Source organism: Ambystoma mexicanum, chromosome 12, assembly GCF_040938575.1.
Source record: "Ambystoma mexicanum isolate Mex_15411 chromosome 12, UKY_AmexF1_1, whole genome shotgun sequence".
NCBI classification, from domain to species: Eukaryota; Metazoa; Chordata; class Amphibia; order Caudata; family Ambystomatidae; genus Ambystoma; species Ambystoma mexicanum.
The window spans coordinates 610,592,864-611,169,579 of NC_090936.1; the positions used below are offsets into that span (position 1 = coordinate 610,592,864).

General features: G+C 47.6%; 1 protein-coding gene and 4 long non-coding RNA genes across 5 annotated transcripts; 3 read left to right on the forward strand and 2 right to left on the reverse strand.

Annotated features, from left to right (window-relative positions):
- The first annotated feature begins 53,207 nt into the window (after positions 1 to 53,207).
- On the forward strand, positions 53,208 to 456,587 carry TMX2 (thioredoxin related transmembrane protein 2). Its single transcript, XM_069629028.1, has 8 exons — positions 53,208 to 53,574; positions 101,747 to 101,807; positions 147,207 to 147,320; positions 148,457 to 148,533; positions 302,311 to 302,417; positions 410,266 to 410,331; positions 411,300 to 411,429; positions 454,918 to 456,587. The coding sequence occupies exons 1-8, from the start codon at positions 53,386 to 53,388 to the stop codon at positions 455,065 to 455,067; spliced, it is 894 nt and encodes a 297-aa protein (XP_069485129.1). The 5' UTR covers positions 53,208 to 53,385; the 3' UTR covers positions 455,068 to 456,587.
- Positions 214,293 to 215,240, reverse strand: LOC138513025 (uncharacterized). The gene is made up of 2 exons (XR_011281655.1): positions 214,952 to 215,240; positions 214,293 to 214,852 (listed from the first exon to the last, which is right to left on the reverse strand). It is a non-coding gene; the product is annotated as an uncharacterized lncRNA (long non-coding RNA).
- On the reverse strand, positions 219,272 to 220,219 carry LOC138513026 (uncharacterized). The gene is made up of 2 exons (XR_011281656.1): positions 219,931 to 220,219; positions 219,272 to 219,831 (listed from the first exon to the last, which is right to left on the reverse strand). It is a non-coding gene; the product is annotated as an uncharacterized lncRNA (long non-coding RNA).
- LOC138513027 (uncharacterized) lies at positions 223,942 to 224,889 on the forward strand. Its single transcript, XR_011281657.1, has 2 exons — positions 223,942 to 224,230; positions 224,330 to 224,889. It is a non-coding gene; the product is annotated as an uncharacterized lncRNA (long non-coding RNA).
- LOC138513028 (uncharacterized) lies at positions 228,921 to 229,868 on the forward strand. The gene is made up of 2 exons (XR_011281658.1): positions 228,921 to 229,209; positions 229,309 to 229,868. It is a non-coding gene; the product is annotated as an uncharacterized lncRNA (long non-coding RNA).
- Positions 456,588 to 576,716: the final 120,129 nt, after the last annotated feature.

Here is a 576,716-nt window from a genome sequence, read left to right on the forward strand (position 1 = left end):
CTAAAGGAAACACTTTAACAAAAGGTTTCTGTCCCTCACATTTGGATATACACAAAATCAACAAGGAAATATGTGGCAGTTCAACAACAATAAGTATGACAGTAAAATGTACAGCTTCTTCAGATAACCTGGTGTAATGCTTTAAAAGAATTTTATATTTTTGACTAAAACATGGTCTATTTGAAATGCATTCTGGGTGCAGCAGTGGACATTTTCCCTCAAGCCTCAGTGAAGGCTGCATTTTAATTTGAGCTTTGGGTACTGTCTGCATTCTTTGAATCACTAGAAAAATATATTGTTCCAGTCTGCAGTGTTTAAGGGATTGTTTTGAATAAAGCGCCTGATAACGTTGCAGGAGCCGAAAGCAAACTATGTTGTCTTTCGCGTTCCCATGAGAGAGAGGCCTCTTGGAGTTTTCCATGTGACATTTTGGCCGAATACCAGTGGATGCCTTGAACAGGTGGACTTTCTGGAAAAGTACTATTCTGCATCTGGGGAAGGTTTAAATTGGGGCAGCACCGGATCAGCAGATCAGATGGAGCTTCGGGGGAAGGATAGATGTATTGCTTCCTAATTGCCCGTTAAGCACAAATCTCTCTGTTCGACTGGCCTGGAGTTCCCCGGTGCAGATTTTGGCAGAGATGAAGAGTTGCAGAAAAGGCGCTTTAACAGTGATGTATTACTAATCTTTTGTTTTATGTAGTATTTTTTTGTGTATTGATTTGTGTAATAAAAGGCCACAAAGAGCGATTTTATAATGTGGCTGAAGGTGTCTGTGTGAAGTCGCGCCTTTCAAGTGTGCAATGTTTTTCTATTCAATGTATTGGGGAGAAAAATAATTACTATATCCGTGCATGATTAGAAAAGCAAAACACCTGGGGGAATTCCCTTTCCCCAGATACAAAAAAGACTGGTTTAAATGTTCAAAAGGAAGGATAGGAAAAGCCTGTATTTGTCAATTCTGTCACTGTTTGAGAAAGGTTTCCCCTGTCCTTGGTCACTCCACTCCCCCTCCTCCTCACCTGTGGTCTCGTCGTCCACCTGTCTGCCAAACCTCTTCTTCCACAGATCCTTTTTTTTTTGTGTGCAGATAAGGTCTGCCCTGGAAGGAAGCCACCCTGACCTCTGGGTAGAGTGGTCTGGGGAGGCCCCTCTTCTGGAACAAACATATTAGGGGAAAAAGCTGAGCGGCATAAAAAAACCCTATCTGGGCAGTGGTTGAGATGGTCTCCAGTAGCTGTTCCCACTCGGTGTTGCTGATGGTGGCAGCATTCGGAAGAAGTCCAGAGCCTGGCCGGGCTGATATGTAAGGGATTGACAGAAAAGTCGGAAAAATGCAAGGTGCCACGAGAGCCTAAAGCTAAGACAGAAAGGCACAGAGAAAAGGAGAGCAGCAAAACAGAGAGAAAAAGAAAGAAAGCACCAGCGGAACTATGGAAGAGGTAGCCGGTAGTGCTGAGGAGCGGAAAGGAGAAGAGGCAGAGGAAGAGCTACGGAACGTGACTACCAGTAACACGGACGGAGCAGGAAAGTACAATGCTGAAAGAAGCGCACAGAGAAGGGGAAAACAATAGCGTATCCACCCGAAAGCCTGACGCAAATGGGTTGCAATGCGTAGGCTTCCGGGTTGATCTGACAGAAAAGGCTTCCTACGGCCGCAAGGTTGCTAGAAGCAGACCGTCACGTTCGTAACGTGCAGAACATGATGGGAATTTCAATGGCCACCTAGGCGCCACCGACTCCACACACGCCAGTTCCCTCGGCGTGTGACAGTATTAAAAAGTTCCACATCATTTATCTTTTGATCCAACTAGATAACACAAAGTTCCAACTTGTACTCCAAGGATCATTCACAATTCGTTCAACAAAGCTAACCTGTAGCCAGGGTCTTGAGACAACTTCTTGTCATCAACAATATATATTTCAGTAAAGATCTTGCAACAGTTTCTTGTCGTCTATTTCAGTAAAGAGCTTGAAACAGTTTCTCGTTATCAACAAAGAATATTTCAGCAAAGATCTTGCAATAGTTTTTTGTCATCAACAAAGAATATTTCCAGACTTCAATAGTTTTAAAACAAATGTATCTGTCAGGATATTTGACACCACTTTTAGTTTCAGTACTACTTCACTAAAAAACTTCTGTCAGGTTGGACAGGTTTAGCAATGATCTCTGATTCGTCACAGGATACAAACATCCCCTCCTCCTCACCTGTATCGTCTGTGGAAGAGTCTTGCCGTTTTCCCTTCTTCTTGCAGTCTTTGTGTCTTTTCTTGAAGAGGTAGGGCCTCCCTCAAGAAGAAGCAACTCTGCCGCCTTGCCGGTGGGGGCAAGCAAAAGAGGCCCCCTCCGATGGATACCGAGAGAGGAAAAAGCCTGGGGAAGAAAAAACCTCTCTTTTCCGACTGGCTTGAGTGGAACTCTTATAATCACAGAACTGATGGAATAGCACTGAAGAGTTCCGGGCGGGAGGTAAGGATGAAGGTAAGTCGGAGAGTAAATGTACAGGTGGATGATCTTGATAGGGTCAATAGGACTGCAGTGAGTTCAGGAGAAAGTGTCCATAGGGAAAATGCGGGCTGAAGGAGGCAAGGCTGATAGAGACGGACGTAGGGCGGATGGTTCCAAAGTCTCCGGTATCTGGGGTAGAGGTATAGCTAACAGGGGGGGCACAACTCCAAAGAGTAGAAAGGAGAGAGAGGCGGAAGCCTAGCCGGGACGGAGAAGGGGAAGAGGAGGCAAAGGAAAGGGAGCCTGATCGGAAGGGCAGAAGGATAGTAAACACAGCAGAGAAACAAAAAAGGAACCAGAGACAGAGGAGAGGACACTGGAGGAAAGCACGCAGAGGAGGCGGTCAGAAAAAGAAAAGAACGGGGCGAAACCCAGAGAAAAGCCAAAAAGGAAAAAAGGTCAGAGAAAGGGGGAAACAAGAAGGCAGATGTCCGCTAAGGGAAGCGAACATGGAAGGGAAACCAAGAAAGCCAAAAAAGCTTAAACAGGAGAGAAATAGCACTTAGCATGTTAACCTGAAGCAAAGCGAAAGGGTTGCAACGCCACGCGGAAACAGTGGGGCATGGCTATAAAGGGGAGGAACAACACCGTGGACAGAAAGACTAGACCGGGGAACCCGGAAGTGAAGGAGCAGAGTGGAACATCCTAATGGCGGAACAGCCGCCAAGTGGTCCACAAGCGCCAGGGGGCATGGCGCATGACAACTTCAGTGTAAAGATCTTGAAAGAGTTTGTTGTTATCATCAAATAATATTTCAGCAAAGATCTTGCAACTGTTTCAATGATTCTTCAACTGCTTCTTCATAAAATGTACCGCACCACAGTACTTCATAAACTTCTACCTGGTTTACTCCCATGCCAGGTTTACTACTAGAACAACTCTCTGTTCCAGTATACTCTCCTGCTGAAACAGAACAAATTGTCACAAAAATTCTTGGACCTGTTATACTCCCTTACCAGCCAAGACAAACTACTGCAGTTGTTTGTTAGGGTGTACTCTTCTGCCCAAACAGCTACAATTGGTAGAACGTCCTATGACTTGGTATACTTCCTTGCCAGGCCAAACTAACTCCAAGTATGTATGTGTTAACCGTCAATTTCAAATGTTTTTTTTGTAACTTCTTTTTATTAATTTTACAACATAGAAGAAAAAATGCATTTTCCAACTCCCCCCACTTCCCCACCCTCCCTCCCCCCAAAGGCAACTGCATTATGTCCGTAGTCCATTAGCGCCATGGACTAGGCACTCCAAATTGTCAATTGCATAACAGAAAAACAATGTCCTCCGGCGACCCCTCCCCTCTCTTTCTCCTGGGGCGTCTCCTCCTTGTCCGTAATCCATTACCTCCATGAATCATTCACCAATGCTCACTGCAAGTCCAATAATCGCAATCGCTGAAGACGGCACCCGATCCGGAAGTAATCTTTAAGAAAGGCCAACGTTTCCCTCCCAGTTCCCTGCAAAGGACTGTAGATTGTTATCCTTCGCATATGTTTCCCATTCAAGTGCCACAATTTCCCAAAGTTTCTGCAACAAGCCTTGTTGAAGAGGGACCTCCTTACTCTTCCACCTCTGCGCAATTAGTGTCATGGCTGCGATTATAAGGATTGCCCTAGCCTTCCCCCGAGATATAGGTTCTCCCGCACTGGTAGCCCGCCCAACTCCTAGGAGGACCTCCTCTGGGGGTCTGCTACTGCCTGGTCTGAATGCTTGCTCCTGAGCCCTCTGGACCTCCAGCCAAAAGGGCCTAATTTTTGGGCATGTCCACCAGATATGCTGCGTCGTGCCCTCCACCCCACATCCCCGCCAACAGTTCCCAGAGGTAGTAGGATATATCTCCCTAAGACGGGCCGGTGTATAGTGCCACCCGAACAAGATATTGTACCACATTTCCTGCAGCTGAGATGCTTTGACCAATTTGGGAATTTTCCTCCATAACCTTTCCCACTCTTCTCGCTCGATTGTCCTTCCCAAGATCTGTTCCCACCTCCACATATACTTCCATGGACTTCTGGCAGTTGCTTCATCCAAAATCTTATACAGATTAGATATTAAACCCTTGGACCCATCATTAGACAAAAGGAACCTCTCAAACCGTGTCTTTTCCCTTGTTGCGGCCTGTTTGTTCACGGGATTCAGAACCCAATGGCGCAACTGCGCGTATCTAAGTCTTTTCCCCTCCTTCACCCCGTACTCCCTCTTTCACTCCTCGAAGGAGAGAATCCCCCCCAGCGATTTACAGCCCCCCTCCTGCCACTGTTTAAATGCTCCTCCCTCCATCCCTGGGGGTGAAATCTCTGTTGTTGAACAGGGGTCTAAAGGGGGAGGGAAAGGTCGTAATTCCCTTGTTCCTCACCAATTTGTCCCAATTCTCTGCCATCAATCTTGTAATGGTGCTTTCATATACATGCTTGGGCCTATGCTGTTTTGGGAGCCAGAAGACCTTCGCCAAGCTGTGGTGTGCCACCGCTCTGTCCATTGCCTTGTGTGGCTTCTCCCTCCGGAGCCAGTCTCTGATTACCCGTAATTGCGTTGCCTCATAATACTGTTGAAAATTCGGTAGTGCCAGACCCCCCTCCCGTCTAGGAGCCGTTAACAGGTGCCTGCTAACCCGCGGCTTTTTCCCTTCCCACAGAAAATCTCTAGTTAAAGATCCCAATTTCTTAAAGAAGCCCGAAGGAATTGCCTGAGGTATTGCCTGGAAGAGGTACAACAAACGCAGAAGGGTTACCATTTTGACCGTTGTCACCCTGCCTAACCACGAGATCCGAAGGCCCCTACACCTACGGAAGTCCCGTTCAATATCCTTTAACAACGGTGGTTAATTAGCTTGGTACCAACCCGCCAGGGTTGATGTGATTCTCACCCCCAGGTATCTAATTCCCCCTGGGCTCCATATAAATGGGGTAGCCCCCCTCAGGGATTCTCGGTCCTCCGCCCTTAGGGTCAAATTCAAGAGCTCTGATTTGCCAAAGTTAATCTTGAGGCTGGAGGCCTCCCCGAAGGCTTCCAGCAAGTTCCTGCTTAGTTGAATGGACTCTATTAGTGCCGTCAGGGTTAACAACAGGTCATCTGCAAATGCTGCTACTTTTTGTTCTACTCCCCGAGATGGAATACCCTTTATCCCCTCCGCCTCCCTAATCACCTGTAGGAGAGGCTTGAGATAGATTGCATAAAGCATAGAAGATAGGGGGCAGCCCTGTTTAGTACCCCTGCTCACTCTAAAGGACCTAGACATAGCCCCATTTACCGCTATTCTCATAGTGGGTGTTTGATAGTTGGCCTGCACCATTCGTAAAAAATTTCTGCAGATACCCATCTTCCGCATTACCTTAAACAGAAAAGACCTTTTCTGCGTCTAGAGATAGGAGGACCGCGGGGGAGTTCGTTCTGTGGGACTTTTCCACCAGGTGGGCCACCCTTATGTTGTCCGCTGTCTGCCGGCCCCTTATAAACCCCGCCTGCTCTGGGTGAATCAGGTCCGGGAGGAGACCCTCCAGCCTGTTCGCCAATATTTTCGTGAAGATCTTGGCATCAATGTTAATCAACGCAATGGGTCTATAAGATGTTCTCTCCTCAGGGTTCTTATTGGGCTTCAGAACAAGGGTTAGTCTAGCTTCCTTCATGGACAGAGTTATTTTCCCCGTTTCCCCAAATGTGTTGAAGAGGCAAGTCAGGTGTGGGACCAGTACAGTTGCGAAGGTTTTATAGAAGGCCGCGGTATAGCCATCAGGGCCTGGTGCCTTTTTCAATGGTAAACCTCTGGTCACCTTCAGTACTTCCTCCTCTTTGATCTCCCCGCTCAACAGATCCGATGCTTCTCTCCCAATCCTTTCCAGCTCCTCCTTATCTAGGAACTCTAGCTGTGAGCAGTCCCGGGGGGCCTGTGATGCGTATAGAGATTCATAGAAAGCCAACAACGTCTCTTGTATCTCCCCTGCTTCTGTTACCCTTTCCTCGACCCTGTTTTTAAAGCCGTGATCGCGTTTTTAGATTTTGCTCCCCTTAGTAAGAGTGCAAGGAGAGTATCTGCCTTGTTTGCTTTAGTGTAAAAGTGCTGATGAACCCTCAGAAGAGCCCCCTCGGCCTTTTTGGTTTGGAGAATCTCCAACTGTCCTAATGCTCTGTGATAAACCCTCATAGAGGCTCTAGTCGGGGTCGCCCCCGCCTTCCGCCTCGCCGTTTCAACTTCCTCTTCCAACCGCGCTTCCAACGCTATCAATTGCTTCTCCCTATGGGTCGCTGCCACTATTCGTTGTCCCCTCAATGTAGCCTTGAAGGCGTCCCATCTTATCTCTTCCCTTGTATCCCCCCTTTGGTTAGTTATGAAGAAGTTCCTAATCTTATCCTCTATTTCCTGCCTAATTATCAGATCCCTGAGAAGGTGTCCTGGATACCTCCACGTCAATACCCCTCTTTCCCTATGACCTAAGTCCATTACCATAGACACCACTTTGTGATCCGCTATACCGATTGGACCCATTACTACCTCTTGCACCCGGCCCACTAGGCTCCAGGTTACCCAGATGTAGTCAATTTTGGATTGAGGTCTGTGGACCCCAGATAGGAAGGTGTGCCCTTCTTCCTCCCCCTTAACCTCCTGCCACACATCTCTCAGTCCTGCTCTGCGTATTCTATCTTTTAAATCCGCCGTCATCACTGCTCCACCTCCCCCTACTGGGCGCCCTGACCTGTCCCGATCCCTTTCCCAGGCTTTGTTGAGGTTGCCTAATAAAATGATTTGGCCCCGGACCTTGTCCTCTAATTGTACCAGGACCCGCTTCAGAAACTGCTCCTGACCAGCTTTTGGTGCATACACTACTGCTAGAGTGTACGGGCTGCCCTGATACATCCCTATTGCTATTATATACCTGCCCTCCTTGTCTCTTATAGTTTCGGAGATCCTGAGGTCCACCGAGTTTTTAGTAGCTAGTGCTACCCCCCCGACCTGCTCCCCCCTGATGCGTGCAAAATCAGATCAAATCCCCGTAGCTTGAGGCGCCCCTGGTCTTTGGGTCTAAGATGCGTTTCTTGTAATCCCTGAATGTCCGGGTTCTCTTTTCTCATGAATTGTTCTAGTTTTTACCTCTTGAGGGGGGTATTCAGGCCCCTAACATTATGTGTTAGCCACTTAAGAGTGGGTTAATGTACCTCAACATCCATAACACCTTGAATCGCCCCAGGGCCTCCACTTTTATGGGTCCCCAAGTGGCGGATCTTTCCAGCCATCCCCCCTGATCCCACTTGCATCTCCTGGTGTTGGATGGGCTCTCTGCTCTCCAGACCTTGACCCATGCGTGTGACCTCCGCTGCCCTGACCACCCCCCCACACCCGTACCCCCCTCTCCTCACCCCAGAAGGGCTTACCCTTCCCGCCTCCCACTCCCCCCACTCCTCGGGTATACCCACCCTTTCTGGTTCATAGATGGGTGCTCCCCCCGCCAATTACTCCCTTTAGTGGCCCACCACCCTTATAGCATTTTGTGATTTAAGACCCCTCTTATGCATCCCCTCCCGCCTCCCCGGAGCATTTCTTGTTGCTTTCCTTAGACGGTTTACCACTCAGCTTCATCCTCCTTCTCTTCTCTCCCACTCTTGTCCAGGCCCATGGCCTTAATTCTGGTCCAACTTCTGCAGTTTGCCTCCCAGAGCCCGTGGAGACGTTGTCCAGGTCGAGTCGCAGTGTGCTCGCCCCTTCCTGTAATGTGGTTATTCGCCTCTGAGATCCCTCCCACTCGAACAACAATCCAAATGGGAAGGTCCACCTGTATTTAATACCTCTCTCGTTAAGTGCCTTAAGAACCGGTCCCATTTGCCGTCTCTTCATCAGTGTACTGCTCGCTAGAACCTGAAACAGCGCAATGCGGTGCTCCTGGTACATGATTGGCTCTTGCTTCCTCGCGTCCCGGAGGACTGCTTCCTTTTGGGCGTAACTGGTGAACGCTGCCAGAACATCTCTGGGTCTCGTCTGTGACCCCTTGCCCCCTCTGACCACTCTGTGAATTCGGTCAAGCTCAATCTTTTCCGCAGGCGAGACTCCCAGGATCTCTGCGAAGATAGATTGGACTACTCATTTTAACTCTTTGTTTTGGACGGTTTCCGGTAGCATTTTGACTCTTATATTGATTTGATGGGACCTATTTTCCATGTCCTCCATTTGAATCTCCAAATTGTGCGTGGCTGCGTCCAGTCTTTCAATTGCCTCACTGCTGGCCGTCACCTCCTTGTCCAGTTCTTGCAAGCCTCTCTCCAGCAGGTCCGTCCTCTTGCTCTGCTGCCGCAGCTCCTGTTATATTTCCCCCATGGCACAGTTAAGGTCAGCTTGAAGGAGTTGGGATTGGTCCTGAAATGTCTTTGTTAGGCTGGTCTGCAGGGCGTGCATCTCCCCCTAAAGTCCTGCCGTGACATCATGGCTGTGCTCTCCTCTTCAGTTGGTGAGACACTCCTTACCAAGTCCTCCCTTGTGGTCTTAGCTGACTCCGTCACCTCCTGCATCGGCCAGATAGTAGGGAGAGTACCTGGGGCATCTCATAAGGTTGACTGTGCTCTCCTACTCTTCCCCTTAGCTTTTGTGACCATGTCAATGCAGGGACCAACCATGTGGCACACTACCCGCCCCACCGAAATCTCACCTCCGCTTAGGGTGCCCTGCTTGCACTCCAGACTCTTCTCCCTGCCGCTCCTTCTTCGGCAATTTGTTTTCCTGGCCGCCCAATTTACCGTTCCACCCCTCTGTGGGCTGTGGGGGGTTATGCTTATCCCGGTGGCTGTCCGATAGGGGCCCGTCCGTGGTTGGCGGAGCGCCCGTACTTGGCTGTCCTCCTGATGGGGACCGGGGAGGATAACGGGCTCTGGGGGGCCTGGATGCTATGCTCTACCTTTGTGCGACTTGAGTGCCTCCCCTCTTAGAATTGGTCCCCCTGCAACTTCTCAGACCAGAGCTCCCCCAAGATCCTCTGTCATTGATGTTCCTATTCTCCTAGGGGCAATCACTCCAGTACCGGTGATCGACAGTTTTACAGGCTCCCCAGCAGGGCCGCCCCCACCCCTCTGCGCTTCTGGCCTGGCACTGCTCTCCTTTTCTACGCCGCTGGCCTGTTGTAGGGCCGTCTGCCAGGCCGCCCTCTTTTCTGCAGGGAGCGGGCCTCCACGGTACCAGCCCAGCAAGGCCCGGTCAGTGACGGGGCCGCCTTCTGTTCCTTTGCAATGCCCGCTCCACCACTCCCACTGCGCTGCCGCCGGTGCGGGGGGCACGCTGATGGGCTCCTCCCGAGCCCCGCGTCTGCTTTGTTGCCTGTGGAGCCTTCAACTCCTCGCTGTGCGCCCCCAGCTCATGCACCGCGGCCACCGGCACCCTACTCCGGCCTCTCCGGGCCCCCGGCTGAGCCACGCGCCACCTCTCCTCCTTCTTGGCCCGCTGGGTCCGAGTCGGGTCTTCTCCCGGCGGGCCCCGCAGACCCACAGCTGGCGCTACCGTACCTCTGCTGCGCCGCCAGGCGCTCCCCGGCCTCCGCTGCAGCTCCTCCTCTCTTGGCGCCGGCGGGTAGCAGGACGCCACGCGCCCGGATCCCTTAGCTTCCCCAATCCTAGGGCACTGACGCCGCGGCAACCACCGAGGACGGACTGCTGATCTGCTCCCAATTCGCTTCGTTCCACCAGGCACCTGCACAAAGCCTGTGACCCTGGTCCTGAGCCACAATTTCTGCCTCAGACACTGGGTGGTGGGCCTCCTCCAGTATCAGGACCCAGGAGCTCCGCAGGCACATCTATCCCCTGCGAGCGGCCATCTTGAATCCCAATTTCAAATATTTTAAGACTGTCTTCTACTTCACACAATTATAATTTAGAATGTCTTCAAGGATAACAAGAATCACACTGGTGCTATGTTGCCACAAGCAAAACAGGCAATGCTTTCCTCCTCCTTAAACCTCCTTTGTAAAGAGGGAATCCCTCCTGCCAATCTTGTTCCACCTCTGTATTATTAACCAAGTGCTGATAATATAGCTGTCTCTCCTTCACACTTCTTTGGTTTTGGCAATGCAGGTTTAAGACATCTCTTAATATAACATCCTCTACACATGGGCAATATTCTTCACAATTACTGAAATGCTAAATTATCTTCTTTTGGCTTGGTTAACACTGGTTGTTTATCATTTGCCTTAGTATGAGTCTTTGTTGGCTTTGGCAATAGTCGTTTGTACGCTCCTTTCGAGGTATTGCCCCATCATGTGTTTGGCTTCTACTATGATCCAATATATAACAGTCATAGCCTTCAGATTGGATGCTTAAGTTCTTATCCTGCCAACTGCTTAGGGTTTGATCAGCTTGGTATGCATCACAATCGTTAATTAGTTTTGCATTAGTTCTGTAATAAAAATTAGATCTGGACTCGGCCAGTGGGCAGTTACAAAGCGATCTGGGGTCACAATGCAACAGTGAACAGAACTCAATGGGTCTGGCGTGTACGTCCGTTTCCCTCTCTGCCTCCAGCTCTTCTGCTTTGGTTTTCTCACATGGCCTGGCAATCTTTTCTGTGAGGCTTCCCGCGGCTCACGTCTTTCACTTTCAAAGCTCTCGAGGCTCTCCTAGCGACCCGCTGCTTGCCTGCCTCTGGTGAGCACTTGTCAATGGGGAAAGTTACAAAAAGGTACACTTTCCACTGCACAACCGCTGCAGACAAAATCTCGGCACATGTGACCCTCTCAGGACCGGTATCAACTTTGCTTGCCACAATAGCCCAGCATCCTGACTCTTCTGTGATTTCTTCCTCTGCTACTTTGTGGAAAGTGTGAGAAACCTGAAGGTATTCTCCCAAGTAGACCTTGAGAATACCTTATTTGTGTGGCCAGGGAAGGGCTGGCACCCTCAGATCCCAAACCTGGGGGCGGACAAGCAAGGGAGGATCACCTGGGTAGGGGAGCCCGGGGCTAGGCTGATGGGAATACGCCTGGTGAGATGCGATACTATACCAGGGACGAAGGCGAGGAGGACACAATCCCTGAGGCTTTTGTGGGTTGTTCCACATCTACCTCCCTTCCACCAAAAGAATCTCCCTTATCCAAATCCAATGACCCCTCCATATCTGGCAAATCCTTTAGGAGCCCAAACCCTGTTGCACTCAAAAACCACAACTCCCATAATCCCTGTTTTTGCTGCTTCCTACCCGAATACTCCCAATCATTCTTCTCCATGTGCTTCTGGTTATTATTATCTGAACTCTCAGTCAGCATTAACAAAACACTACTGTTCCCATAATCCAAACTATTCATTTCACAAACCCTACCAAACATACCCTTCTGAATTCACCTACCCCCCTTAGGACGAAGAATATAATTCCCCCTTCTTATAACACCTTCTTCCTATCTTACCACGTAGAACACTTAGAGACACCCCCTTTTCCGACACAAACCCTTTCTCCCGACACGAAAGCCAACGGACTAACACTAAAGCTGTTTACCTGACATTTCCCAACACAAGCGTCATGCAAAGTCAGGCAATTGACCAGAACCACACACACCTGACATCCCTTTCCTTTCCCCACAGGGATAAAAAGTGGAGCACAAGAGCACAATTGAGCAAGGCAGACCGCACGACGAGAGAGCTATCCTTTAAAGTAGATTTCAAGATTTAAAGTTGAAGAATTGTATTCCTATGTAACGGCAAAGGATGGAGATTTGACTTCCTTTGGAAATTACAATTAGGCACACAAGACTTCCTTTTGATGTAGTTTTCACTCTTTGTAACTTGTGACTCGTACATTGTCAAAGTTAGGTATTCAGTAATGGTTTAGAGAGCATTCCCTCTTCTTAATTAGGGACACGCGACGACTCCGTTAAGCAGTAACAGTATTTAAATAGTTCAACAATGGTTTTCAATGACTTTGGCTTCTCGCGCCAGTTTTGATCTTCTACAGTATACGCGAGTGCTACATTTCCATGGTTAACAAGACTTTGTATATAACAAACAGCTTTTACTAGCATTAAGCAATACGCAAGTCAATCAGGAGCTGGTTACAGTTACCGGCAAGGCTTGTGCAGTGTACTATAGCCATGCATGGAGAGGCTGTCGATTTAAGATCAAGTTTCAGATGTGTAGTGTTTCCGGAGCCTGGATAGCTCAGTCGAGCATCAGACTTTTAATCTGAGGGTCCAGGGTTCAAGTCCCTGCTTGGGCTCACTTTTCTTCTTTTACAAAAAATTACACTGGAAATATTATTTGCTCATTAAAATATTTGCTATTTATTATGGCATCGCAACCTGGGCAATATGACTATAAGGTAGCGGAGTCCAGAGTTCTTCAATGCTTGTGACAAGATTTCAAGCCTGACTGATTCTCCTTCTAAATACGGTGAAATAGCTATGTTTGTACAAAGTTTCAATATTGGGGAGACAGATTGGTCGAAAAAAAGCTGAGCGGTAATGTTGAGATACGAACTCACGTTCTCCTTTTTACTAGACAGGCACTTCAACCAAGACACAGCGCCTTTTTTGTACCAACTTGCCTTTCCTTCCTCATGTAATCATGTAGAGATTAGTTATGAGGGCAAGTGTAGGTTTTGGACACAGACAGAGTCCTACATTGAACTTTGGGATTTTGACTTTCCTTAGTTTTGGTTTGGTAGGGAAATACCACCATAGGATAGGGCAAGATAAGCGTTTTTCCATCCTGACTTTTAAGTTAATAAACTTTTATTGTTCATTCAGAATCTGTTGTCTGTGTCTTACTCCAAGATGCCTTCACAAGTGGTAGTTGGTAGTACAGTGGTGAGCAGGGCTCCATATCCCTGGGTTCTGTAGTAGCAAGAAGGGTATACAGGGCATAATATCTCTGAGAGTCCCTGAGGGTCAACCAGGGGCTAGTAGAGGGCAAGCGGGGTACCATATCCCGAGGTTCCGTAACAGTGAGAGCAGTGTGCATGGCACAATATCCCGGAGTGTCTTGGTGCCGTAAAGGTAGGGAGAGGTAGTGTTAATAATGGAATAGGAACAGTAGCAGAGGGAGAGTAGGAAGAGCGACAGTGAGTGGCAGAATAGGAGTAGCTGTTGGCATTAAGTGAGATAGAAATTATAACAAGAGGAATAACTAGAGGCAGGAGAGTAGATTGAGAGGAAGGAGGGAAAGGAAACAACCATGGTAGAGGGATAGTTGGAAGTGCAAGTGGTAGTAAGGAATAGGAGTGGGAAAGGAAGTAAGAATGAAGGGTGGTGGTGGAAAGGCAGAGTGAAGGACTGGGGGGCAGTGGTGTAGGGAGAGGAGAACAGTTGTTGAGATCAGTACGGCAAAGGGTTAGGTGTGAGAGGTTGTGAAAGGAGTGTGCATGGCCCAGGGCGAAAGAAGGCATAATTCCCTATTCTCTGAGACTAACCACCAATAGGAGAGGGAAAGTTAGAAGTTCCCTAAGGAGACAGATAGCCAGCGTCCTAGGGAAAACACATATAGTCATAGTTAGAAGAACAGATAGGTGTTACTGATTGGTAGTGACTAACAACCCAGTAGGGACGTCTGGGGCTAGGAGGTGGGTTCTAGGCCTGGGGAAATTGAGAGAGGAAAGGGCTGGCCCTAGCGCCAATGTTCCCAGCCCATTAGGCCCTGAGTAACCCAAAGAGGAACATTAACCAGCCATTGTGATCATTATGTTTAATAAACACCCTTGAAACTTGATTTTAGGAGTGAGTGTGGCTTTTCATGACGGGCCGTCACACTACTTTATGGTGCCTGTTTATTTGTTTTCTTATATTTTGTTTTAATTACTTTTCCTTTTCTCACCCTGTTTCCCAATGTCACTTCCCATCCCCTCTTCCTACTCTGCTCGTCATCCTTCTGCTTTTGCTGCTTCTACATCCGTCTCCTCTTGTAATACTGACAATCTCATGAATCCCCCTCATCTCCATCCTCCCCATCTTTTGATCTTGTTTTCTAGAATGTGTGTTCCATTTGTAATAAGGAAGCATGAGGAGAGGCCTGGGGGGCACTAACGCTTCAATCTACAACAGTTAAGAAGAGTAATTAGCTGTAGTAGTGTCTAGACAATGGTTTTCATAAGGATTTCAGGTGCAATGGGGAGAATGCCACGAGGCCACTTGGGACTAATTAGAAAATTGAAAAACGAGATTGTGTGTTGCCACATGATAGCCCCATATGCACTCCTAAGGGAACAAAGTTCCAAGTTAAGTTACATAGGTCTATAGTCCTGAAATCCCAAGGGGTAGGGTGTAGTCAGGAATATAGATTAGATCATACTCTTAATTCTATTCAGTAAACTCACGATTTGGCATTCGCTACCCTAGTAGAGGGAGCAAGTGAATATGTTAAGTTGTGTATATCAAGAAAACGTATATCTGTCAGTTTGAATTTCCCAAGCAACAATCCTTCAGGTCAAATTTAAATTTGAATTTAAAAAAACAACATAAGTAATCTCTTTCAACACACAGTATACAGTATTGACATACCTAGTATGTCCAATTTATCTAATATGCATCAAATCATATTGGTGCACCTAATAGATATCACTTTGTCAGGGTAGCAAATGCCAAATCTTGAGTTTACTTAATTGAATTAAGAGTATGATCTAATCTATATTCCTGACTACACCCTAACCCTTCGGATTTCAGGACTATAGACCTGTGTTACTTAACTTGGAACTTTGTTCCCTTAGGAGTCCATATGGGGCTATCGTGTGGCAACACACAATCTCGTTTTACATTTGTAATAAGGCTCACTCCCTCCTTGATACTTTTCTTCATCTTAACCTCCACTGATTATGTCTTACGGAAACATGGCTCACCCTATCTATTCTTGTCACCACTGCCGCTTTGTTCTCTTTGGCTACCTCTTTCACCCCTTTCCCCCTTCAGGTTGTGGTGGCGGTGTTAGCATTCTAAATCGTTTGTCCTACATTCTTGCTCTTCCTCTCCCTAACCTTCTTCTTTTTCTGTCATTTGAATATCAGTTTTCTTGCTTTACTAAACCTATACCTGTTGCTTTTCAATTCATTACTTGCCCTCTGGGCTCTCCGAATTCCTTTTGTATTGACCTTGACCTCCTCTTAGCTTTTCTTCTTCTTGAAACTCCCTTTTTTTCCCTGGGGTTTTTAACCTCCATCTGGCCACTATTCACTCCTCAGTTCTGCTTCTTGCTGTTCTTGATTCTTATTTCCTTTCTCCTCTCCCCTCTCCTCCTTCTCATATCTCTGGTTCTTCTTTGAATCTCATCTCTTCCTCCCTATTTCTTACTCCTGTTTTGGCCCGTACTTTCTACTTTTCCAATAATTTTCTCCGAACTTTAACACTTATTCCTTCTACCCCTCCTTCTCTTCTTCCCTCTCACTCTGTTTTCTTTAGACACATTCTTTGGTCCTTTGAGCTTTCCTTATTTATTTTCTCACTTACCTTCTCTCTTCCGTCTCTTGACATTTTATCCGTGTTCTGCATATTCGCTCACTCCCATTCTCTCATCCCCTATTTGTACGACTCTTGATTCACATAAGCCCCCTCAACCTTGGCTTACCCCGACCCTTTGTTATTCTCTCCGTCTGTTGTACCAGGCCAAACATCGATGTCAGAAGTCCCAATCAATTTTTTATCTCCTTAATCTTTCTTCTCTTCACCCGGACTTCGGTACTGCTTTTTTTCTTGCTAAACAGTGTTTATGCACTGACACAGTGGCTTCCCTTTCCTCTTATGCCCATCATCTCTTTCAAATTGCTCTTCTTACTGTTTTGTTAACTGATTCATAATTGTAATTTGCTTCTACCGTTATATTGTTTTATGTTTTATGTATTAGGTTGTTCAATTGTGCAGCGCTTTGGTGTAAAGCGCTATATAAACAAATACAAATACAAATCTTAAATTGCATTCTTTCTCCTGCTTTCCTGATCCCGCTTGTTCTTCACCTCTTTCGGCCTCTGGCTTTGTCTCCTTCTTCGCATCTAAAGTTACACTTCTGCGTTCTTCTATTGCATCTGCTCTCTCTCCCCACTCTCACCGTACCACTGTCCTTGAGTCCCCTTCAATCTTAGTGTCCTCATTTTGTCCTATTTCATCTAATGATACTGTTTCTTTTCTTTCTAAAGCCATCACACAGCTGCGCCTTCCGATTCTCTCCCTTCCTCCCTCATTCCCACAGTCTATCCTTTAATTTCTCCTTACTTGGCCTCTCTCTTTAATCTTTCTCTTCAATTCTCAGTTTTTTCTTCCTCTTTTAAATGTGCTACTATCCTCCCAATTCTTAAAAAGACTTCCTTCCAACTAAAGCCCCATCTCACTCTTACGTTTTCGTTCTAAACTCTTGAGCATATTGTTACTTCCCAAGTCTCTTCCCACATCACCACTGCCTCTCTTCTTCTACTCTACCGATCTGGGTTTCGCCCTTTCCACTCTATGAAACTGTTCTCCTTTCTGTTATTGATTCACTTTTCTCCGCTCATCACTCTAGACAGTCCTCCCTCCCGATCTTACTCAACATGTCAGCTGCTTTTGATACTGTCAATCACACTCTTCTTCACTGCTCCCTTTCCCAACTTGTGTTTCGTGGTTCTGTCTTAAACTGGTTTCACACTTATTCAGTGTCATGGGCTGGCTCAAGCTCCCCGTTCTCTCCCTCCACTTCGGTGTCCCTTTGGGCTCCATCTTCGGTCCCCTCCTTTGTTCTTTATTTCCCATTCCTCTTGCCTCTCTTGTGTCTTCTTTTGGTCTTTCTCATCACTTTTATTTTATTTTTAAATTAGATTTTATTAGGTTTTGTAAAACATAGTAATCCACATACAGGTATCATTTGGAACATGTCAAAACTATCAACTTTCTTCTCACCCCTCCCCCTCCAAAAATACATCAACTTAAGACTGTAAACCAAAGTATTTTCTCCTCACCCCCTGGCTTCCCCCGGAACAATGTTTCCTCTCACTTGTCGACTCATTATTTGTGTTCTCAGTAACAACATGCGTAGCTCACGCTAATTACATTCTTAGTCCATAGCCCTAATTGTTTAATTATGGTGTAGATGGCAGCATTTTCTAGCGGTCTTCAGCTGAATGTGTCATGACCTACAGAACACGCCCCTTTTGGACTTCCTGGTCCTTGTCTCAATGGGGCTTACACTCCCTGGTACTCCCAACATGGCCGTCCAGAGTGAAACTCCTTCCTTGCTCTACACGATGGACGTAGCATGTTCTATTAATAGACCACGCCCCCCGCGGCTCTGCGCGTCTCAATGCTATTGCGAAGTAGCGACCAGACGTGTGCTCCATAGCTCGCGGTATTGTTATCCTTAGTTCTATCCCAACCAACCCCATTCCTAGTCCCTTTTCCTCCTTTCTTTATTCCTGGACTCGTGTGCTGAGTAAGCACACTCTATTAATTTCCCGGATTCCTGGATCGTTGCATCCCGGAACTTTGAACGCACGCTGGAGTCGGAAGAGACTTGTGCAGCCTTATTCAAGACCCGATCCGTCCGCAAGAAGGCATCGACCAAGAAATCCAGCAAAGATCGGACTCAGGTGAGAAGGGGGAACTCCTTGACAGTTTGAGACGCCACCCGACCGAACTCGATATGGACATGGAAGCGGCCGTCCAGGACCTGATGCATGGCATGCAAGAGCTATCAACCAAGGTGCAGAATCTAAAGGCGGAAAATGCCGCTCTCAAACAATTAGTTCTATCCCGTGATTCTGCCACAAAAGGAAGTGTGTTGCTGGGCGGCATAGTGGACAGATACGATGGGTCGGCAAAAACCCTTCGTGGATTCCTGGATTCATGTTTGGTCCACTTTACTTTTATGCCCTACTACTTTTCAACTCCCAGGGCTAAGGTGAATTTCATAATTTCTCACCTTTCAGGAAATGCCTTAACCTGGGCTATGCCCCGCGTTAATTCCGGCGATGCTCTCCTAAATGACTATGATGGGTTCATACAGGCCCTTAAAGCCATGTTTGACCGCCTAGAGCAGGTCTATAGTGCCCAGGAACGCCTGTTAGACTTTCAGCAGGGATCCCAGGATATGCTCACCTATGTAACCCGATTCAAGCAATTAGTCAAGGAAGCTGATTGGTCCCCTGAGGCGAGTTTTACCCTTTTCAGGAGAGGACTGAATGAGGAGATTAAGGATGAGTTGGCCAGAGTGGCTCGCCCAAACTCATCCAGGCACTAATGGACCTTGCCATGCAAATAGACTTCCGTATCCAGGAAAGGAAGGCAGAGAAGAAGAAATCCAGAGGTAATCCTCTGAAAGTGTCCTTTGAGAGCACCACCAAGACGGACACAAACCCAGGCTCAGTCACTGAACCAGAACCCATGCAGATAGGAGCCTTCCGTGGACCTATATCCCCGCAAGAAAGGATGAGAAGGCTTTCTATAAACCATCACCAAGAGCGGATTAGATTCGACATCATTAAGTCAGCTCATTACCCCATGGTATTGGGTATGCCCTGGTTACAGAAGCACAATCCGTATATTGGACAGCAGGATCACTATTCCTAGGCTCAGAGTTTTGTATGTCCCACTGTCTATTCCTGGATCCCTCCTTAACACCGCCTAAAGAACCACCAAGAGACCAGCAAACAGCACTCATGGTTTCCAATATTCTAAAAGTCCCTGAGGCCTATCAGCGATATGCTGATGTATTTTCAACTGCCATAGTCCAGGACTTACCCCCTCACAGACCTGAAGACTGCGCCATAGATACAGATCCCTCAGCAGTGATTCCCTTCAGCAGAATGTTCATCCTTTCCGAACCTGAGAAAAAGGCCCTCCGAGAATACCTGGATACCAACCTTGAAAATGGCACCATAAGACCTTCAAAATCTCTGGCGGGTGCTTCGTTGTTCTTTGTTCCCAAGAAGGACACCAAGGAACTCAGACCTTGCCTCGACTATCGTGGCCTAAATCAATGCACCCTCAAAGATCGGTACCCACTGCCCTTGATCTCGGATATCCTGGAACCTGTGAGAGGTGCTGTAATATTCACAAAGTTGGATCTCCGGGGTGCCTATCATTTGATCCGTGTCCGGGAAGGAGATTAATGGAAAACAGCCTTTAGAACACCCTTTGGTCACTATGAATATCTAGTCATGCCCTTTGGACTAGCTAATGCCCCCGCAGTTTTTCAACGTTTCATGGATAGGGTGTTTTCTGACATGTTATTCCTCTTCATCATTGTCTATCTGGACGACATATTGATCTTTTCCAAGGATCTTCTAAAGCATGAAGAACATGTAAAGGCAGTATTACAACGACTCCGTGAACACAAACCTTTAGCCAAACCTGAAAAATGCTTGTTTCACGTTACTTCTGTTCACTACCTAGGATTCATCCTTAGCCCAGAAGGAATTGGTATGGACCCTTCAAAGGTAAAGGCCATACTGGCATGGCCCGCTCCCACGTCCGTGAAACAAGTTCAATCCTTCCTGGGGCTTGCCAACTTCTACAGGAAGTTCATATCCACCTTTTCCGAGATCGTTCAGCCGATCGTTGCTCTCTTGAAGAAAGACACCTCCTTTATCTGGTCTACACTGCAAGATAAGGCATTCCAACATTTAAAGGCAGAGTTCACGCAAGCCCCCATCTTGGCCCAACCCGACATAAATCGACCATTCCTAGTAGAAACAGATGCCTCTAACTACGCTATAGGAGCGGTCTTGAAGCAGGAATTTGAGGATAAACTGGAACACCCCATTGCTTACCTTTCACGAAGCCTGACTCCCAGTGAGACACACTACTCCGTCCTGGAAAAGGAACTATTGGCCATCCGCCAAGCCTTCACTGAATGGCGACATCTACTTCTGGGTGCTAGATATCCAGTTCAGGTCCACACGGACCATCAGAATCTTCAAATTCTATAGTCATTGGAGTGTAGGAACAGTCGTCAGGCGCATTGGGCCTACTTCTTTGCCCAGTACCAGTTCCACATCACTCATGTTCCCGGATCACAAAACCTGATTGCTGACGCCTTATCTCGACGTCCTGACTATGTAGCTACTGAAGATAGGGCCTATCCTAAGATGTTTCCCCACACGATCTTTGTAGCTCAAGCAGTCAATCTCCTGGAAGAAATTTGAGTGCAAACCCAATCCTCTGATCTCTGGAAGGATATTTCAAGGAAGAATCAATGAAACCTAAGAGTTAAGGAAGGATATTTATTCAAGGACAATGCACTGGTCATTCCTACACATAAATTACAACGAAGAATAATAAACCTCTGTCATGATACCCTTCACTCCGGACAACGTGGCATAACCAACACCCTCCCCCTCATACAAAGACAGTTTTGGTGGCCTGGAATGAAGACCAACATACAGCAGCACATCAAAGCTTGTACTATCTGTAGTCAAAATAAACATGATAACAAGAGACCGGCGGGTCTTCTACTGCAACCTACACTGCCAACAAGGCCATGGGAATTCATTGCTACAGACTTCATTGTGGAATTACCACCTTCCCGAGGATACATGACCATCATGGTTACCATAGACCTGTTCACTCATATGGCTCATTTTACACCCCTGTGTAAGCTACCATCCTCGTCCGAACTTGCTGGAATCTTCCTGGAACACATATTCCGTCTGCATGGAATTCCTTCCAAGATCATATCTGATTGAGGACCTCAATACGTCTCACAATTCTGGAAACATCTCTGTCGCATTTTGGAAATCCAACGCGCCCTCTCATCTGGTTATCATCCCCAAACCAACGGGACCACAGAACGTGCTAATCAGACCCTAGAGCAGTATCTTCGATGTTTCGCCACCAAGGTTCAGGATGACTGGTCGCTCCTGATACCCGTGGCTGAATTTGCCTACAAGAATTCCGATCATTCAGCACTTAAGAACAGTCCCTTTTATTGTAGTCAAAGTTTCCATCCATCGGTTCTACCCTCTGTTCTCCCTCATCCTACACCGGTACCTACTGTCGACTCCTGGATCGAAACCCTCATCAACGTACACCAGGAGGCCAAAGAAAACTTAGAGAAGGCCAGAACACAGACTAAGAGGTATGCGGATTCCAAAAGAAGACCAGGCCCTTCTTATGCAATTGGTGATCAAGTCTGGTTGTCCTCGAAATTACTACCCAGGCATCTACGGCCAAACAAGTTGGCCCCTCGGTACTATGGTCCATTTCCCATCAAGCAAATTATAAATCCAGTCTCATACCGGATCAGACTACCAGACTCCTGGAAGAAAATTCACCCAGTATTTCACACATCCTTATTAAAACCCTACATCCAATCCTCCCGGAAATCCTGTCGACCCCCTCCTCTGCTGGTCGACAACCAATTGGAATATGAAGTATCCCGAATATGTGACTCCAGGTATAAACTGGGTCAGCTTTAATACCTGGTTGAATGGAAAGGATATCCTCCTAGTGAAGAACCTGGGAACCACTTTCTAATCTCAAGACCCCTCCACTGCTCAGAAGATTTCACCTTATACTCCCAGACAAACCCGGAGGAATGGGTCTTCGGAGGAGGCATGCTGTGATGACCTACAGAACATGCCCCTTTTGGACTTCCTGGTCCTTGTCTCAACAGGGCTTACACTCCCTGGTACTCCCAACATGGCCGTCCAGTGTGAAACACCTTCCTCGCTCTAAACGTTGGACGTAGCGTGTTCTGTTAATAGACCAGGCCCCCCGGCTCCGCGCGTCTCAATGCTATTGCGAAGTAGCGACCAGACGTGTTCTCCGTAGCTTGCAGTATTGTTATCCTTGGTACTATCCCAACCAACCCCATTCCAGGTCCCTTTCCCTCCTTTCTTGATTCCTGGACTCGTGTGCTGAGAAAGCGCACTCTGTTAATTTCCCGGATTCCTGGATCGTTGCATCCCGGAACTTTGAACACACGCTGGAGTCGGAAGAGACTGGTGCAGCCTTATTCAAGACCCGATCCGTCCGCAAGAAGGCATCGACCAAGAAATCCAGCAAAGATCGGACTCAGGTGAGAAAGGGGGAACTCCTTGACAGACTGCTCATTGTGCTATTGCCCATTTGGGGCACTTGTGGTCATACATTCGTAACAGGCTCGACTTTCATTCCCCCTCTGTCGACCCTTGCGAGGGGTTGGTTATATATACATTCACAAAATCACCCCACAGCGACTCATATTGCGCAGCTTTCCCATGGAGGGATGCAGTGATTCTTTCCATTACGCAGATATTTGTTGCCACATTGATCCACTCTCTCTTGCTCGGGGCCGAGTCGGCTCTCCACTTGATCACCAAGCAGGGCCATGCCGCAAGCAGGAGTGGGGCCACTATCCCGTCATTCTTCTCATTTCATTCCAAACCAAACCAGACTAGGAGAGGTGCAGCCTCGCAGCAGATCCCATCCACCTGCTAAATCCAACCCAGGACCTCGTTCCAGAACACTTTCACCCAGGGGCACCCCCACCACATGTGCCAGTAATTGGCCCTCTCACCACATTGGCACCAGCACAGGGGGCTCGCAGATTGGAACATTTTCAACAACCTATGGGGGTCGTATTGCCACCTGTGGATAAGCTTAATGGTGTATAATTTATACTGGGCTGCTATGGATACCTGCGAGGCCCCCTTACAAATCCTTGTCCATAGTTCGGGATCTAACTTCAAATTCAAATCCCGTTCCCACCTTTGTCTCAGCTGAACAGTTGACCCCTTCCCGGCTTCTATCAATGCTCTATACATGGCTGAAATCTGACCCTTGGTTTCTATCATTGTGTCGAGCAATTTCTCAAAAGGGGTGAGGCCTCTCCGTATCTTCTCTTTTCATTCATTTCTCATAAAGATGCCCTTAAATTGTATGAAGGGAAAGACTGGTAATGGGTGTATTCCAAGTGCCTCTTCCAATTCGGTGATAGTGAGGAAAACTCCCCCCCCCTCCAGAGTTGTCCCACCCTCTCGAGGCCAGTCTAAAATCATGATTGGAACCGCTCATGATTAGGGATCTCCTTGCGGACTCTTGGGGCCCATATAGGGCTCAGAGGGGAAGGCCATGTGGTTATTCCCCGCATGTCTACCCCCTTCCTCCAGATCTCCCATATCGTGCAGAGTATAGGGTGATTTCGGAGTCTTCGAAGCAATTTATCTCTCGGGACCCAAAGCCATTCTGAGACGGTGGCCGGAGCTATATATATATATATAAATAGTCTAGATGTACCCACTATAATTCTTTCTGCCCACTCAAGTGGGGACCAAGATCCTTAGCTGGACGGCTTGATAGTATTTTCTAAGATCCGGGAGACCCACCCCTCCCTTTTCCTTGGGTAAAATAAGGACCTCATAAGCTATCCTTGACTTTTTCCCCTGCCACAGAAATCTCAAAATGGCTCTTTTAACTTCCCCAAAGAACACATCTGGGAGTCTTAGCGGGAGCATTTGAAATAGATAGAGGAATCTTGGGAGGCACACCATTTTAACTGCATTGAGCCTCCCGATCCAGGAGATCGTAAATGTCACGTCTCCCATGGGATATCCCCGTTCATGCCCAACCAGATCCTCATCCAGTCCCTGCCCACCTGGTTCCGCACCCATCACCCGTAGAGGTCCCTGCAGTTCCCGTATTCAATCACGTAATCAACAGCAGCAACTCACCGGGCAGGGGAGATACCCGGCTGGCAATTCAAGATCCTTGCGCCCTTTTCTACACTGGCATCTGCCATGGCGTTTTCCTCATGGGCAGCGCTACCACACGGGCGTGCAGAGATCCCCACGTCACGTGACCAAGCGCCTACAACTGTGTCCGTCAACATCGCGGGTCATGTGACACGGTTCTCACGTTTCCCCGTGAGCCACGTCATGTGACTACTCTATGCAGACAAAAGGATCGGGGAAACACGGAAGCAACGCTTCACAGCTGCTTCTTTCGAGTACTGTCTGGCGTTTGAATATTTTTGGACTTCTTAAGCTGCTACGACCACGGAACGTTCTACGGATTGCCTTGTCTTTTCCCTTGGAGTTCAGTCGCACCGTTTGTCTTCTGGTATTTCGAACTTTGGCTTTGTTATTTGGATTCTGGAAACAAACCCTCTTGACTTTGGTTTTACTGCTGGCTCTCGACCTCGGATTTGTCTACTGGACTGCCCACGGATCATCCTGTGTACTGTACCTTTGGCTCAGGTGTTTTTCCATCACCCAGAGTGCTGCTTGGACCCTACCAGTCTGTTGCTGCCACCGATCCCTCCTGTCCTCCCTATCTATTAAGGTTTTTCTGTCATCACACTTAGGTAAGCCCTCTTGAGATTTTCCCTGTCACACTACACCATTGTTCATTGCTACTGTTTTGGCATAACCATTCATTGCCTTGCAGTGGTCAGGGGGTCCTTCCGGTGTTCCTGGTTCCAGACTGACGGCACTCTACACCTGTGGCCTCAACGATTGCAGGGATAGTGGTTTTACTTTCTACCCGTGTGGTACTTGGGGACGGAGGTAACATTAATCTGCACGACAATCAAGTCCAGAACATACTGTGAAGCCTTCCTGGTCGTCCAGATCATGAATCCCTCCGCCGGGGACCCTGTGACCGCTCTAATGCAAGCAGTTGCAGCCCATAGGACAGACATGGCCGCAGCCAGAACTGCAATTCACCACCGCCTGGACGCTCTACAGAGTGCCCGTCACCCCTTACCCGAAGATGCCGAGTTCGGGGATGCCACACCTCAAAATCCAACTCTATCGACGCCCCCCGCACCACCTACTCCCGTGGTGCTCCCAACCCCGGTCCCCCTTGCAGCACCAGAAAGATAGCAGGGCGATCCCAGGAAGTATCGCACATTCTTGAATCAGTGCAAACTCCACTTTCTATGTCGACCCCAAGCATTCCCTGATTCCGTCACCAAGGCTGCCTTCCTGCTCTCCATTTATCTGGTGTGGCAGCCACCTGGGTGAACCCTTTGCTAGAGAACGACCATCCTGCGCTTTATGATTTTGATCTCCTAGTGGGCGAAATGGCCAAGGTGTTCGATACTAGATACAAGGCACAATCCCAGGACTTGGAACTGTTAGATCTCACCCAGGGCAGACAAACACTCATTGAATACATAACCCGGTTTAACCAACTGTCTGCAGAGACATCATGGCCCGAGAACAAAAAGGCTGTTGTATTCTATAGAGGTCTGTGTAGCGCCATGAAGGACGCACTCTCGGTTTTACCGTCCCTCCCAGCCATTTATTCGGATCTGGTGGACCTGGCTCTGCAGGTGGACGCACGGAGAACCGAGTGCGGGGCGGAAGCCGGTCTTTCTAGTCACCAGTCTCTCCCCTCGGCAGACACAACCACGGAACCCATGCAAGTAGGCAGGATACGTAGCCCAATAACCCATGCTGAACGGGAACGCAGAAGAACAGACAACGCCTGTTTTTACTGCGGAATCAACGGTCACTATGTCAAGGAGTGTCCCTGTCGATCAAGAAACAAGAATTCGGGTTTTCAGAAGGCTCGCCCTTGAAACCGGGGGCACGGGCGAGCATTTCACTGACCCCGTCCGAAGCCACGTTCGGGCCTATTAGACCAGTTGTCGTCCAGGCTCTGTTGAAACCCACCAGGGATTGCATACATTCGGTACACATTGTAATTGACTCAGGGGCCACCGGTTGCTTCATAGACATCACGCTGGCCAACAACCTCAACCTACCACTGATAACAAAGGAACACCCTGAACCAGTGCAGGCCGTGGATGCCACTTCCCTCACGTCTGGTCCGATCAAGCAACAAACCGCTCCTCTGGAGGTAGTAATTCAGGGAACCCACAAGGAAACCATGTCCTTCGATCTTATCGCTACACCGCAGTTCGGGATCATCCTGGGCATTCCTTGGCTGAGACAACACAACCCGCAAATTAACTGGTGTACTGGGCAGGTTTTCTTCGAGTCCGAGGTCTGCCAACATTACTGCCTGGTGGAACCTGAGACGATCCCTAGTCCGGCTAGTGTCCTTGGGGCTGTGGCTTCCTTACACATAGCAGACGATGACCCGACAGCTACAACACCACACACGGTTGGGGCTATCCTGGCTGGAATCCCCGCGGCATACCATGACTTCCAAACCGTGTTTGACAATGCCTCGGCAGAAGGCTTGCCACCACACAGATCATATGATTGCCCCATTGATTTAGTCCCCAATGCCTCAATACTGAAAGGCCGGATATATTCACTATCTCAATCAGAGGAACAGGCCCTGAAGGAATACATCCAACAGGCCCTACGGCTAGGCCATATCCGGCCCTCAACCTCCCCAGCTGCAAGTCCTATATTCTTTGTTCCGAAGAAGGAGGGGGACCTACGCCCTTGTGTAGATTATAGGCGATTGAACTCTATCACCATCAAGAACCGGTACCCCATTCCCCTCATCTCCACACTACTAGACAGACTGACACATGCGTCTATCTATACCAAATTGGACCTCCGGGGGGCGTACAATTTGATCCACATGTGCAGTGGGGATGAGTGGAAAACGGAGTTCTGTACCCAACAGGGTCTCTTCGAATATACAGTGATGCCTTTTGGCCTATGCAACGCCCCAGCTACCTTTCAACGCTTTATAAACAATGTGTTCAGCGACATCCTTGACGTTTATGTGGTGATTTATCTGGATGACATTCTGGTTTTCTCCCCCACCCTGGAGGAACATATCGTCCACGTTAGGGAAGTATTGTCCCATCTTAAAAAAAATGCATTATTTCAGAAACCCGAAAAGTGTCTGTTCCACACTAAGGAAGTTGATTTCCTAGGTTTCCACATAACACCCGGGGGTCTATCCATGAATCAGTCAACGGTCCGTGCTATCACGTATTGGCCTGTCCCAGTCAGCCTTAAACAGTTGCAGTCTTTTCTTGGTTTTGCTAATTTTTATCGGCGTTTTATCGCTGGTTTCTCCTCCATTGTTGCCCCTCTAACCGCTCTAACCAGCCCCCTCGTCCCTTTCCATTGGACCGCAGACCATCAGGTGGCATTTGATGCCCTAAAAACCAGGTTCACCACGGCCCCGGTCCTGCAACACCCTGACCCAGAGCTCCCTTTTGTTCTAGAGGCGGACGCTTCATCTTTTGCATTAGGCGCAGTACTCTCCCAACCCTGTCCGTCCACAGGCCACCTGCACCCCATGGCATACCATTCACGGAAGTTCACGCCATCTGAATCACACTACATGGTTACAGAAAAGGAACTCCTGGCCATAAAAGACGCATTACAGACCTGGCAACACCATCTCCTAGGGGCTAAGCATCAAACTGTTGTACACGCAGACCACAAGAACTTGCAGCACCTGGCTTCCCTCAAGTGCATGAACAGTCGACAAGTACGCTGGCATCTGTTTTTTGCGGCGTACGATTTTGTGATAAAGCATAGGCCATGAGCGGTCCATGGGAAAGCTGATGCCCTTTCTCGGTCTCCACGGCGGGAGTCCCTCCCGTCTTTTCCTGTCACATTGCTAGAAGAGGGTCATGTCATTTGTGTTTGTTCACCAGCTCCATCCATGTTATCCACCATATGCCTTTGGGTCTCTCAACATCCTCACACACTGGCAGAGTGGGACCCTGTTCTCCAGGACGGGTTGCCATTCATACAAGGGAAGCTCTTTCTACCCACGAGCGACACACGCAATCAGGCCCTAGACTGGTCACATGACGCCGCCATCAATGGTCACCCAGGGCAACGTTGCACCCTCGATCTGCTCAAACGTTGTTGCTGGTGGCCATCGATGAAGCGTGACGTTGAGAATTACGTGAGCACCTGTTCGGTGTGTGCTCAATGTAAGTCATGCAGGGGTCGCCCATTGGGACTAATCCAACCACTACCGATTCCTCCCAGACCTTGGCATACGGTCTCGATGGACCTGATTACGGATCTGCCCCGCAGGCAGGGTTATGACATTATTTGGGTTGTAGTAGATTCCTATACTAAGATGGCTCGCTTTGTGCCTTGTACAGGTATACCCTCCGCTCCTGCACTGGCCCGGTTGTTCTTTAAATCGGTCTTTTGTCTCTTCGGGCTACCACAGATCCTAATATCAGATCGTGGTATACAATTCACGTCCCGTTTCTGGCAGGCCCTTACTAGACTGCTTGGCATCGATGCACGGTTCTCCTCTGCATACCATCTGGAAAGCAATGGGCAGACGGAGAGGGTAAACCAGGCCTTGGAGCAGTACTTACGCTGTTTAACCCTTCAGTATCAGGATACATGGCTCAATTTACTGCATCTTGCGGAGTGCGCTTACAACAATACCCTACATTCGTCCACTGGTTTTTCCCCATTCTACTCCATGTACGGTCAGCATCCCCGCACCCTTCCACTCCCGGATTTCACACCTTCCGGTACCCCTGCTGCCAACGCCTGTGTCCGCGATCTTGTCACGGTCCATTTTTTAAAAAAAATATTTTTATTTTATTCAAACCAAACAACAATACAACAAAACATAAATAAACACATTAAACAACATAAACACCGCAATCCCCGTCCCTCCCCCCTATGAGCCTGTATGTTCTTCGCAGATCTTGTCACGGTCCATACCCAGACCCTTGTCCATTTGCGGGAGGCCCAGGCTTCCATGAAGGTGGCTGCTGATAAGAAACGGGTGGCTGCTCCTGATTACAAAGTGGGGGATCGGGTGTGGTTGTCGTCCCGTCACTTGCATATCCCTGGCTGTCGTAAACTGCTCCCACGATTTGTAGGTCCCTATCGTGTTGCCAAGATCCTGAACCCTGTGGCATTACGGCTTGCGATTCCTACTGCCTGGCGAATCCATCCGGTGTTTCACACCTCGTTGCTCAAGCCATGCCCGAGTCCTACCCGTATCACCGCCCCTCCTGCTCCCGTCTCTGTGTCCTCACCTGATGTCTTTGAGGTCAGTGCCATTTTGGGTTCCCGCCTCCTTAGGGGTCAGTTGCAGTACCTTGTGGACTGGTTGGGTTACGGTCCTGAGGACCGCCCTTGGGTTCCCTCTCAGGATGTCTCTGCCCCTCGGTTGGTGGCTCGCTTTAATCAGGATCACCCGTCCAGCCCACAGGGTTGTGGGCCTTTGGGGGGGGGCTCTGTCACGTCTCCATGGGATATCCCCGTTCATGCCCAACCAGATCCTCATCCAGTCCCCGCCCACCTGGTTCTGAACCCATCACCCGCTGAGGTCCCTGCAGTTCCTGTATTCAATCACGTAATCAACAGCAGCAACTCACCGGGTAGGGGAGATACCCGGCTGGCAATCCAAGATCCTTGTGCCCTTTTCTACACTGGCATCTGCCATGGCGTTTTCCTCATGGGCAGCGCTACCACACGGGCATGCAGAGATCCCCACGTCACGTGACCAAGCGCCTACAACTGTGTCCGTCAACATCGCGGGTCACGTGACACGGTTCTCATGTTTCCCCGTGAGCCACATCATGTGACCACTCTATGCAGACAAAAGGATTGGGGAAACACGGAAGCAACGCTTCACAGCTGCTTCTTTCGAGTACTGTCTGGCGTTTGAATATTTTTGGACTTCGTAAGCTGCTACGACCACCGAACGTTCTATGGATTGCCTTGTCTTTTTCCTTGGAGTTCAGTCGCATCGTTTGTCTTCTGGTATTTCGACCTTTGGCTGTGTTATTTGGATTCTGGAATCAAACCCTCTTGACTTTGGTTTTACTGCTGGCTCTCAGCCTCGGATTTGTCTACTGGACTGCCCACGGATCATCCTGTGTACTGTACCTTTGGCTCAGGTGTTTTTCCATCACCCAGAGTGCTGCTTGGACCCTACCAGTCTGTTGCTGCCACCGGCCCCTCCTGTCCTCCCTATCTGTTAAGGTTTTTCTGTCATCACACTTAGGTAAGCCCTCTTGAGATGTTCTCTGTCACCCTGCATCATTGTTCATTGCTACTGTTTTGACATAGCCATTCATTGCCTTGCAGTGGTCAGGGGGTCCTTCCGGTGTTCCTGGTTCCAGACTGACGGCACTCTACACCTGTGGCCTCAAAGATTGCAGGGGTAGTGGTTTTACTTTCTACCCGTGTGGTGCTTGGGGACGGAGGTAACATTAATCTGCACGACCATCAAGTCCAGAACAGTAAACTTCTGCCACTTAACCAAATCAGCATGGAAACAAGCCAGAAGGTGGGGAAAGTTAGCGTCATATAAGTTCTCCAATTCCTGTGTTAGATTTATCCCTAGATAAGAAAGGGTGGCTCCCCCAGTCACAAGACCGAGCGTAGAGAGTCTGGTGATGGTTTCTGGGGTAGGTTCTTGTAATGGGAACAGTATGGATTTAGAGCTATTCATTTTGAAACCTGAAAGTTCTCTGTAACATTCCATCAATTGTATGGCTCTTGGTATCGGTGTTGGGGGGTTCTTTATGTGTAAAAGAATGACGTCAGCATAAAGGGCTACCTTGTATTCCTTCCCATTCACCTGTAGTCCCTCGACTTGGTGATCTGTTCTGAGTATCTGGGCGAGTGGTTCTAGGGAGAGTGCAAACAATATCGCTGAGAGAGGGCAACCTTGTCTCGTACCTCTCTCCAGGTCAAACCATCTGAAATATTCGGAGTTGACCATAACAGATGCCTTGGCGGACATATAGACAGCCTTGACCCCTTTCTGGATGTACGGCCCAGCCCGACCTTCTCAAGCACCGCCTCCAGGAAGCCCCACTCCACCCTGTCGAACGCCTTTTCTGCGTCAACCGACAGGAGTGCGGGTGTCCCCGACATCTTTTTTGACTCATGGATTAAATGCATTGTCTTACGCATAGTGTCAGCCCCCTGTCTCCCCAAGATGAATCCGACCTGATCGGAATGTATTAGTCGGGGCATGTGGACCTCAAGTCTGGCTGCCAGTACTCGCATATACATTTTTGCATTAATATTGAGCAACGAGATTGGGCGATATGACCTGCATTGTTTGGGGTCTCTGCCCTCTTTGGCGATCACCGTGATAAGTGCCTCTGAGAAGGAGTCGGGCCACCCCGTCTGTAGGATGTCATTAAATAGGTCAACCATAAAGGGGAGGAGAGACGATATAAAAGTCTTATAGAAGCCTGTCGTGTATCCATCATTACCCGTCGCCTTCCGAAGTGAGAGCCTCTTTATCCGCGATTGGAGCGTCCAACGTTTCAATTTCATCGTGGGAGAGCTTTGGCAAGCCCACCCCCCGCAGATATTGTCCTATTTCTGTTTCCCCTGCACCACTTCAGATTTATATAATCGCTCATAAAACTTTGCAAACACCTCTGGGATCTCTTTCGATTCTGTCATCCGGGTGTCACCTCCCCCATCTATATAGCGGCAACCGACCTTTCCGCCCGTTGACCCCAGAGCCTAGCGGCAAGCAGCGTGTCTGCTTTATCCCCCTTCTCGTAGTGCTTTTGTCTGAGAAACTGGAGTTTGCGGACGACCTGGCCCTCCTCTAAGAGCCAGAGCGCCTCTCTTTTCTGCATGGCTTCCGCAACCCTCTCCACCCTCTCATCAGTAGAGTTCTGCGTGGCAATATCTAAATGTGCAATCTCCTCCCTTAATCTACTCTCTATCAGAATACTTTCTGTCTTATTATTCGCCCCTTCCCTGATCATGATTCTCCGCCATGTTGCCTTCCCCGCCTCGAACACCATTCTCTTAGATACCTCTTCCGTGTCATTAAGTTCAAAGTATTCCTTTATTCCCCTCTCCATTTCTGTGCGGAAAATATGGTCCTTCCACAGAGTTTCGTTACATCACCACTTTACACCTTTGTGTGGCAGAGTTATCAAGTTCAAATCAATAGTAATCATGTCATGATCCGACCAAGAAATTGGTGCGATTCCGGAAGCAGTCACGACCTCCCCCACCCCACCCGAAAGATACAGGTAGTCTATTGTAGTAAAAGTAGAATGGGGTGCTGAGTAAAATGTACATCTCATTTGGGTGAAATGCTCGCCAGATGTCTCGTAGCCCATATATTCCCATCATCTCCACCACCTCTGCACAGCCACCATCTGCCGGCTCACATGCTTCTGGATTACCGGCCCTTCTATCCAACGTGGGATCTGCCCATAGATTAAGGTCTCCCCCTAGAATTATGTGCCTCGAAGCCTCCAACATTATCTTCGGGATCGTACGTTGTAAGAATCGAGATTGACCCACGTTAGGAGAGTAAAGTGTTGCGAGCGTGAGAGTTATATTGCGTACCGTACCCACCACTATGAAAGCCCTCCCCTCCGTGTCCACCCACACCTGGGTAATCTCTAGGTTTAGCCCTTTCTTCACCGGTATACCCACTCCCACTTTCCACAGAGGGCCTGAGCCCCAATGTTCCGTTCCCATCCTGGAGTACAAGACCCTGCGTTCGTCTCCACGTATGTACTCCTGAAGAAAGAGCACATCTAGTCTCGCCCTCTTAAATTCCCTGCAGACCAATGATCGTTTCCTGGGAAAATTTAGCCCTTTTACATTGAGCGTACCCACCCTGAGAAGTTCGAGTCTAGGGGGTTCAGATGTTCCTGCCATGTCTTTCTTTCTGCGTACACCGCTAGTGAGATGAGCTTGTACAACTATTTCTCATGTCATCCTCCAAAACACATAACACAACTATAGAGAAACTTGTTCCAGGACACCCCCCCCCAAACCTCCCCTCCACCTGTCCACCCCTGACAGCATCCGATCTGGCTGGGTCATCCTCACCTAGCCAGTCTCGAACCACCAGTGGAGACCGTACGTCTCACGGTCCCATCTCAAAGCATTCAACTAAACATTGAACCCCCCTCCCTCCAAGTCACGACAGTAACCAACTCGGTCCATTGTTTCAGAGTGAGCTCACTCTAATAGGAGCTACATCACCATGGGCGCCAGGGTCTAAAGCGTAGAACTCACTCAACCATCGTCATGGTGTCCTCTAGGCAGCATGTCACGCGTTGTGGGGACCAGCCGCTAGTTCGTGTTCTAATATGAGCACATTAGATGGTCCAGTGCATCTCCTCAGGTCTTACATTTAGACGGCTCAAGTGCACTTTGCCGACACAAGTCTGTGTCGGTAGATAATTTCCCTCCGCTGCACACACGCGTCCAGTGCCTGTGTTTAGAATAATCACACGTGTGCGTGGCCTCCGTCGGTCTACTTTTATTAGCTGTTCGTCTGAAGTGACCGAGTATCCCGGTGGCTTGGACGTGAAACCCAGCAGTGCTGCTCTGTAATCCTAGGCTATTCAAAGCTCCGCTCCTGGCGATGTATTCAGCCTCCTATACTTCCTGGACCCTGTTATTCGCCTCCGCTTCGGGCCTTTGATGCGCCATTGTCTGTCATTCTCCCTTTTTTCTTCCTGTTTTGCTCCATCTTCCTGATCCCCTAACAAGTCGGTCGTGCAGCTCTGATTATACTTCTCCGATCTCAACTTAACCGTACCGCCCTCCCATTCGAATGTAAGCGAGAATGCATAGCACCAACAATACCGGATGCCTTTTTCTTTCAGCCATTTAGTGAGCGGCATACACTTCCTTCTCATGGCTAGGGTGAGTGACGACAGATCTTGGTAAATCGAAACCCTTGCTGCGTCCAGGGGGATGTGTGTGCTACGTTTGACCTTCTCAAGGACCCTGGCTTTGTCGGCATAGTTGTGGAACCGCGCCAGGACTGTCTTTGGGCCACCCGCGGCTAGCACGGCTCTATGTATGCAGTCGATATTTGGCTCATCAATAGAGTCGTCTTCAAACAGGAGTTTCATGATCGTGTGACGGGTCCTCTTCAGGTCTTGTTCGGTTTCCCCTTCTCTTTCTGGGATGTCGAAAATACGTATGTTTTTACGTCATTCCCGGTTCTCCAAATCGTCCTTTTTCAGACATAGCTCTTCTTCCCTGGGTTCAATTTCTGCAATCCTTTGGTCCATTTGGGATTCCAGTATACCAAGGGAGGTTTGGTTATGCTCAACCTCCTCCAGTCTTTCTGTGTTATTTTGTCGACTTTCCCGCCTATGTCTGCTCTCATGCTTTTCATCTCGTTCAATAAGTCCGCCATATCGGCCTTGGTTGTGGCTGCCTCTGCCCCTGAGGTCGCCATTATAGAATCTGAGGAGGGGTCAGTGTCAGCGCGGTGTGGGGAAAATCTATATGGTGAGGGTTTCTCCCTAATGTCCATGCGTTCCTCACCTAGGGCTTGTCAGTGGAATGTGCTCTGCTACACTGAATTTGTCCAAACACCAGCTCGTCAACATTCAGATCAGAGTCTCTCAGCAGGGTCAATCACAATATATTGCTCCTCAGGACCGTGTTTAAGCCGGAAGGGTTCCTTAACTCACCAAATGGACTAGTTTGTAGAAGAGGGCACACGCCCCAAAGGTGGGGGCACAATCTTCTCAGCAGGGGAAGGGGGTTAGGACCAACCCAACAGAGTCAACTGTACTTTCCAGGGGCGCCATTTAGGGAGGAGGCTAGCAATTCAAGGACTCGGCAGCCCCTCACAAGGTCTCTCTCTCGGTTGAGTTTAGTGCTCAGAGTTCTTCAATCTATAGACAGTTCTCCTACCTGAGGAAGGCCTCAGTCTCTTGGCAGCCGTAGGAACTTGGCCTCGAGGAGGGCACACGTCCTGTTAAACAGGGGCCCAACCCTCTGATATCCTCTTGTAGTGTGCCCTAAATTGAGTTCGCCTTGGTGCGTGGGGTTTGTCCACGCCCCTATGAATTCCTGGGGCTCAGGCTTGCTTTGTCATGTGAAGTTGTCGCTTACTCAGCCTCCTTGCGACTGTGGGGACTTATCTGCACCCTTCAGGGGAGGGTGCTCTCCACTTCACCATCCGACTCAGAGTATTCCACTAGGCGGAGTCGTAGTGTCCCATGGGTAGATGCTCATGTGTTGTCCTTTCTTTCAGACAGTTATTCGTATCATGAACCTCCACTCTGAGACGATGTTTGGGGGAGCTTCAAGCTGTGAGAAAGTCATCCATTCGTATCCACTGTGTTATCACTATTTGTGCGTGGACTTTCGTACTTGCATTCACCTTTGCGTCACATCTACACTGCGTGCGCTGTGTTAGACACTTCAAGACTACTGGGCCTTGGCTGCAGGACCAAAAGTCAATTCGGATGTCATCAGAATGATTCCAGCAGTGTGCCCCGGGACGAAGCGTGTTCATATACTATGAGATGCTTTGTTAGAATGTTCTGGCCCCCCACCTCCCACACACAGGCCATAACAGAACAGCTATAGGCCATTTTCAGATATCACCCTTTGGCCTTCATATGTTTTCTAGAGACTGGCGTGTGCACCAGGCGCCTCCAGCAGCATTTGTCCACTATGGTCTAGGAGCCAGAAAGGAGGCGGTGTAAGCCTGTCCAGCCCTCCTAGACATCCGAGGCCCACTGCATGTTTTATTGCATCCAGGGCATGAACTCTGGCCTTTGTCGCTGAGAAATCTAGTGATAGGTGCGCGCCCTGAACGGGTGCCAGTTCGGGTAGTTTGATGTAGCACTCGAATGTGGAGGGCAGTGGTGGTTTGCTCAAAAAGGTCCCCACTCCCTCCTCCTTACCACCTCTATCCGTGGACTCACCTCTCCGGTATTGCACTCTGACGAGTGCAGCAAGGCCACAGTGTGTTACACGAGGGGGGGGCCGTCGCGCGAGCAGAACAGCGTCGGGTCGGGAGCTCCTGAGAACCCAGATGTTCCTCAAGATATGCGCTGCGGTCCACAATGGGGACAAGTCTCTTTTTGTGTTAAAATTATGACCGCAGGCAGTGAGCGAAAGGAGACCGCTTATAAGGTTGTCCGAATTTCAGGAAACGACTGTAGTATCCTCCTGTTTGGGCTCTCCCTCTAATGTTGCTGAGGTCGGGGGACACCATTTCTCATTGGGAGGGTGCTCACGAGGAAGTGCCACCAAAGGCAGTGGAGGATGGAGGAACGGGTCAAGCGCGGGGGCGAGAAGCGGGGCGACACCCGCTGGCTCACCTTGAGAATATTCACAGATCGCACCACTGCAACCAGGTCCGCCTCTGCATCGCTCCCCCGCTCGAGGTCCTGGGGGGGGCAACCTTATTTGTTTGTTGGCCGGAGAGGGTCATTAACCGGGGGGGGTGCTGCCACAGCACTGGAACTCCTCTTGATGTTGCGGACGTCTCCGCCCGTTCCCTTGGGGCAAGGATCTGGCTGTGGCCCACAGCTGCGCACGCCAACTCTGGTCCAGCTGCACAGTAGCGCGCCGAGTTGAAGTACTCGATTTTCTCGTGAAATCCAGGTACGATTTTCGTTGGATCTTCTCTCAAACCAGGGGGGCTATATTCAAATGCTTGATTTGCCCAGTTTCTCTGGAGGGTGCGGGGGGTCCTATAGTGGAGGCTCAGGCCACTTTTGAGGGCTATGGGATGGCTCACACGGAGGTTGCGTTCATCTGTGCGCCCCCTGGTAGCTACCGTCTTTCTCATCACTTTTATGCTGATGACACTCAGCTCTTCATTTCTTTTTCTTCATTATCGCCTTCTATTAATGAGATTCTTTCTTCCTGCCTTCTTGCTATTCATTCTTGGATGACAACTCATTATGTCCACCGAAATCACCCCAAGACTGAAGTTCTTTTCTTACCTGCGTCTTACTATTTCTCTGCCTATGTCTCCTTCCCCCATCTCTTCCCCATCTTCTGCCCTCCCCATTTCCTCCTCTGCTAGGAAACTAGGGGTTATTCTTGATTCTTCCCTATCTTTCTCCTCTCACAGCTCTGCTGTTGCCCTCTCCTCTCGCTTTCATCTCTATAACATCCACAAGGCTAGTCGTTTTATTTCTTTTACTGCTACAAACATTCTTGTCTCCTCTTTGATCTTTTCTCACTTACTCTACTGTTCTTCTCTCCTTCTTGGGCTTCCTGCTACCCATCTTGCTCCCCTTCATTCTATCTTTAACTCATCTATTCATCTTCTTTTTGCTCTATCTTCTGAGGATTCCATCTCCTCTGCTCTAGTTTCGCTCCACTGGCTTTCTTTTGAATCGTGTTGGCTTTTCAATTTTCTTTGCATGTTTGTTAAATGTCTCTATGGTCTTGCTCAATCCTATCTTTCTTCCCTCATTTCTTTCTATGTCCCCTCACGTTCCCTTCGCTCCCAATCCCTTTTCCTACTTAATGTTCCCTGCCATATCTGTGCTAATTCCCGCTTTCAATCTTTTTCTCTTCTTGTCCCAAAACATTGGAATACTCTTCCTCTTTGTTTCTGTCCTCTATTCCCCTCTTTCATTCTCGGCTCAAACCCCATATACTCACTTTTTGATTCTACTTGCTTACCTTTTTAGATTCCATTTATTTGATTCTATTTAATTTGTATCGGCTATTTGTTTTATAGCGCTCTATAAATAACATTTCAATTCAATTCAACAGGACCAGAAGTAAGAGGGAAGCCGTCAACAGCCTGAACTGGTTCAGGTGTTTCTTTTCTGGCCCGGGGAATCCATTCTTGACTAGCATAATCGATATCCATGTAGTTCCCTGTGGCTCCTGTATCAAGGAGAAGTGAGACCGGGGTGGTTTTACCTTCCGGTACAGAGAGGGTTGCTGGGAGATACACCGGGGGAGTATTTTACATTTGTTACACGCTCAGACCCTCAGGTATCACGGTGAGATTACATAAAACATTATTCACGATTGCATACATAATAATCACATGGTTACACAGTGGTTTTGAGCTGATTCATTCTTGACATTCTTTCACATAGTATGGCGAACACAGTAGGCATAGTTTACAAAATTATATATGTGAGAAGGATACAGTTATATTTACAGTCACTCAGGGTTGTTGGACTTCATATTATTTGAAAAGCCATGTTTTGAGTGATTTTTTGAAGCCTGAAAGGGAACTCACTTCTTTAATGCTGTTGGGAAGGGAGTTCCAATGTTTGGGGGCTAAGTATTTGAAGCTACTGCCGCCCGCTTTGGTGTTCTTGAAGCGAGGGATTTCCAGTAGTTGCTGGTTATGTGATCTGAGTGTTCTTAAAACAGTTTTTTTTGCAGAACTTTATTGAGGTATGTGGGAGCTGAGCCCTGTTGGCATTTGTAGGAAATGCACAGGGTTTTGAAAATGATTCTGTCTGCAATTGGTAGCCAGCGATGCTCTCTTCTAGTCTTAGAGATGTGGTCGGATTTCCTTATGCCGAGGGCTGCTCTTAGGGCTTTGTTTTGAATCAGTTATAGTTTTTTTAGATTAGATTTGGAGGTGCCTAGTAGTAATACATTACAGTAGTCAAGTCGTGACACTATTAGAGCTCTGTCCAGGGTGACGCAGTTGGCAGGGGTGAGAAATTGTCTGCTTAATGCAATTAGTTTTGCTGTGTAGGAAGTGGTTGATGAGAGGCTGCTGATGTGTTTATTCATAGTTAGATTAGCATCCAAGTAAACTCCTAAGGTTTTTACTTGTTTCAAGACAGGTATCATGGTACCATCGATGTTGATCGAGGCATAGTCAGAGTGAAGGGCGCTGATTTTAGACTGCGATCCCAATATGAGGATCTCGGTCTTCTCGTCGTTTAGACAGAGGCTATTTAGAGCCATTCAATTTTGGATGATCGCATAGATATTGTTGGTGAGTAGGGTGTCTTGGGTATAGTTTCCTGAGAGCGGGATGAGTATCTGGGTGTCATCCGTGAAATTGGTATAAATGACACCCATATCATCTAATGCTGAGAAGAGGAGCTTTGTATATGCATTATACAGTGTAGGAGAGAGGCAAGAACCTTGGGGTACTCCTATAGGGACGGGGATGGGGTCAGCAGCTTTCTTACCTATAGAGACTCTGGAAGTACAGTCAGCTAGAAAGGATTTAATCCACAAGGTAGCATCCATGGAAAAGTTAAAGTCTTTGGCTAGGGTTTTGCAGAGTTTATCGTGGTCCACGAGGTCGAACGCTGCAGAGAGGTCTAATAAGAGGAGGATGCATAGTTTGCCTGAGTCTCTAATGGTATCCCTCTGGATTTTGAGATCCAATAGAGCTGTTTCTGTACTATGGTTTGGCCTGAATCTGGACTATCTTGATCCGAGAAGTTGGTAGTTTTCTAAATGAGATAGGACTTGGTTATAAGCTATTTTGTCAATGATTTTAAGTAAGAAGGGAACTGTCGTTATTGGGCGGTAGTTAGTGGGAACAGTCGGGTCTAGGGTGTTTTTTTCTTTAGTAATGGGGTGACCCATGCTTCTTTAATACTAACTGGGACCAGATCGGCTTTGAAGGAGGCGTTCACGAAGTTGGTGATGATAGGAGTGAGTACGTGGGCGCAAGATTTGACTATTTGTGCTGGGATTGAGTCTCCTTTGCAATTGATGCTTTAAGTTTGGAGATTGTGTTACAAACTGATTCTTGGGAGACTGAGGTGAAGGTAAAGGGAGGGCTGGTAGTACCAGCAGTGTTTAGAAGATGTTTGTCATTAGGGGGTTTACTTGCTAGTATAAACCTTTTTTGGTGGCGATTTTGGATTGTAGCAGTTTGATTTTGGTGGCTAAAGCATTTTGTATGGTGGTACACCAATCTTTGCTTTGTTTGGTAGGGTTGGTGATTGGGATAGGATTTCCCAATTCTCTCAAGATGGAGAATAGTTCTTTTGAGTCAGATGCAGCATTGCTGATCCTTGTATTGTAGGCATTCGCTTTGGTTGCGATTATGGCTGATTTATAACTATTATTTGATAGGAGAAAGGCATTTTTAGATTCAGGCGTGGGGTTTCCCCTCCAATGGAAAATAGGGCCAAGAGGTGCTAAGACTCGCCTAAGAGGCCCTTCCTATGGATGAGTCCTAGGGTTTTCCTCCTTGTTGGAGGGTTTGACCTGGCAGGTACTTATGAAGTGACCTTGCTGCAATAAAAATAAAGGTGAAATCCTCTTCTTCTCTCCCTCTCATCTTGTGTGATGGGTCCTCTTAGTACACTTATGTGCATGGCGTCGGAGGTGTCCATAGTCTCTACAGATGTTGTTGTTGCACCCCTAGGTGAGGATTGAAAAAGAGGCAGGTGACGTGTGGCTCTACATTCAGCTTAACAGATGTCTACTTGTAGGACAAGGTCTAGTAATTCAGGGTATGTCATAGACATCGAGGGAACAACAGCTAGAGGGTCTTTTAGTTCCTCTGGAATACCTTTATAGAAAACTGCAGCCTTTTTGCTGTCAGGCCAGAGGGCTTCGGCAGCCAATTGGTTGTAGTGTGCTGCATAACTAAGGACGCCATCAATGCCCTGCTTAAGATCCAGAAGCACAAGGTCCAGAGCCTGGGCTTTGAAGCGGGTATCAAACACCTTTCCCGGGGCTTTTAGCAAAGCCTAACAATCGTATAGGATTGGATCATTCTTTTCAAGCAAAGGGGTTGGCCCAAATTGGTGCCAACCCCCCTAGATGTGACAGCACAAATGCCAGTTTTGTTGTAGAGGTTGGGAAGGTGGACAGTCTTCACAGGAAGTGCAAAAGGTGTTGATTAATAAACATCCTGTAGGACGCTGCATCCCTGGAGAAGTGTTCCAGGGTACCAGAGGAAATGGATGTAGCAGGACCACCAAAGGTGGAGAGGGACCTCCTGCGGCGCCCACCGGGAGACCTGCTGCAGCACCCCCCTCTGGATCAGGAGGGAGAGGTTGCAGCTGGCTTTGCATGGTGTCTATCCTCTAATTAAAGGATGCCTGTGTCGTGGTCATGCCTACCCTATGGGTGGTAAAAGCTTGTATCAAGGCAATCACTGGGTCAGTGACCACATAAGACTCCATGACACTACTCTTGAGGGTAGATAAGGATACTCAATTTGTCAAGGGCAGCTGATTCCCTGAAGAATATTATACTTTCTTGCAGACGACACCCCCACAAACAGAAATGAGATCACTGCTGGGAGGTGGAGTCCAGCAAAAAGGTGGATGAGCAAACACAGTTTCTCTCAGGCTGCATAGGAAAAAAGGAAAGGCTACCCGAGTTGAGAACACCTGTCACTGCCTACCCTCTCAAACCTAGTTTTCCCCTTGCCCTACCTTGGAGAAGTGTTGGAATTGACGATGAACGTACGTGTCTGGCCAGAATGAACAGAGATGAGCCTGTGTCCATAGCTCAGATATCCACCTGGTGCAAGTCCGACTACCAGGAGTGTAAGAGGTTCCAATGAGCAGGAAGGTAAAAAGAAAGACACTTTGCAGGAAACTGACCCAAACGGAAGGAGGGTGGAAGCTACAGAAATACAGGAAATCCAAAAGAAGTGAACCAAAACAAAAAGTTCAGTGAAGAAAGTCCAGGCATCGCTATCCGAAAGCACAATGCAAGAAAGTAAAGACAAAGTCAAAAACCAGAGATCAAAAGAGCTGGGTAGTCCAATGCCAGCAGGATGATCCACGTTGCAAAGTTGGTGAATAAACAGGCCTGGGGTCCAGAAAGCCAAAAGGAAGCCAGGAAGCCAGAGAGCAAAACAGGAAAACACTCCAAACAACACTCACTGGCAAAATCACTGTTGAAGAGCAACGGGTCTGTGGAACGCAGCCGTTTTAATGCCCAGTTCTGTCCCCTCTGCACATCCCGTGACTGGATTGGTTATGTGTCACAGGATGTGCCGATATCATCAGTGTTGCGTGATGCACAGTGACAGTGAGCGCCTGGGATTCAGCATGCGGAGTGCGTCCCCGGTCCTTCAAACGCCACGCAATGTCCAGTGCACAGGGCACCGGCGGCGGCTAGCTGTGACACCATGGCTAGTCGGCCCAAAAGAAAGCTATTTGTGCAACATGTACAGGGGCTCTGGCTGAAGGCCATGGCTAGTGAGATCTCAAGAAACTATGCAACATGTTCAGCCGTGGCCACTGGCCATGGCTGAAGCACATGGCTAGTGGTCCCGAAAGACAAACTATTGGTGCAGAATGTTTAGTGGCCACGGGCCCTGGGGAAACTATAGTATAACAAAACCCTTGAAATTCAGCAAAAAAACTTTTGTTAAGTGAGAGTTAAGTTGATCAGATTTAATGCAACAAAACCCTTGAAAAAAAGTGATTTGACCATCTTAACTCAGCACCCCCCTTTTGCAAAGCCAATGGCACATACATACAATAAAAGTGAACTTCTGCTACTCTTGACAATATTTCGACATCAGAATGTAACGTAATTTCAAGGAACGCAAGAGGTCATGGACACCTGTTTATTAATGTTGAACTTGGACATAAACTACAAACTGCACTTGTTTTTGCTTTACAGGAGACTTGGTTGGTCTAATCGCCTGTGATGGATGGCTACCATCTCTCCTGCCAACCTGTCACGCCGAGATTACTGCGATGTCTATGGACACCTCCGTCCCCAAGCACCGGTCAGGGAGAAATCAAAGAATGCTCCCTAACCAGTTATTGAGACCACAGGTGCACAAGAGGCAGGAGCGCGGGTACCAGGTAGCTGCAAGTGAAGCAGGTTAGGAAATCGTGAATACAAAGTCAATAATCACGAAGGGCAATAGTAGGAAGGAAGTAAGAACAGCACCTACCAATGTTGCAGTGTGAGGAGGGAGCGGGTAGTCCCCAGGTGGTGGAGAATAATAGAACACCCAGAGGAGGACGGGTAACCTGGTTCCCCTTGATGGAAGCACCTGAAGTAGTGCTCAGCGTTCAAAGGACAGAGTCCACAAAAGCAGAACGGTATCCAGAGGCAGTCCTAAGTCCGTGAGCCAAAGTTCCAAAATCCTGAGGAGCAAAAGTTCCAAAACACCAATTCCGAAGTACAAGCGAAGGCAGTCCAGTAACACGAACCACGAGCTCAAAAATCCAAGAAAACAGAGTTCCAAGCAACAAATCCAAGAGAAAAAACGAAAGCAGTCCAATTCCAGAAACTCAAGGTCTAATAGCCAGAACGGGATCCAAGCAAAACGAAACGCCACTCGAACACTTTTGAACAGCTGAGAAGCGGAGTAGTCCGTGATCAGTGTTACTTTATGCCGGAGACCAGATCATGTGACTGCATCTCCATCAGGTCACATGGGCAGCATGGCGTGTCACGTGATACAGAGGAGCAGGAAGCGGCAACGGGATTCGTTGGGCGAAATCTCCTAGTATCACGTGACCGGTATCGGATGGCACGTGACCAGGAAGTGGTGCCGGCGTTTCGTGATGCACCCCATCGCCATCGGGGCCACAATCGCCAGGAGCCTGATTGATGTTTTCCCAGCGCGGAACTCCACGCGTGGTGGATTCTGGAGATGCGAATCCGCGTGGAACGTCTGGAGCAGGTATCAGGCGGGGTGTCTGGATTGTACGTGTGGGTCGTGTGGGTGTCATGACAGAACCCCCCCCAAGGGCCCACGACCACGTGGGCAGGATGGATGATCCCGATGAAACCTAGCAACTAGGAGGGGGGCATGTACATTAGAGGCGGGTTCCCAAGATCGTTCCTCAGGACCAAAACCGAGCCAATCCACCAGGTAATACAAAACCCCTTTTCGGAGGCGTGAGCCCAGGATATTCATGACTTCATATTCGGTAGAGGAACCCTGCACGAGTGGAGAAGGTGGCAGAAGCGGTCTGGTATGAGGAAGGCAGGGCTTCAACAGGGAGGTGTGGAATACCGGGTGGATGCGCCATGAAGGGGCCAAAGACAAGCGGAAGGCCACCTGATTGATGACCCTGGTGACACGATAAGGGCCTACAAAACGAGGAAGGAGTTTACGACAACCCGGTATCCGTAAATGTCTAGAGGACAACCAGACCTTGTCACCAACCGAATACTTAGGGGCATCTGCACGCTTCTTATTAGCAGCGGAGCACATAGTGGCCTGTGCTTCTCTCAGGTGAGTGAGGGTCTGTGCATGCACGTCTTCCAAGTCCCTGAGACAAGAGGCTGCGGCCGGAGCAAGAGCCATGGAAAAATCAGGTATGGGTAAAACCTGGGGATGTTGGCCATACATGGAGTAAAACGGGAAGAACCCAGTGGCAGTATGAGGTGCGTTATTGCATGCAAACTCCGCTAAGTGTATTATTTGGTACCAGGTGTATTGATGCTGCAAAGAGAGACAGCGGGGATACTGCTCCAATGTTTGATTAACGCGCTCTGTTTGGCCATCAGTTTCGGGGTGATAAGAGGATGAGTACCTGGCATTTATGCCCAAAAGACTGGTGAGGGTGCGCCAGAATCGGGAGGTGAATTGCGAACCTCTATCGGACACTATAACAGAGGGCAACCCAAAAAGACAAAAAATGGATCGAAAGAACAACCTGGCTAGTTTTGGGGCGGTAGGGATACCGGTGCAAGGAATGAACCGCGCCATCTTGGTGAATGTGTCTACCACCACCCATATCGTATCATGGCCTTGGACTTTCGGTAAGTCAGTGATGAAATCCATGGTAACCGTATGCCAGGGGCGCGGAGGTATGGGTAAAGGTTGTAGAAGTCCTAAGGGGCTTCCCTTCCTGTTTTTACATTGTGCACAGATGGAACAGTTCGAGACATAGGTGGTTACATCTCTGCGCATGGTAGGCCACCAACACCATCTGTGCAACAATGCAAGAGTTCTTTTCTGCCCAGGATGTCCGTTAATTGGAGCATCGTGTGACCACTCAAGCGCCTGAATACGGGTGTCCTGGGTGGGAAGGTACAACCTGTCCTGCATGAAAGGTAATCCTTCATGAAACGTTAAGTCCCATTCGTTGGTGTCATGGTCATGAAGGAGTACCCACTGGCGGATGGATTCAAGGAGGTCGACAGGAGGGGTACAAAGACAGATCACATGTTTGTCAAGCAGAGTCTCAGGAAAAACAGGAAGGGATACACCACCCGGCAGACGCGACAAGGCATCCGCCTTGCCGTGACCTGTACCGGAACGGTGCCGTATAATGAAATTGAAGGAAGAGAAGAACAAATGCCAGCGGACTTGCCGACTGTTCACACATTTAAGGGTCGCTAGGTCCTGTAAATTACAGTGGTCAGAATACACTGTGATCTGGTGTTTGGCCCCTAATAAATGGTGTCTCCATACCTGGAATGCATCCTTGACTGCTAAAAGCTCCTTTTCGGTGACAGTATAGTGTTGTTCCGTAGCAGTGAATTTACGTGAGTGATAAGCAACAGGGTGCAGCAATCCCGTGGCAGGACAATTCTGGGACAGGACTGCTCCCAAAGCGAAAGAGGAAGCGTCTGCTTCCACCACAAAAGGTAGGTCAGGGTTTGGGTGTTGCAGGATAGGGGCAGACGTAAAGGCAGCTTTCAGTGTCTCGAATGCCTTGTCTTGTAATGGAGTCCATATGTAGGGTGCCCGTGGACTAGTAAGGCTGGTCAGGGGGGCTGCGATGAAGGAAACTCCTGCAATGAATCTCCTATAAAAGTTTGCAAACCCAAGAAATTATTGTAAGGCTTTGACTGTTGTAGGTACTGGCCACTTCAGAACAGCATCGACTTTAGCTGAAGTCATGGAGAGACCCTTGGAAGTAATGTGGAACCCTAAGAATTCCACTTTGGTGACATGAAACAAACATTTCTCGGGTTTGGCAAACAGGGCATTGGTTCTGAGCCTGTGGAGTACTTCTTTGACATGGGATACATGAGTTGTGGGGGATGAAGAATAGATTAGGATATCATCCAGATATACTATAACATATGCATCCATAATATCATGAAATATGTCATTCATGATTCTCTGAAACGTCGCGGGGGCATTACAGAGACCAAAGGGCATGACGGTGTATTCAAACAGTCCATGTCTGGTACAAAAGGCCGTTTTCCATTCATCCCCTTGTTTTATTCGTACCAGATTGGAGGCACCCCTGAGATCAAGCTTGGAAAAAATAACTGCATGAGTCAGGTTGTCCAGAAGTGGAGTAATAAGAGGAATCGGGTACCGATTCTTTATAGTGATTTGGTTAAGGCGACGATAGTCCACACACGGGCGTAAGTCGCCTTCCCTTTTGGGCACAAAAAAAAATGGGACTCGCAGCGGGAGACTGGGATGGGCGAATGTGCCCGATCCTCAGGGCGGTATTAAGGTATTGTTTCAGAGCCTGGTCTTCCGTAGGGGATAGGGAATATATTCAACCACAAGGTATGACAGCATCTGGAATCTGGAATGAGGTCGATGGGGCAGTCATACGACCGATGTGGTGGGAGATGTTCAGCTCGTTTTTTATCAAAGACGTCAAGGTAATCCTGGTACTCTATAGGAATACCGGAAACAGTGGCCCCCACAACGTGGCCTTGAGGTTCGCAATCCATGGCTTGCTCGTCATTGAGCTGGAGATGGGCCAATGCACCTAATACCTGCGAAGGAGAGGTCACCGGATCAGTTGTCACCAGGCAGTGATTTTGGCAATAGTCAGACTCAAAAAACAATTTACCATGTGCCCAGTCAATGACAGGATTATGAGTTCGTAGCCTTGGGAGACCCAGTACAAACCCGAATTGTGGGGTAGTAATCAGGTCAAATGAAAGGGTTTCTCTATGTGTTTCCTGTATGACTAGAGTCAAAGGTGCGGTTTGTTGTTTTATTGGACCTGATATGAGTGAAGACCCATCAACAGCTTGCACAGGTTCCGGTCACTGCTTGTTTAATAGAGGAAGATTGAGAGAAGCGGCCAATGTTATGTCTACATAGTTACCCGTAGCCCCAGAGTCGATGACTAAGCGTACTTGGTGATGAGTGCTGTCTACTGAAATCTGAAGGGCCTGAATATGCAAGGGACCGACGAGTCCTGAGACTATTTCCGAGGAGGGGAGAGAAGGTGAACCCGTCCGATCCCCCTCATTTAGGGACGGGCTCTCTGAAAAACCGATGACTTAGGTTTGGGGCGTCGGGGGCACTCTCTGACATAGTGGCCATTCAGGCCGCAATAGAAACATGCATTGGAGGACCTACGTCGCTCTCTTTCTGAGGCTGTAATAGGACTGCGAATACCACCTATTTGCATGGGTTCGCCCTGAGTATTGTTGGTTGGCAGGCTGGCTGAGAAGGGCATGGACTTCCCGGTCTCGTGTCTTCTCTCGGCCCTTAGGGCATCCACTTGTAGGGATAAATCCACAAGTTCAGGGTATTGGTCTGGTAAGGATGGTATTACAGCTAATGCATCTTTCATAGCATCATTGAGACCACGATAAAACACCACAGCCTTTTTGTTTTCTGGCCATGCTGTCTCTACCGACAACTGGTTGAAACGGGTAATATAGTCAACCAGTGTTGTCTTACCCTGGCTCAATTCAAGCAGTTCTAAGTTCCGAGCCTGTGCTTTATGCCTGGTATCAAAAACCCTGGTCATTTCCGTGATCAATAGGTCAAAATCATATAGCACAGGACTATTGGTCTCGAGTAATGGGTTGGCCCAGGCGGCAGCTATTCCCCCAAGTGTGAAAGTGTAAATGCTGCCTTCGTAGTGGAGTCTGGGAAGGCCTGTGGGCGACACAGGAAGTGGAGCTTACATTGATTTATGAAGGTTCGGAACTTCCGGGGATCGCCCTGAAACTTCTCGGGAGGGGCCAAGGGAAAAGGAGTCGGGACATAAACATGCGTAGGGTTTGGAGCAGGAACAGGTTCGGCCCCCTGGGGGGGGCATCCCCGAACTCGGGGTCAGGGGGAAGCGCATGACGTTCGCTCTGTATCGTGTCCAGCCACTGATGGATGGCGGCTGTGGTGGCTGACATGTCTGCTCTAAGAACTGTGATGGCTTGGACCAAAGCAGCCACCTGATCCCGGCGGCGGTATCCATAGTCAAGGCAGAAAGGCTTCTCAGTCTGTCACGCCGAGATTACTGCGATGTCTATGGACACCTCCGTCCGCAAGCACCGGTCAGGGAGAAATCAAAGAATGCTCCCTAACCAGTTATTGAGACCACAGGTGCACAAGAGGCAGGAGCGCGGGTACCAGGTAGCTGCAAGGGAAGCAGGTTAGGAAATCGTGAATACAAGGTCAATAATCACAAAGGGCAATAGTAGGAAGGAAGTAAGAACAGCACCTACCAATGTTGCAGTGTGAGGAGGGAGCGGGTAGTCCCCAGGTGGTGCAGAATAATAGAACACCCAGAGGAGGACGGGTAACCTGGTTCCCCTTGATGGAAGCACCTGAAGTAGTGCTCAGCGTTCAAAGGACAGAGTCCACAAAAGCAGAACGGTATCCAGAGGCAGTCCTAAGTCCGTGAGCCAAAGTTCCAAAATCCTGAGGAGCAAAAGTTCCAAAACACCAATTCCGAGGTACAAGCGAAGGGAGTCCAGTAACACGAAGCACAAGGTCAAAAATCCAAGAAAACAGAGTTCCAAGCAACAAATCCAAGGGAAAAAATGAAAGCAGTCCAATTCCAGAAACTCAAGGTCTAATAGCCAGAAGAACAGGATCCAAGCAAAACGAAACACCACTCGAACACTGTTGAACAGCTGAGAAGCGGAGTAGTCCGTGATCAGTGTTCCTTATGCCGGAGACCAGATCATGTGACTGCATCTCCATCAGGTCACATGGGCGGCATGGCGTGTCACTTGATACAGAGGAGCAGGAAGCGGCAACGGGATTCGTTGGGCGAAATCTCCTAGTATCACGTTACCGGTATCGGATGGCACGTGACCAGGAAGTGGTGCCGGCGTTTCGTGATGCACCCCATCGCCATCGGGGCCACAATCGCCAGGAGCCTGATTGATGTTTTCCCAGCGCGGAACTCTGCGCGTGGTGGATTCTGGAGATGCGAATCCGCGTGGAACGTCTGAAGCAGGTATCAGGCGGGGTGGTCTGGATTGTACGTGTGGGTCGTGTGGGTGTCATGACACAACCTGCCAAGCAAGGTCCTTTGAGTTGGCCCTCTGGTGGCCTAATAACGGGTGTTTGTGTTTGTTCATCCTCAAACTTGTTAGTACTTGGATCATATGAGGTATGTACTGGAATTTTGGCCACTCATATACAACACAATAGGGAAGAACTGTTGAATTATCTAAGTGTGAACATTTATTGGCACGACAAACTGAGAAATCTTGATTCCCTACTATGTTGTTTAACTGTTTTTTTACAGGACTGGTCCCATACGTACCCATGTGGCCAGTTACTATTAGTTGGAGATTTAATTTCTAATTGCATCAATCTGGACATTTTGGGGGAAGTTGGTAGGAAAGGTATGTGGTCCTCTAATAAAGGAGGAAATGGAAGGCGGTGGCTGACATGTATGAATGGCCTCGGTTTGGATATGATGAATGATTGCTTTTCTTCTTCTTCTGCTGTAGCGTTCACTTGGACAAATGGAAATAAATCTTCCACACTGGACTATATTTTTGTTAGCCCGTGGTTACATTCTTGATGCACCATATGTTTGGTTACTCTTACCATTCATAGTGATCATGCCATATTATAAATATTTTTTTTATATATCAAATTGGACAGTGAACACACTTCCCATTTGGCACCCTGTGACTTAATGGTCAACTGTGCTGGGAACAAGATCATATAGCATTCAGGTCTAGTGAACCGGGTGAATAACCAACTCTCTCATCTTCTGAGGAATTTCTCAGAAGATGGGAAACATCACTCTTTCACTTCCCATCATTTTGGCGCATTTGTAAGTTCTCTGATGATAACTTCTGGGTCACTAAGCAAGGATGGGAGGTTGACCAAGTTGACCAAAAGGGGCAACAGTGTACGACATACCCACATTTAGAATGAAGAACTAGTTATGAGAAGGAGAATTATGACTCAGATCTCAATCAGGACGCCTATTACATGATGCTCAAAAGCTCATTAGGGAGATTTGCCAGTCCTATAAAAACTGGATGAGAAACACCAGAACAAAAAGACTTCAGATGGACTCTGAATCCATGCTTAATTGTCGTAAAAAAAAGAATTGTATAGCATTTTGGAAAATGATGAACAACTTAGAACCATCACAATCTACCACACAAATCCATGCAGTCACTGAACAGGTTTGGGTCGCCCACTTTAGAAATTTGTTTTCTCTAAAACACTCATGAGACTTTTTCTATGCATTAATTCTTCGATGGTGCTTCACATATGAACTTTTTAACATTTTGGACCTGAAGTGGTTTACCAAACCTTGTTAAATCTTAGCTCCTCTCGTGCTCAGGGTCGCAGTGGCTTTCCAAGCTTTTACTTAAGAGTGATCCTACTCTTTGAGCTGAAGTCTTGTCAACTCTCTTTTGAAACATATTCATCACTGGAGTCCTCCCTCCTCTTTGGTCATCTGCATTTGTTATTCCAATCTATAAAAGAGGGGATAGATCCTGCCTGCTGAACTATCGCCCAATTGCAATCCAATATGCAGAAAGCAAGGTATTTGCCTCGATACTCCTATTCCATCTGGAGTCTTAGATAGCCGAATTTGAAATGTTGGGCAAGTGGCAAACGGGATTCAGGTGTCGTTTAGGAACATTGTTAAATGGCCTGATGGTCAATCATTACAACATTTGGTTTGGGGTGGGGGGGGATATCAGTCAATCTTTGTTGCTTCTCTCGATCTTAGTTCTGCATTTGATGCAGTTGATCGGAATAAGCTATGGCTTAACCTTCAGAATTGGGGTATGCCTACCAGGTCTCCTCAAGCTTATTGTGGAACTTTATACCAACACTCACATACAAGTTTGACTGAACAACACGGGTGGTATTTTTAGATCTAGTCCCACTGCTTGTGGAGTTCGACAGGGATGTGTTTTGGCATTATGCCTATTTAATATCTATCTTCCAGATACTGATGACCATCTAAAATCGGCAGTACTTGTTTCACCCAAATTGTGTCATCTCAGACCACATTCCTTGGCATATGCTGATGACTACCTACTATTTGACTCCACTGCAGTGGGTCTTCAACGCTTAATACATTATTTTGTTGCTTATGTTGAAGCCCACTCTCTGAAAGTCCATCCTGAAAAGACCAAGATGTTACCATTATCTAAATCTAGGACCAAGAGCTCTTACTGTTGGAGGATTAGAGATTCAAAAATCAACACTGTATCCTCCATGACCTATTTAGTATTCTTTATTCATTCAAAACCATGTATGGGGAGTCTGAAATAGTGGTTTAAAGATTGTGTTGATGCCTGGTCCTCTCAACTACTAAAGGTTGATCATAAGTACTGCACATTTTCTTTAAAACCTGTAACACACTTACATAAGGGCAAATTGGTGCCTAAACTACTCCATGGCATAGAGACCTATCCTGTTAGAGTGACACATTGTCTCCCAGTTCATGAAGCCCTTTTTTGGTGAAAAACACTTTGACTTCCAAATTCCTTACCAATTGCTGCTGTACGATACGAACTTGGCATAATATCTTTACAGGCAAGAGCTGACTGGAAATTGCTGTCAATCTATCAGAAGATCTTATGTCCTATCAAGGGCTCTTTGTTTGAAAATGTTAATTGTTTTTAATATCTTGCAGATAGAGGGATGTGCCTGGGTTTGTTTAATCATGAATAGAAGGTAAGATCAATAACGCATGGCATCATGTTGATCACTTTCATATCCTGCTGCCGACCAATCTACCATTTCTCGCACGCTGCTGTCTCTGCACTTCACCTCTCCAGATTCACAGCACTTCCCCAAATAGTAGCTTGTTTCTGGCTCGCATCCCTTGACCCTCGGTCGTGGTGTTGCCATCACATGCATTCGCATAGCTCTGAACTCACATGCTTTTGATGGGTGTTACCCACCTTGTGAACAGCTGACTCACCCGCCAAGCCCTGCACACCCATTTGTTTCAATGGTTCTCTCACCCACCAAAAATAAAAATTGTGTGTTTTCACCCGCCTTTGTGACACAAATGGTTGAGAGCTATGCATTTGTTCCTTGCTGGGACCCTTCACTAAACCGCTACCTTGGTCTTGAGCACTGCACTATGACTTTTCAGCGTACATTGGTTTCTCTGCCCCTGAATGCTCCTCGAACTCTGTGTCTACATCACTGCATCCACTTTGTATTGTATTATGCACCCTTTGGGTTATTCAAACCTAGGTCTGTTTTGTTTTATACATTTTGCATGCCTGCTTAAAAATGTAATCGGGCTGTTGCTCATTGTGATTGTCCTATTGTATTCCTGGTGTAGCCCCTGTACCATGAGGCGCAGCTTTTGCCAGTCTATGCACCCACATAATTGTGACTGCTGATCTCTATTCCTGGTGTAGCCCCCGTACCATGAGGCGAGGCTCTGCCAGTTTATGCACCCATCTGATTGTGATTGCTCATCTGTATTCCTGGTGTAGCCTACCGTACCATGAGGCGCGGCTTTTGCCAGGCTATGCATTTACCAGACTATGTTTTTATAACTTAAGACTGTCATCTCGCACTTTCTGTAACTAGCGCCCTGATGCCTGGTTTGGTACGCTTCTATAAATGTAAAAATAAATGAATATTTGACATCATATGATGAACCATTGGACTTTGCTATGCTCAAATATGCATGCTGCTAAATGAGTATTGCTGTTTTGAAGCGTATCTATGAGTTTTGTGATATGAAATTAACTACTATCAATTTTAAATTGTATTTAAAAGAAATTAGCTTTGTTTTATTATTTGATTGCTATTAAAGGTTGATGGTACTAACCATATATTGCAAAACAAAACATTTAAGGGATTCACAATGACACACAACATAGCTCTCAACCTTTTGCGTCCTCAGGGCAGGTATGAACAGACGATTTCCCTGCAAGGGATTTGACTTTTCCTCAAAGGTTCATGAGAAAGGTCGTTTTATTTCATAATGTATGTTTTATTAGTGTGACGATGCTCTGCGATTAAAGAGAAGGGGGCATTATACTAAGCCCATGTGTCGACTCTTTCATGGAATCAGGACTTTCCTAAAAGCCACTATGAAAAATATGTATTCCTTTCCCAAGAAAGTAACCACGAATAAATATCGGATGCGCTTTTTCTGTAGGACAAATGTCCTGTTTTAAGATGGCCGCCTCAGTCCTTGCTATGGGATACCTACCCTGTACCATGATGGCACCCGTTTCTCTATGGTTGCACGAAGCACCAGCTACAGCTGTTTGATTGGCTCTCTGGTGGCGACGTCACCGTCCCCTACAGCAGCCACCAGCCCGGTGTTCTCTCATCATGGCTGTACTTGCGCCGCTGCTTGCGCTCCTTTATTCAGCCCCACGGCTTTCACGATGGCTTGCAAGGCCCTATTATCTCTTCTCGGCGCTGCTCTCGCTGTCTTTTCCCATCATGCGTAAGGCGCCGCCGCTCTGCCTGGGTCTGCCCACCCAGCGTGAGGACGGCAATTCCTGCGACTTTGACTGGGTAAGGTGCTGGTGTCCTGATGGCACGCGTCTCCCAAATAGCACTGTAGTAGACGAGAAATTCTGTATCGCTCACTTCGGTGCCTGCGTTGGGCTCGTTGAGGTTTGTGGCTTCATTCTACCTGCGCTCTCACGTGACACCGTGGTGGTTTCATGTGACTGGTGGTCTCGGGGTCCCTTGCTATGGGTCCTTGATGTTTCCCCGAACGACCTGAGCTACCCTCTTCTGTGGTCCCTGGTCAAATCGGTATTGTATCGTGTGAAGATTTCTTGTGCTCATAGTTTTTATCGACCCTATCCTGTTTGTACCCACTAATGTACCCTTGTCTGGGAAAGGAGTGATTGAATTAATGTGTCTGTGGCACCCCATGTGTTTTATGCCTCTGTCTATGGTTGGTACGTTCCCACGACTGCGACCCGTTGACTTCACTTATGGTTCGGATCGCTGGTGACCTTGCTTACTGATGAGCGTTGGCGACCTCTACTACCTGCACACAAGCCAAAACTGTTCACTTTGTCAATGTTTGTTTAAGCAGCAATTCACTGCAATAGACCTAAACAAGTGTGCACTCGACCACTTATTGAAGACATGCTTTATTAAACCTGTAGCACTTTTGCTGCTGCAATTAAACCTTTAACTCATAACTCGGCAGAATGCTTCGAAATAACACGGACAGGCAATGTTTGATGTTATTGCTTTGTACAACTAGCTCAAAGACACCCCAGGAGGATTTGCTTTGGGCAGGGAGGAAGAAGCTGGTAGTGGGTGGGAATGGCCATGGGGACCAAAATGGCATTTGCCAGTCGGTGGGTTGGTAAATAACTAAACCACACCCTAATTGTGTGTGCCTCCCCATATGTCCTTTTCTTCCTGGTTTTACTCGAGTGCAATACTCTGCTTACAAGCACCTCTTAATAGCTAAAACAAAGAATGGACTGGAGTAAAACTTCGGTAGAGGCCATTCTGTGGTATTGCCCCTCTGTTCCTTGGCTCTTCTGGTGAGTCACTCTCCTGTGGTCCTTGACTCCGTTCAGAGCTGCTCCTCCGGTCCACCGCTTGGTTGATTTAAAGTGCACTTTGAAAGCCTCAAATTCTCCCACTTGCATGGTGAGTCAATGCAATCAAGTTTACCATTGATTTGATTAAGATAGGGTAACAATATCTGCACCAACATCCATCTACTTCACACACTAACTGTAAATACATCACGGCACACAACCTGTGCACTGAGGAGGGAGAGTGGGGAGGGGGGTCCGGTTATAGAATCTCCATCCGAGCACTGGTTGTCGATATTGAAGGAGCTACACCTTGGCTGTTCCCTATTGGACCCCTTCCATTTTTACCATTATCCTATTGGCTGTGCACAACTAAAATCCCTCCTACATTTATGCTACCCACATTGGCGAGAGCCCGTTGGTTCATGAAGACTAAGAAGTCAGTCAAGTCCTCAGTCCATCAAGCATAATCATTATAGCCTACAGGACAGGATGTCTAGAAAGAGGAATCTCCCCCGTAGTTCCTCTTGTGACAAGAAATCCATGGGCTCAAAAAAAGGCCAAGCTACTACAACCGGATGGGCAACGCAAGATCAAGTTTCTTCGGCTCAATGGTGGCAGTCGCAGGGGGCCCACCAGTCAATGAGCATTCACTGCCGGCGCCGGTGGGTGCAGAGGATGCAGTGTGGACTGGCAGTACTGGGAAAAACACCCTCTCTCTTCCCCACTTATTGACAACATTGAATCCCTTCTAAACACATGTTGCACACTCCACAGAAATGCGCAACAAACGGCTCCTACAAAACCAGATAGCATCATTATTATTAACTCCTCTACTGGCCCTTACCCTCGGGATTAGGCAGGGACCGTCTAGTGGGGGTGAAGTAGACCAAAACCATGCCACTAGTGCTGACAGTTCTCATATTTGCCTGATCCTTAATGCTTCTGTCCAGCGATGCATCAACATCGAATGTTCTTATTTCCAAACTAGATGCTCTTTTGGTGCTATGCAGAAATCTGGTAGAGGATCATCTTGAGACAAAAAGGATTCTGGCAAAAGTGGTGGACGTCATATTGGACTGCAACACTGACCCTTTACGACCACGGGCAGGTGTACTAGAGAGATATGAAACCCAACTATCGTCACCAGAGGTCACAACAAACGCGGGCCATCAAGCTGCTGCTCAAATGGAACTGGGCCCACAAAGGGTCCAGTGTCCCCTTGGAACCTTGCCAATCACTCCATTGGATCCAGTGTCAATAACTGCAGAATCCAAGGAGCGTGAATTAGCATTACAACCTGAATTGGCAATGATGAATAGCCCTCTAAGGGTATGAAAACTAAAAAACGATGTTCAAAAGACGGGCACAAGAATATAGCCTCACCACCTATCCTGCCAGCGGTAGATGCTGCCCAGCCATCATCAATACATCTAAATACATTCTGGTCACCAGGGACCAAGTGGACGGTACAACCAGGAAGGTGGCCCTGCGTGGGCCCATTGACTCCTGGCTTCACCTTCCTCCGGCCTCTATAGCAACACCCTCGCCAGTACCAGCTGAGATGGAGCCAGACACAAACCATCATATATCGGTGCCACAGGTCACTCCCATGGTACCAGCTGGTCCATTGCAGTCGTTGGATGCCCCAATGCCTCATTCCCTTGTCTGAATCCGGCCTTACCATCGAATACCTGGGCCATTTGTCATAGGGATCGCAGCCCTGAACCCGAGCTCCAGTTTGGGAACCTAGTAAAAATTGAGGAAACAAGTCCAAATGCTGAGAGCCTGTTTCTAAACAGATCTTTCTGTTGGCCCTATGGAGACGGATCCCGGGCCTCGTGGCCATTACCAATGCCGACATACTGCACATCGAACTCCCAAAATGGTCTAGTACCACAAACCGGTCCTTAATTGAGCCGGCGTTTCCTGTGGTGGCCACCTTATTATATTTGTGTTCCAGCATGTTGTATGAGCTGGGCTTTCGGGTAACAGTATTCCACAAACACCCAAGACCCATGACTAAGCCAACTCAAGGTGCCCCATGTATACCCCTTGGACATGGAGGTGAGCTGCAGACCAGCCAAATGAGAGGCTTACTTGAGACTGGGTGCAGGTTCTTATAATGAAGTTGGTAGTCTGCAGCTGGGGCTATACACTCTGTGACTTCGAATAATCAATGACATCGAAAAACACTCTGTAGGGGTAGAACTGTCTGACGATTCTTGTTCTGATTAAAAGTTTGCACAAATACCCCAAGCCCCTATGTCTAGATCATTGGAATCAATGCAGGTGATGTTGTGGAATATAGCAGGCATACCGAAGTACATGGAGGATGCAGCGTGGCTAGATCTGGTACACTTCTATGACATTATAGTACTTCAAGAGACATGGTCACTGGTGACCGACAACATCCAGGGTTTTGTAACATTCAATGTACCAGCTTTAAAGGGGGGGAAAAGGGTGCCCAAGCGGTAGGTTAAATCTGTGGGTTAGTGTAAAAATATTCTCTGCAATATGTATGTCTTTCATAGTGATTATATGGCAATTCAAATGCGTTCTCCTGATTGGTCTAAATTGTTATTCATTTGTACAGTTGCTATGACGCTACCACAAGCAACCCTGTGTTGTCACTCTTGAAATAAAGAGTGACTGACTGACTGGAGGGAAAGGCACGCTGGTTCGATTAAACATAATTTGTGTTGATCTGAATCTCCAATTCGAGCCACTCCACATTTTGGTAGGGATCACGGATGAGGAGGATGCGAGATGGGTGTTGGGAAACTTGGTGGCGGAACATTCAAAGAGAATATACACCTGCTGAGGAAGTAGCCAGATTGTTCCTGCAGCTGGGTCTCGGGTATGTAATGGCAGATTCCCAAGCGACTGCCCGGCAAGTATAACCTTTGGTATGCGCCCCAAGTGCAGTCTAATTGATTACATCCTGAATGTGCAATCCTGGGGTCACCTGCAAGATTTTTGTGTTGCTAAAGCGGCCAGAGAGTGACCACAATCCATTGTAGTCTCTGTACTAGGTTCACTATTTGGTGCAAGGAGGGAGACACATGGCTGGAAAAGACCCTTACTGAGCTTATTGGCAGTGCCAGGTGCCCCATTTAGTGCCACCTACTAGACCAAGAGACTAAATTACCAGGTATATATGCAAGCATTCTGCCCCTGGTTGATCTTTTTTTTTTTTTTTTGTAGCAGTGAGGTCAACAATGCTGACTAACCCCTCCAATTGCATGAATGAATTATGAGTGCCGTAGGGAAAAGTATGAGTCGACCATGATCTCAGATCCCTAGCAGGGCGGATCGTACCATCCTATGGTATGACTGTGAGTTCCTGGCTACTAAAAGGGCATTGATCAAGCTGGTTCAGGATCTGGGGGAGCAGGGCACATCGACCCTGACTCCCACAAGGGCACTATAACGCAACCTCAAGGTCAAGAAGGCGGCATACTCGGATAAACTCTGGGTCAACCTTCTGAGGGCCACCAAGTCTGGCAACTCTAGAAGTTTTTGGCACCTTTAAGAGGGAGGGAAGAGCAGCAGCCAGAATCAAGCAATGGAAAGCATCCCAGAGGCAGCCTGGGTCAAGCACATTGGAAGCCTTTGCTGGGCCTCTTGCGTGGACCGTGGCACTGCCTCTGGCGGGCCTGGGGAGGGGGACATTGCCCCCCTTGTGCTGACCACACGTGATATTGAGGCTGCCCTATTATCGCAGAAACTGGGGGAAAGCACCAGGCCCGGATATGGTCCCGGCAGAGTGGTACAGGCAGGAGGTGTCCATATTGATCCCATATTTGCACAAGTTCTAGGAAGCCAATAGGGTCCCTTTTCGTGGACTCAAGCAGTCTTGGTCGCCATCTTTAAGAAAGGGGATGAGGGCTGTCCATCTAATTACAGACCCATTTCCCTCCTGGATGCAGGGGGAAAAGTGTTTGCCAAGGCGGTCCTTGGGCACTTAAAGGCATGGAGCACAGAGGTGGGGACTTTGCACCACCTGCAGGCCGGCTTCCTGCACGGTATCAGCACAGTAGACCAAGTACTGAGGCTTCAGTTGATCTTGGACAGGTATGTGGCACTAAAATCAATGAACATGTACGCAGTATTCGTAGCCTTGAAGCTTGCGTTTGACAATGTACCCAGAGTGAATTGTGGAATGTGTTGTTTAACAAGGGTATCCCATTGGGTATTTTAAGAGGTATACAGTCGCTCTATAACAATTATGGGGCGACAATTCGGTACTAAACGGACAGCAAAACATCAGCAAGAATCAATATTGAGGTGGGTGTTAGACAGGGTTGTGCCCTTGCGCCCATCCTGTTTTGTCTATCAATTGGGTTATTGACCGCATGGTGGGCGAGCAGAAAGATGCCTCATCCCTTGCATGCGAGCCAATACCCATCCTCCTATTTGCGGACGATGCGGTTCTCCTCTCATGGACCCACCGGGGTCTTCAAAGACAATTGACAACCTTTTGAAAGTTTTGTGAGGAAAATGGGCTCGCAAAAAAAGGGCCAGGGAAAATCCCTGGGCTTGAAGTCTGTCTGAGTGGTGGTACTATCGAGCAGGTAACGAGCTAGGACTACCTAGGGGGTCAGAGTGACGGCCAACTGTGCCTGGACTAACCAGGAAAGACAGGTGGGCCTAAAATTGTCCAAGTGTGGTGGGGCTGTACTCAAATTCATGCAGACCGGATTTAGCGTCATTTTACAGATCTATATGAGCCATATACTGCAGGCAGCCCTCTACAGGGCCCAGCTCTGGCGCCTGTGAAATTTAGGCATGTTACAGGTGGCAGAGTTGACATTTTTCAAGTCCATATTAGGGCATCCGGTCAATGTGCCAAACGTCCGGGTTTTGTGGGAACTGGGCTTACATAGCATTGGCTTTGTCTATAGAACAAGACCAGTATCCATGTGGGCCAGAGTATGGTGAAGTGTAATTTGGATCACTATAGAAGGGCTGCTAGGGATGTTATGACTCACCCGGGAGGGCGTGATCTATGTTGGGCTCGAGCCTTAAGAGCTTGTTGCAATGGGGTTGGAAGGATACTGGCTGCACCCTGAATGTAACCCAGCAAATTACAAAGTGTTATTTAAAAAGGTTAATGGACTAGATGGGAGAGAGTCCAGAGTAAAGCTAGTTTGCGCCCCTATCTGTCACGGAAAATTGGTCGGACTTTGAAGGTTATCTGAAATTGCGTATTGGTATATTACCCGTGGCTAGTCTAAAGCACACCTGGAACGCAAGTGATGCAGCAATTTGTCCCCTCTGTCATAACGAAGAAGAGAGCACTGTGCCTTGATCCTATTTTGGCCAGCCTATGCCAACATCAGGAGAAACTGCAAATACCAAAGTGTAGGCGAGTAACTGAGAGTGGTGCGCCCAACTTCCCCGAGTTCAGTAAAAAATGCAGCAGAAAAAACACTTGAGGTTCCCCTTAATACATCAAAGGTAATGGACTGTATCAGTTGGCATGTGTACTTATACTGCGCAAATAAACCATAATTCCAGTGATCAATACTCAAAATTAAATCTCAAAACTCGTAACAATATCAGAGAATATATATGGATAAATCCGTTGGTTGTGTGGAAGGTGATTTATTGAAGGTACATCCGACACATGTTTTGACCCATCGGTCGTTCTCAAGGCAATTAGATAAATCTGGGGATGAACCCCTAGTATTCTTGGTAGAGCTTATTTAGTCAAAAGATTTGGTAATAAACTTGAAAAATGGTGCCTGTTTTCACAAGCCACTGTTTTAAGCCATCTCATTGTGGGGCTCAGATGCCTGAACACAAGATTTAGTGGGGCATATGGCCAGTCTGATAAAGTAGTTCCTCATTGTATATGAAGGTCTCTGTGGGGTGGATCCCAACTAAATCTTTTGTTCAGGCATCTGAGCCCCGCAATGAGATGGCTTAAAACAGTAGTTTGTGTTTGTTTGTGTTACCATTATTTCAGGAAAGAGTTTAAAACGTTCTAAGTTTTCATCATTAACACTATAGAATTCCCCTCACCAGTTGCCTATTGTAGGACATCATTTGGTCATTGGTTTCCACTGCAAATGGCAGATATCCAACACTGCTAATCCAACGCAGGGGCTAAATGGAGACACGGTTGTCATGAAAAACGGCCTCACGTACTCTTGTTTAGGACCATCTGCTGACTCCCCACTTACCTACAGCTGAGAACCCTTGTGTCTATATGCAACCATTGGTTTGACGTTGCATACCCCTGTCTGTGACTCTGATGTAATGTCCCAATGAATGGGAACTCTGGTGACCTTATTTACCAATGGCTGTGAAACTCTGATGACACAAGGTGGCCATCGTACTTGTAAAGTCTGATGACCTCACATGCCCATGGCTGTTCATCGGATACTTTCGCGGGCGACCCGCTAATGAATAATCTAGTATCCATAGCAGCTGAATAAATCACATAACCATTCCCGTGCCCCTTGATGAACATGTAGCCATGTCCGTGACACCTGATGAGTTCACCCACCTTTGGCGGCTGATGACCATGTATAATCCCTAGGCTTAATAAGGTCTCCATAGATTGGGTTTACTGACCCTTTGTTGCCACTAGTTATTTGGGGGGGGTGGGAGAAAACAAATATCAACGATCACTTGAAATGCAGTTTGTTCAATGTGAAGATTGTAGGTGCTTTGCTGCACTTTGTTTAGGGTAGCTGCTACTATGGGGTTGCATTGTTGCTGCACACATTTGTTTCAGGTTATTTATTTATAGTATTGGAATCCCGCCTATTAGACTTTAACCTGGGTTGGATCATGGGCCCCTTGCTATGGGGTCCATTTAGAATGTGGCCTCTCTCCCAGTGTTCAGGAAGATTATCTTCGTTCACCTTTCACTCCATAGATTTCTATGAGACTCCCTTTCTTTTGGCTTTTTTGAACCCTGCCCTGACTTTTTGAAGGTAAGTAAAGCCTTCTGTTTTACTTCCCTTCCCTGTTTTGCTCTGATCTACGTGATCCGACCGCGGCTGATTTGCCGGCGGCTGGAAAGTTTGCATGAGAAAGGTGCGAACCACCAAAAGTTTGCACCTTTCTCATGCGAACACACGTACATACCCACACCTCCACCCACAACACACCCCCACCCACATACCAAACATAAACAAATCCCACTTACCCTCTTCTTCACGCTGGGTCCCTGCGGCACCAGTTCCTTTTCACTTCCGTGATCAAGAACCGGCGCCGCATGGTCCCTTTTTTTTTTTTTTTTTTTTTTTTTTTTTTTTTTACAGGGGCTGCAGGTGTCCCCCGCAACCCCCCGCTCACTATACCACACAGTATCGGGGTTTAAAAAAAAATATAAGTTTTAACTTGCCTGCAATGCTACCACCAAAGGTTCAAACTTTTGGTGTTCGAACCTTTGGTGGTAGCATTTATAGACCTTTTTGTACGTGCAACCGTTTTGCCATGGTCAAAACAGACAATACAGTTTTGCCCATTGTTATGAGGAAACCACTAGTCCCTAAAACTGTCTGTACTGAGATAGTTTGTCTCTCTTTATAAATGCTTGTATTGTTACAATTGCACATATCACCTTAGTCAAGTGCAGTTAGGATACTTTGTATTCTTCTATGAAGACCTACAGCCCACTGACGATCCCTGTGACAGACCAGCATCGACTCAGTCTTGTTTTGGTGAAGCCCTGCTCCTCTGTCCTGACTGCAAGAATGTCTTAGTAGGTGCTTCGATCCCTGGACCGGTGGGAACAACCGGTCTTGACCCTTGCTCGAGGATCCGTGCCTGCTGAACCTTTGGAAGTGTCCAATTGCAGTCCGTATGACTGCCCTGAAAATCCTGCAAAATTGTTAGACACTCACAGACCACGCTGCAAATGAAGGCTGGATAGATGAGGAGTCCTATTTGGTGAAAAATAACTCCACCATTCCAGCCTTCCATTGTCTACCAAAAATGCACAAGTGTGCCACTATACCACTAGGGCGCCCAATTGTAGCTGCAATTGGGTCACTTCTAGAACCCTCGTCCATTTATGCGGACACTTTCTTGAGACCATTTGTTGAGCAGATGCAATCATATGTCCAGGATTCTACAAGTATGATTAAGATCTTAAACAACTTGGAAATAAACGAACAAGACCTCCTGGTAACACTAGATGTAGAATCGTTATACACTAGTATCCCGCAGTTACTGTGTGTTCAAATAATGCACTCATACCTTGAGAAAAGAACTGATAAAACGGTCCCATCGAATGTCATTAGTGAATGTATCGGACTGGCCCTTGTAAACAATTTTTTTTAATTGTGGAAGGAACATTCTATCAACAACTCCACAGGACCAGCATGGGGGCAACTTTTGCCCCTGATTTGGCAAATCTGTTCATGGATGACTTGGAAAATAGATTGATTTATACAAGTACAAATCCTTTTAAAGAACAAATCAAAGCGTGGCATCGTTACATTGACAATGTTTTCATGCTGTGGAAAGGCAGCGTAGGCAGCCTGCTTGAGTTCTTGGACTGGCTAAACACACAAGATGTGTATTAAGTTTACCATGACCTTTAACAAGGAAATAATTGCATTTCTGGATCTAGAGATCTATTGAGCACCTCTGAATAAAGTGGGCACTACTTTATTTAAGAAGCCCAATGATAAAAACACACTTTTATTATTCAATAGCTTTCATCCACAAGCCCTACAGGAGAATCTATCCTATGGGCAATTCTTGCAGATTAGACGCAATTGTAGCACTAAGGAGGATTTTGACATTAATAGTAAACATCCCACCACCAGATTGAAAGAACGTGGATTTCCAGCTCATATAGTTCGAAGATACATGAAACGTGCACGCAATGTCAATAGGGAACCTTGCCTTGAAAAACATCCCAAGGTCAAGGAAGACAAAATTACATGTTTGTCTACTTTTTCACCTATCAGTCATGAACTACGCAGTTGTAGCCTCAAAAATTGGGGTTTGAAGGACACAGAAGATTTTGCCATCCAGAAACCACGTTTCGCATTTAAATGAATGCCAAATCTATGGGACAAATTGGTACATACCTACACAGCGAAAGAATATGGTAGACATCAAACACAAATCACTTTATGGCAATGCCCCCCAGTGATCGCGCATTAAAAATGCGGGTACTGTTCAGTTTGCCGCTTAACCAGCAATCTCAAAGAAATTGAGTTGAATGGTCGCAAATGGCAATTGAAAACATTCACTAATTGTAATACATCATGGGCCATAAATGGTATAAAATGTCCATGAGGACTGCTGTATATTGGGGAAAACAAAGGGACCTGTGAAACAAAGGATTTGTGAGCATCGCTCATGTGTGAAAAATGCTATTGTTGATAAACCTCTTGTGGCCCATTTCACAAAAGCTAATTATAACCAAGAACACATCTATTGGTTCATCATCCAGACAGTCTCGGCCCATCCCCGAGGTGGAGACAGAGATTTTAAAACTCGGGCAATTAGAACAAAATGGATTTTTGACCTGAACTCTGTCAATGCGGGGTTAAATATGGTGTCCAGTTAAAGTACCAAATTTAAAAAGATCGAATGCCAAAGGTGAGAGTCAATTTGACCTAAAAGAAAGGGGTTGATTTATTTGTATTTTTTAATTTTTTTTTTTTTTTTTTGGGTTTCCGTTTTGGAAAAAGTGGTTTTTACCACAAAAAAGGGGGTTTGTAGGGGACCCCTCCAACCCCCCCCCCCCAAAAAAAATGTATCCTTTGGTTTTCGGTCTTTTTGATTCGACCCTTCGGTCATTTGATCCTTTGCATTCGAAACTTTGACCTAGAACCGTTAAATATCACAATTGAATGGTATTTGTTTATTCACAAATAACATCTTCTGCCATGCGTCTGTTTTTGAATATTACCACCGGTGTCTAAAGTGAGTATTTTTACGATGCCTGTAATGTAGAAAACACAACACCTAAGCCCTGGAACCCCTTTTTTGGTTCCACTATTACACCTGTGACTGACACAGGGCTTTGTCTATTGACAAATAACACCTTCTGCTGTGTTCACTTTATATATTTGTCCTACGCGTTTAAAGTAAGTACCTATGATATGTACAAAGCTGGTCAAAGAATTTGTGAAATCCCGCAGATGATTGATACTGTCGCTTGCATGTAGACAAGATTTAAGCTTTGGAACTCTCTCCTTTTGGTTCCACTATTACACTTTATTTTTAGAAGGTTTGTGCAGTAAGTTAAATATGTCCACCCAATTCTGGCAACCATTTAGACAATATTTTTCACTTAAATAGAATCCAAGAGGTATACACCCCCAGTTGATGGCAAGCGCACAAATTAAATAAAGCAGCATTGGTGGTTATGTAAAACAAAGTGCAGTTATGACTCGCCAACACTCCCAACATGGCGGCGGAATAACAGTCCCTCATTTATGCAACACGCGCATTGTAACGTTGTAGTATTATGAACGTGCAGCTAACAATTGCGCGCTCTTCCGCATTTGGCGATCTGAATCAACCCTCGCCGTGCCGTGGGGACGCGACCTCTCAAGCCTAGTAAGCACTTTATAACATATCTAACATGGTCTGTAAAACTTGAAATGATGGAGCGATCGCGGTATCTGTATACATTTATCTCCGTAGATAACTGGAGACGAGGGATATTTTTTTCCACGTACAAGTTGTTTCCAGCATTAAACGGGAATGTGCTGTTGCATGCTAAGGCGATCGCTTGGCCAGCAGTGACAAGACTTGCATGCCATGTTAATACAAAACAGGGGATACAACTATAAACTACTCAGGTAATTAATATCTGATTGTCTTTATCGTATCTTTGTAATGATTTCTTAATGGACTAATTATCTTTCATGGCATGAAATACTGATAGAATTTAGCTTTTGATATTACTTAAAAAGCCTCAGGGCGCATATATGAACAACAGAATTATGCATTGCTGTCCATGTGGATTGACAATTGCGGCTAGTTAAGCAATTACTCGCTGCACTTTTTAGAAACGGATTCAAGTGAAATAATACCCTTGTGAGGCTTTGAAATTTTAACATCGAAAGTTTAACAGTCACAAGTCATTCTGAATGAGAGATGTTTCACTATTTGTAAACGGGACTTACTACATTTGTACTGTTTCCTTTGTAGATGGCACTAAGCGCCATTTAATGACTAATTGCGATCATTGTCATAAAATAAAACAATCCCTCACATGCCTGCAAAGAAATTAAAGGTTAGTGAAGATGTCCACCACACCGATAATAAAGATGGTATGCTCATTTTTACACCATTACCAATACATGTTCATTATTTTTTGATTTTTAGAGTTATGAGATCAGATGACCTGCCTGTGCCATTACAGTGTCCTGAAGACGAGCTCACAAATCACAGAAATAAGATTGAATCTACCACATGCTTCAGAAACATAATTCAGTGTCGACTACTTGAGTGGAAAATAACAAAAAGGGGTTTTCTTAAATAAACCTATCCATCACTTCTCTACTTACCTCACTTATCTGCTGAGATGATGAAATCTAATTTAGATATTCCTTTTTTACCATCTTCCAAATAACTGATGGTCGTTGGAAATGTCAAACCATACATTTTTTTTAGATGTTTTATCATGTCTATTCTGTATTTTTTGTATATAAAGATTAAAATATGTTGAATTTGAGCATCTGTCTAAATGTAACATGACAGCTCTTGATTGATGTTAAGTGTGGACGTGGACTCTAACACCTTGTTCGTGGGAAGGTGGGTAGCTGCTTTGTGGAACCTTTTGTGTACTGTTGTATTTTGGTCCTCCCCCCACACAGCCCTCTAAAATAGAGGACCACCCAGCTCTGTACTTGTGCACTCTGATTTTTTAACGGTACATATGAAGTCTTGTGGCGGACTGATATTGTAAGATGCTGAAGTCTTGGAGGGCATTGATGGATGCGTGTGTGCGTACTTGGCAATACCTAATAATGGATTGGTGGGAAGAGGATAGTGGAAAGGGAAGGAGGACTGTTCATGATTTACTGGGGCACGGTCCTTACGATACCGAGGCGCACATGCTAGATTCTGCGCTTTTGAACATGCTTGCCAATGGAAATGCGATTGTTGCAATTGTCCAATCAGGTGGTTAGAGTGTGCGTCACAGGAAAGGGTGGCCATATTTTGTTACATTACTCTGTGTAGTGAGGCTTGCAGAGATGGTGATACCTACAGTTTTCATGGTGGGTGATCGCTTTGTGCTAGATCTGCTCAAGTATGCCGTGGAAAGAGGCCTTAATGGCAAATTGAATTTTGACGACGTGGAGACTTTGTGGTGCGGATTGCTGTCCGTACCTTCGACCATTTGCTTGCAGACTATCGATGAGTGGCCAAATTAGGTACTGTACACGTTGTGGTACTGCATTATGGAACATTGCTTTTGGGTTCCATAGCTTGTGCAAGAGTGTACCATCAACTCAAAAAGATGACGAACAAGTGCAGCGTGTTTTTGCCACTGCGAGGGTACTTTTCTCATGTATACCACCAAGAGCCACCACTACAAAGAACATCCCCTACCCTGGTTGACATTTATTCCCCTACTCCTGCGCACGTACACCTGGAAAAGTCAGCGGATAAAGCGATAGTTGCAGGGTTGTGTGTGTAACATTACACCCCTTTTGCACATGGCCACCTTATATTTGGATTGGTGGAGGACACAGGATTGCGCAAAAAGCTTTCTGGGTGTGGAGTGCACGCACAGACTGTGATATACGGTATATTCGTTGACCTAAATGCAGAGGGTGAGCTTATGGCTGTGTTGTACGAGCCACAGTGTTTGCTTTGTGGGTGAATTGCACATGCATTACTTGACAGCGAATGGAAAACAGAGTCCGATGTGAGTTATGTGTGGGAGTGTATCATGTGGGTTTGTGCGCGTATAGAGCACCTACAATGAAGCGATTGATTTTGGTCTGTCTGTGTGAGACTTTGGTGACGCTCAATCACGACGATATTATTGTTGTTGCTTGTGGAGGGACAGATGAACACCATATAACATGATTTTCAGTGCCGTTTGTGCTGACGGAGGCAATAGGCCAGGTAATGCTTCTGTTTCCGATCTCCTGCATAATTGTGTATCCCATTATGCAGACACCCATGTAGGCGTGTTTTTATTTGGTCCGGAAATGGTGGTGAAAGCGCGGTGCATTGTGAACAAGTGTATTTGTGTCTTTTTACAACTTGTGCCATTGTTGTACTGTACAGACGGGAATCTATTGTTTCACAGCATGAACAGTTTTCCTCACAAATAGTGTTCCTGTTGATATTACTGCATTTCCGAATTCTGCACGCTCTACACACATTGCCTTGCTGCCCTTTTTGGAAGTATAGGAATAATGTTTGTGCTTGCTGTTGCGCACTTGCACTCTTGAAAACGCACTGCAACACGCACAACCATCTGTTTCAACAGCCACCCATTTCTACCTGTTTCCACTGCAGTGTTTTCCACAGTACCACGGTTCCTTCCATTTAGCATACAATCGTGTGGCGGATATACGATGCGTGTCGCACTGCCTCCCTTCATTGCCACTTACATTGTGACACTCAGAAAGGAGGTTTATATCATAATCCGCAACAAAAAATGTTGCTAAAGGGACATTATGGTGAAGGTGCGGTACTACAAACATAGCATCATTTCTACATACACTAGTAACGTTATGTTTACAGTGCCCTAATGAAAATCTATGAAATTCACTAACAAAAAACATTGTTAAAGGGACGTTATGGTTACAGGTAAAACCGAAAAAAAAGTGACCGTGACCGTTATGGTAAGCTAAGCAACCATAATTCGTGCCACCAGTGTGCACTGCAAGGACTAACACCATGACATCAAAGATGCCATCACAAATCTAATTCATGACATCACATGTGCATTTAGGTTTAATAGGAAGCCTCCACAAGGGATTGGTATTGTAATGGTGGTAGAAAACTATCAAAGATTATTGGAAGAACTATCATGAGAGAAGTAGGTCATGGAGGAATGCATTTCTATACACACCATTGTATTACACACTTCTTCACTGAAGGAACTCGTGTGCAAACGTAGCCATTGTCTGCACCATGCCTCATGGAAGTGTAACCTTGAAAATCTTAACATGTTACATAGTGAAATCATGAATGCATTCGTTTTAGAATGTCTGTACTGTGAAACGTTTTAAGAAGTAGCTACCATTGCCTTTATAACTACATAATTGCACTACTCCACAGAAACCATACCACAATGCGGTATTATCAGAAACTGTTCAAAACATAACTGATTATCTTCATGCACAGAAACCAGTGCTGTGTTTTATGCTTTCCTCGAAGGCGGCAATAGGTATCGGCTGTTACAGCCGTAGCCGTGTAGGATGCACTGCATCGGTTTTTAATATTAAAGAAAGATATTTTATCCTTTGGGCTATATAAGAGACACAGATTGTAATGTATAAATAGAATTTAAAGATATGGGTGCATGAATCTAGATATAAAGAAGAAAGGACAGAGGTAAATCAAGCAAATTTGAACTGAAAATGACTAATTCAAAATGGTGGCTTGGTTTAACCTTACTTAAAGGCAATACTAACAGGTCACATGACTGGAGTCATTTTGCTTTCTGTTTCCTGTTTGAGTAATTCAAAAACAGCCTGTTAGCCTTAGGCTGCAAAACTAGCCTGATGAAGTCCCTGTTAAGGGATGGAACGCGTGGCACATGAACAGTGGCTTTGAAGCTGTATCACCAGTTCTCTAAGTCCATGATGATTTTAATTGTTTTTATGACAATGTTTTATTATTAATAAAAGTTACGTTTTAGCACTATTTCTGGGGCCGAGTGCTTGTGTTGTTCTGGCGTTTGTGTTAGGTATTTATTCACTCTCCCTTAAATTCAGCATTGTCTGTGTGTGTGTGTATATATAAAAAATATTTCTGAGGCTTGTGGAATCTTCTTAAATCACATGCTGTGCATAGGCCGACATCTAGTGGAAGCTGCAGAGTATTACAGTTGTTGTTTTCGAAACTCGAAAAGAGCTGTCGACAGGGCGTGCCAGTAATACTATCCCTAGTGTGACGTCTACTGTACCAATGGTGCTTCACGCATCGAGGTTCCTCAGGTTGTGTTTTTCCGCTATCATAGTCTGTTGCATATCACAGAGTTCCTTCTTGGCGATCGCCATTGCTTAGAAAAGTTCAACTTAGTATTTCTTTCTGTCCTTTCGATATCCGTCTACTTCAAGATCTTCAGAGACGGCATCAAGGACGAATTACCAGTGTCGACTACTACTACAACTCGTCTCGACGAACCTTTGCACGGCCTCGGAAGGCCTCAACGGTCCTTGGCCCTCGCAGTAGGTAGTGTGTGGAGTGGTTTGCTCTTCATTCTCATTAAGAGAATGCATATTCCCCTCTCTGCCCATTTATTTCGCCAGGCTGCCATCCCCATACACAATGGAGAATACACCCTTTATGTTTTGCCTCTCTTGTAATAGAAAATTCCCTTGGAAAGACTTGCACCGGGTAATCTGTGTCCCCAGGGATCACGCCGAAGGACAGTGCAAGTTGTACAAACTCTTCCGGCCCATAACACTCGAGGCCCGCAAAACCAAACACTGGGCCCACCACGCCATGCAGGCTGAGGCCGCCATAGACGTCCAGGGAGCCTCCATCGACGGCAGTATCAACGTCTACAGTGACGCCGAGGGCGATCGGGGTCGGGCTGATACCCGCATGCAAGCCCCGACCCCAAACTTCAGGCCAGTGGTTCTGCTACGGGGATGACACCCGGTGGCACTAGCAAAACTAGGTCGCACCACACAAAGCACTCCTCTCACAGCCGAAAGTCTACCACGACACTTATTGGAAAGCCACATACAGCGTCAAGGGGTGGTCTGAAATGTCCCTGTCCTCTGGGCCATCGCGGTTGCCACAGGACAGGCCCCCCAAACCGACAAGCTAGTCTGTTTCTGACATTTTGTTTTTAAAGCCACGAAATCCTCACGTGCCGACGACAGGGCGTTGAAAGATGCGTTGACGGCCCACTCACATGCCGACCACCAACCGCTGAAAGACGCGCCGAAGACTACATCAAGCTTGAAAATGAGCGGGATGAATACAAACGCGTCCCAGGTACACTGTTAAAAAGCCAGGCGTCAAAACCATAAGTCCACGATGACCCAGGGAGAGGGCACTATTTCTGGGACTATGATCCAGGGAGCGGGCACTATTTCGGGTGCTATGCACCATAAGGGCCCCCCCCCTGCCTCTGTTGCCCCTGTAATTCCAAGTTATCACAATAGACAGCAGAACAAATTGATGGTCATGAGGCAAAAGTCCTCTCTCGCTAATTTCTTTAAAGACCACCCAAAGCATTGCAAAACCTTCAGGGTGCTCCACACAGCGGGCCACTAACTACTCAAAGTGGGGCAGCAGTTATCCAGTCTTCTGCCAAAAGAGCCCACACAGACTTCACACAAGCTTCCACCATGTTATGTTATTAGCATTTGTAAAGCGCTCGTTCGCCCAAAGGCATCATGGCGCTGGAAGGGAAGCTACCCAGTCGGAGAAGGCCAGTGGAGTGGTCGGGCTTAGAACAGGTTGGTTTTCAACGCTCTTCTGAATCCGAGATGGTTAACAGTGGCCCTAAGAGGTTCAGGGAGACTGTTCCAAAGTATGGTCGCGGCAACAGAGAAGGCTCTACCGCCGAGCCTTGCCCGGTTAAACCTGGTGACAGTGAGCAGGTTAGAAGTAGCAGAGCGGAGGTTCCGGTCCGGACAATATCGGGTGAATTTAAGCTGCAAAAATTCAGCACCCTGAAAGTGAATAGCCCAGTGAACAATACACAGAGATTTAAACTGAATTTGTTGGTTCACCGGGAGCCAGTGCAGTTGGCGAAGCACTGGTGTAATATGGGCACCATAAGGGGAGCCAGTAGCCAGCCTAGCAGCCAGGTTCTGCATACGCTGAAGGCGATGGATGAGGCCGATAGGTTGAGACAGAGCGAATTGCAATAGTCCAGTCATGTGAGGACTAACGCAGCGACCACAGGGGGGCGGAGGGCTACCGGGATCAGGGGCATAACCCTCTTAAGGATTCTGATCTGGTGGTGGGTGGACTGGCACACGGCCGCAACCTGGTTAGACATTGACAAAGAAGCGGAGACGCCGGAGAGGATAACTCCTAAATTCTTGACTTTGCTAACTGGGTTGGGTAACGGCCCAAGGCAGCGGGCCAGAAAGCAGGGGTCCACAGGGAGGGGTTGGGGGGCAGCCTACCAACAGTACCTCCGTTTTATCACCATTTAACTTTAGCCAATTCTGGTCCATCCAGATCCCGACTGCCCTAAGGCAGTCGTGGAGGCATACAGAGGTCTGATTGATCCTGGTCCAGACGGATCAGGATTTGGGTATCATCTGCATATGAATAGCAGTTTAACCCATAGGAGCGGATGAGACAAATCAGGGCCCAGATGTAGATGTTAAACAGAATTGGCGATAGCGAGGATCCCTGAGGGACACCACAAGTGAGAAAGCAAGAGGGGGAGAGATATGGTTGCATAGCAAGGGTCTGAGTGCGATCCAAAAGAAACGAAGTAAACCAGGCAAGAACAGCACCGGATATCCCAATACAACCATGGATCACGACTTGGGGCTGCATGCTTATTGTTACACAAGAAAAACAAAGGTGTTCCCAGTCTCACTGCGCCAAGAAATTATAATTAGTTGTTTGTGCAAAGAGAAGCCTTTATTGTTTGTGCGAAGAGAAGCCTGACACGTTTGTTTCAGTCTACTAGTGTTACCATTGCACGGTGCAATGGTAACACTAGTAGACTGAAACAAACGGTCATTGAGCTTTCCGCAACTGCGAGGCATTTCGAGAACTGTATCTGGCATTGTCCTACTCTAAATGTGGAGTTCTTATTGCTGCAACCTAAGTATGCAATTTAAACCTCTGATGAAAAGCTGTACACAGGTGTCAGGCTTCTCTTCGCGCAAACAATAAAGGCTTCTCTTTGCACAAACAACTAATTATAATTTCTTGGCGCAGTGAGACTGGGAACACCTTTGTTTTTCTTCAACTGGTCCTGTGGATGTGTATTGGCAGTACACCCACACCGCCCAGATACCCGCAGCCTTGATGTTTATTTTCTTAATCACTGTATAAGCGCTGTGGACTCGTGACTTTTTCTGCCATAACTTTGTTCTTGTTATTGTTACACAATGCAAGACCCCCTGGAACTTGCACAGACCCAGATGACCAAGGGGACATCAGTGATGTCGACCAATATTATGACGACGAGGATGTCTGTCATTCAGTCATATCATTCACACCCAATGGTGGCAGACTCACCAGTGGATAACCAAATACAGTATAATGACCTGCTCCTAAAGGCGGCAGAACATTTCAAAATCGACACGCAAGAGACACAAGTTGATAATGATTTTGTTGCCGACGTACTAGGGGATAAGAAGTCAGCAACCCAATTTATCCCCCTGCTACAATCAGTACAGAGACGCATGCAGCCCTCTCTGCTTACTCCTAATTTAACACAGGCAGTCAACCCGCGTATTGAGCAAGTATTCAGGCCAGCCACCTCAGATCCCCTATACATCTGGAGACAGCTAAAACCCATGTATGATAATTTCTGGAAATTCTTCTTCCGCAGCCCCTCCTGATATGGAGAGTAAAAAGATTTACACCTTTGGAAGAAAGGTAGCCTGTTCATTAGCTTACCAGACTAGAATTGCTAATAACGCAACTCTATTGGTTAGTTACATCTATCAAAAGTGGGATGACATTGCCGAACAAATGGCATCGGTCCCAGAGCCCCTCAGAACACAGTTATCGCTCTCCATTGCATAGGGTAAGCAAATGGCAAACTGAATCCTCAAGAACACCCTGGATGCAACAGACAGTGCAGGAAGAATACTAGCAGAGGGCACGTTGATTAAACGAAACGCGTGGCTACAACAGTCAGGTTTCAAGCTTGAAACCCAGGCAACCCTCCTTAATATGCCCATCGAACACGTTTTGTTTGGCAAAGCAGTGGAAAACGCTATGAAGAGCACAAAAGGGAATGATACCCTGAAATCATTAGGGCATTTCACCAACAAACCCTCCGGGCAGGGGGCTGTAATTCTTGCCGTTTCAGGGGGCAAAAGTCAACGAGCTTCAAGTTGCAATCAAGGTGGCCAAAGCTTGTCCTGGGGTTCCTCACAGGGACAGTCCTCTCAACAGGAGTTTCAAAGAGGCCAAAGAAGGTCTCGAAGTAGGGGCAGATCCTCCTCTTCCAGATGCAGCTCAACAACCCCGACACCCCCCCCCTAGCGATGCCCGCTACAGGTTCCCTCCCTTACCACTCCAGTAGGACACATTTAATACTTTACCCACGCATGGGAGGGAATCACCTTGGACAAGTGGGTACTTTCCACCGCGGCGGGCTGTTATTGCATAGAAGTGATCCACCAAGCAGCCAGCCAACCACCCACCAAGGCAAAGGAACACCTCCCAGGAAGAACAACGTATCCTGTTGGAAGGGGTGAGGTGCAGGCGCTGCTCCTAAGGACGCCGTAGAATCCGTGCAAACCAGGTAAACAAGGGTATTTATTCAATGTACTTCCTTGTGCCAAAAAAAGACGTTACGATGCACCCTGTCTTAGACCTGCACCCTGCAAACACCTATGTCAAGCCACAGAAATTCTGCATGATAACGCTACAGGAAGTAATCCCACTGCTGAAGCAGGGGGACTATATGGCAACTTTGGATATGAAAGCTGCATACTTTCAATTTCAATGTTCCCTGCGCACAGAAGATTTATGCATTTTCAAAATGGCAAACCAGCACTACCAATTCAAGGTGCTACCCTTCGGCATAGCCTCCGCTCCAAGGGTATTTATACACCAAGGTACTGGCGGTAGTGGCAGCGCATCTATGCAGGGAGTCAATACCAGTATATCCTTACCTGGGTGGCTGGCTGATTACAGGGGGTGTGGGCGGAGAACCCCCAAATTTGCAAGCAGAATACCCAAAGAACAATCAATCTACTTTTTCAATTGGGTTTCTCATTTGAGAAGAAATCAAGCCTCGTACCAACAAGGCCAAACAGTTCCTAAGAGCTGTCATGAAAACAGAAGATGGTCTAGTCTTTCCATCAAACGAAAGATTACAAAACATTCTGCTGCAATTACCTCAGTATCTAGCCCTGCTCTTGCTCGGGATGATGGCATCATGCGTTTACCTGGTCCTTTATGCACGATTGACATGCGCCCGATGCAAGAGTGGTTGGCTAAACAGTGGTCGTAGGCAAGTGGTCAGTGGGACGATCTAGTGGTCGTTTTGCCAACTCTAGTACAAGCTCTGTGCTCGTGGGTAAAGGAGGACCTGTTAAAGGGGAATCCCTTTTCACAACCCTTCAGTGCAAGTGGTCATCAAAACATACGCATCAGTCGCCGAATGGGGAGCCCATTACCTTCATCACAAAGCGCATAGTCCGTGGACTCAAATCACAGTCCAGAATCACAGCAACCTTCTGGGTTTTCTAGCATTGCTCAAGACTCTACAAGCCTTACAAGCACACCTGTTGCATCAGACAGTACAAATACTCAGAGACAGCACCAGTGCCATGTTTTACAGGAACAAGCAGTGGGGCACACACTCTCAGTATGTCCAGGCTAGCACAAAAAATCTGGAAGTGGGCACTCAAACGGGGAATGTTGTAACATTACAACATTTTGTATTTATTCATTTTTAAATGGCGCTTTACACCAAAGCGCTTTACATAAGGACAAAATAGAATACATAACAAGCATTAACAACATATGAATCAAGTATCAGAAAACAGTACATGGAACAATTTACATGAACAAAATGGCATAACATGAGTGGTGTTGGACCGTGGTGAGAGAGGCAGCAAGGATATAGGATGTGGTGTAGGACCATGGTGAGCGAGACAGCAAAGGCGTTGGGATGATGGTAATTGTAAGATTTTAGAGAAGTGCGGAAGGAGGAATAGGAGGAGATGGAGCAGATAGCCAGAGGGAGACGGTTCCAGTGGAAAGGGGCAAGAAGTTGAAAAGAACTGAAGCGGGATGGGGCACAAGGTGGGGGAAGAGGAGTGAGTAGGAAGAGATCGGCAGAGCGGAGTGGGCGAGAGGAAGTATAGAAAGTAAGGAGAGAGGAAAGGTATAGTGGGGCAAGACCATAGAGGGATTTAAAGACGAGGCTGAGAAAGTTGAATTTGAGATGGGAGTGAAAGGAGAGCCAGCTAAGGGAGGAAAGAGAAGAGGAAATGGAATCATGAGGAGAGAGAAGGCAGAGTGAATGGATGGCAGATTGGTAGTTGAATTTAAGAGGGGCTAGATGAGTGAAGGGTAGACCGAAGAAGAGAGTGGAGCAGTAGAAGAGTCTAGAGAAGATGAGGGAGGAAATTAGGAGTTTAGTTGCATTGAAGGGTCGGACTTTACAGATGTTATAGAGGTAGAAGCGGGCAGTGAGAGAGATATGATGGGAGAGGGAGAGGTTAGAGTCGATGTGAGGGCCAAGATTGCGGGCGTGGGGAGAAATGGGGAGGGGAAAAGCGAATGTGAGGAGGAGGCCAGGAGGGGGGAGAGTGTTAGCTGGGAGGAAAAGTACTTCGTCAGCGTTTAGGGTAAGAAAGTGGGAGGACATCCAGGATTTAATAGTGGAAAGGCAGGAAGAGAGCTTGAGATGGATGTCAGAGGTGAAGGAAGAGCAGGAAAGGAAGAGCTGGGTATCATCTGCATAGCAATGGTGAGATATACCAAAGGAGGAGATGATAGGAGCTAGGAAAGAAGTGTAGAGAGAGAAGAGAAAGGGGCAGAGGACAGATCCTTGAGGGACGCCGTGGTTGAGAGGATAGAGAGAGGAGGTGCTACCACCCCAAGAAACTGCAAAGGTGCGGTTGGAAAGATGGGAGGAGAACCAGTTGAGGACAGAGTCTTTGAGACTAAAGGATGAGAGAGTGCTAAGGAGTAGAGGATGATTGACCGTATCAAAGGCGGCTGAGAGGTCGAGAAGATTGAGAATGGAGGAGCGTTTAGAGTAGCGGGCAGAGAGGTGAGGTGAGTGCAGTTTCCATAGAGTGGAGAGGGCGGAAGCCAAATTGAGTAGGGGGGAGAAGAGAATGGGTAAAAACCAAGGAGGAGAGTTGAGAATAGACAATACGTTTGAGGAGTTTAGATAGAAAGTGCAAGAGAGAGATGGGACGAAAGTTGGAGACGAGGTGGTGGTTGGCAGATGGCTTTTTCAGGATAGGGATGATGGTCGCATGCTTAAAGGAAGAAGGAAAGGTAGATGTGACTAGACCAGTGTTGAAGAAGGAGGTATGGTAAGGAATGAGGAGGGGGTAAGTTTTAGAAATAAGGGCGGTGGGAATGGGATCAGAGGGAGAGGCAGTAGGATGAGTTTTAGATAAGAGGAGGGAAACGTCTGATTGACAAGAGTAAAGGAGGACATGGTAGAGGGAGGATGATGATGATGAGGAGGAGGAGGAGGAGGATGGGGGGAGAGTAAGACGGGGAAGCAAGAGAATGTCTTGATGAAGATTGAGGACTTTGTCAGAGAAGAAGTTGGCAAGATCGGTGGCAGAGAGAGGAGAGGCAATGGAATGATCAGTGGTAGGGGGAGAGAGAAGATGAGTTAAGGTTTGGAAAATTTGACAGGGGTGGGAGGATTGGGAGTGGAGTAAGTCAGAGAAGTAGGTTTGTTTAGCAGAGTGAAGACAGTTGTCGTAGAGTGTATGATAGAAGTAAGAAGATTGGTTAGAAGGCGAGGGGTGTTTTAGCCAGCGTCGTTCAAGGCGTCTGAGGAGGCAACACATGGAGGAAAGTTGAGGAGAGAGCCAAGGTTGGGCAGGTTTGCGAGAGGGGCGAAATGAAGAGAGAGGGTAAAGAAGGTCAAGATTAGAAGTGAGGGTAGAGGTTAAGGTGGAAGATGCGCCGTTGGCTGAGAGAGAGAAGTGGGAGGGGGGGAGAGAAGAGGAGCAGGAAGCGTGGAAGAGAGAGGGGTCAAAGTTGCACAGATCGCGTCGGTAGAAGGGGGTGGTGGATAAGGAGGGAGGAGAAGAAGCAGGGGGGAGTGAGGGAGACAGAGAGTGGTCGGAAAGATAGTTGGGTAGGGTGGGAATAGAAGAAGCAGTGAATGAATAGGTAAAGATAAGATCAAGTAGCCGGTCAAGTGGTGCAGCGAGTAGAGCGCTCGCTTTGACATCCGTGCAGAGCCTGCTAACGCAGGTTCGAATCCCGGCAGGGCCAAACTCTGCCTTTAATCCTTCTGAGGTCGATACATGAGCACCACACACCGTGGGTAATAATAAGCATCGCTCAGATACCTGAGGGTTCTTAGCGCTATATAAATGCGAAATTATTATTTTATTAAGTGTGGAGCCAGAAAGGTGGGTGGGTGGGGAATGGAGAGGAGTAAGAAGATAGGAGTCCAGAATGGTTAGTAGAGGAGAAAAGGGTGGGTTGGAGGAGAGATGGAGATTAAAGTCGCCCAGTACAATTAAAGGGGTGGGGCTAGGAGAGATGAGGCTGAGGAGGTAATCAATATCCTTATAGAAAGAACCAAGAGGGCCAGGGGAACGGTAAATAATGAGGAAAGATATGGCATGCAGGGAATTAGATTTTGTACATGAACTTGAAAGAGGGGAGGACTGGGAGAGGAGAGGGACAGGGAGAAGAAAGACAGTCGGGCGAAAGAGAAGGCCAATGCCACCACCTCGGCCTGAGGATCGAGGGACATGGGCGAAGGAGGAGGAGGAAGTAGTGAGGGACGCAGCAACAAAAGTATTGAGAGGGGATCCAGGTTTCAGTGATACGGAGGAATGAAGGTTGAGGCGTAAGAGTAGGTGAAGGACAGCAGTGGTTTTGTTGCAGATTGATCGGGTGTACCAGAGGGCAACGTTGATAGAGTTGGGAGTGCAAGCTAGTAGTGGGTAAATGAGGTTGTCACGTCTGATTGATGTGTTGGGGTACTGCGTAGGGTGGGAGTGAGGGGGTTAAGGAAAGTTAAAGGAGGAGATGGCCATGACGAGACAGAGTGTTGAGGGGGTTAGAGGAACGGGGGGGAGAGCAGGGAAAAGGGGTGGAATTGATGGGAGGTGTGATGCATAAAAGGGAGTGCAGGCCTACGAAGGTGTAGTGACAGAGAGGGGTGACTAGAGAGATGAGGTGTATAGTGAGTTGGGTAATGTCAAGGTAAGGCTGAGACGTAACCTGTTCCAAGGGAACTCCATTCTCTAGCATACTCATTAAGCAAAGATCCTTTACCAGAAGAGCACGAGTCGCAACTCGACAGAGGTATCCTAGAATGGATCTTCAAACAATGGGTCTACCCACCTCTAGACTTGTTCGCAACAAAACGAAACACAGAATGTCCAGACTTCGCATCCAGGTTTCTCCAACATGGCTCCAAGGGGAACGCCCTGTGGATGAACTGGTTAGAGAGGGAAATTTGCCTACGCTTTTCTCCCAATTCCTCTGAGCAAAGTGGTGAACAAGATGCACAAGGAACAAGTGACGTTAATCTTAGCTGCTCCTATGTGGGCGAGACAACCTTGGTATCCACACCTGTGCAAACTGGCAATGTGCGACCCGGTCAAACTCCTGTGCCCCTTCAACATGCTCACACCGCACGGGGGGACAATATTACACCCTCAACCTCAGTCTATGAACTTGGCAGTTTGGCTCCTGAAGTCCGAGTCTTCATTGCATGCTTCACTTACTAGACTCAGTGCTAGTATTTATCTCAAAGTTCTCCTAGCGGCTCTATCCACATACACCACTTCTCAAAGTAGGGTGCCCTGGTGAAAAATCTCAGTCATTAAAGCGTTCATGGATGGAGGAGAGAGACTCCACCCTCCCATTTCAAACCCGCCGCCAGGGTGGGACCTAAATGTACTTGCAAAGCTCATACGACTCCCCTTTGAGCCTATGCGCGAGTCCAGCCTTAAGCAACTCGCATATAAAAAGGCTTTTGTGGTGGCTATCGCCTCCATAGGGAGAGTAGGTGAACTGCAAGCTTTTTCAGTGCAAAACCCTTTCTTTTTTATCCACAAAGACAAGTTGGTATTAAGAATGCACCCTAGGTTTTCACTTAAGTTCATTGCAAAGTTCCATGTCAATCATGCCACCGAACTACCAGTTTTCTTTCAACATTCTTCAAGCTCGGTTGAGAAAATCTGCATACACTAGATGTTAAGGAGGACGGTCCTTTTACTATGTAAACAAGACCAGACTGTTAAGGAAAACAGACCAACTGTTTTCCATAGCTTCATGCAGGGAAGCAGACCGCGTCTCCAAAAACTCATCTCCAGATGGATAGTCCGATGCATACAGCTCTGCTACTCTAAACACTGCCTTTCACAGCAAGAGCTCACTCCACCAGGGGCACAGGAGCTACCTTGGCCTTTATCGCAAACGTCCTGCTTGACGCCATTTGCAAAGCAGCTACATGGAGCTCTATCCACACTTTTACTCGGCACTACTGCATTGACACTCAATCTAAAGCAGATTCCCAGGTGGGACAAGCATTGCTAAAACCTCTATTTGCTGCTGTACCTTCTCACAACCCTCCACCTTCTCCAGACACTGCTCGCTAATGTATTCACAGCATGTGATCTAAGCAGATTCCACAAGCCTCAGAAGGGGTACATTACTCACCGTAATCGTATTTCTGATGCTTGTATCTGGTTAGATTCACATGCACCCACCCTTCCTCCTCTTGGAGTAGAAGGTGCATAGATGTTTTATGGGCTTTATCTGATACATAATCTGCTTCACTACACCTGTACTCAAGCAACACTTCATGCAATACACCTGTACTCAAGCTACACTTCATGCAACCTCATGTCAGAAAAAAACCAATCTGAGGGACCTAGACGCGTGAAGCACCATGGGTACAGTAGACGTCACACTAGGGATAGTATTACTGTTACACTCACCTGGTATCCACGGGGACGCCACCCAGCTGCCGGGACTCTGGTACCCCTCTCGGTCGCTCCCTGGATTTATCAGCGGGGAAGTTCTGCTTGGAAAACAGGTGGGCAATGTTCAAGTCTGGGCAACAGGGGTAAGAGCCTCCTAACACCCGGTATGCCCGCGCCCCTCCCGGACCTTTCCTCACCTTGTTTTGGGTTTTGGCGTGCTCTCCGTCCTGCCTTCTTGGCAGGGGCGCGTTGTCCTCTGTGGGCGAATGCGATCTAGTTACTTCACTGATGCTGCCCTTTTAGAGTCTCTCAGGTAAGTCTTAGTACTGTATACTGTAAGCCTTTCCTTGATTTACTAATGTCTTTTTTTTTTCTCTCTTTAGGTTCGCGGAAGTCCGCTGTGGAACGTTGGCTGGTTTTGGACTCACCGTCGAGTGATGGTGTTTCGAGAGCGCCTTGATGCGGTAGGTGAATGCTTGCGCAGAGCTATGATGATGTCTTGCCTTGCTAACCTGTTGTCTTTTGCTCCTGCAGGTTGTGGTGTTCACCGGAGCAAGGAGTTCCAGAGCGGTGCTGATCAAGGGGTGACTTGAGGTAAGCTGCCGGCTCAAATGTATTGTCTAATGTCTCTTTTCTCTCTTGCAGGTTTGACGATCCAGGAGGCACGCTGTTCCTTGGATGCTGCTCGCAGGAGCAGTGGACAGCTAACGGTGGAATCTCAGGTAAGCTACTGCTAATAACGATGTCCTTTTGTCCTTTCAGGTGCGGTTCATCCGAGGTTTGCAGATGCTGCAGAACACGGTGAGCGTCACGTTGCTGGATCGCAAAGTAACGCGAAGTGTGTTCTTCCAATCGGGTGTGGTTTAAATAGCCTCAAGAAAAATAGTCCAGGAAAAGTAGTCCCTAGGCTACCACACCCAAAACACTATACCGCATAGCTTGGTTCCCAGGAGCCAAGCTATGTGGAGGCCTCCGTGTTGACTGGCATTGAAAAAGTAGTCCCCAGCACCAAGCACAAGTCTCATTAAGTATGAGCCTAGCTCCAGAGGCGCCAGGACTTGCCCCAAGAGGGTCTTGGCCAAGGATGCCTAAACTTGTTGGGGGCCCGAACCGAGACCCCTCCTGGCCCATGGGCCTGCCCGGGGGGTTCAAGTAAATTAGTTGTGACAATTACTGGCACGCCCTGTCGACGTCCCTTTTCGAGTTTCGAAAACTGTAATACTCTGCAGCTTCTACTAGATGTTGGCCTATGCATAGCATGTGAATCTAAGCAGATACAAGCACCAGAAATTCGATTATGGTGAGTAATGTATCATATATTGTGTGAAACCAGGTATGTAGTTGTCCCGACAGTCTTGCAAAATGCCTGTCTTGGGTTGATTAAGCAATGTATGAAGTAGCAGTGCCCTCTAAAACGAAGACAATTTCCTAGAGAAAAGGTTTGCATTTAGGCTGATTTGCATACCCACAATGCCTTGCTGTTGTGGCTCTGAAATGGAGGTGAACTTGCAGTGATGGCTACTAGGTGGTGTTGTGGAATGTGATTTGGCTCAAACGGAGTATCCTACTTTCACATTTCAAATGAATTGTTTTTTTTAAAAACCTTTTTGAACACACCATAACTTTGTGAATGCTATTCCTGTTTTGTTAATAATTAAAACAAAACAGGAATGTTTAAATTTACCCAGATACTCTACCTGCTGCATGTAAATAAACCAGGCACCTGGTTACAGACTGGAGTGGAGCTCCAGGCCAACCTACTCAATTCATAGGCGAAGCAGCACTTTGGAAGTGTGAGAAGCCTGATAAGGGCAGGCTGTTGTGGCACTGACCGACGGCAACGTGAGCCTTGTGTTACGGTTTGCCAGCCAGTGCCATGCCAGTCCACCATATTAGGCTTTGCCGGCCGCCACCCATGCAACTCCAATGGGTCAGAGGGGGAAGAGACCGCACTTGTTGCCTCTGACCCGGCAGCCAGGGAGTTGTACCCATGCTGCCTCTAGGCACCCACGCAAACAACGCCGGGTCAGAGGTGGAAGAGGCATAGGCCTCTTCCACCTATGACCCGGTGGCCACGGTGCCGCACCCACCCCTCTGCCCCCCCCAGGGCATGTGCCTCCCAGACAGCTGCTCGCCGTGCCCGCCCCAGCACTGGTATGGTGCCCCCTCCCAGGCTAGCCACAATACCGTAGTTTGCTGGAGGAAGGGGAATGAGCAAGGTGAAGATATGAGGATGGGAAAGTAGGCAATAGATGCTACAAATGTGGAAGGAGTGATTCAGCCGGGGAAGAATGATTTGTGATGAATGAGTGCTAGTCAGTTCTGCAAAAGAGAGGAAGAGACTGTGTCCTTAAGTGCTGTGACAATTGGGTTGTTTCAGAACGTTTTGTATCCTAATGTGATGGGTTGTACATCTAAGATAACTCCTGTACCACTGTGTCTACAACGGCGCACTTGCCAAGCCAAAGATCTAAATAGCTGAATGCGTCACTGGGATTTTGGGTGGTGTCGCCATAAAGTGCTATGGATGCAGCTGAACACAGGCAGTAAGGCACATATACTGACAGTGTGTTTTGAGAACTTGACGGTTTTGGGAAGCGTTTAGCAAGAATTTCTATTTTAAGAGTATATCACCTTACGCACAAAGTACAGGAATTGCTGCTATTTGATTTATGAGCAGTTTTTTTTTTCCAGTTAAGTTGTTTGCCTGGAAAAGGATGATGAGGGGGATCAGTTTACCTTTTTTAAACTGCTCATTGGATATGACAAACTACCTTCATGCCCCTGTTGCCCATCACCCAAAATCAAAACTGCAGAATCTCTAAAGGTAAATCCTATGTTGTGCCATTTTATGTTAAATGTGGTTTTCGCTTGTGTGGTCTTAAACCCTCTTAACAATTGCTGCCTACACTATGAGCTCAGCAGGGGGTTTAATAAGTTCAAAAGCTTTATTTCAACAATGTCATAAAAGCATACATCAATAAAACGTCTTGCAATACATAAAATTAGCCCTGTATTTTGTTAAAATATACGACGTTAGCTTCCAAGTAAACATTGTATCACATTCAAAACCATGTTCACACAGTGCAATCGGTGGACAGGGAGCCGAATTTCTACAAAAGAAACTAACGATCTACAAGCCGACGAGACTCCTCAAATTAAACCATGAAATCTGCCTGGGACCAAAACCATACGTCAAGAAAAAAACTAGGGGGCTCCTCTTTCTCCCACCTAGCTGCAAAAACCTGGAACAACCTCCCGAAAGAAATAAGAAACACCAAAGACCACCTAAAATTCAGAAAACTTCTAAAAACCTGGCTCTTCAACACCTCAGAACCAAACTGAAACAACTAAAACTATCAAACCGGAAACAGAAAGAACAGATTGACAGAATATATGATAGCACAAACAACCAGAACCGACTGAGGAAACTCCTACAAGAACAAGAGAGACGACGCAGGAAACTCCTACAAGAACAAGAGACGACGCTAGGTGGAATAGAACACAAGAGACAACCCCATGAGGACAGATAAATTAGCATACATGCCCAACACTACCAACAACCTTACCCACTTAAAAAGGACATAGGGTATATCAATCCAAAAAACTAGGTTACAGCAAAGATAAACTGGGCTAAAAGGGCTGACCAAACACGAAGCTGGGAAAACACAAAAGTAGCTAACTTAGCATAATGACAGAGAGATGAGACTGCCATATCGCGCTAAAACTTAAATCGCAGAAAGGAAACAACCTTCCCTAAATCATGAAGGAGATGCAATAGAAATATGCATCTCTCCCAACAACCCAACAAAACTACTAAAAACCTCACCATTCCTCACACACCTCTCGTACTCTAACCAGACACAACCACACCTCTTAAAGCCATGGCAACCCGCACGCACCTCAACACACCGTAACAGCAATTGCACCACACAGACCCCTGAACAGCACACAACGGACTCCGAAAAACACACCAATATGCTTGGCGAACTGTGTTAACCGAACCAAAGCTGCCAACAGTACTTCACAGCTCCTTTGCTCTTCTCCAAACTTTGTCCTACTAACACACCTAACCTACCCCCCTTTGTTTCAGATCCACCAGAGCACCAGGGGACCACTCCGATGGTGATAGTTCGAGGTTCAAATATCCTTTAACATTTAACATTAAAATTGCACATTTGTGCAGATTTACAATTACTGGGCATTCTCCAGCCATTATTCTTCATGCCCATTTGAGATATTTGCTAGTGGCAAACACTGCTGGTGTATCTGTAGTATTTAATCAGGTTGCCATAGCATCCCCAATAGACCAACAGCCACGTATTTGAATTTTTTTCATTTCTTTTTTTAAAATGTTTCCTTAAAGGTAATGTAACGGGGCACAGTATGAAAAAGTGATTCAAGTCCTCAATCGCATAAATACACAATGGGCATGCAGGAGAAGCGTTGTTTCACGTGTGTCGTAGACAAAGTGCCAAGCCTACATTTTATATACAAAGACCTTTGAAATTTAGGATTTGCATAATCCTCATAGCATGCCAAAGAGAGAGACAAGAGTTTTTACAAACATTTCTTGCTGCACCTTAACAAGAGCAGCACTTTTTGCCATGCCTTTCAACTTCGTGGAGATTGGACTTGGGTTGCTCCAAAAATCCCTTAGATCCAAATCCCCCAGACGAGGGTGTGGCCCACTTCAAAGAGGAGCCCCCGGGCTGTGAGAAGATATCCGCCAATTCGTCCCTGTATTTGATGAGATTATAATTGGACCAGAACCAGACCCAAAATAACACCGGGAAAAGTTGGCAGATGGACCTATCCCCTGCATGCCGGTTTTAATAACACGGGCAAGTTAGGCATGCTATAGGGCACTCCCAATATGCTCTTTAGATATTTATTTTCAGCTATTGTTAATGAATGAATATCCATCCACCCCCACAGCTCCGGCCCATAGATGGCAGCCTGTCTTGCTGGGCCTTGTATGCTTCCAGTGAGACTTGCACTATCCCATTTCCATGTTCAGCAGTGAACTGTGCCTGAACACCACCATATCTACCCAGGGAAATCCTGGCTTTCTCCAGATGCATTGACCGACCACACGATGCCATCACTCTGATCTCCAAATAATCTTAAAAGGATACTTGCTCTTTCACCCTCTTCCATGCAGAATTTAAGGCCTTTACATTTCCTCCTAGTATTAGTATTGACAACCATACATTTAGTCTTGGTTACATTTAGTGCTAGGCCATGTTTCTTACAGAGGCAACAAATACGTCCAACTGCTTGCGGGAGCCAGTAGGTGTTAAGATAGCAAAACTTCATCGTCCACAAACAGGAGAACCGGTATCCTATCGGCCGCTATCAGTCTGGCAGGCCAGCAGCTCCTCTGACACCATTAAAGAAGATGCTAAACAGTTTTGGTGCCAGAATGCACCCCTGGCAGACACCCTTGCCGTTTATAATGCACTAGAGGTCTTGCCATCGGTTCCCCACCGAACCACTCCTGTTTTGTCTGTGAACAAACTCTGAATAGCGGTCAAAAGTGCAACCGGAATGCCAAGACCCCCGAGGGCCCCCCAGAGACAGTGCCTGGGCACAGCATCAAATGCGGTTTTCGGGGTCTCCATAAACTGCCTAGACTTTGACCTTCCTGAGAACGGTGTATTTATCGGTGACCAGCCATAGCTGCAAACTTTGATTTACTGTACTCAGACCCTCACAGAACCTAACTTGCCGATGGTCAATGATTTAATGACAGTTTACCCAGGCCTCCAGATAGTACGGGCCTTTGCAACAGTTTTCCCCCCTGCGTCTAACAATGAGATTGGTCTATAATTGGTTGGCTGATCTCTGGGGCCTTTCTCAAGGATCGGGACCAGCTCAGGACACATGCACCACGTTTTCACTCGAAATGCCATAAAATTATTTAAATAGATACAGGACCCAAACAACTGGCTCATTCGCATAGAAATCTATTGGGACCCTATTGGGGCCTGCCACCTTTCCCAGCTTTTGGCACATCGATGCCCTTCCAACCTATTTGTAGGTCACTCCCAACAGTGTGCAGTCATGCCCATCTCCATGCCTTAAACACGCTCCCTCGAATGGTCGCCATTCCACTGTGGGCCCCATAGTCGCCATACAGTCTGCTGTAGTATTCCACCCAGGTTTTATGAAGACAGATGCTGGTCCAGCTGTTTCACCATGTGGCTGTGGTACCTGTGCATTACTTACCTTTTGATCTTGATGCCATGATTGTTATGATGGCTTACCGTCATCAGTGGCTGTCCTCCATGACTTCTCCCTTTTACAGCCTCGAGATTACCTGTGAAACTTCTGCATTCACTGTGAAGTTTATGCACTCGACCCAGCACCGGCACAACTGGCCCTGGCGTCTGGCGACCTTTTCCCTATCAAATGTGTGGGTGCACCAATGCGCTTGAGATAATGCGCACCGGCAAGTAAGTTTCCCAACCGGCAGCCATGAGAACTAACTCAGTATTACCTTATGCCCCATTAACTAGGGCATTCGTTGCTCATTACTCACTCATATTAAACCAATGTTATTTCATACAGGGTCCCTGACTCGGAGCCCTGATGAAGGTGGCCTGTACATCCATCTTTGACCGCCGAAACGTGACGATTACAGGGAACAGTGATCTACCTGTACTACAGCTTGTTGGAACTTCGCTACCAACTAGCATTTAATCACGCTCACGTTGGCATTTGATCAGATCTCTTGCATCGAAAGACCCTGCATAACCCATTGACTTTCATCAAAAAACTCTAGCCCCACTAATGAGGAACTAATGTACCAAAGATGGGGGTTTCATGATGCAATGAACTTTTCACTAAATTGCACATGCATGTATATTTTGTTTTTGTTCGTTATCTAACTCAATTTGGAGCATTATTCGTTTTGAGCTGTTTGATTATGTTCCAAATAGATGAAACTTGTTTGTATTATCTTGTACTATCTGTTTATAACTTGTCTAAAAATCTGCTGATGTTTTTTAAAAAAAAAATACATTTCTTATCAACCTTTGGTTTAAATGTTGTACTGTTTTGTTGATCTGTTTACAACCAACCTCCTGAGTGAGTGGTAAATATTTATTGAGCTGCTGATTTATTTTGGGATTGCTAGAATTAAGCAACTCGCTTCTGTTCTAAATAGCCCGAGATATCGGGCCAAAGAATTGTGTTGTCCTGCTTTCCTTGAATCCCTGTGGTTACAGTTACAACAGCGAGGGTACTCTTCTAGTTTTTACCAGCTGTTTCATCAGCCTTTATCACTATTGGCGATGTAGACCTCAGTCTATCCTTGCTCCATCGCCTTTTCCCTATATGCTTATGACTTTGTCCTCTACGTCTCATCCGAAGTCTGTGACTGTCCCCCACTCTCCTCAACCTCATTGCTCCTTCATTTGTTCTCCTTATTGCCCCTTTCATCTCCTCTACTTGCACCTTTACCCCTCCTTCACCTGCTAAATGAATGCCCATTTTTGTGAAAGCCTACACATACTTTGCCTAAGCTGATCCTTTGCTCCTCAAATAATTAAGGTACTGGCACCCGTTACCTGCTCCTACCTCTCCTCTTTTTACAACCTCTCCCATTCAATAGGCATTTCCCTGTTTTACACACAATTCCATGATGACTGAAGTACTCTACATCCCTGCCCACATGGCCTCTCCTGTTCTTTCTACTTCCATGTCCTTGTCTCCTGACTGCCTCACAGCATCTCACAAAGTACGCAACTTTGTGATTCTCCTTGGCAGTGATCTTCATCTTCACCAGTTTTATCACTTAAGCTGCTCAAAGGCCCAATATTCTTAACATCATAAAGATCTGTCACGTTCTTGCATACCATGCCTCAAAATTCCTTATTGCCACCCCTGTACTCTGTTGTCTGGCTCTACTTTCGGACCTACCTCTTGCGGTCTCCTTATCTAGGCAAACTCTGAACACTTTTATTCCCCTACCCGGACCCAGTCCTCCACCGGTCTGTTCCCTGCCTGCTCCTTTGCTCTGCTTGTCCTCTCCTACTGGATTCCACACGTCATGCGGGCCAAAATATTACCACGATCATTGCATAGAATTTCAAGGCCAATTTCAATCTTCTCTCCCTTGACGGAAACGGTGTACCTACTCATTATCCTTTTCCTGTAATCTGCTTCATGCTGTACACACTGCATGATTAAACTAGCTTCAAGTAAGAATTCACCCGAATTCCTGCTAAAAAATGTGATACATTATTTTATCACTCCAAGCTCAATAGTCGCCCCTTCAACAGACATTCAATGCTGTTTTGACTATTCCTGGAAACATTCAGATGTCATTTCCTGATTAAAAGCAGGAGTACACATTTCAAGTTGTAAGCTATTAGCCAGCCATGATATAAAGTCAATCGCCAGCTCAATTCTAGGCCTACAGAGCACACTGTTTCACCCTCTTGGAAGGAGAAGGCGAAAGGTAGGCAGTACCGAAAGACCATTTTATTTTTTTATTTAAAACATTTAGTTCGGTTGCACCAGCATAATCAACACACAGACACAGAGAATACAAGAAGATAACACATTGCAGTGGAATATGGCTAAATCGCGCATCATTGAAATAGCCTAGATCCCCTTATATACCCCCCTCCCTCCATCGCATCCCTCGCTCAATTCAAGTCCGCTTCTAGTCCGATACGACGGGGTCATCCCCTTTTAAGCCAGAGGTGGGCTGCAGGGTTAGCCGAGCTAACCAGGGAATATGGGTTTGCGCCAGGAAGCTCTGGTCATAGTCTATAAGTGGGGCCCAAATGTCTGCAAAACCGGTGCAAAAGTCCCCTTGGCCACTGTCACTTTTTCCCTCACTAGGATGTCCCAGAGTTTGATCCACCATAGGGTCATCGTTGAGCTCTCGGTGGTTTTCCAGGTACGGGCGATGGTGATTCTACCCACCAGTAGTAGTTGTGTAAGTGGGTTGGCTGTTCTCCCTGCCTTTGGGTACACTCCTGTGACGGGCGCGCCCAATAGGACCACCTCCGGTTCCATTGGAATGGTCACCTGTGTAATGTCTTATCGCCGAGAGGCATAGGTTCCAAAACGTTTGCATGGTGGGGCAGGTCCACCATGTTTATGTATGAGCCAGGTTGTCCAGTTGCGCCAGCACTGGGGGGGGGGGGGGGTCAAGGGAATGATTGAAGCGGTGGAGACTAGTCGGGGGCATAGTACCAGCGCAAGAGTAGTTTACCGGCACATTCCCGGTTGGTGATACAAAAGGAAGATGAGTGGGTTCTAGTCTATATGTCGACCCATGTCTTGTCTTCCATCCTGGCATATATGGAGGTCTCATGGAAAGCGGGCATTCTTCGAGTAGCTCCCTTGGCAGCAGGTCCTGGAGCATGAGTTCTAGCGGACTGAGATTCCGCGCGGCGACCTGACGTATCTGTGGTTTAGAGCACCAGTGCTGCAGTTGCAAGTATGAGAACCTGTCAGTTACAGCCAGTTGGAAGGTAGTTTTACATTGTTCAAAGATGCGGGGCTGGCCATTCTCAAACAGTTGCCCCAGGGATTCTAGTCCCCCCGCAGTCAATTAATCTCCAATTAAAATTGGAGAGCTGTAATCCAGGGGAAAAGGCTGGGTTATGAAAAATCGGAGAGTGGGGGCCCAGGCCTCGTGGGACTCCCTTGAGTTTGTGTTCAGTCCCATATATTGAAGGTTTTGCTACTGGACGCTAGGATGCCTGCCCAGGATTTCTGTAGCAGGGGGGGGTTCAGTGGAAGAAAGCAAAGGGGGGACAGAGAGACGGGATTGCTCCAGTTCCACCCACCTCAGGGGCCCATTCCCATTACCCCAGGCCTGGACTCGAGCCAATTGTGATGCCACTTGATATTTCCACAAGTCAGGGACCCCTAAGTCTCCCAGGCGAGGGCTACATGTCCTCACCTTCTGAGATATTCTTGCCTTCCTACCCTTCCACATGAATTGCAGCATTTTCCTCTGCATGTGGACTAGTGGAACTAGTGGGGTTAGTGGGATTGTGGTAGGCAGGGAAGAGCAAGCATGGAGGAAACGCAGAAGGAGATGAATCTTGCAGGTGGTAATTCGCCCAATAAGCGAGATCTCCTGTGCAGTCCATCGTTTCAGGTCTCTCTCCAGTTCCTTGAAAAGCGGAGGGAAGTTCAGAGCATATACATCTTTGCGATAGGACGGGATCTGGACCCCAGGTAAGGTATAGATTTTCCGCTCCATTGGATCGGGCATAGAACCTTGATGGGAATCCGGGAGCTCTAGGCTTAAGGGATTTGATGGCTGCCTCTGCCTCCTCACCTGCGATTGAGGCTTCCAAGGACACTGTCTGGCCCCTCGAGGTGTGGCAGGACGGGCCCTTGTAAATAACATTTCAGTTCCGCTTTTTCTCGGTGGGTCACCGTCATTGATTCAGACAGATGTGTTGCTGCCAGCTGTAGCTTCTCTCTGTCTGCGTAGTGAGTTTGGCCTTGAGGATCACGCAGACCCACTATGGTGTTTCTTCGTTTTTGTCTTGGCCAATTTCTCTACCAACAATTTATTCACTTTGTTGTTCTTAGCGTAGTAGCTTTGTTTAGTTTTGGTTGACAGGTGGGCCGTTTCCTCAGCATGGCCCGATGAATCCTGGGGGTCCACTTGGTTTTAGGGTGGGCCTCTCCTTTTCAGACCTGGTCTTCCAGGTCTCTGCTGGTCCACTGTTGGCGCTTCCAATGTGCCGCCACGGCCTTCAAGGCATGGCGTCCCAGGTGGTGGCTGGGGAGGTGTCCTCCACTGGGTTCTCCTGAAAGTAGTAGTATTACCTTGGCGAGAGTATTCCTCACTGACATGTCATTTAGGATGGGGTTGTATAAGTTCCAGCGGCATCGTGGGGGTGGGTCTGGGTTGTGCGCCCGTAGAGTCGGCTTGATAGGGGCATGGTCCGAGACTACCTGTCTCTCGATGGCAACGTCTTTTACAGAGGTGAGCACCTGAGGGGAGGTTAGCAGCAGGTCAATGTGGGAGGAAGTCCTGTTTACATCTGAAAAGAAGTATTTTTTTTGTCTGGGTGTAGCACTCTCCAGGAGTCCACCACCCCCAGTGTTCGAAAGAGGTGGAGGTGGGCTGTTGCGATTTTGAAGTCTCTAGGAGCCGCAGGTTGGGATTTATCCTGTTGGGAGTCTGGGACCCCATTGAAGTCACCGTCGATGACAATTTGGCCCTCCATGAAGAGGAGGCGGGTCCTTCCCAATGCGTTGTAAAATGCATCCTAACCCTCATTGGGGGAATAGACCGAGACGAGGGAGTAAAGCTGTCCATATATGAAGCCCTTGACTGCTACAGAGCGTCCCTCCGGGCAGAATAAGGTCTCTAGTTTCCTGAACTGGACTCCTCTGGCAAAGAGTATGGCTATTCCCCTTTTCTTTGTCCCACTGGAGGCAACATACTGGAGCGGGAACTGCCTATTTCAAAGGCGTGTAAAGTCTGCAGGCAAAATGTGTGCGCTTACTGCAGGAGGACCACTGATCCTGCCATGTCCTGGAGTCGTTTCAATGCCGCTTTTCATTTGAGGGGGGAGTTCAGTCCCTTTACGGTCAGTTACATGAAATTCAGTTTCTGATGTGGAGGGGGTTCCTCTGGAGCACTTAAATTCTGTGAATGGGGAGGTGAACTGGGATATGTTCAGCTGCCATCTGTGTCTTCAGCAGAGATAATTTCATAGTGCAACCAAGGTTTTAACTGCGGCCTCCAACGTGAGGCCTGAACAACGAACTTGAGGGGAGCCGACCATCCTACGTCAGAAGATCCCCATGAAAAGTGAATCAAAACTGTTTGTGATACTCTCCAAGGGTTATTAGGTGACATCCACCTTGGAGTCGGGCATGAGCCGCAAGCAGCCCGCTGCACCTTGAGGATGCTTAGCGATCCGTATCGAACTCAGAGTTTGCAGAATTGGCCGTCCCAGACCACTAGAAAGGATGAAGTGCTGGATTTCAAAGCTCGGAAGTGCAAAGCTTCAAGTATGCCAGTGACTAGGGCTCAATCATCTCATTCGCCGCCCCTTCTGGACTTTTGACCAAGTCGGGTGCCTCGGTTTAGGGGCAGGTTCTGTAGTGCCACTCTCAGGGGCATCAGACGAGGTGCCATTTTTACTCACTGGTGAAGTAGGATGCAGCATCTACGCATCCTCCAGGTGTCCCAATAGTTCGGGAGACCCCTTTGAAAGAAAATTGAAGTGCTGTCTGAAACAGCCAGCTGTATCTGATGCCTTGATCGCAGAGAAATAAGGTTAGGGGACACAAGGCCCTTTGCTTCTGCATCGTTGCTACCACCAGGTCCTGGAAGATTTGGAGGGGAGACCCCTGGAAGGATAGTTCGTCCCGTGAGCGACCTATCACCATGATTGCCTCTTTAGTTGTATAGAAATGTACTCTAGTGATCACGTCTGGGGGGAGTCAGTCTCCCTTTCCCCCCACCCCCCACGTCAAGGATGCAACCTGTGGGTGCAGTCCAGCAAGAGTTGAGATTTTTCCAAATGAGGCAAAAGGTATTGGAACAGGTCGCCCACGTACTATGAGGTTTTGGTTCGAGATTGAGTAAGGGACCCCTCATATGCGCAGATTGTTCTGACGTGCCATGTTTTCCAAGTCTTCCTACTTAAGTTCTAGGGTCTACGTTTTTTTGTTCATTAGGATTTGGATGGTATGTTGTACTTACAGGAGTGTTGCAGAATTTTCTTGGGTTAGGTCCTCAACTTCTTTGACTCTGTTCTGCCTGCTGGACCCTCTGTTCCGTCTGTTCAAGTTTGGTAGTGAGCTCTGACATACAGGACTGAAATTCTGCTTTGATGTCCAGCATAAAGGCTTGGATATCTCCTTTGGTCGCTAGTTGCACTGCGCCTTCTGATGGGGCTTGGGACGGTGGTTTAGGCGACTCTGGCTTCTTTCCTTTCTCAGCGGGTAGTAGCATGGTGGAGATGTCTGCACTTTTTGGGATTTTGAGGTGTTTTGCCATTTCGTGAGGATATGAGTGACCTTAATGAGCCCACACCAAGGAGTGGCAGAGGTGTCGCAGCTGGAGGCCACTGGAGCGGTGTTGGCGTGTGCTCCTGTTTAGGTCTCCCCACCTCAGGAAAGTTCTACTTCTTTGTTGTTTTAGGAGTTGGGGGGGGGGCAGGGAGAATGGCTGTCTCCACCCTGATGTGACGCTATACCGCGCTTCACAGAGCCTGTGGGGACTCTCTCCTTATGTGTCGATGAGGAAGAGGTGGAGCGGGGGCCCAGAAAGAGTCCCGACTGCCAGGGCAGTTCCCAGAGTTTCTGGCACCAGGTACCTGCGTAGAGGTGCAAGCCAAGGCTTCCGGTGTTGGTTGCGTTAGAAGCGGTGTCCAGACTTGCCTTCGTCTGACCTGCGATGTGGGTTCAGACCTAGTGGGCATACTAGATCCCAGGAGCTCTTGGTCTGGACAGAGTAGCTGGTTCCCCACTCCTTGCTAGAGTCGGAAGGAAAATCGGGCATCAGTTTAGGTTCCTCAGGTATACAAAGAGTTGGAGCCCTTTACTGGATCTTACGCTAGGGAGACGGGGGTTAGTACCTCTGTGTGGTGAAGATCTGCAGAGGAAAGCTGGTGAGTCCTTCCCTCCGCGATGCCTGATGGGGCGCGCCGCTGTAGGCAGCTCCCGCTGTACGGGGGATACGCCAATTATTCCAGCCCCTGCGGCGCTCATGGAGGATCGTCCCCTGAGGGGTGAGGAGATTCGGGAGGGACGGGTCCTGTTAGGCACCGTTACTGAGAGATGCGGCCGCCCTCCCAGCCCCCTAGGATGACGCGCAGTCACAGGAAGCTGCTTCTTGTGCCTGCTGCTCCCGGTGAGGCTATTCTTGGATCGTGAGGACGCGGTTACGGCCGGGACACTCAGTCACTGAAGCTTGCGTTGGGGTCGGGAGGACCTGCGATCTTTACCGCACAGGTTTGGACGCTTATCGGATCAGTACGCTGAAGTCTGAGTGGGCGCGCACCCTCTTGTATGCGGCGCAGAGTTTATCCACCATCTTGAGACCCGCTGAAAATGGGTGCGATGACAGTTGGTCGCAGCCCAGAGCTGCGAGATAGTGTTGGAGGCTCAAATTGATGCCAGGAGTGCCCCAGCCACTCCGGGCACCGTGGATGAGTTAAGATATTGGATTGCTGGACTAAAACTGCATCTTTTGATGTGGCGAATGCAGGCTACGTGAGAAGGCCATTAAAGGAGCAGCCTCATCGCCGGCGCTCCAGGCCACGCCCCTGAAAGACCATTTTTAATGTGGCAGTAGACACATACCCACTCTCACCTGCATTCTTTACCTTTGGGCTAGTCTTCGTTATTTGGTCCCTGCCCAACAAGCAACACATATGAATAAACCCAATGATAAACCACGCTGTTATGGAACTGTTTTCTTTTAGTATAATTATTCCTTTTTTTTTGTACTATGCCAGCTCCGCACCGTACAAAGCGCATAAAACCTTGCCCGAGTTAAGATTCATTGAGTCGCACATAGGGACAGGCTGACTTTCGTCCATTTGTGATGCATTGACTGGAAAATGGTGTAATCCAAGAATGATGTGTACAAGTAAAAAATGGCATAGAGCATGAGAAGGTGTTAACACGTGATCGATGGGTGGAGATTGTGTGGTCTTTACACAAACAGTTCCATAAATGGCAAAAGGAGAAATTAAATAACGACTGTGTATAAATATTTGTGTGGTTTTCATTCAGAAAGTTTTTTTGTGTGTGCAACTTTATCAATGAAAAACAAAGGGGCAACAATTTGACTTGGGCTGAGCACATGGCCTACTATACGGTACTCTAATTATATTGGGTTGGTTACATGTTAACTGCTTTTATCATCTCCTGCAACCTACTGGATGGTAACCTCTTCAATATATCGTTCCATCAGTATTTAAAGCACCCCAAAAAGGGATTCCTACAGCCACTGTTTCTTATGTATACTGTTAAACTTCAAATCGCTGCATTCTTCACAAAAAATAGAAACAGTAGTCTGATTATCGACCATGGAAGGGTAAATGGCTGAATCGGCACTGGCGGGATTTGAGCTTGTGAACTGCAGGCTGGCACCTTATGTGAAGCTACTGTCATTCACTGAGATATGGACATTTTAAAAATTACAATTTGAAATATGACGACAACACATAGTTACATGAATCCCAAATGGAGAAAATGTGTGTAATGTGGTATATGTGCAAATTTGTTGACACCAGTTGTCAAAAGGAAATTTAAATTAGTCTATGGGAAGCTAACTAGGATCTTTTAGACTGCAAGCAACAACCAAAACATGTAATTTTGAACTCTCTAGGGAAACGTACCATATGTTGTCCACTTGGCCCACCATTACTGTCTTCTGTTTATGCAGGTGATTGCCTCCCCTGTGTAATGTCCCACCTTTATTGTTGTCATGTTAGAGGAATAGTCCTCTGTTTATTACAGTTTGTTGGTGGGCTGCGACCCACGTGGGCAAGAAGGTGGGGTTACCGCCGGGGAGACAGTTTGCGCCTGAATAAAGAACCGTTCAGGCATACCATCATTGCCTCCTGATTTATTGATTCATTATTCATCGGTTAACAGTTACATGCATACTGTAGCGCGGCGCACTGCAGTTCGTTCTCAATTTAATATTCAACAATGGCGACAAGGTCAATATAAAGCGGCACTGGGGTCCGGAGACAAACCCAGCCACTCTGACGCAGCACAGCCTACAGAAAGTCCAGATCGACGCACAGGAGCCACCCAGAACACACGCAGCATCAAACATACCTCAAGTAAGGACCTCATAGTGCACGACTGCAGCACTTCTCATACGGAGCATTAAGCTGCCGGCACACGTGATACGCGCGTCGCGTATTACACGCGGGGAGACGGCGTATCCATACGCGTGCGCTCTAAATAAAGCAGAGACATTTCAAGATTTAAATAATTTCACAGCCCTCCAGCACGCTCCCTAATAAAGCGTGCATTACAATACTCAACCCAGCAGCATTTCACAGGACCCAAAGTCCCCAGTCAACCATCAGAGCATTACCACCATCAGGAAGAGCTCAGTCATGTCTGAGGACAACCCAGACAGTGGAATCCTGAGCCCCTCCTCCAGCTCCACACCTTGCCACGCCACACACAAAGAAGACAGTGGCTCAGCGTCTCTACAGCTACAAGCCCTGCAGCCATTTGACATGGCTGACACCAGCAGCCTCGCCCCCAGATGGGCTAGATGGCTCAAGGAACTGCACATTTACATAGATGCATCAGGTGTAAGGGAGGAGCGCCGACTACGGGCTATCCTGCTACATTCATTGGGCCCAGTAGTATGTGACCTTGTTTTTGAAATGCCTGAATCCAACACGGATGCTTTCCAAGGCATTATTGATGCATTAAACGCTTACTTCGCACCGCTGCGAAATGTTACTATGAACGACACATCTTCCACACATCCACACAAGAAAGTGGTGAAAATATGGACAACTTTGTAATGAGGCTAAGGAAAAGAGCGAAATATTGTGATTTTGACAAATATTGAACAGACGAAGCGCTAAAATCCCAAACTATAGCCAGTTGTGTATCGCATGAATTCAGAAAGAAGCTACTTCAAAAGAGCAGAACGCTAGAAGAAATATTGCAACTCGCACGGGCTGACTCTGCTCTCATGCTACAGACGGAACCTTTAGGTAACATCAAAATTACACAGTCAGCCTCCACTGCGTCAGTTTGCCCCATCAGAACGAGAGACCCTCACCACACAGAACAAAATAAATGCTACAGGTGTGGTTTCAAATTTCCACATGTCGGCCCATGTCTTGCCATTGGACCCAACTGTGTCAAATGCGGTGGAGAAAACCATTTTCAGTCTGTGTGCAGAAACGTTAACTTCTTCCAACTGACAGAATCGAACGGGGACACATGAAGGCAAGACTGCAACCCAAGGCGGGAAAGCTCACGATCCCGCATGAGGCATTCGCCCGCAGCCTCCAGACACCAACCTCAAAGGTCACCATGTGATAACACCGCGAGAGGAGAGAAAACGGGAAGAAAAAAGAGATTACTCGAGCCACACCAGCACCACACATGAATCACAAAGATGTCATTCTAGGCAAAAGATTAGGTATCTAGATGACTCGCCTCACAGAAGACGTGGGTCGCTTTCAGCCTCATCAAGCGGGGACCGGAAAAGCGGATATGTGCATGCCATCGGAAACAGCATAGCCGTGGAATATAGCCCCACCCTGTTACAAGTAAATGGACCAAACAAAGAGTTACTAATTGACACGGGAGCAACCGTTAACGTAATAAATGATGAGACCTACAAATTACTTACCTACAAAAAGGCACTGAAAGAAGCGGACACATTGATATATCCATACGGCTCGAATAAGCCACTAAATTGTCAAGGGATATTTACGGCACACTGTCAATACAAGGACAAGAGTCAAAAGATCAAAATATACGTTATAAAAGGGGAAGTGCCAGGTGGCAGCATTCTAAGTTTCAAGCCTGCGATTCAGGTGGGGCTCATTCAAATAATGTACCAGATAATGTCGGCATACACCACTAACCCGAAGGACATGATGCAGAAAATGTTCCCCGCTCTCTTCACAGGTCTGGGAAAACTAAGGGATAACAAGTCAAATTACATATTAATCCACAAATGCCTCCATCGTCGCAACACTACAGAGGCATACCTCTCAGCGTACAGAAACACGTGGAAGACGAAATTCAGTCATTACTGCAGCAGGACATTATAGAACCAGCGTCGGGACCGACCCCGTGGGTGTCTCCCATCGTACCAGTACCCAAGAAGGACAACAAGGACAGCATTGGCATATGCGTCGATATGAGGTCTCCAAACGTGGCCATAGAGCGAGAAGGACGCCTTGCCCCAAGAATGACTGATATGATGCATTAACTTCACGGATTTAAAGTGTTCTCAAAGTTGGATTTAAACAAGGGATACCACCAGCTGGAGTTGCACCCTGCATCAAGATATATCACCACCTTTTCAACACACCTTGGCCTGTTCAGATATAAAAGACTCAGCTTCGGGGTATCTTCAGCTGCGGAAATCTTTCAGAACGAGATACACCAGGTAATAAAACACATCCCCAACTGCCTAAACTACTCCGACAAATTAATCTTCGGCACCACGCAAGACAGTCATGATAAGTGGCGGAGAGTCTGCATGGCTTTGGAAAATGCCCACCTCACACTCAACCCGGATAAATGTGAGATTAGCAAATTCACTCTCAAATTCTTCGGACATATCTTCTCAAAAGACGGCCTGAAACCAGATCCTGAAAAGGTTCAAGCACTGGTAGAAACTCCCACACCCACGTCAGTTTCAGCAGTACGCTCATTCCTTGGAATGGCGAGCTACTGCACACGATTTTGCGTCCGTGAGCACGCCTCTTCGACTTCTTCCCAATGGTTCAACGCATGTGAAGAAGCATTTCAAGAAATCAAAAAACGGATCGCCACAGCATCATGCATGGCATACTACAACCCCTGACATTGACACAGAACTTACAGTAGACGCTAGCCTCGTGGGGCTAGGAGCAATTCTAGCGCAATCCAAGCGCAGAGCATCCCCAGACTCCCCGAGGAGAATCGTGGCATACGCGAGCCGCAGTCTGTCCACCACGGAATGCACCTATTCTCAACCCGAAACGGAGAGCCTGTCAGTAGTATGGGCGTGCGAACATTGCCAATTATTCCTATATGGGCAATCGTTCACTATAATCAGACCACCAGGCTCTCGCCACCATCTACGGCAAACCAACAGCCAAAATGCCGCCACGCCTTGCCAGGTGGGGCCTGAGGCTACAAGCATACTCATTTAAAATAATCCATCTTCTGGGCTAGGACAATAATCCAGCAGATTTTCTCTCGCGATACCCACTTCCAGCTCAAGATGAGCGACAGTCACACAAAGCAAATCAATACTTACGCTATCTGGTCAGCAGTGCTCTACCCAAGTTCATCACCACAGCCCAGCTACTGGAGGCGACACGAAAGGACCAACTAATTCAGACAGTACAAACATGTCTGAGATCAAATCAGTGGCGAAGCAAAGGGAGAGGAGTACCACTCATGTCCGTTGAGGAGGAACACTTGCTCGTCCGCAGTACCCTGTCCACATCACCAGAAGGCCTGTTACTGAAGGAAAACAGAATTGTAATTCCTGCAGCCCTGCAAGACCAAGTATTGGAGATTGCACACGCAGGACACAGAGGCATCGTATCAAACAAACGGCAACTTAGGACCAAGGTGTGGTTCCCATCCATATACGAACGAGTGGAACAACTGCTTAGGAAATGCCTACCATGCCAGGCAGTGGCCCCTAGCACGTTCCCCGAGCCAATCCAACCATCTGAAATGCCTCTACAAGTGTGGGACGAAGTAGCTGTCGACATGTTTGGGCCTTTAGCAAATGGTAAACATGCTGTAGTAATTATTGAGATGTCACGATTCCTAGAAGTCCATCTGATCCACTCCACCAGCGCTCAGGCCGTTATACCAGCTCTGGACAAGACATTTGCCGACTATGGCATCCCTTCCAGAGTCAAATCGGACAATGGGCCTCCTTTCAGTGGGCACAACTTTTCAATGTTCGCAGAACACCTAGGCTTCCAGCATCGCAAGGTTACACCACTGTGGCCACAAGTGAATGGAATGGTGGAACGATTCATGGGAAATCTCAAACGCACCCTCCAGATATGTTCCATCACAAATGGGTCTTTCATGCAGGCCATTTGCACTTTGCTACGGGAATATCGAAACACGCCCCACAGTTCGACCAGTGAATGCCCATCAATGCTAATGTTCAGGCGTGTCATAAAAACAAGGCTTCCACACAACCCACAAGCCAAGACTGAAGCTACCCATGTGGAGGATGCCAGAAGCAAGGATCGAGAGAGCAAGGCCAGGATGAAAGAATATGCAGACATCAAGAGACGAGCAAGACCAAGCTCAATTCAGATAGGAGGCCAAGTCCTGGTATGGCAAAATCAAATCACGAAGGACACGCCCGCCTTCAAGCTGGATCCCATGACAGTAACTCACATTCAGGGCTCAATGATAACGGCAGCAAGCCCACAGGGCACCATCACCAGAAACTCATCCTCTTCAGGACATTCAGAGGCACCGACACCAACGTCCGCATCACAAGGACACTTACGGATGACTCTTCAGACATAGACTCTGTATACCACAAAGAAGAAAGACGCTGATGACAGTGACAGCGATGGTGACGGGGCACTCTCGAGACTGTTCCCACCAGTGCGCAGTCCATCCAAGAGGGTCATCAGAAGGCCCACAACAGGGATTGAGGAACTCAATTGATCAAGTCTAAGTATCTGTTAAAGTGACGGGGAGATATAATGTCCTACCTTTATTGTTGTTGTCATGTTAGAGGAACAGTCCTCTGTTTATTACAGTTTGTTGGTGGGCTGCGACCCACGTGGGCAAGGAGGTGGGGGTTACCGCCGGGGAGACAGTTCACACCTGAATAAAGAACCGTTCAGACATACCATCATTGCCTCCTGATTTATTTATTCATTATTCATCAGTTAACAGTTACATGCATACTGTAGCGCGGCGCACTGCAGTTCGTTCTCAATTGATTATTCAACACCCTGCATAACAATATTTTTGTATCCTTCCAAAGTCCACTGCGTGTAGACTGGGATTGTCTCCCATTTTGTGCTGTAGCTCTATCTCCCAGTCACTGCCTCACCATGCAGTGGAATCTCCTTACTCCGATCATGCACGGCCTCACTGTATATGTTGGCGTGTAATCTGGGTACTGAATCGCCACATCCGTTGCGGCTCAATCTCCCAGCCATGTTCTGTTGGGGCTCAATCTCCCAGCCATGTTCTGTGTCGAACCATCCTGCAATCCCAGTCTCATTGCCCCCTCTCCGGAATAAATTGCCCCACTCTGCTGTACAACGTGTTTTTTATTTATTTATTTTTTAATGAAGGTATTCAACACCATGTTCTGCTATGAACCTGACTCGCGACCCTTTGAGCATACAGGTAATACCTGCCCCACAGTTTCTCACAACCGCGTATCTAAGTACAGGGGCACTTTGCTCTGCTGTGGCCGTTTCACAACGCCGCCTATATACAGTGGGTTCTTCATCTTGTGCTGCTGTTGGTCCAGTTTTATAACCCCGCATTCTCTTTTTCTTTCAGCGTGAGGTGGAGATCTTGATGTTTCTGAGTGCCATTGTCATGATGAAGAACCGACGCTCCAGTAAGCTCTGATTGTATGCTATGCCAGCCTGTCTCTCTTGTAGAAACACAATTTCCCTGTGTGGTTTGTTAGTCACTCATCAAACCAGTGTTTGCATGCTCTCATTTTCAGGGTGTGTACTCCCATGTGTAAACTTGCTTTTCCTTCCTTTCTGCATGTTTCCGCTTTTTTTCCCCTATCGGGCGTCTCCAACTCTGTGACTGTTTCCGTGAGTTGCCCTTTATCCATCAGACTTTGCCTAACACAATCGCAGGTATGGATGGCAGATGCATAACACAGGTAACTGGATGCTCTATCATGCAAGGTGTCACAGTTAGACCCACCAGGATATTGTGGCATGAAATGGCACATTTTGCCTCATAAAAAAGCACGTTTTTCTGCATAAACATTGATTTATTGCTGCATTTTTGTAGCACTTTTTATTATTGACTGGAGGTTGTAAGATTGGCACATTGCAGGATAGACAGTGTTCAAGGCTACAAGAGAGCCAGGTTATCATTTGTACTTTATGTATTAATTGAATAGGAATGTCCCTGGCTTGACAGGGCAGTTGTTGTTTTTGGTACCTTTTTAGGTTTAATGTGCATGCCTATTTAATATTAACTGTTTTGATCATTATCATTTGTAATGGTGAAAATATTCCCCTTCTATGTTCTCCAATCCCCCAAATACCCACACACTTCTTACGAGCACCCCTCACACTCACCAATACTCAATCACAACCTACACTGCCGAACCTCACTTTGTCATGCACATACTTGCATGCTCTGTCACACTGCAAGTCCCAATTTACACTCTCCAGCCCCTGCCACACTCTAAATCATACTGCCAACTCACACTTTACACTCCCCAATTCCTCCTACAGCCCTTCATACTTTCTTGCTACTTCTTCGTCTTGCATCCTTTCTCCCATTCTATCGCACTCTTCCCTCTCCCCATCTGCACCTCACTGCCTCTTTCAGGCATACCGCTCCCTCTGTTTTTCTGGCCCACTGTTAGGAATACACTGCATGTACATATTCGAGTCACATTGCATGTTAATAGGTTAAGTAAGATATTTAATAGTTGCCCTTGTGGTCATTTAGATCCAGCACATAGAACCTGGAACCTCTGCGTGGGTCTGGAGTGAAATGGAGGTTACAGGTTCCAAGAGTTGTCAGTTGGCTGGATGGGTTGAGCTGAAAGGGGTCACTGCTAAGAACCCTCCTGTTGATTAAATAAAGGCTACAGCTTCTACTTTGGAAACGTCATAATTTTGTGTATCTGCCACCTACCTTAACAACCAATGCCCCAGCTTCCTTTCTCGTCCCTTGCCCACCGATTCCCTCTCTGACTCTCCCACTTTCTCGCCTTTCACTCCCTATTTGACCATTACTCACTCCTTTCCCTTTCATATTGTGACTATTTTTTTTAATGTAGATTTTGGGCCAGATCCTCCAAAAAGAGGGCATCTAAAAATAGCTGAGGATATGTATGCTATGTTTAGAGGACCCTTTTTTTGGTAATTAGCAGGTCACCTTATTCTCAAAGGTGACTTGTGCAGTTCCACGGCATGGGTGTCATTTTAGGGCGGGACAAGGGTGTTTGTCTCTACAACTTTTGTGGCACAGCTTTTTGTCCCACTGATTTGGTAGGGACCCCTTTCATTTAGATGTCATGCCCCACCCCAACATTTTCAGCAAAGTTACTCCACTGTTCCACGTGGCTGAGCTGTAGCGCATATGATGTGCTAGCCAGCTGCCTTCAATACATTAGCGTCGGAAGCACGCTCCCTGCGCATTTTATTGTGACAGGCCCTTACGTAAAAAAAAAACATTTCTATTCCATTTGAGGAACAGAAATGAGACTGCAGCGCTTCATACCTCTGCTGTCACAAAACATAAAAAGTTGCATGACATAAGGAAAAGATCCTGTCGTGCAGTGCGCACCCTTCCCCACCTTCTCTTTGTTAATGTTAACAGTATTTGTACCGTGCACCGTCACCAACGGAATTGGTCCCCAGGGTTTCAGGAAGACCTGTAAACAAGGTGGGGGGGGGTGCTTAGTCGGGTGGAGAGGGAGTAGGAAAGTGAGAGGGTAGTGTCCTGTTGGCAGCTTCAGTTCGGTTTTCACCATGTGCCGGGCTTGGGTGCGAATATCAGATTGATGTGAGACCTCGTGTGCTGTTGGTATGGCTTATGTGTTGATTGATTGTTGCGATGTGGTGAAGTGCGTGCGGTTTGCTGTGCGAGAGGGTGGTTGTGTCGATTTTTGGGTGAGATAAGTATGCAGAAGTTTGAGCTATTGGATTAGTGGGTTATTTACAATCCCCGGTTCCCTTCTATCTATTCCTTGTCGGTGATGCATTACTGCCTGTGTTTACTTCGCAGGCCAAGATACCATAGACATATCCTTCCCCTTCCATCCTGATCTCTCCCTGCTCGTTCTGTGGTATGATTCTAGTTTTCTATCTTTCAGTTGCCTGTGTTTACTTTGCAGGCCAAGATATTATTGGTTTTTGGGTGAGATAAGTATGCAGAAGTTTGAGCTATTGGGTTGGTGGGCTATTTACAGTCCCCGGCTCCCTTCCTGTCTATTCCTTGTCGGTGATCCATTACTGCCTGTGTTTACTTTGTAAGCCAAGATATTGACATATTTTCCTTCCCCTTCCATCCTGATCTGTTCCTGATCATTCTTTGATATGATTCTAGCTTTATATCTTTCAATTGCTAAACTATGCCGTACATTGGTCTTCCCTTACTTGAGTAGATGGGCTGTAGCTTATGAAGGCTGGGGGGATTGGATTGGCATCCTCTCTCAACTTTGTTTAGCTGTTTAAGTGCCCACTAGGCATTACTAGGCATTCTTCCTAGTTAAGGGGTAAAGAGCCAAGATTTGAGGAGTTATGTATGTTCTTTGGTAGATCGTTCCAGGTTTTTGGGGAGAGGTGGGAAAAGGAGGATCCTCCGAATGTTCTTTTGTTGTAAGGTTTTGGTTGCAAACGGATGTCACTGCTCGAATTATTGGGCGGTGTACGTTTAATTTTTCACTTAGGAACTCAACGCCTTGGCCGTGAATTGCTCTGTGCATTATGTATATTGATTTGACATGATTCGCTGTTTTATTGATGGCCAGTGTAGCGTTTTCAGTGCTGGTGTGATGCGTTCTCTTCGAGGTAATTTGAGGAGCAGTCTAGCTGCCGCATTTTGTATGCATTGGCAGGTTTTTTTAGGAGGAGTTCCGGCATGCCCAGATCTAGGCTATTGGTGTAGTCTACTCTGGACATGACGAGCGTGATGACAGTGAGCGTTTTCTTAGCGAATGACAGTATCCTTTTTACTGCTCGCAGGAGAAAGCAGCATTTCTTGATTAGAGCGTTTACTTGTGTCTCTAGGGTAGGTTTGTTGTCCATCAAGACTCCCAGGTTGCTTACAATTGACGATGGAGCTGGGGTTGGGCCAAGTTCTGTTCGCCAGGGGATGTAGTGGTTTTCTTCTCTGTTTTTTTGTGAAGATCATAATTTCTGTTTTGCCTGGATTGAGTTGGAGGCAGTTCGAGTTCATCCAGTTGTAGATTTCATGGAGGCAGTTCTCCAATGTGTTTTCTTCTTGTGCGTTTTTGTATTTTGTAAACTACTTGTGTGTCCTCAGCGTAGTTGTAACGGGTGAGGCCGTGTCTTTAATGATCCTGATTAGTTAACGGGTAGATGTTGAATAACAGTGGGTAGAAGGATGATCCTTGTGGTGCTCCGCACAAGGACTCTCTTGGGCTGGATTTGAAAGGTTTGATCCATATGGTTTCTGTTCTGTTCAGTTTGTTAGGAAGGATTTGATCCATAGTAAGGCGCAATCAGTGATTACAATTTCTTCCAGTCTCATGATGAGGATGTCGTGGTTAACTGTGTCGAATGCTGCAGAGAGGTCCAGAAGTATTCGCACAGTACTCTTGTCTGAGTCCCAAAGTGAGAGAAGTGATGAGAGGAACGGAAACATCGGTTTAAAGCCTACTTGTGCCTGGTCCAGTAACCAGTGCTCTTCTATGAATTCTTGGGTAGTTTTTAAATATGTATGTTTCCAGCTGTTTAGCTGGGTAGGTGATTTTGGAGATGGGTCTTTAGTTGGAGAGGTCTTCCATGTTTCCTGCTGTGTCCTTGAGGAACGGCTTGATGTATTCTGATTTGAAGGATTGTGGCACTTTCCCTGTTGAGATTGATTGGTTGAATATGTTTCTGTAGTATTACATGCGGGTTCTTTTGAGAGGATTGATTTGTAGACGTCTGGGGGGCATGGATCTGTAGGGGAACCCGTTTTGTTGTTTGTTCGCCAGTTTGACGAATGTCGCCACTGGTATTTGGGGAAGCTTTGAAGTTTGTTCGGGTGCTGCTCATAGTGATGGGTAGGTTGCATATTATCGTTGCATGGTCTGCTTTGTATGGTCTGTTGGATGGTCTTCATTTTTGTTTTTGAAATGGTCTGTGAGATCATTGCATAGTTTCTCCGATAGTATTGTTGCAGCCAGGTGAGTCTTTTTATTTCATTTCTAAATTTAAAGAGTTCTTTTGGTTTATTTGGTCCTTTGAAGATTCTGTCGTCATAGTCTTTCATTTCTGTTTTTTGTATTTCCTTTTTATATAAGTGGATATATTGTTGGAGTTTCAATTTCTTTCCGCAATCGTATTTGATCCTCCATTCTAGTTCGTTTTTTTTTTCATGGGGCTGAGTAGTGGGGTAAACCATTTTGCAGTTGCTCTATTACGCGATGCGGTAAACGGTTTTTCCTTGGTGATCCCGTCTATTGTTGTCGTGATCCAGTTGTGAAGTAATTCTGTTTTTTTTTTTTGTCCAAGTCAGCTTCGTCCATAGTTGTTGCTTGCAGTTTGGTAATTTCCAGTAGTTCACTTTAGTTGCAATTTTTGATAGTTCTCCAGTTTCTTTTCATGATGATCGGTGGCTTGTCCTGTTTGCTTATTGGTGTGGCCAGTGTGATTATAAAGGGAATGATGAGGTCGTCGCTCCAGAGGATTTTTGTCGAAGATTGCGTCTAGTGTATGTCCTGCCATGCAGGTGGCTCCTTTGACTAGTTGATGTAATTTAATTGGTGCTAGGACTGGCTACAGATTTTTGTTTTAGTGGTTTCTTCATTGAACCAAATGTTGAAGTCACTGAGGATAATCGGGTGATTGTGTTTGATGGCCAGGTTGGTGATTGCTTCTGTGAAGGCGTCTACAAAGGTTGCATCGTAAGTTGGTGGTCTATAGACCAGTATGAATTTAAGGTTTGTTCTGGGGTTTGTTCATAGGCGAAGGATTAGAGATTCACAGTTATCAATGTTTAGTGGGTCTTTCAGTTTAATTTCTAGGTGTCCTTTGTGGATTATTGCCAGACCGCTACCTCTTTTGTTTTTCCTGTTTGCTTGGAAGCATTTGAAGTTATCCGGCAGGCAGCTACTGAGAGTGATCTTGTAATTGCCATCTAGCCATGTTTCAGTTACGAATAGGATGTCGATACCTCCGTCACATAGGAGGTCGTAGATTTCGGTGGCGTGTTCGGACATTGACAATGTGTTGATTAGATTGCAATGGATCCTTTTGGTGTGGTTCGGTTCATTTGTTACTTGTTTGATTTGTGTGTGTTCCTTTGGGGTGTTTCTGTGTTAATGCGGGTTGGTTGAGTTTCCATGGAGGCTGCTGCTTCGCTGAATCGGTCTGTTAAATTGATGGTTGGATTGTTGACTTCCACTGCTTCATCATCTCTTATGGTTTGATGTGGATATCGGTAGTGCCCTTCTGTTGTGATATATGGAGTACATTGTTTGGTATCATCCCGTTCACTTCTTGGGTCTTCATCGTTTTTTCTGTTTGGGGGAGTTATTTGCTTGTCTGAAGATGCCCATGTCATTGCAATATCGAGCTTCTGCAGTTGTTGCGAATTACGCTGTGGTATGTGGATTTTTCTCTAACAAGGTTTGTTCTGTTGATTTTATTATTTGGTAGGGTTTGTTCTGTGTTCAAGGCGGCATCAATTGCCAGCGGATGGGTTTGTGTGTCTGTATTAGTTGTTCCATGTTCCTGCACTCTTTTTCGGCATCCGAGTCTGCGTTGGGGCACTTTGGGTCTTCAGTGGTAAGAGTTGGTCTGGGTATTGAGTTTACAGGGGCAGTTGCCACCTGCTCTGCCTTGTGCTAGGATAATGTTGAGTTTCTCCTCTTGTGTTGTGATTCCTGGATGCTCTCCGAGGGTGGTTGTCTTTTCAGTCGGTTGGGTTGGGGTGTTCCTCTTTCTGTGGGAGGGCTGTTTAGGGAGGTATGGGAGTACTAGGCGTCTACAGTCATCTGGCTGGTTGGGAAAGGGGAGTTATGGGGCGCAGGTTAACTAGGGTAGTGACTACGATTGTAATTACTAGCTATTAGTGCCTGCTGGGTGATTTTGGGTGCGGCGGGGCCTAGGAATCTGTTATGGTCGGTACTGATGGAATACCTAGAGGGTTGAGATGACAAGATATTGGGGATCCTAGGTTTACAAAGGAATGGTACTCTTAGATTCGGGATATCGGAGGTTGAGGAGGGATCTAGGATTCAGTGAGTGCCAAGTAATAATTAAACACCTGGATTTCTGACTCCTAGATGAAAGGAGACTGGCTTGGCCCTCAACGGATTGGCACGCAGTGGTTCAACACCTAGATTCGAGACACCTAGAAATGGGAGAAAGGTCTAGATTTCACTGAATGACGGGCAGCGACCGCAATACTAAGATGTGAGATCCCTAGACAAGGGGAAAGGCCTCGGTTCTACAAAACAGCAGGCAGCAACCGAAATACCTAGGTGCTAGACACCGATCGGGGGTGGTCGGATTCAAAAGGTCAAATGGGGTCCAACAGGGCCAACACTCGCCTGCGAACGCCTTGCAGTGGGGGAGAGGCCTAGGTTTCACAAACAGTTTGGTTACAAGAGAGAATACACCTAGATTTGAGGGTCCTGTATATTGTAGAATATCTGTCTAGGTTGTAACTTGTAAAGTGTTCCTACCTTATCTGTTGATGCTGGTTGATGGCAGTTTGTTCCCTGTGTGTCATGTCAGGGTACTGTGGCCGGCGGCTGCTGTTTTGTGGGTGAGGTTGTGCCTTTGCAGCCACCTAATTATTGTCTGTTGTGTGGGGGGGGACTTGGAGTATGATGCTGTGCTCGGCGACTCAGGTGGGGGCGCTGCTGGGCCTTCTCTTGGAGCTCAGTGCGGCAATCTGAAACTAGGTGAAGGGGCCTAGAGCGCTTGTCTCATTGTTATATGCCGCTGGAGGCGGGGGGGGAGGGGGTTGGTTGAAAGCAGTGTGGGTTTTGAATGTCTTAGTGGCTGGCCACTGGCCTCCCCTGCTGACACCTGCAGACACGAGTTGGAGCGACCACTGTAGAAGCTGCCCTTTGCCTTGTGGCGCTTAGCCGCAGGGGCTGCACGGGCAGAGGGCTGCCCTTGGAGGGTGCGTTGTGAGGGTGGAGGGGCCAATCGGTGGAGAGGGAGGCGGGAACAGGCAGGGATCAGGAAGCGGGAGGGGGGAAACAGAGGGCTGTGCATGGAGCGCAGAACAAATTGCAGAAATTAACAAAATTATATAATCAAACCTCAAAGTAAGCAGCACACTGTCCGGCTACTGCCTTAACTTTCGCTATCCCCCTATTCAAAGCAGGCACATGGGGTTGCCTAGTTTTCTGAACATTTAAAAGCTCATCCTGTTTGTAAATTCGGGATGGGCTTATAAATGTGCTGAAACGCCCCCTGATTTGTGCAAATGTGCAGAGAGGTGAAAATGGCCATCTGAATGCACGTATTTAAGAGTCACCCATTCAGATGTCTTTGTGAATTGGGCTGCTCTTTTCTTGGTGCAAGTGATGAGATGTGCTATGCATTTCCTTACTTGCGGAAAAAAAGTTTTGAGAACCAGGCTGTGCCTTTTTTTAAAATGTATTTATTTTTTCTTTTTTTCCTTTTATTTTTTCAAACTGTGCAGTTTTTGCCAAAACTGCAGTTTTTGCGCCTTTTGCCCCAAAAACCTCAGTTTTGCCGCATTTTACAGGTTCACAAAATCTCTAAACTGGTGGGTCTGCTTAAAGGAATAGTTGAACACCCACTCTGCTCCACACAGCGATGTGTTAAACCTTTTTTCTGTGAGGCTTCACTTATATTTCATTGCGTCTCACCATACCGGAGCAAAACATGCTCTCGACGCAATGTGTTGCCAGACATATGCGTAAGACACTCCCTATAGCAATGCATGTCAAAATTGCCTTTCTCAATTCATCCACACAAGCGTATTTGTTAGTATCATTTATGGAATAATTAAGGCCCTCAACACGCTAATTTAACTTAAGGGTATTCACTTTTCATTGCAGTATTATAAAGCTTCCCGGCAGAATAATATAAATATGACATCATTGCTTTTACATACTTTGAATTTCGAAACCATGCAGATTGTGACTTTTTAACCCGTTAAGTGCCATTGTTGTCCCCCCCCAGTGCCACGGGTTTTTTTTTTAAAATCGCGGTACCCACCGCAAAACCCTCCCAACATTTCCCCCGTCATTAACCCCTTAAGTGCCACCAACGAGCCGGCTCGTCTGTGGCAACCTGGAGCGGTTTTTACCGACGAGGCGGCTCGTTGGTGGCATTTAAGAGGTTAAGCGATATTAACCAACTTTTTCCAATCCGTTCAGTTTCTGAAATGTCCACCATGGTTCTCATGATGAGCATCATTTAACAGAAACATCGGACGTTATTATTATTTGTAATTCCCAAAAGTGAAGAGAACCACTTTTCATTCTTTACAGCTGCAACAGTGATGTGATGTAATTTATTTATTGCACTACAATTTTCGTTCAGCATTGCCAGAGACCCAGAGGGTCTGATCGTCTTAAAAGATTCATAGGTTAAAAATGTGGGAGGTAAAAATGGAAAGTTAGAAAATGTTTTCAGGGTAGGATCGAAAGATTAGGATATACAAGTGGTGGTAGGGTTATGTGTGAAGCAACAGTTATGTTTTGATGACTTTGAAACCAATGCAGACTCCTTTGAAGGCAATTCATTGTGGTACAGGAAGCCAGAGGATCTGTGCGAGAGCTTGGGTGATATGAAAATATTTTGGTAGGTGAAGGATGAGTCTGGCTATTGCGTTTTGTATGGCTTGTATGGCTTGCAGGGGGCAAGGGTGCTGCTGTGGAGTCTGAGCAAAGCATTGCCAGAGTCACGCTTGCAGGGAACCAGCGCTGACGGTGCAGAAGTCCTTAGGAAGAAAGATGTCTGATCTTCAAAACAATGCAGACTTGCCCCGCCCTACCTATCGGGCCATCTCGCTGCCTACTCTCCCCCTTGCTCCCTATGATCATCCTCAGCTCACATCCTTGCCATCTCTCATACCCCTTGAGATCCCTCTCATTTCTGCTCTCTCCCTCCCCTTGCTTCTTTACTATGGAATGATCTTCCTCTCCCTCTCTGCACTGCTCAGACTCTTTAACTATTTAAGTCTACCCCTAGCTCTAAGCCTTTCTGAAGAACCACTTTCATAGCATTCTTTGACACCACATATCCCTGTTCTCCTCTTCCCCCCACCTCTCTACGACAACCCCACATCCCTCACCTCATCATCCTAAATGTATCCCTTCCTCCCCTAACCTATTCCTATATCATGCTCTGTCCTCATCCCGGGTTCATTTTTCTACCTCCCCTACGTCATCTGGTTTTATATCCACATCGTCTCACCCATTGTTAAGGACACTGGCCCTCTGCTCTGTAAATCTGTTAAACATTTTGTAAGCATTTTTGTGCCAAAAATGTATTGCTTTCCCTGTAATTTCCATAAACGAAATAAATCTTTCGTAGGAGGTGTAGTTATAGATTGCATGTTTTGGCGACAACAGCTATGTGGTGTATGAAGGTTAGATGGGGGTCGATGGTGAAGCCACCGGGTTTTACAGGTGTCGAGTGGGATATGTTTGAGTTGTCTGCGGTGTTCTTTGATCTAGAGGGTGAGTTAGGGTTTGTCTGGGGTATAGGAGGGGGCAGATGAGGCATTGTTTTATAAGGGTTGAGCTTGAGGAAGTGTGGCCATCCAGTTGGTGATGGAGAGATAGCTTTTGAGGATATGGAGTTATGGGGGGGGTGAGATTTGTTTTTGTGTAGCGCCCAAACATGTGGGTATTGCAGTGCTTATACCAGGACAAGAGTCGAAATAAGAAGCTGCAGCAAAAACAGAACAATGTCATAGCAGGCTATTCGTCATATTTGTTGACGAGCCAGGTTTTTATGATTTTCTTGAAAATCCTGTAGTATGGTTTGTTTCTGATGGAATCGGAAAGTGAGTTCCAGAGAGTAGGTTCAGTGAGCATGAAGCTGGAACCACCCGCTTGCCTTTGAATCTGGAAACCAGAAGAGCCAGGGAGGAGGAAGACATGATGGTTGGGAGGCAATCCGATTGTTGAGGTATGATGGCACAGCATTGTATATGCATCCGTGAGTGATGGATGCAATTTTAAAGTCAATGAATGCTTTGATAGGGAGCCAGTGGGCATCACTTCGGGCTCATGATGTGTGATCAGAGCGTTTGAGGCCCACTGCTGTTCTTAGACCTTTGTTATGTAGTAACTGTAAGGTTCTTTCCAGATGAACCCATGAGTAGTGCATTGCAACAGTTCAGTTTGCTGCCAATGATGGCTCTGGCAATTGTCTGGGGACACATTTTCTACACAGATCGATGAGCTTGGTAGTGTAGGCTGTGGAAGATACCATGTCATTCAAATGTTTAGTCATGTTGAGCTCTGCATCAAGGTAAAGACAGAGTCTTAACATGTGAGGAAACTCGGATGGTGGTGCCATTGATGATGAAGGAAACAAAGGCGGGGTCAAGTTTCTTTTTCAGTTTTGTCATCGTTGAGGCAGAGGTGGTGGTTGGCCATCCAATTCTATGATGCTGAAGGTCCGGTTGATGGCGGTAGAGTCGCGAGAATAGTCACCCGAGACAGGTAGGAGGATCTGGGTGTAATCTGCAAAGTTGGTACATGAGATATCTAAGTTATCAAGGTGATCGATAAAGGGATTAGTATATATGTTGTAGAAGGTAGGGGAGAGGCAAGAGCCATGGGGTACACCTAAAGAAACCGGGGTGGGATCAGCAGCAGCATTGCAGTCCAAGACTCTTGAGGTGTGCTTGCTAAGGAATTAATGTATCCAGGTCCATGGAAAAATGTAGTTTTGTGGCAAGGTGTTGGCAGAGGATGTTGTGATCAACGAGATTGAACATTGCAGAGAGATCAAATAGAATAAGGATGGCGAGATTGCCAGAATCATGTGTATTGTCTAGCTGAATTTTTACGTCGGAGAGCTGATTCCGTACTGTGTTTAGGGCGAAAGCCAGACTGTCGGGATCCAAGTAGGTTGTTTTGTTCAGGGAAAAAGCTGAATTTGGGATTATGCTGAGCGGTCTAATATTTTCAGGAGGAAGGGGAAAGTGGTGATCGGACAGTAGTTGTCGGTTGAGTTCGATCGAGGAAGGGTTTCTTCAGGAGGGGGTAGTCCATGCTGCTTAAAGGAAACATGAATACAATTGGTGATGGTAGGGCCAAGTGTATGTATTGCTCTCCTCTGAAAAGTGCACGGAACTACCATAAATCACCGGTGCAATTATGGAGCAAATACTTCAACCCAAAAACAGACACAATAATTCACAGCCACGCACACTTTAGAAGATAATCAGCTCTTTACGGCTATTTATTCAAAGCTTACAGGTACATAGAAATAACTCGTACAACTCACATGGGCATAGATCACAGAAAACATAAAGAAGTCAAAGAAAGAAATACATCACCGTGGGCGTAGCTTAATGGAACTTCATCTCGCCAGAAGCGGCTGAAAGACCCCGATAACAGCCAGGCCAAGAGCACAACAACCCACAGGAGTGTCGGACCGAAGCGTCCCCCCTCCGACTGAGGTCTTTGTGCTTATCCCGTCTGACCGTTGAGGGCTTCCGCATATATGCCCTCCTCAACAAGGGGTGGCAACTTCTCGAACCTTCTGGGAATGCGCTTGCGCATTGATGGGTGACCGTTGGTTGCCAGCTGGGTCAACCGACAGTAACCTCAAGGATCAAAGCACTTCTCTCTCCTAAACGCCCCGGGAAACAATTCCATAACTCATCTCAAAACCTTGGCACAGGCCGAGCAAACCCAAAACAAACTTCGCTATCAGGCACCAGCCGGCACCTGCGGATCTTAGCTTTCCCAGTGCCGTGTCCTTGGCTGGGAAGGCCTGCATTCCAAGCCCATCAGCGAATAACGTTGAAAACATGTTGTTTCGCAAAGCAAGTGTAGCTTTCCACTGAGGCATGGATAAATACCCATCATGGCTCTGAGTGCTCCCACAATGCACTGCGCACCAGCGCCATGTTTTAGCTCAACCATCACAGTGTATTAGCGCATAATTTGACAATGTGTGCTGGGCAGATGTCGCCTTTGCAGATGAATGGTTTGAGCTGCCTGATTATTTCTGTGATCTCGGTAGGAGTGACTGAAGAGAATTGGAATAGTGCGAGTGGTCAAATGTGAGATGGACCCAAGGTGGTAATGTTCTCAACATTAGACATTTTACTAAATTAAACACGGTGTGGATAAAGGCCTTCCTATCCATGGCCTATTTTTTTCTTTTAAACTTTATTTATTAACAGGTTTACAACAACTGACACCCCAACATAGGATACAAAACCCAAACAAAATGCTTGCGAGTCACAATCCTGAATCTAGCAGCAAACAATTGTCCTGACTGACATAAGCAACCATTTCCCTCCTCTCCTCCCATCACCCTGCCCACCCATTTTTATACTCAACCGGTAGCTCACGATAACTTCCATAAGATCATTTCAGCACATCTAGACGGTACATAACGACCCTCTTCTCTCTACAGCATTACAGCTATATATCAAAATCATCTTGGCTCGTCCACATCCACAGATTTACTCAACCATGGCAGCCCCTGATTCTCCCAGCCCCCCTCCCCCTCTGTCATTGGCAGCTCCCCTGGTTAACAAAAAAGTAAGCATATGTCCCTGGGCCTAGAATTCCCCGGCAACATATTACAATAATCATGCTCCACATGGCACTCATTGCCAGGTCCCATAGCTCTTTTTACACAGTTGGTGCAACTGGGCTAGACCTTACACTCAGAATGCATTTTTTAGGCAGAATCATACAATTGATAGCAATTTCCTCCCACCCTTGGAAAGTCCCTGGAGCCATCCAAACAAGCAGCAAGCAAGGTCCACAGGCACTACATAATCTACCATATGTCCAGTCAGCTCCGCTACTTTATTAATTTGTAATGCGCACCAAACCCGGAGGCATCAGGGCACAGAAAAACAGGAAGATACAAGGAATACTTTCAACTTGGTGTTAAATGGGTTATAGGAATAAGTGTACAATGGTTTCTCTGTGAGATGCCACTAGGGAACTAGTAACTAATATATACATACATTACTTGCTGCCAAAAAGGTGCCAGGTATGAGCGCTCACACAAGACCTGGATGAATCCTACACAATCGTCCATACATCAAGGGCACCTGCCATCCACTTTCAGCATCAAATTTCTTCTGCACTGTCAGTGACAGGTATGCGCGATGAACATTTTTAAACTTTATCAATTTTAAATATGGTACTTATTGCCACTCTTATTATATTTACACAGAGCGCCATCAAGCATCCTCCATGTCAAAACGCATATCCTCGTGCCATTGTGACCTGCATGCTAACGCCCCCCTAGGAGCCAAGCATTTCATCATGCAATAAATAGTAGCAACCACCCTGACCGCATTTGCTCAGTTAACTAAATATTTTAAAACCGCACTCGAATGCAGCTTAGCTGGTATCCATCCTAAAAGCTTCAGGCATCCTGAAATATTGGAATGCAAGCCCAAACTTCCTTCCTAACTTGGCCTCCACCAGATCCCAGGTCACAAAGGTCCCATCTAATACAAATCAAACGTTTTGTCAATACCCATGCCCGACAACTGTCTTAACAACTATGTCACATGTCCGAGCAATAAGCTCGATATCCCAAACTGTAGGCTCTGGGGTGTACGGGCACTACTCTTGCAATCTCAAGCACATTCTGTGCCACGCGTGAACAGTACGCGAGACCGGGTCAAACAAGCATGTATCGGACACCTTCATTGACACTAACGTACCTTGTAGGGCATTAGTCTTAACCGACTGCCTCTCAACACCCGGGGAGGGGGACGGCTGCGAACCCGGCACCAAGTACAACGCAAATAAAACTTGGGCTGCCAAATAGTCCCCATTGCTTCCATGTGCTGGTAAGCACCTCCCACCGAATCCCAAGAGATTTAAGGCTCCACACCAGCTTAATCGGTAGCGTCCACAATTCCTTAAAGAACTGAGACCCAGGCCAAACCGGGATGTTAAGGAACAAGTCTAACAATTAAGGGAGCATCACCATTTTCATACTGGCCACCTTACCCATGAGAGAAATGGGCAACGCAACCCATCGCTCAATCTTCCTCAGCAGTATCTCCAGATGCGCCTTGTGGTTGTCCTGAAAAAGTTGCACCTGAGACCTAATGACCTCCACGCCCAAGTACTTAACATGCATCTGTTCCCAAATGAACCCCCCCACCCCCAATCCAAGCAGGGGCCTAGTAGCCTCATTCAACGGAAACAAGATCCATTTAGACCAATTGACCCGTAGCCCTGAGATGTTACCAAAAGCTTCCACCTTTGCCGACAATGGTCCCATATTCCTCTCTGGGTCCTTCGCATACAAGATCACGTCGTCCACATACAAATAAATTAGTTCCCTAACGCGGTCCAGAGCCAAGCCTCTATGCCCATTCCAGTATTGCAGCCTGATTGCGAGTTGCTCCATAGCGATCACAATAACGGGGACAGCGGACACACCAGTTGTGTTCCCCAAACCCAATTCAAACGACACTGAGCGCATCCTAAAGTACCCAATCCCTGCTGTAGCTCCGGAGTACAAGATCTTGATACACACTATATAATGCAATGGGAGCCCAATCCTCTTGAAAACCATAAGCAAGTAGTCCCACGCAACAGAGTCAAACGCCGTCTCCATATCCAGAATGGCCCTCACCGTCTGTGCCTCCGGGTCAATCTGCGCCAACACTGCAAACAGTCTTTTCAGATTAAATGATGTGCAACATCAGGAACAAAGCTTGACTGATCAAGGTGCACCACGGACGAAAGGTATGGCAGCAACCTATCTAAAAATATCTTTGTATCCAAGTCAATTAGAGATATCTGCATATAAGAGGTACATTAAAACAGATCTTTGCCAGGTTTTAAAAGAAAGGCAATACCCTCCTGCATCAACTGCGGCAACATCCCTACCCGTAATGACTCCTGACACACCTGGATAAGATTCCGTGCCACACTCGGACCAAACTCTTTATAAAATTCTGATGTAATACTGGCTGAACCCAGGGCGGTGGAGGTCAGCAACTCTTTGATCACTTTCAATATCTCATCTACAGAAACTAGACCCCCCAGATCCCTTAATACATCCCACGCACGCTCCTCTATGCAAGCCATCTGGGCATCCTCGACAAAGGACTGCATACGTTCTGAGTCTGCCTGCCCCCGAGCCACATACAAAGTCTCATAGAACCTCCTAAATTCTTCTAGAATGGCCCCTGGGCTCCGAAGCCAGCGTCCCATTCAATTAATCCCTCTCAACACCGGCATGTCTGTTTGACCCCTTGCCCCTCACACCATCTGGCCAAATTTCTCCCAGGCCTACCTTACTCTTCATAATGACGTGCCAACTGCAGGGCCGCCAAAACCCTTGCCTCCCTCTTCGCCTCTGCCCTGAATTGATCAAGCGCAACCCTTGCCGCGATCATCCCAGCACTGGCCTTTCCATCCATCCCATCCATCTGTAATTCTTTCAGTTCAGTCTCAAGGCTCACCAGTCGCCTCCTGATAGCTTTGAGAACCCCATTCTCTAGTAAAATACACCGTCCCTGCAAAAATACCTTAAAGGTTTCTCACAGAATTCCAACGGAATACACAGACCCTGCATTTATCGCATAGGAGGAGATAACCTTCCACTGGTATACCACGTCAAACAACACCTATCCCTTGAATCGCCAGTGTGGTCTAGTAATCACTAAATCCGGCAACCAAAACTGCCCCTGAATTGGGGAGTGGTCCGACAGCGTCTTCGGGAGCATCGAACAACTGCCAGTAATATGCACCCATTCCAGACCCACTATAATATATTCAATTCTTGATCTCATGTCATGGACCGAAGAATACAATGAAAAATCCCTTTCACCAGGTTGTAATGTCCTCCAAAGACCCAACAAGCCTAAGTCCTCCAAACCCCTTTCACCCGCCCCCCCCTAATGTATAGCACTGGTAGCAGCAACAGTGTGCGCACCCCAGACATCTGTCGGTCCAGTTCTGAATCCAACATTTTATTAAATCTCCCACCACAATCAACTGCGTATGCAAGAACGCCCGGCAATTCAGCCAGAGGGAGCCATAGAACTGTTACGCTCACCTGATTCCCACGGGGGTGTCGATCTGGACTGGCCCGCTGTTGCTTCCACCAGAGTAACACTTAGAGCCGAGATGACAGACTGGACAGACCCACTTAGCTTTGTTTGTTGGACTCGTACGAATATCTTTCTGCAATGGAGGAGGGGAATTAACCTCCCGTAATCTGAGCGTTAACCCGCCTTCCCACTCCCCTTGTCTGCCCACAGAACACTCCTGAAGTCCCCTCTTAATCTCACCTGATGATTTGGAAAGATGAGCTCTCCATCCTTCGTCGAGCGCAGGGGCGCGTAGACGACCAGTTACTTCGCTGGCGTGGAGGAATTGGCGAGTTCCAGTATTGACTCTAAAGTCCAATCGTTCGTAAGAGTTCAAAAGTCTGATCTTCACTCTGCCAGATTCCTTGCAGGTTGCAGATTTAAACCACTAGAAGAGTTCCAAGTGGCAATTGGTAAGATCCTGGTAAGTCTATTGTGGTTCTCCCCTTTGGGGCCGGGGTACCGCGATGATGCAGAATTAACTGCGCCGACCCGAAATGAGGTGAGTACCCCCCTGTGGTAAATCAGGTAAGTCTTTGGGGTTAGGTTGTATTGTCCTTGTTTTTCCCCTTAGGGGCCGGGGTGCGGCGGAGATGCAGAATTGACTGCGCCGACCCGAGATGAGGTGAGTACCCCCCTGTGGTAATCAGTTAAGTCTTTGGGGGTAGGTTGCATTGTCCTTGTTTTCCCCTTAGGGGCCGGGGTGCGGCGGAGATGCAGAATTGACTGCGCCGACCCGAGATGAGGCGAGTACCCCCCTGTGGTAATCAGGTAAGTCTTTGGGGTGGTTTGTATTGCCCTTGCTCACCTATTTGTTCTTGTCTCCCCCAGGTGTTGAAGAATGGCCTGGAGATGCTGGGTTCGCGATGGAGTAAAGGAATGCAGCCCCGGATGGTGAGTTCAGCGCGGCGCTGCGAGGTGCGTGGCAACGCACCTGTGAAGGCTTCTCTCTTCCAGATCGACGATGTGCTGGATCAAGGATTCAGGTAAGGGTTTTGTTCTGATCTCTTCTCCTTCTCCTTTTCTTGTTCCAGGGCTGAAGCGGGCGTGGCTGAAGACTGGAGCTGCTGAAGACACGGTGAGCGTTACGCTGCAGCACGCAGAATAACGCAAAGCACGTGTGGCTGTCTGGGTGTGGCTTAAATAGCCTTGGAAGAAGTCCCAGGTAAGTATTCTTCCACAGCCCCACCCGAGAGGAAAGGAGTCCCTGAGGTAAAATAGTCCCTCTAAGCCTTATTTGGCTTGTGGCTTCATGCAGCATGGTCTGCATCAGGTAGGTATGCAGCATGGTCTGCATCAGTTAAGTTTTCTGTAGTAATGAGCCTGGCGCCCATGGTGCAGGGACTGACTTTATTCTTATGAGCCTGGCGCCATAGGCTTTTTGGGCATGCTTCAAGTGGCATGATGCCTGCTTCCGGGGTTTCTGGGCCTGGTCTGGCTTTTCGGGGGCAGGCATCGTGACAAGAACCCAGGATCATGGCTCTTTGGGCCATATACATTAACCAACGTGACCAATTGCTGTGCCAGCGTCCCGGAAACGATCACATATTGCCCCTCAGGATCACATTCCGAACTAAAAGGTCGAAACCCCAATGACATATGAATGATTGTTAGGACTCAACCGGAATAAGAAGAGTATGAGGCATAAAAGTGTGCATCCCCCCCATGTTTTAGCAAACCCCTCGTTCATTCCCTTACCAGATCAGTCTCCTCAAGCATCCGAATCTTAACGCCATGCCGCTCCCCGTACGCCAACACCCTACTCATTTTAGCATTGTTAAAGCTGGGCACATTCCATTTGAGGGTGGTGCACGTCTCCTGTCTGATTTTCCCCACCCCCCCCCAGTTGCCTTCCTTGCTGCACTTAAAAGGCAGTCATCTGTATATCATGACATGTGACCCACATCCAACAAGCCCTGCAGGACGCAGAGCCGTGTGAATCCTTTTCAATACACCCCTCTGCACTCCCAACCTCCCACCCCCCCACCCCCCCATGGTCACTGACCAAACCCCAACCTACAGTGACATCCCACCCTCACCCCACTATCCCAACACCACCAACCTGGGCACTTACCCAGGGACGCCGAGTTTGGTGACTTTGTTGGCCCAACCAATAAGCACAGCCTTCCGAGGAGGAGGCCAAATACATATCCGGATAATCAGCAACTGACCCGCTTTGTTACATAGCCATCACCACATGACAACTTTGCTCTCAATAAACATAATAAGATAAACATAATAAGGGTGAAATACCACATAACGATGCAAGTTTCCCCCCTGCCCCCTCAGGTTTTAGGTGAGGATTCCACAAAAGCAACCACTTTAGCTGGATCTGAAAAATTCTTCTTCTTATCGTGGATAACACGCAGTTTAGATTGATATAGCATCGCATATTGTAAGCCCCACTCACTCAACATTTGTTTAGCAGCCAGAAATGGCAATCTGGTCCTCTGCACCAAAGAAGTAAAATCTGGGGAAAACAACACTCTAGACTCCTTATGCTGCAGGTACCTGAATTCACGAGCTCTGCGCAATATACCGTCATGGTCCCGGTAGTTTAGTCTTGCTGTGACAAGGCATAGGCTTCTGTACTGACGCGCGATGGGCTCTCTCGATCAGGAACTGGGAGGAAAGCGGGGTGTTGAGGGGTCCTCTAGTACTTCCCCTAGTACTTCCTTGATAAAGGATTCCATAAACCGTTCCATATTCTTCCAACCACTCTTATGTTATGACAAGACCTCTCTTCTAAATCTTGGTTCTTCTCATGCATTTCCTTGACCTCTCGCTGCAGCACCCGGATTGCCTCAGCTACCGCAGCACTTGTATCTTCCCGCACACCCTCTCTATGTTCGGACTTGCAGAGATGACCACTCCTTCTCTATGCGCTCCTGCATGCAGTCCATTTTGTTTTCCATGCCATCAAGTTTGGTGTTTGTGGATGCAAAGCCACTCTTCATCTCCCCCAATGTAAGATTCAACTCCGAAGCCGGGCTAGTGGATACCCCAAGTGTAGTCTGAGCCGACCCAGCCATCACTGACTCCTCTAGCCCAACAGAGCAGGATGTTGCCATGGTGCCCTTGCACAGAGTCAAGCCCTCCTTCTGTGTAAATTGCAGGTGGCCCTGCTTCTTGTTCCCCTTAGCCATCCGACAGCTGCTTACGGACGCCACCAAAGGGCCACCTGCCACCGCAGAGCAGCCCCCCAGGAAGCCACATCTTCAGTGGCCTCTCGGGACCCTCAGTCCATCCCCACTCCTCAGCATCTGCCCCCAATCCTGTGTCCTGGCCACCAGCCGACATCGCAAATGTCTGTGGTCTAGTCAGATCACCCAGGGACTAGGTAATTAATAAGCAGGGTGGTAGAAGCTAACAAAGAGGGGTTGCACCTCACCTTAGCCCTCACCCCATCTGCCCAAACGGCACCATCACACACGTGTACAAGGAGGGCAAGTCAGCAAACCTGTTCCAAAGTGACTCGCAACAAGCCATAGTCGCTCCTTAAACTGCATTACTGTTACCTCAGTCCAATGTTCTTGAGGAATTCGAATCGTGGCTCTGGAGATCCAGCAGCAGTCCATCAATGTTTCAGCGAGGTTCGGACTTCACAAGACCATACCATACACTGCACTCCGGCTCGAGGTCCGAGGGTATTGGCGGCTTGCAGCCCAGTATGGTCGCAACATGTTGTGGGATTGCTCAAAATGCAGGTCTTCTTGAGACTAGTGGATGTCCCTAGCCTCTGAGTAGGAGTAATTGCATTCGGGACCCCAGGTCGATTGGAAGGAAGGGTTGCTTCAGGCTCCGGTAACACAGCAGGCTCTCCGTTAGCTGGAAATTGCTACAGACATCTTTTCTTCATCTTCCTCTTTAGATTCAGCTCCAGTGGTCGACTTGTCAGCAGCTTCCAGGATTGGAGTATTCATCAGGAAGTACAGGGTGGAAGGATAGCTCTGAGGCAACGCATTTGTCATGGAAGCAAGACATCTCAGCGCAACACGAGTTTCAATGCCGATCCCGCGCTCAGAAACCACTCACTGGTATTAAGCGTGTTATAAATTAATTATTATAACCGCACAACTTCTGCAAACTCTCCCTGCAGTTTACAGAAAGGGGTGGCCTGACTGTCCAATCAGAACAGCCAGCTCTGCATTGTTACTTGGTTCCTTTCAGGCAAGGGGAAAGACAAAGGCCTTCAGAGTTTTGGACTCCTCCCTCGCTACCTGCCTTCTCAGACACTAAAGGATTCCTGCCGAAGACACAAAGCTTCCACTGAGGTTGTTCCCACCTAGAATGGCAGGGGAAGACCTCAGAAAACAACAAGCAATCGAGAAATGGCAAAAAAGAGCCCACCATTCCAGCAGAATGGTGGCCCTTCTGTGCGTTACCCAGGCTGATTTAACAGCCTGAGAGTAATGAGACTAAAAAGTCACTAAGGTAAAACCCCTGTCACCAGCCATTCCAGTAAACCTGTAATTGTAACAGGCTACAGGTAAGTAAGCAAGAATCCCCCCAGCTCTATACAATGTGGGGTCTGCTGGCTCACTTAAATCAATGTAAAGGGATTTACTTCTTGGGGAACAGTAGTTCACCCAAGAAATAATAAGAGAATTAAATTGAAGCCACTGCATTTAAAATGTGGTGTGCACCACAATACATTACAATCAGTCCAGAGATATAGGAAACTATAACTCCAATCACCCATAAAGAGTAAAAGGCTAGGTGAGGGGGGAAAAAGGTTCCAACTCGCCTAGGGACAAGGTAAAATAATTACAAAGTCAGAGAACAAAGTTCTGGTGTTGATACAGATCAGGAAGATGTATTACTGAAATGAATGGATGCCACTCTGTAATTAGTAACTGCTTTTTCTACTCTGCCCCCCCCCCCCCCCCAAATGGCAGAAACACTGGCAATCAGTTGTGCCCAGAGCTTGTGGTTGGTACATGAGTCTGCAAAGGATCACAAAGTACAATACCAAGAACTCAAAGTAACAGCGGGATCTTGAGTTCCCCCCTTGCATAAAAGGCCTCCACTGAACACGGGCACCTTCAGCAAACAGGACCGCTGCACCATACCCTAGCTCCATTAGTTCTCTTCACTACAACCGCATCACCACTGGATCCACAACAGCCATCCTTGGTTGAAGATGCTTATTGGAGCTACTGCTGCATCAACCGAACACTGGAACTGACCTCTCACTGTCTGTGGCTGAAAGGTCATCAGTCAGAAATAAGTGAAGATGCCTGAACTGTGTGGTTTCTAGTGGTGGAATTATTTTTGTAAAGGCTACTAAGTAATCCCAAGCAAAGTCTTAACTGTAAACTTACATCCTGTCTTTATCCTTGGGCCCTATACTTATTTTGGGTGCTGCTCAGCATTTGTTCCAAAAACCCACTCAACCAGTCAGAGCCGGCCATTCTCTCCCATTGTTTCTTGTGATGGACTATGTTGAGATGGATTTCCAACGTCAGCCCGGGTGGGAGGATTTTGTGAGGCCACCCTATTACGGTGAACAGGGAAGACTGAGAGGTGTTAGCCAACACCAAGTAAGCCGAGGTAGCAGAGCAGCAACGGTTAGTCTCAGGAAGGATGTGAGAGTGGTCTAGTGCTATAATAAGTCCACACAGAGCAACACCAGTAATCCCAGTTAAACAGGTGAAGTATAAAAATGCAATTATTTATTAGGCCTTTAGTTACACACTAAGCAGATAAAAATATTAGGCAAATATTGTCACACAAAACCCTTGCAAACAGATAAATTCATTCACTTTTAGGAGAGCGAGATTAACATTTGAATCAATGACCAGTACAACACAGGTAAGTAGTCAAATGGATAGAAATGGACATTGCTCTTGAGAACCATCACAGAACAGCTCCCCTAACTCTTATATAGTCCAATCCTAAGATGGTTTGGGGTCTTGTGACCAAAAGGCAACCGTTGAAAACTGTGCACTTCTTCAGGTAGGTTTATGTAAAGACTTGCCAGTGGTTGTGATTAATAAAGCGTCACAAAGTTAGATAAAAGTTCAGGTTAACACACGGCTCAGTCCAACACAGTAGGATAGTCCTAGGGAGGGATCCTTAACCCAGGTTCCACCAATAAAAGTTGGTTAAGAGCGAGTTAGGTCCAGGACCTAATGCCCTTGTTACCCTAGGTCAGACTGGAGGGAGGGAGGGAGGGAGGGGGGAGAGAACAGGTATGTCGACTTACTCCCTGGCTTCGGGTTCTCCGTATACCATGGTTGAAGGTTTCAAACTTTGTACTGGGCATGTTCTTCCGTTCTTGTTCCTACTGCGAGGGTCGCCTAGAGAGAAGAGATACTTTATTTCGCAGGATTTTGTTTCGGTCAGTTGTGGTACCTGGGAATCTGCTCTGGACATCTTCGAGTTGAGGACCCAAACGAAGATGGACAAACATCTGTGGCACATATGGCCACAGGACGGCTTGGGGATACGAAGGCCAGATCCAATCAAGGTCACCCCGGTCCGACTGTGACAGGTGATCTTCCAGTGGCGAACAGTGGAGCAGCCTCAGTACAGCATCCCTTGGAGTGAGATGCCTGAATTTTCAGCAACAGCGACCGCTTCAGCGAGGTAGACCAGGAAAGAGCTGGTCAGTTCACCGGTTTAACCAGACTCTTCGGAAGGATCAGGTGGCATGGATTCTCGAGTAGCATTGGAGGCTGGTTGTTCCCACCAGTTCAGGGTTTGAAGCACCAACGAAGACCTTCTTGAGATAAGGACAGAGGAACAGGGCTTCATCGGACAACACAGGAGTCAAGGTTTGTCAGCTGCAGGGCTGGCTTTTGGGTTGTCCGCAGGCTGCTCTTCTTCTTAGAATTCTTGACTCCAACAGTGATCTGCTGAACAGTTGCAGGAGCCCTTTTTTTTTTTTTTTTTTTTTTTAAATCCAAGATTTAGGCTGAGAGCAAGCCAAATCCCACCAACGGTAAGGATCTGCACCATGCAAATAGCCAGTGGCTATCCAGTGCTGGATAGCCACTGGGTATTACATCAGCCCAGTAACAGATTTTGTGGCACCAGAGATGTGGATTGGAGCTAGACCCTTTTTCTGTCTGTGGTGTTGGTGATTTTGCTTCTCCAAAAACCCCTTTGTAGACTACCATCTCTTTCGATAGTCCTGAACAGTACCTCCGGCGGAAGACCCAGGACATGTTGTTTTTTCTGGAATGGGTTTACTAACTTTTTTTTTTTTTTCTTTCCTCAGATGCAATGTGATTTGGAGGCCCTAAGGCTGTTAGATTAAGGGTGTCTCAAAAGCAACCTTTCACTGAGCAAGTTACCTTGCACTTTATGTAGTCTCTGCTGGTTGGTGGTGGATTTTACCTGTTTAACATTCTATTGGGGATCAGCTAGCTGTATGCTGTAGGTAATGCAGAGAAAAGCTTGTGTTAAAATGTAGTATCGAGTCACTCTACACAAATTGATTCTCAGTTAATGAATGACACACAGATGTTGCTTTTTATGGTTTTAGCTTTTGCCCTCCTTTTGGTGACGCAGTCTGCAGAGCCAGGACTAGAATGGTGGTTGGAGTTCCGTGAGAATCTGCATCATGCCCAGGGAATGTTTGCATGTGGTAGCCCTAGTGATTCAGTGGCTGCCAATGGTGTGAAAGGATGCACCCAAGGTGAGTGAGCATTCCGCTCACAAATTTCCTGTTTTAATCTGGGAGTCTTCATTGATTCTGATCTTGTTGAAGTCCAACCATGGAGGTGAGTGGGTGCTCTGCCAGTATGTTCTGTAACTGAGAGAAGCTGCAGAACTGCAAAGGACAATGAGCTGCTCTGCTGCCATGCATCTTGACAAAAACTGTTTGACGATAAAGCTTTGTCGGTGTCTGAGGACCCCTGACTTCCAAACAACCAAAGAGAACTAAAGAATAGGTCTTCGGTTCTTATAACCCGGTGGACACAGTCAGTGTTGTAAGATTTAAGGATCCTTTACTTCCAGAGATTTGTCTCTGTATGTACAGGTTATGAGGGCTCAGTAGCCCTGAGAATTGGTTAAAAAAAACAGCGCTTGTGGCCTGTTATTACAAAAGCTAGTTGACGACCAAGAACCATGAATTAATTGTTCAGACTGGGAGGAGTCTGAGTCTTACTTGAACTGGATCAGTTGGGCACTGGCTTCAGCCCTCCAGTATCTGAACCATACCAGTGGGAAGCACCAGACCTAGTCAACGGAGGTCCGAGACTGGCATTGTTGACATTTGACTTTATGAAGTTGCAAAGTTTTCAGTCAGCAGCCATGACCAGCTGTGTTAATTGACCTCCTGCGCTAACATACATGATGGGACTTTGTCCTTCGTATCCGGTGCACCCTATCGGAAGCTGATCAATCTCCCCCATTCACGCCAATGGGACAAACTCCAGGTTGAGTTGGATAATGAGGTCCCTTTGTGTGTACTGAATACCTAAATCTGTACTGTAAGGAACTCATGGTGGCAACAGTAAAGACAGACACAGTTCAAGGGTGTTTATTGAACAATGAATGCAGGGTGGAAAAACGCCTAAGCTAAACCTAAATCTAAGATGGGAGCAAGCGTTGACCATCAAATGAAAAATAAGGCAGTCATAGTGGCGTTGTGTCAAAATAAAAGGACCTATACTAAAAGAAATGATTGTCAATTCCTTACAACTAATTACAGAAAGAGTGTGGGATAGGGTATCGAAATAAAGGAAACGGTGTTCAAATAAAGTCTGGATGTGATTGCCTTGAGATCTCCCTTTCCCACGTTTTTAGCAAGGGACAAGGTGAGACCTTGGAGCACGGCACACGCTCAGGCTTTCACAGCACGAGCAACAGTTCTGTTCCAGCTAGCAGGTTCTTCGATTGTCAAGTCTTTTCGTATTAAAAAGTCTCTTGCCTTCGAGGCCTGATGTATTAAACAAACATAGTTGTGCATCACATATACTTTGTGTGATAGCTTGCCACCTCCTGGATCTCCCTCGGCCGGGCTCAGATCCCCAATGGCAAGGCAGCGCTTCCCTTCCCCCTTGTCTTGCAATACTTCTTGCTTCACAAATCTTAATGTCTTTTATAACAGTTCCAGTGGACATCCCTCGGCCAGGTACACTCTTTTCAACGCACTGTTTCTTGGGACCTTAGACTTTGCCCAGTCTACGTCAGCATCCCTCTTCCGGGTTCACTCTTGCCAACTTCAAATTTGTTTTCAATGTTTATGGGATTCATTTCCCTTGCTTTCTCACGAAGCGGGATTCACTTCCCTTACGCCCTTTTCTGTTCTTAGGTCAAAGGCTTTTGACTGTACGGGGGTTTTGCTTGACCTCCTGTATGACCACTTTAACCTATGTTGTCGGCTCTCCTATGGCCTCCTGGAATCTGTAGTTACACTCAGACAGGGATTGACCAGAGTTTCTCGGAGCAGCACCGACATGGTGCCGATCCCCTTCTGCAGCTAGTCTCCCCTTTACAATTTTATAGTTCTTTGAACTTTTCTCACTTTGCGACTTTCATTCAGCAGAGCCCAGTTCTTATTGGATCCCCCTTCCACTCATTGGCTGTGATGAACCACTTGGCTTTTCCTCGTATCTTGAGTCCAGGCCGGTACCGCCGTAGCAGGAGCCTCCCTCACTGCTCCTGCCTATCAGCGTAGACACGCTCTGTGTCTGTTGCAGCACACTTGGGCTATTGTCCCCGGTCTTATGATTTATTCTGCAGAGGTTTCTCTGGATTTTGTCAAAGGGAAAGGTTGTGTCTCTCCTCATCAGCCTCTTTATATTTGCCGCCTTTCTCCTCCTCTTGAACTGCCGGGTCTGGATAGCTGTCTCGTTGTGTGATCTGCCTTGCTTGTACTGTGCTCGCTTGCTCCACCTTTTTTCCCTGTGGGGAAGGGAAAGGGCCGTCCGGTGTGTGTGATTCTCGTCAATTGCCTGGCTTTGCCTGACCCTTGTATTGCGACATGCCTGCTGAACAGCTCTGGTGCTAGTCCGTTGTACGAAAGCGTTCGTGTTGTAAAAGGGCCTGGCGGTGCTTTGTAATGTCCTACATGGTAGGATGGGGAAAAGGTGTTGAAAGAAGGGGGATACCGCGTCTCGCCTGTCAGTGTCCCACTCCCCAAGGACCTTCCCCATCCAGGTGATCCTCCCTTACTGGTCCACCCCCAGAAACAAACTGGATCCAACAGCGATGGCTGTGTCCTGGCCACCTGGATGACAGAACCACCGGGGACTAGCTAGGGAGACACCTTTGGGTTTCTCACAGTACCCAATGTTTCTATTTGATATTGGACATTACTGGTGACTATAGCTAGTATTCATTGCCTTTGATCACTTAAAAGACACTTTCTCAAATAGCCTCCTTAACTGTAAACTGCACAGCATTTTATATACCATCACAAGTAAGGTATTTTAACAAACCTTTGGTGTGTACATTTCCCTAACTTAATGTTACATGTTATATTGTATCTTGCAACTCTGTTCCCCTTTGAATAGTAGCTCTTGATTGTTCAAACATTAGGTTTATCCAGTGTCCGCCTTTACGGGGAAGGGAATGAAATGAAGGGCTGATGCTTAGTTGTGGGCCTGTCTCTCTTCTTCCCTGAACAAAGTTGAGGGAATCGATCCTAACACTCAAGTCTTGCTGTTGGGGAAAGATTTTCATTTTGCAGCTTTCCCTACCTTGACATCAATGGAACCCCCCTGAACTTTTTGCTATTTAATTCCTGACGTTTTAAAGGTAAGTGATGTCTTTTTTTGCTTTTACTTTCCTTGCTTAGCTCATCTGTTGTGGGGCACTTGTCTGTTCCTAACGCTACCAGTGCAGGGGACCCTGTCTCCCTTAACACAATTCCTTGTTTTTCGGTTGCATACATCACCTTAAAAAGTAAAGTGCGCCAGTGGTACTTGGTATCCCTTTTCCTTTTATTTGTGTTACTTTTGCAATATGTCCAGGATGGGCTGGTGGCAGCAGATCATTTTCTACTTTTCAACGCTTGCACTTTACAGCTTAATGACTTTTTGTGTACCCTATACTCAAAATGGCTGTGGCACTCGTGTTTTGCTCTGTCCTTTGGCCATAATGTCCTTTGGCCTGCCTTCTGAGGTCAGGAAGTTGCATATACTGAAAGCCTTTTCCCAGGCAGTCTTGACTTTCCCGGGCATAGTTGTGTGCTTGTGTATCTGACTGGATGTGGGGACTGGGACTGTCTGGTTCCAATCCACAATCAGGCCAGAGAGCTGTTTGTTGCTGTGCAGATGTGGGCCAAGAGGTTGTCTATAATGGTACAGCTCTTGCCAATTTTGAATGGTGCAGATCTGTCTCATTGTAGGGCTGGGGGTGACCCTGGCTCAAATCTCTGGTAAAAGGATAACTCCTGAGGCCATTCTTCAGATTGCTAGAGTCAAGACTACTACGAAGAGTTGCAGCCAGCGGAAGACCTGTGGACGTCCATTCTAGCATTGTCCCCAGCCAAGTCCCAGTGAAGCCTTGTTCCTCTGGACAGATCTCCTGAAGTCCCATGTTGGTGCTTCGACCCTTGGGATGGTGGGACCAACACATGCAGATCCTGCCATCTGGAGCCTTCGTAAGTGTCATAGGAATGTCCTGTTGATTGACCAGCTTCATCCCCGGCCTTTGCTGTACACCGTTCTTCATTTTGAGTTTCTCCTTGGAACTCTACATGTTGTCAGTTTGTGTCCCTAGAACAATCCTGCAGTTGCTGCTCTCTAACTCAAAGAGGCGCCTTGCAGGAATAATTATTTTGCCAAGGAGTCACCTTCCACCTCTGAGTGCGCTCACCTTTGCTGCTGCCTACTTCCATTGTGTTATGAGGATCTCCCTTAGTTGTGGGACTCGTGGGGGTCTGCATCTCTGGATGCCTGTCATTAAGCATCAGGAACAGTCTCACCGGAGTTCAGAATCACAGCTTCGCCACACTGGATCCTGAAAACTACCTTTGCACCCCTGAACTCCCTACAGCAGAACAGAAGTCCCAGCTCGTCTAGTAACCCTAGGAGGGGAAACTGAGTAAGGGTGGGACAAGCCGGCATAGCTGTTTATACCCCTCTTCCATAGGATGAACAGAAGCAAAGTCCTGGCCCTACCCCTCCCTTGCCTGGTAGCCTTGGTGTAAAGCGCTTTATAAATCAATAAATCCATCAATCAGTGGAGCTGTGGCCAACGCCCCTCTATCCCTAGGGGCTTCCTTACCTTTGTGTCAGGCTCTCTGGCACATGCTTACTTACATGTTGGTTTGGCCAAAATGTGTTTCTCTGCTCCAAAAGACTCCTGATTCCCTACAAGTTTCTTTTTGGGACTTGTGGCTCTTAAGGGCCTTCTGCCTGCTCTTCTTAGTAGGGAAGGATTTTCGAAGCGTTAAGGGGCCTTATTTCATAAGGCAGGATACTAGTGTTTCATTTGCTTTCTCAAAACGTCCCTTTTATAATTCCAACTGTTCTAATATACTTACCTGTTTCACTTGCTTTACTGCACATAGTTTGGATGTTTCTTGCTTGATTCATCCATAAATGTTTTAAGAGTAAAGTGCTGGGGTTTTGTATTGAGCGCCCTACCATGTGAAAGTATATATGTGTATTACAGTAGTTTGATAGTAATTGTTATTTCAAATGGATTGTGTCCTCCAACGTATTCCACATCTTTGACATGTAATGTCCACAGCTCTGCTACTTTGGAAATCTTTCGGCACAGGGCGTCCTGCGTCCATGGCATCAGATCGATGTCCCTCGAAGGCCTCCGTAGAGGGCGACGTCACCGGATGTCATAAATAGGATGCATGGTGCCCTAGGCTCAGTTCTGTTTTTTACGCAAACGTGTTTGCTTCAAGAACTCGGCAGCCTCGTGTATTCCTTGTGAATGTCGTCTTCTTCGACCCCTCCAACTACGCAGTCCGGCTTTAAGACTTGCCGGGACTGTAAGTCTAAGATGTCGATTACAGACCTGCCTACATTTGTTTGTGGTGTTGGGCGAGAGTCATGACGCCAACGACTGTTCGAAATGCCAGTCGCTGACTGCTAAAGCCTTGCGGGAGCGTAAGGGGTAGTTAACAGGTAGGTAGGGGTTCTAAACCCAGTAAGTTCCGTAAATCTGCGAAAGGGATGTCCACCGACGATTTGAGGGGGGACTTTCCTCGTCGGAAGGATCCCGGGGATTTCGGTCCCGAACTTGATCCCATCATTCGTCCTCGTCTCGGCATTCCCAGAAGCGCTGTCACCGGTCGCTTTCCCCGTCGTCCTCAGAGGGTGGCGCCGCAAGGAAAGTGGCTTGTCCCACTAAGTCCTAGACTCTGGAGGAATGGGCAGCCTTCAGGGAGCAGATGCTGGTTATTTTTCAATCCCAGGGCATAGTTCCGTCCGCGCCTTCGGAAGAAGCCAGCAGGGAACGGTCTCGGTCCGAGGCTCGTGCGCCTTCGGGCACGGGTCCTCGGCGCAATACTCATCGGGAACCGTCGAAGTCCAGTTCGGACAAGGTTCAGGTTGATCGCCAGAGACGTTCTGCATCCAGGTATCAGTCTTCGTCCCTGGCGAAACCGCAGAAATCTGGTAAGGGTTCGAGATCGGTGTCAGCGCCGTGTCCGTCGGATACGGATGTCGAGGCTTTGCCTTCACACCAGCCCACGGCACCGTTGTCGACGCCGAGGCGGTGAACGCCTTTGGGGCCTTTTGGTCGGAATTTGCTGATGGAAGTCCCCTGGTACTGTGGATCCTACAAGGAAGGCTACATCCAAGTCTGTGAGGCCCGTTAAGGATTCCAGACCCACTTCTGTCCATAGGCAGGAGTTCTTTCTTCCTCTGGATAATATCTATGAGGATGAGGAGGGGTCAGATGTGGAATTTGACCCTGTTGAGCCTGATGTTCAAGATGGTCACTCCTTCTCAGGTCCTCCAGGCCCTTCGTCTTGGTTGGTGTCCCGGGACCTACAGGATGCTTACTTTCATGTGCCGATTAATCCAAAGCACAGAAAGTACCTAAGGTTTGCGGCTGGCAACTCGCACTTTCAGTTTCGGGTTCTGCTATTCGGATTGACCTCCGCCCGTTGGTCTTCACCAAGCTAATGGTGGTAGTGGCAGTGTATCTCAGGCGAGGGGGTGGGGGGGGGTTCATGTCTACCCCTACCTGGACCACTGGCTGATCCGTGCGCTTTCTCCCGAGCAAGCGAAGGATCATCTCAGTCTCACCTGCAGCTCCCTCCACAAGCTGGTCTTCTCCCTCATTTTCAAGAAGTCGCATCTGACACCTTCCCAACAGCTCCAGTTCATGGAGGCTGTGTTGGGCATGTCCTTGGAGAAGTGCTTGCCTCCCCAGGTGAGGGCTCATCACATTGTGCAGATGGTGGACAAATTTCAACATGCCCAGCGTCTTCCGGCTTTCGAATTCTTAAGGTTGCTCGGCCTCATAGCATCCTGCATTTTTCTGGTGCCAGAAGCCAGGCTGAGGATGAGATCCCTGCAATGGGTCCTCAAGATGCAGTGGTCGCAATTCTCAGGCAAGATGTCGGATCCCGTTCAGATTCCATGCTCGGTCTCGCAGGATTTTCTGTGGTGGGCCAACGATGGGAATCTGATGAAGGGGGAGCAGTTTTGGCACACGTGGCCAGAGGTGACGGTAGTGACGGGCGTTTCCCTCAAAGGATGGGGAGCTCATGCTGACGATCTGACCGCCAGCGGGCGGCGATCTCCGTCGGAGTCCAAACTCCACATCAACCTGTTAAAGCTGAGGGCCATCAGGCTGGCCCCAAATGCCCCAAATGCTTTTCTGCTGTCTGTGCGGGGGAAGAGTGTCCTGATCATGACGGACAACACAGTGGCCATGCATTACCTCAACAAAAAAGGGTGGTAGGGTCGCTCCCATTGTGCAGAGAGGCGATGCAGCTCTGGTTCTGGGCAATCCAGGAAGGAGTATCACTCTCAGCAGTACATCTGGCTGGAGAGGAGAATTCGGCGGCGGACGCTCTGAGCAGGCAGAGCACGGTCTCTCACGATTGGGAGTTGGCTCAGGAAGTCCTCCTGGAGATCTTCGCCCTTTGGGGAACTCCACAAGTGGATCTCTTCGCGACCAGTGCCAACCGGAAGTGTGAGAAATTGTGCTCACGGGAATTTCCTCTAGAAACCTTAGGAGACGCATTCAGGTGTTAAAGGAGGTTGCAGAGATTCGGATCCCACATGATCCTCCTTGCTCCGGATTGGGCAAGGAGAGCGTTTTACCCAGATTCTAGAAATGTCCATCTGCCCTCCACGCCGTATTCCCTACCGAGAGGATATTCTCTCTCTATCTCTATCTGAAAGGTTGAGATATAAGGATTGGGACCTCCCGGATGACGTGATGGAGGTGTTGCTTTCGGCCAGGTGGCCGGCAACCAAATACCTGTACCGTTGGTGTTTTGCGACTGGTGCAGAGGACACGATGTAGATCCTTTTCAGTGTTCCATTCCCATGGTTCTGTCGTTCTTGCTTTCTTTGGCCCACAGGGGCCTTCAAGTAGGTACCACTAAAGGTTACCTGGCAGCGCTGTCTTATCCCAAGCGCTCATGTGAAGAAAGTTCTTATTTTAACATTCCTTTGATTTCCCAATTTCTAAAAGGGCTCACTAATGTGTTCCCGCCATCCCCGTTTCGGGTGCCGGTATGGGATCTGAATTTGGTCTAGACACGCCTGATGGGTGCTCCATTTGAACCTTTGCACTCTTGTCCTTTGAGACCGTCTTTCAAGACGGTTTTCTTGGTTGCGGTTGCATCCGCTTGCAGAGTGAGTGAATTGCAGGCACTTTCATCTAAGCCACCCTTTACTGTGTTCCACAAGGATAGGGTTGTAATGATATGATAGGTTATTTATAATGCGCATAATACCCAGAGGTTTCTAAGCGCAGACCCGGGGATCGAACCTTTGTTGCTCCGCGTCATCTTGCTTCCAAGGCGAGAACGTTGCCACTGAGCTATCCTGCTGAGGGTACGTCCTTCCTTTTTACCTAAGGTTGTGTCAGAAAGTGGTCCTCCTCCTCATCCTGTTAAGGAAGAGGAGCGGCTCCATAGGTTGAACCCTAGAAGAGCTCTGAGCTTTTATATTTCTAGGATGTCCAGGGTCAGAGTGGACAATCAACTCTTTGTGGGGTATGCTGGACACCGATTGGGCCAGGCTGTTACCAAACAGACCTTGTCCAGGTGGATTATCTTCACCATTACTGAGTGTTACAGATTGGCGGGCAAGGACCCTCCTGAAGGGTTACAAGCTCACTCAAGGACCCTCCCCCATTTGCTCCCTCGTATACGTTGAAATTTGAAGGCTGAAAAAACGAAACGAGGCAGTCGAACCGGGATCGAGAGGTGTTCGGGGCGCCCCTGTGAAAGTGATGAGAGACTCCAATGCAGATGTGTACACAACCGGTCCCTGATCGACGCGTCCGCCCAGAGAGCAAGAAGGCAAGGGTCCCGAAATGAGGCAGATTGAGCCAGATACGCAGACACAGCGATCCTTGGTTGCGTCTGTATACGGACGAATTGCATCTTGAGAGACGAGTTGATTGATCAGGTGAGTCGTGCCCCGAGTAACAGCCTTGATATTGGTTAAGAGTTGCTCTTGCAAGATCAAACGCCCAGGGTAAGTTACGAATAAGATCAAACATGCCTGGGAAATTGTCTTCCTGCCTAGTGGGATTTTTCCACTGCAGTAGACAATCTTTGGAAACTGGCCAGGCTGCACCACCCGTAGGGTCACCAGCGTTCAAGATGTATGTGAAGTATGGAGTAGGGGCAATAATGTTTTGTGAAATTTGGCATAGGCAGACCAGGCACGTAGAAGATTTGCAATGGCCAAAAAAATTGTAGTTTCGAGATCCCACAAATAGAGCATTTGGAATCAGTATTGCTGCGCAAGGAAGCACGCCCTGTGACATTTCCAGTCATTAGAGACTGGAGGAAGGAAGCTAACCTCCGTTTAAGAAGTAGAGAAAAACATGCGCGTAGGCACAAATCTAACGCAGATAGTGCTAGAACAGGAAGAAAAACAGTGGGATGAGGATATCGGAAGGGCAGATAGGAGCCTTCAATTAGGCATAGAAAAAATATATCCTCAACAAGAGTTGCATGCATCAGATGAACTAATCTATAAAATTTTAAATGAGAAAAGGCAAGAACGCCTCAAAAGTAAGATTGACACAAGTGCATCAGTGTCCATTGCTCAGCCAGAACCCAGCTTGCCACCCACCCTTCCAGTTCCATCCGCACCAGCCCCACCTGAACACGAGATCACACTCCCCCCTCCACCTGCCGAGCTTGAATCTGCAACTATCGGAGAAGGCAGCGTTGGAGAGGCGGGGCCTGCACAAAGCGTGTACGCTAGAATAAACAGTCGTGCGGTCAGCAGGGAGAGAAAGGGAGAGTTGAAAGAACAGGCAGAAATGTATATCGAAGTAAATGATGAGGCATCGATGCTGGGGTCGATGTATGAAGAAGCTCAGCGAAAAACAGGTATTGTTGGAATGCATGGGAGAATATTTTATAGAAAGATGAAAGCAATTAACTGGTATGGTGCCGCCGCAGAAGTTGCGGTATTTGAATGCCTTTTCACAATTGAGAGAAAGTGATTTAGAAATGAAGGAGCATGTGGACAGGTTATTCGAGTTTAAAGATGAACTTGATGAATCGTATTCAGGTATGTTTTCTGCTCCTGGGTTTCGGTACAAAGAGGTAAAGGAAAAGGAGACGAGGGTCGGCAACATATGTACAGCAGCGATTTTGCCCGCCATCAAAACCGGTTAGTGAAGAAATGAAAATATGTACGCGAGAAGCTCTTAGATGGATTATGGATGCTAGTATTCCTATAATAGAGGTGTATGATACGTTTGAACTGTACGCGATAGAGATGCAACATTACAAGTAATGGTTGAATATTTGCAAGATAAATATGTTGAGAGAAATGATTGCTGTCCCTCTGAGTTAATGGCAGTATATAAGAGAGCGTGTTTCTCCGAAACGGCAAAGACTGCTCTATCCCTTGATGATTTAGCTATAGTACTTAATAGGAGATAGAAAGGAGGGAAAGCTAGTGCGATAGTTCCAATGCGAGAAGTCCCTCCCACTTTTGTGCCAAAAACGGAAACCCCAGGTGTTGATGGAGCTCCAGCACAGGTAACAGAGGCACATTACACAGCACAATATGTACATGTACCTTTCTCTAGACAAGAGGTGAATAATATAAAACAAACAATCCCTGATATAAGAAAGAATCCAGCAGGATTCTATAAAGAAATTGAATCATATTTGAAATTGGCAATTTTTAATATGAGTGATATTGACCTATTATGCCCTGTAATTCTCCCAGCAGATATATGGAAGCAAATTAGGAATGTAGAGGATCATGATAGTTTTGGTGTTACTTGGGAAAATTTAATAAAAGAGGATGCGGACAGAAAAGCTGGCGAAAAGCCATTGTCAAATATGTCAGCGTTACCATCACGAATAGTACAGAAATGGAAGGTTATAGTGCCTGAACTAACTGCATGCGTGCAAGGCAAAGATGAGTTGGCCTCTGACTATTTCAATAGATTTGAAGAAGTGTTTACAGATTTTAGTGGTCAAGATTTAAGCACTGAACCCGGGCAAAGACTATTTGTTGACAAATATGTGAGAGGGTTGTTACCTCAAATCCAAAATGTGATAATGACATCTGAAAGTGCGTGGCAAGCAAAATCACAGAATGAGGTATTACACGTGGCCCAGTACTATGAAAATAGAGTAAATACAGAAAAAGAGGTGAAAGAGTGAATCTAAAAACAAGTGTTACTAAGCAGGTAGCGAATACTAATAGGGGTAGAGGAAATGCACAAGGAAGAGGGAATTACTCCAACATGCATGGAGGTCCACTTGGACTAAATCAATGTGCATACTGTAAGGAAGAGGGTCATTGGTGAGCACAGTGCCCACATTTGAACAATAGAAATGGGAATGGCCCGAGACGACAGAACAGAGGTTGCCCGGGAACACAGGGGCAAAATAGAAACACTAGTATGCCACAAAATCAGAATAACCAAGGAAACAACAACCAGAATCGGAGCCAGAATCAAAATCGGCAGAATGGAGCAGGAGATGGAAATGTTTTTGAGACTCCATCAAATGCATATTATTCTGGTGACTTTACATCCGATGATGTATTGTTCCGCTAGGACAGCCCAAGACAGGGCTCGGAACCAGTGTCTATTCCCGTTGACCAGAAAGGACCCTACGTAGAAATGAAAGTTGGGAATAAGGAGCACACATTTCTAGTGGACACAGGTGCACAGATGTGCTCAATAGACATCACTTGGTTCCGGAGATATGACTGTCAGGGCAAAACAATGTTTCAGTAGGGTTCGCAGGCACCCCAGTAATTGGCTCCGTGTCACAATCAGTGCCTATAACGCTAGGACCATTCTGTTGACACAAAACTGCAGAGAGAATCTATTAGGTTTAAACTTGTTGAAAAAACTAAGTGCGGTTATTCATTGTTCTCCTGATGGAGTGTTTTTGACGATTTCACCACAGAAAATCCCAGTGTCCCAATTCTTGTCCAGACCCCTGCCAACAGAATTAAGTAAGGTACCGACTTGCATATGGGCGTTGAATGATAACGATGTTGGTTGTTTGAAAATAGAGCCGGTGAGAGTTGTTTTGAAAGAGGGAGTAACATTGCCGCATATTCCCCAGTATAACATTTCGGTGGAAGGAGAGAAAGCATTGAAATGGATTGTTTCAGATTTGGTTAAAAGAAACGCGATTGAAGAAATTACTGGTAGCACTTGTAATAGTCCCATTCTTCCAGTTTTTAAGAAAGGAGGTAATGAAATACCGTTCCGTTTCATAATTGATTTACGCGCATTGAATAAAGTAGTTGATCCCCAATTTCCGTTGGTCCCAGATGTCACTACCATTTTGACAATGATTCTGGCTTCGGCTTCATATTTTAGTGTAGTGGATCTTAAGAATGCATTCTTTAGCATTCCCGTACACACAGTTAGCAGATACCGATTTGCTTTCACACTAGGAGGGCGTTCATTCACACGAATTCCACAAGGTTACACTGAAAGCTCAAGTCTTTATCAGAGCATTAAAAGAACAACTAGATATGCTAGAGCTACCAGTGGGTTGTGTACTATTGCACTACATTGATGACTTGTTAATTGCTGCTGACTCAGAAGACATTTGCAAAGAAGGTACCGCCATGTTGTTGACACATTTAGCATTGCATGGTCATAAAGCTTCTTTAAAAAAAATGCCAGTATTGTCGAAAGGAGGTGGCCTATTTGGGCTACCTACTTTCGAAAGAGGGAAGAAGACTGATACCAGAAAGAATAGAGAGTATCTCTGGTATGCCTATTCCAAAGACACAAAAGGGAGTCAGAGCCATAATAGGCATGTCTTCATATTGCCGGCAGTGGATAGCGAATTTTGCAATGATTGTAAAACCAACAGATGTTGCCCTACCTTTGCCATGGAATGAGGCATGTCAGAATGCATTTGATCTGCTCAAAGTTGCTTTGTGCTCGGCTCCAGTTTTGGGCACACCAAATTATGGAATGTTTTTCTAATTATTTGTGCATGAGAATGAGGGTTGCGCGCTGGCTGTATTGACCCGGGAACAAGGCGGAAGAAATAGACCATGTGGTTATTTTTCTTCCACGCTGGACCCTGTAGCATGCGCTTTGCCGTGTTTACGAGCTGTCGCCGCAGCTGCCGCGTCAGTAAAACAAACCGAGGGAATGGTGTTGGGGCACGCCTTGATTTTGATGGTGCCCCACACAGTAGATGTTCTTTTGAACAGAACGCAGACGCAACATCTCACATCAGCTAGATTGACTAGATATGAAATTGGCCTGTTTGCACCACATATTCAAATTCAGAGGTGTTGCGCTTTGAATCCTGCAGAATTAATGCCCTCTCCCAATGAAGAAGTGGGTGAAAATGAATCGCCTCCCCATGATTGTTTGATGGTTACTGAGGAAGAAACGAAAGGGAGAATTGATCTAACAGACACCCCGCAGAAAGAGCCAGACCGAAAACTGTTTTGTGATGGTTCCTGTTTTAAATTACCTGATGGCATGTCAACCGCTTCCTACGCCATCACGACACTAAAGAGTATTGTAGAGAGCAAAAGAGTTCCATACAATTCAGCGCAGGCAGTAGGGATAATAGCATTGACAAGAGCATGTGAAATTTCAGAAAATCTAAATGTAAACATATATATACTGACAGTCGGTATGCATTTGGGGAGCCGACTCTGGGCTGAGAGGGGTTTCCTAACATCACATGGAACTAAAATCCAACATGGCCCTTTGATAGCGTGATTGTTGTCAGCACTTGCGTGTCCAAAGCGACTGGCAATAATGAAATGTGAGGCGCATAAGAAAATAACATGTAACGTGGGAAAAGGAAACGCATTCGCAGACAAAATTGCAAAACAAACTGCCACTGATTTACACACGAAAATGTTGATAGTACAGTCAGAAGACGTGCCCTGCATGATAGAAAATGGGATTGCCACAGTCCGAGATGCAGGCAGATGCAACTGCTGATGAAATAAAAGGGTGGGCTAAGGGCTCCGCAGAACTAGATTTAGAAGGTTGCTGGGTGGACAAAGAAAGCAGAAAGTGGATGCTGCCCAACTCCTATGTAACTGCAATGGTCACCATGGCCCACAGTCCCACTCACATATGGGCGAAAAAGATGATTCAGCATCTGGCCACAGTATGGCAGAACCCGCACCTAAGAAAAAATGCTGAGAGACTAGTTCATAATTGTATGACGTGTTTGCAACACAATATTGGAAGAGGAACAGCCACTCCAACAGGTAGTTTTGGCCCCACCTCAATGCCCTTTGAAGTTATCAATTTTGATTTCATAGAAATGGAAAGATGTCAGAATCTGAAATGCATCTTGGTGGTAGTATGTGCGTTCAGTAAGTGGGTGGAAGCATACCCGCTAAAGGACTGCACAGCAATGAGCACGGCAAAAATGATGCTAAAAGAATATTTTTCCCGATTCGGCCTGGCAGGGTTCATATGGTCAGATGATGGCCCGCATTTTGTTGCCGCAGTAATATTACAGATTTGTGCAGGCCTTCAGATTGATAAACTAATCCATTGTGCCAGGCACCCGATGAGTGCCAGTCTTGTTGAACGCCATACCGGCATATTGAAAAACAAAATAAGCAAGATATGTTCAGGGAGTCAATTAAAATGGATAGATGCGTTACCTTTAGCTTTGTTGTGTATGTGCACATCTGTGCAAGCAAGAACTGGACTCTCCCCATACGAGATTGTGATGGGGAGACCTGCTAATGTTTGGTGTGCGCCTCAGCCCAGGCGCTTGAGTGAAGTAGAATTCCCAGTGCTTAGTACATATTGTAACATTTTAATGCAGAAGCTTCGTTTGATTCATCACCAGGTGCAGGAGGCTCTTCTTGCAAGATATACAGGCCCAGGGCCTTGTCTGCAGCCGGGCGATTGGATTGTGGTAAAAAACTTTGAGAGGAAGTCATCACTTGCACCAAGGTGGCGTGGCCCTTACCAGGTACTCCTGGCAACGCAAACTGCAGTCAGTGTGGATGGTCGAAAGGCGTGGATCCATGCCACCCACACGAAAAGAATTCTATCGCCATTGAAAGAACTGCCTGATCCAAACGACCGGAAAGAAACAGCTGCCTCTGACTCGAAAGACCCCATTGCCAGTTCTCTGCCAAAAATTCTGCCTCAGAGGATTGCCAAAAATGAGAAAGGGCTAAATGTGCCCCAACTTTGCCCAGCTGAATCCGCATCGTCACCGGCTGACATAAAGCCTGCATCATCACTTGTTGTATCACAGGCTGATACTGAGCCTACATCTGGAAGTGCATCTGCATTGTTCATTGATCACACATTACCTGGAGCGAAAAGGTACAACCTACGTTCTCAAAATCGAAAGTGATCTAATCTGTGCCTTTTTGTTGTTGCCTCTATTCCCATCACGGATGAATTGGTAATCGGAGGCCTAGGGAAGTGGAGTGTGTGGACTGTACCAGTCTGGGAGCTCTGGAACACAGCTTCCCGGTGCTATCTTTGAAAATAAAAATCCATTTGTCGATCACCCCGTGTGAACAAGCGGGGCGCTTATGGTACGAAGGCAATTGATGTTTGCTCTGGAGTCTTTTGAGCAATGTGCAAGAGCACGATAATCTTGCCTTACGTTTAGCAATCAAGGCTGCTGACAACTGGCCTAAACACTTCGTTAACATTTTCGAATTTGTTGGTGTTTCAACGGGTGCTGCTGTGAGAAGGATTCCCGGCGAACATTGTTGGAGGAGAAGAGTCACGCATGATGCCGATACCTGTTTCTGCCCCCTCCTCCACTGACGCTGATGATGTAATAAATATAGAGACTATAAAGAAAAATAGAAATTAATTGTAAGAAAGTAATTTTAATGATTATGACACTTCTGGGTATTCTATATATGGTTATCCCAGTATTATGGTATCTGGAGAGCGTGAACCCATGAAGTTCTATTTTGCCTGCCACAAAAGCATCTGTCACAGACAGTCTAGTCCATGTACTCTCTTATACTCTCCCTCCAATAGAAGAAAGACCCAGGGAAGGTTATGGCAATAACACATTGCTTTTAATTATGAATATGACTCGCTCAATCTTGAACAAGACTAACTGCTGGGTCTGCACGCATTTACCCCAGCATGGCGGAAAAGGAATGGGTTGGTATGTACAGCCATTACCCCTTAATACAGCATGCTATACATCACTAAGTGCACTCTTTCATGGAAAGTGGAATAAGAGTGACACAGGTCAATTAGACAAGACAAACATAGAAGAATTTGAAAAAATTGTAATGAAACCCGTAGGTTGCACCATATGGATCCAGCTCCTCCTCGAAGAGGAAATCGGCTAGCCCAGAGAAGCTGCGGGAAAAGCCAGAGAAGATGAAGGTACAAGAAAAATCCGACCGACCTGCCCCAGAAGGCCCAGGCGGTCCAGGTGAAGTCCTCTTCGACAATCGAGTTGGTAGTGGCCACACTCTCGAAGGCCAAACGGGCCATTCAAGGTGGACCCCGCAGTGCCCAGAGTATCCCTACCCCCAAGATGGGAGGCATTGGCTGGGTCGGTGTAGAAGACCCCATAAAAGAGGAAGCCATCGCTAAGCCCGAACTTGACACCTCAGGATGCAAAAAAGGGGGAGGGGCAGAGAAAGGCCTCAGGACGGTTTTCCCCAGACGAGGAAGACCGGGAGTCCATACACACGATCCAGGAGGACGTGGGGGGCGACGGCAGAAATGCAGACGGGGACAACGATGGCGGAAATGGAGACGACAGCGTGGGGCCCCGTAGGCCTTCCGCTCTGACCCCACTGAGTGATGAATCTCTGGACATCCTTTCGACCCTACACACCCTGGTGTCAGAGATTCAGAAAAGGATGCCGATGACACCGTCCCCAGCTCTAGCCCCAGTGGCCCCGGATCAACCTCCGGCGAAAGAGGAACTAGCACCCTAGGCCACTGCATCAACCTCCACACAAGCGCCACGTGCCTTTCCTGCCTCAGGACCCGGACACTGGGGACGGACACAGCGGCTACTGACTACATCGCCATGGCAGGCAGTTCGCTGCAGCCAAGGGCTTCTCCACCGGATGAGGTGGGGTTGTTCCATGCCATAGTCACGAGTGTCTGAACTCTTCCAACTGATGTCAGAAGAGACCAAGAAGGAAGGTTTCATTTACCAACGGCGCAAGGCCAAGAGGATGATGGGCATCATGGCGGTGCCCCTCCTGGACAACGTTTGGGTGGATGGCCTAGCTTCAAGTACCAGGTGCCAGAGTCTGCATCCAAGTGCCCAAGATCGCAGTCATCTCCGGACTCGGTGGTTCCATCGGCAGCGAGGAAGACGTCGTCTAACCCCTCATCTTCATCCTCCGTCCCTCAGGATAGCAAGGGGAAGAAGTTGATGCCATGGGAATAAAGGTGATCTACTCTGCAGCATCGACAGTTAAGGCGGCCAACGCACTTGCAAACCTGGCCAGGTACGACTGGGAGCTGTGGTATAAAATGGCCCCAATTCTGGAGTTCCTGCCAGACGAGCAGGTTGAGGTGATCTCCATCTTCCAAGAAGGGGCGGTGGCATGGCACCATGCAATCAGAGTGGTCCTGGACATCGCTGACGCAGGGTTTCTGACAGATGGGGTGGGGGGGTGGAGTGGGGAACAGTGTCCGTCTCCATCGTCGTGACTGGCTGAAAGCCACCAACTTCTGCCTGGAGGTTCAAACAAGGGTGCTGGATATCCCCTTCGACAAGGACAACCTCTTTGGGAAGGCCGTCGACGAGTCGTTGCAGGCCACTAAGACTGACATAGAGACGGCCCGTTTTAAGCAACACTGCTTTTTCCTTTTGTGCCTCCGGCTGGAAGTCTGGCAGATCGTCGAAAGGTTTCCGGCAGAGGGTCCTCTTCGTACAGTCAACCCTCCCGGTCCATGACTCCGGAGGCCTACAGAGGCCGATTCCAGGCTTTCGGTGGAGGTGGCCAGCATAGTCATCACCCCCAAAGCGGCACGGCGGCCCCGAAGCAAGCCTGAACCGGCCAGGACGTTGGGCCCCCAATCATGCACCCTGAGAGTGGAAGATCACGTCCACCGACCGATGGGTGCTGGACGCTCTTGCCCACAGACACTCTAGAGTTCCAGCAGAAGTGTCTGCGGATACCTCCGGTGGCCTGGCAGGAGCAGCACATCCCTCGGCTCCTGCAGGAAGTATGGGCCATCATAAGAAAAGGGGCGATAGAGCTGGTTCCAAAGCGACTCCGGGGCTCCAGAGTCTACTACAGATACTTCTTGGTAAAGTAGACTGGGGGCTGAAGGCCCATTCTAGACCTGCAGCGTCTCAACAAATACCTAGAGTACCAAAATTTCAGGATGGTCCCGTCGCAGCACGTGCTCAGCCAACTGGAGGAAGGAGACTTCTTGATGTCGCTGGATCTGGAGGACGCATAATTCCACGTCCTCATTCACGAGAAGCATAGGAAGTTCCTGCGCTTTGTGGTACTGGGAAGACACTACCAATTCAAGGCCCTCCCCTTCAGACTGAAGTCGACACCCAGGGTGTTTATGAAGTGCCTGGCGCCAGTGGTGGCCCATGTAAGTCTCCAAGGAATACACATGTAGCCGTATCTCGACTACTTGCTCATCCAGATAAGGTCAAGGTAAACGGCCGCAGACCACACAGACGACCGTCTGGCTGCTGACGGATCTGGGGTTCTCCGTCAATTATCCAAAGTCCTACTTGATACCATCGCAGAACGCACTGTTCCTGGGGTCAAGGTTCTCTTGCCTTGTGGCGCCCTCGGAAGAGAGGATAGCGGCCCTGCTGGGCAAGGTGCAATGGCTGTGGGCACTGAAGACCGCCACAGTGCGGACCATCAAGTCGCTGCTTGGCATGATGTCGTCATGCATCTACCTGATCCGGCTCTGCAGGTTGCAAATGCAACCTCTTCAGGAGTTCCTGGACGCTCGCTGGATCCAAGTGACCGGAAGCTTCAGACAAGATTACCCTCTACGAGGAGTTCCATTGAGTGATAAGGTTGTGGGGAGTACGCTCCAATATCGCCTGGGGCACAGGATTTCAGAGCCCTCCCCGTACCAGGAGACTGTCACCACGGACCCTTCCCTGGAGGGCTGGGGAGGCCTCCCCGGACGTCTCCACGCCAGAGGCCTGTGGCAGCCGGAGGAGAGGGATATCCACATGAGTATCCTGGAGCTCAGGGTCACGGCCCTGCAGATTCTTCCATACTTGTTGTCCTTGGTCAAGACTGGGCTGGCGCAGGTCTCCGTCAAGGTGCATCTGGCAGCTATCTCCTGCTGCACCAGGTCTCCAGGACGATCCTCTTTGGTCCCACCGTCTCATCGAGGAGTTCCTCAAAGGACTGTTTCGATCGTTCCCGCTGGTGAAGGCCCCTGCCCCGGCATGGGACCTCAATGTGGTGCTGACGAGGGGTGTCCGGTCAAATGTTTGAATGCATTTGATCAAATGACAAAATGCTCTAGTCAATTTGACCGAAAACAAAAAGGTCTCTTTTTTTTTTTTTTAAAGTGTGTATATATATATTTTTTTTGCTCTATTGGTAAAAAAAGGTGTTTTAACACCAAAAACAGGGATTTAGGGGGACCCCCCCCCCCCCCCCCACAAAAAAATGTCTACCCTTTTTTTCGGTCAAATTGACTCGAGCATATTGTCATTCGATCACAAGCATTTGACTTTTGACCCTGATGAGGCACATCGGGGGGGGGGGGTGGTTGGCAGAGGGCCCTTCCAACCTATGCATCAGGCCCCTCTCATGGATAACATCTTTCCTCGTGGCCATCACCTCTTCCCGGAGTGAAGGTGAGATCCAGGCCCTTTCCTGCAAATGGCCATATCTGACTTTTCACGAATCGAGGGTGCTGCTGCGGAAGCACCCCTCCTTTATGTCAGAGGTTCCCTCGGAATTCTACCTCAACAAGCCTTTAGTGATGCCTGTGTTCTTTCCGAAACCTTTGTCGCGGCTGAAAGGACTTTGCACTCGCTGGACCTTGCTTGTGCTCTGAAGTTCTCTGTGACCATGCACAAAGGGCTTTCGGAAGACGTCTCAACTGTTTGTGAACTTTGGTCCTATGAACCATGGAAAGGCCTTGTCCAAGGCTTCTGTCTCAAGGTGGCTCTCCGGCTGCATCACGCACCGTCATCGGTTGGCGAACAGACCACTGCCAGAGCCCATTCCACCAGAGCGATTGCTGCGACGACGGTGTTCCTGTCTGGTGTGCCCCTACTGGACATCTGCAGGGCTGCTACGTGGAGGTCTATGCACACCTTCACGAGATTCTACTGTGTCAACAGGGATTCCAGAGAGAATTCCAGGGTTGCCCAAGCAGGGCTACGCAACCTGTTTGCTTGAAGGTGAGTCTGTTCCAGAGGTAAGATTAATTGCTTCTGTTGGGCCTTGCCACCTCCTGTGGTTGTGTGATGTTGTACTGCTCTGCATTCTTTATTCAGGAGCATGTGAATCCATGCCAGAACCCACGCTGGAGAAGGAACAAGTTACTTACCTGTAACTATTGTTCTCCAGCATGGGTCTGGTATGGATTCAAATGCAAACCCTTTCTCCTGCCCCTGTGCGGCTCTTCTTGGTCATACTGCCACTTTCCGTGATTCGAAATCTGAAGATGGCTGCCAGAGGAGGGTATTAGGGAGAGGGCAGTCATTGGCTGGGGCAGTATGACTCGGAGTACAGTGATTGGTTTAGAGGAGAAATACAGTTTGTAAATGAAACGTTTTTTTCTTTTACTGAGGACTCCCAGCCTGACGGAGTGGGGAATATTCATGAGCATGTGAATCCATGCCAGACGCATGCTGGAGAACAATAGTTACGGGTAAGTAACTTGTTTCTTCTAGTGCATAGTGTGCTGCGGCCTAATAAATAATGTGCGATTATACTTTCCTGTGTAACTTGAGCTATTGGATTGTTCTGTCTCATTGCATTATTTAACCAGCCCCACAGTTCTTGAAGTCTAAGCCTTATCGCTCAACTATGTACATTGATGGAGATTTGATGGATCCAAGAGTCTTTTCGCTGCTCACTGTAATGGGGTGGCTTCTCGGAACTCGCACATGGCCAGTTCTGAAAATTCATCTTAACACTCACTTTTTGCCTGCTGTTTATTTTTCCCATGGCCTTTCCCCTCTGATATTTATAGTCTCTGACTTCACTTCTGTTTTGTTCTTGGGGTCTCGACATGTGATGTTTGTGGGCACCCCTCTGTTCTCATAGTTCCTCCATTTTCTGTCTTACAGTCACCATTGAGCAGCACATGGGAAATATCTTCATGTTCAGTAAAGTGGCAAATGCGATTCTCTTCTTCCGACTGGACATCCGGATGGGGCTTTTGTATCTCACTCTGTGTCTAGGTAAGCATATTCCTCCTATCAATTTGTGTCTAGGTTAGGGGGTAAATGCCTCCCTACTAGCTTAATCTGCCTCATATCCTACATTCTCACATTGAGAAAATCTCGATCTAGAAATTGTCCTCTTTCCTATCTCCTTATATTTGTAATTACGGTTTTACCTCCTATATACCCCTGCTCATGCTCACTCTCACTGTGTCCAGGTAAGGCCCTCTGCCTCTATTTCATGCTGTCTAGGTATATTCTCTCATTCTAACTCACTATGTCCAGCAAAGGGCACCTACCTCTCAGTGTAGAATCTGGGGAGTCATTGATGCTCTTGCTGGAAGCCTCAGTCCTTGTACTCTGTGATGGTGTAGTCTTTGAGGTCCTTGTTGAAGTACTCTACTATTCAACAGAGGTAATTGTTGAAAGTCCCATCCACTCTTGTATTCAGTAATCGTTGCATCACTGAGGTTCCTATTAAAGTACTCTGACCTGCTTCTATTTACTAATAATTCACCATCTAAAGTTCCTTGTGGAATGATTTGGTTCCTCCTGTATTCTGTGATGGATGGGCCTGTGAAGTTCCTGTTCAAAGGCTCAGACCATCTTCTTTTCACTTAGGGTCTAGTTACCTTGAGGTCCTTGTTCCATGATGGTTGACTGCATGGGGTTCTTACTGAAGGTCTTTGCCTTTTTCTATTCTGTGATAGTCGGGCTGAGTGGTCGTAGTTTAAAGCCTGAGCACCATTTTCTCTTTCTAATGGTTGATGTTTGAGTCTGAATTCAAGAGTCTTTAAGTCAGTCCAAAACAAATTTCACAGTGATCATTCAGCTATTGAAACCTTAGACAGCCTCAGCACCTCTTGTATAAGGTGATCCTTTAGCCTGGGAGGCCCATGCTGGTCGTCTCAAACTTTAATAGTCCTTTTATTGGTCTGCATGTGAAGTTTGTGTTGATGGCCTTAGTCCTTCCGGTATTCATATATGATTGAATCTGTGGTGTCCTTGTTGAAAGCCTCAGCACACATTCCAATGTAACTGAAAATTATTCCTCTGCCTTGTAGGTCAGTGGTACTGCATTTCATTGTTTATACATTTTTATAATTGTATTTTCTTCTTGCACTTTGTTTTTTCCTTTTGTTTTGCCATTTCAGTCTTTTTGATGACGTGTACGCCCCCGCTCTACATGGGACCGGAATACATAAAATATTTCAATGACAAGACTATAGATGTAAGTACTTCAATGTAATGCCTGTACAATAGTGAGGGAGGCCTTGTTTAAGTGCGTAGCTTTTGCATATCTTTGGTATGTCGTCATCTCAAGAATGTATTCGTTTGAACAGGATCTGTTGTCATTGGGGCCTTGAGTTATGTCCCTTGCCATCCCAGTGGGTGCTAAAATGAACATCCTTGGCAGCATCTTTGCGATCTTTTGTAAGTCCATGCATTTGTAGTCATAGGGAAACATTACTAATATAGTCAAGGGTATATTACTAGTTATGGCGAGAGAAAGAGTTGGAGATGCCGACAGGATGAAACCTACATGTATCTATTCACTGCCTCCTTGTGCTGGCTTGTTGTGTCCTATCCAAGGCTACACAGACTCACATGTGTTCTGTAAAGGGGCACACTAGTCCTGCATGTTCTTTGATCCCTGTATCCTGAACTACCTGCCCATACCTACTGCTTCCAAGACCCTTCCACAGGGTATGTCTGAGACAATTGAGGACATACTGTTTGGGAAAGATGGTTTCTTCTATGTTTTCAACCATGTGGTTGAAAATAACAAAAGGAGGGAAATACTCTGTGGTTTGATTCCTGAGCTACATTGTAAGTTTCACCTAAACCACATTCAAGCAGTTTTAACAGACTGTTGTATGACTGGAGGATGTAAGACTGGCAGGTTACAAGAAAGAGACTGTGTGTGAGGCTACAATGAAGCTAGGTTGCTGTGATTTGCACCTTTTTGTATCAATTTAATGGGAAGAGTCACAAATGTCCCTGGCTTGACAGAACAATGTTAGTTTTGCTGTACGTTTTTGGCTTAATTTGCGTGCCTAATTAATATGAACTTTATTGATCAATATCAGTTGTAATGGTGACAATATATATTCCCCTTGTATGTTCTCCAAGCACCCACACATCCCACTCGCTAACACCCTTAACACTCACCAATATACCATCACAATTTACACACCCATACCTCTTAATGTGCCATCTGTGCACATACTTGCGTGCTCTGTCACCCTGCCAAGTCGCAACTCCCACTCCCTACCATACTCTAAACCATGCTCGCAACTTACCCTCCTTTTCCTATCTCTTCTCCTCCCTACAGCTCACTGCCTCTTTCTGGCCAACCAGTCTCTTCTCTTGCCCACCACGTCCCCTCTGGCCCACTGCTCTCTTGCCCATTGCTCCCCCGTCTCTCCTTTGCCCATCATATTGTGACTATTTTTGAAATGTTTAAACATGTAGATTTTGAGCCAGAGATTAGGCATCTAACAATGGAGCAGAAGATGCACTGTTTTTAGATGCCCCATTGTGTTAGCAGGTCACCTTATTCTCAAAGATGACTAGCAAATTTCTTGGGGTTGAGCTGTATTGCAAATGATGTGCTGCCCAGCACCCTTTAATATATTAATGTCGTGACACTAATTATTCTACAGGCTCCCAGCACATTTCACTGTGACAAACCCTTTACAGGCCTTTCACTGTAAAATATGATGTGAAAAAAAAATATATATATTTCTATCTGTTAGAGTAATAGAAAAGCAAGTGAGTCCGTAGCAGTCAATAACTCTGCTGCCACGCAAAAAAAAAGAAATTGCATTACAAGGTCATCAAAGACCATGTCATGCAACATCCCAACCCCTGTGCCTATTCGAAGCAGGTGCATGGGGTCACCTTAATTTTTTGCACATTTAAAAGCGCATTAGTTTGTGAATTCAGGATGCACTTATAAATGCACAGAAAGGCCACCTGATTCGCACAGATGCTCAGAGGGGATGTGTACCGTGGCCGGGGCTCTCTATCAGTCTCCCCAATTATCAGCAGATAACACTCTAACCCATCAAGGATGCCCAGCCACAAGAACGGGAGACTCGGCCATCGGGCAAAGTTACTGTCTTTTATTAGCAAAACAAAAAAGACCGGTATCTCACCAGAAATACGAGTATCCTCAAGCTCTCGTCTGAGTGTGTCACCCAGTTTTATACCGGTGTGACATCACAAATTCAGGTTCCATCCCCGAAACCTATCGGACATTTACATTGGCTAGTTTGGGTGACCTACATATGGAAACTGTAAGGGTTAGTTCTACTATTGCTTAACCGTATCTAGTGGCTCCTCCTGTAGGACCCCCTCCACTAGTATCACTGTAAAATGTTGCAGGGTAGCAGAGAGATAATTGGCCCCTGAGACCCTGGCCAGTTCCCATACTGAGTGTACTTTTTCAAGGCAATGAGAAAGAACATGGAGGTGCGGAGCGTTCCCTAATGTTGTCATCTCTAATATTGCCATCTCTGATCACCTAAGCCTGTGAGAGTGTATTCAGTTAACAGCCCGAAGGCAACACTTGCAACTTCTTCTCCCCTGGTCCGATGGGAACAGCCCTCTCTGTTTACCTTGGTTGAATGGGCACTGTCCTGTTCGGCCGGCGTCGCCTGTGTCGAGACCATAAAATGAAGCTGTCTTGCTTGTAATTATAAGGATTTTTAACCTGAGTTTCTGCAGGTGGCTCATCGCCTTGCTAACTTGAATTTCCCTGTCTCCTATTGTCCTTGGCTGGGTGCAGCGTTTCTGCTTGTCTCTGGCTGTGGTGATCACGCCAGCCCTTCCATGTGTCCCAGACTTGTCTCTCCTTTTCCCGTCACGTTGGAGGCCTACAGCTTGCATATTATTCCTTATGGCTTCTCCATGTTAGTGGCAGTGAAACATGTGCAAGCTAAATATATGAATACTTTTCATCTTGTGGCTTCAACTTTGGCGAAAGATATAAACGTAGAGATTTGTATGTGTCCATCCTCTGCCTAAGTGAGTCATAGCATGTACTTTGTGCCTATATGCAATAAACTAATGTATGTCCGTGTAACTTCATGAATGGATGAATATATGCTTCATGTAGAAATGTGGCTATGTCGTGATGACGTCATTGATTTTTGGCTTTACTGTCATTCGACTTGCTCAATGGATGTCATGTTCATATCATCCAAATCTTCGATTGGGTATGGTTTAAATGGCTGAGAGAATAGCGTTTCTCACACCTGCAGTACATCGGTGATGGGCCCAAGAGTGAGGCGCATCTCTCATTTCTAGACCTTCGTGCCGAGTCGTACCATATTTTGCCCCCCCACCCCCCACCCCCAGTCTACAATCCCCCCTCTGGTCGACCATAGTACCTGCAAGACTCTTTATCTTCAACTTCGGGACCCAAATCTTCAGTATCCCACCGAGATGTCCATAGCATTTTCCATGATCATCCAGGCTCCATGTCGCGTAACTGCAGTCTCCACCAGGGTAGCACCAAACACATCTTCCCCCAATAGTCGCGGGTGTTGAATGGGTACTTGAACACTGTTCCTATCGGGACTAGAGGACACTGCGCCAGTTGTGATGTTAGTGCATTTCTTGGTTTCCTCATCTTCAGTCTCTACGTCTATCAGTACTTCCCTTAAGTCTTTTTAGTTGTCTTCCTACATTGTGTGATAGCTATCCTAATGACACAAAACGCTAGTAACACTAGTGTCAGGCCTGCGGCCAGTACCTTCAGTCTATTGGCCATCCACGTTGGTATCCACGAGAATACATAAGACTGCTGTAATAAAGAGGCGAAGCGTACAATGGGTTCAGGAGCTTTATTCCGCGGCCCCCAGAGGTCGGACCACAGCAACCGAAATAGAACGGGGAGGTGGGAAGGTTCGGTCAGGATGGGGCTGGAACACTGGGCTCGTGGGAGCAGAGACCCACGAGCTATATTAAGCATAACATAACATCTCCGCTGTTAGGAAAACAGAAAGGGGGGGGGAAAGGGGAAGGGGTTTATGCATATGGAAACTGTTAATAATATAAGAAGTCTTGATTAAAGTTTTGTATGATCTTCCGATTCCTCTTCGATAGTCTGCTGTTGAGGTTTTTCTCAGTGTCCATGTGAGAGCTGTTGTCTTCGCGTTGGCTGATTTGAGATGCTCCCGTGGAAGGAGGATTTGACTCTGATGGATTTCCCAATGGTGTGTGCTTGGAGGTACTCGGTCTGTGAACGTCTATTGTTATCTTTACTATGTCATCTCCTGACCACTTCTTTCCATCATCAAGTGTGACGGATTTGCCGTGACATTGGATGACCTTCTGTGGAGGTCTGAACTTACTTTCGGACTTGGATGTTTTTTTTGGTTCTTTGACGCAGACCCAGTCTCCTGCTTGCACTCGCATTTCTTTTACTGCATTTTTGGAGTCGTAATGTGTTTTGTATTTTGTCTGTTTCTCAATTGTCCTCTTCCGGATTTTATCCATGTTAATCTTCACTTCTCCACCATTCATGAATATCCAAGCTGGTCTTAGACGATTGGTTGCAGCTCTACCACGCATCAGGGTAAATGGCTCGATGTTAGTGGTGGTGTGTGGTGTTGTTCTGTACGCACACAAGGCTTCCTTGAGGGTTTCTCTCCATGGAAGAGTGTTGGCGATGGCCAGCTGTATTATGCTCTTTACAAGTATGTTCATCCTCTCCACCAATCCATTTGATATAGGATGGTATAGTGATGTTGTTAGGTGTTTGATGCATCTGTGCTTGAGGAATTCTTGAAATTCAGACGATATAAACTGGGATCCGTTGTCTGAGACCAGTTCCTTGGGATCCCCTTCTCTGTTGAATATTTCTATCAGGAATTGTGTTACTTTCTTGGATGACACGTGTGTTTCAGCTATTCCCCATTCAGTCCACTTTGAGGTATAATCTACGAGCACTATTATATATATTTTCTCACTTTCAATGATCTCGAAGGGGCCCATAATTTCTATAGCAACTTTTGACCAGACTTCCTTGGGTGGTTCTATGATTTGGAGAGGGGTCTTCCTTACAATTTTTGATTTGTCGCTCGAGGCACATGCGACGCAACTTTTTACAGTTTCTTCTGCTGCTTTCCACATGTGCGGCCACCAGTAATTGCTCCTGAGTCTATTTTTCGTCAAACTTCTTCCCAAATGACCTTCATGGGCTAGTTCAAGTAGTTTCTCTTTAAGCATTACAGGTGGAATTAGTTTGTCTCCTCTGAATATGTGTTTTTCATTCATACTTATTTCGTCCTTGAACGGTATAAAGTCTGTTAGGATGTGGTTTGGTTTGATCCAGTCATTAATTATGGCTTTTCTCATTTCTTGTTGTTCTGTGTCATTGTTGGTGATGTTCAGCCAATCTTCTTTGGAAATGGCAGGATTGATAGTAGCTATGATGTCTTCTTGAGATTGATCGGTCTCTTCTTCCTGGTTGGTAGAGAGTCTAGAAATGCAATCTGCTACTCCATTTGATGAGCCGGGAGTGTAGCAGACTTGGAGGTTGTATTGCACGATATCGAGAAACCAACGCCTGATTCTTGGCGAAATGAGATGTGGTGTCTTGCAATGGAGGATGTTTACTAACGGTTTGTGATCAGTTTTGAGTAGTATAGGTAAGCCCCATATTAAGTTCCTGAAATGTTGTAAAATCCATTTCACCCCCAGGGCTTCTCTCTCTATCGTTGAATAATTTAGTTCAGCGCCTCGCAAGACTCTTGAGGCAAAGGCAATGGTCACAATGTTTCCCTTTTGCTGTTGTTCCAGGACACCACCAAGTCCATATTTGCTGGCATCGACGGAGATGATGGTCTTAGCCTTACAGTCGAACATTGCTAGAGCAGGAGCCTTATTAATGTCGCACTTGACTTCCTCAAACTTCTTCTTACATTCCGAGGACCATACAAACTTGGTGGCTTTCTTTAAGAGGTTCCTCATGTGTTTCGTCTTGTTGGCATAGTCGTTTACAAACTTTGAGTAATATTCGGTCATGCCGAGAAAACTCCTGAGTTGATCCTTATTTTCGGGTTCGGCGATGTTTATTATGACATCCATGAGTTTTTTCTTGGGGCTGATTCCCTCGGCATTTATGGAGTGGCCAAGATAGGATACTTGGTTGCATTTTATGTTGCACTTTTCCAATTTGAGGGTGAGTCCACTTTTTTGAATTACTTGGAGAACACACATGAGCTTGGCATCATGTTCTCTTTCGTTTTCGGCAGATATGAGTATGTCGTCCTGAAAACAGTGGACACCGTCGAGACCTCCAAACAGGTGCGACATTAACCGTTGAAAGACAGCTGCGGCTGATGCGAGGCCAAAAGGCATCCTATTAAACATGAATGCCCCCAGAGGTGTCGCGAAGGAAGTGAGATTTTTTGAGTTTTCCTCCAATGCAATCTGATGGTATGCCGACGAGAGGTCGAGGGTGCTGAAGTATTTGGCTGGTTTCATGGTTGCGAGGAGTTCTGATATGTTAGGGAGAGGATGTCTGTCCACCCATATGTTCTTGTTCAAGTCACGTAGGTCAACACACATCCTTATCGAATTGTCTGGTTTGCCACTCGGAACTCTCAATGGGTTGGATGATGTTTTCCTCACAAAGTCGGGTGAGCTCTTTCCTCAAGGCGTCTTTGGTGCCAAAGGGGATTCCACGAACACGATGGGCTATAGGAACGGCGTCCTTCTTCTATCTTATGTTGAAAGCCTCGGAGGAGTCCCACCTTGTTGAATACCTTTGGAAACATCTTGGCTAAAGTGGACTTTATGTTGGTGGGCTCTAAGCTGGTTGTAGCATCGGTGTCGCTCAGCACACTCAGGACTGGAACTTGTTCTCCAGGGTGGATCTTTATTCGTAAGGCAGCTTGCTCCTCCCAACCAACAACTGAAGAGCCATTTTTGGCCACGAAGAGTTTACAATATGTCTCTCTCTCAAAAAATTTGAGTTTGACCCAGGTATACCCAATTATTTCGATGGGAGTCTTGCCATAACCTGGGGCCTTTATTGGCGTGCAGCGTAGGTCCTGTATCTTCCTAGAGAGAGTTCCCAAAAATGTTTGGACATCTACCATTGTATAGGGGGAACCTGTATCTACCATTACTTGAAGAAGTGTCCCATCTACATGCATGTCTAACCACGGGCCCTTGGCGTCACGTGAGGAAGTGATGGTGAGTATTTGTATTGGAGGGGAGTCTTGGTCGATGAGCAGCATGTTATCGTAACTGGGATCATCTATGTATCTCACCGAGGCAGATCTGATAGATGGGCCTCTATTGTATCTGGGAGGTCTGGTTGTTCTACCCCTGTTACTGTTGCAAACCTTGGCGAAATGTCCGCGGCGGCCACACTTGTAACACTCAGCATTATTTGCGGGACACGTCTTCTCAGGGTCTTCGTGTTTGAACCATCCACACCGTTGGCAATGGACAGGGTCCCTGAAGTCATTGGATGGACCCTTTCCTCTCCTGGAATTGTTTCTTGAGCCTCGGAAGGCTGGGGCCTTCCTGACCAAGGCGAGCAGATTCTCAGTGTTGTCAGCATCTGGATTGGTTCAACGGATTTCACCTCAACACAATCCTTTTGGGCGAGTCTCTCCTTCAGGCAGTGGTCACCAAGCTCCTTGCTGTCTCTATGGCTTGGTCCAGGGAGGGATTCTTCATCTGCCATAGTTGCTGCTGAATACGAGGGTCCGCTACATTGAGGACAAGCTGGTCCCTCAGATACTCATCGCTGACACCAGTGAATTCACACGTTGACATCAGTACTCAAGGATGCAATGTAAGAGTCGATCGACTCACTCTTTTGTTGCTTCCTGGTAAAGAACTTGTACCTCTCTAGTACAATGTTGGTTTTGTTACCAAAATGTTTGGTGAGCTTGGCTAAGGCTGTGTCGAATTTGTGGTTGTGGTTGCCATCACCTCCAACGTCGTCCGGTTCTGGTAGTGCCCTAAACAGTCTTAGTGCCTCTGCTCCTATGCAGTTCAATAGTGTCGCTTCCTTGAGGTCATCGTTGAATTTGTTGCCCCCAATGGCTCTCAGGTAGATGTGGAACCCATCGATCCATTGTTCCCAGGGAGAGGCACGTGTCCCAGGGCACGGGAGAAATTTGGCCGGATGGGGGATGTTTTGCATGATGGGAGATGTGAAGCTGTGTTAAAATTGTGCTGAAAACTATGTTAAGAGGCAGGCTGGGAAGGAAAAAAAATGAATATTTTATTTTTTCTTTTCTTTTTTTTTTTTACGTGTGTCTCTGGATTGCAAAAGTCACTGGGTAAGAGAAGGCGTTATTTGTTGTTTTCTTTTGTGGAATAGTTTTTTTTTTTTTTTTTTGATCAAGAATCTGGTTTGAGTCTTTGCTCTTGGTCTTTATTAAAAGCAGATGGGGCTTTTGTGTAGACAAGGATTTGTTTAGTGGCTGTGGAGGAACGAGAAATGCTCGATAACGTTGTCACTATGACAACAGGGACAACAAAATGGCTGCCGTAATGTCACTATGGTAACAGGGACAACAAAATGGCTGCACGTGATGCGCTTTGCGGTCCTTTCCTTTTGTTGGAGCTGCGCGTGGGCGTGATGGCGCGTGACGAGGTGTCTGGTGCCCAAAACCCCAATTAAATCGTACCTTGCTTGCTGGGAGGGTACCTGTTCTGCGGCTGCGCCACCCTCTACCCGGAATCGGGGAGGGGCGCGGCCGCCTGTGTCTGCGCCGCCCTCTACCCGGAATCGGGGAGGGGCGCGGCCGTATGTGTACGGCGGCGGCAACGGAGACTGGACGAGGCTGGTAGCTGAGGCAGTCCGCTGCGCTCCGGGGGCCGGTTCACCTTCTCGTCGCCAATGTAATAAAGAGGCGAAGCGTACAATGGGTACAGGAGCTTTATTCCGCGGCCCCCAGAGGTCGGACCACAGCAACCGAAATAGAACGGGGAGGTGGGAAGGTTCGGTCAGGATGGGGCTGGAACACTGGGCTCGTGGGAGCGGAATCCCACGAGCTATATTAAGCATAACATAACAACTGCCAACCTTCATTCTTCCATGCAGTTTGCGCTTTTGCCTATGTCTTTGTGTGCAGTTCAGAAAGCCGGGTGATGGCCTCTGTCAGTGTCCCATTGTCTTCGTCATGGGCAGGGTATAGATACAGCAAGAAGACCCCATCTTGACGTTAACGCCTCCCTCCATGGCTTTGAGGAGATCTATTGCTTGAGGACCTCAGCCTAACTGCTCTTAGTTTTTCCTTGATGCCATTGAACCCCTTGATGGTTAATTTTTGTATGGTCTGCATCAGCTCCCAACAGGTGATCTGGAGCCATTTGGCATTCATGCTTGTTTGAACCGCTTGAACGATAGATGCAAAGAACACCTCCGTTCTTCTGAACCGCATGTGATCTGGTGGTATCGAATCTAATGCCTTTTCTAGATCTGATGAGACCTAGTTCCCTCTCTTTACTCTTGTCAACCCTACAGATCTTACTTTTTTTGTTTGCCTCTGTTTTAGGGAACCTTTCTGCTTGTATGTCTTTGCAAAGCACTACTAGTGCTGGGGTGTTAAGATGCACGAATGAACATATTCCCCCTCTGTTAGTGGCAGCTGCAAATACGCATTTGACTTGCAGGCCCAGTAGTGTACCAAGAGAACTGCTGTTCCGACCTTCATGCCTGGTATCTTGGAAATCTTCTTACACCCTTCATTTTCCCCAACCTCTACTTGGTCATCATTCTGGAAACATGAGCGGTATGATGGGCACCGGGCCCTGCTTTGTTTTCTACTCATGTGAGCAGTTTTGCACTTTCTACCCGTTCCTTGAGCCACTTGCCATTTTCTTGCTGCACTACTTCCACTGGCCCTGTTGGGAGAGCAGGTGCATTGCTTCCCACTACTCTGTCCGTCCATTGGCTGTTGTGTATAATTGTCCATATACTAGCATCTGTGGTCTTTCCCAGCATTCCTCCTATTTCCCTAGGTCCTGTCTTGGGACACTAACTCTTTCTGTGTTACTATCTGTACTTCTCCTTTTTGCTGACCTCCTGTGATGTATTCTATACTTTTGTCACTATTCCAGTAATCGTCCAGCATTTCCTGCGTCTTGATGTAGTTATCTTCGCACAGGAACATCTTCTAGGAAATCCCACCTTAGTGTGGCTCGCTTCCCCTGAAACCGTCCTCTTGTGGTGCAAAGCGAAAGATGCAAGTGGTCGCTGGTATTTCAGTTGCCACTAACGTTCTGGATGCACTCATGGCATAGGGGATGAGAGACCAGGCAGAACAGCTCTTTTGTTGTTTCCTTACCCACTTTGGCCATGTGGCTATACCATATGTTTGAAATACGGGCCGAATCAGTTATATATGAATTCAACTGGTTAAAATGTACTTCTGCACTGCGCCGAACCCTCTTTTCTACTTTAACAGTGCTTGACTTCCCAGATATGGCTTCCATAACGGCATGGATTTGGTTCGCATTAGAAAGGGTCAAAAAAACAATCTTTGTAGAATAAGGAGTGTAAAGAGGTAGAGACAGCAAAGCCGCAAAACATTAACACGCCAGTTCGTATTATAATTCCCATCCTGTTATCCTTTGATGTTCCTTTGGGCTGATCCATGAGTCTGTGAGTCGCCTGGAAAATGTGTTATTATGTTGGTGTGTGTTTAAATTAAGCTCTACATAGTATTGGGAAGAGTGCTGCGAAGAACAATCGCTCCCACACTACGGATTCTTGAATCACTAAACAACGTAATGATAGACGGATTTCCACTTGTCAGTTGTGGGTAAGTATGGGTTACATATAACAGAAATGCATGAAAGAATAGCCTTGGAGGAATCATTCGTTCACTTTCTCTTTGTATCACAAACCGTATAAAACATTACTAAAATGAATTGCATTTATTGTAAAGCATGTAGCACGGACCGTCTTTACTTTCTCGATACCTGTTGTAAGGAAAAGAACGTGTGCCTATTCTAGGTGTGTGTATTGTCCATCCCTAACTCTCTGGTCCTGGACTGTGTTATTCGTGGTGCTGTCCTTTGTCTTCTTGCATTAAATAGTCTTCTTTTAGCTGGGAAGAGGTGTCGCCTTGGCAGGGCTTGACGTCTCCAATGTAATTTCACACCTTCACACCAGTTTATTTCAGTGCATGATCTGTTGCTTTTTCGACTACATAGCTCCCCTCAAACCTCGGTTTAAACCACGGCCTAACAAAGCTCCCAAGCAGTGCAAACAGTCCTCCTCTCTAACCATATTCTCTTTGCCTCCCCATATTGTCTGTCTGGGCTTGATGCCCAGGAGCGGCGAGAGTGTTTCTCTACTCCTCGTCCGCATTCCCCTGTCAATCCTTATCTGACCCCATTGTCCCAATACTACTGTCACTGTCCCCTTCCGTCCTCAAAGCGAAGTCTCCTTAATGTCGTGTCTTCCCGCTGCTTCCTTTTTTGCTCGATTGGTAACTCTGTATTTCCCCCTCACCGAGGGTTCCCCAGCTATCTGCTTGTAGAGCCATTGTGCTGTTTCACCTACTCCTGTACAGTTCCCCAAACCTTCTTCATATACCTTCCCACTCGTCCTCATGTAAAAGTGCCAAGTCTCTCTTAATCTCTACCACTTTCGAAGGTTTCAGCCTTGTTGTCATCGGCCCCTGGACCCACCACTTGTGGCAGCAGAAGGCAGGGCAGTTTCAAGCTGCATGTTGAGGACTAATCTTGACGCTGCAGACAATGTGGGAAGGATAATAGCAGAGGGAACCATTGTTAAGTGGCACGCTTGGTTACGCCAATCCGGCTTCAAGCAGGAGACGCAAGCCACACTTCTCAATATGCCCATAGAGCCTAGCGTACTCTTTGGAAAAGCAGTTGAAGATGCCTTAAAGACGGCTAAAGAAGAATTTGATACACTGAAATCTTTGGGCCAATTAACCAATAAACCCACTGGCCAAAAGGGTAATAATTTTCGGCGCTCACGCGGACAAAATTCCCAACAAGGTTCAAGCTACAATCAAAATCAAGGGACAACATGGGGTAACAATCAAGGCCAAGCCTCTCAAATTTACCAGAGGGGTCTGTGTAGATCTCGCGGACGAGGGAGGGACTCCTCCTCCAGAGGTGTTAACGCACCTCCAAAACAGTGACTACCCGCTCCAGGTGCCCTCCCATGCCTCTCCAGTAGGAGGGTGCATTTCAAACTCTACCCAAGCATGGGAGGGAATCACCTCAGACAAATGGGTGCTGTCCACCGTGGCGGGCAGTTATTTTGTGGAGCTCCTTGAGCAACCCCAGAACCATCCACCGTGCCAGAAAACTCACTCCAAAGAAGACCAACGCATCCTCTTCGAGGAAATCGCCACGCTGCTCCAAAAGGACGCCAGAGAAGGCCAACCAGGTAAACGAGGGTATTTATTCAACCTACTTCCTTGTGCCAAAGAAATATCTAACAATGCGCCCAGTATTTGACTTACGCCCTGAAATCAGATATGGCAAGCCACAAAGGTTCCACATGACCACGCTACGAGAAGTAATCCCTCAGCTGAAGATGGGGGGATTACATGGCAACATTGGATATGAAAGATGCTTATTTTCATATTTCAATGTTCCCAGCGCACAGAAGATTCTTGAGGTTCAAGATGGCAAACCAGCACTACCAATTCAAAGTGTTACCCTTCGGAATAGCATCTGCACCAAGGGTATTCACAAAGATACTGGCGGTGGTGGCAGCGCACCTGCATAGGGAGGCAATCCCAGTGTACCTTTACGTGGACGACTGGCTGATTACAGGGGATAATCCCCAAGTTTTCAGCCAAAACATTCAAATAACAATCAGCCTTCTCTTTCAATCGGGCTTCTCAATAAACGAGAAAAAAATCAACCCTTGTGCCAAGCACAACAAAACAGTTCCTAGGAGCTGTAATAAACTCAGAAGAGGGGTTGGTCTTTCCATCAGAGGAAAGAGTCCAAAACATGCTACTGCAAATTCCACATTATCAAGCTGGCCGCCAGATAAGCGTACGCAAAGCTGAGTTTGCTAGGCATGATGGTGTTTTGCATTTACCTGGCACCACACGTGCGCCTGCGACCCATGCAGGAGTGGTTGGCGAAACAGTGGTCTCAGGCAAGCGGTCAGTGGGACGATCTAGTGGTCGTTTCGCCAACACTAATACAAAATCTTCGCTGGTGGACAAGAGAAAATCTGTTGAAGGGGAAAACCCTTCCACGATCCGGAAGTACAGGCGATTGTCATAACGGACTCCTCACTCACCGGGTGACTGGCTCATTGCCTTCATCACGCAGCTCAAGGTCTGTGGACTCGTGCTACGGCGCAGAACCACATCAATCTGCTGGAACTACTAGCAGTGTTCAAGGCCCTTCAAAAGTTCGAGCTGCACCTGAAGAACCAGGCAGTGCAAGGCCTCACAGACAGCACTATGGCAATGTTTTACATCAACAAACAAGGGGGCAGACGTTCCCCAAATCTGTCCAAGCTAGCGCAACAAATTTGGAAATGGGCACTCAAACAGAAAATATTCCCATCATCTCAGCATGTTCCAGTGGAACTCAACTCTCTGGCGGACACTCTGAGCAGAGATCCCCTGCCAGAGGAACACGAGTGGCAACTAGACTCAAGGGTCGTAGAGCACCTCTTCTCTCAATGGGGTTGCCCACAATAGACTTGTTCGCTACAAGCAAACAGTCAATGCCCAGACTTTGCATCCAGGTTCCCCCAACCAGGCTCCAAGGGGAACACCCTATGGATGAACTGATCAGGGAAATTCGCTTACGCTGTCCCCCCCCGTGCCCCCTAACACATTCTTATGAATAGGGTGGTGAACAAAATCCACAAAACAGCTGACGCTCATCCTAGTTGCTCCTATGTGGCCAAGACAACCTTAGTATCCACATCTGCACAAACTGCCGATGTGCGATTCCCATCAAACTCCCATGCATGAACAATCTGCTCACTTAATACGGGGGACTAACAGTGCACCCTCAAACCTCACTCATTGAATTTAGCAGCATGTCTCCTGAAGTCGTAGAGTTTGGACATCTTTTTTTAAAAAAATACTTTTTATTTATTTAACTTGACGACGTACAGAACAAAAAAAAGATGCTCATGCCACAACAGTATACATCAATACATGAATACATGGTCCACAATAAGGTGTTGACTTATGGTTGCATTAGAGAACATTAGGGTGCTGAGTAGTGGGATGAGTGTAAAGCTTAAGAGCCATTACTCTTGGGATGGTTGTCATACAGGGGAGGGGTCAGGTCTCGAGGAATGATTGTCGGAGTTTGAGGCAGCGACGGCCATATAATTGCGGAATCTATGCCAGGTGTCTCTTGGCCTAGAGTGCGGGTGTTGCAGTGTCCCCCATGCCTCCTTGGTGTCATGTGCCCATGTTACCGTCCTGAGCCACTGTGCGTGCATGGGTGCCCTGGGCCGGAGCCAGTTCATCAGGATGCATTGTACTGCCAGCACCATACACAACCCAGCCAGTTTTCTGGAGTCCCGGCCCAATTTAGGGAAATCGTGGAAGAGGCATCACAACGGGGATGGTCTCTGGTGTAATCCAGCATATCAGACAACGTAGCGCATATTTCGGTCCAGAATTGTGTGAGCTGCGGACAGCTCCAAATCATGTGGATGTAGGGGGCGTGATCTGCACCGCACATGGGGCAGCTGGGAGAAAGCTCACTAAACATGTGGTGCAGTCTGCTCGGAGTGTGATGATACCTGTGCAGCACTTTAAGTTGAATAAGTTTAAACCGGGAGTTATAGGATACGTTGTGAGTTCTGGCACACATGTGGGACCAACGTTCATCGGTGATCTCTACTCCAAGGTCTTCCTCCCACCTACATCTCAGTTTACCAAAGGAGGGAGCAGCGCTAGTTTGTAGTAGTGTATAGAGCCTAGATATCTTGCCTCTGAAGTGGTCAAATTTGCACAATTCCTCAATGATGGGCTCGTCTGGTGGTATCGTGGGGAAGTTGGGGTATCTGGCTTTAAGATTCCTCTGAAGGGAAGAGTATTTTAGCCACGCAGAAGGCTTCCGCTTGAGGGGGGGTTGGGCGATCTGCCCATTCAAGGAAATTGCCCTGTTTGTAAATATCCCGGAGTACTAGGAAGCCCGAGTCAGCCCAGCGGGACACTATGGATTGTGAAATATAGGGGACATTGGGAAAAAAGTTCCAGAGAGGAAGGTCACCGTGAAAGGGATAGGGTATAGGAATTATCTTCCAGATCTTAAAGCCAAGGATGTACTGGCGACGAGGTCAGCCGAGTCTGGATCCGCTGGGACCGGTTTAAGAATAAGGGACCCAATTTCCTGATCACTAACCGTGCGTTTCTCCAGCCGGACGTGTGGAGGGGGGTCGGTGGTGTTGAACCAGTAGGAGGCAAATTGTGCTTGATCCACTAACCAATATCTGGTGAAATCAGGGGCGCTAAACCCACCCAGTTCTTGGGTGTGGTCAGCTTGAGTCGGACCGCCCCGGAATGCCAAAGGAATGTATTGGTTATACGCCACAGCGAATGGAAGAAATCATCGCCTGGCCACAGGGGAATATTTGTAAAACGATAGAGAAGCTGGGGTAGTACCACCATTTTGAGTATGGCTATCCGACCCGCTAAAGAGATGGGGAGTCTAGTCCAACCCTTTGTTTTAGAGTCCAATCGTGTGAGGTAATTGCAATAGTTGTCTTCACGGAGCTTCGCCACGTGCTGGGAAACCACCACCCCTAGGTAAGTGAAGTTGGATTGGGACCAAGTGAAACCGTCCGGGTCAGAGGAGGGGGAGCGTGGAATCTGTGAGCGGGAAAAGGGTAGATAATAGAGCAGTTTACTTTTAGACCCGATATGTGTCCGAAGCGGACCACATCTTTCAGGATAGGGGCTAAATTGACTTCTGGGGAGCAAATGTTCAGGAGGGCATCATCGGCATACTGTGAAACAAGATCGGCTTGGCCAGCAGTACGTAGCCCTCTGGGGGAGTGTCTGCTGCAGCATGTCGGCAAAGGGTTCTATGGCTATGGCAAATATCAGTGGTAAAAGGGGCAGCCCTGTCGTGTTCCCCTAGCTATCTGGAAGGGGAGGGAGCACCTGTCTTCCTTGCGAACTTTGGCCGATGGACTCGTGTAAAGCAATTTAACCTAGGTGCGGAAACTGGGGCCAAACTTGCACTTCTCGAGGACTCGCCATAAATATTCCCATGACACAGAGTCAAATGCCTTCTGCATGTCAAGAGTGGCCGCCACCGCCTGCACCTCTGGGCCGATCCTACTAATCGCATTGAAGAGTCTTCTTAGGTTCAGGGCAGTGGATCTACCAGGAACAAACCCGGCTTGATCAGGGTGGATGATGTGAGGCATAAACGAGGACAGTCGGATAGCCAGTACTTTAGCATATATTTTAACATCACTGTTGATTAGAGACAGAGGGCGGTATGAGCCACATTGGGCGGGGTTTTTGCTGGGTTTAAGGAGAACCGTTATCATCGCCTCACGAAGAGAGGGTGGAAGTATAGCTTTCTCGCATGCCTCCTCCCATAGAGCCAATAGATATGGGACTCGGAGCGATTTGAAGCGTTTGTACAGGTCAATAGGGAGCCCGTTTGGACCGGGGGCCTTACCCGATGCCAACGAGTCAATGGCTTCGGAGAGTTCTTCTGGTGTAAAGTGTCTCCAGGAACGCACTAGCATCAGCGGAGAGGACAGTGAGAGTGAGGCTTTCCAGATCGGAGTCTTATCTCGGGCGTCGGAGGGCCATCAACTTTAGAGTACAGTGAGGTGTAGAATGAAAGGAATTCTGAGTTGATGTCCTGAGGGGACGTAGCTAGTGTTCCATCTGGCCGTTCTATCGCCGGTATGTTGGGAGCTCTGAATTCTCTATGAATCAACCTGGCGAGCAGTCGCCCTGGTCGTTCACCCTCGCTGTACTTCCTAACTGCATGTGGGCTGTCTAGGAATTTAACTTCGCGTTCTGCCAGGGCGTGGAATGTGTCCAGTTCCGATCCCAGTAGTGCCAACGCTTTGGAAGCGTGATCGAGGGCATATTGGGTTTCGAGGGCATCGAGGGTCGATTCGCTACTGGCGATCTCCTTGCAGATTTCTCTCAAGATACCACACTGCTTGGAGATAGCAATACCCCTAATGTATACTTTGAATGATTCCCAAAGGGTGGCCTGAGCTGCGACAGAGTTGTTATTGATCTCAAAGAAGTCCTCAATGGAGGATTCGAGTTCAATTGTAAAGGTTTGGTCGAATAGAGCGTGGGGCCTCATTCTCCACTGTCTTGTTTTGTTATAGTCGGGGCCCCCAGATGAGGGAAACAATCACTGGTGAGTGATCAGATAAAGTTCAAGGGAGGATCAGTAGGCGGGATATGCACCTGATCAGTATGTCAGATAAAAGCCACCTATCTATCCTGGAGTGTGAATCGTGTACTGTGGAATAGTAGGAGTATGTATGGGAGTCAGGGTGCATGAGTCGCCAGGCATCTACGATTGCCAAACAAGGGAGTGTAGTGAGAATTGCATGGGCTGCCTTGGACAGTTGGCATGGTTGTCACGAAGCCAGTTCAGGACCGGCGTCCCCGAAAGCAGACATCATGTCCCCAGGGAGGGACCCAGCAACCCATTATAGGGGCTCTTTTGGACATTGTCCTGGCGCCTTTGGCGCCAGGCTCATAGAAGGCATCAGTCCTGGCACCATAGGCGCCAGGCTCATTATGGGAGTGCTTGGATGGACTTACCTGATGCAGACCATGCTGCCGGATCCAGACCTCCTTGAGGTCTGAAAGGGACTATTTTACCTATGGGACTATTTTACCACTCGGGCGTGGCTGAGGAAGAATACTTACCTGGAACTACTTTGGGGGCTATTTAAACCACGCCCAGACAGCAGCTCACGCTTCGCGTTGTTCTGCATCTAGCAGCTGGATGCTCACCGTGTCTGCTCCTGCATCCTGGCTCCAGCCACGCCCGCCTGCAACCTGGAACACCAGAAAAGGAAGGAAAGGAGAGAAAGGTGAATAATTGAACTTTACCTACCTCCATCCGGAGTCCGGAACCATCACTCCGACGATCCTGAGAAAATACATTATTTTTAGAAGCGCATCGCATCGCTCGCTGCAGCGCCGCGTTCCACTCACCTTCACGAGGCGCCCTCGGGCTCTTCAGCGACCATTGGCACCATCCGTCGCCTTTCAGCGCCTAAGGAGAAAAAGAGACAAAACAAAGGTGAGCGAAGGAACAGATTGAGGAAGGCCTGATTCTTCCACCTTAAGACTTACCTGATTATTGTTGGGACAATCTTTCCTCACCTCGGGTCGGCGCCGCTTCTTTGGCACTTCCGTACCCCGGCCCCTAAGGGGAAAAAGACACAAGCATTAGTGGGTGAAAGCAAGATCACTAAGGGAACCATCCATCAAAAAGACTCACCAGAGTTTACCTTCGGCGAATCCATTCCTCAACGCGGATTCTTCATCCTGCATCTGAAATAGAGAAAAGGACAACGGACAATTAAGGCTTGAACTTTTGCAACTGAATACTTACGGCCTCATATCGGAAAAGTCAAGCGGAGTTGAATACTCGCCAAACCCGAGATCCAGTGAAGTAACTGGAAATCAACGCGCCCCTGTATCGGAAGCAGGATGGAGAGCTCGTCCTTTCAGACTCTAAGGTGAGACTCTACGGGGAATCGCGGAGGGGGTTCGAGGAGTGTGAGAGGGGAAGGGGGGGAATCCGACACATTATCCAGCAGACAGTTAATCCCCTTTTCCATCTACAGAAAGATTCTTCTACGGGCCAGACAGGCGAGGTTTGGGGGTCCGGTCCAGTCCGTCTTCCGAGTCCTGCGCATCACCTTAGAAGAGGTCATAGCAGTCCTGAACAGGTCGGCACCTCCGTGGGAATCAGGTGAGCGTTACAGTGGTCTAGAGCCTGATCTGTCAGATTCACATCAAGAATAGTATTAAAATCGCCGCCCCATATGATCGGGACCAGGGGGTAACTCTCTACCACAGATGCTAGGTGTAGGTAAAAATCTGGGTCGGCTATGTTCGGACCGTATATATTTAATATAATTATTTCTTGATTTTGTAGTTTACCATGGATCAGCACATATCTACCCTGTGGGTCTATTAATGATTGGGCACATGAAAACTTTAGGCTCTTATGTATCAAAATTAGGACCCCTCTACTTTGGGTGGAGTAGGTTGATGAAATATCTCTGAGGCCCCCATTGTCTAGCAAACTTTTCACTGTTCCAAGCGGGCATGGGTCTCTTGCAAACAGAGGACTTTGATGTCTTGGCGTTCCGCATATAACTGTATCTGCCTCATCTTTTTATGGTTACCCAGGCCACTAATGTTCCAGCTCATGAATGCCAAGTCACTATCAGCCATTCGTGTGGATGCGTCGGTTGATCCCAGGGGTGCGTAGCAGCGGCAACCACAGCCGGCTCAACGGGGGCAGGCATGGTGTGCCGTCCGCAGACCCATGTCATATTACTGTGGCGTGCACAGCATCTTCTGTGGTCGTCAAGTCCTTTTTAACATAACTCATTTCCCCCCCATCCCCCATCCGGAGGAATGACAACCCAGTAGAACCATAATAACAACAAATCCGTCGGCATCAGACCCTGGGGGGGTCTGCTGGCTGGCCTGGTGACGTCCCGGACAGGGGGTTTGCAAAAAGATTTGCGATACCGGAGTCTTGCTTGGCGGATGATAGAACTAACTGCGTAAGTGGAGGATCAACAGTCCAAAGGATGAACAAGATGTAGTTGCTGATGCGTTCCACGCAGTATGGCTTCAACCATGTATAAGCGCCGTCGTGGCTGCGTGTCCAGGCGCATGTTTGGTGCAAGGTGGTCGAGTTGCATAGACACTATGATGGTGGTTACGTGCTCATCAACAAATTTCGAGGCCTCTTCCGGGATCGTGAAGAAGAATGTTTGGTTGGAGTGTTCTACTCTCAACTTGGCGGGGAACTGCATGGAGTATTTGACTCCGTGATGTCAGAGCCTTTTCTTCACTGCCATGAAGGTCTTGCGTTCCTGCTGCACTGTTACCGAAAAGTCCGGGTAAAGGTGGATCCTCGCTGCCCCCATCCGCAACTCCCCTTTTAGTCTTGCTGCTCTCAGTAGAGCATCCCGGTCGCGGAAATTTAAGATCCTGGCAATAATGGGGCGCGGTGGGCTATTTCCACCGTGAATTGCGGGGAAAGTTTTGAAGAGTCGATAGTAGTAGGTGTTCTACGAAATCTTCCATGGGCCCGTTAATATTGTCTTCAGGCACGCCAATAATGCGTAGGTTGTTGCGTCGTGAACGGGATTCCAAGTCATTGTTCTTTTTTTCCACCGCCAGCATACGAGTGGAAAGTGAGGCGACTGAGGCCCTTAAGGAGCCAAGATAGTCTTCTGCAGCCCCCATTGTTGTTTCAATTTCCGCCACCCGGCCATCTGTTTTTTCTATATGCGCCTTTATGGATGAAATGGTGCCGTTCATGTCATCCAGCTTGGTGTGAAGCATGGTGAACCCCTCGCAGATATATTCTAACATTTTTTGTGAGTCATCGGAGGCCAGTGGGGCCGACATCGTGGGGGACTCTTCTGGTGAATCCGCTGGTGGTTTGGCAGGGGTCTTGGCAAACATATTCAGGGAGCTCTGTTTCTTGCCTGCACCTGCTCCTTTGGTCATGGTGTTGGAAACGGATGGGCCCTGGGAGCGTGGCCTGATGCAAGTAGGTCAGGGGTACGGTTCACTGATCACCAGACTAACTGGTAATGCATTGCGCAGTCAGCACCCCAGAGCGGTTATGCGGTGCTGAAGTCCTATTCTGGTAGCCGCTTTCAAGTTATGCCAGGAGCATGGCAGTGGGGTCCACGTGGCAAACGCCTCCGTAGAGCTTTCAGTACCGTGGGCAGCTGAGGCGCTGCACTCAATGCCCTAGTGCCCAGTCAGCGAACCACCGCTCCCACGCTGGATTGGTGAGATCATCGTCATGAAGCGTAGGGCTGCAGCGGGCCAGTTAAGAGTGGGAGCCTTGGCCAGTTGTATGGGTGCCCCCTGATAGATGCAGAGACGTGGTGGTCTTCCAACAGCACGGAATGCAGGGGTGCCCAGCTCACCAGGCTAGTAGCATATTAGATGTCCAACCTTAATTAGGTTCAGGGGCAAGCAGACAGCAGTAGGCTCACCCTGCCCCAGGGAGCAGTGGGCAGACCAGGGTGGATATTCGAGCCGCCAGATGAAGTGTAGCCCAGCACAGGCAATCCGGTATTGTGATGGTGTGTGTGCCTGTAGTATTGCTTTAAGTGTTGTTAGGGAGCAATGATGGGCACAACGTAGGTGTCCCCCACCCAGAGCTGTAGCTTGCTGGTGCAATGTCACTGAATGAGGTGAATTCGAACAGCTGTATGAGGTGCAGCCCAACACGGGTCGATCCGGTACTATAGTGGTGTGTGTGCCTGTAATATTGCTCTTTGTATGGGTAGGGAGCAATGGTAGGCACAATGTAGGTGGCAGCCCCCGAGCCGATCGTGCAGGTGGGGGTTTCCCTACTTTGAGTTCGATGGAGGGGCAGCCTCCCCTCGTGAGTCGTTCCAGCGCAGTACAGCGCCCACAGAGCACTGGGCCTCAGCACACCAGGGGAGCCGGTCACCGGGGACTCGGGTGGTCCACCCCACGCTCAGGAGGCTTCGGCGGGCGGCGCCGGGTAGGTGAAACCAGGAGGGGTCCAGCAGGATCCGATGAAGCTGGATGGTGGGTGCACAGGTACAGCCGTGCCGGCGGAGGGAGCGTGAGTGGGCCCGCGGCCGTGGAGAGCAGCCGGAAGAGCGTGCCACGCCGTGTGGCGGTCTCCCATCCCCCCACAGGCCTCAGGATCCACAGTGTCTGCGTGTCCCGGAATCCGCCCACCACGGTCTCGTGAGGTGGGGTGGCGATGCGTCCCCGGCGTGGCCTAGCCGCCACCTAAGGATCTCTGCAACGGTTCTTCTCCGGGAGGTGCCGTTCGCACAAGAGGTTCAGTGGGTTCTCGGCAAGCGGTTCACACGTTTGCAGCTCAAACTGCAGCGGTATCAAGGCAATTATAAAGTGTAGGATTCTCCACGTCTTGGAGCGACGTGCTCAGGCGGCCATCTTAGTCGAGCGCAACAGCGCCCCCTCAGAGTTTGGACATCTTAACCTATCACAAAGGTGTATGGATATCCTAAAGGAAGCACGAAAGCCAAACATTAAACACTGTCACTTCGACGAGTGGAGGAGATTTGTAATTTGGTGGCAGTCTAAACAAATTTACTTCATAGAATGTATCCAATCACACATTCTAAATTACATGCTCCACTTGCTAGACTCAGTGTTAGTATTCAACTCCTTTAAAGGGCCACCTGCCAGCTTTGTCAGCCTACACCACCTCCCACAACAAGGTCTCATGGTGGAAGGTACTGGTCATCAAGACATTTATGGGGGGAGTAAAGAGACTCCACCCTCCAATCTCAAACCCGCCACCAGGATGGGATCTCAATGTAGTACTTGCTAAACTAATGGGACCTCAATTCGAGCCGATGCAGAAGACTAGTCTTAAACACCTAACTTACAAAACTGCCATAAGAAGAGTTGGTGAATTACAGGCATTGTCAGTGCAGGATCCTTTCATTATCATACACAAGGACAAACTGGTTTTACGTACGCATCCTAGGTTCTCCCCTAAATTCATCTCTTAAATGTCATGTGAACCAGTCCATTGAGCTCCTGGCCTTCTTTCAGAACCCAAAGAGCTTGGCTGAGGTTAAACTCCACACACTTGATGTAAAGAGGGCAGTCCTTTACTATGTAAACAAAACCAGACCGCTAAGAAAAACAGACCCAACTGTTTGTCTCTGTCGCCCCAGGCAGAGAAGGGGATTGCATTTCCAAGAATGCCATCTCCAGATGGATAGTCAGGGGTGCATACAACTGTGCTAGTCCCTGTCAGACGAGACACTGCCTTTCAGACCAAGAGCTCACTCCACAAGGAGCACAGGAGCTACGCTTGCATGTATTGCAAATGTCCCCTTGTAGCTACATGGAGCTCAGTACACACTTTCACTCAGCAGTACTGCATTGACGCACATTCCAACACAGATACACAGGTGGGACAAGCAGTTCTAAGACATTGGTTCGCCCATGAATCTTCTCACTACGCACCACCTTCTCCTAACACTGCTCGCTAATCTATGCACAGCATGTAATCTAAGCAGATTCCCCAAACCTCAAAAGGGATACATTACTCGCTGTAATCAGATTTCTGATGCTTGTATCTGCTTGGATTCACGTGCGCCCACCTTTCCTCCCCTCTGAGAGAAGGCGCATGGATGCTTATGAGCTTGTCTGATACGTATCTGCTTGGATACATCTGTTCTCGCGCTACACTTTGTGCTACCTCATGTCAGAAAAATAACAGTCTGAGGGACCTCGATGGGTGAAGGACCATGGGTACAGTGGACATTACACTAGGGATAGTATTGCAGGCACGCACTGTCGACATCCCTTTTCGAGTTCTGAAAACAACCGTGATACTCTGCAGCTTCCACTAGATGTCAGCCTATGCACAGCATGTCAATCTAAGCAGATACAAGCATCAGAAATACAATTACGGTGACTAATGTTAAAGGGACGTTAAGTTGCACACAAAAAATATGAAATGAAATTCAATTAAATAACTTTGTTAAAGGGACGTTGTGGTTACAAGTAAAACCGAAAACCCCCAGAAATTCTCCAGTTATGGTAAGCTAAGTAACCATAACTCATGCCACCACCGTGCACTGCTAAGACCAACACCCAGGACATCCAAGATGACATCGCAAATGTCATTGATGACATCACTGTTGACATCACATATCTGGGCCACTTGTTTTTGTTCACTGACATATATAGGCCAGGTGGTTTTGTTCACTGACAGCCAGAATATTAAAATTGAAAAGGTGCTATATATCTAGACATTAACCTTGTCATATGTTCTTAAAGTACTTTCATTAGGGTTTGGTCTCAGCTCACGGTGCATATACATGTGGAAATGAGCAGGCCTCAAACACAATTCTTTTGCATACATGAAGATACACTTTAATGTTCTCCAGCATGGGGTCTGGCATGGATTCACATGCTCATGAATATTCCCCGTCGTCAGGCTGGGAATCCTCGGTAAAGAAAAAAACAGTATCAGTTTCGATTCTGATCTGTCTTTCGTAGTAATAACCAATCACTGATCTCTGCGTCATACTGACCACAGCCAATGACTGCCCTCTACCTAAGCCCCGCCTCTGGCAGCCATCTTCAGATTTTTACCGCACGTTCATGTGTTGGGATCCTCGTGCTATTGCTCTCGAGCGTTAGTGCTATTTTTTTCATGTTTTTTCTCAAAAACTTCGTTTTTTTCGGTCAAAAGAGCCTCAAGCTCCACCGACTCTCCATCCGATCAACGGGGACCCGTGTCGGATTCGTCTGCGCCCCTCAAGGGTGAAGATTCGTCGAGCTACGCTTTTGGAGGACTCCAGAAGTTTCTCAGGCCCGGTCATGGCCCAGGAGAAGGGAAGCTCGACGCCCGGAAAGCTGTTCAGGGTCTGCCCTGGATGCCAGCTGCAGAACGTCTTCAAGGAGGACGAACACTCTTTTTGTCTTTACTGCCTACATGAGGACGAGACGCACGTGGAGAAGGACTGTGCGTTTTGCGGCAACATGTCGGAGCGGACCATGAAGGACCGCCATCAACGTCTCGCCAACTGGCTAGAAGGGAAGAGCCCGTCCGGCGAGAAGAAGAGGAAGAAATCCGAGCGGTCTTCTAAGACCTTTGAGGACGCCCCGGCGACGGGGGTCCAACATAAGGCCAAGCACCGCGAGTCCGCTGGCACCGGGAGCGCCGAGCGGTCGGGCTCTACGGGCGCCAGGCAGGGCGCACCCTCCCCGGCATCATCAACCACGAGCCAACGCTCTGGGTCGGGTAAGAGGAAGGCCGAGCACCCGGCAAAGCTCCTGGAGAGGCCCCGGTCGAGCTCAAAGGCGGAGGGGGAGCGAGGCAGTGTCCCCCCCCCTCAAGGATAAGGCGGTGAGCGCACCTAAGGTGGTGAAGGCCTTAATCCATCCGGCCAAGCCCTCTATCGAAACTGTCGCGGCGGCCCTGGCTCAGCCTGTGGAGGCTAGACCAGTGGTGGCGACTTCGGGGCTCAGAGTTTCCCTGCCACCTCGGAGGGAGTCCTCTTTTGTGCCCATCGATAGGACCCCCGTGAAATCCCCCGAGGGGAAGAAAAAGGGGGGGCAGGGCGTCGTCGTAGATTCGGCTTCAACCTCGGAGGAGGAACTGGTCGAGGTCTTAAGCCACGGCCTCGGCGTGGAAGAAGACCGGCCCGTCGGGATGGATCCGACGCAGGTGACGACATCGTCGAGGGTACCGACGGGGCCCCTGATCGCCCGTCGGATTCCCCTCTGCCAGCGCCGCAAGACAACTCGGCGGCCATTTTGTTGGCTATACAGTCCTTATGCTCAGAGATAAGGACGAGACTACCGTTGCCGATGGAGGAACCTCTCCCGTCGGGGGACCCAGAACCGGGACCTTCTGGTGTTCCCCCTACCAAGAAAAGAAGGATCCACCCTCCACCTCCTTTTCAGCCGTCGCGCCCCGTCCAGCCCTCCTCCCTGTCCACCCGAGGGGATGATACGGGGACTGACACGGCAGCGACGGGTACGGACGACGAGGTATACGACGAGGATGTACCGTCGTCGCCTCCCACCAGGGCTTCTCCGCCCGACGAGATTGGATCGTTCCACTCCATGATCGCCAGGGCATCCGAGCTTTTCCAACGCTGCCCTGAGGAGAAGAAGAAGGAAGGTTTCCTTTATCAGCGGCGCGAGGCCAAGAGGAAGACGGTCCTCGCAGTGCCTCTATTGGACGACGGTTGGGATGAGGGCCTCACCCTCCTCAAGAACCCTTCCACGACGCCAGCTAGAAGAGACCGGTACGAGAAGAAGTACAGGGTCCCGGACACGGCCCCCCTGTGCCTCCGGGCGCAGCCTACCCCGGACTCCGTCGTCTCTGCGGCGGCCAGGAAGAAAGCGGGGGGGGGGGGTGCGGCCTCCACATCGACTTCCCCACCGGACGGCGAGGGAAAGAAATTGGAAGCTATGGGACGCAGAGTCATCTCGTCTGCAGCGACGACGGTTAAAGCGGCCAACGCCTTGGCTATCGTGGCCCGCTACGACAGGGAGCTCTGGTACAAACTGGCTCCCCTGCTGGACTTCCTGCCGGACGACAAGAGGGCAGAGGCCCTGGAGATCCTGCAGGAAGGTGAGGTGGCTTCGGACCACGCCATTACCGTTGCGACGGACATCGCCGACACTGGGTTCCGCCAGTTGGGCAACGGCGTTTGCCTTAGGCGGCGTGGATGGCTCAAGGCTACGGACTTCCGTCAAGACGTTCAGACCAGAGTCCTGGACATGCCCTTCGATGGGAACAACCTGTTTGGGAAAACAGTGGACGATTCCCTTCAGGCCATTAAAGCGGACACTGAGACGGCCCGGGCCCTTGGAGTTCTGCAGCAACGACGGACGCCCTTTCGGAGCAGCGGAGGCAAGGGCGCCTCCAAAGGTTCCGGCGGCGGTTTCTCCACCTACCGTCAAGCGGCCCGCTCGTCGTCTCAGGAGGCCTACAGAGGACGAGGCAAGTCTGGCGGACCCCGCCGTCGTCGCCAAGGTCAAGGCGGCAAAGCCTCGTCGAAGCAGGATTGAACCGGCCGTGGGGTCGGGCCCCCACCGAAGCACCCCGGTGGAAGGCCGGCTGGCGAGCTTCGTCAGCATGTGGGAGTCCATCTCCACCGACCGTTGGGTGCTGGACGCCTTGGCCCGGGGCCACGCGCTCGAGTTTCAAAGAAGGTGCCCGCGCGTCCCCCCCGTGGCCAGGAAAGAACTTCACGTCCCTCAACTTCTCCTGGAGGTAAAGGCGATGCTCAGGAAGGGCGCCATCGAACTCGTCCCAAAGAGACTTCGGGGCTCCGGAGTTTACTCGAGATACTTCCTCGTGAAGAAGAAGACGGGGGGATGGCGCCCCATCCTGGACCTGCGACGTCTGAACAAGTTCATCAAGGCGCAGAAGTTCCGGATGGTCACCCTCCAGCACGTCCTGGGTCAGCTGGAGGAAGGAGACTTCCTGTCGTCGTTGGATTTGGAGGATGCCTACTTCCATATTCCCATCCTAAAGGGGCACCGAAAATTCCTCAGGTTTGTGGTCCAAGGGCGTCATTACCAGTTCAAAGCCCTCCCCTTCGGACTACGGTCGGCACCCAGGGTATTCACCAAGTGCCTCCCACCGGTGGCGGCGCAGCTGCGCCGCGAGGGGGTCCACGTCTACCCCTACCTGGACGACTGGCTCATCCGAGCCAAGACGAGGGAGCTCGCCGTGGTTCACACGGCAAGGACCGTCCAACTTCTCACGGACCTGGGATTCTCCGTGAACTACGCCAAATCCCACCTGGTACCCGCGCAAGACGCTCTGTTTCTGGGAGCGAGGCTCAACACAGTGTCCCTTCTGGCCTCCCCGTCGGAGGAGAGGACCAGGACCATCCTGGGCAAGGTGCAGCGGATGTTGGTGGCCGACGCGGCCAAGGTGAGGTCCATCCAGTCCCTCCTCGGAATGATGTCTTCCTGCATCTATCTCATTCCCATGTGCAGGCTCCGGATGCGCCCGTTGCAGGAGTTCCTGGACGCGCGCTGGATCCAAACGACGGGCAGCTTCGAGGAAAGGATCACACTCGACGAGAGTTTCCGACGAGCGATCCGGTGGTGGGGCACCCGCGCGCATCTGACGGCGGGCATGGACGTCCAGACCCCAGCCCACCAGGAGACAGTGACCACGGATGCCTCCCTGGAAGGGTGGGGAGCGCACACCGAAAATCTGCACGCAAGAGGCCTGTGGCTCCCGACAGAGAAATCCCTACATATCAACGTCCTGGAGCTCCGTGCAGTGTTTTGGGCCCTCAGGTCCTTCCTTCTGTCCCTCAAGGGCAAGGTGGTGAGGATCTTCACCGTCAACACCACCACCATGTTTTACATCAGGAAACAGGGCGGAACCAGGTCCCCAGCACTGTCCAAGGAGGCGCAGGACCTGTGGCATTGGGCCGTCGCCCAAAGGATATTTCTGGTGCCGTTTCATCTGGCAGGGATAAAAAACACCATCGCCGACTCACTCAGCAGGGAGCTGCGCTCGTGCCACGAGTGGGAGCTACGGCAGGATCTAGTGGATCGCCTCTTCCGAAGGTGGGGCACACCCCAGATCGACCTCTTCGCGACGGCGACGAACTCCAAGTGCCGGAGGTTCGCCAGCAGGTTTCCCCAGGCGAGGAGCATGGGCGATGCTTTCTCGTTCCCCTGGGAGGGCCTGTTCCTCTACGCGTTCCCTCCTTTGCCACTGCTAATCCGGCTCGTCAACCAGCTCAAGAGGTCACGGTGCAGGATGATCCTCGTCGCACCTGCGTGGCCGAGGCAGATATGGTTCCCGGACCTTCTGGACTTGTCAGCGTCCCCGCCAATCAAGCTGCCGGTGGACGCGGATCTACTCTCCAGGGAAGGAGGCGCCATCCTCCACCACGACCCGAAATCGCTGAACTTGCAGGCCTGGCTCCTGCAGCGCTAGAGTTTGGAGGATACGACATACCGGCCGACTGCAGAGAGGTTCTTGCAAAGGCCAGGGCGTCCTCGACTCTTAAATGCTACGGACACAAATGGAAGAGGTTCGCTGTCTGGTGCCACGCACAGAAGATTAACCCTCTACGGATTACGGCTCCCCAAGTACTGCCGTACCTGCTGACGCTGGCCAAAGCTGGACTGGCACACGCGTCCATCAAGATTCATCTTGCTGCGATCTCCCGATACACCAGAACCACGGGGCGGACGTCCTTGTGGTCTCATCGTCTGGTGAAAGAGTTCATGAAGGGACTGTTCAGATCGTTCCCGCCGGTGAAGGCTCCGGCCCCGGCGTGGGAGCTCAACGTGGTGCTGACCAAGCTCATGGGACCTCCGTTCGAGCCTCTGCACTCGGCTCCGTTGAAATTTCTGTCGTGGAAAACAGCGTTTCTTGTGGCCATCCCTCCGCACGACGAGTGGGAGAGATCCAGGCCCTTTCCTGTAAGGCCCCGTACTTGACTTTTCACGACACGAGGGTAGTGCTCAGGACGCACCCCTCCTTCATGCCCAAGGTACCGTCGGACTTCCATCTCAACGAACCCTTGGTGTTGCCTGTGTTCTTCCCGTCGCCTTCGTCGCCGGCTGAGAGGACTTTGCACTCGCTGGATGTGGCTAGAGCGCTGAAGTTCTACGTGGACCGCACAAAGTGTTTTCGGAAGACGTCACAACTCTTTGTGAACTTTGGACCTGTCAATCAGGGGAAGGCTCTCTCGAAGGCTTCCATTTCCAGATGGCTCTCCGGCTGTATCATGTACTGTCACCGGTTGGCAAACCGACCGCTGCCTGGCCGTCCGAGAGCCCATTCCACCAGAGCGATCGCAGCTACCACGGCGTTCCTATCTGGTGTGCCCCTGCTGGACATATGCAGGGCTGCTACGTGGAGGTCGACGCACACCTTCACGAAATTCTACTGCGTCGACCGGGATTCCAGGGAGGAGTCCAGGGTCGGCCAAGCAGTGCTGCGCAACCTGTTCGCCTGAGGTGAGCCTGGTGAGGAGGTAAGATGCTTAATGTTGAGTTTGATGTAATGCTTAATGTTGAGCCTTTGCCACCTCCCGTGGTTGTGCATGTGTGTACTGCTATGTATTCTTTATTCATGAGCATGTGAATCCATGCCAGACCCCATGCTGGAGAAGGAACAAGTTACTTACCTGTAACTGTTGGTTCTCCAGCATGGGTCTGGCATGGATTCACATGCGAACCCTCCCGCCTACCCCTCTGTGGCTCTTCACTTGGTCATACTGCCACTTCACGTGCTTCCAAATCTGAAGATGGCTGCCAGAGGCGGGGCTTAGGTAGAGGGCAGTCATTGGCTGTGGTCAGTATGACGCAGAGATCAGTGATTGGTTATTACTACGAAAGACAGATCAGAATCGAAACTGATACTGTTTTTTTCTTTACCGAGGATTCCCAGCCTGACGACGGGGAATATTCATGAGCATGTGAATCCATGCCAGACCCATGCTGGAGAACAACAGTTACAGGTAAGTAACTTGTTCCTTATTAACATTTTCTGATGATGCTGTTTCTTTCTTCCTTACTTTAGTTTCCCTGTATGTGCCTCTGATTAGTATGCATTGTGGTTCTTCAGATGTATTGTTTGAACTAGCACAAGTATTGTAAGTCTTGAATTGTTAGCTAGTTATTACATGTTTAACATTACTCAAAGTCCTGATAGGGTAGCATTCATTGTTGTACTATCCACAATTACTAGATTATAAATATTGTACTTTTATGGTGCATGCTGCAGTCATTGCCTATGTTTATATATGATTAGGTGTCTGTATTCACAACACTCCAATACAATGATTTTAGATGAGTACATTCTTTAATAGATTAAGTAGTTCATGATAGGTCTCCCGATCACCCTTGACATCTTGTTAGCAACACTATAAACACAACCCCTTGTAGGGACTTTTCAACCAAATTAATTTCACGTGATGTCATCAATGACATTTGTGATGTCATCTTTGATTTCCTGGGTGTTAGTCTTAGCTGTGCAGGGTGGTGGCGCAAGTTATGGTTGCTTAGCTTACCATAACTGGCGAATTTCTGGGGTTTTTCGGTTTTACTTGTAACCATAATGTCCCTTTTAACAAAGTTTTTTCAGTAAATTTAATGGGTTTTTACAAAGTGTCATCTTAAAACTCTGCCATTTTCTACCTTCTAGCATCATTTTTAACTCTTCTATACACTTTTTGCAACTATTTCACTGATTTTTGCATCCGTAGACATCTACGAACATCTGACTTCATTGCGGACCTTCCGGGCAGTGCCACATGACCATACGCTGGCGCGCGGCATGATGACTTGTCCGGGGACACGTCTGCACTTTGCGATAAGATATGTGCTTCGCTGACTGCATTTTCTACTGATCTAGGAACTTTCAACTTCAAAATTTCCCCTGTGCAGCTCCTACACCTATTCCTACTCATTATCCATTAACTATCTAGTACACAGTACATGAATTTTTTTTGCAAAACTGCTATTTATCTTGAAAATGGCATGAGCTAATACCATACCTCCTCCCCAAGAGCCACCACCACCACCAGCTGGAGGACCTTCAAAACAAAAAAACCACAGTACTTCCTAGACAATGAAAAGGGCCAAGAAGATGCAGTAGCACCCAGAGAGAATAATGGGTGTGCCAGTTCTTTGCTACTGTTGGGAGTGTACCGAAGGCTAAAGCTACCAAGTAAAATGCACTGAGTGCAACTTTGTATTCAGTCGCAAACTCCCCGGACAGTAATCCTACGGGACCACCTCTGTGCTGCCACACCATATCCAATGACCACAATGCTCTCAGAAAGGTTGTGTCTTTCTTAGCAAGTAGGAGGCTGTCTTCCTCCACCTCCTCTCCCTCAACCAATACTGTAACCACACAGCCTACTTCTGTGGGACACAAAATCCTATCTGCTACCTTGCAAGCAACAAAAGGGGTTCTTGATCCATTTATTTCGAAGACAACAGTCCTCTGTACATACTACAACAAAACATTCTGCAGAGGCAAGCACTTTCAAAGTGCTTTTGAAGCTGTAATCAAGGAGCATGAGAAACACTGCCCCCTATCTTAGAAATAACACATGCGCAACATTTTCCCCTGTCCACTTGTCCCTCCATATTAGTGTTTGCTGCCTCTTCCTTCATTTCCCTCCCCACCTTTCGTTCTAAGCTCCCCTGCCAAAAAAGAATACATCCGAAAACAACAAAAGACTTGTTCCTTTAGGAACCACCGTTCACAGTTAAAAAATAAAACAAAAAAAAAAACGTATAGACTCCATCTACTTTACATTTCTCAGTAAAGTACATAGACTCAATAAGATTTTCCAACATTTTCATTTGCATTTTGTGTTATGCTAAATGGAATATTGTGGCGTTAATCCCCCGTTCCAGGGACTTGAGCGGTAGATACTTGCCCAGCAGCCCAAGTTATCAGCCCAAGCGAAGTGAGGGTGGATAAGCAGATCTCCGGACCGTTATCCCCCCATTCCAGCCCCTGTAATGAGGGATGAAGGCCATTAGTATCCTAGGTTCCCAAAGCGGGAACCCAGGGTGCTAAAAAAGGATTTTTCTTCCTACACCGGGGCGCTTCTGGCATCCCGCTGTAGGAAGGAAAATCCTTTTCCAAGATGGCCACCATGGAAAGGGAAGGTGGGGGTTCCATACAGGGCCCCTCTTCGCTTTCCATGGCAGCCTGCAGAAGGCAAAGAGAACCCTATGACCATATTACTACAAGCACATTTTGTTTCCCTTTCAGACCTATCCCAATTTCGAACAACTTTACCACAAAGCCGTTCCCAGGTGGACATGGCCACTTTAACCCCATATGTTGTCCCTCGTGGTCCTGGCCAGTAGCCAGATTGTCCGGATCATGACCTTATTCCATGACCTAGACAATCTGGCCACTGCCCATGGCTACCGGCTATACCTCTGTCACCAAAAAGGTATATCACAATTTTTTGTACATACATTATGACACTTGTTCAAAAAGAAAACACGGGCACATTTGCAAAACCATGCTTTCAGATCCTTGCCAATGCTCCTTGCACAAGTTTGCTTGAAATCCACCCATGTTTTATTTTTTTAAGTGTCAAATGTATGCACATACAATAGTCATATAACCTAGCCCCCACTTGACAAAATCCAGTCAGACTTTATGAAAACATTTATATCTAGATCTAAAATCTTTTTGCAAACTTTTGTGTAGATTTGTCAAATTGCACCCCATTTATAAGCCTTTAAAATTATTTGGGACCCCCTCTAATTTTGCCCCCTCATGATAGAATCCACCAAACTGTGTAGACTCATTTGGAATTAGGTCAAGAATAGAAGTGCAAAATCTCATACAATTTAAATGGCGCCAAAGTTATAAGCCATCCAAGAACTGCTTTTCACCAACCCTGTAATGCAGAGGTATCCGCGAACTTCACAGGGCTGTTAGTGAACATCCGGACTGTTCGCAGACTTTCGCGGAAAAAAACCCCTGTTTTTTTGCTTCTTGCAGCCATATCCCATCCCATCATCATCACCTCTCACCTCCCGAGAGATTTGATAAGTTTGACAAGTGCAATGTTGTGTTATTGTTTTTACAGCGATGTCTGCGGACACAGGCCGCTGTCCGCGAATCCAAGATGGCAGGTGTTTCCAAAAATCTGACGCACTTCACGCTTTTCACCATCCAATCGGTGTGCACGTGCGATGTCCGTGGACACCACGTTGCCCTCTAAGCCAATCGGAGTCCTGTCCATGGAGCGAACAGGGACATAGAGATCACTCATTTTTTTTAATTTACATTTTGGTCGTTTAAAAAAAAAAAACTACTGGACGGATTTACACCAAATTAACAAAAGCATGCTTTCGGGACCAAGCCGCCACTCCTGGCGCAAATGTGGTGAAAATCCGTCCAGCAGTTTGGGCTGTAGGCGTGAGCAAAGTTTTTCTCCTTTCAGTCTATGGAAAAAAAAACATTTTTGGGACCCCCCTATAACTTTGCCCTCCCCTTGAAGAAACTTCACCAATTCAGAGCGGGCCATATACTTTTTTTTGGCAAAGCTTGGTGAGGATTCGTCCAGGCAGAGACAAGTTATAAGGCACCCAAAAAGTGCTCTTCCTATGGGTTTAGCAACTTAACCATAACTACTGGCCCACTACCGCAGGCCCAGTAATTTTCTTTATCAAAGTTTTTTAATCCGCAAACTAAGCTGACGGTCTAAGCTGACTGTCTAAGCCAGTGGTATTCAAACTGTGGGTCGCGACCCCCTAGGGGTCCGCGGGTGCATCCCAGGGGGGCCCTGAGAGCTCAGCATGAAAAGATTTTTTTTTTTTTTTTTTTTTTTTTAGATTGGAAGAAATGGGCAGGGGTGGCCCACATGGGCGGGCTGAAGCATGAAACTGTCTCGGGCAACAATGAAAAAGTGGCCCACAGTTGTAAATGGATATTCATTCCTTTAGTCACAGACTGGGCCTCATTACTACTATGGCGGACCAGTAACAACGGTGCTGGTAAGCTACCGGCACCGTTGCTACCGTTCCGCCATAGTAAGAGTTGTGCTTGTGGGTGCTTGACAGCCCCCGCCAGGTCTGACCTCAGCTCGTCGGATGCACCGGCACCGTTATTAACGGTGCCGGTGCATCCGAGCTCCCCATTCCCATTTGAGCCATATGGGGCTCGAATGGGGATCTACCGGCACCTTCGAAAGGGCAATTATCATGTCCGCCTAACTCGGCATGACCTAGTAATTGCCCATTCGCGGGTGCCAGACCCGGATGCAACTCCAGTGGCAGCCGTGCCGGTTTTACCGGCACAGCTACCGCCAGAGTAGTTATGAAGCTCACTGTTTCAATAGTACCCAAAGGGGTGCTTTGTGTTAAAATGTAAGTAAATTGTGATATATTCAGCAACAATGGTCAACATTACTAACTGCATAGTTAAGTAACTCAACAAAATGGTCCACATTGGCCAAAATGGTGGCCCATTTTGATTGGCCCAAACTAGCATTTTACATTTTTGGTACAGGCATTGCCCTATAGGCCTGTCCGAGCCTGGCGGCTCATCCATAATGGCAAGAGGCGCCCACCCAGTGGCCCCTCACCCATTATGGAGGAGCTAAGGAGCCAGCCCAGTGAAACAGTGAGCACTCCCTCAGCTGCTTTATCCAGCTAATGGAGTGCTCCTGGGCTGGCTGAACTGTCAAAGGGAAACACTGTTTCCCTTTGACAGTTCAGTTTAGTTCCCCAGCCGCACATGCTCACCGAGCCATGCAAGTGCTGGGGCGTTTTGCTTCGCCAGCATTGCATAGCTCATTGGAAATGCTGGCTGGGGCACTGCATGTCTGTATGTCCGAGGGGGAGCTCCTGCGCCTCCTCGCACATACGGACAGAGCAGCTGGAGCAGGCCGTTTCAGCACCCACGCACAGGCCAATGCAGAAGGTACGTTTATGTTCATTGTTTTTATTTAAACATGTGTATGGATGCGTTATGAGTGAGTGTATGGTGATGGATGCTCATGTGAATGATAGAGTGATTGCTGTATGAATGTGCAGCGCCTTGCATATACACATAATCATGTTCATTGTGTTAGGACCAGTGGGGCCCAGGGGACAGGGATGGTATCTTTTTACCGGACATCTATCATTCAAAACCCTCTGCCTTGTCCACAAGGCTTTCTGGGGCCTGGGTCCAAAATACCTTCAGCTATTCCTCCGCAAATACCTCCCCTCTCGAGCTCTTCACTCCTCTACCTCCAACTCCCTCAGGGTCAGTCGTTTATCAAAGAAACGAGCTGGGGGTAGATCTCCGTCTTCGGCTGGGGCCTCCCTCTGGAACAGCGCCCTGCCACTCTAAAACTTGAGGAGAACCATCTTTCTTCCTGCACTTATCAGACCTACCCTGTCTGCTGCCTTAAACGTAGCACTTGCAAATTGCTGGCTGCACTACCACTGTTTGTTGCCTTTATTATTTATTTATTTTTATTTATCTGTTTCTCCTCTGCTTCGCACTTTCCACTTCTCCCCCCTTCCATGCACTTTTCCCCTCACACTTGCGCGTTCTCAATGTCACTGGGCCTAGTAAGATCGCTGTTTTATTCTCCTCTGTTCCCCTCCCTTGCCTTGTCACGCTCTGAAACACTTGTGTACGAGCGCGATAGAAATAAAATATCAATGCCTGCCCCCTGGACTCCCAGCAACAATTGCAAACTGTTTGGCTATTTACCCATTTTTTGTTAAAAGTATGCTCTACAATGCAACATTTTAACCTATTATTTAAAAAAAAATTCACAGGGGGAAACCCCCCCGAACCTCCCCTTAATGCCCCTCCACTTAAAAAAGATTCACCAGCCGCCACTGGCCCTCAGACTGTGTTGGGAACGGGATGGGGGAACCGAGGGACTATGGTGGGAGCACAATGGGCGGGAACCATGGGATAGTGATGGGAGCAGAGTGGGGAGAGCCCTGGGTGTGTGATGGGGTGGGGAGAGACCAGCGACTGGGTAGGAGTGGGATGAGGGAGCCCAGCGACTTTGATGGGAGCAGGTGACGGCGCGCAATATATACTGTCCATTTGGCATTTCTGGGGGGTCCCGACCTGCCCAAATTTTGCTCAGGGGGGCCCTGGCCAAAAAAGTTTGAAGACCACTGGTCTAAGCTGACTGTCTAAGCTGTTCGCCGAAACTGACCGCCTACAAAGCAGATATCCTTAAACCAAACAAAACTGCAACACAAACCACTGCGCAAAATATTTCTCCCCTCAAAACCCCCCGACCCAATTTGCCATATAGCCAAGTCTATACTTGATTTGCTGAGGTATTTCAGACCCGACCCTGCCACTCTGCCGTCCGGTCTGAAAGGCATTCCACAGGAAGCGGGCAGGAATTTTCCTCCAAAGGCGGCTCATGTCGACCTTCTCTCTTTAGACACATGATTTGGGTGTCTATTTTCACGGGTCCCGACGTAACCCCTCGGGCATGCAGCGGGACCAGACGGTTTCTTGCTGAAAAGATCCTAGCTGACCCTCCTCTGCTACCACTTTGTATACCGTGGCCAGGACTCTCTAGCAGCCAGCCCAAATATCAGAACACTCAGGCCCATCAATGACTCCCAGCCACAAGACGGGAGACTCCATGTTAGGAAAGATTTCCCTTTACTGCACTTTTCCTTCCGTTTTTATGGACCAATTTTTTGATCCTGACCTGTACTTTTTACAGTGCAGTGAAGCCTTAAGATTCACTACACTGTCTTTTGCTCATCTGTTAAGGGGAAACTGACATGCCCTTCAGGCTTTCAGTACTGGAAAACATTGTTTCCCTTAGTCTTGCGACTTTGTTACTACTTATGATATGATATGGCATTTGTAACGCGCCTATACACAAGTGTTTCAAGGCGCGACGAGGCAGTGGGGGGGGCAAGGGGAGATAGACAACGATCTTACTAGGCCAGGTGTCATTCAGATTGCGCAAGTGCAAGGGTAGAGGGGACTAGGAAAAAGTGCAAGGGGAAGGGAGAGGGGGGAAAAGTGCTGTACATGGTTAGTAGAATACAAGATAAATAATAGGGCCAGCTGGTGGCAAGTGCAAGGAAAAGTGCAGGACATGGTTAGTAGAATACAAGATAAATAATAGGGCCAGCTGGTGGCAAGTGCAAGGTAAGTGCCGGGAGAAGGGGCTGTAGGATACAGAGACAGTCCCGTAGTGCAGGTAGGCAGTTGAGGGAAGAGTGGCTGGGCCAAGGACAGAGATCGGAGAGTGGCCCGGGAAGCAGATTCAGTCCAGGTTCAGTGTTTTTAGCTGGGGAGAGAGGGAGAGAAAGCGGAGGCAAAGAGGAAGGTTTCGAGGTTCTTCCTGAACCGAAGATGGTTCTCCTCAAGTTTCAGGGAGGCAGGAAGGCTGTTCCAGAGGGAGGCCCCTGCTGCAGAGAGAGATCTACCCCCAGCTCGTTGCTTGGAGAAGCGGCTGACCCTGAGGTAGTTGGAGGTGGATGAGCGAAGAGCTCGAGAAGGAAGATATTTCGGAAGAGAGTTGAAGGTATTTTGGCCCAAGGCCCCAGAAGGCCTTGTGGACAATGCAGAGGGTTTTGAACCTAATCCTCGCAGCCACTGGGAGCCAGTGTAGTGATTTCAGTCCTGGAGAGATACGGTCCTTGGGCTTGAGGCCAAGGACAAGTCTAGCAGTCCTGTTCTGGATACTAGTAACTTGTTATCACTAGCGGTAAATTCTATCATTGTACAAAGCATTTTACCATGTAGTACGATGGGGTAAGCTTTGTGTTTTGCCCTAGACTAACACTCAAGAGATTTTTGGTTACTCTAGGTGTGCTAAATGGACAAGCTGGGGGCAGCAGTGACTTTACCGTTTCTTTTGGTGAATTTTGTTTGAGCCTTAACGCGTTTGGCTACTGGCTAGTGTCCAAACATGTCTGTGCCACATGGTTTTTCGCTTGTCCTTTAGCCAGCTTGTTCTTTAGCCTTCTCCCTGGCCTGAGAGGCCAGGAAAATCTTTATAAGGACTTTGAGTGCCAGGGAAAGCAGAGGCTTTTGGCGGGATACTGGAGGGCTGTGTGTGTTTGCTGGCAGGATGTGGGCTAGTAATGACTCGTCCCAACCAAACTGGTTTGAGTGTGTCTGAGAGGTATGCATGAATGTTCCCTCCAGTGGTCCTGATTGGACCACTACTGGAGGGTGTGTGTGTGTGTGTGTGTGTGTGTGGGCTAGTCCTGCTATTGGCTAGTTTCGGCTCTTACCTGGCTTTTAGGAAAAGAGGACTCCTACACCCATTCTTCAGAGATCCTGGAGTAACCTGAAGGAGCCAAGACTCCTGTCCAGCTGTGAGACCCGTGAAGAGACCTTACAACCGACTGAAGGAACCCTGGTGACCAACTTCTGTGGATGTCCTAGTGGAGCCCTTTCTTGCTCGTGATCTTCAGCAGTCCTGTGAAGGAGCCGTGACCCTTGTCATGGAGGGAACATACATTCCTTTTGTCTGCTCGGTACCCTGCCAAAAAGAGCCTTCGGAAGTGTCCGGGACCGTCCTGTGGCTGACCAACTCTGAGGTTGAGCTACCATGTTGCCGATGTCTCCTTTCTGAGTTTCAACCTGGAACTTGCAGGACAAGCTGAGGATCCCCCAAGACTTACCTCAGCGAAATGTCAGCATCCTAGCTTCAAGGGGACCTGAGATAGGAGGGAAAGTGTAACCGTGACAAGGAAGTCCCTTTTGTATCGCTGTGCTGTGATAACCACCGTCTGAAACCGCTTACCTGACCTAAGTCCAGTCCTGAAAGGGGGGCCTGCATCGAGGTTTGCTGCATTCTTCATCCGAGAGTACTTGCACCAGTGAAAGACACCATCTGGAGATCAGCTCTAACATGCAACCACTGTGAATTGAGGACTGCGACTAACAGCGGGAAAAGCAACCGCCGACCCTCTTCCATTGACCTGCCAAGTCTGGGGAAGAATTGGAGTACGGGGGATAAGTTAGTTGTTCTCACCTGCCCCTAAACTCCATTAAAAAGTTTTCCTAACTTTTACAAAACCTTTACTATATTTGGATTTTACCATAGCTTGCTAGCGCAAGCCTTCGGAAAGTTGGGGACATTTCTATTAGGTAGAATACATTGTCCTCTAACCCTTGGAACTGCTCACTGGAACCCAAAGACCCTACCTTAATTTTTTCCAGCTACACAAACTTTATCGTCACTGCTACCTTGAACTGGTTTGGCTACAGCTCCCCAGAGTTTTCCCTGTCACAATACAGGTTTGGCATTCTATACATCTGTCCAGGCCAGAGTATAGAAAATCAGTCCTAACACTCGGCCGTGGGGCAAAGTTACTGTCTTTTATTAGCAAAACAAAAGTGACCGGAATCTCACCAGAAATACAAGTATCCTCTAGGGCTCTCGTCATCTGAGCTTGTCACCCAGTTGTATCACAGTGTGACATCATAAATTCAGGTTCCAGACCCAAAACCTATGACACATTTACATTGGTCAGTTTGGGTGAGCTACATATGGAGACTGTATGGGTTAGTTCTACTATTGGATAACCATATCTAGTGGCTCCTACTGTGAGCTCCTCCACTAGTATCAAACTACAATGTTGCTGGGTCGCAGAGAAACCATTGGCCCGTGCAATAAATTATATCCCCCGTGAAAGGTGAGTCTGGATTGGTCAGAATGTGTTGTCCCGTCCCTGAGACCCTAGCCACTTCCCATACTGAGTGTACTTTTTCAAGGCAATGACAAAGAACATGGAGGTGCGTAGTGTTCCCTAATGTTGCCATTTCTGATCACCTAAGCCTGCAAGAGTGCATTCAGTTAGCAGCCCGAAGGCAACACTTTTTTAACTTCCTCTCCCCTGGTCTGATGGGAACAGCCCTCTCAGTTTACCTTGGCTGACTGGCCATTGGCCTGCTCTGCTGGGTCATGTGTCGAGACCACAAAATGAAGCCCTCATGCTTGTAATAAGGGTTTTCAACCTGGTTTCTGCAGGTGGCCCATCCCCTTGGGAACTGGAATTTCCCCATCTGCATTTGTCCTTTGCTGGGTGCAGCGTTTCTGCTTGCCTCTAGTTGTGGCGATCATGCCAGCCCTCCCATGTGTCCCAGACTTGTCGCTCCTTTTCCCTTGACGTTGGAGGCCTATAGCTCCCATATTATTCCTTATGGCGTTTTCATTTTAGTGGCAATCGAGCATGTGCAAGCTAAATATATGAATACTTTGCATCTTGTGATTTCAGCTTTGGCGAAAGATACAAACCTAGATATGTATGTGTGTCCAACCTCTGCCGAAGTGAGTCACAGCATGGACTTTGTGCCTATATGCAATAAACAAATATGTCTGTGTAACTTCATGAATGGATGAACATATGCTTCATGTATAAACGCAGCTACGCCGTGATGTCAGTGACTGTCATTGATTTTCGACTTCGCATTCAGTCGACTTGCTTGATCGATGTCATTTCCATATCATTCAAATCGTCGATTGGGTATGGTTTAAATGGCTGTCTGTGAGAATAGCGTTTCTCACACCTGCGGTACATAGATGATACTGGTGACGGGCCTAAGATTGAGACACATCTGTCGTTTCTCTGCCTTCGTGCTGAGTCGTGTGGGGCCATGATGGTCATATTTGGCCCCCGTCTACAGTGAAAAAGGCAATCTGAATTTGCGCATATAAGATGCGCCCATTCAGATGTTCGTTGTGGATTGGGCTGCTCACTTTTTTGGCGCAAGTGATATGTGCTAGCACATTTCATTACTTGTGCCAAAAAGGTTTTGAGAACCTGGCCCTTTGTGTCTTTATTTAAAAACCACCAGTTTTAGCAAAAACAGTCGTTTCAAATGGATTGTGTCCTCCAACGTATTCCACATCTTTGACATGTAATGTCCAAGATGTGGAATACGTTGGAGGAACATCCAGTCGAAAGAGCGTTACCAGTTGGTAAGTAACTTCTTCTGCAGGTGTTTTTTGGGGGGAAAGTCGGTTGTTGCACTTATTTTTTTAAAATATTTATTGTATGATATAGTTTCAACAAACAAACCTTACACACATACATAATGATAAAACATGGATTACAGATGGAGCAAAAACACAATGCAATAAATAAGTCACAAGATGTTATATTACATAGCAATAAAATTAATCAATTGTCACACATTAAATGAAATAAAAACTCCCAATCCATATTCAATCAGTCCTAAAACCAGATAAAAACACAGTACAAACATTTAAAACAAATTAGTCATCCCAACAGATATTTTTCAACAAATTAATTGCGGCAATCACCAATTGATCACTAAGGTCTAGAAGTAAATGCCACCACACCATTTCCCAAGAAAAAAAAATTACAAAAAAACCAAAAAGGCAATTTCAAAGCCAATCTTGCGAAAAGTTAGAGCGTAGTGCATTCAATCATTAAGTGTTTTAAGGTTTCCCTAGTTGTCATACAAAAATGGCATAGCTGCTCGTCCTTGGGGAATTCTATTACATGAAGCTTTAACATCCTTAGTTGAAAACAAGTTTAACTTAAATCGAAGTAAGAAGTCTCTTAATTTTTTTACAGCAATGTCTAGTAATAACATCTGAGGGGTATTTTAGGAATACCTTTAGAGGATACCAACTCTTGCCTATTAGCAATCCAATCATTTTCATAGATTCTCTTAACCTTACCGGGAAACCGTTCTAAATCTTCCGTAGTCAGAGAATTAGTTTCCAATACATTTACTGAAAGATTAACCAACTTATTCAAATACCTACAACCACAGTGCTGCCAAAGGGCATTCAATTGCACAAGAGTATTCGGTGGAGGAAGTAAAATACATCTCAGTGACTGAACTCTCCGCCAGCTGACCCGAGCCTGTAAGGATGCAAGACCCAAAATATAACCAACGGCTGGGAACGGATTCCCCATAGTGGGAGAGAGAACAAGTTTCCAAATCGGGCACTCCACTTTAAGCCAGTTCAGACCACCTTCCCGGACCACATCCTGCCGCGTGAATTAGCCTAGGCACAATCTGGTTATACATCTTCAAGATCAGAAGTAATGAAAACTGCCCATACTTGTCATCAACCACACAGCAGGCTTCTTTGAGTAATACCCCCAGATATCTGTTGGGTAAGATTTTCATAGTAATGATAAATCCTACTGACCTGTGTCAACCCCAGTACCTTTTTGATTTTACTGGTGGGTTATTTTTCCTCATACCTCTGTGTGGGAACCTTTTCCCACACTTACAGAATCTTCTACTCTTTTTGTGGGTGTCATTTGTTTAGACTCTCCATAGTATATTTTAAAAGTTATCCTCTTTGACAACTTTTTGGCAATAAGTACCTATTGTTGCTGGGTTGCCCTAGGGGCTCCCCTTTCTCTGGCTAACCTTGAGAGAACTACAGTTCCCAAGGGTAGAAAGGATCTTTGGATTCCTTTTACTTTTATTAGGTGAAACCAGCACACGCCACCTTATGTGGAATGCTGGGGAGATGCAATGTATCCTCTTTCACACTAAAACTGTAGCAATTCTGTTACAGGGACAAGCTAACCTTTAATGGCTGGTGGCAGTGATACTGTTTACTAACTGGTGTACCTTTACCGCAGGCTGTTTCCACAGCTGCGGTAAAGGCACCCATGGATGCTCATTGTACCAAAATGGTCTGTGTCTTGTTTTTTTTGCCATTTTAGTGTTCCTTGTCCTTTCTTGTTCCTTCCCCTGACATACAGGAGAGGGAAATTCCTTTGTGTGATTTTTATCTTCGGTAGGAGTGAAGCAAGGGAGGAGTCCAAAACTCTGCAGCCCTTTGTCTTCCAGCCTGAGTGCGAGACTCCAGTTCAAACTGGAAGGCTGGCTGTTCTGAAAGTATTGCCAACCTCCCCACCCCCCCCCCCCAAGTTTGAATGCTGCAAGGCTGTTTTGATTGGCTGGATTTCTGCATAAAGGTTTGATCCTGGAAGCTTTTAGCAGTAGTCGAACACTGCAATCCTAACCGAAGAGAATGATGTAGAAACCGCGTCTGAAACGATTTCCAGTGACCAGAGAGCTTGCTGTGTAACCAGAGCCTGCTGTAGTCCTTCCTTCCAATCGACCTGGAGACTCCAAAAAACGATGACCCAGAACCACTAGACTCAAGAAGACCTGCATTTTGAGCCATCCGACGCAGTGCTGCAATCTTGCGGGGCTGCAATACCCCAATACCCTGGAACCTCGAGCCATTGGGGTGCGGTGCACAGTCAATCTCGCTGAAACTTCGTGGTGATCCTACTGGATCTCCAGAGGCACGATTCCAGTCCAAACAGTCCCCTCACCTCGTGAATCCCACCAGTGATATTCTGTCTTCTGTGCTCCTGAAAAAGGTTCCAAATCCACAGAACCGCATCCAGCAGCGAGGACAACCTTGCCTAGAGCCTTCCCCATGATCCTTGCTGCAAATGTCCTTCCAGTGTCCTGTCTTCTGTCTTCTTAATGAAGGAATTCAACAAACAGGTTTTTAGCTGAAGCAAAATCTTCTGTGTTGAGGTACTGTGCTGGCTTGGGTATTTACTTACCTTAAGTCTCTTGTGATTCCTGTGTCGTTTTGGGGTATTTTTACACCTGCTGGAATCCTCGTAGGGTGTCTTCTGTGAACCCCCTGGACCCTCGACTAACGCTAAAGTAAAATACTAACCTGTTTGAACAGTCTTCGGTAGGAACTCTGACCTTTGGTACTTAAGAACCTATCCTGACACTGCCTGTTGGACACTAGACCCTAGGGACCCCCCAACACCTCCCCCCTTCTGCCACTGAGAAGACTCATGCTCCAAAAATAAGGGAAAGACTTTGAAAGGATTGGGGCTTTTGTCTAGAAAAGAGAATACATGTTTAAAAGTTACTTAATTGTAAAAGAGTTTGTTGGTAATTGTAACTGAGTGAACAGTTACAAAAGTTATTACTTACCTTAGAAATGTTCTGCCATTCTGAAAAGTAGATATATTTTTTTTTATCTGTGAATTGGTTGTGCCTCTTCACCAAAAGTAATGCTGTTGGCTTCACTTCACTATTCCTGTTAGGATAAATGTAGGAGTGTCCCCCTACTGGGTCTTGCTTACTCGGACTTGCTGTTAGCCTCTCCTGAATAAGACTGCCTTAGGCTTTACCTACCTAGAATAACGTTGGGTCATTCATAAAGTGTAACCTGGCACAATCAGGCTAGATGTGGAGTGCTGCTGTCTGGCACAATTAGGTTACCTGGCACCATCAGGCTAAGTGTGAAATGCTGAGGTAGAAATGAAGTGTAGAGGTGCACTCTTGTTGTTTGTGCAAATAAGTTTGTCAGGGATTTAACTAGAAATTACCCTTTGTCCTATTGGAATTTAGGTGCTCCTGAGTAGGTCTCGGCTAAAAGACCATAACAAAGTAGAACAAGAGAAACGGTCCACCACTAATCGGTGGACAAACACAGGGCACACTTATGTCTGACAAACGTCAGTCAATATTAGATTCGTTGTTAAGTAAAAATAATATTTTTTATTATATTTTAGTTGATTTCATTCGAGACAACTATCTCAACTGAATTATACATGTATAACCTACAGAGGTTAACATTTAACGTACACTTTGTGTAAAGTCAATACATTGTACATAAAGAAATTTAACAATTTATAAACATTATGAGCAAACATGAGAATTTATGACCTTCCCATTATCTCAGTCAGGAACATGAGGTTCATAATCTCACAAAACGTATGTACGAGGCGTTTCGGGACTAGCCCTTCAGGTACAATTTCGAAACTTTACTTTTCTTGTAGTCTAAAATACAAATAAGAAAATATCGGGCTTGTATTCTGTTTTAAAATATATATTGGATTTTAACAATAACCATAGTAGAAAGTCAAAAGGTACATAACTGACCTGTGTTCAAAGGGTACCAATGATAACTGGACCAAATTAGGTGGCATCAGAGAGTTAAGGTCTTCTAGATGTTAGTTTATGAATCGGGCTGATACCTAATAGAGAATTGCATATTTACAAAAACTCGTCATGAGCCTTATATGTACAAAAAACCGCGAGTGGGACCAAGTCGCTCTAAAGAAGCGCTGGGTCCCACTCCACGTTTATGTCATCTGTTATTTCAAAACCAAAACATTCGGCTCACCGTATTCCTATGTAATATTTGGTTGAGTGCGAAGATTTCAGTGCACAGAACGTCACTTGTAAAGTTAGGCTACATGTCAATGGTGGTATTATTTGTGTTTACCTTCCGATTCTATCCACAACAACGCTCTCTGAAAGGTGACAGTAAATATTGATTACGATATTATATCAACTACTCTAGGCTTGCATTGCGGCTACTTTGCTGTGTCGTTGCACCCGTTTGATAAACGGTCAACTTACTTGTATTGCTTGATATTCACAGACGGCTGGAAATGGAAGTTGTCTTCATGTCGCAAATGCGATCAAGCAGTAGAAGTTCAGCTATCTGCTCAAACCAAGGGGCACCGGGTTTGTTCTTCCTTGTTCCCGCACTGCTTCACGTGATCCTTTCCTATCCGGGGGAGACGCGTGGGCGTTTTCGCTGTCGATAGAGTGACGTAATTCGTTGCGCAAGCGAGAGGGTTGTTGGGTAATTGAAACCCAACTCAAAACCTTGCCGATGCAGAGCGCCATTTTGGAATGTCCTGCCACATAACGAAACTCAATGAATTGTAGACATTACATTATATAGATGTTGATAAAAAGCACACTGAATTCGAGATTGTTAATTGCTGTAACCTAATATTCCCAACTGATATAATTAAGTTCACCATCGGTGTTCTTCAGTTTCAAATGTATGGAGTTCAATCATTTACAGGTGACAGTTCATGTCCCAATCGACGTTCATTCCTTTTGGGTACATTGATTCTAATTTGTCAATCCAGTATAATTCAAGCTTTAACAGAGTTTTAGCCAGATTGCCCCCTCTCCTTGGTAAAATTACCTGCTCCAAAATGATGAATTTGATTTGGGCAATAGTATGAGATTCTTTTAAAAAATGTTGTGCTACTGGTGAGCGTTCGTTTTTGAGTCTGATATTGGACTTCTGTTCAGACCAATGAGTTTTTGCTTTTCTCGTGGTCATCCCTACGTAAAAAATTCCGCAGGGACATTTTATGCCATAAATACTGTTCTTTGAATCACATGTGGTTGTATGACGTAACTGGATCTTGTTTCCCCTATACGGATGATTAAAATATTCACCTTTTATCAGGTTGTTGCAATTATTGCAGGGCAGGGTCCCCTTGAAGGTTTGCTTGGTTGTTCTTTTAGCAGCAAAATCCGCTTTAGTCAAGTTGTCTTTTATTGACCTACTTTTGCTGTATGCAAACAGAGGCGGAGATGGAAAGAGTTCAGCCAATGTTGGATCCAATGATAACATTTTCCAATGCTTTTTCACAATATTCTTAATTTTCATACTTTGATTCGAGTAAGTGGTCACAAATACTAGACTTTCTGGTTTTTTCTTTTGATGTGATTTAAGAGCTTCCTGTCTTTGGATCTGTGTAGCTTTGATTGCACTTTCATTTACTTTTGTCCGATCATATCCTCTCAGTTCCAATTTTTTGGCCAAATCTTGAGACTTGTTCGTATAATCCGTTTCATCTGAGATAATTCTACGATATCTCAAAAATTGGCTCAGCGGAATACTTGAAATTGTGTTCCTTGGATGAAAACTTCTTGCGTGTAGCAAACTATTTGTCTGTTTCTTTGGTAAAGATCGTTGTACATAAATTCCCATTTTTAATGTAGACTCACGTCTAGAAAGTCAATCGATGTCTTACTCATTTTTTAGGTGAATTTGATCCTTGGGTCCATTGTGTCCATTAATCCAAAAAAATGTTTTAATTCTTCCATTGAACCTTCCCAGATACCGAAAAGGTCATCAATGTATCTCTCAAAAATGTTCAAATGTTGGTTCCATTTGCTGTTATTATCACATTTTTTTCTTCTAAGTATGCCATGTATGTATTGGCATAAGTAGGCGCCATCGAGGCCCCCATTTAGGTTCCGGAAATCTGGACAAAATACCTTTTCTCAAACATGAAAAAGTTGTTATTCAACACGATCTTCAGTAGTTTCAAGACAAAAAGACAATCTGCAGGACATGTTTCTGTCGTATTACGAAGTAGCCATGCCATAGCTTCAAGTCCTCCATGATGTGTGATATTTGTGTAGAGGCTAGCTACATCCATAGTAAACAGAATATTGGTTGCTTCATTGAATATTCTGTAGTTTGATTAAGAATTCATTCGTGTCTTTTATGAATGTTGGAAATGTACGTGTCAGCGGCTGTACCACTCTGTCGATATATTGAGCTAAAGGTTCTAGCAAACTGTCCGTAGCAGCTATAATAGGTCTCCCTGGTGGGTCCAACGGGTTCTTGTGTATCTTTGGGAGGGTATACATGACTGGCATCGATGGATGAAGGTTGGTAAGAAATTGTTTCGTTTGATGACTGATGAATTTTTCTGTTACTGCTTCTTCCAGCACCAATGAAATAATACTGCGCACAGCTTCAGTGGGTTCCGTGAAGACTTCTAGATATGTGTCCGAATCACGTAATTGATTTTCAATTTCCCTCATGTATTTGATTGTATCCATTATGACAAGAGCACCGCCCTTATCGGCTGGTTTAATGGTTAATTCCGGATTACTCCACAGGCGGTCTAGTACTTGTTGTTATCTATGCGAAAAGTTGGTGTGAGATTTCTTCCGGAAGTTGATTTTAGATAAATCATTTAACACTTGTTTTTTAAATGAATCTAGAATGGTGTTTTGAATTGGAGGTATAAAAGTGCTGGTTGGTCTCATTTGAATGTATTTCAATGTATCCAGATTCAGTTGTCTGTGTTTCTTCAATTATGTTGGATTCAAAGAAAACTTTGAGTTTCATTTTTCTTGCTAGTTTAAAGAAACTGATCTTTTCTTTCAACAAGGTACTGTTATGTTGAGGTACAAAAGACAAATCTTTCTGTAATGTCTGTTTCTCAAAATTAGTCAAAGTGTGATTTGAAATGTTAATCACTAAATTTTCTTTGGACGTAATGTCTCTTTCCTTGGTAAGTTTTTTTCTTTTTACTTTTTCGAGTCGCGCCCGTTCTAAAAAAGATGTTGGAGTTGGTAAATTTGTGCTTGATGAACTTGCAACTTGTGAGTCAACTACGAGATTCGATAAAAGTTCTGAAGCTCGAGTGTCAGCTTCTCCGCTTGAGGCGTCTGATGATGTATTTTCTGGATTTTGAGGCCGTTTATTTCTTGGATATGCAGGACCACCCGTCTTAGACTGATCTCTTTGGTGATAGTACTTTTCCAACTGTACACGATGTCCAATTTGTAATCAAGGGTGTCTCGCCTGAACTTCCGAATTTTTTTAGATTCCAATTCACTCTTGTAATTGTCTAGTTTAGAGTTTGTTTCTCAGCCTCTGTTTGCATACAGCAAAAGTAGGTCAATAAAAGACAACTTGACTAAAGCGGATTTTGCTGCTAAAAACAACCAAGCAAACCTTCAAGGGGACCCTGCTGTGCAATAATTGCAACAACCTGATAAAAGGTGAATATTTGAATCATCCGTATAGGGGAAACAAGATCCAGTTACGTCATACAACCACATGTGATTCAAAGAACAGTATTTATGGCATAAAATGTCCCTGCAGAATTTTTTACGTAGGGATGACCACGAGAAAAGCAAAAACTCATTGGTCTGAACAGAAGTCCAATATCAGACTCAAAAACGAACGCTCACCAGTAGCACAACATTTTTTAAAAGAATCTCATACTATTGCCCAAATCAAATTCATCATTTTGAAGCAGGTAATTTTACCAAGGAGAGGGGGCAATCTGGCTAAAACTCTGTTACAGCGTGAATTATACTGGATTGACAAATTAGAATCAATGTACCCAAAAGGAATGAACGTCGATTGGGACAAGAGCTGTCACCTGTAAATGATTGAACTCCATACATTTGAAACTGAAGAACACCGATGGTGAACTTCATTATATCAGTTGGGAATATTAGGTTACAGCAATTAACAATCTCGAATTCAGTGCGCTTTTTATCAACATCTATATAATGGAACGTCTACAATTCATTGAGTTTTGTTATGTGGCAGGACATTCCAAAATGGCGCTCTGCATCGACAAGGTTTTGAGTTGGGTTTCAATTACCCAACAACCCTCTCGGTTGCGCAGCAAATTACGTCACTCTATCGACAGCCAAAACGCCCACACGTCTCCCCCGGATAGCAAGGATCACGTGAAGCAGTGCGGGAACAAGGAAGAACAAACCCGGTGCCTCTTGGTTTGAGCAGATAGCTGAACTTCTACTGCTTTATCGCATTTGCGACATGAAGACGACTTCCATTTCCAGCCGTCTGTGAATATCAAGCAATATAAGTAAGTTGACCGTTTATCAAACGGGTGCAACGACACAGCAAAGTAGCTGCAATGCAAGCCTAGAGTAGTTGATATAATATCGTAATCAATATTTACTGTCACCTTTCAGAGAGCGTTGTTGTGGATAGAATCGGAAGGTAAACGCGAACAATACCACCATTGACATGTAGCCGAACTTTACAAGTGACGTTCTGTGCACTGAAATCTTCGCACTCAACCAAATATTACATAGGAATACGGTGAGCCGAATGTTTTGGTTTTGAAATAACAGATGACATAAACGTGGAGTGGGACCCAGCGCTTCTTTAGAGCGACTTGGTCCCACTTGCGTTTTTTTGTACATATAAGACTCATGACGAGTTTTTGTAAATATGCAATTCTCTATTAGGTATCAGCCCGATTCATAAACTAACATCTAGAAGACCTTATCAACTCTCTGATGCCACCTAATTTGGTCCAGTTATCATTGGTACCCTTTGAACACAGGTCAGTTATGTACCTTTTGACTTTCTACTATGGTTATTGTTAAAATCCAATATATATTTTAAAACTGAATACAAGCCCGATATTTTCTTATTTGTATTTTAGACTACAAGAAAAGTAAAGCTTCAAAATTGTACCTGAAGAAGGGCTAGTCCCGAAACGCGTCGTACATACTTTTTGTGAGATTATGAACCTCATGTTCTTGACTGAGATAATGTGAATGTCATAAATTCTCATGTTTGCTCATAATGTTTATAAATTGTTAAATTTCTTTATGTACAATGTATTGACTTTACACAAAGTGTACGTTAAATGTTAACCTCTGTAGGTTATACATGTATAATTCAGTTGAGATAGTTGTCTCGAATGAAATCAACTAAAATATAATAAAAAATAAAAAATATTTTTACTTAACAACGAATCTAATATTGACTGACGTTTGTCAGACATAAGTGTGCCCTATGGTTGTCCACCGATTAGTGGTGGACCGTTTCTCTTGTTCTAAGTGTGACATGCTATCTGTCACAAACAAGGCTATCTGTCATGAGTACTAGGTGCCTGGCAGGGACAAGGTGGGTAAGGGCCTGGCGGGCTTTGCATACACTGCAAGTAAGCACGACCTCCCTTTTGCACCTGTGAGGCACACTGGTTTCACCCCATAACACCCTTCACTTACCCTTGTTATCAGGCCTGTCTGGGTTTAGGGTAACATCACTTCCTGTTCCTTATACATGGCCTTTGAGGGTTTATTCCTGAACAAGTTCCTGAACAAGTTGCGCGCTCTAGTCATCGGGAGTGGTTGGCTTTATTAGCCACGCCAGAAGACCGTTCTACGCTTCGTGTTTCTGTAAGCTCTGCGAGCAACACGCTCACTGCGTTCCAGCTCAAGTCCTCTGAAGAACTTCCAGCCCACGTGCGCATAGGTCTGGCATCTCAGCACCTGCAAAGAGAAAAGGAAACAGTCGGGTAGCGCTCTCGCTCACCCGGTTAACAAATCTGTGTCAGCTTTACGCAGCACATACTAGAGCGTTCAGTCTACTCCTTCTCTCACGAACATTTTGGCACCTGTGGAGTACGGACAACAAATAATCAGACTCACGCCACAGTGCTCCACATTCTCTCTACGCCGCGCATAGCTCGAATGACACTTACCTGCACAGCTGCTTCCGTCGCAATCTGAGCAACTCATGGCTGGAACTATAGACGCTTACCTGCATAGTCAGTCAGCTCAGGAATGCCAGTGAAGTAACTGGATCTCAACACGTTTCGCAGCAATCCCCGGGTAACCCACTGTGATCTGGAACAGTAACCCAACTCTGAACTCGAGTGGCTCCAAGACTTCTCATAAGAAAAGGCATTCAAGAGAGGCACCAGGACCACCTTTTCCCGAGATTTGCGCCCCTGCAAACCGCAGGATAGAGAGCTCGCTCAATTAAACCTTAAGGTGAGCCAGGGTTGATAGCTTAATTGAACTTCCACTACACATGGGACATGAGGGAGGGGGGCCCGGGTGGTAGATTCCTTTCGGTATCTCAGCATTTTCCTTCTCCTTTGGCAGGTTGACTCCCCCCGACCAGGTTGGGTAGCAAGAACTCTGGGAAAGAGGTCAAAGGCTCCATCGCTCCCGCAGAGACACAAGTGAGTGTGACACTATCTGGCACAATCAGGCTAGATGTGGAATGCTGCTATCTGGCACAGTTAGGATAGCTAGACACAAAAACAATCACTTTACACCTGCCTTTATGTTGCTTATAGCTCCTGTAAAAAAAGTGTATAGGTTTTACTTAGCTTGAGTATAACTGTTAGATAGCAGCATTCCACATCTCGCGTGATTGTGCCAGGTAGCCTGATTGTGCCAGGTAGCCCGATTGTGCCAGATTGCAGCATTCCACAGGTAGCCTGATTGTGCCAGGCAGCCTGATTGTGCCAGGTGCCAGATTGCAGCAGTCCACATCTAGCCTGATTGTGCCAGATAGCCTTGTTTGTGACAGATAGCATTTGACATTTAGATCGATGGTGCCAGGTAACCTAATTCTGCCAGATAGCAGCACTCCACATCTAGCCTGATTGTGCCAAATAGCCTGATTGTGCCAGGTGGCCTGATTGTACAGATAGCAGCACTCCACAGTTAGCCTGATTGTGCCAGGCCGCCTGATTGTGCCAGGTAACCTAATTGTGCCAGATAGGTCGATTGTGCCAGGCAACCTGACTGTGCCAGGTAACCTGATTGTGCCAGATAGCAGCATTCCACATCTAGCCTGATTGTTCCAGATAACCTTATATTCCTAGATGCCATCATCTTGCCAGAGAGCCTAACTCAAATTTTAGCCTGACTGACCTAAATCGCCGCTATTGGCATTCAGCCTGACCTGTAATGGGTAGCCCGGCTGTGCCTGATAACCATAGTTCAACCACATAGAAAACTAGAATCTTGGAGTGTCACTATCTCTAACTACTGTGCTCTGAAACTTGGGCCTTTCCCCTCCGGTCCAGAAAGTCTTTCTCATTGCCTCCTATATCTAAAACTAGACAAACCCTTTTAGAGTTAACCAGAAACCCCAACAAAAAGGCTTGAATCCCATCAAGCCTAGCACCTCCCCTAGTAAATCCAACGGCAAGGCAAGGACCCCCGGGCTATTCCCCCCCCCCCCAACCACCTTCACACCCTCCCCCCCACAACCACCCGACGCTAAACCATTATGCCTACAATCGCAAACCTAAGGAAGCCAAAAACTGCCACAAACAACCAGGAAAACGTTGCATGTGGGTTACAGCCCCTGCAACCTAAAAAGAAAGCAAAATGTAAATGGACGTACAAACCAATGAAACCCAAAAGATCACAACACCAACAACCCAATCGCAAAGAAACACCTAAAACAACCTACAACTAAGGAACGCAATATGCCACAAACGCATGGGACCACGCAAAAGACAACCAGATGTAGGAATGAACCAAACGGAACCACACCGTTTTTCTAAAGTCCAACTAAGGGTTTAGTAAACCCATTCAACTGAGACAGTAAAAGACTCCACTCTTAGTATAAGGCTGTACCACCTGAGTATATGGTAGCATAGACATAGCAGCTAGGCTCCTCTTAGGAGGGAGAGAGGGCTGTAGAATCAGTACAAAGTAATTGCAGTACACACATGGTTCAAAGAAACACTGAAGCACTATGTATTGTAAAAATAAATTGTTTATTTAAATACAAGTAGGCCGAGATAAATCTTGGGGGAAATTGGGGGAAATTAGTATTATCATGGATCAAATAAACGTATCACTATGCTTTAAAGTACAGAGACCAACATATTTAAGTTATTTAGAAAACTAACCGTATTTCTAGTTAAGTCCGACCTTATAAAACAAATTTAGTATAGGGCACACCTATTCATGGGGAGTAAAAACAATTTGTTCCTTTTTAGATTACTTTCTGTAATACAAGTGTAGTAGACCCTGGCTATTATGCAGTGAGGCTCAGCAAAGAAATCACATAATCAATCAACCCTGTTAACAGGATACTTTTTCTGAATAGTGGAACACTCCTTCAAGGAGCAGTATATACCTATAACTACTTATATATACAATCACAGTAGGTTTTCAGCTCAGTGGAGCACTCTAAGATAAGCAAGAAAGCTTTAACTTATTTTAGAATGGCACACCGCTAACTCAAGGCATGTAAAGCCTATATATTTTAAATGGAGCTACCAGCAACTTAAAGGTTTGTATAGACCGAAGACTGTTTTAGCATCTGTATAAAACAGACCAGGGAAATCAAAGCCCAATGTTACTTTATGAATTACTCAATGTTATTCTGGGTAGGTAAAACCCAAGGCAGACTTATTCTAAATAGGTTATATAGCAAGTTAGGCGAAGCAAGACCCAGTTGGGTAACCTATACACCTATTCTATGAAATAAATAGTTAGTGAAGCCAACAGCATTACCTTTGGGAAAGAGGCACAACCAATTCACAGCTCAGTAAATTAACCTTATATAAAGCATTACACAACACACATTGAAGATGAGTAACAACTTTTGTAACTGTCCAGTCTGACAGTTACCAACCAACTCTTTCACAAGTAAGTACTTTCAAACACTTGTTATACTTTTCAAGACAGAATTCTATTGTAGGAGTTCACTCGGAGGCAGAAGAGGGACCCCAGTGGTGTAGGTGGAAGCTGTAGGCTGGGTGAGAGGCATTAGCATACTTGATTTGAAAAACATTTGACCTTTTTGGTTTGACTGAATTCTTTCGATCGTTTTTTCAGTAAATTAAATTAAAAAAATATATGGAGAGGGGTAAGGGTATAGGTTAAGGTGGGGGGAATTGGTAGGGGATTAGGGAGGGCCCCTCTCCCCCGCATTTTCGCCCAAAAAAGAAAACCCAACAACAATTGCGTCAAATTGGAAAAGGTCCAATATTTTCAACCAAGTAGATCTAAACCGAGTGAGATGTGGTTATGTTGCAGGCAAAAGTCAGAGTTCCTATGGAAGATTGTTTAAACTAGGTCATTTTTTAAAATAGATTTCTATTGGTTTTTACAACAAAAAAACATAACCAACACACCCGACATTTCCAGCCACAAGCTTCATAGCATACATTTGCATGTTATTTATTACTGTCCTCCCCCGCCCTCTTTAACTCAAGCTTCCACCTCAGTTCTTCTGACTTTCCTTCTCTTGGGACTAGTCCCCTTCACAGTTTTCGGACAAATCACATTCACTAGATTTGGCATGGGAGGTTCCCGACAATGTGGCTACTGTTTGTCTCCATGCTATCAGAGGTCCCACTTCATCATCCTCGCCTCTGTTGGCTGCCTCATGCCATACTACTGTCTCAGCATCTGCCCATTTCAGAAGATTGTTCCACCATACCTCTAATCTGGGTCTATGGGCTGCTTTCCAGCTCATGGCTATTCTTCTTTTGGCCAGAATGTAGGCTAGGTCCTTGAGTTTGCATACGTGTTTCAGATTGCGTGGTCTGGTAAATCTCTTCCACCCCCCCCCATATCATGTATCCCCACACGGATTCCACATCTAACTTGATTCCCTTTTCAGATAGTCGTAGCTTGACTTCCTCCCAGAACATTCCCACCTCTGGGCACGACCAGAACATATGGATCATACCAGCATCCACCTCCCCGCACTTGGGGCATTTTTGTATTTCTGTACTCCCAAATCTGGCGATCTTTCGGGGGTCATGTACGCCCTGTGGGTGACATATAACTGAATCTGCTGCAGCCTCGCATTCCTGGATACCTTTTTATGATATCTCTGAGCCCTTTCCCACTGCCCGTCTTGCATAGGTTCTCCCGCCTCCTCACAGTCCCGTCTCAATTAGAGCAGCTCCTTACCCACTCTAGACATCACCAATTCATAAATCCGGGATGTTTTGTGCCCTCCCTCAGATATATCATGCATCGTTTCTATGGCAGTATCGGATTGTGCTGCTAGTGCCATTTCGGACCACGTTTCCTTCACCCGTTTAACTATTCTAGTGTATATGATGTATTGCCCCGTATGTATCCCAGTTTCATCGGTTGTCGTTTGGAAGTCCAGTGCCCTCCCCTCTTGCCATATGTCTCTGAGTCGCCAGGCCTACCGGCTCCAAGTATTTGCGGATCACTTTCTTCAGCTGTTCATCCACCCCACACAGCGCCACAAGTGGCGCCTTCGGGGAGCATGGGGTCAGGTTTTCCATAACACGATACGCTTTGTGCCATGTCTTCCAGCCCAGCTCCAGCAAGCTTGATCGCCCCTTCGTCTCTGGTTTGGGCAGCCATATCAGTTATTTTAGGAAGTAAGGGTCGCATTCTCTCCTCAACAATCTAGATTCGTTGCTCTTGACATATTGTAGCTGCCCTGCCAAGTGGTATATCTCAAAGTTCAGCAGGTTTATACCCCCTCTGTCATATGTATTCTGTAATTTCCATAGGGCCACTCTATTTCTGGAGGTGTGCCACAGGAAACCTCTGCATAAACTGTGGAGTTTAATAGTGTTGGGCAATATGTGTGGGATGTTCACACAAAAATGTAGTAACCTAGGCAGGATCACCATATTGAGCAAGGCTGCCCTTCCCACCATGGCTAGAGGGAGCTTTGCCCAGAAACCCATACTGTTCTTGATGCCTTCTACTGCCCTTTCCGTGTTATATTTGTGCTCGTCTGCGATCGTGTGTTATATGTTAATCCCCAGGTATCTGAATGTTCTGGTCTGCCAGGCTATCTGTAGGATAGGTAAGTTCTCCTGTGGGACTCCTCTGTACCTCCCCAAGGGGAACATGCTCGATTATTTTTTGGGGTTCACCGCTATACCCGAGAGAGTCTCATAGCGTTCCATCACCTCTAAGATATATTGCAGGTTTTCCTCTGGGCACCGCAGATATAACATGTCATCCGCATACAATGATATGAAATGCGGCCCCCCCTGGTGTAAACCCCCATTTCTTCGTATTGCTGTCTCAAAAAGATCGCTAGTGGTTCTAGAGCAAGGATGTACAACATCAGGGACCATGGACAGCCCTGTCTCGTGCCTCTGCTAAATTGCCATTTATCCGAAATTATCGCCCCAGTTTTGACCCTGGCTGTTGGGGAGCTATACACCATCTTTACCCACCGCAGGTACCCCAGTCCCATCCCGTATTCTATCAAGGCCGCCATCATCCAAGGCCACCTTACAGAGTCGAAGGCTTTTACTGCGTCTAACGAGACCACTGCTATTTCGCTTGGGTCGCCCTCTGACTGTTCTATAATATGGTGGAGCCTCCTGTGGTTATCGGATATGCTTCTACCTGGGACATATCCGGTTTGATTGGGGTGTATGAGCTTATTTATTACCCGCTTAAGTCTATTTGCCAGCACAGACGTGAGCATTTTACTGTCCTGGTTCAGCATGGATAGTGGTCTGTACGACCCGCAGTCTGTGCTTGGCTTGTCAGGTTTGAGGAGTGGAATAATTACTGCCTCCCTCAGTGATTCTTGCAGTCTCCCTTTTCTCGAAGGCCTCGTTTAACATTGCCAATAGCGGGGGGAACACTTCTTGTCTATACGTCTTATTCGCTGTGGAGCCCGTCTGTCCCAGGGGCTTTTCTCATGGGCAGGTGTATTACCACTGTCTCGAATTTTTGGGACATCCAGGTTCTCCCTATCTTCCTCACTCAATTTAGGTAGCCTATGTCTTCTAGCGTCTCTTGGGTCTCCTGCTCTGCATCTCTCCTGTGTCTTCATAGAGGTGTTTGTAAAATCTAGGGAATCCCTCGTTCACACTCTCCTGGGTGTTCCAGACCTGGCCCGCTTCTCCCTTTATCTCCCTAATTGCTGATCTTGGTGTCTCGTTCTTGTATAGCCATGCAAGCAGCCTCCCCGGTTTGTCTCCCCCTGTGTGTTGTCTTTCAATGCATTTTTCGTAATTCAGGTTGCATAACCTCTACCACAGCCCAGCGCATGCCTGTTGTAATTGGCTCACTTGTTCAGTGTGCTCCTGTGGGGTGCCCCCTCTTTTCATAATTGCTTCTAGTTTCTTCTCTGTCTCCTGTAATTCTCACGCTATACCCCCTTGGAGCCCTCTAGATTTGGATATGGCCGCCCCCCCCTTACTACCACCTTGAAAGCCTCCCATAGGGTACCCTCTGACTGCACGCTTCCAGTATTTTCGCAATACTCAATTATCTTCTCCCTTAGGTCCTCCCGGAATGCAGTGTCCTTCAATGCCTCGGCTCTAAGCCTCCGTGTCAGGATGCTGGCTCTGGGGGGCTGATGTCACCATGCCAGGACCAGAGGGGAGTGGTCCAATAATATTCTCGACTTATATTCTGAGCCTGTCATTTCCCCCACAAGTTCCGGAGTCGTGAACATGTAATCCAGTCTCGTGTGCAGGTTTTGTGGGGCGGCATAATCTGAGTAGTGCCTATCATTCGGGTGTTGCTGCCGCCATATGTCTTCCAGCCTAAAGTCTCTTAGCAGGGTTTGTAGCATTTTCATTGCAGGGTTGGGCCTGTCCTGTTTCGTGTCTGATCTGTCCATTTTGGGATTCAGCGTACAATTGAAGTCCCCGCCCCATATAACTGCGCCTCCTATGTGAGGGCTGATCTTACAATATAATGTCTTAAAATAGGCCACTGTGTCTTGGTTGGGGGCATATGTGTTTATGATGCAGTGTTCTCTGTTCTCTAGCAGCCCCCGAATCACTACCGTCCTCCCATCCGGCTCCACTGTAGTCTGTAGCATCTGGAAGGGCACATTTGGCGCCACCCAGGTGATTACTCCCCTGGCGTATTCCGAATACGTTGCTCCTATGGTGGTCCCCCTCCACTCTCTTGTTTCTCTTTAGTGAGGTGGGTCAATTGCAATAGGGCTATGTCCACTTTTTGCCTCCTCAGGTACATCACCTTATTTCTCTTCAGATAGCTGTTGAGTCCTCTGACATTCCAAGTTACTATTCTAAGGTCTCCCATTATCATCCATATCCCGTCCCTTCTCCCTCCCTCCTTGTCCTCCCCTCCATGTATACTTGGGGTGGATCCTGCGCAGAAGCGCCTGGGTGCAAGCTCGTTCCCTAACAACTACCACTACAAATTCTCCAACTCCCCTCCCTTCCCATTCCCAACTGTTGCCCAGCTCCATCCCTGGATCTAGGGCTCTCCCGCATTTAGTCCCTACACAGCTACGCCGGTGCTAGGGTCACAGCGGGGGGTTGCCACACTACTGGCAACCCAACTAAACTATCTCTAGGGGTGCAAGAGTGATCTAGTGAGGTGCAAGTTGGATGCTCTACGTCTCCCACATTTATGCTACATTGTATCCCGCCAGTCCGTGTTTCCTGCCCTACTTGTCTCTGCTATATACTTATCTATATTCAAGTTGTTATTGTTTATACAGCACCTCAGTCGTTGCCATCGCAGCTTAAATTGTCGCCTCCGCCATCCCGCTGTTCGTTCGTCTCCGATGAGCCTTTCTGTGCATCCAACCAATCCATGGCTTCCTCCGAGGCCTCAAAAGAAATTGCCCTGTTTTTATGAAAGACTTTCAGTTTCGCTGGGTACATCAGCATGTACTTGTAGCCTGCTTCCTGTAATCTTCTCTTAACTGCTCCAAAGTTTAGACGGCGTCTCTGTACCAGCATAGTGTAGTCCGGGTACGCTGTTATTGATGCAGAAGCCCTCCGTATTGTGCCCCCTTTCCGGAAATGTTCCAAGATTTTTTCTCTGTCTCTGTAATTTAGGATCTTGGCGATCGGCTTTGGGGGGGTGGCTCCTGGCGCTGGTTTACGTTAGTGCCGGTGTGCTCTCTCCACTGAAAATCTTTGGGTGAGTGCCCCTCCTTCAATTTCTTGCAACAGCATGGTTTCTATGTAGTCTGTGGGGTTAGATCCCTCTGCGCCTTCCGGTAACCCTACTATCCCATCCTTCTGCCTCCTCAGCTCTGTTTTCCAGATTGCTCACTTGTTGACACAGTATGTGGATCTCAGATGTGTTAACCGCGCAAGTGGTTGTATCCGATTTGACATCTTTCTCCAGCTCGCTTGTACCCTCCGCTATCGCTCTTAACGTCCTGCCGCAATAGTTTAACGTCCACTTGTACTGCGTCAATCTTGAATTCAAGGGACGTTTTGAGGTTAATTTATTTGCATTTATAAAGCACACAGAACTGCCCTGGGGCATCGTGGCACTGTTACAGCAGTCTTGAACTTGAACATAGCATAGGTATATAGTACAGTAAAAGAGTAAAACAGTTATTTGCAGTAGGACATTGAGATTCGGGGGTTATGCTTGCTGTGGTTACAGTGCAAGCCTAGCTGTGCTTGGGAACATTCACCTTAGCCTTGTGACAGTGAACTTAGGTTATGCTATGCTGTGGTTACAGTGCAGGCATAACTGTGCCGGTGGATAGACTTTAGTGGAATAGAAGGGTTTTTAGGTTTTTGCCGAAGGTGGGGTATGATTTTTCATTCCTTAGTGAAGTAGGTAGGGAGTTCCAGAGGTCATGGCAGCTTCTAGTTTAGTTTCCCATGCAACTTTTAGGTCTGCTATCGCCTCCAAATTCTGTTGATCACTGCGCGCTGGTGTGGTCTGTCTGTGGATTTCTCTTTGCTTCTGGTGCCTTCCATTGATTGTGGTGTTTTGGTGTAGTCCTCCATGGTGGGTTGTTTCCCTTTATTCTTGGGTAGTTTGGATGCCATTTCCGTATCGCTGGGTATCCTCGCCACATGAGTGAGTTTCCGCTTTTCTGCGGCCCTCGTACCGGCCTCTGTGGGATCAGCTACTGGGTGCCTTTAGTGAGAGGCCAGTGTCCTGTGTCTAGTGCCACTCTGCTCGGGTTTAGAGTCTTTCACGCTCTTGCCCAGGTCTTCTGTGCACTGTACCTTGAGGCTACTGCTTCTCACAGTATCATAGGCTGCATAGGTGCTCCTGTGTCTGGCGCACCAGTAACTCCACTGCCCCATCTGTATCCCGCCTCTTGCGGGCCCTAGTCATGTGCCCTGTGCAATCTTTCCTTTGGCACACTGGCTTCTTGTCCCCTCTCTCGGTTCCCTTTGTCTTGGTGGTGGGGTGCAGGTAGTTATTATGTATATTCCACTCCCGGAGTGGGCCCTCTCTGCTCCAGACTGTCAGGCAGTTGTATACTGCCGGAGGCCCCAGCGGTGCTTGAGCTACTTCGTTTAGGCACGCTTGGAGCGTGAGTTTCGTGCTCACCAGTTTCATAATGGAAGGACCTGTGCACCAATATCCACTGATGGCATCCATACAGAGCTCTCCACCTCGCTCGGCCCGGGCCTGCTCCAGACCGCTGCTCTGGCGCTTTCACTGGCAGCCTGCTGATCCGCGTCTTCACCGTCACATTCAGATGGTATCTCGTCCACAGTCCACGAGCTGCTCTGTTCCGCAGCTACGTGTCGCAGGGGCCCGGCCACTCTCTCCGACACCTCCGCTCCTGCTATCTCTATTGGGCTGCCAAGCAATGTCTGGTCGCTCCAAGTTAGGTCGATGGCGTTGTTGCTCCGTACCACAGGGGGTCTGCCAGGGTATTTTTCAGTTCCTTTGTCTGCGGGTGGTGGCCATTTTGCCGTGACTTCCTAAGGACTTCGGTTCCTTTCTTTTGTACATAACTCATTCCCTGTGTATCGGAATGAGCATGGAAGGCAAGCGCTGCATGCTGCTCCCGTTCACACGGCTATATCTCTGGTTCAATGACATGCACAACTCCTCCAGCTGGCGGGCTTCTTTGGATCATGTCGGGATCGTTGGGAGACTCCGATTTCTAGCTTATCCCATGGCTAGTTAGCGACGCCCCCAACAAGTAGGTAGTTAACTTTAAAGTTAGTTGGGGTCCAGGGACATCTGAGAAGACACCCTAAGAGGATTCCGGGGCCTGGGTGAAATGGATGGGAGTACTCCCAATCACAGAAAACACCCCAAAAGCTTTACAGAAATCAGTCTTAAGGTAAGTAAATACCCCAGCCAACACAGTTCCTCAGCTGTGAGGAAGGCATTGTATCACAAGTAGACAGACACAAGACCTGCAAGTTTCAAAACCTTTATTGATGGTTTAAAAGGGATTGGAAAACTCTGATCTTCCCCTAAAACTAAGATGGAAGTATTCTCGACCATCAAACAAAAAGAAAATATATCTATAGTCAGTCCTTAGTCAAAATAAAATGGCCTATATTAATAAACCATATGCCTGCCCTCTTTCTGATACATTAAATGTGTAAAGGGAATGTGTAATGCAAAAAGGAAAATCGGTGTTCAAAAGAACTGTCAGTAGGGCTGAGTGAACTCCCTTGCCCACGTTTTGTAGCACGGGATAAGGTGGCACACTTGGACCTTGCGACACACTCTGGCTTCGGACCTAAGGAGACAGTTCGTTTGGCTGACCAGGGCCTACTTGGCCTTCCACGAAAAGTCACTAGTTTATCCGCTGGACCTCTTGGCTTACTCCGACTCTAGCCCTCGGCTTTCTCTCACTCCAGCTCAGGTCACCTTCTAGCTTGTAATACAGTTCAACAAAAGTTTGATTCCTTCTGGTTACCACAATTCAGTGCAGGTTTCCCTCAACCAGGCTCAAACCTTTCAATCACAATTTGTGGGGGTTTCTCTTCCCCATGCTTCAATCACACCTTCATAGGCTTTCCTCCGTCGGGCTAAAGCCTCCTTTCACTTTCCTTCCGCTGTTTAAGACTTTAGACGCTGCAAGGATTTTGCTATTACCTCTGCATGACCACTTCGACCTTCTTTCCTCAAACGTCACTTTTTCTCTTCTTCACCAAGGCCTCTTGGTAAATGTAGTTTTGAGCACAGTACTTATTTCAAAGTTCAAAGAGAACTCTTTCATCCAGGTTTCCTTCTGCTGGGATCAAACCTAACAGTTCAAATCTTGCATCTGTTTCTTTCTCTTCCTGCCGCTTCTATGGATTCGGGCATTTTCAGAGGCTTTCGAGTTTGCCAGACCACTCTGTTACTTTGTATCTTTAATTTATCTTTCTTTACAATGCTTTGCTTTCTTGGGCGTCTTATCAGCACATGCGCAGCCTTCATTCGTCGGATACAGTTGCCATCAAGTTTCATTTAACGCAGACTGGACTTTAATTGCTTTCATCAACTCACCGGCTGTGCAAATTCATTTCATCGCTCTGCGGCTTTGATCCTGAAGTAAAGGCTAATAACACAACTGCTGCTGTACCTCCCCAACTCTGGGAGGGGGGCTGGTATCCTTGAAAGAGGTTTGTCTGTTCTCTCTAGCTGTGCTTCCTTTTTTTATCAGTTTGTTCATTTAACTATTTATAGGTCTCCCTCAGCCGGGCTCGGACCCTCTCGCTTTGCACAAAAAGTTCAGTTTTCCACTAGGCCTCTCAGGCTTCTCTCGTCTGAGATTGGGCCTCAACATGGGCTTCCTTGCGCAACCTTCAAGGCCCTTCCGAGGTAACGATACTCGCCGGGGTGGCCAAGGTTTCTCTGTACCTTGGTTCCTCCCCTCTGCCTGTTGCTCTGCTCTGCCTGGTTCGACATCGCCCTGGAAGAACTGTTCCTTCTTGTGCATCACCTTGCTCAATAGTTCATCCCAAAAAAATGTCTATGGACTTCCAAGTCCCATAATGCAACGTTATTATTCGCTCCCACTTTGCCAGGTCCCCTAAAACAGCATTCTGGGGTTTTGGGAGCTGCAGGTCTTAAATAGGATGTTTCCTGAGCTCAGGGTCTCACCATCTGCCCCTCAAAGGCCCAGGGCTTCAGTGTCTCACCCAGGGGAGGAACTCTGGCATGGGTAGTGCCAGGTAACCCCAGCTTCCCCTGGTTTGTCTCCCTGGAGACAGAGTTCCCTGGCCATAGTGCAGCCTTCCCTGTACTCACAGGCTCAGTTTTTTGGCAGTGCTCCTTCTTCCAGGCCTTCCAGGGTGCCACCAGCTGCAGTTTGTTCCTCCTGGCCTCTGTGCTGTTATCCCCAGCTTATTCATTGTGCCTGTGTGCTCGACCTTGTATACTGGCTGGGAGAATTAACAGAAGTCGATGTGAATGGTTGCCCAGCCCTGCCTGACCTTGTTAATGGGACAAATGGAGGCTGCCCACGATACTGTTCATATGGATAATCTTCATGGCTCCGACTTGCCTTTTCGTCTCAGTGGTTTTGGGGAAAAACAGTGGGGATGAATTATGGGAGTTGTAATGCTTCCTAGAGATTGTGGGTAAATCAGGTAAAATGTTATCAGGAAAAGGGGGATAATCCTGTTGCTGCAGGACACTGGGTGATATGTGTAACTTCCTTTTCCCATTTCTGCTACATCTCCCTTTGGTCTTCATAACTGTTGAGGAGAATTTTCATTTCTGTGCTAACTTCCTCCCACCTTAGAGGCCCCCAGCTCTTTTGCTGGACTTGAGACTTTGACATTTTTACTCGAGTGAGTGGGACCTTTTTCTCACGCCCTCTTGTGTTTTTCCCTTACTAGGATTTGTTTTCAGTGTTTTTGGAGTTAAACTCTGTAGGCATCTGCTTTTTGTATAGTGACACGCAGTACCCTCAAAGCACTGTCACTCGCAGCCGGCAAACTTCACTTTCAGTGGCTGTTCAGTGTTTCAGCTCCTTGCGTCTACCACAAATAGCAACACAGCGATTCCTGGCAGTTGGGCCTTACTTTCCTTGCTTCTGGGGTCCCGCACTCTGTTGAGGGGGCTCAGGCTCGGTCAGTCCTGCTTCCTGGGACTCCAGAGGATCTTCCTGGAGCTCTTCGGCAGCTTAAAAGCAACGCACACAATCTTGTTTCCAGCAGCAACTCGGTGGAAATTCAAACCAGCTCTGAGATGGATGTCCAGGTGGCTTACTTTGGAGTTGATTGGTCCCACCAACTCAAGGGGAGAAGTCGTCCTTGCAGTAACTTCTTTGTCAATGCACATTTGTCGCTTCAGCACTGCAGCAGGGCTTCACTGGGCAAACCAACAGTCCAGGAGTTGCTGCAGGCGTCCTCTTCAGGTTCTCCTTCGGTTCCTTCGTCCAGTGGTCAACTCTGCCTTCCAAGCCAAAAGCCTCGCCTTTTATTCATTTCTCTCCCATTCATTCCAGCCTAGCTGTCAGTCACAGGTGGCTGTCCTTGCCGGACAGTCAGCCGGCCAATCACCACAGAGTGCATTTGGGTCTCGTAGGAGACTAAGCACGGAGTTTCGGGCACCTCCCTCACTTCATGCCTACCGCAGACACCCTGGAGCCAGAGGCAGGCTTCACTCGTGAATCCTGCCAAAGGCAAAGTGAACTATGACCCCAAACCTGGTTCGGCACGCAGAGTAATACTCAAGAAGGATCTTTCCACAAAAAAATGGGGTGAGCAAAGACCAGGGCCATTTTGACAAAAAAGGCACTCTTGGGTGCTATACTGCAGCTGCGAATGCAGCCCGCAGTAAATGCACACCACGGTAGTTAAAACCACTGCCACCAGCCATTCAGTGAGGAAAGAGTAACCTAAAAAATGTTACGTGAGCAGCTAGATAAAGGGGGATTCTAGGTAACCCCTCCAGCACCCTATTGTAAAATGGTGTGTGCTGGCTCTAGAAAGTTACAAATGTAAGTAAAGTCAATTTCACTTTACTGCTCTGGGAAACAGTAGTTTATCCCAGAGAAGGTATTCGAACCTTTGGGAAATCTGAAGAGACTTCCCTGTGCCACTGCACTGAAGGTGTGTGTCACAATGTAAACATGATGCCTATGGAGTTTGTCAGGCCCCATAACCAAAAGAAACGGTGTACAAAATCACATTAAAATACATGAGAGAGTGGGAGGGGGGTGGGGGGGGGGAAGGGTCTCACTCTCTCCAGGTTAAAAAAAAAATCAAGTCCTCAAAATCCAGCAAAGTTGCTGGGGGTCTCTAAGGTGGAGGGAATTGGCACATTCTGCGAATTCTCCTTAACATTTGTAAAGACTGCAGGGGAGATTATCTGTACTCCCGCCCTCTATGGCTGAGTAGAAGCACAGGGCACCCCAGCCAAGGTTCTCTATTGTGGTCGTAATGGACGAGCAACCAAGGCTTAAGCTCTCAGGAGGTGATGCAACCTGGTTCTTAAGTACAGTGTAGTCCCCAAGCCCCCCACAAAGGAATGTCCACGGACTGTTATGTGTGAACACAGTTCTTTATATATAAATAAGGTTCAATATATACACACAATTAATAACACACTTTGTACTTTGGAAAATCTAATACAGCAAATATATACAATGTCTGTGGTACCACACTTAACTATTGACTCCTTTAAAATGCACTAACTGCTGACAGTTCTAATGGCATACAAATCAAACTGTTGTATATCAGCATAGGACATAGGAAAGAAGACAAGTTAGGTTAAACAATGACGAAGAGAAGCCCTCCTCTAGCGCTTCTCCAAAATTAAATGTTATAATATAGAGACTTTCTCGTTTTTAGGTTCCATTTGTCATTTTTATTCAGAATTCTATTGTGCTGTAAACAAATAGGGATTCCTTTTTACATCTTGAACATAACATATAAGTTGATGGGAAGACAAAAGAATGCAAAATTTAAATTGGTTTAAAGTTTTTCGTTGAGTTCACTAAGTTGCTGTGTCCCACGTTGTCACTTGAAAGTTGCGAAGCCTTAGTATAATTCACTCGACATTTGGGTTGATGGAGAGACAAAAGAATTCAAAATTTAGATTGGTTCTAAGTTTTTAGTTGAATTCACTAAGTTGCTGTATCCCACGTTGTCACTAGAAAATTACGAAGCCCTAGTTTAATTCACTAGGCAGTATTGGCCTCAATTTGAATTGGTTCAAAGTTTAGTCAATGTTGTCTTCACGTTGTTGCTCGAAAATTGCGAAGCCCTAGTTTAATTCACTAGGTAATATTATCCTCATTCACTAGGTAATATTATCCTCAACACGTGTTTCTCCGCCACATGGTTTATGGCGGTTCTTCAGGAGGAATTTGTAGGTAGATAGGCAAATGGAAAGATCTGAGAGGAAAAAGGTGGGAATAAAGAAAAAAATGGGCAATTTTGAACAGAGTGTTTTATGTTGACGTTTATACAGTCAATGTTGAGTTAGATACTTACAACTAAATATCAAATCTTGTTCATGTATATGATGGTTCCTTTGATGTAGGTAATATTATTAATTCCATCCGGTTTGGTCTGAAAGAGTGAAGAGCATCTAGTTTATATTTGTATCTCTGGGTCAAAGGTACTTTCCAAAAAAATCTAGTCATAATCATCCTTATTTGTTATACTTCAATAGTTCAGTATTATCTTCATGTACAACTGATTCCTGGATTTTGACAATGTAAATGAACTCATATGTTGCCTTGGAACAGTACGGTTTGGTTTAGTATCTAAGTTTGCTTGTGCGGACTTTGAACTTAAAGACTGTTCGAAGCAACGAAGTTAGTCTAAATACCAAGTTTTCTTAAGAGTTGTAAATAGTTGTAAAAGACCTTGCTTACCATGTGAACGGTGTTTTCCTCGCTCTCTCGATACTGTCTGATGTGGTCAGTGAACTCCACATGTTGTGAATGGGTTTCACATAGAGTCGCGTGCGGAGTGACGTCATGCGTGTGTCGCGTGCGGAATGACGTCATTCGCACGTTGCATCACGTGATGACTTCACGCGCACGTATCTAATGGTTGTTTATATTTTTAAGAGCGCCATATTTGCTCGATCCAATTCTAGTGTTCCTGTAGCCTTGTATTTGTTGCAAAATTTACAAAGTAATATAGAGGTAAATATCTCTTATTATGATTTACAAAAAATGACATATCTCCTGGTCTGTGTTAAGACCTGTATGGCAAGTGTCCATCATACAAATCCATCTTGCTTCTTGTTGTCGAAGTCTTAATTGTAGATTCCCTCCTCTTGGGGCCGGTTTCAATTTTACTATTCCGTAGAATTTTATCTGACTGATCTGAGAAGGATGATGTGATTCTGTGAAATGATTGGCTATTGGTGATCTTGTATCTCTGTTGGTAATAGCCCTGATATGTTCACTGATTCTTGTCTTGAGTTTTCTGATCGTGCTCCCAATGTATAATTTTTTGCATGCGCACTGAATGATATATATAACAAATTGACTATTGCAATTGATCAGCTGTTGTATGGTGAAGTTGGTGCCGTTGGGTTTGATGACGGTTGTTTTACCATTTTCTGCATATTGGCACATGGAGCATTGCCCACATTTGTAATAGCCTTTGATAGGTTTTTGAAGCCACATTGTTTGTATAGTGGATTTTTCATCAGGATATTTCAACTCAAAATGTGACGGACTGAGCATTTTTTTGAGATTGCTTGCTTTCTTGAAAGTGATGGTAGGTTTGACTTCCAGGATCGGTGTAAGGTCAGAATCTGATTTAAGGATGTTCCAGTATTTGCTAAGAATTTTCCGAATGATTGAATTGTTAGAACTATAGTTCGTGGTAAAATTGATGGTTCTGTGTGGATCGATCACAGTTTTGTCGATTTTGGGTCTTACTTGTAACAACGATTGTCTGGTCCTAGTTGAAGATTTCTGATAGCTGTTTTTGATAAGTTTGTTTGGGTATCCTCTGGAGATGAATTTGCTCATTGTGGATGTTACTTTCTGTTTGAAATCATCAGTTTTTGAACAGTTTCTTTTGACCCTTAGTATTTCACCATAAGGTATATTGTAGATGATGTGTTTGGGGTGGCTGCTTGAAGCATGTAGTAGACTGTTAACAGATGTAGGTTTAGTGTACAGTGTTGTACAGATGGTATTGTTATCGATATAGAAGGTGATGTCCAAAAAGTTGATTGAAGTTTGACTGTATTCTGTGGTTAGTTTCAAATTATAGGTGTTGTGATTTAGATAGTTGAAATAATCTTTAAATGCTGTTAATGGTCCGTTCCAAATCAAAAAGATGTCATCAATGTATCTGGCCCAAAAAATTATGTTGTTTAGGTGTGTGAATGATTGATGTTGCCAGGCAAATTCTATCTCAAAATGGCCCATGTAGAGATTGGCATATGATGGCGCATATTTTGCTCCCATGGCTGTGCCTTGTATTTGTCGATAGAGAGTGTTGTTAAAGATGAAAATGTTGTTTTGAAGGGTAAATTGCAACATTTCTAAAATCATATTGTTGTGATCGTTGAGAGATATAGATCGTGTTTTCAAGAAGTATTCTGTAGTTAGAAGTCCTTTTTCATGCAAGATGCTTGTATAAAGTGCTGTTACATCCATTGTAACTAGCCAATAGTTGTCATTCCAAGGTATATTGTCGATCAATTGGATAATGTGCGTGGTGTCTCTGATGTATGATGCCAATGAATTTGCTAATGGTTGAAGCTGATGATCTATATATTCTGAAATGTGCTCTGTGATTGATCCAATACCATTAATGATTGGTCTGCTTGTTGGTAGGTTGATGTATTTCTTATGAATCTTAGGTAGAAAATATATTGTTGGAGTAATCGGATTAGTTGTGATCATATATCGGTATTCATCTTCATTAAGTAGTTCCAAGTCTTTCCAATGACTGCTCATGGTTTTCCATTGTTCGCTGATTTTGATGAATGGGTTTTCTTTGATTTTTTCATAACATTTATGATCTTTTAGATGGGTGAGTGCCATGTGTATATAGTCTTCTGTGTTGAGTAGCACAATGTTTCCGCCTTTGTCTGATGATTTTATGGTAATCTCAGGATTGTTCTTGAGATTATTTAATGCTTGACTTTGGTTGGGTGTGAGATTATTCCTTATCTTGAGTTTTGCATGTTGGTTCATTTTATTGTTGATGTAGATGTCTCTGAGTTCTTTTTGAACTACTTTGCAGAAAGTATCAATAACATTTTCTGGAGGTAAGATTGGTGTGAATTTGGATTTTTCTTTAAGTTTGGTTTCTTGTGCTAATCCCAATGGTATATTTTGTTCTTCCATGAACTTCTCCTTAGTATAGGGATCTGTCTCATCATTGATGTTAAGAAGATCGACTGTGAGTTCCACATGTTTAACTGTTAATTCCGATGGTACTGGTGTTATTTCAGTGGTGTGTCTTTTGATTTCCATATTTGCAAAATATTTCTTTAGTTTGAGTTTTCTACAAAAACTGTGGAGATCAACTACTGTGTTGAAATAATCATAATTACGACCTGGACAAAAGGTGAGTCCTTTATTAAGTGCTTGAATTAGTGGTGTCGTTAGTTCCAAACTTGAAAGGTTGATGACTAGGTCTTCCGTTGGGGTAATGGGGTCTGAGATCTGGTCTGTACTCTTGTTTTTTCTTCTATGTTTGCGTTTGATTCCTCCTCTCTTGCCACGTTTGGTTTTGGTAGAAGAGTCATAATAGGGTTTCTTTTTCCTGGTGCTGAATAATTCCTCATATATTTTTGTTGTTGAAATTCCTCTAAAAAAGAGGAAGAGGATCCAAATGAATTGTATTGGGATTCTTTGTTCCTGTTGGGAATTGTCATTTGAGATGCAGTGGGCAAGATTGATGGAGGTACGCTTCTTTCTTCCAATTCACTATCACTCACTGTGTCCGTATCTGAGGAAAGAGGAGTTGTAGCTGTTTTTTGTAGCTTAAAGTATGCTGATCTGCCCCTTGATGTTGTTGTAGGTCTTTTATTGAATGTATAGACTCTTTTGAATTTATAGTCTAGTTCATCTCGCAAAAATTGTCTCTGTTTTTTAATCTTGATATCTGATGCGTATTTATCTATGATTTCATCTAGAATTTCATAATTCTTAAAAGTTTTCTCAGGAATATTTAGTTTTTCAATATTTTCTTTCACTTTGGTGATTTCTTGTATTAGCCGAATATGTTTTACTTTGGCATATTTGATTAATCTATGTATCATTTCGTTGGATGTGGTGGTAAGTAGTTGTTCCCAATCTTTGATCTCTTCTATATCGTCGTCTTCAAATGGAGGAAATATACAGACTCTTAGTCCTCGTGGTATGCGTCCTATCTGAAGGTATTTGTCTAAAGATTTGATTTCCCACCAGCAAGTAAGTTCTTGTTTGAGAAGTTTTTCTTGGGTTAAGAATAATTGTCTTAATGATGTATTATTGCTATCCGGTTTGGTTGTTGGATTTTCTGATAATCCCGAAAAGATGAGTTCCGCTTCTTCCTCTCGTTTTTCATAGTTCCTAATCATAGTGTCCTGACTGATGATATCGCTTATTGAGTTTCTCCTTTTAGAGCTGCCCACTGCTGACAGAATATATTGAGAAAGACTTTTTCAACCTTAGAAACAGTGTTAGCGCTCTGATGGAGAAGTGTAGCTAAATTGAATATGAAAAAAAGTAGAGATGCTGCAAATGGAGGGATGCCACAGAGGTTGACCTGGGCTTGGACAAAACTAAAACGAAGAGAAGCCCTCCTCTAGCGCTTCTCCAAAATTAAATGTTATAATATAGAGACTTTCTCGTTTTTAGGTTCCATTTGTCATTTTTATTCAGAATTCTATTGTGCTGTAAACAAATAGGGATTCCTTTTTACATCTTGAACATAACATATAAGTTGATGGGAAGACAAAAGAATGCAAAATTTAAATTGGTTTAAAGTTTTTCGTTGAGTTCACTAAGTTGCTGTGTCCCACGTTGTCACTTGAAAGTTGCGAAGCCTTAGTATAATTCACTCGACATTTGGGTTGATGGAGAGACAAAAGAATTCAAAATTTAGATTGGTTCTAAGTTTTTAGTTGAATTCACTAAGTTGCTGTATCCCACGTTGTCACTAGAAAATTACGAAGCCCTAGTTTAATTCACTCGGCAGTATTGGCCTCAATTTGAATTGGTTCAAAGTTTAGTCAATGTTGTCTTCACGTTGTTGCTCGAAAATTGCGAAGCCCTAGTTTAATTCACTAGGTAATATTATCCTCATTCACTAGGTAATATTATCCTCAACACGTGTTTCTCCGCCACATGGTTTATGGCGGTTCTTCAGGAGGAATTTGTAGGTAGATAGGCAAATGGAAAGATCTGAGAGGAAAAAGGTGGGAATAAAGAAAAAAATGGGCAATTTTGAACAGAGTGTTTTATGTTGACGTTTATACAGTCAATGTTGAGTTAGATACTTACAACTAAATATCAAATCTTGTTCATGTATATGATGGTTCCTTTGATGTAGGTAATATTATTAATTCCATCCGGTTTGGTCTGAAAGAGTGAAGAGCATCTAGTTTATATTTGTATCTCTGGGTCAAAGGTACTTTCCAAAAAAATCTAGTCATAATCATCCTTATTTGTTATACTTCAATAGTTCAGTATTATCTTCATGTACAACTGATTCCTGGATTTTGACAATGTAAATGAACTCATATGTTGCCTTGGAACAGTACGGTTTGGTTTAGTATCTAAGTTTGCTTGTGCGGACTTTGAACTTAAAGACTGTTCGAAGCAACGAAGTTAGTCTAAATACCAAGTTTTCTTAAGAGTTGTAAATAGTTGTAAAAGACCTTGCTTACCATGTGAACGGTGTTTTCCTCGCTCTCTCGATACTGTCTGATGTGGTCAGTGAACTCCACATGTTGTGAATGGGTTTCACATAGAGTCGCGTGCGGAGTGACGTCATGCGTGTGTCGCGTGCGGAATGACGTCATTCGCACGTTGCATCACGTGATGACTTCACGCGCACGTATCTAATGGTTGTTTATATTTTTAAGAGCGCCATATTTGCTCGATCCAATTCTAGTGTTCCTGTAGCCTTGTATTTGTTGCAAAATTTACAAAGTAATATAGAGGTAAATATCTCTTATTATGATTTACAAAAAATGACATATCTCCTGGTCTGTGTTAAGACCTGTATGGCAAGTGTCCATCATACAAATCCATCTTGCTTCTTGTTGTCGAAGTCTTAATTGTAGATTCCCTCCTCTTGGGGCCGGTTTCAATTTTACTATTCCGTAGAATTTTATCTGACTGATCTGAGAAGGATGATGTGATTCTGTGAAATGATTGGCTATTGGTGATCTTGTATCTCTGTTGGTAATAGCCCTGATATGTTCACTGATTCTTGTCTTGAGTTTTCTGATCGTGCTCCCAATGTATAATTTTTTGCATGCGCACTGAATGATATATATAACAAATTGACTATTGCAATTGATCAGCTGTTGTATGGTGAAGTTGGTGCCGTTGGGTTTGATGACGGTTGTTTTACCATTTTCTGCATATTGGCACATGGAGCATTGCCCACATTTGTAATAGCCTTTGATAGGTTTTTGAAGCCACATTGTTTGTATAGTGGATTTTTCATCAGGATATTTCAACTCAAAATGTGACGGACTGAGCATTTTTTTGAGATTGCTTGCTTTCTTGAAAGTGATGGTAGGTTTGACTTCCAGGATCGGTGTAAGGTCAGAATCTGATTTAAGGATGTTCCAGTATTTGCTAAGAATTTTCCGAATGATTGAATTGTTAGAACTATAGTTCGTGGTAAAATTGATGGTTCTGTGTGGATCGATCACAGTTTTGTCGATTTTGGGTCTTACTTGTAACAACGATTGTCTGGTCCTAGTTGAAGATTTCTGATAGCTGTTTTTGATAAGTTTGTTTGGGTATCCTCTGGAGATGAATTTGCTCATTGTGGATGTTACTTTCTGTTTGAAATCATCAGTTTTTGAACAGTTTCTTTTGACCCTTAGTATTTCACCATAAGGTATATTGTAGATGATGTGTTTGGGGTGGCTGCTTGAAGCATGTAGTAGACTGTTAACAGATGTAGGTTTAGTGTACAGTGTTGTACAGATGGTATTGTTATCGATATAGAAGGTGATGTCCAAAAAGTTGATTGAAGTTTGACTGTATTCTGTGGTTAGTTTCAAATTATAGGTGTTGTGATTTAGATAGTTGAAATAATCTTTAAATGCTGTTAATGGTCCGTTCCAAATCAAAAAGATGTCATCAATGTATCTGGCCCAAAAAATTATGTTGTTTAGGTGTGTGAATGATTGATGTTGCCAGGCAAATTCTATCTCAAAATGGCCCATGTAGAGATTGGCATATGATGGCGCATATTTTGCTCCCATGGCTGTGCCTTGTATTTGTCGATAGAGAGTGTTGTTAAAGATGAAAATGTTGTTTTGAAGGGTAAATTGCAACATTTCTAAAATCATATTGTTGTGATCGTTGAGAGATATAGATCGTGTTTTCAAGAAGTATTCTGTAGTTAGAAGTCCTTTTTCATGCAAGATGCTTGTATAAAGTGCTGTTACATCCATTGTAACTAGCCAATAGTTGTCACAATGGATGTAACAGCACTTTATACAAGCATCTTGCATGAAAAAGGACTTCTAACTACAGAATACTTCTTGAAAACACGATCTATATCTCTCAACGATCACAACAATATGATTTTAGAAATGTTGCAATTTACCCTTCAAAACAACATTTTCATCTTTAACAACACTCTCTATCGACAAATACAAGGCACAGCCATGGGAGCAAAATATGCGCCATCATATGCCAATCTCTACATGGGCCATTTTGAGATAGAATTTGCCTGGCAACATCAATCATTCACACACCTAAACAACATAATTTTTTGGGCCAGATACATTGATGACATCTTTTTGATTTGGAACGGACCATTAACAGCATTTAAAGATTATTTCAACTATCTAAATCACAACACCTATAATTTGAAACTAACCACAGAATACAGTCAAACTTCAATCAACTTTTTGGACATCACCTTCTATATCGATAACAATACCATCTGTACAACACTGTACACTAAACCTACATCTGTTAACAGTCTACTACATGCTTCAAGCAGCCACCCCAAACACATCATCTACAATATACCTTATGGTGAAATACTAAGGGTCAAAAGAAACTGTTCAAAAACTGATGATTTCAAACAGAAAGTAACATCCACAATGAGCAAATTCATCTCCAGAGGATACCCAAACAAACTTATCAAAAACAGCTATCAGAAATCTTCAACTAGGACCAGACAATCGTTGTTACAAGTAAGACCCAAAATCGACAAAACTGTGATCGATCCACACAGAACCATCAATTTTACCACGAACTATAGTTCTAACAATTCAATCATTCGGAAAATTCTTAGCAAATACTGGAACATCCTTAAATCAGATTCTGACCTTACACCGATCCTGGAAGTCAAACCTACCATCACTTTCAAGAAAGCAAGCAATCTCAAAAAAATGCTCAGTCCGTCACATTTTGAGTTGAAATATCCTGATGAAAAATCCACTATACAAACAATGTGGCTTCAAAAACCTATCAAAGGCTATTACAAATGTGGGCAATGCTCCATGTGCCAATATGCAGAAAATGGTAAAACAACCGTCATCAAACCCAACGGCACCAACTTCACCATACAACAGCTGATCAATTGCAATAGTCAATTTGTTATATATATCATTCAGTGCGCATGCAAAAAATTATACATTGGGAGCACGATCAGAAAACTCAAGACAAGAATCAGTGAACATATCAGGGCTATTACCAACAGAGATACAAGATCACCAATAGCCAATCATTTCACAGAATCACATCATCCTTCTCAGATCAGTCAGATAAAATTCTACGGAATAGTAAAATTGAAACCGGCCCCAAGAGGAGGGAATCTACAATTAAGACTTCGACAACAAGAAGCAAGATGGATTTGTATGATGGACACTTGCCATACAGGTCTTAACACAGACCAGGAGATATGTCATTTTTTGTAAATCATAATAAGAGATATTTACCTCTATATTACTTTGTAAATTTTGCAACAAATACAAGGCTACAGGAACACTAGAATTGGATCGAGCAAATATGGCGCTCTTAAAAATATAAACAACCATTAGATACGTGCGCGTGAAGTCATCACGTGATGCAACGTGCGAATGACGTCATTCCGCACGCGACACACGCATGACGTCACTCCGCACGCGACTCCATGTGAAACCCATTCACAACATGTGGAGTTCACTGACCACATCAGACAGTATCGAGAGAGCGAGGAAAACACCGTTCACATGGTAAGCAAGGTCTTTTACAACTATTTACAACTCTTAAGAAAACTTGGTATTTAGACTAACTTCGTTGCTTCGAACAGTCTTTAAGTTCAAAGTCCGCACAAGCAAACTTAGATACTAAACCAAACCGTACTGTTCCAAGGCAACATATGAGTTCATTTACATTGTCAAAATCCAGGAATCAGTTGTACATGAAGATAATACTGAACTATTGAAGTATAACAAATAAGGATGATTATGACTAGATTTTTTTGGAAAGTACCTTTGACCCAGAGATACAAATATAAACTAGATGCTCTTCACTCTTTCAGACCAAACCGGATGGAATTAATAATATTACCTACATCAAAGGAACCATCATATACATGAACAAGATTTGATATTTAGTTGTAAGTATCTAACTCAACATTGACTGTATAAACGTCAACATAAAACACTCTGTTCAAAATTGCCCATTTTTTTCTTTATTCCCACCTTTTTCCTCTCAGATCTTTCCATTTGCCTATCTACCTACAAATTCCTCCTGAAGAACCGCCATAAACCATGTGGCGGAGAAACACGTGTTGAGGATAATATTACCTAGTGAATGAGGATAATATTACCTAGTGAATTAAACTAGGGCTTCGCAATTTTCGAGCAACAACGTGAAGACAACATTGACTAAACTTTGAACCAATTCAAATTGAGGCCAATACTGCCTAGTGAATTAAACTAGGGCTTCGTAATTTTCTAGTGACAACGTGGGATACAGCAACTTAGTGAATTCAACTAAAAACTTAGAACCAATCTAAATTTTGAATTCTTTTGTCTCTCCATCAACCCAAATGTCGAGTGAATTATACTAAGGCTTCGCAACTTTCAAGTGACAACGTGGGACACAGCAACTTAGTGAACTCAACGAAAAACTTTAAACCAATTTAAATTTTGCATTCTTTTGTCTTCCCATCAACTTATATGTTATGTTCAAGATGTAAAAAGGAATCCCTATTTGTTTACAGCACAATAGAATTCTGAATAAAAATGACAAATGGAACCTAAAAACGAGAAAGTCTCTATATTATAACATTTAATTTTGGAGAAGCGCTAGAGGAGGGCCTCTCTTCGTTTTAGTTTTGTCCAAGCCCAGGTCAACCTCTGTGGCATCCCTCCATTTGCAGCATCTCTACTTTTTTTCATATTCAATTTAGCTACACTTCTCCATCAGAGCGCTAACACTGTTTCTAAGGTTGAAAAAGTCTTTCTCAATATATTCTGTCAGCAGTGGGCAGCTCTAAAAGGAGAAACTCAATAAGCGATATCATCAGTCAGGACACTATGATTAGGAACTATGAAAAACGAGAGGAAGAAGCGGAACTCATCTTTTCGGGATTATCAGAAAATCCAACAACCAAACCGGATAGCAATAATACATCATTAAGACAATTATTCTTAACCCAAGAAAAACTTCTCAAACAAGAACTTACTTGCTGGTGGGAAATCAAATCTTTAGACAAATACCTTCAGATAGGACGCATACCACGAGGACTAAGAGTCTGTATATTTCCTCCATTTGAAGACGACGATATAGAAGAGATCAAAGATTGGGAACAACTACTTACCACCACATCCAACGAAATGATACATAGATTAATCAAATATGCCAAAGTAAAACATATTCGGCTAATACAAGAAATCACCAAAGTGAAAGAAAATATTGAAAAACTAAATATTCCTGAGAAAACTTTTAAGAATTATGAAATTCTAGATGAAATCATAGATAAATACGCATCAGATATCAAGATTAAAAAACAGAGACAATTTTTGCGAGATGAACTAGACTATAAATTCAAAAGAGTCTATACATTCAATAAAAGACCTACAACAACATCAAGGGGCAGATCAGCATACTTTAAGCTACAAAAAACAGCTACAACTCCTCTTTCCTCAGATACGGACACAGTGAGTGATAGTGAATTGGAAGAAAGAAGCGTACCTCCATCAATCTTGCCCACTGCATCTCAAATGACAATTCCCAACAGGAACAAAGAATCCCAATACAATTCATTTGGATCCTCTTCCTCTTTTTTAGAGGAATTTCAACAACAAAAATATATGAGGAATTATTCAGCACCAGGAAAAAGAAACCCTATTATGACTCTTCTACCAAAACCAAACGTGGCAAGAGAGGAGGAATCAAACGCAAACATAGAAGAAAAAACAAGAGTACAGACCAGATCTCAGACCCCATTACCCCAACGGAAGACCTAGTCATCAACCTTTCAAGTTTGGAACTAACGACACCACTAATTCAAGCACTTAATAAAGGACTCACCTTTTGTCCAGGTCGTAATTATGATTATTTCAACACAGTAGTTGATCTCCACAGTTTTTGTAGAAAACTCAAACTAAAGAAATATTTTGCAAATATGGAAATCAAAAGACACACCACTGAAATAACACCAGTACCATCGGAATTAACAGTTAAACATGTGGAACTCACAGTCGATCTTCTTAACATCAATGATGAGACAGATCCCTATACTAAGGAGAAGTTCATGGAAGAACAAAATATACCATTGGGATTAGCACAAGAAACCAAACTTAAAGAAAAATCCAAATTCACACCAATCTTACCTCCAGAAAATGTTATTGATACTTTCTGCAAAGTAGTTCAAAAAGAACTCAGAGACATCTACATCAACAATAAAATGAACCAACATGCAAAACTCAAGATAAGGAATAATCTCACACCCAACCAAAGTCAAGCATTAAATAATCTCAAGAACAATCCTGAGATTACCATAAAATCATCAGACAAAGGCGGAAACATTGTGCTACTCAACACAGAAGACTATATACACATGGCACTCACCCATCTAAAAGATCATAAATGTTATGAAAAAATCAAAGAAAACCCATTCATCAAAATCAGCGAACAATGGAAAACCATGAGCAGTCATTGGAAAGACTTGGAACTACTTAATGAAGATGAATACCGATATATGATCACAACTAATCCGATTACTCCAACAATATATTTTCTACCTAAGATTCATAAGAAATACATCAACCTACCAACAAGCAGACCAATCATTAATGGTATTGGATCAATCACAGAGCACATTTCAGAATATATAGATCATCAGCTTCAACCATTAGCAAATTCATTGGCATCATACATCAGAGACACCACGCACATTATCCAATTGATCGACAATATACCTTGGAATGACAACTATTGGCTAGTTACAATGGATGTAACAGCACTTTATACAAGCATCTTGCATGAAAAAGGACTTCTAACTACAGAATACTTCTTGAAAACACGATCTATATCTCTCAACGATCACAACAATATGATTTTAGAAATGTTGCAATTTACCCTTCAAAACAACATTTTCATCTTTAACAACACTCTCTATCGACAAATACAAGGCACAGCCATGGGAGCAAAATATGCGCCATCATATGCCAATCTCTACATGGGCCATTTTGAGATAGAATTTGCCTGGCAACATCAATCATTCACACACCTAAACAACATAATTTTTTGGGCCAGATACATTGATGACATCTTTTTGATTTGGAACGGACCATTAACAGCATTTAAAGATTATTTCAACTATCTAAATCACAACACCTATAATTTGAAACTAACCACAGAATACAGTCAAACTTCAATCAACTTTTTGGACATCACCTTCTATATCGATAACAATACCATCTGTACAACACTGTACACTAAACCTACATCTGTTAACAGTCTACTACATGCTTCAAGCAGCCACCCCAAACACATCATCTACAATATACCTTATGGTGAAATACTAAGGGTCAAAAGAAACTGTTCAAAAACTGATGATTTCAAACAGAAAGTAACATCCACAATGAGCAAATTCATCTCCAGAGGATACCCAAACAAACTTATCAAAAACAGCTATCAGAAATCTTCAACTAGGACCAGACAATCGTTGTTACAAGTAAGACCCAAAATCGACAAAACTGTGATCGATCCACACAGAACCATCAATTTTACCACGAACTATAGTTCTAACAATTCAATCATTCGGAAAATTCTTAGCAAATACTGGAACATCCTTAAATCAGATTCTGACCTTACACCGATCCTGGAAGTCAAACCTACCATCACTTTCAAGAAAGCAAGCAATCTCAAAAAAATGCTCAGTCCGTCACATTTTGAGTTGAAATATCCTGATGAAAAATCCACTATACAAACAATGTGGCTTCAAAAACCTATCAAAGGCTATTACAAATGTGGGCAATGCTCCATGTGCCAATATGCAGAAAATGGTAAAACAACCGTCATCAAACCCAACGGCACCAACTTCACCATACAACAGCTGATCAATTGCAATAGTCAATTTGTTATATATATCATTCAGTGCGCATGCAAAAAATTATACATTGGGAGCACGATCAGAAAACTCAAGACAAGAATCAGTGAACATATCAGGGCTATTACCAACAGAGATACAAGATCACCAATAGCCAATCATTTCACAGAATCACATCATCCTTCTCAGATCAGTCAGATAAAATTCTACGGAATAGTAAAATTGAAACCGGCCCCAAGAGGAGGGAATCTACAATTAAGACTTCGACAACAAGAAGCAAGATGGATTTGTATGATGGACACTTGCCATACAGGTCTTAACACAGACCAGGAGATATGTCATTTTTTGTAAATCATAATAAGAGATATTTACCTCTATATTACTTTGTAAATTTTGCAACAAATACAAGGCTACAGGAACACTAGAATTGGATCGAGCAAATATGGCGCTCTTAAAAATATAAACAACCATTAGATACGTGCGCGTGAAGTCATCACGTGATGCAACGTGCGAATGACGTCATTCCGCACGCGACACACGCATGACGTCACTCCGCACGCGACTCTATGTGAAACCCATTCACAACATGTGGAGTTCACTGACCACATCAGACAGTATCGAGAGAGCGAGGAAAACACCGTTCACATGGTAAGCAAGGTCTTTTACAACTATTTACAACTCTTAAGAAAACTTGGTATTTAGACTAACTTCGTTGCTTCGAACAGTCTTTAAGTTCAAAGTCCGCACAAGCAAACTTAGATACTAAACCAAACCGTACTGTTCCAAGGCAACATATGAGTTCATTTACATTGTCAAAATCCAGGAATCAGTTGTACATGAAGATAATACTGAACTATTGAAGTATAACAAATAAGGATGATTATGACTAGATTTTTTTGGAAAGTACCTTTGACCCAGAGATACAAATATAAACTAGATGCTCTTCACTCTTTCAGACCAAACCGGATGGAATTAATAATATTACCTACATCAAAGGAACCATCATATACATGAACAAGATTTGATATTTAGTTGTAAGTATCTAACTCAACATTGACTGTATAAACGTCAACATAAAACACTCTGTTCAAAATTGCCCATTTTTTTCTTTATTCCCACCTTTTTCCTCTCAGATCTTTCCATTTGCCTATCTACCTACAAATTCCTCCTGAAGAACCGCCATAAACCATGTGGCGGAGAAACACGTGTTGAGGATAATATTACCTAGTGAATGAGGATAATATTACCTAGTGAATTAAACTAGGGCTTCGCAATTTTCGAGCAACAACGTGAAGACAACATTGACTAAACTTTGAACCAATTCAAATTGAGGCCAATACTGCCTAGTGAATTAAACTAGGGCTTCGTAATTTTCTAGTGACAACGTGGGATACAGCAACTTAGTGAATTCAACTAAAAACTTAGAACCAATCTAAATTTTGAATTCTTTTGTCTCTCCATCAACCCAAATGTCGAGTGAATTATACTAAGGCTTCGCAACTTTCAAGTGACAACGTGGGACACAGCAACTTAGTGAACTCAACGAAAAACTTTAAACCAATTTAAATTTTGCATTCTTTTGTCTTCCCATCAACTTATATGTTATGTTCAAGATGTAAAAAGGAATCCCTATTTGTTTACAGCACAATAGAATTCTGAATAAAAATGACAAATGGAACCTAAAAACGAGAAAGTCTCTATATTATAACATTTAATTTTGGAGAAGCGCTAGAGGAGGGCTTCTCTTCGTTTTAGTTTTGTCCAAGCCCAGGTCAACCTCTGTGGCATCCCTCCATTTGCAGCATCTCTACTTTTTTTCATATTCAATTTAGCTACACTTCTCCATCAGAGCGCTAACACTGTTTCTAAGGTTGAAAAAGTCTTTCTCATTAGGTTAAACAATGGCAGAATGGTGACCCCCTATATCTAGACAGTTCTGAGTAAGGATCCCCCCACCTGGGCAACCTGTAATAAAGTGTATTAACAAGGCCAGTTCATATATGTTCAGTCTTGTTTCCTGGTAAAGAATGTTCCACTACCCCAGTGTACCAGAGTTAGCAGTGTTTCTTTGCCGACTCGTCAATGGATTCCTTGGGAGTGGACTCCCTTTAAAGCAGGAGCCACGGTCGTCGAGCTGCCACAAATAAAATGGGAACACAGTTGTCAGGACAGCAGCTTCGAATTTGCAGTGCTCAGTGTCAATCGGTCGTGGACATCCTGCGTAGACGAGGCGTGCGGTGCACCTTGATGAGAGTTCGGTGCCGCAAACAGGACTTTGTGATGAGCGTTGGCCCAGCAGCGGGTGTTGGCTTTGACGATCGGGACTTGACCACGGCTGGACCTTCACTCGTCGGCGTCTTTGGACTTAAGGTGTCGGGAAACCCACCAGTGGATTCTCCTCGGTCGTTGGCGACCTCGACTTTCTCTGGCGGGACAAAGCGGTCGACAGTGATGGCAAGGGAGCCCTCAGTTTAAATGTCATAAGGCAATGGTGGAGCGCTCCGGCTCCGGTCATCAAGCAGCACAGTGTCAAGCTGTCACCGCTTCTGAGGAACACGACTCTGTGGCTTCCAGCGGTCACGAAAATCCTCTGAACCCCGGTCGATGGGGATGGACGTCGACGGCCTTGATGTCCTGGTGCTTTATTTCAATGTTTCTTGGCGGACCCCGTCTCCAGTCGACAGCCTTTTGGGACTGACTTATAGGGTGCCTTGATGAAGATCAACTTCTGCACCATGTTCTCTCGTAGCTCGGGGAGAGGTCACCTAAACAGGCCCTCTCTTGGTTCAGTCCTTGACAGACACGACAGCTTTTGGATTTCGTCAACGGTGAGCAGCAGCGAACCACCTTCTTCCAGCTGGGCTTCAAGGGTAAGCAGCTTCAAGTTTCAACTTCAGCTTCTGAAGAATCCTGGTAAGTGGGAGGTCCCCAGATGTACACATTTGTCCCTCATTCACACTGCTGAGCCAAGCTCAGCCAGTCAGAAGGGCATTCATGCAGGTAGGCAGCCAATCAAGCTCACAGTACATTCACGCCATTCACTTCCACCCAGACACCCATAACAAGGAATGTGTATTGGGGCAAGCACCAAGCCTTTCAGCACACCACACTGCATGCATGTCATTTTCAGGCAGGGCTGTCTCATTCTTTGTGTAACACACACAGATACCAGGCACCCAGAACATGAAGTGCATATTGGTCACACACTCCATTCACACAGGTCCCACCCCAAGGGTATACCCATAACATACAGTGACTGGGAAGGCTCCAGCCAGTCTGGCTTGGACTTCCCACAATGCTATATATGGTTCTTCCACCCAACAGCTAGTCAGGGGAAGGGACAGAGTTGGGGCTTCCCAGGACTTTGGGAAAACAAGGTAATGGGTAATAAGAACAAAGAGGCCACAGGGGCCATCTTGTCTCCCATCAGGAATCCACAGATTCCTATGTCTGGGCCTGGGTATCCCAAAATTGAGGATACTCAGAGCACCTGTCAAATTCAGCATGGAGCTGCCACCAGGGCCACACAGGTGCCCAAAAACATACACTGGGGGCACAGGGTTGTACCCCCACCCATAGGTGCCAAAAGGGTATCCCAAGGGTCTCTGTTCACCGCAACCAAAAATGGGAAGAGCTGCACTGCCTGGAGTCCTACATGGACTCCCGTGTATAAAACAACACCGAACACACACAAGGGACAAGGACATGGAGGCCCAGGCCCATCGATGCATTTCCAGCATCAGTGTCATTTGCAATACTATCCTTGTTATTAAAGTCACTTCAGGGTGTTGGAGAAATGTATTAGCATATCCAAAGAGTATTCACCAACTTTATTTACTGTCAAAGTTATTCCAAAGTTTGCTTGACTGCTGCAAACAATTGCCTTTTTAAAGAAGCTTAACTAAAACTTGATGTATACATAAATCTATATTTATAGCTGAAACCTTCAGAGTGTAAGTGTTACTTTTATTGACAGATTTCATTTGTACAGCTCTAAAGCTCAGTTACCCCTCTTGAGATAGGCCTGGCTGCTCATTCACACTACCAACTTGTGTAGTACAGACCTGTACCAAAAGATGGGTTACCTAATACCAAGCAGATAAGTCGTGTGTAGTCTCACACAGTGTGACTGCACCAATTCTTACCTAACAGTACCTGTTGGAATTGGGGAGAGGGCAACCGTATAGGATTCATAATGGTGTATGACTGTGGAGGGAATGTCGGATAGGAAGGTCTTAAGGAAAAGGGGACACATGTCTCCCCTTGGGACTCCTCCTTCCTCTCCGGTCCACTCCCTGGGTCCGGACCCGATAGTAATAACCCCTCCCTAGCCACCCCTGAAGAGGATACTAAGTGGGTTTATAGGGAAAAGCTCTTGGGTTTACACACATCACAGAAGAAGAATTGCAGCTGGAAGACTTCAGGATCTGCAGCCAAAAATCCGGTCGATGGATTTCTTTGACATGAAGATGGAAGACAGGACATTGGAAGAGATTTTGAAGCAGGGATCAGCAGAGAAGGCTCCGGGGAAGAGTTACTTCGTGGCTGGATGTGGCTCTGTGTTTTTGGTGCCCTTATGAGGAGCCAGAATAAGACTGCATATTGCCGGTTAGATTATTGTTGTTTGCAAGGTCCAGCAATCTGATGACGGGACATTTTGGACTCAAATTGTCTCTCTGGGGTTCTAGCAGGAATTCACCAACGTTTCAGCTCGTTTTGGAATTCGGAAGACTGTGCATCACACAATGGCTCAAGGTCTCAGTGTATTGGGGTATTGCAGCCTGCAAGGTCGCAGAATGACATGGGAGGTATGGCTCATAATGCAGGCCTTCTTGAGTCTAGTGGATCTCATCAGGCTCTGGGTTGGGGTCGTATGTTTTCGGGTTCCCAGGTCGATTGAAAGGAAGGGTAACGGCACGCTCCTGTTACACAGCATGCTCTCCGTTCGCTGGAAATCGCTACGTTCTTAATTTTTCCATCTTCCTCTTCGATTCCAGCTCCAGTGGTCGACTTGTCAGCAGCTTCCACGTCCGGAGTATTTATCAGGAACTACAGCACAACCTCTGCATTCTCTTGCTGCATTTTACAGAAAGGGGCGGTCTGGTTGTCCATCAGGACAGCTAGCCCCCCCACTGGGAGTTGTTCCCTTTCAGGTAAGGTGGAAGACAAAGGGCTGCAGAGTTTTGGAATCCTCCCTCGCTTTCTGCCTTTCCAGATACTCTGGAGCCTGGGCGGGGGAATCCACAGGATTCCTGCCGAAGACTAAACACCCACTGAGGTCGTTCCTGCGTAGAATGGCTGGGGAAGACCTCAAACAGCAAGCACACAAGAAATGGCGGAAAAAGGAGCCCACCATTTTAGTAAAATGATGTCCCTTCTGCACATTACCGAGGCTGAATTTATAGCCTGCGAGTAATAAAGACGAAGTCATAAAGGTAAAACCACTGCCACCAGCCATTCATGTAAAACCCGCAATTGTAACAAAATGTTACCAGGTAAGTAAGAAATCGAATACATAGTATTTCCCCCACAGCATTCCACGTAAGGTGGGGTGTCCTGGCTCACTATATAAAATGTAAATGGAGATAAAAATCCCTCTTTACTAATTGGGAACTGTAGTTCACACAAATACATGAAAGAGAAATTATTAGGGGAGCCCATAAGGGCAACCCACCCTAAGCCAAAAAGTTGTAGGAAACTATATCTTCAACCATACACTATGGAGAGCCATGAAATGGTCACCTATAAAAAGTATAAAAGTCTAGGTGAGAGGGGGAAAAATAATCCCATTCACCTATGGACAAGGTGTAATAGTTACCTAGTCAAACCAAAAAGTTCTGGGGTTGACACAGGTCAGGAAGGTTTAGCATTGATATGAAAATTTTACCTAACAGTAATAAGTTTCAGGGTGCCCAATTTTGGTGGGTTGGCCCTAATGTTCCGCAGCGAGGCCCCAATATCCGAGATAAGATTCAAATGAACCCGGGGCCAGAACACAAATGTGGTGCAAGCCGCATTTAGAGTAGATCCCGCCTAATAAGAGCCTCTTTGATCAAGCCTAACTCTGCCTTTGAGATGTCAAAAAATGCCAGATTCAAACAGCGTTTAGTCCAGGTCATATGTTTGGCCAGATGATTAATTAGCAGGCAGTTGAGGGAAGCACTAGTGCCTCTTCTAAAACCAGACTGTTTTTTATCAAGTTGCCCGGAGTCCTCGGCCCAGTATTCGAGGTACCGCAATATAAACCTAGAAAGGTTTTATAGGATGCGTTCAAAAGGGAGATAGGTCAGATCCTGTGAACTACTGCCCTATCTTCCTTTTTAAAAATCACAATCGCCTCCTTCCAAGAAGCGGGAAGCTAGTGGCTGCTAAATATATTTTGAAATAAATGTGACACCTTCGCCAATTTCATTTGGGCAGATTTCAAGGTTATATTTCAAAGACTATCCAGCCCCAGAGCATTCAAATCTTTCGCCCTAATGGCTGTAAGGATCCCTTCCAGCTCTATGTTAAGAAGGGACCACATGCCACCCCACCACCACATTCCCACTTAACATAGGGGCACAAGCAACCGGGTGCAGGAGTGAATAATGATTTGTAAAATGGAACTCCCACTGAGACCCCGTTAGTTAGGGAAATTTGATAAGCGTTGCTCCAGATTAATCTCCAAAAGGTAGAAGAGTCATTAAAGTTAATTGCAGATAGCATCCACTCTGCGTCCTTTTCATATAGAAGATGCCTCGAGTCCTTAAGCCAATTTCTGTATGCCTGCTTCAATTTCCTTATTTTTTAAATGTGCCAAAGAGCCCAATCTTGCCACTTTTCCAACTTCTCTTCTAACTCTTTTTCTTTTATTTATTTTTCTGGCAAACCAGTTCATTAAGTTTATGGGCCAAATCCGAACCAGTAGAGTTTTTATTTAAAGTTTTCACAGAAATTAGCCCTTACAATAATTGCTGGAAAAGTGGCGAAAAAGGCCTGAGGGGACAGATCTGCAAATACACCCTCGGTCAAATACTGACCCCTAACTTAGGCTGCCATATTACAGCATGGTCACGTGCCCTAATTTCTATCAGGCCTCTTGGATCGACCGTAGGTACAGTATTATTCATCCCGAGTAGTGAAATGACCAGTTCAGTGATCACTACCTGTATTGCCCATAATTTCCAAGTATTTAAAACTATCTACTGTTAGGGAGAATTCTCATTTCAAAGGGATTGTGTCCTCTGACGTATTCCTTATCTTTGATGTTACCCATTCCAGCTTGCTGGCCTCGGAATCTTTTCAGTAGAGGGCGCTGCATGTCGACGTCCCTCGAGTCGGTGTCCCCCGACAGCCTCCGTATCGGCGCCAACGTCATCGTGCGTATTAATAGAATCACGCAGCGTCCGTTGCTCAGTTCCGTTTTTCTGCACCTCGTGGGCCTCGGAAACGCAACGCTCAGTTCCTTTCTTCAGGAAAAACCTTCTTATTCTTCGAAGAATATTACCTTAATACGATGGCTTCTTCATCCGAACCATCGGCTCCACGGTCCGGTTTCAAAAAATGACTGTGGGAAGAAAATGTCGTTAACGGATCCTCACAGGATCGGTTTGTGGTGCCTGGGATCGGAGCATCACTGTTCGGAATGCGACTACTATATGTCCATGACGGCGAAAGCCTTAAAGAAGTGTTAAGGGGAAGTTAGAAAGAGGGAAGGGCTTTAAAACTTGAACTCCCTCAAAAGTTTCTTCAGCTGAGTCGAGACATTTGTCTCCTCGTAGGCAAAATAAACATTCCCGTTCAAGATCTCGAAGCGGTTCTCATCGGTCTCCGAGATCAAAACACTCTAAGAAGAGGCGTCGTAGATCTTCCTCTTCCTCTACCTCCCCAGAAAGGGTCACCTGCCCCACGAAACACAGCTCTCCAGCTAAGTGGGAGGAATTCCGTAAAAAAAAATGCTTAGCGTTTTCGAGAAAGCGGCCTCAACCCCCTCAGAGACGTCTAAAGGTGATACCCTGGGTGAAAGACACGAAAAATCAAAATGCCGCGAGTCGTTGAACCCGGCGAGAGAAACTACTCGAGAGCTTCATGAACCCTCGAGTAAAAGCAGTAAGACTGGGTCATCGACGCCGTCGTCGAAGGTTTCTTCGACTCACAAATCTGCGTCTTCGACGCATAAATCGGTTGCAGCAACGCCGTCTTCGACGCCACTGTCGACTCAGATAAAAGAAAAACCTACAACTGTCACTACGTCACAGACATTAGAGGTGTCGAAAGCTTCGACCATGACGTTGAGGATGCCATCGACAATCTCGACGATGCCATGTAGGATTCCGATCCTCTCAAGTGCATCGAGGTCCCTTCAAACTTTCTCAAGACCTTTTTCAGGATTGTCAAAGCCTTTGACTTCCACGTCGACAACCTCAACGTTTTCTCAGCCAGTGACAACCAATTTGGCTCCTTCTGCTCTAGAAATGGGTTTTAAACCATATCCTAGGTCTGCCTACTTTAGAGCCTTGTCCTCTTTATATGAGAAAGGGGAGGATTCCGACCATGAGAGACCCTTTGGTTTACAAAGGACTACAATACCCATGCCAGAGCAATTTGAGGAGAACAGGTTAAAAGACCTTCAGGACTCTCTACATGAGGCAAGTGGTTTAGCTACTTCCCCAGAGGTAGAGTTTGCTAAACCAGACCCTGGAGAGCATGCTGAGACCCCTTATAGGATTCTGATGGCCAGAATAATTGAATTCATGGGGTGGTCTACACCTACACCTTCTTTTCAGCAGGATGACCTTAATGATATTTTAGATGAAGGTCCATAGGAGGATCCTGTTGTTCCTTTTCATACTGCTCTGCAAAGATACATTTCTGCAAATTGGGAAACTCCTGAAGTTATCCCTGCAGTAAATAAAAAAAACTTTCTGCTAAATACAGGGTATCTGCTTCAGATCCTGAATATCTGAGCAAGCATCCATCTCCAGAAAGTTTAGTTGTACAAGCAGCAACTTCATCAAACAGTAGGTCGGCATACCCTACTATTCCACAATACAGGGATGATTTGATGCCATGTCAAAAAAAGTATTTTCGGCATGTAGCATGGCGCTTAAGTCTGTCAACGCCGCCTGTACGCTAGCGAGATTCAGCCACACACTTTGAGTGTGCTTCATCTGCGGCTGGATGTCTCCCAGAAGGAGAAGAAAGGGAAGCATTCTTAAACAGGGATGGAAAGGATGCAATGTGCGAGTCCCTCCAAATAGGCATTGATACTGCTGACAGCATCAGCAGGGCCATGGCGGCAAGTACCACAATACGCAGATTTGCGTGGTTGCGGAAGTCTGGTTTTGCTCCAGATGTACAAGCCAGACTTCTGAACATGCCTTTTGACAGCACTTCTTTATTTGGTAAGAAGGCTGGTGACAGCCTGGAGAGATTACAAACATCCAAGGCAGCAGCAAAATCTCTTGGGGCTGCAATCCGGCAGACTCCGTATCGCCCCTCAGGAGCTTCCTGGAGGGGTAGGTCCTTTCCCTTTTACTCCTCATTCGGAAAAGGCAGAGGACAGCCAGCTCAAAGGGGCCAGGAACTATTCACCCGTGGTGGACGAGGAAAAGGTACAAAAGCCTCAGCAGCAGGTGCCACGTTACCCTTGGCATCTGCGTCAGCCGTTTCTAAACCCCTCTGAGGTCTCCCCTCACAAGACACCAGTAGGGGGCAGGTTAACTCAACATCTGGAAGAATGGCAGGCTATTACGACAGATGCTTGGGCATTGGAGACAGTTGCCGAAGGTTACTGCCTGCCCTTCCTACACAGCCCTCAGTCATCCACCAGGGAACAACTCTTTGAAGTTTCCAAACCCGCTCCTTATGCAGGAGATTGTAGACCTGCTAGAGAAGGGTGCCATAGAACCGGTACCCGTAGCGGAGAGGAACAAGGGTTGGTATTCCCCCTACTTCCTAGTACCAAAGAAGGACGGAGGACTGAGACCCATCTTGGACTTGTGAGAATTGAACAAATTCCTCAGGAAAGACAAGTTCAAGATGGTAACCCTTTCTCAGATCCTTCAGGCCCTCCAGCTTCAGGACTGGTTGGTATCTCTAAACCTTCAGGATGCTTATTTCCATGTGCCAATCCATCCAAACACAGGAAATACCTGAGGTTCGCAATTGGCAACTCTCATTATCAATTTCGAGTTCTGCCATTTGGGCTGACCTCCGCCCTGAGGGTCTTTACCAAGTTAATGTCAGTAGTGGCTGCAAGTCTAACGAGGGAAGGTATCCACGTCTACCCCTACCTGGACGATTGGTTGATCAGAGCAGTATCTTCGGAACAAGCTCAGATCCAGCTAGACTATGTCTGCCACTTCCTTCAAAAGCTGGGCTTCTCCCTCATCTTAAAGAAGTTACAGATGATACCATCACACAGACTCCAGTTCATTTGAGCAGTCATGGACACTTTCCGTGGAAAAGCCTTGCACCAGGGGGGAGGGCTCAAGATATTCTACGGATGGTCACCAAGTTTCAAAATGCCCAATGTCTACCAGCCTTCGACTTTTTGAGGTTGCTAGGCCTCATGGCATCCTGCATCTTCCTAGTGCCAGAGGCTCGCCTGAGAATGAGATCCCTCCAGTGGGCACTAAGAACCCAATGGTCGCAATTCTCAGGAAGAATGTCGGATCTCCTTCAAGTCCCAGACAGAGTAGCTCGAGACCTTCAGTGGTGGGCCTGTCGGGAAAGGAAAGGAGAACAGTTTTGGCAACTATGGCTGGAGATAACAGTAGTCACGGATGCCTCACTTACGGGGTGGGGAGCCCATGCCAACGACTTGACCATCAGCGGTCGTTGGTCTCCATTGGAGTCCAGACTACATTTCAACCTGTTGGGGCTGAGAGCAATCGGACAAGCGCTGAAAGCTTTTCTGCCATCAGTACAGCGAAAGAATACCCTGTTAATGACGGACACCACAGTGGCTATGCACTAACTCAACAAAAGAGGAGGCGTAGGGTCCCTGCCACTGTGCAAAGAGGCAATGCAGCTCTGGTTTTGGGCAATTCAAGAAGGAATCTCTCTATTGGCAGTTCACCTAGCCGGAGAGAAGAACTTGACGGCGGACACTCTGAGTACAGTTTCCCACGAGTGGGAGCTAGCTCAGGAAGTCCTTCAAGAGATCTTCACCCTTTGGGGAACCCCTCAAACGGATCTGTTCGCCACCAGCATCAACAGGAAGTGCGATCAGTTTTGTTCAAGGGAATTTCCCCCGAGAGGAGCTCTAGGAGACGCGTTCGTAGTGGACTGGGAGTTTCCACTCCTGTACGCGTTTCCTCCAGTCCCTGCCATTCCTCAAATGATCAGGAGGTTGAGAAGATTCTGGAAAACCATGATCCTAATTGCCCCGGATTGGGCCAGGAGAACGTGGTACCCGGAGCTTCTGGACGTGTCCATCTGCCCTCCAATTCGTCTTCCGCAAAGAGAAGATCTTCTCTCGCAGAAGGGAGGTCAGGTTCTCTATCCAGACATCAGAACCCTCAACCTTCACGCTTGGTTTCTGAAAGGTTGAGATACAAGGATTGGGATCTCCCGGATGACGTCATGGAGGTGTTGCTTTCAGCCAGAAGGCCAGCAACAAAGGCTTTATACCGCTGCCGTTGGAACACATTTTGCAGCTGGTGTAGAGAAAAGAATATTGAACCCTTTTCATGCAATACACCAATGGTGTTATCGTTCTTGCTTTACTTAGCAAATTCAGGTCTTCAAATTGGTATGATCAATGGCTATCTCGCAGCGCTGTCAATCTTTAAGCGTATTGCTGAGGAGCCTTCATATTTCAAATTACCCTTGGTAATTCAATTTCTGAAAGGGTTAACTAATGTTTATCCCCCAAAGCCTTTTCAAGTTCCATTGTGCGACCTAAATCTAGTCTTAAAATTTCTGATGGGTTCTCCTTTTGAACCACTCCATTCCTGTTCATTAAGGTTTCTCACTCTTAAAACAGTGGCTCTAACATCTGCCAGAAGAGTGAGCGAATTACAAGCTCTATCTTGCAAACCTCCTCATACAATCTTTCATAAAGACAAGGTTGTTTTACAAGTGAAGCCTAATCTTCTCCCAAAGGTAGTTTCTGAATTCCACATTACTCAGAAAATAACTTTACCTCCGTTCTATCCTCCTCCCCATGCAGGGAAAGATGAGAAAGTTACACAGGCTGGATCCAAGGCGTGCCTTGAGTTTTTAGATTAGCAGACTTGCTAGGATAAGGCAAGCAGCCCTTCCCATCCATCCCTGCAGTAAAACTTCCCTTGCAGTTGCAGATACGGAGGCTGTTGCGGGACACCTACTCGAGGGACGTCGACGCGCATCACCATCCACTGAAAGAATTTCTGAGGCCAGCATGCTGGAATGGGTAACATCAAAGATAAGGAATACGCCGGAGGAACATCCCATCGAAAGAACGTTACCAGGTAAGAAGTAACTTATTCTTCTGTGCTAATTCCATTTAACCTTAGAGACCCACAGCTCTTTTGCTGGACTTTAGGACTTGTTCATTTGTATCCTGTGGATAGTGAGACCTTTTTGTCACTCTTGTATTTTTGACCTGATTTGGACTCTGTGTTTCTTTGGTTTTGGAGTCTGACATACTCCATAGGCAACTTCCTTTTGTATTATGACACAGCACCTTCAGTGCAGTGTCACAGAGAAGTCCTTTTGGATTTCTCATAAGGTTTAGATACCTTCTCTTGGGTAAACTACTGTTCTCAAGAGTAGTAAAGTGAAATTGACTTTACTTGCCTGTTTTTTCTATTTAGGTCCAGTACAACCCATTTTATGTGGACTGGCGGGTTACTTACTTACTCTTGCTCATGTACAAAAAATGTATGTTATCCTCACGACTTTTAATGGCAGGTGGCAGTGGTTTAATTTTCCTCCCATTGTGTGTTTTTACCGCAGGCTGAATCCTCATCTGCAGTATAGCACCCATGGGTGCCCGTTTTATCAAAATGGCCCTGGTCTTCTTTTTTCCCCATTTCTTGCTTGTGAGGCCATTAAAAGTAGTGAGGGTAACATTAAAAAAAGTTGCATGAGTAGGTAGGAAAAGGGGCTACTAGGTAACCCCCCAATACTTCCACATAAGATGGGCTGTGCTGGACCTACATAGGAAAAACTGGTAAGTGAAGTCAATTTCACTTTACTACTCTTAGGAACAGTCGTTTACCCAAGAGAAGGTATTTAAACCTTAAGAGAAATCCAAATGACTTCTCTGTGACACTGCACTGAAGATGCTATCTCCTCCAATACAAAAGTGTTTCAGACTCCAAATCCAAGTCCAAATCAGATCACAAATACATGAAAGAGTGAGGAAAAAGGTCTCACTGCAGGATAACAAATCAAAAGTCTTGAAGTTTAGCAAAAGAGCTGGGGGTCTCTAAGGTAGAAGCGAATTAGCTCAGAAATTAGACTTCTCCTTAACAGGGACCAACTGATCCAAAAACGAACTTAGCTGGAACACGTAGGATTTTTGGTTACTTTTATATCTGCCTAAAGACAAGCTGGTGCCAACAAATATATTACCATTTTACAGAGCGCGATCCTCCCCATCAAGGATAATGCTAGTTTCTTCCAGAACGCCACCACGTCCCCGATCTTTGAGAGCGCCCGCCCTGTATTATGAACAAACGTCTCCTCTAGCTCATGGTATATTTGTATCACCAAATACTTGAAAGATTCCCACTCCCAGCGAAGCTCCCCACACTCGAACTCTTCCCCCTTCCGACCCCTTAAGCCTGCCAATGGAAAGACCAAGGATTTGTCCTTATTTACCTGAAACCCAGAAAGTTTACGAAAATTGTCTAGCACCACTAGGATTATCGGGATGTTGTCTAAGGGATTGTCTACATATAACAGCACATCATCTGCATACAGCGAGATGTTATGCACCACTCCCCCTACCCGTATGCCTGTCTCTGTAATGTAGCAGCCAGGCTTATCTTACGAGGGGTAATGTGAACTGTACAGCTATGCAATGAAACCAGTAAATACAAGTATCCAATTAAACACTGGGACAAGGATACAATTGAATAGGTCAAAAGGGCGGGGGGATCACCTTTGCACTCTTCTTTGCATCCTGAGTTCAAAAACAATTGGATACAGTCAGTTTTTTGGTAGCTTATCTTGGAATTTTGTATCTGGTACAATGACATACATGAATTAGATTTTTGACCCAATTCTTCTTACAAAAACATACATAGCATAATTACACAAGCATAACCAGTATTGAAGTCAAAAGCCAGTGCATTAAATCAAGGGATAGATCTCTTGTTGCCATTGTCTAGTAAACAGCATTCTGGTAAATGTGACCGAACATATTTCAAACAATATACAACAAAACAAAGACCATATTCTTTTCAATAACAGTGACGCTGCACTGTAAGTAAAAAAGGTGCGTCTAGAACCGGGGTGTTTCTGCCGTCTGCGTAGGCTAGATGAGCCTCGTGTCTACCACGGCATGTATCAGGACGAAGTCTGTATGTAGGGGAATCGTGGAGTGCTGTGAACAGGGAAAGGAGAACTGTTTAGGAGAGGGCTCAAGTGAGAGTAATGTAAAAACAACTAAATTGTCTGGCTGTATCATGGAGGGAAACAGCTTACCTATGTTCAGAAAACCGACAGATCACAACAGCTTACTCCACTGTGAGAGTTATCACCCTATGGGTCTAAAATATAATTTACCATATGGACAGTTCATGGAGGGAAACCGCTTACCTATGTGGAGGAAATTCCACCAGGCACTTGGGTAGGTAATCGTCTCAGGTAAATAATCCCGACAATGTTCCTAGAGCGAAATAGGAGGTGACAAACTTAGTAAAGTCTCCTCTTGGTTAAAACTAGAAAATCCGCACCAACGGGAATAAATAAACATGTATAGTGCTTTTAAAAATCATAGAGAGCTTACCTCTCAATGGAGGCATGGAATTGCAATGACTTCGTGGTATTCACAGTCCTAAAAAAAGGTCAATGTGCAAGTAATATGATACTACATCGGTGGCTCATGTAAGCGCGGTAGCGGCTATGAATGCATACCTTCTGGTTGCAAAGATCTGCGGCGTTAGCGAGCCGTGTTTGTGCAGGCGAGGTACTGCAGCGTTCTGCACGGAATGCTGAGTCACTCTGTGGCAGGGAAAGCAGGAAGTTAAGCGTAACTAATGCCGTTGCTAAGGAATAGTTCTTTTTATATTGGCGGCCATATTGGAGTGACACCTGAAAACGTACTGGCAGATACCGATGATCTAAGGGTCCGTAGGAGTATCAGAACTGTAAACAAGACAATTTCGAATGATGTAGTATATCTATGGATAATATTGCTCTAATTTTGTAGCATGTTGATAGTGGTTGCCATGGTAACCAAACACGAACCCTCCATTAGTGTGGCCGTGTCTGTATATGCGTAAATGTGTCCAATTGTGAATGAATAACTGCAGGCATTTTAGAAATCACATAGTGAGCACATAAATTGGAATTGATAGACATTAGTTCTGTTATGGCTGCACACTGCTGGAGCCTATAGGCCTCATGGGGCTCACACAGCTTCAATTTAGGTTGGTTACAGAAATGCATAAACATAAGGATTCCCCACATTTGTCAAATCCAAATGAATATAACCTGCATATAAACGTTACATACATTGCGCACTTACTTTGTCATGGTTAGCTCGAGCCGTACTGCACAGGTATTTATGAATGGACAATTTACCTATCTTTCGTAGCCTGGTGTTATAGCATAATTGCGCCCAGGTCCCAGATATGGGATATTGGGTTGCAAAAATCGGATCTTGGGCCACATAATACATCATGGTAGCGTACTCCCCCCTATATAGTAGGGAGGCTCAGGTTATTATTACCCTTGGATAGGTGAGTGTGCACATGTCGGGTACCTGAAATGCAAATCAAGACTTAGAATGATTGTAGTGCCTATATGGGGCCTTGTCCTTTTGACAGATTGTTCGAGGACTGGTATGAGAGGGACAAAAATATGCAAATAGATTACATGAATGACTTCCATTCCACTGAGATGTTGAGTCCAGTCCGCAGTGTGTCTAATTTGTGCACACATCGTTGTTCAAGCTGGGTCAGGATTCTATTTAGGTCGCCTCCCCGCTTAGCCGGGGTCACCTTTTGTAGGATGAACCATCTGAGATCTGTGTCTTTATGGTGTTCTTTCTTGAAGTGCTCCACCATGGGCTTATCGGCTACCATGTTCCTTATGCACGATCGATGTTCGGAAATGCGCATCTTGATAGGGCGAATCGTCTTTCGTACATATATGAATTCACAAGGGCACTGTATTATGTAGATCACGCCCTTTGAATTACAATTTGTGTGTTCACTCATGGTCCATTTGGTCTTCTTGTATTCAAATGATTTTTTCTGCAGTGTGAGAGGGTATGCAACACAATTGCCACATTTAAAATGTCACGTAATGGGTGGTAAATCCCACAATGTGTTCTCTGCGCTCATAGATGATTCAATGAACGTGTGGACCAAAGAGTCCCTTAGATTGTTATTCTTCTTGAAGGCAAAACAGTGTTTGGTTCAGAGTGCCTGGCTGTTTTACTAGATGCCAATTCTTCTTTATGGTCTTCTGTATCAGTTGGCTCAATGGTCCAAATGTGGTAACACATACTAGCCGCCCTAGTTCTTTTTTGGGCTTTTTTTCGAGGCAGATTTCTCTAGGAGTGTGTCTGGCTCTCTTTTTGGCTTCTTTTATAGATTTAAGGGGGTAACCTCTTTCAGTAAGCCGGGCTTGTAAATCTTCTGTGTGTTTTTTGTACCTTTCGATCTCAGTGCAGTTCCTACGGGTTCGTAAGAACTGTCCATATGGTAAATTATATTTTAGACCCATAGGGTGATAACTCTCACAGTGGAGTTAGCTGTTGTGATCTGTAGGTTTTCTGAACATAGGTAAACTGTTTCCCTCCATGATACTTCACACATGATACAGCCAGACAATTTAGTTGTTTTTACATTACTCTCACTTGAGCCCTCTCCTAAACAGTTCTCCTTTCCCTGTTCACAGCACTCCACGATTCCCCTACATACAGACTTCGTCCTGATGCATGCCGTGGTAGACACGAGGCTCATCTAGCCCATGCAGACGGCAGAAACACCCCCGGTGTAGACGCACCCATTTTACTTGCAGTGCAGCGTCACTGTTCTTGAAAAGAACATTCTTTGTTTTGTTGTTTGTTTGAAATATGTTCGGTCACATTTACCAGAATGCTGTTTACTAGACAATGGCACCAAGAGATCTATCCCTTGATTTGATGCACTAGCTTTTGACTTCAATACTGGTTATGCTTGTGTAATTATGCTCTGTATGTTTTTATAAGAAAAATTGGGTGAAAAATCTATTTCATGTATGTCATTGTACCTGATATAAAATTCCAAGATAAGGTAATAAAAAACGGACTGTTTGTATCCAATTGTTTTTGAACTCAGGATGCAAAGGAGAGTGCAAAGGTGATACCCCCGCCCCCTTTAACCTATTCAATTGTATCCTTGTCCCTACGTAGCCCCCCTGGGCAGAATAGGTTCCTCACCAGGAGCCCCAATTTATACATCCAATTAAACACTTATACACTTGGTTATATTTTATTTATTTATACACAAAGATATGTAAAGCATGCTTTAAAAAGCAGTAATTAGCTGTAACATTAATCCCAAGTTAGGATTTAATTCATAAAGTGAACAATAAAGCAGGTGAGTAATTCATTCATATGCTACACATGTCAGGTGACGTCAGTTGAGGTCAGTATAACAATTATATAGCATCACCTTTGAAATATTGAGTTTGTCAAGGAAGGAAAGGTTGGGGTTAGATCAGTACAGACTAATAGGTTATAAGAACAGTTAGATTCTCCCAAAGGGATGCAGGTGGTCTATTATCCCAGTATTAAAGTGTTCAACATTTAAAACCTTTAAGGGAACAAGCACTGCCAAAGCAATAGGTTCCGAAGGAGGCCTTTAGGGTGCCAGGACAGCCAAAGTCAAAGTTCTGATGCTCTTCTTAGAAAAATGTTCTTAAATAGTCTGTGTTCAAAAGAGAAATCCCAGTAACTTAAGATTCACCTTTAGAAAGCACAAGCTGTAAGGTCAATGCAGGTAAGTTGAGGTCAACTTGGTGTTGGGTTAAAACACACTCCTAAAGATGGGAAGCGTCCCAAATGGCAAAAGGATAAAATGCCACAAGCCCCCACAGTACCTTGAAAATGAAGTGTTCCAGCTGGTTGCCTTCACGATGCAATTCAGTAGACTGTTGTTCCTGGTCCTTTTGTCGTGACGAAACGTAGGAAGTCTGGCGGGCTCCTGCGGCAGCACTCTAGAGAGGGACTTGACAGCAATGGATTTCTGTCTATTCAGCGGCTTTGTGGTTTTGGCACATTTTCCTCACCGCAAAAGAACAACAAAAAGCTCTGGTTAGGATTTCTTTGATCCCTCGGTCCTGGACTCTGGTGAGGTGACTCTGGATACAATTTCTTTCTTCTGTAGGGTCCTCTGGATGGTCACGAAGATCTGGCTGGATTTGGACTTCGGAAGACAATGCACTCACAAGTGGTCTTGGTACCCCGGGTATTGGGCTTCTGCAGCCTTGACAAGTCGTAGCAAGTCGGGGCTTGCGCCAAAATAGAGTTTGTCTCGAGGCTTGTTGGGCCCACCAGCCTAAGGGAGGAAGCCGTCCTTTACGGGTCTTCCCTGACGATTGGAAAATGGGGTCAGCTGAGCTGCAGGGCATCACCAGGCACTTCGCGGTCCGGGAGGGTGCTGTTGGCATCTTGTCTCATCTTGTTGTCCTCAAGTGATCTATACTACTTCGAGTCCCAAATACCTCACTTTTTATGCAAGTTCCATTCATTTGCAACCTTAGGCTGTCAATCACACAGCAGTGTGGCTGTCCTCCAGGACAGCCAGCCGACCAATAGGAGCTGGGTTCACTCAGGTACACATAGAGACAAAGGACAGGGAGGTTTCGGGACCCTCCCTCACTTCCTGCCTTTCCAGAAACACTGGAGCCTGGGTGAGCTTCAGGGCTGAAGCCAGCCAAAGGCAAACTACACAAAGAACTGAAACCTGATGCAAACAGTGTAAAAGCCCAGATGAAACTAATAAGATATGGTGAAAAAAAAAGCCATTTTGACAAAATGTTCACCCTTGTGTGCAGCAGTGCAGCTGAGGCATCAGCCTGCAGATACATGGCAGTAGGTAGTAAAAAAAGAAACCACTGCCACCAACCATTCAAGTGAGTTAGTGTAGCAACGTTACATGAGGAATGGGTTAAAGCAATTGTTAGGTAACCCACCAGCACTCCACATAGGGTGGTGTCTGCTGGACCCATAAAGTAAAGGGAAGTAAGACATGGGGTCATTTTACTATTCTTGGGAACAGTAGTTCACAAAAGAAAATGTAGTTTATCATTAAGAGAAGTCCAGGGGACTTCTTATTGGCACTGCACAAAAGGTGCTGTGTCACTGTTATGCTTGATTTATGCTTGATTTAAAATGGCGCTGGTGCGCAATGCATTCTGAGAGCGCTCGGAGCCATGATGGATATTTACTTCATACCGCAGTGAAACGCTGCACACATTAGATTCACAGTGCTGAGACAAACATGCTTTTCCAAACCTGGTATGCAGTCAAGGTCATTTCTGCTGGGAAAGCGAACGTTGTTATGGTTTGCTACTGTTCTCTGTGGAGCGTGTTTTTAGAGAAGGGAGGCACTGCGCTTCTTGGGGGGGGGGGGGGGGGGGGGGAGCTCTCGATCGACCCAGCTGGCAACCGACGGCTGTTCCTCAACTGCACAAGTGCAATTTCCAGAATGCTCGAGAATTAACTCCCCTTTGTGGAGTGTGTATATATGCGGAAGCCCGGAGGTGGTCATGTGAGACTTCAGCCGAAAAAAAGGACGCTTACGTCCAGCCTTCCTGTGAGCTGTGGTGCTCTCGGCCTGGCTGTTCCCGGGGTCTTCCAGCCGCTTCTGGACGAGATGAGGAATCCTGTTACGCTCACGGTGATGTATTTCTTTTTGACTTCTTTACTTCTTCTGTGAACTACGTCCTGGTTATTTTTATGAATTATTTCTATGTACGTGTAAGCTTTGAATAAATAGCCGCAAAGAGCTGATTATCTTCTAAAGAGTGCGTGGTTGTGAGTTATTGTGTCTGTCTGTTTATAGTTCAAAGTATTTGCTCTATAATTGCATTGGTGATTTATGGTTGTTCTGTGCACTTTTCGGGGAGAGCAATACAGTCACAATGCAAAAGCAGATGCCTATGGAGTTTACCAGACTCCATAAAACAGTAAGGAACATAGAAAATCATAGTCGGGGAAAATACAGGAGTGAGTGAGAACGAGGTTCCGCTCACTTGGGAGTCAAAATTAAAAAGCCCGGAGTTGAGCAAAAGAGCAGGGGGGTCTCTAAGGTTAAAGGGAATCAGCATAGAAATGAAAATTCGCCCTAACAGTACATTTCTGTCGCAATTGAATTGTGTGCTTCACTGTGTGGACTCCTTGTAGACCCTTGACCCCACTCTCCTGAGAATCAATTCATGCTCTCCATTGCTACCTGTTAGGGATTTGCTTCTAAAGTCCACCAAAAGGACTTCATAAAACTCTTTAATTGGCAATACAGAGTTCCAACCTCTAGTATAAGTCTGTATACCACCAAGCTAATGGTAGTGTAGCAGAGCAGCCAGGCTGATCATAGGAGGAATTGAGGGCTGTAGGAAAGTACAATGAATTTGTAGCATACATATGGTCCAAAGAAACACACGTATGTAAAAATAATTGTTAGGGAGATTTATAATTTGTGTGCTTCATCCCCTCTTCTAGTGAGAACTCCAGCACTTTTTGCTGGACTTCTGGATCTTTTTCTTTCTATCCTGAATGAGTGGAGCCTTTTTCCACTCATTCGTTCTTATTTGCTCTGACTTTTGGAACTCTGTTGCGTTTTACCTTTACCATGGAGTCTACTTTCCTCCATATCTCTGTAAAGGCATCTGTGCTATATTTTTGCAGCAAACTGCTTCTTATGGGCAGTGTTGCTGGGAACCCTTCGGGGTTTCCTCGAAGATTCCTTCTTTATCCTCAAGTAACTACAGTTCTTAACTGAGAGAATCGCACACCCCACCTTATGTGCACTGCTAAGGGGATACCTAGTATTCCCCTTCTCTTCTCTCTGCTCCTGTGACTTTTTAGTCGCATAGACAACCTTCTAGTTATGGCTGGTGGCAGTGAACGTGTTCTACCAACTGTTCTTTTTTTGACTGCAGACTGTATTAAGTCCGATTGTGCACAATAGGGTCACCGGAGTATTAGCTTGGTGACCCCTTTATTTTTTTGCTATTTATAGTGTGGTTGTTCTTTGTTAGCTCTTCTACCATTCTGGGAGAGGGTGGCTGTCTGTCTGTCTATCTGTCCTTTGCTTTGGCAGGAAGCCTTGGGTGCCCCCGCCTAGGCTCCAGTGTGTCTGGGCAGGCAGGAAGTGGAGGAGGTGCTTTTCACTCCCCTGCTCTTTGTCTGCCTGAGTGTCTGAATGGAACCAATGCCCACTGGAGGACTGGCAGTGCTGATTGGGCAGCCACCCGCCCCTTTCTGTAAACTGCCGAGAGAGATTGCAGAGGACTGTGTACTGAAACTGAATAAAAGGTGAAGTTCCTGAGGCGAAGGGCAAGTCGACCACTGGAAACTGAAGTATCACTGTGAAGCGACCACTGCTGTCCTGACAGAGGAGCTCCAAAGAGGAGTCGTCCTTCCCTTTGGCTAGTGGGACCAACCAGCCCTGAGAGGAACTACAATCTGAGCCATCCCTTGACGTGCTGTGCCTTTCCAGAGCTGCAGACCGCGAATACAAGGAGACCTCTGACCCAATTGCAGTCCAGTCTTTGAGAGGCTGAATCCATCCAAGTCTTTGCTGAGCTCCAGGTGAACTTCCAGAGACACAATCTGACTTATCCAAGTCTCCTCACCAGAGTGCAGGACTTGACGAATGGAATTGAAGATTGACCGGGCAAGTGCAGTCTTTGTTGGTCATGAGAAAAAGGTGCCAAAACCACAGACTGACCAGAGAAGCTGAAGAAATAAAGGGGTCCTCGCTCAAGACTGCTGCTCATCACCAGACCAAGGAATCTAGAGACTGTTTTGTCGCTGCTACATAGAGGAGAATCCAGTCACAACATTTTTTTCTAACCTAAGGTATTGCTTACCTTCAACCAAGAAGTCGTTCAGAGTGTGGAGTGCAGAAAGAGGTGTCCAGGGTGTCCACTCTTACCTCTGACCCAAGCTGTCGGCTTGTGTCCCTCTTGCAAGTCCTTTAGCAGGGGCTCCAACTCTTATCCTAGAGACTGAAAGTATGCACAGGAACATTTGCTGTTCAGCAGCTTCGTAAGACTTTAAGCCCTCTCCGAACTGACTGTTACATAGTTAGTTAGGGACTGGACTTTAAAAGCGTTAGTTAAGCTCTACTGTATGACTAACCAATTATTTTCCTTCCTAAAAGACTTTGTGGTTTTGCTAACTAAATACAATTACCGTATATCCTTTTCTTTGCGCAAGTGCGCAGTTACCGCTAATCCGGTAGAACTGTCATTTGGTTTCAAACTCAAAAGTATTTATAATTATTCCAATGTATGTTGATTAAGTGTTCTAAGTATTTTCAGACCTTCCTTGTGTAAATGTAATAAATATATATTTTAATATACATTTCTTGGTGTTTCTTTAGACTACTGTACTAATTGGGTTCAGTGTACTTACCTACAACTCGCATCTTCCTCTTATGATGAGCCTGACTGCCCTGCCACTCTACCAAGGTTCCATGAGTAGTACATACTAATAAGAGTTGGGGACCTGTATACCATTGGGATACTTTTATTAGGTGTAACCTAAAGTGGACTTTAGGAAAACTCCCCTAACAACAATGGTTTATTTATGTACACGGGTAAAGATAATTCTTTCGAAAGGTAAGTACTATCATAAGCAAAACACTATATAAAACCAATACAATACTTCTCGTATGTAAACCACAGTGTAGAAGACTTATAGAATGGCAGTATGCCACTCAAGGTAAGTAAAAACCACTTTGCAGTAAACCTGGTTATAGTCGCAGTAAGCAATTCAAAGATGAGCAAGAACTCTGTAATGTTTTCTAGAATAGTATACACAATTCTAATACAAGTAAAAACCCAACATTTCCTTTTCAGAATGGCCTTATGCAATTCTAAGGTGAAGAATAATAACTTTGAGCTATTCAGTTATAGGAGTACCATGAATATACCAGACCAACACAAGTAGGTGAACAATTTACAGAGCTTGTAGTTAATTTCCAGAACAGTAGAAACTATCCGAAGGTAAGTAGGAACTTTGTAATACTTTTCAGTATAAACTTAGTTTCGGATCCTTGCGACAGAAACCACACCAACACAATGCAAGTTACTAAGCAATCTTCTCTGAGCCTAGGCTTTAGAAGTCCTTCCCGATCTAGTTTCGAGTCTTTTCAGGGTCAGATTGGATGTCAAAAAGGCAGGCATAAGCTGTGAATAATTAGTGCTGTGGTAATCTTCTGTAACAGTGAAGTAACCGTTCTTATTGGTAAAAGGGTTCAGTGACTTCGAAGGCAGCTCCCTTCATGCGCTCCAGCGTTGGTCCTTGGTGAACATAGAGGGGCGAACCCCCAACTACACAAATTACCCCCCCCCCCAGCAGCACAGGAGCGACACAACTTTAGATACGTATTACCTAGAGTCCCACACTACTTTAGGAGTGATGAAGATGAAGGTGGACTTCACACTGTAGCAGCTGTAGACCCGGTCTCCTGTTCCTTGGTCGCAGTCATGAAAGAAGTGACTCTGGATGGGATTTCACAGCAGCAGTAACGAGAAGGGACTCCCAACAAAGGATTCATTGTGCGCCAACTCGGGTCTGCAGTTTGGGCGCCTTGTCAGAGACAATGGTGAGGAACAGTTCTCGTCCGATCGATTTACCTCGCTTACTCGGTCCTGCACTCTGGTGAGGTGACTTTGAGAGGAATCATGCTTCTGGAGGTCCAGCAGGAGTCCACCAACGTTTCGGGGGAGTGAGTTAATGGGAAGAGGATGCACTGTAGGATGGTTTCAAGTCCAAGGGGATTGGCTATTTGCGGCCCAGGACGGTCACAGCACGTCATGGGGTGGCTCAAATTGCAGATCGTCTTTGGACTGATTATGCCCACCAGTCGATGGGAGGAGGTCGTCCTCTTCAGAGCTTCCCTGTCGATTTGAAAACTAGGTTAGGACCGTAGGCGTTCTTGATCGTCTTGGTCTTTGGTTCTTCTGTACCAGTGGTCGACTTGTCTTCAGATTCAGGATCCATGCCATTTATCCAGGAACCCAGCCTATTAGCACTCTTGCTACTGTCATACTTTGTGGGATGGCTGTCCTTTAAGGACAGCCAGCCTCCCAGTTGGAACTGGTTCCAGGCAGACATGCCAGAAGACAAGACTGAAGACGGAAACCAGGGAGGAGTCTGAAACTCTGCAGACACTCTGGAACCTTGGTGGGCTTCCCAGAGGATTCCTGCCCAAGACAATAGTCAAACAAGGACTTTGCCCACCCAGGACGGCAGAAGGATCAAGAAGGGACACGCACACAAACGGCAAATAAAGAATACAGCCACCAGTCTGGATGAATGGCGACCCTTTTGTGCATTACTGCGGCTGGGTTCACAGCCTGTGAGTAAACATCACACACAAGGCGGTAGAACACATCCACTACCACCAGTCATAAAGGTATGCTTGTCACTGTAACAGAAATGTCACAGTAGCAGTAGGAAAGGGGATACAGTGGATCCCCTCAGCACTCCACATAAGGGGATGTGTGCTGATCTCACAATATAAAATGTAGAGAGGATACACATTTCGAGTGTGGGTTCCCATTTATTCCTCATTTTATGATATATCCATATCTAGCTTGAGCTGCTTTGGAATATTTTTCCAGCAGGGGGCGCTGCGCCAATGCTTGTCGACTGAATGTCCCTCGAGGACCTCCGTTTCAATGTCAGTTATCACTGTAATATAGCATGCGCAGCGACCATTCCCTTCAGTTCCTTTTTTCCTCAAGAGCTTTCGCTTCCTTCGAGAAACCTATTGGAATTTGAAAAATAGGTGCATCTTTGTCGGCATCATAGGCTTCAAAATTGGGGTTTAAAAAAATGCCTAGACTACGGACCCCCATCAGGTGTGTCTGTGGTGCTTGGGATCCGATCATAAGAAATTGCAGTGTGGATCCTGCTCATTGATGGCAGTGAAAGCCCTGAAGTAAAGTAGAGGGGAAACTAGCTGCAGTTAGGTCATATAAATCCCTTTTCATGACTCAGTCGAAAAAGCAATCCTCTGAAGTCAAGGGGTAACTTTCCTCGTCGGAAGAAAGCTAAAAGATTGTGATCTAGGTGTGGGTCTCCCCACTAGTCATCGGCTTCACGACGTTAAAAGAAAAGGTGTCGCAGATCGCCGTCTTCGTCAACGAGTTCCTCCCCTGAACGGGTTGCTTGCCCAACCAAATCAGCATCATCGGCTTTATGGGAGAGATTCAGACTGAAAATGCTTCAGTTCTTGATGAATGTGGCCTCAACCCACTCGAAGAAGAGGCAAGAGTCATGCCTGTGTTGAAACCCGACAAAGATGAGGCAAAAGACAGAATCTGTGCGCTCTCGGCCCCGGGTTTCCAGGAGAAAACTCCTTGAACCTTCAGAGGTTCCATCGAATCAAGAAAAAACTCCTTTGAAGGGAAAAGATATGACGTCCTCAATGCCTAAAGACTCGACATCTTTGTCGAAAAAATCATCACGACCTCTGTTGACGAAGCCCGGCGTCGATGCATGTGACAAAATCTTCGAAAGAAGTGGAAAAAACTAGATTCTCTTCTCCCACTACCAATGAAATCATTTTCTTAAGTCCTTTCTTAAGTCACTTAGCGAATGACTATTTGAAATAATGTGAATTGTTGAACGTATTCTATGACAGTTGGAGTCTGATTTACTTTGTTGTGCCCCCCCACCACATTGCTTTTCGTGCTCCATTTATGAGGAACATGAGCTCTCATCTGATGATTCACAACCCTTTGGGTTGCAATATGGGACACAAGGTGTTCCAGAGCTCCGATATCAGAGGTGTCAAGATAAGACCTGTATGAGACTCTACAAACTGCAAGTGAGATACTTTTCACGAGACTGAGTTTGGAAGACCAGATCAGACCATGCGGATGGGTCGTACAGTAAATTGTCTAGAGTTTTTACATTTTTTTTATTTGTTTTATTGGTTTAAAAAAAAACAATGCAGCCATTGCGTACATATAACACAACACTACAACTTTTTTTCAGGATGTCACTTTCTCTCCCCAGCCCCCCCCAACTCCCCCACCCCTTGCACAGTCTATACCACTTATGTCCATTCTTGACCTTATGTGCATAAGTTGTGCCTGTTGTGTTAATGTCATACTCTAACCAGCGGTTTCAATTGGGCTCTTCCTCAGTGCCACTGAGAATTGCAGTTCTTGTAATAATTGTCTCCAGGAGTATAATTCTCTGTTTTGTTCTCCGTGGCCAAGTCGGGCTGCCTCTTGCCACACTGCAGTCTCCTCCAGTGTCAATTCTTTGAGATATTTCCACCACACCTTAGCGTCTGGACCTCTGTGCCTTCCTGCTCATTGCTATCCTGCGTTTAGCCAGGATGCATGCCACATCTTTTAGTATGCTAATATGTTTCCTAGCCTTCGGTCGCACAAATATGTCGAGACTGGCCTCGGGGGGACCCCACATCCAATATTTCTGCTTTTTCTAACCTGTGTGCCATCACCGCTCAGTATTGTTGTATTTCCCTGCAGGCCTAAAACATATGTACCATGTCTGCATCGTGAAGCCCACATTTCAGGTATTTTTGTTCTGTGGTTTTGCTGAAGCTGGCTATCCTCCTGGGTCTGAGGTATGCTCTGTGTTATATATAACTGTGTGAACTGCAATTTAGCATTTATTTCTGGACACCTGTTTATGGTATGTCAGCACTCTTCCCCACTGTTTATCTGTAATTGGTCCTTGTAGAGCCTCTTCCCAACTTTATTTAGTGTTTGCTAGCCCATTCTTGTCTTGAAACATTAGCAATTCGTATATTCTAAATACCTCGTGGCCTCCCTCTAAATTATATAGTTTTCTATTGATGCTGCCAGTTTAGGCTCTCTAGTCTGCACTAGCCATGACTTCTTCAGTTTTGCTAGGAGGGAGGCGTGTAATATGTTTTCCTTTTATGTAGACCTGTATCTGTTACTAGTGTGTTTAAAGTCTAATGGCACTTTTTCGTGTAATAGGTCTCCAATTGTAGCAATTCCTAGGGGCTCCCAGTATTTCCTAACCTGTAATCTAGCTTGCTGGCCCCTTACTTTGAGTGCTACTAATGGGATTTGGGGTGAGTAAGGTGCCTGGGCGCCCAGTAGGCGACAAGCCTTGTCCCTTATTGCCTTCCCTAGTCGCAGTAGAAGAGGGGGCTTAGTCCAATAATTCAATGGTATCCAGACTATTTCTTTCATAATAAATGGGGCACAGAATGTTTGAAGTAGGTGGGTGTCCTGCGATGGCTTGTCTGCTAACCACCCTGTGATGAACTGTAGTTGGCTCGCTATGAAATATGCCTCAAAGTTCGGTACTTTTATGCCTCTCTTGTCATATGGCCTCAGCAGTTTCGCGAGAGCTAGTCTGTTTTGGCCCTTATTCTACAGGAAGCCCCGGCATATTGTTTCCAGCTACTTGAAGAAGCTTTTAGGTATGTCATAAGGGACATTTGCGAAGTAGTGTAACAGCCTAGGGAGCACCACCATCGTCAGTAGTGCTGCTTTGCCTATCAATGATAGGGGTAGTTTAGCCCAGAAGTCCATGGACTTCTTTGTTTTCTCTACTGTCTTCATCGTTTTCTGTGTGTTTTCCATCTTGGGGTCGTACTAGATGTTAACTCCCAGATATTTAAATTTGTCCGTCGCCCATTGCACCTGCAGCACCTGTAATGTACTTGGCGTCTTTTTGTCACCCGCTAATGGGAACAAGCACGATTTCTTTTTGCTAATTGTAATAACTGATAATGCCGCGTAATGTCCCAGTATGTCTAGAATGTATTGTAAGTTAGCCTCTGGGTTTTGTAAGTAAATTAGCATGTCATCAGCATATAAGGAAATTAGATACCACCTGCCTTGCACCTCTACGCCGGCCTCCCGGTAGTCTTCCCTTACATACTCTGCCAGGTGTTCCAGGGTTAATGTGAACAATGGGGACCATGGGAATCCCTGTCTTGGGCCTCTTTTCAGCGTCCATTGCTCAGAAATCAGGTTACCTGTCATTACTCTGGCCACCGGCTTACTGTACAGCAAACGCACCCACTTTGTATATTTGGTCCTGTGCCATAGCTATTTAATGTAGCAAGCAGCCAGGGCCATCTGACCGTGTCAAAGGCCTTGACCACATCCAATGAGGCTATTGCGTAAGGGTGCTCACTATCTTTGGTGTAGTCAATGATGTGGTGCAGTCTCCGCAGGTCTTCTGTGATGTTCCTGCACGGGAGTTTTAAAAATTCTTTTTTTTTTTAATGAATTTTATTTCAACAACCAACACAAACCAAACTTACAGCGTTCATAACAATATTAATACACATCATTTTTGTCTTGTCCACTGTGTTTCACCCCTTCCCACCCTCCCCAGAAGCCTATTTTCCTTCCTGTACCGTTTCTTCATCATGTGATAGGATCTCTATGTCGATTACTTCTGGTGGGTCCTGGTCACTAGCCCCGTCCTTTGTGGGCCCAAATAATTCTGCAATTAGTCGTTTCCAGGCCATGAAGTTTCCTGCTTCATCCCTCCCTCCCCCCCCCCCCCCCAACACTACTCGCCTCTTGCCATACTGTTGTTTCCGCCTCTGCCCATTTTTGTAGATCCTTCCACCACATTTCTATTCTTGGTCTGTGACATGCTTTCCATCTCATTGCAATTTTCCTCTTCGCTAGTACATACACCAGGTCTTTCAGTTTGCTCACATGCTTTAGCTTGTGTGGTCTAGTAAACCCTCCCAGTAGGCATGCCCATGCTGTGTCTATCTCTACCTTGATCCCTTTATCTTCAATCCTGTGTGCTACTTCACCCCAAAAACATTCTATTTCTGGGCATGACCATAACATGTGTACCGTTCCAGCATTTTCTTAATTACGTTTGGGACAAGCTTGTCTCCCTGCATTTTTAAATTTAGCTATCCTTTGTGGCTTCATATACGCCCTATGAGTGATATATAACTATCTGCTGTAGCCTAGCATTTCTCGTTACTTTTTTGTGATACCGTTGAGCACGCTCCCACATCCCATCACTCATTGGGGTTCCCACTTCTTCCCAGTCTTGTCTAAGTTGTACCACTTCCATCCCCACCTTGGTCATCACCAGCTCATTTAGTCTTGATATTTCGTGCCCCTCCCCCCCTGCTATGTCGTATATCGTGTCAATGGCAGTATCAGGTTCATTCGATAGTTTGTCTTTCGACCATGTCTCTTTGATCCGCTGCACCACCCTATGATATGTAATATACTGTCCTACATGTACCCCTGTTTCCTCCACCAACCCCTCGAAGTCCCTTATATTCCCTTCTTGCCATATGTCTCCTAAAGTTGCTATCCCCACAGACTCCCAGTGCCTCCTGATCATTAATCTGAGTTGTATTTCTTTTTCCGCCAAAGCTACCAGTGGTACCTGCAAGGAGCATGGATAAGGGTCCTCCATCATTTTACAAGCTCCTCGCCATATCTCCCACCCAAGCAGCAGCATCCTCGGGCGTCCTGTTAGGCAGAAACCTGTGCAGTTCCCTCTGGGACCACTGCAAAAGATTTAGGACTACAAGTGTTTGGCAGTAAACCCACTTGGTAGCAGTCTGTACCACACAGATTCACTTGGTAGCTGTGGCTGAGCAGTCAGACTTCCCTCAAGAAGAGTTAGGCAGTATACAGAGTATTCACAATAGGTCAAAAGAACACAATAGAACAAGTAAACACTGACCAGGGCTTGGTGTAAAAGAGATATCATTATTTATTTAAAACCACATCTAGAAAAACACACAGGCACTAATAGTAAGCAATTCAAAAAAACACGGTCACTAAAAGATATACACACCCTTAGAAGAATATTAGACAAGTCTTAAGTAAAGCCCCACTTATTTTCAGACAGCGGTGAGCGCTTAACGTAGATGGCACTCTAATAATTCGTTTTTAAAAGGGAGAGAAAAACAGAGAATAAATTGAAACAGGTCCCAACACTTTTACAAGAACACAACAAGAGAGGAAGGCAAAGTAAAACCGTGAAGTTAGAGTTCAATAGGCTGGATCCACTTTAAGAGGATCAAAATGAAATGTGTCCAAGGTCACACGGTTGCAGTGCACAAAAGTCTTGAAACGGTTCAAAAAGGAGTTGGACCAAAGAAAGGGACCAGTTAGAAGGTCAAGGCGGCCAGCCCAGTCCAGAAGGTTAAGGGGTTATTATTACCTTGTAGCAATCTTTAGAAAGGGAGGCCTGGCGGACACGGTACCTTAAAGTGGTGAGAATACTCCAGCGGGGGCAGTTGTTCCTGGCAGCGGATGCAAGGCGGTGCTTCGTCCGAGGGAACAGAAGATCTCGTCGGGGAGGAAGACAGGAGTCCGTTGCACTGCCAGGGAAGAAACCAGCCGCAGAGTTTCTCAGGTAAAAGGAGCGGTCCTGCAATTCGCGGTCCAGTGGTAAGTGGCTATCCAGTTGCCGGGGTGCTTGGCCCAGGCAATTCGACCACAAGCCGGTCTGGGGTGGGAAGAGAAGAAGGTAAACTGGTTGTGCCCATCAGTCAGGGGAAGAAGCCTCTCCAGCCGGGAGACCTTCTCTGTCGTCTGGAAGTGGTGAGTCGGTTCCGCAGGGCTCCACCGGTGGTGTTGTCGTGGTAGGTCGGCTCAGCTTCTCCCTCGTCGGATTCTCAGGTCCTGTGGCGACTTCTGAAGTTCCAGTACCCAAAGCCCTGCTTTTATGCAGCATACCCCCATTCACTCAGCCTAGCTGTCAAACAAACATGCTAAGTGGTGAGCTGGCCGGCTCACCACTTGGGCCAATCACACAAGAGTGCGACTTGAGTTACCAAGGTAACTCAGTCCAGGGTGCCTAAACCCCCTCCCACACCCCCTGTGGTACCCAGACAGAGTGGCACCACTTTTGGAGGCTTCTGTGGAGAAGCCCGCCAAAAAGTGGAACAAAGGGCTCGACTTGGGTTGGAGTCACAGAAGAGAACACAAACGCCATTTTAGAATAGAGTACTGGCAAAAAATACCAACCGACGAATTAATATTAAATAAATAAACCGGCGGTATGTTCGAGGCTATGAGAATTAAATAATTAAAGTTGGTAGCCTCGAACAATGAGAAAATCCCATAGGGATATATTCGCAGTCGAATATAAAAAGTAATATCCACTGCCAAAACTCGATCAGGGGGGGGCGGAGACGTGCCCCCTCGACTAACAGACCCCGGGGCAATCGAATTGCCCCGACCAGTACGTCCACAATATGATGGTTTGTACCGGTTTCTGTTAATAATTTGGGACTAGTAAAGCCAATGGTGACTTTACATGTCCTGGGAGACAGTAGTCAGTCCCAGGGTATGGAGTCTATGGTGGGGGGGCCACTATGCCACCCCTGTGTCACTGCACGGAGGGTGCTGTGTAACACACATAGTAAAAACACATGAGACCCTATGGAGTAAAGGACCCCATAGCCCATAAAACACATCAACAGTCAAAGGAACACCATAAATCATGTCCAAGAGTGGGAGAAAAAGAGTCTCACTCTTGGCAGGAGAAAAAAACAAACTCCAGAAATCCAGCAAAGCTGCTGGGGGTTAGGCCTAAAGAGAGAATTCTCCCTAACACGTCCCTTCTTGTCTACTTTGGGTAACCACATCATCTCTTTAAGGAAGAACGGGGCACAATCTTGCTGGAACAACCTAGTCTCTGAGGTTGGCTCTTCAGAAAGCCATTTAGCTACGTACTGGAGTTGGCTTGCTATATAATAGATCTCACAATTGGGTAGTTTGATGCCTCCCTTCTCGTATGAGTTTTGCAATTTCCAAAGGGCCATCCGGTTCCTTGTCCCCTGCCAGAGGAATTCCCTGCATCTACTGCTCAATTTAGCAAAGAATCGCTTGGATATCAAGTATGGGATATTTACAAAGTAATGCAACAGTCTTGGCAGGACCACCATTTTAAGCATTGCCCCTCTGCCCATCATCGCCAGGGGAAGTTTCACCCAAAAGCTCATACTATTTTCTATGTTCCGTACAGCCTTCTCAGTATTGTGCCGGTGCTCTGCTTCTACCGTATGATATGTCTATTCCCAAGTATCGAAACGTGTTGACCTCCCATGGTATCTGAAGGATCGGTAATTGCTCTAGTGGGATTCCTTTATACCTCCCCAATGGGAACACACATGACTTTTTGGGGTTCACTGCTATACCTGAGAGCCCTGCAAATCGGTCCAGCACTTCCAGGACATACTGTAGATTTTCTTCTGGGTAGCGCAGGTACAGCAACATGTCATCAGCATATAGGGAAATTAAATGTGATTCTCCTTTAATGACAGTGCCTATTGTGTCATATTGCTGCCTCAAATATATCGTCAAAGGTTCTAAGGCCAGGATATACAGCATGGGGGACCACGGGAAACTCTGTCTGATACCTCTATCAAGCTGCCACTTCTCTGATATAACTGACCCTGTCTTCACTCTGGCCATTGGTTCACTATATAGCAATTTGGCCCATCTCAAATACTCCGGCCCTATTCCATATTTTGTCAAGGCAGCAATCAACCATGGCCATTTGACCGAGTCAAAGGCCTTAATTGCATCCAGCGACACAATTGCCCTTTCATTTGTCTCTTCGTTAGCATATTCAATGACTCGATGGAGTCGCTTAAGATTGTTGGATATGTTCCTATCAGGGACATAACCAGTTTGATCAGGATGTATTAGTTTTGTAATAACTCCTCATTCTGTTTGCCAGGACAGCCGTCAGTATTTTGCTGTCCTGATTCAGCATCGACAGGGGTCTATAGGAGCCGCACTCACCACAAGGCTTATTGGGTTTCGGGAGCGGCACAATTATCGCTTCTCTCAAGGATTCTGGTAACTTTCTGACTTCATATGATTCGTTGAGCATTTCCAGGAGTGGTGGGAGCACCTCATTGTTATACATCTTGTAGAATTTGCTGGGGAGTCTGTCGGCCCCCGAGGTCTTACAAGTGGGTAGCTGCCTCACCACCTCTTTCAGTTCTTCTAGAGTGATTGGCGCGTCTAGCTCCTCTCATTCTTCAGCGCTGATCTGTGGCAATCCTACATCCTCTAAAATGCTGCCGATTGCTTTACTGTCACTTCCCTCCACGTCCCTATACAGGGCATGGTAATAGTTTGCAAATTCTAGATTCACGTCCTCCTGGGTATCTGCTATACTCCCATTTTCTTTCACTATCGTCCTGATTACTGGTCTGGGAGTCTCATTTTTGTGTAACCATGCCAGAACTCTTCCTGGTTTATCTCCCCCCGTATGCTGTCTCTCTATATATTTTTTATAGTTCAGATTGCACAGTCTTTCCCAATATCCTGCGCATTTCTGCTGTAACCTAAACATTGCTTCATTATCATCTTTGGTGCCACCTCCCCTTTTCAACACTTCTTCTAGCTCCTTTTCAGCTTCTTGTAAGTCCGCTACTATCCCTCCTTGTAGCCCTTTGGACTTGGCTATTGCTATCCCTCTCACTACTACTTTAAAGGCTTCCCAGGGAACCCCCGCCGACTTCACACTACCCGCATTGATCTCAAAATAGCTTATTATTTCCTCCCTCATGTCTTCCCTGAAAATGTTGTCCTTTAGCACTTCCGCTCTGAGACGCCATGTCGGTATTTTCGCTCTCGGAGGTCGATACTGCCATGTCAGTATTAGCGGCGAATGGTCCGATGGGACCCTCGCCTTGTCATCTATTTGTGCTATCTCTGTTGTCAGCGCATGTGTGACAAGCACATAGTCTCATCTAGTGTGTAGATTCTGGGGAGCTGAATAATGCAAATATTGGCGATCTTGCGGATAGTGTGTTCTCCATGCGTCCTCCAACCCGAAGTCTGTTATCAAGGACTTCAGTATCCTAGCTTGCTAGCTGCTGGGGTCGGTCTATCTATTTTGGAGTCTGATCTGTCTATCCTTGGGTCTATTACGCAATTTAAATCTCCTCCCCAAATCACTGCCCCTCCCAGGCTTGCACCAAGTTTAGTATATAGGGTTCTGAAGTATGCCGCCGTATCGTCATTCGGGGCATAGGTGTTAATCACGCACATCTCCTTATTTTCCACCAATCCCTTTAATATTACCATCCTCCCGTCTGCCTCTACCGTAGATTGCAATAGTTGAAACGGTACTTGCGGCGCCACACAGGTGATTACCCCCCTAGCATACGCAGAGTATGTTGCTCCCACCACAGTCCCTCTCCACTTATTCCGGACCACCTCCAATTTATCTTTCGTCAGGTGCATCTCTTGCAGTAAGGCTATGTTCACTTTCTGTCTTCGCAAATACATCATAACCTTATTTCTTTTTAAGTAGCTATTGAGCCCTCTCACATTCCAGGTGACTACTTTAAGGTCCCCCATAGCATGTTCGGGTCTCCTCTCCTTCCCCAGGTAACTTCCAGTTCCATCGACTCTCAGATGTTCTTTTATTTTATGTAGGCTTGTTCCCCAATACAAGCATCTCTCAACTGCTAACTCTACCCCAACTCCCCGCCCTTTCCCCCTCCTTCCTTCCCAGCCCCATCACACTTCCCAACTCTTCTCCAACTTCCCCTTGCCCTCCTTCCCTCCCTAGTCCCCCTTAACAAAGAACATATCAAACACCCCAGCCCCCGCACCCCCTTTTCCCTTCCCTGCCCCAACAATGCCCCCCCCCCCCCCAACTGTTGCCCAGCTACATCCCTGGATCTCGGGCACCCCCGCACCTAGCCCTTTCTGGCAATAGCCTGTACTCGCAGCTCAGCAGGGTAAATCCGCCCTAATGGCTGTCTTAATACTACTTCTCAGGGGGTAGGATGCCTTCGTCCTGCTGCTCCTATTCGTTCCAAATTCACCACGGCCAATGCTACCCAATTTACTTATGTTTTATGCTCTATATTCTAGTCCAACAAGTTCAAGAGTATCACAATGCGTTGTCGGCGTTAGCCATCTGTTCCCTGCCACTGTTATCTATATCATAATCTCTACTGGGATACCCCCCCCATATATCCTTTCATTATGCATAAAATATCCCCATCACTTATCGTGCTTATCGTGGGCCTGCTCCGCCTCTCGTTCCGGGCAGCCCTGTAAGTCCAACCATGCCACCGCTTCCTCTGGGGTATCAAAGAACACCACCCTGCTCTTGTGCAAGACTTTTAACTTAGCGGGGTGCAAAAGCATATGTTTAATTCCTGCCGTGCGTAGTCTTCTCTTGATCGCCACGTAGTTGTAACGCTGCCTCTGCACTAGCATTGTGTAGTCAGGATAGGCCGTGACGGTCGCCGATGCCCTCTCTATTGTTCCACCTTTATGAAAGTACTCCAAGATCTTCTCCCTGTCTTTGTAATTCAGAATCTTTGCGATTATTGCTCGAGGGGGGAGCCCCGGGTTGCGATTTCCTCGTCAGGGCCCTGTGTGCTCGTACCACTGTAAATCCTTGTGAAAGTTTGTCGACCCCTATTTCTTGCAGGATCATGTTCTCCACATAGTCTGTGGGGTCCTGGCCTTCTTCCCCCTCGGCAGGCCGACCACGCAGATGTTGTTCCGTCTCACCCTTCCTTCCGCTTCCTCCACCCGGTTCTCGAGGTTAGCCACCTGCTGCTTTAGTATGTGGACCTCCTTTGCGTTACTGGTGCTAGTTTCTGTGTTAGTTTTCACCGCACTTTCAAGACTGCTCATTCTGTCTGCCAGCGCCCTGACATCTTGTCGCAGCAGGGGGACCTCTATACCCACTGCATCTATTTTGGCCTCCAGGGAAGTTCGTAGGTCCGCCATTGTTATCTCCCAAGAGGTTTTCAACTCCGTTATAGCCGTTAGGAGCAAGTGGTTCTCTATTGCCGGAGTGTCTTCCACTGATGCAGTTGTGGCCCTTTGTACTGCTGCAGTAGGAGTCTGCTGTGTTTTAGCGAAGGCTTCCATCGTGGGTTGCTTACTCTTGGCCCTAGCTCCTTTCACCGACATCCTACGATCGATTCTGTCTGTCTGGTCTTGGCTTATTCGTAGTGTGCCAGTTCAGTCTCCTCGCTCACCCGTGCCACCTCGGAACAATCCAGGCCTGCGGTCGTTACCCTCGAAGGGCTGCTGTATGTGTTCATATGCGTCCAGGTGTATTTTCAAGTGGGTTGTGTTCTCCCACGTCTACGGCCGTTTCTATTACTCCCTATAGGCCTCTCCTGACTGCCGGCAGGGCCATCTGTATTCTGGGCGCGCTAAGCTCTGCACGCTTGTGTGAACGGTCACACAGGTCCCACAAGTTCTACCAGTAATTTGGTTCGACCCCACATACCACTTTCCCTAGCCGTGACAGTCAATGGCCAGCACATTCGTTCCCTACGGCCATTAGATGCATTTCTAACTTTACCTCCATTACGCCTCAATGTTCATGCAGTGCGTGGCTTCATTCGCCTGTGTACTCTATAGGGCATCCTTGCCAGGGCGGCCACTTCGGCATATGTCTCCAGCAGAGCGGGAAGACCCTTTCTTCTTCCCTGGCATCTAGCACCCTTGTTCTTTGGGCACCATACTAGGGTTCAGTTTGTGCAGGGTGCTTATTTGACAGACCCAGTAGCTAGTTGCCGCCACATTCAGTGTCTCGCCACAGGTTCCATGCGTAATTATGGTGAAAATGTATCCAGTGGACCGCGCTGACTCCTCTCCCTTGGCGCGGCTCCTACTCTGCTGTTTGTATGTAATATCACTGTATCCCTCATCGGCTCTGCGATCGTCTTGGAAATGCCGCCCGTGTCTAAGGGTTTTCTATTTAATGTGGCTACAAGTTCACTTGGCAAAGCCACTGCATCCGTCGCACGGGTCAATCCGCGGATTTCTTTCGTGCACAATGGCCGGGAGCAGTTTCCTTCAGTGTCTTGCCTCCGCCTCCATGTTTGGTTGCAGGCAAGCTTGTATACAGCAAGTCGCGCTGGCTTCACACACAGCGCGGCTCCTCCGTTGTCGTTCGTATGAAGCAGCACTGTGTCCTTTTCTTCAGCTTTGCGGTCGCCCAGAGCTTCCCGTCTGTATCTGGAGGCTCACTGCCTGCTGTAACACAAAGCTCTTAAACGCGGCTACTGTATCCGCCGCACTGTTTGATCCACCGCGCCTGGTCCTGTAGTTTTCTACACTGTAACTCGGCGGTGGGTTCCTCAAGCACACGTTGCTGAGAGTATTGAAACTGATCAGGCACCAAGGCGCGGCACCGCGCGCGTGTCGGAGGCCAGTCTCCCTCTCAATCTCCACAGTGCGATTCGGTTGCTTCTATGGTCGCGGCTTTGGTCCTTTGTTGTCTGCCATTTTGCGTACCTTCGCTCCCGCAGAGCCACAGCCCTGAAAGTTCTAATTCTCTAGTCTGCCTCATCCAATCACCATGCTGTCATGATGCCTACCCCCGGGGAACCAGACCAGGTCCAGCAACCCTGGAAGCAGGCATCAAGTTATTTTGAGCAAGCCCAGAAACCCCTGCTAGGGGCTATTTGGTGCGGTCCTGCTCATATGGAGAGTCAGTCCTGGCGCCATAGGCGCCAGGCTCATAGAGTAGAACTTACCTGATGCAGACAATGCTGCAGAGCTCCAAGCCAAATGAGGCTTGGAAGGGACTATTTTACCTAGGGACTATTTTTTACTCGGGTGGGGCTGGGGAAGAATACTGACCTGTGACTACTTTGGAGGCTATTTAAACCACGCCCGAAGAGCAGCACACGCTTTGCGTTATTCTGCATCCAGCAGCGTAACGCTCACCGTGTCTGCAAGCCTGCATCCAGTCTTCTGCCACGCCCGCCTCAAGTCTGCAGCTCCTAGAAAAAGGGAGGAACAGAAGGAGAAGAGGTTAGAATAAGAGCAAAACCTTCGATCCTTACCTGAATTCCGGATCCACAGCGCCTTTGAGCTGGAAGAAGGAAGCATTTTACGCGCGCCGCCTCGCCTGCTGCAGGGCTGCGCTGAACTCACCGGCCTTCGCAGCATCCACACGATCCATCGCATCCTTCTGCACGTTCCCGCCGCACTCTGGCACCTAAGGGGAACACAAGAACAGCAAAGGTGAGCCAAGGGAATAAACCGAGGCAATAGTAACTACCCCCATAGACTTACCTGATTACCGCCGTGGGGTACTATTCCTCTTCACGGGTCGGCGCAGTCTCCATTGCAGCCTCGCCGTACCCCAGCCCCTAAGGGGAACAAAAGGACGACAAGGTGAGACAAAGGGACAAACAAGGGGAACTCTTCTCACCACAATAGACTTACCTAATTTTACGGCCGGAGGCATTATTCCCCAAACTTCATATTTTCTCCAACACCTGCATAAGGGAGCAAGCAACAGGTTACTTTCGGGCCTTATTTTATTGAACTGTGTAGGATAAGCCAAATCCTTACCTGAACTTCGTCAGCTACCATGAGGAACTCTTCACTGGGGTCAAACTGCAAGGAATCGGACAAGAGTGAAAGTCAGACATGTGAACATACTTTTGTGTGAACATACATACTTTTCGGAGTCAATATTGTTCTGGAACTCACCAATTCCTTCGAGCCAGTGAAGCAACTGGTTATCAACGCGCCCCTGCGCTCAATGCAGGATGGAGAGCTCATCTTTTCAAACCATCAGGTGAGACTATAAGAGGGGACATCAAAGTTGAATTGTGGGGAGAACAGCGGGGGTGGGGGGGGATTTACGCTCAACTCCACGGGTGGTTAATCCCCTTTCTCCATTTGCAGAAGAATATTCCTACGGGCCAAGCAAACAAAGCTAGGTGGGCCAGTCCAGTCTGTCATCTCGGCCATACGCGTCACATTGGTGGAGACCGCAGCTGTCCAGTTCAGATCGACGCCTCTGTGGGAGCCAGGTGAGTGTAACACATGCCTCATCCAGTTATTATAGGGCACCTCTTCCGACATCTGTACAGTCATTTATACAGTACGTGGGTCATTTTTTGGCGTGCATCCTCGGATCAACGGCGGATCATCAGGAGCAGCTTCTTTAAGGCACGTCCTACACCATGGCTAGTTAGCCACGCCCCCTGTGCGGGACGTTTCTTGTTCTATCGGGGTGTATCCTGTTTGAGTCTATTAGCTAGTAGGGTTCTTAGTATCTTCGCATCCTGGTTCAGAAGCTTGTTTGGTTTTAGCAGTTGTATAATTGGGGAGTCTCTTGGTGACAGCTGGAGAGATTCTGCGTCAAATGCCTCCTTGAACATTGCTAACATTGGGGGCAGGACCACCTTCCTGTACCCCTTGTAGAACTCGCTGGGTAGCCCGTCGGTCCCAGATGTCTTGCCTGTTGGCAACTCTGAAAGTTATTTGTAGCACCTCTAGAGTTATTGCGACCTCTAACTGTTCTGCTGTATCCATGCCTAACTGTGGGAGGATAAGGGGGCGTGGCTACAGGGCCATGTAGGGATTTGTGTCTTCGGGGGAAGTCCAGATGATCCTACATTAAACCGATAAAAAGTGCATATGCAGAAGCCTATGGAAGATGAGAATGTGTGTATACACATGGAAGTGCGGAGCAGATCTGAAGGGCACCGAGAGCCCGCATGATGCACTGGCGCTGAAGTTATTAGCAACACCACGAACGCAAGGATCTACAGAGCCTGGACCCAAGATGGCGGCGGACCGTTCGTCAACAAAGGACTTCGCAGAAAAGTCCTGGGGACTTTTGCGAGAGCCGGGAAAAGTAATGGAGGCGCGTCCGTCACAGCCAATGCATTAATGAAGCTTGTGCTGCTACATTGTATCACTGCCTATTCCAAGACCGAGCCTGGGGCTCAGAAGGTGTAGCGTGAGCAGTATAGATGCAAAAGGTGAGACATTGCATGGAGACTCCCACAGAGGGGGAAATACAGTGGATATAGCCACTTTGAATACTGAACCCTGGGGAATGAAAGAGTGCTTCAACACAACACGTATATGGTGAAGACTTTAAAGGTCGCACAAAAGCTGGCTGATGATCATACCAAGGTGAACCTGGTAGGTGGCAGCACCCCATTTAGTGAAGCGCTATGATACGGCGTGCCCAACACTACTGATGCCCTGGCAAGATGACACCCCATGACGCGGCACAGTGGAGAATACCCAGAGGCTGACATCTATGGGTCTTGCCGGTGGGGGCCAGATTAAGGTGGGGCAGACCCAGGAAGGCGCATAAGGGACAGATACACATTTACCTGTCCGCAACTGGGACACGGGTCGCCCTACGTCACCGGAGTCTTGAGTGTAGAGTGAGGGGACACACAACTGAACCGAGGGCAGCTGGGTGGCCACTAATGCCCCCCCCCCCCGAGTGCGAAACACTTGTATGCTGTAGGTGGCTCCCACCCAGATACCCATTCAGCAGGAGATACGACCAAGAGAGAGGAGGCCATACATGTGTCGCTGGGTCAGACTATGGCTGTTTGGAGGCCACTGGCATAGGCGAACCTGGAAGCGACTAAGCACAAGGAGCAAGTTGACTAGGACTATCATACCACAGGTGGCTGTCGGGGGGGTCGAGATACCACAAATCGTGGGGGCGAGACTGGTTGACCCGTCCGACACAAGAAGCGCCACACAACTGAGTGAGACGAGCCACACCTGGACACACCAACGGCAGCCCACAACATTGGCGATATACAGTTCGCAGCCAACGAAGGTAATACAACTGAAGAGCTAATTGAGCAACATGTCCAATAAGGTGGTTAAATCAAAGGCAAAACAATCCTCTTTGGAAATCTTCACTAAACCTAGCCAGACTGGAAAGGGGACTGGCCTGTCGGGGCAGATCACACCTGGAAAGGCAGAACCACGACGAGGGGAATCAGCAGATCCTAGAAGCAATTGCTGGTCTGACAACCAAACTTGATGCTTCCATAGCGGAATTGAATATCTCTCTTGAAGCTAAGATAGATGCAGTCTGGGTCGATGTGGGCCTCCTGCGACAGGACCTCGGAGCCTAGCCGAACGAACGGGGACGCTAGAGAAGGAGGTGAAGGCTAACACAGAGATTTGTGCAGCAAGCTCCAGGGAAATTCACGCCCTACGTGAAAGAGTGGACAAACTGGAGAACCGGGCTGAGGAAGTGGAAGGAAGGGCGAGAAGGAACAACATCCGCATTGTGGGACTCCCGGAGGGGGAGGAGAACCCCAACCCCACGGATTACATTGAGAACATGTTACTACAGGAAATAGGAGCAGGGGCACTTTCCCAAGGGTTTGCAGTGGAAAGGGCACACAGCCCAAATCAGGAGACCCCCACCAGGCACCCCGCCTAGCCGATCATAGCTAAAATATTAAGTTACAAGGATAGAGAGAAGATCCTCGAACATTTCTGGAAAGGCGGAACAATCAACAGAGCGTCGGCAATGATCACTGCATACCCTGATTAAACGTTCCTAATGCAAAGACAACGCCTGAGTTTTTTAGCGCTTAAGAAGCGACTGCGAGACACTGGCCTGAAGTATAGACTGCTCTATCCAGCAAAACTCAAGGTTTTCCACAGAGGCAAATCGCTCTTCTTTGAGACGCCGGAGGACGCAGCAGCGTGGATCGATGGAATGAACTGTCCAGACGGAGAGGACTGCCAGGGCGCACAAAATGGATGTTAACTAATGTTTCTTTGGGGTTGATGGTTGGGTGTGTGGGGTCGACATGACAAGCTGCCCACATATGAGATGCGGGTGGAAGTTACATCAGAGACCTAGCCCGCTGAGCTGAACCACAGGAGGAAACGCAGAGATGCTATGGATATGGCGGAAGCTTAGAGACATTTGATGGTAGATGCACTGAAAACATCTTATTGGAGAGACAGCGAAGAGCAGGTCTCCCCCACCAATAGGTAGGTATTTAGGATATTGTAGTATAGTATCAGCCAGCCGTGCAGGGTCGAGATGCAGGAGATCCAGGATGGAGCTGGGCAACAGTTGGGAGGAGTTGTGGGTGGGGGTGGGATAGTTATAGAGGGAGTTGGGGCTAGAGGGGTTGGGAAATGGGGGGGTGGGAAGGGAGTTACTGGGAAGCAACGTGCAGAGTCACAACTTGGTTCGTATAAGAAGAGGAAAGGAGTGATGGCGGGAGGAGCAGGACAACTAGGTCCGCACAGGAAGAAGGTGGGGGTGATGGTGGGAGGGGTAAGGTATGGTTGATATGGGGGACCTAAGAATAGTGACCTGCAACGTACGGGGGCTGAACACCTATATTAAGCGGATTAAAATTATGATGTACTTGAAAAGGCAAAAAATCGATATAGCACCGTTACAGGAAACCCACTCGACTAAGGAGAAACTAGGAGTGATACAGAAGAAATAGAAGGGGACTACGGTGGGAGCCACATATTCGGTATATGCTAGAGGGGTTCTTACGTGGATAGCACCCCATTTCCCTTTCAAAATATTACAACAGGAAGTAGAGCCAGATGGGAGGATGGTACTGTTGAGAGGGCTGGTGGGTAATAAGGAGGTCAATATTATGAACAGCTACGCCCCAAATAATGACACAGCGCCATATTTTAAAAACTTGTACACCAAGATTAGCCCGTACATAGATGCAACAGCTATAATGAGTGGAGATTTTAACTGCACGCTGGACCCCAGGTTTGATGGATCTGATGATAAGATAGTCAAGCCGAACCCGGCAGCAAAGCTCTAGCCAAGCTGGGGCAGGATTTTCATCTAACTGAGATACGGAGAAGGCTCCACACACAACAAAGGGGGTACTTCCATTATTCTGCCCCACAAGACCTGCACACCAGGTTAGATTACATCTTTGTTACTAATACCCTGATTGAGGACATAACACTAACAAGTGCGTAATACAAGGCAGCAGTCTTATCAGACCACACGTCATTGGTGGTAACGTGGCAGATTTCCCCACCAAGACCGAGGATACCAATGTGGAAGCGTAGAGCTGATACGCTGAAAGACACCATGTTTAGAGAAGGCTTGAGGAAATCCATAAAGGAGTATTTTAAACTAAATACTGGTAGCGTGCAGTCGCCCGGCACACTATGGGAGGCATTTAAGGTGGTGGTGAGAGGGGAAGCGATCTCAAAGTTGAAAGGGTTACTAGGGGGAATACTAGAGGAGCTACAACGCACGGAAAGGGAGATTGAGGATACAATGCAGGAGGAAGTGGATTCTACAGAGAGGACCGAGGCCATACGACAATTACAGGAAAAAATGTAAAGCCCAATGGGAAAGACTGTGCAACCTAAACTATAGGGGATATATATATATATATATATATATAACAGCATGCAGAAGGTGATAAGCTGGGTAGACTGCTGGCGTGGCTGTGTAAGAGTGAGACCCTGATACAGACAATCCGAGAGATGCACAGATGTGATGGCACAATAGAGGATCCTCAATAGGGGGGTGAACAAATGTTTCTCTAGATAATATCATGAACTGTATGCAGAAAAGGTTGGGGAAGAAGAAATGGATATAAGGGACGTACTAGAAGAAATCAATCGGCCCAGGCTTGAAGAGGCCGACCGAGATCAGATACACCACTCACATTAAGGAATATTATATGAAGCTGTATCAGAATGAGTTGGGTGTCAATGGATTAAGAGTCATTTTTGGAAGGGTTGGAGATACCTAGAGTGAGTGATTTGGAGAAAGCCATGCTGGGAGAGGCTATGACTGTGGATGAAATGGAATCTGCGATTGGGAAACTGAACTCTGGCAAGTCTCCTGGTCCGGATGGCCTGCCTGCTGAATTTTATAAAATCTTGCCTGATTCAGCGGTGGAACTTCTGCGAGATGTGTTCATGGAGTCTAGGGTGGGGGGTTTGCTTCCTGCTTCTACTAGTCATGCCAATATATCGTTTTTTCTTAAAAAGAATAAGGATGGTTGCTTGACTTCGAACTATCGTCCGATCAGTTTGATTAATACAGATAATAAGATTCTGGCGAAATTATTGGCCCTGCGTTTGCAGACTCTTCTTGTGAAGTTGGTGCACACTGATCAGTCAGGCTTCGTTCACGGCCGGAGAACATCTAGTAATATTAGGAACTTATTGTTGATGACACATGCACAGGATATGGAGGATGATGTGGCAGTGTTTTCTTTGGATGCGGAGAACGCGCTTGATCGCGTTGATTGGAACTCTTTTTTCAGTATTGCGTGCTATGAATTTGGGAGAGGAATTTATTTCATGGATTACCTTGCTTTATGCTTGTCCGACTGCCGCTGTCAGAACTAATGGGCAATTGTCAGACTCTTTTGTACTACAGAGGGGTACAAGACGGGGATGTCCTTTATCCCCCCTGATATTTGTTTTAGCCATGGAACCATTGGCGATTGCCTTGAGGTGTGACGTGGGAATACAGGGTCTAAGTTTTCATGGTGCCGATCAAAAGTTGTGATTTTATGCGGATGATCTGCTATTATTATTACGGAATTTAAGTGTGTCCCTTCCGGCCTTGCTGGATGTTTTAGACAGATTTCATGCGGTGGCAGGATTTAAGGTTGATTGGTCTAAATCTAAGGTGTTGCCGATTTCAGGATACTGTGATAAGAATGATTACTGGACTTGAGTTTCAGTGGTGTTTAAGGAAACTAAAATATCTGGGTATATGGCTGACCCCGCTGGTAGATGAGATGGTTGTGGTGAACATGAATGAGGTATGTATTGATTTGAAAATGAGCATTTTGAGGTGGTCTTTGCTTCATTTGTCCCTATGGGGCAAGGTGAACGCTCTAAAGATGAATGCAGCTCCGAAAATTAATTACATTCTATGTTTCTTCCGGGAAAATTGGCCAACATTATTGTAAGAAAATTAATGGTTTGTTGCAGTCCTTTCTATGGGATAATAAGCCGCCATGGCTAAAATTGTGGAAACTTCAGTTACCAGTGGAAAAAGGGGGCCTGGGGGTACCGAACTTCAGGGCATATCATTTTGCCTTTTCAAGTCATTTTATTGTACCTTTTTTGATGGATCAGCCTGATAAATGGGTAATTGCTGAGGCAAGTATGTTGGGACCGCTTCCTCCAAGGGCAATTCTCACGGCAACAAACAAATTGTGTAAGAAATCGCGTTTGACAGTTTTTCTGAGAGAAACGTGGAGACATGTACATGAATTGTTGGGATCGGTTGCTTCAAAGACCATTCATGCATCCATTTGGTTGAATCGGTTGATTTCTGTTGGGGATAAGTCTTTATTCTGGCCGGATTGGTTTCTGGGTGGAGTTCTCTGGATTGATGTCCTAGTGGGTGGAGAGTGGATTGGAAAGCGTGAGTTGCGAGCGAAGTTTTACATTGACAATTTCAGATCTGATGATTTCAGAAAATTGAAAAGAGGCATAGGTGATGTGGCGGAACAAGGAAGTTCAATGGTTAATCTCTTTCTTAAAGAAAGGGAGCCAGGTGTTTGTTCAATTGCTAGCAGGATATACAATTGTATTGTCTGCTTATAAGGAGAATTCTGACTTGAGAGATGAATGGGGAAGGAGATTGGGGTGTGAGATTTCACCCGAGATGTGGTTGAATATGTGTGTGAATGTTAAACTATGTGCTATCGATTTGGTGGAACGGTCAAGACAGATAAAGATCCTCAGTAGAGTTTTTTGGAGTCCGGAACGGATGTTTAAGAGGGGGTTGGTGGACTCGGATGATTGCTGGTGTTGTGGGAATGGTCTGGGAAGTTTGGAACATCTGCTGTGGGAATGTGTGCGTGTAAGGGGTTTCTGGCATGATGTTTGTTGTGCCTGTTTGCGTGTTTTGAATCTGGATGTTGAATTGGATTTTATGACGATGATTTTGGGAGGGGGAGAGTTGCTGGAGGATCTCTGTGTCACGGAAAAAGTTTCTGCTCCGTGGTGCTAGTCTGGGCAAGAAGTTGGTTTTGAGGGGCTGGAAATCACGGAATGCACCAGTTCTCGAAGATTGGATTGAGGGGATGTCTGCCCTTGCGTCCTTGGAAAAGGTGGTTTTTAAGAGGCAATGGCAGTTGAGATTGCATGGAAAGGTTTGGGATGACTTTCTGAATATTTACTAATTTCTTGCTGGTTATGAATATATAATGTTCTGCTGTTCTGTGTATATTTTACTGTGCTTATTGTTCTGATTCATTTACTTGTTTATATGTGAAATTTTATAAATAAATAATTTTAAAAAAGAATTAGAACATGTGATCCAGATGCTGCCCATTGGGAAAGCCCCGGGGGCAGATGGCCTCCCGAGTGAATTTTATAAAACATGTGTCTGACCTACTCCCGCCAATGTTGGCCATGTTAAACGAAGTGTTTGACATGGGTAAGCTACCAGGAACCCTTAGGGAAGCGATTATCATCCCGCTTCTTAAACCAGATAAATGAAGCACTGACTGCGGATCTTATAAACCGCTGTCTATGCTAAACCAAGATAGCAAGATCCTCACTGCGGTAATGGCCAATAGACTGAAACCAATGATAAACGCCCTAATGCATCATGACCAGACGGGGTACGTCCCCCAAAGGTGCATCTCCGACAACCTCCGGCGGCCTCATCATGTTATAGATCAGTCAGAGGGGAGTTCCCGTCAAATAGCGATCGTCTCACTGGATGATGTTAAGGCCTTTGACTATGTCAAATGGCCATGGTTGATGGCAGTCCTGGAGAAATGTGGGATGGGACTAGCATACCTCAGGTGGGTTGAACTACTGTACAGCGAACCGGTTGCTCGTGTCCGGACAGGGACGGTCCTCTCTGGAAAGTGGACACTAGGCAGAGGCACAAGGCAAGGATGCCCCTGGTCTCCAATGCTGTTCATTTTAGCGTTGGAACCCCTGGTGGCATATCTGAGGCACTACTCCGGTGAGGTGGGTATCAAAACGGGAGGGGGGCAGCATTTGATATCGCTATATGAGGACGACATGTTGCTGTACTTCCAATACACAGAAGAAAACTTGCAATATATCCTGGAGGTGCTAGAACGATATGCGATGCTAACGGGCATAACCGTTAACCTGAGGAAGTCCGTCGTGTTCCCCCTAGGTAGATATGTGGGGATCCCCCAACCTGACTTGCCAGTGCTGCAGATTGGGTGGGCCACAGACACCTTTCGATATCTGGGGGTGGATGTGTATATCAATGTAGAGAATGAACACAAAAACACTGAGAAAGCAGTAAAGGGGATAGAACGAAGTATAGAATTCTGGGCATGGCTGACCCTGACCATGATGGGAAGGGCGGCACTGCTCAAGATAGTACTCCCCAGGCTACTGCACAATTTCGCAAATTTCCCGTATATGATTCCCAAACGTTTTTTCATCAAAGTGCAGAGCATATGTAGGTGGTTCATCTGGCACAACTGCAGGAACAGAATTGCAAAATCCGTACAAGCAGGGATTGGACTACCCAATTTCGATGTTTATTACCTGGCTAGCCAGCTGTAGTACGTAGCAAGATGGCTTTCCGAGGACACCACACCAGAGAGCAGATTGTTGAAGTTGAAATGCGCACCTTACTTCTTGAACGAGTGGATATGGGTAGCCAAGCCCCCTAAGGGGAAGAGAATGGCACTGTTCGGCTTGGGAACGAAGATCTGGCAGAGAGCCTGCAGAACGATGGGGTGCCCGTTGCCATGTTCCCCGTAGGTCCCCCTGGTGACGCTGAAAGGTGTTGATGAACAGTTGAGGTGGACCATCGGGGAACATTGGGAACCAGTGGGAGTAACAACTATAGGAGATGTATGGCAGGAGGGGGAAAGGATGGGGTTTGATGGGCTGAGTAGAGACACAGGCCTACACAGTGGGCAATATATCACATATGCTAGGCTGATGAATTTAGTGAAGAACGCATGGTCTGAGATAGAGCTGGCTCAGTAGCCAGATGCAGCCGTAGAAACATTTCAGGCAGTGTCCGAAAGCGTCCATGAGATCTCCCGAATTTATGAAGTAATGATGTCCAAGGTTGGTAAAGAGGTGGTCCAGCTAAGGAGTGACTGGGAAGGGGGACGGGGGGGAAGAATATAAATGATGGACTATGTTCGAGGATGCAGAGGTATCACAAAGTATTGAGGAATGTTAGACTACAACAGATTCAGTTATATATTAACCCACAGGGCATACATGACCCCTAAGAAAATTGCCAAGTTAGCAAATGCAGCTACACAGACATGCCCAAAATGTGGGGAGGAGGACGCTGGAATGGTACACATGTTCTGGGCGTGCCCAGAAATAGCGAGATCCTGGGGGGAGGTGGCGAACTAGCTGGCTGACAAAGGGATCAGATTAGAAGTGGATTCTCTGTGGGCGTGCATGGTGGGGGGGGGGGTTCCAAGACCACACAAACTTAAGCACGTGAGCAAACTGAAAGATTTGGCATATATTCTAGCGAAGCGCAGGATACCGATGGGATGAAGGCAAGAGAGAGACCAAGTGTGGAAATCTGGTGGCGGGAACTCTTGAAATGGGCAGACGCTGAAACAGTGGCCTGGAGAGAAGCAGTGTGTAGGGGCGGTGAGGAGGAAACTGTGTCGCCGACAGCCTGGCTGCACTTGGTGGCATCACTAACGAGCCTGGGCCCTGAAGAACCGGAAACGAACAGCTCCCTAGACAGCGAGGATGGGGCGACTGGCACTGGCTAGAAAACTGAGGTTGTAGATTGCAAGACTATGGGAGGGGATGAGGGGGCGGGGGAGGGAAGATAGGCTAGTAATTGTGTGGATATTTTTGGTTTGTGGTTTTGTTTTTCCATGCACCATGTTGGGGTGCAATGTTGGTTGATTGTTCTGGAAACTAATAAAATACTTAAAAAAAAAAACAAAAAAAACTGGGAGGATTATGTGCACCAGGGCCTCCACTATATCGGCGGATTGCGTTGCTGTCGTGTATGCGTATAGCTCTTTGTAGTATTGTAAGTTATTTGTCCCTTCCTTTCACATGTAATGTCCCATTGTCATCTGTCACTGCTTTTATAAGTTCACGTTTGGATTTGCTTCTATAAACCCAGGCCAGCAGGCGCCCCGATTTATCTCCAAATGCTTGGGTTTTTTTTGTTTTTTTTTTATGTATTTAGTGTAATTTCGGGTGCCGAATCTGTCGCAGTGCATCAAGCAATCGTGCTTCAGGCGGTAGGCCCCACGTGTTCTTTCTATTGACTGTTCCCCTTCCCGGTCTGTTTCCTCTATGGCTGCTTCTACTTTTGCTATGTGGCTTGTATGCCCCAGCCTTAGCTATTGCTGTTCCTCTAATCATTGCTTTAAAGGCCTCCATAGGGTCCGGGGGGACGCTACGCTGCCGGTGTTATAATCAAAGTAGTCTTTAATACCGTTTCGGAGATGTTGAAGGAACTCCTCGTCCTTTAAGGCCTCACCTCTGAGCTTCCAAGTCGGGATGCATGCTCTGGGTGGAAAAGCGGGCCAGGATATTTTTAGCGTTGAATGATCTGATAGTACCCGCGCCTTGTATTCTGCAGAGGCGACTTCATTTAAGGTTTCTTCGCCTATAAATAAGTAATCAAGCCTAGTAAAAAGCTTTGTTGGGGCAGCATCGTGCGAGAATCCTGAATCTCGCGGGAGGCGCTCTCTCCATATGTCTATCATGCTAAACTTCCGCAGCACAGTGTTCAGAGCTTTAGCCGCAGGGGTTGGGTGAGTGAATTTGTCGTCCGTTCGATCTAGTTTGGGGTCAAGTACACAAAGTATCCTCCCCAAATTAGTGTGCAGTTTCTATGGTCGCCGATTTGGGGGTAAAGTGTGCAGAAGTAGGCTGCCGTATCGTGATTGGGTACGTAAGTGTTCGATGCATAACTCCTTGTTCTCTAACATACCTTTTGTCGTGACCATTCTACCATCTCTGTCCTTTAGCTATATGCAGTCCCCAAAAGGGGACTGCAGGTGCTATCCTTGTTACTACCCTCCAAGCATATGCCGAATAGGGGGAGCCCACTGTGGTGCCCTGCCATCTTCCTGTGAGTGCTGGAAGTTTCTCCTTATTGAGGTGCGTCTCTTGTCGAGTGCTGTCTCCATCTTCTGGCAGTGTAGGTATGTCATCACTCTGTTTCTTTTAATATAGCTGTTAAGGTCTCTGACATTCCAGGAGGCTATTTTAAGTTTGCCTATCTTTGATGTATTATACTATGTCTAAGCAGTACTCTAGACTCATGCGTGTGCTGTGTGGTCCTATAGGCTGTCCCCCAACTGTCCCAACCCTTCCCTGTAACTTCTGTTGCCCCAACATGTGCCCAGCTCTGTACCTCTTGCTTGGGCATTCCCGCTTTTCACCTTCGCACCAGTGTCTTGGTCTGGTGTCCAGAGTGCGGCGGGTGGATACCTAACAGCTAGTATTCGGAAAAAACAAAGCCTAAAACTATTCTCGTGTAAAGGACGCTCCTTATTGTCTTGCGCACTATAACCTGGGGTCCGGGTGGGGTACTTCTGACGTCCCGAGGGTGATGAGTCGCCAAAGGTTGTGATACTCGTGAGTTTATCAATATTAGGGTTGATAGCCTGTGTTTTTCACTTGGCCTCGTCAAGCCCATTGGGCGCGTGCTTTGTGTCCACCTTCTCTTCATCTTAGTCCTTCAATGATTGTACCCAATCAGCCTAGGAAGGCTGCACCTTGAGGACCGCTGCAGGAGCAGCCCCTCACCCCAACTACCTGCTGCATACACGTAGGTAAGCCTATGGGGCTAATCTGAGGACGACGAGCATCAGTGACTCCATCGCCCGATTCGAGTCTCGTTCCGACTTCAGTATTATCACTACTGTGTCGGATGCACATTCAGACGTGTTTATATACTTATGTGCGCATAGCGGAGCATTTATCCGTATGACTCGGTTACTGCTAGCCCAGCAACACGTGGAAACAACTCTATAAAATGGCCGCCTGATTCGTGTTATACTGCAACCAGCCTCTTCATCTGCAATCACCTCGCCCGACTTGGTTGGCCTTCCATTCGCCTTAAGAGCCAATCAGGAGGATCGGCAGGCGTAAGCCAGCCCCCGACGAAGGCACCACAAAAAAGGCACCTGTCTGAGCCTGTCCGAGACGCCGTGCGCCTTGGCCACAGCACACTATGTCCCTTTCCGTTGCAGCCCATTTCACTCTGCCTAGCCAGGAGAGTTTACCTTCTGAGGAAACTACACGCCAGCTTTTGCACAAACTAACTGCCACGCCATGGTAAGCACCTAGACTGATGCTAACCTTACACTAATGTGCGCGCCACCAAAACTATCTGCGACTACCTATAACACTTACATTGCAATGCACCACCCTGCTTGGTATGCGAGTCATGCCGTAAAGGCACTCGCTTGTTGACCCACTGTTCTTATGCTCTTCACTGTTATTGAAATGGCATAGTAGTTATTGTATCTGATTTTGCTCACTCGATAGCCAAGCTTTGCCATCTAATACATAGTCGCTTTGTCATGAATGTAATTACTGCACAGCGCTTTTACAGCATGCTTTACTTGATTGATGCCTCCTCCCCTCTTGATCCGCTGTGTTCTCGCAAACATTGCTCTGCCAACATTTCGCTTCTGCCCAGAACGCCTGCATGCGCGCAAAGCGTGACTCTTACCAGTCGTACCATTTATGATGAACAATCTTCGACGCTAGATATTGTACGTATGTCTACCATATTCGCTGATTTTGGGGGGGGGGGTTTTACCTCTTTCTTTTTTCTCGACTGCACACAGTAACATAATAATTCTTGTGTTACCGCTAAACTGCCTTGACAATCGGATCTGGCTGTGTTTGCTGCAATAGATTAGCACTGGACTTGCACTCTTTTGGCTGCCTATATGACTCGCCTGCATTATTCAGTTAACTACCTGCTTGCAAAGTTCAATGCTTCGGTTATGCCTAATAGAGCAAGTTCAAACAATGCAGTTCAGACTCACTTGTTCTTCGATTAACATTTTGGTCCATTAATTTGCTTCCCCAACCAAATCCTAGTCGTGTACTAACCATCACAAGCATACTATTCAGCTTGCTAGCACCAACCATCGACTCTATGGGTGCCCCTGCCACTACCGCATTGGGCTATGATAAATGCTCACACCCCAACAAGCAAACTATACTGAAGAGACATAGCTTCGCCTTATCCATGGCCACTTTATTACCCCATTCAGATAGTGGCAAGCCTACCACCTTCCTACTTCAACTGAACCGAACAACTTCTATACTTGAGAACCCAACCTTAACTATGGCTAATAACGTTCAATTACCAACCCCTGACGAATGGCTAAAATTATATGCCTCTACACCTACACCCAATCAACCATGACCTACCACCATTAGAAACTCTAGGCTTAGATATAGATTGACCAAAGGTAAACACTCCTTGTGTAAAAGCCATCACAAAACTAGTATCAAAACTATACTAGAAGGACAGAAACCAGCTAATACAACAAACAAGCTCCCTAACAAAAGGGTTCACTTATGTAACTAGCTTCAAAGGGTAAAGCCTCCATCAAAGGGGGACTCATTAATGCCAGATCACAAACAGCCCACGCTCTAGACATTAATGACCTCATAATTACGAATGACCTAGATGTCTTAGCTATTACTGAGACCTGGCCCCAAGCCCACATCTGGCCCATTGCTCTCACTGGCCATCCTGAACAATTACACCATTATCAGACGGGACAGAACATCCGTGAAAGGCGGCGGTGTAGCCTTCATCGCTAAAACATCACTAGGTCTTAGACCTGCCTCTACCCAAACATTCCTCTCTGGAGAACTTCTATCAATTAATTTACCTATGACACCCACGTGAACCAGAACTGTACACCTTATGTACAGACCACGTGGCCCTCTGTCTTCCTTCGACGAAGATACTACTCAACTCCTCACAGCCAACACCAAACCAGAATCGCAAGTTATGCTCCTGGGTGACTTTAACTTAGGACTACATGACATTAAAGACGTCAATGCATTATCTATCTCTAATAGTATTTCAGAACTAAGTTTCTCCCAACGTGTCTCCTAACCGACCCACAATAAAAGCAGACTATTAGACTGAATCACTGACCACAATTGCAACGTTAACATCCTGTCCAACCAACCCTGTGCCTGGTCCGACCATCATATTCTCTTTACAGTACAGGACAACAATCTGTCTCACAAATACCTGGCACCTCCCAGACTCGCCAGAAATGTGTGCTATATAACAGCTCAAAAGTTACTCCCGTTACTTCTTCCCCTCACTAACTCCACTACCCAAAATGATGACCCATCCATTCTAGTGGACCCTTATAGCGCCACAAGACTTAATGCTATCAGTAAGATCGCACCACAAAAAATGCGAAAAGCTAAAACACGCTCACACATGAACACCTGGATCACCTTGCACTTGAGATCCCTGCGTAAAAACAAAAGATCTGCCAGAACCTTATGGAAAAGTTTCCCTTTAACATCTAACAAAGACCACTTCATTACAGCCTCGTACGCCTAAAAAACAGCCATCTTCAAAGCAAAATGTGAATCCTACAACGAACGGATTACTAAAGCCAAATCCAATACGAAATAATTATTCAGTATCCTCAAAGAGCTTGAATCCCCAACCACACCTTCTGTCTCATGCACTAAAGACTTTGCTTGGTGCACTAATATTCAGAAAGCTATCTCCAACAAAATAGAGCTCCTTTAATCTAAAATAGAGACTAAAAAAAACAGCCTGGCCAACAATACACTGCAACATGCAACTCTGGTACTTCTACCTGACTTGTTTAAATTCTCTCCTCTCGCCACCGAGGACGTCGAGGACATAATCGCGAGTTTGAAACCATCCAGATGGCTGGGTGATATTTGCCCAGCAACAATCATAAGAGACAGCTAAGGAACTTGCATCTTTTATCACTTCCCTAATAAATGCTTCCTTTGCAACTAATAAGTACCTACTAACCTGAAGGATGCGTGGGTCTTGCCAATCTTAAAGAAATCTGCCCTCGACCCAAACACCCCAACAAATTACAGACCAATTACCACAGTGCCCTTACTCTTAGAAATTCTGGACAGGGTTGCTTACTTAAATTCAGCATCAACTGGAAAGTATAAACTTACTAGGGCTCTGCTAATCAGGCTTTCGACCGAGACACGGCACAGAAACAACCCTGATAGATCTAGTAACACAAATGGATACCATAAAAGACAAAGGTAACTTAGCACTCCTTCTGTTACTAGATCTATCAGCGGCCTTTGACTTGGTGGATCATAAAACTCAATGTAACCACCTCTCATCTGCGGTCCATTTCTCTGACGATGCCACCTCCTGGATTCAGTCCTTCCTCAACAATAGAACCACAAGAGTGTTTGCTCCCACTGCATCTGCTATTTTGGTTCCAGTCCCTTGCAGAGCCCCCAGGGCTCTTGCGTCTCCCATACGCTCTACAATATATTCACAAAGCCCCTCTTTGATGACCTAGACCATTTTGGTGTCTCCTACGCTAATTATGTGGACGACACTCAAATCCTGATCCCCATCAACGGTGACTACAACATAGACTCTAAACGTCTACAACATGACATCTAATTATTCAAACCTGGATGGTCAAATATGGACTCTGTCTTAACGATGATAAGACAGAGTTGCTTCTTGTAGATAGTCAAGCTAGACTTACCAAACTGAAAAAACAATTCATGGCATTCAATATTGATGGCAATTATATCAAGGTATCTGGGGATGTAAAAACCTTAGGTATCTATATTGACTCCTCACTCTCACTGCAAGCTTATTAACACCTGCAGACCATTTCTGACAACGGTTAACTGCATTACTTTAGCCAGGGCATTAGTGTTATCTAAACTAGACTACTGTAATGCCCCGTGCCTAGGCACCAACCAACACAATTTAAAGAAGTTAAACATTTTTCAAAACATGCTTAGATCTGTGACCAATTTCCCTAGATCACTCCAAAGCTCAGAGCTGAGACGCAGTGTACACTGGCTGTCAATCGACCAAAGAATTAGACTCAAAACTCTATCACCTAAATAATTCTGCGCCCAAGTACCTGTGCCACAAATTCAAACGAAACTCCTCGGATTGACCGACCAGATCCCACAAGCTAACTGCCTTATACCCAGGTTTAAGCTCCAAACAGCAGGAGGCAGTAGTTTCCCGGTCCTAGCAGCCAAAATGTGGAACTCCTTACCTATTACCCTCAGAGCAGAACCTTCCTTCTACAAATTCAGGAACAATGTAAAAACCTGGCTCGGGCTAAATGAATGTTCACTAGCTATCCATCTATCAGCACCTACCTATGTAATTATTCCTTCTGCTCCAACATAGTCCTTTGTAAATGATCCCAACACTGCAACTTTGGCTACCCTGTAAATTCGGTATAGTATGCTGTATATCTGCTGTAAAATGTAATTATACCATGTACAAATTTCACTGATGCCAAATGTAATTACTGATTCTATGCAACTGTAAATATATTTTCCATGTAACTGCATATACTTGTACCATGTAACTGGAAGAAATGTGCCCCGATGCCTTAGGGCTTGGTGCGCTATATAAATAAAATACAATTGGTTGTCCATCATCGCTGGTAGCTTTTCAGTATGCATCCATGATTTGTGATCACCCAACTCCGGCAGGCGGAAGCCGGCCTTGCGGAAGAAGGCCTAGGAAAAAGGATTATTTCCTGTTTGCCGGCTGTTCGCCGTTGTGCACCCAATTCTAACAAGGTACTCTTCTCCTCGCGCTGGCTGCCATTGCCCAATCAACCCTACAATTAACTATGTATATGGCCTACACCTGATCTAGATAGCGCAACCTCCATCACCGTAATTCCGCCAACTTGTTATTCGCTGAAGCTTACTGCTGTCGTCTTGCCAATTACAGCGGCCGCTGTTAACTTTAGCAACAAGATATTTGATGTCAGTATGCACATTCTTTTAGTACACCTTGTACCTACTGCACAGTTGAAACTGCCCCTTGCACCCATTACAATATTATCAAATTAGCCCACTGTGTCCATTGCACTGTCAGAAATACCTCACTGTGCCCTCTGCTTGTTTTAAAATAGCCTATTGTGCCCATTGCAATATTATTGGATTAGCCCACTGCATCTACGGCATTGTCAGAAATACCCTACTGGTTCCTGATGCTTGTTTTGGAATAGCCCACTGTGCCCATTACAATATTATGATTATAGCCCACTGTGCACACTGTTCTAACTTGAAATAGCCCATCATGCCTACGGCCTGTTTCAAAATAGCCTACTGTGCCCAGTACTTGTTTTGAAATAGCTTATTATGCACACTGCACCTTGGAACTGTGTCCATTGCACTGATTGAAATGGTCTACTGGGCCCACCGCTTCCTCTGAAATATCCTACTGCAGCACTATTGTAGCCACTGAACCAGCCCACTGCCGATAGCTTGCCCATACCCTCTGTCCGCCTTGTGCACATTGCACTGACTACAGAAACCGCTCACAGCTCTCCTATGCTCTGCTGTGCCCTTGCTGTTTTTATAACCTTCCACAGCGCCTTCATCTTATCCTCTCACAATCCTTAGCCCAGCACCTGTAGCACCACTATGTCCTCCTTCCACAGAGCCACCTTAGCCCTAGCATCATTCCTCCCTCTGGTTCAGTCAGTCATCCCACATCACTCTCTACCTATACTACCTATTCTCAACCACAGACCCTCCAGTACACCACCCCCTATCACAATAACTAATGACCCACTCACCCCCCCCTCAAATGGCTACTCCGCTTCACTACACCGCCAACACCACTCATCCCACTCAGTCCACATCAGAAACTAAGACTAGGCTCCCGTTTCCCAAAACATAATAATGCCCCTAAATCCACAAATTACAAACAAGATACCAGTAAAAACACAACCTATCCTTTCGGCCAGACCCTCTTGCCCACATCTAACATGTTTACCCCATCAGTCACTAATATCAAAGGAGCCCTTACCAATGCCAGATCCATCGTTGCCCATGCCCCTGAGATTGCTGACCTTATCGCAGACAGCCTAGACTTCCTGGCAGTTACAGAAACCTGGTTACAGCAGGCCCAGCACTATCCCTAGCCTTACCAGAAGGCTATACCATGATCAGAGCCGACAGAACATCGGGTAAAGGCGGTGGAGTGGCCTTTATTGCCAAAACACACCTTAGCATCAGAGCCATTCCCTCCTCCAGTCTACCTTCCGCCGAGCTCCTATAAGTGAAACTCACTTTCTCCCACCCAAACCATACTCCTGCACCTCATCTACTGACCACCCGGGCGCTCCCCTTTTTTGAGGATGACATACTAAACCTCCTCTCCACGCACACCAAACTGGGATCCCAAGCTATCGTCCTCAGAGATCTGAATCTTGGACTCCACGACCCTAATGATCACCTTGCCTTAGCAGTGGACATTGCTATTTCTAATTTAGGATTTACGCACAAAATAACATCACCCACACCAAAGGTAGAACGTTGGATTGGATGGCGGACCTTAATTGTCGTGTCTCCATTACCCAAAAGGAACCGGTAGCCTGGTCAGACCATCACCTCATACTATTTTCCATCCCTGGACCATCCCCACCCATACCAACACTAGCACCCCTATCACTCTGCAGAAATGTCATAATATCACCATTGACATCCTCCAACATCTCATTAGCGACCTCCTCAACGCGACAAAATTCTGCAAGCTTGACCCCTCTAACCTGGTTGACCTCTACAATAATACTCTCGTTGGCACTGGACTCTGCTGCCCCCTTGAAACGCAGGAAGGCCAAACTCATGGCCCACCTCAATAAATGGTTCACCCCAGAATTAAAAAGCCTTAGAAACATCAAAAGATCTGCCGAATCAACTTGGCACAAATCTCCTACTACCAACAACGAAACCGCATTCACCTTGGCACCCACTATCTATAAAGCCGCTATCCTCTCTGCAAAAAAAGAAACTTATAACTCAAGAATCCACAATGCCAAATCAAGCTCTAAGGAACTCTTCTGCATACTAAAAGAGCTTGAGTCCCCTGCACCTCCCACTCAAGATTGTATCACAAAGTGTAGAATGGTACACAAAAATCCAGAAAGCCCTCGCATATAAAATCACCCTACTTCAAAATAAGATCATAGTCAAAAAAGCAAGCCTCACTATAGATCCCCACATTGCCCAGAACCCACCGATAAACCTGCGAACTTGGAGATATTTGCCCAGCCTCCATCATTAAAGAGGGAGCAAAAAAGCAAGCCCCTTTCATCACCTCGTTAATAAACTCCTCATTCACATCCAATCAAGTACCTAACAACCTTAAGGAAGCCTGGGTTATGCCATTACTAAAAAAAAAAAAAAAAAGAAGAAACTCAACCTTAATGTTCCCACTAACTATAGGCCCATCACCATCGTCCTGTTTCTACTAAAAACCTGGATCGGGTGGCCTACCTGCAAATCCAGAAACACCTAGAGGAAAACAAACTCCTCGGACTCAGACAATCTGGATTCAGACCCAGACATGGAACCGAGTCAGCACTACTAGATCTTAAGATCCAAATGGACAAGGCGAAGGATAAAGGCAAGTTGGCAGTCGTCTTACTCCTAGACCTCTCTGCTGCCTTCGACCTCATCAATCACCAAATTCCTACCAAGCACCTCAAAACAGCCGCAGCATTCTTCACCAATGCATCCGACTGGATCAAATCCTTCCTTTCAAATCGGACTACTAGAGTCTTCTCCCCGTCTGCTTCAGCTGATCCCACTCCGATATTGTGTGGCGTCCCTCAGGGTTCCTGTGTGTCGCCCACACTTTACAATATTTTTACATCGTTACTCTTTGAAAGCTTGGATAAGTTGGGTGTCGTCTACACTAACTATGCAGACGACCCTCAAGTCCTCATCCCCCTCACTGGCAGTTGCGACCACGATTCGAAATTGTTAAACAATATCTACAGTGAAATCCAAGCATGGATGGCCACCAATAGTCTTTGCCCCAATGACAATAAGACTGAGTTAATGATTGTTGGTACCCAGGCCCGCCTGAACAAACTCAAAACCAAATTCACTTCTTTCGTCCTTGATAGTAACGTGATTAATGTCTCCAAAGAGATAAAAACATTGCGTTGCATCCTCCACTACCTCTACTAACAAATTGATTTATAGTTGCAGATCTTATCTCTCCACAAGAAGTTGTCTTACACTAGCTAGAGCACTGGCGCTTTCTAAACTCGATTACTGCAATACATTATTCCTTGGCACATCTGAACAAAATTTAAATAGGCTCCAGGTACTCCAAAATAATTCTCTAAGAGCTGCACTCTGTCTCCCTAGATCCTGCTACATATCCACTCACAGAAACCGCACCAACTGGTTGCCCATCCGGGATAGAATCACATTGCGTACCTTGAACATCACATACAAATGCCTCACAAATTCAGCCCCAAAATATCTGGCAGAAAAAATCTGTTTGCACAAACCTACACATACTACCAGATCCTCTCTCCACCATGGGTCTGGTGGTGCCTAGGTTCAATCTCAAAACTGCCGGAGGAGCTAGCTTCCCCCTCCAAGCGGCCAAACGTTGGAACTCCATCCCCATCCCTTTCATACAGGAACCTTCTTTCCTCTCCTTCAAAGCCAGCATAGAAAACTGTCTCTCCGCTCAACACGAAGATCTGCTTTATTGTTATGTGCTCACAGAATATGCATGATATCGACTCATTGTATGTAACCATTCTGCTGTTATACACTATTTCCCCTGACCTCTATGTAACCAGGGTCCCACTTATTTATTGTACCCCCGCCTGACTGTACTTCTCTGCCTTCTCATGCATTTATGTAACCCAAGTTTCTCAAGCGCCCAGCTACCTCAAGGTTTGGTGCGCGATATAAATATTAAACAAATACCAAGTACAAATTTGCGCATCCTCAGGGGTATTAAAGAACCATGTATGACCATTGCTTATTATTTTCAGCCTTGCTGGGTATAGCAACATGTATTTAAGGCTAGCTTCACAGCTGTGCACTGCATCCTTTTTGATTCTGTACCTGAAGGGTGTAATCGGGGAACCCTGTGATTGTAGCTGATGCCCTTTATATCGTGCCCCCTTTTCTGAAGTGTTCCAGAATTTTTTCCACGGTCTTTATAGTTTCATATTCAGGCTATGATGGGCCTTGGAGGGACGGGCTCCAGGTGGTGGTTTCCTAGTCGGGGACCTGTGCGCTCTTTCTACTGTGAAGCCCTGGGTTAGATTGCCTGGGCCTATTTCTTGCAGCAGCATGTTCTCCACAAAATTCGTCGGGCTTGTGCCTTCTTCTCCTTCCAGTAGCCCGATAATTTGGACATTATTTCTTCTAGCGCGCCCTTCTGCATCTTCGACACGTCCTTCCAAGTTCTTAATATGTTGTTGCAGTATCGATATTCGTGGCACTTGTCAGGCCTTCGGTATTCTCCTTGACTTGTTTTTCTAAGGTGCCAGTGCGGTCTGCTAGCGGCCTGACATCTTCCCTTAAGAGATTGACGTCTAGACTGATGGGGTCCATCTTTGTTTACAGCGCTATTTTCAGGGCAGCAATTTCTACAAGCACTTGTTGGTCATCTGGGTTAGTTCGTGTTGTGGGTGCTGTCTTGGGTGCCCTGACTTTGTTTCCTCGCTGGCATTAGGGGGAGCCGCAAACGTGTCCAAAGTGGGTTACTTATATTCTTGGGTTGTTTGGACCCCATGGTGAGGTCCTTCTGGTTGTTTGGTTTCGTTCCAGGTGTCTGTATATCCCCTATCCGTCGCCCCCAGCCGTGTAGTACTGTCCTGGGTTCGTGATTAGTTTGGCTCAGAGTGTGGGCCCCTTCTTGCCAGCATGCCTCAGGGCTGTAGCGAACCCCACCTGGAGCAATGCCATTATGGTCATTTGGGGCAGCAAAAAAGCCTTTGCTCCTATTGTATCCGGACCAGTGTTTGAACAATGTCAGGGGATCCTATCGCAATACCACGTCGGCTGCACTATCTCTTGGTGCTTCCTTTAATGTGCCTTGTGTCTGGTGGTGTCCATGGCTGTGGCACTGTGAATGGGCCAGGGGGGACCTTGCTTGTTACCACGGCAGGGCGGGGGCAGCATCGCCAAGCTGCAACCGTAATAATGCAGGCACGTGCTGCCTACAGCGGCCCCGATGGTAATGCTGTGCAATGCAGACTGTCTCCTGCACAGTGGGGGTGTCTCTCAGCCTGAGTGGGACTTTGTTTGGTTTAACACCATTGACCACTGTCACCTGGGGAATGCTTATTTGGTGTCCGCTCTGATCTGTGGCTTCATGGAATGTTCACACAGGGCTTTTACTCTCTATCCACCTCGCAACCTCAGTGCTCATCTGTGCACTCCGGATGCAGCTACATCGTACGGGCTTCGAGGGGGGCCTCACTATTGCTCCACGAGGCAATTCCTTTGCTGCACTACCTGTATCTTAGGGCGGCCTGCTCCGCGGTGCCCACTGCCAGTGCGGATTTTGTCGGAGCAAGCCCCAGTGTTTACCAGCTCTCACAAAGAGCCTTCTCCCTGCTGTGGTCTCTGCAGCTATTCCATCTGCCAGTTGTTCGGGCCTGGGCTAGTTTGCCCGAGTTCGGCTCATGTGCGCCTGTTCCACCGTGGGTCCCTCACATCTGGGGGACTCTGCAACGTTGCTGTGCGCTCGGTGTGTCGGCCGGGCACTAAACCTTTAGGTCTGCCGCCTTGTTGTGTGGGTGATCCCATTTTCAGGCCGATGCGCAGCGGGGAGAGTTACCCTGTTTCACGCCTCCGATTTGAGTTCTGATTTTGCAAATACGTTCACTGAATGTTCCAATGGCGATTTAACTTGTGGATCTGTAGTGTCTCAGTGTCTTCTGCTTTGGGCCGGATCATGTAGGATCTCACAGGAGCACAGAGATGAACCTCCTTATAGCATGGCTGACTAGCCACACCCCCCAAATGTCTAGTGTTAGGTAAGATTTCCACAGAGCTGGTAAATCTTCCTTTCCTGGTTCAACTCCTGAACCTTTTGATTTTCTAGTGGGATATTTTTCATTAATACCTCAGTGAGTGGGAACCTTTTTCCAAACTCACCTAATCTTTAACTCTTTTTATGGGTGTCATTTTTAAGACTCTCCATAGTGTCTTTTTAAAGTTATCATTGCTAACAACTTATTGGCAATAAGTGCCTGTTGTTGCTGGGTTGCCATAGGGGCTCCCCATTTAACTTTCTTGTGCTAACCTTGAGTGAACTACAGTTCCCAAGGGTAGAAAGGATCTTTGGATCCCTTTTACATTTTATTCTGTGAAACCAGCAGACCCCACCTTATGTGGAGTGCTGGGGAGATGCAATGTATCCCCTTTCACATTTAAACTGTAACAATTCTGTTACAGTGACAATCTTACCTTTAATGGCTGGTGGCAGCGATACCTTTTACTAATTTGGTGCACCTTTACCGCGGGCTGTAATCACAGCTGCAGTAAAGGCACCTAAGGGTGCTCATTTTACCAAAATAGCCCCTGTCTTCTTTTTCTGCCATTTTAGTGTTTCTTGTCGTTTCTTGTTCCTTCCCCTGACATCCAGGGCGGGAAATTCCTTTGTTTGAGTTTTGTCTTTGGCGAGAGTCGCCTGGACCCCCCGCCCAGGCTCCAGTCAGTCTGTAAGCACAGGAAGTGGGGGAGGAGTCCAAAACTTCCCCCTCCTTTGCCTCATGCCTTCCTTCAACTGGGCCAAATCCCAGTGGGGGGTTGGCTGTCCTGATTGGACAGCCAAACGCCCCTTTCCTGTAAAATGCGGGGAGAGAATGCAGAGGTTGTGTTCCAGTTTCTGATAAATACTGGAAACCTGGAAGCTGAAGTCATATCGACCACTGGAACAGAAAACCAAAGAGGATGACGAAGGAAAAGCGGCGGGAATGATTTCCAGCGGCCGGAGAGCCTGCTGTGTAACTGGAGCCTGCTGCAGCCCTACCTTCCGATCGACCTGGGGTCTCCGAAAACAACAACCCGAACCAAGAGCCTGGCAAGACCCACTAGACTCAAGAAGACCTGCATTTTGAGCCATTCCACGTGTTGCTGTGACCTTGCATTCTTGCAATACCCCAATACCCTGGGACCTCCAGCCACTGTGCGGTGCACAGTCTTCCGAATTCCAAATCTCGCTGAAACTTCGTGGGCATCCTGGTCTATCTCCAGAGACACGAATCGAGTCCAAAAAGTCCCCTCACAAGAGTGCTGGACCTTTTTAACGATGAGAATTCAACCGCAATTTTCTGTCTTTTTCTGTGCTCCTTGAAAAGGCGCTAAACCCGCAGAACCGCATTCAGCCGTGAGAGAAATCTTGCCTAGAGCCTTCTTCATCGATCCCTGCTGCAATGTCCCTTGTGAGGTCTTTTGTTCAGTCTCCAGGACAAGGAATCCACTGACTGGGTATTTGGCTGCAGTCCCTGAAGTTCTCCTGCTGCAATCTCTTCTTCATTGTTGAGGTACTGTGTTGGCTTGGGTATATACTTACCTTAAGCCTGTTGGGATTTCTGTGTAGTCCTGGGGTGTTTTCTGTGATTGGGAGGTCCCTCGTCCAGTACACCCAGTCCCACTGCTAGAATCCTGGTGGGGTGTCTTCTGTGAAGCCCCTGGACTCTCTTCTAACCCTAGAAGTATAGTACTCACTTGTTTGCCAGTTTTCCTAAGTAAACTCTGACTTTTGCTACTAAAGAACTTATTCTAACACTGCCTGTTGGTCACTAGTCCTAGTGACCCCCCTTCTGCCACTGAGAACACTCCTGCTCTAAGGGAAAAACTTTGAAGGGATTGGGATTTCTGCCTAGAAAAGAAATCAAGTGTTTTACTTGTAAAGAGTTGGTTGGTTGGTAACTGTAATTCTAAGAGTGAACAGTTACAAACGTTCTTACTGATCTTGAATGTGTGATGCACTATTCTTAAAAGTATGGTTAACATCTTTTCTTCCTTAGTCACTGTTTTACCACTCTAAAAGAAAGTAGATGTGAAGGTATTTTACTCTCCTGTGATTAGGTTGTGCCTCTTTACAAACGTAATGTGTTGGTTTCACCAGATTATGCCTGTCGGGTAATTGTATGAGTGTCCTCCAACTGTTGGTATCACCAGGTTAGTCCTGCTAGGATAACTGTATGAGTGTCCCCCAACTGGGTCTTGCTTCCCCTGACTTGCTACTAGCCTGTCCTTAATAAGTCTACATTAGGTTGTAGCCTACCTAGAATAACTATTCAGTAAAGTGTGACATTGGGTTTTACTTTCCCCTTCATTGTGAAGTTAAAGTAGTGGGTTTCACTTACCTTGTGTTAGCTGTGTGCCATCCAAAACAAGTTACCAGAGTTATTGCTTCCCTCAATCTGGGGTTCCTTGATTTCCAAAGCATCTGTAATTGTACATTACATCCTTAGGTTTTACTCACCTGGTATGACTGTGTGTTATGACAAAAGTAGTTATAGGTTTTTACTGCACCTAGAATACGTGTTTCACTATTCACCAAAAGTATATTGTCCAGTCGACTGTTTATGTGATTGGTTCCAAGAGTCACTGTACAACTTGAAGGGCCTACTGTCCTTGTATTACCAAAAGTAATCTAAAAGTAACCATTGGTCTTTTACTCCCAAAGAATAGACTTGACTTATACTTAATGTGTATAACAAGGTTTTGACTTCCCTCGAACTACTGTTAGGTGTTCCAAATAAGGTTTATACTTGGGCCTGTGTGCTTTCAAGTATAGTGTTGTTTTATATTCTGATTTCATATAATGTGTTAGTACTTACTTAACCCCTAGATTTATCTGGGCCTACCTGTATTTAAATAAATCCTTTATTTTTACAATACATAGTGTTTCAGTGTTTCTTTGGATCATTTGTATTACAATGTTCACTTGTACTGTATCTACTGCCCTCACTCCCTCCTAAAATAAGCCTGGCTGCTCTGTCTACGCTACCCCGAACTCAGGTGGTACAGCCTTATACTAAGAGTGGAGTCTTGTACTGCCTCAGTAGAATGGTTTTACTAAGCCCTTAGTTGGACTTCAGAAAAACTGTCCTAACATCTAGCGTTATTGAGTATCTGGGATGGTGTAGACCTGCACCACATATTGAGCAGGATGATCTTACAGATGTAAAGGACCCCAGGAGGACCCTATACTTCCCTTCCATGTAGCCTTACAAAGGCGGATCAATGCTAACTGGGAAACGCATGGAGTTCTGTAATTAAAAAGTTGACCTAGAGATTCAAGCAGTGATCCCTTTTACTTAAGCAAATATCCTACTCCAGAAAGTCTGGTTGTACAGACTGCCACATCCACGTCTAAACAGACTACATACCCAATGATTCCCCCCGACAGAGATGACAAACGCTATGATGCCATGGCAAAAAAGGTCTCTTCTGCTGGAAGTATGGCCATTAAGTCTGCAAATGCCACATGTGCACTGGCTAAATTCACATTTACCCTATGGGAATGCACATTGCTAGCGACTGAACATATCCCTGAAGGGAAAGAAAGCAACTTTTTTTTAATATGAAGGATGGGGAAGGGCACCATGTGCGAATCCCTTCATATTGGTCTCGACTCTGCGGACCGTTTCAGCAGAGCAATGGTGGCTAGCACTGTAATGCACAGATTTGCCTGGTTAAGATCTGGGTTTGCTGCGGATATATAATCGAGACTTTTTAACGTGCCCTTTGACAGCACACATTTATTTGGCAGCAAGGTTGACGCAAGCCTGGATAAGCTGCAGACCTCCAATGCAGCAGCTCAAATTTCTTGGTGCTGCAATCAGACAACTGCAAACTCTCCACATTGGAACAGCTTGTTTGAAGAGGGAGAGGACTAGCAAGTCTGAGGTCAGAGAATATTCCCCCGTGGTGGACGGGAAAGAGGTGCTAAGACCGCCCAGGCACTGGCTGCTTTCCCCAAGGCCTCTGCATTAGCTGCCTCAAAACCTCTGAGGCCTTAGTCCATATAACCCCAGTGGGAGGCAGACTCTCGCAGCACCTGCAAGAATGGTGGGGTATTACTTCAGATGCACAGGCATTAGATTTGGTAGCCAAGGGTTACTGTCTTTCTTTTCTAAAAAGGCCTCTATCATCCACCAGGGAACAACTATTTCAGAAATCCAGATCTGCTTCTTGTGCAGGAAATTTTGACCCTGCTAGAGAAAGACGTTCTAGACATACCTGTGGTGGAGAGGAACAAGGGTTGGTACCCCCCTTACTTCCTACTTAGAGACTTGAACATATTCTTCAGGAAGGGCAAGTTCAAGATGGTTACCATTTCTCAGATCCTTCATACCCTCCAGCTTCAGGACTGGATGGTATCATTGGACCTTCAGGATGCTTACTTTGTGCCAATCCATAACAAGCACAGAAGGTACTTGAGGTTCGCCATTGGCGGTTCTCATCAGTTTCGAGTTCTGCCTTTTGTGCTTTCCTCCTGGTAGGACAGTTTTTCTGAAGTCCCAACTAAGGGCTTAGTAAAACCATTCAACTGAGACAGTACAAGACTCCACTCTTAATATAGGGCTGTACCACCTGAGTTCAGGGTAGCGTAGACTGAGCAGCCAGGCTCATCTTAGGAGGGAGAGAAGGCTGTAGAATCAGTTCAAAGAAAGTCTAATACAAATGGTCCAACGGAACACAAACACTTTGTATTGCAAAAATAAAGTGTTTATTTAAATACAAGTAGGTCCAGATAAATCTTGGGGGACAGAAGTACTATCACAGAGCATATAAACACATTCTAGAAAAACACAACACTATGCTTGAAGGTACACAGACCAAAGCATATAACCTAATTTGTAACACCTAACAGTAGTTCTAGGGAAGTCTAAACCAATAGTTACTTTTAGATCTTTTAGATTACTTTCAGTAATACCAGGGTAGTAGACCCTATCAGTTGTACCGTAACGCTGAGCAAGACATCACATAGTAAGTTAACTGGTCAATATACTTTTCAGAATAGTGAAACACTTATTCCAGGACTAGTAAAAACCTAAAACTTCTTTTGTGATAACTCAGTAATACTAGGTGAGTAAAACCGAAGGATGTCATTGGAATCAACTTTAATGGAGTCAGTCAAAAACTTTGGTTGTATGCCGATCTTTTAATGGTTATTTGTGACCTCACAACTTCAATCCCAGCCCTGATGAAATTGATCGAGGAATTTGGTTGTCTGAAACTATAAGATAAACTGAACCAAAGCAGAAGCTTTGCCATGTACTGAGTTGACCAGCAGAAAGCTGATAAAGAATTATGGCTTCAAATGGCGTCTTGTTAAGTTGAAATATTTAGGAATTTGGATTACAAAGAATATCAAGGAGATGAGCCTGAATATGGACTTGATAATACAAAAAATAACATTGCAGTTAGAGCGGTGGGATTCACTAAAGCTGTCATTGGGAGGTAAGGTGAATGCTATTAAAATGATAACACAGAAGATAACCTATATCGCGAGTATGATCCCTCTGCCAGTAAAATCAACGCTGAAGAAATCGGATAGTATGATCCAATCATTTTTGTGTGATAAGACACCAAGATTGAAACTTTGGAAGCTGCAATTACAGAATGTTAGGGGGTTTTAAACATCCCAAACTTCGAGCGTTCCCATCATGCATTCACATTGCAACATATTATGCCGTTCATTGTAGAAGAGGTGGATGAATGGGCAGTCGCAGAGACTAGCATGGTAGGACCGTTAAGCACCTGGGCAGTCCCATCATCTACCAATGCAGACAATGGGAATCCCTCTACTCTGAGTTTCTGAGAACTGCATGGAGGGCGTTTGAAATAGCTATGCAATTGAGGCCAGGACGAATAAATACTACTTCAATATGGTTGAATCCTGAAATTAAAATGAAAAAGAAAACATTATTGAAGACCTGTTTGAAGGGGAAAGGTGGAGAACATTTCGAGAATTAAAAGTAAAATGCAGCTTTTCCGACTGCACTTTTGGCGAGTATCGGAGTTTGAAATGTGCAGTGAATCTACAAAAACTAGATGACTCAGATTTAATGAATACCATTAAGAAAATGGGCAATCAAGATAATATGGCGTCTAAGATGTACAACCTGTTAAGCAGGAATTTTGAGGGAAATGAAACTATCCCGACAGCATGGTCGGCTTGCCTAAATGAGGAAATGACGCAAGGAAGAGGCAAGGCTCTGTGTGGCAATATCAAAAGGATATCATTTAATATAGGAGAGCGAGCCCGTCGAGTGAAGATCTTGAACAGAGCATTTTGGACACCTGCTAGAATGCATAAGCAAGGCTTAAGTTTGATGGACACTTGTTGGGGTTGTGGCCACGCTCGAGGAACATTAGAACATATTTTCTCAGAATGTTACAAGGTAAAAGATTTTTGGAAAGAGATAACCAAAATAATGAACAAAGTGGTGAATGAGGATCTGGATTTTGACTTTGAGACATTGATTCTGGGAGAGGATAAGATCCTGGAAGATTTGGGACACCATCAAATAAAAGGGGCACTAGTGGCAAAAAAGCAAATATTGTGGAAAGTCAACTGGATTTCCGACAGTGGCCTCATGGTTAGAAGAAATGTTTTCAATATGCAACATTGCAAAACTGGTGCGATCGATGCAGAAAAAGGAAGCTGTTTTTCAGAAAATTTGGGGTGGTTATTTAACCCCTTAACTGCCCAAGATCTCCCCTCCTCCCTCCCCCAGTGCCAAGGCCTTTTTTGGTGATTTCACTGTCACCATTCAATCCCTTGTAACGTTTTTGTTACATGAGCTAACATGACCAAATCTGGCCCCTTTTCTTCCCACATGTAGGCAGTCATAACGCCACCATGGAATCCTAGTTTGCTGTAGGGGGGTGAGAGAAAATAACCAAAATGGGAGAAATGTGTTCTTTTTTTCAGAAAATGCCATTAAAATGATGTACAAATTAGCCTGTCGTTTTTTCCTTGTAAGAGCTATGAACAAATGGTTTGCGGTGCTGAATTCACCATTTTCCGGGCTTTCAAGAACAGGTTGAGTGGAAACCAAAAGACCATATTTTGATATGGTTAACAGCTGTTTTGTGAGACATAGGCGATTTTTGCCCTTTCTTCTCCAATTGGACATGCGTGGACAGAATGGAAGAGGAGGGTAGGAAAGCTGAATGGGAAGACAAAGGCATACATTTCTGAAAAGTAGACAAAATTCCAAGTTTAGGAAGGAGTGATTGCACAGGTCAGGCAACAACTATGTAGGGAAACATTCCATAGTTTGGGGGAAAGATTGGAAAAATGACAGAAAAAAAGGTTTGTGGTGGGCATGGTTGTCCCGGTAAGGCAATGGCTTCTGTGAATTTTGAGAAAATCAAAGCCCCACTACATTCCCCAGACTCTTGCAGTTAGGAAATCACACATTTTTCGTAATGTTTCACAAAGCAAGCAATACCACAAGCCAAAAACAGAGCCATGGTACACAGGTTTTTCATGCTTACAGCCTAAACTGACTTACTTAGCATGTGTAAGTAAGAAAAACAAATGTGGTGAGCAAGGGCATGCATACATTTTGTGAAAGAGCACAGGTAGACCTTTTGAAGGGTAGGCGACTTGTGCAGGTTACAAAACTGTATAGTGCCTAAAGCAGCGAATAAATGTAGGTCACTTGGGAAATTAAAGGGTTGTGTGACAAAGCGCAGCAGCAAATGTTCGAAAATGTTATGAAAACTACACCAATAAAACAAATGTCCTACCATCCCGTGTTCCCCCAGGGGTCCTGACAAAAACAGTACTTCACATGTGTGGGTTCACATACCTGGGCGCAAAGGGAAAAGGCTAAACCACTGGTAACCCCAAGTGTTTTTGGCAGATCAGATTTTGCGGGAATTTGCTCTTGTGGACAACCTACAGATTTGGGCCTGGGGTGTCACATTCACCAAGGAAAACTGGGAACCCCTTGCATTTCCGAAAAACACCAGTGGGAATCCAGAGGTCTGACTTGCGCGACATCGCCCCAGATTTTATTACCCATAATCCCCAGCAAAGTTCTAAATTTTGCAAAAAAACCCCACCATTTTCAGACATTTCCCACTGTCAACCCACCGAAACATACCATCAACGACACATGTCCTACCTTCTCGCGTTCCCACAGGTGTCCCGACAAAAACGGTACCTCACATGTGTGGGTACACCTACCTGGGCGCAAAGAAAAAAGGCTAAAACACTGGTCACCCCAAGTCTTTCGGCAGAGAAGATTTTGCAGGATTTCGCAGTTGTGGACAACCTACAGTTTAGTTTAGTTTGTTTATTTATAAAGCGCAACCAAACCCTCAGGTAACTGGGCGCATAATCATGTGTACAGCAGAGTTACATATAGTTACACGAACATCATAAATACAACAGACAGAGCGTACATTAGTTCAGGCTCTGAAAGTTTACATACAGGAGTAGAATATACTGAGAACAGAATGTACAGAGGGCAAGTTACAGTGGCAGATGCGGACCGGGTTACATGTTGGTCCTAAAATGCTATGGATAGAGTAAACATTGCTATAAGTCGAGCGCGGCAGCTAGCCAGTCATGTCGGTGAAATTCTGGATGTTTAGGCTAGTAGCCATGATTTTACCATGGTTCTGAATGGCCAGAATGCGGTTTCCGATCTAATTGTAGTGGGGAGGGTGTTCCAACATTGTGCTGCGAGCACTGGAAAGCTGGAGCCTCCTGCAGTTTTTAGGTTATACTTGGGGATCTTTAGTTGGTGCAGGTAAGGTGTTCTCGTGGGTCTAATGGGGCAGTTTCTAGAGAATTTGTCAGAAAGATAGCGTGGGGCAGTGCGTGATAGGCACTTGTGGGTGATGACCAGTGTTCTTAGCTTGATTCTCTCACGGATCGGGAGCCAGTGGACTTCTTTTCTAACCGCGGATGTGTGTGCCTTGCGCGGGAGGTTGAGGGCACATCTTAATGCATTATTTTGCAGGATCTGGAGTTTGTTCAGGTTGTTAGAGGTCGTGCCTAGGTAGAGTGTGTTGCAGATTTGGGTCTAGGGTGTCGAAGCCATCAAGGAAAATGGGGAACTCCATGCATTTCCGAAAAAAGACACCCGTGGGAATCCAGAGGTCTGGCTGTGCTGTGTTACAGCTTTTCTTTTCCGGGGAGGTATTGGCACATTGTTGGAAGTCCCTGGTGGGGAAAAGCTGTAACACAGGCCAGCAAGAACTCCAGGAGGGTTGGAGGTGATGTCCCTGGCCTTGGACATCCGTTTACCATGTGGGTTGACCATCCCCAAGTGCAGCAGCAGTCCCAGGGAGCCCTGGCAGGGTCCCTCTCGCTTCCTGGAGGCAAATTCTGTAACACATCCCAGCCAGACCTCCAGGATGGTCGGGGGTGATGTCTCTGGCCTTGGGCACCCGTCTCCCATGTGGGTCGACCATCCCCAAGCCCAGCCTGGAGCTCTGGCTGGGCTGTGTTACAACCTTTCCCCCCTGGGAAGAATGGGGACCCTGCCGGATCTGCCTCTAGATGTGGGGACGGTCGACCCACATGGGAGACTGCCACCCAAGGCCAGGGACATCGCTCCCGACAAATCCTGGAGCTCTGGCTCGACTGTGTTACAGAATTTCCCTTGGGGAATGGTTTGGGGACCCTGCTGGGGCTCCCTGGGACAGCTGCTGCACTTGGTTGGTCAACCCACATGAGAGACAGCCGCCCATGACCGGGGACATAACCCCCGACAATCCTGGAACGATGGCTGGGCTGCGTTACAGAATTTCCCTTGGGGGAGGGAAGGGGACCCTGCTGGGGCTCCCTGGAGCTGCCGCTGTGCTTGGACGGTACACCCACATGGTAAACAGGTGCCCAAGGCCTGGGACATCCCCTCCAACCGTCCTGGGTTCTGGCTGGGCTGCGTAACAGCTTTTCCCTTTGGGGAGGTATTGGCACACTGTCCTTTCAGGACAGCCAGCCAATCGGGACTGGTTTCACTCAGGCACACCTAGAGACAAAGGACCGGGAAGCTTTCGGGACCCTCCCTCACTTCCTGCCTTTCCAGACACACTGGAGTCTGGCCGGGCTTTAGAGCTGAAGCCTGCCAAAGGCAAACCCCACAAAGGACTCAAACAAGTTTCAACTAACAGAGCAAAAGCCAAGAAGGAACTAACAAACAGAAAATGGTGAAGGAAGACCATGCCATTTTGAGAAAATGGTCACCCACGGGTGCTGTTACTGCAGCTGAGGATTCAGCCTGTGTTACAAATGCACACTGGTAGTAAAAATTAAACCACTGCCACCAGCCATTTAAAGTATGTTAGTGTAACAAAAAATGTCACACGAGAAGTGGGATAGGGAATTACTAAGTAACTCCCCAGCCCTCCATATAGGGTGGTGTGTGCTGGTCCCACAAAGGAAAAGGTAAGTAGGACAGGGATCATCTTACTATTCTTGGGAACTGTAGTTCACCCAAGAAAATGTCATTAAACATTAAGAGAAGTGCAAGGGACTCCTTGGTGGCACTGCACCTAAGGTGCTGTGTCTCACCATGCAAAAAGCAGATGCCTATGGAGTTTGTCAGACTCCATAAAACAGTTAAACACAAAAATCCTAGTCATGAAAAATATGTGAGGGAGTGAGAAAAAGGTCCCACTCACTCAGGAGGAATACATCAAAAGCCCCAAGTCAAGTAAAAGAGCTGGGGGTCTCTAAGGCTGGAGGTAATTGTGCTAATCCCACAAAAGAAAATGCAAAATGGATAAAAGGTATCTCTCTACCCTTGGGAATTGTAGTGCACACAAGAAAAATGAAAGAAAATATAAATGGAGGCCCACGTGGCTCATAGCAGCACTGCACAAAAGGTTCTGTGTGCTACAAAAGTAAATTACAGATACCTTTTAAAATATGGAAGAAAACATGACTCCATAAAGTAAGTACAAAAATAATTAACTAAGGTTCCCATAGATTGAGTAATTTGAGTGAGTGGGGAAAAAGGTACCCACTTACTCAGAACAGGCCCAAACAAAATCCATGAGTCCAGCAAAAAGTGCTGGGGGGTTTCACAGGTGAAGGAGATTTGGTATAGAAATGAAAAACCGACTTAACACCTTCCGTATATACTGTGACAGAAAAGGGCCAAACCACTATGGACCAGTTTATTTTGATAAGAAAACATATATGACAACATCATCCTCTTTTGTGGCTTTTGAGCTGGTTGGAGTGTTTTCCCTTTTATTTGCTGCTATTGTTCTTGCAAGGACATGGTATTTCATAGCTACAAAGCTGTTATAGAAGGCACACCTTTTTGTGGCATCCTTAACTGAGCTGATGCTACAGTAGACAATGTATTTTCTAACTTCTTAAGTGCTTCTAGAGCTGAGGTCTTTTCTGGTTCCCCATAAAAAAAGCAGAAATGGTGCACTATTGTTTTGTTGCTTTTTTCTAACGGATGTACGTCAAAAGAACATATCCCAAAATATCAAATTACAAAATTACAGAGCCCACTTGCCCGCATTTTGTAATTCAATCTTTTGGGATTTTGCCCCTTTGTTCCCCCACACTACCTTTAATGTATGCAGGGGACACCTCTGCAACCCCGCAGCCCGTAATACCGAACTGGGGGAGCAGGGGACACCCCTGCAACTCTCGCTCCCCTTTTCGGTATTATGGGCGTCGATAGAATCTACTGTGCCGAATGCACACTGAACGTGCATACAGCATTTTAGATTCAATCTTTTCGTCCATTTCCCTTTTTAACAAGACTGTGCGGTTTGTTCATGATCTTTTAGGAATTAGGGTTACTCCATCCTCTTGTAATAAAATACATTTAACATAAGTAAAATGGGGTCTAAAAAGTGCATTGTGGGTTATAAGAAATGTAACAAGGTGTAAAATGTAAAGTGTTTTTTTTTTTTGTTTTTGTTTTTGTTTTTTTTTAAATGCATTGGTGACCAGTTTGCTGCTGAGCCTTTGACCCATGCCATTTCCTTTTTCCCGGTCCCAGGAGGAGATTGATGGTGATCGTCGAATAACTTGGCTTGTGGAATTCTTTGCAAACTGGTCCTCTGAGTGCCAGTCCTTTGCACCTGTGTACGCTGACCTCTCTCTCAAGTAAGCTGGTAGATCTCTTTGCACACACCATGTATAACAACCGTGTTCAGAGGGAGGGGTGGCTGGGGATGGAGGGGTTCCATTGCAATGTCGCACTTTATCTCTGCTTGGAGGAGGAATGCTGCGTTGTGAAGTCACTTTCTCGGTCAGCATGCAGGTGGAGGATAACAAGTTGTTGCAGTAGGGAAGGGTCATCCACTTCTGCTTAGAGGAGAACAGTATTAGGTAAGATTTTCAAAGTAGCGATACATCTTCCTGACCTGTCGACCCCAGAACGTTTTGATTTTCCTGGTGGATTTTTTTTCCTTATACCTTTGTGAGTGGGAACCTTTTTCCAAGTCTTTTTTAAAAGTTATCCTCTTTGACAACATTTTGGCAATAAGTGCCTATTGTTGCTGGGTTGCTCTAGGGGCTCCCTTTTTAACTTTCTCTGGCTAGCCTTGTAAGAACTACATTTCCCAAGGGTAGAAAGGATCTTTGGATTCATTTTACATTTAAGTGAGACCAACAGCCCCCGCCCCTTTATGTGGAGTGCTGGGGAGATACTGAGTATCCCCTTTCTCATTTTAAATGTAACATGTATGTTACAAGGACAGACTTGCATTTAATGGCTAGTGGCAGTGAGCCTTTCTATCAATTTGGTGCACCTTTTCCAATGGGCTGTTTGCACAGCCCCGGTAGAGGCACCCATGGGTGCTCATTGTTTATAAAAATGGCCCCTGTCTTGTTTATTTGCCATTTTTAGTAGTGTCCCCTGTCCTTTCTTGTTCCTTCCCCTGACCTCCAGGGTGGGAAACTCCTTTGTGCTATCTTCATCTCTGGTGGGAATCCTATGGATTCCCCGCCCAGTCTCCAGAGTGTGTGTGAAGGCGGGAAGTGAGGTAGGAGTCCAAAACTCTGCAGCCCTTTGTCTTCCAACCTGACTGCGAGAATCCAGTTCAAACTGGAAGGCTGGCTGTCCTGAAAGGACTGCCAACCCCCCAAGTTTGAATGTTGCATGGCTGTTTGATTGGCTGGGTTCCTGCATAAAAGTCTGATCCTGGAAGCTGAAGACTTAGTCAACCACTGGAACCAAAACCGAAGAGGAAGATTGAGAAACCGCAGCTGAGACAATTACCAGTGACGAGAGAGCCTGCTGTGGAACCGGAGCCTGCTGTAGTCCTTCCTTCCAGTCGACATGGGGACTCCGAAACCGACGACCCTGAGCCTGGCGAGACCCACTAGACTCAAGAAGACCTACATTTTGAGCCGCCCTGTGCTGTGCTGCGACCTTGCGGGGCTCCAATACCCTGGGACCTCGAGCCATTGTGCGTTGCACGGTCTTCCGAATCTCCTGCTCGATCTCCAGAGGCACAATTCTGGTCCAAAATAAAAATCCCTTCACCAGAGTGCTGAACCATGCAAATGCGAGAATCCAGCCAGCGATATTCCGTCTTCTTTCCAGGAGCACAGGCGCCAAATCCACAGAGCTGCATCCAGCTGCAAGGAAACTCTTGTCTTGAGCCTTCTACTGTGATTCCTGCTGCAAAAGTCTTTCCAAAGTCCTGTCTTCCGTCTTCTTGACCAAGGAATCCATAGACTGGTTTTTGGCTGCATATCCTGAAGTCTTCCTACTGCAACTATTCTTCTGTGCTGAGGTACTATTGGCTGGGGTGTTCTACCTACCTTGAGTCTTTGTGATTTCTGCATAGCTTTGCAGTGTTTTCTGTGATTGGGAGGCCACTCATCCAGTTCACACAGGCCCACTGCGGAATCTTCCTATGGTGTCTTCTCTGAAGAAGCTGGACCCTCAACTAATTTTACTTGCTTGTTTGAACAGTCTTCCTCTGGAACTCTGCCTGCAATTGAACCCTATCTCGCCCTGCCTGCAGCTGGCACCTAGACCACTAGGGCCCCTCTACTGCCTCTGAGTGAACTAGTGCTATAGAATAAGGGAATGACTGGATATGAAAAGCGTTCTGCCTTGAAAAGAATAACAAGTGTTACTTACTTGTAAAAAGTTGGTTGATAACTTTTAGTTCACTCTCAGATTTACAGTTATTACTTACCTTGGAAATGTTCTGCCATTCTGAAAAGTGTATGTAACATCTTTCTTTCCTTAAACTGTTTCTCAATTCTAACAGAAAGTAGATGTAATGTTATATTACTCACCCGTGATTTGGCTGTGCCTCTTTCCAAAAGTAATACTGTTGGTTTCAATTCATTTTTCCTGTTAGTATAAATGTATGAGTATCCCAAACTGGGTCTTGCTTCCTCTGACTTGCTGTTAGCCTGTCCAGAATAAGTCGGTGTTAGGGTGAATTCTCATTTCGAGGGGATTGGGTCCTCCGACGTATTCCATATCTATGACAGGTAATGTCCACAGCTGTGCTGCTTCGGAAAATCTTCGGATGCGCCGTCCCCAAGGACCTCCTCCGACGACTGACGTCACCCGATGTGATGAGTAGGACGCACGACGCCCGTAGCCTCAGTTCTGTTTTTTCCACGAACGTGTTTGCTTCGTGAATCTCGGTACGCCTCGACTCTTTGGAGTTTGCTGTATTCTTCTCGGTTCGTTGAACCTGACGTCAGCTGCAGCGCCGCCAGCATCGACGGCGTCGACACAGGCCTGGAAGCCAGAGCTCTGAGCGTGTCTCTCGACGACCTAGGCGCCGACGACCCCCTCGGAGGCGGAGCCTCGAGAGAAATCGACGACCTCGGCGCCACAGGCATCGACGTCTTCCTCGAGGACGGCACAGGATCATGCGGTCTCGAGCGCGTCGAGGACCGGGACGTGAACGGGCATGGCGAGAACGGCTACCCTTGTCCGAGCGGGACCTATCCCGCGAGCCGTGCCGACCACCCGAGCCCAAAGGCGTACGAGCGGTGTCTCTCGACCGGTGCCAACCCCACTCAGGCGCGGACGGACCGGTGCCCTGCGATTCAAGAATCTCTAACATCTGCTTACCGAAGGAAGCCCATTCCTCCGGTGTCACTTGCGTGGTGGGATAAGCGACCCGCCGACGGGCGGAGTCCTCGGAAGAGGACGGGGAAGGCGACCGATGCCGGCGCTTCCGGGAATGCCTCGAGGAGGCGGAGGAGTGGCGAGACCAACTCCTGGATGGAGACCCACTGGACTTCCGATGATGACGCGGAGAGTCGCCTCTCGAGCCATCCGTCGAAAGCCCCGTAGACCTCGACTTCCGGGGCTTAGACACCCGATCTACCGACAGCTTCTTCTTGCGCTCCCGCAAGGCCTTGGCCGTGAGCGACTGGCTGTCGACACAGTAGTCCGTATCGTGGGCCTCCCCAAGGAACCAGAGGCAGGCGTCGTGCGAGTCAGTGACCGATTCTCTCGGCGCAGACTCGTTCGGCGCCCTCGACGCCTTTCGAGGCGGTGGTGTCATAGGGGCCCCGTGGCACGGGGTTAGCCCCTAGAAAGGCTCTGGCTAAGGTCAGGCATAGCTTTGGTCCCCAGGTTTCTTCCTCTCACCGCCTGGAGTATATTTCAGAGGGTGATGAAGGCTCTGATGAAGGCGTGGTTCCGGTTACGGTACCAGATGAGCTTCTCTCGGGCCATAGCCAGTTTGATGACCTGAGGCAGTCACTGCATGATGCCAGTGGACTGGACACGTCTCCGGAGGTGGGGTTTTGTAGGCCGGAGCCTGGCACTCATGCCGATTCTTCATACTGGCGCCTTATGTCTCGGGTCACAGAGTTCTTGGGATGGTCGACTCCCCCAGGGGAGTCTGTTTCACATGGCTCTGCAGAGAAGGGTGGCGGCGGCTTGGACTGCTCCAGAGTGTCTCCCGGCAGTGGGCAAGTCTTTGTCGCGAAAATACCGTCCAGCCAGTAGCGACCCCTGCTACTTGTCCAGGCACCCCACTCCGGAGAGTTTGGTGGTGCAGGCGGCTACGGCCCCGGCAAAGCAGGCGTCGTATCCTACCATCCCTCCGGATAGGGACGACAAACGTTTTGACGGCTGGGCGAAGAAAGTGTTTTCTTCAGGGGGTATGGTGCTTCAGGCGGCCAACTCCATATGTGCCTTGTCTCGTTTCACGCACACTCTGTGGAACTGTGTTGCATTAGCGGCTGAACATATTCCCGAAGGGGACGAACGGGATGGTTTCCTTGCTATGGTTCAGGATGGCACGGATGCCATGTGTGAGGCCTTTCAGTCGGGTTTGGACATGGCAGATTGTGTCAGCCGGTCCATGTCGGCGAGCACCGGGACGTGAACGGGCATGGCGAGAACGGCTACCCTTGTCCGAGCGGGACCTATCCCGCGAGCCGTGCCGACCACGGTTTGCAGGTTTGCGTGGTTGCGGAAGTCTGGGTTCGCTCCTGATGTGCAGTCCCGTCTGCTCAACATGCCCTTTGACGGTGAGCATCTTTTTTGATTGCAGACCTCCCAAAGCTGCAGCGAAGTCGTTGGGCGCTGCATTTCGACAACCTCCGCCTTTTCGTCCTAGGGGACAACAATGGAGGGGAGGTTCCTTTCGCTATTACTCGTCCTTCAGTAAAGCAAAAGGAGCTGTCAGTCAAAGAGGCTACCGTAAGAGTGCCAGAGGTGGAAAACAAGGTACTCGAGGTGCCAAGGCTGCTCGGGCAGTTGCCTCTTTGCCCTCAGGCAACGCCGCTGCCACTCAGTCACGAGGCCAGGTCCCATGGTTCGCCGGTTGGGGGAAGGCTGGCGCAGCATCTTGTAGAATGGCGTGCCATTACTTCAGATGTGTGGGTTCTGGAGATCACAACCCACGGCTACTGTGTTCCTTTTCGGCAGAGGCCTTACGACAATCCACCTGGGAACCTCTCTTTGAAGAGTCCGGATCCGCTCCTTGCGCAGGAAATTCAAGCCCTGCCATAGAACTGGTGCCTGTAGCGGAGAGGAACAAGGGATGGTATTACCCTTATTTTTTGATTTCGAAGAAAGACGGGGATTGAAACCCATCATGGACTTGCGCGGTTTGAACAAACTCCTCAGGAAGGACAAGTTCAAGATGGTTGCTCTCTCTCAAGTCCTCCAGTCCCTTAAACTTCAGGATTGGTTGGTGTCTCTCGACCTCAAGGACGCTTACTTCCATGTGCCGATCCATCCCAAGCACAAGAAGTACCTGAGGTTCGCGGTTGGCGCACTTTCAGTTTCGGGTCCTGCCGTTTGGATTGACCTCCGCCCGAGGGTTTTCACCAAGCTCATGGTGGTGGTGGCAGCGCATCTCAGGAGAGGGGGGGGATCGACGTCTACCCCTACCTGGACGATTGGTTGATCAGGGGGAGCTCTCCCGAGCAAGTCCTGGATCATCTGTCCGTCGCCTGCCACTTCCTTCACAAGCTGGGCTTCTCCCTCAATTTACAGAAGTCCCATTTGACGCCAACACAGCGGCCCCAGTACATCGGAGCAGTGCTCGACACATCCTTGGGGCGGTGTTTTCCTCCCCAGGTGAGGGCTCTTCACATTCAGCAGATGGTGCACAAGTTTCAGCTTGCCCAGACTCTCCCAGCGTCCGAGTTCTTGAGACTGCTCGGCCTCATGGCATCCTGCATTCTTCTGGTGCCAGAGGCCAGGTTGCGGATGAGATCTTTGCAATGGGCACTCAAGCTCCAGTGGTCTGTCCTCCGGCAGGTTGTCGGACCCTGTTCAGGTGCCGCCCTTGGTTGCCCAGGACCTTCTGTGGTGGACCGTCGAAGGCAATCTGATGAAGGGGGCCCCATTTTGGCTGCCCTGGCCGGAGGTGACGATCGTGACGGACGCATCCCTCACGGGATGGGGAGCTCATGCCAACGAGTTGACAGTCAGCGGTCGTTGGTCTCCGTCGGAGTCCAGACTCCATATCAATCTGTTGGAGCTGAGGGCCGTCAGGCTAGCCCTGAAGGCTTTTCTGCCAACTGTGCGAGGAAAGAGTGTCCTGATTCTAACGGACAACACGGTGGCCATGCACTACCTCAACAAAAAGGGGGGGGGCAGGGTCAATTCCTCTGTGCAGGGAGACGATGCAGCTCGAGTTCTGGCCCATACAGCAGGAAGTTTTGATCTCGGCTGTTCATCTGGCCGGAGACGACAACGAGACGGACGCTCTGAGCAGGCAGAGCGCGATCTCTCACGAGTGGGAGCTGGCTCAGGAGAATCTCCTGGAGATCTTCGCCCTTTGGGGGACACCTCAAGTGGATCTCTTCGCCTCCAGTGTAAACCGGAAGTGCGAATGGTTCTGCTCGCGGGAATTTCCTCCAAAAGGAGCCTTAGGACACGCGTTCGTGGTGGAGTGGTCATTCCCACTGCTGTACGCGTTTCCTCCAGTCCCGTCATCCCGCAAGTACTGCGGAGGTTCGGTTCCCAGATGATCCTCATTGCTCCGGCGTGGGCCCGGAGGACTTGGTACCCGGACCTTCTCGACTTGTCCATCTGCCCTCCACGTTGTCTTCCCTACCGAGACGATCTGCTCTCACGGGAGGGGGGTCAGGTTCTCCATCCAGAGGTCAGATCCCTCAAACTTCACGCTTGGCTTCTGAAAGGTGGAGGTATAAGGATTGGGACCTCCCTGAAGACGTGATGGAGATGTTGCTCTCGGCCAGGCGGCCGGCAACAAAGTCTCTGTACCGTTGCCGTTGGAGAAAGTTCTGCGACTAGTGCAGAGTTAAGAATGTGGATCCTTTTGAATGTTACATTTCCATGGTTGTCTTTTTTGCTTTCCTTGGCCCACAGGGGCTTGCAAGTGGGGACCATTAAAGGTTACCTGGCGGCGCTGTCCATATTTAAGCGCTCGTCTGAAGAATGTTCCTATTTTATGATTCCTTTAATTTCTCCGTTTTTGAAAGGGCTCACTAATGTGTTCCCTCCGTCACCTTTTCTGGTGCCCGGTTGGGATTTGAACCTTGTTCTTAAGTTTCTTATGGGTGCTCTGTTTGAGCCTTTGCATTCTTGCCCTTTGAGACTGTTAACTCTGAAAACTGTGTTTTTTGGTTGCGGTTACTTCCGCTCGCAGACTGAGTGAGTTACAGGCACTTTCAGTTAAGCCACCCTTCACTGTGTTTCATAAGGACAGGGTTGTCCTTAGAGTTCGTCCTTCCTTTCTTCCGAAGGTGGTTTCGGAATTTCATTTGAGCCAGAAGGTTGTTCTTCCGGCGTTCTATCCTCCTCCACATCCTGGTAAGGAAGAGGAGAGGCTCCATAGGCTTGATCCTAGGAGAGCGTTGAGCTCTTATATTTCGCGCATGTCCCTGGTCAGAGTGGACGATCAACTTTTCATTGGTTACGCTGGAAAGCGTTTGGGACAAGCTGTGACGAAACCGACTTTGTCTCGTTGGATTATTTTAGCTATCTCAGAGTGTTAACCGCTTGGCGGGTACGGACCCTCCGGCTGGCTTGCGGGCCCATTCTACCGGGGGAGTGGCTGCGTCTACTGCCCTGCAGAGGGGTGCTCCTGTTCGTCACATCTGTGATGCAGCCCCCTGGGCTTCAGTACATACTTTTGTACGTCACTACTCCCTCGATTCCATCAGAGGGCAGGATCTGGCCTTTGGCAAGGCAGTCCTTCATTCCGCAATTTGATTGGGCATGCTAAATTTGTGTTCTAAATTCTTTTCCCACCTCCTTGCTTGGTACTGCTTTGGGAGTCTGTCATAGATATGGAATATGTCGGAGGACTCAATCCCCTCGAAGAACAAGTTACTTTCTTACCTGGTAACGTTCTTTCGATGGGATGGTCCGATGACGTATTCAATATCGCTCCCTCCCTACCTTGCCCGCTGCAGAATTTCTTTTGCGATTGCAGCTTGGGTTCCGCAAGGCCTTGTGTGTCTGACTGGCAGAGAACTGGTGTGTCACGTTCTGGGGGGAAAAAACTACAACTGAGGCTACGGGTGTCGTGCGTCCTACTTATCACATCGGGTGACGTCGGCCATCGGAGGAGGTCCTCGGGGACGGCGCATCGACGTCATCGACGCAGAACGCAGACGATTTTCCGAAGCAGCACAGCTGTGGACATTACCGGTCATAGATATGGAATACATCGTCGGACCATCCTATCGAAAGAACGTTATCGGATAAGAAAGTAACTTGTTCTTCTGTGCTAATTCGAGACCCCCAGCTCTTTTGCTGGACTTTAGGACTTTTACTTTTTATCCTGGAGTGAGTGAGACCTTTTTCTCAGGCTCTCATGTATTTTTGATCTGATTTGGACTCTGTGTTTCTTTGTCTTTGGAGTCTGACAAACTCCATAAGCATCTACCTTTTTGTATTGACATACAGCACCTTCAGTGCAGTTCCACAGAGAAGTCCTTTGGATTTCTCATAAGGTTTAAATAACTTCTCTTCGGTAAACTACTGTTCCCAAGAGTAGTAAAGTGAAATGTACTTTACTTACCCGTTTTTTTCTATATAGGTCCAGTACACCCCAACCCCACACCTTTTGTGGAAGTACTGGGGGTTACTTAGTAGCCCCTTTTCCTACTTACTCATGTAACATGTTATGTTACCCCCACTACTTTAAATGGCTGGTGGCAGTCTTCGGCCATTTTATCAAAATAGCCCTGGACTTTTTTTCACCATTTCTTGCTTATGAGGTCTTTCTTGGGTTTTAATCTGCGCGCCAAACCAGGTTTAACCCTTTTATTTGTTTTGTCTTTGGCAGGCTTCAGTACTGAAATCTGCCTCTGGCTCCAGTGTCTGGCAGGGCAGTAAGCGAGGGAGGTGCCCGAAACTCCCTGTCCTTGGTCTCCTTGGTTACCTGAAACCCAATGCTGATTGGCTGGTTGGCTGTCCTTTCAGGACAGCTCGGTGAGTGACAGCTAAGCTGTACATGAATGGGAGAAACCTGCATAAAAGGTGGCAGAGTCGACCACTGGACGAAACATTGGAAGAAGGAAACTGGAGGAAAAGCTTGCTGCACCCCCCTGGACCGTTTAAATACCTGGTGAAGCCCTGCTGAAGCTCCAAACTCCGAATCGACTAGAGAAGCCCGGAACGGATGACTTCTTCCCATGGGTTGGTGGGACCAACTGTCATGCGCGGCCGAGCCGACTGGCGGTTACTTCCGCGATGGAGGCTCCGGTGCCGACCGTAGTTCCAGCACGTTGTATTGCTTACGTGCAGTCACGGTCTAGTTTTCTTTCAACATGGCGATCGCTGGGAGGTTCATAAGTCTCCCTCTCCCAGCGATCAATGCGTTGCAACCCCCGTAGCTTCCTCTTCAGCCTTTTGGGTTAGACGCTAGTTTTCCGCCTTGCGGCTTGGCCGCTCTGCCTTTTTCTCATAATTGCTCCTTGCGATACTTTTATTCTTCCGCAATTCTCCTCTCTCTCCCTTCCTGGGTCAGTTCCGGCGTCTGTCTGTCTGTCTGTCTGTCTGTCTGTCTGTCTGTCTGTCTGTCTGTCTGTCTGTCTGTCTGTCTGTCTGTCTGTCTGTCTGTCTGTCTGTCTGTCTGTCTGTCTGTCTGTCTGTCTGTCTGTCTGTCTGTCTGTCTGTCTGTCTGTCTGTCTGTCTGTCTGTCTGTCTGTCTGTCTGTCTGTCTGTCTGTCTGTCTGTCTGTCTGTCTGTCTGTCTGTCTGTCTGTCTGTCTGTCTGTCTGTCTGTCTGTCTGTCTGTCTGTCTGTCTGTCTGTCTGTCTGTCTGTCTGTCTGTCTCTCTCTCTCTCTCTCTCTCTCTCTCTCTCTCTCTCTCTCTCTCTCTCTCTCTCTCTCTCTCTCTCTCTCTCTCTCTCTCTCTCTCTCTCTCTCTCTCTCTCTCTCTCTCTCTCTCTCTTTTCCCTTTTCCCTTTTCCCTTTTCCCCCCCCCCCGTTGCCGCTCGAGTTCTCTTGCTTGAGTTTCCTTCACGCTCTCCCTTGTTGTGAGAGCGCTTACTGGTCTACGTCCCCTTCGGCTCTGCTCTGCCACTTCAGCTCGCAGCGGCCGTCAGCTTCATTGCTTCGATTGCTGGACTCTGATACTTCCCCAAGGAAGACCTCTGCTCGACCTCCTGCCTCACAAGGGTTTTTTGTGCCAAGAAGGCTTTTTCCCTTGCCACCTCCTACGGGAGAGGAGTCCCAGGACTGCTTGTTCCTAGCATTCACTGTGGCTTCCTCTCGTGGTAGGCAAGTTCCTTCATCCACTAGGAGAGATTTCTCCGCACGTCGGCGTCTCAATACAGACGAATTGGAGGATTACCACTCAGGTGAGGAGGGGAAAGGAACGGGACACCAACTGACCCCAAGACGAACTGTGCTGGTATACCTTTCTCTGCTGGCTGTACTACTTTGCTGCTGCTGGAAATGAGTGCCACGAGTCAGGATACCCAGAATCGAATGCATCATCTTTAAGCCCGACCCGAGCTCCAGGAAGATCCTAAGGACCTCCCCGAAGCATCACAACCCAAGCCTGATCCACCTCACCAGTGTTGGACCCCAGAAGCAAGGATGTTCAAGTCTTCAAGAACCGCAGTGGTGCTATTGACGGGTAGCTGAAACCACAAAGTGCAGCTGATTTGAAAAGAGGCCGTAGCTGCCGATGACCTTCAAACTGCAGTGCAGGAGTCCTCCAGTGGCCCGCCCGCTTTTCCCCACAACTGAGGCCTATGAACCGCAGGACTGCAACCAGAACAGAAGCTAGCTGGATCCTCTTCTTCAAACTTAAAGTACTGTCTTCACTAAGGGGTACTTACCTCTTTTGTCTGTAGATTGCTTGTTCTCACCGGAGACTTGCAGTAGCTGCTTTTTGCAGAGTTAATTTCAGCTCTGCCCTTCACAAGCCTTAACAGCTTGTGGCCCAACAGTGATGTAAATTAGTGCCTCAGCTCCATTTCTTGTTGAAATTGACTTTGGCTGTCCTGGCTCCCTGCAGACTCTTCTAATCCATTGACTTTGCTTCTAACTGTCCCTAATAGGTGGTGCATAAGTTTAATTTGTATTGCTGGAAAAGATCTAATCTAGACTTCATTGGGAGATTGATAAGTATTCACATGCCTTGAGAACCTGTTAACCTTTTTCCTTCCCTAACCTTTTCCTTTTCCAAAACCTCCGAATTGCATTAAGTACAAAAAGTGATTATATCAATGCCAAACATTGTTCTAGTAATTGAAGTCACCTCAGGGCATACGAAGTGTGTGAGGCATCCCAAAAGGGTATCTACTTGCTTACCGTAAATCTGAGGAAGTGGTAGGTGTATTTTTATTGTTGCATAGTGCCCTTTCTAAAGAAGGCTTATTTAAAACTGACTGTTAAATAATTATTTTACTAGAAAACCTTGAGTATAAGTGTTATTTCGATGAATCTCAGTGTTACATCTCTTCAGCTTACATTTACCCCTCTTGAGATAAGTCTGGCTGCTCAGTCACTCTACCAACTTATGTAGTACAGACCTATACCAACGGGTGGGGTTACCTATTACCAAGAGGACAAGGCTGGTGTAGTCTTCCCACAGTGTTACTTCATCCAATCCTGCCTAACAGTCTGCATTAGGTCTTCCCTACCTAGAATAACCTTGAGCCATTCATAAAGGGTAACATTGGGGTTTGCTTTCCCTGGTCCGTTTCATACAGGCACAAAAAGAGTCAGAGGTTTATACCTGCTTTTAAGTTGCTGATGGCTCCTTTAATAGGTGTATAGGTTTTACTTACTTTGAGTAAGCTATTTGCCATCCTAAAATAAGTTACAAGAGTTATTGCTTATCTCGGTCTGTGTTTCACTGATCTCAAAAAGCACCCGTAATAGTATATTACACCCTTAGGGTTTACTCGCCTAGTATAACTGTTATCACAAATGTAGTTATAGGTTTTTACTGTTCCTGCAATAAGGCTCCCACTATTCTGAAAAGTATAGTGTCCATTTGATTTACTTTGTGATTTCCCTGCTGAGCGTCACAGTACAACTGCTAGGATCTAATACCCATGAATTACTGTGAAGTAGTTTGAAAGTAACTTATGGTTTTACTCCCCAAGAATAGGTGTGCCCTATACTGAATGTGTACACAAATGTCTGGCTTACCTACAAATACTGTTCGGTGTTCTAAATAAGGTCTGTGCTTTGATCTATATATTTAAACTTAGCCTTGTGTTGTGTTTATATGCTTTATGATAGTACTTAATTTACCCAAGAATCTCTTGGTCTGTTTGTATGCAAGATAAACCTTTTATTTTTACAGTACATAGTGGCAGTGTTTCTTTGGGCCATGAGTATGATACAATTTCTTTGTACTGATTCTACAGCCCTCTCTCCCTCTTAAGATGAGCCTGGTCGCTCTGTCTACGCTGCCATGAACTCGGATGGTACATCCTTAGAGTGGAGTCTTGTACTGTCTGTTAGGCAAGATTGTATGCAGTACCCTGTGGGAGACTGCCCCAGCCTTGTCCTCTTGGCAATAGTTAACCCAACCTTTGGTATATGCATGTACTACACAAGTTGGTAGAGTGACTGAGCAGCCAGACTTATCTGAAGAGGGGTCAATGTAAGCTGTAGGGTTGTAACGCAGAGTTTCACAGTGACTGTTATTCAAATAAACACTTAGACTCAAGGCTTCTTGATTACACAATTATTAATTTAACAGTCAGTTGTGTAAGCTTTCTTTAAAAGGGAGAAAAACATGTAACACTTTAAAATCTACTTCAAAACACACACTTATCATCTAATCAGATGATACCCATTGGGGATGGCACACACACGTCCACCCTCCGGTGACTTAAATAGCTAGGACACAGTGTACATTGATTTATCACTGGTACATTCACATCAATATTGAGTTTGGTGCAAATGGTTAGATATGGAAATAAAACAAAGGTTAACAAATAATTCATAAACTGGCAAGTACTTTTTCAACCCTCCAATGCAAAGTAAATTAACCCTTTCCAGGAGGAAAGGTAAAAGCACAGTCAGAGGTAAGAAGAGTCTCTCGGGGAGCCAGGACAGCCAATATTAGTTGAGCAAAGTCTAGGGGAGCTGAAGATCTACTTGCAGGTAAGTAAAAGTCTTGCACAATGCTTTTAGAAATGTTTGTAGAAATAAGATCACTTGAAGGGCAACAAGCTGGGAAGCTTGTGATGGGCAAAGCTGCAAGCAACTCTGCAATGGCAACCAAGACATGTCTCAACTGAGAGCTAGCACGGCTACACAAGAAGAGGTAAGTCCTCGTAGGTTTACAGTACCTTTGGTTAGATGAAAACTGCTTCCAGCTGGCTTCTGTTCCTGTGTAGGCCTGCAGATCCTGTGTTCCTGGGCCTCAGTCGTGGGGACAAGACAGAGGACGTCTGGGGACTCCTGCACTGCGAATGGGAGGTCGGCGGCAGTAATGTGCAAACCTCAGATCAGTGGCACTTCAGTTTCAGCTCCTCATGTCTCTCGCAAAGAGCGCAACAAGGATTCTCGGATACCACTATGGACTTTCCTCACATCTGGGGTCCAGCACTCTGTTGAGGTGACTCAGGCTTGGTCGTCCTGCTTCAAGGGAGTCTGGAGGATCTTTCTGGAGCTCGGGTCCGACTTAAAAGCGATCCACTCAGTCTGGTGTTTCTATCTCTGGCATTTCAGTTCCTGCAGCAGCAATGAAAGTACAGCCAGCTCCGAGAGGATGTCCCGACGAGTTCACTTTGGGGTTGATTGGTCCCACCAACCCAGGGCTTCTCTAGTCAAGGCGAATTTGTAGCTTTTGCACAGCAGCAGGGCTTCACCAGGCAAACCAATGGTCCAGGAGTTGCAGCAGGCGTCTTTTCTAAGTTCTTCTTTGGATTCCTTCGTCCAGTGGTCGACTCTTCCTTCCAAGCAAAAAGCCTTGCCTTTTATGCCGGTTTCTTGCATTCGCAGCCTAGCTGTCACTCACACAGCAGCAAGGACAGCCAGCCGGCTAATCACCTTTGGGTGCATTCCTGTAACCAAGGGGATTAAGCTCAGTTTCGGGCACCTCCCTCACTTCCTGTCCCTGCCAGATACGCTGGAGCCAGAGACGGCTTCACCAGTGAATCCCGCCAAAGACAAAACAAAGGGGCCAAACCTGGTTTGGCGCGCATAGTAAATCTCATGAAGGACCTTTCCAACAAGAAATGGTGAAAAAAGATGACCAGGGCCATTTTGACGAAATGGGCACCCATGGGCGTCTTACTGCAGCTGTAATTGCAGCCCCGCGGTAGAAACACTCAATGGTAGGAAAAAGTAAAGCACTGCCACCAGCCATTTATTGTAGAAAGGGTAACATAAAATTGTTACATGAGAAACTAGACAAAGGGGATACTAAGTAGCCCCTCCAGCACCCTATTGTAAGATTGTGTATCCTAGGTCTAGAAAGTTGTCCAATGTAAGTAAAGTCAATTTCACTTCACTGCTCATGGAAACAGTAGTTTTACCAAGAAAAGGTATTTAAACCTTGTGGAGATCTTAGACTTCCCTGTGCCACTGCACTGAAGGTGCTGTGTGACACAAAGTAAAAACATTATGCCTATGGAGTTTGTCAGACTCCAAAGTCACAAGAAACCGAGTCCAAATCCGAGAAATACATAAGAGAGTGGGGAAAAAGGTCTCACTGTCTCCAGGTTACAAATTAAGTCCTACACACCAGCAAAAAGTGCTCGGGGCCTCTAAGGTAGAAGGGAATTGGCACATTTCTGAGAATTCTCCCCATCTCTCTGTTGAATGTTTTTACTAAGCCCTTACTTGGACTTCAGAAAAACGGTCCTAACACAGCCCGAAATGGTTACTTGCTGAGGCACTCGCAAACTGGTAGTAAGTTGTCGTGGACATAAGCTAGGCCTCGAAACTCACAGGTTGACCAGTTTACCAAGCAAGCCACAAATGCAGCGAACAGTCTGCTGATACTCAACTGCAAATTACTGTAAGCCCAAGGGGTGATTGGCGCTTGAGTTCTCGTCTCCTAAAATGTACTTATTCTTAGACTCTGAACTTAAATCCTTCTCGGGCATCTGTCAGCGAGTCATGTTTGTCCACTCATTGACAACAGGTACCAAACTCCCCAGGGCCTATATCCAGGCTATTGCTGATGTGGTGTTCTAGGATTTATTGGTCACACGTCAGCCATGCAATTGCAGATTTAAAGCGAATCCGCATTGTTCTTGTGCAGGGATCCCTCCCCCACAGCTCTGTGGAGGGAGCCTCAAGTGTTTGGAATGGAATAAAATAAACATATTTCTGTAAAGTATGGTAGCCATTTTTGCATAATCCCCTTACCAGATCTGTAATCCTTCAGCTCCAGATACAACCCACACTCATTGCGTCAGAAAAACTCCTGTCTGGTTCAACTGTTAGATTGCTGGTTAATTCCAACATCTGCCAATCCACACACTCCTTTTTGAGGTGGATTTCCAAAATCCAAACTAAGGGTGGATTTTGTGAGGCCAACCTATTGTCGTAAACCGGGAGACACTGAAGTCTTGCCAAACCCAGTCTAGATAAGGTAGCAGAGAGGCAAGCCATAGACTCATAAGGGCTGTAATAGAGGTCTGGGGCTACAATGAGTCCACACAGAACAATATGTTATACCGGTTAGACAGGCAAGTACAAAAATATACAATGATTTATTAGGCCTTAACATACGCACTACGCAAAAAAACCTCTAGGCAAATATTGTCACACACCTATTACAAAACCTATATATTTCTGGAGCTTGTGTATCTGCTTGGATCACATGCTTTGCCTAGTCTGACATCTAGTGGAAGTCGCAGAGTATTACAAGATTTTTGTGGAATCTCAAACTTACGTCGACAGGGCGTGATTAGTAATGCTATCCCTAGTGTGATGTGTACTGTACCAATTGTTGGGAAGGAGCCTAGTGCTTTCCTTCATTCCCAAGTTTCCCAAGCACTGTAGAATTAGGCAAGACTTCTGTTAACTGTTTTCTAAGCACTACAAGAGTCCAGGGTGGAGGAGGGTGATCAAATAAAGATAGTTAGGATTGAATAATAAAGTGCAAATAATTTAGCTAAATATATTTTTAAAACCGTTACATTGTATTTAGCTTATCTCAAAGCATGCTCTCTGCCAGAAGGAATGCAGCCTGTGCTAAAAGTAAGACTACAGGCATTGCATTGCCGAGGCTAGCTCTTGCAGAGCACACAAAGTGGATGAGCAGCGGTTTCTGTTCATCAACAGCCCATGCAGACTAAGAATAGCAGAATGTACGTGCTCATGCACACAATGCAACAATATGTAAAAATAAGGGTTTTTGTGAGAATTACTGAACTCAATAAAATATAATTTTATTGAGTGAAGTGTTGAGAGAATGGCGGGAAGATTTGTTTATGTATGAATGTTTATAACATAGCAAATGATGCAAAGTAAGAGCTATAATGTATTCCTGCAGAGGCAGCAGTATGTTAAAGCAGGATTGGTCTAAATGTAAACCTGGCCATGCAATACTGGAGACTGCAGCATCCCTTGTATGGCAAGAACAGTTTTGGATAAGCTCTGCCGGTATCCAGTGACCACGTTGAAGAGTATAAAGGCGCCTGCTCGTCATTAAGTCTGCAGGAGCCAGCCAAGGAAGATAGACTGCTGGTCGGAATGGCAGTCCTCTGCCATTCCCCCCCAACCCTCATCTTTCTAAAGATTAAAGTTTATCTCTTGCAAGATAGACTCATGGCTTTTATTCCCTAGAGGGGTTATTTAATCTGGTGTGAGCGTGATCAGGGGGTAACCCAATGTATTTAAGGGTACAAGTATGGCCTACCTTTCAGTGGTGACCCCTTGATGTGACCTCAGTCTTCCCCCGTACTTTGCGAAGGCCCAGGCCAAGTCAGCCACGCCCAACTATAGTGACCGGTCCCCTAAATCAAAAACCACGCGTTTCCTGAGCGGTTTTACTAGAAGCCATTTTAAAAGAAATCCTCTGTGCTCACTGAAGCAGGGCGTGGCTCCAAAAAGACAGGCCAGCATGGGACTTCGGAACAGAGGAAACTCGAGTGAACAACACCCATGTGAGTATACTCTTGCAATTGATAACCAAATGGGAACATGTAGGTATGGTATAATGGTGATTTGAATGGTATTCTGATGTGAATGGTATTATGGTGATGTGTATATTTTCTCTTGCTGTGTTTTGTGGTAAAAAAAGGAAGGACGGTGGATGAGTCGCTGTGTGTGGGTGAAATCAAAGTGAGAAAAGGTAACTGGGTGATGGAAAAAGTGGATTGATCTGTATTTTTGAAGCATGTGCAACATAGCAGTAGGGTTTAAGTGAAGCATTAGGGATGCACGCAACATTGTGGAGGAAGAAACTCCAATAAAATACATGCATACGGTTCTGCCAGTGTATTGTGACAGAAGAAATAAACAATTGATAGTAGAAACAAAGGAAGGGGGATGTCCTGCTCCTGGCCAGAGCAGGGCTCGCATAAAAGAAACATGCCAAAAAAAAAAGTCCATCTTTGTAACAGCAAAATATTAAGGGAACAGATCCCAAAAAAGAAAAGAAATTCTAGATCTGTCAATTAGTTGAGGATATGGAAGGATCAGGAAGGTGAAAAAGAGATCCAATGTAAAGGGATAGACCCTGTAACGCCTAAACCTGCAATGGGTTATAAAAACCCAGTCTATAAGCCGCCAGAGGTAGAGAGAGTGTCAACAGGATTATCAGGATTAGCAACGGGGCGGGGGCGGCACTCAAGAGCTTTTGCATCTCCATATAACCCATCCACAAACTCTAATATGCCCGTAGCATTGGTGTACCCAGAGGGTCCACAAGTACAAGTTAAGAGCATTGCAGGAAGGATATCAATGAAAGATGTTACGTGTGTGCACTTCTCCAGCATGGGGTCTGGCATGGATTCACATGCTCATGAATATTCCCCGTCGTCAGGCTGGGAATCCTCGGTAAAGAAAAATCAGTATCAGTTTCGTTTCTGATCTGTCTTTCGTAGTAGTAACCAATCACTGATCACTGTGTCATATTGACCACAGCCAATGACTGCCCTCTACCTAAACCCCGCCTCTGGCAGCCATCTTCAGATTTTTACCGCACGTTCAAGTGTTGGGAGTCCTCGTGCTTAACTCTCGAGCTTTTACTGCGTGTTTCGTGCTTTTTCAGGTGAATTTTCACATTTTTGGTTAATCGAGCCTCAGGCTCCACCGTTTCTACTCCCGTTAACGGCTACCCGTTACGGGATTTTCCTACGCCCCTCAAGGGTGAAGATTTCGTCGAATCAACTTCTTGGAGGATTCCAGAAGATTTGCGGCCTACTTCGAGATGGCCCAGGACGCAAGTTTGTCACCCGGACCCAAGCTGTTTTGCAGCTGGCCTGGATGCGGGCTGCAGAATGTGTTTAAGGAAGACGAACATTTGCGATGCCTCTACTGTCTTCATGGGGACAAGACTCATGTAGAGAAGGACTTAGCTCTCAACCATTTGTATCACAAAGGCGGGTGAAAACACCCGATTTTGTTTTTGGCGGGTGAGAGGCCCATTGAAATGAATGGGCGTGCTGGAGGCTTGGCGGGTGAGTCCGCTGTTTACAAGGCGGGTGACACCCGCCAAAAGCGTGTGAGTTGAGAGCTATGGAAGGACTGCCAGTTCTGCAAGAACTTGTCGGAGCGGACCATGAGGGACCGTCGATCCCGTCTCGCCAGCTGGTTGGAGAAGGGCTGAACGGGTGAGAAGAAGAAGAAGAAAGGGTCCGAGCGGGCTTCTAAGTCCTGTGCGGGCGCCCCGGCGACGGGGGCCCAACACCAGGCCAAGCGCCGCGAGTCCGCTGGCTCCGGGAGCGCCGAAAGGTCGGGCTCTTCGGTCGCCAGGCAGGGCGTGCCTTCCCCGGCACCGCCAACCACGAGCCAGTGCTCCGGTTCGGGGAAGAGGAAGTCCGAGACCCCGGGTAAGCTTCGGGAGAAGCCCCGTCCGATCTCGGAAGAGGGGGAGCGAGGCGTCGCCCCTCCCCCTAAGGAGAAGGCCCGGGACGCACCTAAGGTGGTGAAGGCCCCTACCCAGCAGGCAAATGCCTCTATCGAGGCGATCGCGGCGACTCTGGCCAAGCCGGCAGAGACCCCGCCAGCGGAGACTGCCTCCGGGACTAGAGTTTCCCTGCCGCCAAGGAGGGAATCCTCTTTTCAGCCCATCGTCATGGCCACCATGATGGAAGAAGCGAGGGGGGGCACGGTAGCCTCCTCGAGCTCGGAGTCAGCCTCGGAGGAGGAACTGACCGAGGCCGTGAGGAATCTCGAAGTCCAATTCGAGAAGGTTCGATCCCGTAAGAAAGATCCTCGGGAGATAACCGAGGAAGACGATGGCGAGGAAGAGCAGCCTTCCCTTCCGGCGCAGCCGGAACCTAGGCCTCAGGATAGCTCGGCGGCCATTTTGTCTGCGATCCAGTCCTTATGCTCTGAGATAAGGACGAGATTACCAGGGCCCAGGCCGGAGGACCCGCAACCTGGCCCGTCGGGAAGTCCTCAGAACAAACGATGGAGGACCCAACCCTCTCCTCCACTCGCCCCCCGTAAGGTCTACAGTTCCCTCCTCATCCTCCCACGAGTCGGGAGATGATGGAGCAATGGGCTCGATGAGGGGTTCTGAGGGCGACGGCGACGACGACGGAACGGGTCTCCCGTCGCACGGGCCTCGCCGCCCGATGAGATTGGCTCATTCCACGCCATGATCGCCAGGGCGTCCGAATTGTTCCAGCTCTGCCCGGAGGAGCAGAAAAAGGAAGGTTTCCTCTATCAGCGCCTGGAGGCCAAGAGGAAGACTGTCCTCGCTGTGCCTCTAATCGATGACATCTGGGAGGAGGGCCTGTCGGTTCTCAAGAACCCCTCCACGGCACCAGCCAAACGGGACCGGTACAAGAAGTAGTACCGGGTCCCCGAAACCGCTCCCCTGTGCCTCAGGGCCCAGCCAACACCAGACTCGGTCGTCTCGGCGGCGGCGAAGAAGAAAGCGGCGGGGTCAGGAGCCTGCTGGACGGCGAGGGAAAGAAGTTGGATGCCATGGGGCGGCGGGTCATTTCGTCGGCGGCGACGACGATCAAAGCGGCCAACGCCCTGGCGATCGTGGCCCGTTACGACAGGGAGCTCTGGTTTAAGCTGGCCCCCATATTGGACTTCCTACCGGACGACAAGAGGTCCGACGCCCTGGAAATACTACAAGAAGGCGAGGTGGCGTCGGACCACGCCATAACGGTGGCAACCGATATTGCTGATACCGGGTTCCGCCAGCTGGGCAACGGTGTTTGCCTACGATGACTGGGTTGGCTCCGGGCGACCGACTTCCGTCAGGACGTCCAGACCAAGGTGTTGGACATGCCGTTCGACGGCAGCAGCTTGTTCGGAAAGGCGGACAAATCCCTCCAAGCCATAAAGACAGAGACGGCCCGTGCCCTAGGAGCCCTTCAGCAACGACGGCCCTTTCGGAGCTCCGGAGGCAGACAGGGTGCCTCCAAGGGATCCAGCGGTGGCTCGTCCTACCGCCAGGCGGCACGCTCCTCGTCTCAGGAGGCCTACAGGGGTCGCGGCAAGCAGGGAGCGCCTCGCCGCCGTCGGCAAGGTGGCCAGGGCGGCAAGGCCACCACCTCCAAGCAGGACTGAACCGGCCGTGGTCTCGGGCCTCCACCGAAGCACCCCGGTGGGAGGCCGGCTGACGAAGTTCGTCGGCGTGTGGAAGTCCATCTACATCTCCACCGACCGTTGGGTGCTGGATACCCTGGCAAGAGGACACTCTATCGAATTCCTGAAGAAGTGCCCTCACGTTCCACCTGTGGCCAGGAAGGAAAGTCACGCCCCGCAACTTCTGTTGGAAGTACGGGAGATGCTCAGGAAAGGCGCCATCGAGCTTGTCCCAAAGAGGCTCCGGGGCTCCGGTGTGTACTCAAGGTACTTCCTCGTCAGGAAGAAGACAGGCGGCTGGCGCCCCATCCTGGACCTTCGTCGTTTGAACAAATACATCAGGTCACAAAAGTTCAGGATGGTCACCCTTCAGCACGTACTGGGACAGCTGGAGGAAGGCGACTTTCTATCGTCGTTGGACCTGGATGATGCATACTTCCACGTTCCCATCCTCAAAAGTCACCGAAAGTTCCTCAGGTTCGTTGTCCAGGGACGCCACTACCAATTCAGAGCACTGCCGTTCGGATTGAAGTCGGCCCCCAGGGTCTTTACCAAGTGCCTAGCACCTGTGGCGGCGCGGCTGCAGGGGATTCACGTCTACCCCTACCTGGATGACTGGCTCATCCGCTCAAGGACGAGGGAACTCGCCGTCGAACACACTGCGAGGACCGTCCAGCTACTCACAGACCTGGGATTCGCCATAAATTACCCAAAGTCCCACCTGGTGCCGTCGCCGGTGGCCCTGTTTCTGGGAGCGAAGCTCGATACAGTGAGGCGCCTGGCGGCACCGTCGGAAGAGCGGACGAAGACCATTCTAGGCAAAGTGCAGCGCCTGCTAGCCACGGACGTGGCCAGGGTGAGGTCCATCAAGTCCCTCCTGGGGATGATGTCCTCTTGCATCTACATGGTGCGCCTCTGCAGACTACGGATGCGCCCTCATCAAGAATTTCTCGTCGCCCATTGGATGCAGGCGACGGGCACCTTCGAAGACAGGGTCCCCCTCAACGAGGTGTTCCGGCGGGCGATTCAGTGGTGGGGCGTTCGAGCGCACCTCACGGCGGGCAAGGACTGTCAGACGCCGGCGTACCAGGAGACGGTGACGACGGACGCCACCCTGGAAGGTTGAGGCGCCCACACCGGAGATCTCCACGCAAGAGGCCTCTGGCTCCCGGAGGAGAGGCTCCTGCACATCAACGTCCTGGAACTCCGAGCTGTGTTCTGGACTCTCAAATCGTTCCTCCCGTCGCTCAAGGGCAAGGTGGTGCGGATCTTCACGGACAACACCACGACAATGTTTTACATACGGAAGCAGGTAGGCACCAGATCCCCAGCCCTATCCAAGGAGGCACAGGATCTGTGGCACTGGGCGGTCGCCCAGGGGATGTTCCTGGTTCCCTTCCACCTGGCAGGAGAAAGAAACACCATCGCCGACTCGCTCAGCAGGGAGCTGCGCGCGTGTCACGAGTGGGAAGTGCGCCAGGATCAGGTGGATCAACTCTTCCGACGATGGGGCAAACCCCAAATCGACCTGTTCGCAACAGCGACGAACTGGAAGTGCAAGAGGTTCGCCAGCAGGTTTCCCCAGCCGAGAAGCATGGGCAATGCGTTCTCGTTCCCCTGGGACGGCCTATACCTGTATGCGTTCCCTCCGTTGCCGTTGCTGCTTCGACTCATCAACCAGCTCAAGAGGTCCCGGTGCAAGATGATCCTCGTCGCACCGGCGTGGCCGAGGCAGATCTGGTTCCCGGACCTTCTGGACTTGTCAACGTCCCCTCCCATCAAGCTGTCGGCCGACGCGGACCTTCTCTCCAGAGAAGGTGGCGCCATCTTCCACCAAGACCCGGCGTCGCTGAACCTGCAGGCTTGGCTCCTGCAGCGCTAGAGTTTGGAGGCTACGATATACTGGCCGATTGCAGAGAGGTTCTTGCAAAGGCCAGGGTGTCCTCGACTCTCAAATGCTGCGGTCAGTGGAAGAGCTACTCTATCTGGTGCCGAGCACAAAAGATCAACCCCCTACGGATTACGGCCCCTCAAGTGCTGCCGTACCTGCTATCGCTGGCAAAGGCTGGGCTAGCCCATGCCTCCATTAAGATTCATCTGGCGGCGATCTCCAGATATACCAGATCCAAAGGACGGACGTCCCTGTGGTTCCATCGACTGGTAAAAGAGTTTATGAAGGGACTGTTCCGGTCGTTCCCGCCGGTGAAGGCCCCGGCCCCGGCGTGGGAACTTAACGTGGTGCTGACCAGGCTCATGGGGCCCCCATTCGAGCCGATGCACTCCGCACCGATGAAGTTTGTGTCGTGGAAGACTGCATTCCTGGTGGCCATTACCTCCGCACGACGAGTGGGAGAGATCCAGGCCCTATCCTGCAAAGCACCGTACTTGACTTTCCATGCCTCGAGGGTGGTGCTTAGGATGCACCCCTCCTTTATGCCCAAGGTGCCGTCGGACTTCCATCTTAACGAGCCCCTGGTGTTGCCTGTTTTCTTCCCGTCTCCTTCGTCGCCGGCCGAGAGGACTTTGCACTCGCTGGATGTGGCTAGAGTGCTGAAGTTCTACATGGACCGCACGAACAGTTTTCGGAGGACATCACAGCTATTCGTGAACTTTGGACTTGTGAATCAAGGGAAGGCTCTCTCGAAGTCTTCTATTTCCAGATGGCTCTCCGGCTGCATCATGCACTGCCACCGGTTGGCTAACCGACCACTGCCAGGCCGTCCGAGAGCCCATTCGACCAGAGCGATCGATGCTACTACGGCGTTCTTATCTGGTGTGCCCCTGCTGGACATCTGCAGGGCTGCTACGTGGAGGTCGTCGCACACCTTCACGAGATTCTACTGCGTCGATCGGGATTCCAGGGAGGAGTCCAGGGTCGGCCAAGCAGTACTGCGCAACCTGTTCGCTTAAGGTGAGCCTGGTGAGGAGGTAAGAGATGCTCAATGTTGAGTTTTTTTGTATTGCTTAATGTTGAGCCTTTTGCCACCCCCCGTGGTTGTGCATGTGTGTACTGCTATTTATTCTTATATTCATGAGCATGTGAATCCATGCCAGACCCCATGCTGGAGAAGGAACAAGTTACTTACCTGTAACTGTTGTTCTCCAGCATGGGTCTGGCATGGATTCACATGCGAACCCTCCCGCCTACCCCTCTGCGGCTCTTCACTTGGTCATACTGCCACTTCACGTGCTACCAAATCTGAAGATGGCTGCCAGAGGCGGGGCTTAGGTAGAGGGCAGTCATTGGCTGTGGTCAGTATGACGCAGAGATCAGTGATTGGTTACTACTACGAAAGACAGATCAGAAACGAAACCGACACTGATTTTTCTTTACCGAGGATTCCCAGCCTGACAACGGGGAATATTCATGAGCATGTGAATCCATGCCAGACCCATGCTGGAGAACAACAGTTACAGGTAAGTAACTTGTTCCTTATCCCGCACCCATCGGGGGCTCCTTAGGTTTTAGTTCCACATCCATTCTCAATTATAGAGGCATAATGCCTGGGACATCTTGCACTATAGGGGATAAAGGGCCCATTCCAGGCACATAGCGTGCAGTTGAGGAGCATTGATCTAGACCCAGCATTATGCAATGGCAACACAAAATATAGCTAGTGTCTACAAGGACCATATTTCTCCTTAGGAGTTTACTCAAATCACAATGACAAATGGCAGGGCACCACAGTGAAGCAGGCCCGCGGTCCTGTGACGGAGAAGACCCCCAGTGGCCAAGGCGCACACAAACACACTAAGGACATGCCCCACGGCCGAGACTGCAGCATCGAGGCCCATGCAGTGACCGGGGATAAAGCCTCAGGTTCCTCACTGTCCTCTGGGCCATTGCGCAGTGCCCAAAAACCGAAAGCGAAGGTTGGTTCGGACACCGCATATAAAAAAAAGTCCCCCCTTTCACATGCCGGAAAACAGGCGGCCAAAGACATTTTGCGTCTCCCAAAAAAGCGCAGAAAATACAAGCGCTAATCAAGAAACATCAGTGCTTCACTACTCAAGGCAAGGTCGCTGAAAAAAACACAATTTCAACACGCTTGGCCCAAGAAGACGACCAGAGTTTTCTAACGCCATCACCACCCTCTGTGGGGCTATGCGCCTTAAAATACCATTCCCTCCCAGCCCACCCCATCTAAGGATGTCCCTCCCTCTCAAGTCCCTGTCATCTCCAGCTTCCGACCCTCATGTCATTTTACAGCAGAACAATTTAATCACATTTTAAAGAGAATGTCCTGTTCCGTGGACTTAATGGACAAGCACCCCAACCAGTTGACATTTCTTAGAGACTTCGCACAGCCAGGGGCATCAGCAGAGCCACCCCCTGCCAAAAGGTCTCGCCTTGAGCCACAGCTGAGCACCTCTGCTCTAGGCACTCCAGCTTTCCAAGACCCGTCTCGCGACTTTTATTATGACGACCAATCAAGGTCTCAGCTGGACCTCTATGACCAAGACAAGTTCTACGACAATAACATTTACATAGTGCAGTCGCCAGACCATCAGGACCAGCCGGTAGCAGATTCGCCAGTTGACAACCCCCTCCAGTGCAATGAACTGCTAATAAAGGCGGCGCAACATTTCATTATCGACACTCAGCAGACACAGGACGATAAAGACTTGGAGTATATCCTGGGGGACAAGAAGTCCGCCACCCTATTTATACCTCTCCTGCAGTCAGTCCAGAGGTGTATCCAACCATCCCTTCGAGGGGATTGGGTCCTTCGACGTATTCCATATCTATGACAGGTAATCACCACAGCTGTGGTGCTTTGGAAAATGTTCGGCTCCTGCGTCGATGACGTCAATACGCTGTCCTCCAGGGCCTCCGTCGAGACGATGTTCTATGTAGGACGCACAACGCCCGTAGCCTCAGTTCCGTTTTTTCCGTGAATGTGTTCGCTTCGGAGATCTCGGCGCACCTTGGTTCTTCTGAGTTGTTCTATCGGTTCTTCGAACCAGTTTGTTTGTGAAGATTTCCATGATGTCTTTGTCTTCTTCTACCCTGCGGCCGGGTTTTGAAGTGTCGGGACTGCGGTTCCAAGATGTCACTGACGGACCTACACAACGCCTGCCTCTGGTGCCTCGGTGAGGACCATGCCACGGACGATTGTGACGATTGCCAGGCATTAACTTCGAAGGCCTTGCGGGAGCGTAAGAAGCTTTCTGTCGGTAAGGTGTACAAGCCCCGGAAGTTGAAATCCACTGGGCTTTCGACTGACGATTCGAGGGGCGACTCTCTGCATCGTCGGCGTAAGTCCAGGCGGTCTCGGTCCCGGAGCGGGTCCCGCCATTCTTCTGACTCTGCGAGGCACTCACGGAAGCGCCTTCATCGGTTGCCGTCCTCGTCCAAGGACTCCGCCCGTCGGCGGATTGCTTGTCTCACCAAGCATTCCACTCCTGCGGAATGGGATTCATTCCATAAGGAGATGATGGCGATTTTTCAGTCGCAGGGCTCTGTTCCGTCGGCGCCGTCGAAAGCCGCCGGCAGGGAACGTGCTAGAGACGCTGTTGGCACGCCTTCGGGCTCAAGCGGTCGTTGTGATCACTGAGAACCTTCGAGGTCCCGGTCGGACAAGGTGAATCGCTCTAGCCACACCCGCTCCAGGTCCCGGTCCTCGACGCCATAGAGACCGTCGGAGCCTCTGAGGTCTTCGCTGAAGACGTCGACGCCTTCGGCAACGAGACCGTCTAAGGACTCTCTCGAGGCTCTGCCTCAGAGGAAGCCATCGGCGCCGAGGCTGTCGAAGGACACGCTCAGGGCTCCGCCCTCGAGACCTGTGTCGAAGTCATCGGCGCCACGCTCGACGCCGATTCCGTCGGTGCTTTTCGCAGAGGATTTTTCAGAGGTCCCCCGGAGACCGGTGGAAACTCAGAGAAAGGCCCTGCAGAAGTCAATAAGGCCTGTATTCAAGACTTTTTCTGCGCCCTCATCCAGGGATTTATTCCAGCCTCTGGATTGCATCTCTGAGGTGGATGAAGGGTCTGATTGTATGGTTCCTGAAGAGCTTCCCGACGAACTCATGTCTGGTCATAGCCAGCTAGAAGACCTGCGTCAGTCCTTGCATGATGCCAGTGGTCTGGACACCTCTCCGGAGGTGGAGTTCCATAGGCCTGAACCTGGTACGCACGCCAAGTCCATGTACCGGTGCCTTATGTCGAGGGTGACGGAATACTTAGGGTGGTCTGCGTCACCAGTGGATTTTCTGCAGGATGACCTGACGGATATCCTTGACCAAGGTCCCCCAACTGACCCAGTACTGCCATTCCATATGGCCTTGCAAAGAAGGGTGGCAGCGGCTTGGACTGCTCCGAAGAGTCTCCCGGCAGTGAGCAAGTCTTTGCCGAAAAAATACTGTTCAGCCAGTAGCGACCCCAGCTACTTGACTACGCACCCCACTCCCGAGAGTTTGGTGGTGCAGGCTGCTACGGCCCCGGCAAAACAGGCATCGTACCCTACCATCCCTCCTGAGAGGGACGACAAACGTTTTGATGGCTGGGCGAAGAAAGTGTTTTCTTCAGGGGGTATGGCTTTACAGGCAGCCAACTCTGTGTGTGCCTTAGCACGTTTCACTCATGCTCTGTGGAATTGTCTCTTTGGCGGCTGAACACATTCCCGAAGGGGAGGAACAGGATGGCTTTCTTGCTCTTGTTCAGGATGGGAAGGAGGCCATGTGTGAATCCGTTCAGTCGGGTCTGGACATGGCAGATTGCGTCAGCTGGTCCACGGCGGCGAGCACTGTAATGCGCAGATTTGCGTGGTTGCGGAAGTCGGGGTTTGCTCTTGATGTACAAGCCCGGCTTCTCAACATGCCCTTTGATGGTGAACATCTTTTTGGCAGCAAGGCTGACGAGAGCCTTGAGGTTGCAGACCTCCAAAGCTGCAGCAAAGTTGTTGAGCGCTGCAGTTCGCCAACCTCTGCCTTTTCGTTGTAGGGGACAGCAATGGAGGGGGGGTTCCTTTCGATATTACTCATCATTTGGTAGATCGAGAGGAGCTGCAAGTCAAAGGGGCCACCGCAGGAGTACCAGAGGTGGTAATCAAGGTACTGGAGGTGCCAAGGCCGCTCGGGCAGTTGCCTCTTTACCTTCAGGCAATGCCGCTTCAGCTCAATCATGAGGCCATGTCCCATGGTTCGACGGTCCGGGGAAGGTTGGCGCAGCATCTTGTAGAATGGCGTGCCATTACTTCAGATGTGTGGGTTCTGGAGATCATAGCCCACGGCTACTGTCTTCCTTTCCGGCAGAGGCCTCACGACAATCCACCAGGGAAACTCTTTGAAGAGTCCGGATCCGCTCCTTGCGCAGGAAATAAAATCCCTGCTGGAGAAAGGTGCCATAGAACTGGTGCCTGTAGCGGAGAGGAACAAGGGATGGTATTCCCCTTATTTTTATAGTTCGAAGAAAGGCGGAGGGTTGAGACCCATCATGGACTTGCGTGGTTTGAACAAGCTCCTCAGGAAAGACAAGTTCAAGATGGTTACTCTCTCTCAAGCTCTCCAGGCCCTTCAAGTTCAGGACTGGTTTCTGTCTCTAGACCTCAAGGACACTTACTTTCATGTGCCGATCCATCCCAAGCACAAGAAGTACCTGAGGTTCACGGTTGACGACTCGCACTTTCAGTTTCGGGTCCTGCCGTTCGGATTGACCTCCGCCCCGAGGGCTTTCACCAAGCTCATGGTGGTGGTGGCAGTGCATCTCAGGAAAGGGGGGGGGGATTCACGTCTACCCCTACCTGGACGATTGGTTGATCAGGGCGCGCTCTCCCGAGCAAGTCCTGGATCATCTGTAAGTCACCTGCCACTCCCTTCACAAGGTGGGCTTCTCCCTCAACTTAAAGAATTCCCACTTGACGCCAATGCAGCGGCTCCAGTACATCGGAGCAGTGCTAAACGCGTCCCTGGGGCAGTGTCCCCCACCCCCCACCATGGCGTTCGAGTTCTTGAAGTTGCTCGGCCTCATGGCATCCTGCATTCTTCTGGTGCCAGAGGCCAGGTTGCTGATGAGATCTCAGCAATGGGCTTGTCACGCTCACCTGATTCCCACGGAGGCGCAGGTCTGGCTTCGAGTGCTGATGCTTCTTCTATGGTGAAGCGCAGGGCTCTGAAGATGGACTCTCTGGCTCGCAGGAATATTCCCCTGTGCGTGAAAAGGGAGTATTACCCACTGACGGAATAATGCTCAAGCCTCCCACTCCCTTCCAACCCTCCACGATACCCTTCCTCGATTCCCCGTGAAGTCTCACCTTAGGGTCTGGAAGGATGAGTTCTCCATCCTGCTTCTGATGCAGGGGCGCGTTGAAACCCAGTTACTTCACTGGATTGAGGTTTGATGGGAGTTCAAATAAGCTTGACTATTCAGGTAAGGCGCTGTAAGAGTTCTGTAGCAAGTTCAAAAGTTCAAGCTTAATAATAATGTTCATTGTCTTATTGCAGCAAGCGCTAACGCTTATGTCTTTTTCCCCTTAGGGTCCGGGGTTCGGAATGCCAGAGATATGGCGCCGACCCGAAGTGAAACGTGCAGTTCCAGTAAATGACAGGTAAGTTCTGGATGAGCGTTCGGGTAATGTCTTTGCATTCGCTAATCTTTTTTCCCCATGGGGGCCGGGGTCCGGAATGCCAGGAAGCGGCAGGACCCGAAATGAAATGGGAATGACCCAACAGGTAAGTCTTAGAAGGAAACTGAGCTTTTCCTATTCCCTTCCTTCTCTCACCTTGTGTTTTTGTCTTTTTCTCTCTAGGCTCTGGGAAGTGGCTGCGGATCCGGATGATCGCTGCTGAAGATGGAGGTGCCCAGGAAAGGTGAGCGAAATGCAGCGCTGCAGCGATCAAAGCGAAATGCTTTTAAAATGTCTTCCCTTTCAGGATTGTCGGAGTGATGTCTCCGTGATGCAGCTTTAGCAGGTAAGGTCTTCTTTCTCTCCAATTCTCTCTTAGCAGGTGACCCAGGATGCTGACAGGCGTGGCTGAAGTCCAGATGTAGGGGCTGACACGGTGAGCGTCCAGCTGCGAGGAGCAGAACAACGAGAAGCGTGAGTTGCTGATCGGGCGTGGTTTAAATAGCTTTGGTAGAAGTTCCAGGTATGTATCCTTCCACCGATCAGGTATGTATCCTTCCCCGACCACACCCAGGGGAAAGTAGTCCCACAGGTAAAGTAGTTCCATTCAGGCCTCAAGAGGGCCTGGATGTAGCAGCATGGTCTGCATCAGGTAAGTGCACATTAAAACACTTGAACACTTGTCTAGCTTTATGAGCCTGGCGCCTTAGGCGCCAGGACAGGGGTCCAACATGAGCCTGGCGCCTAAGGCGCCAGGACTGTGTCCAAAGGGCCCCAGCTTGGGCCCGCTGGCACTTCCCTGGGGGGAATGATGCCTGCCTCTGGGGTTGCTGGGTCGGACCTGGCTCCTTAGAGGTAGGCATCATGACAGTACCCCCCCCCCCCCCCTCAAGGCCCCTCCCAAGGTTGTTCCCTCCGGGGGTCTTGGCTTGTTCGGAAATCTCCGATGGAACCTTTGTATTAATCGAGGTGCGTGAACATGGTTATAAGGCTCCCACGATCTCTCCTGAGGTCCATATCCCTTCCAGTCAACAAGATAGAAGAGTTTGGACTTTAACACCTTGGAGTCTAAAATGTCTTTAACTTCGAATTCTAATTCCCCATCAATTTGAACTGGGTCTGGAGGCTTGGACAGTCGGGTCCCTGGTTGTACTGGCTTCAAAAGTGATGCATGAAAAACGGGATGAATACGCATGTTAGACGGTAAATCCAGTTTAAAGGCCACGGGATTGATTATAGCCTTGATGGGATAAGGGCCTAAGAATCTGGGATTGAAAGTTTGCGGGCCCTTGAGGGGTAAATGTTTCGTTGCTAGCCATACCTGGTCTCCTACTTGGTAAGGAGGAGTTTTACTTCGGTGCAAATCAGCGTTTTCTTTATACTTGTTCTTGGCTTGCTGTAGATGAGTTGCAGCTTCTTTGAAGGCTCGGGTTATTGTGGAATGCAGATGATTTACTGCGGGCATTTCCAGGGTCAGAGGTGGATCTAGATCAGAGGTCCGAGGATGGTGACCATACAAAGTATACAAAGGAGTTTGTCCGGTTCCAGAATGCACTGAATTGTTGTATGCATATTCTGCGATCCAAAGGATGTCTTTCCAATTTAACTCGGATTGGTGTAACATGCACCGAAGATATTGCTCGAGAGTCTGATTGGTTCTCTCGGTTTGTCCGTCGGTCTGGGGGTGGTGGCTGGTGGATAACCGCACATCTATTTGTGCTAGTTGGCAACACTTCTTCCAAAAATGGGAGATAAATTGACTTCCACGATCCGAGACTAATATGGAAGGGAAACCATGTATGCAAACTATATTCTCCAGAAATTCCTTGGCCAAGGTGGAAGCTGAGGGCAAACCTTTTAAAGGGATAAAGTGGGTCATTTTGGAGAATAGATCCACAATTACAAGGATAGTGTTGTAACCAGCACAAGGAGGCAGGTCTGTTATAAAGTCCATTGACAAGGTGTGCCATGGTGCCGGTGGAATATCCAAGGGTTGAAGTAGGCCGGCTGGCCTTTTCTTTTGACCCTTGTTTTGGGCGCAAATTCCGCAAGACAATACAAAAGACTTTGTCTTTTCTCCAAGAAGGCCACCAGAAGTGGCGTTTGATTTTCTCCTCCGTTTTAGCGATACCAGGGTGTCCTTCCATTAATGATTCATGATGATGGGCAATAACAAGTTCTTGCAATTCTTTACTAGGCAGAAACAACCGCTCCTGGAAGTAGGGTAAGTCATCCTTAACGGTGTAATGAGGACCCTTTTGACTCCATTCCAGTAAGGCTGAAGAGTCTAGAAGTTGTTTTACTTGCGTTTGGATGTCCTCAATAGTTTGCAATGAAGTTAGGCCTGAGATTCTTTGTTCAGGTATGATTGGCACAGGTTCTAAAATCGAATAGGGTTCTTCCATGCCAATCCGGGATAAGGCGTCCGCTTTACCATTCTTGCAGCCAGGGCGATGGGTAATTACAAAATCAAATTCCGCAAAGAATGGAGCCCATCAGAGTTGTCTTGAAGATTGAGCTTTGGCTGTCTTTAAATACTGTAAATTTCTGTGGTCCGTAATTACGGTGATGGTGTGTCTTGCCCCGAGAAGGTAGTGACGCCAAGCCTTGAAAGCAGATTTAATAGCCAGTAACTCTGTCGGTAATTGCGTAGTTGATTTCAGGAGGAGAACATTTCCTGGACCAAAAGGCCACAGGGTGTAGTTGGTTAGTTTCTGGGTCTCTTTGCGACAGGACAGCTCCCATGGCCGAACTGGATGTGTCGGTTTCCACAATGTAAGGGAGATCTGGGTGCGGGTGCTTCAATATAGGTGCAGAGGTGAATTTGGTTTTCAGGTCCTGAAAGGCTTGTTCAGCCTCAAGAGTCCATTCAAAGCGTTTGTTTTTCTTTAGGAGAGCTGTGATGGGTTGGACTGTTCGGGAAAATTCCGGGATGAAGCTTCGATAGAAATTGGCGAAGCCGAGCATGCTCTGAACTCCCTTCACCGAGCTAGGAGATGGCCATTTGAGGATGGCGTCCACCTTTCGCGAGTCCATTCGGACTCCTTGAGGTGTCAGGATGAATCCGAGAAACTCCACTTCTGTGGTATGAAAAACGCATTTTTCGAGCTTTGCAAATAGTCTGTGCTGGCGCAATTTCTCAAGAACTGCCCTAACATGTTTTCTGTGATCGGATTCTGAAGAAGAGTACACCAGGATGTCGTCCATATAAACGACAGACGTCGATAAGTTCCCGAAGAACATCATTCATAAAGTACTGAAAGGCGGCAGGTGCATTGCACAAACCGAAAGGCATCACCTGATATTCGAAGAGCCCAAATTTGGTGCGGAATGCAGTCTTCCATTCGTCGCCTTCTTTTATACGCACCAGGTGATAAGCTCCTCTGAGATCTAACTTGGTGGACACAAAAGCGTCTTTCACCTGGGCGATAAGCTCAGGGATCAAGGGCAGAGGATAACGATTATTAATCGTTATTTGATTTAGGGCGCGATAGTCTATACATGTTCTAAGGTCGCCCTCTTTTTTTCGGCACGAAGAACAGAGCTGAGGAGACAGGAGACTTGGACGGGCGAATAAAACCATTGGCTAGGTACTGATCTAAATACTGACGCAAATGTAGGTTCTCAGGTTCCGTAAGAGCATACATCCTACTACAAGGTAGTTGAGCATTGGGTACCAGATCGATTTGGCAATCATAAGACCGATGGGGAGGTAACGTGTTAGCCTGTTCTTTCCGAAAACCGTCTTGGAATTCTTGGTATTCTGACGGTAGCTGTACAGGGGTGGAAGTTGCTGAGGCTAGACCCATAACTGAATTTCTTGGGTAACAAGTTGGTTCACAATCAGGAAAACTTATCTTCTTTGCTCGCCAGTCAATTCTGGGATTATGTGTTTCTAACCAAGGAATTCCAAGAATTACTTGAAATTGTGGGGCCTTGATCACATCAAACACGATTGCTTCCCGATGTCCATCCTGACCCACCAGTGTCATTTCAACAGTGGAATGCGTTACAGGCCCTGAGGCTATTTCGTTTCCATCTACTGTAGTAATGACATCTTGGGTTACTTTCGGGCGGAGAGGGAGCTTAATCCTGGAAGCCAATTCACGGTCTATGTAATTTCCAATAGCTCCACTGTCGATGTATGCTTTTATAGCATGCAACAGCTGAGGCTGTTTTGGGTCCACAAGCACCATTGGCATGACAAAATGCGAGGTCAAAGAGTTTGTTTTCAAGCTCGGCAAGCGGACCCCTACGCTTGTCGGGCTAGGTAGTTTCCCGAATCAGGTGTCAAAAAATCGTTATCAGTGGCTCCAACCACCTTCTTAGGTGGTTTAACCGGACAATTTCGAAGAAAGTGACCGGAAGTCCCGCAATACAGACAAAGTTGCATTTGCCGCCTTCTCTCTCGTTCCTTCTAAGTTAATGGTCCTTTAACACCGCCGATTTGCATAGGTTCGGATACGTCGGTACTCTTGGAGTTAGCGTGGGTTTTGATCGGTACTCAGGTTTCGTGCTTGAACCGATCTGCTTTTCTATTTTGAAGTCTGTGATCAAGTTGAACCACCAAGTCTATGCAGTCTGCGCAGACCTGGGGTGGATCTACTATCTGAGCTAGAACATCCTTAAGCTCTCCGCGCAGGCCTCGATGAAACAATGTGATCCTTTTGTTTTCTGGCCATCCAGTTTCCACAACCAGTCTATTAAAGGTGGCAACGTAGGACAGGAGATCCTGATTACCTTGTCGTACGGATAGCAGTTCGTTATCAAGGTCCTGTCCTTGAGAGTGTCGAGCAAACAATCTTTCCAGGCTGGCCTGGAAACCCTGAAAATTCTGGAGAATGGGATCATCCTGATTTACCAATGGAATAGACCAATCGGCAGCACTGCCACTGAGGTAAGATAGTATAAAGGCTACCTTGGTCTGGTCGTTAGGGAAGGCCCCGGGTCTGCATAGAAAGTGTAAACGACATTGGTTCATAAAGACGGCATATTTCTTGGGATCCCCCGCAAAAAGTTCAGGCTGGGCCAAAGGCATGTGTCCAGGTAGATTGATTTGTACCGGGTTATTCAAACCCATTGATGTGGAAGTACCTCCGGAATTAGGTAAAGGAGTGTGCCCTGCCTGGGCCTGCAATAACCTTTTGGCCAAGTCATCTGTTCTTTCCTTGGATAGGATCAGTTCTCTTTTGAGAGCGTTAAGTCTCCTGGCGGGCTGAGTGCACTTCTGCCCGTAATTCCCCCAAAAGCTGGGCCAGCTGATCTGTCTCGGAAGTCTCCATAGCGCCCGGGTGGGAAATTGTGGGTAGGCTTCGCGTTCTGTCACGCTCACCTGATTCCCACGGAGGCGCAGGTCTGGCTTCGAGTGCTGATGCTTCTTCTATGGTGAAGCGCAGGGCTCTGAAGATGGACTCTCTGGCTCGCAGGAATATTCCCCTGTGCGTGAAAAGGGAGTATTACCCACTGACGGAATAATGCTCAAGCCTCCCACTCCCTTCCAACCCTCCACGATATCCTTCCTCGATTCCCTGTGAAGTCTCACCTTAGGGTTTGGAAGGATGAGTTCTCCATCCTGCTTCTGATGCAGGGGCGCGTTGAAACCCAGTTACTTCACTGGATTGAGGTTTGATGGGAGTTCAAATAAGCTTGACTATTCAGGTAAGGCGCTGTAAGAGTTCTGTAGCAAGTTCAAAAGTTCAAGCTTAATAATAATGTTCATAGTCTTATTGCAGCAAGCGCTAATCGCTTATGTCTTTTTTCCCCTTAGGGTCCGGGGTTCGGAATGCAAGAGATATGGCGCCGACCCGAAGTGAAACGTGCAGTTCCAGTAAATGACAGGTAAGTTCTGGATGAGCGTTCGGGTAATGTCTTTGCATTCGCTCATTCAATGTCTTTGTCTTTTTTCCCCATAGGGGACGGGGTCCGGAATGCCAGGAAGCGGCAGGACCCGAAATGAAATGGGAATGACCCAACAGGTAAGTCTTAGAAGGAAACTGAGCTTTTCCTATTCCCTTCCTTCTCTCACCTTGTGTTCTTGTCTTTTTCTCTCTAGGCTCTGGGAAGTGGCTGCGGATCCGGATGATCGCTGCTGAAGATGGAGGTGCCCAGGAAAGGTGAGTGAAATGCAGCGCTGCAGCGATCGAAGCGAAATGCTTTTAAAATCCCTTTCAGGATTGTCGGAGTGATGTCTCCGTGATGCAGCTTTAGCAGGTAAGGTCTTCTTTCTCTCCAATTCTCTCTTAGCAGGTGACCCAGGATGCTGACAGGCGTTGCTGAAGTCCAGATGCAGGAGCTGACACAGTGAGCGTCCAGCTGCGAGGAGCAGAACAACGCGAAGCGTGAGTTGCTGATCGGGCGTGGTTTAAATAGCTTTGGAAGAAGTTCCAGGTATGTATCCTTCCACCGATCAGGTATGTATCCTTCCCCGACCACACCCATGGGAAAGTAGCCCCACAGGTAAAGTAGTTCCATTCAGGCCTCAAGAGGGCCTGGATGTAGCAGCATGGTCTGCATCAGGTAATTGCACATTAAAACACTTGAACACTTGTCTAGCTTTATGAGCCTGGCGCCTAAGGCGCCAGGACAGGGGTCCAACATGAGCCTGGCACCTAAGGCGCCAGGACTGTGTCCAAAGGGCCCCAGCTTGGGCCCGCTGGCACTTCCCTGGGGGGAATGATGCCTGCCTCTGGGGTTGCTGGGTCGGACCTGGCTCCTTAGAGGTAGGTATCATGACAGGGCTCTCAAGATGCATTGGTCACAGTCCTCCGGCAGGATGTCGGACCCCGTTCAGGTGCTGCCCCCGGTCGCCCAGGATCTTCTGTGGTGGGCCGTCTAAGGCAATCTGATGAGGGGGGGGGCTCCATTTTGGCTACCCTGGCTGGAGGTGACGATCGTGACGGACGCATCCCTCAAGGGATGGGGAGCTCATGTCAACGAGTTGACAGTCAGCGGTCGTTGGTTCCTGGAGTCCAGACTCCATATCAATCTGTTGGAGCTGAGGGCCGTCAGGCTTGCCCTGAAGGCTTTTCTGCCGACTGTGCGAGGAAAGAATGTCCTGATTCTGACACAACACAGTGGCCATGCACTACCTCAACAAAAAGGGGGGAGGGGCAGGGTCACTTCCTCTGTGCAGGGAGGCGATGTAGCTCTGGTTCTGGGCCATCCAGCAGGAAATCTCGATCTCTGCAGTTCATCTGGCCGGAGATGAAAACGAGACGGCGGACGCTCTGCGCAGGCAGAGCGCGATCTCTCACGAGTGGGAGCTCGCTCAGGAGATTCTCCTGGAGATCTTCGCCCTTTGGGGGACCCCACAAGTGGATCTCTTCGCCTCCAATGTCAACTGGAAGTGCGAAAGGTTCTGCTTGTGGGAATTTCCTCCAAGAGGAGCCTTAGGGGACGCGTTCATTGTGGAGTGGTCCTTCCCACTGCTGTACGCGTTTCCTCCAGTCCCCGTCATCCCGCAAGTGCTGCAGAGGTTAGAGGTTCAGTTCCCGGATGATCCTCATTGCTCCGGCATGGGCCCGGAGGGCGGGGTACCCAGACCTTCTCGACTTGTCCATCGGCCCTCCATGCCGTCTTCCCTATCAAGACGATCTGCTCTCACGGGAGGGGGGGGGTCAGGTTCTCCATCCAGAGGTCAGATCCCTCAACCTTCATGCTTGGCTTCTGAAAGGTTGAGGTATAAGGATTGGGACCTCCATGAAGACGTGATGGAGGTGTTGCTTTCGGCCAGACGGCCTGCAACAAAGTCCCTGTACCGTTGCCGTTGGAGAAAGTTCTGCGACTGGTGCAGGGTTAAGAATGTGGATCCTTTTTCGTGTGACATTCCTGTGGTTCTGCCATTTTTTGCTTTCGTTAGCCCACAAGGGCCTGCAAGTGGGTACCATTAAAGGTTACCTGGCGCCGCTGTCCATATTTAAGCACTCGTCTGAGAAGTGTTCTTATTTCAAAATGTCTTTAATTTCTCAGTTTCTGAAAGGGCTCACTAATGTGTTCCCACCGTCACCTTTCCAGGTGGGATTTGAACCTTGTTCTAAAATTCCTAATGGGTGCTCCATTTGAGCCTTTACATTCTTGTCCTTTGAGACTGTTAACCCTTAAAACTGTATTTTTAGTTGCGGTTACTTCCGCTCGCAGAGTGAGTGAGTTGCAGGCACTTTCTGTTAAGCCACCCTTCACAGTGTTTCCTAAGGACAGGGTTGTCCTTGGGGTTCGTCCCTCCTTTCTTCCGAAAGTTATGTTGGAATTTCATTTAAGCCAGAAGGTCATTCCTCCAGCATTTTATCCTCCTCCGCATCCTGCTAAGGAAGAGGAGAGGCTCCATAGGTTGGATCCTAGGAGAGCTTTAAGTTTCTACATTTCACGCATGTCCCGGGTCAGAGTGGACGGTCAGCTCTTTATAGGTTACGCTGGAAGGCAGTTGGGACAAGCTGTTACTAAGCAGACTTTGTCTAGATGGATTATCATGGCAATTTATGAATTTTACCGCTTGGTGGGTAAGGACCCTCCGGTAGGCTTCAGGCCCAATCTACTAGGGGAATGGCTGCCTCTCCTGCCCTGCAGAGGGGTGTTCCTATTTGTAACATCTGTGAAGCAGCCACATTGGCTTCGGTCCATACTTTTGTAAGACACTACTCCCTAGATTCTGTCCATGGGCAGGATCTGGCCTTTGGCAAGGCAGTCCTTTACTCTGCAATTTAATTGGGTATTCTAAATTTCTATATACTAAATGCTTTCCCTCCTCCATACGTTGGTACTGCTTTGGGAGTCTGTCATAGAAATGGAATATGTCGGAGGACCCAATCTCCTCGAAGAACAAGTTACTTTCTTACCTGGTAACGTTCTTTCGATGGGATGGTCCGACGACGTATTCCATATCGCTCCCTCCCTACCTGCCCCGCTACAGAATTTCTTATGCGATTGCAGCTTACGTTTCCGCAAGGCTTTCTGTGGTCCTACAGGCAGACGATTGGTGCCACACGTTCTGGGAAAAACTACAACTGAGGCTACGGGCGTCGTGTGTCCTACTTGTAACATCCGGTGACGTTGGCTCGACGGAGGCCCTCGAGGACAGCGTATCAACTTCATAAATGCAGGACGCAGACACCGAATATTTTCCAAAGCAGCACAGCTGTGGTGATTACCTGTCATAGATATGGAATACGTCATCGGACCATCCCATCGAAAGAAAGTTACCAGGTAAGAGAGTAACTTGTTCTACTAACGCCTAATCTTACAAGTGCGTTCAACCCAAGGATAGAAAAGCTATTCAGACCCGTGCCCACTCATCCCCTGTATATTCAGGGCCAGCTCAGACCAGATTCTCTAGTGGTCACTACGACCCGAAAAAGGTCACACTCCCCTGGCATCGGCAGAAACCCCGCCAGACAAGGAGCGTAAAAAGATGTACACGTTTGAGAGAAAGGTCCCTTCCTCTGCAGCGTACCAGACCACAATTGCTAACAATACCACAGTTAGCTAGTTACGGCTGCCATAAATGGGATGAGCTGAAACGACAACTAGAAACCATCCCAGTGCCACTAAAGACTCAACTGCTTAAGACCGTCTGAGAAGGCAAACAAATGCAGCGGATAACGCAGGACGCATCATAGCAGAGGGGGTGCTCATTAAGCGGCATGTCTGGCTTAGGCAGTCAGGGTTTAAGCTAGAGACTCAAGCAACCCTCGTTAAACATGCCAGTAGAGCCACATGTTTTATTTGGGAAGGCCGAAGAGGACGCCCTCAAAAGTGCCGAGGACGACACACTCCAATCCATTGGGCCATTAACGAACAGGCCTTATTCCCAATGGGGTTCCCCAAACTCTAGAGATTTCGGGGCCTGGGTGCACAACGTTCCTCGGGCTACTCTGAAGGACGACAGTTCTCATTCTGGGGCCAGTCACAATGCCAAGATTCCTCATCCAGCTTTCAAAGAGGGAATAAAAGAGGTAGAGGCAGACGTAGAGGCAGAACCTCCCCTGGGAGAGGCTCAGCCCCTCCCAAGCAATGACATGCCATTTCAGGTCCCCTCCCATGCCACTCCAGTAGGAGGACGAAACACTTTATTCACCCACGCATGGGAGGCGAATAACAACGGACAAGTGCGTGTTGTCCATGTGACAGGCAGGTACTGCATAATGCTTCAGAAAACACCATACCGCCTGCCAAGACAAAAACTGACAGCAGACGAAAGAGCCATATTGCTGGAGTAAATAAAAGCACTGCTCGAAGGACGTAATAGAAATCGTCCCGGCAAACCAGGTAAACCAGGGTATCTTTAACATACGTACTTGTGCCATGCGCCCAGTACTAGATCTGCGCCCTGCAAACAAATATGTCAAACCACAAATATTTCGCATGACCAGGCTTCAGGAGGTGATTCCACTCCTGAAACTGGGAGCCTATATGGCAACATTGGACATGAAAGATGCATATGTTCATATTTCAATGCACCCTGTGCACAGAAAATGCCTGCGTTTCAAGTTGGCGGGAGTAGACTACCAGTTCAAAGTACTTCCATTTGGCATCGCCCCAGCACCAAGAGTGTTCACCAAGGTGCTTGCAGTAGTGACAGCACACCTGTGCAGAAAGTCCATCCTCGTATACCCTTATTTGAATGACTGGCTAATCACTGGGGAATCTCCTCAAATGTGCACGTTAAATACGCAAAAAACGATAAACCTACTCTTCAATCAGGGTTTCTCCATCAACAAGAAAATGTCCCCAGCCAGATAAAACAATTCCTGGGGGCTGTCCTAAACACAAAGTAGGAGCTGGCATTCCCCTCAAACGAGAAATATGATGTTGCAGATGCCTCAATACAAGGTCAGTCGCTAGATGACGGTACGCAATGCAATGCGCTTGCTAGGGATGATGGCCCCTTGCATTTATTTGGTTCCTCGCGTGCGCCTGCACATGCGTTCAATGCAGGAATGGTTAGGGAAACAGTGGTTTCAGGCAAGCGGACAGTGGGACGATCTAGTGGTTGTTTCGCTAATACTGGTTCAGGCGCTTCGCTGGTGGTCCAAGGACAACCTGGTAAAAGGAAAACCTGTTTGCGCTCCACCTACTCAAGCATCCTAACTACAGACGCCTCACTTGCCGGTTGAGGGTGGGGGGATGGCGCACTTCAACATCTCCAGGACGAGGCGGTGCAGGTCCTCTGAGACAACACAACGGCCATGTTCTATCTAAACAAGAAGGGAGGCACACACTCTCCAAGTCTGTCCAAGCTATCCCAGAAAATATGCAGTTGGGCACTCAAGCAGAACATGTTTCTAACATCCCAACATGTTCCAGGGCAACTCAATTCTCTGGCAGACACTTTAAGCAGACACCCTCGACCAGAAGAACACGAGTGGCAACTCGACAGATATCCTAGACACAGTATTCTCACTTTGGGGTCACCCGCCCACTAGACTTGTTTGCCACAAAGCTAAACGCACAATGCCCAGACTTCGCGCCCAGGTTTCCCTAGCCAGGTTCAAGGGGAACACCATGTGGATGAACTGGTCCGGGACATTTTCATAAGCTTTTTCCCCTATACCACTCCTGAGCAAGATAGTGCACATGATGCACAAAGAACAAGTAACTCTGATCCTGGTTGCTCCTATGTGGGAGAGACAGCCTTGGTTTCCACATCTGCTCAAGCTGGCGATGTGCAACCCAGTCAAGCTCCCGTGCCCATACAACATGTTGACACAACACAAAGGGTTATCCCTCCACCCACGCCCACAATGGAATTTGGCAGCTTGGCTCCTGAAGTCATATTTTGGCCACTTCAACCTTCCGCAAAGGTGTATGGATATCCTTAAAGAGGCACGAAAACCCAACACCAGACACTGCTATTTTATTAAATGGAAAAGATTTGTGATATGGGGCACATCACAATCACTAAGCCCATTATGAATGTTCTCCAGCTAACATTCTACACTACATGCTTAACTTACTAGACTCCTATCTAGTATTTAACTCCTTAAAGGTGCATCTGGCAGCCCTGTCGGCTTACACCACTTAACAGAACAAAGTGTCCTGGTGGAAAGTCTGTCATTAAAGCATTCATGGAAGTGGCAAAGAGGCAATAGCCCCCCCCCCATTTTCCAACCCTCCCCCCGGTTTGGGATCTCAATGTTGTGCTCTCCAAGTTCATGGAGCCATCCTTTGAATCTATGCACAAGGCCAGCCTAAAGCATCTTGCTTATAAGACTGCATTCCTGGTAGCTATCACCTCCATAGAGTCAGTGAGCTACATGCTTTATCTGTACAAGACCCTGTTTTCATTATACACAAGGACAAGGTTTTCCTCCAAACACATCCTAGGTTCTCACCTAAGTTCATTTCAAAGTTGCATGTAAACCAATCCATAGAACTTCCCACCTTCTTTCAGAATCCATCAAACTTAGCAGAAAGAAACCTCCATACACTTGATGTACGGAAGGGCGGTCTTGTACTATGTGAACAAAACAAAACCCTAAGGAAAACAGACCAACTCTTTGTTTCCATAGCACCTGGTAGAGAAAGCGATCACATATCAAAGAGCGCCATCTCCAGATGGATAGTCGGATGCATATAACTCTGCTATTCCCTATACAGAAAAGTTCTACCTTTCACCCCAAGGGCACACTCTACCAGAGGTACAGTAGCTACCTTAGTTTTCATTGCAAACATCCCTATGGTCGCCATCTGCAAAACTGCTACATGGAGTTCCATCCATACGTTCACACAGCATTACTGCTTTGACATACTCTAAAGCAGATTGATAGGTGGGACAAGCGGTCCTAAAACATCTTTGCCGCTGTACCTTCTAACGCCCACCTCCTTCTCCAGATACTGCTCGCTAATCTATGCAGAGCATGGGATCTAAGCAGATACACAAGCTCCAGAAGGAATACATTACTCACGTAACCGTATTTCTGGTGCTTGTATCTAAGATTCAAATACTTCCACCCTTAGGGCTTCTTAGTAATTCTATGCCTAGTGTGACGTGTACTGTACCCATGGTCCTTCACGCATCAAGGTCCCTCAGATTGTTTCTTTGCGCCACAGTGGTCATTCGCAAGTTGCATAGTTCCTTCCAGGCTGATGCCTTTGACTAGTTAAGTTTATTCACAGATTTCTCTTTCTTTCTCTATTGCCCGCTCTTGCCGGAGAATCACTTGCTGCTCAACGGCCTTCATAGGACTTGACTAAATCGACGACCAGACGCGGCCTTCATCTGAGTCTTTGGGCGTCAGCCCTTACAGTAGGGAGAAGGGGAAGGTCTTCATACGGACTTATTTTAGAGAATGCAAATTCTGCCATCCCCTTTCCCTCGCCTAACTGCCCTTTTCATTAACCCCTTAACTGCCATGCGTTCCCCCCCCCCCCCCCCCCCGTGCCAAGGCATTTTTTGGTGATTTCGGTATATCGCCATTCAGTGCCTTGTAACAACTTTGTTAGATGAGATCTCAGCCAAATTTGGCCTCTTTTTTTTCGACACGTGTAGGCGGTCGTATTGCCACCAAAGAATCCTAGTTTGCTGTAGGGGGTGAGAGAAAATAACCAAAAAGGGGGAACATTTTTGTTTTTTTCAAAAATACCAATACAGTGATGCACAAAGAAGCCTGTGTTTTTTTTTCCTTGTAAGTGCTAGGAACAAATGGTTTGCTGTGCTGAATTCCCCATTTTCCAGGCTTTCAAGAACAGGTTGAGTGGAAATCAAAAAAACATTTTGATATGGTTACCAACTGATTTCGTGAGAGGTAGGCGATTTTGGCCTTTTTTTTCCCCCAATAGGACATGCGTGGACGGAATGGAAGAAAAGGGTAGGAAAGCTGAATCAGAAGACAAAGGCATACATTTCTGAAAAGTAGACAAAATTCCAAGTTTAGGATGGGCGAATTGCGCAGAGCAGGCAACTATGTAGGGAACAATTCCATAATTTGGGGAAAAATTAGGAAAATTACAGAAAAAAGGTATGTGATGGACATGGTTGGTACGGTAAGGCGCAATGGCTTCTGTGAATTTAGAGAAAATCAATGCTCCGCTACATTCCCCTGACTCTTCCAATTTGGAAATCGCACATTTTTCGTAATGTTTCACAAAACAAGCAATACCACAATCCAAGAACTGAGCCATGGTACACCAGAGTTTTATGCTTACGTCCTAAACAGACGTTCTTAGCATGTGTAGATAGGGGAAAAACAAATGTGGTGAGGAAGGGCAAGCATACATTTTTTGAAAGAGCACAGGCAGACTTTTTGAAGGGTAGGTGACTTGTGCAGGTTACAAAGGTGTATAGTGCCTAGTGCCTAAAGCAGCGACTAAATGTAGGTCACATTTGGGAAATTAAAGGGTTGTGTGACAAATGGCAGCAGCAAATGGGTTGAAACGTTATGAAAACCATGCAAACCCAACAAACGTCATACCTTCGTGCGTTCCCATAGGTGTCCCGACGAAAACGGTACCTCACATGTGTGGGTGCACCTACCTGGGTGCAAAGGGAAACGGAGTACACCCAAGTCTTTCGGCAGAGCAGATTTTCAGGAATTTTGCTCATGTGGAAAACCTACTGATTTGGGCCTAGGCTAGGGTGTCGAAGCCACCAAGGAAACAGGGAACCCCATGCATTTCCGAAAAGAGGACACCAGTGAGAATCCAGAGGTCTGACTTGCGCGAATCGCCTCAGAATTTATTACTCACAAGCCCTGGCAAAGACCCACATGAGTCAGCCGCCCAAGGCCAGGGATATGACCCCCTACCACTCTGGAGCTCTGGCTGGGTTGCGTCACAGCTTCTCCCCTCTGGGAAAGGACGGGGGACCCTGCCAAGGCTCCCTGGGACTGCTGCTGCCCCTGGGGGCAGATCACACATCTGCCCCCAGGGGTCGCAATACGTGTGGCCCCATGCCTTGGGGGGTTTAGGGTGAGGGAGGGTTCCTGCTTCCTGTAAGCAGCCTCCTCTTCCCCCCACGTCACAAATCGATCCCTGGTGATCTAGTGGCATTGCTGGGCGCGGATCGAGCGCTCTGCCCCGATCAGCGCCCAGCAATGCTTCAAAAAGAAGTGTGCTTCGATTTGAATGGCCAAATAGATGTTCAGATCGCCTTTCATTTTCACTGCGGCAGCCCGAAATGGCTGCTGTGGTGAAAATTACTTTGTTTCATCTCGGCGTGGAATACGCATGCTGACGTGAAACTGAAAGAAATCCAACCCCCAGGCTGTGAGGAGGAACTTCCCCCTCACATAGCCCGGGGGTTGGATTTAAGTTTTGTGTTCGATCCCTGCCTTGCAGCGATTGCACAAAACAGAGTGCCAGAAAGGACAAGCTATCTCGTCCTTGGCACAGTGAACGTAATGTAAAGGACGAGATACCTCGCCCTTGGCACTTAAGGGGTTAGTATGGACAAAACTCCTTTTAAATTTTGCCCTAGCTGCCACCGAAAATTCCTGTGTAAAGACATGTACCGAGTGTGCAATTACTGTCTCCCTAGGGATCACCCTAATAGCTTTGCAAGTCCTCCAAGCTTTTCCGCCCAAAAACTTCAAAAGATCGACGCACCAATAAGCAGGCTGGTGGCTCTGTGACGGAGACGACACTTGGCTGCCACAGCGCACACACATCCAAGAACATTAAACACATACCCCACGGCCGGCATTTGACATAATTGTTTAGCGTCATGGCTCACTTGGTGTCTGGAAAAAGCCTCAAGATCTTCCCTGTCCTCTGGGCCATAGCTTACGCTTTCACCTCACGACAGGCCTCTGAAAACAGACCCAAAGGTCGGTTCGGACACCACAGAAAAAGGCCCTCCTTTCGCATGCCGAAAAAACAGACGGTGAAAGGCGCATCAGTGTACCCCTAACAAACTCAGAAAATGCAATAATCTGTTAAAAACGTCCTTGCTACCCTGACAAACACTAAGTCACCAAAATAGTCAAAACTCTCAACACCTTTGTCCCCAAAAGCATGCATGCTTTAGATTCTAATTCCCCTGTAGACAAATTCTCAGGGACCAGACACCCTCCCAAGCCACCCCTACAATGTCATGCTTTCCACCTTCATGTGACTATACCCCTGAACAGTTTAATAGACTTTTAAAGAGGATGCTGTGCTTTGTCCACTTTATGGGCAAGCATCCAGAAGAACTAACGTCGCTTAGAGATGCCACACAACCAGAGGCTTCACCACATCAACCCCCTGCCAAAAACCATCGCCTTGAGCCATAGCCTAGCACCTCTGGCCTAGGCCCGCCGACCTCCACCAACCAAGACCCCTCTCAGGACATGTATAATGTGGATCTCTTAGGTTCACAAGACCCCGGCTCTCAAGGGGACCTTTATAGTCGGGACCAATATTACAATGATGACATCTGTCATCCAGTCGCCTGACCACGAAGACCAGCCTGTAGCAGATTCTCTCGTAGACAACCAACTACAATACAATGAACTGCTGCTGAAGGCTGCCCAACACTTTGGTATTGACAACCAAGAGGCACAAGTGGACAAGGACTTTGTGGAGGACATTCTGGGAGACAGGAGTCCGCCACTCAGTTCATCCCGCTGTTAGTCTGTACAAAGACGTATACAGCCCTCCCTACTTGCGCCTAGCTTCACAAAGACGGTTAACCCCAGAATAGAGAGATTATTCAGGCCAGCGCCCACGTACGCTCTGTAGATTAGGTGTCAGCTAAAACCTGATTCGCTGGTCGTCACCACTACCAGAAAGAGGGCTGGCACTCCTCTGGCATCAGCTGAAACCACACCAAACAAGGAAAGCAAAAGAATCTATACTTTCGTAACACAGGTTGCCTCCTCAGAGGCATATCAAGCTAGAATTGCTAACATGACACTTTTGGCTAGTTATGGCTGCCACAAGTGGGATGACTTGGAACACCGGGTGGAAGCAGTTCCAGAACCCCTAAAATCGTTAATCACTATTGCAGAGTGCAAGCAGGTATCAAACGGCATCCTCAAAAATAATCTTGACTCAGAGGATAATGCAGGCCGCATTATCGCAGAAGGCACACTCGTCAAGCGCCATGCCTGGCTCTGACAGTCTAGTTTTAAGGTAGAGATCAGGCCACCCTCCTTAACATGCCAGTGGAGCCTAATGTACTTTTCGGTATGTTAGGCAAAGTTTGTATGCGGTACCCTCTGGGACCACTACACACAACTCTGACTACAGGTATAGGAAACCCAACCTTTGGTATAAGCTTGTACTACACAGTTTTGGTAGCGTGTGGAGCAGCCAGGCTTATCTCAAGAGGGGTCTTTGTGAGCTGTAGTGGAGTTGCACAGAGATTTACAGTTATAGGTATTCAAATAAACTCTTACACTCAAGGTTTCTTGCATAAACAATTATTAATTTATCAGTCAGTTAGAATAAGCCTTCTTCAGGAGGGAGCAATATAATAGTAACACACAAATACACTTCAATACTGTACACGCTTAGTTTCTAAATCGGTAAAGACCCTTTTGGGATGGCCCAGAGAGACAAGCTGCACACACAGGTGACTTTAGTAACTAGGGTGCTGGGAACATTACTATCTTACTGTTGGCGTTTAGAATACTTTTAGAAGTTGGTAAAAGGCAAAGATTATTAGAACAAGAGACCACAAATATTCTTAAGCAAGCAAATACTTTTGGATCCTCCAAGAAGAGTCCTACAATTCAATAGGCTAAGCCAAAGTCAATGGGCAAAAGTCTTGTATAGGATGAAGCATTTCTGGTAAGTAAATGGAAAAGTCTTTGCACATTTTCTTAGGAGTCTTTGATGAAAAGAGAATCAAATGTAGGGCCACAAGCTAATTAGGCTTGTAAGTTGTAGAAGTTGCAAGCACTCTACAGTAAGAGGTAAGTTCTCTCAGACTTTTTACACTACCTTAGAATTTAAGAAAAAAATGCAGCTGATGACCTCTCTTCCTGTGCAGCTCTGCAGATCTCGCTGTTCCTGGGCCTCAGTCGTGGGGCCAAGAGGGAGGACGTCGGGGGACTCCTGCATTGCACTGGGACGGTCAAAACTCGCAACAGACAAACTTCACTTTCAGTGGCTGTTCAGTGTTTCAGCTTCTCGCGTCTACCGCAAATAGCAACACTGTGGTTCCTGGCTGTCAAGATGGACTTTCCTTGTTTCTGGGGTCCCGAACTGAGGGGGCCCAGGCTTGGTCAGGCCTGCTTATTGGGAGTCCGGAGGATCTTCCAAAAGCTCTAGGCCAGCTTAAAAGCAACTCGCACAATCTGGTGTTCCCCTCCCTGGCTATACGGATTCAAGCAGCAACTCGGTGGAAATTCAACCAATTCCGAGATGGATGTCCAGGTGGCTTACTTTGGAGTTGATTGGTCCCACAAACTCAAGGGGAGAAGTAGTCCTTGCAGGGGCTTCTCTGTCGATGCAGACCTGGCGTTTCAGCACTGCAGCAGGGCTTCACCGGGCAAACCAACGGTCCACGAGTTGCAGCAGGCTTCCTCTTCAAGTTCTTCTTCGGTTCCTTCTCCAGTGGTTGACTCTGCCTTCCAAGCTAAAATACTCACCTTTTATTCAGTTCTCTCCCATTCATTCCAGCCCAGCTGTCACCCAGCAGGGTGGCTGTCCTTGCTGGACAGTCAGCCGGCCAATCTTCAGAGTTCATTTGGGTCTCGTAGGAGACTAAGCACAGGGAGTTTCGGGCACCTCCCTCACTTCCTGCCTACCCCAGACACTCTGGAGCCAGAGGCGGGCTTCACTCGTGAATCGCGGCAAAGGCGAAATGAACAGAGACCAAACCTGGTTTGGCACGCAGAGCAAATCCCAAGAAGGACCTTTCCACAAAGAAATGGTGAAAAAAGACTGGGGGCCATTTTGACAAAGATGGCTCCCATGGGTGCTTTACTTTAGCTGAGAACGCAGCCCACGGTAAAGGCACACCATGGTAGTTTAAATGAAACCACTGCCACCAGCCATTCAGTGCGAAAAGGGTAACATAAAAAATGTTACATGAGAAACTAGACAAAGGGGATACTAGGTAACCCCTCCAGCACTCTATTGTAAGATGGGGTGTGCTGGGTCTAGAAAGTTACAATGGTAAGTAAAGTCAATTTCACTTTACTGCTCTTGGAAACAGTAGTTTATCCAAGAGAAGGTATTTAAACCTTTGGGAAATCTGAAAGACCTCCCTGTGCCACTGCACTGAAGGTGCTGTGTGACACAATGTAAAAGATGATGCCTATGGAGTTTGACTCCACAAACAAAATAAACAGTGTAAAAAATCACATTAAAATACATGGGAAAGTGGGAAAAAGGGGTCACACTCTCTCCAGGATAAAAAAAAATCAAGTCCTCAAAATCCAGCAAAGTTCCTAGGGGTCTCTAAATTGGAGGGAATTAGCACATTTCTGGGAATTCTCCCATACACAATAAAGCTGTCAAAGACGCCCTCAAAAGCGCAAAGGAGGAGTATGACACTCTTAAATTCCATGGCCAGTTAACAAACAAGCCCCATGTAAAACTGGGCTCCTTAATCCCCAGAAAGTTTTGGGGTCAGGGTTCACGACGCTCTCCCGGTTACACTCCGGGCGGACAGTCTTCATCTTGGGGCCCATCGCAAGGACAATCTTCCTCTTACGTTTTTTAAAGAGGAAATGAGATCCAGAGGAAGAGGCAGAATCTCACCTGGGAGAGGCTCCACCCCTCCCAAACAATGACTTTGTGCTGCAGGTCCCCTCCCATGCAACTCTTGCAGAATGTCAAATTTCACACTTCACCCATGCATGGGAGGGGATAACGTCAGATAAGTGGGTGTTGTCCACCGTGGCAGGCGGGTATTATGATATGATAGTTTATTTATATAGCGCCTTTACACAATGTGTTTCAAAGCGCTTCAAGGCAAGGGAGGGAACAAGGGAAAATACAATCCCATTCTTACAGGTCATGAACAGTAAGGAAGGGAAATGAACTATTGTATTTGGACTGACGACATTTAAGATAGTGCAAGAGCTAACACATGGATAAGGAAGGGTGGGGGAGAGTGGGAAGGAAATGGAAACAGACAGGCGATTACCGTACTAGGCCTGATGACATTTCTGGTAGAGCCGGAGAAAACAAAAGGTGAGGGAGATGGGTGCAGAAAGGGATGGTAGGAACAAAATAAGCGACTATCATACTAGGCCTGACGACATTTCAGATACTGCTGGAGGGGGTGGGGGAACAAGTAATGGGAGGGGGGAGGCGACAGAAATGGTTGCTATCATACTAGGTCCAGTGACAATTCTGATAGTGCATAGAACAAAGTAAGGAGATGAGGGGAGGACATGGGATACAGGAGAAAGAGAGAGGAGGAGAGAACAGAGTAAGCAGTCAAAAAGAGTGGAGAAGGAAGAGGAGAGAGCAAATACTATTGCAGAAGTCAGTGGTAACACATAAAGTTGCAAGACTGGATACAAGATGAAGATGGGAACAGCATGATTCGGGGCCACCATGAGAAAGGGTGACGCACCGTGAATCAATTAAGTCCATAAAAGTGAAATCCAGCATTTGCCACAAGACGGTGATGGTGAAACCAGACTGTATCAGGACAGACTCCTGCAGAAGTAGACTGGTGGGTGGGGGTAGCAGGGTAGAGGAATCAAGCAAAACAGGCAACACCTGCGTGCGTGAAGGGGTTGGGGGCACAAGGGAACATCACAGGGGGACAAGAGTGGTTGGGATGGCTTGAGACGACAGAGGGAGTAAACACATGTTGGTGCATGCTTACCTGCTGTCTGAGCCGGGGTTCGGGCCCTGGATCCTCCTGGTCTAAACCGGTCCAAACAGGAATTGCCCTTTTCTATGTCTGCCCTTTGCTTCGGACGCCCGGGTGTGAGACGCCCTTGATCTAAGAGTAGGAAGGAAGAGGCAGGGCTAAGAAGGTGGGCGGGGCTATGGCTAGGTGACCAAGATCCACTTGCATCTGCAAAGGAAAAGAGGCTGGAGGGCTCCTTAAGTAGGGAAAACTGTATCAAACTGTTGGAAAGATGCGCATACTGTTCGAAGAAGTAAAGGCACTGCTGGAGAAGGACGCCATAGAGATCATCCCAGCAAATCAGGTAAACAACAGTGTTTATTCAGCGTACTTCCTTGTGCCAAAGAAAGACTTTTAGTAACCCCCCTCTAAAAACGCGGGGGTGGGTGGACTACATGGTAACATTGGATATGAAAGATGCATACTTTCATATTTCAATGCTCCCGCTGCACAGGAAAGATCTGCGTTTCCAGATAGCGGGCGTGCACTACCAGTTCAAATACTCCCCTTCCGCATTGCTTCCACACCAGGAGTATTCACAAAGGTGCTCGCAGTAGTAGCAGCACACCTGCGCAGAAAGTCAATCCCTGTATACCCTTATCTATCTGGACGACTGGCTAATAATTGTGTTATCACCTCAAATTTGCAAACAAAATACACCAAAGACAATAGATTTTCTTTTCAATCTGGGTTTCTCCATCAACGAAAAGAAAGTCTATTCCCGAGCCAAATAAAACAGTTTCTGGGAGCATTTCTAAGACAAAAGAGGAGTTGGCTTTCACGTCAAATGAGAGAGTACAAAACATGCGGTTGCAAGTACCTCACTACAAGACCGGTAACATGATAACTGTACACAAAGCAAGGCGCTTGCTCGGGATGATGGCCTCATGCATTCACTTCGTTCCACACGCTCGCCTGCCTGCAATGCAGGAATGGTTAGCGAAACAATGGTCTCGGGCAAGTGGTCAGTAGGAGGATCTAGTGATTGTTTCGCTAACCCTGGTACAGGCTCTCTTCGCTGGTGGTCCAGGGACAACCTGTTTAAATGAAAACCCTTCCGTGTTCCACCAGCACAAGCGATCCTAACTACAGATGCCTCAATCGCCGGATGAGGGGGCTCACTTTCTTCCCCTCACAGCCCATGGCCAATGGACACGTGCTACAGCCCAGAGACGCATCAACTTCCTGGAACTTTTCGCATCCCTCAAGGCCCTTCAAGCCTTTCAGCAACATCTCGCAGGTCAAATAGTGCAAGTTCTTAGAGACAGCACCACTGCCATATCCCACATAAAAAAGCAAGGAGGCACACACTCTCAAAGTCTGTCCAAGCTATCCCAAAAATATGGAATTGGGCACTCAACATGTTCCTGGGGAACTCAATTCTATGGCAGACACTCTAAGCAGATGCCCTCTACCAGAAGAACATGAGTGGCAACTCGATAAAAATATCCCAGACGGAACATTCTCACAATGGGGTCTTCCCCCATGTTTGCCACAAGCCTAGACAATGTCCAGACTTTGCGTCCTGGTTTCCCCAACCAGGGTCCAAGGCGAACGCCCTGAGAATTAACTGGTCAGGGAACTTTGCTTACGCTTCCTCCCTGCCTCCCAACACCACTCCTGCGCAAAATAGTGTACAATATGCACCAGGAACAAGTGACTCTAATCCTGGCTGCTCCTATGTGGGCGAGGCAACCTTGGGTTTCACATCTGCTCAAACTGGCAATGTGCAGCCCATCAAGCTCACGTGCCCGTACAACATGCTAACACAGCACAAGGGAGCATCTCTCCATCCGCGCCCTCAATCTATGAGCTTGGCTTCAGAAGTCAGAGTTTGGCCACTTGAATATTCCACAAAGGTGTATGGATATCCTAAAGGAGGCAAGAAAACCGAACACCAGACACTGCTATTCAATAAGTGGAAAAGATGTGTGATATGGTGCAGGTCACTAAACCCAACAGAATGTTCCCCAGCTAACATTCTACAATACATGCTCTACCTACTAGAGTCCGGCCTAGTATTCAACTACATCAAAGTACATCTGGCGGCCCTGTCAGCTTACACCACTTCACAAAACAAGGTGTTCTGGTGGAAAGTTCCTGTCATTTAAGCATTCATGGAGGGTAAAGAGGCTATACCCTCCAATGTCCAACCCTCCTCCGGGTTGGGATCTTAATGTTGTGCTTTCCACGCTCATGGGTTCACCTTTTGAGCCTATACAAACGCCAGTCTAAAACATCTGACTTACTACTGCATTCCTGGTAGCTATCACCTCTATAAGACGAGTCAGTGAGCTACATGCTTGGTCCGTACAAGACCCTTTCTTCATAATCCACAAAGACAAGGTTGGCCTCAGAACACATCCTAGGTTTTCACCCAAGTTAATCTCAAAGTTCCATGTTAATCCATAGAACTTCCTACCTTTTTTTCAGAATCCTTCCAACTCAGCTGAAAGCTTCCATACACTGGATGTGCGGAGGGCGGTCTTGTATAATGTGAACAAAACTAAACCTCTAAGGAGAACAGACTATCTCTTTGTTCCCTTAGCTCCCGGGATAGAGGGGCTATCTCTTTGTTCCCTTAGCTCCCGGGATAGAGGGCGATCACATATCAAAAAACGCCATCTCTGAATGGATAGTCGAGTGCATTCACCTCTGCTATTCCCTATGAAAAAGTTTTACCTTTCACTCAGAGGGCTTACTCTACCAGAGGTAAAGGAGCTTGTCCAGCATGGGATCTGGCATGGATTCACATGCTCATGAATATTTCCTGTCAGCCCGGGTATCGTTGGTAAAAGTAAAAACAATTTCATTTTCACTTAAAACTGTATTTCTGATGTTTGTTAATCTGCTTAGAATCACATGCTGGGCATAGTCCGACATCCAGTGGTCACTGCGGAGTATTGCATTTTGTTTTTCGTAGTCGAAAAGAGGACGTCGACAAGGCATGTCTGTAACACTATCCCTATAGTGACGTGCGTTGTACCCACAATCCCTCACGCGTCGAGGTCCCTCAGATTGTTTTTTTCCGACCAGTTATTGGTCGCCTCTATGCGGAGCTCCTCGAGAGACATTGCGAAATCATTTCTTCGACCATTGGTCGTTTATTATTATTAATATCTTAACACATAGATCCCTCCCTCGACGAAGCTGCAAGCTGTTTCCCCGCCGAGCAAGATCTTCGACGGAAGGACGAGCGGAGGAGATCCTTCGGTGTCACCGAACACGTGGCCTGGCCTCGCCGGCCTTGCACAGTAGGGAGAGTGGGGTTGTGTGATCTTTTCTTTTCACTCCGAGAATGCCTCTTTCCCCTCCATCTCTTCCGAGGTCGTAATCACACTTCTTGCCCTCAGCTATGGAGAGGACGCCCTTTAGGTTTTGCCCACTTTGCAAAGGCAAATATACCTGGAGGACAAGCACAAACGGTGCAACCGTTGCTTGCCCCTCGATCACAAAGAGGACAGCTGTGCAGCCTGTAAGTTACTTAAGCCCAAAACGATAAAGGACCGCAGGGTCAAAAGGTGGGCGGCCTACGCCATGTCTAGGTCAGATTCCTCACCCTCTGCCGCCGCCGCCGAATGTGACGAGGACAGTGATTACACGGCCCCCGTAACGGAGGTTGTAGACCTCTCGAGGGAGCGTTCTCGCTCCTCTTCATCCGTCCCCGGCCCCGACAAGCCCGGCTCACGCCCAGCTTATAGGGATGAACACCCCGGCGACAAGGACGCACACAAGAAATCTCATAAACACATACCCCACGGCACGCATTCGTCGAAGACGAAGGCAGCCATAGCGCCAACGGAGGCGCCGGGCCCACCGGCATCGTCTGCCGACTGTAAGGGTCGCCAGCCCTCCCCGCTTTCGCGACAGGCGACTGGGCACTCTGGAAATAAGGGCGCTAACCCCAAACCCTCAGGCGGCGACGTGCCTCGTAAGAGTGCGCACGTTGCCAGTAAAGACTCGACGGTACCTAGCGCGATGACGAGTGATCCCTCGGCAGAGAGAATGATCGCCGAAAGCCTCGCGCGTATATCTTCTAGGGACGGCCAGAGACGGGCGACAAGTGGCACGCCGAAAACCGCGCACAAGGCCAAAGAAACGCCGAAGGCGCCGGAAAGTAGGCTGGGACAGCTCCCACCATCGACGGAAAGCCCTAGCCTGCCAGAACACTTCTCAGAAGGCGAAGGCACCTTATCTTCAACACTATGGGACAGATCTAGGCAAATACAAGGAGAAGAAACTCCTTTTTCACTCCCAGACCGCTCTGGCCTACCTCAGTGGACTTTAGAGAAGTTCCAGTCCTGTATGGACAAGTTAGACAGATTCATGGCCATTCCAGAAAATAGGACACCTAAAAGACCTAGGGAGGTACTCCTAGAAAGCCCAAGGGCTAAATACCCGAAGTTGTTCTGTAACCCCTTTCAGGAGGATATGAACTCTTACGACCTCACTGAAGAGGACACTCACTTCCAGGAAGGAGAGGAGTTCATTAATGATGAAAACCAACAAGAGGGAGAAGGCTTCCATGAGGACACTAACATAGGTGAGGAAGGGTACGAGGAAGACCCAGGTGAGGGTGACCCAAATCCCTGGCAGTCACCATCAGGGTCTACAGAGCCAGACATTAGACATCAGGTCTCCTCAGACCACACCAGTCAGGAACCCTTCGCCTGTTGACGATCAGCCCACCTTTAATGCGCTGCTGAGGAAGGCAGCAGCACATTTTGAGGTCGAAACTGGAGAGGTCACCCCAGACACTGACTTCGTGGAAAGGATTATCAAAGAAAACCCCCCCACCAGCCAAACAATTCCAATACTCGCCTCTGTTAAGAGATGAATCAACCCTTCACTGGCCACCCCTGCACTAGTAAGAGGGGTTAATCCAAGAATCGTAAAATTGTTCTCACCCTCTCAATCAGACCCACTATATATTAAGGGTCACTCAATCCCGGACTCCTTAGTGGTGACTAACACTAGGAAAAGGGCTGGGGTTCCACTGTCTACCAGCGAGGCACCCCCGGATAAAGAGGGGAAAAAGCTTTATGCCCTAGCCAAAAGAATTACCACCTCGGCAGTGTTCTCAACTAGGATTGCCAATAAGAACACATTGCTGGCAAGCTACGCTGATGCGCAATGGGGAAAGCTTAAGCAGGACATCGAGAAAGTCCCTGAACCCCTAAAAACTCGATTGCTGGCTACAGTTAATGAAGGGTCTCTGGTCAACCAAAGCATCGTTAAGAATACCCTCGATGCAGCAGAAACAGCTGGTCGCTCTTTGGTACAGGGAATTCTGCTGAAGCGCCACGTCTGGCTTCGCAATTCCGGGTTTAAGGCGGAAACGCAAGCGGCGCTCATTAACAAGCCTAATGAAGAGTCTAACCTCTTTGGTAAGGCAGTAGACGACGCCCTGGAAAATGCAAAAAAAGAATTTGATACCATAAAGACCTTGGACCAAATCTCAAAGCCCCCTAACAGGCAGGGATTTGGCAACAAGCATTCTTTTCGTGGCCAACGCCAGCAACAGAATCAACAACTTCAATATTCTGCCAACAACTACCAAAGTAATAGTGGCCAGTACAATCAAAGAGGTCAACGCCGTGGCAAGGGGAGAGGTCAGGGTTCCACCCCTAGAGGCTCCCAAGCCACCAACAACACCAAGTGACGCAAAGATTCAGGTCCCCTCCCATGCATCGCCGGTCGGGGGCCGGTTAACATGCTTTCTTCCAGCATGGGAGGGAATAACCTCAAACCGCTGGGTACTATCCACCATAGCCCGCGGCTACTGTATAGAATTCAACAGTTCCCCAACATACAGACCCCCGAGGGGACGACGCATGACACCAGAACACCTCGCCATCCTTCTCCAAGAAGTGGGCCAGCTACTGGAAAAAGGGGCTATAGAGGCCGTGCCTCTATCTCAGGTAACGGAAGGTATTTATTCACTGTACTTCCTTGTACCCAAAAAGGATCTAACCATGCGCCCTGTATTAGATCTGCGCCCAGCGAACAAGTTTGTCAAGCCCCAAAAGTTTTGTATGGTAACCTTACAGGATGTGATCCCACTGCTAGCACAGGGGGATTACATGACAACACTGGACATGAAAGATGCATACTTTCATATTTTAATGTTGCCGGCGCACAGAAAATACCTCAGGTTCATGATAGAGGGCAAACACTACCAGTTCAGAGTGCTACCCTTCGGCATACAGCGCCAAGGGTATTCATGAAAGTACTGGCAGTGGCAGCGGCCCACCTGCGCAGGTTGTCCATCCCAGTATACCCTTACCTCGACGATTGGCTCATAACAGGGGATTCTTACGAAACATGCTTCTCCAATACCCAAAAGACTGTAGACCTTTTGTTCCAACTGGGCTTCTCCATCAACGAGAAGAAGTCCAGCTTAGACCCCAGCCAGACCAAGCAATTCCTAGGGGCTCTAATTCGAACAAAGGACGGCCTCGTCTTCCCCTCCAACGAGAGGGTCCAAAACATGCTGTTTCAGATCCCCCAATATGTGGCAGGTTGAGAGGTGACAGTGCGCAAAGCGAGGCGCTTGCAAGGAATGATGGCATCATGTATTTATTTGGTACCTCACGCGCGCCTGCGCATGCGCCCAATGCAAGAGTGGCTCAACAGCCAGTGGTGTCAGGCCAGCGGACAATGGGACGATCTAGTGGTGGTCTCGCAGGCCTTGGTTCTCTCGCTACGGTGGTGGACAAAAGAAAACCTGGTAAGAGGGAAACCCTTTGCCACACCCGCAGTGGAAGCCACTCTAACCACAGACTCCTCCCTCACAGGATGGGGGGCTCACCTATCCCATCAGACTGCTCACGGAGTGTGGACTCCAAGCGTAGCATCCAACCACATAAACCCACTGGAGCTACTGGCCGTGTTCAAGGCACTAAAAGCCTTCCAGGAACACCTACAAGGGAAGACAGTGATGGTCCTTACGGACAGCACCACAGCCATGTACTACCTCAACAAGCAAGGGGGCGCCCACTCTCCAGGACTGTCCAAGCTGTCCCAGAATATCTGGAAGTGGGCTCTCAAACACAACCTGTTCCTACTGTCGCAACATGTACCAGGGGAACTCAATCTGCTATCAGACGAACTCAGCAGAGACTTCCCTATGCCCTCAGAGTACGAATGGCAGTTGCACGAAGACATCGTCTTCGCGGTCTTCACTCAATGGGGATTCCCAGAAATAGACCTGTTCGCAACTCTGGAGAACTCACAATGCCAAGATTACGCCTCCAGGTACCCCCAGAACCAATCCAAGGGGAACGGTCTATCGATTCCATGGTCAGGGAAATTTGCTTACGCCTTTCCCCCGACTCCCCTTCTCAACAAGATTGTGCACAAGATGCACCAGGAACAAGTTACCATGATACTAGTGGCCCCTATGTGGGCCCGGCAGCCATGGTTCGCTCACTTGATGGAGATGTCTCTATCTCCCCCAGTGAAACTTCCCTGCCCGCACAACATTCTGTCACAGGACAAGGGCAGGACACTGCATCCATGCCCTCAGACCATGAAGTTAGCAGCCTGGCTCCTGAGATCATAGAATTTGGACACTTACAACTCCCGCAGAGATGCATGGACATCCTCCGGGAGGCTAGAAAGCCTAACACTCGTCACTGTTATTCTAGCAAATGGAAGAGATTTGTCATCTGGTGTAGAGGAAGAAGCATCAACCCAGTTGATTGCTCCCCCACGCACATTGTCCTGTACCTGACCCATTTACTGGACTCGGGTCTAGTGTTCAATTCCATTAAAGTCCACCTAGCGGCACTTTCTGCATACACCACTTCCCAGCTTAGTGTCGTGGTGGAAAGTCCCAGTTATCAAAGCCTTCATGGAGGGAGTAAAGAGAATACACCATCCGATAGCAAACCCAGCTCCCGGCTGGGACCTGAATGTGGTACTTACCAGACTCATGGGCTCACCCTTTGAACCCATGCACAGAGTAACTCTTAAGGACCTCACTCTTAAGACCGCTTTCCTAATAGCTATCACCTCCATTAGGAGAGTAAATGAACTACAGGCTCTTTCTGTTCTAGACCCCTTTGTAACAGTTCACAGAGATAAAGTGGTTCTACGCACACACCCAAGGTTTGCACCGAAATTCATCTCAAAATTCCATGTAAACCAGTCAATAGAACTACCAACAGTCTTTTAAAACCCTTCCAATTCGGGAGAAAAAAGTCTGCATACACTTGATGTGCGCAGAGCTGTCATGTTCTACATGGAAAGAACCAGACCGCTCAGAAAGACTAATCAGTTCTTTGTCTCGGGGGCAGCAGGAAGAGAAGGAGATGCAGTTTCAAAATCCACTATATCTAGATGGATTGTTCAATGCATCACTCTCTGTTTCTCTCTTGCTAAGAGAGAACTACCCTCCAAGCCAAGAGCACATTCTACTCGAGGCACTGGGGCATCCATAGCATTCATTGCAAATGTTCCCCTTGAGTCCATCTGCAAAGCGGCAACCTGGAGTTCTGTGCACACCTTTACAAAACACTACTGTCTAGATGCACACTCTAGATCTGACTCCCAGGTGGGACAGGCAGTATTAAGACATCTTTTCTCTACTGTTCCTTCTAATAACCCACCGCCAACTCCGGGTACTGCTCGCTAGTCTATGCACAGCATGTGATTCTAAGCAGATTAACAAACATCAGAAGACAATGCATTACTTACCGTAAAAGCATTTCTGATGGTTGTATCTGCTTAGATTCACATGCGCCCACCCTTCCTCCCCGCTCGGATGGAAGGAACATAGACACCCTTCTACATCTCTCTCTTTTCTGTACTCACTCGCGTATAGAAGGCTCCCTCAGGGCAGAAAAAATACAAACAGAGGGGCCTCGACGCGTGAGGGATTGTGGGTACAACGCACGTCACTATAGGGATAGTGTTAGACACGCCTTGTCGACGTCCCCTTTTCGACTACGAAAAACAAAATGCAATACTCTGCAGTGACCACTGGATGTCGGACTATGCCCAGCATGTGAATCTAAGCAGATACAACCATCAGAATTTTTTTTTTTTATTACGGTAAGTAATGCATTGTCTTCTCCTCTAAACTAATCACTGCCCCCAGCCAAAGACTGTCCTCTCCTTAAGCCCCTCCTTTGGCAGCCATCTTCAGATTTTTACTGCACGTTTCAGTGTTGCGAGTCCTTTAGTTTTGCTCAGTGAGCTACTTCTACATTTTTTCGTTTTTCGATGGAAAAGTTATTTTTTTTTTCTCTCCATCTGCCTACAGCGGGGATCCGTTTGTCAGTGAATTTCGACGATCCTCACCCTTGAGGGGCGCTTGAAATTTCTTCAGTTTCCAGAAGGCCATCGGGCCTAATCTGCAAGGAAGGTACATTTTCAGGCCTTGCACCAGATGCAGGCTACGGAACGTGTTTGTAGAGGACAAACCCCTCCAATGCCTCTGTTTTCACCTGGAGCTCAAGGAAGGAGAGTTGCGAGATCTGCCTCAGCTTCTCCAAGAAAACGATGAAGGATCGACACAGTAGGTCTCTGCCCCGTGCCCCGGACAGGGTCATGCCTCACCCAGGACCGGCCAGTCCGATGAGCGTGCGGCCAAGTCCTTTGAGGGCGCCCCATCCATGGGGGCCCAAGACAAGACTAAGCACTGCAAGTCCAGTTCCATCGGGGTCACCGCACAAGGGGGTCTCGCGATGGGCAGGGCGCGATCACCATCTCCAGCCAGCAATCGAGCTTCTCCTCAAAGAGGAAATCGCCCAACCCAGCTAAGCTGCGGGAGAAGCCAGAGATGCCAAGGGCTGAGGAAAAGGCAGCTGACCTGCCACAGAAGGCCCAGGCGGCACAGGAGAAGTAATCGTCGACGATTGAGCTGGTGGTGGCTGCTCTCACGAAGGCAAAAGAGGCTGACCCTGAGAAGGTAACCACTACTGCGCCCAAGGTGTCCCTGGTGGGACGCCTCCACTGTACCTGTGGCAAAGCCGGCTTGCACACCAGAGAAGAGGGTGCTGTCTTAGCCTGGCTCCGACTCCTCAGGGTCCAAAAAGGGGGATGACAAGGATGTCCCAGGACAGCCCCAGATGTGCCCTAGGTCATGAAGTTTCAAAGTTTCATCCACGGACGACTAGGACTTGGAGTCCCTACACACGGTCCAGAAGGACGTGGAGGACGACGGTGGCGGCAGCGCTGGCAGCGCAGGGCCTAGCGTTCCAATCATGCCAGCTCCGAGGGATGTGTCCCTGGACATTCTATCGACCCTGCACACTTCGGTGTCTGAAATCCAGAAAAGGATGTCGCAAACTCCGGTCCCTGCGGCCCCCGATCACGCTCCGGCTAAGAAGAGGAAGCGGGTCTGATGCTCCTGTTTCAGCCTCTGTTAGGGAGAATTCTCAGAAATGTGCTAATTCCTCTCTACCTTAGAGACCCCAGCTCTTTTGCTGGACTCTAGGACTTAAATGTTTTGCCTGGAGAGAGTGAGACTGTGTTTCCCCACTCTCTCGTGTATTTCAATGTGATTTTGAACTCTTTCTTTTGGTTGTGGACTCCATAGGCATCATCTTTTTACATTGTGTCCCACAGCATCTTCAGTGCAGTGACAGTCTTTTTAGATATCCCAAGTTCTCCAGCATCGGGTCTGGCATGGATTCACATGCTCATGAATATTCCCCGTCGTCAGGCTGGGAATCCTCGGTAAAGAAAAAACCAGTATCAGTTTCGTTTCTGATCTGTCTTTCGTAGTAATAACCAATCACTGGTCTCTGCGTCATACTGACCACAGCCAATGACTGCCCTCTAACTAAGCACCTCCTCCGGCAGCCATCTTCAGATTTTTACCGCACGTTCATGTGTTGGGATCCTCGTGCTATTGCTCTCGAGCGTTAGTGCTATTTTTCGCGCTTTTTCACAAAAAACTTCGATTCTTTCGGTCAAAAGAGCCTCAAGCTCCACCGATCCTACATCCGATCTACGGGGACCCATGTCGGATTCATCTGTGCCCCTCAAGGGTGAAGATTTCGTCGAGCTACACTTCGGAGGACTCCAGAAGCTTCTCAGGCCCGGTCTCGGAGATGGCCCAGGAGAAGGGAAGCTCGACGCCCGGAAAGCTGTTCAGGGTCTGCCCTGGATGCCAGCTGCAGAACGTCTTCAAGGAGGACGAACACTCTTTCTGCCTTTACTGCCTTCATGAGGACAAGACGCACGTGGAGAAGGACTGTGCGTTTTGCGGCAACATGTCGGAACGGACCATGAAGGACCGCCATCAACGTCTCGCCAACTGGCTGGAGGGTAAGAGCCCGTCTGGCGAGAAGAAGAAGAAATCCGAGCGGTCTTCTAAGACCTTTGAGGGCGCCCCGGCGACGGGGGCCCAACATAAGGCCAAGCACCGCGAGTCCGCTGGCACCGGGAGCGCCGAACGGTCGGGCTCTACGGGCGCCAGGCAGGGCGCACCCTCCCCGGCACCATCAACCACGAGCCAACGCTCTGGGTCGGGTAAGAGGAAGGCCGAGCACCCGGCGAAGCTCCTGGAGAGGCCCCGGTCGAGCTCTAAGGCAGAGGAGGAGCGTGGCAGTGCCCCCTCCCTCAAGGATAAGGCGGTGAGCGCACCTAAGGTGGTGAAGGCCTTGATCCATCCGACCAAGCCCTCTATCGAAACGGTCGCGGCGGCCCTGGCTCAGCCTGTGGTGGCTGCACCAGTGGTGGCGACCTCAGGGCCCAGAATCTCCCTGCCTCCTCGGAGGGAGTCTTCCTTTGTGCCCATCGATAGGACCCCCGTGAAACCCTCCGTGGGGAAGAAGGGGGGGCAGGGCGTCGTCGTAGATTCGGCCTCAACCTCAGAAGAGGAACTGATCGAGGTCTTAAGCCACGGCCTAGGCGTGGAAGAAGGCCAGCCCGTCGGAATGGACCCCGACGCAGGTGACGACGACGACATCGTCGAGGATACCGACGGGGCCCCTGCTCGCCCGTCGGATTCCCCTCTGCCAGCGCCGCAAGACAACTCGGCGGCCATTTTGTTGGCCATACAGTCCTTATGCTCCGAGATAAGGACGAGGCTACCGTTACCGACGGAGGAACCTCTCCCGTCGGGGGATCCAGAACCGGGACCTTCTGGTGTTCCCCCTACCAAGAAAAGAAGGATCCATCCACCACCTCCTTTTCAACCGTCGCGCCCCGTCCAGCCCTCCTCCCCGTCCACCCAAGGGGATGATACGGGGACTGACACGGCAGCGACGGGTACAGACGACGAGGCATACGACGAGGATTTTCCGTCGTCGCCTCCCACCAGGGCTTCTCCGCCCGACGAGATCGGATCTTTCCACTCCATGATCTCCAGGGCCTCCGAGCTTTTCCAACTCTGCCCTGAGGAGAAGAAAAAGGAAGGCTTCCTTTATCAGCGGCGCGAGGCCAAGAGGAAGACGGTCCTCGCAGTGCCTCTGTTGGACGACATTTGGGATGAGGGCCTTTCCCTCCTCAAGAACCCTTCCACGACGCCAGCGAGAAGAGACCGGTACGAGAAAAAGTACCGGGTCCCGGACACGGCCCCCCTATGCCTCCGGGCGCAGCCTACCCCGGACTCCGTCGTCTCCGCGGCAGCCAGGAAGAAAGCGGGGGGGGGTGCGGCCTCCACGTCGACTTCCCCGCCGGACGGCGAGGGAAAGAAATTGGATGCTATGGGACGTAGAGTCATCTCGTCGGCAGCGACGACGATTAAAGCGGCCAACGCCTTGGCTATCGTGGCCCGCTACGACAGGGAGCTCTGGTACAAGATAGCTCCCCTGCTGGATTTTCTGCCGGACGACAAGAGGGCGGAGGCCCTTGAGATCCTGCAGGAAGGTGAGGTGGCTTCGGACCACGCCATCACCGTGGCGACGGACATCGCCGACACTGGGTTCTGCCAGCTGGGCAACGGCGTTTGCCTTCGACGTCGTGGATGGCTCAAAGCTACGGACTTTCGGCAGGACGTCCAGACCAGAGTCCTGGACATGCCCTTCGACGGGAACAACCTGTTTGGGAAGACAGTGGACGATTCCCTTCAGGCCATCAAGGCGGATACTGAGACGGCCCGGGCCCTTGGAGTCCTGCAGCAACGACGGACGCCCTTTCGGAGCGGCGGAGGCAAGGGCGCCTCCAAAGGTTCCGGCGGCGGTTTCGCTTCCTACCGTCAAGCGGCCCGCTCGTCGTCGCAAGAGGCCTACAGAGGACGAGGCAAGTCTAGCGGACCCCGCCGTCGTCGCCAAGGAGGTCAAGGCGGCAAGGCCGCGTCCAAGCAGGATTGAACCGGCCGTGGGGTCGGGCCCCCACCGAAGCACCCCGGTGGGAGGCCGGCTGGCGGGCTTCGTCAGCGTGTGGGAGTCCATCTCCACCGACCGTTGGGTGCTGGACGCCCTGGCCCGGGGCCACGCGCTCGAATTTCAAAGAAGGTGCCCGCGCGTCCCCCCCGTGGCCAGGAAAGAACTTCACGTCCCTCAACTTCTCCTGGAGGTAAAGGCGATGCTCAGAAAGGGCGCCATCGAACTCGTCCCAAAGAGGCTTCGGGGCTCCGGAGTCTACTCGCGATACTTCCTCGTGAAGAAGAAGACGGGAGGATGGCGCCCCATCCTGGACCTGCGACGTCTGAACAAGTTCATCAAGGCGCAGAAGTTCTGGATGGTCACCCTCCAGCACGTCCTGGGTCAGCTGGAGGAAGGAGACTTCCTATCGTCGTTGGATTTGGAGGATGCCTACTTCCACATTCCCATCCTAAAGGGGCACCGAAAATTCCTCAGATTCGTGGTCCAAGGGCGTCATTACCAGTTCAAAGCCCTTCCCTTCGGACTACGGTCGGCACCCAGGGTTTTCACCAAGTGCCTCGCACCGGTGGCGGCGCAGCTGCGCCGCGAGGGGATTCACGTCTACCCCTACCTGGACGACTGGCTCATCCGCGCCAAGACGAGGGAGCTCGCCGTGGTCCACACGGCAAGGACCGTCCAACTCCTCACGGACCTGGGATTCTCCGTGAACTACGCCAAATCCCACCTGGTGCCCGCGCAAGTCGCACTGTTTCTGGGAGCGAGGCTCGACACAGTGTCCCTTCTGGCCTCCCCGTCGGAGGAGAGGACCAGGACCATCTTGGGCAAGGTGCAACGGATGTTGGTGGCCGACGCGGCCAAAGTGAGGTCCATCAAGTCCCTCCTCGGGATGATGTCTTCCTGCATCTACCTCATTCCCATGTGCAGGCTCCGGATGCGCCCGTTGCAAGAATTCCTGGATGCGCGCTGGATCCAGACGACGGGCAGCTTCGAGGAAAGGATCAAGCTCGACGAGAGTTTCCGACGAGCGATACGGTGGTGGGGCACCCGCGCGCATCTGACGGCGGGCATGGACTTCCAGACCCCAGCCCACCAGGTGACTGTGACCACGGATGCCTCCCTAGAAGGGTGGGGAGCGCACACCGAAAATCTGCACGCAAGGGGACTCTGGCTCCCGACGGAGAAGTCCCTGCATATCAACGTCCTGGAGCTCCGTGCAGTGTTTTGGGCCCTCAGGTCCTTCCTTCCGTCCCTCAAGGGCAAGGTGGTGAGGATCTTCACCGACAACACCACCACCATGTTTTACATCAGGAAACAGGGTGGAACCAGGTCCCCAGCGCTGTCCAAGGAGGCGCAGGACCTGTGGCATTGGGCCGTCGCCCAAGGGATTCTTCTGGTGCCGTTTCATCTGGCAGGGATAAAAAACACCATCGCCGACTCACTCAGCAGGGAGCTGCGCTCGTGCCACGAGTGGGAACTACGGCAGGATCTGGTGGATCGCCTCTTCCGACGGTGGGGCACACCCCAGATCGACCTGTTCGCGACGGCGATGAACACCAAGTGCCGGAGGTTCGCCAGCAGGTTTCCCCAGACGAGGAGCATGGGCAATGCTTTCTCGTTCCCCTGGGAGGGCCTGTTCCTCTACGCGTTCCCTCCCTTGCCTCTGCTAATCCGGCTCGTCAACCAGCTCAAGAGGTCACGGTGCAGGATGATCCTCGTCGCACCTGCGTGGCCGAGGCAGATATGGTTCCCGGACCTTCTGGACTTGTCAGCGTCCCCGCCGATCAAGCTGCCGGCGGACGCGGATCTACTCTCCAGGGAAGGAGGCGCCATCCTCCACCACGACCCGAAGTCGCTGAACTTGCAGGCCTGGCTCCTGCAGCGCTAGAGTTTGGAGGATACGACATACCGGCCGATTGCAGAGAGGTTCTTGCAAAGGCCAGGGCGTCCTCGACTCTTAAATGCTACGGACACAAATGGAAGAGGTTCTCTGTCTGGTGCCACGCACAGAAGATTAACCCTCTACGGATTACGGCTCCCCAAGTACTGCCGTACCTGCTGACGCTGGCCAAAGCTGGTCTGGCACACGCGTCCATCAAGATTCATCTTGCTGCGATCTCCCGATACACCAGAACCACGGGCCGGACGTCCTTGTGGTCTCATGGTCTGGTGAAAGAGTTCATGAAGGGACTGTTCAGATCGTTCCCGCCGGTGAAGGCTCCGGCCCCGGCGTGGGAGCTCAACGTGGTGCTGACCAAGCTCATGGGACCTCCGTTCGAGCCTCTGCACTCGGCCCCGTTGAAGTTTCTATCATGGAAAACAGCTTTTCTCGTGGCCATCACCTCCGCACGACGAGTGGGAGAGATCCAGGCCCTTTCCTGCAAGGCCCCGTACTTGACTTTCCACGACACGAGGGTAGTGCTCAGGACGCACCCCTCCTTCATGCCCAAGGTACCGTCGGACTTCCATCTCAACGAACCCTTGGTGTTACCTGTGTTCTTCCCGTCGCCTTCGTCGCCGGCTGAGAGGACTTTGCACTCGCTGGATGTAGCTAGAGCCCTGAAGTTCTACGTGGACCGCACGAAGGGTTTTCGGAAGACGTCACAACTCTTTGTGAACTTTGGACCTGTCAATCAGGGGAAGGCTCTCTCGAAGGCTTCCATCTCCAGATGGCTCTCCGGCTGTATCATGTACTGTCACCGGTTGGCAAACCGACCGCTGCCTGGCCGTCCGAGAGCCCATTCCACCAGAGCGATCGCAGCTACCACGGCGTTCCTATCTGGTGTGCCCCTGCTGGACATATGCAGGGCTGCTACGTGGAGGTCGACGCACACCTTCACGAAATTCTACTGCGTCGACCGGGATTCCAGGGAGGAGTCCAGGGTCGGCCAAGCAGTGCTGCGCAACCTGTTCGCCTGAGGTGAGCCTGGTGAGGAGGTAAGATGCTTAATGTTGAGTTAATGTGATGCTTAATGTTGAGCCTTTGCCACCTCCCGTGGTTGTGCATGTGTGTACTGCTATGTATTCTTTATTCATGAGCATGTGAATCCATGCCAGACCCCATGCTGGAGAAGGAACAAGTTACTTACCTGTAACTGTTGTTCTCCAGCATGGGTCTGGCATGGATTCACATGCGAACCCTCCCGCCTACCCCTCTGCGGCTCTTCACTTGGTCATACTGCCACTTCACGTGCTTCCAAATCTGAAGATGGCTGCCGGAGGAGGTGCTTAGGTAGAGGGCAGTCATTGGCTGTGGTCAGTATGACGCAGAGACCAGTGGTTGGTTATTACTACGAAAGACAGATCAGAAACGAAACTGATACTGGTTTTTTCTTTACCGAGGATTCCCAGCCTGACGACGGGGAATATTCATGAGCATGTGAATCCATGCCAGACCCATGCTGGAGAACAACAGTTACAGGTAAGTAACTTGTTCTGTATAAATACCTTCTCTTGGATAATCTACTGTTTCCAAGAGCAGTGAAGTGAAATTGACTTTACTTACATTATGTAAACTTTCTAGACCCAGCACACACTCATATAATAGGGTGCTGGAGGGGTTACTTAGTATCCCCTTTTGTCTAGCTTCTCATGTAACATTTTTATGTTGCCCTCTCCTCGAATGGCTGGTGGCAGTGGTTTACTTTGGGCATTTACCGCAGGCTGCGTTTGCAGCTACAGTAAAGCGCCCAAGGGTGCCATTTTTGTCAAAATGGCCCTGGTCTTCTTTTTTTGCCATTTCTTTGTGGAAAGTTCCTTCTTGAGATTTACTCTGCGCGCCAATCCAGATTTGGTCCCTTTGTACGTTTTGCCTTTGGCGGGGTTCACGAGTGAAGCCTGCCTCTGGTTCCAGTGTGTCTGGCGGGGCAGGAAGCGAGGGAGGTGCCTGAAAACTCCCTGTGCTTAGTCTCCTAGGAGACAGGAATGCACTTTTAGGTGACTGGCCGGCTAGCTGTCCGGCAAGGACAGCCACCCTCCTGGGTGACTGACTGCTAGATTGGAATGAATGGGAGAAACCTACATAAAAGGCGAGGCTTTTTGGCTTGGAAGACCGAGTCGACCACTGGACGAAGGAATTCGAAGAATTTCAAGAGGACGCCTGCTGTGACTCCTGGACCGTTGGTTTTCCCGGTGAAGCCCCTGTGCTGAAACTCCAATTTCGTTTCGACTAGAGAAGCCCTGCAAGGACGACTGCTCCCCTTCAGTTGGTGGGACCAATCAACTTCAACTTGGAGCTGGTTGAAAGTCCACTGCAGTCGCTGCTGGAACCGATTAGCCAGGGAGATCATGTATGTTGCTTTTAAGCTGGCCAAGAGCTCCGAGAAGATCCTCCGGACTCCCAGGAAGCAGGATTGACTGAGACTGCGCCACCTCAAGGGAGTGCTGGACCCCAGATCAAGGAAAGCCCATCTCGACAGCCAGGAACCGCGATGTTGCTGTTTGCGGTAGATGCGAGCTGAAACACCGAAGTGGCACTTGTTTGAAGATTGCCCGTTGCGGTAGGTGACGTCCCATTGCAGTGCAGGAGTCCCCAGACGTCCTCCCTCTTGTCCCCACGACTGAGGCCCAGGAACGCCAGGATCTGCAGAGCTGCACAGAAACAGAAACCATCTGCTGCACTTTTCTTCAACCTAAAGGTACTGTACAGTCTAAGAGCACTTACCTCTTGTTGTGTAACTGCACCTATTCTCTGTTGGTGAGACTTGTTGTGGTTGCTCTGTAGAGTTGCTGATGGCTTCTTTATTTCACAAGCCTAAACAGCTTGTGGCCCTGCTTTGAATTCTTTTTTTCTACAAAGACTTCTAAAACAATGTGCAAGACTTTTACCCACCTGCAAGAATTGCTTCAGCTCACCTAGACTTTTGCCCAATTCACTTTGGCCTAGCCTGGCTGCCTGATTGACTCTTCCTCCCTCTGACGTTGTGTTTTGCCTTCCTTCCAGGAAGGGGTTAATTAACTTTGCATTGGGAGTTACCAAAAGTACTTACCTGCTTCAGAATATTTGTGTGCTCTCTTGTTCTGTTATAATAACCTTTTTCTTTTGACAAACTATTAAGTCCGATTCTAAATGCAAACAGTGGTATATTAATGTGCACAGTGTCCTAGTTACTAAAGTCACCTGAGGGTGTAGGAAGTGTCTGTGTGCCATCCCAAAAGGGTACTTATTGATTTACAAATATTAAGAGTGTGTATTTTGAAGTTAATTTGTGTAACTAATATATAAGCTAGGCCGGCCATATAGATTTACTTTCAGCTGCCATGCTGCCTGTGGCCTGGTGCTCGGTCCACTATATGAGAAAGGCCTGGCACCGAAGAAGTAACATTATTTCTTAAAATCTGATTGAACAATGATAATCCAATGGCTATTCTGGTTGCCTTTCTGGTGGGTATTAATGGGTACACACATAGGCACTTTTTAACTTTTTTATTTTATGCAATGTCTTTGTATTCCTGTGTTTATGCATTTTTGTACTATTGTATCTGTTTATGGAAAATCTGTTTCCGAATAAACGTATTGATTGACTAATATATTGCCCCCTTCTGAAGAAGGCTTACTCTAACTGACTGTTAATTTAATAATTGTTTAATCAAGAAACCTTGTGTGTAAGAAAGAGTTTATTTGAATACTTGTCACTGCGAATCTCTGTGTAACTACCCTATAGCTCATATTGACTGAGATAAGCCTGGCTGCTCAACACGCTACCAACCTGTGTGGTACAGACTTATGCTAAATGTCAGGGTTGTTGTAGTGCACCCAAAGGGTACTGCATACAATACATCCCCCCCCCCCATCCCCTCCCGGTGGACCCGGACATGGGGACGTACACGACAAGGATATTGTCACGGCTGGCGGATCTCCGCAGCCGAGGGCGTCCCTGGATGAGGTGGGGTCGTTCCATTCCATGGTCGCCAAAGTTTCCAAGCTTTCGAGTTTACGCCCGAGGAAACTCAGGAGGGTTTCCTGTACCGAAGGCATGAGGCCAAAAGAAGACCATCATGGTGGTGCCCCTTCTGGATGACGTGTGGGAAGAGGGCCTGGCCCTCTTGAAGAACCCTTGCACAGCCTCGGCCAAGTGGGATAAGCTGGAGAAAACGTACCGGGTGCTGGAGTTCACACCCAAGAGCCGACGGTCGCAACCATCTCCAGACTCGGTGGTTTTGGTGACTGGGAGGAAAAGATAGTCAAACACTTCTTTGTCGTCCTGCCTTCCGCCGGACTGCGAGGGGAAGAAGTTGGACGCCAAGGGAAGGAAGGTAATTTACACTGTGGTGTCAACCACTGGCGATCGTGGCCAGGTATGACAGGGAGTTGTGGTACAAACTGGCCCGATTCTGGAGTTCCTCCCCAACGACAAGAGGATGGAGGCGATTGACCTCTTCCGGGCAGGCCCCAGATCGATCTGTTTCCGACAGCGGCAAATTCCGAATGCCAGAAGTTTGCCAGCAGGTTCCACCAACCAAGGAGCATGGGGGGACGCGTTCTACATCCCGTGAGAAGGTCTGTTTCTGTACGGGTTCCCACCGTTGCCTCTCCTGCTGCAAATTATCAATCCATTCAAACAGTGCCGGCGCAGGATGATACTCCTCACCCCGGTGTGGCTGAGGCAGATTTGGGACCTGGACCGTCTCAGCTGGTCAGTGTTACATCTGTCGGACTACCAGTGGTCCTGGATCTACTCGCCAGGGAAGGAGGCACAATCCTGCATCACGACCCAGGATCGCCGAACCTGAGGGCTTGGTTCCTGAAGCCCTAGAGTTTGGAGGATAAGAGTTACCAGCGGACTGCTGAGGGAGGTCCTTGCCAAGGCCAGAGCGCTGTTGACTCTGAAGTGCTACGGTCACAAGTGGAAGTGTTGCGCTACATGGTGCTGGTTGCAGAAGATCACCCCTCAGAGGGTCACAGCCCCACAGATTCTTCCATATTTGTTGTCCTTGACCAAGGCAGGAGACTCAAGGTGCATCTGCCACTACACCAGGTCTCCAGGAAGAGCTTCCCCTTGTGTCGCACCGTCTCATCAAGGAGTTCCTCAAAGGACTGTTTCGGTCTTTCCCTTCGGTAAAGGCTCCGGCGTGGGAACTCAACGTGATGCTGACGAGGCTCATGGTGGGCCCGCTTCGAGCTTATGCATCAGGCCCCTCTCAAGTTCCTTGCATGTAAAACTGATTTCCTTGTGGCCATCACCTCTGCCAGGGGGTTGGGTGAGATCCAGGCCTTGTCCTGCAAACAGCCATATCTGACTTTCCACGAGTCGAGGGTGGTGCCCACTTTCATGCCGACAGTTCCGTCGGAATTCAACCTCAACAAGCCTTTAGTGTTACCTGTTTTTTTCCCCAACCCCTTGGTCACCAGCTGAAAAGGTCTTGCATTCGCTGGATGTTGCTCGTGCCCTGAAGTTCTCCGTGGCACGCACAAAGAGTTTTCGGAAGAGGTCTCAGTGTTCGTGAACTTTGGTACTGTGAACCATGGGACGGCCTTGTCCAAGACTTCCATCTCGAAGTGGCTCTCTGGCTGCATCATGCACTGTCATCGGTTGACGAACCGACCGCTGCCCGACAGCTCACTCGACCAGAGCGATCGCTGCAACAATGGCGTTCCTGTCTGGTGTGCCCCTGCTGGACATCTGCAGGGCTGCTACTTGGTCCTGTGTCGACAGGGAAACCAGAGGAGTCCAGAGTCAGCCAGGCAGTGCTATGCAACCTGTTCGCTTGAGTTGATTGTTGGGGAAGAATTTTCATTTTAGTGCTTAATTCCTTTCACTTTAGAGACCCCCAGCTTTTTTGCTGGACTTAAGACTTTTTAATTTTAAACCTGAGTGATTGACCTTTTTCTCACTCTATCACGTGTTTTTACCTGTTTTGGATTGTGTGTTTACACTGTTTTTAGAGTCTGACAAACTCCATAGGCATCTGCTTTTTGTATGATGACACGGTTTATAGTCATAATGTCGACAACAAAAATGTCGAAAAAAAAAATGTCGACTTTTTTTTTCAATGCATTTTTTTTTCGAAATGGGGGGGTTCCCCCCCCAGCCCCCCTTTTTTGATTTTTTTTTTATTTTTCCCTTTTTTTTACTTTACTCCCGAACCCCTAAAATAAATATATAATTAAAAAAAACGAAAGTCGACATTTTTTTTTCAACATTATTTATTTTTGTCTGTCGACATTTTTTTTTCGACATTATGACTCCCCACCTGATGACACACTGCACCTTCAGTGCAGTGTCACAGAGAAATCCCTTTAGATTTCTCATAAGGTTTAAATACCTTTTTCTTAGGTGAACTACAGTTCCCAAGAATAGTAAAGTGAAATTGACTTTACTTACCTTTTCTTTGTAGGTCCAGCACATACAATCTTATGTGCAGTGCCTGGTGCAGGGGTGAGGGGGGGGTTACCTACTAACCCCTTATCCTACATTCTCAGGTAACATTTTTATGTTACCCTCACTACTTTAAATGGCTGGTGGCAGTGGTTTACTTTTTCTTACCATTGTGCTTTTCTACCGCAGTTTGAACCCTCATCTGCAGTACAGTGCCCATGGGTGACCATTTTGTAAAAATTGCCTGTCCTTTTTTTTTTTTTGCCATTTTCTGTTGGTGAGGTCTTTCTTGGGTTTTACTTTGTGAGTAGAGCCCTTTGTTTGTCTTGCCTTTGGCGGGCTTCAGCCCTGAAGTCCGCCCCTGGCTCTAGTGTGTCTGGAAGAACAGGATGTGAGGGAAGGTCCCGAAGATTCCCTGGTCCTTTGTCTATAGGAATTCCTGAATGCAACTATTCCTTTCAGGACAGCCTCCCTGCTGTGTGATTGACAGCCTAGGCTGTGCATGAATGGAAGAAACCTGCTTAAAAGGCAAGGATTTTGGGACTACAGGCAGAGTCAACCACTGGGAGAAACACCAGACGAAGAAACCGTGAACGAAGCTTGCTGCAACCTCCTGGACCTTTGAATTGCCTGGTGAAGCCCTGCTGCTGTGCTCAACTCCTTTACCTCGACAGAGAAGCTCCGGTTGGAACGACTTCTCCCCTTGAGTTAGTGGGACCAACTAACCCTGAGACTAACTCCACTGGACCACCATTAGGGACTTGCTGTGCCTCTCCATTGCTTCGGAAGCCCAAAGCCAGGGGTTTAGTGTCCGTAGTAGAGTGCAACATCTGACGCGGACCGACTCCGGCTAGAAGCTCCAGGGCCTCCCTAGGACCATCCAGAAGCAGGACCTCCAGATCCAGAGTCCCCTCACCAGAGTGCAGGACCGAGGGAGCAAAGAGTCCAACCGGATTCCAAGATCCACAACCGTGCTGTTTGCTAAATGCTGAAACTGTGCAGTGCCGCTGAACTGAAAAGAGCCTGTAGCTGCCGACGACTTCCCAAGTACTGCTTCAGGAGCCCTTGAGACGTCCTTCCTCTTGTCCTCACAACTGAGGCTCAGGAACAAGGGTCTGCACTGCTGTAGCAAGACAGAATCCAGCTGGACCACTATTCTTCAAAGCAGAGGTACTTTTTAGGCTTGGGGTACTTAACTTTTTGCCTTTTAGCCACGCTCTTCTCATTTGGGAATTGCATTGGTTTACTTTTTAGAGTTGATTTCAACTCTCTTCTCATAGGCTTAACAGCTTGTGACCCTACAAGTGATTTTCTAAAGACTCTAACTTTGTGCAAGACTTTGATCTAAGAAATGCATGAGTTCCATAGACTGTGTTCCAATTGACTTTCGGTCCTGGTTCCTTGAAGACACTTCTAATCCATTAACTTTGATACTGTTTTTCCCCCTCATAGGTGGTAGCTTGTTGTATACTGTTACTGCTGTGAAAGGCTTATCTAGATTTCATTGGAAGATTTAGTTGTCCTCACATTAACTTGAGAAACTGTCTAACCTTTTTCCTTCCCTTCCCTAACCTTTCCTTTCTGCAACCTCAGAATCCGTAAAGTATACTAGTGAGATATATAAATGCTTTCACTGTCCTTGTGATTGAAATCACCTCAAGGTATAGGAATTGTGCAAGAAGCATATCAAAAGATTATCCACTTGTTTTGATTCTGAAAAGTAATTTTAAAGTAAATTTACATTGTTAAAACAAATTGCCTTTTTAAAGAACGCGGTTTTAAAAATTGATGTTAATTAAATAAATATTTATAACTGAAACCTTGAATGTAAGTTGTTAGGCAGAGTTTGTATGCAGTACCCTTTGGGACCACTACACACAACTAACACTACACGTGTAAGCCAAACCAACCTTTGTTATAAGTCTGTACCACACAGTTTTTGGTAGCGAGCTGAGCAGCCAGGCGTATCTCAAGAGGGAATGTGAGCTTGTAAGGGTGTTACACAAAGGTCTACAACGACAAGTATTCAGATAGACACTTATACTCAGCGTTTCTTGGTAAAAGCACTCATCAATTTATTACACCATCATTTATAAAGCATTCACCAAATAAGGCAGCCAATATCACACAAATTATACTACAACACTGATTACTAAGCAGTTGAGCTCCCTTGAAGTCGGAGCCAAATAGCATTGAAGTAGGAGCAAAAAGGCCAAAGATAATAAAACGAATATTAGTTACTCTAAAACAGTGCAAATAGTTTGAGTTCACCAGAAGAGTTGATTCAGTGCAGTAGGTAGGCCAAAGTCAATGGGCTAGTGTCTTGTGTAAGTAAAAGTGGTTCTGGTATTTAAACGGAAAAGTCTTTGCCACAGTTCTTAGAAGTAGCTCACGGAAGAAAGGTTCATATGTCGGGTCACAAGCTGACTAGACCTTCAAGTTGCCAAAGTTCCACAAACTTTGCGGTGAGAGGTAAGTTCTCTCGGTCAGGTTTTTGAAGTACCTTATATTGAAGAAAAAGATGCAGCTGACGACTGCAGTTAGATCTCACTATGAGCCTCACTCGTGGGGACAAGAGTGAGGACGTCGGGGGACTCCTGCACTGCGCCTGATGGGTCAAAAAGCTGGCAAATTGGCAAATCTTTGATTCCGGTTGCTGTTCTTCAAGCACACAAGCTGGTGTCCTTCTCCCTGGTTAATCCTAACCAGCTGCGAGAATGGTATCCAGGTGTCTTACGAGTAGGAAGAAGTCGTCCTTGAAGGGGCTTCTCTGTCGAGATGAACCTGGCGATTCGGACCTGCATCAGGGCTCCACCGGGCAAACCAACTGTCCAGTAGTTGCAGCAGCTTTCCTCTTCCAGCTCGTCTTCGGTTCTTTCGTTCCAGTGGTCGACTCTGTCTTCCAAGCCAAGAGACTCTCCTTTTTAAACAGTTTTCTCCCATTCATTCCAGCCTAGCTACCACTCACCCAGCAGAGTGGCTGTCCTTGCCGGACAGTCAGCCAGCCAATCACGCCAGAGTGCATTTGGGTCTCCTAGGAGACTAAGCACGGGGAGTTACGGGCATCTCCCTCACTTCCTGCCCACCCCAGACACTCCGGCGCCAGAGGCAAAGGGACCAAACCTAGTTTTGCTCGCAGAGACAAACTCTAGAAGGACCTTTCCAAAAAGAAATGGCGAAAAAAGACCAGGACCTTTTAAAATAAAGGAGGCTTAGGCGCCATCTTGAAAAACATGGCTTCTGCGATTTAACGCTACCGGTGTTCGCGGTCGGGAAAAATCATGGTAGTTTGTTGTAAAACCACTGCCACCAGCCATTTCGATAGGAAAGGGTAGCATTTGACTGCTACATGAGTTTCTAGACACGGGGGGGATACTAGGTAACCCCTCCAGCACTCTATTGTAAGATAGTGTGTGCTGGGTCTAAAAATTTAAAAATACTAGTAAAGTCAATTTAACTTTACATTCTCTGGGAAACAGTAGTTTATCCCAGAGAAGGTATTTAAACCTTGGAACAGCCTAGAAAGGCTTCCATGTGTTACTGCACTGAGGGTGCTTTGTAACACACATGAAAAGATGATGCCTATGGAGTTGTCTAGAACTCCATAATCAAAGAACACAAGAGTAAAACACACATCAAAATACATGGGTGAGTGGGGAAAAAAGGCTTGCACTCTCTCCAGGTAAAAAAAATCAAGTCTTCAAAATCCAGCAAAGTTACTGGGGGTCTCGAAGGTGAAGGGAATTAGCACATGTATGAGAATTCTCCCTAACATAAGTGGTACTTGGCTGATTGTATTTACGGATTTCATTTGTACAGCTCTCCAGCTCACATTTACCCCTCTTGAGATAGGCCTGGCTGCTCAGTCACACTACCAACTTGTGTAGTACAGACCTACACTAAGCAGATGAGTTGTGTAGTCTCTCAGTGTGGCTGCATCAATACTTACCTAACAGTGAGTCTGTTCCAGAGGTAAGAGTATTGCTTCTGTTGAGCCTTGCCACCGCTCGTGGTTGTGTAATGTTGTACTGCTATGTATTCTTTATTCATGAACATGTGATTCCATGCCAGACCCTATGCTGGAGACCGAACAAGTTACTTACATGTAACTATTGTTCTCCAGCATGGGTCTGGCATGGATTCACATGCAAACCTTCCCTCCTTAACCCTCTGTGGCTCTTCTTGGTCATACTGCCACTTTACGTGTGGTAGGCAAGATTGGATGCAGTTACCTTGTGGGAGATTGCACCAGCCTTGTCCTCCTGGTAACAGGTAACCAGCCTATTGATATAGGTTTGTACTACACAAGTTGGTAGAGTGACTGTGCTGCCAGACTGTTTGGGGAGAATTCTCAGAAATGTGCTAATTCCTCTCTACCTTAGAGACCCCCCAGCAACTTTGCTGGATTTAAGGACCTTCAATTTTTAACCTGGAGAGAGTGACACACTTTTTTTTCCCCACTCTCTCGTGTTCATGTGATTTGAACCGTTTCATTTTTTGATTGTGGGGTCTGACAAACTCCATAGGCATCATCTTTACATTGTGACACACAGCACCTTCAGTGCAGTGACACAAGGAAGTCTTTCAGATTTCAAAAAGGTTTAAATAACTTCTCTTGGATAAACTACTGTTTCCAAAAGTAGTGAGGTGAAATTGACTTTACTTGCATTGTAACTTTCTAGACCCAGCACACACTATTTTACAGTAGGGTGCTGGAGGGGTTACTTAATATCCACTTTGTCTAATCTCTCATGTAACAATTATGTTACTCTTTATACAATTAATGGCTGGTGGCATTGGTTTACTTTTTACTACCATTGTGTGTCTTTACTGCGGTCTGCAATTGCAGCCTTAGTAAAGCACCCACGGGTGCCCATTTTGTCAAAATGGCCCTGGTCGTCTTTTTTTGCCATTTCTTGTTGGAAAGGTCCATTTTGAGGTTTACTCTGCACGCCAAACCAGGTTTGGTCCCTTTGTTCCTTTTGTCTTTGGTGGGATTCACGAGTGAAGCCTGCCTCTGGCTCCAGTATGTCTGGCAGGGGCAGGAAGTGAGGGAGATGCCCAAAACTCCCTGTGCTTAATCCCCTTGGTTACAGGAATGCCCCCAAAGGTGATTGGCCGGCTGGCTGTCCGGTAAGGACAGTCACCCTGCTATGTGATTGACAGCTAGGCAGGAATGATTGAGAGAAACCTGCTTGGAAGGCAGAGTCGACCACTGGACAAAGGAATCCAAAGAAGAACCTGGAAGAGACGCGTGCTGCAACTCCTGGACCGTTGGTTTGCCCGGGGAAGCCCTGCTGCTGTGCTGAAGATTGACTAGAGAAGCTCTGCAAGGACGACTTCTCCCCTTCAGTTGGTGGGACCAATCAACTCCAAAGTGAACTCGTCTGGACATCCTCTCGGAGCTTGCTGTACTTCCTTGCTGCTGCAGGAACCGAAGTACCAGGGAGAGGAACACCAGATTGGAGTGCATCACTTTTAAGACAGACCTGCTGCTGGAAGATCCTCCGGACTCCTAGTAAGCAGGACTAACCAAGCCTGAGCCACCTGAACAGAGTGCTGAGCCCCAAATGCGAGGAAGGTCCGCAGTGGTATCCGGGAGTCCGCAGTGGTGCCATTTGCTGAGACGCGAGGACCTGAAACTGCGAAGTGCCGCTGAATAGAAGTGTGTCCTTTTCTGTCGCTGACCAGCCCATTGTGTTGGAGTCCCCAGAAGTCCTTCCTCTTGTCCCCACGACTGAGGCACAGGAACACAGGATCTGCAGACCCATACAGGAATAGAAGCCAGCTGGAACCATTTCTTCTAACCAAAGGTAATATACAGTCTAAGAGAACTTACTTCTTGTGTAGCCTTACTTGATCTCAGTTGAGTCTTGCCTTGGTTGCTACCATAGAGTTGGTAGCAGCTTCTTTACCTCACAAGCCTAATCAACTTGTGGCCCTACATTGATTTATTCTTTTCTACAAAGACGTCTAAAACTTTGCAAGACTTTTACCTACCTGTAAGAAGTGCTTCAGCTTACCTAGAGTTTTGCCCAATTGACTTTGGTCTGGTCAGGCTCCCTCAATGACTCTTCTCTCCTCTGATAGTGTGGTTTTGCCTGCCTTCCTTCCAGGAAAGGGTTAACTTGCTCTGCATTGTGGGGTTCAAAAATACTTGCCTGTTTCAGAATATTTGTGTGCTCCCTTGTTTTATTCTAATAACCCTTTGCTTCGACATACTAAGTATTGCTCTAAAGAGAGAGACATTGTACCATGATGCAAAGCATTCTGAGCTAACCCGAGAGTGGCAGTAATAAATCGCGTCCTCCACTCTTGGAAAGCCCTTATTTAGATCCTGGCCTTAGGTAAGCGCGAGTCTGTTTGTGCCCGAGCCGTAGGATGTGCATGATATTGATGCAACTTTCACCCAGTGCGAGCCTCGTGGTCCGCGCTGCCCCGTTTGAGCCTCCCTCTCTCCAGTTCCGCCTCCCGCTCCCTCTCCCTGGCCCTGATTGGCCTTTTCCGTGTTGTGTTGCAGGGCTTAACCCACGGCACACCCGCTTCCTGGGTCATTTTAGATCCTGGCCTCAGGTAAGCGCGAGTCTTTGTGCCCCAGCCCCAGGATGTGCATGATATTGATGCAACTTTCACCCTGTGCTAGCCTCGTGGTCCGCGCTGCCCCGTGTGAGCCTCCCTCTCTCCAGTTCCGCCTCCCGCTCCCTACCCCTGGCTCTGATTGGCTTACCTCTCCTTATCCTGGACCTGACCCGGCAGCCCTCTGCCCGGCAGCCCCTGCAGCTAAGGGCCCCGAGGCAAAGGGCGGCTCCACAAAGTGTCTGCAGGTGTCAGCAGGGGAAGCCAGTGAAGTTAGCAGCGAACAGACACCACCAAAACTGTAAGTGTGGCATGGGTGGGGTGTAGAGCTATTACTCTACACCAGAAAGCCGCCGCCACTCTACCTTACCTTTCCATAACATAGACCGCCATAGACTTAGACCATGCATACCTAGAAAGATTTGTCACAACTAGCCTGAACTCATCCATAACAGTATTGGAAATGTTGCCTTGCATTGCATCGTAACATACTAGTCAATGTTATCAAGTGTCACACCTGGAGAGAATTGTGGACGCTAGCCAGCGTCGCATCTAGATGGGATTATGAATGTTAGCATATGCCACACCTGGATGGAACTTGAATGTTAGCATGTGCCACACTTAGAATTGAGAACATTAGCCTGCGCTGTATCTAGATCGGATTCTGAATGTTAGCATGTGCCACACAGACAAATTGAATGTTGGCATGTGCCACACTTAGAATTAAGAACATTAGCCGGCCTCATATCTAGATAAGTATTGTGAAGGTTAACGAGTGACACACTTAGACGGAATTGGGTAGATCAGCAAGTACTACACTTAGACAGAACTCTGAATGTTAGCATGTCAAATGTCCTTTAACCCACTAACCAATAAAAACTCAAACTCTCTGCATACTTATCTCACTCAAAACAACACCCAACCATCTCTTGCACAAGCCGCACGCACTTCACCACACTGCAAAAATATATAAGCTGCACCAACAGCACACGTGGACTGACACCGATCCAATATTCACACCAAAGCTCAGCACCCGGTGTCTACCGAGTTGAAGCTGCCAACAGCATACCACCCCTCTCACTATCCCACTCCCTCTTCACCTTACTAACCCATCCCACCTTCTAGTTTACAGATCCGCCAGAGCGCCCGGGGACCAATTCCGTTGGTGACGGTGCGCTATATAAGTACCTTTTAACATAATTGCAACAGTGATATATTAATGTCCACAGTGTCCTAGCTATTGAAGTCACCTAAGGGTGTAGGAAGTGTCTGTGTGCCATCCCAAATGGGTATTTGCTGATTTAGAGAAACTAAGTGTGTAGTTTGGAGTGTATTTGTGTGTTGCTATTGCCCTTTCTGAAGAAGGCTTATTCAAACTGACTGTTAAATAAATTAATAATTGTTTAATCAAGAAACCTTGTGTGTACAAGTTTGTTTGAATACTTGTCACTCTGAATCTCTAACTCCCCTACTGTGCTCACATTGACCCCTCTTGAGATGAGCATGGCTGCTCAACCACGCTACCAACCTCTGTAGTACAGACTTGTACCAAAGGTTGGGTTCCTATTGCCAGGAGGTCAAGGTTGTTGTAGTGCACCCAAAGTACTAGTCCAAATCTTGCCTACCAGACTTATGTCAAGAGGGGTAAATGTGAGCTGTAGAGATGCAACACTGAGATTCACAATTACAAAAAAAAAATGTACACCCTTCCTCCCCTACTGGAGTAGAAGGCACATAGATATTTTTCTGGGTTATCACTGTTTCTGCTTAATCACATCTGTACTCGTGTTGCACTTCATGTAAACTCATGTCAGAAACAATCAATCTGAGGGACCTCGACGCGTGAAGGACCATGGGTACAGTACACGTCACACTAGGGATAGTATTAATAACACGTCCTGTCAACGTCAGTTTTCAAGTTTCAAAAACAAATCTTGTTAAACTCTGCGTCTACCATTAGATGTCAGACTATGCAGAGCATGTGAATCTAAGCAGATATAAGCAAATACTCACAAAAAAGTAAAAATGGGGAGTAAACGCTCTCAACAAAAATGGGAAACTGACATGTCCCCCTGCTTTCATCCGCACAGTGTAACGCTCATCTGGCTCCCACGGAGGCGCTGGTCTGGGTTGCTGTGGCCTCTTCAAGCGTGATGCGCAGAATTCGGACCACCGATTGAACAGGACCCCCAAATCTTGCTTGTCTGGCCCGTAGGAATATCCTTCTGCAGATGAGAGAGGGGATTAACTGTCTGCTGAATAGTGTGCTTGCTTCCCCCTTTCCCCCTTCGTTCTTCTCTGACTTCCTCCAAAACCCCCGGTTTAAGCTCACCTTATGGTTTGGAAGGATGAACTCTCCATCCTGCTTCTGGTGCAGGGGCGCGCGTTCGTCCAGTTATTTCACTGGTTTTCAGAATGGCGCTGGCAAATCCACTTGACTTTTCTGAGCGATACGCCGTAAGTATGAAGATGCAAAAGTTCAAGTGTGAGCCTCCTTTTATGTTGTTTTTCCTAACCTGTGATCTGTCCTTTATTTCAGGTGCAGAACAAAGGCGATGCGTTGAGGGGTTAAATTGCCGGTGGTAAAATCAGGTGAGTTAGTGATGAGGGCGACCCCTCTAAACGTCTTTATAATTCCCCAGTAATGTCTTTTGTCCTTTCCCCATAGGGGCCGGGGTGTGGTACCTGCCAAAGATGCGGCGCCGACCCGAGATGTGGAATGGTTCACCAAGAAAAGCCGGTAAGTAATATGGCTGAAAATTCGGCTTTCCTCTTGTGTTCCCTTGCTCACCTTTTGTGTCTTCTTCACTCCCCTAGGTGCAGAGATGTGGCGACCGGTGCTGAGAGCCGCCATGGAGCCGGGCGGCGTCTCGGGAACAGGTGAGTGAAGCGCAGCGCTGCAGCGAGCAACGCGGTGCTTTTAAATGGAAGTCTTCCTTCAGGAATGCTGGCGTGAAGATTCCGGATGCAGGTAAGAAGGTTGAATAAGTTCTTGGTTTTCACCTTTCTCTTCTCTTCTTTCCTTACAAGTGTTCCAGGTTTGAGACGGGCGTGGCTGGAGTCCAGGTGCAGGAGCAGACACGGTGAGCATTCAGCTGCTGGGATGCAGAACAACGCGAAGCACGTGTGGCTGTCTGGGCGTGGCTTAAATAGCCTTGGAAGAAGTTCCAGGTGAGTACTTCCACAGCCCCACCCAAGTAACAAAATAGTTCCTTCAGAAAAATAGTCCCGCCTAAGCCTCATTTGGCTTGGTTCTTCATGCAGCATGGTCTGCATCGGGTGAGTGTGCAGCATGGTCTGCTTCAGGTAAGAGCACCAAACACTTCCCCTTATGAGCCTGGCGCCTATGGCGCCAGGACTGATGTCCAACATGAGCCTGGCGCCAACGGCGCCAGGACAGAGTCCAAAGAGCCCCTATAAAGGGCCGCTGGGCTTTTACCTGGGGGCGTGATGCCTGCTCCCGGGGGTGCTGGGCCTGGCCTGGTGCTCCGGGGGTAGGCATCATGACACACAGCCCCATGGATACGCTTGGACCAGTAGTAAACATAGTGCCACTGGAAGAAGCTCCCCTATTATTACTTCCTAATTTGAAGAGGTACATGTTTACATTTTCATGTGCACAAATATTTCGTAAACATTTCTGTTTTGCAGGTAAAACATATTTGTACTCTTATTAAATACGCCCCCTGTGAATGGGATTTACATTTTTACTCCCTAAAAATCATTTTTACTCCCAACTTAAAAATCTTATCTCGAGCACTGTATAGGCTTCACCCTTAGGATAAGGCAGAAAGCATTTAATTCAATAACCACAGTCGAGTCCTCTGCATAAAGTTCAGTAGAAACACTGTAGAGAAAACCATGAAACAGTTTCCTAACACTTAGTAAATCCAGACCTAAGATGGTGTGGGGCCTTGTGCCCTCAAGTCATCAGTTCCAAAGTTATACTTTTCGGGTAGTTTTACTGATTGGACGATGTCAGTGATTATGATACAAAGTTCAAAAAGGTAAATAAAGTTCAGGTAAGTAAACTCACTCAATCCTAGACCCTAGGCCTATCTTTGTAAGGGACCCTGGACCAGGCCTCCACCCACCAAGGTAAGGAAAGGGTGATTTAGGAATGCCATGTAACCTTATGGTAGGGGTCTGCAACCGTCGACCGTCCAGAGGTTTTGGACTACAGTTCCCATCATGCCTAACCAGCATAATACATACTCCTACGTCCCGTCCCCTTTCCTACATACTTGTGGGACATTCCGTTCTTCGGGATGGAACTGGAGTACTTTTGTCAAAAAGCATCAACATTTTTATTTTTACGCGTGGCTACCGCATGTGGCCGTAGCCCTGCCTCCTAGGCTGTGCCCCGGGCATCGTCCGTCAGTCCTTTTCTCAGCGCGGTCGGGGCTGGGCGCAACTCCGGCTATGTGTAGTCCAAAAGTAAAATTTACGGAAAAGGATCCGGTAAATTGTATAATGACAAGGCTGCAAAACTACTGTAAAAAATAAGGGCTTTACAAAAAAGAAACTAATGCGTGTTGGTTGAGATACGTACATTAAAAGCATGCTTTAAACAATGGGGTTGAGGTCGTACATTTCAAATGATGATAAATGATGCTGAGGGGATGCTGGCTTGTATTTCCTGGGACGGCTTCAAATTAATTTTGAAATTTGATTAAACCAGCATGCACAGATGCCTATATGCAGACACAACTAATCTCAGAAAAAGATTGTATAACCCACTTTAAGGAACTCTATTCTGGCAAAGAAGAGGGACAGGTGAACACTTAAAGATTCCTGGTGTGGAGCGATGTCCTGGGATCTGGATGACATAACGAAACTAATTGTGCAGAGTAAAAAAATCAAGCGCACCAGGGCTTGACCGTACAGTCTAATGTAGCTTTGTGGGCTGAGATTCTCTCGACCATGTTTACCAATGTTTTGGTAACTCAGAAGATTCCACCTTGTGGCGTCTGGCAGTGGTAATCCTGATATTTAAGGGGGGTGGTAGATTATCCCCCCTGAATTACAGGCCAATTTCACTGCTTGACGGCTTGAATAAAATGATTGCTAAAATGTTACTTTATGAACTTCAAATTTGGGCTACAAATTCTGACAGTTTAGACCTGCATCAGGTTGGCTTCAAGAAGGAAGTGGGCACTGCTTTAAACCGGTCTGTGGTCTCTGTTGGATATACAAGCGAGGGAGCAAAACAGTGCACTTTACCTTGCTTTCTTAGCTATAAGTAAAGCATTTGATTGCGTAAATCGGGCAATCTTATGGAAGGTGATGTTTGATTGTGGGTGCCTGTTAAGTGAGATTTTGGAAAGTCCAACTGGTGTGGGACTTCACAAGACCTAGCTCTTGGTATTAGGCACCAAATTATGAAGATAGGTCTGTACTACACAAGTTGGTAAAGTGGCTGAGCAGTGTTTGGTAAGAATTGATGCAGTCACACTGTGAGACTACACAAAACTACACAAAACCTATCTGCTTGGTATTAGGTAAGCCACCTTTTGGTATAGGTCTGTACTACACATGTTGGTAGTATGACTGAGCAGCCAGGCCAATCTCAAGAGGGGTAAATGTGAGCTGTACAAATGAAGTCCATAAATACAAGTAATCAAGTAACACACTCAAGGTTTCAGTTATAGTTATTTATTTAATTAACATCAATTTTTAAATAAGCGTTCTTTAAAAAGGAAATTAATTTAACAATGTAAATATACTTTAAAAATACTTTTCAGAATCAGAACAAGTTAGTGGATACTCTTTGGATATGCTTCTTAAACAATTCCTACACCCTCAGGTGACTTCAATCACAAGGACAGTAATGGATCACACTAATTATACGTTGGAGATCTGAGTTCGCAGAAAATAAAGGTTTAGGGAAGGAAAAGTTTAAACAGGTTCTCAGAAAATGTGAGGACAACTAAATCTTCCAATGAAATCTAGACAAGCCTTTCCCAGCAAGATCAGTGAGGGACAAACAATCTCAAAGTCAATGGGCTGGAAGAGTCTTCAGGGAGCCAGTTTGTTAGAAAATCACTTGTAGGGTCACAAGCTGTTAAGCCTGTGAGAAACAGAGTTGGAATCAACTCTAAAAGTAAGCCAATGCAATTCCCAACTGAGGAAAGCACAGCTAAGAAGGTAAGTACCCCAATCCTAACAGTATCTCCGGTTTGAAGAAGAGTGGTCCACCTGGATTCTGTCTTGCTACAGTGGTGCGGACCCCTGTTCCTCAGCGTCAATAGTGGGGACAGGAGGTAGGACGTCTGGAGGGCTCCTGTGCAGCACTTGGGAGGTTGTTGCATGTTATGGGCTCTTTTCGGTTCAGCAGCACGCGGTTTCAGCGCTTGGCAAGCAGCACCGTTGCTGATCTCGGATACCGGTTGGGCTTCCTTCACTCCTTGGGTCCTGCACTCTGGTTGAGGGGACTGAGGATCTGGTCGTCCTGCTTCTGGAGAGTCCTTAGACTCCTGGAGCTTCTAGCCAGATTTGTTACTGCATCAGACGTTTCCCTCAACTATGGATTACTCAACCCCTGGCATTCGGTTCTTACAGCAACAAAGAAATACAGCCAGTCAGGGGAGATGGTCCAGTGAAGTTCGTCTCGGGGTAAGTTGGTCCCACTAACCCAAGGGGAGAAGTCGTCCCTTCCGGAACTTCTCTGTCAAATTGAAAAAAGAGTTTCAGCACAGCAGCAGGGCTTCACCGGGCAATTCAAAGGTCCAGAAGGATGCAGCAAGCTTCGTTCATGGTTCATCGGGTGTTTTCTCCCAGTGGTCGACTCTGCCTCTAGTCCCAAAACCCTCTCCTTTTAAGCAGGTTTCTCCCATTCATGCACAGCCTAGTCTTAGGCAAGATTGCATGTAGTAACCCTGTGGGAGACTACACCAGCCTTGTCCTCTTGGTAATAAGTAACCTACCTATTGGTATAGGTCTGTACTACACAAGTTGGTAGAGTGACTGTGCAGCCAGACTTATCTCAAGATGGGTATATGTGAGCTGTAGAGATGTAGCACTGAGAGTCACAATTGCAAGTATGCAAATAACACTTGTACTTAAGGTTTTCGAGTAAAATTGTGATTTATTTAACAGTCAGTTTTAAATAAATCCTCTTTAGAAAGGGCAATATGCAACAATAACAATACACTTCAAAACACTTCCTCAGATTTAAGATAAGCAACTAGATACCCTTTTGGGATATCACACACAGACACACTTCGTACACCCTGAGGTGATTTCAATTACTAGGACACTGTGGACATTGATATATCACTTTTGACACTTAATGCAATGCTGAGGTTGTGGGGAAGGAAAAAGGATAAAAGGTTCTCAAAGCATGTGAATACTTTACAATCTCCCAATCAAGTCTAGGTTAGAGCTTTCCCAGCAATACAAGTTAAACTTATGTATCACCTATGAGGGACAGTTAAAACCAACGTCAATGGGTCTGAAGAGTCTGCAGGCAGCCAGGACAGCCAAAGTGAATTTGAGCAAGGTCTATGGAGCTGAGGCACTTCTTTAGATAGCACAAAAGTCTTGCACAATTTTATTAGAGAGTTTGTAGGAAAAAAGAATCACTGTTGGGCCACATGCTGTAAGGCTTGTGAAGGGCAGAGCTGGAATCCACTCTGCAAAAAGCAGCTACTACAAGTCTCCAGTGAGATTAAGAAAGCTACAGACAAGAGGTATGTACCCCTTAGTTAGGACAGTACCTTAGGTTTGAAAAAGAGGATCCAGCTGGCTTCTGTTCTGGTTGCAGTCTTGCAGATGCTGGGTTCCTGGGCCTCAATCGTGGGGACAAGCGGGTGGACGTCTCAAGGACTCCTGCACTACAGTTCGAAGGTCGTTGTCGGCTATGGGCTCTTTCCAAATCAGCAGCACTTTGCGGTTTCAGCTACCGGTCAATAGCACCACTGCGGTTCTTGGACACTTGATAGACTTCCCTTGCATCCGGGGGGCCCAGCATTCTGTTGAGGTGGCTCAGGCTTGGGTTGTCCTGCTTCGGGAGGGTCCTCAGGATCTTCCTGAAGCTCGGGTCTGGCTTAAAGATGATGCACCCGATTCTGGGTTTCCTGACCCCTGGCTCTCGGTTCCAGCAGCAGCAAGGAAGTAAAGCCAGCAGGCAGAGGGGTTCCAGCAAAGTTCGTCTTGGGTCAGTTGGTCCCACCAACCCAAGGGAAGAAGTTGTCTGTTCCGGGCTTCTCTAATCGATTCAGAGTTTGGAGCTTTAGCACTGCAGCGGGGCTACACTGGGCAGTTCAACGGTCCAGAAGGGTGCATCAAACGTCTCTTCCAGTTTCCTTTGGATGTTTCGTCCAGTGGTCGACTCCGCCTTCTGTTCAAGAGACTTCGCCTTTTATGCAGGTTTGTCCCATTCATGCACAGCCTAGCTGTCACTCACACAGCCGGGTGGATGTCCTGCAAGGACGGCCAGCCAGCCAATCGGCATTGGGTGCATTCAGGTAACCAAGGAGACTAAGGACGGGGAGTTTTGTGGAACTTCCTTGCTTCCTGCCCTGCCAGACACACTGGAGCCGGAGCTGGAGCTGGGTTTCAGCATTGAAGCCTGCCAAAGGCAAAATTAACAAAAGGGTTAAAGCTAGTTTGGCATGTAGAGTAAAACCCAAGAAAGACCTCACAAGCAAGAAATGGTGAAAAATGGAGATGGGGCTATTTTGACACAATGGTCATCCATAGGTGCTGTACTGCAACTGAGGTTTCAGCCTACGGTAGAAAAGCACAATGGTAGGAAAAATTAAACAACTGCCACAAGCCACTCTGACCACTCCTCTCTCTTGGAGCGCTCATTCCCTCCTCTCATCTCTCCCTCCAAAGCCAAGCCTATCCCAACACTGCCCTCTACCTTGTCGGACATCCGGCCCATGAAGCGTGTGTCAGTTGAGGCTTTCGCCGCCAACTTCTCTGACCCCCCCCCACCCCCTCCACCTCTGGCTGTCTCACATCCTGACACAGCCCTGTCTCTTCTCTTCTCTACTCTTCAATTTCTGATTCTCTTGATGCTCTTGCCCCTGTCATGAGGATCTGTTTGAAGCCCTAAGCCAAGCGCAATTCCTGGTATGACTCTGACCTAGCTACACTTAAACGTAAGTGTAGGGCGGCTGAGAGGAAATGGAGGGCTTCTTGTTCATCCTCTGACAAACTGGCCTGCCGCCTGCTCCAAAGGCAATACTGACTCCCTGTCCTCACCAAGAAGAGAGTCCACATTCAAGTCCGTGTCTCTGCGGCATCTAACAACTCGGCCGAACTCTTTAAAATCTGCAATGAGCTGGCCAACCCTGCTGCAGTCTCTACCCCTCCTGTTGCCTCCCAGGCTCTTTGCAATGCCATTGCCTCTCACTTTATCTCAAAAACCCAGGACATCCTGTCCACCCTCTCCCCTCTCTTGCCTGTGCTTGCTGACACTCCTTCAGCCACCCGCCCACCCTCCTTCTCGTCCTTTCCTCTTTTCTCCCCTAATGAGGTCGCTAGACAAGTCTGATCTATGAAAGCCTTGTCAAAACAGGTTCATCCCTGTTCCTCTAAAACCATCAAGGACCACATTGACACCCTCGCTCCGGCCTTTACTGATTTTTGCAACCACTCCTTTTGCCTCGGGATCCTTCCCCTCCCCTCTGAAGCACTCCCTTGTGCATCCTCTTCTCAAGCAACCTGCAGCGGATCCTTCTTGTCCCACTAACTATCGCCCATTTTCCATTACTCACTTTCTGGGCAAACGCCTGGAAAAGCTGGCCATCTCTCAGCTTTAACCTTCATTCCGATTCTGTTGGCGGTCTCCATGACCACCAGTCTGGCTTCAGAGCTGCCAGAAGCATGGAAACTGCTCTCCTGAACTTCTGTGAAGATCTGCTCTCCAACTTGACGCTAACATTTCCTCTGTCCTCATCCTAACCTCTCTCTCTTCTGCCTTTGACACAGTCAACCATACCATCCTGCTCAACCGTCTCCGTGATAACCTGGGTATCACTGATCAGGCTCTGGCCTGGCTGACCTCTTTCCTCTCTGATTGACCCTCCCAGGTCCAACTTGGATCCTTCCTATCATCTACCTTCCTCTCTACCTGTGGTGTTCCCCAGGGGTCTAACCTCTCGCCCTGGCTTTTCAACTAATAACCTGGCAATTCTCGCCCACTGCATTGCCATTTTCTGCTCAAATTTCAAGTGCTACGCTGACGACACTCAACTCATTTTCAGGCTGCCCTCGGCCACCTCCTCTCCCTCTCTGCTCTCTGATTGTCTGTCATTCAAGATTGGTGTGCCGCCAATGATCTTTGTCTGAATGCCAGCAAGACGGAGATCCTCCTCATCGGCACACCTTCACCATCCATTGCCCTCACTCTCTGGCCGACCTCCCTTGGCCCGCCTCCTACCCCCACCTTCGAGGCTAAGAACCTCGGGTCATCTTTGACTCCACACTTTCCTTCTCCGCCCACATCTGTCTCTAAAAAGTCAAACATCCTGTTGCACAGAGGTACTCTGCCTTTACTCTCCTTCCCCCAGAAGCTCACTGTCTCCCTCTAGGTTGGACTATTGTAACAGTCTTTCTAAATCTACCTGCCTCTACTCTCTGCCCTCTGCAACTAATCCAGAACAGGACTGCCAGGCTTGTCCTTTGCCTTAAGCCCTGGGATCATATCTCTCCAGCGGCTCCCAGTGGATGCAAGGATTAAATTTAAAATCCTCTGCATTGTCCACAAGGCTTTCTGGGGTCTGGGTCCAAAATACCTTCAGCTATCCCTCCGCAAATACCTCGCCTCTCGAGCTCTTCGCTCCTCTACCTGCCTCAGGGTCAGTCGTTTTTCAAAGAAACGAGCTGGGGGTAGATCTGTCTTTGGCTGGGGCCTCCCTCTGGAACAGCCTCCCTGCCACTCTAAAACTTGAGGAGAACCATCTCTGGTTCCGAAACCACCTCAAGACCCTCCTCCTTGCTTCTGCCTTCGCTACCCATATCCCCTGCTGATCTGTTGTCTCGACACTGTGCACCTGGCCACCCTCTGTCCTCCGGGCCCAGGTACCTGCCCGCCCTGCCACCCTCCCACACTGCCTCCGGGCCTCCCCATGCACTGGGGTCTGTATCTGTACCCATGCAGCTCCCACCCCTTTCTTCCAGCACTTATCAGATCTACCCTCTCTGCTACCTTACACCCAGCACTTGCTGGCTGCACTACCACTGTTTGTTGCCTTTATGATTTATTCATCATTATTTATGTTTCTCCTTTGCTCTGCACTTTCCACTTCTCCCCCCTTCCATGCACTTTCCCCCTCTCCCATGCACTTGCACGTTCTCAATGTCACTGGGCCAAATAAGATCGTTGTTTTGTTCTCCCATGTTGCCCTCTCTTTGCCTTGTCGTGCTCCGAAAAACACTTGTGTACGAGCACGATAGAAATAAAATTTAAATTAAATTAATTTAACGTAGTGAGGGTAACATGAAATGTTTACATCAGAGAATAGGATAAGTGGCTACTAGGTAACCCCCCAGTACTACACATAAGATGGTGTCTGCTGGACCTACAAAAAGAAAAGGCAAGTAAAGTCAATTTATTCTTGGGAACGGTAGTTCACCCAATGAAAGGTATTGAAACCTCATGAGAAATCTAATGGGATTTCTCTGTGACACTGCACTGAAAGTCTTAGTTACATACCTGTAACTGTATTTCTCCAGCATTGGTATCTTTCATAGATTCACATGCTTGAATATTCCCCGTCGTCAGACTGGGAATCCTCGTGATAAAAATGATACTTTTTTTCTTTTTATACACACACATTGCTAATAGAAATGCATGTACATAGCCCATTATGGCCTATGAGCCATTCTATTGTGTAGTTCCTCCACCTCACTTTGGTCCTTTATGACCCCAACCAATGAGGTGGCAGGGCTTAAGCTCCGCCCCAGACAGCCATCTTCAGATTTTGAACCGTAGGAATTACAGTATGATGGTGCTGAGCGTAGGAGCAGCCTCTTAGGGGAGGCAGGTGGGTGGCATGATGCATGCTCCAAACCCCCCAGAACTGATGGGCCCATCCCAGTCACAAGCGCCTATAAGGGCCTATCAAGCCCCTAAGAAGTGCCCGAGGACCCACTGGACTCAGTCCTGACGCCATTGGCGCCAGGCTCATAATGAAGTGCATGGAGCTATTTACCAGCCTAAGCCTTTCTGTATATCCAGGGTGTGGCTGAGGGACTACTTAATCAGAAAGGCAAGGTGTGGTTTAGGGACGACTTTACCTGGAACTACTTACAAGGCTATTTAAGCCACACCCTGCAGGCAGAACATGCTTTGCGTTATTTTGCACTCCTGCAGCGTAACGCTCACCGTGTCTGTCCTGTCCTCGAACTGCCACAGCCACGCCCGTCCAGAAAATCCATCCATCGGTACCTGAGAGAAGAAAGAAAAGAACAGGAGTCAGTACAGCAGCGAAGGCCTTAACTGCAGCATTCCATCTCTCGGTTGCGCCTTCAGCCGTTCTCCGGACCACCGCACCTGCAGAAGAAAAGGTACCAACTCAGGCATCCAATACTCACCCGGGGTCAGCATTCATCTGGACCACGTCAGAGCGGTTCTTCCATTCATCATTCCGGAGCCACACCGCATCTGCAGAGAAGGAAAAGAAAACAGCAGGTTAGTCGCATACGGAAGGGGAAAACAGTTATTCAGACATTCAGCACCACTCTCTCGCGCAACTACTCACCTGAAGGGAAGCTGCTCAGCATCTTAGGAAGAGTCGATCCTCCATTCAATAATCGGCTCGAGACCGCGCCTGAAAGAAAAGACAAATACAGGTCAAAAACTTAGGGAAAATAAAGACTTCAAGCACCTATACCAAGCAACCATTGGCATAGAGACTTTCTTGTTTGAACCAGCTCTCCAAGACTCGGCAATCGCCCACAGGATCAGTGAAGTAACTAGATCCGGGAAAGACTGTGCTTATTGCGCCCCTGCTAGAGACAGCAGGATGGAGAGCCTACCTCCTTAAAGTCTAAGGTGAGATCGAAGAGGAGAAGGGCAGTATGTGGTTAAGGAGGTGGATTCAATCCAGCCCCACCCAGTAGCTAATACCTTATTTCGATCTTGCAGACAAACGCCTCTTGGGGTAATGAGGGAGAAGTCACGGCAAGCATCACCACCTGCAGAGTGCCACGCCAGTGCAGACATTCGTGCAGCCATGTGCTACGCCCCCGTGGAGACCAGGTGAGCGTGACAGAGGGTGCATTTGAATCTATGAAGGATACCAATGCTGGAGAAATACAGTTACGGGTAAGTAACTAAGACTTCTCCAGCATTGGATCATTCATAGATTCAGATGCTTGAATAGAATACCAAGCAGTTAAAACATGCCACCATCAATATACATGTATGCATAAATACAGAAGAAACATGTTTCTGATCAAACCTTTACCATGCAGCAACACAACGGTTACATACTCGGGGAAAGGTGGGAAAAGGAGGCTGGTCCTACCTTATGCAAAGAGGTGGCGGAGCACTGCCTGTCCAACTGCAGTTTCTTTGCGGGTATCTTCAGCCAGGCAGTAGTGTTTAGCGAACGTGTGCAGAGTGCTCCACGTGGCAGCTCTGCATATGTCCTTCAAGGCCACCCCTGCGTGGAACGCTGTTGACGCCACTCTCCCTCTGGTGGAGTGCGCTGAGGGTGGTTTGGGAAGAGGGTCGCCTTTCGATAGATGGCGGTGGGTGGTGATGCAAGACGAGACCCAGCACGCCAGACCTTGTTTGGAAATATGCTGGCCCTTTGTATGGCCAGAAAAGGCGATGAACAGTCTGTTTGAAGAACAGAACTCTCTAGTCCTTTGCAAATAAAACTTTAAAACTCTCGCTATGTCCAGAGAATGCAATATTCGTTCTGCTTCCGAAGAATGATTCTGGAATAAGGTTGGTAAGACCATGCGTTCTGTGAGCGTCATTTCCGATACTACTTTGAGGAGGAACTTGGGGTGTGGTCTCTAAATGACACGGTCCTTATGGAACAAGGTGAAGGGAGGCCCAGATGATGAGGCTTGTAACTCACTGATCCTCCCCGCTGAAGCAATGGCTATCACAAAAGCCGTTTTCCATGACAAGAATTTTATGTCGCACCTGTGAATGGGCTCGTAAGGAGGCTCCATGAGGGCTGTTAGCACAGTGTTAAAGCTCCAGGTTGGAACCGGCGTGGGTGTAGGCAGGTGTGTACGCAAAAGTCCTTTAAGGAAGACCTTAACGGCCGGAAGGGAAAGTAAGGACTGCATACTCCGGGGCCGTCATGTATGCCGCAATGGCTGATGGGTGGACCTTGATCGAAGACAGTGAAAGACCGGTTTTGGCTAAGTGCAATAAGTAGGGAAGTACTTGCTCAACCGAGGCGATGAGAGGATCGATAGCATATGTCTCACACCACTTGGAAAAACAAGTCCATTTCCTAGTGTAAGTGATGCGTGTAGAAGGAGCCCTTGAGGCTCCGATTATGTCCCAGCACTCTGTAGGCAGATTGAGATTCATCAGCTTACGCTGCTCAGGAACCAGGCCTTGAGAGACGAGCTCGCTGGATCATGAAGGACCCTGCGGTTCTGTTGCGTCAATAGATACTGATGCGCTTTGAGGCAAATCGGGGGCCATCAGGACAGGTGCTGTAGGGTCGAGTACCAGACCTGCCGTGCCCAGTCCGGTGCAGTTAGGATCATAATACACCTCTGTTCTTTCAGTCTGCGTAGTATCCTGGGAATGAGGGGAAAGCGGGGGGGGTATATAGGAATTTCCCCGTCAAATCCACTGAGAACGCGTCTCCAACTGACTCTATGGGTATCTGGAGGCGAACATTTTGCATTTCTTGTTGGCCCTGTTGGCAAAAAGGTCGAGATGTAGATGGCCCCATAAGGCGAAGAAGATCCGTTGGGCTTCCTTCTCGTCCAGCTCCCACTCGTTAGAGGACGTGTAGTCTCTGCTTAGTTTGTCCGCTAGGACATTGTCCACTCCCGGAAGGTATTCCGCCTTGATTTGAACTCTGTGGTGCAATGCCCATGTCCAAAGTAGTTGAGCTTCTTGAGATAAGATCTCTGACCTCATGCCTCCTTTCTGGTTTGTTTAGTGCATGGAGGCCGTGTTGTCTGTCTGTACAATGAGTACCTGTCCTGCCACTACTGGAAGGAAAGCTTTCAGTGCCCACCGTATGGCCCTGAGTTCCAGCACATTGATGTGGAGTTGGGACTCCTGGGTTGACCAGGAGCCCTTGGTTTGTAGGTCCACAAGATGAGCGCCCCAGCCCAAAAGCGACGCATCCGTCCTCAAAAGAAGGGTCGACGTTGGTGCCTGAAACGGGATCCCTTGTAAAAGGTTCTGCAAAGCATTCCACCATCAAAGAGCTTTGTGCAGCGTTGTTGGAATCTGGACGATGTCCTCCCAAGAGCCGAGAGCTTGTTTCCATTGGTGGTCCATTGCCTCCTGGACAGGCCTCATGCAAAGCCTGCAATTTGGTATGAGGAATATACATTAGGACATCATGCCCAGGAGGGATTTGTAAGGGCGCACTGATGTTGTTTCTCACCCTAAGAACCACGAGGTCAAGCAGAGAATTGCTGTTGCTCTTTCTGGCGACGGTCTCACCCTGGGAATGTTGGTGTGGAGCTCGGCTCCCAGGAAAGAGACTGTCTTGCTGGGAACTGGGCAGGATTTCGCGTTGTTTATGGTGAAACCTACCCCTCTTAAGAGATTTGTTGTCTTTGAGACTGCCAAGCGTGCACTTGAGGCAGAACTTGCTCTGATCAACCAGTCGTCCAGATATGGAAAGACTGCTGTTCCTGTCCTCCTGAGTTTTGCAGCCACTGGTGGCAGGCATTTTGTAAAAACGCTTGGTGCCGATCTCAGACCGAACGGAAGTACTCGAAATTGAAAATGAAGATCGCCCACAGTGAACCGGTGGAATTTCTGTGTGCTAGGTGGATTGGTACGTGGAAGAATGCGTCCTCCAAATCTAGACTGGCCAAGAAATCGTTACTCTTTAACCAAGGGAGCACTCCTTGCAAAGTTATCATCTTGAATTTGATGCGCTTGATATATTTGTTTAGCGCCCTCAGGTCCAAGATGGGTCGCCATTGACCATTCTTCTTTTTGACGAGGTAGAAACCCTTTCCCCTTAGAGAGTAAGGTACTGGCTCTATTGCTGCTTTGTGCAACAGCTTCTGGATTTCAGCCATCTTTAATATATGCACCTTGCGCGGAGTCGGGGGCAAGGAAGGAGGCTGGTCTAGAAATTCCAAGGTGTGTCCCTCGCGGACCACCTGCAACACCCATTTGTCTGTTATTGACTGCCAGCGTTGGTAGAACTGGCTGACCCTCCCCCACCCCCCACCAGGGCATGATGTTGAGGGGGAAGAACTGGACTGTCAGTTTTGTTTGCTCTGCGACTTCCCTTGAGCTGAGCCCTGCCTCCATCTCTGGCTGTATTTATTGGAACACTGGTACTTGGTGTCCTGGTATGAATTACCTTGCAACTTCTGACCATAGGAAAGACGGTTAAAACCTCTATACTTCGAGGATGAACCTTGAAAAGGACGAAAGGACTGTCGATCTTGGTCTTTATCTTTCAAAGAGCTGATGGCACGTGCAATGTCCGTGTCTGTTTTGATTCGTTTGAGGTGGTCATTGATCCTTTTCCCAAAGATTTCTTGACCATCGAAGGGCAGGTCTAATATCTGAGCTTGGACCTCCGGTCTGAAATTGGTAGCCTTCATCCAGGCCTGCCTTCTCAGCACTGTGCTGTGGGCCATCAGCCGTAAACCTGACTCCGCCCCATCGACTGCTGTGTCAATCATGTGATCCGAAGCTGCTTCCCCATCGGCAATAATCGACCTGGCTTCCTCCTGGAGTTCTACAGGTAGCTGTTTGGCCAGCTTGGACATGCAGAGCCAAAGCTCGCGGTCAAACCTCGCCATTATGGCCAGAGCGTTGCCCGCTCTGATGGTAAGCGATGCTGATGCGGATACTCTTGTGCCCATTGCCTCTAGTTTGCGACCGTCCTTGTCCGGTGGGGCTGATGGAGGTGATGCTGGATTGGCCAAATTTTTCCTAGCTGCTACTGTGATGACCGAGTCCGGTTTTGTATGACCTCGTAGATAAAGAGGCGCAGACTCTGTGGGGGTGGGGGCCTTGTATTTTTTCTCAGGCCTGGAAACTAGAGCTGGAGTAAATAAGGGCGTGGCCAGTATCTTGGATCCGGACTCACAAATGGTGTCGAGGAGAGGAATGGTAGTAACAGTTCTCCTACGTTTGTCCCTTTGCTCATAAAGCATGGACTTCTTCTCCTCTGATGTGACCTATAACTGAAACAATTCTGCGGCTTTGCTGATGATAGTATGAAAAGAGACTAGATCATCCGGTGGTGAAGAGCCACCCGGAGAATCTTTCTTCCTGGGCTTTTTGTCCCATTCGCTAGTATCAGGCTCTTGCGTGATCTCGCCTTCTTCCAGTTCAGAAAATTCTCTGAAAGGATCTTCCTGCCAGTCTGAGACCGAAACAGAGGATGGTACAATCGTTGGATCTCTAACTGGAGATCTTGTTCTATGTGACGATGATGGAGAAGGGACCCTTGTCGGTGAAGCACTGAGTGTCCGGTTCCTAGATCTGTGCGGTGGTTCCAGTGAACGCACCCTTTTCTGTGGCCTACTCCTGGAAGGCGAATGTCTTGGTGTGCTTTGTCGAGGTGAAAAATCCCTCTGCGGGGGGTTTGGCTCCCTCAGTACAGCTGACTTGCTTTTTTCATTTTGACGTCTGTTGAACTCCTCAATGATCCTTTGCATTGATAACATGAGCATGGGATCATAAGGATCAGCAGGCACCTCTGTAGTAGGTTGCCAAGGAGGGCTGTGTTCCTTATGTGCAAGACAATGCTGTTCTTCAACAAACTCAGTGTCTGAAAACTCCTCCTGCAGGATGACATCAGGTAGGTAGCTCTGGCATTTCTCTTAAGGGAGATAATTGTGTTCCCTGAGGTTCGAGAGTGTCTACAAACTGAGGCAGCGCTTCTATAGACTCAGGAAGACTGTCTTCATTGGATGGTGTAACAGTGGCGTCAGCGAGGGGCGTTTTGGGCCCTAAATCCTCTGTCGGTAAATGAGCTTGCGGTGCCGTCGCTGTGGTTGAAGATTTCGTGGACGGTAGCTTGACTTTATCTGTCGACGAGTGCTTGGACGAAGATTTCGTGAACGGTACCTTATCCGTCGAGTGCTTCGTGGACAAATGATGACCTTTTTATCGACGATTGCTTCGTGGGTGATAAACTCGCAGACGAGGATTTGGCCGTGGACGAAGCGGTTTGTCGTCGATGGCTTGGCGGACGACGGGCCTCTATCTTTACCGCCGCTCGTAGACGGCTTCTCTGACGACTGCCCCCCCCCCTGTTTTTTGCAAACTCCTCCTTATCTCTGGAGGTTGTTTTTGCCGTACAATGCTTAATATTATGGCTTGTAGAGTCATGGGGAGGTAGGGAAGGTATAATTTCCAGCTTCCTTTTACTCTTGGGAGTGGGAGAGGAACCCCTTTCCACTGAAGAAGCCCTTCTTTTAGAAGTTTGCTTCTCAGATGATTTGCTGGAGTGATCAGGAGCTGTCTTTGCAGATTCCTCGTCTGAAGAAAGTTCCTTGGCTCCCAGATGCAGAAGTCGTCTTCTATGTCTGTCTTGTAGGGTCTTAGTTGTAAAAGACTTGCAAATGTGACCTATATGGATGTCATGAGGATATAGACAGTATATACATTGATCATGGGGGTCTTTTATGTAAACCACCTTTCTCCTGCTCCTCGTGCAATCCCTGAACAGGTAAGGTTTCTTGGTAGCCTGAAGTTCAGCCATCTGAAGAGAAAGTTCACTCAACGAATTCTGGGTCAAAATACTGTTTTTTTTAAATCCCCAAAACCAGTAGAGATAGCCCTCGCCAGGGGAATGTGGTAGACTATATAGAAATATAAACTACTGTGAAAATAGAAAGATATTCGAAAAAAGCTCAGAGAGGATTCCCTGTGTCAATTAGACTGCGGTGAAAAATCTGAAGATGGCTGCCTGGGGCGGAGCTTAAGCCCTGCCACCTCATTGGGTGGGGTCATGAGGGACAACACAATAGAATGGCTCATAGGCCATAATGGGCTATGTACATGCATTTCTATTAGCAATGTGTGTATATTAAAAAAAGTAATTATTTTTTATCACAGAGGATTCCCAGTCTGACGACTGGGAATATTCAAGCATCTGAATCGATGAAAGATCCAATGCTGGGGAAGTGCTGTGTCACCATACAAAAAGTAGATGCCTACGGAGTTTGTCAGACTCCAAAAACAGTTGAAACATGTAATCCAAATCAGGTCAAAACACATGAGAGAATGAGAAAAAGGTCTCGCTCACTCCAGGGTTCAGATTAAAAGTCCTAAAGTCCAGCAAAAGAGCCGGGAGTCTCTAATGTTGAAGAGAATTAGCACAGAAATGAGAATTCTCCCTAACAAGTAGCCAGGCTTATTTTAGGAGGGGTAATGTGAGCTGTAGGGTAGCACAACGAAATCAGTGCACACTGAGTAACGTCAATAAAAGTCAGTATTAGCACTTATTTTTGTTCACCATTACAAAATTGAGATGGGGAGGGAAAAGGGTTGGCGTCAAAGCGGGCTTCTGGGCTAGTTGGTCCCACCAGCACAAGGGACGAAGTCGTCCTTTGCGGATCTTCTCTGTCGAAACGAAAACTGGGTTGGCACAGCTACAAGGCTTTACTGGTGCTTCTGCAGTCCTGGAAGGTTCTGCTGATGTCTGCTCATCCTTGTCTGGTGTCTTGTTCCAGTGGTAGACTCAGCCTGAAGTCCCAAAATCCTCACCTTTTATGCGAAATCCGATCCATTTACAGCCCTCGGGCTGTCGATCCTCCAGGACAGCCAGCCGGCCAGTCAGAATTGGTTTGTCAGGCACACCTAGAGACAAAGGACAGCAAACCTTCGGGACCCTCCCTCACTTCCTGCCTTTCCAGACACACTGGAGCCTGGGCGGGCTTCAGCCCTGAAGCCCGCCAAAGGCAAAACACAGAAAGGACTCAAACCCAGTTTAGACAACAGAGTTGAAGCCAGAAGGAACTTATAAACGAGAAATGGTGAAGAAAGAAGACAAGGGGGGGTGCTTTTTGAAAAAAAATTCACCCATGGGTGCTGTAGTGCAGCTGAGAAATCGGCCTGCTAGTACCCTGCACAAAAGGTAGTAAAAAGTAACCACTGCCACCAGCCATTCAAGTTAGTGTAATAAGTTACATGAGAAGTGGGATACAGAGTTGATATGTAACCCCCCAGCACTCTACATTAGGATGGTATGTGCTGGACCCACAAAAGAAAAGTTAAGTAAGATAAGTTCTCACTGTTCTTGGAAACTGTAGTTCTCACAAGAACATGTATTTAAATATTAAGAGATGTCTAAGGGATTTCTCAGTGGCGCTGCACAGAGGGTGCTGTGTCACTATGTAAAAAGCAGATGCCTATGGAGTTTAACAGACTCCATTAAACAGTGTAAAAATCCCAATCACAGAAAAATACATGTGTGGCAAAAAGCTCCACTCACTCAGGAGGTTAAATATCAAAAATATCCCAGATTCCAGCAAAAGGGCTGGGGGTCTCTAATGTTAAAGGGAATTGGCACAGAAACTGAAAATTATCCCTAACCATGCCCAACTCCGCTAATTGGAATTCTTGTGGCCCTCCATAGGGAGACAAAAATCAGGGTGAGGCTGGACATCCAAGTTGCTCGCAATGGATCAATACAAACAGGGGACCCTTTTTTTAATTTAAATTTTATATCGAAGATAAGGGGACGAGCTGGGATTTACAAAGCACCAATCCACCACATTGTGGCCACAATAAAATACTATATTTGAACTATGCCGACCACACCATCATTTTTGATAGGACTCCTATTGGTTTGCAATGGGCCCTAGTTTATTTTTTTTTGCATTTGTATAGCACACTAAATCCTTGGGCATCAAGGCGCTGTTAAATTTATATGCTTAAGGTTACAGTTACATACAATGCTTAAGGTTACGGTAGATAGTTGCTTACATTTGCTTAAAGGGTTACAGTTGCTATTGCTTGCGTTGCTTAGGGTTACACTTAAGGTTGCTTGCAGTAATAAATATAGCTTAAGGAGACGGTTACTGTTAATAGATTCTTACATTGCTTAAAGGTTATTTTTGCTGTTGCTTACAATGCTTGGGGATACACTTGAAGATGCTTAAGCTGTAGTGTCGAGTTGAGTAGGTAGCAGTGCAGCATGGCACAGTTGCAGATAGGATATTTAAAGTTGAAGCCATTAGCTGAGATAACGGTTCAAGAACAGAAAGAGACTGTAAAAAATAACGATATGACAAGGTCTCTGAGCATCAGGCAGGTTTGCAGGGACAGAATGGAGCATTTCAAAGGGGGTAAGTTTGAAGAGCAGCAAGATGTTGCAAGGCCAAATCCAGAAGAACAGAGCGACGCTGCAGGTATGCTGAAGTTACTGGTGGTAGGATAGTTACTTGTTGGGTCTGGAGCTCAATTTAAATATTTCCAAATCAAAAATGTTGATTTTGAATGCAGGAAAGTCAAAATGGAAAAGTTGTAAATTGTCCATTGCGAACCAAAACCTAGAGATAGTCAACAGGTTCAAGTATTTGGGGTTTTATTTACTTGGGTAAAGGGAAATTAGCTACATACCCTGGAAAAAGATATTTTTAGCTACTACTGCACAACTGATTCAATTTGATCATACGTTTGGTAGATTTTCAGCTGCGCTGATGATTAAATGTATAGACGGAAATGTTTAACTAAACTTTGGTGCTGAGCATGCAGCAGCTGAGATTCCATGGTCTAAGTTGGAGGCAGCACTATGGAGACTTCCAAACTTGGGGCCCATGTCAGGAATTGGGCACAAGCGTGGCTTTATTACCTTTGGGCACATTTGTACAAGTGGAACAAGTTGCAATTGTATGCTTCAATGCTGCTGCCGCCTCCTAAAGACTAGTTATTCGTCAAGTTGGGATGGGTCCTGATGCAAGGGTCATGCAAGCCCCTCGCAAAGTGAGAAAATAGCTGCAACAACCTTCTGAATTTTTGAGGAGCTTATCACAAATCCAAATAAATTAAGCTATATAGATATGAATTGATTAAGGCCAGGGACACTTTAATGGGGTGTCAATGTTTTGATGATCATTTTAAATGGAGTATAAACGTTTTTAGCACTTTGGCACTGTACCTAAAAATAAATAAATAAACCACCCCTCAAAAGCTTTTAGATTCTCTGTTTTAAAATTGAATTTGCTTTTCCAACACTGGATGTCCTAGGTATGAGATTGAAGGCTCTACCTATTCAAAGATCATGTCGATAATGTCGTCCCCATATGTAGACGCTTCAGTTTGGTGTGCCATTAAAGCAACACACTCAACACAGATGTTGAACAGATTTTTTACATAGTTTTGAGCATTTTAATCTTGATCAACTCTGGGTCCGTATTATGAACACAATTGAAATTTCTTTCTTTCAGTGGCTAAAGTGGCCATGTAAGAGGACGTAGTCCGGAGGAGCTCCTGTGTTGATCCTTGGGGAAAAGGGCATGCGCGGATGCCTGCCAGCGTGGAAAAACAACACCCTTGCCTTTGGAAGCAGAGAGCACACTCGCTGAAAATCTGGTGCATGTGCGATGCACAATACAAAGTTACAAGCGTTTGAAATTATGAGCGCCTGAGTGGAAACGAGAAACAAAATGGCGGCGTGAACAAAGGAATCTTTGGGACACTTGGGGGCGCCGCAGCGATAACGGAACGTGAGCCCTGTTGAAACCTGCGATTGCAGGACATGCCCTGCCTTAAGGCACAGACCTCAAGTGGCTGAGGCGCTGGGGAACGGAGAGTGTGTGGCGGGCTGCACTGGCCGCGCAACAGTCTTGGGGGCTGAGGAGAGCAACTACACGGCACAGCATCCGAGGACGCGTGGACCCAGAGCGGGCGCACACACGGCTTGGGGCTGACAAGATCTGCGGATCATAAGTGAACCGGCGGCGGGCACTGGGCCCGCGGTGAAGTGCGAGCATCGTCTGAGGAAGCCGCTGGAGATACATTGTATCTGAAGCTCCGAGAGGAGAAGCGAACGAGCGCTGCGCCTGGCGAATGGTGCCGGCGAACAGACTGGCTATAATGTAGCAGCGGTCCCTGGGACTGGAGAGAGGGAAAGAGCGGCAGTGTCAGCACACATGAACACTGGAGATCTGATTTGCACATTAAAGGGGCTACCTACAGCTCAACACAGAAGCCCCACACGACCATAATACAGTAAGCCGAGCTGCCCGTGGAAAGTGTGGTGCCCAGTGCTGTGAGGCGTGCCAGTACATAGACCAGGCACGATCCGATCCGGGGGGGCCACCTCCTGGGAGCATTGGATGCATTACTCACGGAAGCAAGACAGTAGAGGAGACCGACCCGGGGCATTTGCTGGTCCCCGGATACAACATAAGGCTGCCTCCTCAGCTTAGGAGTGTGAGGGCAACACCTTGGGCTGGACTGCGGACTGGACGGCCTCGGGGCCGACAGTGTCGAAGGGGGAGTGCGCTGGGCCACTGGGTGCACATGACCACTGGCTACTGAAGGATTACAGTAGAGACAGGCAGTGCTACACGGCGGGAGCGCAGATATGTGGGAGGACACAGCCCATTCTGGGTGGTGGGCAAGCAATAAGGCCACACCTGAATACAGCTGTAACGGTCCCTGCAACGCCAAGAGTGGCCTGGCGCCATGTGGACTTTCTGCACGTAGGGTGGTATTGCTGGCTTACGCCCGGATAATATAGCATGACGTCTTCTAAAGCTGTCAGACCCAGGAACAGACAGCCCACGCTGGAGGCCTCTGCTAAGTCGCCCCCTGATGCAGAGGCGGGCAAAAGCAAAGACACTACCACGGCAGCAGCGGAAACACCGGGCACGATTCAGGAAGTGCTGACGGCGATAGCCGACATGAAAGTTGCCTGGGAGACTAAACTGGGCCTGGCAATGACCGAACTGAAAGTGGGCCTGGACCTCAAGATCGGAGCGGTCCAGGAGGAAGTTAATTTGCTGAGACAGGACGTGCGGACGCTTGCAGAGCGCACTGGAAACCTGGAAAAGGAAGTGGCCCCGAACACGGCGGCATGTGCCGCCCATGGATCGGAACTCCATGCCCTTGTGCAGCGGGTAGGCAACCTAGAGAGCAGGGCGGAGGAGGCAGAAGGGCGCGCCCGGCGCAATAACATTCATATTGTTGGCCTGCTGGAAGGAATGGAGAGACCTAATCCGACAGAATATGTGGAAACCATGCTCCTGCAGGAGATAACTGGCGGAGCACTGACCCAGGGGTTTGCAGTTGAGAGGGCGCACAGGGCCTTGACGAGGAGACCGCCCCCAGAAACCCCTCACTCCTCCCGCAGCTGCTGATCGCAAAGATTCTGAATTACCGAGATCGGGAGAAGATACTTGAATTTTTCCGGAGGGGAGGAACGATCGAAAGGGGGTCGGCGAAAATCACGGCGTACCTAGATTATACTTTGCACGTACAGCGCAGCCGGATGAACTACGGGGCAGTGAAAAGGAGGTTGAAAGAGGCTGGCCACCGTTGCATGCTGCTCTATTCAGCCAAATTGAAAGTGTTCTACAAGAACAAAACCCTCTTTTTCGAGGCATTGAGGATTGCAATGGAATGGCTGGACATTCAGGGTCGCCCTCAGGAACCGAATGTCCAGACGGGAGCCGCAGAAGATAAGTAGTACGCAGCTGGGTCATCTCTAGTGACATAGCTAAGACATTGGGACTTGAATATAGCGATTAAAAAAAAAAAAAAATAAAAAAAAAGCTTGTGGGGAATATGTTCTAGCAAATATGTGCCGGCGGGATTCGTGAAATGCAACAATCCTAATCGGGTGAGCGGGAGCTCCTGGGGGACAATCCTTGTACCCCTTAGTAGTATATTTAGTTAGGTCACTATTAGACTGGTGATGCCCCGCGGAGTCCTAGTCCTCGGTTACGAGATAGGACCAGACGCGGGTGAGGCATTTGTTGGGGCTGGGTAGGGTGGGGGGAGGGAGGGGAAGGGTTGTGTGCAGTGGGGCGGAGTTGGGGAAGGGGGAAGGGGGGAGTTGAGGTTGGGAGGGAAACGAGTCGGACAACGGGCCATCGGGGAAGACATTGGAGGGGGAGGTGGGTGGGGAGTACATCGAGTAGATGGCATCGGGTAATCTCAGAGTGGCGACCTGGATTGTGCGGGGCCTCAATAGTTATCTAAAACGTAACAGTGATGATGTACCTAAAGAGGATGTGTCTTGACATAGCCTTGCTACAGGAGACCCACCTCACCAAGGAGAAGTTGGAGGTAGTCGGAAGAAAATGGAAGGGTAACGTCATAGGTGCCACATACTCGGCATATGCAAAAGGGGTGATCACCTGGGTGGCACCGCACGTGCCGTTTCAGCTGCTCAGCTCGGCAATAGACCCAGAGGGCAGAATGGTGGTGGTGGGACTCCTGGAGAATAGGGAGGTGAACATCATACATTTGTATGCCCCTAATGATGATACAGCGGCGTATTTTAGGTCCCTGTATAGTAAAATTAGCCCCCTGTTGGGTGGTGCGATGGTGTGGGGAGGGGACTTCAATTGTACCTTGAAACCCAGGATAGATGGGTCAGACGACAAATCAGAAACGCCGGCGCCAGCAGTTAAAGCGCTGAGGACACTATTGATGGACCTCGGCCTAGCGGATGTGTGGAGACGGCTACACCCAATGGATAGGCAATATTCGCACTATGCAGCGCCACATGACCTGCACACGAGGCTGGACTATGTGTTTGCCGCCGCCGAGATAGTTGGAGAACTGGTGGGCGTGGAATACAAGGCCCGGGTATTATCCGACCATTCGCCTTTGGTCGTAGAGTGGCGACACCAACCCCCCCCAGAGCGCGAATCCCGACATGGAGGCTCAGAACTGAGGCTTTACAGGATGCGGGATTCCGAGAGGGTCTGAGGGAGGCCATTGAGGAATATTTTGAAATTAATACGGGCAGTAAACGCTCTGTGGGAACGGTATGGGAGGCATTTAAGGTGGTGGTGCGTGGGGTAGCTATATCTAAATCCAAAGGGCTCCAAGGGGGTATTGAACGGGAACTGCAAGAAACAGAAAGAGCTACAGGGCCTGATACAAAGTGAGGGGACCACGCGAGAGAACAGCGTCAAGATAAAGGACTTACAGATGACTTGTAGTGAACTCTGGGACAGATAATTAAATTATAAGAAGTACACAGAGAGGCTACATGCAGGGGGGGAATAAGCCGGGTAGATTTCTGGCCTGGTTATACAAAAATGAGACCCCCCTCTCCCCCGCTCGGTGATCAGAGGTCAGCAACGCAAAAGGTCAAATCTGTAATACCCAGGAGGGGGTAAACGAGGAGTTCCTCAAGTATTACAGACGATTATATGAGGACACAGGAGAGGATATGAGTCAAGAAATACTGGAAACAATAGAGGATATAGGGCTGCCCACCTTAGATGACCTAGAACGCGCATGTCTAGACGCCCCCATCTCCTCGGACGAACTGGAGGCGGTGATCCAACACCTGCCCACATGTGAAGTGCCCGGGTCGGATAGGTTACCCAGTGAGTTTTAGAAAACGTATAAGCAGGAGCTACTCCAGCCGCTGCTGGCCATGTTTAATGAAGCTATGAGCAGGGGGAACTGCCGGCGTCCCTCCGTGAGGCAGTGATCATCCCGCTTCTGAAACCAGGCAAGCCGGACGTGGAATGTGGGTCCTATAGGCCCTTGTCCGTGCTCAATCGGGATAGCAAAATACTCAGGCAGTCCTAGCCAACAGACTAAAGAGGGTAATTGGCAAGTTGATACACCCAGACGAAACAGGTTATGTCCCCGGTAGAAATATCACAGACAACCACAGGAGGCTGCACCATATCATTGATCAAACCGAGGGAGAGTCGTGCGAGTTGGCTATCGTGTCGCTGGATGCAGTTAAAGCCTTTGACTCAGTGCGGTGGCCATGGTTGAAAGCAACCCTGAAAGGATACGGAATGGGACCAGGATATATCCAATGGGTCCAGATGTTATATAGCTCCTCGATTGCGAGAGTTAAAACAGGAACCATAACTTCAGATAAATGGCAACTCAGTAGGGGGACCAGACGGGGATGCCCCTGGTCACCCATGTTATACATTCTGGCATTAGAGCCGCTGGCAATATGCCTGCGGCAACAATACGGGGAGGTGGGGATTCGTACGATGGGGGGGGGGGGCACACCTGATATCACTGTATGCAGATGATATGCTCCTCTACTTGCGCTACCCGGAGGAAAACCTGCTATATGTGCTGGAGGTGATGGATCGCTATGCCACCCTCTCTGGCATATCGGTGAACCCCGTGAAGTCTAGTTTGTTCCCCTTGGGAAGGTATAAGAGTACCCCATTGGAGAGGCTACCCATCCTGTAGATACCCTGGCAGACCGTGACATTCCGGTATCTGGGCGTAAACATTTACCATAGGATAGAGACAGAGCACAAACACAATACAGAGAAAGCAATTGAGGGAATTAAGAATAGCATGGTGTTCTGGTCTAGATTACCCCTAGCCATGATGGGGAGAGCAGCTCTGCTCAAAATGGTGGTTTTGCCCAGACTCTTTTTTTTTGTGAATGTCCCGTACTTGATCCCAGACGCTTTTTTGTGAGACTTCATGGCATGTGCAGGAGCTTCATATGGGGCAACTCCAGGTATAGGGTGGCCCTGTTGAAACTACAGAACACATGTGATAAGGGGGGCATAAACCTGCCGAATTTTGAACTGTATTACTTGGCGGGACAGCTGTTGTATGTGGCTAGGTGGTTGTCTGCATAGGACTCGGCAGAAGCTAGGCTTTTGCAAGGTGATTCGGCTCCATACTTTCTGAGAGAGGCAATGTGGCTGCATAAATCTAAATTGGCGGGGATGGGGAGACTATTGGAGTTGGGCTGGGAAGTCTGGCGCAGAGCATGGAGAACGGTGGGTGACCCAGATCCGCTTTCCCAGCAGTTCCTGCTGGTGGTGCTATGCTGGGATGACTCCCAACTGTTCAAAGTGGTCCGCAGATACTGGGAACCGGTGGGCCTAGCCACCCTTGGAGATTTATGGCAGGAAGGGGAGGCACTGGGATTTCAGAGACTGCAGGAGGAGACAGGGGTGCATGAAGGCCAATACATTACTTATATCAGGCTCATGAAATGGGTGAGGGAGAGGTGGCCTGAGACGGCGCTAGCGGAAGAACCTGATGCCACCATGGAAATGATGTATGATGTCTCAGAGGGTGGGCATGAGATATCCAGGATATATGAGCTCCTGAGAGCAAAGGCAGGGAAGGAGCTGCTCCAGCTGAGGCATGACTGGGAGGAGGTAGGAGAACCCATGACAGAGGGACAGTGGGATAGAGCTCAAAGGTACCATAAAAAGGTGTCCCGGAATGCGAAACTGCAGCAGATCCAGCTGTATGTCACCCATAGAGCTTATTTGACCCCCGGAAGAATAGCTAGGTTTGGAGGCTCGGCTATACAGAAATGCCCCCGGTGCAGGGAGGAGGAAGCGGGGCTGCTGCACATGTTCTGGGCTTGCCCTGAGGTGCAGAGATTCTGGGAAGAAATAAAGACGAGAATGGCGAGTGGGGGAGTGGTGCTTGACGTGAGGTCTGCTTGGGCATGCATGTTTGGGAGTTTCCCCAGGCCATGTACTTCAAAGCATATCAGTAAGATGAAGGACCTGGCCTATATCTTGGCCAAGCGTAGAATTGCAATGTGTTGGAAAGCGGCCCATAGGCCTAGAGTGGAGACATGGTGGGGCGGACCTCTTGAAATGGGCAGATGCAAAAACTGCGGTATGGTTTGAAGCTGTCACCGGGGGGGAGAGGAGGAAGTGGGCCCCCTGATAGCCTGGAGGTAGCTGGTGACCTCAATGGCAAACCCCCACCAGGCCATTCATGAAACAGAAGATTCAGACGAGTCGATAAGCACTGAGATTCCTGAAAATGCTCAGTAGATGGCACGGATGAGATGCCTCAAGTTTGTGGGGAGGGAAGGGGGGAGGACGGAGAAAAACACTGTATAATGATGTTTTGATACTGATTATGAACGTCCTAAAAAGTTGTAATGTTTGGTGTGTTTGTTTAAAATAATAAAAATTGTTTTAAAAAAAACTATTGAAATTTCTCTAACAATTACAATTTTAGATTTAAAAAAATGTATTGATGGTTTCATAATAGTTTTAATCTATTTGTATTGTATAATGTTGTCTTTTGTTAAATTTCTTTTTGATGAAGATTGTTTTAATTTGTACGTGTTATTGCTGTTTTTAAATGTGTGAAAGGTTTTGCTGTTGAATCCAAAACACATTAAATAAATAAAGGAGAACCCAAAGGGTTCCAAGCAATACTGCCCATAACAAGCTGTGTGCTGCAAAAGTCAAACGCAGATGTCGTAAGATATATGTAGGAAAGTAGACTCGATAGTGAAGGTAAAACACGGAGAACACAGTTCCAAAAGACAGAGCCCATAAGAATGAATGAATGAATGAATGAATGAATGAATGAATGAATGAATGAGTGGAAAAAGTTTCCACTCATTCAGGATAGAAAGAAAAGGTTCCAGAAGTCCAGCTGGGGGTCTCACTAGGAGAGGGGATAAGCATAAAAATGATAAATCTACTTAACCGTTCACAATGTCATGTAGCTGCCTTGTGACATACATCTGCAAGTTAGGGGGATTTGTGTGCTTTGCATACTGCGAAGTGGTTCTAGCTTTATGAAAATATTACACCAGGTGGCATGCTTTGTGCTGCTTCTAAAATGCATTCTCTTCACCAGGTACAACACAGCTGGTCTGAAATTTGGGAAAGTCGATATTGGACGCTACTCTGATGTCAGCACCAGGTAATTTGGTTAATCCTCTATCATTGCTCCATATTCTGTCACCTTATCAATTATTCCTCTTGTCTGTCCTGTCCTTTCTTGCCCCCCATCTGCTAAATTTCCTTCATCTCCTCTTGCTCTTTGGCCTGCTCTCTCACTACACTGTCGTTTGCTCGCTTGCGCTCTCCTTGTGCCGGCACTCTCCTTGCGTGCACCCGCTCACTCTCCTTGTGCCCGCCCCACTCACTCTCCTTGGGTTCGCCCTCAAAACGCACTGCGATTCCCTACCGCGCTTCCACTCCTTCAACCCATAACTCCTGGCACTTCGGTTCTAACAATGACTCGGTTCTCATTATCTTCTTTAGTTTTCTGTCATCTCGCCTCCTCCCTTCTCTTTTCTTGACCACACTTTCTCTACTGTCTGGTTTCTTCCTACTCTCTCGTCTCCTCATGTGCCATTTTATCCCCATTCCATCTCACCCTCTGGTTCTGGAAGTCTCCCCTTCAATCATTCTTTATCCAGCCTCTTTATCACCCACCTCCACTTTCGAACTTGTTCTGCCTTCATTCCCAAGTCATGCAAGTCTTTTCTCAGTTTCTGATGTCATTTCTATCCTCATCCCGCTACCATCTCTCTCTACCTCCTCTAGCTCTCATGCCCTCTTTATATCGTTCCTCTCCCATGTCTCACCTCTTGGGACTTTTTTTGTCTCCTTCCTCCCCATCTCATCTATTTACTCTTCCCATCTCCTCTTATCTCGTTAGCCCCTTTTCCATGTCTTCTCTTTGTGTCCTCTTCTTTCTGTTCTGTATTTTCGCTATTGCGGCCTCTTCTGTCTTCTGTTCCATGAAGTCCCATTCTGCGCCCCTTTGCCATTTCCAATGTCTTCCCATTCCTTCTCTCTCAAATCTTCTCTGCATCTCCCGTCTCTTCCCCATCCTATTCCCTCTCCCTTAGCCCTTTTGTGCTAAATCTGTTTCCTGAACAGGTATAATGTCAGCACATCTCCACTCACAAAGCAGCTCCCTACACTGATCCTTTTCCAGGGAGGGAAGGAAGTACTGCGGAGGCCTCAGGTTGACAAGAAAGGAAGGGCTGTGTCCTGGAGTTTCTCTGAAGTAAGTGGGTGTGCTGGAATTGAATTGGGGGCGGGGGAGGGGGGGGTAGTCCTGTAATCCACTAGTTAAGTGTACTCCATTCTGTACATGCCCTCTGTCTAGCCTTCTTGATGTCCTCTCTCCTAGGTATGTGCTTTCTTATTAGTAGACGCTCTCCGATTTAGTGTTTATTATTTAAGTACTGTTGGACCAAATGTTTGGGCCGTCTGGACACTTAGTAACATTGGTGAAAACACCCATGTGTAGGATGGAACTAAGACGTTTTGTGTGAGATGTTCCTTTGTTAAATTAATGTAATGACTACTATGTGCCTAGTCCATATCCCTTCTCCATGTTCATGTGATGCGCTTGGGCTGAAGGCCCGAAATGGCCTGGTCATTTTTGCTTTTTCCTTCAGCTTGTTGACCTGTTTGAGTCCCTGTTAGGAAAGATTTTTGTGCTGCTTTCCCTCCGTAAACATCTATGGAAACCTGCCCTTCCCCCCGCCAATGTTGCTGTTTAGAACCTGTCCTGACATTGGAGGGAAGTGAACCCTTTTTTACTAAACTTGCCTTGCTAAGTTAATCTGTTTTTGGGGCACTGATCAGTTCCTATGGTTATCGGTGAGGTGTGGTAAGGATACCTTTTGAGCAAACCCTCTGCTTTCCTTTTCCAAAGTGTTGGTATAGGTTTGTGGCCTGATGTGGGAGCTGGGACTGTGGTTCCAGTCCACATCCTGCCTGAAGTGTCTGTTGGGCAGATGTGGTGGCTGGATGCTGTCCATGATTGGGCAGCCCCTACCTGTTTGAATTGTGCAGATCCTTACCATTGGTGGGCTTGAGGACGATTTCAGCTCGAATCCTGGAAAAAGAGTACCTTTACAACCATTCACCAGTTAGTCATTGGAGCAATTAGCTAAGATTTTCTTTTTGCTTTCCCTCCATAGTTTTCTACAGAACACCATTCTTTTTGCTTTTTCATCCTGACCTGCCCATTTGAAGGGAAGTAAACCCTCCAGCTTCACTTCCCTTTTGCTTATTTGTTATGGGGAAAATGACTAGTCCTTCAGACTCTCCATAATGGGAAACCTTTTTTGAATTCTTGTATTTTTACATTGCACACAGCATTTCACAGTGTAGTGTAATGGGGATATTTTTACACTTACATTTTTAGCTACTTTTATATGTGCTTGAAAATAACTGGTGGCAGCAGTTTTACAGATTTAGCTTTATTTTATATGTTCACGTTTGCTTTTACGGATGCGAAACTAGTAGTTGTCCCTGATTGGACAACTACTGGCTGTTTGAATGGTGCAGAGCCTTTCCATTGGTGGAAGCTCCAGCTTTGCATAAAAGGACTCCTCCTTCAGCCATTCTTTAGATCTACGTTGGAGCCAAGAATCCTTTGAAGAAGAGCAGCCTGTTGACGACCCAAGGACAACTTCTGCAGTGGACCAGCACCCCCTCCATTGATTGGCACGGTGAACCTCTGCTGCTCTGCCTGATCTCAGAAGACCCTTGTTGGTGCTTCGACCCTTGGACTTGCGGGATCAACTAGTCTTCATGCCTTCTCGAGGTTGCATCCCCCAAGAGCGTGTCGGTGGACTGACAAGCTCCCTCGTGGGCTACCTCGCCAGAGTCGTTGCCATTCAGCGCACAAGCCCGGAACGTGGGTGTTTGCCAGCCTGTGCCGCAAGTCGCCTTCCCCTGAAGCTTCAGCTATCTAGCATCGAGGGAACTTGTCTAAGAGTTTTTTTTATTCTTGTCTGTAAGGACGCCCGTCGTCGAAGTCTGTATTTCTTCATCTTGCAGTTAAACCAGACCAGAAGAGCACTCAAACCTGCAACTCATGGGCACCTCTCACCCGGATAAACAGAAGACTGCCAGCAACCCCCCCAACCAATCTCAACATACCCTTGTGACCCCTGGGGAAATCTGGTGGGGTTAAGTATATCAGTGCTTGTCCCCTCGCCGAATGATCCCAACCCCTGTCCTTGATAGATCATTGGGTGCAAAGCACTTTGTCCCCCTTCTCACTCTTAACTTTTTAAAATAGTTTGGCACTCTCCCGAATCACCAACACAAGCCCATTGCATCCCTGTAGAGAATACCTTCCTGAGAGAAACCTTATATTGGAACCTTTGACTTTTGGGCACTAGGCCCCCCCATACATCTTAGGGCTGGACTTCTTTAGTGAAGGAAATTGTACTTGTGACTCGTTCTAATAATGCGTACCTACATCTGAGTACTTGCCTTTCCCTGTCATCCTGGCTCTCTCTCCTTCACAATTGGTTGGGAACGCCTGGATCACCAGGCGGGCCGAAACAGCTGGCTGAAAAAGATAGCTGTCACGAGTTTTAGAAGGGGAATGGGCTATGTCATGCGTGCGTCCGTCCGTGCGCCGGTTCCCACCTTACCCTCACGTCACCAATGGTCCACACCCAGTTCCTGTTTTTCTGCCTACTGGGGGGATGGGAATTTTTTGCTGCACTGCAACTCCCTTTTCGGGGCGCTCCTTTGGCTGTCCACCCCTTTTTTACTAGTGATTCGTTCTTTAATTTTTTTTTAGTTTGTGGTGCCTCCCTCGATGCATGCTGTATGCGACAGGCTTCAAGCAGTGTATCCGTTACCGGAAGCATTTTTCAGCAGCCAATCCCCACCATGCCTGCGTCTGCTGTCCGGGTATACATCACCCAGTGAGTGCCTGCATATTTTGCTGTGGAATTCACCCGAGGGCTCTGCGGGCTCATCTTCTCTCCATGTCCGAGCTGGGACGAGTACTGAAGGCGACCGAGGACTTAATTCGGAACTGGAGGGAGAACGATATCGGTAAGAGGGGGACTATACCTTCAGGTGAGGTACTAGTTTCGGCACCGGCTGTCGTTACCCAAGGGAAGACTGCCTCCTCAGTTCCGGAGTCTTCATGAGACCGTTCAGGGGGAAACCCCTGGCCTATTCACCTGAAAGTACCTCCGGGTGCGAATGGGTCACAGAAGACCGACCCCGTACCAGAAGATTTATTTACTCCGGACAAAATAACAACGGTACAGGCAAAACCCTCTATTGCCTCGGTACACCGAACAGGGAAAGGTACGTACAAAGATGCTTGCGGCGCCAGGGTTGATTGGGTCCATTCTGATTCCCCTGTAGCGGACAAAGCCAATTTGGCTTCTGCACATAAAACTTCTGGTACTTCGGTACAGAAAGAGAACGTTTTACCCTCAACTATTGCAGTTGAGCTTGCAAGCTCCTCGATACCGAGGAAATCTCATAAGGGGCATAAGCACTCTCAATCAAGAACTAGTCCGGTACCGCATTCGTCACAAAAACACAAACTAAAGAGCTCTACGATGGCGTCTGTCTCAGGCTCGGTACCGGAGAGCCAGAAAGACAATTCAACTTTAATTTCTGACTTGGAAGACTTTGACGCTTCCAAATTTTTTAGTGTTCCACTAGAACAATTGTTGAGCACTCCTGCGAGAGCTCACACTCCTCACATTTTGCCTACATTTTCTCCTCAGTCTGAGTACAATTTGGGTGAACCTGCACTAGTGCCATCACAACCTGCACCCCAACTGGTTCTTAACAACATTCAGGTGCCTAGACTGGTGGTGTTGAACATTTACAATCCTAGCCTACTGCTTAATAGGGCTGATTCTTCTACTTCTCCTATCAGATTGGAAGAACCTCTACCCAGCCCTTCCCAAATGGCTAACAACATCACTAACACTGTGCTGGAAACTATGCTTTCTGAGCCCTTCTTGAAGGTCTTGGCTCAACGCATCAAGGAATCCTGTGTCTCCCCTATACTGTACAATATATTTACCAAGCCCCTTTTTCGATCTGGATCATCTAGGTATCACCTACACTAATTATGCAGATGATACCCAGATCCTCCTTCCGCTTTCTGGAGATTATGGGAAGGATTTGGCCTTGGTGAATAGAGTGTACATCATCCAGGCATGGATGGCCACACACGGTCTATGCCTGAATGATGATAAAACTGAACTTATCACCTTGGGCACCACTGCCAGCCTAAAGAAATTAAGCCCGGCCTACTCATCGTTCATGATTGATGGCAACACTATTAGGGTGGGGACATGAAGTTAAAACATTGGGCTTCTACCTGGATTCCAATTTCTCCTTCAATAGACAGGTGAACTCACTAGCCTCCTCCACGGCCTAAACGTGCAAATTGATCCACGCAGCCAAACCTTTTCTATCTGATACCAGCTGCTTGACCCTTGCCAGAGCCCTTACTGTCCTGTCTGGATTACTGCAATGCTCTTTATCTTGGGTCCCCCAAAGCCACCATTAGTAAACTACAAATTCTCCACAATAACGCACTTAGAGCGGCTCTGGGCAGCTCTAGAAGAGAACATATCTCAGTATACAGCCAACAGAACAACTGGATCCCCATCAAAGATAAAATCTCCCTAAAAACTGCTTCACTCACCCACAAGGCCCTCAATAACGCCGCCCCTATCTACCTGATTGACAGATTCCACAGACAGACCTCTCCGAGACCGACAAGAACAGCATACAAAGACTGCCTCTCCGTCCCCAATTACAAACGCTCCACCATAGGAGGCAACAGCTTCCCAGTGAAAGCGGCTAAGCTGTGGAACTCCCTACCACCTACTCTCAGAATGGACCTACCCTACCAAAATTTGCGATCCAAGATTATCTCCTGGCTGAAGACGCAAGTACTCTAAACACATCAAGGCTAAGTCTTGTACCCCCTTCTACCATCCGGATATACTGTACTCACATATGTTGACCTGTATATATGTATAGATTCCTTTGCTATTATCATCTTGTGTATTTGTGTATGTATGTAGTATTACTATTGCAACTAAGCTTCACAAATTCTTGTAATTGCTGCGCCTTGTTATCCTAGGGTATTCTGGCGCATTACAAATAATAAACAAAGGAAAAAATTTCACCAGTACTACCTCAAGGATCGGTTCCAAAAGAACCTACTCCCGACCCTTTACCAGTCCCATTGGACAATGTGGACCCTGTTCCTCCACCCAAAAAAAACAGAAAATGTCAAAGGACACTGACTCAGATTCAGCAGGACATCACTCATCCACCCTCTAAAGTGTTCCATGACATTGTCACTAAAGCCAGGCAGGCTTTTGAAATCCTCCCAAAGGATAAGCCTGAAACGGCTGGTATTTTTGGGAAACTGCCATCACAGATGTCTAGGGTTCCACTGCCCATGGAATTGTCGGTCATAGAGCAAGCTCTAGCTCATCGGGGAAAACCTCATTCTGATACCCACATCTCCAAGCCCCTCGATAATAAATACAAGGTGCCGAAGGACGAACCCTTCATACTCGTGGGAAATCTTCCAGCTCAATCAGCAGTAGTCTCTGCTGCCCTTAGCATAAAGGGTAAAGGCCCTTCTCCATCTCCTGCGCTTGCCAAAAATGCAAAAGCATGGGCGACCCAAGGTAAGAAGTCTTACTCCACCTCTACCTTAGAACTTAGGCACATTAACACTGCTACAGTTCTGGCGGGATTTAATATACTTTTTAAACCTTTATTTAACTTGATTGACATTGCAATACAGAGAACGAGCATTATCTGGTATATTGGGAATCAACAGTTTGACCAAACAGGGTCAGAAACAGGCATCCCATACAGCGAAATTCAGTGAACAGAGGTAAAGACCAGGCGGCCGTAATTAATTCAATCTTGCTGATAGGGAGAGGGGGGGAGAGGAGTACTGCTGTCGCCATCAGACCCCAGGGAAAGCAGGTAGGAACGAAAAGGTAGCCAAATGTTATTCGGTCTGCTCGGCAATGACTGTAGCACCGACCAGTGCTCTTCAGTGTCTGAGGCCCAGGTTGCTGCGTGCAGCCATTGCTCTACAGTAGGGGCAGCTGGGCGTAGCCAGAGGAGTAGACTACAGCGAGTCGCTCATAGCCTACAAAGGCCCGCTAGCTTCCTGTAGCAGCGGCAGAGGTGAGGAAACACATGAAACAAACAGGTCCTAGGATTGGTTCAATTGTACAGTCCAACATGATTGACATTGCATTACAAACTCCCCTCCAAAAGGTTGCAACCTTAAGACAGGACCAGATCATGTGAATGTGTACCCTGCAGCATCATAGCTGCATCTAGGGCAACTAGAAGAGTGTTCCCCTGACATACAATGCAATCTAGCTTGTGTATAGTGGTAACGATGCAATACCTTAAATTAGATCAGCCAGAATCTTGAATTCAGGGACACCTCAAGAGTAAGACTACACATGGACTCCCAGATCTCATTGGTTATGTTGATTCCCTAGGTCTCTGCTCCAGGCTTCGCAGGGCCTCTCGAGTGGTCGACATGGCCGCTCCTGTATGAGTCTATACAGTCTGGATACCGCCTCACGGGTCAGTGCGGCGCTCATAATCCTTGTCAGCAATCGATCGTCGGGAGGAAATGAGGGGAATTCTGCCAGTTGCACTTAAGTCTTCAGCGCAAGCCAGCATATTAGAGCCATCTAGTGGGGAGCAACTTCACAGAATCGGGTAAATCGTGCCACTCTATGAATGACCCCTCAACGAAAACATCACACAGAAGCCTCAATCCAGCTGTCGTCCAACTACTCACGGTTGCTCTGACCATTGAGGGGGCACCCGGCAGGCAGTTCCAGAGGGGGAAGTCGCCATGAAATGGGTTGGGAACACCAATCTGTTTCCAGAATCTGTCCCAAGCAAATATAGTGCCCCCCCCATGGGGTCAGTGGCTTCCAGGTGGCGAATCACAGGGGGGAGAATCAGGGAACAAACGTCTCGGTGTTCAGCCGCCTGGTGCTCCAGTTTGATGTGAGGAGGAGTACTAAGAGGATCAAACCAAAACGCAGCAAAGTGAGCCTGGGCTGTCATCCAGTACCCCTCAAAGTTGGGAGCAGATATTCCCCCTTCGACATATGGTCTTGCCAGCTTGTCCCACTTCAGCCGGACTACGCCTGAGTGCCAGACAAAGCTGTTGATTGCCAAAGTAAGTTTCTTGAAGAACTTGGTCCCCGGCCAAAGCAGGACATTAAAGAATCTGTATAGGAGTTGTGAAGCACAACCATTTTGAGGAGTGCGACATGTCCCGCCACTGTAATTGGTAATCTGGACCAGCCCGTCCGCTTCTGCTTAAGTGGTCCGCATAGAGCAAGATGATCTCAGGTGCTTGTCTGATTCTCACGCCTCTGTGGCCATGCCTCTGGCAAATCCTCTCAGCCAGAGGTTCTATAGCCACAGTGTGATGCTGGAAATGCATTGTAGGGACCGGGCCTCCCTGTCCTTGTCCTGTAGTCCTTTTTCATTTGCGTTCTGTATTGTTTTCTGCCCAGGAGTCCATATGGGACTCCTGGCAGTGCAGCTCTTCCTGTTTTTTTAGTTTGGTGTACAGACCCATGTGATACCCTTATGGCACCCATGGGTGGGGGTGCAACTCTGTGCCCCTAGTGTATGTTTTTGGGCACCTGTGTGTGGCCCACCGAGCAGGGTATGGGCTGGTGGCAGCTCCATGCTGTATTTGAGAGGTGCTCTGATTATCCTCCATTTTGGGATACCCTGGCCCTGCCATTGGAATCAGTTGATTCCTGATTGGAAACAAGATGGCCCCTTTGGCCTCTTGCTTTCTATTGCCTGTAACCTTGTTTTCCCAAAGTCCTGGTAAGCCCTGACTCTGTCCCTTCCCCCTGACTGGCTGTTGGGTGGAAGTTCCATATATGGTGTTGTTGTGAAGTCCAGGCCAGACAGGCTGGAGCCTTCCCAGTGAATGTATGTGGTGGGTACACTCTGTGGGTGGGACCTGGGTGAATGGAGTGTGTGACCAATATGTACTTCTTGTTTTGGATGTCTGGTTTCTGGTGTTTGACACAATGACTGAGACAGCCCTGCCCGAAACTGGTATGAATGTAGTGTGTAGTGTTGAACGGCTGGGTACTGGTCCCAATACACATTCCTTGTGAGTGTCTGAGATGGAGGAGACTGGCCTGAATGCACAAAATGCCTGATTGGCTGACTGACTTCATGAATGCCCTTATGTAGGATTGGCTGCTGAGTGTGACCCAGCAGTGTGGATAAAAGACAGAATAGTATATCTGGGGACCTTTCACCACTGGAAATTGTTCAGAAGCAGGAGTTGAAACTAACATTGAAACTGAAGCAGAATCTCAAAGCCGAGCCTGAAGAAGGTTGACTGCTGTCTCACTTCGCCAAAATCTGAAAGCCGTCGAGACTGATCCAAGAGAGGACCTGGTTAGGCGCCCTCTTCCCGTGCTCCGAGGGACCATCGAGCACTGCGAACCTTCGCCAAAGCGCCCTGGAAGTCAGACCCTCGAAAGGCTGCCGACCGGAGACTGGATGTTACGCTCAACTGGTATCCACGGGGACGCCACCCAGCCCTGGTTGGATGATTTGCACTCTCGAACCCTCTCCCGGCCCCTTGGTAAGGCCTCTTGTTAAAGATGGGTCTGCAATATAGGCGAGCTGGATTCAATACCAGATTGTCTTTGTTTTCCCACCTCCCTTGGTCTCAACTCCTTCCTCCCCCTTGGGCCTTCTCCTCACCTTTAATATTGTAAGAGGTGGATTTTCCGTCCTGCTCCTCGTGGCAGGGGCGCGTAGATGTGGGGGGCCAGCAGCGACCAAGTTACTTCACTGTTGCAAGACCCCCTGTGGGAATCCAGGCCTGCTGCGACTCCGTAGGTTTGCTTCTTTACAGTCGTTATATTCAGTTCTTATGTTCCTCTTAGTTCGAATAATAATATCTTGCTTCTTTCCTTTTAGGTATGGAGAGGTATTTTGGTGTTGTCATGCAGTTTGAAGATGAGCATGGGCCGGTAGGCGAAAGCGCGATGTGCGCGATGCTGTTCGGTGAGTAATGCACGATGCGCAGCACTGTTTCGCCTTTTATATTGCTAACCTGTGTCTTTTCTCTCCTTGCAGGTTGCGATGTTCCTCGCTGAGCGCCGTAATGTTCCAGAAATGATACTGACCAGGAGATGACTACCCAGGTAAGAATTGTCTGGCTTTCTTCATTCAGGAGGAAACGTGAGTAAAAGCTTAATAATGCTGTCTTTCTTTCTCCTCTTTCCAGGTTATGGTATTCCAGGATGCATGCAGTGCCGGATGATGGAGTTCGTACCTTCAGGTGAGTGGAACTGAAGTCAGCGATGGATTGAAGACAGGATACTGTTCCAGGTAAGTTTCGTAGTGTTCTGTCTCTCTCTGCAGGTCCTTGGTTTCAGGTAAGCTGGCATGAAAGAACTGGACACGGTGAGTGTTACGCTACCCACAGCAGAATAACGCAAAGCATGTTCTTCTGTTTGGGTGTGGTTTAAATAGTCTCAGGTAAAGTAGTCCAGGTAAAATAGCCCCAGGCCTACCACACCCAAAGTAGTCTAGGAAAAGTAGTCCCAGGCCTGCCGCACCCAAAAGACTAGACCGCATAGCTCAGTTCCTTGTAACTGAGCTATGTGTATGCCTCCATGTTGGCTGAAGCCCCCCCCCCCCCCCCAAGTTAAATCGTGCCAAGTAAATAGTCCCATTCTAATGCTGGTCTTCATGATGGTCATGAACCTGGCGTCAAAGGCGCCAGGACTGACTCCAAGAGAGTCTTGGATGAGGGTTTAAGGCTGACTTGCCAGTCAGGGCCAGGGGCAAGGGTCATGACACTGGAACCGCCGAGGAGAACGAAGATCAGCACCAGACATTCCGTCCACCATAGTCGACCAGGGTTCGCAAGTTTGCTGTAACCGCTGGAGGCCCATCTAAGCCGTGTTCCCCAGAGGAGAGGACTGCTTGACGCTGAGCCACGGACGACCGAAGCCGCACACTCCTTTGCCTAAGACTTTTGATTCACGGACACGCTCGTCCGCACCGCTGCCCACCTTATCCCGCCGGAGAAGGCCAGGCCGGTGGGTTTCCCGCCACCCAACAACAGTAGAGACGCCGGGCGACTCGACGCCCTTGCTGGGCCACAGTTCTTCATAAACTCTTTGCAGTCCTGAACTATCGTCATCGAGGTGCCACGCACACTGCTTCCTTGCAGGGCGCCTTCGCTTCATCGACGACGAGCACCGCTGGGACCAAAGCTGCCGCATCGACGCAGAGTTCACTTTCTTCGTGGGATCTTGACGATCCGTGGCTCCAGCTTTAAAGGGAGCCGCTCAAGAAGGATCCTTCGACGACCCGACGTCCAACTCTGCTATTCCAGGTACATTGGGGTGGTAGAAACATTATAGAAGGAAATAAGAATTATAGAACAGTATATGGACTGGGCTTGTGATATATCTTTACTTTACAGGTTGCCCAGGTGGGGGGGGGGGATCTCCACACAGAACTGTGTCTAGGTAACGGGCCAGTATTCTGCCAATTGTTCTAACCAACTGCTTTCCTCCTATGTCTATTGTTGGTTGCCTTTTATTAAGTGATCTGTGTGACATTTCACCAGAGTATAGTTGATGATCTTTAATGAGATCTGATAATAATTGTGGTACCACTTTAGAACTCTATATAATTGCCATTGTAGATTTTCCGAGCACAAAGTGAGTTATTGTGATAGTGTACATAACCTTGAACTTAATTATATAAAGACTGTGTTTTAACTAATACACTGTGTGGACATTCCTTTGTGGGGGCTTGGGGATTACACTGTACTTAAGAACCAACCTGCATCACCTCCTGAGAAGCTAAACCTTGATTGCTCGACCACGTACCAATAATAGAGAATCTTGGCTGGGGTCCTCTGTGCCTCTCCTCTGCCATATAGAGAGCAGAAGTACAGACCCCGCCCCCTCCAGTCCTTACACACCGCAAATATCAGAGGAGAGAAAAGGCAGCCCTGTCTAATCCCCCTAGCAATCTCAAATTGGGCAGATGGAAGGCCACCCTTGCTGGCCCCGGCCACCGGGGAGGCATACAACAGCTTCTCCCATGACAGAAAGCGAGGACCGAAGTTACTTCTCTCCATTACGGCCCACAGGAACCGACAGGTGACTGATTCGAAGGCCTTCTGCATGTCCAATATCGCTGCCACTGCCCGGTATCCGGAATCGATCCTGGACATAATATTGAAGAGGCATCTTCGATTAAGCGCTGTGGAGCGCCCTGGAATGAATCTGGCTTGGTTCGGGTGAATGATAGGTCATATACAGGGCCAGCCGTAGGGCCAGAACCATGGCAAAGATTTTGATAACACTATTTATCAGCGACAGGGGCCAGTAAAGATCCACATTGAGTGGGAGATTTATCGGGCTTCAACAGGACAGAGATGATTGCCTCACGAAGTGACGGGGGGGGAGCATATGCCTCCTCCCAGGCGGCGGAGAGATGAGGTGCTAGGCACCCCTTGTAACACTTAAAAAAATCAGTAGTGAGGCCGTCTGAGCCAGGGGCCTTTCCCGCAGAGAGTGAGTCAATAGCTCCCAGTATCTCCTTGGTAGTCATGGGACGATCCAGGAATTCTCTGGCCTCGTCAGATAGCACTGAAACATGGAAGTCATCTAGCAATGCGCTGATATCAGAGGGGGAGGCCCACATCGTGAGTAGCATAAAGTGATTCATAAAGACGCGAAACTCCCTGTTAATCTCAAGTGCCGTATGAGCCAGGGTTCCGTCCAGCTTCTCAGTTAGGGGAATGTGGTGCGTGCCGTTTTCTTGTCGCACCAGTCTGACCATAAACCTGCTGGATTGCTCTCCCTCCCGTAACGTCGGGCTGACTGAGGTTCGTCAAGGAACTTGCGCTCCTGGTCTGCATGGTCTGTGAACATGTCCAGGGCATCTCCAATCTCGCTAAGAGTAGTAGTAGAGGGGGATGAGGCATACACCGATTTGAGTTGGGCTAGCAGGTGTTTGCTCTCGCAAATGGACTAATGTATGGCTTTGAAGATCCCAGTCCCTTTTGCAAGGGCAACTCCACGGATGTACGCTTTAAAGGCTTACCACAGGGTGGCCTGCGAGCGGACAATACCTGTATTGATAGCAAAAAATGTCTCAATAGTTGTTCCAAGCTCGGACTCGAAACCCGAATCGAGTAATGCGTCCGGCTTGTGTCTCCATGAGCGTGCCATGCAGCCTCCAGCATCTCAGCTCAGAGACACCGTGATCGGGGAATGATCAGAAAATGTCCTGGGCAGGATCGACACCCGTTCCACCCGGCCCACCCGGCCCACAGGAGTATTGGATAGAAGCCACCGGTCGATCCACGAGTGAGAATCATGTACAGTGAAATAGAATTTCCCGAAAAAGGATGAAGCACTCTCTAAGCATCGACCACGCGCAGGGAGGCCTGCGGCTCTAGAATGGTTTTATCAACCCTAGTCAGCTGACTGGGTCTGGAGCCGGATCTGTCCAAGTCCCCACCCCAGAGTATAGGGCCCAAGGGGAATTGTGTCAGTAAAGAGACGAGTTGTGAGTAAAATTCTGGATCATCTGTATTTGGCCCATAAATATTAGGAGGATCACCTACCTGTCCGACAGTGAACCATGTATAAGAACATAGCGCCCCTGGGGGCCTATATGTGACTATGTGAGAAAATCAGAGGGACTTATGCACCAGGGTCATCACGCCGCGGCTTTGAGTGGAGTATGTGTTATAGTAACGCTGTGTGCCCCATGGCTTGGCGAACCTGTCGCAGCTGCCTGTGAGTGCATCTCTCTTGTAAGAACAGGACCCGTGCACTGTCGTTCAGCCGAACGCTGTACTTTGTGCATCTTGGTGAGATTGCCCAACCCCCTGATATTCCAGCTCATGAACACTGGCCCCTCAACTGCCATCAAGACGGTAGTCAACCATCAGCTGTAGTTTGGGGTAGACCAACAAGAATGAGACCATGGTGCGCCCAAATCAGAGATCATTTTCAGCACTTCCCATTTTTTAAAACTTTTGTCCCATCCCTCTCTCCTCTACCCCCACCCCTCCCAATCAGGAGTGAAACCCCAGTTCAACATTCAACCAAAATAACAACAATTGCAGCTCTGCATGGGGGCTGAGCGCTAGCCCAGGGCGACCTCAGCACAGGCGTAAGACGTAGATAAGCATAATATGGTGCACATATCAGGATAATCCAAGCGACTTTGCAGGAAACATAAGTGGAGCCCTCCTGCAGACAGACGGACTAAGACCTATTTTAAGGAGGATCAGGGAAGGTCCACATAGTGCAATAAGAATTATCAGCTTAGCCGTGGAAGTGCTGATTAGGGAACTTGGAGGCCTCCTCTGGGATGGTGGTGAAGACCCTGTCCGTTTGTTGGATTCTCAACTTTGCTGGGTATAACATGGAGTAATTAACTCCTAGCTCCCGGAGGCATTTCTTGGTGGCCATAAAAGACTTGCGCTCCTGTTGGACAGCAACAGAGAAATCAGGATATAGATGAATCCTGGCAGAGCCAAGTGGTAACTCCGCCTTGGCTCTGGCCGCGTGTAAAAGCACTTCGAGGGGATTGGGTCCTCCGACGTATTCCATATCTATGACAGTAATCACCACAGCTGCGCTGCTTCGGAAAATCTTCGGCTCCTGCGTCGATGACGTCGATACGCCACCCTCGAGGACTTCCTCCGACGGCCGACATCACTGGACGTTATAAGTAGGACGAACGACGCCCGTAGCCTCCGATCCGTTTTTTCCGCGAACGTGTTCGCTTCGGAGATCTCGGAGTGCCTCGACTCTTTGGAGTTCCTGTTCTTTCTCGGTTCTTCTAACTTGTTTCGTATTGTGAAGTCTATCTTCCTGAAGATGTCTACCTCGTCTTCCACACCGCGTCCTGGCTTTAAGAAGTGTGGGGACTGTGGGTCCAAGATGTCGGTTACGGACTCGCACAACGCCTGCTTCTGTTGCCTCGGGGAGGCCCATGACACGGATGACTGTGTCGACTGCCAGTCACTCACGTCAAAAGCCTTGCGGGAGCGCAAGAAGTTATCGATAGGTAAGCTGTCTAAGCCACGGAAGTAGAGGTCAGCTGAGCTTTCGACGGACGGTTCGAGAGTCGACTCTCGGCGTCGGAAGTCCAGTGGTTTCGGTCCCGGAGTCGGTCCCGCCACTCCTCTGCCTCTTCGAGGCACTCCCGGAAGCGCCGTCATCGGTTGCCTTCCCCGTCCTCTTCCGAGGACTCCACCCGTCGGTGTGTCGCTTAACCCACCAAGCATGCGATGCCGGAGGAATGGGCTTCCTTCGGGAAGAAAATGTTGACGATTCTCGAATCGCAGGGTACTGGTCCGTCCGCGCCTCCGAGTGGGGTCGGTCGTGATCGGTCGAGGGACACCGCTCGCACGCCTTCAGGCTCGGGTGGTCGTCACGATTCGCGGGAGAGGTCCCGCTCGGACAAGGGGAATCGTTCTCGACATGCCCGTTTCAGGTCCCGGTCCTCGACGCGTTCGAGGTGTCTTCAAGGTAGACGTCGCCGCCGGTGGCGCCAAGGTCGTAAACGGACTCTTTCGAGGCCCCGCCTTCGAAGAAGTCGTTGGCGCCCCAGCTCTCGAGAGATGCGCTCGGGGCCCCGGCCTCGAGGACTGTCGGCGCCATCGATGCTGTCAGCGCCGCGTTCGGCGTCAACGCCGATTCACTCGAGGCTGTTTCGACAGGGGTTCCCCGGGGCTCGGTGGAACCGCCTAGAAAGGCTCTGGCAAAGGCCAAGCATGGATTTGTTCCGCATTCTGTGCCTTCTTTCCTCCAGCTTGAGTTTATTTCGGAGGTGGATGAGGGCTCTGATGGCATGGTTCCGGACACGGTACCGGACGAGATTTTCTCCGGCCATAGCCAAATTGAAGACCTGCGTCAATCCCTGCACGATACCAGTGGGCTGGACACCTCTCTGGAGGTGGAGTTTTGTAGGCCTGAGCCTGGCACTCATGCCAATTCCTCGTACCGGTGCCTTATGTCCAGGGTCACCGAGTACTTGGGATGGTCTGCTCCCCCAGGGGATTTTCTTCAGGATGACCTTACGGATATGCTCGACCAATGTCCACCAACTGACCCGGTACTGCCGTTCCATATGGCTCTACAGAGGAGGGTGGCGGCGGCTTGGACTGCTCCGGAAAGTCTTCCGGCAGTGGGCAAGTCTTTGCCGCGAAAATACCGCCCAGCCAGTAGCGACCCCTGCTACTTGACCAAGCACCCCACTCCGGAGAGTTTGGCATCGTATCCTACCATCCCTCCTGATTTGGACGACAAGCGTTTTGACGGCTGGGCGAAGAAAGTGTTTTTTTCAGTGGGTATGACGCTTCAGGCGGCCAACTCCGTATGTGCCTTGTCACGTTTCATGCGCAAACTGTGGAACTGTTTTTCCTTAGCGGCTGAACATATTCCCGAAGGGGATGAACGGGATGGTTTCCTTGCCATGGTTCGGGATGGTAAGGACGCCATGTGTGAGGCCGCTCAGTCGGGTTTGGACATGGCAGATTGCGTCAGATGGTCCATGGCGGCGAGCACCGTGATACGCAGGTTTGCGTGGTTGCGGAAGTTGGGGTTTGCTCCTGATGTGCAGGCCCGGATCCTCAACATGCCCTTTGACGAGGAACATCTTTTTGGCAGCAAGGCTGACGAGAGCCTTGAGAGGTTGCAGACCTCCAAAGCTGCAGCAAAGTCGTTGGTGTAGCGAGACGCTGACCCGAACTGGACTGCTACCGTTTCTTCTATCGTGAGGCGCAGGGCCCGGAAGATGCTCTGGACGGGGCCTCCGAATTTGGATTGCCTGGCTTGTAGAGTAAGTTTTCTGCAGGTGGAAGAAAAGGGATTGATTACCAACTGGGGTGGATATGTGTTCCCACCAATCTCCCGTTTCTCACTCTTCTTGACCCCCAACTTGGTTTCTGCGAGCTCTCACCTTAGGTATTGTAAAGATGAGCTCTCCATCCTGCTTCAGGTGCAGGGGTGCGTAGGATCCAGTTACGTCACTGGATGGGAAATAGTTGAGAACACTGTGTCCTTTCGTCTCTCCTGCGGTAGCCGTAAATATGAGTGTCTTTTCTCCACAGGAGCCGGGGCCCAGAAACCTAAAGCAGGTAAGTCTCTTGGTGAGTATTTGTTCTCCGTGCTTAGTTAGTGCTCACCATGTATTCCTCTTATGCAGGTGCTGGGATGTAGCTGGCGTCGTGGCCGCGGTGGAGGAAGGTAAGTGAAAGAAAAGCGACTGCTTACTTCTAATAATTGTCTTTTACTGCTTACAGGTGCCGAGATGCTGCCGGCGACACAGCCGCTGTCGCGCGTGATGAAGCACGGAAGTAAGTGGAAGAAATGTGGCCGCTTTAGAGCGGGCACCTCTAATGACTGTCTTTTTCTGTTTTTCAGGTGCCGAGATGCTGCCGGCGTCGTGGCTGCGGTGGAGTTCAGCGAGGCCACGGATGGGTAAGGCAAGGCGGCGCGGCTGCGAGCGTTTGAGAGCGCTTCTAATCTTGTACCTTTCCTTTGCAGGATCGTCGGAGGTAGGATTGCTGAGGCCGGATTCCGGTAAGTATAATTTCTAATGCTCGCCTTCTCTTTTCTTGTCTGTTTGCAGGTGTTCCGGGTGCTGGCGGGCGTGTCAGGAGCCAGGATGCAGGAGCCGACTCGTTGAGCGTCCTGCTGCTGATGCAGAATAACGCGAAGCACGTGTATTCCATCAGGCGTGGTTTAAATAGCAGAGAAGTGCTTCAGGTGTGTGTTCTTCCACCGGCCCCACCCAGGTAAGAAAAGAGTTCCTGAATAGAGGAAATAGTTCCTCCCAGCCCTGATGGCTGGGGACTTCAGCCAGACTGGATTGTTCTGGGTAAGTATGCAGCATGGTCTGCCTCAGTTAAGTCCACCCAAGCATTATTACAATTTATCAATAGGAGCCCGGCGCCTATGGCTCCGGGACTGCAGTCCTTTATGAGCCTGGCGCCAAAGGCGCCAGGACACAGTCCAAAGGGCCCCTGTAGGGGTCTGCTGGGTCTGGAGATGTGGAAGAAGGGTCTGCTTCCGGGGGCGCTGGGCCAGTCCTGGCTCCTCTGGAGTAGTGCTCATGACAGCTGGGCGCTGCAGTTCGCCAACCTCCGCCTTTTCGACCTAGGGGACAGCAATGATGGGGAGGTTCCTTTCGTTATTACTCGTCCTTTGGTAAAGCGAGAGGAGCTGCCAGTCAAAGGGGCCACCGTAGGAGTGCCAGAGGTAGTAAACAAGGTACTCGAGGTGCCAAGGCTGCTCGGGCTGTTGTCTCTTTGCCCTCAGGCAACGCCGCTGCAGCTCAGTCATGAGGCCATGTCCCATGGTTCGCCCGTTGGGGGAAGGCTGGTGCAGCATCTTGCAGAGTGGCGCGCCATTACTTCAGATGTGTGGGTTCTGGGGATCATAACCCACAGCTACTGTCTTCCTTTCCGGCAGAGGCCTCAAGACAATCCACCGGGGAATCTCTCTTTGAAGAGTCCGGATCCGCTCCTTGCGCAGGAAATTCAATCCCTGCCGGATAAAGGCGCCATAGAACTGGTGCCTGTAGCGGAGAGGAACAAGGGTTGGTATTCCCCTTATTTTTTGATTTCCAAGAAAGACCGGGGGTTTAGACCCATCATGGACTTGCACGGTTTGAACAAACTCCTCAGGAAGGACAAGTTCAAGATGGTTACTCTCTCAAGTCCTCCAGGCCCTTCAACTTCAGGACTGGTTGGTGTCTCTCGACCTCAAGGACGCTCATTTCCATGTGCCGATACATCCAAAGCACAAGAAGTACCTGAGGTTCGCAGTTGGCGACTCGCACTTTCAGTTTCGGGTCCTACCGTTCGGATTGACCTCCGCCCGAGGGTCTTCACCAAGCTCATGGTGGTGGTGGCAGTGCACCTCAGGAAAGGGAGATTCACGTCTACCCCTACCTGGACGATTGGTTGATCAGGGCGTGCTCCCCCTAGCAAGTCCTGGATCATCTGTCAGTCACCTGCCACTCCCTCCACAAGCTGGGCTTCTCCCTCAACTTAAAGAAGTCCCATCTGACACCAACTCAGAGGCTCCAGTACATTGGAGCAGTGCTCGACACGTCCCTTGGGCAGTGTTTTCCTCCCCAGTTGAGGGCTCATCACATTCAGCAGATGGTGCACAGGTTTCAGCTTGCCCAGAGTCTCTCAGCGTTCGAGTTCTTGAGATTGCGTGGCCTCATGGCATCCTGCATTCCTCTGGTGCCGGAGGCCAGGTTGCGGATGAGATCTTTGCAATGGGCACTCAAGCTCCAGTGGTCTCAGTCCTCCGGCAGGATGTCGGACCCTGTTCAGGTGCCGTCCTTGGTCACCCAGGACCTTCTGTGGTGGGCCGTCGAAGACAATCTGATGAAGGTGGGCTCCATTTTGGCTATCCTGGCCGGAGGTGATGATCGTGACGGACGCATCCCTCACCGGATGGGGAGCTCATGCCAATGAGTTGACAGTCAGCGGTCGTTGGTCTCCGTCGGAGTCCAGACTCCATATCAATCTGTTGGAGCGGAGGGCCGTCAGGCTAGCCCTGAAGGCTTTTCTGCCAACTGTGCGAGGGAAGAATGGCCTGATCCTGACGGACAACACGGTGGCCATGCACTACCGCAACAAAAAGGAGGGGGCAGGGTCACTTCCTCTGTGCAGGGAGGCGATGCAGCACTCGTTCTGGGCAATCCAGCAGGAAGTTTCGATCTCGGCAGTTCATCTGGCCGGAGACGAAAACGAGACGGCGGACGCTCTGAGCAGGCAGAGCTTGATCTCTCACGAGTGGGAGTTGGCTCAGGAGATTCTCCTGGAGATCTTCGCCATGTGGGGGACCCCTCAAGTGGATCTCTTTGCCTCCAGTGTCAACCGGAAGTGCGAGAGGTTCACTCGCGGGAATTTCCTCCAAAAGGAGCCTTAGGAGACTCGTTCGTGGTGGAGTGGTCATTCCCACTGCTGTACGCGTTTCCTCCAGTCCTCGTCATCCCGCAAGCACTGCGGAGGTTACGGAGGTATGGTTCCCGGATGATCCTCATTGCTCCGGCGTGGGCCCGGAGGACATGGTACCTGGACCTTCTCGACTTGTCCATCTGCCCTCCACGTCGTCTTCCCTACCGAGACGATCTGCTCTCACGGGAGGGGGGTCAGGTTCTCCATCCAGAGGTCAGATCCCTCAACCTTCACGCTTGGTTTCTGAAAGGTTGAGGTATATGGATTGGGACCTCCCTGAAGACGTGATGGAGGTGTTGCTCTCGGCCAGACGGCCAGCAACAAAGTCCCTGTACTGTTGCTGTTGGCGTAAGTTCTGCGACTGGTGCAGGGTTATGAATGTGGATCCTTTTGCATGTGACATTCCCATGGTTCTGTCTTTTTTGCTTTCTTTGGCCCACAGGGGCCTGCAAGTGGGTACCATTAAAGGTTACCTGGCGGCGCTGTCAATATTTAAGCGCTCGTCTGAAGAGTGTTCCTATTTTACAATTCCTTAATTTCTCAGTTTCTGAAAGGGCTCACTAATGTGTTCCCTCCGTCACTTTTCCTGGTGCCCGGTTGGGATTTGAACCTTGTTCTCAAGTTTTTGATGGGTGCTCCGTTTGAGCCTTTGCATTCATGCCCTTTGAGACTGTTAACTCTTAAAACTGTATTTTTGGTTGCGGTCACTTCCGCTCGCAGAGTGAGTGAGTTACAGGCACTTTCAGTTAAGCCACCCTTCACTGTGTTTCATAAGGACAGGGTTGTCCTTAGAGTTCGTCCTTCCTTTCTTCCGAAGGTGGTGTCGGAATTTCATTTAAACCAGAAGGTTGTTCTTCCGGCGTTTTACCCTCCTCCACATCCTGGTAAGGAAGAGGAGAGGCTCCATAGGCTTGATCCTAGGAGAGCGTTAAGCTTTTATATTTCATGCATGTCCTGGGTCAGAGTGAACGATCAACTCTTCATTGGTTACGCTGGAAAGCGTTTGGGACAAGCTGTGACGAAACAGACTGTCTCGCTGGATTATTTTGGCTGAGTGTTACCGCTTGGCGGGTAAGGACCCACCGGTCGGCTTATGGGCCCATTCTACCAGGGGTATGGCTATCTCTACTGCCCTACAGAGGGGGTTCCTATTCGTAACATCAGTGATGCAGCCACCTGGGCTCCGGTACATACTTTTGTACATCACTACTCCCTCGAATCCATCCGTGGGCAGGATTTGGCCTTTGGCAAGTCGGTCCTTTACTCCGCAATTTGATTGGGCATTCTAAATTTCTGTTTTGTAAATTCTTTTCCCACCTCCTTGCATTGGTACTGCTTTGGGAGTCTGTCATAGATCTGCAATACGTCGGAGGACCCAATCCCCTCGAAGAACAAGTTACTCTCTTACCTGGTAATGTTCTTTCGATGGGATGGTCCGACGACATATTCCATATCGCTCCCTCCCTACCTTCCCTGCTACAGAATTTCTTATGCGATTGCAGCTTAGGTTTCCGCAAGGCTTTGTGTGTCACACTGGCAGAAGACTGGTGCCACACGTTCGGGGGGAAAAAACTACAACTGAGGCTACGGCCGTCGTGCGTCCTACTTATAACATCCAGTGACGTCGGAGGAGGTCCTTGAGGGCGGCTTATCGACGTCATCGACGCAGGACGCAGACGCCGAAGATTTTCCAAAGCAGCACAGCTGTGGTGATTACTGTCATAGATATGGAATACGTCATCGGACCATCCCATTGAAAGAACGTTACCAGATAATAGAGTAACTTGTTCATCTCTGCTGTGGTAGTGTAGAACTCTGGCTATTATAGGCCGGGGAGGTACTCCGGGCTTGGATTTCGCAGCAAGTGATCGGAGGGCCCGCTCAATCGTGTACTGCATGCAGAGCTTGGGCCCATCCAGTAGGGAGAAAAGGATGTGTGCCACATGATCCTCGATGGGGCCATCAATTTCACCTTCAGGAATGCTGATTATGCGTAGGTTATTGCGCCTCGATCTGGTCTCAAAGTCCTCGTTCTTTTTGCTGATCACCTGGACCTGTCTGGACAGGAGGGCTACCTCACACCTGAGTGTCGTGATGTTATTGTCTGTTAAACCAACCCCAGACTCCACTTCTGTGACTTATCTCAAGAGGGGTAAATGTGAGCTGTAGAGATGTAACACTGAGATTCACAATTACAAGTATCCAAATAACACTTGTACTCCAGGTTTTCTAGTAAAACTATTATTTATTTAAGTCAGTTTTAAATAAGCCTTTAAAAAGGGCAATATGCAACAATAAAAATATACTTCTTGAGCATGGGGTCTGGCATGGATTCACATGCTCATGAATATTCCCCATCAGGCTGGGAATCCTCAGTAAAGAAGAAAAATCTGGTTTGTTTCTGAACTGTCTTTCTACTAGTACCCAATCACTGGTCTCTGGGTCATACTGCCCCTAGCAGATGACTGCCCTCTACCTAAGCCCCTCCTCTGGCAGCCGTCTTCAGATTTTTACTGCACGTTCAAGTGTTGGGAGTCCTCGTGCTGTAGCTCTCGAGCTTATACTGCGTTTTGCTCAAGGGCATCTTTTTGTTGTGTTTTCCACTTCTCAGAGGATTCCAGAAGATCTTTGAGGCCTACCCCGCATGGACATGGCCCAGGACAAGGGAAGCATGACGCCTGTTGGATCCAAGCTTTTCAGGAGCTGCCCTGGATGCAGACTTCAGAACGTCTTTAAGGAGGATGAGCATTCTCGGTGCCTCTACTGCCTTCACGACGACAAATCGCATGTGGAGAAGGACTGTGCGTTTTGTAAGAACATGTCCGAATGGACAATGAAGGATCGTCGTATTTGACTCACCAATTGGCTGGAGGGGAAGAGCCCAGCAACGGGTGAGAAGAGGAAGAAACCAGAGCGGTCTTCTTAGACCTTTGAGGGCGCTCGGCCGACAGGGGCCCAACAAAAGGCTAAGCACCGCGAGTCCGCAGGCACCGGGAGCGTCGATCGGCCAGGCTCCTCGGCTGCCAGGCAGGGCACATTATCACCGACGCCATCAACCACGAGCCAACGCTCTGGCTCGGTGAAGAGGAAGTCTGAGAACCCGGGTAAGCTTCGGGAGAAGCCCCGGTTGATCCCGACGGATACAGCTGAGGGGGAGCGAGGTGGTGACCCTCCCCCCAAGGTGAAGGCCTTGGGCACGCCCAAGGTCTTGAAGGCCCTGATTCACCTGGCTAAGGCCTCAATTGAGGGAGTCGTGGCGGCCCTTGCGAAACCTACAGAGGCTTCCCCAGTGGAGACAACTTCAGGGGCTAGAGTTTCCCTGCCACCCCGGAGGGAATCATCTTTTCTGCCCATCGAGAAGACCCCAGTGAAACCTCAGCAGGAGAAAGAGGGGGGGCACGGTAGCCTTAATGGACACGGATACCACCTCTGAGGATTAGTTAGCGAGCGTCCAAAGGATCCTGGACAAGAAGTTTGAGGAATCCAGGGCCCATGGGAAGGATCCCGACGAGGCCGACTAGGAGAGCAACGGGGGGGGCCGATGAGGAAGATGGGGCCACAGAGGACCTCACGCCCCACCGTCGGTCCTGTTGCAGCCAGGGCCCCTACCACAGGACATTTCAGGAGCTATCTTGATGGCGATACAGAACCTGTGTGCAGAGATAAGGACAAGTATGCCCTTACCCCCCACCGACGACTAAGGACAAGTATGCCCTTACCCCCCACCGACGACCCAGCAGGGCCTGGTCCTTCGGGGAGCCCGCCTAACAAGCTGTGACAAGTCCATCCTCCTCCTCCCCCCTCCCTCCCTTCCAGCCTTTACCCCCATCCCATTCTCAAAGGGATGAGACGGAGACGGCGGGGACGGACGACAACGGTGTTGAGAATGGAATGGACCTCCCTTTACCACCTCCTCGGGCCCCCTGCCCCCACGAAATTGTCTCCTTCCACGACATGATCGCCAGGGCATCTGAGCTCTTCCAGCTCTGCCCCGAAGAACAGAAGGAAGGTCTCCTCTACCAACGGCGGGAGGCCAAGAGGAAGACCGTCCTCTCAGTCCCGTTGCTGGATGACATCTGGGACAAGGGGCTAGCGCTCCTGAAGAACCCGTCCACGGCTCCTGCTAAGAGAGACCGGTACGAGAAGTAGTACCGGGTCCCGGACTCCGCCCCTATGTGCCTCAAGGCACAGCCGTCCCCGGATTCACTGGTCTCTGTGGCGGCCAAGAAGAAAGCAGGGGCGACGGCTTCAACTTCAACATCCTCACCGGACGGTCAGGGGAAGAAGCTGGATGCCATGGGGACCGCGGGTCGTCTCGTCAGCGGCGAACTATTAAAGCGGCCAATGCCCTCGCGATCGTGGCACTCTACAACAGGAAGCTGTGGTTCAAGATTGCTCCCTTGCTGGACTTCCGGACGACAAGAGGGCTGAGGCCCTGGAAATCCTACAGGAAGGCGAAGTGGCGTCGGACCACGCCATTACGGTGGCCACGGACATCAGACACCGGCTTTTGTCAGATAGGCAATAGCGTTTGCCTTCGCCGGCACGGTTGGCTCAAGGCCACCGACTTGCGCCAGGACATGCAGACTATCGTTCTGGACATGCCCTTCGACGGGAACAACCTGTTCGGCAAGACAGTGGACGAGTCACTACAGGCCATCAAGGCGGACACCGAGACGGCTCGGGCCTTGGGTGTTCTTCAGCAACGACGGCCGTCTTTTCGTAACTCCGGAGGCCAGCAAGGTGCCTGCAAAGGTTTTGGCGGTGGTTCCTCGTCGTACCGCCAAGCGGCCCACTCCTTGTCGCAGGACGTGGCAAAACAGGGGGATCCCATCGTCGTCACCAAGGCAGCGAGGCCGCGACGAAACAGGATTGAACCGGCCGAGGCGTCAGGCCCCAATCTGAGCACCCCGGTGGGAGGCCGGCTGGTGAAATTAGTCAGCGTGTGGGAGTCCATCTCCACTGACGGTTGGGTGCTGGATGCCCTGGCCTGCAGGCGCACTCTGGAATTTCAAAAGAGTGTCCCCGTATTCCACCCGTGGTTTCGAAGGAAAAACCACATCCCTCAACTGCTGCTGGAGGTACGGGCGATGCTAAGAAAGGGAGCCATCGAGCTCGTTCCAAAGAGGCTCTGGAGTGTACGCACGGTACTTCCTCGTTCGGAAGAAGACCGGCAGTTGGCGACCAATCCTGGACCTTCGTCGTCTGAACAAGTACATCAAGTCCCAGAAGTTCCGGATGGTTACCCTCCAGCACGTGCTGGGACAGCTGGTGGAAGGCGGCTTCCTATCATCGCTGGACTTGGAGGATGCCTACTTCAAAATCCCCATTCTAAAAGGACATCGCAAATTCCTGCGATTTGTGGTCCAAGGGCAACACTATCAGTTCATGGCCCTTCCCTTCGGATTGAAGTCGGCGCCCAGGGTGTTCACAAACTGCCTAGCACCAGTGGCGGCGCGGCTGCGCCTACAGGGGATCCACGTCTACCCCTACCTGGACGATTGGCTCAGCCGAGCAAAGTCAAGAGAACTTGCCGTCGATCACACAGCGAAGACCGTCCAACTGCTCACGGATCTGGGATTCTCCATCAACTTTGCGAAATCCCACTTGGTACCGTCGCAAGTGGCCCTGTTCCTGGGAGCCAGGCTCAACACAGTGGCGCGATTGGCTTCGCCATCGGAAGAAAGGACGAAGGCCATCCTGGGCAGGTACAACGGCTGTTGACCATGGACGTGGCCAGGGTGAGGTCCATCAAGTCCCTACTCGGCATGATGTCCTTGTGCATCAACCTTGTGCGCCTACGCAGACTGCAGATGCGACCAGTGCAGGAGTTCCTCAACGCCCGTTGGATGCAAGCGGCGGGCAGCTTCGAAGACAGGATCTCACTCAGAGACTTTCCGCCAAGCGATCCATTGGTGGGGCACCCGCGTGCATCTGGCGGCGGGCATGGACTCCCAGACCCCACCACATCAGGTGGAGGGATGGGGAGCGCACACTGGAGATCTCCATGCAAGAGGCCTTTGGCTCCCGGAGGAGAGGTCACTACACATCAATGTCCTGGAACTCCGAGCCGTGTTTTGGGCCCTCAGGTCGTTCCTTCCGTCCCTCAAGGGCAAGGTGGTATGGGTCTTCACCGACAACACCGCCATGATGTTCTACATCCGGAAGCTGGGTGGCACCAGATCTCCAGACCTATCCAAGGAAGCGCAGGATTTGTGGCACTGGGACGTCGCCCAAGGGATGTTTCTCGTACCATTCCATCTGGCAGGAATCAAGAACACCATCGCCGACTCACTCAGCAGGGAGCTGGGCTCTTGCCATGAGTGGGAGCTGCGGCAGGATCAAGTGGATCTTCTGTTCCGACGATGGGGCAATCCCCTGATCGACCTATTCGCGATGGCGATGTGCCGCAGGTTCGCCAGCAGGTTTCCCCAGCCGGGGAGCTTGGGCGATGCCTTCTCTTTCCCCTGGGACGGCCTGTTCCTGTATGCGTTCCCACCGTTGCCGTTGCTGCTGCGACTCATCAGTCAACTCAGACGGTCCCGGTGTAGGATGATGCTCGTCGCACCTGCGTGGCTGAGGCAGATTTGGTTCCCGGACCTTCTGGACATGTCAGCGTCCCCCACAGTCAAACTGCCAACGGACGTGGATCTTCTAGCCAGGGAAGGAGGCGCCATCCTACACCACGACCCGGGGTCGCTGAACCTGTAGGCCCAGCTCCTGCAGCACTAGAGTTCGTAGTATACGATATCCCGGCGGACTGCAAGGAGGTGCTTGGAAAAGCCAGGGCGTCCTCGACTCTCAAGTGCTATGGACACAAATGGAAGAGGTTCTGTCTGGTGCCGTGCACAGAAGATCAACCCTCTATGGATTATGGCCCCTAAGTGCTGCCGTACTTATTATCGCTGGCAAAGGCGGGGCTGGCACATGCCTCCATCAAGATCCATCTGGCGGCTATCTCCCGCTACACCTGAACTCCGGGGTGGTCATCCATATGGGCTCACCGCCTGGTGAAGGAGTTCATGAAAGGACTGTTCCGATACTTGCCGCTGGTGAAAGCCCCGGCTTGGGAGCTCAACGTGCTGACCAGGCTCATGGGGCCGCCACTCGAGCCTCTGCATTTGGCACCATTTGTAGTTCCTGTCGTGGAAGACAGCGTTTCTTGTGGCCATCACCTGAGCGCGATGAGTGGGAGAGATCCAGGCCCCCTCCTGTAAACCTCCAGACCTGACATTCCACAATACGAGGGTGGGGCTGAGGACGCACCCCTCCTTCATGCCCAAGGTGCCGTCAGACTTCCATCTCAACGAGCCCTTGGTGTTACCTGTTTTCTTCCCGTCTCCTTCGTCGCCGGCTGAGAGGACTTTGCAATCGCTGGATGTGGCTAGAGCCCTGAAGTTCTACGTGGACCGCACGAAGATTCTGCGGAAGACATCGCAGCCGTTTGTGAACTTTGGACCTGTGAACCAAGGGGAAGGCCCTCTCGAAGGCTTCCATTTCCAGATGGCTCTCCGGCTGCAATATGCACTGTCACCGGTTGGCGAACCGACCTTTGCCCGGCCGTCCGAGAGGCCATTCGCCCTTAGCGAACGCTGCTACCATGGCGTGCCCCTGCTGGACATCTGCAGGGCTGCAACGTGGAGGTCGACGCACACCTTCACGAGATTCTACTGCGTCGACCGGGGTTCCAGGGAGAAGTCCAGAGTCAGCCAGGCAGTGCTGCGCAACCTGTTCACCTGAAGGTGGGCCTGGTGAGGAGGTAAGAGATGCTTAATGTTGAACCTTGCCATCTCCCATGGTTGTGCATGTGTGTACTGCTATGTATTCTTGTATTCATCAGCATGTGAATCCATCCCAGACCCCATGCTAGAGAAGGAACAAGTCCCTTACCTGTAACTGTTGTTCTCCAGCATAGGTCTGGCATGGATTCACATGCGAACCCTCACTCCTACCACTCTGCGGCTCTTCCCTTGGTCCTACTGCCACTTTACGTGCTACCAAATCTGAAGATGGCTGCCAGAGGAGGGGCTTAGGTAGAGGGCAGTCATTGGCTAGGGGCAGTATGACCCAGAGACCAGTGATTGGTTACTAGTAGAAAGACTGTTCAGAAATGAAACTGAAACTGATTTTTATTTCTTTACCGAGGATTCCCAGCCTGACCGGGGACTATTCATGAGCATGTGAATCCATGCCAGACTCATGCTGGAGAACAACAGTTACAGGTAAGTAACTTGTTCCTTCATAACACTAACTCAGATTTTAGATATGCAAGTAAATACTCTTCGAAGGGATTGTGTCCTCCGACGTATTCCTTATCTTTGATAGATCATCTCCCAGCTTGCTGGCCTCGGAAATGTTTTTCAGTAGAGGGTGCTGCGCGTCGACCTCCCTCGAGCCGATGTCCCTCGACGGCCTCTGTATCGGCGCCGACGTCATCACACGTATAAATAGACTCGCGCAGCGTCCGTTGCTCAGTTCCGTTTTTCCGCGCTTCGTGGGGCCTCGGAATATCGTTGCGCAGTTCTTCAGTCAAATATACTTCATTATTCCTCGTGAATACCGACTCGTACTCGATGGCTTCCTCACCCGAACCGACGACTCCACGGTCCGGCTTCAAAAAATGTCGAGACTGTGGAAAGAAAATGTCGTTGACGGATCCTCACAGGATCTGTTTGTGGTGCCTGGGAATCGAACACCATTGTTCGGAGTGCGAGGACTGCAAGTCCATGACGGCGAAAGCCTTGAAGGAGCGTAAGGGGAAGCTCGAGAGAGGTAAGGCAGTTAAAACTTCATCGAAAGTTTCCTCGGTGGAGTCGAGACATTCGTCTCCTCGCCATCACAAAAGACATTCTCGTTCTAGGTCTCGAAGCAGTTCCCATCACTCTTCGAGATCTAAGCATTCAAAAAAGAGACGTCGAAGATCCCCTTCCTCGTCGTCTTCTTCCGTTTCCACAAAAAGGCTCTCCTGCCCCACAAAACACAGCTCTCAGGCTGAGTGGGAGGAAGTCAGGAAAAAGATGCTTAGCGTCTTCGAGAAAGCGGCCTCGACCCCCTCGAAGACTGCTGAGGGTGATACCCTGGTTGAAAGGCCCGAAAAATCAAAACACCCGGCGAAAGAAGCCACTCGATAGCGTCACAAACCCTCGAGTAAAGGCAAGGTTGTGTCTTCGCCGTCGTCGAAGACGCCGTTATCGAAGGGTTCTTCGACACACAGGTAATTCGAGTCGACGCCGTCTTCGATGCCGAGAATGGACAAACCCACGCCCACCTCACAGCCAGTGGCCATACCCAGAGCCTCGATCACGAGAATGTCGTCGACAACCTTGAGTAGAATTCCGATACTCTCGAGTTCATCGAGGCCTCTACCACCTTTCTCAACGCCTTTTTCGATGGCTTCGAAGCCTTTAACGTCCGCGTCGACGTTTTCTCAGCCAATCATGACGAATTTGGCCCCTTCTGCTCTGGAAATGGGATTTATTCAAGACCTTATCACTCCAGAGTCTTATCTATTTATGAAGAAGGGGAGGATTCGGATCAGGAAAGACCTTTTGAGTTGCAGGGATCTGCAAATCCTGTACCAGAGGAATTTACCTCTGAGGAAGGTAGGTTCAAAGACCTCCAAGAATCCTTACAGGAAGCAAGTGGGAAGACACTTTCCCAGAAGTGGAATTTGCCAGACCAGACCCAGGGGAACATGCTGAAACCCCTTATAGAACCTTGATGGCAAGGATAATGGAGTTTATGGGGTGGTCCACACCCTCACCTGCTTTTCAGCAAGACGACCTCACAGACATCTTGGTCAAAGTTCCACAGGAGGATCCTGTGGTGCCATTTCATGCAGCATTACAAAGGAGAATATTGGCAAACTGGAAAACACCTGAGGTAATCCCGGCGGTTAACAAAAAATTATCAGCAAAATATATGGTGTCTTCTGCTGACCCTGAATATTTATCCAAACGCCCAACTCCGGAGAGTCTGGTTGTTCAGGCAGCTACTTCATCAGGTGGTAGATCGGCTTACCCTACTGTTCCACAGGACAGGGATGATAAGAGATATGACTCTATGGCCAAAAAAGTATTTTCTGCATGTAGCATGGCGTTGAAATCCATCAATGCTACTTGTACGCTCGCAAGGTTCAGTCACACACTTTGGGAGTGTGCTTCATCAGCGGCTGACTGCCTCCCGGAGGGAGAAGAAAGGGAAGCGTTCCTAAACATCATCAAGAATGGTAAAGACGCTATGTGTGAATCCCTTCAAACTGGCATCGATTCTGCTGACAGCATCAGCAGGGCAATGGCGGCAAGTACAACAACTCAGAGATTTGCTTGGTTGTGAAAGTCTGGTGGTTTTGCTCCAGATGTGCAAAGCAGACTCTTGAATATGCCCTTTGACGGCTCTTCTTTGTTTGGTAAGAAGGCGGATGACAGTTTAGAAAAACTACAAACATCAAAGGCAGCAGCAAAATCCCTAGGAGCTGTGATCCGTCAGACACCATATCGCCCCTCAGGAACCTCTTGGAGAGGTAAGTCCTTTCGCTTCTATTCCGCATTCGGAAGAGGCAGAGGACAGCCGGTTCAACGGGGTCAGAAAAAATTCACCCGATGTGGACGGGGTAAAAATACAAAAGCCGCAGCAGCAGCAGGTGCCTCTTTATCCTCGGCATCTGCATCAGCCGCCTCCAAACCGCTCTGAGGACTCTCCTCACAAGACACCAGTAGGGGGGCAGGTTAACTCCACATCTGACGGAATGGCAGGCTATTAGTTCAGATGCTTGGGCATTGGAGACAGTTGCCTGGTAGAGAAAGGTGCCATAGAACCGGTACCTGTAGCGGAGAGGAACAAGGGCTGGTACTCCCCCCTACTTTCTCATCCCAAAGAAAAACTGAGGACTGAGACCTATCTTGGACTTCTCCCTCAATTTAAAGAAGTCACAGAGGATACCATCACAGAGACTCCGGTTCATTGGAGCGGTTCTGGACACTTCCCTGGGAAAAGCCTCGCCACCAGAGGTGAGGGCTCAAGATATTCTGCAGATGGTCACCAAGTCTCAAAATGCCCAACGTCTCCCAGCCTTCGACTTTTTGAGGTTGCTAGGCCTCATGGCATCCTGCATCTTCCTTGTGCCAGAGGCTCTCCTGAGAATGAGATCTCTTCAGTGGCCACTGAGAACTCAGTGGTCGCAATTCTCGGGGAGAATAACAGGCCTTCTTAAGGTTCTGGACAAGGTGGCTCGAGACCTTCAGTGGTGGGCCTGCCAGAAAAACATCTTGAAGGGGGAACTGTTTTGGCAACCATGGCCGGAGATAACAGTAGTCACAGATGCCTCACTCACGGGGTGGGGAGCCCATACCAGCGACTTGACCATCAGCGGTCGTTGGTCTCCATCGGTGTCCAGACTACATATCAACCTGTTAGAGCTGAGAGCAATCAGACTAGCGCTGAAAGCTTTTCTGCCATCTATACAGGGGAAGAATGTCCTGATAATGACGGACAACACAGTGGCCATACACTACCTCAACAAAAGAGGAGGCGTAGGATCACTGCCACTGTGCAGAGAGGCAATGCAGCTCTGGTTTTGGGCAATTCAAGAAGGAATCTCTCTATCAGCAGTTCACCTAGCCGGAGAGAAGAACTTGACGGCGGACGCTCTGAGCAGGCAGGGCACAGTCTCCCACGACTGGGAACTAGCTCAGGAAGTCCTTCAGGAGATCTTCGCCCTTTGGGGAACCCCTCAAGTGGATCTGTTCGCCACCAGTACCAACAGGAAGTGCGATCTGTTTTGTTCAAGAGAATTTCCCCCGAGAGGAGCTCTAGGGGACGCGTTCGTAGTGGACTGGGAGTTTCCACTCCTGTATGCGTTTCCACCAGTCCCTGTCATTCCTCAAATTATCAGGAGGTTGAGAAGATTCCGGAAGACCATGATCCTAATTGCCCCAGACTGGGCCAGGAGAACATGGTACCCGGACCTTCTGGACATGTCCATCTGCCCTCCAATTCGTCTTCCACTCAAGGAGAATCTTCTCTCACAGAAGGGAGGTCAGGTTCTCCATCCAGACATCCGAACCCTCAACCTTCACGCCTGGCTTCTGAAAGGTTGAGATACAAGGATTGGGACCTCCCTGATGACGTCATGGAGGTGTTGCTTTCGGCCAGAAGGCCAGCAACAAAGTCTTTATACTGCTGCCGTTGGAACAAATTTTGCAGCTGGTTTAGAGAAGAGAATATCGACCCCTTTTCATGTGGTACACCAACTGTGTTATCCTTTCTACTCTACTTGGCAAATTTAGGCTTTCAAGTTAGCACTATCAAGGGCTATCTCGCAGCGCTATCGATCTTCAAGCGCACTGCAGAGGAGCCTTTGTATTTAAAATTACCCTTAGTAATACAATTTCTAAAGGGATGAACTAATGTCTACCCTCCAAGACCTTTCCAGGTTCCTTTATGGGACTTAAATTTAGTCTTAAATTTCCTGATGGTTACTCCTTTCGAACAACTCCACTCTTGTTCGCTAACATTTCTCACCCTTAAAACTGTCTTATTAGTGGCTTAAACATCTGCTAGAAGGGTGAGCGAGTTACAAGCTCTATCTTGTAAACCCCCTCATACAATTTTTCATAAAGACAAAGTTGTCCTACAGGTGAAGCCTAATTTCCTCCCAAAGGTGGTTTCTGAATTCCACATCACTCAGAAAATTACCTTACCTTCATTCTATCCGCCTCCCCATCCGGGGAAAGAGGAAGAAAGGCTACATAGGCTGGACCCAAGGCGGGCTTTAAGCTTTTACATCAGCAGACTTGCTAGGATTAGGCAAGCAGGCCAACTGTTCGTAGGTTACTCAGGGCACAAATTGGGACTACCGATGATGAAACAAACCATTTCCAGATGGATTATTTTGGCCATTCTGGAATGTTACAAACTAGCAGGGAAAGAGCCTCCTCAAAATCTTAGGGCTCATTCAACCAGGGGTATCGCAGCCTCCTTGGCCCTCCAAAGAGGGGTTCCAGTTCGAGACATTTGTGCGGCTGCCACATGGTCGTCCGCACATACCTTCACATGATTTTACAACCTGGATTCCTCCTCTAGACAAGAGACTAGGTTTGGCAAAGCCGTATTACATTCTGTTCATTCCTAAAAGGAAACATGGTGTTTTTACTCCCACCTCCAATTACACACCACTGCTATGGGAGTCTATCAAAGATCATGAATACGTCGGAGGACACAATCCCTTCGAAGAACAATTTACTTCTTACCTTGTAACCTTCTTTCGATGGGATGTTCCTCTGACATATTCCTTATCGCCCCTCCCATCCATCCCCGCAATAATACTTCTTGTGGTTGCAGTTTACGCTCCTTCAAGGTCAATAACCAATTCATGTAAAACAACTTTTAACGTCAAAACGGAACTAAGCAACGGACGCTGCGCGAGTCTATTCATACACGTGATGATGTCGGCGCCGATACAGTGGCCGTCTAGGGACATCGGCTAGAGGGACGTCGACGCGCAGCGCCCTCTACTGAAAAAAATTTCCGAGGCCACCAAGCTGGGAGATGATCTATCAAAGATAAGGAATACGTCAGAGGAACATCCCATCAAAAGAAAGTTACAAGGGAAGAACTAACTTGTTCTTTTCTCTCACACACAAACACCCAGGGGGGAACCCCCTCAGCCCCACTCCCCCACCCCACCGTGACTTCAATTACAAGGGCATTGTGGACATTGATGTATCACTTTTTGTACTTAATGCAATTCTGTACTTAAATACAGCACCCTTGGGTGACCATTTTTCCAAAATGGTCCCTGTCTTTTTTTGCCATTTTTCGTTTGTTGGTTCCTTCTGGGGTTTTCTTCCATCATTTAGAATAGATTTGGGTCCTTTGTGAGTTTTCCATTTGGTGGGCTTCAGCCCTGAACCCCTGCCCAGGCTCCAGTGTGTCTGAAAAGGCAGGAAGTGAGGGAGGAGCCAGAAATTTCACTGACAGGAATTCTTCACTGAAAGTCCCCACACCAGAGTTCAGGAACCGTGTAAGCAGAGAGAATACAACCAGCGATATTTGTTTCTTCTTGCCGCTGAGAAAGGCACCAAGACACTTGACCTGAATTAATTACTGGCGTCCCCTTCTCGTGGGAGTTGCTGCAGAAGCCTGCCAGAAGTCCCCCCTCCAACCCCCCCCATTTCCTTTCGTCACCACGACCAAGGAGCCGGAATCTGGGTCTGCAACGTTGCACCTAGAAGGAAGTCAGCTACAATGTCTTTATTTTCAAGCTGTGGGGCTTGAGTTGTAATTACCTTGTGCCATTTTCGGTGCTTCCATGCTTGGGTAGTGCTGTTTTCTTCAAGTGAGAGTTGACCTCAACTCCTCTGTGCGGGCCGTACAGCCTGTGTACTATCGTGAAGGCTCCTCTTGAGCTCCTGCGCTTTCTTCCAGAACCACTGACTGGTTAACTAACTTATCCTCTGACACTCTTCATCAGAACTAGAACTGTCTGTTTGACTTTGACCTTTGGGAAACGAGCACAGCCAATCTTCTTGATTCTACTGGCGTGGGCAAAGCTTTAATTGTGAACACTTTTATTGCTAGGAAACAAACTGCCTACATCCCTCTGAGAGTGTACTTGTTATTAACAGATGCTATCTGTGTTCTGTCTAACCTTTACTTCCCTCCATACTCAGTTTTGCAGAGATGATACTTTTACTGACCTTAATTGACGCCACTCAGTGTGCTGGATATGAAAAGTATATAAAAAGTTACTGTTAGGCAAGATTGTATGCAATACCCTGTGGGAGATTGCACCAGCCTTGTCATCTTGGCAGTAGTTAACCCAACCTTTGGTATAAGCATGTACTACACACGTTGGTAGAGTGACTGAGTAGCCAGGCTCATCTCAAGAGGTGGTCAATGTGAGCTGTAGGGTTGTCACACAGAGATTCACATTGACAAGTATCCAAATAAACACTTTCTCTCAATGTTTCTTGATTAAACAATTATTTATTAATTTAACAGTAGAATAAGAGTTCTTTAGAAGGGAGCAAAATATGTAACGCAATAATGTACTTCAAAACTACACACTCATTTTTAATAAATCAGTAGATAACCGTATGGTATGGCACAAAGACACTTCTTACACACTGAGGTGACGTAAATAAATAGGACACTTTGGACATTGATATAGCACTGCCACAGTAAGAGCAATACTGAGATTGGTGTCAAAAGGAAAAGATGAGGGAATAAAACAATGGTTAATAAATATTCCTCAGCAGGTAAGTACTTTTTGAACCCTCTAATGCAAAGCAAAGCTACACAAGGTATCTAATGTGTGACTTTTGTTGAAGCATAGTTAAAGCACAAGGTCAGAGGTAAGAAGAGTCTTTCAGGGAGCCAGGATAGCCAATGTTAGTTGTGCAAAAGTCTGGGTGAGCTGAAACACGTCTTGCAGGTAGGTAAAAAGTCTTGCACAATGTTTTAGGAATCTTTGTAGACCATGAAATCACTGTAGGGCCACAAGATGGGAGGCTTGTGAGGGGCAAAGCTGCAAGCAACTCTGCAAAAGCAACCAAGTCAAATCTCAACTGAGAGCTAGCAAGGCTACACAACAAGAAGTAAGCAACCCCTTAGTTTTACAGTACCTTTGGTGTGAAAAAATTGGTTCCAGCTGGCTTCTGTTCCAGTTGTAGGTCTGCAGATCCTGTGTTCCTGAGCCTCAGTCGTGGGGACAAGAGGGAAGACGTCTGGGGACTCCTACACTACGAATTGAAGGTCAGCGGCAGCAATGGGCACATTTCAGATCAGCTGCACTTCTTGCTTTCAGCTCCTCGCGGCTCTCGCAAACCGCATCACTGTGGTTCTCGGATACCTTTTATGGACTTTCCTCGCATCTTCGGTTGAGCACTCTGAGGTGGCTCAAGCTTGGTCAGTCCTGCTTCATGGGAGTCCGGAGGATCTTCCTGGAGTTCCGGTCTGACTTAAAAATGATGCACTCGATTCTGGTGTTCCTCTCCCTGGCAATCGGTTCCTGCAGCAGCAATGGAAGTACAGCCAGCTCCGGGAGAATGTCCAGTCGAGTTTGCTTTGGGGTTGATAATTTGGTCCCACCAACCCAAGGGGAGAAGTCTGTTGCAGGGCTTCTCTAGTCGAGGCGAATTCGGAGCCGCAGCAATGCAGCAGGACTTCACCGGGCAAACCAATGGTCCAGGAGCTGCAGCAAGCGTCTCTTCCAAGTTGTTCTTTGGATTCCTTCGTCCAGTGGTCGACTCTGCATTCTGCCTTTTATGCAGGTTTCTCCCATTAATCTTCAGCCTAGCTGTCACTCACACAGCAGGGTGGCTGTCCTCCAAGGACAGCCAGCCGGCCAATCACCTTTGGGTGCATTCCTGTAACCAAGGGGATTAAGCACCGGGAGTTTCCAGCACCTCCCTCAGTTCCTGCCCTGCCAGATACGCTGGAGCCAAAGGCGGGCTTCAGCAGTGAAACCCGCCAAAGACAAAACGTACAAAGGGACCAAACCTGGTTTGGCACGCGGAATAAATCTCAAGAAGGACCTTTCCAACAAGAAATGGCAAAAAAAGAAGACCGGGCCATTTTGACAAAATGGGCACCAATGGGTGCTTTAGGGCAGCTGCAATTGCAGCCCGCGGAAGAAACACGCAATGGTAATAAAACGTAAACCACTGCCAACAGCCATTAATTGTAGAAAGGGTAACATAATTCTTTTTTACATGAGAACGTAGACAAAGGGGATAATAAGTAACACCTACAGCACCCTATTGTAAGATAGTGTGTGCTGGGTCTAAAAAGTTACAATGTAAGTAAAGTCAATTTCACTTCACTGCTCTTGGAAACGGTAGTTTAACCAAGAGAAGGTATTTAAACCTTTGGGAAATCTGGAAGACTTCCCTGTATCACTGCACTGAAGGTGCTGTGTGACACAATGTAAAAGGATGATGGCTATGGAGTTTGTCAGACTCCAAAGTCAAAAGAAACAGTGTTCAAATAATGAAAAAATACATGAGCGAGTAGGAAAAAGGTCTCGCTCTCTCCAGGTAAAAAATTAAAAATTCTTAAAGTCCAGCGAGCTGGGGGGGGCTTTCTAAGGTAGAAGGGAATTGGCACATTTCTGTGAATTCTCTCTAACAGTTGCTCACCTGCATTATTGTTCCTTCTATAATTTTATTCCATTTCCAATTCAATGTTAGTTGGTGTATTTTAGATTTGATTGTGTGCCTTGTGTATATATAAATACATTTCTGATGTTTGTTAATCTGCTTAGAATCACATGCTGTGCATAGGTCCAACATCCAGTGGTCACTGCGGAGTATTGCATTTTGTTTTTCGTAGTCGAAAAGGGGACTTCGACAAGGCGTGTCTGTAACACTATCCCTATAGTGACGTGCGTTGTACCCACAATCCCTCACGCGTCGAGGTCCCTCAGATTGTTTTTTTCCACCCAGCTACTGGTCGCCTTTACGCGGAGCTCCTCGAGAGACATTGCAGATTTCATCCCCTCGACCTTTGGTCGTTTTCCTATTTAATTATAACATCGATCCCTCCCTCGACGCAGTTGTGAAGCTGTCTCCGCCGAGCAAGATCTTCGAAGGTGGGGGCGAGCAGAGGAGATCCTTCGGCGTTGCCGAACACGTTGCCTGGCCTAGCAGGCCAAATACAGTAGGGAGAGTGGGGTCGTGGGACATCTCTGGTTCTTTTCTGAGAATGCCTTTCCTTTTCCCCTTCCTTTCCCTTGGGGTCGTTATCACGATTTATTGCCTCGGCTATGGAGAGGACACCCTTTAGGTTTTGCCCGCTTTGCAAGGGCAAGTTTACTTGGAAGGACAAGCATTCACGGTGTAACCGCTGCTTGCCCCTCGATCACAAAGAGGAGGGTTGCACGGCTTGTCGGCTTCTTAAGCCAAAGACTCTAAAAGACCGTAGGGTCAAGAGGTGGGCGGCCTACGCTATGTCGAAGGCCGATTCTTCACCCGCCGCTGCTACCACCGACAGTGACTAGGAACGTGATAACACGACCTCCGCTAACGAAGTCGTACACCCCTCTAAAGAGCGCCCGCGCTCTTCGTCGTCTGTCCCCGGCCCCGACGGGCTCGGTTCACGCCCTGCTTATGGGGATGAACACTCCGGCGACACTGACGCACACGATACCACACATAAGCACACAACCCATGGCTCTTCTTCGTCGAAGACGAAGAAGGCATCAGCGCCCAAGGAGACGCAGGTTCCACCGGCGGCCTCCTCGGACCGTTCAGGTTCGAAGCCCCTCTCGCAGCCGCGACCAGCGACTGGGCTTTCGGCAAATAAGGGCGCCGCCCCTAAACCATCGGCCAGCGCGCACCAGCAGAGAGCGCTCGCCGCCGTAGAACGATCGACACCCGTAACGTCGAAACCACAGCCCTCCGCTGACAAACGAGTCACAGAGAGCTTGGCGAGGATCGTTGTAGCCGACGCCCAGAAGCGTACGCCGAAAGACACGTCGAGCGCTACGCAAAGGTCGAAAGACACGCCGAAAAAGCCCAAAGAAAGACAGGGACTACCCCCTTCAGTCGGGGGGACCCCCAGCACACCGGAAGGCTTTTCGGAAGGCGACGGGACACTTTCCTCGACGTTGTGGGAGAGGTCGAGCCGTTTTCAGCAAGATGACACTAATTTTCCCCCGCTAGACCGCTCAGGGGTACCCCATGAAACCATGGAAAGGCTCCATCTCTGCATGGAGAGAATGGAGAGGTTTATGAAGACCCAGAACCCTCCTACTCCCAAGAGAACAAGAGAGGGGCCTCAGGAGGACCCCAGGGCCAAATATCCGAGACTATTCAATCCCCAGCAAGACACCGCCTCAGATTTCCATAATGTGTATGACCTCACTGGTGAGGAACAATACTTGGAGGAGGAGGAGGATGAATTTGTGGACGATGAAGAGGGACAGAACCAGGAGGAAGGTCTGGAAGACAGCCCAGACATGGTAGGAGAAGGCTTCGGAGAAAATCCAGGAGAAGGACCTTCTCATCCCTGGCAATCCCCATCAGTATATTCGGACACTGATGTCCTGAACCTAAATCCTCCTGACAATTCACCTGTTAGAAACACGGCTCCCATTGACGATCAGCCCACATTTAATGCTCTGTTGCGCAGAGCAGCAGCACATTTCGAACTGGACACTGGGGAGATCTCTCCCGAAATAGACTTTGTGGAAAGAGTAATTAAGGAGAAACCCCCCGTCAGCCAGACCATTCCCCTCCTCGCTTCAGTGAAGAGAAGAATCACCCCTTCGCTATCCACACCTGCACTAATCAGAGGAGTTAATCCAAGAATTGAAAAACTTTTCACTCCTTCACCCTCAGACCCGCTGTACATCAGGGGACATTCCATTCCGGATTCCCTGGTAGTAACTAATACAAGGAAGAGGGCAGGGGTGCCGCTGTCCACTAGCGAGGCACCACCTGACAAGGAGGGCAAGAGGTTGTATGCCCTTGCAAAGAGAGTCACATCCTCGGCTGCCTTTTCGGCAAGAATTGCGAACAACAATTCTTTGCTAGCTAGCTATGCGGACGCGCAGTGGGCCAAACTGCGTAAAGACGCACTACGTACACGCCTGCTATCAACTATTGGCGAAGGAACCCAGGTCAACCAGAGTATTGTAAAGAACTCTCTGGATGCCGCAGAGACAGCGGGACGTTCCCTGGTTCAGGGAATACTCCTAAAACGCCATGTATGGCTGCGCAACTCGGGGTTCAAACCGGAGACACAGACGTCTTTAATAAATAAACCTGTTGAAGACTCAAACCTCTTCGGGAAGGCTGTGGATGAGGCTCTGGAGATGGCTAAAAAAGAGTTCGATACTATCAAAACTCTTGACCAGATCTCTAAGCCCACTACCAGACGCGGCTATGGCAACAAACGCTTTTTTCGTGGCCAACGCCAACAGCAGAATCAGCAGCAACAGTACCCTGCCACCAATTACCAGACCAATAGTGGGAAGTACAGCCAAAGAGGCCAGTGCCGGGGCAAAGGGAGAGGTCGGGGGTCCACCCCCAGAAGCTCCCAAGCCCCCGACAACACCAAGTGACGCGAAGATTCGCGTCCCCTCCCATGCAACACCGGTCGGGGGCCGGATAACATCCTTTCTTCCAGCCATGGGAGGGAATAACGTCAGACCGCTGGGTACTTTTCACCGTAGCCCACGGATACTGCATCGAATTCAACAGTTCCCCAACATACAGACCCCCGAGGGGACGACGCATGACACCGGAACACCTTGCCATCCTTCTCCAAGAAGTACAACTGCTGGAAAAAGGAGCCATAGAGGTCGTGCCTCTATCTCAGGTAACGGAAGGTATTTATTCAGTGTACTTCCTTGTACCCAAAAAGGATCTAACCATGCGCCCTGTATTAGATCTGCGCCCAGCGAACAAGTTTATCAAACCCCAGGAGTTTCGTATGGTGACCTTACAGGAAGTGATCCCACTGCTATCACAGGGAGATTACATGACAACATTGGATATGAAAGATGCATACTTTCATATTTTAATGTTGCCAGCGCACAGAAGATACCTCAGGTTCATGATAGAGGGCAAACACTACCAGTTCAGAGTGCTACCCTTCGGCATAGCATCAGCAGCAAGGGTATTCACGAAGGTACTGGCAGTGGCAGCGGCCCACCTGCGCAGGTTGTCCATCCCAGTTTACCCTTACCTCGACGACTGGCTCATAACGGGGGATTCTTACGAAACATGCTTCTCCAATACCCAAAAGACTGTAGACCTTTTGTTCCAGTTGGGCTTCTCCATCAACGAAAAGAAGTCCAGCCTAGACCCCAGCCAAATCAAACAATTCCTAGGGGCTCTAATTCAAACAAAGGATGGCCTCGTCTTCCCCTCCAACGAGAGGGTCCAAAACATGCTGTTTCAGATCCCTCAACATGTGACCGGTCGAGAGGTGACGGTACGCAAAGCAATGCGCTTGCTAGGCATGATGGCGTCGTGTATTTATTTGGTACCTCACGCGCGCCTGCGCATGCGCCCTATGCAAGAGTGGCTCAACAGCCAGTGGTGTCAGGCCAGCGGACTATGGGACGATCTAGTGGTGGTCTCGCAGGCCTTGGTTCTCTCGCTACGGTGGTGGACAAAGGAAAACCTGGAAAGAGGGAAACCCTTTGCCACACCCGCGGCGGAAGCCACTCTAACCACAGACGCATCCCTCACAGGATGGGGGGCTCACCTATCCCATCAGCCCACTCTCCAGGACTGTCCAAACTGGCCCAAAATATATGGAAGTGGGCTCTCAAACAAAACATGTTCCTACTGTCACCACAACATGTACCAGGGGAACTCAATCTACTGGCAGACAAACTCAGCAGAGATTTCCCCCTGCCCGAAGAGTACGAATGGCGACTGCACGAAGACATCGTCTTCGACGTCTTCACACAATGGGGATTCCCAGAAATAGACCTGTTCGCAACCCTGGAGAACTCACAATGCCAAAGTTACGCCTCCAGGTACCCCCAGAACCAATCCAAGGGGAACGGTCTGTCGATGCAATGGTCAGGGAAATTTGTTTACGCTTTTCCCCCCGACTCCCCTTCTCAACAAGGTGGTGCACAAGATGCACCAGGAACAAGTGACCATGATACTGGTGGCCCCAATGTGGGCCCGACAGCCATGGTTCGCTCACTTGATGGAGATGTTTCTATCTCCCCCAGTGAAACTCCCCTGCCCGTACAACATGCTGTCACTAGACAAGGGCAGGACTCTGCATCCATGCCCCCAGAACATGAACTTAGCAGCTTGGCTCCTGAGATCATAGAATTCGGACATCTACAGCTCCCGCAGAGATGCATGGGCATCCTCAGGGAAGCCAGAAAACCTAACACTCGCCACTGCTATTCTAGCAAGTGGAGGAGATTTGTCATCTGGTGCAGAGGAAAAAGCATCAACCCGATTGACTGCTCTCCCACACATATTGTTCTATACCTGACCCACTTATTGGATTCAGGTCTAGTGTTCAATTCCATTAAAGTCCACCTAGCGGCACTTTCTGCATACACCACTTCCCAACTCAAGGTGTCGTGGCGGAAGATCCCTGTTATAAAGGCCTTCATGGAGGGGGTAAAGAGAATACACCCTCCGATAGCTAACCCAGCTCCCGGATGGGACTTAAACATGGTACTTTCTAGACTCATGGGCGCTCCTTTCGAACCCATGCACAAGGCAACTCTTAAATACCTCACGCTTAAGACTGCTTTCCTAATAGCTATCACCTCCATTAGGAGAGTAAGTGAACTACAGGCTCTTTCTGTACTAGACCCCTTTGTAACAGTTCACAAGGATAAGGTGGTTCTACGCACACACCCAAGGTTTGCACCAAAATTCATCTCCAAATTTCATGTAAACCAGTCAATAGAACTACCAACGTTCTTTCAAAACCCTTCCAGCTTGGGAGAAAAAAGTCTGCATACACTAGATGTACGCAGAGCTGTCATGTTCTACATGGAAAGAACCAGACCACTGAGAAAGACTAATCAGTTCTTTGTCTCTGTGGCAGCAGGAAGAGAAGGAGATGCAGTTTCAAAGTCCACTATATCTAGATGGATTGTGCAATGCATCACTCTCTGTTACACTCTTGCTAAGAGAGAACTACCCTTCAAGCCAAGAGCACATTCCACTCGAGGCACTCGGGCTTCCATAGCGTTCATTGCAAATGTTCCCCTTGAGTCCATCTGCAAAGCGGCTACCTGGAGTTCTGTTCACACCTTTACAAAACACTACTGTCTAGATGCACACTCTAGATCTGACTCCCAGGTGGGACAGGCAGTATTAAGACATCTTTTCTCTACTGTTCCTTCTCCTAACCCACCACCAACTCTGGGTACTGCTCGCTAGTCTATGCACAGCATGTGATTCTAAGCAGATTAACAAACATCAGAAGACAATGCATTACTTACCGTAAAAGCATTTCTGATGGTTGTATCTGCTTAGATTCACATGCGCCCACCCTTCCTTCCCGCTCGGATGGAAGGAACATAGACTTCCTTTTCTATATTTCTCTCTTTTCTGTACTCACTCACGTCTAGAAGGCTCCCTCAGGGCAGAAAAATACAAACAGAGGGACCTCGACGCGTGAGGGATTGTGGGTACAACGCACGTCACTATAGGCATAGTGTTACAGACACGCCTTGTCGACGTCCCCTTTTCGACTACGAAAAACAAAATGCAATACTCCACAGTGACCACTGGATGTCGGACCTATGCACAGCATGTGAATCTAAGCAGATACAACCATCAGAAATGCTTTTACGGTAAGTAATGCATTGTCATATTTTACCATAACTTTAACTTTAAGTGAGCGTTTACTTGCGTATCTGTATGAACTGATTTATTTGTACTTCTATACTGCTCACATAACTCCCTCTTAAGAAAGGTTTGACTGCTCAGCCACTCGACAGACTGGTGCAGTACAGACCTATTTTAAGAGCTGGGTCCCTAATACCAAGAGATAAGCCTTATGAAGTCCCACACCAGTTGGACTTTAGAAAAATGTACCTAACACTACCTACTTCCAGGCAATATCCCTCCTTGTGGCTTTCTGGGCCATGGCGATAAACCGTTTTGTACATCTTTTCAGATCTTGTTCCTCCCGCCCTCCTATCCCCAGTAATGATTGTTTGGGATCCATATCTTCTTGGCAGTACAGTACTATTTTAATTTCAGTAACGATCTTGCCCCAGTATAGTGGCAGTTGTGGACACAACCATATTGAATACAAGAATGTGCCAGCATTGTCTTTACATTTGACACATCCTTTCCACCTTCATGACCTTTACAGGAGGAGTAACAAACCTTGGAATGTTTTTAAATCAGCCGAAATCCAGCACTGATTGCTACCACCTTAAGGGCGTATAACGCCCATTCAGTGGGTCCATGACATTATTTCTACCTTTATATAAGGTTATAGTGAATGTTTTTTGTTCAGTATTTCTTCCTCGGTCTCCTTTGGAATGGAGAAGACTTTTGGAGACTAAATTCCCACTTCTGAAGCATGTGGGAGGGTGTGTCTAAACTGGTAATATTGGTACAGCTCCCGTCCCATGTGGAATGTCTCTTGCAGCTTTACAAATAACTTTAACTGGTCATTCCTTGCTTGTTCAGTGGTTTTCTAGTAAATTGTATTGGTGAGACAGAATTATTTTCCGTATTGACATGCAGCTCATCATACCGAGTGAAACGTGAGCACAAGATATGGTGGAAAGAGAGGCAGGCATTTAAAGTGTTGCAGGTCTGTGCCATACAAGTGCAGCGACTTGCACACAACTGCATAATTAAGTGTTTCAATGAATGGACAGAGAAGATTCTGAAGCGTGAACAGTTAAAGCAAAGATGCTTGGGAGAAGTTTCATAACCTTGCAAGAGATCAGTTTGTTAGGATGTACGTGGGTGGGGAATGTATACATATGTCTTTTTGTCAAAGGCTTTGCATTTAGTGGTGGAGTTTTAGGACACTTAACTTGGGCTTTCAGTTGGCTTTCAAAATGTGGACATATTGGACATAGCTCCTGAACGTTTTGCACACGAGCCTTTGATTTATTGGGCAACATGTTAGTGTGGAGACCTACTTCTATTCACTTTGCTGTGTCATATCGTGAAAGTAACTGTGTGCTCTGTCACTTGTCCCTAGGAGAATGTGATCAGGGAATTTAACCTGAATGAATTGTACCAGAAGACAAAGAAACTGTCCAAGCAGCGAGAGATTGTTGAAGAGGATGAGGCAGCACCTGTGCCTGGCGAGAAGCTCTCTGAGGAGGCAGAGTGCAAGAAGGACAAGTGATGATTTGAGCAGGATCGTACCACCTTTTGTCTCCATGGTGCCTCTCCTTCATCCTCGGGGACCTCCCCTTAACTCATAGGGGGTAGAGGCGAGGGATCTGCTGCTTATTGCACTACTTGGTGGCAAGAGTGGTTAGTTTATTCGGTTGTTTTTTTTGTTCTGTCCGCTCTTTTTTTTTTCTTTATTTCTTTCTTGGAACTTGCATCTCTCCTTTTAATACCATCCCCAAGTGTTCCGTCGCTGCAAACCCAAAAAACGAAATAGCAGTCACATGGGGTTTGCATCTTGAGTGGCCTCATATGCCCTTCCTCAAGTGACTATGTACCATCTGCCTTATAGCGCTCGCTCAATAATGTTTCCATTTGCTGACATCGTCTCGTGCTGTAGCCTGCTGGTGTCCCTTTTAATTAAGGCTTTAGTCAACCATCCTTAAATAGGCAGGGATTTCTTTTATTTTGCAGCATTTGTATGACCCAAAATCTGGATTGTTGTAAACTGTGCATGTCATAGGGAAGATGATCTATCTTTGAATGGTGTAGAATACACTTGAGGGAGCAGAGGCTGGAGATGAAAGGACCTTGGACATATTTCCTTCGCAATCATCCCCCAAATGTCTGTGGGCCCCTAGCACATATTATGTAAATAAATACGTTTATTGTTAAAGTTGCTGATCTTTACAATGTGTGATAAATAACCCAGGAGCTGATCGGTGGTACTCTGGGAGGGAAATTGATTTCTTGAGTTGTCTATTGAAACTGCTCTTGACGAGGGCTGTGACATTACGCCTGGTGAGCTGAGATACACTGAGAATCCAGTGAGGCACAAATGGCAGAGGTAAATATGCTTTAAATAAAGTGCAAACTGAAGATAAGAGACGGACAATGGTGGGCATTCCCGCTCTTTTCCTTGTAACTCTTGTACTACTTGCTCTGTCCAGCCTGACATCTGCAACCCCCAAGGGGGGCAAGAGGGAGGGTGTTGTATTGCTGTATGCTATATTTATTGAGCCTTGCTGTAAGGATTCTTGCTTTGCATATTTCATTGATTGCAGGTGCATCCCAAAGAGAGAACCTCACCCCTGACAAGAATTCCCCACCCCCCACGTGTGTCAATCGTCTTGCTTGTCTGGAGGAATACACTATGCAGTTGGGTCCCTTTTACATGGGGACACATTCTTTGGACCGCCTGGACATGAGAGCAAGAGTGCTATGCTCGTGGATTCAGGCAATTCTTTTGCGACTATAGCAAGGTTCTTGGGTTCTGGTAGTTGTGTGCTAATCTCATGGCCTTGCACCTTCTTCCCTGTCCTGCAGGGCTTCCCCGCCATCGATTGTGACGAGTTTCACTATCTGATAGAACACAGAATTCTCAGGTCTCGCCTGGCTTATAAGTTATATGCTGTGGTTAGTTGTGGTGTGGAGAAGGGAGAAATGGCTGTGGTGATTTCGCAAATAAGCAATAATCTGTCACTGATCCCTGCCTCAGAGAGGGATATTAAATTGTGGATTAAACTTCTCCAATCCTTGTGTAGTTATTTATTGCTCTCTGACTGTTTTTACTTTCTGTATGATCAAGACATGCAGGAGGTGCTGGTCTGCTAAAATCAAATCCTAAACTAAGCCTGCATCAGGCAATGGTTTCTCGTCTATAAACCACGCTGCCAAAGATCCAGCAAGCCCTGCTGAAGTCTTGAACAAACAGGGCACTGTTCAGAAGAAACAAAGAAATTTGCGTACCTTTTTCCATGTCATGAATCTGTTTCTTTCCGTTTGATGTTTTGTGTTCTTGACTGTTCGTGCTTCAACAGGATGTATTTTTCAATGATCTGGTTGTTTAATTGGATTGAGACTTCCATATGATATCCTGCGTTTCTATGCTATTGGTACAATGTTGCCCTATTGTCATTCTCCAACTGAGTTCTGTTTCGATGATTAGTCAAGCACTTTTTCAAAGCTTCGTCATTAGTGAGCAACATTTGCAGACTGTCTCGGTGGGGTCTTTTGTAAAACACAATAATGAAGAAATGCTGGATGCAGTGTGTGGGTTTGGGAGGGCCCTTTTGCAGATGTCTTATAGTTTTACATGCTTAGTGTTTGGAAATTAATGTTTTACTTTGTGGGTTTTAACCTCACGTATGAACATCTGACCAGATACCACAATGCCCTGGACAGTAAAACCCATAAACAATGATTTTTGTTTCTGCAATTGGTAGCAGCTACTTAGGGGAGGCTTCAGCTGGAAAAATGCCAACTTCGACATAGTATGTTAATTATGCAAAATGTCCCGCCAGGATTTTATATCTGTAGAAACACATTCTTCCAAATTCTTGTGTGGTGGTGGCAGAATGCTAAATGTAATTCTGCTCAATCCTGCCCATCAGTCAAAGGCAGGAAAACTGCAACTTTATGAGAAACAAAATGGCCACTTCATCTTTTTAATCTTGCAAATTGCAGGTTTACTTTACAAAGAAATCAACTTTTTAATGTCTTCAATCGCAAACACCTATGTTTTTTAAGTGCCTAGTACAAAGAATATATAGAAAATAATGAATGAACATATAACAAAACACATGACTGGTTTCACAGAATAAGAATATCAGAAGCTCTAAAAGAAAGGTTTACGCACGGAATTAAACGGCCATTTCCTTCTGGAATATTTTGATATCCAACATTGTCCTGGCTGGTTTGGTGGTTCACAATGAACCATGTCTTTTTCTTGATGATGTAGCATAGAAATCCAACTTCAGATATTTAGCCACAAATGCAGCCGGGACTTAATGGTACTTAGAATCTCGAGAGCACAACAAATTGGAGCAGTAATACAGAGGGATTGTCCTCACTCACCTAGTCATTTACTTTTTTTTACATTTTTTTTATGGGTGACCTTTTTATGTCTCTCCATAGTATGTGATTGGAGTTAGGTTGTCCTATAACTTTTGGGATTAGGCTGGGTTGCCGTTAATTTCTGTTTAATGTACTTGGGTGAACTATTGTTCCCAAGGGGTAAAGACAGATTTGCATTCCCTTTACAGTTTATATAGTGAGCCAGCAAACCCCACCTTTTGTTGAGTTCTGAGGGTATACAATGTATCCCCTTTCCTACTTACTTGGTAACATTTATGTAACAATTGCAAGTATACTTGAATGACTGTTGGCAGTGTAACTACTTTTATGACTAGTCATTATTACTCACAGGCTGTTAAATCAGTCTTGGTAATGCACAGAAGGGCCATCATTCTGCTAGAATGGTGGGTTCTGTCTTTTTCACCATTTTTAAGTATGCATGTTGTTCTGAGGTCTTCCCCTGCCATTCTAGGCAGAAACTAACTCAGTGGATGTTTTGTCTTCGGCAGGAATCAAGGGAGGTGTCCAAAACTCTGCAGCCCTTTGTCACCTTGCTTGAAAGGAACCAAGTCCCAATTGGGGGCTGGCTGTCCTGATTGGACAGCCAGACCCTTCCTTCCAACCGACTTGGGGGTCCTGAATGTGACTCCTCTTACCCAGACGCTGGTGAGATCCACTGGTCTTGAAGACCTGCAAAACGAGCCATCCCTCGACGTGTTGTGACCTTGCTGGCTGCAAAACCTGAAACCGTGAATACCTTGGGACCTCGAGTGCGGTGCATGGGCTTCCGAAGTCTGAATCCAGCTGAAACTTTGCTGGACCTCCAGAGACACGATTTGAATCCCTAAAGTCCCCTCACCAGAGTGCAGGACTGAGGGAGTGAAGAGAATCGGGCAGGTGATATTTGTTCTTCATCTGGCTCCTGTAAAAGGGGACCACATCTACGGAGCTGCGAGAATCTATGAAGAAACCTTTGCTGGAAGCCTCTTCTGACTGCTGCTGCAAGTTCCCCGCCAGTATCCAGTTCATTTGTGGTCAGACCACGAATCTAAGGAGAAAAGAGCGGAGTGGATGCCTTTAGGACGCAGCAGCACAGGACCCATTCCCAAGGTACTGTGTTGGCTTGGATAATACTTACCTTACGTCTTGTGTGAATCCTATGAGGCGGAGTAGGTGATTCGGGTGGTTGGAAATTTGCCTACAACACTTACCCAGGCCTAATGCTGGAACGCATTTAAGGAGCCTTTTGTGAAGTCTGTGAACACTTTAAATAACTCTGAAGCTGCTACTTACTTAAAGAAGATATGCTCTGGAACTTTGACTTTCCAGCAACTGGACCCTATCCTGACCTGCCTACAGCTGGCATCTAGGCCACTCTTCAGCCTCTGAGAAAAATCATGCTATAGACTAGGGAAGGCCTTTATGACCTAAGGATTCTGTCTTGAAAGTATCACAAGTGTATAAGTACTTAACTATGTATTGATCATTTGTAATGTTCTTTATACAGCAGAATTGTGTTTCAAAATGCTTATCAAAGAGTTAGTGTTGTAACAATCTCTGCAATAGAAATGTTACAAAGTGTCCAAAAGTTATTACTTACCTTTTAGTTGCTGGTAGCTCCTTTAAAAAGTATATACACTTTACTTACTCTGAATAGTGTCCTACATTCTAAAAAAGTATTAAGTGTTGGTACTGTTTATCATTTGTTAACTGAATGAGTATAAAAGCTTACCATTAGGGTTCACCTATCCTGAATAAGTGTTATTCTTAAAGTGTAACATAGGGTTTTGCTATCTCTGATCTGCTTGATACAGACCTAAAACAGTCTTGAAGTTAATGCCCGTATTATGAGTTGCTTGTAACCTCTTAAAAGTATGTGGTTCCTTAATTACTGTGAATAGCTGCTGCTCTTCTGAACTTGTAACACGGCCCTGAAACTGCTAATAGCCGTTCTAAAATAGTTATAGGAAATACATTGTGTCTTAAAGTGTAATTGTGTTTTGCTTTCCCTGAATTGCTTAGTGCATTCTAAAATAGTTGTGTGTTCATACTTGTCATTGAGTAGCTTAAGGCCCCTCCAGAAAGTATGAGTTACTTGACTTGCTCTGAACTGTGTTATCTAAAGTAATACTTGTGGTGTAACTGTATCCATTCAGGAAAAAAGAGTTACACATGTTACAAGGCATACTTGTAACAAGGTATGTTTATTATGTGATTTCATAACTGGGCGTCACTCTGTGACTGACTGGGCCAACTACCCTTGAAGTACTGTTGATATTCTAAAAGTATATCTAACCTGTTTTTTTCACCCAAGAATAGTATATTGCTATCCTGAATGTATAGGTTTGGCTCACCCTGACTTGCTTCTTGCTCCTCTAAATAAGGTTATACCTTGGTTTGCATGCCATATGTATTGAGTTGGTTGTTATGATTGGATTCATAGGATGTTATAGTACTAACTTTCCCAAGATTTATCTTGGCCTGCTTGTATTTAAATAAACCCTTTATTTTTACAATTTTACAATACATAGTGTTTCAGTGGACCATATGTATACTATTTCTTTGTACCAAGCTACAGCCCTCTCCCTCCTAAAATAAGCCGGGCTGCTCTGTCTGCGCTACCAAATGTTCTCAGGTGGTACAGCCTTATACTAAGAGTGGATTTATGTACTGCCTCAGATGTATGAATTATTAAAGCTACTTTAGAAAAACTGTCTTAACATGTAGGACGGACGACGCCATCCCGGCTCAGATTGAGCATCGCTCAATGATCAGTGTAAAAACATCTCTGCCCCACTAGTCTCTCACATCTTGGAAAATCAGCATACGGCAGATGACCTACTCTGGTGGGTGATGGATATTGTCATGCATGTGACCAACCCGCAGAGAATCCTCCTGGACAAGGAGGCAAGGTGGATATACCGCTTTAACAGCCTAGAATAAGGCTTGAATGTAGATTCCTAACCACTGGGGTACCAACTGTTAATCTCTCCTGTAAGTATTCATAGGGCCCTTCCAAGATACTCGTCTCCCATGCGTATGACATGCATTTTCTTGTAAGGAACATGTGCTGGCCCTCCAGAACCACCACCTCTTACCGCATGCAAACAAGAGATGTTCTTTCCCCCAGAGTGCACCTGATAGAGGCTTACATACATTCTCCAGCATGGGGTCTGGCATGGATTCACATGCTCATGAATATTCCCCGTCGTCAGGCTGGGAATCCTCGGTAAAGAAAAAACCAGTATCAGTTTCGTTTCTGATCTGTCTTTCGTAGTAATAACCAATCACTGGTCTCTGCGTCATACTGACCACAGCCAATGACTGCCCTCTACCTAAGCACCGCCTCTGGCAGCCATCTTCAGATTTTTACCGCACGTTCATGTGTTGGGATCCTCGTGCTATTGCTCTCGAGCGTTAGTGCTATTTTTTCGCGCTTTTTACAAAAAACTTCGATTCTTTCGGTCAAAAGAGCCTCAAGCTCCACCGATTCTACATCCGATCAACGGGGACCCGTGTCGGATTCATCTGTGCCCCTCAAGGGTGAAGATTTCGTCGAGCTACACTTCGGAGGACTCCAGAAGCTTCTCAGGCCCGGTCTCGGAGATGGCCCAGGAGAAGGGAAGCTCGACGCCCGGAAAGCTGTTCAGGGTCTGCCCTGGATGCCAGCTGCAGAACGTCTTCAAGGAGGACGAACACTCTTTCTGCCTTTACTGCCTTCATGAGGACAAGACGCACGTGGAGAAGGACTGTGCGTTTTGCGGCAACATGTCGGAACGGACCATGAAGGACCGCCATCAACGTCTCGCCAACTGGCTGGAGGGTAAGAGCCCGTCTGGCGAGAAGAAGAAGAAATCCGAGCGGTCTTCTAAGACCTTTGAGGGCGCCCCGGCGACGGGGGCCCAACATAAGGCCAAGCACCGCGAGTCCGCTGGCACCGGGAGCGCCGAACGGTCGGGCTCTACGGGCGCCAGGCAGGGCGCACCCTCCCCGGCACCATCAACCACGAGCCAACGCTCTGGGTCGGGTAAGAGGAAGGCCGAGCACCCGGCGAAGCTCCTGGAGAGGCCCCGGTCGAGCTCTAAGGCAGAGGAGGAGCGTGGCAGTGCCCCCTCCCTCAAGGATAAGGCGGTGAAGGCCTTGATCCATCCGACCAAGCCCTCTATCGAAACGGTCGCAGCGGCCCTGGCTCAGCCTGTGGTGGCTGCACCAGTGGTGGCGACCTCAGGGCCCAGAATCTCCCTGCCTCCTCGGAGGGAGTCTTCCTTTGTGCCCATCGATAGGACCCCCGTGAAACCCCCCCTTGGGGAAGAAGGGGGGGCAGGGCGTCGTCGTAGAGTCGGCCTCAACCTCAGAAGAGGAGCTGATCGAGGTCTTAAGCCACGGCCTAGGCGTGGAAGAAGGCCAGCCCGTCGGAATGGACCCCGACGCAGGTGACGACGACGACATCGTCGAGGATACCGACGGGGCCCCTGCTCGCCCGTCGGATTCCCCTCTGCCAGCGCCGCAAGACAACTCGGCGGCCATTTTGTTGGCCATACAGTCCTTATGCTCCGAGATAAGGACGAGGCTACCGTTACCGACGGAGGAACCTCTCCCGTCGGGGGATCCAGAACCGGGACCTTCTGGTGTTCCCCCTACCAAGAAAAGAAGGATCCATCCACCACCTCCTTTTCAACCGTCGCGCCCCTTCCAGCCCTCCTCCCCGTCCACCCGAGGGGATGATACGGGGACTGACACGGCAGCGACGGGACGGACGACGAGGCATACGACGAGGATTTTCCGTCGTCGCCTCCCACCAGGGCCTCTCCGCCCGACGAGATCGGATCTTTCCACTCCATGATCTCCAGGGCTTCCGAGCTTTTCCAACTCTGCCCTGAGGAGAAGAAAAAGGAAGGCTTCCTTTATCAGCGGCGCGAGGCCAAGAGGAAGACGGTCCTCGCAGTGCCTCTGTTGGACGACATTTGGGATGAGGGCCTTTCCCTCCTCAAGAACCCTTCCACGACGCCAGCTAGAAGAGACCGGTACGAGAAAAAGTACCGGGTCCCGGACACGGCCCCCCTATGCCTCCGGGCGCAGCCTACCCCGGACTCCGTCGTCTCCGCGGCAGCCAGGAAGAAAGCGGGGGGGGGGTGCGGCCTCCACATCGACTTCCCCGCCGGACGGCGAGGGAAAGAAATTGGATACTATGGGGCGTAGAGTCATCTCGTCGGCAGCGACGACGATTAAAGCGGCCAACGCCTTGGCTATCGTGGCCCGCTACGACAGGGAGCTCTGGTACAAGATGGCTCCCCTGCTGGATTTTCTGCCGGATGACAAGAGGGCGGAGGCCCTTGAGATCCTGCAGGAAGGTGAGGTGGCCTCGGACCACGCCATCACCGTGGCGACGGACATTGCCGACACTGGGTTCCGCCAGCTGGGCAACGGCGTTTGCCTTCGACGTCGTGGATGGCTCAAAGCTACGGACTTCCGGCAGGACGTCCAGACCAGAGTCCTGGACATGCCCTTCGACGGGAACAACCTGTTTGGGAAGACGGTGGACGATTCCCTTCAGGCCATCAAGGCGGATACGGAGACGGCCCGGGCCCTTGGAGTCCTGCAACGACGGACGCCCTTTCGGAGCGGCGGAGGCAAGGGCGCCTCCAAAGGTTCCGGCGGCGGTTTCGCTTCCTACCGTCAAGCGGCCCGCTCGTCGTCGCAAGAGGCCTACAGAGGACGAGGCAAGTCTAGCGGACCCCGCCGTCGTCGCCAAGGAGGTCAAGGCGGCAAGGCCGCGTCCAAGCAGGATTGAACCGGCCGTGGGGTCGGGCCCCCACCGAAGCACCCCGGTGGGAGGCCGGCTGGCGGGCTTCGTCAGCGTGTGGGAGTCCATCTCCACCGACCGTTGGGTGCTGGACGCCCTGGCCCGGGGCCACGCGCTCGAGTTTCAAAGAAGGTGCCCGCGCGTCCCCCCCGTGGCCAGGAAAGAGCTTCACGTCCCTCAACTTCTCCTGGAGGTAAAGGCGATGCTCAGAAAGGGCGCCATCGAACTCGTCCCAAAGAGGCTTCGGGGCTCCGGAGTCTACTCGAGATACTTCCTCGTGAAGAAGAAGACGGGAGGATGGCGCCCCATCCTAGACCTGCGACGTCTGAACAAGTTCATCAAGGCGCAGAAGTTCCGGATGGTCACCCTCCAGCACGTCCTGGGTCAGCTGGAGGAAGGAGACTTCCTATCGTCGTTGGATTTGGAGGATGCCTACTTCCACATTCCCATCCTAAAGGGGCACCGCAAATTCCTCAGATTCGTGGTCCAAGGGCGTCATTACCAGTTCAAAGCCCTTCCCTTCGGACTACGGTCGGCACCCAGGGTATTCACCAAGTGCCTTGCACCGGTGGCGGCGCAGCTGCGCCGCGAGGGGATTCACGTCTACCCCTACCTGGACGACTGGCTCATCCGCGCCAAGACGAGGGAGCTCGCCGTGGTCCACACGGCAAGGACCGTCCAACTCCTCACGGACCTGGGATTCTCCGTGAACTACGCCAAATCCCACCTGGTGCCCGCGCAAGTCGCACTGTTTCTGGGAGCGAGGCTCGACAGTGTCCCTTCTGGCCTCCCCGTCGGAGGAGAGGACCAGGACCATCCTGGGCAAGGTGCAACGGATGTTGGTGGCCGACGCGGCCAAAGTGAGGTCCATCAAGTCCCTCCTCGGGATGATGTCTTCCTGCATCTACCTCATTCCCATGTGCAGGCTCCGGATGCGCCCGTTGCAAGAATTCCTGGATGCGCGCTGGATCCAGACGACGGGCAGCTTCGAGGAAAGGATCAAGCTCGACGAGAGTTTCCGACGAGCGATACGGTGGTGGGGCACCCGCGCGCATCTGACGGCGGGCATGGACTTCCAGACCCCAGCCCACCAGGAGACTGTGACCACGGATGCCTCCCTGGAAGGGTGGGGAGCGCACACCGAAAATCTGCACGCAAGGGGACTCTGGCTCCCGACGGAGAAGTCCCTACATATCAACGTCCTGGAGCTCCGTGCAGTGTTTTGGGCCCTCAGGTCCTTCCTTCCGTCCCTCAAGGGCAAGGTGGTGAGGATCTTCACCGACAACACCACCACCATGTTTTACATCAGGAAACAGGGCGGAACCAGGTCCCCAGCGCTGTCCAAGGAGGCGCAGGACCTGTGGCATTGGGCCGTCGCCCAACGGATTTTTCTGGTGCCGTTTCATCTGGCAGGGATAAAAAACACCATCGCCGACTCACTCAGCAGGGAGCTGCGCTCGTGCCACGAGTGGGAGCTACGGCAGGATCTGGTGGATCGCCTCTTCCGACGGTGGGGCACACCCCAGATCGACCTGTTCGCGACGGCGACGAACACCAAGTGCCGGAGGTTCGCCAGCAGGTTTCCCCAGACGAGGAGCATGGGCGATGCTTTCTCGTTCCCCTGGGAGGGCCTGTTCCTCTACGCGTTCCCTCCCTTGCCTCTGCTAATCCGGCTCATCAACCAGCTCAAGAGGTCACGGTGCAGGATGATCCTCGTCGCACCTGCGTGGCCGAGGCAGATATGGTTCCCGGACCTTCTGGACTTGTCAGCGTCCCCGCCGATCAAGCTGCCGGCGGACGCGGATCTACTCTCCAGGGAAGGAGGCGCCATCCTCCACCACGACCCGAAGTCGCTGAACTTGCAGGCCTGGCTCCTGCAGCGCTAGAGTTTGGAGGATACGACATACCGGCCGATTGCAGAGAGGTTCTTGCAAAGGCCAGGGCGTCCTCGACTCTTAAATGCTACGGACACAAATGGAAGAGGTTCTCTGTCTGGTGCCACGCACAGAAGATTAACCCTCTACGGATTACGGCTCCCCAAGTACTGCCGTACCTGCTGACGCTGGCCAAAGCTGGTCTGGCACACGCGTCCATCAAGATTCATCTTGCTGCGATCTCCCGATACACCAGAACCACGGGCCGGACGTCCTTGTGGTCTCATCGTCTGGTGAAAGAGTTCATGAAGGGACTGTTCAGATCGTTCCCGCCGGTGAAGGCTCCGGCCCCGGCGTGGGAGCTCAACGTGGTGCTGACCAAGCTCATGGGACCTCCGTTCGAGCCTCTGCACTCGGCCCCGTTGAAGTTTCTATCGTGGAAAACAGCTTTTCTTGTGGCCATCACCTCCGCACGACGAGTGGGAGAGATCCAGGCCCTTTCCTGCAAGGCCCCGTACTTGACTTTCCACGACACGAGGGTAGTGCTCAGGACGCACCCCTCCTTCATGCCCAAGATACCGTCGGACTTCCATCTCAACGAACCCTTGGTGTTACCTGTGTTTTTCCCGTCGCCTTCGTCGCCGGCTGAGAGGACTTTGCACTCGCTGGATGTAGCTAGAGCGCTGAAGTTCTACGTGGACCGCACGAAGGGTTTTCGGAAGACGTCACAACTCTTTGTGAACTTTGGACCTGTCAATCAGGGGAAGGCTCTCTCGAAGGCTTCCATCTCCAGATGGCTCTCCGGCTGTATCATGTGCTGTCACCGGTTGGCAAACCGACCGCTGCCTGGCCGTCCGAGAGCCCATTCCACCAGAGCGATCGCAGCTACCACGGCGTTCCTATCTGGTGTGCCCCTGCTGGACATATGCAGGGCTGCTACGTGGAGGTCGACGCACACCTTCACGAAATTCTACTGCGTCGACCGGGATTCCAGGGAGGAGTCCAGGGTCGGCCAAGCAGTGCTGCGCAACCTGTTCGCCTGAGGTGAGCCTGGTGAGGAGGTAAGATGCTTAATGTTGAGTTTATGTGATGCTTAATGTTGAGCCTTTGCCACCTCCCGTGGTTGTGCATGTGTGTACTGCTATGTATTCTTTATTAATGAGCATGTGAATCCATGCCAGACCCCATGCTGGAGAAGGAACAAGTTACTTACCTGTAACTGTTGTTCTCCAGCATGGGTCTGGCATGGATTCACATGCGAACCCTCCCGCCTACCCCTCTGCGGCTCTTCACTTGGTCATACTGCCACTTCACGTGCTTCCAAATCTGAAGATGGCTGCCAGAGGCGGTGCTTAGGTAGAGGGCAGTCATTGGCTGTGGTCAGTATGACGCAGAGACCAGTGATTGGTTATTACTACGAAAGACAGATCAGAAACGAAACTGATACTGGTTTTTTCTTTACCGAGGATTCCCAGCCTGACGACGGGGAATATTCATGAGCATGTGAATCCATGCCAGACCCATGCTGGAGAACAACAGTTACAGGTAAGTAACTTGTTCCTTAGTACCCAATAGTGGAGCATTTGTGATTTCCCCAGCACACAGCACATGGTCCTCTCACAATCTTTAAATCTCTTCATGATCTTGCACCCCCACCCCTACCTTTCCTCTCTCCTTTCGTTCTATGCTCCCACTGGCGCACTCAGATCTCTTCCTACTTACTGTTCCTCCTTCCCCTTGTGCCTGTTCTCGTTTCCGTTCCTTTCAGCTCCTTGCCCCTCTACACTGGAACACTCTACCTCTCTCTCTCTATCTGCTCCATTTCCTATTACACCTCCTTCCGGTCTTCCTTGAAAGCTCATCTTCTGCACTCCCCTTCCTCTTAACCGGATTCCTTCTTACTCTTCCTCTTTTCAGTTTCTCTTTACATTCTTCTACAAATTGTTCTATAAATAGTTTTTGATGGTTTGTCTCATGTTGTACAATGTTTCAATTTTATTCTAATGTATTCTTGTTGTTTCATGTAAAGCGCTTTGGTGTAAAGTGCTATATAAACCTAATAAATACAAATATCCATGACTACACATATAGGGTCTTTTCGGGCCCTTCTCAAAGCTTCTGTGATGGTAATAAGCCACACTTGCAGAGCGGGCTCGCTACAATGTTTTGGTTGGTTACCCATTATAGGCACACTTCCTTCAGTAATAAGGGCTCTTATTAATATGCATCAATGATCCAGGGACTGATACAAGAATAATCATCAGTATAGGTTTATAACTCCTGTGCTATGTGCAATTGTTTCTATTATGACTCATCCCAATGCTTGGGCAGTTTATCAATGTAACATGGTGCCCACAGCAACTTCCCCATCGTCCTAAACACATTCTAAAAGCACAACACCATGCTTTAAAGTACACAGACCAAGGCATAGACAATGTTCAGAAAACAAGCACTATTTCTAGGGGAGTCAGACTTACCTATTCATCGAGAGTAAAACCATCAGTTACTTTTAGATTACTTTACAGTAAGTCAAGGGTAGTAGATGCTGTCTGTCATGCAGTAACACTCAGTTAAGGAATCGCCTATTAAAGCAACCCTGTTACCAGGATACTTTTCTGAATAGTGAAACACAAGTTCATGGAACAGTATAAATCTAGCACTACAAACCTAGAACTACTATCCCTTTCCTCCTACCACAAAAAATGCCCCCCCCCCTCCATCGAGGGACAGAGCCTGCAATGATTGCACACATTGCAAGAGCCGACATTAAACTTCGAAGGATGGCTGCCTCCTTTACACCGCCGACGAGATGCCTGCCTTTGCCTGGAGAGGCATATTTCTACATCTATCAGCCTGATTGGCTGCAGCCCTCAGCAAATACTGAAGCCCGGCCATGCTGTGAGGTGAAGCCGGGCCTGGTATGTAAAGGCCGGTTTTTAAGGCTTCCTGTACTTTCCCCTTTCCTCCTGCCACGAAGGATGTCCCCACTCCATCGAGATTCAGAGCCTGCAATGATTGTTATATTAGGTAAGACCTAGGTATCATTGGTGTCGCTATCCCCAACTTTGATCATTCCACTCTCTCTACAGCTCGCTGCCTGCTGAACCTGCATCCTTTGCTTTAAGCCCCCTGTAACATGCAGTGTGGCTTGTAATGTGTTGCGCCCTCTTGATTGACTGTAATTTGTTGCTCATACCTGCATCCTTTGCTTTAAGCCCCCGGTAACATGAGGTGCGGCTTGTAATGTGTTACACCTACCTTGATTGTCTGTACCTAACCATTTACACTATGCTAAGCACTTATGTAACCAAGTAAACTTTCTGTAACAGAGCCACGATGCATCAGGGTTGTTGTTACCCTGAATTTATTTATTTGCATTTATAAAAGTAACGCACAGTTATACTAGGTGAGTAAGACCTTGTGATTTAATATACAATTACAGTTGCTTTTCAGATCAGTGGAACACAGACTAAGGTAAGCAATAACTTTCTACACTAATTTAGGATTGCACCAGGCAGACCAAGGTCAGCTACACCTACAGGACTTTTTAAAATTTTTAGACAATCTTTTTTTTTTTATTATTGATCTTTTTGCATGGAAAAAGAACAGTAACACCCCCCCGCCCCCTAAGCTGCACCTTCCTGTCTCCCACCCCCTTCACTATTTCTCTCCCAGTACATATTCATTTGGAGTGCCCCTGGTCTACTACCCCCAAAACTATATACACAGTAGTTGGTGACAGGTATCAAGCAATTAAAGTGCGTTGAAGCCTCTTGCTTCCCTTCCCCCTCACTTTTCCTCCCTCATGGGGGTTTCAAATCTGCTGAGGAACACAGCTCATATAAGTCCATTCTACCATCTCCCCTTCCTCCTGCTCAGGGTCACAGTTTTTCTGCAATTCCCCCATCTACAGGCAATGCCTATCTGCCATTTGGCAAGTATCAACAAAAACTGGGCTAGTCGATTTCGTGATCTGTGTCGCCTCCCCCTGACATCATGCCCCATAAGCACACCTTCGGATCGAATTGAAAACTGGAGCCCAACAATGCAATGATCATTGATATAACTGCTCCCCAATTGTGTGCAATAACCACACAACCCCAGATCATATGCCATTGCCCAGCCGGTCCCATCCCACTGCGGGGGCAGTCCTGGCTAATGGTATCATTCATAGCATGGAGTTTGGTCGGGGGTCACATAAGCTCTATGCAGTATATTAAACTGAGTAAGTTGTAACCCGGTGTTTCTTGAGACCTACGAACCTGTCCCCCAATTTTTGTCCACTCCTTCTCAGATATGTGGCAGCCCCGATCCTTTTCCCACTTTTCACTGCTAGCTCTTCCAGGGGTACCTTGCTCCTCACTGCCTGGTAAATGTGAGAGATTTTGGGCTCAGCTCCAACCTTATCCGTCAGCACCCGCATCAGCAGACTTACGCCCAGTTCTTCAGGTATCTCCTTCCATATTGCAGATAACCATTCAGTCACCGCCCCATATGTTAAAGTTAAAAAAAAAATGTCCCTTTGAAATCCCATATTGGCGCTCCATTCAGCAAACGTCATCAGTTTTCCACTTTCAAACGGGTCCCCTACTGGCCGGCATCTTTTCTCCCACAACCGTCCAATGCCTACCCTCCCAATGATGAGCCGTAACTTCAGGTCTGCACTCCATGGCAGATCTGCACTGTATATCCTCACAACATGAATCCTCCAGAGATGCTTCCGCCACACTGTCTGAAAAATGTTCATCTCCCCTTTACTCCCTGTCATGCCCCACAATTCTGGCCCTCGTCGAGCCACTGGGAGGTCTGCCACCAATCCCCTAAATAAATCCCCTCTAGAAGTCCCCCACTCCAGCACTGTTTGCAACTGTGCTGCCATAAAATACACATAGTTGGGAAAATTAAGTCCACCATCTGACCGCGGGCGCCACAGGGTTGCCAGCGACACCCTCCTCCCAGCATTCCACAACAGTTCCCCGATTTTTCTCATCCAGAATCTTGAAGAACACCCTCTTGATCACATATGGAATATTAATGAAATAATAGAGTAGCTGCGGCAGTATCACCATTTTGCAGAGCGCTACCCTCTCCATTAGTGACAATGGCAGTTTCTTTCAAAACTGGATGGAGTCCCCTATCCCAGAGAGGCCCTCCCGTGTTGTACACAAATGCATCCTCTATATCATGAAAGATTTGAATTCCCAGGTACAGGAATGACGCCCCCCCCCCTCTCCTAACATAGCCCCCAATGCGGGAGACCAGCTAAATCCCTGTTTCAGCCCTCCCAATGGAAATAAAATACTTTTTTTCTTTATTAATCCGGAATCCTGACAGCCTCCGGAAATTCTCTAGCACATCAAGCAACATGGGTATATTGTCCTGCGGGTTCCCCACTTACAACAGCAGATCTACGTATAACGAGACTACATGTGGTATCCCACTAAAATCCCTGCTTTGCCCCCTTCTCCCCTCTCAGGAACTGCGCCAGCGGTTCCAATGCCATGGAGAACTGAATTGGCAAGACCGGGCATCCCAGACTCCTCTGCTCAGCGTCCACTGCCGTGACACCCAATCATTAGTCTTCACCACTGCTACCGGCTTATTGTATGGCAGACTCAGTTGAATCCACAGGCTCCCCACACTCTAAACAACCAGTCCCATTCCAGAGAATTAAACTCTTTCATTACTTTAAGAGGCCATTGCCATTTCACCCTCCCAGGTGCTTCACCTGGTCCATCACATGATGCAAGCGACCAATATTCATTGCAGTATTACGACCTCCAATAAATCTGCACTGATCCGGATGTGCAGGACACTTTTTATGAATGGCACACAGCTATTCTAGGCAGGTAAAACCTAAGGATGCAATATACTATTACAGTTGCTTTTCAGGTCAGTGGAACACAAACCAAGGTAAGGAATAACTGTCTTAACTTATTTTGGGATGGCATAAGGCAGACCAAGGTTAGTAAAACCTGCAATACACTTATTAAGAATTGCACACAGCTATTCAAGGAATCAGACTTATTCTAGACAGGCTAAACCGCATGGCCCAGTTGATATACTTTTACATTTATATCCTAAAAGAAATAGACAAGTGAAGCCAACAGCATTACTTTTGGGAAGAGGCACAACCAATTGACGGGAGTAAAATAATATACTTTTCAGAATGGCAGAACACGTTCAAGGTAAGTAAGAACTTTTAGAACTGATCACTCTGCGTGACCGTTACCAACCAACTAAACACCTTTAAACACTTGTTCTATTTTCCAGGCAACAGGCCCAAACCTTAGAAGTCTTTCCCTATTCTTGGAGCATGAGTGTTCTCAGTGGCAGAAGGGGTTGGGGGGGGGTCATTAGGTCCCTAGTGTCCAACAGGCAGTTCAGGATAGGCACAGAAGTAGCAAAAGTCAGGGTTCCTAATTAAGACTATTCAAGCAAGTGTCTCACTTTAGAGAGGTGGAAAGTGTCCAGGGACTTCTGAGAAGACACACTAGGAGGATTCCAGCAGTGGGCCTGGGTGAACTGGATGAGAGGCCTCCCAATCACAAGAAGCACCCCAAGCTACACAGGAATCGCACAAGCTTAAAATAAGTAAATACCCCAGCCAACACAGTACCTCAGCACAGAAGAACAGTTTATTTATATGGCGCTGCAGCCCGCGGGCATCAGAGCGTATTCCAAAAAGACAGGACATGAGAAGATAGCGTACGAGACAGTGGTGGACCACACATGTAATTCCATTCAAGCAGAGTGCAAGGATTATGGGAACCTAGCCGGGAATTATTTGAATAAGAAAGTCTTTAATTGCTTTCTGAAGTGTAGATAGTTTTTTTCCAGCTGCAAGGTCACGGGTAGTTCGTTCCATTTAAGGACACTTCTGCTCGTAAAGGCCTTGCCTAGGCCTTTCATCTTTTTTGCTGGAATTGTTTGAAGGAGGCCTTTATCAGAAGATCTCAAGTTTCTGATTGGTTCATGTCGTTTGAAATGCTTTTCTAAGTATGTAGGGGCTTTGCCATGTAGGCATCGATGGACTAGTGTGAGAGACTTGAATATGATTCTCTCCTCGATGGCCAACCAATGCAGGTCTCTTCTGTCATTTGTAATATGCTCCCTTCGTGATTTGCCTGTGATAGCCCTAATGGCATTGTTCTGGATCACTTGGCATTGCTTCAGGCATTTGCTGTTTGTGCCCAAGAGAAGGGAGTTGCCATAGTCTAGTCGAGAGAGTATAGTAGCTCTGGCGGTACTGTTTTTCTGATCAAGTGAAGGTCTGATTTTTTTTTTTTGTTGACGTTTTGGGTGGTATTGGCAGTTTCTTTTCAAGTAAGCTGTGTGGGCCTCTGCTCTAAGTGAGGCCTGCAGGTAGACACCAAGAGTCTTCACCTTTTCTGATATTACAATTTGTGCGTTTTTGATATCAAATGAGTATGATGGGCTCAGTTTATTCCTGGCATATGGAGACCCAAAGATCATTAACTCTGTTTTGGTGCTGTTAAGGCATATCCAGTTGGCCTTCATCCAACCTTCAATGATGTATATGGATGTTAGTTTTTCGCTGTCTTGCCTATAGTCTCCACTAAGTTCGAAGACTAATTGAGTGTCGTCAGCGAAATTAGTAAAGAATATGCCAAGATGGGTCAGCATAGTGCATAGGCAGCGCATATAGAGGTTGAATAACAGGGGGGAGAAACTAGCTCCCTGTGGAACTCCACAATCCACTGGTTTGGTTTGAGAGGCGTGGTTACTCCAGATGATCCTGGATTGTCTTGTAGAAAGGAGTACACCCACTCAGTTGCCTCTTGTGAGCAGTTTCCTGAAACTTCCAAGGCCTCTCGGAGCCTCCTATGATCAAGCAGCTCAAAGGCTGCCGAGAGGTCTAATAAAATCGGTAGACCTTTTTACCCTTGTCGAGGATACCCAGCATTTCAGTCTGCAGATCTAGTAGTGCAGATTCAGTGCTGTGACCAGTCCTGAAGCCCAACTGTTGGGGGTGCAGGAGATCATTGCTATCCACATATTCTTGGAGCTGTTCAGTGCCAATTTTATCTAGCATTTTCAATAAGAAATTGCAATTCGTTATTGGTCTTAAATTGGCAGGATCTTGTTGGTCTAGTTCTGATTTCTTGGGTAAAGGTGTAACAGTTTTAATTATGGTAGGTACAATTTGGTCCCTAAAGGACCATTTACCATTCTTCTAAGAAAAGGAGCAAAGATATCAGTATTTTCAAGTATTAGTTTGGGTGACAACACATTTTCTGTACATGAAGTGCATCTAATACTTGAAAGAGATTTCTTCATCTCTTCCAATGATATGGATGTGAATTGGAATTTAGGATTTTGTAATCCAGACTTGGTCTCACATGGTTTGTCCGGAATAGGTGGATTACTGTTTAGGATGGTTTCTCTAGCCTTGATGATTTTGTTGTGGAAAGCCATTTGAACATTCTCACAGTCTAGTTCTGTTGTTTGAAATGGTGGGGTGATGGCCTTAGGTTTATCAATGGCTTTAAGAATCTGGAAAAGTTTACCGGTGGAATTGGAGGCCGTACCGATTAGTTTGTTGTAGTGATTTTTCTTGATTCTATGAGTTTGGTCTTGTATCTGTTGTCTGCGTTCTTCTAGTTTGTTTTATTTGATTCTGTGGGATCTTTTGACCATTTCCTTTTTAACTTTAGTTTCTCCTTTTTTAGTTCAATGGCATCGGCATTGAACCATTTTTGATGGTTTATGTTAGGCCTAACTTGTTTGTTTTTACATAGGAGCGTGAAGGTCTAATAGTTCTTTCATATATTGGTTGTATACCAGTATGATTTCTTCACATGGATCATCATCTTTAGTATTAAGCATAATTTTGTTTATGCCCTCTGATTGCATATTGGCTGTGATTTTTTTTTTTTTAAAGTTTCTGTCTAATATTCTTTTGGGTGAGTTGTTAATTTTCGCTGTTTTTTGTTTGAGAGCAAGTAGGGCTTCGATTTTATAATGGTCTGTCCAGATACATGGGTAAGTTCCCAGCATTGTTATGTCTGAGTTTTTAATTATCCAGTCAAGATGGTTACCAGTGACAGCAGTGGGACCTTTGTTGATTATTGTATAGGCACAGTACTGCAGCTCTTCCTCTAGATTAATAGCTTCAGGGTCATTGGTATTGCCTCTCCATCTGCTAATATCTCCGAGGATGATAGTCTCTGTATTAGGTGTTTTGAGGTTATTCAAAATATTGATTAATTCATCATTCAATTCAGAGATTAAGGATGGGGGCCTATAGATGACTATTATGTTCATACAGTCATTGTAGGTAAGTGTCAGTTTAAGGTGCATAATCTCACAACCGGTGCACTGTCTAGGGGATGGAAAGAGCTTCAGGTTTTGTTTGGCAATTATAGCCACTCCTCCACCTTTCCCGGTCTCTCTATTTTTGCAATAGATGGTATAAGTGGGTGGTACTGCAATATCTATGGTGGGGCCCATTGGTTCTTGTAACCATGTCTCAGTGAGGCATAAGATATCCAGCTTGTCTACAATATAGTCATGGATCTCCTGCACATGTTTAGTCAGTGATCTGGTATTAAGTAGTGCAATTTTAATTTTGGGAGAATCGGGTTCTTTCGGCATGTGGATCTCTAATATGGGTTCAGCATTAAGGTCTGATGGCTGTAAGGGAAAGTCATTCAATGGTATAATGGATGTGGGGGGGTCAGGTCTGGAGTTGATGTAGGCTTAAACTAGTCCTTGTTTTTGTAAGGTAGTAGATTGAGACAGCAGTTGGCAGAGTTTAGGGTATCCCATGCCTGCAGATTGGTCACCAATTTGTGTGAGGTGATTTCAGCAGAGTTTCATGCCGTGGGACGCCGGGACCGGCGTAGATTGGCTTCGTCCCCGAAGCACCTGACGTATCCTTTTCAGTAGCGCTAGGGCTGCTGGGAATTGTAGTGAGTATAGTTGCAAGTTCAAGTTTCAATGCAAAGATTCCACAAAAGGTTTGTTTTAAAGCGAGCGGCTGAGATATAATATACTTTCAACTCACGCTACTTTCTAAGTTGCAGACAAATAGTTTTAGGCAATTTCAGGCAGTAATTCGAAAATCGAACACATGCCACTGAGTGTTCCAAACTGCTAAATTCAATCAGGCAAAAAAACAGTCATGCAGCATAATTAGAGTGTTATTTTTTTCTTAATGCAGCAAGTCTAGTACTTAGCAACACATCCAATCAAGTTCAATTAAACAATTACAAAAGTACTTCTAACTGGTGGCATATCTGCTGCCTAGTTTGCAGCAGGAAGACTTAAGAATCTGCAGCCACAAACCTGGTCGATTGAAGACAGGACACTGGAAGGGAGTTTTCAGCGGGGATCAACAGGGAAGACTCCAGGCAAGAGTTTCTTCATGGCTGGAAACAGCTCTGTGGTTTTGGTGCCCTTTTCACGAGTCGGGAGAAGACTGAATACCGCTGGTCAGATTCTCATCTCTAATCTGGTCCAACACTCTGGTGAGGGGACTTCAAGGACTCTAATCATGTCTCTGTAGGTCCAACAGGATGCCACCAAAGTTTCCACTCTATTCGGAAGACTGTGCACTGCCCAATGGCTCAAGATCCCTAGGGTATTGGTGTATTGCAGCCCGGCAAGATCGCAGCACGTCGTGGGATGGCTCAAAATGCAGGTGATCTTCAGTCAGTGGATCTCACCAAGCTCCGAGTCATTGTTTTCAGAGTCCACAGGTCACTTGGAAGGAAGGCAGGCTCTGGTTACACAGCAGGCTCTCTGGTTGCTGGAAATCATCTCTGCTGCAGTTTCTTCATTTTCCTCTTCAGATTCAGCTCCAGTGGTGGACTACCTCTTCAGCATTTTATGCAGGAACCCAGCCAATCAAACGGGCATGCAACATTCAAACCTGGGAAGGTGGCAGCCCTTTCAGGGCAGCCAACCTCCCAGATGGAACTGGATTCCTGCAGGCAGGCTGGAAGACAAAGGGCTGCAGAGTTTTGGACTCCTTCCTCGCTTCCTGCTGTCAGACACTCTGGAGCTTGGGTAGACTTCACCAAGGTCTCTAGCCAAAGATAAAATAACACAAAGGACTTTCCCACCCTGGAGGCCAGTGGAAGGGCCAGGAAAGGACAAGGAACACTAAAGTGGAAAAAAAGACCACCTGCCGTTTTGGTAAAATGGGCACCTTCACCGCAGCTGTGGAAACAGTCTGCGGTAAAGGTGCACCGAATTAGTAACAAGGTTCACTGCCACCAGCTATTTAGGGTAAACTTGTCCCTGTAACAGAAATGTTAGAGTGAGATACACTGTATCTCCCTAGCACTCCACATAAGGTGGAGTGTGCTGGTTTCATAAAGTTTAGAGAGGATAACATATATTTTCTATCCTTGGGAACTGTAGTTATCACATGGTTAGCCAGAGAAAATTAAAAGGGCAGCCCAAAGCGCAGCCCAGCAACAATAGGCTGTACATGCCAAACGTCAAAGGGGATACAATAAAATCACACTATGGAAAGTCTTAAAAATGACACACTCAAAGAGTCAAATATTTATCTGTGAGTGTGGAAAAAGGTGCCCGCTCACTGAGGTATTGGGGAAAAATAATCCACAAGTCCGGCAAAAAGTTCTGGGGGTGTCTCACAAGTGAGGGAGATTTAGCACTAAAGTTAAAATGTTACCTAACACTCGTCCCTCCCAGACTAAGGAACAGGAGAATCTAATCCTCACTTTGATGGATCTCATGTTTTAGTCGGTTAAACTGCTTGCTGAGTCCACAAGCAATCTTTTTATCACCCTTGCTGTGATACTTTTTAACATTGGTTATCCTTTGCAAACTATATGTTTGGCGCACTCTTTTTCAAAGTATAGGGGATCTGATCTAACAGTTCCTCAGAAGTTGTGACAACTTCTGAACCTATGATATGCTTTTCAATGGGATTCTTGGTTAGATGTCCCATAGACCTTGGAGAGTCTCCCTGATTCCTCTCTACCTCTTCCTCAGAAGCAGGTTAGGTCTTTTTTGGAGTTCTAGTGGTAGAGCATGGTACATGCTTCCACTTAGATCTTGTTTTACCTTGGTTGGAGGTCTCCATCCTAACACTAGGATGTACAATGGGATCCTCAGCAGAAGACCCCACAGTCTCAATTAGTTTAGCCTTAGACCTTTTGGATTTCCACCAGCTTTGAGGATTAACAGTCAAAGGCCTAGATAGGTTTCCGACTTGCCTATCCACCTTTTCCTCAGAAGCAGTAGGGGTCAAAGAATGGGGCAGTATGTTTTAGGCTCCCATTTCCCTAACATTCTAATTTTTGTTTTGCCTTTGTTAGAGGTTGCCCTACTAACATAAGGACTTACAGTGGGCTCCTGTAGAGGATTCCACAGATTTAGAGTTGCCTCTTGAAACAGAGACCCTAGCCTTTTCAGAACACCTATCCATCTCTGCTGTGGGGGTAGTTGGAGTCACATGCCTTTTATTAGAAGGTCTAATAAGAAAGCTATGTTGAGACTTCTTGTAACGTTTTGTTTTTCTGTTTTCCAGGCCTGGAAGTTTCCTTCTGGGCACTCTGAACTAAAGGAGAAAACTTAATTCCTACCTTGGGGTCAAGGAAACTAATTTTGGATGTTCACCCAAGTGCCCTTCTTAGTGGCAGTTCATGACCTTTTCTCTCTAAGGAGTGGTCCCCTAAGGTGGCTGCACTTGCTTCAAGTTTGAGCCTCAACCTTGGGACAAGGTGGCTCAGCTGAGTCGAAGAGGACAGCTTCTCTGCTACACTCAGTGTTAACAGAATCTTTAAGGGATGATGCAATACCACTTTTTAGACCCATCTTTATTCCCAGTAGTTTTACCCATAAATGTTTTGTGGACCTTAATGGAATTGGATTCGGTTTTCTGGACACACTAAATGCTTTCTATCCCCCTCAAAATGAGGAGCCCCACAATCCTCAAGAAGAATCCCTTCTGGCTTCCCATAAGTCAGCAACCACTGGTAGTTTGTTGGGTTCAAGTTCCCCTAAGTCAACTGGATGTTGTATCAGTATTGGAAATCGGGCATAACAAATGTGCTCTAGTAGGACGGAACTCCTCTTAGTATAAAAAATACTAACTTTCTGGTCCTCCATATGCCCATCTAAGATGTTTAGGGCTTCACTCATCCAGGGGGTCCATTGGACACCATCCCTTGGCTCGTGTTGCCTTAAGGGCTTTAGATGGTGCTAGGATCTCTTCCCATATCTAGCTATGAGAGCTTCTTTTACCTTATCCCCGTCACTTCTTTTAGCTTCATTCAAATCCAAGATCACTTGGTAGTCACTCTTGGGAAGCCAAAAAAAGAACATAGGGTACTTTGACCTCACTTGTAAAACATTTGGCCTGTGTGAGAGTGATAAAGGTTTTCAGCCATACGTTGTCACATTCCAAGTCATACTGACTCACCAACTCTGGGATCCTGGAAGCTTCAGACTTATCAGACCCTGAAAAATAAAAACAGTCTTGTGGGACTGTTCAACCCGCAGCAGATGGCACTAACAGACCTCAGCCCACCCGGGCCACCAGGCCAATGACCTGACATCAAGCCCAACACGCCTTAGCCTTGATAAGGACCCTAAGGGTCGGCTAACCACCTAGAAACTAAATAAACCTCACTGTATTAATCAAGTGCCTACACGTTGCAAGGTATCTGGTTACGAACAAATTGCAATTCACATGAGAGGTGGGGGCAGCCTACAGTCCACAAACCTGTGACTGTGCAGCTCACAAACCTGGATCAAGTAAACATGTGGAGTCTATTATCTAGTGCCTAAACACACTCCATCAAATATGTGATTGTTAGATGACTTTTCTAAATCGACTATGGCACCCAACATGGAAACACACAGAGCATACAATATTATTGCAGGGGGGGGCATACCATTAAAACACAGTATATGTGATGTTAAGCACCAAGAAAAAAATGAGCATTAATATAAATGGGGAACGCATTTACAGGCCGATTCATGGAATCAACGTGCGCCGAAAAAACGGCGCACGCGTGCGAAAACGTGCGATTCGCAGTGAAATAGCGAAAATCGCAGTGCAAGTGCGATTATCGCACAGAAAACATCGCACATCTATTCATGGAAGTCCGTGCATGCGCAAAATGTGGGATGTGCGCTGAAAAAGTGCGCGGCGCACGCTGGCGCACAGGTCATCGAACGCCGTGTGATAAGGCCACAGTGAATTCGCACATAGCGCGGCGCACATAACAAAAGTAGGCGTAACACGGGGCGTTACACGCAGAATGGGGAACAACTCGTGAAAATGTGGGCGTCACGGGGGAAGTACAGGAGGCAAGTGCGCAGAACGCCCACACGCTCGCCTACAACATGTATTCATGGAATCGAATAGGGAAAAACAGCGCACGGCCAAAGACGCGCACAGGCCCATACATGTCCGCCACACGAAAGCAGGCAGTAGCGTCAAAGTTCTACACGCGATCGGGCCTGGGGGAGCGTGTGCGTGTATTTCAGGGGTGCGCGAGAAGTCCCACACGCGATTGGCCTGGGTGCGTGTATTTCAGGGGCTTGCGGGTGTTTTCACACGCGATTGTCCTGGGCGTGTGTATTTCAGGGGTGCGTGAAGTGCCACATGCGATCGGGCCTGGGGGAGCGTGTGCGTGTATTTCAGGGGTGTGCGAGAAGTTCCACACGCGATCGGGCCTGGGGGAGCGTGTGCGTGTATTTCAGGGGTGCGCGAGAAGTTCCACACGCGATCGGGCCTGGGGGAGCGTGTATTTCAGGGGTGCGTGAGAAGTTCCACACGCGATTGGCCTGTGTACGCAATTCCATTGGACCAAAGGCCCTGACAGCGCAGGCGCGTCTGTGACGTGACACGCGCGGGCGTGTCCCTGTACCCGGGGGAATGTTACAAGACCAAAAACTGCACGTCCGAGTGTCAGCCCGCGTGATTGGAGGATAGTGCCTCAGTGCGTATACGCGTAAGTGACGTTGGACGTGTGGTGCGGTTTAAAAGGTGCGTGTAGTACATCATTTCCTTGTACGTGCTTCCCGTGGAGAGCGAGTGGGTGAAATCTGTACTTCTTGTCGGTTCACACGCGATTCACTTCACAGCGTTTCTAGTTCGTACTCCCTGTTACCTCTGTCAGTATTTTTCTGATTTTCTCTTCGACCTGTTTCCTCAAACAGCGTTGACTTCTCCTTTTGTCCTGTCTCCTCAGACAGTGTACAATTCTTCTTTTGGCGGGGGTGTTGCCAACGCGCACACGCGCGTATTTTTCACGCTCTTTTCCCAGGCAGACGGTGAGTCGCGCACGTATTTACCAACTGTGCTAGCCCCGTGTGTAGCGTACCCCTTCAGAGGTCATTGTAGGCTGCGTGTGACACGCATACGTTCATTTTTGTGTTGCTGGGTGCCACAGCGTAGTGCAGGTTCCTTTTCCCACGCACGTGGTCTACGAGGGGTCGCGTGCACGTCATTTTCTGTTTTAGGGGTGCCTGTGCGTTGCGTGACCCGTCATCTTTCCCCAGGGGTTACATACAGCCTTGCTAGAGCACTTGGGTACGAATTCCATCTAGTACCCTACTCCTTTGACCCCCAATTGCCCAGGACAATTGTCCACTGCAACTCCCATACGCACAACTCCATCAGTGCCATGGCTGGGAGGCGAGCAAGTGGTAAGGGTGGCAAAGGTGGCCGAGCCTCAAGAAGTGGGCGTGGTGGGCGCGGTAGGGGACGTGGCCAGGATTTGCAGACTCCCCCAAGCCCCCCACGTGTGGAGGACCAGTCAGGGACACACTCCCCCCCCCCCCCATGGTTGAGGGAAACGTGGCTGACACCATCCCTGCTCAGCCCTTGTTGGACCGGCCCGTTGTGGCACCTGACCTAGCACAGGGTGACTCCCAGGCTGACTTCCAGGTCGCCAAGTCTAGGCCACGGGTGGCGGCGCAAGCCAGTGTCACCAGGCCACGTGGTACAGGGGCAGCCATGTCATCTGCTGCCCCGAGTAGGCGGGGTGGGGAGGCTGCAGGGGCAGCTGCAGCTCCGTCCACCCCAGCTCTGACTCCCCCAGCAAGGACAGTGTTGGTCCCGGTACATCAGACTGAGGTTCCCCCTGCCATCATCACACTTCAGCCAATGCCTGCAGAAAGTCATGTGGTCAGTGTGCCATCGCACACTACTACTACACAGTCCACCGGTGCTCCTGCCTCTAGTGTCCAGAGCGGCGTAGGGCACTCCGGATCCCCACCACCCACAAAAAGAAAGAGGAAGAGTGCTCGTCCAGTACAGGCTGATGACCCCGACACGGCTACACGGTCCGGCACGCCAAGGAAGCCTAGCTTCAATGATGCCGAACTGGATGCACTTGTGCAGTATGTGTCCGAACATGACGCCGAAATGTTGGTCACTTCAGGGTGTAGGATTACACCTGCTCGACGTCAGGCACACTGGCAGTCCATCGCGGACAGCATAAGTGCCCTTGGGTTTATGAGGCGCATAGCTGTTGAGTGCTACAAGCGCTGGAACGACCTTAAGCGTAGGGCAAAGAAAAAGCTGGCCTCAAGTCATGCCGCAACTCTGGTGACTGGAGGTGGGTCTCCACAAGAGGACATAGAACTCACTCTACATGAGCATGTTGCTGGGACCTACGTCACAGAGGAGCAGATCCAAGGTGTGGGAGAACTGCCAGATTACGAGGCATTGTCCGGTGAGTGCACATGCATGTGTGTGTGATCCATGTGTATGTAGTTTGTGGGAGGGGATCTGGTTGAGTGCCAGTTCAGGGTGTGTGTGCCTGAGTGTTTTGTCCCACCCATGTGCTTCATCCAATGCATTCTGCGCCCCGGGATTTGGGTATTACAGTATCCCTTCTGGCCACAGGAGGCGTTTTGCACTACATTGCGCCAGTTGCCCTTGAAGTGGCATCTTGCTACCACATTGTTCCGTATTTAGCTGTGTTCATTCAGGCTGATTGTAGGAATTCACCTGGTTCTACTGCGCATCACTCTGCCCCATTGTCACATATATGACATGCCCATGGTACATGCCATCTGTGTGATGGCATGCGTCATGTATGTGTATTGGACATGCCACTCACAGGCCAATGTGTGATGGCATTGCTAGCCAGCATGCAGCTGATGTGTTGCTCTCCCATCTTGGTGTCATCAGTGTCTGACATTTTCCTCCCCTTCCAAGTCATGGACAGTGCATGCATGGGAGGGTTATAGTCATGTGGGACATGTGTAAATCAAGTACTGGTACTGTAGCTTGTCTGGCCTAATAGCGTGCCATGGTGCTAATGCCTGTTTCCATTTTTTGTCTTTCTTGTTTTTGCAGAGGATGACGCACCTGATGCTGTTGAGGGAGAGGAGATGGTGCAGGCTCAGGAGGGATCTGAAGCACGACCAGGCACGAGTGGGGGACGTGGTTTGGTGGTGGGGGAGAACCCTCTCTTGCTGCAGGCCATACTGTCCCGGGGTGTCCCGGGCTGCACCTCCCCAGAACTCTTTTCAGGTGTTGATTCGGATGAGGCCTATGTGGATTCGCAGGTATGTGTTCATGGAAGGGATACTGTTCTGTCCGACCCACCGGAACCAGGGGTAGAGCCCACTATGGGGATGTCAGTGTTGGTAGGTGCGCCTGTGGTGGTTACGGATGCAGGGCCACACTCTGCAACATCTGATCCTGTTCCTGGGCCAGCAGTTCAGAGGGGAAATGCAGTCCTGCAGCCTCAGGCAGTGCCGACACAGCAAGGCGCAGTTCGCCTTGCCCCAGACAGGTGTGGTGCCCGCCAACGCGGTGGCCGTCCGCCACCAGGCAATACCGCATGGGAGCAATCCATTTACGGTATGGCCAACCAACAGGCAGCATCATCCGAAATGATTGCTCAAGCCATGGAGAGGGTGGCCACTTCCATTGTCCCCCCAGAAAGGCAGATGGAGCTACTACAGCAGGCAACAGACTCCATTTGCCAATCAGTCAGGGAGGACATGTTGGCGTCCAACAGGGACAGACAGGCGGCCCTGGACAATCTGAGGGAATCAATTTCTATAGATGCCCAGGGACAGAGGGAAGCCCTGAGGGGAGAGGTCCGGCACCTCAGGCAGACTCTTGTGGACCTTGAGGCTTCCACTGTCACCAGGACGGAACAGCTGCTGGAGCGCGTCACCCGTACGCTCTCAGCAGAGATGCAGGCAACTCGGGCGGAGGTCCGGGCAACACGTCGGGTGTTGCATGGGGATCTCCGCACCATATCCCTCCAGAACGAGGCCTTCCAGGCCCGCATGCTTGCTGCCATGGAGGACCAAACTAGGGCATTGCGTGGGCTGCCTCCCATTGCACCACCACCTCATGTGGCAGCAGAGGTTGAGGAGAGCGAATCCAGCAGTGAATCTCCCACTATTTAGTAGCAGTGCAGGCCATTAGCCCATGGAGGTGTTTTTTTTCCGCAACATTCACGCAGGTGGCTGTTGGTGGGCACCCTGTCCTCGGACCTCCTGGGTGGCCTCCCCCACCCCCCCCCCCCCTGGCCATTTTTGATTTTTGATTTTTTATTGCAGTGTGTTGCCATGTGTGGCTCCCGTGGGCATCCACTGTATTCCGGCTGGGCACATGCAGGCTTGTCCTGAGTTTGGGTTAGATGCTTGGATCAGTGAGACACACACCCCTCCTGCTTCCCGTTTCCATGGGCTTGCAAAGGGTGTGCCCAAGTGACAGTGAATTACACAGTGACATTGGACTCCCATGAGCTGTGTGGGCAGTCTGTAGTCAATACTGTGTATACATTCCTAGTGCATATTGTTGTTGTATTGTGCACTGCATGGTGTATTGATGTGTGCTTGTGCATCCATGTCTCCCTCCTGATTTGCAGGTTCATTCCTCATGTCTTCACAAGGCCGTCCACTTTGGAGATGGGGCTCATGTTGTGAGCAGTGGACTTCCAGATGTGCGTGGCAACAACACTGTACAGTTGGAGGTGGTGGATGTGCTGGCATTCTCATGTTGTAAGACTACGTATCCTTTGCCTTAGTACTGTCATGTTTATGCTATGTCGATTGTATTGTGGTAAGTATTTGGTCATGTGTGTTGTTGTTTCTACATTCATGTGGGCATATTGTGTGTGGCTAGTTTCCATTAGGGACACTGTACTTTGTGACACGTGTCATGTTTGGGGGATGACTTTGTTTGCTCTCACATGGCATGTCATGCCATGGTGTGTTGGGTGGCGGTGCTGGGGAGGGGTTGGGTGACATGGCACTGTTGTCATGTGTCTTGCAAGGGGGTAATGATTTTAGCAGCATAGAAGTGTGTCTTTTGAACACAGCATTGGGGCTGTTTGTGTAGGTTGGGAAGCACACAATGGAACACTTCCAGATGCACAATCTCAGGCTGGTATGGTTGTGACAGTTGACTGTCCATTGACACATCATAATTGTCAGTAACAATCATCATTGATTGTCAGCTGGTATGTGCCAGGGCTGTGTGCACTCCACAGGGGTGTGATTTTATGTGAAGTAATTAGCCAAGAGCTGCCTATGGGCTGCCTCACCCCGTGCCCTTTCCCCTCCCATGCGCAGTGGGCATGCATGTGGTTGGGGATGTGGGGGCACCACCATGTCCACAGCCAGGCCCCGGCGTGTTGCAACGTTGTGCAGGACACATGCTGCCACTATGATCCTGCACACTACTGGGGGAGCGTATAACAGCTGCCCGCCAGAACGGTCAAGGGAGCGGAAGCGTGACTTGAGCACTCCGAATGTGCGCTCCACGATGCCCCGGGTTGCAATGTGGGCTGTGTTGTATCTTACCTGGGGTGGCATGGTGGGGTTCCGAATTGGCGTCATCATGTGGGTGCTGAGAGGGTAGGCACTGTCCCCTGGGGAGGTGGTGATGGGTATCATCAGTGGGGTTGTGACATTACTCAGTATCTGACATGCATGCATGCGCAGTGGCATTTATACTCACCGAGCAGCCATGTATCGCCAATGCCGCCCAGCTTCTATGTCCCGGTTTAGGGTAGACATTCTGTAGATGAAACTGTCATGGGTGGAGCCTGGATAGTTGGCGTATACTGAGGTGATGATTCCCTTGGCATCACATACTACCTGGGCGTTGATGGAATGCCAGTGCTTGCGGTTTCTATAGATGTGCTCAGTTGCCCTGGGGGGACGTAGAGCCACATGGGTGCAATCAATGGCACCTAGCACTTTGGGGAATGGTGCCACCCTCTAGAAGTCCTGGGCAACAGCCTGCCTTTCTGCAGGTGTTCTGGGCAGGTATATGTGCCTGCGGACTGATGGGCGTGCAGTGATGATGGCCAAGACCTGGTGTAGGCAGCGTGACTGCGTGGCCTGTGACACCCCCCCCCCCACTATGGCACTTGTCCGCTGAAATGATCCAGTGGCCAGGAAGTGCAGTACATTGAGGACCTTCTCCAGGGGGCTGAGTGCTTGGGAGCACAGGGTGGTTGATGTGAGGTCATCCTCCCACTCACTGACCAGGTCGAGTATTATGTGAGGTGGAAACCTGTACCTCCCATACACATGGTCAACAGGCATCCCAAAAAGGCTGGTTCTGGGTGTAAAAATTCTGGCCCGGACTATCCTCCTCCTCCTCCTCCTGCGGTATCCCACGGCCACTGCTGCTAGGAACGGTATGTTCATCCTGGCGTCTGAGCTTGTTTGTTGTTTGCGTGCACTTTTATGCTGTGCGGGTGGACGTACGCCTACTTCCTGCTGGCGTACGTGTTTCCGGATTGGCCACGTTCGTTTCCATGAATACGTGTTGTAGGCAAGCGTGTAAAACTTCCCGCGCAGCCCAGCCCAATCGCGTGTGGTACTTCTCACGCACCCCGGAAATACACGTACCCCGCTCCCCCAGGCCCGATCGCGTGTAAAACCACCCGCGAGCCCCGGAAATACACGTACCCCGCTCCCCCAGGCCCGATCGCGTGTGAAACCACCCGCGAGCCCCTGAAATACACACGCCCATGCTCCCCCAGGCCCGATCGCGTGTGAAACCACCCGCGAGCCCCTGAAATACACACGCCCAGGCCAATCGCGTGTGGAACTTCTCGCGCACCCCTGAAATACACGCACATGCTCCCCCAGGCCCGATCGCGTGTGAAACCACCCGCGAGCCCCTGAAATACACGCGCCCAGGCCAATTGCGTGTGGAACTTCTCGCGCACCCCTGAAATACACGCACACGCTCCCCCAGGCCAGGTCGCGTGTGAAACTTCTCGCGCACGTGTGTTCCCGACACCCGTAATACACGTTCCCCACTTTGCGTTTGCTCTTTGCCAGTCCGGTAAACTGGTACAGGGTTGGCGCAGCCCTTTGCGACGGTTTTGCGATCTTGATGGCTTTTCCTTGCGCGAGGGCGTTCTTGGGGGCGTAACTGGCGCTGCTGCAGGGTCGCTGCGCCACGTCTGCTTTTGGAGGTGGGAATCCATAAATACGCTGTGCGCGGAAATTGATTTTATCGCACGCGGCTGTCGCAGACATTCGCACGGGCACGCTGTGCGCCAGCCGCGTGCGACACTTTTGAGAGGAATTACATGAATCGGCCTGAAAATATCTACAAACCAAGAACAAAAACTGGCTAAATAATTGCAGAAATTCAACCAGAACGGTTCAATGGCAACTCATGTTCAATGCTTTAAGATCCAAATGATGCCAAGAAATGTGGGTATATATATATCAAAAATATAACACCTATTTACACAAAATGGACCTAAATCTGGTGACTGCGTCCATTTGGATGAAATGCATCTCATTGCTATATTGTGTTTAGACTACGATTGTTACTTATTTTCATCACACAAATGGGATAAATCTTCCTTATGAATAGGATGACATATATGAAATTATCTTGAAACTTAAGCCATCCAGGGCCCATGGACTGGATGGCTTAGCCAATATTGTTATTAAAAAGGATCCTCATTTATGATCTATCCATCTTAACCGGTTATTCATACACTTGACACACACACACTAAGCATTAACAAACATTTGCACTCCTCACTCACAGATACTGGACCTACCCTCAGATGGAATATACCAGTGCACATATTCCATAAAACATCAGCCAAATCACACCCACATGCACTGAAATACACACCAACACAATCTTCTCATACATATGACAACCACGACACTGGACTCCCCCTTATGGATACAACAAACTAGTGCGCACGATTATACTTCCACCATAACTGCACATGACTCACACACCCAACAAAGACACTAGTACACAACCAAGGCACATAGTCTTACCTTTATGGTTACAACAAGCCTGGCTGCTCAGCGAACTTGCACACAAGACAACACACACACATGCCAGTTTCTCCTGCTTCTGAACCTATCGTATTATCCTATCATCACTAACTTACTCCACCCTCTTTTCCTGCAGAGCCACGTGAGCACCTGGAGAACTGCCCCTGGGTGGTAGTGGTGCATGGTATAAATCCACAGAACATACCATTCGTCAATGTGTCAGAAGGACACATCCCTAAATCTTGGAGAAGATAATTGCTCATACCTGTCCATGAAAAGGAACCCAGAGAAGAGCCGTCAAACTATCACATTTTGCCAAGCAAGTTTCTTCTTGTGGGATGTTTTGCAATATATTTCCTTGGAAGACATACAAGTTTGGATAAATAAGCACCAATTACTCCAGAAACAGCAAATCGGCTTTTTGAAGGGACTGGGGCATGGACAACATTTACAACATCTGGATGGTACAATACCAGATATGCTCTACAGTGGCTACTCCGGGTTCGTCCTCAAATGTATTGATTATTCCGTAGCTTATGACTGTCAATTGTAATAGATTGTGGGAAAAACTAACAAAATTAGGCTTTGATCCTGCTTGCCTGAATCGGATAAAACAAATATACCAGCTCTCATTGCTCACTGTAAGGCTGGATAATACTAGATCAGTTTTTTCATTAATTGATACCAACAATGCTTTGAAGCAGAGGTGCGTTTTGGCACGCCACTTTTATAACCTTTATGTTGCTGACATGCATGAGGCCATCAAAAATTGCAACAATGTTCCTCCTAAAATAGATCACCAACATATTGCGTGGCTTCCCTACACAGATGACATGGTTCTCTTGGATAGGACCGCTATAGGTCTGCAAAGATCATTAAACTAAAACAAATGAAGTAATAGTTGTATTTAAACTACATTAAGCTTGTCCCAACCTGATTATTGTATTAAGAACTAAATGAAACCTAAGGTGTTTGAACACATTTAGGACAAGGTAGAACTTTGTTCTCACCCAAGTTGGCTTTTCTGTCGATGGCCTCCTCAAAATCCTTCCATCCAATTTCATACCACGAGCATTATACAGTCTTGAAACTTACCATCAGGGACAACATGGCTGGTTAGAAAAGCTAGACGGCAGATTATGGGGCACAGCGTTAGGATTACAGAGAATTCCTCCTGTTGAGGCCATCCAGTCTGAACTATGCTTAACTTCGCTTACCACACTATTCAACTTGTATCTATAAATAATGATGGAGAATAACAAATTGATCCTGAGTTTATTTGCAAATACGATTAGAACAAAGAAGTATGGAAGTAGCATACTGAAGCAGTTTGTGTGTTCTTGTAATTATTTTTTGAGGCTATAAACTCGTCCATGAATGATACAATGAATGATGGTTTTTTTGAAAAAAACAACTGAGAAAGCTCTTTCAGATATAATTATTAATAATGACTTTTTGGTCACCGAGAAAACCTACGAGCATTCTGGGCAGGTTTTCCCATATCTAGCCCTATTTAAGTATTTATTATATTTTGCGGACGAACAATTATGAAGATTTCTAATGTACCCGTTACCCTCATTAATGATCGTTGGTTCCTGGAAAAAAATATCTAATGAAGGTAGAATTTGTCGATTTGACATGTTGAGCTCGAAACTACTTGACACTTATTGACTCAATGATCTACTTTTATCTCCCTATATGGGGTGGAATATGAAAAATGTGTACATGAACTAAGACAGAAACACTCTGACCAGTTTTGGTATTATGTTATCACAGGAAATTCTCTGATTCTTTCCACTGCAGTGTTTCGTATATGTAAACTTATTAAAGCTTTTCTGGGGCCTATTTGAATTATATAGATATGACACTCGTACTGTTAGGATCTCATTGGGGTGTGTACATTTTACTATGTCTTTTTTGTGCACCACTTTTCATACATGTTGAATGATGTATTTAATTGCATAGTTATCAATGTTTTATTTGATATGTATACAAGTGTTTTTATAAACCACAAACATTTAAACAAACTAATAATTAACTCTTTCCCCACACAATTGTAGTTTATGTTTAGAAGCTTAATGTCCTTTGAGGGCAAATGCAGTTTGGAGGACTCCGGTTTCTTGTTTACAGGCATTGTATAGAAGGAGATGATGTTATGTTAATTTGACTTAGGTTATGGTATGTTAAATTGACTTATACCGTGCACTGTTATCATTTGCATGGTTTCCAGGTGCTCTGATAATCTATGCACTATACTTGAACAGACTTTCCAGGGAATTTGACATTATCTAGGTGCTTTTTCAGTTGCTCTGATAAGCATTTGGGGGATTCTGTGTACCCCTGTGAGAGCTGGGTCCATGTATACTGAACTCCTGGATAAAAAAGGCAGACGCATAACTTCTGTCTCGGGTGTACGAATATAGAAAAGAAGGCAGAACAGAGGTATAGTACTGTGAAGAGTGTTGCTGTTGGGGAATAGAGGAAAGTACAATGGCTGTATTTTGGGATACTGGGAAGACTAGGAATACTACAGTATTCACTGCTCTACGGTCCTAAACAAGTCTACAGGTTTCTTCACCAGCAATATTGGGTGTTATACCGACTGCTCGTCGAGACTATTATTCCCTGTTTCAGGAGTGACTGCATCACTAGCGCTATACGTTCCACAGACTTGGGGCGCAATTAGTACTGGTGTATTTTATTTTGGAATGGTTCTTTTCAAGTACATCCTACTTCATTGGCATGTGTTGACCAAAGGGAAGCTGGAACTGTAGGTAGCAATTCCGTGAGTTCTGAGGATAAATGCTTTTCTCGAGGGTCTGCATCGGGCAATGAGGTGTCATGTAGCAAAGCTATCACCTCCTTGGTAGTTCTGTTGGGAATGTTTAGAAATATTCCATATAGGGTACAATTCAGTTTGCATAAAAGATATTTTTCCAATAAGTTCACAGGTGACGGCCTAATAAAAAGGAGTATTAATGTGCCCTAGGGTGAAGATACTGGTTTGGTATCTAGGTATTGGACAGGTTTATTTGGTATACCTACTACAGTGACAGTGGTAAAGGATAAGGGACTTTTAGGGTAAACAAACAAGAGATGGTTTGACCATCCACCTACTGCAGATATGGGGCTGATGGTGCTAATCTATTCATTTTAAACCTAGATGCATCAGGATTTGGGAACGAGTTTTGCTCTGGAATTTGGGGTCGAAAATTTCACTGGGTTCAGTTTTGGCATTCGTTTTGCCTGGATCCTCCTGCTTGCAGTAGTTACAGGCTGAGGGACCAGGCAACGTCCGCTGCTGACCATCCTGTGGGACGCCATCTCTTCCTCGCTTCCTCTCCCTCGCCCCTCCTTTATAAACTTCCACACACAACGGTGTGGCCTGTCCTGGAGATTTTGCAATTGCAAGGCCATAGCTTGCTTTCATTGGTCTCCTTCTTCTGTTCCTTACAAGTGACACACCAATTTGCGAGGGATTTAGTTTTCCACCTAATACAAATCATTTTGAGTTGCTGCTAGAATTTGCAGTCCTGAAACAAAGGCTTTAGTAACTGCCTCCTCTGCAGTATCTCCTGCTTTCATTATATATGAATATTGTCTGAATACTATTTTCAGCCAGTCCAAATAATCAGCTGGTGACCCATCTTTGGTGTTATATTTCCTCCTGCAATCCATTTTCTGTACAATTCGGGAATTGCTGCCAAAACTCTGGTCCTGGCCTGCTGCAGTGGTGTAACTATTCCTGGGTCAATGACTAGCTACTGCCCTAGTTGAGAATGTCTGTGTGACTTCTGGCAACATTAATGCATTCATGAGATGATTCATATTATTCCAACAAGGTTTATAGCACTGGATTACTGTCTCCATTTCTTTGGAAAAATGCTGTGGGCCCTCCCTAATATTTCGGGAAACGCTTGACTAGAATCCTGAGGTCGCCCAGGGATTACGGAACATGTACAGTCACAAGGTTGTCATCCATCAGTGCCAGAAGCATTACTTGTTAAGTGCCTCGATGGGGCCTGGATAACATGTGAGTCCCTTCTGCAGTTCGTACTCCCCTTTTTGAGAGAAGATGTGGACCGGGACAAAGCAGGTTTCTGTGAAAACACAGTGCAGCCACCATCCCAGATAATAGTCAGTGAATATGCAGGAAGTACTCTGCTGGTTCTAAACATCTGATGGTTGATAACGTGGTAGTTGAGAATATCTGAGGATGGATGTTGGGGAGCAGTTGGTTGCTGGGGTGTTGTGGCTTGATGGATGATCGGTCCTTGAGCCCCACTGTCTGTGTTGCCCTTATCGGTGTGGTAACAGTCGAGGGCGGGGTAGTTGCACCGTCCGTGTGATCATTGTGAAGGAATCATGAAGCAGGACACAGACTCAAAGCTCAAACAAAATACTTGTATTAACTTAAATGTCCGAATGGGAGAAGGCTTAACTTGCCCTATCCTAAGGTGGGATTGCCCTTCCTAAAGAAACTAGTGATCGTCTGTGTCCTTGAGTTCAATTTAAAAGTCTGTGTCCAAAACCTATGCTTGCCCTCACATCTAAAGATACATAAAAGTTAGGGATTTCAACAACAACAAAAGTAGTGTTTAAAATAAAGATCTGCGCTTCTTTCAGCTCCTCTGTCTGTATTCTAGCCCTTCTTTAAATTAAAAGCACCTTCACAAACCAAACCTTGGACATCCTTTCCCCAAGGATAAGTCTCAACAAGGATCTTGGGGTTCCCTTCCCCAAGTTCAACACAGTTCCAAAATAAGGCCTTGGCCTTCCCATCCCCAAGTATAACACAGTTTGAAAATAAAATTCAGTTCTCTTGGTTTCCAGCTTTCTGGTCTAAGCGGAGTTGTCGGACCACACGTTTCACTCAACATCGTACACGCAACTAAAAACGTTTTCGCACTTCATTATAGTCACTGGTTCTCTTTAAAGTTTCTTGCAGGCACAGGCTCCCTCTTTATACCCGCACCATTTCGTTATTTTCAGCCATTTGCTCTTTGGCAGTCTTCTGTGCTCTGCCTCCACGTGACTTTAACAACGTTTACTTTGGGGAGACTTTCTTGCCTCCGTAACACACTTTCCAATAGTGTTGTATTCTTTGTACTTCTCACTTGGTTTCAAAAAGCCACGGTTACTGGCTCTCCTTTAATTCTTATTCTCACAATGTTCATTGACTTCTTGAATTGACTTTCATTATTGCCAGAATTGTATTTCACTTTCCTTTCATTCACATGATAGGATTCACGTGCTTCACACAACTTCAGTTTGGTATTCAAAATTGCAGATAAGTTTAAGTTAATGTATTTCACATAACTTTAGTTCAGTATTCAGAAATTGCAGGTAATCTTCAGCAGCTTGTTTAGGTTTCATAAAACTCTCCTTTGGTCTCTTGACCCAAGAAACATTCGTCTTTCTCCAATCGGCATCCTTGCATGCCCGAACCAAAGCCACTGGAGTTGCTCGGCATGACTTTCACTCACCGCTATCCGACAACTCCTATGGTTGCCTTCTGTTCTCCACTTGGCGTTCACTCGCTCAATGTGGTCTGGGCACTCTACCCGTGCAATCTAGGTCTAAATTCAAAATGGTATTCATGTCCCCTCCCCATATGATTGGCGTCAACGGGTAAGTCATCAGGACCTCCGCTAGTCCCACATAAAACTCTGGGTCATAAAAATTTGCCAGCAGCGCTTCCTTGCCCAGCAGCTTGCAGTGCACTACAACATAGTGACCATCCGGGTCTATGTGCAAGTGCAAGCACTCGAACGTAACACTCTTATGAATCGGGGTTAAGACCCCTCTGAACTGCATCAAGTAATTAGTGTAAAATGTTTCGCCCCCCAGCTCTTAGCAAATATAGCATTCCCACTCCCTCAGGCATGGGTTTCCTGCAGAAACAAAATGTGAGTCTTATGTCGGTTGATGTAAAACGCTATCTTCCTGGCCTTGGTTTAATTCCTGAGTTCCCTCATGTTCCAGCTCAAAATATTAACGGTACTGTTATGCTTGAGCTAAAACATGGCGCTGGTGCGCAGTGTATTCTGGGGGCACTCAGAGCCATAATGGATATTTACTCCATGCCTCAGTGAAAAGCTGTACTTACTTTGCTGAGAGCTGAATTTACTTTGCTGAAGAAAACATGCTTTCCAAACCTGGTATGCAGTCAAGGACATTCTGCTGGGAAAGCTGGTTTTGTTATGTCTTGCTATGAGTTATGGGACTGTTTTCCGTGGCGAGGAGAGGGAAGCGCTTTGCTCCTTGAGGTTACTGTCGGTTGACCCAGCTGGCAACCAATGGTTACCCATCAATGCGTAAGTGCATTACCAGAAGGTTCGAGAAATTACCACCCCTTTTTGAGGAGTGCATATATGCGGAACCCCTCAACGGTCAGACGGGACAAGTACAAAGACCTCAGTTGGAAGGGGGACGCCTTTGTCCGGCATACCTGTGGGCTGTTGTGCTCTCGGCCTGGCTGTTACCGGGGTCTTCCAGCCGCTTCTGGCGAGATGAGGGATTCAGTTACACCCACGGTGATATATTTTCTTTTGAATTCTGTCTTTTCTGTGATTTATTTCTGTGTTATCACTTGTTGCTTCCAAGCTTTGAATAAATAGCCGTATGAGTGCTCATTATTTTCTAAGCGTGCGGGTGGTTGTAAGTCATTGCGTCGTCTACCTGCGTTCAAAGTATTGGCTCTGCAATTGCGCTGGTGATTAATGATGGTCCGTGCACTCTGGGCGAGCAATACAGGTACCCGTAGAGCCAATGGTGAATTGCGTGGTGCATGGGCGTAATTATAGGAGGGGGTGGGGGGACCGTTCCCCCCCAACTTTTGTGGCATGCCTTTTTGTCCCCCCCATCTTTTGGTGGGATGGTCGGGGGGGGGGGCACATTTTGGCCGCCACATTTATTGATCATGTAGTGGGACAGCTTGAGCCTGGCTGAGGTGCCCAGCCAGGCTTGCGCTGCCTCATCACATAATGCCAAGCTGAGCTCCGCTGCGTGTATATTTGTTGGAGGGTTGGGCTGAGGGCTGACCCTAGTGAGGGGGCACATTTGGACAATCATATTTGGTGTCTGGGGAGAATCTAGCATTGCAAGAGTGGGGGTGAGATGATCTCACGGAATGCAGTGCATGTAATAGTTTCATTCACACCCTCCAAACCTGCCCCAATCTACTTTTTTGGTAACATTAGTGACAGATGGAATTTTTACACAAAATAAATATAAAACTGCAGGATCATTGCAGATGCAGGAAAGCCATCTCTTCGAGGTCTGTGCAGCCCCTCTGGGACAAAATACATGGAAACCTCCTAATTTGCATATGGATTGCACCAACAGTCTAGTGGCTTCACAGAAAAGGACATTGCAAGGAGCATCATTAGTCTTTGATACGTCGAGGCACCATGGATGTGGCTTTAGAATAAGTTGCCATAAGTAAGCCAAGTGGCAAATAGCTTTGTGGTGTACAAGACCTACATTGCACTATTGTTATATATGGAGCAACTCTATAGTCATTACGGTTTTATTATAATAGTATGATATATTAACATGAGCGTTGAAGTTAATCAGAATCACGTACAGAGCTTCAGATAAGACACAAGGGGGGGGGGTCATGATGACCCTGGCGGTACCCGTACCGGTAAGTACTGGCACGGCTGCCGACGGTGTCATGAATTTACTGGCACCCTGCAATGGGGACTTACCGCGGCATTACAGTCCAGACAGACCCAGTAATCCCCATTTCTGGGTGCCAGTAATTATTACTCCCCATTCCCATTTGAGTCCCATTGGACTCAATGGGAATGAGGAGGCCGGATGCACGGGCACCATTTGTGAATGGTGCCTGCGCCTCCGTCGAGGTCTGCTCACGGGTGCCGGTCCGCCCGCCAGGTCAGACCTGGTGGGCGGAAAGGCACCCGGTTGCAGAACCCGTAGTTGCCGGTCCGGTAACACTGGTGCCGGTAGCTTACCGGCACCATTGTTACCGGACCGGCAAACTTGTAATTAGGCCCAATGTGATTAAATTGCCCAGGATCACACACTTTGGTTACATGGTGAAACTGATTTAAGCAATTGTGCACATCTTCCCAAGTTTAGTTGATATAGATATGTATTAAGGTTTTGCTTTACATTTTATGTGCTTAAATAGTTATTTCTGGCTTTACCTTGGATGCAAACCACATTACATAACAAGCCAGCCTTTCATAGTAAACTAACTGTACACTACATACATTGTCATAGAAATATGTTGAGGAATGAAATTATGGCTTTAGTTTTAGCCTCCCCCTCCTGAATGCAAAAACACAATAGCATCATGCAGATTAACGTGAGCCTCACAAATCCCCCTTGGGTTTTAAAACTATAGTCGTTATATCATTTAGAAAAATGCACCATTATGCACCCTTCTCACTTCTGATCACTCCCTCCCCTACACATTCGAAAGGGACAGAAGTCCCTGCTAATAGTCGCCCCTCCCTCTCATCAGTGACTAGTGGCTCACAGTGTAATGCTCTGTTGACACAGAGCAATGTGATGACCCTCTGCTTGCCGGAGCTACTTGGAACATTGTCCCGGGAGCGAGACACCTGTACCGTTCGGAAAGGATATGGGGCCTGTTGCCAGGACAATAAGCGTGCTGAGCAGGAGTTGCTTGGCACACATTGTCCTACCAATTGGACAACTTTTCCATTGGGCACCCCCTTTGAGGTGCTGAACGGGAGTGGCATCCCACTGACAAATGTCCCGGTCTGACCGCCTGCTCGGTACGCTACTGCTTGGGGCAGACTGATGCAAGTAATTAATGAAATCAGAATAAGCAACCTAATGTGCTGTTTTAAAATGTTGCAGGCATCCATTTTGTATTATGGCTATATTCTTGTTTGAGTCGGTACCCTGATGGCAATAATCAAACACCAGCTCCCTTCAGACTGCTTGCAGGCCCTTTTTAGGTGGGGGTGGGAGGGGTGCAGGCTTTTGTAATGTTGTCAATGCAGTGAATTCTAAAGACTAACTGTAGTGGTGTGTTTCAGAAGACTGGAGTGTCAATTGAATTTTAAAGATGCGCTACCCGTTAGTTTTTAACAGAAAGTCAGCAATTGATCTCTTGTGGTGTAGTAGTTTAGTGTTGTCCCTCGGAGCCACCATTCAGCCTGCCTTCAACTTGCCCCTTTCATTCAGTTATCATGTCCCACCCCCAACATTGTCAGCAAAGTTACTCCACTGGCGTGATGCCATCTTCCCACTTAAGTCGTGTCTCAGCCAGGGTAAACATCTCTACAACAGTTACCTGTGCTGTGTGTTTGCCAAAACATAGTTTAAACTATTTCAGCCCCACAACTCCCCCCATCTCTCCCCTCCCAACTCGGGCAGATGCAAACTTCCCCCTCCCTTGAACCCCAACCAGTATGTCAGTGTCATACCAGCAACCTTGAATGGGGGGGGGCAACTACTTCTTCCATTAGCCTCCGATACTATCCTGTCCCAACTATTTCAAGGATATATGAACAATAAGCATGTTTGCATGCTCTTCATTACGACCCCTTAACTGAACCATGCCTGCGCAGCTGGCAGGGATTGTGCAGAGAGTGAAAACAGTGTTAGGCTGCACCCGTCAGCAGGAGCCTCAGTTGGCACGGCAGCAACCGTTGTAGCACATAAAACTATCCACAGGTAGAAGAGGTTGCGACTTTCGATTCTTCATTAACATCTTAAAGGGCCTGGAAAGGTATATTGGCCTTAATAAAGGCCACTGCTTCTTCGAGTATCGTGAAGAAGAGGACTTTGCCTGTATTCGCAGCAATGCCGGGAAGAGCATTGCATATGGGACTGCCCTTTCTCTAAGCAGTTTTTTGACTCCAAGGAAGGATCTGTGTTCCAGTTGCACAGCAGTGGAGATCTCCGGATAGATATGGACTGTAGCACCCTCAAACCTCAAGGGCCCTTTTTCTCTCACCAACCGCAGTATGGTGTCTCGATCACAGTAATTTAGGTGCCTCACAATGATGTACCTGGGGTTGGGGGGCACCTGGTTTAGGTCTTGGCGACGGTGTTCTATGTGCCCTTTCGATCACATGCACTGACGAGAAGGCCTGACTCCCCAGCAAATCTTTAGGTAAAGCCTTCATCTATAGGGCCACGGCCAAAGCCCTCAGAGAGCCCCACAAGGCGGACATTCTTTCCTCCTGAATCTGGAATTTAGATCACTTACTCAAGGCTTTCTTCAAATCTCTGGCCAAACCAGTCACCTGGTTCTTGAGGGTCACAATGTTGTCCTGCGCCACTCCAATGCAAGTCTCCAACTCCGTCATCCTTAAGCAAACCCGCTCCATTTTACTGTTGAGGGTACTGATATTAGTGGTTATGCCATCTAGCTTACCTGTCATTGTGGCAAACCCAGCATGCATGCTCTCCATTAGCTGTTTAAGATTCAGAGCATCTTGCTCTGCATGCCCAGCTGGTTTACTCCACTCGGGGCCTACTGGACTGGTGTGCAAATGCCTCCAAACTGCTCTGCCTCTTCTTGCTACCCCCACCTTTCATCAGACAACGGGACACAAGGCAACAAAGTTGTCCTTATGTGGGTGGTGGAGGGTTATACAGCAATGAACCACACAGTAATTCGTACTTCACTAGGTCGTAGGAGAAGGAGGCCAGAAGGTCAGAGGGAAGCGGCCGTGTGTATCCTGCTTTGCCATGGTAGCGCTGCTGGGTGTGGCGAAGCCACCAGAAGACTGTCGGGAGAAGACACGTGACTGCACGGAGAAACAGGAACCTGTGGCAGCGGAAGACTTTGCAAGGAGCCATAAGACTGACAAGTGAGTGAAACCAGAAAGGAGGAACACTGGGTTGGCAGGCGGTGATAGAAATTAATCGAAAGCAAGGCATTTAGAATACTGAATGCACGTTAAAGCAGATCACAGGTATTCTTTAATACTGAACGTATTGAAAGCGAGTTAAAAGCAAATGAGAAACGTTTTGAAAACAGAGCTAATTGAAAGTAAGTTGGAAACACTGGCATATTGAAAGGAGTGAAAGAAAGATTGTGAACATTACTGAAAGGAACGTTTTTTGACATAATGAACTGCATTCACTGAAACAAGCGTAAGCAAAGCCAAGAGAGCACAAAGAGTTGAATGCAAGATATAAGAAATCAAACATTGGCCACAGCCAAGAAAGTGCCAAGAACTGTATATTATAAGGAAACTAGCATTGGCAAGAGTCAAGGAAATATAAGAAGGTGTAACAAGTGCAAGGTGGTTATATTTGCCACAATACAGTGTCAAGAAAGTGAGACACATGTGACTGAGGCAAAAGTGTATATTATAAGGAAACCAGCATTGGCAAGCGCCAAGGAAACCCAAGAAGGTGAAACCAGCGCAAGGTGGGTAAACAAGCTACCATACAGGGGGCCTCATCACGAGTCTGGCAGTATCCCTTTGCAAATAGCATTATCACTACTCGGTCTGGTGCTATTAGGACCCAATAGGTTTGGGGCGCTATTACCGTGGGCAGTAATTGCACCAGCGGTAATGGCGCTGAAAACGGGCAGTAAGTGGACATTTTTACCTCCAGCGTTTTGCTGGAGGTAAAACTCGAATTTACCGCCCAATCCATGATTGTGCCAGCCCTTCAATGTGGCGGTAATAGCGTTACTGGCGGATTTAAGGGCTACTGCCCAACTCGTGATGAGGCCCAGTGTCAGGAGAGTGTGACACATGGGACTGAGGAAAACCTCAGTGCTGAGGAGAAGCAGAGGACTGGTGTCACAGGAAAAGCAGTCAAGATAGGGTACAGGTTGCGTAACCTGTAATGGGTGGACCATGTGGTCCGACAACTGCACGTAGGCCGGGTGACCCTGAATGTAAAAGCCACTGAGAACACCTATAGCGTGTGTTGTGCGTAGACCTTGTTGTGAGATGTAAATCAATTGCTGTTTTGAAAGCTGAAAGATTTGAACTCTTGGGGAAAGGAAACCCCTGTGTTGTGTTGTTTTGTTTAAAAGCTGGAAGATATGAACTCTTGGGGAAGGGAACCCCTGTGTTTGATTAACTACTTTGAACTTTGGGGAACAGGAGCTGATTACCAACCAAAGAGCTGGGAGAAGCTCAACTTTGAACACAATTCCTTGTTTGATTCTGACATCCCTACACATTGTATGCAGTTAGTTGTGAGGGAAAGAATAGGTTTTGGACACAGACCTACTTTTTACTTTAAACTTCCGGGGGGACCCTATCTTTAGTTTAGTTAGTTTTTTTAGGTAGGGGAATCCCACCTTAGCATAGGGCAAGTTAGGCATTCATCCACCCTGTCTTTTAGTTAAATACAATTCTGTTGCGAAACCTTGACCCTGTTGTCTGTGTCTGACTCATGATTCCTTCACAGTAGGCAGCACGCGGATCAGGCCCGCTCCTCAAGCAGAGTGAGGAGGCGGCCGCAGGTTTCAACGCAGCCTGGCTCCTCTCATGCCGGCTGCCACTGTGGCCTCCCCAGTCGTCTGAAGTCTGAGTGCCCCAGCAAGTGGTGTCAGTAGGCGCTTCAGATCCTGCCAACTAGTGCTACAGGGATTCCTCAAGTTCCACAAAGGCATGAAAATGGTTGGTGTGCTGATCAAAACTCAATAAAATAGCATAATAGGGCATTGAAAAGAGTTTCACTCATTTGCCTATAGGGCAGAAGTCTGGGCTGCCCAAGCTACGTCAGTGACTGGCAGCAACAGGGGAGGAAATTAATATTGGCTCTGCTGCAGTCAGGCCTCTGTCCTAGAGTCTGTGGTTCACTAACCGTAACCCAAAAGGGCCATTATAGCCCTAAGAGCAAGCTTGCAGCCATTCTCTAGGAAACGACAAGCAAACCCAGACATGTTTCAGCCTCATAGGGCATCATCATTGAGGTGTATCTTGGGTCTTCTGATTCTTACAGGGCACTGGGCCCTCCTCGACCAGTCTACCCCTGCACTTGGTCTCCCCTAACCCCCACCCCCTTACTACACTTGCACTTCCGGGCTCACTCCCCCTGCACCAGCCTGGCTGGACCTGCACCCCTTTGAGCACTTCCAGGCCCGTCCCTCACACTTAGCATGTGAACCTTCGCCTGCACAATGCATTCCCCTGGCACTTGTCCACCTGTCCTCCCCTTAGCACTCGCCTAACCCATGGGCCCTTTTCTGCCCAGAACGGCGCTCCCTCCTCTCCCCCACACTTCTTGTCACTGCACTTGTGCGATCCATATAACACAAGGCCTAGTAGGACCATTTTTGTTTTCTTCATCCCTGTACCCCCCAACCCCACCCCCCTTTTGCCTTCTTGCGCCTTAAAATGCCTTTTTCTGTATAGGCTGTAAAGAAGGCATAGTATCAAACAGTAAGACGAACACAAGTGATCACAGTTCAAGGGTGTTTATTGAACTTAATTGGGTTTGAAAAATGCCTATCTAATCCTAAATCTAAAGATGGGAGCAAGCTACGACCATCAAAAAATAATAACTCAGTCATAGTCAAGTCTGTCAAAATAAAATGGCCTATACTAATAAAACGATTGCCAATCCTTACTTCTAAATACAAACATTGTGGGAAACAGTGTTGTGCAAAAAAAAGTGTTCACAAAATGATATGTCAGGATATTTGAGCCATTGGCTTCCCTTCCCCATGTTTTCTGCACGGGACAAGGCGGCACACTCAAGCTTAGCACACTCTCTGGCTTCTCTAGCACGAGGATGCAGTTCAAGACTTCAACATCATGTGCACCTTCTGTGCCAAAGTCTCTTTGCCGTTCAAATTCTCTTATTTCATAGGGCCTGATGCAACACGACAAACAGTAAAGTTCCTTTCCTCCCAGGATTTTCACTTGTAGAACTTCTCAGGTGATTTACTGTTCACCCCGGGTCCCCCTCTTCCGGGCTCAGACCCACTTTAACACAAAATCTTCAATTGGTCTCCCTCTGCCGGGCTCGGACAAAATTCATCACTTTCTCTACTTCATCAAAATAGATTTTCGACTGTGCGCGGGATGTTGCCTGACCCGTCGCAGGACCACTTTGATTCACTTTTATTTGTTCTATTTCAGTTGGTCTCCCTCTGTCAGGCTCGGACCAAATTTATCTACTTTTGTCACTTCTCAGCTGGATACCTTACAGAGACCTTCGATTGAGCACCACTCTGTCAAAGGTATTGTAGCTTGCTTTAAAGTTCAATCACTCATCAGCAGTTCAACTTTACTTGCATCTCTTATCACGCATTTGAACAATGTTCGGACCTGCGCTCGCTAAACAATTTTGCTGCTTGCAACCTTGTTTCAACACAGACCGGTATTGTATCGGTCTCCCCAACTCACCGGCTGTGTTGATTTTACTGAAGTGACTTTGTTCTTGGAACCAAAGACTGTATTATGGCGGCTGGTGATTCTCCCTGCCTTGATTATTGAGGCGGGAGGGCCCCGGGTATCTCTGACACACAATGCAGGATACTTCAGCTTAGTTTCCTGGCCTTACGCTTTCTATTCTCAAGGTCTCTGGAAAGTAGCGGTTCCTTGTTGAAAAGGTCAAGGGAAAATCCTGCTCTGCCTTTTATCCATGTGGGTAAGTGTAATGGAAGTCACGTGTGTATGATGGTCTGTAATTGCCTGACCTCGCCTGACCATTGTATTGGGACACGTCGGGTATACTGCTCAGGGGTTAGTCTGTTTTCTCTCATAGCGGGCTGTCTGTGAGAAAGTGTTTGTGTTGTAAAGGGGCAGGGAGGTAGAGTTCCTAAATATCCTACCTGGTAGGATGGGTTAAAGGTGTAACAAGGAAGGTGATACCATGTCTCACCATCTGGTGTCCCTCTCACACTCCCCGAAGACCCCCCACCCAAGTGATCCTCCCACACTGGTCCACCCCCAGGAACTGGATCCAAAAGCGATGGCCGTGTCCTGGCCACCTCGATGACAGATCCCAAGGACTTGTGGTGGGTGATGCACCTTTTGGTTTCTCACAAGGCGCATTATAAATACCCAAATAAATTATAGAGAACTCCAGAATTAGCGCCAAATTATGAGCATGCACATGCGCACCTCAACCATCATAATTATGTTCAGCGGAATCAGCACCAAAGACGATCATGAATTAAGATATCCTCAATTTTTTGTTAGACGCAACCGATCGATCAATGAACGGGCAGCCCGTGAAAACTTTGAGTAATAACAGGGACATCATTATCAAATGTGCGGACAAGGGGACGATATAATCATCCAGTCTATAGAAAAATACCAACAGATGGTAGAACATCTACTTGAATATGGAAACACCTATAGGAAACTGAAAAAAATCCTCACAGCAGAAATTGCTCAGCGAATAGAAGAAACCACTAACTTTGCCTGCCAACACAAATGGATCACAAAGAATGAATTTGACTACTTAAACACCTCACATTGTAGAATTCCAGCATTTTATGTGCTGCCAAAAATACACAAAGACTTAAGGAATCCACCTGGCAAACTCAGTGTCAGGTTGTGGCTCAATATTAGAGCCACTATGTAGATTCATTGATCACTTTCTAAAACCATTGAGCCAAGAAACTACTTCCTATTTGAAAGATACAATGACGACGATCACACACTTAGAAAAAATACCCTTTGACCCCATCACACATCTCTGTGAAAATGGACATTAAGCAGTGTACACCAGCATCCCACAGCAAGCAGCTATAGAATGCGTCAAGAACCATTTGCCACAATACATGACCCAAGAAAGGGTCCCAGTAAATTTCATCATGGAACTTCTCACAATAGCTCTATTCAAAAACACTTTTCTATTCAAAGAGACATATTGCCTACAAACCTGCGGCGCAGCCATGGGAGCAGCCTTTGCCCCAAGCCAAGCCATCATATATATATAGCTGCATAGGAAGAAATGCACATCTTTTCAAACACAAACCCTTTCCACCACAGGATCACAAAATGGAAATGATACATAGACAATATCATTTTCATCTGGGAAGGGGACATAAACACACTATATGAATTCCATGAGTGGCTGAACAACAGAATACCTGAAATACAATTCACTATGTTCAGCAGCTGGACTATCAATTTCCTAGATGTAACCATCTTACATAAAGAAGGGAAACTATTGTGTACACTATACAAAAAAAGCACAGACAGGAATATGCTGCTACATTTTGAGAGTCACCCCCCTTACCCCCCGCAGAAGTCTGAGGAGAAATCTCCCATACAGATAGTACTTAAGGGTCAGCAGAAACTGCTCAGAACTAGCCCAATACGAACAACATGCAGACCAACTGGAGGAGAAACTCCGAACAAGAAGCTACCCTAGAAAACTACTCAAAAATGCTAAAAAGAGAGCTAAATGTACTCCTAGAGATACCTTAATGACCCCAAAATATCAGTAATGATGACAACCTAACATGTGTAACGATTTTTGGACCAGACACTGGAAAAATGAGATCCATCATCAAGACATTCTGCCCATTAATAGAAATAATAATGCCAGTGGAACCTTTACCATGCATAGCCCTAAGAGATCTAAAAATCTAAAAGTACACTTGACACATGCACGCATGGCAAAAGAGGAACCAAGAAGCACCTTGTGGAATCTGAGAGAGATTAGTGGCCACTACCCATGTGGCAACTGCATGGTATGCAGATTCACCAAAAAGATGAAATCCTTCAAGATACCAGGAAAAGAATGGACATTCAGACACTTCTCCAACTGTAAAACTTGTAAAGTGATCTATGTGCTTGAATATCCATGCGGCCTACGATACGTTGGCCAAACCACACGCCCGGCGCATAACAGAATTGGCAAACATCATTCCAAAATCAGGTGTAGGAATCCGCACTCATGGTTTTCGCATTTTCTGGAATTCCAACATGGACCAGATGATATACGATGGTGGGTGGTGGACATAGTGCATAGTAATACCAACGGCAGTAATGCATTGTCATATAAGGAGGCATGGTGGATTCACAGATTACAAACATACTCCACTGGCCTCAACAGACTCGTGCCACGTTACTGAAAGACAATGGCTACGTAGTGAGGGTCACAAGCACCCACTGCTAGGGAACGGACCCCTCAGCATACCCACATAGAGTAAGATCTCCCTCTGTCTATTCCTTGAACAGCCATCCATGCAGGGGATATGTACAATTATATTAGTTACCCTGCTGGACCCATTTTACATGGACAAGGGACATGACCTACACATTCTTGGTCACTACCATCCCTACAGCCTTGCCTGGAGTTTCTAAAACAAAAGAATAGAACAATCACAAGGGAGGTACACAGCACCCTGCACAGGTTGTGCACTATGTACATATCTTTAATGCTCCATATGCTTTGACAAAAAAGAGCTTATTCAAGAATGATCAAAGGTGTTGCAACCCTTGTAAATAATACTGCTCTATCCCACATGGGGTCCTCCTTTTTAGGCACGGCTATTGGTTTTACATGTGTATTACCAATTGTGCCATTTATCATGCCCATGCATTGGCTCTCTAACAAAGCCCTGCAACAATGGGCGACACAAAATCTCCAGTTTGCAACCCCACTAGCCCTCCATACAGCGCACGCTTATATAGTTTCCTCAAGTAACCATGGTAACCGTTGCGTCTTTGCTTGCGTGCCAGTTACAGAAGCCCACTGCAATACAGTTACTACGTTAAGCCTCCTGCTGCTGTCATGCCTGCAGATTGTGCTCCTGCAGTTGGACAAGGGCATCTTGGTTCGCGTGTTCGGAGTACCTCATTTGCACATAGATCGGCTGCCAGGCCATTTTTCACACAGTGGAAGGTTGCGGCGAGATCATCATGGTGACGTTGCTTTGTCCCGACATGCCGTTCTACAAGACGCACGCAATCACAGAATCATATGATACAGGACGTGATTTGACACACCATCCCTACAGCCAATATGAGCCAGGCTACTAAGTTCCGTTTGGGCAACATTCGGGTGCGAATGATCATCTTGCATCCCGAAGCTGCATTCACCGTATTCTCTGCTTCAGTGCTCTGTGAACGTTTGTTGTTTTGATCCCTCTTACCGTCCTGATATCTTTGGCTCCGCCCAACATCCTGGTGGACATACAATAATCCTCCTTAATTCCTACGCTGTATTCTATCTTCCGTGATTACTTTACAGCGTGTTGTCTGCCTTGCTTTCTTAACCGAAGCATTTTCAGTTTGAGAATGTATCTCCACCCAGGACTCTTTATGCTGTGGTATTTCAGTTAAGTTCCTGTTCCACAGCATGACTATCGAATCCAAGACTACCGGTACAGACTTTATTCATGTAGGCTCCAGTGCAGTTACCATTGACTTTTTACTTCCTAACAATCAATCCGGTTACCTCAATTCCTTGTACCGGGTTTCCTTGAACATTCCTACCTTGCCTGTGATTTTCCAAAAGATATTATTGAGGAATCGGGTTAACCAAGTAATACTCACTCTACAGCTTGAGGACCACAGAGTCAATCCAAATCTCCACTACCATTTCCCATGGAATACCAACAGCGCACTAAACTGTATGAGCGCTTTGCTGCTGAACTCTCCAGTGCACCAACCCGATCCTAGTGCGTCCCTCATGCCGTGCGGGTTATTTCCTGTACTAACTTTCCCTGTCCCTTTTGTTACCTTTTCTTCAACATTGGAACACTGAGTAACTACATGGGTAAGAGGAAATAAGTGGGGCAATCCTAAGGGTTCATTGGGGATACGCATCTACTGGTATTATTGTCCTTACATCCCTACTTGTATTCTTAGAAGAATCTCTGCATACATCAGTGAAGGTCCAGGGAAGGTCCAGGATCCCTCTGCTACAGGTTAGTCTCGTCTGCTTGGGGTTAATTGCCTTCGGGGAGTTCAGTTACTGAACCTTGTTTTCCTATTACAGCCTGGTGCCTGTTTCCATTCTTGTGGATTCCTCGCCCTTCCTAGTGTTTCATTTCGCTGGCTGTTCATTTCCATAGCTAGTTAGATACATCACTGGGAAGGTCCTTCTTAGTAAAGTGCTTGGGGGCTTCGTGGTGGCTCGTTAATACCTGGATCATTTGGTATTCATCTTATGGAAGGCCTATTCTTTGCTCTTGGTAAGTCCTACCTTGAACTTAATTGTCTCACAAAGATATTGGCTTTTTGTGAGAGAATCAGAAGCCTAAATGGAAGTCACTGAAACCCCAGTTCATTTAATGCAACTAGTCACTGATCTCTGAAATGACATGACTTCGGCTCATGACTCAATGCGCCACTGCATTGATGTGTTGCAAGACGCGGTGCGGACATCCAACCGGTTGACGTCTCATCTGGGGCTACCGCGTTGAGTTCCGGGTTCCCGAATCCCTGACAGGATCACGTACCTGTACTAATGTTGACTCAGTTTCCCTTGACTCCGGAAAGGTTTAATGCCGATCCTAAGGCTTACAGAACCTTTGTGAACCAATGTCGGTTGCATTTTCTCTGTTGGCCAGCCTCCTTTCCGGACTCCACAACCAAAGCAGCGTTTGTATTGTCATATCTTGATGGAACAGCAGCTGCTTGGGGAAAACCCATTACTGAAGACAAACAGTTATATCCTTTATGATTGTGATGCTCTTCTTAGAGCCATGAACAAGGTGTTTGATATGAGATGTAAAACTCAAGCACCAGCCGGGAGTTACTCAGTCTACAACAAGGCAATCTTACCCTTGTATCCTATTTGGCTAGATTCAATCAGCTTTCAGCTGACACTGATTGGCCCGAGGATAAGAAAGCTGCGTTGTTTTACAAGGGGTTGTCTGATGATTTAAAAGACACCCTTGCCACTGTTCCGGTTGTCCCTACAGGATTCGATGAGCTTCTAGATCCGATCCTACAAATAGACGCTCGGAAGACGGAATGGAAAGGAGAGAAGAAGAACAACACACATCCTTTTCCTCGTAGCAACAATCCTCCCGTTGTTCCTACCGAATCCGAACCCATGCAGATTGGGGTGATACGGGGACGTCTTTCTAATGCGGAGAGAGAGAAAATCATAGAAAGAACAATCTTTGTACGTATTGCGGGTCCCCCGATCAGCAACTAAGCAATTGTCCCAAGAAACCACCAAGACGTTCGGGAAACACCAGAGCTCGGCAATAGACGGGGTCCCATTGCCGGGTTTGAACACGGCCCCCTACCTTTCCGCTACTGCATCACCCGTTGTGGTATCAGTTTCCCTGAACTTTGACACCATGGGTAGCCGGTCTCGTGCCATACTAGATTTGGGGGCCACTAACAACTATATGGATGTCCAGTATGCTAAAATTTCCAGAATACCTGTAGTAACTAAGGCAATCCCTTAATCTGTTAATGCAGTGGATGGTACGGCATTGGTCTCTGGTCCGGTTACTCAACAAACCATACCCATGAGGATGGTTACTGAAGAAGGACATACCGAAGAAGTGGTTTTCGACATCATAGCCGTTCTACAGTTCAAGGTCATACTCGGTTTGGTGTGGTTGTCACTCCATCATTGACTGATTAGGTTGCACGCCAGTTGCAATTTCCATCAGCCTATTGTAATGAACACTGTTTTCAATCACGGGAGGTTACACAGTAATTTCCTTGTCGGGCGATCACTGGCATAGCACTGTCCATCGGCTCTATTTCACCCAACCAATCCCTGGTGCAACCCGAGTATACTTCTTTCTCCGATGCGTTTGACAAGGGCAGGGCCGAGCATTTTTCCTGCGCATAGGCCATATGATTGCCCCATCGAGCTTCTTCCTGGTTCGAAAATCCCAACCGTCGGGTTTATTAAACTGCCAAGAAAATGTGGTTCTTAACGAGTACATTGACAAAGCATTACAGTTGGGTTTCATACGCCCATCACGATCCCCAGCGGCTCCACCGCTGTATTTTGTGCCAAAAAAGGAAGGGGACTTGAGACCCTGTATCGATTATATGGCTCCTAACACAGTCACTGTTAAAAATCAGTATCCTCTACCACTTATCTCTGTGCTCCTGGACCAGCTGGGGTCCTCTGAAATTTTCACCAAGTTAGATCTGCGGGGAGCATACAACCATGTTCGCATCAGAGAAGGCGATGAATGGAATACTGCTTTTAAAACACGGTATGGGCTTTTCGAGTATCTTGTTATGCCATTTGGTTTATGCAACGCACCCGCGACCTTTCAGTTCTTCATGAGCGGTATATTCAGTGATATTTTGGACCAGTACGTGATCATATATCTGGATGATATCCTGATCTAGTCTCCCTCATACCAAGAGCATGTACAACACGTTACTTCAGTGTTACAGCGATTGCGTGAACATCATTTATATGTGAAGGCGGAAAAATGTGTTCAACACCAGAGGTTGAGTTCCTAGGTTATGACATAACCAACCATGGGGTTTGAATGAAACGCTCAAAGGTAAAAGCCATCCTGGATTGGCCAACGCCTGTTAAGACCAAAGCTCTTCAGTCGTTTCTTGGTTTTGCCAATTTCTATTGCCACTTCACTCAGCCATTCTCCGCCGTGGTCTCCCCTCTCACTGCTTTGACCAGTTCGAAGGTTCCTTTTGACTGGAATTCAGCTGTGCAATCAGCTTTTGAGTACCTCAAGAAAGCCTTCACTACGGCTCCTATCCTTCAACACCTGGATCCGGATCTCCCTTTCATTGTTGAAGCAGATGCTTCGAGCATCGCTGTGGGAGACATTCTCTCCCAGGAATGTCCTAGCACCAACAGGATCCATCCTGTTGTGTTTTTCTCACGAAAATTGACACCATACGAGTGGAATTATACTGTTACGGGGAGAGAGAGAGAGAGAGAGAGAGATATATATATATATAATATATATATATATATGGCATCATCCCCTCTTAGGAGCTAAACATCCTGTCACCGTGTTTTCTGATCGCCATAATCTGCAGACTTTCAAAACGATATATTGTTTGACAGCACGACCGGCACAGTGGCACGCCTTCTTCACTCAGTTCGAATTCCACATCACTTATCCTCCTGACACGCTTTCTCGTTTGGATGATGGTTTGCCTCTTCTGCACTCCCATCAGCTTACGATTCTATCAGATCATGTGGTCTGCAGTTGCATGGCAAAACCTTTGTTGAAGACGCTGTTACTGAACTGGGTGGCTACCAAACCTAGGGAGTTGCAAGAGCTAAATCTTGATGTCCAAAACGGTATCCTGTTCATCCAGGGGATGTTGTATTTGCCAACCGAAGAAACTCCCAAACAGGCACTCCAGTGGGGTGATGATTCATTGGTGGCTGCCCATCCTGGCAGAAAGAAAACACTAGAGATACTCTGTTGATGGTGTTGGTGGCAAACCTTGTTCGCAATGTGGTGGATTACGCTTCATCCTGTTCCGTTTGTACGTATTGCAAGTCTACTCCAGGTAAACCCGTGGGTTTGTTACGTCCACTACCTGTGCCTCATAAACCATGGCACATGGTGTCCATGGATTTTATTGTCGAATTACCAATGGATCATGGTTTCAACACCATCTGGGTCATTGTGGACTACTTTTCTAAAGTTGGCTTGTTTGTTCCCTCTGACAGCATTGCGTCGGCCCCAGCACTCGCTGATCTGTTCATTCGACATGTCTTTCGCTTTTTTGGCTTGCCTTCCATAATCATCACAGACAGGGGATTGCAATTTACCTCGCACTTCTGGAGGGCACTCTGTGCTGTGTTTCATATTGATGGCAGGTTTTCCAGTTTATATCATCTGCAGACTGATGGCCAGACTGAACGCACAAACAGTACCTTGGAACAATATCTCTGTTGTCTGTGCTTACGGTATCAGTCCTCTTGGTTGTCAGTGTTGCTGTTTGCGGAATTCGCCCACAACAACTCCTTACACTCCTCCATTGGTACATCAGCGTTCTATGCTTTATACGGGCAACATCCCAGGACTGTTCCCATGGATACAGCTTTGTCCACATCCACTCCTGCTGCATTAGCCCATGCTCGGGATATCGTTTCTGTTCACAAGAATGTACTTACCCAACTGAAAAAAGCGCAGGTCTGTACCAAATGGTTTGCTGATGCTCATAGGTCTGGTTACCTACCAAAAACCTAAAAATCCCTAGTAAGAAGTCTTTCCTCCCATGCTTTGTAGGCCTGTATGTTGTTTCTGGTCAATCCAGTGGCTGTTCATTTGAAGCTTCCCGCTCTGTGGCGTTTTCATCTGGTTTTTCATGTCTCGCGTCTCAAGCCCTGTCTTGATTCCATGCGTCTGCCTGTTCGTCCTCTCTCTGTCACTGTACGTGGCTATGAGGAATATGAGGTTTGAGCGATCTTGGCCAGACGTTGGCGTCTGGGTGTGCCTTATTACCTGATCGATTAGAAAGGCTATGGTCCTGAAGACTGGACTTGGGAACCCCTTGCCAACATCCATGCTCCGCTTCTTCGTTGGTTCCACGCTTCTAGCGGAGTGTCGGGGCCTTTGGGGATGGTAGTGTCATGCCTGACGATTCTGCTCCTGCAGGTGGATAAGGACGTCTTGGTTTGCGTTTTCGGAGTACCTCATTTGCACATAGATCGGCTGCCAGGACATTTTTCACACAGTGGAAGGTTGTGGCTAGATGACCATGGCGACGTTGTTTTATCCCGACACGCCGTTCTACAAGACGTACGCAATCACAGAATCGTGTGATATGGGACGCGATTTATCACGCTGTCCCTGCAGCCAATCTGAGGCTACTATTTAAGTTCCGTTTGGGCAACATTTGTGTGCTTCTGATCATCTTGCATCCCGAAGCTGCGTTCACCGAATTCCCTGCTTCAGCGCTCTGTGAATGTTCGTTGTTTTAATCCGGCTTACCGTCCTGATATCTTTGGCTCCGCCCAACATCCTGTTGGATATACAGTAAGCCTCCTTAATTCCTACGCTGTATTCTATCTTCCGTGATTACTTCAGCGTGTTGACTGCCTTGCTTTCTTAACCGAGGCATTTTCAGTTTGAGAACGTATGTCCACCCAGGATTCTTTACGCTGTGGTATTTCAGTTAAATTCTTTTTCCACAGCGTGACTATCCAATCCAAGACTACCGGTACAGACTTTATTCATTTAGGCTCCGCTGCAGTTACCATTGACTTTTTTCTTCCTATCAATCCGGTTGCCTCAATTCCTTGTACTGGGTTTCCTTGAACATTCCTAATTTGCCTGCGAATTTCCAAGAAACATTATTGAGGAATCAGGTAAACCCAGTAATACTCAATCTCCAGCTTGAGGATCCACAGAGTGAATCCAAATCTCCTCTACCTTTCTTTTCCGATGGACCACCAACAGTGCACTAAACTGTATGAACGCTTTGCTGCTGAACTCTCCAGTGCACCAACCCGATCCTAGTGCGTCCCTCATGCTGTGTGGGTTATTTCCTGTACTAACCTTCCCTGTCCCTTTTGTTATGTTTTCTTCAACATCGGGAACAACATTGGAACACCGAATTACTGCACGGGTAAGAGAAAATAAGTGGGGCAATCCCAAGGGTTCATAGGGGATAGGCAACTATTGGTATCATTGTCCTTACATCCCTACTTGTATTCTTAGGGGAATTCAAGAAGAATCTCTCTGCATGCATCAGTGACGGTTCAGTGAAGGTCCAGGGAAGGTACAGGATCCCTCTACCATAGGTTAGTCTAGTCTGCTTGGGGTTAAATGCCATCGGGGAGTTCAGTTACTGAAACCTTGTTTCTTATTACAACCTGGTGCCCGTTTCGGTTCTTGTGGATTCCTCGCCCTTCCAAGTGATTTATTTTGCTGGCTGATCTTTTCCAAAGCTAGTTAGATACATCACTGGGAGGGTCCTTCTTAGTAAAGGGCTTGGGGGTTTTGTGGTGGCTCGTTAATACCTGGATCATTTGCTATTCATCTTACGGAAGGCAGTCCTACCTTGAACTTAATTGTCTCGCAAAGATATTGGCTTTTTGTGACAACTGCACCAATCGTGACATAATGCGTCTCACAACCCCCCTTCCGAAGACATCGTTTAATCTCCACCCTACATTTCTTACAGCATTTGAACCATATTTATACACGGATCCGGCACGCACGTTGAAACGTAGCACGCAGGGCCACTTTAGCTGGAGATTTCCCGAGGAGTGAACCCCGCTCCACATGTAATAACCAGATAGCTAATATATATTATTTAATGCATCTTTTTACACATAGAGAGGTGCCCCGGGATACACCTCCCGTTCTACCCTCCTTCAGCCTTTCTTTACAGGTGAAGTCACCAGGCAAATCATTGATGCTAGCATCATTGATGCTAGCTGTAGAAATAGACTATCCAACAGTCTTATAATATGTCTATCCTTTCAGCTCCTCTGTAACTATAATTTTAAACTAATGCCACATATCTGCTCTCCACAATTGTCTGTGCGACGTGTACCAACCTCGCCCTCCCCCATCCTCCTGTATTCCTGTTATCTCTAACAGAGGGCTTGGCCCCCACAGCCCCAGGAAGCAACCCAAAAGACGAAAGTAAGATTCCTCACCATACAAAATTTGAAGACACCGGCAACAAAGCATAGTGACTTGCTGCTCGTCCCACCCGAGGGAGGGTCAGCAGTACAAAGTTAGTGATATTAATGCCCCTCCCCCGCCTTTTCCTTCACCCTTATGTCTGACAACACGGAACTAGCTATTTACATTTCAGTAATTTGGCAATTCGTGTTCCCACATTATGGAGTACCCCAATCCAGGTCCCGAAGAAGGCAGCCAAATCCAATACATTCTGCCAAAACGTCTATAAAAAGGACAAGGACTCAGAGGATTAAGCCATTGCCCCTAATTACAGCTAACTACTAGCAACGTCCACTGAGGATTGGCCAAGTGACCCTTGCAAGACGTAATACATAAGAAGTCACTTTCTGTCAAAATTAGGCACCCTCTGGATGAATGATGTATCCTGAGTAAAAATACCCACACTAAAGAACACTAAGGGTTCACATATAGCTGACTGTTCAGGCAGCAAAAGGGACTTAGAACAACAAACCGATGTAAACAGTAGAAAAATATTTCATGTATTAGCTTTTCTTTTTTCTCTCCCTCTCGTTGCACCTACATATATACATGTGCTGTGTTCTAAGTTTGGTCTGTACACCTACATATGTGTTATTTTAACAAATGAACTGTATGAAAAGCACTTATTGTTTGGTTTCACAAATGTATCTTCATGTTTGTTATGTACGTCTAGCGGGAGCTATCTTTATATTAAAGAAGCATGAACTCATGAAAAATGACAATCATGGTTTTTGAATAAGAATGCATGAACACTATCCATTTGAATATACATTCTAAAAAATATACAAATGAAATAATTTGGGCCTGATGATGACTTTGGCGGTAAAGCTGGCGGTATTACTGCCGGCGGTATTAGCCCTACCGCCGAACTCCCTGGCGCTAATAGTGCCGGATCACGATTTTGGCAGTAATGTAATTCCCCATTCCCAATTGAGCCCATTCCCCATTGGGCTCAATGGGGAAAATGTGTGTCTTACCGCCAGCGGATTCCCGCCGGAGGTAATAGCGCGAATTTTCATTGGATTTCCCCCCAGCCAAGAGCTGGGGCGAAATCCGCCCAAGTCCTGATTTGGCGGACCCTTAAATCCGGCGGTAATAGCGCGACCGCCGGATTTAAGGGTTACCGCCAAAGTCGTGATGAGGCCCTTAGTCTAGAGCTACAGAACCTCTCAAAGGTAGATCTGGGGATTCCCGTGTACCCAAAAACAATGCTAAAGGCTCAGGAACAGATGCAAATTCGTCACAAAGGCCTCGTTCCAAACCAAGCTTCACGATAACCAAGGACACAACTCACCATCAATCGATAACATCAAGGGATAAGCAGGTGCCTAGTGAATTATGGCTTTTGGAGGATCCATGGGCCTAGCTCTAACCAATGATGCAGTTGGCAGTGACCTTGCTGGCAATGCACATTTTGGTGGTAACTGCCAGCATTGTGTTGCTGTGGTTATGTTGTAGTGCATGGTTGGATTCGTCAGTTCTCCGTTCATGATGCATATCTTGCTGCATTGTACCATAATCCCATGTCAGATTGAGTATTTTTGAGATATTGGTGGGCAGTCAGCAGGGAGGCATCAGTAAACTGACTACATACTGTGGACCCTGAATTTTTGTCATGGCATAGTGTCACATGACATGACCTGTTGTAGCCTAACAACACATCTCGACACACAACTCCAGCAGCAAAAACACATTGGTTGGTTATGCAATGAAACGTACACCAACGGAGAACAAATGTCTACACTAACTGTCCTTTAACACCATACTAGCCCACCACAGATAAACCAGCACAACTCTCCACACTCCTTAAACACCACTGACAGTTACTAAAGTCACCCACACAAACAATTTATATTAGCAACCTGGAGTACAAATTAATGATTACTCCAGAAAAGTCAGACGATAGATTAACCGTACACACTACAGTCTTATCTTTATACATCTGCACACATCAACATTGCATCCTTTCCCTGCTCTGCGTTAGTCCCCTATCAGAATACTTACAGGTCTTCAGAGGTGTGTTATGCAAGACTCAATAACATAGTGTAACCGGGCACAGCAAAGAGCTTCACTTGTTCTCGTTTGTGGTAGCGCAGGCAACTTTGAATACTGGCAGCAAGAGGGCAGGAAATGAATGTCAGTCATTCTGCTATGATCTTTGGTGCAGTGAAGGGCTGGCGAGAATAGCCTATAAGTAAGTTATATGGTAACTGAGGGCTAATCACTGCAACAATAACATACTTCTAAGTGGCGGTCTCGGAGGCCACTAATGGAGGAGCACAAGAAGGCACTGGGCCTCAATACAAGTTTGGCGGTAGTCTTGCCGATAAAACCAGCAGGCTGCCGCCGAATGTGTGAATTGTTCTGGCTCCCGTGAATGGCCAATTAGCGGGTCATTACGGCGCTGCCGGACCCGGTAATTGCCCATTCCCGGGCACCAGTAAGAAATGCTCCCCATTCCCATTTAGGGCTCAATGGGAATGGGGAGGCCGGATGCAAGTGCAGACCTGGCAGTCAAAAAGGCACCCGCGAGCAGAATCAGTACAGGACGAGGACTTGAGAGACACGATGCAACTCTGCTTTAGCAGCCTGCTTGCAGATTCCCATCCTGAAACAATCGGCTTCGACAGAATACATCGAGTGGGCCCAATACGCAATGAACCAGGGTCACGACCCAGAGATGTCCTAGCGATGACATCGTATGGTCTGAAGGAGGAGGTGCTACGTGCGGCAAGGACAAACGGGGACCTTGCGATTAACAGGTCCCGCATACAGCTATACCAAGACCTCACCTGGATCACTCTTCATAAAAGACGGTTAATGCAACCTGTCACGAAATCCCTTCGAGCACATCAAATTAGATATAGATGGACGCACCCGTTCGGCCTGTCATTTACATGGGAAGGGAAACAGAGGAGAATTGGGAATTGTGCAGAAGGTCTAGCTCTGCTACACTTGGAGGACGAGCAACCGGAGGCTCCCACGCGCCCACTGCCTAATACGACAGGCCAGCCCAGCAGACCATGGGAATGGTCAACGGGGAGAAGGCAAAGACGAGGGAGGATGGGCAGAACCGGTAGCTCTCAACCGGTTCAGGTCTGTGAACGCAGATGCTCACTGGACTCGAACACGGCCCAGCACACAGTCAATGAGTGAAGTGTTACCTATATGCGTGAAGACCGCAAAACTGCCTCGAAGCGCCTGCACGGAGGTAGGAGGTCATTCATCTTAGAAGCAGGTCAGGTAAAACAACACCTGACTATAGTGAACTGGGGGGAATCTAGAGGCCTTACACCCGTTTGTTCAGCGGAGGGGCCCATTAGGGGTCCAGGCCTCATACTCTCCCAGGATGGGGGAAAAGGGAAGGGATTGAAAGATAGGAAAGCAAGGTACCAAAAAACTATGAATAAAATGAGCCACCTCCACAACTGGGTTATTACACAAGGAAAACAAATAGAGAAAAGCCCTGTAGCAGAATATGGGGTACCATATGCTGAGACTCTCCATCTAGGGAGTAATGGAAGAAGTGAACATAGTCTCGATTAATGTCCAGGGTCTAAAATCCCCTGCTAAAAGGCAATCGATCCTAGACCGGCTGGAAGCCATGTAAGCGAAAATAGCGATCCTACAGGAGACACATTTGCTCCAACGAGATGAGAAAAGGATGCGTAGTAGAACATACCCTCTTCAGTTTTTCGCCTCAAGTCAGTCTAAAACAAAAGGGGTGGCAATTCTGTGTAGCAGGGACTTAGGCTTCCACAAACGGCACATAATGAAGGATCTGGAAGGCAGATACCTGGGTGTGAAAGGTACCGTCAATGGGCAAATGTATACAATTCTAGCACTATACCACCCCAATGAAAAACAGGACCAGTACATTCTCAAACTACTCCAGAGCGTGGGGGGTTGGTGTGAGGGCAGGGTGATTATAGGAGGCGACTTTAACTGTGTGATGGACCCAAAAATAGATAAAACACTCCCCCCAATGGCTACAGACCAGCGAAACAGACAGGCCCTGGGTAAACTCTTCAGAGACTTGGATGTGATAGAAATGTGGCGGTTTTTCCACCCAAAAGGTCGGGAATACACACATTACTCAGCAGTACACAGGGGGTACTCCAGGATCGACACGATCCTGGTGTCTTCCACCTTAATCCCCTATGTCAGGAAAATAGAAATTGGGGTCCAATACCTCTCAGATCACGCCCCAGTGGTGACCGGCATAGAATTGCAGAGGACAATGCACAGGCCCCGCCCACAATGGAGGCTAAATGAAACAATTCTGAGGGACATAGCGCTTAGAGCACACATGGAAGAAGTCATAAGGAATTATTTCCTGGAAAATGACAATGGGGAGGTGGACTGGCGGGTGGTGTGGGATGCAGGGAAAGCAGTTATTAGAGGGGAATTTATAGCACAAGCAACGCAATACTACAGGGGGAAAGCCCTTATAACACGTAAATTAGAAGAAGAGGTAGGAAATGCTAAAAAGCTCCATAAGACCCGACAGTCTCCCAGAGCCTGGCAAGACCTCAAAAAGGCCAGAGCCAAATTAGAAAACCATATGGCGGATAGAACAGCGCAAATACTGCTAAACACTAAACAATCATATTACGTACATGGGGGGAAAGCGAGCAAATTCTTGGCAGCCAAATTACGCAAGCAGAAGGCGCGCAATCATATCACCCGGTTAAGGAATAGTAGAGGGGAACTGCAAATGGGAGATGAGGAGAAACTAGAAACGATGGTCCTCTTCCACAAAAACCTGATGTCTAGCGAGAACCTGAATGCAGTAGAACAAGTGTCCTATTTGTCAGCCATAAAACTGCCACAGATATTGGAACAGCAAAAAGAAAAATTGGGGGCCCTGTTCACAACACAGGAAGTGGACGATGCGATAGCAGCGCTACCTAGGGGGAAAGCACCTGGTCCAGAGAGCTTAGGAAACGGGTTCTACAAAGTATTCCTGACGCAGCTGGCTACCCCCCCTTACTCGCCTTTTCAACCTAATCAGGGATAGGGGAGCAGTTTCAAAGGATATGGGACACTCGGTCATGATTTTACCCCTAAAGCCTGGGAAAGACCCGTAGAATGCTCCAGTTACCGCCCCATAGCTCTCCTCAATACTGACGCAAAACTGTATGCAAAAATACTCGCGAATCGGTTGGCGACAGTATTGCCCGAGTTAATACACGCAGACCAGGCAGGCTTCGTACGGGGGAGACACACTCAGGACAACGTCAGGCGCGTAATTGGCATCATAGATTGTGGGGCTAGGGGCGCCCAGAAATTCGCTATTGCTGCGCTAGACGCCACACAAGCATTCGACAGCATAGACTGGGAGTACTTAAGACTGGTACTAGGAGGTTTTGGCTGTGGGCTGACGTTTACCAAGATGGTTATGGCAAATTACCAGCATCCATCTACGTATCTAATGGTGAATGGCTACCCATCAGAAAGAATCAATATCCGGAGAGGTACTCGGCAGGGGTGTCCTCTCTCCCCCCTCCTATTCGTCATGGCAATGGAGCCATTTGCCCAAAGGATTAGGGAAGACCCGGGAATCAGAGGGGTGCGAACTGGGGAGATCCAACATAAGATAGCCCTTTATGCAGATGATATCATGCTTTACATGGCAGACCCGAAGCATACGTTACCCAGAATAATTAAAGAACTGCAGAAGTTCGAAAAGACATCAGGGTTCACAATAAATTATTCAAAATCCAAAGCACTGAATGTCACCGAGGGTAGTGAAGGAACGTTATCCCCTACAGTGGGAAAAGCAGTCCCTGGAATATCTAGGTATCCGTATCACTAGATCAACAAAGAACCTGCTCAAAGCAAACATTACACCTCTATGGAAGCGCCTGCAAGAAGACTTGCAGAGATGGGATGCTCAGGAATTATCATGGTTTGCTAGGATAGCGGCGATAAAAATGACCTTGATACCCAAATTATTGTACGTGGTAAGCTCAACCCCAGTGGTGATCCCCCCAAAACTGATTCAGGAACTCCAGAAAGCTGTGTTTAAATTTATCTGGGGGAATAAGAAGCTGAGAATCCAAAAAAAGATCATGATGCGCCCAATGCTTCTGGGGGGGGCTGGGAGTCCCGGATATAGGGAGATATGTTTTAGCAGCTCAACTGGTGCCAGCATTGAAATGGGCGGGCAGTGACCCCCTTCCGGGGTGGAGGGAAATAGAACAGAGCGCGACAGACACCCCATTGGGTATCCTACCGTTCCTAACGCCAAAAGCTCGAGAGAGAGGGGAAGTAACCTATTGGAAGCCACAAAAACAACACTACACACCTGGGATACGGCTATCCGTGGCAGGGGGGTCAAACAGGGCCTGGGCCCACTGTGCCCTATTGTGCACAATCCAGAGTTCTCGCCTGGGCTTCATAAAACGTTCTGGGGCGGTTGGCGGGGAGCAGACGGAGTGTCCTTACAAGACTTGTATCAGAATGATGCCCCACTTTCCTTTGAAATATGCAAACAAAGATTCGGCATTACCGAACATCACAGATTTCAATATATACAATTGCATCACTGAATCTCACACCCAGAGGTAAAAAAAGCTCGGTTACGACTCCCGGTAGGCCTAGAACTCATGATACGGGAGGGGACACACGAAAGAGGGATAGCTAGATTGTACAAGCTACTAGACAAATCGCATATAGATGAAACCCTCCAATATATGAAGGACTGGGAGCGGGACATAGGGGAGGAGATTACACAGGACAAATGGAGTCAAATCTGGAGGAGGGCGCACAAATTATCCAAATCCACGGCAATTAAAGAATCAGCATATAAATTATGTTATCGCTGGCATTTGTCCCCAAGCAGAATACATCAAATGAACCCCACGTATCCTCCAGAATGTTGGCGTCAGTGTGGAGAAAGAGGTGACTTGTTCCACATGTGTTGGTCGTGCCCAAGGATAAAAGTGTACTGGAAAGAAATTCTGAGCCTAATCAGAGACATAACGGACGCAGACCTACCATGGTCCCCGAAGGTCATTCTGCTGGGGGCAGTGTCAGAAGGGATATATGCAGCTTCAGGGAACAGAGCGGCTCTCATCACCCACCTACTGTCCGCAGCAAGAATGACGGTGGCCCAACGATGGAAGACAGTGGAAGGCCCTACAGCCCCATGGTGGTGGGTGAAAGTGTGGGGAGTCATGGTGATGGAGAACATTTGCGCCACAAAGTCAGGGACGTACCTGAAATTCTTGGCCATATGGGATCCACTTAAGGACTATGTGGGGGAGAGGGAGGCTCAGTCCTTTAAACCCAGGAGTCTAAGAAACGTCCATATTAGATAAAGACAGCAGAAGATTGGGAGGAGGGGTGCGCTCATGAGACTACGTTGATTATACCTTGACTTAAATGGATTCGGATAACACTAAAGGAAGGGGGTGGGAAGGGTGGGTGAGGGTGGGGGGAGTTGGTTGAAAGTTTGAAGACAATACTAGTCTCAATGACAAAGTTCAAGTATGTTGAATAAAGTGTTCATATGGGTTATAATGTCGTAATACATGCTGTAACTAAAAGCCAATTATTGTCCTAAGTAAAATGAAAATAAAGTTGGTTAAAGTTGGTTAAAAAAAAAAACCAATGGTACCGGCAAGTTTACCAGTACCTTTGTTACTGTACCGGCAAACATGTAATGAGGCCCACTATTTTGTACCTAAAATCATTACATCTGCCCCAAGTGAGATTACCTGTTTAAGCAGTGAGCCTGGGATTGTAACCCCCTATGCCCATTAGGCACTTGACCACATACCTTATGAGCTCTGCCTGGTGCAAATATTTAAGTTTTGGCTTTCAAGGACTAATACGCTCTCATAGCGTTTACTTGAAAAATACACAAATCCCATAGTAAAGCAACCTGTCAATATGCAAATACTTAAAAGAAACATGTTAAGCCTCCTTATTTTCCACATACTGAATGGAAAGCTACAAGCCCTAGAATGCAAAACCATAATATCCTGACAAATCTCCTATTGTACAGCAGTGTGCTTTCCGCATTAAAAAAATACACGGGTCCTTTTACTTAAAAATGAAAATTACATGCCCTTATGTGAAAACAGGATCCCTGCATTCAATTTTAGTCTAGTTATTTGCACTGTGAAGTGCAAAGCAACAGTGTAAATGTATTCGTAATTGCATGTATGCCCTTGTGGGCTTCCTCCCTAGTGGTAATTCTGTAAATGCCACTTGCCGTTTACGCATGGCAGGCAGCGTTTACAATGGATTCCTTTGGAATCTGCCTGCTTCCACCTTGTGTAAAAACCAGTCAGATTCCATAAGAGTCCAAACCATTTGCGCTAGCAGGAAAATATCATGGTGGCGTAAATGCCTGTGCTTTTGTATGACGGAGAGGACGTGGGTTGCGAATATCAAAATTCCATTCCATGCTCTTTCTTTGCCATACAAATAAATGACAATATGGCACGGCAAATATCGAACACGAAAAAATAAAAAATACGTAAAACATTTGCTATCCACATTAAAGCAAACCCTTTTTTGCATGTCAAGGTAATGAATATCATGGATATAAACTAATCTTTACATAGTAACTTCCCTGCTTGACACACATTGTGCCTGATTTCCAAAAGGGTTTTCCCACTGAAATACAACACGAATAGTTCTTGTAGCTGTAAAGGAGGTCTTTCAGCTGGAAATGCCTCATTGCAGTACCTTTTTTGTTTTTCCCTCCTAAAATAATGGTATTCCCAATGCAATCCAATAGAAGAATTTGGTTCTCCCGATTTCTGTGAGACAATCTCCCTTCAAAGTGATGCAGAATGTTAGCATGTATGGCACTGCTGAGAACAAAAGGAAGGTAATTATGAAGACAGGACTCGTCTGCTTTTCGTCCTGCTCCTGGCAGCTCTGAAGGTCCGCAGGACCTATATAAATGGTCTAGTATTTCGGGGGGAGGTGGTGGTGGAGGGCATACACATGCATGCCAACCCTGCGGATGTAGGGGGGAGACTCCCAATTTTTCAGTGAAAAATATTGCTATTTTCACGTTGTCCCAGCGAAAATAATTCTAGCCTCAATGCATTCCTGTGGGAAAATGTATGTCTCCCGATTTCTCTGACGAAATCTCCCGCCCAGGTGCGTCAGAATGTTGGCATGTATGCAAACATAATGATTGCGCAGCCCTGAGCAAATGGTAAATGTCCTATTCAAATTGAGTGTGTAACTGGAAAACAGATACGGTGAAACAAAGAGTCCAAAGCAAGTAGATTCTTCAGTCAAAATACGCTGTCGAAACAGATTTTATGAAGTGATGCAAAAACAAGACTGCCGACACGTGTTTCGACCCAGAACAACGGGTCCTTTTCAAGGCAAGACTGTGGTGTTAGTATGATTCATATGCATTCAAATACAGCAATATATTATGTAATCATGCCATAAAGATAAGAACATTTGAAACTTAAACGGAATTAACCAGCAGTGGAAGAAGAGGAGGCCAGGGTTAAAGAAGAGAAATGCAAACAAGAAAGAAAAAAGCACATATGTACATTACATCATGTCAAAGAGCAAAGCAACCATTTCAATGTGAAACATATTCCAAGTAAATAAGGAGTAAATAAAAAACATTTGATTTATTACAATATATTGTCGAACCAAAAATCGCGGTCGAAGTGCCAATATGTGAATGTCCATATGATGAGAACAAAATAATATGTAAAAAAGAGAGAAAAAAAAAAAAAAAAAACACCATAAGCCTGAATCCTAAATGAATAAACAACTGGTACATTTTTACAATTAGTTAATCCCATGTACACGCATAGTGCAAAGGTAACAAACTATTGTGCCAAGGATCAAAATGCTCATCCCTCATGCGCCTCATGGTGGTAAAATGTATTGTTACATTGTCACCCGTGTGTGATATAAATGTTAGAATGAATAAATGTTTTACCGTATGTTATTCAAACTGCGTTGGAAAACCCAAAGCCCTCCTGGGGGGGCAGATATATGGGCCAATTCTAAAGTAGTTGATTCTCCTCAAGAAAATAAGCGGCAAATAACTGAAAAATACATAAACAAAGAAGCCCAAGGCATGAGTTGCCTTGACAAGAGATCGACTTATGACTTGAATGGGTTGTCAAAAAAATCCAAATGCGTAAAAATAATGGACAGCAATACCTGAAGCAGTCTCTGTTACTGATACAGTGTGGTACATTCCCAGAACATGGGAGTTTGTTCAAACGTTGCAACTGCCAAGGAAAGACAATGCATCAAAACCCAATTCCGCAGATGGGTCAAATAACATGAATATTTGTGAAAATCGTTCTAACAGTGAGATACTCTGAAGGTACTGTCAAGCCCATACCTGTGAGTTCAGGGGCTGGTTCCCCACTGTGGCCAAAGTCCAAACGCTTCACGAAATCAGTGTTGTGCAGTTCATTCCTTCCATGTGTTTAGAGAAAAGAACCTAAAAATGTGTCACATGACTCAGTCATGTGGTTAAGTTTAGTGCATGGAATTGTGGTAATGGTAGTCCTTGTATTAAATAAGGCAAGCGCTTGCATTTTATATGTGCCCTAGAGAATGTCTACATCCGTTAGCACAACTAATAAATATTAAATAAAAGTCTAATGCATAATAAGCTGTAATGGCAGTGTGCATGCAAATAGAAATAATAAAAATATTTTAATTGAAAATTAAAAAAAAAAAAAAAGAAATTTATTTGAAAAAATCAAAAATCTCTGGAATATTTAATGACAGCAGTGGACGGATGAGCAATTACAAACTGGCAGCGATTCCTGACGATCTGGGTTATTTAAATTTGACTAAAAGTAAATACATAAAAACAAACAGGGAATAATGAAAATGCAGTTACTGCAAGTATAGGAAATGTGCACCAGCATTTATGTAAAGCATTACAAAAATACATTTAGTTCCGTGTCCGTGTTGAGACCAAGACTGGTACAACGAAGTTTGGCGATGGTGCGTGCCTCAAGCTGGCGTAAAAGTAATTGACGGTCCCCGCCTCTTGGGTGGGAATGTGCTTGAATGAGCCCAATGAACTTAAGATCTTTTACTGAATCCATTTGATGATTCTGTTGCCAATGAAGTGCAAGAGGCAGCTTCGGATCTTGACTCTTCAGGTGTGCAAAATGTTCTCGAATGCGAACTCGCAGTTCTCTAATAGTAGTACCAACATATACTTTGCGGCATACGCATAAAATAGCATACACCACAAATTTCGATTTACAATTAATAAAATCAGAGATGTGAATTGACAAACCATGGTGGCAACTAAATGTATTTTCAATAAGAGCATATTGGCAAAAATTGCATAGACCACATTTGAAAAAACCAACAGGTTTGGGTGGAAGCCAAGTCAGAGGCTGTGCATGAGTAGGCTTTGGTTGTAAAAACGAAGGGCAGAGTTTGTTGCGCAATGTTTTATTACGAGTAAAGATGAGTTTGGGTGTAGCCGAGACATAAGGCAGAAGCTCTGGGTCAAGTCTCAACAAATGCCAATGTTTGCTTAACAGGCGATAAAGCATACAATGGTCTTCTGAATATTTCGTTATGAACTGTACATACTCCAGACTTGGTCTGGTAGATTCTGTATTCGTAACCAACGTCTGATCCTGAGTGAATGTGTTGATACGATTAAACCCTTGCTTAATGCATTGACTACTATATCCACGTTCATAGAACCTCCGCCTAATCATGCGACACTCATGTTGGAAAGCCATGTCAGTACTGCAATTACGTCTCGCACGATAAAATTCTCCAAATGGGATGTTAGAAATGACAGATTTTTTATGGCAGCTGGAGGCATGCAACATAGCATTAACTGCGGTGGGTTTCCGAAAGGTTTGAGTTTGTAGTTCACCATTCACAATGTTTATCTGAAGATCAAGGAATTCCATAGACTGAGAGCTCACATGTCCAGAAAATTCTATGCCAAAATTATTACGATTAAGATATTCAGAAAAACCAACAAAGGACGAAGACGTCCCATTCCAAATGACCAGGACGTCATCTATGTAGCGTCTCCATACTATGAGATTCTGTTTATATGGGTGGTCTGTGTATATGTGTTTGTCCTCAAAAAAACCCATGAATAAGTTAGCCAAAGAAGGGGCATATTTGGCACCCATGGCTACTCCTTTCGTCTGTAAATAATATTGATTGTTAAACAAAAACTGGTTATGTGCTAACGTGAAATACAAGAAATCTTTGATCATGTAAACATGTTGACTGTGTGATGCTGAGTGGTTGCGAAAAGTGTAATCAATGGTTTGAAGAGCTAATCGATGCTGTATCGATGTGTACAATGCTTTAACATCAAACGTGGCTAGAAGATAATTGGGGCACCATTTTAACTGATGTAAAATCTCCAGTGTTTGAGTGGAATCTCGTAGGTAGGCTGGTAATGCTGGTACCATATCCTTGATTGCAGAATCAATGTACTGGGAAAGTCCCTCAGTGGCCCATCCTAAGCCACTCATAATAGGTCGTACCTGGGGTAATGTTGTGTATGCCTTATGAATTTTGGGCAGAAAATACATTGTAGGAATGACCGGATTAGGTCTGTAAAGGAAAGCCTTTTCCTCATCTGTCAATGTCCCACGTGAGTGCCAGTCATATAACAAAACTTTCAATTCAGATACCGTCTCTTTGGTAGGGTTGCCAGGTAACAATTGATAACATTGATCAACAATCAATATTATTTACAGACGAAAGGAGTAGCCATGGGTGCGAAATATGCCCCTTCTTTGGCTAACTTATTCATGGGTTTTTTTGAGGACAAACACATATACACAGACCACCCATATAAATAGAATCTCATAGTATGGAGACGCTACATAGATGACGTCCTGGTCATTTGGAATGGGACGTCTTCGTCCTTTGTTGGTTTTTCTGAATATCTTAATCGCAATAATTTTGGCACAGAATTTTCTGGACATGTGAGCTCTCAGTCTATGGAATTCCTTGATCTTCAGATAAACATTGTGAATGGTGAACTACAAACTCAAACCTTTCGGAAACCCACCGCAGTTAATGCTATGTTGCATGCCTCCAGCTGCCATAAAAAATCTGTCATTTCTAACATCCCATTTGGAGAATTTTATCGTGCGAGACGTAATTGCAGTACTGACATGGCTTTCCAACATGAGTGTCGCATGATTAGGCGGAGGTTCTATGAACGTGGATATAGTAGTCAATGCATTAAGCAAGGGTTTAATCGTATCAACACATTCACTCAGGATCAGACGTTGGTTACGAATACAGAATCTACCAGACCAAGTCTGGAGTATGTACAGTTCATAACGAAATATTCAGAAGACCATTGTATGCTTTATCGCCTGTTAAGCAAACATTGGCATTTGTTGAGACTTGACCCAGAGCTTCTGCCTTATGTCTCGGCTATACCCAAACTCATCTTTACTCGTAATAAAACATTGCGCAACAAACTCTGCCCTTCGTTTTTACAACCAAAGCCTACTCATGCACAGCCTCTGACTTGGCTTCCACCCAAACCTGTTGGTTTTTTCAAATGTGGTCTATGCAATTTTTGCCAATATGCTCTTATTCAAAATACATTTAGTTGCCACCATGGTTTGTCAATTCACATCTCTGATTTTATTAATTGTAAATCGAAATTTGTGGTGTATGCTATTTTATGCGTATGCCGCAAAGTATATGTTGGTTCTACTATTAGAGAACTGCGAGTTTGCATTCGAGAACATTTTGCACACCTGAAGAGTCAAGATCCGAAGCTGCCTCTTGCACTTCATTGGCAACAGAATCATCAAATGGATTCAGTAAAAGATCTTAAGTTCATTGGGCTCATTCAAGCACATTCCCACCCAAGAGGCGGGGACCGTCAATTACTTTTACGCCAGCTTGAGGCACGCACCATCGCCAAACTTCGTTGTACCAGTCTTGGTCTCAACACGGACACGGAACTAAATGTATTTTTGTAATGCTTTACATAAATGCTGGTGCACATTTCCTATACTTGCAGTAACTGCATTTTCATTATTCCCTGTTTGTTTTTATGTATTTACTTTTAGTCAAATTTAAACAACCCAGATCGTCAGGAATCGCTGCCAGTTTGTAATTGCTCATCCGTCCACTGCTGTCATTGAATATTCCAGAGATTTTTGATTTTTTCAAATAATTTTTTTTTTTTTTTTTTAATTTTCAATTAAAATATTTTTATTATTTCTATTTGCATGCACACTGCCATTACAGCTTATTATGCATTAGACTTTTATTTAATATTTATTAGTTGTGCTAACGGATGTAGACATTCTCTAGGGCACATATAAAATGCAAGCGCTTGCCTTATTTAATACAAGGACTACCATTACCACAATTCCATGCACTAAACTTAACCACATGACTGAGTCATGTGACACATTTTTAGGTTCTTTTCTCTAAACACATGGAAGGAATGAACTGCACAACACTGATTTCGTGAAGCGTTTGGACTTTGGCCACAGTGGGGAACCAGCCCCTGAAATCACAGGTATGGGCTTGACAGTACCTTCAGAGTATCTCACTGTTAGAACGATTTTCACAAATATTCATGTTATTTGACCCATCTGCGGAATTGGGTTTTGATGCATTGTCTTTCCTTGGCAGTTGCAACGTTTGAACAAACTCCCATGTTCTGGGAATGTACCACACTGTATCAGTAACAGAGACTGCTTCAGGTATTGCTGTCCATTATTTTTACGCATTTGGATTTTTTTGACAATCCATTCAAGTCATAAGTCGATCTCTTGTCAAGGCAACTCATGCCTTGGGCTTCTTGGTTTATGTATTTTTCAGTTATTTGCCGCTTATTTTCTTGAGGAGAATCAACTACTTTAGAATTGGCCCATATATCTGCCCCCCCAGGAGGGCTTTGGGTTTTCCAACGCAGTTTGAATAACATACGGTAAAACATTTATTCATTCTAACATTTATATCACACACGGGTGACAATGTAACAATACATTTTACCACCATGAGGCGCATGAGGGATGAGCATTTTGATCCTTGGCACAATAGTTTGTTACCTTTGCACTATGCGTGTACATGGGATTAACTAATTGTAAAAATGTACCAGTTGTTTATTCATTTAGGATTCAGGCTTATGGTGTTTTTTTTTTTTTTTTTTCTCTCTTTTTTACATATTATTTTGTTCTCATCATATGGACATTCACATATTGGCACTTCGACCGCGATTTTTGGTTCGACAATATATGGTAATAAATCAAATGTTTTTTATTTACTCCTTATTTACTTGGAATATGTTTCACATTGAAATGGTTGCCTTGCTCTTTGACATGATGTAATGTACATATGGGCTTTTTTCTTTCTTGTTTGCATTTCTCTTCTTTAACCCTGGCCTCCTCTTCTTCCTCTGCTGGTTAATTTCGTTTAAATTTCAAATGTTCTTATCTTTATGGCATGATTACATAATATATTGCTGTATTTGAATGCATATGAATCATACTAACACCACAGTCTTGCCTTGAAAAGGACCCGTTGTTCTGGGTCGAAACACGTGTCGGCAGTCTTGTTTTTGCATCATTTCATAAAATCTGTTTCGACAGCGTATTTTGACTGAAGAATCTACTTGCTTTGGACTCTTTGTTTCACCGTATCTGTTGTCCAGTTACACACTCAATTTGAATAGGACATTTACCATTTGCTCAGGGCTGCGCAATCATTTAGAGGTGACAATTTCAAGTGTTTGTATCTATTAGCAGTTTATGAGGTGACTGCTGGTCCCTCTTTCGTGCAGCAACCCAATCTTATTTGGTTTGTAAGGGTCTCATTGACTTTAGTTTGTCTTCTCAAATTTAGTTCTAACCCAGCGCCTCACCACACCGGCACACCTCAATTTTGTTTTTCAATGTATGCAAACATACCAACATCTGGAGCAACTTGGAGGAAGATGTTGACAAAGAAAGTGGTAGAAAGGGATTTTCCCATAGGTTTGCATTGGGGCTTGTGACAAACTCATGGTATCACAAGTAAGGACATAACATAAAAGAGCAAGTTCAAGGATGTGTATTATACACTTTTAAATGGGTTGGAGACTTCCTAACTTCCTTATACTAAAATGGCAGTAAACTCAACCATTCAAAATAAAGGAAAACAGTCCTAGACAGTCTTTGTCAAATCAAAATGGCCTATACTAAAAAGTACTAATGCCAGCCCCATCTCTTATACAAACATTGTGTAAAGGGCAATAGGTATGCAAAGGAAAGTCAGTGTTATAACATAAATAATCAAGATGGTTGAGTCAGCTCCCCTTCCCACGTTGGACAGCACGGGGTAAGGTGGCAAACGTAGACAGGTCGACCCACTTTGGCTCAAGACACCAAAAGGCAGTTCAAAACGTGGATCTGGGCCCACTTGGCATTCCACGTTAAAGTCACTTGTTTAAAGTTCACCTAAAGTTCTTTCACAGTTCATCAAACGTTCACGTAGGTCTCCCTTTGTTGGGCTCGGACCTCTCAATGAAAAGTACCTGATCCAACGGACCTCTCAATGAAAAGTACCTGATTCAACGTAGATCTCCCTCAGCCGGGGTTGAACCTCGCAATCATAGAACTTGCAGGGGTTCCTTTCTTTCCTTGACACATACTGGCCTTTCATGTCTGTCGCTAACTCATTGGTTGTGTGCATTTATTTATTTATTGTATTTAGTTTGTTAAGAACTTTTACAATTTAATTAGCTTACATGTAAATCAATCACAACAACTTTCACATAAATAAGCATTCCTATGCAACCCTTTTAAAAACCAACAATAAAACTCACACATCCATACAAATTATAAATAAACATTTCATTATAGTTCGAAAACGTAGTTCATTTATAATCAGTTCATATTGGTTTCAACCAAATTGCTTCAATTTCGGTCAATTTCAACTGTACCGTTTTCCATACCCAATAAAGTGTCATGAGCGTGGCAGATGATTGCTTGTTAGAACAATAAATCCAAAATTCATTTGAGTTGATAGCATCGTAGTCATGCACTACGTTATCTAAAGTGGTCATGTAGAGTGACCCTATACATGGTCATTCAGTAAGCAGATGTTTAACGGTTTCCAAATTATCTGGGATCTTAAAGATTCTGCAATACCTTGGATCATTTGGTAAACTCCATTTTGCGCCACATACTGAGCAGACAGGGAGTTGATTTGTGCACATCAGTAGTCGGAACGTACAGGCCTCTGGGTCAGGACAGAGAGACTGTCAGGGTTCAGGCATTGGGATTGTGTAGAGGGGAGCCTGGAGTGAGCTGTGGACGTGGTCCACACATGGGGAAACACAAAAAACCCCAGCGCAAACGGATATTGCCTTATAGAAGGCTTCTGTGCCCTCTTTGCAGGAACAAAGGCCTACAAACTCCACTTCCCAGCAGGCCCTGTGCCGGAAACTACAAAAACCCACCCACGTTGGGTGGAGCACATCCGCGCATGCGCGCACGCACGTTAGCACGGGGCTTGTGCTTGAACTCCCGAACGAAGAGGACGTGTTCATTGCAGCTCCGAGGAAGGGGACACACACGAGGGGCCACACCCCAGCCAGCCATCACCCGGGCCCCTCATACGCCTGAGATAAGTACCGCAAGCGCAGGGGAGCAGCTGCAGCACATGCTGGGAAACCCGCGCTTGGGTAGCAAAGCCGCGTTCAGGGGTGAACAGTCAGGAATCTCCCACGCGAAGCAGGGCACACGCAAGGGGGCACCGCCCAGACTCATGAAGTCACCTTGTTCGGCAAAAGATAAGTGCAGCACGTAGCAGCCATTAATCCAAAGCTAAGACCCGCGCAAGACCTGCACCGAAGCGCAACGATCCCACGAGCAGTGCATATTATTTGCATGCATAATTAGCCATGTGCACCAGCTAAGGCAACTGGGAACACGGCGTGGCTTGTACTGAAGTCGCACTGCGCCACATGTGGCTAGCGGCACGTTTATTATTTAATCTACTTGTGCATATTAACACGTGGATCAGCGTGAACTGCGGGGCCACATGCGGCCTAACCACATATCAGGGTAAAACCCACTCAAGGGGGCATACAAGTTAGAACGTGGCAACTTGGAGATGAGTGGGGGTGCATGAAGGAATGTTGTTTACCCACTGGATGCATCTGTTGTGTGTGTGAGGAAACACCCACAAGGTAGTAACTTATAACCCTCTTTGCAGCATTTATCTGCTCCGGAGACCGGACCTGAGAGTGCGCAGGCAGGAGGCCAGCACTCAAAAACAGAGAAGTCCTTTTGCTCTAATTGCCTCATTGATGACAGACTGTAATGTGGGCATGTAATGTATATGCTGGTTTGGGTATGCATGTTTAATTCTTAGTTTGTATTTACCCTGACTCCCCCAGTCCTGTCCACCTTCCCTCTCCTAACCCTTTTTCCGGTTATCCTGAAAACCAGTTCCTGTCCAACCAACGATTCCCTAACCCTCTTTCCCCGCCGGGGTCTCGGAGGTCTGTGTAAGCTGTGACTTGTAGGCACCCAGACCGCGGAGGGGGTGGTTGGTTCGTACCACTCCTGCGCTTGAAGATTGGAGCCTGACAGAAGCACAAGCCCAAGTGTAACAGGCGACCGAGTGGTGCGAACCAGCCTGTCATGGAGGAGCTTACCACGGTCTTGCAGGGCCTCCAGGCTGAGCTTGCTGCCACCAGACAGGATTACGCTGTGTTAGCTACGCAAGTGCGCAGTTTAGCTGCACAAACAGCCCCCCTCCCTACGGAGCCTACGCTCCCTACGCCCGTACAAGTCCAGGTTACTCCTGAACCTGTAGTACCCTTAGCTCCACCTGAAAGGTATGCGGGAGACCCCCAGAAATACCAGACCTTCATGACCCAATGCCAGCTGCACTTCCTTACGAAACCAGCAGCCTTTCGAACCATTCAAGCCCGGACCGCTTTTGTAATTTCTTATCTAACTGGGGACACTGCAGCTTGGGCAAACCCTTTAGTGCATAGGGATGATGGAGTGTTGTACGACTGGGATGAATTCCAGCTGGAATTCGGCAAGATCTTCAACCGGAAGGCAGCCGCCACGTGTAGGGACAGAGAATTCCTTACCTTACGTCAAGGTAGCAAGGAACTGGTGACCTATGTCACACAGTTTAATAGGTTGGTCGCTGAAGCTGAGTGGCCACGTGAAAAGCAAATGTCTCTCTTTTACCTAGGGTTACGTGACGAATTGAAAGACCTCATAGCCCAGGTAGATCCACAGCCCCAGGATTGTCCGTCAATGATTGATCTAGCATCAAGACTGGATCATAAGCAAGGTGAACGTCGCGGAGACAGGAAGCGTGGGAACCCGCGTCCCATAGCTAGGTTGGACCGCTTTGGGACTTCCCGTCCTCCCACATCTGTGGAGAGAGTGACAGGAGACGAGCCAATGCAGATAGGAGATGTTTGCGGTCCTCTCACCAAACAGGAGAGGGAGCGTAGACGCAAGGAAGGGCTATGTTTGTACTGTGGTACCTCGGGGCACTTCGTAAAAGAGTGCCCTAATAAACCTAAGCCGCAGGGAAATGCCTTGGCTCGGCAGTAGTAGGGGTGGTACAGTCGAGCCAGGCCGTGGAGATTGCCCCAGTAGTTGGTTTCAGCAATTATGCTCCGCATGTCACGTTGTCTGGTGTGTTAGGTTTCCTGGACCAGGAGGTTACGGTTACATTGTTTTTGGATTCAGGAGCCACCGGCAATTTAGTTGATGTCGCGTATGCTAACAAGCTGGGACTACCTTTGTGTAGTAAATCTACTCCGGAATCCGTCAAGACGGTCGATGGTACCGCATTATGTTCTGGACCCGTCATCCAAAGCACACAAGTAGTAACCTTGCGTTGTCAGCAAAATCATCTGGAAGACATCCAGTTTGATTTGATTGCAGCACCACAATTCGGGATTATTTTGGGCCTTCCTTGGTTTTACAAACACAATCCCAAGATAGTGTGGTCAGAAAACAAGGTGAGTTTTTCGTCAGAATTCTGCCTCGCACAGTGCTTAAAATCCGAAAAGAAACCATGTATAGCCTCAATGGAACCCTTAGACATGAGTGCCTTACCCGCCGAGTATGCGGAATATGCAGATGTGTTTAGTAAACAAGCGGCGGAAACCCTGCCACCTCACCGGCCATTTGATTGCCGAATTGACCTAGAGCCAGGAGCAGTCTTACCCTGCAGTAGGGTATATGCGCTCACTGAAGATGAAACAAAACATCTAAAGGAATATATAGACACTAACCTACGAAGCGGGTTCATTAGACACTCTAATTCCCCAGTCTCCTCGCCATTATTCTTCATACCGAAGAAGACCAGAGACTTAAGAACGTGCATCGATTATCGTGGAATTAATCGTATCACCATCAAAAATCGGTACCCATTACCGTTAATTCCAGTCTTACTGGATCAAGTGCGGAAGGCGACCATATACACTAAACTAGATCTTCGAGGGGCATATCACCTGGTACGAGTACGGGCTAGGGACGAATGGAAAACAGCGTTCCGGACTAAGTTTGGCCTGTACGAGTATCAGGTGATGCTGTTCGGCCTGTGCAACGCCCCAGCTGCCTTCCAGCATTTCCTGGATGAAGTGCTACGTGAATTTCTAGATATCTTCGCGGTGGTATACATCGACGATATCTTAATTTACTCACAAGACAAACACGAACATGTCAAACATGTCAAGGCAGTGCTCCAACGTTTACGAGAACATGGTTTGTTCGCTAAACTGGAGAAGTGTGAATTTCACTGTTCTACTGTGGAATTTCTAGGGTACTTTTTGACCCCGTCTGGGGTATAAATGGATCAACGTAAAGTACAAGCAATCTTAGACTGGCCAGCACCGAAATCAGTGAAGGAAGTGCAATCCTTCCTAGGCTTCGCTAATTTCTACTGGTTGTTTATCCGAAACTTCTCGGAATTGGTGACCCCCATTACTTCCTTACTAAAAAAGGGACGTTCATATGTTTGGAACGAAGCCGCAGAATTAGGCTTTCAACAGTTGAAACAAGCTTTCACGTCTGCCCGGTGCTAAAGCATCCCGATCTAGCTCAGCCCTTCGTGGTCGAGACAGATGCCTCCAGCTACGCCATCGGTGCAGTTCTTTCACAACGAGAAGTGCAGACGGGAATTCTCCATCCCGTTGTTTACTATTCCCACAAATTACTCCCTGCCGAAGCTAATTATACCATAGCTGATCGCGAATTGTTAGCAGTGAAGGCGGCCTTTGAGGAATGGAGAAATTACCTCATGGGGCTCATCATACCGTGACTGTGATCACCGATCATCGGAATCTATAGTTCATCAAAACTGCTGAGACACTTAGTCCAGGCCAACTACGTTGGGCATTATTCTTCGCTGATTACGATTTTCTTATTACTTATCGGCCTGGAGCTGATAACAAAAAAGCGGATATCTTGTTGTGATACCCTGATTCGTAAAATAAGGAATGTATTGAAAATCGGCCTATTGTGCCTCCTCCACGAATTATCGGGGTAGTCGGACGGCCTAACATATTCGAAGATGTACAAACAGCCATGACTACACAAGAGTTGCAAGATTGGTGTGGGAAGGGTTTACATCATTCCCTGGTGAATGGACTTCCCTACTATGCTAAAGCATTATACCTGCCCACAGAAGAGCTCCGAAAGGAGATTATGCAATGGTGCCATGATGTCACTACCGCGGGTCATCCAGGTGTAGCCAAAACCCAACGGAACGTGGCTCGGCATTTTTGGTGGCCTACACTGCTACGGGATGTGCGCAAATACGTGACAGAATGCGACGTTTGTGGAAGACAGAAGTCCAGCCATCAAAAACCGGCGGGATTACTACAACCCTTGCCCACTCCCTCTACCCCGTGGCACACTGTTACCATGAACTTAATTGTGGACTTACCACCTGTCCAAAAATACACTTCCATTTTGGTAGTGGTTGACTCGCTCACAAAAATGGGTCACTTTATTCCATGTAAAGGGGTACCCACAGCTGGGGAATTAGCAAAACTGTTCTTGCAAAACGTAGTGCGACTGCATGGACTTCCAACACGAGTAATTACTGATCGTGGTCCACAGTTCACCTCCCGCTTCTGGCGCGCCTTTTGCCAGTTAATTGGTATGGAAGTAAGTTTGTCCTCAGGATACCACCCAGAAACCGATGGACAAACCGAGAGGTTAAACCAGGGCCTGGAGCAGTACTTACGCTGCTACACTGCAGACACTGAAACTTCATGGGTTCAGTATGTATGGTTAGCAGAAATAGCGTACAACAATGCTCTCCATAGTTCCACGAAACATACCCCATTCTTCGGGGTTTATAGTTTCCACCCTAGGGTTTTGCCCACAGCTCCCAGCCCATCCCTGGAGGATATACCAACACTCAGGGGGCATCATGTTTATGCACAACAAGTCTGGTCTAGTATACAAAAAAATGTAGATGCTGCAAAACAGTCATACAAACATTACGCCGATTTGAAAAGGAGACAAAGCCCTCCATATAAACAAGGGGACCGTGTTTGGCTATCCACACGAAATATTAAAATGTCCGGCCCACGTAAGTTGCAACCGCGATATCTGGGTCCCTTTACCATCTCTGCAGTGATTAATCCGGTGGCAGTAAAGCTGGCCTTGCCAAAACAAATGAAGATCCACCCCACCTTTCATGTATCCCTATTGAAATCTGCACCCTCCACTGTCCCTACTAAGAAACCATCTCCAATATTAGTCCAGGGACACCCTGAATATAAGGTTAGGGCAATCCTGAATTCTCAGCACCGAAAAGATGGTTTGTATTACTTTATTGATTGGGTGGGATATGGCCCGGAGGACCGGTCTTGGGAGCCGGCCTGCAATGTGCATGCGAACAGGTTGATTAGGGCGTTTCATCGAGATTACCCAGGGAAACCCAAACCCAGAGCCTTCTGTGCAGGGGGGAGTACTGTCAGGGTGCAGGCATTGGGATTGTGTAGAGGGGAGCCTGGAGTGAGCTGTGGATGTGGTCCACACATGGGGAAACACAAAAAACCCCAGCGCAAACGGATATTGCCTTATAGAAGGCTTCTGTCCCCTCTTTGCAGCAACAAAGGCCTACAAACTCCACTTCCCAGCAGGCCATGGGCCGGAAACTACAAAACCCCACCCACATTGGGTGGAGCACGGGGCTTGTGCTTGAACTCCCGAACGAAGAGGACGTGTTCATTGCAGCTCCGAGGAAGGGCACACACACGAGGGGCCACACCCCAGCCAGCCATCACCCGGGCCCCTCATACGCCTGAGATAAGTACCGCAAGCGCAGGGGAGCAGCTGCAGCACATGCTGGGAAACCCACGCTTGGGTAGCAAAGCCGCGTTCGGGGGCGAACAGTCAGGAATCTCCCACGCGAAGCGGGGCACACGCAAGGGGGCACCGCCCAGACTCATGAAGTCCCCTTGTTCGGCAAAAGATAAGTGCAGCACGTAGCAGCCATTAATCCAAACCTAAGACCCGCGCAAGACCCGCACCGAAGCGCAGCGATCCCACGAGCACTGCATATTATTTGCATGCATAATTAGCCATGTGCACCAGCTAAGGGAACACGCCGTGGCTTGTACTGAAGTCGCACTGCGCCACGTGCGGCTAGCAGCACATTTATTATTTAGTCTACGTGTGCATACTAACACGTGGATCAGCGTGAACTGCGGGGCCACGTGCGGCCTAACCGCATATCAGGGTGAAACCCACTCAAGGGGGCATACAAGTTAGAACGTGGCAACTTGGAGATGAGTGGGGGTGCATGAACGAATGTCGTTTACCCACTGGATGCATCTGTTGTGTGTGTGAGGAAACACCCACAAGGTAGTAACTTATAACTCTCTTTGCAGCATTTATCTGCTCCGGAGACCAGACCTGAGAGTGCGCAGGCAGGAGGCCAGCACTCAAAAACAGAGATAAGTCCTTTTGCTCTAATTGCCTCATTGATGACAGACTGTAATGTGGGCATGTAATGTATATGCTGGTTTGGGTATGCATGTTTAATTGTTAGTTCGTATTTACCCTGACTCTCCCAGTCCTGTCCACCTTCCCTCTCCTAACCCTTTTTCCGGTTATCCTGAAAACCAGTTCCTGTCCAACCAACGATTCCCTAACCCTATTTCCCCGCCGGGGTCTCGGAGGTCTGTGTAAGCTGTGACTTGCAGGCACCCAGACCGCGGAGGGGGTGGTTGGTTCGTACCACTCCTGCGCTTGAAGATTGGAGCCTGACAGAGACAGATAGCGTTGGGGCTTCAAGTATCTATGTGTGACATGGCACACCTGTGGGTAGCCATGTAACCGTGAAAGATGTTCATAGTTTCGTAGCCAATCCAACTTCATTAATCTATGGGTGAAACCCCCCCTTAAGTACCAGGAACTCATCACAGCATTCAAAATTTGGTTCTCAGTTTATCAGGTGGCATGTTTCCTTAAATAGTCTCACAAAGGGGTCCCCTGCTCCCACTTTGTGTGCCATGCTGTAACACTCGCCCAATTTTGCTAATAGCGGACATGACGGGGACAGCCATGCCTTCAAGAATAGAACACCCCTTTGTTTTAACAATATAGCTCGTAGAGAAACCAGGCCCAGCTCCAAGCGTACATACTCGATGGAGGCGGAACGGGGCAAGACCAGCACATTGCGCCGAAAGTACCCTTTGATCACATTTAATCATTTTAAATTTGTTAGAACCAAGGCCTCTAAACCATACAAAATCGCTGAACAAAACTTCTGCTTATAAAGAGAGAACACTCCTTCCAATGAAAGCCCTGCATAATTAGTGGCAAATTTACAGATTAAATGTGTGATTTACCTGGCTTCTGTGGTTTTGATTTCAACAACGTTACTACGGTTACCACTGTTTGACATTTCCACTCCCAATTATTTCTAGGAGTCAGTGTAATCGATGTTACCCAGGCTGGTGTTCAAGCAGGATTTATTAACTTTCTTTGCAGATACCTGTACATTGTTGGTCTTATTTAGGCTAACGGATATTGCATGTTCTATGGCATAACACCCCAGCTCATTCATGCTTGATTTCATGCCAGTCAACATCTGATCAAAGACCACTAGATCGTCTGCGTAAAGCATGTCGACTATGGCAGATTGCCCGATTTTTGAAGGACATTTAACACGTTTCATTAACCTGGCCAGTAAATCAGAGATGTAAATGTTAAACAGGAGTGGTGCCAACATGCACCCCTGCTTTACTCCCTGGTTGATGCTCAAATGCTTCGACGAATTCCCCTTGTCGCCGAAACGAATCTGGGCAGTGATCTTTGAATGAAGTGCCATAATGATTGTGAGAAGCCAACTAGGGCAGCCCAACCCTCTGAGTTTACTCCACAAAAGTCGACAAATGTGATGTATACAAAGGGGGATTGGTGCCTTTTAACCTTTCCAATTATGGTGTCCAATAACCGAATATTATGTACCGCGCTTGACCCGGGTCTAAAGCCCATTTGGAAGGCATGCAAAATATTGTTGTCGGTAACCCAGATTTGTAGCTGTTCAAGTACAAAAGACGTGAAAACTTTGCCAGTTATATTGAGCAGGGACAGTAGATGATAATTCTCAAGGAATAGGCGCTCACTGGAATTAAACACGGGTACCAATATAGATTTGTTTCCCAAAACCCAGGAATCAATCGTTCCCTGCAGATCTTTGGGAATTGGGCACATAAAAGGTTGGCTCACAGATGACTGTCCCCCTTCAAGACTGCTGCAGATAACCCATTGGGTCCCCTGGTCCCTAGAGTTCTTTAATTTTAGGATATGGCTCTGAACATTGCCAGGGCTAAAATGGAGCTTCCAGGGGACTAACTACTAAGCAGCATTCCCCTACCATGTACTGAATTATACATCCTATTTTCAACAAAATTAACCCAGGTTTCAGCAGAAATGGGGTTTAGAATAGAGAAGTTGGCCGGCCACCTAGCCAACGACACCACTCTCCACATATTCCTGGGGTTTCCAAAATGTAAAGCTGCAAACATTTGCTGCCAATTAGAAATGAGGCCCCTAAGGCGTCTACTCTTTATCCAATTTCTATATTGATTTTTTAAATCGAAGGGTACTCCCGCTGAAATATATAAAAGGAATTTGGCTTCCTTTTTAATTCCCATAGCTCCTTGTGCATTAAGCGTTGGCCCTGTTAACTTCAATGTCGTAGGCGTGTACATCTTTTCTACCTCTCATTGTGGTTCGCTTCGAGTACACCCCACCCATTGGTTTAGACAGTGAGGACAGCCATGCTTCAAACTCAAAAGGTGAAGCCTGATGCAGAAAAGAATATGCAGTTTCGGCCTGAACTGTAAAGTCGAACAGGCCTTGTGTATGTTGCGCTTCGACCACACAACCCTATTGGCCATGTGATTAGGAATCAGCCCCTCCAGAACTCTAATAACAGACAGTTCATTTTGTTAGACCCCTCCCAAGTTATTTCAACTGCAAGTACGTTACCCTCTGGATAAAAGGGGAATATTTTGTTAGATCTATACGTCTGATTAACCCCAATAATTAAACCCCAAGACAGACCCCCTTTGGCGCCCTTTTTAGCAGGAGAATAATGTATTACAAATCCATCCACACAGAAATTGGCAGTGAGCCACATTTCTTGCAGCATGAATGCAGTATGATTGAATAAATAATCTTGGGAGGAGCCTTTAACAAGAAAATGCGAACATCCTCAGGTGTTCCAAGAGGCCAGAATAAATACTAATTTTAGACCGCACTCAACCTGATAGCATACCCTTCAGCCACCGCCACCCCTTTTCATTGTCAAAGTTGTTGGTACATTTACAGTGTTAGCTTTAGCCGAACTCGTGTCAATTTTTACCCCCGTGCAACAGTGTTCGCAAGTGGACCCGACTTCAATAGATGGGATGGCTTGGTCTAATTCAAACCCCAGAAATTCGAGTGAGTCACATTGGGCTCTGATAAGGGAGGCAGTCATAGGGCGGCTGCAATGGATACGATTCATACCACCCCCCACAGACTTCACAGGTTCATTGAATTCAAAATCACAGGAATTTAACAATCGAAGTGCAGGTATTTTTGCTAAATTCCTCAATAGTTCAGATCGGTTCACATGCCCTTTTTTTTACAGGCCTGCCCTTTTCTTCTAATAGAGAATACACATATATCCAAAACTGAGGAATTAGCTCTACACTGGTGGGCTGTAACTGGCACTGACGCGGGAGTCACAAGGCCCCCAGCCCTAATCAGTCTTCGTGAGGTGATCTCGGCAGATTTCACTTGCAGGGCATCGTGACTGACCTCAGACGCCTCCATGTCAGACCCACTTACATCGTTGTCCTTAAGAAGCCAGCTAGCCTATGTCCCTTCTTGATGAGATTGTCTCTTCCTCTTGCAAAGGGCCTGTTTCCTAGTTTTCCTGCTCCTAGATTTGCGATTAGTTACAGTAACAATCATAGATTTCAGGATAATGGATGAGATTGTACTAGGTGCCATTCCATTGCAGATTTCGTGCTTATCACCCTCTTTTGTTTTGCAATACTCCAATTTTGTTTGTGAGTTTTATCAGTGAGAGGAGATTGAGTGGAACCTGCAGGGGGGCCTTGCGACACCTCCAAATCCTGTGATGAAACAACAATAGGCATATTGCTATCCGGTGGGACCTGCAACTCGTGAGGAGAATGAGAGGTTGCACCGGTCAAATCGGTGACACAATGGGACAACATGAAAGACTGAAGGTCATGTATAAACAGGGTTTCTTTTTTAGGTCTTCATGAATGCGCTCACATAGTTTTAACTACATTTTTATCGCAAAATGGAGCACCTCATGAGAAACTTAATTTCCAGTATGGGTGAACTCCTCCTATCCCGGGAAAAACAGCTTTTGTCAGTCGGTTCCGCTGATTCCGTCCCTTCAGAATCATGCTGTATAGAATTCATTGCAAGAAGGTGAAAAGCCCTATGAGGGGAGGGCGATAATCGCTGTGAGGCCTCATCACCCGAAGGCGCAACCTGAGACGAAATACCTGGCACATTCTGGACAGGTACTTCCATCGTCATTATTGGACCGGTTTCGCATTGAGATTGTGCTGTATTTTGGAGAGAGTAGCATAGGTTCAATAATGAGTTACTATTGATGTCACCAAATGACCGGTTAGACACCCCGCTCTCCTCACCCAATTGGGTCGGAGCCTCAACGCGGGGCTGGTCTTTGTAATCACAGAGTCTGGCAGCTGCCCTTGTCACATATCGGCTTTGTTTGATTTGAAGTATGCCGTAATATGCCAAGCTGCCATCTAACTTTCTAGGGGGGCCACAGCAGGAGTAAAAAGCATGGGGATCCGTGCAGCTTAACCAGGGTTTGGGGGTCTCGGTTACAAGCTCTTTTGTATCCATTGGACTTCCTGTAGGGTTTTCCTTTACGGGAGTTACGATTTATTGCTCTGACAGAGATTTTGCCCTGCATTTCCGCATGGAAAGAGTAAGAATACAAGACCAGTGTTACGCTCACCTGGTCTCTGCGGGGACGTCTGACGCTGCTAGTCCTTTTCGGGTGGTGGGCGATCTTCCCCTGGTTCACCGGTTGGAATACCGCAGAACTGGCTTTGTGAGGGTTACTCCTACATAGACAGGGAGATGGTGATGAGTTGAGAACTGCTCTGGGTTGTGCTACACCCCCTCCCATCCCTTCCATTTGGTATCCCTTGTGAGTGCCTATGCTGGATGGCTCACCTGGTAGTTTGGAATGCTGGACTCTCCATCCTGCTTTTCTTGCAGGGGTGCAGTTCTTCTTTGGGTCAGTTACTTCACTGATCTCTGATGGGGACTAACCCAGGCCTGCTGTGGTGTAGTCCTGGCAGTTGCTGCTCTTTCCCCTTGCCGCTTGTTAACTGTATCTGCCCTTTCAATGCTCTCCTTATCTTTCTCCTTATTGTTCGTCTGTATGTTCGGTATTGTTTGTCTTATTCCGTGTTGTTTGTTTTGTGTGATCCGTGTTGTTCGTTCTGTATGTTCTGTATTGTCTTATTCCGTGTTTGTTCTGTGTGATCCGTGTTGTTCGTTCTGTAGGATCTGTGTCGTTTGTCTTTTATTCCATTTTGTTCGTTCCCATATTCATGGTCCTTGTCTGATGTTGTTTCTTTCTCTCCTCAGATGTTGATGCGGCTCGGATTCGAGGGAAGGCAATGGCAGAGGTGGAGCCGCTAGTTCCAGTAGTGAAGCCGCGATGCGCAGGATGGAGCCGCGGTATGCAGAGTGGATCAAGACGCAGGTATGTAGAGTCTGAAACGTGCCAGTGAGCAACTGAGCTGCAGCACGTGATTTCAAGCTGCTAACCTTTCTCCCTTCTTCTGTTACAACGATCGCGGTGAGGCGTTGGATTCGAGGGTAAGTTCTGCGCGGTTCCTGGTTTTGCCGCTGCTGCAGGTGGAGTCAGCTACAAGTCCGTGAAGGTGAGTGTAGCTGGAGACAGGATCGCGGTGAGCGTCACGTTGCCGCAGCAAAGTAACGCAAAGTATGGATCAGTATGAGGGCGGGGCTTATATAGCCCTGGGCTGTTTAGCCACGCCCCAAGCAGCCTGGCTGGGCATGCCCTGTCACTCCTAGTGCCAGATGCACGTGCAGATTGGGCCTGGAACGTTCCCCATGGTTTAGTCTTTCTCATGAGTCTGGCGCCCCAGAGGCGCCAGGACAACACCCATCTGGCTCCATGTTGTATCTCGCAAGGTATTCAGGAGTGCCCCAAGGAGCCCCCTATATGGGGTGGATGGGCAACTGTGCCCCTGACTGAGTGGCCATGACAGCCAGCTCCTGTGCGATGCAACTCAAAGACTGCTCTTGGTGTACGCTCTTAGCTACAAACTCCAGTGGCTCTGACGGGACACAAGACCAGATTAACAGAAAGTCTAGCCCAATCCCGCCTCCGACAGCCTCCAACAGCTCCCGGAGCTCCAGGAGCATGAAGAACATGAAGAACACTCCTCGCCACACTCCGCGACGCTCTGCGTTCGGCTATGGTGTTTTGTGTTCTCAGCTACGGTCCCAGCATAGAAAAGACTCCAACAATCACGAAGAACACTCCTTGCCACAACCTGCATTCCTTTCTTTTCTCTGTGGCTTTGATTCACAAGTCAAGGTTGATACCACTGGTTTGCCTCACCTCCCCAACTCTGCTGTTCATCCGGGATAGTCGCTGGCCTCCTTGAAACACCGCAGGCTGGGTTTTCTCTGCGTATCCTTCACGGTTTCCCGGAGGCAATGACCTCTTGCAGGGATCTTTAGGGTCTCGCTACGCCTTGCTCTGGTCCCTCGATTGGTCATCCTGCTCCAGTGGGTTTGCCTTCGCCCCAGAAGGACTGTCCGTTCTTGTGTCCCACCTTGCTCAGAGTGTGTCTCAATGTTCCACCTTTTATCCATGTGTGGGGAGCTAATGGGCATCAGATGAATATAATTAAGGTCAAGTATCTGACTTTGCCTGACCTTATTAACGGGACATGTCCAATGAGATATGCAATTGTTAGTCTCTTTGCTCTCAGTGCTCCTCTTCCTCGGCCCAGTGTGTTTTTGAGTAATCGTTATCCTTCTTAGTTGCCTCTTCTTCTTAGTAATTTCCGGAATTGGGGAGGGGGAGTTGTGATGGATAGAATGTCCTTTAAAGGCAGAATGGGTGATTGAGTGCTTGACCCTGCTTGGTCTCATTAGTGGGACAGGGCCACTGCATATCAGTAGAGGTATTCTTCCTAGTTGTAGTTCATGGGTAACTCAGTGGGGTAAGGGAATTATGGGAGTTGGAGTTTCCTGTTGTGCCAGTAGGTAGCTTGTGTACGAACACGTCAGAAAAGAAGGGATGTCTTGGTGAAAAAGAATTCTGAGTTTTGTAGTTCTCAGGAGAGGACAATGGGAGATATAGTAATTGTCCTCTAGGTTTAGAAGAAGGAGAAACTAGATTGCTTTTAAGGATTGGAAAAAGGTTTGACTTCCCTTGTTGTTTTCTCTTACTCTTTTCCAAGATAAAGAGCTGTGGTATGATGGGACTAGAGTAATAGCATCCCATGAAAGTATCGGGAGGGTAGGCTGGTTTGGGGTACAAAATGGGGGAGTGTTGTGTCTTATCTTCAGGCATCCACTCTGATGTAAAGTCATGAATTAAGACAGAGGGGGGGTAAAATGGATCAGGGTAAGGAAAGGTGGAACACCATGTATCGCCCAAGGGTGCTTCTTCTGCAGTCCCCAAGGATCCCTGGTCCATTTGATCCCTTGTCACACGTCTGCCATCCAGGTTGGGCTCTAAGGGCGATGGCCCTTCCTTGGCCACCTGAACAAAGGATCCCAGGGGATTGGTTCTCACAGGATTTAATTATTTTAGGTCGGAGAAAGTAAAAAATAGCAATATATTTGATTGATAAATAGTGAGTCTCCCGCCTGAATCAGGAGGGTTGCCCTGTATGGTGGTGAGGCTGGAGTCCAATTAGCCAGTGGTGTATGGGTCCATGTAGTGCTGGTCATTGGGCCGACTTTCACCGCATCCAAGATCCGGCACCAGATGTGAAGCCAGATCTCTTTATCCAGCCAGAGTCAGCCGCCCCAAACACCAAACCCATGCTCTGCGCTGGGTTACTTTGAGCGAGGAAAAAAGAAAAAAAAAAGCACCCCCAATGGCATGGCATTGGGGGTGGAGCAGCTCATTGCCGCCATGAGCACTCTTCTCACTTCGCCCCTCCTGTGTGTACACAACAGCAGAACACCAGGACAGCAGGCCTTCTCAAGGATGGCTGGCCTGCACTTAGCCCACGCCATCTTGAGGAGCTGGAACCGCCATGTCATCGTCTGGAGTCTGATGCTGGACCTGCCGAGCCTGCGGCTGGATCTGCCATCGTCTGGAGCCTGCTGCTGGATCTGCCATCCTCTGGATTCTGGAGCCTGACCTGCTGAGGCCATCACCGTCACTAGTGGTGAGTTGCTGTGCTTGCCCCATGCAGGCAATGCACCCACGCAGACTACAACTGCTGAGCCCGCGAAGGTGGCGGCTGGGCTGCTCGGAACAGATCTAATCTGCCCTGTGCGAGCACACTGCACACAGAGCAGATTACTCTTTGTGCACAGTTCTCGCACAGGGCAGAGAGGACCGTACTTACTCTTAACACTGTTAAGGGTATAATTCGATATTTTCACTTTCTTACTTTTTACCTGCTTCACTATGACTGTTTACATTGCTTTTAATGCAAAATTCAGGGTAGTTTAAAGATATTCAAGTTTACCTCTTCGTTTATACTATGAGCTATTTTAACAGAGAACTAACGCTGGCTAAGAAGTGACCTGCGCCAAACCGGCAGCTATTTTAACTATTGATGTTAAGATTACGACCGTTGTCACAAAGGGCCATAAGGCATTTGTGTGTTAAACCTTGCCAAATAGAAGCAGGCTGGTTGTATTTTTCAGTTTGCATTTTCTTTTAGCCCGATTTAAATGTGGAGAATTGTTTTTCGTGACATTGGGGCATCAGTAGAAAACCCCATTCCTTGTGTGTAGTCATGTAATGACGAATTAAACTGTAACAAAATGCAGAACCGAACTCAACATGTCACATGCAAGCAGTGACAGCAATGTCTTAACACGTACCAACGTGCGTGCGTAGCATCACGTAGACCATTGCTTGTGGGGACAAGGCAAGAGCCGCCCTGTTTAGGTATGTTTGTTTTGATGGTTCAGCTCCTCTTCCTCTGACACCTATTAATCAGCAGGCCTGCTGGGATGTAACACTACCCTTGCCCCCCACTCCCACCCCTAAAAAGAATAACCTGCACAAACGAAAGCAGCACTGAGGGTCAAGCAGACTTTTGATCTCAGCTTTCCGATCCAAGGCTTAACACTGTTCCTTTGGAGAAGGCACAATAGGGCAAGGGTGCACCTAGGCCAATTCGCCAGTGGTCGTTATAGTACAATGATTTTGACGCTGGCCCTTTAAGGGCGCGCACGCGATGGGGTGACGTTCACTCCGTCGCGTGCCCTGTTAAATAAATGGGGCGTGTCCGGTGGCGTCACAACCACTGGGGAGCCCACACGCGAAACATCTCTGTCTCCGTGTCTCTGTGTCACGGGGAGTGGGGGGCTCACGGACAGCAGTGTCTGAACACTGCTAACAGTGGCGACGAGGACCAGACCACTCCCTGGGACAGGCAGAGATAATCGCTTGCAGCGCAGATGATCCCACGTGAGCGCTTCAGCGAAATCTGACCGCGGAGAGGGGAGAGGCACACGCGGCCGGCGGCCATTTTGATGTGTATGATCAATTACGCATTGCTGGCAGTGGTCAAAGTGGTGGGGAGCAGTGCTTCTCTACTTCTTGTAATTCGGTTTTACTGTTCAGTTCCTATGTTTTTATTTTAAAAAGAAACCGCCCCAGAATGGTTTCGTTTTAAAATAAAAGTGTAGGAAGAATTGGAAACTTGCACTGTCATTGGACTGCGTTGAACGTTTCCCTAGATAGCAGGGACATGTTTTGGGGGGTTTGTATTGTGCGTGGGTTTGTAGACTGAAGTATACTATACAAAGAATGTAAATGAAAGTACACATTAGTGCTGTGCAAACACTAAAAAAGAAATTCTCAGTGTGGCTCCGTCCTTAATCCTGACTGCAAGCCGTACCCCAGTACTTGCTGCTTGCCTTCACGCCTCATCAGATGGTGGGACCCCAAGCGGGTTTCAATAGGTAATGATATCATATTTTGGGTGCACCAGTGCCATGGAAGTGGTTTAAGGTGGAATTGATATATAGTTTCAAAAAGAAGCAGCATGAAAGAAATTGCTATTATTTTGGACATTTACTTTGAGCGGAGGTCACCTGCCAGCTACGCCCCCTCTAAACCCCGCCTCGTCGGACGCCGCCCACCCCCAAAACTCCACCCCACCCCAGGCCTTGTGGGATCCCCCACCAGATTTTTTCCATTTCCCCCACTGTGTGTCCATGCACATGGGTAAGTCGTAGAGGGGTTCTTATGTGCGCTGTGCCGCACGTGTAGAGATGTCTCGTGGTCCCTGAGTTGAAGTCCCTCGTGCAGCAGTGACAAGGAGCATCCTTTGAATGCTCCTGTGTGACGCGCTGCGTGCGGGACAGCATCCAGCAGTTGCACAGGGACCGGAGCAGCAGATGGCGTGACTCCCATGCAGGGAGCATCTTTCTTGATAATAAAACTACCCCAGAACCTCTCTTCTCGTCCCTGCGGTCGTCTGTTCCCTTGCGGGATGCCGAAGTTCACCCGTAACATTTTGGTGAAGAGCTTCAATCTATCTGAACCACGCCGTGCGCCGAAGAATTTCACTCAGGCAGAGCGCTGATTCATGGACCACTGGCACCTCTCATGGCGGACGCTGGTAGGAAACTGTAAAATCAATAATACTGATCCTTAAAATGCTTTTGTAGCGACCTCGTTGATTTTTGACATTGGAATTACCATTACTGGATTATTAAGGGCCTGGATTTTCTTCGTGGACATTGGGGAGCAGCACCAGGAACATAATGGAAGCAACAATACAGGCCCGGTCTGTGTTTCAGGCACACCTGCTGAACCAGCCATTCCATGTATACAATGGAAGAACATTTTTGACACCTTATTGCAATTGTGGGGAAGGAGTTAGATGCGGAGAGGAAACAGGCCATCCTGCTTAACTGCCTGGGAGGGGAAGGACGCAGGATTATCGAGACCTTGCCCGTACTTCCCGTTGGTGATGGTCAAGGAGATGCCACAGATGTTTACCAGGCCACTGAACTGGCGCTACTGGCCCAATTTGGTCACTGCTTCAAAGCCCTTCAAGGCGGGAAGGTATCAAGGAAAATACAGTAACCATTCTTAGTACTTAAAGATTCTAAATGATCTAAACAGAAAAAGTAGCTGTAAAATTCTGAAGATGCCTCCCTCCCTTCCTCCTCACCTGGGTCTTCCGTGGAGCTTTCTTCAGGATCTTTCTACTTTTTTTGGTGGATCTTAAGTGTGTCTTTTCCTTTCTTGTCCTTCTTCTGGTGTAAATAAGGTCTCTCTCCTCGGGATGCTACGCTGTCAGTAGGAAGAACCCCCACAGCGTGGTCTCCTCGGGAGCTAGCCCCAGCAACAGGGAAAAGCATCCTGGCTGAAAAACCCTGTGAGTCCATTCAAAGATGGAAGAGAGAGTCCGGACTGTTTGCTGTGGTACAGTGTAGGAAGGATAGATGAGATGGGTTTTTCCTGAAAGAACTATGGCAAGCAGAACTGAAGGCAGCGATTCCCCGGTGGAGTAACAGAGGATACGAGAGATTGCAATGCTGGACAAGAGGTACCAGAGACTGAAAGAACATACAGAAAAAACAAAAGGATCCCAGAGAGAATTCCGGGTAGCAAGAACAGGTGGTGAAATATCCTCCCGAGAGTCAGGAAAGAGAGACTTGCAGAGAGCACATAGAGAGAAAGAAAGCATATAGGTTGAGTGCGGAAGACACGGTGACAAGAACACCCCGTAAAAGAGAAAGAGGAAGGTTGCGGCAGCAGGGGCTCCATGAAGGGACAATGTCTGAGAAAAAAAGGAAGGTTGCAGCAGCAGAGGCTCCACAAAAAGGGCAGGTCTGGATCTGTCTAAACACTCAGGAACACAAGCAGAGTGTAGGCGGACAGATGAGGAGCAACTAGTGTTGATGCATGGAAAATCCAAGGTGCAACGCACCGAGACGCCGGATCTGTGGCTAGTGAAGCCGGGAGGCGGCCATGTTGGAAATCAACTAGACCATTCAATGTGAAATGGCGAGTTCATGATAGAACAATTCAATGGCACCTCCACCGATCCCATACTTTCCAGGAGGGCATGACAGTATACCTCCTCTTTCTCAGAGGGGCCCCTGGCTTTCCCGGGTGAAGTCTATGAAATTTCCAGATGAGTAGAGGAGCGTGAATGTTCTTCCTTGGCTCCCAAGTGCGCTCTGCCTCAGAAAAACCCTTCCAATACACTAAATATTGCAGCACTCCTTTCCAATACCTGGAGTCCACAAGATGGGATACTTCATATTCTTCTTCATTTGTTGGAATAGAGACTTCTGGCTTCGGAACCTTCCGGTGAAAGGGATCTGGTTTGTACGTTTTCAACAAAGATGAATGAAACACAGGGTGTATCCTTTTCATACTTAAAGGAAGTCGGAGACAGAATGCCATAGGATTCTGGTCTTGTATAGGGTAAGGACCAATATATCTGGGAGAAAATTTCTCTTTCCTTATCCATCTGGGCAGAAACCTCGTGGACAGCCAAACCAAAGTTCCTTCAGTCCAAGAAGGGTTAGGCAGTCTTCCCGCATCTGCTCTCTTCTTGTATCCTTTTGCGCTTTCTTCTAGAGTCTCAAGAGCTTGTTTGTGGGTTTCCTTAATGGTTTCCACCCAGTGTTCTATAGATAGTACTTTAGTTGTAGTTGGCACGTTGAGAGGAAGGTGACGAGAATGGTATCCATAAGTACATAAGAAAGGACTCATATCAGATTCCAAGATGGCCGCCAGCACTGTATAGACGTGCCGACAGCAGCTCCGGAAACCTGAGGCCTGGTTCGGGCGGCCCTACCCCACCCCCCACCCCGCACCGAGGCACAGTGCCTGGAGGTTAGGATGCATCGGGATCACAGTGGTGCAGCTCCCGAAGTGCCATCTGGGAGACGCGGCTTGGATGAGTGGGTTTCCCTCCCCCCTCCCCCCAGAAGGCAAGGCGGGAGCCGCGGGCCGGTGTGAGGACCCGCGAGGAGGAGCCGGGCCCCGGCATAGCACCGGAGTCGCGCGGAAGGGGGAGCAGGTGATCCCTGCCCCCCTGCATAGAGTGAGCAGGAGGACCGTGGTGCTGGGGGAGGCCCGGCCCAAGGGGCAATGAGCGAAGACAGTGGAGGCGCCAGGTGCACCGGTGGGCCTCTGGACTTTGGAAGTGCGTGGATAGGAGGCGAGGGGCACCCATATAAGTGGCCGCGGCAGCCCGCCGGGGACCCCATTGAGAGGCGGGTGGCCAGTGGAGGCCCCAGAGGAGGGGCGGACGGAGCCCAATAGCAGACGGAGCCTCTGGCAGGGACAAGGTGACCGAAGAGCAGGTGCTGGGACGTCTGGCGCCTCCCCCCTGGAAAGGCACCTATACAAGTGGCTGCTGCGTCCCACCAGGGGCCCCATTGAGAGGCGGGCAGCAAGTAGGCCCCGGAGGAGGGGTGGACACGGTCTACCAACAGACGGAGCCTCAGGTAGGGACAAGTTGATAGAATCACAGACTCTTGGCCGCCTGGCACCCCCCTACCTGCGTCAAGCCCACACCGAAGCAGAGGTGAGGAGTGTGGCAGTGGGAAAGCAGGGGAGAGAGGAGGACTGAGTACATCCACCAAGTGAAGAGAGCAGGCCCCTATACAGGGGAGGAGTGTGGGGTACGGGGCTGCCCAGAGGAGCGGCTGGGAAGGGGCGGGCATCAGACGCCACTGAGGTGAAGAGAGGGGGCCTTGGCAAGGGCGAGGTCCTCGCTGGGCAGAAGACCCCCACGCAGCCGGAGTGACCAAGGACCTGGAGGACAGTGAGACCCCCCCAAACGAGGGAGGGGTGACAGCACAGCACACAAGATTGTAGGAGCGGGGCGGGCCCCTAGCTGGAGTGGCTATAGTGGTGTTGGTCCACCCTGGTCCCCACGGAGGCTGACGGAAGAAAAGCCCTCCAAGCAATAGAGGAGACAGTGGGGAGCTCGACCGCCGATGTACAACGCTGCTAAGTCGCAGAGGCGACCTACTATAAATGCCTTCCAGGTCCAAGGGGAGGGCAGGGAGAGCTGTTCATCCTGTAACCCAAGGGAACTTTGACTGCGCTCTGGCCAGCAATGGAGGGCAGAGATCGGAGCAAAGAAGGGGGCGAACAGTCGAGGGAGGCATGGGATAAGGAAGGACCTGAGACATCGATGCAGATGACAAGATAAGACCTCAGAGGGGAAATGCAGAACCTGAGGGACTCCCTGGCCAAAACCTTTCAAGAGCAATTTCAATTGATGAGGAGCGACCTAAACGCGGCTTTGGGAGAACTGCGACAGGAGACGGCTCAGCTGGGGGAGAGGACAGACCTATTGAAAAGGGGTCTCCAGGAGTGTGAAAGGGACACAACAGCAAACAGTGAGGCCATAGATCGGTTGGACATTGCAACAAGGAACTTGGAGGCAACGATCGAAGACTTGGAGAACAGATCCGAAGGGTCAACATTAGGATCAAATCCCCGGGGGCGATTGAATTAGACAGGGTCCACAGGGTGGGCCGGACCCCGGGAGGACCAAACACCAGACCACGGGATGTTTTGGCGGCTTTTGTCCGGTATAGCCAAAAGGAGGCAGTATTGAGAGCGGCGAGGCAGAGTGAACAGGTGCTTTACAAAGGACAAGAAATCTCTTTGTTCCAGGACCTGGCCGCCAGTACGCTGGTGAAGAGAAGGCAAATGGGCCCGGTTGTAAGGGAGTTGGTCAAGAAGGGGATAAAGTACAAATGCTCCTTCCCATTCGGGTTGGTGTTCGAGTGGGAGGGGAGCCAGAGGCGAGCTACTACACTTCAGGAGGCAGCCGGTATAATCCGACTAGATCTGGAAAACTGGAGGGGAGGGCTAAGAGGGGATCCCTTCGGCCTGGAGCAAACAAAGGTAGAGAGGCAGACCATGGGAATGGTCCACGGTGGGGGAGAGGCCTCGAGGAAGGAGGAAGGTGGCGATGCGGTGGCCAGCTGCGGGGGACTCTGGAGGAGTCAAAGGGGAATGGTGGAGATAGCGCGGGGTAGACTGGGGGCACAGACTCTCAGTAGGAGGCCTTATTTTGGGGGTGGTGGGAACAGGGGCTTTCTATGGGGGCCTGGGAGGATGGAGTTGAAAACATCCTGGAACGAGTAAGGGCAGGAGTGTCCGAGGGGGTGGGGGAGATGGGGAAGGGGGCTTGGGGGAAGGGGTGGTCTCACCCTAAATTGGGGTTTCAGGGTGGGGAATGTGGGAGGGGAGCGAGGGAGGGGGGCTTCAGGGGAGCCATAGCTGTCAATGGAGTAGGAAGGACTCGGGGGAATGGGAAGATGGAGATGGGAGGGACAGAAGGAGGGAGAGGAGATCTGCGCCCCCCTCAGGAGGGGGGGGCACACCGAGGGCATACCCGGGGTAGGGTTGGTGAGTTGGCTAAGGAAAGCGCACCGTGCTTTAACGCAGCCTTCAGGGGGGGTTAACACATAATGTGAGGGGGCTAAACTCCCCCCTCAAATGAACAAAACTGGAGCAATTTACCAGGTCTCACAAGCCAGATGTGCTGGCGTTGCAAGAGACTCATTTACTACGGCAGGACCAGGGACGATTGCGACTGAAGGGCTTCCCACAGATATTGTTCACATCGGGTCCTACGAAGAAAGGGGGGGTAGCCCTGGTTTTCGGGAGGGTGGTTAACTTTAGACCCCAGGATATTCTTAGGGTCATTAATGGGAGATACATTATGGTGAGGGGGAGATAATGGGCTTGTGCTATACCATCGCATCGGTGTATGGCCCTAATGTGGGTCAGGACCAGTTCTTGCGTGAAACCCTGGGCATTTTAGAGAACTTCGCGAGGGGACATGTGATACTGATGGGAGATTTCAATCTTGCTTGGGATAGGAGGCGGGACCGGTCCCTGCATGAGAGAGGAGGGGGCGGTGTAGTGGCTTTGCCCCTGCTGAGGGAGAGATGGGAGGAGGCCGGGCTGCGAGATGTATGGAGTGCACTGAGGGGAGAAGAGGAGGGGTTCACATTTCTCTCTGATGTCCACAGAACCCAGTCCCGAATTGATTACATCTGGGTATCCGCCATCCTGATGGGGGAGGTGGAGTCTGTTGAGGTGGGCCCTCTGGGGATTGCCGACCACAAGGTAGTGCAGATGAAAATGCAGCTGGGGAGGCGAAGGCTGGGGGTGTGGAGCTGGAAATATCCGGAGGAACTCCTGAGGGACCAAGTGATACGGGAGGAGATTGGAGGTAAGATCCGGGACTTCTTTGAGAGGAACAATAGCTCGTACACGAGTCAGAGCACAAGGTGGGACGCCTTCAAGGCGACTTTGAGGGGGGAACTCATTACTATGAAGGCGGAGAGAAATAAACTACTGAGAGGTCTAGAAACTCAGTTGGAAAAGGAGGTCGAGGCCGCCAGGGCACGGGTATGGGAAACCCCTACAAGGAAGGCATACAGGGAATATAGGTTGGCGGAAGGCCAGCTCGGGATTTTGAGGACCAAAAAGGCGGAAGAAGCAATGCTCAGGGTGAGGCAAAAATTCTACGCAAAGGCCAATAAGGCAGACTCACTCCTGGCTCGCCTTCTGAGGGGACAAAGGGAGCAAAAGATTATAACGGCGATCAAGGACGAGGGGGGAGAGAGACTCACCCGGGCTGAAGAGATAAAGGGGAGACTAACTGAATTCTATTAAGTGCTATACTCTTCACAGTGCCTACACATTCAGCCGCAGAGAGAGTTCTTGGGGTCCTTGTCTCTCCCGCGACTATCTCGGGAGGAAGGCGATGATCTGGGTCAACCTATCACGGAGGATGAGGTGAGAGCTACCATAGTGTCACTCCCCCATAACAAAGCTCCAGGACCCGATGGTTACCCAGCCTCCTTCTATAAAACCTACTCCCATCTATTGGTCCCGCATTTAACACAATTATTCAACACGTTCGGAGCTGGGGGCGGAATTACCCCTTTGATGGAGGAGGCCAAAATCACCCTTATCCATAAAGTGGGGAAGGACCCGGAAGAATGTACTTCCTATCGCCCTATTGCCCTTATAAACACAGAGGCAAACATTTTTACCAAAATATTGGCGAAGCGCCTGGAAAAGCACCTACCCTCACTGATCCACCAAGACCAGGCAGGTTTTGTGCTGGGAAGGCAAACTGCAGATAATATCAGGAGGGTGGCACATTTGGTGGAGAAGTCCTGTAAAACGACCACTCCGGCGATCCTCTTGGCGCTTGATGCTGAAAAGGCGTTCGATCGGGTGGAGTAGTCGTTCTTATTCCAAGTGATGGAAAAAATGGGCCTGGGACGGGGTTCATAAATATGGTCACTGCTAATTACAAGAATCCCACGTTGTGTATTTTAGTGAATGGTGAAATGTCTCAACCATTCAGTCTGAAGCGGGGGACGAAGGGGTGCCCCCTCTCCCTGTTGCTTTATGCAATATATTTGGAGCCCCTTCTCCTGGCAATACGAGAGGCAGATAATATTCAGGGTATACCATTCGGGGGAGGCCAGCATAAGGTAGCGGCTTTTGCCGATGACATGTTGCTCACATTGACAAACCCAAAGGAGTCCATCAAGGCAAGCATAGAATTACTAACCAAATTTGGGGAGCTCTCGGGTTTGCGGGTTAACTTCCAGAAATCAGAGTTAATGAACCTGTCCTTAGGGGAGCATGAAGCGAGGGAGACAAGGTCAATTTCCCTGTTCAAATGGAGTCCGACTGGGCTGCGATATTTGGGGGTCAGGATAACCCCCTCGCTGGCGGGCTGGTATGGGGCGAACTATGAGCCCATGCTATTGGCAATCAAAAAAGACCTAAGGAAATGGGGCGCCCTACGGATATCCTGGTTGGTAAGAGGGACTGTTCTCAAAATGGTGGTTCTCCCCCGCGTACTCTATCTATTTCAGGCCATTCCCTTGCCTGTCCCGGAAAGCTTTTTTAAGAAATTAGATCGGGCGGTCAAGGAATTTGTCTGGGAGGGCAAGAGGTAGCGCTTGTCCAGGTGACTACTAATGCCGTCTACGGGGGAGGGGAGCCTGACTTTCTCCGATTTTCGCCGCTACCATATAGCAGCACAGCTTGGGGTAATCGGGGAATGGTTCTCGGAGGATTATCTCAAGCATTGGGTGAAAATGGACAGAGCTGTAGCTCGGCATCATTTGGAGGAAGTACTGTGGCTCCCACGAAGGCTGAGACCGCCCCACCTTTACCTAAGTGCTATTTCGAATGGAGTAGTGGACAGCTGGGATGGGGCGGTGGAGAAGCGGGGGATTACGACCTTCCCATCGCCTTTCACCCCCATCTTCAATAACGGGGACTTCACACCGGGGCTTAAAAGGGGGGCATTTCTGAAGTGGGAGAGCGGGGGCTGCAGAATTCTGAGGGACATGTTCTGCGGTAAAAAGGTGAAAACGTTTGAGGAATGCAAGTAGGAGTTTGGGGTGGAGGAGCGGGAGAGGCACCAATACTTCCAGATTAGGCACTGGGTTGTGTTTGTGGAGGTAAGGAAGGCCGCGACTCGTGACCTAACGCAATTTGAACTGTTTCTACTAACGCACGAGGGGTCCAGAGGGTTAATCTCGGACCTTTATAGGCAGTTAGAGTACGTCGGTCCGAAAATCACCTGGGCGTACATGAGGGGTTGGGAACAGCAACCGGGGGTCAGAATGGAACAAGAGGACTGGGAGGGGTTATGGAAGCAGGTATGAAAGGTGGCAAAGGCAACCCAGTTGCAGGAGGCTTGGTATAAGTATATGTACGGCTGGCATTACACTCCGGCCCGCCTACATGCGATGTACCCAGCAACCTTGGGGAAGTGCTGGAGGGGCTGTGGGGGAGAAGGTACAGCAACTGATATATGGTGGGACTGCCCCATTATCAGGCCTTTTTGGTGCGATATCGCACGGGCCCTATCTCAGGCACTGGGGGAGGGAGCTAGCCAGGATCCCCGGGATATTCTACTGGGGAAGAGTGGGCAGGGGGGCGAAGAGGGGAGGCGAGGAGGAAGTACTAAGGTGAAAGTGATTTTCACTTTGGCTGCGATGGCCCTTATTGCACAGAGGTGGAAGAGTCCTACGATTCCGACAGAGCAAGACTGATTAAGGAAAATGTGGGATATAGTTTTGATGGAATGGGCAACTTATGCAGCCAATAATAAGTCGGAGAACTTCTCTGCGGATTGGGGAGAGACACTGGCCTATTTGAAAGGGGAATTTAGGGAACAATGGCGCCCTCAAAGACTCAAGCTGTTGGACAGCTACGGTTAAAAGGCTGGAAGAGAAACGATCGGGTGAGAAGGAACATGGGCGCTGTGGCAAGGGTTGGCAGGGGGTGGGGGGTTCAGTTTGATGCAGTTTTGATCTGTTTTTTCTTCCTTGTTTATTATGATGAAAATAATAAAAAGAAGTTTTTAAAAAATGAAAGGACTCATACCTATAGTTGTATGTAAGGTGTTGTTATATGTAAACTCAGCCATGTGAAGAAACCTAGAAACCTGCTCCACTCGTCCTGTTTGTGACAACAAAAACATTGTAAATATTGTTCTACAGTGGCATTCAGCCTCCATCTGTCTATTGCTCTGGTGGGGGGTACCCTGAAGAAAGAGCTTGCTGAATACCCATTTGTTGGCATAGAGAGGCCCAGAAGGAAGAGGTGAACTGGATACCACGATCAGACACAATGGTAGTAGGGAGACCATGCAAACGGACAATGTCTCTCAAAAACACTGAAGCCGTCGGAGGAGCAGATGGTAGACCAGATAACACAGAGAAATGAGCTAGCTTATAAAGGGTGTCCACAGTCACCATGATGGCGGTGTATCTGTCAGACTTTGGGAGGTCCACAATAAAATCAGTGGAACTGTGAGTCCATGGCCTAGAAGGGACATTCTCTTGTTGTAACAACCCAACTTGTTTGGAGGACATGTGTTTCCCTAAAGCACACGTGGGGCATGTAGAGACGTAGACTGCAGCATCCTTCCGTAAAGTCGGCCACCAGAAATACTGAGAAAGAAGTTCAGCGGTCGCCTTCTGACCCTTATGTCCTGAAGAAGGAAGGTTGTGACACCAGGCAATGGCCTGGCCCTGAAGATTCTTTGTGGGTAGATATAAGGCATGCTCCTTAAAGTAGAGACCTTCTTTCTTGATTAGAGGATATCTCTGTGCGTTGGGTAAGGCTTCTTGTTGAACCTCTGCACGAACGTCCACCGCAATGATCTCTTTGCCTGCCAGCAGAAGTTCGCCTCCGTGTTGGAAATCGGATGCCACCCCGATACTGCGGGATAGGGTGTCAGCTAGGGTGTTCTCTTTCCCAGGTATGTACGTAATGGTGAAATCAAAATGGGAAAAATAATATGCCCAGCGAGCATGTCGAGCGTTCCGCCACTCCATCTGTTGGAGTATACAAAGGTTTTGGTGATCGGTTCTGACCACAAAGCAATGGACTGCTCCTTGAAGAAGATGACGCCACTCTTCAGAGGCTTGGCATATGGCAAGCAGTTCCTTTTGTATAACAGAATAATTCAGTTCACTTGTGGTGAGGGTTTGTGAATGATAAGCCACTGGGTGTTCCAACCCATCTTCCCCTTCTTGTAGAAGTGCTGCACCGACTGCTCCGCCTGGCGCATCGGCTTCGACCACAAAGGGGAGGCTTTGATCTGGCTGCCTTAGTATGGGTGCGATTGTGAATGCGTTTTTGAGAAGGTTAAAGGCTTGATCGACCTCCGGTCCCCAAAGAAAGGGCACTCCTTTCTTCAGAAATCACATAAGAGGTAATACCTTGTTAGAGAAATCTGCTATGAACCTCAGATAAAAGTTTGCCAGGCCTAAGAAACGTTGGATGTCTTTCACCGTTTTAGGGGCTGGCCATTGTATGATAGCTTGGATCTTGCCAGGATCCATCTGAACACCCTTTGCGGAAAGGATGAATCCCAAATAGGAGACTGAGGATACCTCAAATAAACACTTTTCGGGCTTGGCTTAGAGATGGTTAAGTTGCAGAGGAGACAGAACTTCCTGCACGTGGTTGCGATGTTCAGTAGAGGAGGAAGAGTAAACTAATATGTTATCCAGATAGACCACGACATTAACAAACAGGTCTCCGAATAACTTGTCCATGAACCTCTGGAACACTGCAGGGGCGTTCACCAGCCCGAACGGCATCACAGTGTATTCATAGTGACCTTTGGGAGTTCTGAATGCTGTTTTCCATTCGTTACCAGATCTTATTTGCAACAAATGGTAGGCTCCCCTAAGGTCCAATTTGGTGAAGATCGATGCCCCCTGTACAGCCTCCAGAATCTCCTTGATTAACGGCATGGATATCGGTCCTTGGCAGTGAATTGATTTAGACCACGATGCAAGGCCCGAGTTCATGTGATCCTTTTTTGGGGATGAAAATAAGTGAAGCTCCTGCGGGGGATTTAGATTCTCTGATGAGATCATGCTTCAGGTTGGTTTCCAAATACTCCTTGAGCGCCTTACATTCAGGAATGGACAGTGGATACATTCTTACAAAGGGAATGGAGTCCCCTGGTATCGTTTCAATGGCAGAATCCTCGCTTCTGTGTGGAGGAATGAGGTGTTTCTTCTCTTCAAATACTTCTGCATAATCCTGGTAATGCACAGGTACTGAACAGACCTTGGAAGGAGAGAGTCCTTCGTCTAGACCAGCGGTATTGAACCTGTGGGGCACGAACCCACAGGGGTCCGCTGGTGCATCCCTGGGGGGCCCTGAGAGCTCAGCATGAAATATAATTTTTTTTTTGTTTTAGATTGGAAGAAATGGGCAGGGGTGGCTCACATGGTCGGGCTGAAGCATGAAACTGTCTCAGGCAACAATGAAAAAGTGGCTCGCAGTTGTAAATGGATATTCATTCCTTTAGTCACAGACTGGGCCTCATTACAACAATGGCGGTACGGTAACAACGGTGCTGTAAGCTACCGGTAAGCTACCGGCACCGTTGCTACCGTACCGCCATAGTACGAGTTGTGCTCTTGGGTGCCTGACAGCCCGCCAGGTCTGACCTGGCAGCCCGTGCGGCACCCGCGAGCACAGCTCGTCGGATGCACCGGCACTGTTATTAACGGTGCCGGTGCATCCAAGATCCCCATTCCCATTGAGCCCTATGAGGCTCAAACGGGAATGGGGATCTACCAGTACCGGCACCCGCGAAAGGGCAATTATCAGGTCCGCCTAACTCGCATGACCCAGTTATTGTCCATTTGCGGGTGCCGGACCCGGATGAAACTCCGGCGGCAGCCGTGCCGGTTTTACCGGCACAGCTACCGCCAGGGTTGTAATGAGGCCCACTGTTTCAATAGTACCCAAGGGGGTGCTTTGTGTTAAAATGTAAGTAAATTGTGATATATTTAGCAACAATGGTCAAAATTACTAACTGCATAGTTAAGTAACTCATCAAACTGGTCCACATTGGCCAAAATGGTAGCCCATTTTGACTGGCCCACACCAGCATTTTACATTTTTGGTACAGGCATTGCCCTATAGGCCAGCCCGAGCCTGGCAGTTCATCCATAATTGCGAGGGGGCGCCCACCCAGTGGCCCCATACCCATTATGCAGGAGCTAAGAGCCAGCCCAGTGAAACAGTGAGCACTCCCTCAGCTGCTTTTTCCAGCTAATGGAGTGCTCCTGGGCTGGCTGAACTGTCAAAGGGAAACACTGTTTGCCTTTGACAGTTCAGTTTAGTTCACCAGCTGCACATGCTCACTGAGCCATGCAAGTGCTGGGGCGTTTTGCTTCGCCAGCATTGCATAGCTCATTGGAAATGCTGGCTGGGGCACTGCATGTCTGTATGTCCGACGGGGAGCTCCTGCGCCTCCTCGCACATACGGACAGAGCAGCCTGGATCAGGGCGTTTCAGCACCCACACGCAGGCCAATACAGAAGGTATGTTTATGTTCATTGTTTTTATTTAAACATGTGTATGGATGCGTGTATGCTTATGTTATGAGTGAGTGTATGGTGATGGATGCTCGTGTGAATGATAGAGTGATTGCTGTATGAATGTGCAGCGCCTTGCATACACACATCATCATGTTGATTGTGTTAAGCCCAGTGGGGCCCAGGGGACAGGGATGGTATCTTTTTACTGGACATCTATTATAGATGCCCAGTAAGAAATGTCATGCCTGCCCCCTGGGCCCCCCAGCACCAATTGCAAACTGTTTGGCTATTTACCCATTTTTTGGTTAAAAGTATGCTCTACAATGCAACATTTTAACCCATTATTTTAAAAAAATTCACAGGGGGACACCCCCCCAAAGTCCCCTTTATTGGTTCGGGCTCCCTCACTATGCTCGGTCGCTATGGCATTTTTGGGGGAAATAGTTATGCCCCTCCACTTAAAAAAATCACCAGCCGCCACTGGCCCTCAGACTGTGTTGGGCACAGGATGGGGGAACCCAGGGACTATGGTGGGAGCATAATGGGCAGGAACCATGCGATAGTGGTGGGAGCAGAGTGGGGAGAGCCCAGGGTGTGTGATGGGGTGGGGGAGAGACCAGGGACTGGGTAGGAGTGGGATGAGGGAGCCCAGCGACTGTAATGGGAGCAGGTGACGGCGTGCAATACATACTGTCCATTTAGCATTTCTAGGGGGTCCCGACCTGCCCAAATTTTGCTCAGGGGGGCCCCGGCCAAAAAAGTTTGAAGACCACTGGTCTAGACCTTTGAGTGGGACGGAACGTGGAAGACTCAGACAGTTTTCTTGGCAATGGCGAGAGTCAAAAGACACAGTATTAGCAGACTAGTGAATAGAAGGGTTATGGCCAATGCTTCCCACAATTGTGCGTCTGTTGATAACTGTAACTTCAGTATCATAAACCGATTGTCTTCCTGAAGTCCAAGTGCTTTGGTGGTGTTACAGGGACTAATAGCGACAACCCCCGACCTATCCCTGTTTAGGTTCGGGGAGCAGCGTGTCCCTGCCGCCGAGGAGGAACTTATGGACAATTTCACAAAAGATGTTTCTGAGAGCCACAATACATACATAGGCCCTGTTCACGTCTCCTTTTGCGATCCTCTGGGGTCAAGGCACCACGGCCTGTTCCAATCTGCTTTGGTTCATTACCAGGCAAACTAGGGGAATGCTCACCTTGCAAGGACGGATTAACCAGAGGCAGCAGTGCTTGCCGGTTCCTTCTTCTTTCTTGTCTTCTCTCACCCAAATGAAACTCCATCTGCAGAGAGAGAGTAACCAACTCCTGAAATGACTGGGCTCAAGCTGTTCTGGCCAACTCATCTTTGATGTCATCATGGAGTCTGCGGCGGAATAGAGTCTGTTGGGCCGAGTCTGGCCATCCTGAGTTTGCCGCTAAGCGCTGAAAGGCGGACACATATGTTTGTACATCTTGAGAGCCATGACGGAGATCCAACATGGCTTTGTATGTGGAAAATTGGACTTCGGGCATCTTGAAACGGGATCTGAACTGTTGGGTGAACAATGCATAATCATTGACCACTGGATCAGCCTGGGTTATCAGTGGGGTAGCCCATGCTAGGGCGTTGCCTACTAGATTAGACACAAGAAACCCTACGTGGGCTCGGTCTGATTCTGTCAGGGATCGGCCCGGGAGCCGCAGGAGTCTAAATAGGCTAGCGCCGTCCCCGCCGTCTCAGAGAAAACAGGATCAGGCTACTGTAACGCTCACCTGATTCCCGTAGAGGCGCCGGTCTTGACTGGGCGTATACCGTATCTTCAAAGGTGATGTGTAACACACGGCTGGGTCTTTGGGCTGGACCTCTGTGCACTGTATGTCTGACTCGAAGGGTAAGATGTCTGCAGATAGAAAATATGGGATTAAGGAACTGGGTTATTGAATGTCTCTCTCTTCTTCCCTTTCTCTTCTCCTGTAGAACCCCAAAGGTTAACGCTCTCACCTTAGGTAAGTGAACGCCGTGCTCTCCATCTGCCTCGGGGCAGGGTGCTGTAACCAGTTTCTTCACTGGATAAGGGGAGCAGGCCTCTTGACTTCAGAGGACTGCTGTCCGTCGTTTACTGCACGAACGGTAAGTTTCGAGTAATTCTAATGTCTTTAAAGTCTTTAGTAATGATGTTTCTTGTTTTGCAGGGTTCCGGCGATGGCGGATGACGGGCTGAAGTGAGTTGAAGATGGAGCCCGTGTGATGAATAGAAGCGCCTGGAAGCACGTAAGTAAGCGCTTGTTGCCTGCTTCACGATGCGCTCTAACTGTCTTTTTATTTTGCAGGTACAAGTTCGGAGCGGCTGCAGGGTGCCGGAATACCCACTGGGTTAGATGTGGAAAGGAGTAATGGCACGTGAGTATTAAAGTTCCCCAATGTCTTTAAACGCACCTTGTTTTGTCTTTCAGATGCGGGATGCAGCGCCGAAGGCCTCCGGAGCGTGCGAAGAGTTGGTAAGCTTTTGTCTTTCAGATGCCGGAATGCAGTGTGAAGACCTCCGGAGCGCACGAAGGGTAGGTAAGCCTTTGTCTTTCAGATGCCGGAATGCAGCGCGAGGCGTTGGTGACAGCCGATGGACCAGGTAAGTGAAGAGCTGTCACTGAAGACCGTAATGCTAACCTGTTCTTTCTTGTCTTTATAGGTGTTGCTGAAGACTGGATTCAGGATGGTAAGCCTTTTTCCTTAGGCCCAGGATCAGATGCAGAAGACACGATGAGCGTTCTGCTGCAGAGGATGCAGAATAACGCAAAGCAAGATTCATCCATCGGGTGTGGTTTAAATAGCCTCCTGTAGTGCTTAGGTGTCTCCTTCCACAGCCACGCCTAGGTAAGAAAATAGTTCCTGCTTTCCAGAAGAGTTCCAGTGTTCTGAATCTAGGGAGTGGCTCCTGCCCCACCCAACAGGAAAAGTAGTTCCAAACAGAAGAGGATCAGAGGCTCAACTGGCAGGCAAGTAAGCAGCATGGTCTGCTGCAGGTAAGTCCACCCAAGCATTATGAGTCCGGCGCTTCCAGCGCTGGGACTGGGCATATTTATGAGCCTGGTGCCACTGGCACCAGGACTGGGTCCAAAAGGTCCCAATTGGGACTGGTTGGCACTCGGAACCTGGGTTATGGATCTGCTTCCAAGGGAGTTGGGAAAGCCCTGACCTTTTGGAAGCAGAGATCATGACAGTACCCCCTCTCAAGGCCCCTCCCAAACCGGGCTTCTCCGGGGGTTTTGGCTTGTCAGGAAATGTTCGGTGAAATCTTTTGATTAGGCGAGGAGCGTGGACATATTCAGCAGGTTCCCAGGATCTCTCTTGGGGGCCGTAGCCTTTCCAGTCAATTAGGTAAAATAGTTTAGATTTGGAGATCTTGGAGTCCAGAATGCTTTTGACTTCAAACTCGAGTTCTCCATCAACTAGGATAGGTTTTGGAGATTTAGTTAGTCAGGTTTGAGGTTGCACGGGTTTTAATAGAGAGACGTGGAAGACCGGATGTATCTTCATGTGCGGGGGCAAGTCCAACTTGACCGCTACTGGGTTTACTATAGTAGTGATGGAATAGGGACCAAGGTATCTTGGGTTGAATGTGCGTGGCCCTTTTAGAGGTAGATATTTGGTGGATAACCAGACTTGATCCCCTACTTGATATTGAGGGGCTTCCTTCCGATGTTGATCTGCTCCTTTCTTGTATTGTTCTTTAGCCCTTTGAATTTGAGAAACAGCTTCCTTAAAGGCTTGGGTGATTGTTGAATGCAGGTAGTCTTCTGCTGGTGTTTCAAGATCTTGGAGGGGATCCAACTCCGAGGTTCGAGGGTGACTGCCGTACAAAAGAAAAAACGGGGTTTTCCCAGTTCCCGAATGGACAGAGTTATTGTAGGCATATTTGGCTATCCAAAGGATGTCTTTCCAAGTTTTTTCAGTTTGTTGCAGCATGCAGCGTAAATACTGTTCCAGAGTTTGATTGGTCCTCTCGGTTTGTCCGTCGGTCTGAGGGTGGTGATTGGTCGATAGTCTCACATCAATTTGAGCCGACCGACAGCAACTTCGCCAAAAATGAGAAATAAATTGACTACCTCGATCCGAAATTAGAACCGAAGGAAAACCGTGCAGTCGGACGATGTTTTCGAGAAATTCTCGGGCCAGAGTTGCTGCTGTTGGCAAGCCTTTGAGCGGAATGAAATGCGCCATCTTGGAGAATAAGTCCACGATTACTAGAATCGTATTGTATCCGGAGCATGGAGGTAGATCGGTGATGAAGTCCATAGAAAGCGTATGCCAAGGGCGAGGTGGGATGTCAATAGGGCGTAAGAGGCCTGCTGGTCTTTCCTTTTGACTCTTGTTTTGGGCGCATACTCCACAGGACATTATAAAGTCTCTGATATCTTTTTTCCAAGACGGCCACCAGAAGTAGCGCTTGATCTTTTCTGAGGTCTTGGCCATACCGGGATGTCCTTCCATTAAAGAATCGTGATAACAAGAGATTACTTTTTTCTGTAAATCTGTGCTGGGTAGGTATAATCGTTCTTGGAAATACAATAAGTTGTCCTTTACTGCAAAGTCCTTTCCCTGCAGATGCCAATTCTGTATGTCTGCTGGAGTTACAAGTTGCCTGGCTTTATCCTTAACTTCCTCTATGGATTCTGTGGCGATTACACCCAGAATTCTTTGTTCGGGAATGATTGGTACAGGTTTAGGGTTGATCAAGTGTTCTTCCACTCCCATCCGAGAAAGGGCATCAGCTTTACCGTTCTTTGTACCAGGTCGATAGGTAATTATGAAGTCAAACTCGGCAAAGAATAATGCCCAACGGAGTTGTCTAGAGGATTGGGCTTTTGCGGTTTTCAAATATTGCAGGTTTCGGTGATCCGTAATCACAGTAACGGTGTGTCGGGCCCGCAGCAGATAATGCCGCCAAGCCTTAAAGGCAGACTTGATAGCCAGAAGTTCCTTGTCAGTAATCGTGTAATTGATTTCAGGAGGCGAGAATTTGCGGGACCAAAATGCCACGGGATGCAACTGATTGGTTACCGGGTCCTTTTGTGATAGAACTGCCCCCATGGCAAGGCTTGAAGCATCAGTTTCCACGATGTAGGGGAGTTCGGGGCGAGGGTGTTTTACGATTGGTGCAGAGATAAATTTAGTCTTCAAATCCTGGAAAGCTTGTTCCGCCTCGTTAGACCATTCAAAACGTTTGTTTTTCTTTAACAAGGCAGTGATGGGGTGGACTATTCGAGAGAATTCGGGGATAAACCTGCGGTAAAAGTTAGCGAAGCCTAACATGCTTTGCACACCTTTTACGGAGGATGGTGATGGCCATTTGAGAACTGCATCGACCTTCTTTGAATCCATACGCACTCCGCCAGGTGATAATATGAATCCCAAGAATTCAACTTCAGTCACGTTGAAAACACATTTTTCCAACTTAGCGAAAAGTTTGTGTTGACGCAATCTTTCGAGGACCATTTTCACGTGTTTCCGATGTTCAGATTCCGATGAAGAATAAACGAGGATGTCGTCAATGTAAACAACAACACACACATCTATGAGCTCTCTGAGGACATCGTTCATAAAATATTGAAAGGCGGCCGGGGCATTGCAAAGTCCGAAGGGCATGACCTGATATTCAAATAGCCCATACTTGGTGCGGAAGGCCGTCTTCCATTCATCGCCCTCTTTTACTCGTACCAAGTGGTAAGCTCCTCTAAGATCCAGCTTTGTATATATGCATGCTTTTCTGACTTGGTCCAGGAGTTCAGGGATCAAAGGTAACGGATATCTATTCTTAACGGTGATCTGGTTCAGGGAGCGATAATCTATACAAGTTCTAAGGTCTCCTTCCTTTTTTGGAACGAAGAACAAAGCTGAAGAAGCAGGGGACTTGGAAGGACGAATAAACCCATTTGCCAGGTATTGATCCAGGTATTGTCGAAGGTGAAGGTTCTCAGGCTCGGTGAGGGCATAAATTCTACTACAAGGAGGAGTAGATCCAGGTATCAGGTCTATCTGGCAGTCATAAGACCTATGAGGAGGTAGAGAGTTAGCCTGATCCTTCCGGAAAACATCTTGGTATTCTAGGTATTCGGGAGGTAACTGGGGAGTCTCTGAAGAAATTGCTGCCAGTGCAACACCAGGTGGAGGGTGACAAGTAGAGACACATTCTGGAAACTGGACCGTTCTTGCTCGCCAATCGATCAGAGGATTGCGTTTCTCTAACCAAGGTATTCCTAGAATAATCTGAAACTGAGGGGCCTTGATCACATCGAACACGATCTTCTCATGGTGTCCATCTTGACTTACTAGCGTCACCTCTTGAGTGGTATGCGTTACTGGCCCGGAGGCTATCTCCGTACCATCCACCGTAGTAATGACGTCCTTTACAGCCTTGGGACAAAGAGTTAGATTCATCCTCAAAACCATTTCATGATCCACATAATTGCCGATGGCACCGCTGTCGACGTAAGCTTCAATTGCATGTAATCGATCCGGATTATCAGGGCTAATGAGGACCATAGGTATCACGAAATGCGAGGTCACGGAACTGGTTTTCACGCTCGGCAAGAGGACCCCTATTCTTGTCGGGCGAGGTCGTTTCCCTGCTCAGAGTTTGTAACTTTGGTAACTGCAGCTCCTACTGCCTTCTTGGCAGGTTTCACCGGACAGTCTCGAAGAAAGTGCCCTGAGTTTCCGCAATAGAGGCATAATTGCAACTGTTTTCTCCTTTCCCGCTCCTTTTGTGTTAGAGGACCTTTCAGACCCCCTATTTGCATGGGTTCCCCGGAGTCTACTCCTTTGGAAGGAGTTGGCGGTTTGGAAAATACTCGAGCATCAAACTTGGAACGATCGGCCTTCCTGTTCTGCAGTCTGTGATCTATTTGAACGACTAAGTCTATATAGTCCGAACAATCTTGTGGGGGATTCACTACTTGGGCTAACACATCTTTGAGCTCTCCACGTAGACCTCTATAAAACAGCGTAATCCTTTTGTCCTCAGGCCATTGAGTTTCCACTATCAGTCTGTTGAAAGACGCAATATAAGCCAAAAGGTCTTGATTACCTTGTCGCAACGAAAGAAGCTCATTGTCCAAGGCCTGCCCCTGTGAATGTCTTGCGAACAGTTTTTCCATACTGAGCTGAAAAGCTTGAAAATCATGGAGGACCGGATCATCTTGATTTACTAGAGGGATCGACCAGTCTGCCGCATTGCCACTAAGGTACGAAAGCTACTTTAGCTTGATCAGTTGGAAAGGCTGCTGGCCGGCATAAGAAATGCAACCGGCACTGATTGATAAATACTGCAAACCTCTTTGGGTCACCAGAAAATCGTTCGGGCGGAGCCAGAGGTACATTCCCAGGTAGGTTGATCTGCACTGGATTCATAGAGGATGTAGAAGGAAGATTTCCCCCAGATGCGGGTAACGGGGTCTGTCCGGCTTGTGACTGTAGCAATTGTCTAGCGAGATCATCTGTTCGCTCCTTGGAAATAATCAGTTCCCTTCTTAGAGCGTTAGTTTCCTGACGGGCTGCATGCACTTCTGCCCTTAGTTCCCCAAGTAACTGGGCTAGCTGGTCGGTATCCGAGGTTTCCATAGCGCCTGGACGGGAGTTTTGTGGTAGGCTTTGCGTTCTGTAACGCTCACCTGATTCCCGTAGAGGCGCCGGTCTTGACTGGGCGTATACCGTATCTTCAAAGGTGATGTGTAACACACGGCTGGCTCTTTGGGCTGGACCTCTGTGCACTGTATGTCTGACTCGAAGGGTAAGATGTCTGCAGATAGAAAATATGGGATTAAGGAACTGGGTTATTGAATGTCTCTCTCTTCTTCCCTTTCTCTTCTCCTGTAGAACCCCAAAGGTTAACGCTCTCACCTTAGGTAAGTGAACGCCGTGCTCTCCATCTGCCTCGGGGCAGGGTGCTGTAACCAGTTTCTTCACTGGATAAGGGGAGCAGGCCTCTTGACTTCAGAGGACTGCTGTCCGTCGTTTACTGCACGAACGGTAAGTTTCGAGTAATTCTAATGTCTTTAAAGTCTTTAATAATGATGTTTCTTGTTTTGCAGGGTTCCGGCGATGGCGGATGACGGGCTGAAGTGAGTTGAAGATGGAGCCCGTGTGATGAATAGAAGCGCCTGGAAGCACGTAAGTAAGCGCTTGTTGCCTGCTTCACGATGCGCTCTAACTGTCTTTTTATTTTGCAGGTACAAGTTCGGAGCGGCTGCAGGGTGCCGGAATACTCACTGGGTTAGATGTGGAAAGGAGTAATGGCACGTGAGTATTAAAGTTCCCCAATGTCTTTAAACGCACCTTGTTTTGTCTTTCAGATGCGGGATGCAGCGCCGAAGGCCTCCGGAGCGTGCAAAGAGTTGGTAAGCTTTTGTCTTTCAGATGCCGGAATGCAGTGTGAAGACCTCCGGAGCGCACGAAGAGTAGGTAAGCCTTTGTCTTTCAGATGCCGGAATGCAGCGCGAGGCGTTGGTGACAGCCGATGGACCAGGTAAGTGAAGAGCTGTCACTGAAGACCGTAATGCTAACCTGTTCTTTCTTGTCTTTATAGGTGTTGCTGAAGACTGGATTCAGGATGGTAAGCCTTTTTCCTTAGGCCCAGGATCAGATGCAGAAGACACGATGAGCGTTCTGCTGCAGAGGATGCAGAATAACGCAAAGCAAGATTCATCCATCGGGTGTGGTTTAAATAGCCTCCTGTAGTGCTTAGGTGTCTCCTTCCACAGCCACGCCTAGGTAAGAAAAGAGTTCCTGCTTTCCAGAAGAGTTCCAGTGTTCTGAATCTAGGGAGTGGCTCCTGCCCCACCCAACAGGAAAAGTAGTTCCAAACAGAAGAGGATCAGAGGCTCAACTGGCAGGCAAGTAAGCAGCATGGTCTGCTGCAGGTAAGTCCACCCAAGCATTATGAGTCCGGCGCTTCCAGCGCTGGGACTGGGCATATTTATGAGCCTGGTGCCACTGGCGCCAGGACTGGGTCCAAAAGGTCCCAATCGGGACTGGTTGGCACTCGGAACCTGGGTTATGGATCTGCTTCCAAGGGAGTTGGGAAAACCCTGACCTTTTGGAAGCAGAGATCATGACAGCTACATTGCATCAGCGGTCACGATCCACTCGGTTACCTCGTATTAAAGGCTTAATCCACGGCTATAATAACTTGGTACAACCTCGTCCTTCAGGGTTCTTGCATTGGCAGTTACCATGGAGATTAGGGCAGCGACGTCGACCCGCACCACGGCTGCCGCACGTTCAGGTCATGTGATCGCAACTTGATAAAACTCTAGCCTGCAGTAAACTCGTTGCTTCTGATTTTGAATTTGGAGTCTGCTACGTGTCTTGCGAATATTCTTGTTTCCCTGTTCCTTGAACCCTTGTTTTCCTGTCTGGCCCTGCTACCTTGCACTCTGAGTACCTCTTGTCGATGCAATTCCCCCTCGCCTTCTGCCTTCCCGCTCCTGTCATCTTTCCAGCCTTCCCGCTGAACTAACCCCGTTCTGCCCCACTGCTAATTGTTGCCGAACCGGACCTCGCCCAGGATTTGCCTTTGTCTCACGTTTTTGTCTTCGGAACTTTTCTCAGCTACCGACCTGGATTGCCTTATGGATTGCCACTGCCTCTCAACTTGATCAACCTGGTTTATACTCACGTGTGGACTGCATAGGAATACCTCCTGCTTCTGGGATCCACCTGACCAGTGCTCCTCATCAAGACTGCCAGTACACTACTCCTCTCCGTTCCCCGGTACGGACTAGAGACTGCCGTGGTACCATCAGGGGCGGAGGTAGGAGCGTCATCGTTTCATCGGGGATTGTACTGCCGACCCTTAGGCGTACGCGTGCCGGCGGGAATAGTCCTACACCCCTGTACCTTGGCGGTCTTACTGGAGCATTGGTTGCCCATGGAATTCTTGTTACCAGTCCCATGGTAAGAGTGTCTGTCCTATTTCATGTTTCTGTTGTTTGATGTCCCTTGTGTAAGCATTAAGGATTGTTTTTCTTGTATATTGTAACAGCTATTTCTGCTCCTTGTGACGTCGACATAAAAAGCATTACTGTTTTCAACTGGAATACGGTCGCACACGAGGGAGTCTGCTGCCACGCGCCTTTTGGGTCCATTCTTCCAAACAATTGATCCCTGGTGCTGGTTTATTTTATATCCAGACACAGGGTTACATTGTAGGGTAGAATTCTTCGTCTACACTACAAGGGCAACCTAAGAAGGCGATCCTGACATAATCAGAAGCCTCTTAAATCACCCTCATGGACCCAAACGATGCTCTGACCCAAATTATGCAAATGGTTACTGATTTACGGGGGGATATGACGGCGGCTCATACCGCTACCCAACAGCGCATCAATGAGATACAGGCAGGAATGGTTTCAATCGCCCCTCCTGTAGTCGGCCCTATGGTCCCCTCAGGTTCAGGAATGGCTGGGTCAGGACAGGAATCGGGTCCTGTGTTTATGACAGCTCATTTCCCTCTAGCTCAACCAGAAAGGTTAACTGGAGACCCTCGTACTTATCGTACCTTCCTGAATCAGTGTCATCTGCATTTTATATGTAGACCTATCTCGTTTCCTGATTCTAAAACCAAGGCGGCTTTTCTCTTGTCCCATCTTGGTGGGACTGCAGCATCATGGGCTAACCCTTTACTTGAACAGGGTAGTCTATTGTTGTTCAACTGTGATGCTTTGATTGCGGCAATGAGTCGGGTATTTGATACCCGGTACAAGACCCAAGCCACGGATATTGAACTTTTGAAGCTACATCAGGGCGATTCCCCGTTGTTGGCATATTTGGCCCGGTTTAATCAACTCGTGGCTGAAACCGGGTGGCCTGAGGACAAGAAGGCCTCTATGTTCTATCATGGACTATCCGACTCCCTGAAAGATACCTTGTCTACGGTACCTATTGTACCCACAACCTTTCCGGAACTCTTAGATATGGTTCTTCAGATCGACTCAAGGAGAGCCAAAAGGAAAGGAGAAAAAAGGGCTTCTACACCCTTGGCTATGTTACCTCCAGCTCTCGTTTAGGGGGGACCGGAACCAATGCAGATTGGGGCTATTCGGGGTCCTTTAACTCCTGAAGAAAGGGAGATCCGAAAGAAGAACAATCTTTGTTTCTATTGTGGTTCATCAGAACATCTGTTAAAAACCTGCACTAAGAAACCCAAGCGTCAGGGAAACGCCAGAGCCCGGCAGTAGAGGGAGTCACTCTGCCGAGCTCACCATTCCTTGACTCCATGACTAAGAGGCCTTTCCTTGTTCCTACCCGTTGCGCCCTTGCCTCGGACCAAGAATGGTTCATTGATGCGGTTTTGGATTCTGGAGCCACTGGTAATTATGTTAATGAGGCCTTCGCTAAGAAACTAGGCATCCCAGTAGTTACCAAGTCCCAACCAGAAATGGTTAATACTGTGGATGGTTCGATACTGCTTTCTGGCTTAGTTACGGAACAAACGGTGGATTTGGTGCTAACCACCTGCCAAGGTCATGAAGAGACGATTAGTTTCGATTTGATCGCAGCACCACAATATCGGCTAATCTTGGGTCTACCTTGGCTGAGACGTCATAATCCGGTGGTAGATTGGAACTCCGGGGAACTGGAATTTGTGTCCGCCTATTGAGACCTCATGTTTTTCCTCGAATTCCGAGTCAAAGAATCCGTGTCGACCATTGTTGCATGGCGTTTCCACTATCGGAGCCATTGTTACTACACCATTACCCGAAGAATATGCTGCCTTTGGGGATGTATTTGATGCGAAAGGAGCAGAAATCCTCCCTCCTCATAGGCCATATGATTGTCCTATCGATCTGATTCCTGGGGCCAAAATACCTGTCGGTCGTATTTACTCACTGACGCAAAAGGAGGAAGGTATTCTAAAGGAATATATCGATAAATCCCTAAAAAATGGATTTATCCGTCACTCACGTTCACCAGCTGCTTCTCCAATGTTTTTTGTACCCAAAAAGGAAGGGGATCTCAGGCCATGTATAGACTATCGTGCTCTTAACTCCATTACCATCAGAAATCAATATCCGATTCCCCTAATATCTGTCCTTCTTGACCAACTCTGGTCTTCTAAGATCTTCAACAAACTAGACCTACGAGGGGCTTACAATTTAGTCAGAATAAGGGATTGGGACGAATGGAAAATGGCTTTTAAGACCAAATATGGTCTTTTTGAGTATTGCGTAATGCCTTTTGGGTTGTGCAAGGGCCGGCTACATTTCAACATTTCGTTAACGACATATTCAGAGATATGAGTGATCGATTTCTTGTCCTGTATCTTGATGATATTCTCATATATTCAGACTCCTATGAAAACCATGTACAACATGTTTGTCAAGTTTTACAACGATTAAGGGAGCATTCCCTGTATGTTAAACGAGAAAAATGCATCTTTCACGTGAAATCTGTGGAATTTCTTGGGTATGACATAACAGACCAGGGTATACAGATGAGTAGGAACAAAGTAAAAGCAGTTTTGGATTGGCCGGTTCCAAAAGATCTAAAAACGTTACAGTCGTTCTTGGGATTTGCCAATTTTTACCGGCGCTTTGTCCGTTAATTCTCTGAAATCGTCGCTCCGTTGACGTCCTTGACTAGCAACAAAAAGGTTTTTGCCTGGGATCAAAAGGCTCAAGACGCTTTTGAATCCCTCAAGTTAGCTTTCACTACGGCCCCAGTACTCCAACATCCTAACCCACTTCAGCAGTTTGTGGTCGAGGCGGATGCCTCCGATACGGCAGTAGGAGCCGTTCTATCACAGGCCTGTCGTGACTCTACGGCCCTACATCCTGTAGCCTACCACTCCAGGAAACTCTTCGTTCATGAACGGAATTATGCAATCACTGAGCGTGAACTCTTGGCCGTAAAAGACGCGTTCACCGCCTGGAGGCATCATTTGCTTGGTACCCAGCTTCCTGTCCAGGTATACACTGATCATCGCAATCTAGTTGCCATTCGCTCTGTGAAATGTACCACGGCCAGACTAGCTCGCTGGCATGAGTTCTTTTCTGCTTTCAATTTCACGATCACTTATCGGCCGGGTTCTTGTAACACCAAGGCAGACGCTCTATCACGTATTCCAGGAACCGACGCATCAAAACCGGTTCCTACTCCAGTATTACTCCCCAGTCAGGTGAATTGTGGTTGTACGGTCGATCCTACGTTAAGGGATCCTGGAGAACTGGGCTAAGAAAAACCCACAGGTCATTAAGGATGAGAATATCAGGGTCATGAATATGCTACCCTATCTTCATGAAAAATTATATCTTCCCACCGACGCAACTCGTTCCATGGCATTGAATTGGTGCCATGATTCTAAGTTTTCTGCACACCCGGGGATTAGAAAAACCATGGAATTACTAGAGAGGTGGGCATGGTGGCCTACCATGAGGTCCGACACTGCCCAGTACATCAAGACCTGCGCAGTTTGTGCTCAGGGCAAATCATCTCATGCAAAACACATGGGGTTGTTGCATCCCTCATCCAAAAATATAGAGGGAAATCAGGTATCACTGCAGGTTTCAAGGGAGCAAACCTGACATATTATAACAAAAAGCAAAATTGGGGCTCCCGCGCCTAGTGTGGGTGTGAGCATGCATTTTTACTGGATCACTAAAGAAATCAAACTCAGGGATAATTAAAAGACAGTACAAAATCGAAGTCTAAGGAAAATACAACCAGACCTCATTAGGGAATACGATTCACATTGAAATTTTAATAAAAAAACATACAAGTATTAAAATCAACTTTGTAAAACTAACATGTAAAATCTAGTATACGTGCTGACAAAGTGACTAGTGCTAACAACACAAAGTGCTAAGTGCTATTGGCCATGTGGCTACAAAAGGGCAAGGTACAAGCATCATACATGGCTCCAATTGTACATAAAAAATTGTAGGCTGTTCTATCTTTTTTGAAATAGGTCTGATTTACATTTTCAATCAAAATACAACAAACAAAGAAACCACACAAAGTACATAGATAGAGACCTTCTTTGTTGGGTGTCTCTAATTTAGATGCCTTGGTCAAAGGATACCTAAAGTGCATCTATGAAGCAAATACTTCGCATTAGTATCTGTCTAAAGCCCAACATGTTTCGTTCCTATAGTCCTATAGATTATTGGGAGGAACTTCTTCAGGGGAAAAGGAATTTTTGTGTGTGTGGGGGTTGGGGCAAGGAGCACTCCCAGCCCAAGTTCAAATATTAACTGTCTGACTGTCGTAAAAGTGAGAAGTCTTTTTCAATTATTCTTGACGGGCAATTCTGAGAGATAGTGTCCGTGTAGTCTTGTTAGTAGTACAAGATAAACGATCCCGGCCACACCTATTCAAGCAAAACACAACAAAAACCACATCTTAATTAGTGTGGTTGCTCGATAAGTTACATCAATAATCAATTTTAATTGGAAGATGCACTTAGAGTAGGCGCTTACCATCTATTAGTGTTAGTAAGCTGCCCGTGAGTACTGTCTGGAATCACAGTATTGCAGTCTCCAATAGGATCCCTATAGATATACAGATACAAAAACACATACCTTCCTGTCAGACCCAAAAGATTAGGGCTATATATAAAAAAAGATATTGTTAAAAAAACGTACTTAAAGTAACACTCGTGTGTTTGAAAAGTCGTTGAAGGATTGGAGTGCCTTTTTAAATCTCGTTGATGCAGGCATACAGGGTTTAGTGCCAAATTCTGTGAATTAGAAAGTGGAACCCATATTAATATGTAGTCGGGGATGGTAGTTAAATATATTCATCAATGAAGGAAACCTATACATTGTAAAAATGGAGGCAATGGGGAGCTGGATAGGCGATATGGGACTACCAGATTAAAAACGCTGTCTGGCCAGTTGTTAACCAGAGCTAATGCGAAATGGCTACCAGGCTGGTTACTAGCACAATGCAATCTGGCAACAGACGGGAGCCGGGTGCCTTGGAAACGTTATCTTTCCATGAGTAAAACAGAACTAGTGTAAAACGACTTTGGGGCAAATTACTAGCTCATTGCCACATAGCAAAGTTGGAAAACGAGTATCTTAAGTTCAGTTGCTCCCATATAGAAGGAAACGCTGAATTTACAAACTATATTAACGATTCTCTCAAACGGGTTTGTGGCGTAATTCCTCACTGGGTAATGGGTTACCTGCAATGGATGGTCCATAGGCGCTTCATTGTGGTGTGGCTGAATCTCACAGTTCCGATCGGAAAGGAAAACTGCTGTTGTAGAGGTAGCTTTCTTCACAGAATCCGATATGTGTCTGCGGCTGCGCATGCGTCAAGTGACTAGCGTCTGTACTGCCGTGTAAGTGAAGATATCAAGATATAAAAGGCTGTTCGAAAATAAATCAGGGTGTGTTTTTAATCGTATGTTTAAAGAATTATGACTATCGCTAGGTAGCTGCTAATTGATAGCGTCTATTAGCTTGATGCGGAGAAAAAGCGAGTGCACCGTTAGTTGGAAAACAGAGTGTCTGGCATGCGCAATGACTAAGATGCTAATCGCTATTCTACTGGAGCTGATTTCTGGCTGATGTGGACTATCGATCGCAGTCCTTGGAGTAATGTGGCTGCCTGGGACTCAAATTAAACATTTTAAACATATAAGGTAACAGATCCTGAAACCCAAGAATGAATGAGTTGGATAAATCGACTAATGTATATAAATGGAGTTAGTGTGCGTTTCCTCCATGGATTGTCCTCTGATTGTGAGGTAAAGCGCACAGTTTGGTAAAGATATATTTGTTTATAAGGACGACAGGTGTCGGGCACTATTAAGTGCCTGAAATATAGAAGGTTCTAGAAGCGCTCAAAACAGACATCCTCAGGGTTAAAGGAAGAACAAGACATGTTATGAATTTGCCCGAGGGTGTAAGATGTAAGGGGTGGGTTCATGTTATTAAAAGAAAACCACCCTAAGGTGTTAATGAAGTGTATATGAATTGCAAGTGCACGCAGCTAGTGTTTCTAGGGATATGGGTATGAGTAGAGAAATGGCTAGTTACTGGCTAGAACACAAACACCTAAAGGCTGTAACGGAGCCGTGGAGTTATTACAACTGATAATTGGATTATTTAATGAATACACTCCAATCTCTATTTTCATTAAGCCCTTCTGGATAGCTTTTAGTCAAAAAAATCATTTTTTGTTCTTGTACACTCAGAGTGTGTTTGTCATTAGAAAGGTCTTGTGTAGGTCCAATTTTCATCAACACTGCCCATTTCAGTTCTTCTGGTTTGTGTCCTTGGCTAACAAAGTGGCCTACCAGAGGTGCATTAATGGTATTGTTCCTGATGCAACTTTTGTGTTCGCCCATCCTGACTTTAATTTTTCTCTCTGTCTTCCCAATATAGAGTCTCTTACATGGGCACCAGATGGCATAAACTACCATCATAGAATTGCAATTGGTCAATACTCTTTGTTCCCACCTTTTTTCAAGTCCTAAATCAATGTCTTTAGTACGAGAGGTTTGGGCACAGCAGTTGCAATGGCCACAAGGGCTATGCCCTGTGGTTTTAGGTAGCCCCCAACTTTCAGTCAAGGTTTGTTGAGCACTTGTTTTCAATGAAACATCATTCCTTGTTATCAGTTCCTTAAGATTTTTGCTCCTACGGAATGCACACTTGGGTACCGATAGTGGGCAATCACCTTTTTCAAGTATATGCCAGTTTTTCCTCACAATCTTAG

Excerpts from the sequence above, each read along its gene's own strand:
- TMX2 (XM_069629028.1), top strand. The coding sequence starts at position 53,386 with ATGGCTGTACTTGCGCCGCTGCTTGCGCTCCTTTATTCAGCCCCACGG. Across the intron at positions 148,534-302,310 it reads TCAATGACAAGACTATAGAT|GAGGAGATTGATGGTGATCG; the intron begins GTAAGTACTTCA and ends TCCCGGTCCCAG. Across the intron at positions 410,332-411,299 it reads TACTCTGATGTCAGCACCAG|GTATAATGTCAGCACATCTC; the intron begins GTAATTTGGTTA and ends TTTCCTGAACAG.